The 576,716-nt window shown below is 41.0% G+C and overlaps 2 protein-coding genes across 2 annotated transcripts; one reads left to right on the top strand and one right to left on the bottom strand.

Moving 5' to 3' along the window:
• The first annotated feature begins 92,201 nt into the window (after nucleotides 1–92,201).
• PIEZO2 (piezo type mechanosensitive ion channel component 2) lies at nucleotides 92,202–403,974 on the top strand. Its single transcript, XM_049830271.1, has 55 exons — nucleotides 92,202–92,443; nucleotides 148,344–148,439; nucleotides 205,415–205,540; nucleotides 242,505–242,547; nucleotides 264,845–265,007; nucleotides 279,414–279,624; nucleotides 282,371–282,584; nucleotides 299,322–299,484; nucleotides 305,426–305,554; nucleotides 306,544–306,582; nucleotides 308,389–308,527; nucleotides 308,931–309,067; nucleotides 311,172–311,408; nucleotides 316,301–316,424; nucleotides 318,037–318,287; nucleotides 318,973–319,121; nucleotides 319,867–320,040; nucleotides 323,393–323,434; nucleotides 328,619–328,851; nucleotides 331,635–331,795; nucleotides 332,741–332,917; nucleotides 333,096–333,221; nucleotides 335,210–335,410; nucleotides 337,210–337,414; nucleotides 337,558–337,659; nucleotides 338,119–338,284; nucleotides 345,617–345,860; nucleotides 347,083–347,179; nucleotides 349,005–349,164; nucleotides 351,601–351,690; nucleotides 354,283–354,404; nucleotides 355,209–355,280; nucleotides 359,142–359,245; nucleotides 361,304–361,402; nucleotides 363,851–363,962; nucleotides 365,665–365,730; nucleotides 368,990–369,156; nucleotides 373,972–374,147; nucleotides 380,216–380,383; nucleotides 382,494–382,886; nucleotides 384,212–384,470; nucleotides 384,966–385,148; nucleotides 385,579–385,831; nucleotides 386,572–386,704; nucleotides 387,153–387,300; nucleotides 387,412–387,626; nucleotides 389,716–389,874; nucleotides 391,246–391,393; nucleotides 393,887–394,075; nucleotides 394,525–394,617; nucleotides 395,733–395,905; nucleotides 397,799–397,915; nucleotides 399,940–400,019; nucleotides 401,362–401,542; nucleotides 402,437–403,974. The coding sequence occupies exons 1-55, from the start codon at nucleotides 92,380–92,382 to the stop codon at nucleotides 402,687–402,689; spliced, it is 8,526 nt and encodes a 2,841-aa protein (XP_049686228.1). The 5' UTR covers nucleotides 92,202–92,379; the 3' UTR covers nucleotides 402,690–403,974.
• A 31,822-nt stretch (nucleotides 403,975–435,796) lies between these two features.
• On the bottom strand, nucleotides 435,797–450,270 carry NAPG (NSF attachment protein gamma). The gene is made up of 12 exons (XM_049830258.1): nucleotides 450,109–450,270; nucleotides 447,970–448,037; nucleotides 446,726–446,810; nucleotides 446,105–446,122; nucleotides 445,499–445,529; nucleotides 444,919–445,028; nucleotides 444,721–444,787; nucleotides 443,924–443,994; nucleotides 442,711–442,789; nucleotides 442,121–442,200; nucleotides 440,493–440,622; nucleotides 435,797–439,207 (listed from the first exon to the last, which is right to left on the bottom strand). The coding sequence occupies exons 1-12, from the start codon at nucleotides 450,162–450,164 to the stop codon at nucleotides 439,058–439,060; spliced, it is 945 nt and encodes a 314-aa protein (XP_049686215.1). The 5' UTR covers nucleotides 450,165–450,270; the 3' UTR covers nucleotides 435,797–439,057.
• Between the last annotated feature and the right edge of the window lie 126,446 nt (nucleotides 450,271–576,716).

The raw sequence follows: 576,716 nt of genomic DNA, 5'->3' as shown, positions 1-576,716 counted from the left end.
AAAAGAAAGAATACATGAAAATGAGACTGAGGGCATCAGTTGGAGATTTACATCTGAGAATTTCCTTTCTTCCCCGTCTTCTCCAAAATGTAAGAAAAGAAACATCTACATCCAGTTTTAATCTAAATACTGTATTGTTAGAGAGTGGTCTACAATCTAGATGGCAAAAGGTGGCACTGAATAGAAGTCAGAAGTTCTTTGGTGTCCTTGCTGCTGCATGTGAATGTGCACACCAGGGGCTAGCCCCAGCTCTGCCGAGGGAATAAGAACCTGGCACAGTGGAAAACAGATCCCTAGTGTCTAATGTTATCTCAACCCTTATAATGTGAATGTGAAACTAATGTGCTTATTATTGCCAATGGGGTGCCTTTTACATCAGAGGGTAGTTTCTTTCCTTTCTTAAGGCAAGTATTTTCTGGATCCTTTGACTTCAGTGAAATATGAATCTGCAGTCTGCCATCTTCTGTCACCAGTACCCCAAAATTCCTTGCTTCATTTCATTTAGTCCACAAATCTTTCTTTTCATGTCATTTTCACTATAAGTCAGAGACTAACCCATTCCACAGCACAGTCTGAAGAATTTCTATAAAAGCTGGTAGAAAGAATACCTTACAGCATCTGTGGTCACATCTAACTAGCATGAACAGTCACAGGGGGGTGCCTCAGGGAGTGATGCAAAAAGAGGGCTGCATAGTGCTCCACTTGCAAGATTAAGAATGGAGCATTGTGCAGCCCTTCAGAGCTTGCAGCCAAATACGACCAGCAGTTATGTGGATCTGGCTGTGTCCCCAAACCAGTTGGCTACATTTCTCCAAGGGCAAGGTATGCTGCTGGGCCTCTTAACCAGTCCCTGTGCAGGAGAGCTCCAGTCACTGAGTGGGGCAGGATGCAGTTGTTTGTTTCCAGTTGCTCTTGGTACAGCATTTGCTCACTCCTGCAGCCTGAATGTCTTTTTGAATTTTGGCACTGATGAATGTGAAATAGGTTTTTTATTGTTGCAGAAACAAGATTTGTTTTGTTGTGACCAGTAAAGGACAAAAACCTTTTTTTTTCCTTTTTTTTTCATTTCAGAACATTCCTTAAAGCTCCTCTTATTCCCTACTGTGAGTTACTTATCTGATGTTGCTTGGTGAATGCTGGTCCCCCAGTCAATAAATGTGGTTTTGGAGGCATTTCCTCTCTCAAATGAGTATATGCCTGTCTTGAAAAGAATGAATTAATCACACCACGAAGTAAGCAACAGTAAATCTTCATCTGAACACCTTCAAAAATGGATATGTTTAAACAAACTGCCCTTATAAATAACCTTTTACCCAAAGGTGGAATTGTGTTACATCTTAACTGGGGTAGAAACCTAAATGTCATAAATAATATGGATAATCTTTCCTCTTTGGTGCTCCTGGAAACCTCTTCTCTTCCTCCAAATAATAGGTTTATAAAATACTGATAGCAATAGACTAATTAAGGTAGGATCTGGCTGTGTTATCTAATCTACTTTTTGTGTCATATCTGGGCCAAACCCGCTCTGACAGCTTTTGTGTAGCAGCACACAATGGTCCAGCATTTACTCCTTTTGGAAGAAATTTTGCATTATATCTAGGTCTGAGTTTGTTGAATATGCTATCATATAATACTTGGTTATTCAGGGAAGTACATTTTCCCACAGTACTCTCAACCATACATATTGTGGAGACATGAAGGAGAGTATACATATTTTTAACACAAGTTTATAAATCTAATTCACACGTTTCTGGAGACAGAGCATACCTGGGAAGCATAATTACAGGGTTCGGTCAAAGCCATGCTCTTCTGACAAAAGGAGGAAGTAAAACTAATGTGAAACACATCCCATGAATTTAAGGCTACCACGTGTCAGAATATCTGTATTTTGTCCTCTTTTTTAACCTCTCAGAAATTTTGTCTGAGTGAAGAAAGAGAACTTTGGGCACCTACTTAGGAGTAGTGGATGTCTTGCAGCTATTTGCAGAAGCAGTAGCAATATCTGTGAAATGACTGGAAGTCTGCCACATGCACTGTGCCCAAGCTAGTAAATATTACAAGCATTTTTGTCACAAGCATGATGTGGTCAGACCGTATGCTCACTGGTTTGCAGGTCACTTGTGCAGTGCTAATATTTCTGTCTGGGAAGTCCTCTGGAGACATTGGGGAACCCTCCCAGGCAGACCAAAGGCTGAATAATCAAAGCACTACACTGTCACTCAGGAGATCCAGTTGGCCTTGGTGCCAGTTCTGGGATGCTGGAAAAGTCACTTTACTACCAGATGTATTAGCTTCCCTGCTTCGATAATAGAGATAATGATAGTGACTTTTTTTCCCAACTGTTTCTGATCCATGGATAAAGCAACTGTTATAGCTAAATATGTCTGCTGCATTTAACATACTTTTCATTCCAAAATAACTAATACTCCTATTAGAACCAGAAAGCAGTGCTGACTGAGCTACAGTTGTGACATAAAGGAGGAAATAATAGCCAGGATGGTGAACACAATTAAAAGAGTTGATTGATGCATATCGCAAAACTGGAGTAAATCTGCTGATATCTATAGAGTTAGTCAAGGCTAAGGCATGCGCTGCTGCAAACATTACCTAGCATGGAAGTTCTATTTTAATTGCAGAAAATGAATGAAGAACCGGTCCATTTCAAGAAAAAGGAATCAGATTGGCATTTAATTGATAGTTGAAGAAACTTTCAGCCAGAGGCACAAGACAAGAGATTGGTGTTTTTCATTAGTCCCTAATGCTGTCAGTTGCTCTGGGATATTAAGAAAGCAAAGTTACAGCAGAAATAAACACATTGTTACCATATTTCTGTGAGTGCTTGTGCTCAGTGTGTGCAAACATACTTCTTGCCAGGCTGAAATATCAGGACATTGGAGAGAGATGTATCTGAGGCATGGTCAATGGCTCAATGTCTGGACAGAGAACAGTGATGAGTGGTGTCCCTCAGGGGTCTGTATGGGGCCAGTACTGTTTAATATCTTCATCAATGACATAGTGGGATTGAGTGTATCCTCAACAAGTTTGCAGACACCAAGCTGAGTGGTGCAGTTGATTCACTTGAAGCACAGGATGCCATCTAGAGGGACCTTGACAGGCTTGAGGAATGGGCCTATGTGAACCTCATGAAGTTGAACAAAGCCAAGTGCAAGGTCCTGCACAGGGGTCAGGGCAATCCCAAGCACAAATACAGGCTGGGCGATAAGTGGATTGAGAGCAGACCTGCAGAGAAGGACTTGGGGGTACTGGTGGATGGAGAGCTGGACATGACCCCGCAATGTGTGCTTGCAGCCCAGAAAGCCAACCGTATCCTGGGCTGCATCAAAAGAAGTGTGACCAGCAGGTCGAGGGAGGTGATTCTGCCCCTCTGCTCCGCTCTGGTGAGACCCCACCTGTAGTACTGCATCCAGCTCTGGAGTCCTCGGTATAAGAAGGACATGGGCCGGCTCAAGGGAGTCCAGAGGAGGGCCACAAAGATGATCAGAGGGCTGGAACACCTCTCCTATGAGGAAAGGCTGAGAGAGTTGGCGTTGTTCAGCCTGGAGAAGAGAAGGCTCTGGGGAGACCTTGCTGCAGCCTTTCAATATACAAAGGAGTCTTATAGGAAAGATGGGGACAGGCTTTTTAGTAGGGCCTGTAGTGATAGGGGTAATGGTTTAAACCAAAAGAGGGTAGATTTAGATTAGATAGAAGGAAGAAATTTTTTATGATGAGGGTGGTGAAACCCCTGAACAGGTTGCCCAGAGAGGTGGTTGATGCCCCATCCCTGCAAACAATTCCAGGTCAGGTTGGACGGGGCTCTGAGCAACCTGATTTAGTTCAAGATGTCCCTGCTCATTGCAGGTGGATTGGACTAGATGACCTTTAAAGGTCCCTTCCAACCCAAACCATTCTACAATTCTATGATTCTATGACAAGGAAGTTTGTGACTGACTGACTTTCCCATGTCTCCTGCTTCAACAATCCCAGGATCAGCTTTAGCTGGCCGCTAGAATCCACTCTGCATGGTATGGGTCAAAAGTATGATGACATGTAACAGGTCATGTAAGGGGAAAGTTTGATTGCTGTCTGTGATACAAGGTGAACCAGGAGACTTTGGCAGAGACAAAGGATTGTTCAGGTACCAGCATCTGGGTTTTTGAGAACTGAGGTGATATACTTCCAAGCATGACTCCATTCTGCTGCTTCTCCCCTTCCCCCTGACAGTAGATGCAGTGAGGTGAGATGATAATATACTTTTATGGAAACTGACTTGTCTATGGCTCATCTGGTTATTAAAATAAAATAAAATAAACCAAACCAAACCAAAATCATGGCAAACCTGCCCTCGCACATTAATCAAGTCATTGTTTCTACTTACCATGCAGACATTTGCATTCAGAGGCTTAGATGTTGTGTACTGAGGGATAATTTCTTTTTTAATGGTTTCACGGAATAGTATAAGGCAATATGTAATAAAAGAAGGCACACAAGGGAAACAGTGAGAGTGTAAATGGTACCAAAAAACCAGTACTGTTCTTGGGCTCCAACACTGTGCTTCATCCCCCCGTAAGAAAAGATCTGCAGCCAAAGAGGACAAAGAACTTGGCTTTTTGGGTATGAAACTACAGCAATATCTCTTCATTACCGAGAAAATCACTCTTCACTAGAAAGCAAAGCACAATTTATGTTACGGCAATAAAAGTAGGAAATGAAAACAGACATGCAATATGTGGGAAGGAATAGGCAACTCTTTAGGTTTCAATGGTAAAAGTCTTCCAGCCTCCCAGGTGTGGCATTTTTATGTTTATAGTATGTGTTTCCCAAGCATGCCATTCATTCTGATTGGCTGCATTGGTTCAGAGGAGTAGGTTGCAGTATGCCTGGACCTGTTGCCATACAAAAGGTGTGATTTATAACATGTCATGGCCACAGTGTGAATGCCCCACACTGGGGCAAGTTGGCACTGGTATCACAGTATTTAATTCTGCATCTCAACGAAGGAATTACACTGCTCTTTTTTAAGCGCATCATTTTTTTGTATCTTGCTGTAACAAGGATTTCTGCTCTAGGCACCTGCTTGCATATAATTTTTGGGTAGGTGAGGTAATACTTAGCACAGGTTATCAGACAAGGGAGAGGTGTCAAGATACAGAAGGACGTCTGTGTGCTAATACACTGAGATGATAGTTTCTTACAGTTCCGCTGTCGGTCAGTATTACCAGTATAAAACCACTTTCAGTATATCGTAATGTCAGAGAAAATGGGACGCTGTAACACTCAAAGTGCAATTCTTCTGTTGCTGCAAAAAGTTCTCACACTAAGACCAGTGGCTGTACACTGCACACGTACATATTTTACTTGCTCTTAATTGTTTAACTTAAAATCTCATAGACAAAATATAACATAAAGCAAAAATTAAAGCTGATAAAAAGTGAATATTTACATGTATTTTTGCCAAAGGAAGAGAGTGTCCAGGCATGACATTGGCTAGGACCTCCCTGGGGGCTGGGAGCTACGGGGGCTTCCCTGGGGTAGCAGGGCAGGGCCTGGCGGCCAGGGCCCATCCCACCGCCCCAGCCAGGAGAAGGGCGGCCGGGGGCACCGGAGCAGCCCCAGCCCCGGGCAGCGGGCACCTCCCTGGGGACAGGGACGGGCCAAGGCCTGGCTGGGATGTGGGCCCACCGGTGTACCCGGCTCAGCGGAGCCCATGGCCAGGCAGGGCAGGGCTGTGGGGAGCTGGAGACCGGCCCTGCTGCGGCATTGCTGGGGCAGGGACTGACGGTCCTGGGTGGGTGGGGGGAGCCCCGGGCTTTGGGCAGAGGCAGGCAGGGCTGGCAGTGCCTCGGGGATGTGGCAGAGAGAATACGAATTCTTCTATGTTCTTTTTATTTTTTGAAAATATTGCAAGCAGGAGCCAAAGAAATAGTTCTGTATGTATTTACCAAGGGTCTTCTTTGTAGTGAAGCTTTTCAGAAATCTTACAAGGGTACTTGTTTTGAATGTTAAATTGTTTAATTATTAATTGTTAGTCTTGAACTTTTTTGCAAAGCCCATGTTTGGTTTTTAATGTGACTAAAGCCAGTTAAAAATCACATCGTTTCTTTAGCAAAATTTGAATTGAGACTGCAAATTATTTTTATTTGCAGTGACTTCACAGCTGTCTTTCTTGCTTTTTATTATTTGCAAATGTTTTTGTAGTTATTATACTGTAGTTGTATATTGTATAAGATACTATGTGTAATACAGGCAGATTAATTGTATGGCTTACAACCAGGCTGTCTTGCATCATCAGACTTTAGAAGCTTGAGATTATTAAGTACTACCAGAATTTTAAGTTACAGCATCTCCAAGAACTTTCTGCTGTGGAGATGATTTAGAAAGTGTCATCTTTCCCTCAGTACATGCACTCAGCTAATACATGATTCAGAAGAGCATCACATAGCTAAACGGTTAGACTGAAGCATAGAAGGAAAAACAAGCAGTAGCTATAGCAATGTTACACTTCTGTTACAAATGCTGTTTAGTCAAGTTCTGACACAGATGACTATATTTTATTTAAAGCTTGTTTCACAGGTTCAGTTAGTTATAATGCATTTTTCTTAGCAGAATTGGAAAGAATGCACATAGACACTGTATTCCTACCTCAGTACTCTTGTGCAATATTTCACTTACCAGCTTCTCCCCTTCCACAGCAAGCCAGTTTATTTTGCTGAATCAGACAGAATAAGGGGTTTGTAGAAGTCTGTCATAAACAGCGTGCCAATACTTGGAAAAGTGCAGTGTTATAAGTCTAGTATCTGGAGAGCTCCTTCTTTTGCACAGCACGCTTCTAGACCTTTAAAAAGCTTTGGTAGGTATATCAAATCATATTGGAGATGTAAAGAAGCCTTTGCAGACAGACAGTAACTCCATAAGCTTGGAGTTTCATCAGCGTTTAAAGAGTCATCTTTCAAAACATAAGAAGAGGAATTGACCTCTGGAGTTTGCATGATTCAATACTGCTAACATTTCAACTTTCTTCTGCTGTAGCTAGGGCTCCCCTGGTTTTAAGTCTGTTCAGGCTAAAGGTTTCTAGATTTGACATTGCCTGGTTTTGGTAGTATCTGAGAACCCTTACGCACATATTGTCAAATAGGAAATAATAGGAAATAGTTTGAATGAACTGCTGTTTGAATGTACTTCTCGGCTAGCATGTGACTCTTGAATACATTTAGTATTCAGATTCTGGTCTGTTTTGTTGGTCCCGTCACAGTGTTTGAATCAAATGCAAAGGTCAGTAAAAAGAAAGTCAGATAACAATGAGCTTTCCATTGTTCAATAGTGCTGAACTTGAATATTAAGTTATTTTCATACAGACTTTCAAAACATCTTAAAAACTGAAGAACTGAAGAAGAGAAAGTATTAGCTACATTGGTTTTGTCTGCTCAAAAAGGATGTGAACATACGATACAGCCCTAAGCCTTTTTCGCCATTTAATTGAACAGAAAAGAATAAAAAGAACTAACAAAGCTCAGCAAAATCTGCAGTCATGTCTCAGGGGATGCACTCTCTAATTGCTCTGGAACGTCTCCAGGTCCAAGGAATTCAGACAGCAGCTCCTCAGAGATGGGCCATAAAGAAAAATCAGAGAGGATGCTTGGATTAGCTTCTTCCCCTCCCACTCTGTTTCCACAGCACAATGGTGGGTCAATCCTCTCAACACACCCAAGAGTGGTGCAACCTCCAGTGCACTAAGTGGAGTCAAGGTCGAGAATAATGTGTCATCCATGTAAAATGAGAGGCACACAGGTAATACAGTATTCATGCCTGCACATGGCAGCTGGGTTTTTTTGTAAGATTTGTTCTTTGTTATTGGCTTCCTCTACCTTCTGAAAACAATGGCACTTAGGCTTGTCAGATGTCCACAAGGATCTTCAAGACTCAAGTAGAATTCATTTTCCTAGTGACTGGCTTCTCTCTGACACTAGAGAAGTGGCTCTAGGAGACCTAAAGCTTAAGTCCATGTCTTAGTTCAAATAAGGAATGGAGAGACAGAGAGTCATTGAAAGAAAATGTATGCAATGTCATAAAGAAAATAGGCATTAAAAACAGTTTTAAGAGAGCAGAAATCAATTGTACAGATTTTAGAGATAACTTCAGTGGCCAGTTAAAATATATTTGAATCAGTTTATTTGTGCTACAAAGTAGCTCTTTCTTAAAATTGGAAGGGATTACTTTCATCCAGTACTGAATATTTATCACTCCCATTTTCTGCCTGCCTCTGTTCTTATACTGAACTAGTTAGTGTACAACATAGCCCAGTTTCACTCCTGCGTCTCAGCTTGTAGTTCAGTGTTTGCAGATTTTTTTCTGCTTGATCTGCTCTGACTGTATGCAAGCTTTTGACTTGGTCTTTATCTTTTCTTCTTTAAAATATCTGTAAGCAAAAAATCAATGTGGTGCATTTCAAGGTCATTTAGTTGAATCCTACAGAATTAATGTGGATTTTTATCAAAGATTAGATATTTTTGAGGGAATGGCAAAAGTGATAGAAGAGCTCAGTCTCTCTGCCTACTGAAGTTCTGATCTGAAGTCCAGAAAAATCAGTAGAAATACTCCACTTGACTTTTTTGAAGTTTTCATCAGACATTTGAGCCAGTCACCCATTAATAGATAGCAACAGAAAGGAAAGGAATGAACAGATTTTCCTGTCTGCTGCACATAGGTTGAGAAAAACTCATCTTGAATTTTTATTCAAGGACATTTAGGCTAGACATATGTCAGTCATTACAGCCTAACTGATTAATTTAACACTGATTGCTTACAATCTATTTTTCTCCTTCCATTTTTGAGAGATCTGATCTTCTATTGACTGGCTTTTAGTAACCGCTATAGCCAATTAATCCCTTTATCTCCAATACTGTGAATTGGTCTTTTCTAGCAGGCAAGTTTTTCTATCACATTAATATGTTCTCATATTCTTTTAAAAGATACTCCTAAATGGTCAATTCTTAAACAGCTTAGATACAGTGGATTTTTGTAACTCATAAGTTTGCGACTTCTCTGAGCAATCCATAACATACAGAAATTGTGTTTGTTTAATAATGCAGCTCTGCATGAATTACTACTGTCCATTGTTTTACAGTGTAATGTAATATTTATGCTGCAACAATGATGAGGACTCACAGAAAGCAAGCCATAGAAAAATGAGGACTAAAATGCTGACTTGTGTTTCAGAAAGAAGAATCAGAAAAACCTTTCATGTCTAAAGGCTTGAAAAGAACACTGAATTTGGGAATGTGCTATAACTGAATCCTGGATTAAAAGAGAAAGCAAACCCCTTATGAATTTCTGTATGAGATAATGATATTCACAGTGCTCCTCACTACATGTATACTTTGTTCATGTTACTTTCTTTTATCTTTTGCAAGCAGGGAATGTCATCTCCATGGATGACATGGATAAAAGGCTTAACATCTCCAGACTTTTTCGGATTGAAGAACAAAGGGTTACATAAACTAAAATTGGTTTCGGTTTTGATTGTCAGCATATTGTTTTTATGAAACATTATATTGTCGTAGTGTATCAGACCAGTGGTATCTCTAGTCCACTGTCTTTTGTTTACACTGTTTCTATGCTCTTTTTCCTGACTACATCCAGGAAATCTTTCTTCTTTATTTTTTAATCTTTGTTTTCTTTCTTTCTTTCTTTCTTTTTTTTTTTTTTTTTTTAACTCTACATATTTTTAAAGGATTCTGTTACTTTCATCAAGCTGACTGCTTGGTTTGGTTGTACAGGAGTATTTCAGGATGATTAGTCTCTGATACAACAGAAAAGTGTGGAAAAGCAGAGAAGACTTTGAATTGTGTTTGGTCCCTGTCTTGGAACCCTGAAAGGGAATTAGTATATCTAGAATATCTTTTCTGCTTTAGCATAGTTGTTCTTCTGAATAAGGAAAGCTGAAATTGTTAGGGGGAGTCCTGACAAATAAAAGACATAGGAAAGGTAGGTGATAGAGGAACTAGTTTTCCATGTATCAATAAATCACAGAATCATAGAATCTTTTAGATTGGAAAAGACCTTTAAGATCATTGAGTCCAAGCATAAACCTAACACTGCCAAGTCCACCACTAAACCATGTCCCTAAGCACCACATCTATAAGTCTTTTAAATACCTCCAGGGATGGTGACTCAACCCCTTCCCTGGGCAGCCCATTCCAATGCTTGATAACCCTTTCAGTGAAGAAATATTTCCTAATATCCAATCTAAACCTCCCTTACCACAACTTGAGGCCATTTCCTCTTGTCCTATCACTTGTTACTCGGGAGAAGAGACCAACTCCCACCTCCCTACAACCTCCAGGCTAAACAACCCCAGTTCCCTCAGCTGCTCCTCATAAGGCTTGTTCTCTAGACCCTTCACCAGCTTCGTTGCCCTTCTCTGGATGTGGTCCAGCACCTCAATGTCTTTCTTGTAGTGAGGGGCCCAAAACTCAGTACAGCCTGAACTGAACACAGTAGTCAAGGTACAGCCTCACCAGTGCCGAGTATAGGTGGATGATCACTGCTCTAGTCCTCTAGAACCAGTCAATAGAACTGTTCTGACTTGACTGAACACTGAAAAAATATCCCCAGATTGTACATATTTAGTGATTATTTCTAATGTACTTTGACTTTGCTGGCTTTCCTTTTTTTTTTTTTTTAAATGAGTAGTCTAATGGGTTACAGTGAATTTCATGCACACATCTAAGCAAGGTTTAAGATATTTATATTATTATGTACATGGACATAATTTCCAGAAACTTCAGTCAAAACCTGTTATCCTAGTGCCTATCATTATGAGGTTTCAATATTTGCATAGGAAATTTGTTTTTTTGTCACTCATACTTCAGAAAGGGTTCTGGATGCACAATTCATAATATAAACCATTAGGCTTGATAATATTTTGCTGCTGAGAATGTGCAATGCAAACTGCTGTTAGAAAGGATTTTGTTTTCTGGAGATCTAGCTTTGATGTGAATGGGAAGTTAACAATGTCCAGAAAACACTTGGTTAGCTTTCCTTAAATAAAGTTGTGGAAAGGCAATTTTAGCCAGCTGTGTTAAATGTATGGATTGGTAAATAAACGTTAATATGTGTGTTAAAAAAGAATGAGCCCAAGATGCAAAGTTCTCCTCTGAAATGACACTGCATTTAGCAGAGATTTAGACCCCGTTGTCTCTTTCAAGTACATCTCCACTTTGAAATGGCATATGCTCTGCTTGCATTCAGGACACACACCCAAAGCAAAGCCACTGTTTTATCTATAGGCTGTGTAGGTTGAGAAAGTTCCTTAAAAATTGTGCTGGCTGGCATTCAAAACATACATGCATGTTTCTTAGCTGGCTTCACCTCAACAATCTTTAGTTGCTGTAGTGATTACTCAACTGCTTTTCTCTATTAAAAAAAAGGTTGGAAATGTAGTTCTCATCCCATTCATGTTGTCGTGGTTTCAGCCCGGCCGGTAACAAAGGACCACGCAGCCGCTCGCTCACTCCTCCGCCCCCCTCCGGTGGGATGGGGAGGAGACGGAGGAGAGAAAAGGAAAAGAAACTGGAACCTCGAGGGTTGAGATAAAGGCAGTTTACTGGGACAAACACAAAAGAGATTACAACAACAACAACGGCACTAATGAAAAAAAGGTATACAAAAAGAGTGATGCACAGTGCAACTGCTCACCACCCGGGACCCGACGCTCCGCCACTTCCCCCACCGAAAAAACAGAGACCACCCCCTGGCCCGCTCCCCATTTATATACTGGGCAGGATGTCACATGGTATGGAATAGCTCCTTGGCTAGTTCAGGTCAGCTGCCCCGGCTATGCCCCCACCTCCCAGGTTCCTGTAAAAATTAACTCTATCCCAGCTGAACCCAGGACATTATCCACCCCTTATTCTATACCATCTACATCATGCCCAGATCTTACTTTTTTTTATTTTTTTCCAATCAACCACTACAACTTTCCTTGTCTTATATATAAGTATATGGACTCCACCCCCTGACCTCGCACACACACACATGGTGTTCCTTTAGCCTATGGGCTATCCCTCTAATGTGTCCATCAATTTTGGGGCTCTATCTGTTGTAACAGTTCTTCAGGATAAGAGAGAGATGGTGTGAGATGTTGGGTTGTTGTACGCTGCCTCTGGAACTTGTGGCTAGTACATTTGGTGCAACTCATGCCCCTGGTCTGCAGGTCGAAGATGTTGATCTTGAGGAAATTGGTGGGTGCCAGTTCAAGTTCTATCGCTGTTGTACTTGGCTCAGTTTCAAAAGTCCATCCTGTAGTCATTTGGATAATTCTCACAATAATACCCTTGATATGGCATATAGACACTATAGATACAATGACATGCATTGGCAGGTTATTTAGCAGTTAAATATCATACAGCCCAATTCACTGGCTATTCTCTCCCAAAATCAAATCTCCCTGAGGTACACATCGAACCTCCCCATCCTTCTGCATCACCCACCAGGTGTACCCAGGTCCTTGAGCAAAAACAACCCCTTGAATGGGTTTGCTTCTGCTTGAGGGAGGACTAACCCAGACTGTCTTTCCTAACATACTCCTCATGCGCACTACAGGGACTTTATCCCCTTCTACAGTATGTGGATCTCTTGGTTGGGCGGGGCCAGCCCGATTGGCGGATCCTCTAGTATTAACTAACCAGGTGGCTTTTGTTAAATGTGTATCCCAATGCTTGAAAGTTCCACCCCCCATCGCTCTCAATGTAGTTTTCAGCAGTCCATTGTACCGTTCAATTTTTCCGGAGGCTGGTGCGTGATAAGGGATGTGATACACCCACTCAATGCCATGTTCTTTGGCCCAGGTGTCTACGAGGTTGTTTCGGAAGTGAGTCCCGTTGTCCGACTCGATTCTTTCTGGGGTGCCGTGTTGCCATAAAATTTTCTCTTCAAGGCCCAGGATAGTGTTCTGGGCAGTGGCATGGGACACAGGGTATGTTTCCAGCCACCCAGTGGTTGCTTCCACCATTGTAAGCACATGGCACTTGCCTTGGCGTGTTCGTGGGAGTGTGATATAGTCAATCTGCCAGGCCTCCCACTGTTTATATTTCAGCCATCGTCCTCCATGCGACAGGGGTTTTTGCCGCTTGGCTTGCTTAATTGCAGCACATGTTTCACATTCATGGATGACCTGTGAGATAGTGTCCATGGTCAAGTCCACCCCTCGATCTCGAGCCCATCTATATGTTGCATCTCTTCCCTGATGGCCTGAGGTATCGTGGGCCCACTGAGCCATAAATAGCTCACCTCTACGTTGCCAGTCCAGGTCCACCTGAGACACTTCAATCTTGGCGGCCTGATCTGCCTGGTGGTTGTTTTGATGTTCTTCAGTGGCTCGACTCTTGGGTACATGAGCATCTACGTGACGTACTTTTACCACTAGCTTCTCTATCCGAACAGCGATATCTTGCCACAGTGCGGCAGCCCAGATGGGTTTACCTCTGCGCTGCCAGTTGCCCTTCTTCCATTGCTGTAGCCACCCCCATAGGGCATTTGCCACCATCCACGAGTCAGTATAGAGATAGAGCACTGGCCACTTTTCTCTTTCAGCAATGTCTAACGCTAGCTGGATGGCTTTCACCTCTGCAAACTGACTCGATTCACCTTCTCCTTCAGCAGTTTCTGCGACTAGTCGTGTAGGACTCCATACAGCAGCCTTCCACCTTCGATGTTTTCCCACAATGCGACAGGACCCATCAGTGAACAGGGCATATTGCCTCTCATTTTCTGGCAGTTTATTATACAGCGGGGCTTCTTCGGCCCGTGTCACCTCTTTCTCTGGCGACATTCCAAAATCTTTGCCTTCTGGCCAGTCCGTAATCACTTCTAACATTCCTGGGCGACCGGGGTTTCCTATGCGAGCTCGCTGTGTGATCAGTGCGATCCACTTACTCCACGTGGCGTCAGTCGCGTGATGCGTAGAGGAAACTTTCCCTTTGAACATCCAGCCCAGCACTGGCAGTCGAGGTGCTAAGAAGAGCTGTGTTTCAGTACCAACCACTTCTGAGGCGGCTCGAACTCCTTCATATGCTGCCAAGATCTCTTTTTCAGTTGGAGTATAGCGAGCCTCGGATCCTCGATATCCCCGACTCCAAAACCCCAGAGGTCGGCCACGGGTCTCCCCAGGTGCTTTCTGCCAAAGGCTCCAGGTAGGGCCATTCTCCCCAGCTGCAGTGTAGAGCATATTTTTAATATCTTGTCCTGTCCGGACTGGCCCAAGAGCTACTGCGTGAACAATCTCCTGCTTAATCTGTTCAAAGGCTTGTCGTTGCTCAGGCCCCCATTTAAAATCGTTCTTCTTCCGAGTAACTTGGTAGAGAGGGCTTACAATTTGACTGTAATTTGGAATATGCATTCTCCAAAAACCCACAACACCTAAGAAAGCCTGTGTTTCCTTTTTATTAGTCAGTGAGGACATAGCTGCTATTTTGTTGATGACGTCCACAGGGATCTGACGACGCCCATCTTGCCATTTTACTCCTAAGAACTGGATCTCCTGCGCAGGTCCCTTGACCTTACTTTCTTTTATGGCAAAACCAGCCTTCAAAAGGATTTGGATTATTTTCTTCCCTTTCTCAAAAACTTCTTCTGCCGTGTTGCCCCATACGATGATGTCATCAATATATTGCAGGTGCTCTGGAGCTTCACCTTTTTCTAGTGCAGCCTGGATCAGTCCATGACAAATGGTGGGGCTGTGTTTCCACCCCTGGGGCAGTCGATTCCAGGTGTACTGGACGCCCCTCCAAGTGAAAGCAAACTGAGGCCTGCACTCCGCTGCCAAGGGAATGGAGAAAAATGCATTAGCAATGTCAATTGTGGCATACCACTTAGCTGCCTTTGATTCCAGTTCATATTGAAGCTCTAACATATCTGGCACAGCAGCGCTTAGCGGTGGCGTGACTTCATTCAGCCCACGATAATCTACTGTTAGTCGCCATTCCCCATTGGATTTCTGCACGGGCCATATGGGACTATTAAAGGGTGAGTGAGTCTTGCTGATCACTCCTTGGCTCTCCAGTTGGCAAATCAGCTTATGGATTGGGATCAGGGAGTCTCGGTTGGTGCGATATTGTCGCCGGTGCACCGTCGTGGTAGCAATTGGCACCTGTTGTTCTTCAACCTTCAGCAACCCCACAACCGAAGGGTCTTGGGAGAGACCCGGCAGGGTAGACAGCTGTTCAATCTCCTCCGTCTCCAATGCAGCTATACCAAAGGCCCAACGGTACCCTTTTGGGTCCTTGAAATACCCCCTCCTGAGATAATCTATACCAAGGATGCACGGGGCCTCTGGGCCAGTCGCAATGGGGTGTTTATGCCACTCATTCCCGGTTAGACTCATTTCAGCTTCCAATACGGTTAGCTCTTGGGATCCCCCTGTCACACCAGAGATACAGATGGGTTCTGCCCCTTTATAACTAGATGGCATTAGGGTACATTGTGCACCAGTGTCCACTAGAGCCTTATATTCCTGTGGGTCTGATGTGCCAGGCCATCGAATCCACACTGTCCAGTAGACTCGGTTGTCCCTCTCCTCCACCTGGCTGGAGGCAGGGCCCCTCTAATCCTGGTTAGAACATCCGTTACTCACTTTCTGCACACGTAAATCGGAAGTCCCTTCAAGGGGATCAGAAATGAGATCAGCCCATCTACTGCGTCTGGGGGACTGCTCACGGGAAACTGGAGCAGCAGTTTTCCAAGAATTCTCTTTTCTGGTTGCTTTTTCTCGCAACTCCTGTACCCGTGCATCCAAGACTGAAGTGGGTTTTCCATCCCACTTCCTCATGTCCTCTCCATGGTCACGCAGGTAAAACCACAGGTTAGCCCGTCGAGTGTACTTTCTCTCTCCTCTCTCTTGGGCAGAGGAACGCTTACTCCCAATAACTGCGATGCGGGCCTGTACAGGTGAGGAGGAGGACAGATCCACTTTGAATTGCTGGAACTCTCGGGACAACTCCTCCACAGCTGAGACACAGGCCCGTAGGGAGGAAGAGAGACTCCCTTCGTATTGCCGGAGTTGGACAGCCAATTCATCCACCGTTTGTCCATAGCCTTCTCTCCAGGACATTACTGCCAATGAGTTGGCATAGGTTGGTGGTGCACTTCGTAGAAACTTCCGCCACATGGGTTGTGTGCATTGGACTTCATCTGGATCTGTGGGTGACTGCGCATTTTCTGGATCATTGTAAATCACCTCCAGCACGGCTAATTCTCTCAGGTACTGAATACCTCTCTCCATGGTGGTCCACTTGCCTTGGTGACATGTAACTTCATCCCTGAAGGGGTATCTTTCCTTTACACCTAACAAAAGTCGCCTCCAGAGGCTGAGGACTTGTGTTTTTCTCCCAATCGCCTTGTCGATGCCCCCTTCCCTAGACAGAGATCCCAGCTGCTTGGCTTCCTTACCCTCTAATTCCACACTACTAGCCCCGCTATCCCAGCATCGGAGCAGCCAGGTAACAATGTGCTCACCTGGGTGGCGGCTAAAATCTTTTCGCATGTCACGCAACTCACTCATGGATAGAGATCGGGTAATTATTTCAGGTTCTGCCTCTACCTCCTGTTCTCGCGATGACCCTGGTTCATCTTCATCTCTCGCTAAGCGAACTGATTTCTTTGTGTGTTTCTTTTTCTGTACAGGGGCGACTGATACTGGCACAGGCTGGTTCTCTGGTTCAGCTGCAGTGTCTGTCACCGGGGTAGGGGTAGTCATGGTACCTGTTGTCGTGGTAGGGGCAGCCACGGTGCTTGTTGTTGGGGTAGGGGCAGCCACGGTGTCTGTTGTCAGGGTTTGGGTAGCCACGGTACATGTTGTCCTGTTTTCCATCTTTTCCCCCTTTTCCCCCCGAGGGTGCTGCATAATATCAAGCAGTGTTTGGTAGATATTGGCCAGAGCCCAGCACAGTGCAGCGAGTTGTATGTCTTTGGAATAGCCACAGCATTTTTCTTTCAAATATTCTGTCACTTCATAAGGGTTCTGTAGTTGTTCGGGAGTGAACTTCCAAGTCACTGGCGGTGAGAAGTTCTCTAGATACTTGCCCATATGCTCCCACATGCCGTGCCACCCATGAGTATCCAGCTTTGGGGGAGATCTCTGAGTGGTACTCTTAAAGAGCGTTTTTGTAGCCCTAAACAAGACCTGAAACATATTCAGGAGGCATAGCACTAACAGCACACTGGCTTGCGCATCCCAAGGATATTCAAAATTCTCAAAAGCTGTTGTAATTAGTCGGAAGGAGAAGAGGGAGGTGAACGGACGGGGGGAGGTATCCCCCCCTAATTTCCCCATGGATTGGGTGTAATTACCAATAAAATCCGACAGAAGGCGCCCAAAGTATGGAAATGATATCACTGCCTCATACAGATACCAGCTTAACCTCATGACCAGTGATGTAATCATTTCATAAGTCGACATTGCCCAGTACAGCAAAATGATAATCCCAATCACTCTCCCAGAGATGAGATACGCAACTACAGGCAATACATAGAGCATATAAGAGCTTACAAAACGCCACCATGTAAACAAATGAAACAACATTGTGACTAACATCTATATATCTAAGAAATGCGTTTGGCAAATTTGTTTCAACACGCTCTGGCCAGATCTGTCGTTATCTCAACCCTTCTGCCCCACGTTGGGCGCCAAAAAGGACTGTCGTGGTTTCAGCCCGGCCGGTAACAAAGGACCACGCAGCCGCTCGCTCACTCCTCCGCCCCCCTCCGGTGGGATGGGGAGGAGACGGAGGAGAGAAAAGGAAAAGAAACTGGAACCTCGAGGGTTGAGATAAAGGCAGTTTACTGGGACAAACACAAAAGAGATTACAACAACAACAACGGCACTAATGAAAAAAAGTATACAAAAAGAGTGATGCACAGTGCAACTGCTCACCACCCGGGACCCGACGCTCCGCCACTTCCCCCACCGAAAAACAGAGACCACCCCCCGGCCCGCTCCCCATTTATATACTGGGCAGGATGTCACATGGTATGGAATAGCTCCTTGGCTAGTTCAGGTCAGCTGCCCCGGCTATGCCCCCACCTCCCAGGTTCCTGTAAAAATTAACTCTATCCCAGCTGAACCCAGGACACATGTCAATGGCAAAATTCTGCACATATAATTGTTTCTACTAAGAGAGAAAACAGCGTAAGCTCAGCAGTATTTGTGGTTTATTTCCAGCTCCTACAGCAAAGATAGGCTGGAGCCACAGGCCCCATTCCTTGCCTCAAAGCAAACTCTCCTCTGTTGAGTTACTCAGCTGGTAGCTCTGGCAGTTTCCCAACCAGGTTGAATTCACACACTGGAGAAAGAAATTGTGTGAACGGGGAATTTACACACAGAGACTTTTGTTTTGCACAGCAAGCTGTCTCAGGCACAGAGGCTGGATCTAGGTGTAGTCTGTGTTACTGACCAAAGGAAATCCTTCCTCTGCCAGTTCCACTTAGTAATGGCTTCCTCGCTGCATCTTTCAGAAAACAAGCAATGCAAAAAAGGAGCAAATCCCAGTGCTTCTGCTGCCCTGCTGTTAGGGCAGAAAGGGAAAAAAAAGTCTACTCTGATTTCTGTGTTCAGGCCTCTTGATGGATACAGGTTTTCAAGGCTGCAGAAATGCCCACTAATAACAAAGAATAGCCTATGGCTATTTGACTGGGAACTACTGTAGAAATCTGGGCATAGAAAGTCATTGAATGAGGAATTTTAAAGTAGTTCATTTGAAGAATGGCTATGTTTCAGAAAGCAGGTTTCACATCTCCATCACGTGACATTCACAGTAGAAAATACTTTCCTCTTTCCATATGTTTTCTGTAAAAATCTGTACTGCTGTACAGATATATAGGACAGATATATTAAAAGAGTCCCACATATAAGAAATACATGAATTCTCATATGAACTTTTTTCTCTGGTACAATACTGCATTTCCAGAAGTGGTCAATTTGTATGCTTTAATGGAATATGTAGAGATAATGTAAATATAGTTTTGCATTCAGCGTGCCCATGAATTGTTTGTTAACTGGAAATAAGCTCTTTTCTTATTCAATTTAACCATTGCTGAATATGGACTTGAGCCCAAAGAAGTCAACAGAAGTCTTTCCATGGACTAAAATAGGCTTTGAATCAGGCCTTGTGTTTTTATAATTAGATTTCTTCATAGAAGGCTCTTTAATTGGTACAGTATGTTCCTTTCATACAACAGGGAGAAGTGAAATTTCTTTTAGTAGCAGATATTCATAGATTAGAAGGATGGAACATTTTCCGTATTTAAATATCACAAGAGATTAGAACTGTGTAATTGGAAAAGGAAGTGGCTAATATGGTATGACAGAGAAGACAAATATAAAAAATGATGAATGATAAAGTAAATAGATAACTTACTTTCTTTAAGGTGTAAAGAGTAAGAAGTGTCCTGTAGTCAGGGATGAGAATTGGTGTAACTATCTTGGTGTTTATATATTTCTAGGAGCTAAAGGATAAGACATATGTTTTTGTATTTTTATACGCTTAGGCAGGCCAAGGAGGTAAATGATGCAATGAAAGTAATTCTTCCCAGGGTGAAAAAAATTATCATCCACCAAGTAGTACCAATCCAAACATTTAGAAACTGCAGCTGTAGTTAAAAAAACATGCCAGAAAAACACAATTTTACCCTTACCTCATCTAATACATGAAACCATGTTGAAGGCTGTGTAAATTAATGAGATTTTAAGAAATAATTCACTTCATTTCTTTAAAAAATCTTCTTATGGTACACACTTATAAGCCTTTTTCTGTAGACCTGCATGCTAGAGTCTTTTTAAGAAAATAAATAGATCAAGATTGATATGCCCACATAACTATTACTGTAGGAGCTGGGATTAAAAAAAAGAAGACTATTGTGTGACTTGCAAGAAAGTCACATACATGAAAAGAAAATTTTCCAATGTTCCCTAAAGATAGCCAAAATCTGGAGTTGTCCTATATTCTCTGAAAGTTTGTTATATAGCTGGGAATAAGTCATTTCAGTTCAGAGGCTTCAAATCTCATTTGCTTTGTTTGGATTTTATGATGTTACAAGGCCATGGTTAAGTAGAGCTGGTTTGTAGCGGAGATGTGCAAGCTATATTCTAGAAAATGATCTGTGAAATACTTTGGAGAGCAAAGCCTAGAACTTAGGGTGGATTTCGGCAGTGTGTCTGCAGCATCTAAAACTTTCTTGCCCAAGCTGGGAGCTTAGAACAAATATTCCTACTTATCAGTGATGACCACTGTTTCTTTTAAACACATGGGAAACAGATACCAGCTCTTGTATAACATAAATCAGCTGCTAGTGTTGTTGCTGGGTGGGAGAAACCTGCCTGATGGCATGTTATTCCACACTACTATTGCACTGTTCTCTGAAATTTCTAACACAGAAACACATCCTACTAAAGGAGATGCGGCACTCATGGACCATTAGACTAATTCAGCATGGCAGTTCCTATGTCTCTCAGAGAAAAGCATGATGTGAGCTGAGAAAACCTGAAAATATCCATATGCTTCTGATGGGAGCAGCTCCTTTTGGTTAACTACATGCCCAAGAAATTTCATAAGATTGTGCTACTTATTTATGAATCTAAATGCCATATAAGAGGTAGTAAGAGTGTGTAAAAAGTAAATTAATCTGAATTTGATGGCACATGGAGATAGGCTCACCTTTGGTTGCTACAGTTAGGCAACTACCCATCTGTTCACTGATTGAAAGAGGACTGAGGATTTGTTATTGCTTCCTGTAGGAAAGAGAGAACCCCAAATCTGGGACTGCCTAGGGCTGCGTGATGAATTGCTAAAATTTGTCCTGTGACTAACTGCTAGAGTCTGATCATCCTGCACTAGATTCTAGTCCTAGACTGCTCTGCTGGGACTTCTGGTGTAAAAATGCAGCAAGTTCATACAATACGGCTCCTCTTAAAAGATAGTTCAGAGAACACTATGTGAAAGGTGCTAAGTAAGAGCAGCACATGCTGAGTTTCTTTATAAAAGAATCTCGCTGGAAAATAGTTTTCTGTGAATCTTCTTCCCATGAGCTCTAATTGCTGTATGAAAGCCCTCTGAACAGGAACATGCAGACCATTTTCTGGACAAAGAGGAGGGGGCAGCAAAGGTGGAGGAGAAAACCTGGTATTTATGGATAAGAGAGAACATGTCTGGAGAAGTAATGGAGAGAAAAGTTGGCAGCAATGTTGTGATGGGTTGACCCTGGCTGAATGCCAGGTGCCCACCAAAGCTATTCTATCACTCCCCCATCCTCAGCTGGACAGGGGAGAGAAAAATATAACAAGAAGCTTGAGGGTCGAGATAAAGACAGGAGAGATCATTCACTAATTACCGTCACGGGCAAAACAGACTCAATTTGGGAAAATTAACTCAATTTATTACAAATCAACCAGAGCAAGGTAATGAGAAACAAAACGAAATCTCAGAACACCTTCCCACCACCCCTCCCTTCTTCCTGGGCACAACTTCACTCCCGGATTTCTCCACCAAGCCCCCCCAGCGGCACAGGGGGACAGGGATGGGGTTTACAGTCATCACACGTTATTTTCTGCCGCTTCACCTCCTCAGGGCAAAGGCTCATCACACTCTTCCCCTGCTCCAGCGTGGGGTCCCACGCACGGGAGACAGTCCTCCATGAACTCCTCCAACGTGGGCCATTCCCACGGGCTGCAGTTCTTCACGAACTGCTCCAGAGTGGGTCCTTTCCACAGTGTGCAGTCCTTCAGGAGCACACTGCTCCAGCGTGAGTCCCCCATGGGGTCACAAGTCCTGCCAGAAAACCTGCTCTGTGGGCTCCTCTCTCCACAGATCTGCAGGTCCTGCCAGGAACCTGCTCCAGCGCAGGGTTCCCACGGGGTCACAGACTCCTTCGGGAACCCACCTGCTCTGGCGTGGGGTCCTCCACGGGCTGCAGGTGGAGATCTGCTCCACCGTGGACCTCCCTGGGCTGCAGGGGGACAGCCTGCCTCACCAGGGTCTTCCCCACGGGCTGCAGGGGAATCTTCGCTCCGGCGCCTGGAGCATCTCCTCCCCCTCCTTCTTCACTGACCTTGGTGTCCGCAGGCTCGTTTCTCTTACATGTTCTCACTCCTCTCTCCAGCGGCTGTTTCTCCCTGTCCCAACTTTTTTTTCCTTCTTAAAAATGTTATCACAGAGGCGTTACCACTATCACTGGCTCGGCCTTGGCCGGCGGCGGGTCCGTCTTAGAGCTGGCTGGTATGGGCTCGCTCTCTCTCGAACACAGGGGAAGCTTCCAGCAGCTTCTTACAGAAGCCACCCCTGTAGCCCCCTCCCCCCCGCTACCAAAACCTTGCCACACAAAACCAATACAAATGTAAAGCCATTTTTTGTTAGATAACAGTGAAGCTACCAGCACAAATCGTTTCTCCTAAGTAAACACTGCAAAGTGATAGGTTTAAAAGGATAATAATAAATGGTCAGGAATTACATGACACTTCGAAGAGTTTCTTAGTTTACCCACTCCTTGCTGTGCTGTAAATTCATGGATAATCCTAATACTTTTCATTTAGTTTAAAATGTAGAACAAATGTGCAATGTTAACCTCCCACCCCATCTGTCTTAAGTAGAGCCAATGGCAGTCACAGTGGCATAACAACAAGGCCTGGCAAAAGGCCTGGTATTGCTCAGACATTGCTTAGTAGGTGGACTGGCTGGCATCTCTAAACATCTGTAGCCTGTCCGAAGTTGTCTGATGTCAACTCAGGCATGGGCAACACTTTAAAATGAAAAGCAAAAAATTGTCTTTGAAACCCATAAACTAAAAGAAAAAGAAATTACCAGCCAAACTGGCAAAAGAAAAAATAACATGCACCATATACTCTTGACATTACAAAATAAATTAGAAAGTACGTTATAGTTATTGGCACAGACATTGAGCTCTTCCATCCGCAGTGTGGGAAAAGCTACTTTAATTCATACAGCTTGAACACTGGTCTCCCACATCCCAATTGAGTCCTCTGACTGTGGGCCATAAAATTCAGTTCTCTTGCTGCCTCTACCCGCTCCAAATTAATACCTAAATATACATAAAAACTGGAAAAAGGTCCAAAGGGGACCTAAAGGGGAAGGTGCTGAATTCTGGCTGCTAGATTTGTCAGGGAGGTGGGAGACCACTGATGATATCCCCACTCAAACTGAGGCAGAGTAGGCTTGCATGTCAGTGATCAGCTTTTGAGTTATGTGCGTTGCCAGCTGCTCTGCTGTGGGGCTGGGACTGCCGCTGAGGAAAGAGTTCCTGCGCCTGTGAAACCATTTCAACAGAAGTGTAACTGGAATGGAGCCAACTCTGCAAAACATCTCATTTTATAAAAAGCAAAATAAAAAGAGTCTCAGGCAACCCTTGTTGTACAGTACCTAAAAACTAGCTGGAAGGTGCTTGGAAAGTCGAAACTGAAATGCTTACATTGGAGAAACTCAGGAACCAACCATTGACAATGAATCCAGGGAGGAGGATGGGACATCTGTAACATGAACAGATACAAATTGCTAACATTTCAGTCCACTCAGCAGAGTCCAATGAGATAAGACTCTTATTAAGCAGAGAAAGCAAACTGTGGGAGTATTGGATGTGAGAACTGGCATTAGAAATCAGCAGCGGCTCGACTGGCGGCTTTCCAACATTTCCCCACACCCTAGGCAAAGCCTCACAAGCAGTGGAACATCTGAGACTAAAATTTAACTGAAATTAAAAGATGAGTTGCTTGAACTAACTCTGGTCTTGGCACATAATTCCGTTTCTGCAGGTCTAGGAAGATGGGATTTAGATGTACAAACAACCTGAAAAAAAACCCTGATGCTTTCTAGGCAAGAAAATCTGTGCAAAGAACATGGAAATGCAAAGCACATTAAATTTTTTATTGTATCTTTTTGCTCTGTGGTTTCTTGCACATTTGTAGTTCAAATTGAAGGAAAGTCTGTAAGGTTCTTGCTTCTTGGACCTGGTACACACAAAGAGATATTCTCATGTAATCAGCTTAGAAATTTTAATGATACTAGAACTGAACTGGAAACCTAATTTGATTTGACATCCAAACCCATTTACAGTCACTATTTTTAAAAACAGTCCTTTACATTAAGTTACAACAGGGGGCAGTGAATGGGGGAAACAAACATTTTTTGGACTTTATAGGGAGCAATATGTGCTCCCATATTAATTCACAGTATAATTATTCTTGTCTGTTAAGTGTACAGCTTTTTCACCACTACGATCATCGTGAATGCACACATAATTAACCTTGCCAACTTGGATATAAGACTTTTTTATTAAATACAAATCACTCTGCTGCTATAGCTGATATAGGTGTTGAAATTGGTGGTTATAGGCAGTTAAGTTTTCATTAAATCATTCTTAGCTGCAGTCTCCAATACAAAGGAGTTGTAAACCAATAATTTGATTCTTTGTAAATTTACAAAATCTCACTTTATTTTGCCTTTGTGTGCCTAGAAAAGGCAGAATATCTCTGACTTGCTCCCCACTCTAGTTTCAGAGTAGAACTGTCCTTACAAAGGTAGGTCTTTTAGAGGATGGATGCAAAAAAGAATTTGTGATGACGCGGAAATAAATAGAAAGTGTGTGCTGGTGTTACAAGAGGATGGTGAAAACCACTTGAGAATGAGTGGAGGAGCAAAAGACAGCATAGGAGGCATAAAAATTGGAAAGCAATCTAAGAAATATGAGAGGCAAAGATAGAAGAGGCACAAGAAGAACAATTGTGAGAAAACCAGATTAGAATGAAAATTAATTAAGTTTTTGTGAGACCATTCTTTTTGAATATTGCTGTTTCTAGCACAGATCTAGCCCTTTGGCTGTGGTTTGCATTTTGTCTAGAGACTAGGATTGGTATTTTGCTCTGACATTTATTTGAGCTATCGCCAGTGAAGTCTGAGACTGAGTTATATAAGTGTTTGGGGTGAAATTAATTGTTTCTAGCATAGTTTTGCAACTCCATACTTCCCAGATATTTGGAGCATAAGCAGTAAGCTTCCTTGGAAACCATGAACTATTTGTGTCAGAAGTCCCTGTTCTGAAACTGGAATGGCAGTCAGCATGTCTGCTGAAGGACTGGACTTGCACTTACTTGGAAACATAGCCCGTCAGTACAATCAAAAATATAAAATACAAAAGAACTATGTCTACCCGGTGCAGAGACACTGAACTACTTGCTAGACACTAATGTTAGCTTGTCTGCTGAAGTCCTGGCTTGTGAAACAGTTTGGGATAGAGTCCTGAAAGTTATTGAAAGCGTTGCATGTTTCCAAATCATCTAAAAGACTTCTTCCTATCAAACAAACCTTCTTTTGGAAAAGTCTCAAGAGAACTCTTATAACAAAGTTCTACATTCACTTTTAAAGTGAATTTAGTGTTACACTTTCATTTTTCCACTCTGAGCAATGCTGCTCCAGTATAACTGCACTACAGGCCTCACCAATCCCATGAGTGAGAGGTTTCTGTAAGCTAGAAACCTGCAAATTTTGAAAATGCTGAGTTGAAATCTCAGCTTTCAAAAAGGACAAATACATTTCTTTTCATTCCCTTCCTGAAAATACAGCACATTTGGTGGATATGAAAGTTAATTACTGTTTTTGTAGATATTAATCTTTCATCCCATAACCTGTACAATTGTAAATAGTCTTGTGGCTCTTGGCTCGTAGTTCTTACAAACTAAGCCAGTTCCTACAAAGTAAGCCAGTGTCATCTCTGCCTCTTATTCATATCCAAGTGCCTGACTGTAGCCAGAACTACAAAAAAAAAAAAAAAAGAGAGATACCATCTGCCCCGGGTAGGTGGAAGGTTTTTGAGTATTTGTAGTGCTACATTGCGGTTCTGCATCTAAAATGGATTCCCTGCCTGGGTACAGACACTTAATCTTCCTGTTATCATTTATCTATTAATAAATTTGCCAGTGACGCTTCAGGTGATATTCCTACACTGCAATAATTTCATTTGTAAGACCATCCTCCAAAACACCTCAAAGGCAGGATTTTACTGTCAGACAGCTCCTCTAATGGAGGCAATTGTCCCATACAAAACTTATTTACGTGTAGTCAGTTAGGAATTGAGGTCTCCCCAGGAAACAGCCTCTATTGGTGGCAGAAAGATAGTGGTCACCTAGAAGTTCACTTCCTCTTATTCTACATGTACACAAATTATAACTTTTCTCTATTTAGACCTATTTCCTTTTTAACATATTAAAACAGATGATGCTTGAGGGGGCTTCCACAAAGGACTCTTACTCAGCCTCCATAAAATGCTTGAGCTGCCCATGATTTGGGCATGAAAAGGTGAACAGCTCCAGTTCAACTGTATGGCCTTTTCCATGCAACTCAAGCACAGGCTCACTAGTGTGACCATTCATTATGCAAATATGACTGTCCACACCCTAATAAGTGGGTTGAGTTGTGAGAAAGCACGTGGGCTTTAATGGCTTTTAAATTAGTGTAGAAACCATTAGGCATAATTTACATAGGGGGAATGCCAAATAGTTCACAAGTGAGAGCCTTATGCACCAATTTCATCCAGGAAAAGGGTTTCTGATATATCACAGAGAAGTTAAGTTCTATCTTTATTATTAACCTATTACCTTGGGACATTCCTGACATAACAGAAACTGTAATTACTGAGCCTGAATGAAAAATTTGTGGTTGTTTGAAAAATCTATAATGTAACCTGTAACCTGCAATATAAGCTTAGAAACTACCTCTGCGCTGCATTTTCATGTCTTGTTTTCCAAATAAGCATTTCTTACTTCACTGACCAGATGGTTTATATTGTAGACTAATGCCCATACTTGTCTACCTTAACGTCATGTGCCAGCTAGAATACAGGTTGCTGTTGTCACCACATATGATATTAGATACAGGATTCATTTATTCACAGTGTTGTTGATGTTAGCTTAGTTGTAAATGAGCATTATTAACACATTAAAGGTGATGTATTATATCACATGAAGACGTACCTGTGTAGAGTGCTGCACTACTATACAGAAAACATGGTGATGAGTGGTGCTAGACATTGGATATACTTGAAGGAATATCTCTTGAATGTGTGAATTTTGATCAGTACAAAATTCAAAATTCTTTCATGATGTAATTAAGAACATTTAAGGGCTATGTACTGACTTGACCTAATGTTTTTCTGTGGTATATGCTTATGATAAAAACATTAATCAATCTTATCTCCTGATCTCAATCAAGAAACTGTGTAGGCATCCAATATATCATTTGATATCCTGCTTCCCCCAAACGCTTCCACCTTTCACTTGGGTTGATTTTAACTGGGTGCTTCCGTAGGACTTCCATCAGCAGCTTATTCCATTAACTTAAATGGGTTTCTCTGAGCTACTGATACGATGGTCTCCTCCTTCAGTCTAACCTGCCGTGACTTTGAATGACTGAGTAGCCTGTGTATATACTTGCATTTACAGTTCTGTCCTTACATGCTTTTCTTTTTCTAAATGATGCATTCCAGGCCACACTGAGCCAAGCTCCTTACTATTTACTTTTTCGTTGACCTGAGGTTAGCCAGGCTGCCTTCTGATACATGTGTCTGTATCAAGAGAACGTAAGGCCTGCCATACGTAAGCAGACCTACAGCTCTTCTAGCCCAGTGTTCTGCCTCTGACAAGGGCCACTGGATGAAAGTTTAAAGCACAATAAGAATAAAATGACCCTTCCCCTGGTATACCCTCCCAGCTTCTGGCCATCAGAAGTTTAGGGACTTCCTGAACTGGAGGTTGCATCTAGTGTGTTAATAGCCCCTGATGGACCTATCTGCCATGTATTTATAGTTTTGGCGTTTACAGCGTCCTGTGGCAATGAATTCCACAGCTTAATTATACATTATATTGAGAAGTACTTCCTTCCGTTTGTTTAAAATCTGGCACCCAGCGGTTTGACTGAATGTTCCTTAGTTCTTGTCTTAGGCAAAATAATCACTCTCCTCATGTTGTTTATGCTGTTCTTGCCATTCTTTTTGTTTCAATTACATTGTAAGAACTCTGTGTTTTAAATGTTTTCTCACTATGACTGGGCTTGGTGTCAGAGTTAAGAATATACTTTCTCAGCACAATAGGATCCCAACAACTAATTGTTCTAAAATATTTATATTATAATATAAAAAGCCCTGTGTTTAATGGGCTGAAACTTTACAGAGCTTATTGGTGTTTTGTTCTCCACAAATGACGTGGATCTCCCTATTTAATTTATAACTTAGTATGTTTATATATTCTTCGAAAGAGGTCAGTTTTGAACCAAAAAATGTTTTTATTATCCATGCTTTTCATGGTACATTTCCCTTGTTCATTCTCTCAGGACAGAAGCTATAATACTCCAGCTTCCCTTATGTTCCTATGGATTCACTGGCCATTACGAAAGAGCATGTAAGACACACATTTCTTGGTAGGTCAAAGCCTTTTAGACACTACTTTAATGTAGCTAGCACAAAGGTGCTTTACATCAGTTTGGACAAACCTCCAATTTTGGCATATAAATAATTTTATGTTACTTATAAAATTGATGCAGAAATAGTCTGGGCTAGTAGTCTCCCCTCCAACTTGTTCTTCGAGGAGGACACTTGTTCTGGCCACAGAAACTGAGAAAAAAGGAGGGAGAATATTTTCTAAAATTTGGATTCTGCTGCTCACTAGGTTTGATGGTGTGTGGCTGGCTCACCTAGAATTGACTGGGAATCAAGTCATGTGTGGGGATGGATTTTATGCAGAATTCCCTTGATTATGGCCAGAACAGAAGTAGGCCAGAGCTGAGTTCAGGTTTCTGGTTTCCATGTCTTCTAAGGAGGCTATCAGGACTTAGCGAAGTGCTGCTCAGAGAATTAGAGCAGCAGAGTTCAGGACTTTTCACAGTTGCTTCAAATCTTCCTTCCGTCCATCTGTGCTTTGCTCTTTCCCTTTTTCCTCTGGTTGTCCACCTCCTCTCTATGCTCTAAGCTCAGCAGTCTAGCAGTGGAACTGGAAATAATTATCCTGTGTTAGTGACAAAGTAGGTATCTGATATTCACACAACTTGCCCAGCTTCTTTTGATTAAGGTGGGAAGAGTGTTCAGATCTTCTGATTCCTAATCCATTGATTAACAAACTAGTTTCTGTTCCATGAAGACGCCACGACCATCATTTCATGCACTGAAATTCACAGCTGCTCTACCCAAATCCTTGTCTTTTCAGAGCTCAATAGCTGTCCCTTTTTCCAACAACCTTTACTTTACCATGATCTGATAAGCTACCTTAGACTGATGTTATTGCTTTCTACATTATTTCTTTAGTTATAACTTCCATACCTTTTACTAAGACTGGCATGCTGTTGTTCCTCTTTGGTGGTTGCACATATTGAATTATAAAGCTATCACTACCAGATACAAATGCAAACCATCAGCTTTATTTCCTGTGTCTACTACAATATACTCTATGTACAGCTAAGTGAAGCTTCCATTTACCACCACTTTGGCCTCTGCACAATTTTCTCATTTTAACCATGCTGTTATTCATTCTGATCGGCTGGCCAAAGACTCACTTTATCAATTTTATCTCTGAAGAAGCTTTAGCAATAATCTAGTGAGTTCACACAGGTACTGTTTTTCTCATATAATTCTCATAGCCTTAGTAAAGGGAAACACAATTGGAATGTTTGTTTTTATTTTTTTTCTAGAAAATCAACATTTATTGTTGTTGTTAGAAGATTTGTCTCCTTGCTTAAATCAAAAACTTTCAAAAATAAAATAATATTAAAGGGCCAGATGTCATTTGGTGATTACCTTTTTTTAACAATTTGGTAAATAAGAAATTTTAGCAGTTGCATACTACACTGAATTTCTGTCACCTGAAATTTTTACTGTCAAAAGTACAGAGGGCAGTGGTTTTGGTAGCACTGGTTCACCTTAGTTGATAATGCAGTTCTTGATGACTTTGAGACAGAAGTTTCAAAATTAAATAATATTTGAGAAAGTCATGATCTATAGGGAAGAAACAGCAGGAATAATACTAAACCCAGCATCACCACATGAATTTAAACTTCCTAAAACCCCCTGAGGATTTTATTTCCAAGTTTATTTGCTTTTTCATTCCCTGATATTGCTCTGGCACTCTAAAACTCTAAAAAATTATGACAATGCTATTGTAGACAACAAATCAAAAATGCTTTTTTTTATTATTAAAGTTACATATCTAGAGATTCAGAACATAGATACTCCTTTATAAGGAATTTTAATATTTTTGTCAACTTGGTCTTTGAATAGTGTTAGAAAATTTTTAGAATTATGGACTATAGCATCTACTAAGACTAATACCTTCCTAAAAACTTCTTGAATTTGAGAGCAGTAATGGTTGGATTCATACATGGTGTCTGGAATACTTTGGATTTTTTCTGTAAAACTGCATACTTCTTACATTCAGGAACTGTGGGAGGACAGCATTATTAATATTCCTATTTCCATATTTATTCTTTCTTTTTAACTGACTGTAATGACTTGCTAATATTTCTTGCAAAAGAAATAATTTACACATATTTTAATGCTGAAAATTGCCAACCGTGCGAAAGATGAGAAGCTGACACAAGGCATAGAAAAAATGTGGACAGAATTCCAGGTTTCATACTGTGGGATTGTGGAATGCCTATTTCTTGATCAAGCAAAAGGTTTTAAAAATATATATGGGGAGTAGCTTTAAATTCTGTAGATAAGCACAAATGCAAAAGATTTGATCAACACATGATTTTAAAAAATATGCAAAAGAGAATATGGCTCATGAAATTGATTTTTCTTCCTTTTTCTGTCATGTATGGGTTTAAGATGTTGTTAAGGTCTGTTTGGCAAATCTTTAATCAGAATCACATACACAGTTTGTTTTACTCCTTTCTCCACTGCTTTTCTTTTCTTTTGTTATCTGATTTATTTAAATGATACCTGACAGCCAACAGAACCTCATTTTGGCCAAAGTATTGGGGTTTGGTTTTGTTTATCAGGTGCTTTGCTCATGCTCTGCATGTAGATGCTATGGTACTAGAGGAAATCTCCTGTATACATACCTGTTTACTTGGCAGAAAAAATAAATAGAAAAACCCCACCACTGTTGATGATGGCAGCTTTGAACTTTCCTTTCAGGAATTCAAACAACAGCTAATTGCTTGATCACCTGAAATAAACTCATGCGTACCCATGTCCTGTATATCACTTATTCACTGTGGAAATATTTTCTCTGCTGTCTAGCCATGCACTGGCTGTGCAGCACAATCATTTTCCTGTTATGGCAATTAATATTAAAGACAAATATAAAGAATTCATAGATCACATGGTATTAAATCTTTACTGTTACAGTGAGCGAAGACATGAAAAAATCATTGCCCTTCAGTAGGTGAATTGGTGGTTTCAGGCCAGCTGGAGATGCCAGCAGCTCTAAAGCACTAATTGATGCTTTCTGGTAGTTTTAGCAGAAAGGTAAAAAATTCTGTGTGAAGAGAGCTTAAACTAACTTCCAAGCTTTATAGATGGTCCCTTCATAGCTGTTCTGAGGCACGTTGGCAAGGTGGCTTCAGAAAGCTTTTGCTCCCTTTCTCACTCAATAGCTACTTCATCCTGTGGCACAAGCCCAGATTCTGAAGTGCTAGAAGCTAGTCAAGGAGTAGATTTTGTGCTTACAGGAACAATTTCCAGAGAAACCTGAATAAAAATACTCTGCCGCTGAGCAACTCTGAACTCAAGGAGTGTTCTGGTCCAAATCCACACTTTCTGGTTTTGCTTAGAGCTTGCCAAAGGTATTACCTTAACTATGTCCCTTATCCCAACAATATGTTCCAAAATATTACTTTTGTTTGTAAAAAAAGTAATTTCTTTTTACTAACTGAATTTAAATCATGGCAATATACATGTGAGTTAGACTGCTACAATGGGAAGATACTCTGCTGATGAAAATATCAAAATACTCATACATTAAATTCCTAACTTTCAAAACCCAGTGTTCCTTGATACTTGAATATGTATTTGGTTTTATAACATTGTTTCAGTCTACTGGCTTGTTTTGCTGACATAATTCGGTACAGGTAGTTATCAGATGGAGTTGTATTTACTGAATCCAATCAAAAAAGAGAGAATCTCATAGAACAAGAGTTAAACCTTTCAGCATACAGTTCCTGCTCAGTTCCAAGCTGAAAAAGATAAGCTCCTGAAATGCCTATAAATCCAGGACTGTGCATATGCCAGATGTGATTCATCTTTTATTTCAAAATTCTAAGGTCTGTACCTGAGAAAAAAGTTTATAACTGAAAGTCCAGAGAGTAAAAGACAAAAACTCTGGAGCAAAAGTTGTTACTTTATGTTGATACATAAAGGAGGTTGGAAAAAAAAAATTACCTTTATCAAGATGTGTACACTCCACTTACTGGAGCTTTAGGGGAGGTGAAGCACCGTCTGGCTAAGCCCAGTACCATGTCAGCCCCACTCCACAGCAAAATAATGCTCTCAACTGTACCCTCTCCCTCCAGTGTCTTAACTTTTGTGGGACAAAAGACCCATGGAAGCTTCCTGTCAAATCCATGATTTGGATGCCTGTGGACGGTGTGACGTGCTGTGGGGACGTTTCTGCCTGCTGCATGTGCATGGTCTGTGTCACCTGCCGAGGAAGGGGTATAAATGGGAACCAGTAAAACCAAGAACTCATCATGTGCTGTCATGCTCGAGATTTGACACAGAAAATCGTAATTCCTGATGCATACTATGCACAGGGCCTATAGGTGGCTCTGCAAAAGTTAATCTCCATTGCTGAGGCCCCACAACAGGAGAATTTTTTTTGTCATGGCTGGATATTAAAATCACTTCGTGAGGGTTTTTTTTTTTTAGCTTTGCAGAGATAACCAGGAATCATCCTGGTTGGAATCTCTTCACTATATAACATGGGTATGAACATATTTTCTTTTATGAACAAATGGAAGAAGATTTTGTTTGTTTTGGAACCTGAACAGACAAAGAAGGGTGATGAGTAAGGCATATGTAGATGTAATGTGAGATGTCTGGGGCATGACTTTGCACTGCTTCATGTACTAAAAACAACCTAGAAACTGGGTGGAAAAAAAAACCAAAACAAACAAAAAACTATTGCTGATTGATTTTTCTCACTATTTTCATGATGCTAGTGTGTGGGATATAAATACTCCTGCAAAGGATCTCCTTTGCTTCTGCTTTCAGTGAGCCTTAGTCAATAAGCCAAAGAGCTGCCTATACAAGAGGTGGGTGCACCCATGCCCTCTGCTCTTGGGTGTCTTCTCTTGCTAATTGTACACTGTGATTTTCTTTCTGCCTTTGAGTGGCAGGCTAATGAAGTTCTTTCACAGCAGAACCACCACAAAGGCATGAGGCAGGAATTAAAAGCTAGTGAGCTAGAAATGTCAGCTCTCGGTGCAGAGCACCACTACTAACCGTTGCAATGACCAACAGTGCTAAGGTGCCAAACGCTTGCCATCACACATGAGGAATTCACTGAATTTGGCACACAGTTCAATGAGCCACCTATACCTTTGTGCAATGCAGAAATCATATGTTATTTCCAATGTAATTTTGCCGGCATTAGACACACACACACACACACACGTAAGTTAGTGCTGTTTAGAAATTAGACGGGTAGGCTTTGAACTGTTGGGGTGGGGGTATTTCAACCATTTTCTGGGTTTGTTTCTTCGGGATATGAGCCCTGTTAGTGGCTTTGCTTTCTGCCTTCTTCCCCTTTTCAAGGTCACAGCTTTAAAGGGACACAATGGATACTTAAAACCAGAGGGGCAGAAGCAGGACAGTTTTATTAATATTCTAAAAATACAGGGTTTTATTTATGAAGTGTGCGAAGTATTTTAAAAGACAGTCTCAACACTTTAATTTTTATTGCCACTTGTCTCCAGTCTCTGCAAAAAAAATTTGACACTATACAAAGCTGCCTTTGTGGCCTAATGCTATCCATACCTAAACTTCAGATTCTAGCCATTAAATCCAGTTACACAAGACCTGTGTAAATTTGCATTATATCCATTATAACTGATTTCACACAAATGAACACATTCTCCATCTTTCAGATGAAATAAAAAAAGGAAGGTCCAGAGCAAGTCTAACTATTAAAAGAAAATCCTAGGGCACATTTCACAAGAGTAAGCATGTTACTTGGCATCACTGGCTGTATTCCATCTCGTGTAATTAGATTTTTTGTCTACCTGAAATTCCCCCTGTAGTTCTAACAGGATATGTTTATTTTTTACTTCCTGCATGAAAGCATGCACTGATTTAGACTAGCTGAGTTCTACTCTAGAAGTGGCAAAATTTCACATTAGATGACACTGTTCTATTCATAAAAACCATTTGAGCATGTCAAATGTTTCTCACAGGCTTTGGAGTTCCCTAAATGAAGGAAATTCCATCTCTCCTACTTTAAATTCCTAGCCATCACACTACCGCCATCAGCACTGAGATATGGACTCCACCTGATTGCTGTGTGAAATGTCAAAAATTCAAAATCTATCTCACCCTAACTAATTCCTTTGAGTTCAATGTAATGGTGTAATAGGGGCATTGCCTTCTTGGATCAGAATAGCAGCCCATTTCATCTGGTGTGCTATTGCTGCCAGTAGCTTGACTGCTGCATATATCTGCAGTACTTGCTTATAGGGAAAGTTTTTTCCTAAGCTCATCAGCTAAGAGTTGATGATGCCTTGAAGCCTGGAGGGTTTGTATCACTAATTGATTTTTCTTTTTCTTCTGGCTATGGTGGTTTTGTGGCAGTTTTAAGTATGTATCAGCTTGGTGATGATCATCTCTAATTAATTTTGAATTAATTGAGGTCAACATTAAATGCTTCTGTTAGACAAAAAAGATTTTGCATCATGTTTGACACTGCCACACTGGTAAAATCTTTAGATGCACAGGCAAAGGCAGTACTTTGGGCTTTTCAAATTAATTTTAAGTAGTAAAGAATTTGGGATTTTGTCTGTCTTTCACGGCTCAGTCACTTGTAATTGCATACCTGCCTCATGGCAGGCTCTGTTCTAATCTTCTGGTCTCATATAGGGGCAGTGGCCCAGTAGCTTTTAGTTTTGGCTTTGCTTATTTTTAAAATATATTATGGACATATATCCCCCTTTTTTCTTCTGGAGCCAGTTATATTCTTTAGGATTATGTGAAGTACAGTGCACAGAAGCATGTCTTGCCACAGCAGCTGGAGACATTTTGTTCCCTGCTGCTGTCTTTCAATGTGGTTTCCTTATCAGTCCAAACTAAGGGCATGTGGCACTGTGCTGAGCAAATCCATGAAGAAATTTCACCCAATACCTATTGCAACTCTCCCCCCCCCCCCCCCCCCCCGATAAACCCCAACATCCACCCCTACCTGCCCCATTGTGTAAAGTAAACCTTTCCACAGAATGATTATACTGCCCTCAGCATCTTGCATTTTGTCCTAATAAACTTATTTCTTTATTTTAAAAGTGTCTGTTTTGGAGTTAGAGCTCTCTCAGCAGAGGTCTACTGTACTTTTATCCTGTGCTTTGCACTGTGCTCAGGGCACCCCGAGCACTTTCTCTGGATAGTGTTCTGCCTCACAGCTGGCTGAAATCAGAGGGAGTGCTAGCTTTGGTAATGAATAAGTGGGAATTTATTCAGAGCTGAACATGAATAAAGGATGCATCCATATCTCTAACAAATAAAGGGTATATTTATTCAAAAGAGGAGCTGTGTCTAAGGAATATGTATATTCCATATTTTTAGAAAAAATATCGATGAGGGCTATGCATCATCACTTCCATTGTGATAAATAGTGGTGAGAGAAAGATAAGATACAGTCTTGGAACTTGGGAGAACCAATTATTTCTTTAGGTATTTTCAAATGCATTAACAAAGTATATGAATTTCCACATAGATACTAACAAAACTTATTCGTAACTGTTCTCTTTCATCCACCTGGTTTTGGTCAGCTACCTGTTACATATGCACTACCTTTATCCATGCTCAAATAATAGTAATCCTACATTTTAAAATCCTCTTGAGCCCAACATAAGGCTGTTCATTTTCTTCCACTTACGGTTCTCCTAGATATCTTTTTTTCTTCCAGGATGCTAATAATGAGGAATTCTGTCTTTTACTGAGGATTTGATATCAGGATCCTTGTACTATTAGAAATGCTGTCAGTGGGATCTTTTATTCAGTGGCATCCCCCATGATTTAGCTTAATAGAACCACCATAGCCTCAGCAGGAATGTGATTTATTTTGACTATTTTCCAGAACACAGTTATTTTTCTATGGTTCCCCCTACTCACATAGGAAAAGTTCCTGCTTTTAAAAGGGGCAAAAGCTAAATGGCAACTCGGACCACTACAATTTATATTATTAATGAGCACAGCATAATTCACCCCTGAAAATGAAATTCTGCCACAGATTTCCATGGGACCCCGAACAATTTATTTAACTTTTATTTGCCTCAGTTTCTAAATTTCAAAGGTAGACATCTACAAACAATGTATTACTTATTTAAAACATGTTTTAAAAAATGGACTGGGGAAAATTTCAGGAAGCAAAATTATTGCAATGTCTCTCCAAGCAGTCATTACTTGTACGAAGCAAGCACTGTAATACTAGACATTTCATGCCTGAATTCTAAAGAGACTTAACCAGTCCCAGGTTTTAGCTTTCAGTACGACTTGCATAGAGACTAGCTTTTAAAGTCCCTTGGTTTCAGTACCTTTCAAGAATTTCCTACAAGTAGCTCTTTCCATATTTTTGTGCAGAGTTTTTTTATTTCTGTTTTGTATGTAGGGATGGGGGAAACATGTTCATTTTTAAAAATCCTAAATCACAACCTGACACCTCTGCTGGCAACGGGAAGGTCTGAGGTTGTTCATTTTGCATGTTGTGCACAAAGATTAGAAATAATCAAAACAAAATTGATAAGGAGGGCAGAGAGTACTGGGCGCATCTGTGTTTGTATTTGAATCTGCATCAGGGCTATGCTTCTGAAGCAAAATTTCCTGGTTTTTCCTGCTTTGGTTGCAAAACAGGCCCGGATTGCTTGGACCAGACTCTGTTTAGATGAAAGCAAATCAGCAAATGTACTCTGGGAGCACAAATTGCTTGCTCCACCTGCTCACAGGGGCTCAGTCCACAGGACTGGAGTCGACCCAGCCTGCAATAAAACTCCCGAAGTGAGCGGAGGATCAAAATCATGTCTTCAGCACCAGCTGTTTGACTCCACTGACCTGTTGCCATTGGGCCTCACTGGTTGTCCCCCAGGGCTCGCCCACCCTGCCTGCAGCCCAGGACCCCATGTCAGCTCCCCAGGGCCGCCAGCCCCCTGCCCCAGCAACACCACAGGAGGGCTGCTCTCCAGCTCCCCACGGCCCTGCTCTGCCTGGCCACAGGCCCCAGGGAGCGGACCTACCCTCAGGCCCACAGCCCAGCCAGGCCTTGGCCCATGCCTGTCCCCAGGAAGGTGCCCGTTGCCTGGGACTGGGGCTGCCTCGGTGCCCCAGGCTGCCCTGCTCCTGGCTGGGGCGGTGGGATGGGCCCTGACTGCCAGGCCCTGCCCTGATGCCCCTTGGGGTCCCATGGGGTGCCTTTAGGTCCCTAGGATGAGTGCCTGGTGTGCAATTCTGCCAGCTAGAACTACAGCTTTGTTCTGGGGATTTCTTTTGTTTGTCTATGGCCACAGTTTAAAGCTCCCACATGGAGCCTGTGTCATGAGCCCACACTTTGTTAGATAAGTAATACAGATGCTGCAGAAGCTTGCACACAGATGCTGCAGAAGCTTGCACACAGATGTAGCCATCTCCAAGCTGTGTTCAAAATATTCAGTGTATCCTTGTCACGATTGCTGTTTGCTGTTTATTTAGAGTCTAAGATGGAGGCACGCAGATCAAAATCAAGAACATCATCTATAAGCATTTCCAAAGAAAAGAGATGTACCATAGATGTAATTGGATATATACTCATGTAGACATGCATGGCAGGATAATACAAGATTGCACTAATATCATGTTTTAAATTCATTAAGGACACCTTCCTCCAGTTCAACTGTACCTCAGCTGTCACCGCTATGCTCTTTTAACTCAGTTTCACAAGCTAAAGTACAGTGAGGCTGTGCCAAAAGTAGGCCAGATTAATCTATTCCCTAAAATCTGCTGCCTGTGTTGTACAGGTGGAAGTCACGATGACCATTATCAAGCACGTGAGGTCTGCAGCCGAAGGTCAGGATGGGGCTAATGGCCTAGTCCTGCCTGACAAGTTGGCAGAGGAAAAGTTTTACTGTACAGATATAGTGCATTGATTTATAGAGTGAAAGCAAAACAGAGTCACGTAGGAACTAAGCACATGTACATGTGGCCACATTCATTTTGTCATGTAGTTGTTTTTGTAAGAGGTCTGCACTGACCTTAATGACCCCTGCTTGTGTAGTGCTGGTTATGTATACTACTAGGTACCCGTTAAAAATCATTAGCTGATTATTATTAAATACAGGAGCTGCTGCAACACAGCTGGGCAGCCTGCCCTGCTGGCACAGGCATGTCATTACATGGAGAGGGCAAGAAATGTGTGTAGGAGAAACATACTTGGGAATAAGCACCTGAAATGTCTGTCCTTTGGGTCTTTCCTTGCAGTTTTGCTTTCCATATATAGAAAATAAAAGAGCTGAGAAGCTGTCAGGGCAAGATATTCTGTTCTGCATTCCTCTGAAGAGGAAAGCATGAACTCACCAGAGCTCAGCACTGGCAGTGGCTTCTGGATCTGTTACTGCCCCAGGTTTTGGGGTAGGCAGGATGGAGGGAAATGGGAGTAGTGAGACAGGGTGAGGGCAGTGCAGTGCTCCTGTAGCTGTGGTGCCTTTCCCCATGTTTTATGTGCTTGCCTCAGAGCAGCACAAACCCTTCTTTGTTTCCAGATGAGCTCAGACTGCTCCTAATGCCTACTAAAATAAAATTAATTAAAATTACTAATTGTAGAGATGTATTTGGACACTGGCATCTGATGACATATTCCTCTCCATATATGAGTGCTGCTTTTTAACTGGCTTCCTCCCCAGTTCTCTGTTTGTGTGTTGTCACAGCAAAGTGTGAATGTTTTGGAGCAGTGACATGGATTGCTTTCTATACATTATGAATTATTGTTTATATATAAAATAATATGGTATTGAAGACATGAGGCATAGGAAATGGATTGTAAGAGGTGGATTAGAACAGACAAGGTGCTGTAGGGTGCTTGCACACACTGTGGTGTCCTTGAAGCTGCCTCATGATACAAGACGGCTCAGTGTGTGACTGCCTGACTGAATGAAAGAGAGAAGGGAAAACCTACATGTTTAACCTCTGTGTTCAGAGGCATGTTCTTCGTCTTGAAATGTTGAATGCTTTTTCCCTTTGTTGTTTCCCTAAAATAATATTCTTAACCTTTCTGAATTATGACTACTTTTCATAGGCCTCTAAATTCAAAACTAAAATAGCATTTGTTCTAAAATCTTAGACTGTAAACACCTGCAGAGTATTTATTTACTCATTTTGTTTTAAGTTGATTATTTTAATATAATACCTTGCCCACTCTAATGCTCTGTCACAATCATCCTGAGGCTTGCTGTTAGGAGCAGGCAGAACATTTCTTAAGGATTGTGACCACATTAAGAGAAAAGCAAACTTCGATGCCTCAGGGGTTTGCCTGGTGTTGAGCATGTATGAAATAGAATAAAGAAAGACCCTTCTTTAAAGTTTGTTTTCTTTTCCAGAGAAGACTTGAATTGTGAGCCTTGTAACTACAACCACTGCTTGATTCCTTCTTAAGAGTCTAGGTGTGCTTGGGTTTTTATTTCACCTTTTAATCTGAATTTCTGACAAGAGCTGGAGCACCCTGAAATAGAGACTTACATTATGATGATTCACCTTAACAAGGAAAATGGATCTCCTGATTATTGTTCTAGTTGACAATGCCTTTTCTAGCAATTTGTTCCTTAATCCTTCATAAAGTTGTTTCAGCTGATGTATTTATAGTTTATTTGAAATAATTGTCATATTTTTTCAGTATACAATTTATGCTCGTTTCCAAGATATTTCAGGAAAAAAGAGGTGATACAGACAGCGCATGAGTTTGAACTGTCAGGTTTAGATGTGAAATTTCACAAAACTGAGAATTGTCAAGTACAACATCATCTCCTGCCTCCCTAGGCAAGATTCAGCCACGATGTGCATCCTTCCACAGCTGACATAACTCAAATCAGGATTGCCCCAATGCCCTGCACAGCAAGGAGGGAGACCACCTGAAAGGCTGCCTTTTTTCACCTCATGGGTAGACAGCTATCTCTACTGTGTCCAACTTTAAAAAACCCTACTCTGTTAAAAAAAAATAAAATTCAGTGAAATATTTATGAGCAAAAGGATAAAAGGGGACAATCATGGAGCACCAGGTATATACAGACATGTGAAAAAGAAAGAAGCAGTACTTAGTGCTAAGCTTGCTTACTATTGTGTGTCTGGTTTGCTGCACCAATTCAACCTTTCCATTCTAGCATTTCAGCTGGAAGCCTGCTCTGAGAAAAACCTTGTAATAAAGCCAACATTAAGAGTGTAGTGCTGTACTACACCTATCCAGCAAAACATGTGTCAGTGTCTCTTCAAAGTTATGACTTGGGAACTGTGCAGAGCACTTCCATGGGCAGCAATGGATGAAGCAATGCAAAGATTTTAGCTCCTTGCCCTCAGCTCCTATTTGTTGTATTTGAATTCCTGTGGATTAACTCCTTTAGAGCAGCTTTGACTAATAAGCTTTGGCAGTAATATAAAAAGTCTGGTGCACATCTGGCTATCTTTCACGTTGCTTTTACTGTACACTCTGAAAGTCGGAACCTACGTATACAGGGACAAATATTTATTTTTGTCCAAGAGAAGTACTTCTTTCTTTTGGTCTATTACATAAGGACATATTCTGCTTATTTCTAAATTATCTTCAGAAATAATATTTAATCTTTGAGTCACAGCAAGACAATGTCAGACATCAGGCATGACATCAGAGCTCTTGTGCCTGATAGTGCCTTCAATGCAAAATTACTTTTTCCTACCTAGTGACCTGAAAGGTAACAGGACAGTGGTGCTGCGGGAATCCTTTAAAGTCCAGAATAAATACAATTCCTGACAGTGAGCACCAGTACTCTTCGCTGGATAAAACTTGGCTGGATGACTGAGCCCAAAGAGTTGTGGTGAATGGAGTTAAAACCAGTGGGTGGCCTGTCACAAGTGGTGTTCCCCAGGGCTCAGCATTGGGGCCCCATTCTGTTTAATATTTTTATCAATGATCTGGACTTGGGGGTCAAGCACACCTTCAGTAAGTTTGCAGACAACACCAAGTTGGGCAGGAGGGTCAATCTGCTTGAGGGTAGGAAGGCTTTACAGAGGGCTCTGGATAGGCTGGCTAGATGGGCCGAGGCCAACTGTATGAGGTTCAACAAGGCCAAGTGCTGGGTCCTGCACTTCGGTCACAGCAACCCCATGCAGCGCTACAGGCTTGGGGAAGAGTGGCTGGAAAGTTGCCTGGCAGAGAAAAAGACCTGGGGGTGCTGGTTGACAGCCGGCTGAATGTGAGCCAGCTGTGTGCCCAGGTGGCCGAGAAGGCCAACGGCATCCTGGCCTGTATCAGAAATCGTGTGGCCGGCAGGACCCGGGCAGCGATTGTCCCCCTGTACTCAGCACTGGTGAGGCTACACCTTGAGTACTGTGTTCAGTTTTGGGCCCCTCACTACAGGAAAGACATTGAGGTGCTGGAGCACGTCCAGAGAAGGGCAACGAAGCTGGTGAAGGGTCTAGAGAACAAGTCTTATGAGGAGCAGCTGAGGGAACTGGAGAAAAACTGGGGAAAAAAAACCCCAAACCTGAAAAAACTGAAAAAACAAACAAACAAACAAAAACAAAACAAAAAACCCTGAACTGTTTAGCCTGGAGAAAAGGAGGCTGAGGGGAGACCTTATCGCTCTCTACAGCTACCTGAAAGGAGGTTGTGGCGAGGTGGGAGTTGGTCTCTTCTCCCGAGTAACAAGTGATAGGATGAGAGGAAATGGCCTCAATTTGTGGCAGGGGAGGTTTAGATTGGATATGAGGAAAAATTTCTTCACCGAAGGGTTATCCAGCATTAGAACAGGCTGCCCAGGGAAGTGGTTGCATCACTATCCCTGGAGGTATTTAAAAGACTTGTAGATGTGGTGCTTGGGGACATGGTTTAGTGGTGGACTTGGCAGTTAGGTTAACGGTTGGACTCAATCTTAAAGATCTTTTCCAACCTAAATGATTCTATGAATGGATGAATTTTGATGAATACATAAAAATGCATTCCAGAGACACCTTTTCAGTATAACCTTGAGAAAATCATGAAAAGAACATGATAAAAAAAAAAAATTAAGTAGAAGGAAGACTGCAAATTATGCTGGAGAATACAAGATTATAGAAAATCAGAAGGTTCAGTTATAGGTGAGATACACAGCTTCTGTTTAAAAAAGCTATATAGTAGCACAAGACTGTCCCTTTCCATTTTACCAGGAGCAGGTAGGCCTAGTAAAGAAAAGGATAACTGCGGTTAAGAGGCCTGCGTAACATGCCCTCCCTAGCTTGTGCTAACAGCACAAACACACTTTAAGTAAGATAGATGTATGGAAGTTTATACTGTAGTCATCTTGCTTTGCACTTTTAGAATATATCTAGGCTTTATAATGATTAATGACACAAGCTTCAGAACATGCTTAAGAAGGAAATTAGGTGTTTATCTATGCACCTGACTGGAATATTTGTAGCATATTGTTTTGACGAGTGAGCATTTTTCTACAGAAATGCATCCCTTTTGAAAAGTTCACCAGGTAGGATTAGCATGGGGCATTTCAGGGATAGAGATGCCTTGCTCCAATAAGATTCTCTCCTTGGATTTAACAGCCACATTTTGGTCTAGGCACTGCCCTGCTTTCCTGATCTGAACCAGATGCTTTGGACTCTCATACCACAGGACAGTATGCTCACCACAAGGCTTGTAGGAGGCAGATGTCTCTCAGACTTTTTTTTTTTTTTTTTTTGAGTTATTCCTATTCTTTGGAGCAAAGACTTGACAGAATCACAGAATGGCTGAGGTTGAGAGATGCCTCTGGAGATCATCCATACAAATCCCCTGGTTCAAAGTAGGGACAGCTAGGGCAGGTTGTAGGAGAGGCTGTGAGGCTTGTCCTGGTGTGGGTAAGGTTCTAAGAAGGCCTGCAGTGCCTGCAAAGAAGTGCTTGAGTACTAAGAAGGATTCCATTGCTTTTTTTATTGAAATAACATTTTTTTGTGACTGAAGGTGCAAGGAAATAAAGTTCATTTTCATTTTAAAGAATGGCAACAGGGAAAAAATTAAAGAAAAGTATTGAAGGCTTTTTAAACTGGACTATTTTCAAATAGACCAGAATTCTTTTTTTATTATTCAAGAAATGCTTTCTATTGTATTTGATTTGCTAGAATTATTGCTATTTCCAGCACAAGGAGTATCTCAATTAACCCAAACATGAAAAGCCCTAAATAGGTAGAAAACTTTTACTAGCTGGAGAGGTAAATCATAGAATCATAGAATCATTTAGGTTGGAAAAGATCTTCAAGATCATCGAGTCCAACCATCATCCATGCCCACTAAACCATGTTATGGAGTACCCCATCTATGCGCTTTTTGAATACCTCCAGGGACAGTGACTCAACCACTTCCCCTGCAGCCTATTCTAATGCTGGATAACCCTTTCGGTGGGTTATCCAGTGAAAGAGTTATCCAGCGGCTGTAGCACTGCATGGGGTTGCTGTGACTGAAGTGCAGGACCCAGCACTTGGCCTTGTTGAACTTCATACGATTGGCCTCGGCCCATAGATCCAGCCTGTCCAGATCTCTCTGTAGAGCCTTCCTACTCTCAAGCAGATTGACCCTGCCTCCCAACTTGGTGTCATTTGCAAACTTACTGAGGGTGCACTCAATCCCCTCATCCAAATAATTGATAAAAATATTAAATAGAACGGGGCCCAACACTGAGCCCTGGGGAACACCACCTGCCACCAACTGGATTTCACCCCATTCACCACAACCCTCTGGGCTTGTCCAGCCAGCCAGTTTTTTCACCCAGCGAAGAGTACACTTGTCTAAGCCATGAGACACCAGCTTTTCAAGGAGCATGCCATGAGAGACAGTGTCAAAGGCCTTGCTGAAGTCAAGGTAGACAACATCCCCAGCCTTTCCCTCATCCACTAGGCGGGTCACCTGGTCATAGAAGGAGATCAGACTGGTCAAGCAGGACCCGCCTTTCGTAAACCCATGCTGACTGGGCCTGATCCCCTGCTTGTCCTGGACTTGCCGTGTGAGTGCTCTCAAGACAAACCGTTCCATAATCTTCCCCCATACCGAGGTCAGCCTGACAGGCCTGTAGTTCCCCAGATCCTCCCTCTGACCCTTCTTGTAAATGGGAGTGTTGTGGTTTAACCCCAGCCAGCAACCAAGCACCATGCAGCCACTCACTCACTCCCCCCGCATCCAGTGGGATAGGGTAGAAAATCGGGAAAAAGAAGTAAACTCCTGAGTTGAGATAAGAACGGTTTAATAGAACAGAAAAGAAGAAACTAATAATGATAATGATAACACTAATAAAATGACAACAGTAGTAATAAAAGGATTGGAATGTACAAATGATGCGCAGGGCAATCGCTCACCACCCGCTGACCGACACCCAGCCAGTCCCCGAGTGGCGATTCCCCACCCCCATTTCCCAGTTCCTATACTAGATGTGACATCCCATGGTATGGAATACCCCTTTGGCCAGTTTGGGTCAGGTGCCCTGGCTGTGTCCTGTGCCAACTTCTTGTGCCCCTCCAGCTTTCTCGCTGGCTGGGCATGAGAAGCTGAAAAATCCTTGACTGTTGTCTAAACACTACTGAGCAACAACGGAAAACATCAGTGTGTTATCAGCGTTCTTCTCATACTGAACTCAAAACATAGCACTGTACCAGCTACTAGGAAGACAGTTAAGTCTATCCCAGCTGAAACCAGGACAGGGAGTCACACTGGCAAGCCTCCAGTCCTCTGGGACATGCCCCATTGACCAAGACTGCTGATAAATGATGGACAGTGATTGGCAAGGACCTCCGCCAGTTCCCAAATGAGGAAGCAGAGGAGTCATCATGATAAAAGTCATCAAGCAGAATGATAATTTTGACAGCAGCACTTTGAATGGATTTGGGGAAGCCAGCTTAATACTGGGAAACAAGGCTAACACCTGGAAAACAGAACAGTTGGGACATGAGATGAGTAGTGACTGGGTAAATCTCAACAGGGAGAACAGACTGTATTTGGAGATATTTCAAAGGGAAATTAGCAAGACTTGAAAACAGCCCAGATGTGAGAGACTTTGGAGAAACTGAAGTTCAAAAATCCTCTACGAGAAAAACCAGGTGTTTTCTGGTTTTGCTGCCTGCACTCTAACAGCAAAAGGTTTGCATTAATATTGTGAAAAAAAGTGGTTTTAAGATTTTGCTTGGAAATGGCCTTATAACCTCAACATCAATAGTTAAGGGATGGTTCTTAACAGTGGGTTTTGTTGGGTTTTTTTACTTTCAAGCTCTTAGGGTAATATTTTACACTGAAGTTTTTGCAGTCAATTATATTGGGTCATAACTTACACGAAATGACATGGCTGCGGTTGCTACTTCCAAAGAATGACTAAGTCATAACATAGTTCAACCAGAGGTGCACAAGTGAAATGGATTTTGAAATCAAAATACACTGTGAAATGAATAGCTAAGATCTTAACTACTCTAAATCATTGCTTTTCCATGGCAGTCAGTGTATTTACATAGATTTATTCTTGTAGAGGATTTATCCTGTGTTTGAGTTGCTAAAATTTAATGTAGGGCCAAAATCTTCTTCTAGGCTCAATGGGGCTTACAGACATCCATCCTCCTGTGTTGGTAGCTGTCTAGCTATGCCAAGTTATGCCAGAGTCCTCAGAGAATGCTTCCTGGGAGCTAGCTGTTGTACAAAGACACAGCTGTGGTTGATGCCCTTTCACAGGTTGTAATTTATTAATTGGATGGCTGCTGTTTAAGAACACTTGGACAGGTTTCCTTCTTTCTCCTCCCCTTCCCCCTCACACCATCTCTTGGGTGTACATCCCCATAAGACCACAGTTAATGAATGTTAGAAGAATGCTGTATAACAAAGACATGCACCTACCTCTGAACATAGTTAACAAGTAATGTTCTGATAATTAACACACTAGGAAACTTATCGCCATTCCTAAGTTTTGTAAAACAAATGATGCTGTGTGAAAAATAATCTTTCATGGATTATTGTTCATAGCTTGCTCTGTCATCAGCTTTGCAAAAAGGAGTCATGAAGAAGGAGGGAAGAGAAATTCTTATTCTTTCCTCTGTGTGATGACAAGAAAAATTTCATATATAAGTTTCACAAAGTCCTCATTCATGTAGAATTTCTGTTGGAGTTGATCTGCTGTTGCTATTGACTTTTATGAGACATTCTCCATGAGCCAAGAACTTCTAGGTTTAGACACTAGAAAGATTTGGTTTTGGTTTTGAAGACAAAAGGGAATTTCTCAGGGTGTGACTGACTATCTAGATTTATGTTACTAACAGATAATTTAGTTTATAAAATAAGTTTATAGAGGAACATCATTACTGGTGCAATCCATTGTGAATTAGACTTTTCCAAATTACTGAGTAAGCGGACAAACACAGTGTAAGTGCAGAAATCAGCTAATATATTTTGTGCATTGATTTTGACAATTACAGACCTGTTTTAATTATTTATGATCCTTCATATATTAATAAATGATCTGTGGTGTATTTTATAAATAAAATGAAATCTCAGTATTATGTCAGCTCACCACAGACTCCTGTATTAAATCTTTGCTGAAAGGTAGAGAAAGACATTCAATGTTTATACAGATTATACAATATAGCCACTGTATTCCATGGTATTAATTTGCCCACTTTCAGTCTGAATTGATTTTTTACACAGTCTGGAGTATCTGGAGGTGCCACAGCAGTTCACTTGCCTGCATATTAAGCATGCAATTTAATTTCCTCTTGAACTGGCAACACAAGAATTGTTTTTTCTCTAGGGTTTGACCCTTCATAGAGATATTTCATTTAAGAGTGCTTTTGGCATAATTATAATTGCCAGGGAGCGGTAAGGGCAGGCTGTTCCATGACGGAGGATGAGCTGGGAGCAAGGGGCAACCCAGATGCAGGGGATCTCACCGACAAGGCACAATCCCACAGCATTGGAGCCAGGCCATGTTGGTGACAGTGACGGGTCCTGTGGACAGTTAGCATCATCAGACAAGATGACGTGATGAACCTGGGATGGGGTTCATTGAGGGAGTGCAGTAAATAACAGCAGGAGACAGAGCTAGAGACATGGCTTGGGACTGGCACTCCTGTGGTGTAGCTCAGACAGGGACCAGCTGCCCAGAGCTGAGCTGAAATTAGGCTCCTGGACCAAGAGGTAGCAGGTATGTGGGTAGGGGTCCCAGGTTAGGCTGGTCTGGGCCATTAAGGCCCATTGGTGCATGCAAGGCCCTGACACGAATATTGGGACCGAGCTGTTTTAGAGAAAAAGTGAGGTCCAAGGAAAATTTGAACTGGGGGGAGGGGTGTTCAGCCTATTGTAAATAGTCGTATGGATGCTCACAATGAGTATGACATCATCAGTCCATACGTATGTACACCCATATGATAAACTGTGCTTGCTGGGCCTGATCCAAGACCCATGGAGAGGCAACAGAGAGCCCTGTATTTGTTTCTATGATCTTTTGATAAGACCTCCGTTGACCATACCAGTTATTTCAGGATTAAGGGACTGATGCCACATGATGTCAGTTGGATGGCTGTCTTTCTGCAGATTCAGGAAGGAGTTTGGTAGTGCTGTGCTGTGTGTCTAGTTTTTATACATGCTGGTAAAAAAGGCCTTTCCCTGTATCAGGCTGTGCCTCCATCACTTTGTCTGAAGATCACAGGATCCCACTTTGCTCTTTCCTTCTGGCACTGCCTTACGCACTGGTGTGCAGCATCTTCATCCTCCTCCTGTGCCATTCTGTTGTGCTGTCCAGCCTCCTCCTTCATAGTTTTCCCTCTAGCCTGCTGTCAGGCTGCTGCCAGGCTTCTGGATGAAGCTTCATGCAGGAGAAATGTAAAAATTGTGCTTCCTCCTCTTGGCTGTGTCGACAACTTCTTTTTGTACCAGTAATTTTTTTCAGTTCTTTCTGAGCACAGGCAGCTCTTCGTAATGTCTCCCTATGCAGGTCTTCACATTTCAGCCTTTTCCAGGTTTGTGTCATCACCGTTTAAAAGCAGGACTGTCAGTATACACCTTTTGAGCAGGACTTCTGTGTCCAGAGCACAAAGATTAAGTTGTTGATGGATGCCTCTTCATCTTGAAAATTTTGGCACTCAGATAATAATCTGCTTATTCTGCTCCATTAAAACAGAAAAATGCTGGGAGGTAGATGATTGCCAGTTGTGCTACTGAAACTGGGTAGCACAGGTCACCTATGACCAGTGCTGAAGATTTTACCTCTTCATCAGTATTTTTTTTAGCAGTGCTGGCAACCGGGTTAATCTTTCCCATAACAGTCCACAGCCATGTACACCAAGTGCTTTTCGGTAGTCAGTGCAACACGTACATTTGTCCTGCTATATTTGTGGGCACGCAGTGCCAGGCCCAAGTTTTGTTGCTGTGCTCCCCAGGTATCTGCTGTTTGAATGCTGCAGTTGACACTGTTGCATCCCTTGAGCATTATCCCCAGCCTTGGGGATAGGCATCCCAGTTGCCTATCCCCAACTCTGAGAAGGCAAATGTCCAATTAGTCTAACAGCCACTGGTAGAATTTTATTTTTTTTATTAGCTTCCCTACCTGTGATGAATATAAGTCCAACTTCTCCTGTCTTTCGATAGAATCCTTTCTTCCCTTTTCCTCCTTCAGTACATTTTCTTCAGTTTTGGGCCAACATTGTCTCTGTTATTATAAAATGATGATTCTTAGAAATATATTTCACACTCTTCATTGATTACTGAGTAGCACGTGTTATTTTTAGAAACATAATGTACCCTCAAAGTTAATGGAGCATCAAAATATTGTACACTTAGTGCTGGATTTACCCTTCAGATGAGCAACTTTGATATCTTAATAGTGCACAAGATTGATTTCTCAGGTTGCATATGTAAGCTAGTCTAGGTATGCAGTATCCATTGATGGCTAATTTAAGAAATCAATCTTATATGGCACCACTTGCCCAGCAATTCTGATATAAATGAATGGCTAGGGGATATCGGGCAGCTCCGTACATTTTGTGTTCTTATTTATCAGGGCAATTTTTTTTCTCACCTTTAGTTATTATGATCCATTTCTCCAGCCCTCTATAAATTCTCAGTGCTTCTCTGTTTTGAAATCTTTTGTTTATAAACAATTTTTTCAAAGGTTTAGATTACTCCTGTTTTCCCAACACGGTGTGGATTTTTAGCCTCCATTATGGTCAAAGTCTAAAAGCACTCAGTTAGCTAGCTCACTTATTCAGAAGTGGTTTAAGTTACAAGATATTATCTTGTCTCTTTTATATCACAAGGGACAGAGAACGCTTGTCCTCTGGTCACTGGAACCTGGCGTACACTGAACATAGTGCCAAGTTCTCAAGGTCTTGAATCAGGATGCAAGCACAGGGATCTTTTCTTTGCATGTTATCTCATGTGCTAACAAATGTTTAAAAGCTGAACTCAGTAAGCTTTCCTTAATTAAAATGGATTTAGGAGCTTATTAAACTACCTGACTTTGTCACTATGTTTCCATTCTTATTGTCATTGGGATGCCACAGAGGAAAACCTATGCTTTCCAGATGGATAAAATTAACAATGCTGCAATAAGAACACGTTTTCTTTTCTTTTCCTGTATTACAGAAAACTAATGAGAATTAAAAATGAAGTCAGTCTGTAAAGACAAAAATTCACATGTCTCCAAGGAAGACTGTATGAAAGTAGCATATGGAGAAAAAGAGCTTTAAGATGTATGAAGTTCTCCTTCCTATTTGTGACAGTATACTGCCTTTTGTGTGTGTGTGTGTGTGTGTCCAGAGATACAGTAGGGGAGGCAGTTTGTTATACCTTTTGGGACAGTATCTTCAGTACAGTGTAAAGGAGGATGAAGATACTTGCACTTACTTATCTATTTTTGAGATCTAATTAATCTGAATGTCTGTAAGAACGTTGCCTTAAATCTTTCTAAACAGGGAGCACTTGAACTCATTCCTCTCCCCTCCTTCTTTCCTCCTGATTGCGTTTCCCACCCCTGAAAAACAGAAAGCAAGTTTGTAGGGATCCGAGGCATAGCAGGTCAGTATTGTGCAAGACACTTTCCATAAGCTGTGACCTGTCTCAGTGGTAGATGACACAAAAAATGATGAGAACAAGTTGATGGAAAGACTATTTCATTATGGCTGCATAGAATTTTTATTCTGATCATATCTATACTTGATCCTTTCCTAGTACATTTGAAGTAGACAAGATGATTTATTGAGGGTTTTTTTCTAGACCTACTTTCCTAAGATCCTATACATGTGCAATAGTGCTTGCTGGAAATGTTCAGATGAAAAACACGGCCACCAAAATTTTCACTGAAAAATGCAGTTTTCACAAGATAAAAATGTTTTGTATGATATTTTGGATATTTCCTCTCTTCAGTGTCATTTCAAATGGAATTGGCCTAAGCCGAAACATTTTAGTTCCTTGATATGACTTAAATTTTTTTCTTTTGCATTATTTCAACAGCATCTATCCAGAGACAAAACAAAATAAGAGTCTCTTTGCTGGAAAAACTGCCTGTAATCTTTGTACTGACGCAGAGGGGATTTTCCCTTTCTTTCATCATCTTCCAAACTGAATTCCAGGCAAGCTTCTGCAGTCTCATTTTCTCTGTCACAAACATAGAAATCCATGTGTAACACACACTAAGAAAATGCCACGTACATAGACAGTTTCTTTGAGGGGAGAGATAAGCAACATGAAGCAAATGTGACCCTTGCTCAGTAGGATTCAGACTAGCTATGGGCGAGTAAGTCAAGGTAACTCAGGCTGCCCAAGGTAGGCAGGGAATCATAGAATGATTTGGGTTGGAAGGGACCTTTAAAGGTCATCTAGTCCAATCCACCTGCAATGAGCAGGGACATCTTGAACTAAATCAGGTTGCTCAGAGCCCCGTCCAACCTGACCTGGAATGTTTGCAGGGATGGGGCATCAACCACCTCTCTGGGCAACCTGTTCAGGGGTTTCACCACCCTCATCATAAAAAATTTCTTCCTTCTATCTAATCTAAATCTACCCTCTTTTGGTTTAAACCATTACCTCTTGTCCTATCACTACAGGCCCTACTAAAAAGCCTGTCCCCATCTTTCTTATAAGCCTCCTTTGCATATTGAAAGGCTGCAACAAGGTCTCACTTCTCTTCTCCAGGCTGAACAACCCCAACTCTCTCAGCCTTTCCTCATAGGAGAGGTGCTCCAGCCCTCTGATCATCTTTGTGGCCCTCCTCTGGACTCCCTTGAGCCGGCCCATGTCCTTCTTATACTGAGGACTCCAGAGCTGGACGCAGTACTACAGGTGGGGTCTCACCAGAGCGGAGCAGAGGGGTGGCATTACTTCCCTTGACCTTCTGGTGTAAGAAGTAAAGAGAGTTTTATGTGCCTCTTAAAGATGATAAAGAGCAGCCTTGTGCTGAGCAGAAGGGTTGCTAGTCACTTAAGTGTGTCTCTGGAGGTCAGACAACAGACTCAGGGCTGCTCATTAGCTACTGCCACTTCCTTGGGATGCCAAACCCTGAAGAGCTGTGTCAACTCCTTGCAAAGAGGCCTCTTGACTGAGGAATTCAGCTACTCTCTTCAGATAGACGGCATTCAAAGCCACAGCTAAAAATTGCCTTCCTGAGGTCTGATTAAAATCCTGAGATAAATCTGTCACCACTGTTATGAAGTCAACAGTGGTTATTTATTTATTTATTTATTTATTGACTTACTAGTCTAGTTGGTGTCCGCAATTGCCTCTTTACAAAATCGGAGGCCACAATAAACTATGCTGGGTAGGATTCAGTTTGGGATTAAGGCCTTCATATTTAAATGCCTGCCTGGACATATCCATGTGTTCACCGTGGTGTCCAGGCTGCCCTAACTAAAGGAAGGGCTAGTCATACACTGGGGAAACGTGGAAGAATATTTTGCATGTCCTACACCTGTGGCTAGTCAGGTCAGTCACCCTTGGGCTCAGGGAAATTTAAATTTCAACCTTACTTCTGAGGCTTACAGTTTCTACCTTAGAAAAAATAGAAAAAAATCACTATAGCCTTATGCTGTTAAACTCCGCAGATATTAACAGCATCTGTAACCGCTGCCTATGTGAAAGATAGGTATAACATGCAATTAACAATACTGTTAATGAGTGTTTGAATTTAACATGATTGTTCTGAACGTGAAAGAGCACCAGATGTGTGATCGCTCCACTACAAGAGATTTTTATGTTAAATTAGGAATTATTGTACAGTTTGATGCAGAAAATGCCACTCCCTACAAATGATACTGTACTGACAGAAAGTGGCATGAAATCATCACCTTTCTCTTAGAGAATAGGTCCTTTGGGTCTACTAGACAATACCCTTGAACTAAATATTCTGGATTTTAATCCATGTATGTGAAATTGCTTAAAAATTTAAATAAATAAACGACACTATTTGAAAATCAAATAATGCTACTACAAATCTGCCCATTTTGGAGTGCTGGCCAACTTTTTTGGTCACTGTTTTAGGCAAAAAGCTTAAATATCTTCAGGATAGCATAATCAATATTATAAAATTATGAATAATGTGTTCATAATTTCTTTCAATCAGCCATTGATACATCTTGTTACTAAGATGGGTTGATATTAACAAGAATACAGGACTTACAGATGAGGTACATAAAGTTCTGTGCATCTGTGCTAATATAGTTTAAGTAATAAAAAAATCTCACTTTCATTGGATCATCTAAATGTAATTGTGTGAGATGATGAGACATGACATTATCAACTGCAACGAAGATGCAAATGTTTTCTGCAAAAACCTCCATCTGGTTAAAATAGATTTGCATACTTTTAAAATCAGCAGTTGTTGTGGCACATTAGTTGTCTGTCACAACATGAGCTTTATTTCCTAGCTGTTAGGGAGAACCAACACCTCTTACAAGATTTAAATTAGTTACTCAGAGAGAGAATGACTTACTTTTCCCTTCCATTCATTTTCACTCTAGGCTGTTCATTTACATTGACATGGCCTTTGGGATGGTAAAATGAAATAGAGAATAGTTTTTCCTTAATGGAAAAAAACCTGGAAAAATGTTTTTGTTGTTTCTGCTAAAATTGCTCCAAGGTAAATAATGCTAGGTTTTGATCATTGTAAATAAAGGCATATTTTTCTCATTGATACTTGGAAGGATTCCTGATGAAGAATAGTTTTTGAAGAAAGAATAAACTTTCTGGAAAAAATGATTTTTAAATTAGTGTTAGCCTAGGGAAAAGTTTAAAGAGATTAGCAGGACTCCTAAAACTCCATCACTCGCCTTGAAACAAATTAGACATATTTTTTGTTTATTCTCAGCTAGTGATGGCCATGCAGAAAATGGTGAAGTAAAACAGAAATTGCTTTCCACATGAATTCTGCAGTGGTATTTTCATCTGCAAAACATTCTAAGCTTTTGCAGTACAATTCAAGGAACATTCTGGGATGATTTGAGAAAGTCAGAAAACATCACAATGGCATCACTCAACATAGGAAATTTTGTTATGAGTTTAGAATAAAACTTCAGAAGAAGTCTTAGTAATAAAAATATGTCTGGGGTTCCTTTTAGTTTCTTCTTATTCCTGTAGAGACAAATAGATATGGATGAGAGACTTGTCATGTAAAAGTTTTCTGTTGTCAGCATAGTTGTTTAACATACTCTGTAATTGCTGAGATGATACACTTGCATGCACCCATTGGAATGGATCTTTATTTCTCATAAAAAAAACACATGCATACCTGTGGGATGCACTCAAGAACTCTCAGAGGTTTTGTTTCCTTTGACTGGTCTGGAATCTATGACTTAGCTATAATATGGTGCATTTGCTAGCAGTCACTGAGGTACTGTAATTCAATTTCATTTTTAGTCACTTTTTGGAGCTGACCTGTACTTTTCAGTTAAGGGCTAATTTTAATCAAATTCACTTTTCACTTTGCAGAAAAATGTCCAATATTACCTAGCTTGACTGCACTTTAATTCCATTATGTCACATTTCCAATTTTTATATAAGCTCCTCTGTACGGATGTAGACAATAAAGTACCAAAAGAACTATACTCCAGAGTGCATTTTCATTTAATATCTTTTTATTTGCAGTAAAATATGCAATATTTAGGAAATTCAAATAATTGGTTAAACTGTACTGCTTTTTCACTATTTCAAAGACCCGCTGGGAGATGACTGTCTATTCTTCTTGGATTGAAATGCTGAGCAAGAAGATTTCATATTTTTGTATGGGTGCACAAAAGCACGAGGAGATTATTTTGAAAAGAATCAGGAAGTAGGTAACATGTTCTTCTGAAAAGCCTGCGCACATACTTCGGAAGTTGGAAAATACTAGAATATTCATGAAAGAATGTTCATCATCTAGTGTATATCACAAGATATTAGATCTGAGGAGGTGCCATGCAGATAGTTAAATGCAATGGCATTTCAGTTCTAGAAGCCAGGATTACAACTTTGCTTAAGCCCAAGGGAAACTTCAATATGCCTTTGATCACAGCTTTACAGTCGTATTGGCAGACCCTTTACATGTGAAGGTGAGAAATAGAAGATTTGGCCTGCGGAATGTCAGTAGCTAAGTGAAGCACCATGTGTAAATCAAACACTAACGATAACTTCTTAATATTAATTGACTTTTAAAACACTGACTGACCTGGATTGTCTCTGGGGTTTTTTTAATGTCATAATAAAGGTCTTCGTAGACTTTCACTGGAGCTGCTCTGCCACCATCATACAGGCTGGGCTCGGGCTGAGTCACAGTGCTACAGTCATATCATATTGCAATGGTATATTCTCATGTTCACTTTAGTTTAGCACGAGATCATTCCTCTAGCATAAAAATCAGTTTAAACTAAATAAAATATCTTGTTAGTATATACCAGTAGGGAAGTTGTGTGTTATAAAACATAAGCAAATACATTTTAAACACTTTATCAACTTGTCTATTTTAAAAGTTAGTCTTTAAGCACTTACTGAAATATGATCCGTTAGCAGAAACACTGTAATTTAAAAAACAATATGCCTTCTTGAGAATTTTGCCAAAACATTATTTTTTTTGCTAGGTGAGATATTAGAAACAAGATATAAATAAAGCATTTGCTCAGCATTACTGCCACAGAGAACAGAATCACCAAAATGCCCACAGATAATTCAGTAGTCCAGTCCCTTTTTAAAATGTTTTGATCAGGAAGTGGGTCATGCCTGGGGCACATACTGAAATAATGTGTATAATGCAGAGGGGATAATTCATAGTATTTCCAATTATGTCTTAAAATGCTTTTTTTTGGACTCCCCGGATCCCCCTTTACTCAATATCTCATGGCTTTGCTCTGACATGTTGCAAAAGTGGGCCAGGACCCAAATGTTGGATCCAAACATGTGGAAATCTTGGATCCAGAACTACTGCATAGTTAGAAATAGGCCCTTCTCTCCCTCATGCACTGAAATGAAGCAGCTGTGAAGAAACCCTGAGCTTTGATGGAGAAGATAGAGATGACGGTGATTTAATTGAATTGGAATCTGTATCTAGTCTGTATTTAAATTCTAACAGTGCTCTAATGTCAATACACATCCACATATAACCATTTTTTGTTTAAACTCTTACTTTGAGTTAATACCACTGTAAAATGTATGGTACATTTTCAATTTTCTGTTTGAAACTTATTATCTTAGCATGCAATGGTACTTAGCAGTATCATAAAGTACTTGATAGTGATGTCTAGTTAAGGCTGGAAAACAAAAGTAGCACTGAATTTTCATTTTGGAAATTGAGGTCTTCTGAGTCCTTTCCATGTTGATGTTATTTTGACATTACTGTAAGAATTTATGATTGTTACCCTATAGAAGCAGTTAGTCAAACTCCGTACTTCACATGGTTTCATGAATATTTGCTTGGCATAGGCCTAACTGCTAAGTGTATATATTTTCATCTTATATGGAGGATTTGTGATGTGATTGCAAACAATTCTGCTAGTTTTAGTAAGAACTTTATGCACTCTATACATAGCATAAAGCTCTCTTACCCTAGTAATTAAAGCTTATTTAGCTCTCAAATTTTATTATTTGAAGTTTTGGCATTCTGGACATTTACCACAATACTTCAGGTTTTGTAATTTTCCTTTTTTTTTAAGGTTTTAGATTGGCAGATAATATCATATTTCCAAAATAATTTTCAGTGTGATATTGAGCAAATAGACTGTAAGCAATGTATTGGTGCTAGACCAGAGATCAGCTAAGGAAGCTGTAGTCTGAGCTAGAGATCAAGGATAGATACAGATTGTCATGAAATGTGACAAACATATAACTGTTTATGAGCACAGCATTTGTTTGTTTTGCTTCTTAGATTATAATAGCAAAAAGAAAATTATCTTTTTCTGTAATGTGAAGAGTTCCCTCTCAGAAGTCTAGAGGTGTAAATATTTGTTCTTTTGGGGGGAAATGGAAAAAAATAATTTTGTAAAAGAATCTGAAAAAAGTAAGAAAGTTGTCTCTGTAATTTGTCTTTTGGCTTTTTACATATTTTTTTCTGATACGAATGGCAGTTTCAAATGAGTAAAGCTTATCTTTCTGCCTTGCTGTTCTCTTTCAGATGACGACATGCAACCAAGCCATGAAATTTATTTTCTTTCCAAGTCGGAGACCTGTGAAACCTGAATCAAATTCTTCACAAATGTCATCCTGAGTAAGTATTCACAAAATAGTCTTGAGGAAAGTATAGTGCCTCCTTCAGGAGTTTCACCACTAAGAGAAGGTAGATATTTGAAAAGTATGCTCATGGCCATAACATCTCTTCATATTCCTTGGAATTAAATTCTACTCTTCTTAAATTTTAATATATTGATTCTTTTTCAGAATAATGCAAATCAATAAGAAAGGGGGTTCTTTTTTTGCAGAAGATGATAATTCTTTTTGTCAGAGTATACATCAACCAGCGAAAAGAAAGAAAAATGCCAGATAATTATTTTTTATGAAGGAACATATCCATCAGGTCTAGCTATTTCTTAATGAATACTGGTGAAAATGTAATGTAAATGGTACTTTAATTTTTGCTCTCCTAAGCAATTTATAATGAAATAGATTTACAATTTATGAAGTAAATACAGCATTCTCTAAAAGTGATTTCCAGTCTGATGTTGATAAAAAGCTTGAAGGAGTTGGGCTGGGGTTTATTTTTCCCTTTTACTTGATTGAATTGTAAAAGTAATGGAGTGATGTCAGGTCACAGATGTAAGCAAAGATCTGTGTTTGTTGCATCCATTAAAATAATAAGTGCATAGAAATGGTGGCTGACATTCTAATCACAAGCCCACAGCTTATACAGAAGCAGTAGTAAAGAGACTAAGGCTATGTAGTCTGTACCAGGTAACAACATGTCTGAAAAGATTTTGAAACATGAACTTAACCATCAGCAGTAATTTAGTGCATGAATTTAAGAAAAAATTGTTTGCAAAAGAGAGAAGAAAACAGATTTTCAGCATTTTCTTGCACTTTGATGAAAACACAGCTTTTTTTAGGAGTCTGGGATTTCTAATGCAGACAACATGTGTTTCCTAGCTGGATAGAAATGAACCCAGCATAGATGGCTTCAGTCTTTCACTAATGTAAAATATTACTAAACACACCCAAAAAGCAAATAAACAAAATTTAGTGTAGTCCTCAGGGCAAAATTTGATTCATAGCGATGAGATTATGAAAAATGCCTTTGTTTTTGCATGCTATCCCTTGGTTAACTGCACCGTTTGGCTCCAATAGCTGGTCTCAGAGTACCTAACATACAGGAATTGCTTTCTGTTTAGTCACTGCTATACCATAGCTGGCAAAATAGAACTGAACTGCAATAGAGAGTTGCAGTTGCCTTAACACTGATCCATTGTTAAAACCATAATGCTTTATTATTGCCAGACCATGGGAGAAAATTATGTCTATATTTTATTAACACAATTGCATATGTTGCATTATCTGTGGAAACATGAATCATAGGATTTAGATGAGGTGTAGTAATAGGCCATTCCACAACCAGTGAAGAACTGTTTCATGCACAATTTTAAATGAGTCTTTAATTTGTTGACAAATGTTACAGAATAGTCATACCTGGAAAGAGCTGGTAGGCATTTGCAGGATCAAAATGCACCTATGTTCCTCTCTGCAACACCAGCTCTAGCTTCTTACTTGCTGTTTCTGAGAGGTCTGAGTTCTGGTTTTGCTGTATTTCTCATTGGGATATCGCATTTTTTGCGATATGTGTTGTAATGAGGGCCAGCTGCTTGTTGAAATCCGTCTTTTAATAATAAGATGATAATTTTGCCTAGCCTTTAACCTACAGAGTTGGCTTCTCGTACACTGGCTCACTTTACATAACTAATTGCCAAAGAACTTGATGTGTATCTCGTCTTCTCAAGACACATCCTGGGCTGGCTGTGCTGTGGTGTACTGGCATATATAGGAAAGAAGTGAACTAAGATTCTGCTTGCAAAATACCTGGCTGCTACCAGTGATCTTTCATGTGTTATTAGTACCAGACTCACCCACAGATTTAAACATAAAACCATTTTCATGACATTAGATTACAGTAAGTATTTATGAAAAGTACCAAGGTGCAGTAGGCATAGATGGCAGCAAACAGCCATTAACTCACTGGAGTGAGTTCAGCACAGAGCCACCAGGGTGGCTGGGGCCAGAGCACTTGATGTTAGGAAATGCTGCCAAGAGACCTGTTTTTTCAGTCTCAGGAAGGGAAGGCCAAGGGGAGATCTTGTGCTGCCTTCAGTTACCTAATGTCTGGTTAGAAGGAAAATGAAGCCATACTCTTTTCGGAGGTGCACAGTGGAAGGACAAGAGGCAATGGACAAAAGCTGCAACAACAGACATTCCAATTAGATATTAGGATTTTTATTTATTTATTTTTATTTTTTTATAATGAGAGTCATGAAACACTGGAGCAGGCTGCACAGAGACTGTGCAATTTCCATCCTTGGAGACAGTAAAAACTTGACCAGAGACAGCTCTGGGAAACCTGGTCTAACTTTGAGGCTGGCCTTGCTTTGGGCTGGGAGTTGGACCTGAGGTCCCTCCCCACTTAAATAATTCTGTGATTCTATGAAAATCAATGTATGGATTGGAAGCAAGGTGGAAAGCCGATTTTGAGCAAAATTATTTTGTTGTTTTCACTGTTGTGCTTACAATAGAATAGATAAAGTGGAGGTAATTGTTTATGTTTGCCATGTAAATTTTCAGGACTGTGGGCTGGTACCCAAACTGAAAGGAAAAAATTATTCAGCAACAAGTCTGAACCTTTGGCAACTGCTCTATAATCCATTTGTTGGCTGTTTGTTTTTCTATAGATGTAGATTAGTTTGCCTTAGCCAAAGATCTTAGACATTAATGTGTAAATATGTGTTTTAACCTGGTTGCCAGTAAAAGAAACAAAGTAAAATGAAATCAATGCATCAGGGAGAAATTCATTGATGTGAGTGGCCTCATCTTCCAAAGAGCCAGGAAAGAGCAGAAATAGCCCTAATGTGTTTTAATAGAGCAAAAGAGGTATAAATTGTGGTCCATTTCTCTCTCTTAGATCTGATTTTTCTGTGACATTTTTTCACAGTCTTACTCCAGAAGGTTGCTTGTGGACATACAATATAGCAGATAATCCTGAAATTAGTTCCACAGTGCAGCACAAACAGTTTACCTTCCTGTATGCTTTTACTAGTTTTCACCTATTTCCCTTTTCTGCTTCTGTGCATAGAATCTAACAGCAGGAAAGTGTTGTTTTCTCAGGAAAATACTTGATGTTGATCAAGAAAGAAAACATCAGCCTCACCAGCTGAACACTTCTTAATGGTATCTCTGCATCTTTTATGTTTTTTTCAAGTACTCAGGAGAATTAAGCCTGTCAGACACAGATGTGCATGGAAGCAGCTTGGCGAGATGAGTGGGGGAGATACTGACAGCTGCAGAGTTCAGAAGTGCAAACAGCTTTGGAAGGGTGTAGTAAACACCTGGCTCTGTCTGAAGTCAATGGGTCAAGGTCTCTCCTCTTTTACAGTGATATCTGTTGTCCAAGTTCTTGGAATGGAGGTGATGTATATGCATTAATCCTTCCTCCATTTTTTAAAGAACAACAGAGCATCACCTCCCTGTGCATGCAATTACTGAATACCACACATTAAGAAACTGGGCAATTGGTCAGCATGGGACTTGTTTTTCTTTGTGTAAAAGATGCTGGAACTTATAATATATTTATCTTCATGGATATATGAGGATTCACAAATTAAAGGAAGACAGAAGAGGAAATTCACAAGTCTCTATTCAGACACATATGAAGGTCAACACTGCACCAGAGAGGGAGGGAATTTGGGGCTGAAGCGCAGGCACAGCAGTGGAAATGCAATCCTGAGAACATGGCTGTAGATGCTCTGTGCTCATGGATTGGCTGGAGAGGTGACAGGAGCATCCTAGAGGGATCTGGGGCTTCTGCGGTGGAAACACTGGGAGAAACTAGCCCTGCCTGCCACTTCCACATGCATTTCAGTAGGATGGGAGATCCATCTCCTTTTCCTTTGACTCTTGGTGACTCACATAACAATAACAAAGGCTCCTGAGGTCCCTGTGGCATTCTCTTCCTCTCACGCTGGGGGGCTGATCAGTGCAGAGACATGAACACTGATAGTCTTCCTTCAGCTTCTGTATGGCAGAATAATACCTCAAGTGATTTGGAGAAAGGTTATGTCAAAGGTGCTCAGGAAAGAATGGCTTTTGCTTGGACACTGTCAAAACGCAGACCTTTGGTGACCTCGATCATTTTTTTCAGCAGTATAAACTGAGTCTATAGCGCTCAAAAACGTCCCTGGAAATAACTTCCAGCACTGGGTGGAAAAGCTCCAGATTAAAGAACCTTTCACATCTGTTCCCTCTCACCAGCTTAAATTTAACCTATGACAGTAATGAGTGAAAGCCCACGTGCTGTTTGGCCTGTGTAAGGACTTTGTAGTCATTTGTGTACATCACAAATGGCGTTAATTGGCAGCTGTGTCAACAGCCTCTTTGAAGGAATTGGGAGTTTATTAGCCACACGGACAGAGCTGGTCTTTCCCTGGTGAAAAAACCACCCCTTTCATATGAGGCATTTAAGATGGAGTAGCATGGGGAAACTTGCCAAGGCAGTGCCTGGTTTCTAGCCATGACAGTAGTCACATTGCTAAGGATTGCTCTCGTTTGGCGGCAGTCCCACGGTTCCCCTGCCTCCGATGCACAAAGGAATGACAAGAAGTTGGGGCTGTGTTCCCTCACCTGGGGCAGGCACTTGGAGAACCTCGGTCTGCTTTCACCTATCCCTGGGCAAAAGCAGAACTGCCTGCCTGAAACCAAGAGAGAAAATCTTTAAGTCCTTTAAAGATGTTACTGTAAGGCATTTTCTCTTCCTCTGTCCTTGTTTCTGCCACCTTTTTATTGTTGCAAACTTACTGTGTGAAAACAGACTGAAGTCCCCGAAAAAACTCTCATGTAGTATACATGTAATACACACAATATTCAGTGAACAGTTCTGTACTCAATGTTTCTTTCTGTCTCCTTTTTTATATTAGAGGCACTTGCTCATGGGCTCTTGATCAAATGTTTGCCTATAGAAATGCCCTGGTGAGAGGCATCTCTTTATCTCTTTGTTTCCCCCTCCTAGATCCTTTACTTCACAAATGCATTTTTTTCAGTCATTCAGTGTAAAAGTACCTACCCTCTTTCTGTGCTACACAGAGGTTCCTTTCCAGAACAGGAGCTTACTGAAAAGTGTGTTTACTGAAAGTTTTGGCATACTGAAGCTGAGTGTGTCAGCCCTGTTTCCCATCCCCCTCACTGATGACTATATAGAGTTATTATAGGAAATCACTCAGTACCCCTGTGAAAGATTTAAGTCTTACGTGGATTTTTTAAAAAAAGATTGGTGATTCCACCTGTATTCATGAATCACCACATTCCTAAGTTGTTTGTGGAATACCACAGTCAAAGTTTTTGCTAAGGGAAAAGAAAGACAATAGCTGTACTGAAAGACACAATGGACAACTGTTAGTATAACAGCAGGAGGGTTCCCCATAAATTGAGGAATTTTTCTATCTCATTCTGTTGCATTTCTATGGGTTCTCAAGAAAATTGCTTTCATTTCTATGCCTACATCCTGACCCACATATCTCCTTGCTGCACCCTCTCTGCCACTCCAGCAAGTGGAAATGGGCTACTGTGAGCCATATGAGGTAAATGGGATTGCTGCATGAGGGAGAGCTGGCGTACCGAAGAGCCAGGTGGCAGACACCAGAAGCATGCTTAAAATCAGCACAGTTACCTGCAGATACAAGGAAGGTGATAAAGGTCAAAGAGAAAGGACTTCGTTTTTTATTTAACATGGATATATTATATGGCATAATAGTGAAATCTCTTTTGGTTTATGCTTTGTATCTCCAAATGAATAATACCTATTACTGTGTTAGCATTGTATATCAGATTCAGTCTGAAAACATAACACCGTTGCCTTATATTTTTGAAAAAACTCCTGCCTTCCTCTCTAATGCAGTGGATGGCAGTTTTAGTATTAATGTCTGACCTGATAATCTATATCAGATTTGGTCCTGGTCCTGGGCGTTGGACTAGATGATCTCAACAAGTTCCTTCCAACCTGAATGATTCTGTGATCTATGGACAGTAAGAGATTTGCCACTGTGAGAAAGAAAGATCCATAAATTATTTGTCCCAGCTACAAAGTATCTTGTGGATTAGTGATAGTGTGGCTCAGTTGCCTCATAAAAAATTACTTTATTGCAGAGACATAAAAGCAGGACAGAAAGCTATCAAACCACTGTCTTAGTATGGGATCACTTTAGCAGTCTGATTTTCCGTACACTATACCTACAATTATATTTCAATAAAAGGATAGTTTGATTCATTTGCTTAAACTGTAAGAATAATTCTTTTAACCTTCTCCATTAACCACAAATGAAAAAAACCCAAAGCTGTGACACTGTATAGTTCCCTGTCTGCTGGCATTTTCTTTGGTAAGTGGAAAAATCCACTGTAAAAATCAGACAAATTTAGTATTAACATTTTCTTTAAGCTTGTGTGTTATTTTGATTTGTATTTCCACTAAGCAAACACTATTCTTGACACTAACAGTCCTAAGAGCACAAATTGGACAGGATAGCACTGGCCACTGTACCTCAGCAACTGATCCAAATTTTGAGTTCTTAGAGGAAAACAAGTAACTTTTTAATAAGAATTCACTGTAATCTGCTAAGAACAAAATATCTTGCTTTCCTGGGAGCTTTTACATGGGAACAAGCTAGGTCTAAGGAAGTCCAAAGGTTACACAGTGGCCACTGGAATTAGTTTATGATTTTTTCTTTCTTTTCCCAACTCAAACTAAAATTTCAGCCAAGAACTTTAGAAGTAATGCATGTGTTGTAATTTCCCAACGTCTGGCTTCTTCTATCTTGAAGAATCTTGGGTTTAGAAAATGAATAGCACATTTTCTAACAATGAAAACCCTTCTGCCTAAATAGTGATAAATGACCCAAATTAGGGCATTCAGAGTCACTAGTCATTTCAGAAAATCCTGAGAATAAAGTATTGTTTTCTAATAACATTTTTCCCATGACCTATTAAAGCGGTTGTGCAGTTACTACCTCCTTATCTATATTATTTTTAGTAAAGTCAATGCCCAGAGGAGGTAATGTATTGGATTAATTAGATGTGAAATATATATATTGGGATTTTATTATTTTCTTTCATACTGGAACTATAATGCCTTTCTATGATTATTAATGCATAAATGCTCTAAAAAAAGTCCCCAAAATGAAAAATAGGGCTTAAAATTTCTTTCATGTCTCATGCCAAAGCCTGTAGAATCAGAAAAAATGGGGATACCACTTTTTTGACTGCTTTAGAGACTTAGTAGCCTGCATTTCTTTAATTTTCAGCAGAACTTAAACTTCTAAATTATGTGATGGTTGTGGACTTTTACATTGTGTTATTAAGTCAGGATCTATGAACACTTGTAGTTAGTTTCATGAAGTTCGTTTGTTAGCCAGTATGAAGTGCAGTACAATTAAGTTGTGTTAGCTAAATAAAAAAGGTAAAAATTAATTCAAGTATTTTTTAATAAAAAGCCTGTCAGACTACTCCTTCTCCAGAGTTCATTCATGCAAAGAAAACAGCTAATATTTTAGACCCATACTTAATAGGGAAAAAATAAAAGTTTCTAAATCTGGAATAAGACAAACGCGAATACAATCCTTTGGGGCTTTGTTCTTGTTTCCTGTATAGAAGCTGTAATTTCTGTAGTATCCTCCCACTTCTTATTGCTTGTGTCTAGACATAAATTGACCATAAAACAATATTAATATTGTATATTGCCCTGGTTAAGCATTTTTGTTTGGCATCAGGGAAGAACTTTGAACATTTTAATGGTACTTTCTGTAGCACAGTAGTCGTGAATGAGTTTATTTTAATGTAGGAATAAATTGGTTACTGAAGGTATTTTTATTATGCATCTCCTTGTAATTTCTGCCAAATAAACAAAATATTCCTTAGATAATTGGCCTATTAGCCTGTCACTTTCTAATTATATTTTCTATGCTGAATTAAAGGGCCCATAAATCCTAAATTCTTTATTAGCTTGCTGACTTTGCAGAGTTTGATGGTAAATAAACTGGCACAGCATTAAAAGCTCCTTATTGAAGGAAGACAATATGTCTTTTTGTATTGACTTCTGCATGATTCAATTTTCACTAAGTATCACCATGACCTTTATAACAGCACCATGAACTTTAAAAGCCCGTTTGCATGTGGTGGTTAACTTTCCCTTGTATAATGTGGTTTTAAAAATGGTGACCTAGCCTTTCCAGACTTGATAAATGTGCAGCTGATAGTCCAATAATGAAAATAAAAGGTATTCAAGAATGCTGAGAGCAATAATTAAACATTTTAAGAAGTGGTATATTTATGGGATTCATTACATGTAAATGATTTCCCAGTTTACTCTGCAAATTATTTCAGGTTTTTTAACTGAATTATGTTTCTCTCTTTACATAAAAAAAGGCTTTGAGCCTTTATGTATAACTTTGAATTTGTAAAGTCTGATAACTAAATCAAACATATCTATTTCTATCACCCTAAATGTTGCTTTTGACTCTTACACTGAACTCATTTCTGTGGTATCTGAGTGCTCATCTACTGCTTCTTCCTCATGCAAGTGGTAATGATACATCAGAATGCTGCAATGCTGAGGGGACTTAGTTTCCTCCTGCAGACGTTAAGTGTCAGGACTGATATTTGTACAAAAAGGCAAATCAATATTGAGTGGACCTGAATTTGGGATCTAGGTGTTCTAAGACACAAGGTGCAAATCTTTTTCCTGTAATCTTCACATTCCCCTAGGAACTGTTGTGTGGTATAGACAAAAAATGGTATCACTATCGATGTACTAACTGGATGGTGGCTCACAATCATGTGCAGACCATTTCCACTTCAATTTTACTCTTTGAAATGCTGGATATTTTTCCAGAGGTCAAAATTTGATAAAGAAAGCTTAATAATTAGGGCAACAACGCCAAATAGATTTTCAACTTTGCATGAGGGGTTTTTATGGTTTTTTTAAGCACAGGGTATTTTGGTTTGATTTTAGGTTTAGTTTTCCTTTTATTTAAGTTACTACTAAGACAAATGACTAAACTGCATTGCCACAGAAGAGCTACAAATGGGAGCCAAACTTCATGAGAGAATGCTTCCCTCTTGCATGCTTTGTAAATCCAAACATACGTTCAAAATGCATGGAGATATTATTGCTGGCTGTGATAGGCAGAGTGCAGGGCAGATGTGTAAGCAGAAGAAATTTCTATCTGTGCTGCAAATTCTCTTTGCTGTAAGACTCACATAGTTTGTCAAGGTTTACTTCTTTAAACGGTTGCAGTGCCAGAGGTTTAGTGGTGATGCACAAAGTTTTCTTTACTACTGTACTTATGACAATTATACTGACTAATGTGCACAGCATTTGTTAAATTTTCTCTCTTCCTCAGAAGTAAATTTTCAGAAGGTGATTTTCTTTTCATTCTGCTTCCCTTTTATTCCCCATGAACATATAGGATTATAACCAGCCCTGTCTGTGAAATAATAAGGGTCTCTACAGTAGGACTGTGTGATTTACGCCAGGCAATTAAAATCAATTCCTAACCTACATGAGGCACTAAAAACCGAATTGCTCAACACACTAGGCTGTTGAGCACTGTGTGGTAGATTTTATTATACCATAAGTGCTTTACTATACTGTAAAAAGGAGAACATAATTGCTATACACAACTAATATATTCAATTAGGTAAGGATAATGTTTAACAGAGCTTTTTGTTGGTTTCAGTTACAACTTGTGAGTTCAAAAGAGAAGCTGAAGTTGGGGAATTTCAGGATGCAGAGTGCTCTAAGTATGACATACGCTTCAACAACATAGCACCAAAGCTATCCTGCAAGGACGTGGTTAGGGTGTGCTTCTGCACTGACTGAAGTGTGGTGGCAGTCCTTAATTCATATTGATTCAGTCTGGTAACTGGGATAGCTGGACGCTGTTACAACTTGTTGAAAGAATGCTTATTTTTCCCAGCATGCGGCTCCTTAGACACAATCACGTCAGACTGTCTGTGTCCTAAGAGCAGATATAGGAAGGCTTCTAATTTTTAAAATAAGATTTGAGAACAGCCAAATATGATCACAAATTGTTACAGTGACTGCATCGTGCAGGCCTTAAGTATTTTTTTGTTATACCCTTGTGCAGATTAGTGAAGACAGATTTCCCTACTTAGCTATTCTGTGCACAGAATCATGTAGTGCTATAGCAATAGGACTGTGATACATTCCCCGGATGTACCCTGGGTGTCTCCACACACATTTAGATGACAGATTCCCCAAGGTAAGCGTCTGCCAAATCTTTGCCTAGAGGGACCGCTGAGAATTGGGCACTGGAGTGCCCAGAAGACGTCTTTTTGAGAATTACTTATTCAGTGCTGGCTAAAAACTGCGCAGAAGAGCCCTGAGGAGAGATTAATATCCTTTTCTTACCTCTCTCTATTTCTGTTTTATCTCCTTTCTAGCCACCAGTCTTGACAGGCCAGTCAGACTCCCCAGCTTCTTCCTTAATCCAGCACCTCTATGATGTGAGAACATCTTTCATGCTAAAATTTCACTGCTGCAAAGAGCTAGGGTTTTTTTTAGGAGCCAGCAGGCAGGGGTATTGCCCAGCTAACACCCACTCAGTTTGGTCCTTTAGGATTTCTTCCTCCTTTTGCCTTTCTCATTTCTGGCTTTCACCTTACTGCCTAAGGATTTAACCATAGTAGATTTGATAATAATGGGAAGGAAAAAAAAAAAAAAAAAAAAGACGACCATATTATACATTCACAGCAAAGTACTGCATGAAATAAACCCATTCTTCTCTTTAGGACTCAGTTTTCAGTTTTCAATGGGCACTGATACCATGCTTACATAGTCACATGTGCAATTTATAGCATTTCCTCTGAAAAGATCCAGATACAATAGCCAGCTTCCTTTTTTTTTTTTTTGTTCTTAAAATTTACCTGTTATTTGGGTTTTATTGTTCACTTGAGGATATAAAAAATGTAAAAAGGAGAGTAACAGTCTCAAAGTTGTTTCTGTGTGCATATGTTTTTTACATAATAGCAAATTATGACAGCTGAGTCCCCAGTGTGGCTGATCTATTTTTAACATCTGTTTTCAGATGAGGATTTAGCACAAAGGAATTGATATATTCATTTTCAATATTCCTCAAATTAAGAACTTTTGCACACCATGGAAATTCATGTGTGTCACAGCAGCAAGGTGTTAGTCTGTTTTATCTCCTTGCCTATTGACAATCCAAAGGCATCCCAGTGACGCTGATGAGGAGCAGTGCCTCTGTTCTAAAAATGGACCCGAGTAGCAGAAGGTCTCTTGCAGCCTTCTTAAACTGGGAATGCCAGACTACGAGCTGGATGGCCCTCAGGCTGCCTGGCAGCACAGGATTTTCATTCCTGACCATGCAGTGAGGACTGTGCAGTCAAAGTATTCCACAGAGGGGGAGAATCAAGCACTGAGCGTGAGCTACACTCTGCCTCCTGCAAGGCTCTTCTTATCGAGCCAGTTGGTTTCCAAGATATTTTTATTCACCGCCATTCTTCTCCTCCACCAAAAGACTGGGGCTAAAGCCAAAAATTCAGTGAATTCTCTGTGCTCTGCTCCAGTGGACACAGCAATAACCTAATTAATAATGTGCTCAATGGCAGCACTGCTGCCTGCCTGTGATGTTTATGGCAGATACCTGGGCCCTTGGAGAAGACGGGGAGATTTAAAGAAGGGTGAGTTTTTCATCTTGAAGAGATTTCTTCTGTGCCAGTCTCTTAGTGATTTCAGGCTTGTCCCTGAACTAGGATCACTGGTGTCGCCCATGTGACATTTGAGGCAATACCAGGGGATTTGTCTTGTTTTATTGATAGCTATGGCCCTGCTCCTTGCTATCATGGCTACATTGGTTTCTGCTCTCCCGCTATTGTCAATGCCAGAAAGCCCCCATGCAGGTGAGTCCATAGCTGCTGTATCACAGCTTCTGGGAAAGGATGCGGTGAGTGCTCAGGCTGCCCACCACTTCTGCCTGGTCTCCTCTGGCCACTCCACCGACCCTCATTTTCCACAGGAGCTGTGGGTAGGAAACTGCCTTGTGGGAGCACAGACGTCCTGGCTAGGGCTGGTAATGCAGCAGTAGCGCAATGAAGGCCTCTACAGTGGGTCAGGGGAGCCAAGTGCACATCTTCTGCGTACGTTTTGTTAAATTTGGCAATATGTGAACTGTATCTAATGGGTTCATTTTAACTTGAGCAAAGTGTCCCCGATCTCACCAATCCTTTTCCTTACCCAGGTGCAGGCTTTTGAAAACCAGAGCAAGCAGTCTATGGTCATCTGTCTCTTAGCTCCTTTCTGCAACGGCTTTGAAAGGTGCAGCAGGGCTGAGGCTGAGGTTGGAGCTCCACACGTCCACTACAGAGGGATTGCCTGCTCCTGTCTGTAGCAGGACAGGGAGAGAGTCGCATAGGGACCACTTGCTCATAACAACAGGCTGAAATGGGGTTCAGAATCATAGTGAGGGAACTCCTCCAGGCAGCTCTGGGCCGGGAGACCAAAGCAGACTCATAAGTCATTACAAAAAAAGTAATTGCAGTCCCTGTACCTGATTCTGCCCTGCCTCTCTGCAGTTTTGAGGAGTGGTGCACAGGGACAGGGCAAGTGGGGAGAGGGCAGGCTCGTACTTTCAGCCTCCATTGCCTCCTGCTTTTAGTCTAAAGCAGTATTTTGCTGGGTACAGGCACAAGTGCTGGCAGGAAGGTAGGATGAGGATCTGGTCTGAGTTGGACTTTGAAAGTGAGCTCCTGGAGCGGGGAAGTGTCCTTGGCTCTGTAGTTGTACTACCCCTCCTGGAGAATCGAGGGAGGAAGGGAAGGAGAGAGAGAGGGGGAAGCACCATGAAATAGTCTGAATCTGAATTCAGTTGTAATTCAGTGGGTTGGCCTACCCACTGCTGGCAGCAGTAAGCTCTCATTTCATTAGGTGAACTGAAAAATCTGTGGAGAGTTCATCACTTTCTCGGACTGTTACTATGTACATATATATATACAGGAGAAATATATATTTCAATAGAATACATATATTCTCAGGGTTTTACAAGAAAGTTACATATTCTTCTTGAAAGGAGAAAAGCTGTTCTTTCACACTGCTGGAAAATATGTTATATTTCTCATTCTCCAACACTTTGCTAGCACACAAAACACTATTCTTCTCTCAGTGGCCAGGTTGTCTGTTGTGAGTTGATGACAGTAAACCTCTGGCTATCTCCATTTGGTAATTACTTCTCTCCACTATTTGCTTTGTTTGCTTGGGGAAGGGGTCAGGAAAGTGAATTTACAAGTGTAGTAGCTCAGGGTTTTCTGTATGTATGCCTGAAGAGGGAAGCCAGGAACCCAGGTCTCCATTGGTAAGGGTGGAACAGCCAGGGATGAGTCTCCAGCAGAAAATGGTGAGCACAGAGAGAGTAATTAAAAACTGGATGGTACAAATGAAAATATGCATGCACATACATCTAGAAAAGAGCTACTATTTGATCTTCCCTGTATCAGAGCCATTACGCTTACAAATAAGGAATTCATTTCTTACTTAGCACAGAAACTGTCTTTGTACTCATTTATGTTAGTTGACTCCACGCCCTGTGTTTAAAATGCCCCAAGGCTAGAATAGCTGTTTTCCTAGAGTCATGTAGCAATACACATTTCAGCACCAATTCAACTTAGCTTGAAAAGCTAAAGTAATGCTAGTCTGGAAGCTAATATACCAAATTGTATTTTCCCTCTATAGTCAGAGTTTGGTCTGTGGAGTATCAACTGTTTAAACTTAGTGACATTTTAAGTCTGCTTGGAAAGTAAGAGATGTATTTTCTACTTCTGTGAAAGTCATCTGACAAGGAACCCAAGCATTTGGTTCTCTAATGTGAAAACTACAATATTTTGCACAGCTGGAAGTTAATGCTAAATATCTTCCTCTTCTGGACCACTTCACAGGTCTATAGAAATACCAGTTCTTCTACACAAAGGGAAAAAATTGACTTTCTTGTAAAATGTGTCTTGCAAGAATTGCTTCTGGGTTTCTGCAGGGAAAGGGTCATGCTCTTTTCTATTGGTACATTCAGATACAAACTGAGAAATGCTAAGTGTAAGGCAAGGGGGTTAAAAATAAATTTGAAGTAAAAAAAGAAGTTTAATAAATTGGGTGAATATGGAAAAATTCTGACAGACTATATAATTAAAAAGGTTTATTTACCTTCTTCTCTGTGACTAGAAGTATAGAAAGCCCAAAGGGAAGAGAAGTGGAATGAAAAACAATATTCTGTTAATAACCCAGCTGGTACAGACAAAGGAAGTGTCTGTGAGAGAGAGCAGAGGGGATGTGGGAGAACACTGCCTGCTGTCTCCACTTTTCCTAGTAAAAACTTAGCAGAATATAATGCCTGTATTCCCCCTAACCCCACATTCTAGGGAGATGCTGTTAGCACCTCTCATGACCCAATGCACTTGGTATCTCAGTCCCAGTAGGTTGCTGGTTACAATACACTTTTGGTGAATGTTTTATCTCCTGGGGCCAGCACAGAACCTGAGTCTTTCATTCCTTTCTTTCATTCCTCTGAGCCATAACCTGTTCCCTGAAGTCATTGTTGTCATGGGATTTGCTTTTGATGACCACAAACTGCATTACCAAATTGCACATGTTTTGCCACCATAAGCAATGCTTACAGTTTTCCACAGCCATTGGAAAGTGCATGACTAACGAGGAGCGTGAATGGGTCAAATAATTTCCTCTTGCTGCTTTTGCAGCCTAGAAGGTTTGAAAATGCCGAGGCAGCTCCTTATTTGCGGAAGCTTGTTCGTGTAGTCTGTTGGTTTCTGGTCAGAATTAACCTGGCATGCTGATACAAGTTCCTTCAAGGAAATTGAGATCTAGATCTACATTCTGAAATTGTGTGATTACCTTACATTTACAACTGGGCAGCGGCTTCATCCAGAAGACATGAGGTAGAGGTGGGACTAAGCCACCTGGTAACAGGAATCTATTATGTCATGCCAATGTCCTCAGCATCTTCTTTTTTTTTTTTTTTTTTTTTTTTTTCATTGTGAATTTGTGTGGCTTGAACACTACCCATCTGTATGGACCTAATGGTGATCAGCATATGGGGTGGCTATGGAAGATCTAAGGTAAAGCAGCAAACTGAAAGGCAGCTAGCATGGTTTTACAGGCTGTGTTGATTTAAACAAACATGTCCATGGCATGAAGCTGCTTTAATATTCAATGCTTTTGGAGGGGAAGATGAGGGCATGGAAAAGGGGCATAATATGAACATCCCCTTCCTTTGATGTTCATCTTACAATCTCTTTAAAATGGACACCAAGGTTTGATGGCATTTTGAGCATTCACTTTAATAGATTGAAATGACTCTAAGCCACTCTACTGTAAAATCTCTGCAGTTTTGAAAGGCATGGGGCAGCCCTGCTGAAAGTCAGAAAAAAATAGAGAACAAAGAACAGCTACAATAAATAATAACCCTGTGAAAAAAAAACACCAGAAAGACTGAGAGCCTGCCACCGTAAACATTATTTTACAGGAAATGACAGTTCCTTGAAAATATTGGGAATAATTCTCTAAGGGAGGGAGAAAAACAACAAACCCTTTTCAATTTTAGAATTGCCAGTGATGTCAAGGCTAAACCATTCCTGTCTTGTGATCTTGACTAGATGGTCTGTGAGTACAAGTGCTGCAAGAATATAAATGTAACTCTTCCTGTAACACTGGATCCAGCAGCCCCGGTCCGAGCATGGCCTGTACAGTGTGACTGGTGATCACGTTACCAGCTTTTGTGCCTTATTACAGCAGCTCATTGCGGAGAGGCACAGCTGCACCGAGCTGTTTGCTTGGGGTTTGAACTCTGTTTTAAAGACACTGCTCCTTCAAGCGTGCCTTAATGTTTGGCACCTGCATTTTGGGTGGGTGTTAGCTGCAGATCTGTGACTGGGTGCATGAAGCGAGTAGGAAGGGGAGGAGACACTCAGAGACATTTGCCTGATATAAACCCTGTCCTCTCCGTACAAACAAGCCACATTACTGCAGAGGTGATGGATGGTCTGTACCCCTCTGTCGTGGTTTCAGCCCGGCCGGTAACAAAGGACCACGCAGCCGCTCGCTCACTCCTCCGCCCCCCTCCGGTGGGATGGGGAGGAGACGGAGGAGAGAAAAGGAAAAGAAACTGGAACCTCGAGGGTTGAGATAAAGGCAGTTTACTGGGACAAACACAAAAGAGATTACAACAACAACAACGGCACTAATGAAAAAAAGTATACAAAAAGAGTGATGCACAGTGCAACTGCTCACCACCCGGGACCCGACGCTCCGCCACTTCCCCCACCGAAAAACAGAGACCACCCCCCGGCCCGCTCTCCATTTATATACTGGGCAGGATGTCACATGGTATGGAATAGCTCCTTGGCTAGTTCAGGTCAGCTGCCCCGGCTATGCCCCCACCTCCCAGGTTCCTGTAAAAAATTAACTCTATCCCAGCTGAACCCAGGACATTATCCACCCCTTATTCTATACCATCTACATCATGCCCAGATCTTACTTTTTTTTATTTTTTTTCCAATCAACCACTACAACTTTCCTTGTCTTATATATAAGTATATGGACTTCACCCCCTGACCTCGCACACACACACACGGTGTTTCTTTAGCCTATGGGCTATCCCTCTAATGTGTCCATCAATTTTGGGGCTCTATCTGTTGTAACAGTTCTTCAGGATAAGAGAGAGATGGTGTGAGATGTTGGGTTGTTGTACGCTGCCTCTGGAACTTGTGGCTAGTACATTTGGTGCAACTCATGCCCCTGGTCTGCAGGTCGAAGATGTTGATCTTGAGGAAATTGGTGGGTGTCAGTTCAAGTTCTATCGCTGTTGTACTTGGCTCAGTTTCAAAAGTCCATCCTGTAGTCATTTGGATAATTCTCACAATAATACCTTTGATATGGCATATAGACACTATAGATCTAATGACATGCATTGGCAGGTTATTTAGCAGTTAAATATCATACAGCCCAATTCACTGGCTATTCTCTCCCAAAATCAAATCTCCCTGAGGTATACATCGAACCTCCCCATCCTTCTGCATCACCCACCAGGTGTACTCAGGTTCTTGAGCAAAAACAACTCCTTGAATGGGTTTGTTTCTGCTTGAGGGAGGACTAACCCAGACTGTCTTTCTTAACATACTCCTCATGCGCACTACAGGGACTTTATCCCCTTCTACAGTATGTGGATCTCTTGGTTGGGCGGGGCCAGCCCGATTGGCGGATCCTCTAGTATTAACTAACCAGGTGGCTTTTGTTAAATGTGTATCCCAATGCTTGAAAGTTCCACCCCCCATCGCTCTTAATGTAGTTTTCAGCAGTCCATTGTACCGTTCAATTTTTCCGGAGGCTGGTGCGTGATAAGGGATGTGATACACCCACTCAATGCCATGTTCTTTGGCCCAGGTGTCTATGAGGTTGTTTCGGAAGTGAGTCCCGTTGTCCGACTCGATTCTTTCTGGGGTGCCGTGTTGCCATAAAATTTTCTCTTCAAGGCCCAGGATAGTGTTCTGGGCAGTGGCATGGGACACAGGGTATGTTTCCAGCCACCCAGTGGTTGCTTCCACCATTGTAAGCACATGGCACTTGCCTTGGCGTGTTCGTGGGAGTGTGATATAGTCAATCTGCCAGGCCTCCCACTGTTTATATTTCAGCCATCGTCCTCCATGCGACAGGGGTTTTTGCCGCTTGGCTTGCTTAATTGCAGCACATGTTTCACATTCATGGATGACCTGTGAGATAGTGTCCATGGTCAAGTCCACCCCTCGATCTCGAGCCCATCTATATGTTGCATCTCTTCCCTGATGGCCTGAGGTATCGTGGGCCCACTGAGCCATAAATAGCTCACCTCTACGTTGCCAGTCCAGGTCCACCTGAGACACTTCAATCTTGGCGGCCTGATCTGCCTGGTGGTTGTTTTGATGTTCTTCAGTGGCTCGACTCTTGGGTACATGAGCATCTACGTGACGTACTTTTACCACTAGCTTCTCTATCCGAACAGCGATATCTTGCCACAGTGCGGCAGCCCAGATGGGTTTACCTCTGCGCTGCCAGTTGCCCTTCTTCCATTGCTGTAGCCACCTCCATAGGGCATTTGCCACCATCCACGAGTCAGTATAGAGATAGAGCACTGGCCACTTTTCTCTTTCAGCAATGTCTAACGCTAGCTGGATGGCTTTCACCTCTGCAAACTGACTCGATTCACCTTCTCCTTCAGCAGTTTCTGCGACTAGTCGTGTAGGACTCCATACAGCAGCCTTCCACCTTCGATGTTTTCCCACAATGCGACAGGACCCATCAGTGAACAGGGCATATTGCCTCTCATTTTCTGGCAGTTTATTATACAGCGGGGCTTCTTCGGCCCGTGTCACCTCTTTCTCTGGCGACATTCCAAAATCTTTGCCTTCTGGCCAGTCCGTGATCACTTCTAACATTCCTGGGCGACCGGGGTTTCCTATGCGAGCTCGCTGTGTGATCAGTGCGATCCACTTACTCCACGTGGCGTCAGTCGCGTGATGCGTAGAGGAAACTTTCCTTTTGAATATCCAGCCCAGCACTGGCAGTCGAGGTGTTAAGAAGAGCTGTGTTTCAGTACCAACCACTTCTGAGGCGGCTCGAACTCCTTCATATGCTGTCAAGATCTCTTTTTCAGTTGGAGTATAGCGAGCCTCGGATCTTCGATATCCCCGACTCCAAAACCCCAGAGGTCGGCCACGGGTCTCCCCAGGTGCTTTCTGCCAAAGGCTCCAGGTAGGGCCATTCTCCCCAGCTGCAGTGTAGAGCATATTTTTAATATCTTGTCCTGTCCGGACTGGCCCAAGAGCTACTGCGTGAACAATCTCCTGCTTAATCTGTTCAAAGGCTTGTCGTTGCTCAGGCCCCCATTTAAAATCGTTCTTCTTCCGAGTAACTTGGTAGAGAGGGCTTACAATTTGACTGTAATTTGGAATATGCATTCTCCAAAAACCCACAACACCTAAGAAAGCCTGTGTTTCCTTTTTATTAGTCGGTGAGGACATAGCTGCTATTTTGTTGATGACGTCCACAGGGATCTGACGACGCCCATCTTGCCATTTTACTCCTAAGAACTGGATCTCCTGCGCAGGTCCCTTGACCTTACTTTCTTTTATGGCAAAACCAGCCTTCAAAAGGATTTGGATTATTTTCTTCCCTTTCTCAAAAACTTCTTCTGCCGTGTTGCCCCATACGATGATGTCATCAATATATTGCAGGTGCTCTGGAGCTTCACCTTTTTCTAGTGCAGCCTGGATCAGTCCATGACAAATGGTGGGGCTGTGTTTTCACCCCTGGGGTAGTCGATTTTAGGTGTACTGGACGCCCCTCCAAGTGAAAGCAAACTGAGGCCTGCACTCCGCTGCCAAGGGAATGGAGAAAAATGCATTAGCAATGTCAATTGTGGCATACCACTTAGCTGCCTTTGATTCCAGTTCATATTGAAGCTCTAACATATCTGGCACAGCAGCGCTTAGCGGTGGCGTGACTTCATTCAGCCCACGATAATCTACTGTTAGTCGCCATTCCCCATTGGATTTCTGCACGGGCCATATGGGACTATTAAAGGGTGAGTGAGTCTTGCTGATCACTCCTTGGCTCTCCAGTTGGCAAATCAGCTTATGGATTGGGATCAGGGAGTCTCGGTTGGTGCGATATTGTCGCCGGTGCACCGTCGTGGTAGCAATTGGCACCTGTTGTTCTTCAACCTTCAGCAACCCCACAACCGAAGGGTCTTGGGAGAGACCCGGCAGGGTAGACAGCTGTTCAATCTCCTCCGTTTCCAATGCAGCTATACCAAAGGCCCAACGGTACCCTTTTGGGTCCTTGAAATACCCCCTCCTGAGATAATCTATACCAAGGATGCACGGGGCCTCTGGGCCAGTCGCAATGGGGTGTTTATGCCACTCATTCCCGGTTAGACTCATTTCAGCTTCCAATACGGTTAGCTCTTGGGATCCCCCTGTCACACCAGAGATACAGATGGGTTCTGCCCCTTTATAACTAGATGGCATTAGGGTACATTGTGCACCAGTGTCCACTAGAGCCTTATATTCCTGTGGGTCTGATGTGCCAGGCCATCGAATCCACACTGTCCAGTAGACTCGGTTGTCCCTCTCCTCCACCTGGCTGGAGGCAGGGCCCCTCTAATCCTGGTTAGAACATCCGTTACTCACTTTCTGCACACGTAAATCGGAAGTCCCTTCAAGGGGATCGGAAATGAGATCAGCCCATCTACTGCGTCTGGGGGACTGCTCACGGGAAACTGGAGCAGCAGTTTTCCAAGAATTCTCTTTTCTGGTTGCTTTTTCTCGCAACTCCTGTACCCGTGCATCCAAGACTGAAGTGGGTTTTCCATCCCACTTCCTCATGTCCTCTCCATGGTCACGCAGGTAAAACCACAGGTTAGCCCGTCGAGTGTACTTTCTCTCTCCTCTCTCTTGGGCAGAGGAACGCTTACTCCCAATAACTGCGATGCGGGCCTGTACAGGTGAGGAGGAGGACAGATCCACTTTGAATTGCTGGAACTCTCGGGACAACTCCTCCACAGCTGAGACACAGGCCCGTAGGGAGGAAGAGAGACTCCCTTCGTATTGCCGGAGTTGGACAGCCAATTCATCCACCGTTTGTCCATAGCCTTCTCTCCAGGACATTACTGCCAATGAGTTGGCATAGGTTGGTGGTGCACTTCGTAGAAACTTCCGCCACATGGGTTGTGTGCATTGGACTTCATCTGGATCTGTGGGTGACTGCGCATTTTCTGGATCATTGTAAATCACCTCCAGCACGGCTAATTCTCTCAGGTATTGAATACCTCTCTCCATGGTGGTCCACTTGCCTTGGTGACATGTAACTTCATCCCTGAAGGGGTATCTTTCCTTTACACCTAACAAAAGTCGCCTCCAGAGGTTGAGGACTTGTGTTTTTCTCCCAATCGCCTTGTCGATGCCCCCTTCCCTAGACAGAGATCCCAGCTGCTTGGCTTCCTTACCCTCTAATTCCACACTACTAGCCCCGCTATCCCAGCATCGGAGCAGCCAGGTAACAATGTGCTCACCTGGGTGGCGGCTAAAATCTTTTCGCATGTCACGCAACTCACTCATGGATAGAGATCGGGTAATTATTTCAGGTTCTGTCTCTACCTCCTGTTCTCGCGATGACCCTGGTTCATCTTCATCTCTCGCTAAGCGAACTGATTTCTTTGTGTGTTTCTTTTTCTGTACAGGGGCGACTGATACTGGCACAGGCTGGTTCTCTGGTTCAGCTGCAGTGTCTGTCACCGGGGTAGGGGTAGTCATGGTACCTGTTGTCGTGGTAGGGGCAGCCACGGTGCTTGTTGTCGGGGTAGGGGCAGCCACGGTGTCTGTTGTCAGGGTTTGGGTAGTCACGGTACATGTTGTCCTGTTTTCCATCTTTTCCCCCTTTTCCCCCGAGGGTGCTGTATAATATCAAGCAGTGTTTGGTAGATATTGGCCAGAGCCCAGCACAGTGCAGCGAGTTGTATGTCTTTGGAATAGCCACAGCATTTTTCTTTCAAATATTCTGTCACTTCATAAGGGTTCTGTAGTTGTTCGGGAGTGAACTTCCAAGTCACTGGCGGTGAGAAGTTCTCTAGATACTTGCCCATATGCTCCCACATGCCGTGCCACCCATGAGTCTCCAGCTTTGGGGGAGATCTCTGAGTGGTACTCTTAAAGAGCGTTTTTGTAGCCCTAAACAAGACCTGAAACATATTCAGGAGGCATAGCACTAACAGCACATTGGCTTGCGCATCCCAAGGATATTCAAAATTCTCAAAAGCTGTTGTAATTAGTCGGAAGGAGAAGAGGGAGGTGAACGGACGGGGGGAGGTATCCCCCCCTAATTTCCCCATGGATTGGGTGTAATTACCAATAAAATCCGACAGAAGGCGCCCAAAGTATGGAAATGATATCACTGCCTCATACAGATACCAGCTTAACCTCATGACCAGTGATGTAATCATTTCATAAGTCGACATTGCCCAGTACAGCAAAATGATAATCCCAATCACTCTCCCAGAGATGAGATACGCAACTACAGGCAATACATAGAGCATATAAGAGCTTACAAAACGCCACCATGTAAACAAATGAAACAACATTGTGACTAACATCTATATATCTAAGAAATGCGTTTGGCAAATTTGTTTCAACACGCTCTGGCCAGATCTGTCGTTATCTCAACCCTTCTGCCCCACGTTGGGCGCCAAAAAGGACTGTCGTGGTTTCAGCCCGGCCGGTAACAAAGGACCACGCAGCCGCTCGCTCACTCCTCCGCCCCCCTCCGGTGGGATGGGGAGGAGACGGAGGAGAGAAAAGGAAAAGAAACTGGAACCTCGAGGGTTGAGATAAAGGCAGTTTACTGGGACAAACACAAAAGAGATTACAACAACAACAACGGCACTAATGAAAAAAAGTATACAAAAAGAGTGATGCACAGTGCAACTGCTCACCACCCGGGACCCGACGCTCCGCCACTTCCCCCACCGAAAAACAGAGACCACCCCCCGGCCCGCTCCCCATTTATATACTGGGCAGGATGTCACATGGTATGGAATAGCTCCTTGGCTAGTTCAGGTCAGCTGCCCCGGCTATGCCCCCACCTCCCAGGTTCCTGTAAAAAATTAACTCTATCCCAGCTGAACCCAGGACACCCTCCTAGATATGCAATGCCTCCGAGTTTATACATATTTCGCAGAGACACACAAAAGCATTGCAACTATTTCTGCACCTGCATCTTGAGCAGTTTGCTCGTTAGACAGCAATTCGCTTCTAAAAATTGGGCCTAAGCCTTGAGTATGCTCCTCATTACTTTCTTATACACAGGTAACAGTCAACACTGGCACCTAGAAGCTCTGCACTAATATAGAAGCATGTGTGTCACTAAATACTCCAGCCTTTATGCACGGAAAGTACAAACCAAACATGGTTCATATGGAATTCACTTCCTATTTTTAGACTGCTTTACAAGTACGTTTTTAAGAGAACTCATGTTTTCCCCACAATAGTGTTTAATAACTACACCAGACATAAGTTTTATATTGATAATAGCTGTTTTATTATTAAAAAGATGATTTTGAGTCATTTCACAGCTTTTTCTGCCATTAAAAGTTTTGCAATGAGCCATTTGATTACTTTCTTTGTGAAAGCTTTTCTTGCAAGGAGGAAGCTTCAAAACAAAGCAAAGACAAGAGAGAATAAGGGAAAACATTTCTCTAAATAGAAACTGAAGTTCATTCCTCTTACCTGTTTTCATCTGCAAAGAGACAAACACCATATGTTTAATAAAAAATTTGATCCCAACCAAAGAGTTCCCACCCTCCTCCATGGATTTTAGTTCTGTGCTCTGTTTGCAAATAAACAGAAGCCACTTTGATATGGGTATGGAAAATAGTGAGAGGAGAACAGCCTGGAACATAACCACTGCAAAGCTATTTGTGGGTAATTTGCAAATACATAGAAGAGATTGGAAGAAAGGAAAAGACTTTTCCCTTCCTGTGTATACTCGCAAACACAAGGGACGGGAGGAGTTAAGGGAAGAGCAAGGAGCAGATCTTCCTGCCTTGTTGCTAGAACAATAAAGCTCAGCTCTGCCTCCAATTTGCGTGATACTTGAAGCAACTCATTCTCACTCTGTGCTCAGAGTGGTTGAACCAGATATCTCACTGTAGTTCTGGAGGCACCAGTCCCACATCTAGGCCAAATCCTACATCCAGCCTATTTCTCTTGGTTACCATACTTGGTTACTTGTGCTTTGGTGTCCACGGGGGCTAGTGATAGTGTTTAGACGCAGTTACTCTTTTGTGTCTCTTATCTACAAAAGCCAGCATGCTTTTATCACTTTGTATAAGGTGATCAAGCACAAGGTTTAGCCTTATGCTTGACTATGTCCCTCCTTATGGAAATGAAAATATACCATATGATGACAGTAGCAAAATTTTATTTTTTATGAGCATTCCTCCCTCTATCTTTTCTGTTTTGTCTTTCTAGTCCCTGAATTACAGCAAGAACTTTTTTTTTTAGTTGCTTTTGCCTCTCTTCTGACAGAAACTTGTAGGAAAAAGACAGACTATTACAACTGATCTTTAGTTGTCAGTGTGCTCTTCATAATCGTTCAGGATTTTTCTGAACATGCTGAAGAAGTGAATGCAAATTATGTGATGAGATTCATTAATGCGATGTTGACCATTTGCAATTTGCAGAAAGCCCATGCAGAGTTTTGCAAAAAAATACAGTCATCAGCTTGGCTGCCCAGCTGAAATACACACTTGGATAATGCTATTCCATTGAGCTCCATTTTCCCTTGTAAGACTGCCTGCTGTCTTTGTAAGCTCTAAATTCAGGAATTCCCATAATGTCCAAACTAAACTGTGTACGTAGCTTTGGGCTGATCAAAACCTGTTGCCTTCCACTGTTGCATTTTTGATGGCAGATATGCTGATTTCTCTTTCCAGCTAAGCTGAGTTGACCAAGGAGAGGCAAGGATGCAAAAGGCATGTTTGCACAGCCTAATGTCAGGTATCTAGGGCTCTAGGCTAATGATGGAAAACCTTATGGCACAGGATGCTACTGTGCACGGGTGCCGGGGAGTCCTGGCAGCCTGCTGCCATACGGCCCCTATGGGCTTGTAATGGGCATGTAACCCAGGAAGGACACTCACTGTCACCCCTCTAGTCTTGCTAAGGAGTTAGTAGAGGGAGAGAGGAGCATCTTCAGAGAAAAATCCAGCACTCCCAAAACAGGAGCTCAGCTGCTATCTAATTATATGCTTTGGATTGCCCCCTGGAGGTGCCTGCAGCTCTCTGTTAACTTTATTGGAAGATTGGGCTCCCAAGTTGAGTGGTAAAAGTATCCATAGGGCATTTGTATGTAAAATTTATCACAGATCTAATCTTTACATGTGCCCAATTCAATAATCAAACAAGTTACCATGTGAGCAGAGGTTTGTGCAGCAGCACTAGCACCTGGGAAGCTGTTGTGGTGTAGATCCTTTGGCCTTGCTGCTGATGCTACGTGCGTGTTTTGGGGCTGGGAACCACCTATGCAAGCCCTGTAAGAGTAGGACAGATGCAATGACTTGTGCCTGCACTGTTGCTGTTCGTGCCACTTGCAGGCAGGTGCCTCACGGATCTGTCACACATGTGTTGCCTGGATCCCAGTGCAGCTCTCTGCAGAAGAGAGAAAAAAACCCCCAAACCCAGAACAATTGGTTTATAAATCCCACAGTATCAGACAGCAGCACAACAACATTTGAATCTGATGCTGTGGAGCTCCTTGTGGAGCATCCTCCTCTGAAGACGGATTTCACCCTGCTGTGAATTATAATGAACGATACTCACAAATTGCATCCACTTGCCATATTAGAACATGCATTTCCACTTCTGCTGGGCAGATCCAACAGTGTGTTCAGTTACTATTGTCTTCTTTTCAGACAGATTTTAGTAATTTTGAATGCAGAAATATAATTGGAAAATAAAAAACAGAGTCAATGAGATAACATAATAAGAACTGCCAGGGTAGGTACAAGTCCTCAGTACTTACTTTAAAGAATCTGTTCCCAGAATGGATTCCAAAATATTTGTTTATGCTCTCTCTATAATGCAAATAGAAAATTTTACATCTCTGGATAATGATCTAAAAGACTCAGAAGCAGTGAAAAGAACCTCTGCTAGCTACCATTGCAAAACACTAAAAATAGGGCTGCATCTAAATTTGTTGGGTTGGGGGGTCTTTTTCAGTTAATGAAACCAGTTTGGGGATGCCTATGCGGGATCCAAAATATTTTCCCTTGTCACATGCATGCATCGATTGCACATCTAAATCTCGGTTTGTACCCCAGACCATAGGAACATATAGAATCATAGGATCATTTAGGTTGGAAAAGACCTTTAAGATCATCAAGTCCAACCGTTAACCTAGCACTGCCAAGTCCACCACTAAACTATGGCCTTAAGTGCCACATCCACGCGTCTTTTACATACCTCCAGGGATGGTGACTGAAGCCCTTCCCTGGGCAGCCTGTTCCAATGCTAGCAATATTTCCTAATATCCAATCTAAACCTCCCCTTGCGCAACTTGAAGCCGTTTCCTCTCATCCTAGAGAGAGGACGATAATTTAGATTCTATGCATTCTTATTTTTTATTCTATAATGCAATGCTGAATCAAACTGGTGTCTGAATGAAGAGTTAGAATTGAGCTTTTTTAAAAGAAAAATATTAATTAGGATTCCATCCTGTGCACTCCAGTCATGTGCTGCAGAACTTTTATACTCTTTTTCCAGTGGCTTTCTTCCTCTTACGAATGAACAGTGTTTTTCTACAACAAACTTAACCTTTTGTGCCACGAAACAGATATGTTACAAGCAGTGGCATTACAGGTTTTCTCATGCTGGCCCATGTGCTTGCCCTTTGACTCCTTGGCTTGGAGCAGAGTTTGCAGTCCATGCCCATTGTCCAGGTTATCAAGGATGTGCGTGGGGGCTAGCTGTCTGGCCCTTGGTGTAACAGGATTTCTGAGAGCTCGGCTTGAAGCTCCCTCCTTAGTTCACTGATAATTCTTTGGAGTTGCTGGATTTTCACTACTAAAAAATGTCTGTCTGACCAGAGCAATAGTCCCTGTAAATGAATTAAGAGTGATTTTTTTTTTTTTTTGTTAGCTGTCAGGCAGCATGCATGACTTTCCTGTTTCACCTCAAAGTGGACTAAATTTCTAAGTTTATTATGTAATTATGGCACTGGTCATTGGAATGGAAAATTATTGCTACCTGATTTTCCACTGTTGGTTGCTCTAGGGACAAAAACAACTATCCAAATGTGTTAGTTTTAAAAATTATTTTTAAATGTACGCTGCTGTACAGAGCAACTCTGCCAGGTATTCTCTCTTTTGCCTGGAGCTATTCATCAGCTGACTTACTCTCCTACTTCTTCTTGACTCCCTCTTTCCTACCCAAGGCAGGGATGAAACACACACGTATGTGCACACACATACCCATTTCCTTCTCTTCTCTTCCTCATTTTGCCTGTCTCCTCCCGGCCCAGTTTCTCCTTTAGTTGCTAAGGGCTTCTCTCAAGGAGCTTTATCCTGCAGGGACAGAAAAATAAGGAAGGGGGAGAGGGGAAGGGCTGTGCATCTGGTCACCCATTAAATGGCGACGGGGAGGAGGCATGCCAGAGCCCTAAGGAGCACTATCAGCAGCTTTCCTAGCAGAGTCCTGCTGGAGCCACTTCCCTTTCCAACCCGAAACGCCCATCTGCTTCCTTACATTGCAGAGCCGCTTGAGGCTGCCTAAGGTATGGTAACAACACAGATGGGGTTTGTAAGGACTTTTTTGGTGTCTGTTTAAAGGGAAGAAGAGGGAGAGGATGTGCTTCTCCAGTCCTTTCGGAGATGGTGGTGCAATAGTAGGCTCTGCAGAAAGGCGAGGAGGGATGAGGTGGAAGAGATGTGGGGAAACTGAAAACAGACTGTCAGGCTGGAGGCATTTCATTGTCTCACTCGAAGGGAGGGCTCCCTGCCTGTGAGTTCCGAGTGATTGAGGAATAGTGTTTTTGGGACGTGCCTGCCCACTGTCCAGCTGTCAGGGATGATGCATTTCAGTCACAGTCTGCTTAAACTGGATCTGAACTAAGGACCTGGAGGAGTTAGTGGTTTCCTTGGTTGCGTAGGCTCAGCTGGAGGAAAGAGTTCTGGCTGAAACACAGGTGTGTGCAGCGATGTCTGCTCTTTCACTTGGGTAATAAATCTATTATTTTACTGTTGTACTGTTCCACAGAGGATTCTGGTTTTGGTCCAGTGTGCTTTGGGATCTGCTCAGCCTCACTTCTCATTGCTCTGAGCTGATGCCACCAGCAGAAGTGTAAATTGCAATGGTGCTTCTGTGATGCAAAGGCCTGGCTCTCCACTGGCTACTAAACCGAATGTAACTCATATCGCCACTGCAGCAGACCAAAGTTGACAGCCATTACCAAAGGAGTCCAGAGCAAAGTTTTATGTTTTTATTCCAGCTAGCTCAGATCTGTTGCATAGCTGTGTGTTTACAATGATCTGTGTAGGACTGTCTTGGAACCACTTTGCTTCATTGTGCGCTTTACGATCATTTTATAATTAGCCAGAGTCAAGCCAATAATCTCACTTACAGAGCATAACCAAGAACAATTGTATTTTATGTCATTGTTCCAGACTCGTTTTAAAATTTTCTTAAAACTACACTTGAAATGTAAATATATTTAACAAATACCCTAAATGGTTAATTTTTATTCAGTGATTAGTAGGAAGTTTATTATTTGTATTTTTTCAGATTGAAAAATTAATCTTGACGAGCTATGCACTTATACTGCACAGTTTTAATTATGTGACATGCCCGTTTGTTTGTTATTTTAGAGTCTGCTCATGTTTGGACTCCTAACACACAGGGGAAAATTCATAGTTCGTTGTTTACTGAAGAATCCTTTCAGGTTTTGGACAATCTTGTTCAAAGTAAGTTATTTCAGTGTAAAATGTGACTACATGCAGGCAGGTAACTATGCACATTGAATTGGAATTATTATTCCTACTTTTTTTTTTTCCACTACTGAGGAGTGGTGCTTAAAATTCCCTGGCATAATTTGCCCCAGACATCTTAAAATACTAATATCTAATTAGAAATTATTAATAGTACTAATAATCCTTCACTGTGGAAGCTATCCTCTATTTCTTATTTCACCAAAAGAAGAAACTTGCAAGCAAACAAAACACTGGCTCATCTGCTGAAACTTATTTGATTTGAAAGGAGCAAACATAGTTCACGTATAATTGCTAAAATTTGCTCCGTTATGAGTAAATGCACAGCTATGTAATGTCACAGCTCCGTGAGAAGGTCCCACTTTCCTTTCACCTTGTCTAGCCTCCGATGTTAATGGATCTCTAAGATCTTTCCTGTATTATTGATTCAGCCACATGATGCATGTGGGAGGAGCTTGGGGATGCGTTTTCATCAGTTCAGTCAGCAGCTCTGTTTCGTTAGTCATCTGCACTGACCATGAGACAATTCCATTTTTCTAAACACTCATTACGAATGCTGCACCTAACGATTCATTTCTGATATATGTGGAAGTGTTCAGTAGTCAAGAACAGATTTCCTTTCTAATTACAGCTAAAGTTAATGATGCCTTGAGATACCATTTGGATTCTGCCAGGTTCGATGTCCTAGAAAATGTGACTAGACTAGAACTGCTTAAATATGCATCAGATCTCTCCTATTGTGTTTTACATTATTCTCAGGTAAAGATAATAATGTTTTGATGCTTCCTAATTGATCAGATTGTAAAACACAGCAGAACAAGACCAGCAATCAACAAGGGTTTCTCTAAATAGATATTTACTGTGCAAGACAAAAATTCTAGACAGACCCTGTAACATGACTGGTGAAGATTAACAAAGGCTAGGAGGGGAAAAAAATCAGACCCTTAGTAATGCATCTGATTTTAGAAAGTTTTCTGCAAACTCTTTGCCCATTTCTAACTCAGCTGAAAAGAGTGGTGACATTATGGATTAATGAATGGAAGATAAATCAAGTATGGGGGAAATGTGGAAGCTCCTAGGAAACTTTCCTGCTTTGCTGGGGCAGCCGAACATTTCTAAGGATGCCTACTCAGCATACATTCAAGTGGAATGAATTTCCTTATTGCAATGCAAGACAAGCTCATCATTTAAGACTATAAAATAGTTACTGACTACTGCTGGTACTGGTGAGTTAAACAGATTCTGAACCAAACATCAGTTTGAACTGTTTTTTTTAACTTTTCTTGAACCAGAACTGAATTTGAATGTTGTTTTCAGGCATAGCTGACTTCATGCTGGAAGTGAACAATAACAGCTTCAGTCAGAGCTGAATGTGAACTAAGCTGAAAAACTGAATTGCTTGACTCCTGGTGGACCACTGCAGGCTGTTCCCCTAGCTGCTGACAGGGCTAAGCAGGAGGAGGACTTCCAGAATAGGTAAGAGGAGCAGGATGTTTTCATGTCATCTTAGGGAGCATGGATCAAGAGACATAACACACTAGTTAATCATCACTGTAAATGTTAAAGCCATTTCCTTCCTCACAGGTCCCCAAAGCAGGACTCTCATGCTGTAAGAATAACAAATATAAACGAGCTTTGTACAGCAGTGATTGCCCTGAAAAGGCTTCAGTAACTTCTCCTGCCTCTCAGTGGGACTTAATGCCTTGCCACTTCTTTGTATAGCGGAATTTTATTTCTTCAGCTAGTTTAGCGCTCATTTATGGAGCTCACCAACTGTATGGGTTGTGTGAGCATGCATATATACGCATATACAGATATGTGTGTGTGTATATATATTTATCCATACACAAGCCCTTGTTTGTTATCCCAAGTCTGTGGATGTTAGAACAATGCCATGAGTTCATGATTCAAACAGCCAAACAAATAAGATAGCTGAGGCAATTAGAAGATGTTTCTGAACAGTGCTATTTTGGACAGTCCGTCAGCTCAACACAGTTAATTTCAACTAGCAATTCTAATTGATTATATTCTACCCAATAGAATTAGCGACACAGTATACTCTGGACTCCCCCACCCCCCACCCCCCCCGTAACTCTCTTGGCTTCTGAACTCTATTAACTGCAACTGATTTTGCATATTGGATGAAGCAGGGACAATGTTTTTCTGAAATTCCCCCAAGTTATTCCTACAGGGAAGGTGACAAGGAAAGGTGGAGCAAAATCTCTTCATTGCCGAAGTTTGTTCTTTTATAAACATTAAGTTCTTCTTCCCTCTCTTCATTAAGGCCTCCTCAACCTCCCCACTGCTAAAATGTTTTCACCTAAGGTGGATGTTACACACCTGGTAGTGGGGGTCTGAGATCCTGGCAGCTGAAAAGGAAGGGAAACAAATGCTGGTAGGTGGTGAGATTGCTGCGTCCACTGCTAGCACATTTACTGTATGCTGTGGGACTCGCACAGCCAGGCAACTTCCTCTGGTTTGCAGAGGGAAAGAGAAAAACTGCGTGGCTCACAGTGTGATTTCACCAAGTTGTATGTATGTCCTTAGGGAAGAAGCAGCCCTCCTGCTTTATATTCAAATTGCTTTTTACATCACTTGCAAAACTGGTATCAGCTAAACAAACTCCTGGCAATCCTCTAGACGTTGTTCTCTGTTAAGCATGCTTAATTCAACATACACTTTCTCCATTAGTTCAGGTTCTCTTTCCGTATTACCTATTATAGTTTGTCCTATGCTTTATCGTTTCCATGCCGGCCAACAGCGCTCCTCCAGTTTTCAGGTTAGTGCATTTACTGTTCCTGTCAATAGCCGACTACAGAAGGTGTACAAGACTCTTGGTAAGGCTACACATTTTTTTTTTTTTACACGTCTTACCACTACAGAGGTATGGTTGGACGATGGATGTCTCGTTCTCTCAAAATTCTGCGTATGCGAACGGTTAACTCCCAGCAGCTGTGGGGAAGAGATGTTGTCGTTTACACAAAAGACATTTCAGCCAAGAGGTGGCACTGCGGCTGCATAGATTTTGCAGTAGATGCGCAGTCTGGCAGACGGTAAGGAGCCACTCAATGCGTGGTTTTTAACTCCGCTTTCCATACCTTGTGAACGATAGGTATTGAAAACTGGCTAATTATTTCCCAAACATCAGCATAAAATCAGTGCTTAAGGAAGCATACAATTTGGTAACTGTACTATAAAAGTAATAAATACTTTATCCTCGCTTTAGGGAATCAGAACGGCTGAACAAAAAAACACAATCAATATCTGAAAATGTGCTGCCAGAGCACACAGAGTATTTCAGCTGTGCAGGTATCCTACACAGACTACTCCTATTAACTGCTTGCTTTGTAGCCCCTAAGGCAAGGAGAGCTTCCTTTGTGACTTAGAGTTTTGTGACAGATCCTGTGGTCTTAAAACAGTGCTGGGGTTGACTGGCTGATCAGAGAGATACTTCATTAGCAGCTTAAGTACTACTCGACCCTAGTGTTTTACCATCTACAGACATGATCACTAGTCATATTCACAAAGCTTGATGTGTACAGAAACCTACGCCAGAAGACTGAGAATCTAATGCCCAGGCTTGGTTCGCTGTCGCGATGCCCAGGTGAGCCACGCTGGGCCTGAAAGCGGGAAGGGAGGGAGCGATCTCCCTGGGCTGTGCCCTGCCGCCGGGTTAAGGTGCTGCACTCATCCTGCTGGGACGGGGCTTCACTACAACCTCTGCTAATGCAGACAGGCATTACATTTAACCTCCATGAGCACACTCATGTCTGAGTGTGAAAGGACTGTACCTCTTCAGATGAGGCTTAGGCTCTTCATGGTGTGGGTCCTCCGTGACATGGGAATGGACCCCTTAGGCACATTGAATCAGCATCTGTTGTGGATTTTTCTCAGATTTCCTGAGCATTTTCACATATGTAAGTCTGGAGTTCTTTACTTTCCAAAGATACTAGTATCAGAGTCACTTAGCCTGTTATATAATATTTGAGTATCTGAGTAATTGCTATTATTCATAAAACAAAAATCGGATGTTCACATGGCTGAATGCATATCACTTGAACCTCCCAAACACAAAGTTTTTCTTTTTTCTTTAAAAGACCCTTTGTATTTTCCTGTGAGTCACACTAATGTTTGCAAACATTTTTCTCTGCAACAAGCAGAATTTTTTTTTAAAAAAGCATGGGAAAGCAAAGGATGCTTAAGTAATTGTAAGAGTCAAAAATCCAGGACTTCAAAAGCAAATCTAAGGCTTCTTAGATTTGAAGTGAGACCAGGTGAGGTCCTTTACCAGGAAGAATCACTGAGAATTTATGTTAAGGACCACAGGGGCACCGCTCCTGCTTTCTCCAACTGCAGATCTTGCACACGAGTGAAAAGTTACCATCTTCAGCACTGCCCCCCCAAAGGGGATGTTTTGTCTAAACTTGCCCCATTTAAGTGGGAGGGATTGCAATATATTGCTGAAGATTAAATGGATTTTTACTTGTATGAATACCAACGTTAATAACTTTCTATTTTATGGCATCACCATTTCAACCCCAACGATTAGGTTTATTCAGCACACACACAGGGATGCACCAGCTGAGCCTTGAAACTGCCCCTTTAAACCCACAGCACTTTCTAACCAGCACCATGTGTTAAAGGGTAAAAAGCTTTCCAGAAAAGTGGAATACATTCCAGTGACCGCAGATCTGTTATTTTTCCAGGCGACAATTTTCTTGTGGACCTAAATGTGCTGCTGAAACCTGGGGTGGGAAATCAACAAATTAGAGAAAAACTGCTCCCCCCCTCCAGAAAAAAAAAACCCAACCCCAAACCAAAACAAACCCAACAGCCAACAAAACAACAAAAATGTGAGCAAAAAAAATTAAAAAATCAGGTAAAAAAAAAAATCCAGTAATAAAGCGCCCCCCCCCCCCCCCCCCCCCCCCCCCCCCCCCCCGCCAACCCAGCACAAAGAGAAGGGTTAGGGAAAACCGGTAAAGTTTCAAGTGCAGAACAGGAGCCAGCTGGGGGGGGGACGGGGACACAGGACGGTCCCCGCGGCGCGGAGGGGGCGCGCAGGCAGCGGCCGCTGCCGGCCGGCGGGGCAGGGGCAGGAATAGGGACAGGGGCAGGGATAGGGACAGGGGCAGGGATAGGGACAGGGGCAGGAGTAGGGGCAGGGGCAGGGACGGGGCCAGGAATAGGGACGGGGGCAGGGACAGGGGCAGGGGCAGGGACAGGGGCAGGAGCAGGGGCAGGGGCAGGAATAGGGACAGGGGCAGGGACAGGGGCAGGAGCAGGAATAGGGACAGGGGCAGGAGCAGGGGCAGGGGCAGGGGCAGGAATAGGGACAGGGGCAGGGGCAGGGGCAGGAGCAGGGGCAGGGGCAGGAGCAGGGGCAGGGGCAGGAATAGGGACAGGGGCAGGAGTAGGGGCAGGGGCAGGGACAGGGGCAGGAATAGGGACAGGGGCAGGAGTAGGGGCAGGGGCAGGGACAGGGGCAGGAATAGGGACAGGGGCAGGAGTAGGGGCAGGGGCAGGGACGGGGGCAGGAATAGGGACAGGGGCAGGGGCAGGAATAGGGACAGGGGCAGGAGCAGGGGCAGGGGCAAGAATAGGGACAGGGGCAGGGGCAGGGGCAGGAGCAGGAATAGGGACAGGGGCAGGAATAGGGACAGCGGCAGGGACAGGGGCAGGAGCAGGGGCAGGGGCAGGAATAGGGACAGGGGCAGGGGCAGGAGCAGGAATAGGGACAGGGGCAGGAGCAGGGGCAGGGGCAGGAATAGGGACAGGGGCAGGAGTAGGGGCAGGGGCAGGGGCAGAGGCAGGAATAGGGACAGGGGCAGGGACAGGGGCAGGAGCAGGGGCAGGGGCAGGGGCAGGGGCAGGAATAGGGACAGGGGCAGGGACAGGGGCAGGAGCAGGGGCAGGGGCAGGAGTAGGGGCAGGGGCCAGGGGCAGGAATAGGGACAGGGGCAGGGACAGGGGCAGGAGCAGGGGCAGGAATAGGGACAGGGGCAGGAGCAGGGGCAGGGGCAGGAATAGGGACAGGGGCAGGGACAGGGGCAGGAGTAGGGGCAGGAGCAGGGGCAGGGGCAGGAATAGGGACAGGGGCAGGAGTAGGGGCAGGGGCAGGGGCAGGAATAGGGACAGGGGCAGGGGCAGGGGCAGGAGTAGGGGCAGGAGCAGGAGTAGGGGCAGGGGCAGGGGCACGACCCGGGGCAGGAGTAGGGGCCGGGGCCGGCAGCGCCCGCCCGCCCGCCCCCCTCGGGGGACGGCCCGGCCCCGGCGGGGCGGGGCGGGGCGCGGGGCGGTTGGCTTCATCGCGGGGCGCGCCGTGGGGTGCCGCCGGCTGGGCCCGCGCCGTCGGGACGGCGGGGGCGGGGGGGGCCCGCTCCGCGCTGCCGCGCTGCCGCGCTGCCGGCGGAGGGAAGGAGGGCGGGAGGGCGGTGGGGGGAGCCCCGAGGGGGCGGGCGTGTGCGTGCCCCGGGCCGGGGGTGCGGCGCGGCTGCTGGTTGCGTGGGCTGCCGCCGGGATGCGGCGGGCGGCGTGAGGCGGCGCGGCTGAGGCGCGGCGAGACGAGGCGAAGAGGGGACGGGCGATGCTCCGCCGCCGCGGCGGCTCCGCGCACGGGCGGACCTAGGAGCGGCGGCGGCGCGCAGAGAGGGACGGCTCTCCGCCGGCCGGCCGCGACCCCCGCCCCGCCGCGATGGCCACCGAGGTGGTGTGCGGGCTCACCTTCCGGCTGCTCCTGCCCGTGTGCCTGACTGCCGGTACGTCCCTCCCTCCCTCCCTCCCTCCGTCCGTCCGTCCGTCCGTCCGTCGGCGGGTCGCCGGGCGGGTGCGCGTCCCGGGGCCGCGGGCCGTCCTCGCTGCCCGCCGGGCCGGCGGGCTCGGGCGATGCGCCCGCTCCCCTTCCTCGCGGCTGCTCTCCCGTTCCGCGGTTTCCCAAAGAAACTTCGTAGCTCACCCCTCATTTCTCACGTATCTGTTGCTGTCGTTACTGGGGGGGGGGTGGTTGTCGCTGTCCGCCCGGGGGTGCGGGGCTCGCACGTGTGGCGGGCTCTGCTCGCTGCCGCAGCACCGGCTCGGCGGGGCTCGGCGGGGCTCGGCGGCTCTTCGCTGCCGCTGGCTACTGTGGCCCGCGCTGCCCCGCATCCTCGGGGAAAGGCGTGGGAGAGGGGAGGTTCGGTGCTCGCCCTCCCGGCATTCTGGTTCCTCTGCCTCGTGAGGGGCTTGGGGGCGCTTTGTAAAAGCGGGGAGCGAGCCTCTCCCGGGAGGAGCGGCTCTCCAATTTACGGAGGTTTGCCGGAGGGAGATTTTTCTTCTTTTGCGAGCGCGAAATTTCAGTTTATTACATAGCGTTACTTAGCAGGCGGCCGTCCAAGGACCGAATTGTTTTTGGATGGAGAACTGCGGTGTCCAGCCATGGGTGAATATGTTACTATTAATCCATGCCCTCCGCACGATTTGAAAATAAGACTCTGAATAAGCAACGATTACCCGTTCGATCGGTCGGACGACGGGCTCGCCCGGGAAGCTGCGGCTGCGGAGGGCGGCTCGGCCCGCGGCTGGGGCTGGTGCCCGCCGGGGCGGTGGGGGGCTGCGGGGCCGGGGGAGGGAAAGCGGGGGCGCCCGGCGCGGAGAGAAGCCCCTCGGCGGTCAGTCCCGCGCCGCGCATCCTCCGCGGGCGGCGGAGCCGGTGCCGGCCCTACCTTGCTCGGCGGCCGCCGCCGCCGCGGAGCCCCCGGGCCGGTCCCGGCCTCCGCCAGCCCCTCCCCGGCCGCGGGAGCGGGCGCGGGGACTGCGGGGGCCGCCTCCCGCCCCTCGCCCCCGCGGGTGCCGATCTCAGTGGGGCCCGGCCGACCCCCCCCCCCACACCCCCCCCACCCTCCGCCCGCCCCGAAGGGCTTTGCCCTCGGCGAGCCTCGCGGCGGCGGCGGCGCCGCCAGAGCCCCTCGGTTTCAGCATCTCCCCTCCGCCCTGCCCGGGAGGTGCCCCACGCTCTGGCTCCGGGTCCCCTCGTGAAAACGTACTTTTTCCCCCAGCGCTTTGCTTGAGGCGGTGCGGTGGGTGCTGTTAGCGGGGCTGTCCGAAGGGTGAGACGGAGGCGGCTCGCCAGCACCCGCTTTCCGCCCTTTCCAAAGCCTGTGCCCCCCCCTGCGGGTGCCCAGCCCCGCGCTTGGTGGCCCCCACTGGGGCTGGGGGGGGGGGGGGGGCGCAGTTCCCCGGGCCCACGGCAGCAAGTGAGGGGCCGCCGCCTGCTTTGAGGCCGTCCCTGAGCGGCCGGGCGTCGGCGCCGTGGTGGCCGGTGTGCGGCGATGCTGCGTGCGCAGGAGCTGGGGGTCGGCTGCCCTCGAGGCCAAGGGGGGTGGTGGTACCCGGCGGGTCCTTCAGTGCCAGGGTTGGGCATAGGGCACCCCCGTTTGAAACCGGTTGGGCCCCGTCCGTAGTTTCTTCAGATTTAGGAAAGACTTAGATTAAGGATGAGGATGAATTTGCTGGAAAGACACGAGGGGAGAAGGAAAGGTTCTAGAAGATAAATTGTGTTCAGGTGGAATTTTTTTATGTGACTCTAATCTAGCTGTGGTACTTCAAGAGTGGAGGTATTGTTCTGTCAGCCGCTCAGTCTGGTTCTCGCCAAACTCTTTCTTTATCAGAGCAAGTTCAGATAAAACTGTTTTGCGGTCCTGATTCCCGATATTTAGTAATGCAGAGGTACTTTCGCGTTACAGTAGTACCCCCCCAGATGAGAACTGATGTTGTCATGAATTGCTTGTGGTCGTAAATCTTACTCATCTCAAGATTAATCAAAATATAAAACCTGAAGGAGGGACTTCCCATCTTGAGTACTAAAAAGGAATCTCACTGCGGAGCTTTTGGTTTTGGACCCGGTGATCTTGTTCAGTTGGATGTGAGAGAGGAACCAGTAAAGGGACAAAGCGCTTTTCCCTTCATTTACTGTCTCTGTTGGTGTCACTTTTTTCTCCTTTACAAGCTGTTAGCAGAGTCCTTGCTAGGGTGAAACCTAGTTCAGCCTGCTTCACTTCTCCACTTTTGTTGTGCCTGCACCTGAGTTACCTCTGAGCCAATGCTCTCCTCCTTTCCAAAGCATCAGGGAAGTGTTCTGTGGGCTTCTGGAAAAAGGCTTTTTAGAGTTCATATACCAGAGTGATGATTTTTTGTATGACTTACGGTGAGGTTCCATCCACACCTGAAAAGCTGCCACGAGGTGAGGACTCCACTGCGCAGAGCGGTGCCTTGCATCTCCTACCCCTGTGTGGGCAGTAAATGTGTCTGGCAGTGCCAAAAGGCTGGAAATACCGAGTTGTTCTTTTGGTTCAGAATCTGTGCGTGTGGGATTTTAAAATGCTAGATTACTGTAGTTTCTTATCGTGGTATAATTTACTTTTCTGTTTCTGAGAGTAGAAAATAACAAGGTTGGAGAGCCCTGATGAGGTGTGTGGAGGGCAATGGCAGCTGTGGCAAACTTGTTAAAAATAACACATCTGCTAAGCTGAGAGATGATTCCTTAAATACTTCAAAAATGGTTAATGCTTTAAATCCTTAATACTTTAAAACCTTTACTTTAAAAGTAAGTAAAATTAAATACTAATGCTGGTTACCTTTGCTGGTATGAAATACTTCCCAAGCATTGATTAGTACCACATAACTGGGAAAACACAATTCCTCACAAGAATTTTGTAGGATCAGATCTGTAGCACTGACGAGTGTACTTTTGTGCAGGTGAGTCCAGACGTATCCATCTAAAGCTCATGAATGATGTGTCTCTAGTGTCTGCTGAAGGCAGGAAATTTAACATGTACAAAATGAAAGACTTTGGAGATTGAAAAGCTGATTGTAGGCTTATGACTTCATAGTTCATCCACTGTCATGTTATTTTCATGATAAAATCTTATGTTCAGTCTGATGCGAAACTAGAGGTTAAATGATAACTCCCAGTAACGTGAAACTTAGTTGCAAATGAAGTAGTGTTCTGTAATAAGACACGGAGAGTTGGATCTGTTGGTTGTGTTGGTTTTTTTCAGTGAGATTACTGCAATGTGATGTTTTCCTGTATCATAGTAGTACAACGCAGAAAAAACAAATAATAAAATGGAGGAGAGGGAGCTTTTGGCAGTGGTGATGGGAAGTGGGCTTTTTTTGTGTTTTGTTTTTTAAAGCTTGAGCCTTGGCGTGAAGCTGTCTTTTTTTTTTTTGTTTGTTACTCCTATGAACTTGAAACATGCAAAATGTGATTTCTCTCTCTGAAGTAAGGCATCAGAACAATCTTTTGCTAATGGCTTTCTTTGGTTTATAAAGACTTGAACCACAAAGTTGCGGTTTACATCACTTGATAACAGTTTTTAATTATTCTGCTTCCAATTGTTTTACTTCGCACACAATTCATTAGTTTTCTTTTTAGAAAAGTATTATTATTTTCAAATGGGGTGCTGGGAAGAAAAATGCTTAGTGAGAACAGCTTTCTCTGGTTTTTGACCGATGCTGCTGGATTGCGTGTTATCGGCAAATCGACTTCGGTGAGCTAGCTGCCTGGCCCAAGCGCTTCCGAGAAGTTACACTTGCTTTCTGAACTCTGGGATTTTGACCCAGATGAAGTCAGAATTGTAGGAGCTTCTAGAAAGTTGGGTTTTTTTGAGGGAGTGAGCACAGGTATCAGTGTTTGGTAAGTGATGGCAGGTAAAAAGAAAATACTTCGGAGTTTTTGTAGGCGACAGAGTTCAGATATTAGTTGGAAGTTTTCACTTGTTTCTTCAAGCCAAATCTTTGAACTCCTGGTAAATAGCAGGAAATGCTTTTATTTCTCCTTTCAGTGACCGTGATTCATCAGAATGATATTGAATGAATCAGAATGATCATCTCTTCAGGATATAAACAATGTATTATAGAGAATATTTTTGAAAGCATACACAGTATTTTCAAACCCACATATATTCAGTTGTTGGAAGCACCTCAGTGGGACTGAGGTCCTTGTTCTTCCTTGAAAGGAAAAGGTAGATTCAGCATGCTTGGGTGCTCTTTGACTTTTATCCCCAAATTAACAAGTATTGATGAAAACTTTGAAGGGGAAATACCTGCATTGCTACATTAACAGGTACTAAAATGCTGTTAAAATTATGTGTTTTAAAGAGTATTTCAGAATCCAGTACCTCCCTATATGTTTTGATGCTTTGAATTATTACTATTCACATTTTCTATAGATAGAATAAGATGGACAGCTCTGTAATATTAAGGCAAGTCTGTGGAGGCAGTGAACCGTGCCATGCTTGGATTATTATTGTTTGGGTGTCTGTCGTTGATTTCACTGGACGTGGCTGTTTAAAAATGATGGTACGATATGACATTGTGTTGCAGTTTTCAGGTGACTGAATTATTTTCATGTGCCAGTCCGTACAAGTGATGTTAAGGTGATGAGACAAAGCAAGCTGTGGTGCACGACCGTTCAGACTAGAGGGTAATTTGCATAATGACATTGCATGTGACAGTATGTACGTGTGGATATGGGTGTATACATACGTATTAAAAAACTCTGACATATTTTTGAAGTAGAAATAAACTTCACATAGTCAGCAAGAGCACAAAAGCACTGCTTGTTATGCTCCACAATTAATTGACCAGTTACTGAAAACAAGGCAAAGAAAGATCAAACTAATATTTTTTTTCTTTTTTGTTTGTTTTGTTTTATTTGTTTGTTTTGTTATTATGGTGGCATTGGGGAATATTCATTGTGATGTACTGAGAAGAATCACAAGGAACAGCATGAGAGAGATTCACATAGACTTCCTGTTACATTTTAAAACCGTTGTTGTCCCAGAACACTCATAAAAATGTTAGTCACAGCAACAAAAAGTCTAGGAACCCCTTAATGGGTAGCATGCTGAAAAAAAAATAAATTAACTCGAATGCCAGTTTGCACAAGAGATCCTAAAATGGCTGTTAAGCTTCCTTCCCCTCTTGAAAAGTTTTAGAAATTTATCTGGCTTCATTTATTAAAGGAAGTTTTGCCTAGTTTGGTGGGAGCAGATGAAGGGTGTCGAGGGGGAGAAATATATACAGCCTTGCAGGAGCAACATTTTCCAGGCTTGTAGGCACAGGGTTAGGTTTTCTTGTGCACAAAAAGCAAATGTAATTTCAGTCTCTGTGGCTTACATCTTAGTTCAATTAAGATCCAGAGAAAAGTGTTTTGGGGGGAGCGTGGATGCAGCAGTCACCCGCCAGCACAGTGCTCTCTCTCTTCTGTAATAACCATCCCAGGCTGTCTGTCTCTGCTTCCCCCTAGCATGCAGGCTGGGAAACTCTATTTAAAGATGCATCCCACAAAAAATGGGAATAAACCAACTCTCCTTAAGTTCTTACCACCTCTACTTGTTTATCCTAACCGTTCTGTTGAGTAGTTTGCATGCACTTAATGGTTAAGATGAGATAAAACCAGAACCTATAAATTTGCAAGGTGTAGGGCTTGCTTGGTAGGTAACTTGTTCCACAGACAGTGTTGAACTTTGCATTTTGGGAACAGATAACTCACTTTTTCTGAGGATGTTTCTGAGGGAGGTCAAGGAAGAGAATGGTACTGTTATTGCACCTGTACATGTGTAGCCACACTGCTCTTTCATTTCGGGTAGTTTGCTAAAATTCCAAAGATGTGGGAAACAAAAATTGTTAGACAGCAGGCTGGGGGGACAGAGTGCAACGGCTTTAACCACTAAAGCGCTAGAATAATTTAGTGGTGCAGCTTTACCAGCATGTCTGTTGGAGTAGCAGAGTTGCAAATGCTGGCAAAAGCAGACCAACTTCAGAGTGGCTGGTGTTACTAAAAGGACTCTTGGAAGGGAATATCATTAAATGGATCATTATCTGAGAGGGACTTCAAATTATGCGCTCCTTCATAACAGTAAAATCTTTTTCACATGCATGTAAAGCTGCTGGATGTTTGCACTCCAGTTTTTCTTCTCTGCATTTCTTTTCGCATTGAAATGATAGCCCCTGTGAAGCTGAAGCACCCTCTTTCAAGGATAACGTTTCACTTGAAGAACATCAGTACCTACTTTACCCTGTTGGACTGCAGCACTCCAAGAAACAGGCTGTTTGCATTTTGTCATGAAGAACGATGTTAGCAAGTGCTAATTAGCAAAAAAATCTGTGTAGTCAAGTAGATTGTACAAGCCTTTCTGATATCTTTAGGCAGTTCTAAAGATACTGTACGTGTGACTTGCTAAGCTAATAAAAGGCTGTATAATGGTTTTTTGGGGGTTGGTTGGTTGGTTTGGTTTTTTCTGTGCTGAAGCAGATTGATCCGTATTTGTAACTAAATCAATCCAGGTTTGTTTTTCTAGGGTAGAAGTTTTCCGTAACATTACTTCTGTGGTGATCACAGGTCTTCATGCTGTCATCTTGACAGATCTCTGAAGCTAAGCAGGTCAGAAGCTGGCAGCATGCAGATAAGAAGTTTTCAGAAAAAGTGCAGGTGTTGCTGGCAGGAATATGAGTGACGGAGTCCTCCGGTTCTTGTACTGAGAGAAACTGGTGTAGTGGGAATTATTCTGTCAGATAAACCAGCTTAAGATTTTGAATATGAAAAAAAAAAGTCCACAAGTTCAATTATATAATATCTTTTATTTTGATGCATTTGTTGAAGTGTATCTTTTGATGCATTACGTTCAGGATGTGGTTGAATTAATGCACTTCTCCTCTTCTCCTGAGAGAGTCTTACCTGTCCATTTCCCATCTCGAGTAGGCAGTTGTAAAACCTGAATGTCACATTAAGGTTGCTATTCTGTATCCTAATTTCTTTCGTATTTTTAATCCCGAGCTGCAGTTTTAGCTTTGATAATATCCTGTAGCGATGAATTCCGTGGGTGAACTCCACCGTGAATAAAAAGGAGTACTCTTTAATTCATTTTCAGTTTGTTGCCTTAGTAAATAATCCTTTGGATAGGAAAAAGTATGTATAATCACTTAAATCAACAACAGTCTAGTGTTCTATTTACTCTAACACTTTAGAATAACATTTGCAAGGCATAAAATCAACCATTAAGATTAACTGTAGAAATTAACAGCTCTGAGTTTCCTATCAATTGTCCAGTTCTGAAGAGAAAGGGATGAGGATAATGTAAATCTGCCTTCCCCATAATTAAAGAGTTTTAGGAGACTATACTTTTACAATTTGAACCATTAGAGAGTGCAGCATAGCTCTTCTTCTCTGAGCTCATTCATGTAGTCTTCAGTTTGGAAGCTCTTTTGGAAATGAAGTAAAATTTAAAGAAGTGAGTCTATGTGTTTGTGAGTGGTACACTAATCACTCCCTTTTTGGCAAAATACTGTAAAGCATGGGATTGCAGACATTACATACTCTGTCTACTGTTTCCAAGCCACTAATTTGTTAATGTAGCTTGACAGAACCGTAACTTAAAACTGAAGTATTTAAGTGGTATTAGAGTGAGGGTCAATTCTGCCCCTTGTTCAGAACTGGCACGGGAGACTGAAAATTATTTTCTTAACAGATAAGGGGGTGTGTTCTGGATCCTCACTGGGCTGAAGGATATGCAAACCCTATGTGGGTAAACAGATGCTAAACAAGTGCTGTCTTTTCCCTTGTCACCAGTCAATAAAATGTATGCTGATGGTTTTTTTCGTAAAAGACACCTTGTTAGAGAGATTAGCTCCTGGGTAATTTGGGGAACATTGAACTGCTTTTGTTAGCAGTCAGGTATTCCAAGTTGCAAGTGTATGTTTAGCCTTTAACTTTATTTTAGCTTGTGTCAAATGCAGACTGAGGTTGCAAGGCCCTGAAAGGAATGATCAGTGAAACATACTGGATAGCCAGCATATCCCCCACCTTGCAATCTGGAAGTAAGCCTTTCTCCAAATTGATAAAGGTCCAACTGTAAAACATGATGCTGATTACAGCATTACGTGTCACTGATACTGTTGATTTGCTTGTCTAGGAAATCACCTGCTAACCTCTAGCAAGCGAGAACAGTGACATTTACTCTGAATTTCGTTTTAACACATGTTCATATGTTGGAAAAGGTCTGGAACATGCAAAATGTCTGCATGGTGGCTGCATGTGTTTGTGTTGTGTTTTTCTTCCCTTGTTACATTTGTGGCTTTTTACAACATCTTTCAGAATAGCAGTTTCCTGGTCACTGAGAATAGATTAATTCAGAAGCCAAAAGCAAGTGAGGGAAATTTGTCTCCACAAGTCCTGATTTATGTAGAAAACTTTTACTGCCATAAATAAATATTAGCTCGTGTTGTTATTTTGTTGGCCTTCTTCTATGAGAGTATTGTCAAACAGTATTCATAGCTGTAATGTGATCGCTAAAACGTGTTTCAATTCATTGGTCCTTTGCTCAGTGCTTAGAATTTTAAAGACCTGTCCCATTTCATTCCTTAATAACGCTGCATTTTTTGACACAGATACATACTTACATCCACTTCTACAAGACAACAACCAAAAAGAAACTACATGTTTTACCCTCTTGAAACTTTGTCAGAGACCAGACTTTCTGGGACACGTATATTGCAGCGCATCTTTTAGAAGGAGCACACTTTGTTGCAAGCATGGAACTATAATTACTTTATACATTTTTGCATGAGTCATTGATAACATCAACATTTTCTTTGATGGCAATAATTTTATGTTTCTGTGTAGAAAATGGTAGAGAAATATTTATACTTTTTCTAAATGCTAGACTATAAATTTTTTTTTTCTGCAGGTTGTAATACTGTCAGTCAAAGAAATTCTGTTGTGATACATGTGCCACCAGCCAGAAAAGCTGCATGATCTTTTTGATTCTTCCTCTTCCTTCTTTCTTCTCTAGACATTTAACAGGTTAAATTACTGTTTAGTTTAGAGAATAAAGATCTGTGAAATACAACCCATCTCTCTTATTTGCTAGCTAAATGCTAGGCATGTGTATTTGCAGTATAGTTCCATGTAAATAAGAAATACCACTTCCATAGCTTATTTGCTCTAAATTGAAAGTAAATCAATAACCAGCTTTTTTAAAAAAAAGTGCTTTGGATAAAATGCCATTGCTCTGTTCTTAAAAACAAAGCTCCTGGTAAAGATAATCAAGTTTAGCACTTTCTTCCTTCATTTCAGTGTATAATTGAGAAACACCCCCCCCGCCCCCCCCCCCCCGCAAAACAGTGTAGTACTGTGTCTGTTTGTCTCTGTGAAAATATGTTTCAACTGAAAAGATGTTAATCTCCATAGTTCATGCTTTTCACTATGTTTCTTCTTATAAACCTGTATATAGACTTTGATGACACATTTTCCCTGACCTTGTTGGTTGGTTTCTTCTGAAGTCTGATCAGGTCTCTTCTTCTAACAGAACAGAACAAAAGCCTCTCCTATGGTTTTAAAGATGTTTTGTTAACTATATTAATACATATGCTGATTAGGGGAACTCTTTGTGATTCACTTCTGTGGTAAATGAGCTTCTCCTTCTTGCTTAATGTGACACATCTTTCTTTTCCTAAGCTTTTGTGCTCTTCTGACCATACGGTACATTGGTCAGGACCTTTGATCGTTGTTGGGCAATAATGTACGTGTCCATATTACTATAAAAATGAATTTCCCTTCTTGCTCCTTGGGAGGGGCCTGTCATTTCCATGGGGTGTAGTTGTGTTCAAAAGTCCTCCTTATGTAAGCCTACTGCTGTGCTTGTTAGCATGGCAGTTTGTACAGCTCAGCTCAGAGCTTCACTGTTTCCTTACTCTCAGATGAAATGGCCTTCATGTTCCCTAAGATACAGCACAGAAAACACCATGGATGGGAGAGAGAAACCTTGTCAGCCACACAAGTCATATTTACTCTGTACCACACAAGCCTTAAGTGTAGTCCCACCTCCTTTCGAAATAAATCCAGTAATTGACTTCATCTCCTTGTTTAACAGCTGGTTGCTCTTAACGGTGGGCCCCGTAATGTTTAGAAGGATTAGCATTCAGTGACGTTTATTTTCCATCGCTCTTCTGCAAGTGATGGCTTTGTCATGAGAGAAGTCCCAAGTCTGAGAAAATCGACCCTATTTTATGCCTTCTCAACCCAATACAACTTTCCTCCCCAAGTTCTAATCTTTTGATTTGTTTGACCTTGAAACACAATGTGTATATGTTTACTCTGAGACAAAATACAATACAAGAAATAGTGCATATATATATACAATTTTATGACGCATTATATCTTAAAATATCCTTCTGTAGTGTTTAACCTGTCAGCCATTTGTTCTTATGGAACTGAGTCAACAAACTCAATCATCATGCCCATTAGTGTACATAAACATCAAAACCTGTTTCTCACAGCTTTTCATTGTCATTTGCAAATATAGCATCACAGTTATTTGAAGACCTCTACAAATATGTTTCTTGTTAATTTGCTGAAAGCAAAAGTAAGCATACTCTTTTTATGTGTGTTTAAAAAGATCCTTGCAGTTTATTGTACCGCTGCGATTTTAAGCAAAAATTGCTTTAAGATACAATAACCTTACATGAAACAAACCACTGTCAATTTTTGGCAGCCTCAATAAGCCATTCCTGACACCTACAATTTTATCATAGCATGCAGACATACTGGGGGCTGTAAGACAACCCCACTATGCCATTTTGAGGGTCTAGAAATGAGGGTTGGCCTAATCGTTTACACTGATCACTCCCTGTAGAGAAGTCCACATTAAAATGCAGAAAAGAAGCAATACAGAAATCTTGTTTCCTACAACTTGGCTATTTGGTGATGAGCTGTACTGGCAACAGTAAGGAAATGGCAGAAGGTCCCAAATGGTCGTTAGTGTGCCCCAGAGGATGAAGCAGTTGGAATTGCTAGAATTGCCGAAGAACGATATCAGGTTATTTCCTGCCTGTATTTACTGTTATTGTATTTGGGGGAATTCCGTTTGTTTCTTCCCCCTATGGAGGCAGTTGTTTTCCTGTTGCCCTTGAAATGGAAAAGTAGTACAATTGTTCCAACGCTACAAAATATTGCAAACTGGAAGGAACAAGAAAGTCTCATTACCAGAGTATCCTGCCTGCATAAGTAATGCATGTTAGTTGTTGAAATAACACTAAAATAAGAATGCAGCAGTTGTTTAAAAAAGCACACAAAGGATGAGACAGCTAAGTCACTGAAACCAGCATCTGTTTTGAGGAGAAAGTATAATGTTCTCCGGTGGGGCAAGTAACTCCATAGTTACTCAGTTTGGGCTTCTCATACATTCTTTTGAAGCAATTGAGGCTGGCCGCTCCCCTGCCAGGTCTCTAGGGTGATTACAGGATGGCCTTTGGTCTGTCTCTGTGTTTCCCTCTTCGTAGCATCCCAGGCTGGAAGACACCTCAGGAGGTGTCTTCTCCAATCTCCTGCTCAATGCAACACTGAATTTAAATGTGATTCTTCAGGGTTTTTTCCTGTTGGGTTTTGAAAATCTCTGAGAATGGAGGCCTACAAGCTCTTCCAGTGCTAGTTAGCCTCACAGTGATTGTTGGTTTTTTTTTTTCTTCCCCCCCTTACATCCTCCTGACTGCAGTTTGTGGCCATTGTCTCTCAGTACACACCGTTGTCGAGATCCTGGCTCTGTCTTTTCTGTAACCTCCCCTTAGGTGTTGGGGGGGGCTACTGTAAGGTGCCCTCCCCTGCGCTTGTTAAAGTTTATCAACATATTTCTTGTCCTGAGAGGGGCAAAAATTGCATGTGGTACTCCAGATGTAGTTTAATGAGGGCTGAGTAAAGGGGCATAATCACTTCCCTTGGCTGTGCTGCTGTCGGTACGGTCCAGTAGCTTACATTGAATGTCACAAGGGAGATCTGATCAAAAACTTTTTTCACCTTGGTTGAGTGTGAGAAACAGAAAGTAGACCTTGACCATTTTTATTGTTCCTTAAAAGAAAAGAAAAAACCCAACAACCCCCAAATTTCTAAACTGTGATCAAAGGTTCATAAGTAAGAATAAATTGATCTTGGATATTATATCTGAACAGTCAGCATTAGTACCCAGGCAGAACTTGTAGGAATTTTTCTGTCTCATTTTTGATTTAAGGACCAAAGTATTTAGCCTTTACAGTAAATCCTACTCTCTCTCCTCACACGAAAGTAGATGCCTATGTTCTTCAAGATGTCCTGGTTATGGCTTTTGGGTGTTGGTTCTAAACTGTATAGCAGTGGGTCTTGGAAATCCCGCTATGAGGAATTGTTTCTTCAGTCTTTCTCTGAACTCACTGGTACCTCAGATGTCAGAGAGTGCAATTTTCCATTCTTGGTTTTAAAAACAAATAAATTAACCGTAGCCAGTATCTGTAGGGCATGTTCCAATTTGCTGTATCTTGACACATACAATATGCATCCAAAGGCTCAAAAAGGTTCAACTTGCGTTTCTCCACTGGAAGTGCTGAATATTAATGAACGTTATTCTGTAACATTGGCACAGTCATCTGTCACTGACTTGCAATGAACAGAATGATGAATTAATACAAGACCTAGACCATTTCTTCTCAATTTTAAGAATTGTCCAATCCTGGCATTCTCTAAGGGGCTAACTAGCCAGTAAATCATTGGCATTATTTTCCCAGCAATCATGCTCACATACTTGAATATTTTTAATTAGTCAGTATTTCTTGTTATTCTGCAAATCACTGACAGCTAATTTGTTTTAAAATCACAGCAAAAAATCAGTTCTGCATGTTTCTGTATTGCATTCTTTTCTCCTAGGTGATCTCCATCTCGTGTAGTATTGACAAATTACTTTTAGCAGTAGTTATTTTACTGTTGGGTTGCAATTTCAAAACAAGTATTTGAAAAGCTGGCTTGCGTTTTGGATATATGAAACACTTGGTGCTAGTCATTCACAGAATCTGTTGTACTGGGTTTTATAGACCCAGCAGAATGAATTGTTTCCAAATTTTTGCCTGAAAGTTGCAAGATTTATGTGTTTCTTTGACTGTAGTGTTTAGTTAACTGTGCTGCTTTTAGAGGGTCAATCCACTGTATATTGGAAATTCTCTTCTCTAACCTTTTTCATTCTGCAAGAAGCACGGGAGAAGTTGCGATTTAACTGTATGAAAAGTTGAACTGTTCACTGCATGTAGTGTAGCTAGCCTTCGTTTGATAAAAGGAAGTTACTGATGCCAGAAGTTACATGCGACTAGTGTTTTTTCTCCTGTTCTATACATGTCTGCCCTTAGGTAATAGATGATTTCAACATGGAGAACAATAACTGGTGTAGTATACTTGTAGCTGCCCAGAGGACTTTTCTGAGGGTTATTTATGCTGTTAATTATTGTAATTGTGGGAAATGTCCTCACGGTTCCTGTAGTTCAGCATTTGCATTCTTCACTGTTCATCTGTTGCTCCTTCCCTCCTTTGAAAGATTACCCCCCCCATGCAACACTACGACTAAAATATGTACTATGTCATCTGAGCATATCACTGCAGAAGCATCATACTCAATTATTCTTTTTGTTTGGTTGCCTAATTGCGCAACCTATTTCACCCGTTGCTCAAACTGGTGTTTTATTATTGTGAGAGCACCTTCTTTTCTAAATATAAAACATTTTAAAAGTATATTTATATGTACAGGGAAATATCAAGATAGTGTGTGTTTTAAAAAGTGGCCTATAAATATTAGTAACTTTAGCTTTAGACTTTCATAAAGATTGTATAACCAAAGTGTTCAAATATTTCAGATATTCTAGCAAGTAGTGTGTGTATCTCTCCTAGCATGTGCAAGTAGAAAAAGAGCTAAAGAAGATGTGCCTGACTGTTAGAATTGCCAGAATCCATGTAATTTACTGAATCATGCTTGTCTGGGTTTACCCATCCTTTTTGCAAATCAGACCTGAGAAGTTTCCTGTTTGCATCCTACTTCTGTGCATAAAGAGTGAGTCAAATCTTGCATAGGTGGGGAGAAAGAGGATGCTGCAGAATAGCATTTTACAAACTTGGATTATTACTAAAGGTAGTAAGGTAAATCAAGGTAAACTTATGCTATTTGCAGATATAACACCTCTTTTTTTTTTTTTTTTTTTTTTTTTCTTTGAGGTGGTGCATATGAAATGTGCTCAGGTAATTCATTCTGTTAGTAACAGTTTTGTACTAGAATTGATACAGTTTTATTCATTGACATGTTGATGTCGGTAGCTAGGATTGGTGCACATTGGTTGCTTAACTGATTTTAAAATGTCACATTTCAGGTCAGCAGATTCTTAATGCATAATACAAATGGCTTTTTTTTAATTATTCTTTCTTTCTTTTTATTTATTTATTTTTTTTTAAAGTAATGATTCTCTTGGCAATTATCCAAGAACAAGTGCTGCCAGTGCCAGAAGGTTACTCAGAATGGCCAGTGTCTTCATTCCATGAATCAGATAACATGTAACATGCCATCTCATCTTAACAAAGTTGAGTAAATCAGAGGAAGATGTGAAACAAAATTAGAAAGAAACTGCTGCTGTTGCCGCGTTATGTAACTTGAGATAACTAATCATCAGCTTGTCAGTCCCTTTATTCCCGAGGTTTGTTTGTATCTAATTAGATTGTTCCTTGTACGTAAAATAAGAAATATCTGAGATTCAGCCTCAAAGTCAGCAGTAGCACTCTGTGGTTAGTGTAAGACCACAAATGATGTCAGTAAATTAGTGATGTCATGGGCATGCACAAACAGCAGAAAAAGAGACATTAAGAAGGCAGTCTTGGGCACAAGAGGAGGGTATGTTTCACGAACTGGTTAATCAAAACTACAGAAGATACCATCAGTGGTGTTCACAGAGCTCTTGTTAGCACATTAGAGTGAAGTTGCTTGTTTCATGTTGGTTTTTATCAAAACCGTGGTAGAAAACATTGCCCTTCAAGGATCACTGCCACAGGCTGAAACATCATCGTCTCTCCTCACGAACAAGGAAGAAAGATTCCTTTGGCTGACAGAGTAGCCTTTGCTTCTAGCCTTTTTACCTTCTTTTTAAATTTTTTTAGCTGTTCCTGTCTGGTTGTATCCAGAATAACAGATTTAGGGCCCCCAGGGATGTTGAGTGTTCTGAACAAAAACACAAGCAAATTGCCTCCATCATTTAATATCCTCCTTTGCACTTTCCTTTATGTGTTTTTGTTGGTAACTATGTGAAGAGTGCATCTTTCATTGCAGTTTGCCCCAGCTCCCTGTCTGTCAGTTTTGTATTATCGTATAATTAAGCTCATTATATATTTAGATCACTTCTAAAAGATCAATTACTAATAAGGTAGAGGTAATATAATAAAAGGTGTTGCAGAATAGAATAGAATTGTTTAGGTTGGAAAAGACCTTTAAGATCATTGAGTCCAAGCATAAACCTAACACTGCCAAGTCCACCACTAAACCACGTCCCTAAGCACCACATCTACAAGTCTTTTAAGTACCTCCAGGGATGGTGACTCAACCCCTTCCCTGGGCAGCCCATTCCAATGCTTGATAACCCTTTCAGTGAAGAAATATTTCCTAATATCCAATCTAAACCTCCCTTGCCACAGCTTGAGGCCATTTCCTCTTGTCCTATCTCCAGCCACCTGACAAGAGACCAGCACCCACCTCACTACAACCCCCTTTCAGGTAGTTGTAGAGAGCGATAAGGTCTCCCCTCAGCCTCCTTTTCTCCAGGCTAAACAACCTCAGTTCCCTCAGCTGCTCCTCATAAGACTTGATCTCTAGACCCTTCACCAGCTTGGTTGCCCTTCTCTGGACACGCTCCAGCACCTCAATGTCTTTCCTGTAGTGAAGGGCCCAAAACTGAACACAGTACTCGAGGTGTGGCCTCACCAGTGCTGCGTACAGGGGGACAATTGCTGTCCTGGTCCTGCTGGCCACACAATTTCTGATACAGATGGCTTTGACCTTGTAGTATTTGAATCTTTATATCTTGCATTGATTTCTTGTGAATTTTGAGTTGTCAGCATCCCGCAGTAACCATCTATCTTCTTTTTTTGGAAATAGCGTTAGTCAAATATAGAATGGGTAGTGCTACCTGAACTGCCTTATAATTTAAAAGTAATTATAGCAAAGATGCAGTAGGACTGGTCTCTGTGAGTCAGAATTACTGAAAGTGGTAATATCAAACAATTATATCCTAATAATTTAAATGGTGCTCCTGTAAGAGAAAGCAGAATCTTTTGCCATTATTTAACAGGCAGGGGAAAAAGTCAGACTTAGTCCCAAATGTGTTTCTTCGATATGTGATGGAGTTCTGGTAACTTGAAAATAGTTACTTTCAATGCACCCTGACAAATCTGAGATTGGGGTTACGACGAAAAGAAAAATTGTCTGAGAAAACTTAACTGTATGAATTAGGTGTGAATATGAAACATGATGTAACATTAACAATTTAATTAAGGTATGCTATTCATTAGATACCTGTAAGACACACAACACTGAGTACTATGATATGCATCACATTTTTTGATGGCTTCCTAGGAAGTAGAAATGGAAGGACTCGGCATCCAAAGGGTGTCTGTGCATGGATGTGTTAGCAAGTCCAAAGTCCCTGTGAAAGATCCAGCTGGCTACAATGAGATGAAACAGGCTAGTCAAAATTGTAAAGAGGATAAATATGTTCATAATGATGTGAGAGAGGTAAATTTGCCGTGGTTAAATCTGCAAAGGTGTGGAAGTAGTTTGCATGGTTCAGAACACGACTGCCACTGTTGAAAACATCTACTGGGTTGAGGGTCAAAGGCAGTGTAGTACATGCAGAAAATAAACATGTGCTTGGTCAGATGCCTACTTCATCTTTCACTGATGCTTAGTGTCAGCAGGTGTAGTGTCTGCCTGGTCTTCTAGTGTCTTGCTAAAAATGTCCATGAGAATTAATGTGGAAGGGAGAGTGTGTTTCCTTCCGAAGATCTCTCTCTTCGCAACTTGTGAATGATTTTGTCTGTCAAAAAAATTTCAGGAGCATTTTTGGTGGGTTTTTCGTGCAGTGCTTGTGGAAATATCACCAGATAAACTGCCTGGTTTATTGGCTGGGATGATGATTGCTCTGTTTCTCTTCTAAAGAACAAAACTTTGCAGAGGGAAGTCCAGTTACATCTTTAGTGCAGTAATAATGGATTATCTTGCAGATTATATTCATTAAAGTGTAGTGAAGTAAACCAGCTTTCAAAAATGTGAGAGCGTAGACGTACCTAGTTTTACTACATGAAGTTATCTTATTTCCTTTTGTGCTAAATGCTATAAATCTGTAGCAGAGGTATAAATAAATGTTTGCTACAGTACTAGAATTGGCAGGTGGAAGAGTTTTACCCTGCGTTATCCTCCCAGGTGGCATTGGAGAGAAAGGGTGTGGAAATCCTGTCTCTGAAACAAGAGTGGGAGAGCAGAATAGTAAAAATTCAGGTCTAGTGGTGGGAATGGATTTATTTTTTACATAACCAATGGGTATGTGAACACACACAGGAGGCATTTGAAAGTATATTTATAGTACCTGGTGGGTGAAATTAAACACTTTCAGCTAAACAGATTTCCTTAGTTCACAGTAAAATACTGGATTATTTTGTTTAGTTGCATGGAGATACAGATATTTTCTATCCTTTTAGTGTTATTGTCCACTGGCTGATCCTTTTGTTTATGTTACAAAATTTATTTCATCATTTTGGCAATAATGAGGAAACATAATTACTTGACTTTGCCTGAAGAGATTGACTGAGCAGGACAAGTGCCTGCTGCCACATAGCTAGTTTTCTGTGGTGGATCTTAGTGTACATGTTGATGAATAGTAGTGTCCAGTACTTATCTAAGTATTACACATGATTTCCTTGCTATTAATGTATACAGAAGTTAATCATATTTATGTATGTGTAACATTTTTTCTGTGTGAGGCTCTTGCGAAGAACCGGGATGGATCAAAGTACCAAGATGGATGACTGTTGTTTTGGACAGATTTCAGAAGAATAAATATTCGTCTGAAGCTGTAACTTTGTTGGTGTTTTGCCTTTCCCCTTTAGAAACCACATGCCCTCGTGTGGGAGCTGGTCTTCTTCAGAGCTTGCCATTTCTCTGAAAAAGCGAGCCATGCGTTATAGGGATTGTATTGGTGTGACTCCAGAGAAACAGTCATCTTCATTGGAAGCAAATTGAGTTACATTTGAAGAAATACAAATGAAGTGTAATTTATTGACCTGCTGAATGTCACAGGAGAGAATCAACAAGGGGAAGATAATTGTATCATGATGTGATTGTAATGAGATTGTGTGTTTCAGGGTATTTTAAGCCCATTTTATGAAGGATTTGAAGGCAGGCAGATAAAAGCAGTTAAGCGAAGAATAGGAAAGGCGGCAAATGGAGTATGAAAGGTGAGAGTACAGAGAATAAGGAAGATGTTAGTAGAGTGAGAAATGGGGTAGAAGGTGTTTATAGAAAAGAGTGAAGAAATCACTGGCTGTTTCTTTGAGAAATGAGAACATGAGTAGCTGGGTTCAGAGATGAATGATGTTTGGAAGGAGGCTGGGAAGATGAAGAAGACAGCCAGCTAGGCCAGCTGGGAGACCAATAAGAAAAATAGCAAATAACACTGTCAGTAGAAAGTATGTTAGTCATGGTGGCCAGCAAGAATGTGTGAATCCTAGAAATGACAGAGAAGGAAGTGACAGGACTTCCATAAACACTGAATGTAGCAGAAGGGATGCAGAAATAGAGAATAAAAGATCACATCCAAATTAATAGGCTGTGAAAACAGAAATGGAAATCCAGAAGAAAGGCAAAGGTCAGACTTGCTGTGTTTCAAAGAGCCTCAATTTGAGGAGATGACCAGGCACCCAAGAAGAGACATCGAAAATGATAAATGTGGGGTGGTGCTGAAAGGAGGGACTGAGGAAGTGTATGCATCTGGAAATTGTTGAGGATGGAAGTTGGTATTTTGGGCTTTTTTTTTTATTTTGGGGGAGTGAGGGGTGTTACTGTGGAGATAGTGATCTGGTTTTGTGACTTACATCAGCCACTAGTGTGGTTCAGAGTCATGTGCTTTTCCCAGAGATGACTGAAATTGTGGAAGGATCCATGGTAAATAATCTTACCTGTTGCAATTTGCCCAAGGTACAAACCCACCTACTTTGGGAATCAACTGATGCGGGCTTGCATTTAAAACCCCCCAAATGGAAAAAACCCGAAACAAACAAACAAAAAAGCTGTCTATCATGGTAGTATATTTTTTGTTTCGTCCTAAAAGCTATTCCTGAATGTTTTCCTTCCCTGTTTCTGCTCTTCTCTCTATTGTGTGTCCTTCTTTGGGCTCTGTGGTCCACGGAGGTCTCTGAGATGCTCAGGGGTCTGCATTCCTGCTGCTGTCCTTCCTCCTCATCCCACCTTGGTATGCGACGTCTCCGTGACGAATGGCAGAGAACGAAGTAATGGCTATGACAGTCTAGGACCGGCTTCTCAAAATTTGAACAAAGTAGCGGTGTGAGTTGCTATGGGAGGGGTGACTTTAAAAAGCGAAGCGGAGCAACTGCCTGACTCAGACCACCACCTTGTGCTTCCCATGTTGGGCTGGATGGGGTCCCTGAGATGTGGTCCCAGTGTTGCATGTGGTGGGGTGGCTGTGGGCTGGGAGGCCGTCACCAACAAGGATGGCGGTCCCTCAGCAGGCGCAGGGTCTTGGTGCCTGAGGCTGAGCACTTGTGGAGCTGATGTGTGTGGCCATCAGCTCAGCAGAGATGGGGGCTTGCCATCCTGGCACAGAGAGCCTCCCCCGGCTCTCCAGCCTGAGCCCGGGGCTCCTTGGGGCTGCTGGCGCACGGCTCGGGGACTGCCCTCCTGCCGATCCTGGGGCTGCGCTGGGTGTCACAGGCATGACAAACCCTGCCACATCCTCAGTGGAGAGAGATTCTGGCTCCTCTGTCATCACTCACGCATGGCGGCTGTTTGAGTTATTATAGTCTGCTGCTTAGGGCAGTGGTGATCTGTCCTGTTCTTACGTCTTAACTGTATTTCACAGTGAACCCGAGGTTGCTGGGTGCAGCGAGCTCTGCATTAGGCAGTCAGCCAGCGTCAAATACATTCTCATTTTATGAGTCAGCAGCTCTCTGGTTTGTTAAAATCATGGTCAGGCTCACCAGCCCCATTCAGCCAGTGATGGCGTTCGGTGGTTCACTTGCCCAGGGAAGAGTCTGCTCACTTTTGTCATACGTCTCTGAATTGTATACTAGTGTTTGCTTTAAGAGAAATATGCTATTTCTTATGCTTTGTAACAAATATAAAAAGAAAACAATGTCATGACCACATAGAGATACTTTTTATAAATGAACTACATTCTTGTGTTTTTCAGGAAATTTGATTTTTTCTTGGGAACATTATTTTAGTCATCTCATGTCTCACTGGCTTATGACCTTATTGTACTAGCGCAGCAATTAGGTCTTTAAGTTTCTTCTTCCAGGACATGTAAAAATAATTAAGTGGTGCTGTCATACACCAACTACAAAATTCATACAAGCGCATTTGTTTTGTGTTTCATATTATATCACTGGATCAATTTAAATTTAATTAAATGCTGTACATGCCTAAAACTTTGATTCTTACAGAATTTTTTAAAATTTGGAAATGAATTTATTGACATTTACTTTTTTTTGTTCAGACAGAGAAAAGTTGCTTGTTTCTCAGGTCTTCTGTTTCACTTACTGTCTGTATGTTTTATTATAAGAATTCTTTAATAATATTTCATAATAGTAAGTTAACTTTGCCTTCTCAATTCTAGCTCCTTAAAATATGAACATTTTAAGGCAAAACATGAAGGTGGATTTATTTCAGTGATCTCAGGGAGGGAGAAAACCTGCAGAATTTTTAAACACTTACTTGCTTTGCGAGTCTTGCATGTTACTGCTTTTGAAAAACAGAATGTGTTTATCTGGACAATTGTGAAGTACTGAAATGAGATAAACCAATGGCTGCAATGCTCTTGGGACTCCTTAGCCTTGTCTCTACTGGGAAGCTGAGTCTTTGCTAGAAATTGTTTGGGGTTTTTTTCCTTCTTTTTGTGTAGCTGTTCTCTTAAAAGAGCTTTGCATGATAGCATAGGCTGATTAGAACATTTTTCTGTAAACATGTTGCTTTGATTTGATATATGCAAAACCTCAAACTGAATTTACATTTAAGCCAAACACAGCTAAGCAGTGAAAAAGGAATCACCTGAATTTTTAGAAAGTACTAAATCATATATCTTACGCATCTTTTGATCAAGGGTATCTGACAGTAGATTTACTAGCTGTTATTCTATTTTTCTGGTGGAGAAAGCTGAAGCCTGTGAAAGGAATTATGAATTTTGCCCTTCTGTGATGACATGAGAAATATGTAGTTAGGGACGAGATGTATGTGGAGGAAAAGGTAAATTTATACTGAAGTTGAGAGGGAGAACATGAAAGTGAGCGCACGGGGGGATTCACTAAGTGGGGCAGAGGCCATTTATTGATTTGGCAGGAAGAAGGAACAAAGCTTTGAAAGGGAATGATTTATGTAAACAGAGTAGTGCATCTTTAGATTTGCTTGTTAATTAAGAGTACCTCATACTGAACTGTCTGTAGGGTCAGGGTGCCTCCTTCACTGCTGTATCAGTTTTTTTGATTCTTGCTTCTGAAAATACCAGGTTTTTATATGCAAAACAATAATTCTCAGGCCAGATACCAAATTATGCATGCGGATTGGCATTTGCTTGTGTATAATAACTAATTTGCTCATAGAAACATGGTGTTAACGTGTTTTAATGGATGTGCATAGAACTGCGTGTATGTTTGTGCGCACAAGTAAGTAAGGAAATCTGCTTTTAAAAACCCTTGTGGTTATCAGTAGCTCAGTGACTAGGCACTGAAAGTTGTATTTACATCTATTCTTTCAGGATGCTGTTAAGTTGTCAGGTTTCTTTCACCACAAATAAGTTGCAGTCCCGTAAGACTTTCAGAAGGTGCTCTTCTTGCTACTTGTTTTGTCATTAAAATAAAGTTGCAAAATGCTAGTAACAACTAAGTGCCCTTTTTGTTGGCACTCCAAGGAATACAGTATATATTAACAAGAAACAGCTATGAAAAATGCATGAAGTGCCAGGAACTACTGCAAACAAGGGTGCTATAAACAGAGCCATGATAACCTGGTACACTTAGAGAGACGCTTTCTGTGGTAAAACATCAGCCCATCTTACTGCCAAAAAAGGAAAAGAAAAAAATAAAGGAAACTCTTTCTCTCCTTCAGCTGTCTACATGCATTCCCTACAGTCTGTCATCTGTTGTTTTATGTTAGCTTGTGTATCAGCACTGCACTTAAAGTGTACTTTGTGATAGCCCGTCTTTGTGCATTCTTAGGTATGTTTGAACTAGACCAGGCATAAAGCTGGTATCTTTGGGGACCTTCTGTTTCATAAATGTGTTCTGCTAGCCCAGACTGAGGCAACATATGGTCTCCACACAAACATACCGGACTCCACTTTAAAATCTAGCTTTTGTTTGCCCTTCTCTCAAGTTCCTTGGGAATGCTTTTCCAGGCTTTCCATTGTTCTTGCAAGGGTAAAACCCTGTTAACTCCCAATGAAAATTTCTTCATAGCCTTTTTTACTGCGGTGCAAAAAAATACTTCTTTAGCATAAATAGCTTTTGTTCCCTGTTCACTCTTGGCTTTACTCTCCTGTCTGTTACATGTTTATGGACACCTGGTATTTTCTCTGTCTTTTGTTTGACTAAACAATTTGAACTCTTTTATTGTTCCCCAAGTCTTTTACTAATCCTCTGCCTTACTTTGGATTGAAGAAGGATAACCAAAACTTGTACACGCCTGTCTAGATGAGGTTTTAGCAGTGACTGGTATAATTGCCTACCTATTTCCTGTACCAGTGAAGTTGTCTTTTACTACACACTGTCTTCCAGTACAGCTATGTCATACTGGTTTTGTTTGATCTGCTAATAGAGCAAACACTGTTGTTTATGGCCACCCAGCCACATTTACACCAGCTTGTTTTTTTGGTATTAAGTATGTAGTCATTCTTTTTCGGTAACTAAATGTAATCCCATTCCTGTTCTTTCAGTCCTCAGGATCATGCAGTTCTTCTGGGACACTAGTTTTAGTTCGTATTAACTGTACCTCCCAGCTCTGTATTATTAGCAAACTTCATTATCACTCATATTTTAATTGCCAAGTCAACTAAAAAAATAGTAAGGCCCATGCCAAGATCTGTCCTTGAGGACTTGTGCTAATGACCTTTCTGAAGCTGGAAAGTACTTCCAGCATTACTCAGATCACTTCTTCTGTAGCCACTTCCATTTTGTACTTTTAAACCTTGTTTTAATTCATTTCCCATGTAATATATTATCAGCCACTTTAGTGAAGCTGAAATAGAAACAAAGACTGCAATTGTCTAGACTGGTTAAGAACCATAGTATGTGGGTCTGGTTTAGGTAAACCTGGGTTTTACACCTTTCTATGTCTGTTTTTCTTCCCTTTGGAGCTGTTTGTAAGATTTTGCATAGAATCCAAAAGAGGCTGACGATGTTCTCCTTTTTTTTTTTTTTCCTTTTCCTTAAATATTTGCTCTTCTCTTCTTATGCTACTTCTGCTGATTGATGAGCTGATTAGAAGCTTTTGAGCTCTATTCATTAATTCTTCCAGTATCAAGGATAGACATTACTTTATCTATTGGTTTAAACAGGTTAAATGTCTTCTTAAATTCCACCCCACCCCGTACCTGCTTTTTTTGATCTTTACTATTTTGTGGTCTTTTGTGCCCAATGAAGGTTTTCATTGGAGATCTCCACCCAGAGTTTTTTCCAGCTGGTGACAGTATTTTTTAAAATGTATGTAGTCAATGAGTTGAGCTAATTCAGGCCTGACTCCTCTTTCTGGCCTGAGAAGCTTTTTACCAGACTTAAATTATCATGCTGGCAATAAAAATCCCAGTAAAATAGATTGCTACAGAGTGGCTGAATAACAGCAAGGCATCACCAGTAGGGCTGTCAGACGTGTGGCTCTGACACTACGCAGGCTATTCGCTCGCTGCCATTGCTAACCTGCTGCATAGCGTGGCTGGCACCATCCCAGTTCCTCCGGGGGCAACCAGAACAAAGGCGGCAGCAGCAGCTGCACACCTAGGTGTGCTCACAGCTTGCCCTACCATTTAAAAGTGGCAGAAGGTGCTGACAGGTGGCATGAATGAATTACCTTAGAACCCCTCCCTGAAAAGAAAACCTTCCTAGCCACATAAACAATTAAAGAAATAGATGAGAAAACCCATCATCCGGACTAATTATTTCCCTTTTGTGTGGAGCAGGCAGGGTTTCCCTCCTGCAATGAAGGACTGAGGGGTCCTACATATGTCCATGAATTTCTCTGTGGAAATTGTCCAATTGCTTCAAAGTCAACCACGGGTTGCTAGAGAGAACAAGTTAAAATACTTGCTCTCTGCCTCATTTTGCTTGGGCAAGCATGGTGCCTTGTTACAGCATTTCCAGCCCTCGAGAGCCAGAGGTAATAGCTGACTGCCAACCTCCGATTCTGCTGGGCTCTGGCTTCAGTTTATTGATTATCATTCAGGAGCAGAAAACAGAACTTGACGTGGAAAGCTGAGTAGCTTCTGACTTCCCCTGTGTGCGTATAGGTAGTACAAAGCCAAGTCATTGGTGGTAGGAAGGCTCCATCCATTGTACTTCGGTGAGGAGTGTTAAAGTAGAGGAAATGCTAACGAATTATGTTAACTATTCAAAAGTATTTTTTCCTGAGAATTGCCAGTATGACGTTTTTCTCTAATTTTTTTTTTCTTTGGTGGAGAATGAATAAACGGAAAAGATTTTTGTTTCTTGTTTCGTATTTTCAGTGTTATTTCTGTCCAGTGTATTTATTTATCTGGGGTTGGGTACCTATGAAGGAAGTAAAACTTCATAACATTAATATAGTTTTTATACATTTCCTTCCCAGAAGAAGGAAAACAGAAGAAAGGAGATTGGAGATGCATTTGGAAGAAAATGTTATAAACCCAGATATTTTTTTTTTTTTTTTTTGTAGGACTAAGTTCTTAAACAAGAGCTGCTTTGTTCAATAGTATTTACAGACCAGAACTGTCATTAAATAGGCTTCCTAAATTCCTCTTTCTTTAATTGAAACCTGAATGCAGAGACTCCTAGCCAGTGCAGTGCTAAACAGGAATTTATGTTAGATTGGGCCCTGTCCTGCACCATGCCCATGAAGGCACATTATTACCAGCTCTCATAATTTTGTTTAGAAATGTAATAATGTTTGCTAGTATTTTTAAACTCCAAGAGATCAGTTTATCACAGTTGTTCAAATTTATGATGTACAATATATTTGATATATACTTTGAGAAAAGCATGCAGATTATTTTGTAAAATTTTGGGGCAGAGTTCTGACAAGCAGTTGACAATCCATGTTGTGGAGCTCTGCAGGTATTTGCATCGAGACTAATGATTTTTTTTTATTTTTTTTTTTTTAAATAACACCCCCAATTTTTCTATGTGTATTTTAAGACCATATAAACTTGATATTTGTGTGGAGCACTTAAACATGTTTTTGAGCCTTAGAGAAAATTTCCCATTATTTTCAGCTGTATGCTTGGAGACACAGAATGCACATACAATGAATACATTACCTGAATATTTGGGGGGTGGGGAGGAGGCTGCAGTGCAAAGCTGAATTGCCATCTGTTTTACCTGCACCTGCAAATTATGCACTTAAAATAATCTAGCGAATCTTCCAAACACGTTCTCACCTGTTTACACCGTTCTCTGTGGGCCTGTGGCTATAATCTTTATACTGCATGATGCAATGAAGGCAGTTTAAAAAGAAAGAGAAAAAAAAGAAAAGCAGAAAGAAAAGCAATGCAATTTTCACTTTTCTTTAAAGCATGAAAGTGGAGCGTGTCTTTCAAGGTAAAGCTCTTCCAAATTAATTTGACAATGCTGATTTTCAGCCTTCTTTCATTTGCAAAATACATTATTCATAGTTTCTGATGTTAATAATCTTATTAACAATTACAGTGGACTGTTAGTGTCCTATTTATTTCATTTTAGGAGTAGGGTGAGGGTATTGAGAATAATGTTCTGTGAGCTATGAGTTGGTTACTGTCCTAGCTTTTCAGAAGTCTTTTGCTTGTTTTACAAAATCTTTATTGATCCTGAGTTAGTACTTTGACTCTGTTCTTGTGGCGGCTCCCATTCTTTAACAGGATTTATGGATCACGGGCTGATTGCCTGAATTGTCTCTGTTGTGGTTGTCTTTTCTCATTTTACCTAGCTTCTAGCCATCCTACCAAAAAATCCAAAATAGAATTAAAGTTTAGCCCTTAAACATACCTACAAATGTCCCCTGGCAAACTTGTAGTAAAAGAAGATGTTAAGGAGACAGAAATCCTATTATCAGAAAGGAATATAAAATTTCTTCTAGAGGAGGCTTTTCTACTTTTTCATATTGCAGTTAGTTTTGAATGATTCATTATTCTATGTCTTTGGGCAGATTATTGCTTGGACTGAGGTAAGTAAGGCTACGAAACGTTGACTAAAAAATGCAATGATTTCATCTAACTGAATTAAATTCAGGGTTAAGCTATCCAAAAGAACATGAAAAATAGTTTCAAGTAAAACTTGACAATAACTCTAGGAAGTAGGTAGAATCTCACCTGTTTAACTTGGGAACAGTGGAACAAAGCAGTTACAATATTTAGCATGCAAATCATCTCTAATATTAAACTAGAAACATAGTACATGGTTTTGTGAGCAGGTGAAAGTAAGGTGCTTTCATCTGTAGTCCTGACTATCAAACAGAGTAGATCCTTATTAAAGTTTTCTTTGCAGTAAGGTATTTATAAAATTGAGGTACAGCTTCTCTGGCATTGTTGAACAGAAGTTGTCTATATCGTGTCTACAAAAGTATTCAAATCAGAAACAAGATTTATATGAATCAAAATTACATATTGATGACATTTATAGTTCATCATTGATGTTCTTTCCTTGGGTTACTTTTTATTTATTACATCGTCTACCAGTAAGTCTCCTGTGCTTTGTCAGTGTAGTATATCAGTACTTACTGATGTCATGATCGTCAAACTTCACTAAGCTTCTGTAGATGGTATACTTACTTAGAGCTTCTCTTAATTTAAGCCACGAATGTAATATTGTAGAGATTTCACAAACCCTTCCACTTCATGCAGATCTGTAAAATTAATCAGAACATATTCATACTCACAAGAGTCACCAGAAAGAAACCTTGTAATTGAAATAACACTCATTTTAAAAAACAGCTGTTCTGGAGGTGGCTGACGGTGAATATCTGTTACAGTATTTTATGTGAAAACTATCAAATACCTTTTTCAAAAAATCCACCAAAGCAAAACACCACAATGAATTTTGTTAATGGCTAATATTAAAAAGGTAGATTTTGGACAGAAAAGGACTTATATATTGCCATTGGCAAACCTTTTGAAGTGTCAGCATGGGAAATCATATGAGATTCGAACTGTAGTTCTGATTCTTTTAATATCCTTTTTAAAATCTGTTTTACATCATATTCATTTTTACATTTGGCTAAATGTGCAGCTAAAGATTTTAAGTCATAATGGTGAGCCTTTTATTTTTAACTCAAGTTACGGATTAAGAAAAATACGATTAATGCCTGTGTCTAGATTTTTGTCGTTCATCCATCGGACGTTACCCAGAGTATAATTTATTAGTAATAATGGTTTGTCTCCATTAAAGTTCTAGCTTTCGGTTACAATATGTTTTCAGATCTGTTTTCCCAGAGTTTATTTCAATATTCATTAAAAAATCCTAATGCAAAATAATATTTGAACTCTTTTAATGGTGAGCAACTAACTATGAGCATGGTATTTGAAATATGGGAAGCCACAAATGAACTGTGCAGATACTGAAGATGCAGGCTGTGTGCAGCATGTGCACCCACTCTAGGTATTGATACTGGTTGAGGAGCTTAGATTTCGGGGTCAGAGAGCTGTGGTAGTTTACCACAACCTGACCTAACTTAATGCCTCTCATATACCCTGTTGCGGGAATTCAGGTTTTTTCCTGTGTCTCAGTAGGGGCCAGATGGATATGTCCCTCTTCTTCTGCCTCACTGGGTAGAATTAGCAGTTTTTGTCGGCTGGTGCAAAAGAAGAGTAGCGAGAGCAGCACGAGTAGCAACGGCATCTGGGGAAGGCAGGGACAATGCTGGTGGGGGTGAGCAAGGGGCAACAAGAGGCAGGAGGAGGAGCTCAAGCTAGTCTGATTGCAATTTGGACTTTGCATCCTGTCTGTGAGCTGTAGGTCCCTGATACCTGAGAAAATATCTTTTTCCACATAAAAATACAAGCAAAACTCAATTTCAGGGAAGCTTGTAAGCCTCTTGTTCTATGCATGTAAAGGTAGCTTCTGTAGATGACTTTTTTTTGAGGGCATTTGCCATTGTCTTTCCTAGCTTTCTGAAATTTTAAAGCAGTCCTAGCTATGAATTTGTTTGGTCTTAGGCCATAGATGTCTGTTCTTCAAGTCCAAAGTACTGCAGAGAAAAAAAAAAAAAAGATCTTTTCTGTTGGAGACAATGTTCTTGATACTACTGCAGAGCAGGAAGAATGTAGGAAGGCCTTTTTACTGTTTATATTTCAAACTGCCCCTGTCCATGGGAAATTTATAATTTTCACAAGATTTGGGAATTCCCTGAGCTTCATAAAGGCTACAAACTCTTCTCCACTTCGTCTTAATTTTGGTTTAGGAGACTTGTGTTCAGAAGGGTTCATGCAAATAATACCATCTCGATGATCTTTTCTTAAAGGTGCTGTTCTTCCATTTATCATTTACTCTTCATTCACACCTGTGCCTACTTCCATACTGGGGAAATAAGGTGGAAAGGGCAGGGGTAGCAGTTGTAGCTCTTCCAATTGAGACATGAAGAGATGAATCAAGTGTAACTTCCCCAAAGGTAATGGCTTTAGTTTTTATCACAGTTACAGCCACCTGGCCCTCACATGGCCTCCCAGCTTCTGTTTCCTTTCCAGAGTGCCTGTGGGTGATGGATACTGGTGAAGCTGGAGTAGAAAAGGGTTGTATCTGGGGAGGGGGGAGCAGGCAGAAGGAGAGAGGGGAGCATTATCTGAAGAGGGGGATCGGTTTAGGTTTTACATTAAATGTGCCAAGTGAGAAGACAGTATTTGAAGTCTTGTATAGTTCAGAAATCTTTGTTCTTTGTAAAATACTGCAATAAGGTCACCCAGATTAACAGAGGTTATTCGTAACTCACATGATAACTATTTTATGTTTCAGGTTTTGAATAAAATGCATCCCAGTCCTAAACTTTTGGCTCATGTATTACTTGTTAGTGTTTCAGTCTGTTTTCAGAGCTCCTGTATGCAGGCACAAATGACATAAACTCAAAAAGTACAACATAAATATTTGCAGATGGATATAGCATAAGGACAAATGTTCCTGGTGGGCATCTTCCGAATCTAAGCTCAATTTACATTTGTTATAGAAGAACACAAAGATGCTTGTCTTTTCTATTTCTCATCTCACCCACGCACACTCTATCTGATAAAGATGTTACTTCTCTTCTGTTTCTTTTTCTGAGCTCTGGTTGAAGGTCAAGAAAATGTCTGTCTAGCACTTAACAATTCAGCAAGGTCCCACTGTTACTGGTGGGTCTGGTGAGAGCGTGATTTGATCGTTCATGATCCAGAAGTATGCAGGTACTTGTACCGTAGTGACACCAAAACCAGCTAGAGATTTTCTGGATGGCCTGTTCTTACTAGCAAGCAGAGACAATAAAGAGCTTTGACTTTTTTTAATAGTCTTTGTTTAAATGTTGGCTAGACCTTCTGTCACCTTCCAGTGGCTAAAAGCTTGGGACTGGGTATTTGCTGGGGAAATCAGTGAGGTCTGGAGTAGACAAATATGCTGGAAAGGGGAAGTAGTTGGCAAATATGAAGAACAACTTGGTTAGACTCATTTGGCCTGACAGGGAGGTCATGATGAGTAAGGGGACTAGAATTAAGGCCTAGTGATGGGAAAGAGGATAGCAAATTTTTTTGTTGGGCACCTTGGTATTAAGGAACAGTTATTTTTTTGTAGGGTGAAAACCTGAGACAGATAGCGAAGAAGAGGAGGTTGGGAGATGATGATGAGACCTGGGCAACTAGAGGGTGTTGGTAAAGAGTATGAAGGCGTACTGGTTGATGTGATAGTAGGGGGGCGGATAAGGAGCCAAGGATGGGAAAGCTTTGGTTTGGGAGGATCATGGCCTTAGCCAGCCTGCAGTAAGAGGAAGGCTCAGCTCATGCAAAAAAGGGGTCAGTAAGGGCTTAATTCTGGTGGCTTTGAGTTTCTGAGTACTTGACTTCACAGCCTTAATGTTCATCTACAGGCTAACTCAGAACACACAAAGTAGGTTTTTGTTGTTTTCCTGTCTTCTGAATTAATTAGTTGAATGGGAGTTGGAAAAGGTCTGAATTTGACAAATCAGTCATCAGAAATTGAAGCATCCACGTTCCCAGAAGTCACTAGTCATGGAGATTAGGCCATAGAGATGCACTAGATCCCACCCTAGCTCACTGACTATCAGAAATGTCTCCTACTAACTTGTGCTGTGTAGCTTGGTAGGACAGTATCTTACTGGAACCATTAGGGCTACTATGAGTAGCGTCTTTTGGGGAGTGTTGATGGCATCAGGGAATCTTGTTTTGCTGTAAACAGCCAGCTTTTAAAGAGTTGAACTAATGCTTTATGGGGATCATGGTTTTCCCTATGAGGTGAGAATACTTGCAAAAAAGTTTCTTCAGGACATGTTTTATTTTGATCAATGTTCTACCAATTTTCTGTTTGTCTTAGCAAAATTAACATGATGGATTGAGATCATGTTAAGCATGAATTTTCTGTGGTATTTTTAGCATTTGCTGTCACTAATTTTCAGAACACCGATCTTGTCTTTGGCAATATGAAGAATTAGATTTGTCAGATTAGATTGTAGTAAGTATCTTCCAATTACCTAGCTTACATTTTTGCAAGCTGTAATAGAAACAATTGTCTATTTCACTGCAACTCTCACTCAAGAATAGTCCTTAATGCTTTGTCTCAGCTGTACAACTTCTCTCATAGGCATCTTCTCAGCTTCCCTTTTCATTCACCAGTTTCACAGCATCCTCTGCTATCCCTGCTCATAGTTCTTTCTCTACATCGGTGTAAATCAAAATCACATTGTGTGAAATAAATTACCTTGCATACATGCCTATTTCAGAGACAAAGCCAAGTAAATTATAGTCAGTGTTAAGATTCTCTTAACTTCTCCCCTTCAAAATACATTTTATTCTCATAATGTCATATTACCTGCGTGATAACGTTTTCTTTGAGACAGGATAGTCCTGGAAAGTCTTCCTGTCAAGACAGCTGTGATATGGAAAGAGACCTGGAGATCTTTATATTCTTTCTCAGGATCTTATCTTACCTCTCATTTCCAAATATAGCTAAATCTTCATGCTACAGGATTCAATTGAATTAATTTGTGCTGTTTTCTGTGTTCTTGCAAATTCTGTTTCACATTAGCTTGCTTGTGGATGATGGTTGACATTCTTGGTATTTCCTGTCTTGCTTATGATCAGCCTCCTAAGCTGTTTGTGAAGCAAATTAGAAATCTCATAAATAGGTACATAATAGGTAGTATTTCATTTTTGTAATATCCTAATCACACATTTTTTTCCTACCTAATATTCCTCAATACTGTTGTGGAATAAAATTTGTAGTGAGTCTGTTCAAGTCTTTCTTTTAGCCATGTTGAACTCTGAGCAAACAGATGAAAAAGATTACTTTTTTTTTTTCATTCCTAAAGAAAAATCTGCATTTCAGAACACCTTAAAAGTAAATTAAGGAAGAAACAAGATATCTATGAAGCTGGTAAGAATGAACCTTGACTTTTTTTTAACCAAGTGTGTGAAGACAGTGGATGATTTAATGATTTCACTGTAAATAAGTATACAGTCTAGCATGAAGTTTGGGTTGGATAAAATTGATTGTAATTTATATAAATAAAGGGAAATGTGTGATAATTTATTGATATTTTGTATATATTTGTATATTGAGTATTTGAATGATAGAGAACTGGTGTATTTTATTTGAGGGGTTAAGTTAAATTGTTGTCAACTTCCAAAGACATGAACAAAACTCCCTTGTGTTCTTCTGTTAAAAATACCTTTTAAAAATTCTTGCTTTTGTGTGGAGTGTGATTAAATCTGTGTTCTCAGATTTTAAAAATGGCATTTTTAAAATTTAGAATTTAAAAAATGTACAAGATTTTAAAATTTTTTCTCGCTCATTGTTAGCCAGCTGACATGTGGCTTGTTAACCAGAATTTTCATTTAGCTGAAAGCCAATGAAGCCCATTTCTTGAGCAGTTAATGGGAAAGGGCCAGGCAGGACTAGTGTGCTCCGGGAAGGTGCCAGTGGCTTCCCAGTGACAAAGAAGCAACCAGAGTGGCACCGTGCCTGGGTGCCAAGGTTGCCGAGCTTGTGCAGGTTCGTTATTTCTTCCCATCAGTTCTGTTGTGTAGCTCCAGCCACAGAGCTGCCCTTGAGTTACTCGGGAGACATGTAAGATACTGAAGCCACAGGTTGGCTATTTCTAACCTTTTGTGTGGAAAATGGGTAGGGAATGCGGTTACAAGCAAAAGCTGAGAATGTTTGTGGTTCATGAGGTAGCTTTTTTCTGAAATCTCAGCCAAAATTTGAATTCACTAATCATGTCTTCTCTGGGATTTTGATTTACAGTGGTGTAGAGAAAGGACTAAGAGCTGGGATGGCAGAGGATGCTGTGAAACTGATGAACGAAAAGGGAAAGCTGAAAAGGTGCCTATAAGAGCAGTTGTCAAATTCATAAATGGGGCACTTCGATTAGATTTTGCAGGTGAAACTGGCTGATGACGTGCCACTCAGTGGTTTAAAAAGCAGTAATGAAGGAAAACCTTATAGAGATGTGAGGAAGTAGAAAATGCAGGAAATACAGTAAAAGAATAATAATAATAAAGGAGACTAATATTAAAGGCATGCATCTGACAGTGTACTTAGAACATGTATTTTCATTTAAAAAAGCCATGAAGCTGTACTAATCAATAGGTTTTAATGCTGCTCCTGCCAAAGACAGAATGTGATACTAAATTCTAATAAGCAGCTACAGATTCTTGTTTATTTTCATGTCGAGAGATGGATCCAGGTATTGATCTAAAGACAAACTCATTATTAGTATTTCTCTCTGAGCAGCATATTTCTATTCAGTAAAACAAATCCCAGATGAGTATTGATGCATATATTCATTGCACTAATCATACAAATTAGACATGAGCCCAAACAGTAACTGTATCTGAGAAATGTGTCTGCACAATGGCATTTGGGGACTGGAACTTGTGATTTGCTGTATCTGTCTAATGGCTTAAACTGAAATCGAGGATTTCAGGGAGTTCAATGTCCTTATGCTCACTTTGAAGGGTTAGCTCTAATTCTAACCTAGAATTCTAATGAAATAAGTACATTTCTTTTTTTTGAAAATATGTATTCTCAAGGTGAGTTGAAATTTGCAGCCTGTCAGGAAGGAGGATTGTTGTTTGCATGCAAGGTGGAGTGAGGAGGTGATGTTTTCCTTTAGGAGAGCATCACTACAGAGTTCATGCAGATTTTGAGGCAATAGTGGCCTTTTTTTTTTTTTTCTAAAATAATTTAAAATATTTTACCTTGAGTTGGAAATTTTTGTGTGCCTTTTGCCTTGCTTTCTTTCTTGCTTTATTTTATTTTGAGACCAAACTAGAAGAAATAGGAGATGATTGCATAATATGTATGACTTCATGCTATTTGGTATTTTGCCATTGAGATTTCACTCCCTGCAGCTATTAACCTATCTGTCGTTACGTGATGTCTTACGTTCCTCACTATGAATTAGTGTAACTTGCTATGTCTTTGCTTTTTTAGTTTATCTCTGACTTCGGATTCTGTGATTGAGAAGCCCTGTTGGATCACCCTAGCAAACATAAAGTTTGCTCCTCAGCTGAGCTAGTTGGGAGATTTTCTAAAACACATTTCTTCTTCGTTGGGAGTTGCTAATTAGTTAAAACAGATACTACTTCCACCGAGTGACATTCATTTGTGTGGGCTTCTAATGAAGTTAGGGGACCTGAACAAACCTGAAAGCAAACCTGTTTTTCAGTTAGCTTACTAGTCTGCTGCTAACGTGTTAGTTGAGCAATTGGGTTTTGCAGCTTACTCTGAGTAAAGAACCTTTGGGTTCTTTACTCAGCTTTAGTTTCTCATTCCTCATTAGTGTGGACATTGATTTGGGTGCTGTGGCTAAACCCGATGCCCAAGTTGCGCTCCCAAGCTTGATTTAGTTTTGAGGCTTTCTATAGCTATTGATTTTGTTTAAGAGTAGACCTTATTTTCCCCACTCCTGTAGGATTTTATACAGAATGGGAAGTCATACATTGCCACAGAATTTCTACTAATCTGCTCAAATGTAATTTCTAGATTCCAGAACAGTGGTAAGTCCATCAGTAATGCATCTTGTATTGGTTTTGGAGGTGGGGTTACTGATGAAGAGAAAAAAAATAAATTACTATTTCTTCATTTCAGATAAGGTCATTTCACATAGTAATCCGGTGTGTAATGCACTCCCCTCTTCCTCCTTGGTGTGCTCTGCCCTTCAGATATCTTTTTACAGAATCTTCCTCTTGGCCTTAGTCAAACAATTAATCTCTCTTAATCTTGACAGAGATAGTTAACTTCACTTCCCAGTAATAACATACTCTGTGAACTACCTCCAGTATTTTGTTAGTATTTTAGCAGTCCAAAACGAAAAGGTTATATCCAGACTCAATGGCACAAGAGATATATACACAGGACTATTGGAGTCTTTTTAACTGAATGCCAACTTACATAAAGCATCATTTAAATGTAAATAATATGATGGAAAAAGATTACACAGACCATGTCACAAGTTTGCATTGTGTAGTACTGATGAATAAACGGTATAAATAGCTCAAAAGAATTCTTGTGTTTTTTTTTTTTTTTTGGGGGGGGGGGGGAGTCAGGTTTTTGGAATTCTTATAAAAGTTTATGTTCTCGCACTGTGAGATCACGACACTTGCTTGGTATTTTTGTGAAGACAAAACCAGTGGTTTGAGGTCACTTTTTCTGGAGAACAAACTGACAGGAACAGTAACTGTGAGTGCCTTGAAACTACAGTAGTTTGTGTAAGAGTAAGGTACAACAAGATGATTAGCAATGCAGATAACTTGTTTGCTGCCCAAAATATGCAGTGTTAATGTGTAATTGTGTTACAGTGATTAGAAATTTTGCAAGGTGGGGGGACTAAACCAACCTGCTTATCATCACAAGAAAGCTGGCCATCACTCTTAACGTGCTAAGTGACAACTTTTGATCTCCAGATATTGTGATAAGCACCGCTTACCATAGGGATAAGATATGCTTGCAATATTGTACAATTCCGGCTACTCTTAATTATTGATTCAGCCTGATTGCTATTTACATGAGACATCCAGGCATATTGTCAGACTATTTAAAATATATTGATGCAAGGGTATGGCTGGTTTATTCTGGGGTGTGTGCAAGCACATGTACATGTATCGGCATACTATTTTTATCTTTTATTAGAGGGGTATTCTTTGAGTTTTGTTTCTTTGGTGGTGTGGCTGGTTGTGTTTCAAGAACAAATAGGAAAAAAAGGGTTCCAGGAATAGCTTAAGTGCAGCATGCAGAATTGATTTCTACTTATTATAACCTTGATGCTCTGCATCTGAACATCACTCTCCCCCCTCCAAAAAAACACCCTAAATTTTTGTTTTGGTTTCTTCACAAAGTAGTCATATGCTTCTCCAAAGTCCCCTGAGATATGTCATATTTATACCTAGCTGAATTTGCATGATGGTGTTTATGGTGAGGTGTTTGGTGCCCCCATGCTTGAGGGCAGAGTCAGCCTTGGGGTGTGGAGGAGAGAAGTGTGTGCTTCTCATCTGTGTCCAAATGGGTAAAAATAGAACCAGAGAAGTTGTTGCTTTCTGGTAACCAGGATCTTAACATGGGTGACTTTGAGTGTTTATAGAGAAGTGGATTGAATGAAAACATGTCAAGAATAGTACTTAAAGCATCTTTTTAAATATCTCGTCTCTGTTAGTATTCCAAAGAATAATCTTTGTCCTTTTGTTGTTGTTACTAAGTGGATTAATAATAGGGAAAACCAGGCTGGTTCAATAACACCAAAATTATGGCAGGGTGGTTGTGCTAATTGAATGCCTTGTTTTTCTTGTTTGGTGCTATACTCTTAGCAGACCTGGTGCTTCATATTGAAATAATCCTGGGCTAGAATTTTACTCTTTGCACCAGCAGATGGTCTTAACTTTCAGATGGACAGATCTGAATTCAAGAAATGTGGTTGAATCTGTTTGAATCTGTTTAAATCTGTATAAACCTAAAAAAAGAGAAGAATTTGACTTTTTGTTGTACTTTGGTGAATGGAAGTTTGCCCAGGTTAAGGGCTTTAGGGTTTGGCTCAATCTTTATTTTTAATCCTCATTTCCCAGACATAAACTGCTCTAATAGAAGCATCCAGATATTTGAGAATATGCTGCAATTGTATTTTTGCGTGCTCCGGATGTGCTTTGACTAAAAAGAAATAGCAGATGTTTGAACCACGAAGTGTACTTTTTGAGGCAAACCTTTCCTGTGTCGCAGTAGCATGGTATGCCTACCTGGTAAACAGGTTTTTTATTGTTTTGAGGGGGATTTTTGTCTTCCCCTCCCACCTCATCCAAGTCTGAGTACAGTGATAAAACATTAGAGTTACAAGCTGTGTCTTTTTGCCCTATTCTGAAGCTAAATTTGGTAATCAAATAAAAAATGTAGGATTGGAAGGGGTCAAGAATAACTCCTTATACTAAACTAAGGGAAAACTGACTAAAAACTACAGATATATTTTCATTATTGTGTCTGAGATGATCTGCCATTTTTAGTACCATATGTAGCTTCTACAGTCTTGGTTGTGGGGTTTTTTTCAGTGAAATAAGAAGTGCAGGTGGCTGAGGTGGAATGTTTGGGTACCATTAGCGCCCAAGTTTTACCAAGATTAAGGATTTCTTTGAGTCCAGAAGTTTTGAACTTGAAAGAAGCATTGATTTAGAGCTCAACTGTTAATTCTTGGCCTATAATTTTTTTAAACAAGCATAAAAATGCAAAAAACCTTTTAGATGTTGAATTTGGAGGGAAGTGGTGTTTCCTCACTCACAGCATCTGAAGCTAATTTGAAATCTACTGATTCTGCTGCCTGCAAATAAACTGAAAGTCTGATTCAACATCTGGGCAGGGTATTATTTTTGGAAATCCTGTGGACCACTGAAAAAAAAATGGAGTGTAGGACCCACTTTTCTTTACTCCTCTGCACAGGGTTATTGAAGGAGAATGGAAGCTTTCTTCTGAAATGTCAGATTTATTATGCAGAGATTGCACAAAAAAGGGTGGGGGTCAGATTCAGATTGCCAACTTTTCCTAACCACAAAACAGGATGTGCTCCCCTCTCCCCGCTTGAGGACTCCATGTAATAATCAAACCATTCATACTTGTTTCAATCAGCATTTTAATACTTGCCTTTTTTTTAAGCTCTTCAAATATTTCTTAGCCAAAAGCTGATAAATGGCTTTTGGCTTACTGGGTTGACATTCATCTTCAGGAAAATGATTGCATCTTTGGCAGGAGAGACGAGCTAAATTAACAAAAATGTATAAATTGAATTATGAGTCTGTCTCACACATAATCACAAATACGTTGTGTACTTTTCTGAATCTGGAGTTAAAACTGTAACTTTGTATGGGCAAGCACATCAGCCACTTCGCTACCCGTGTTCTGTATCAACATCAACAAAGGCAACCTTGTTAGGCTGTACAACGCAGGATGCAGTTCACACAGCACTTCAGAGGCTAGAAATATTCTTATCAAGCTCAATTCAAATTGTCTTCCAGACACAAAAATAACATTTCTTCTTTGGGATATGTTGGGCTACAGTTCCCTATTTTGGATGAAACCATTCAGTATTTGGCTCCTTCTAGAATCGCTTTTTTACTGCATGCACTTTTGGCTAAAAGAAACAAATTTAAGTTGATTGTCTGCTGACTGAGATTGTGAGAGCGTGGCATGCATGCTGTTGTCTTCCCATGCCAATAAATGGAGCTGAACTGAAAACCTGTTTGCTCTATAGAAATTACACCCACAAACAAAACAGTATTCCCAGACATTTTGAGGTGGTCATATGTTAGATCTAATATCGTTGGTTCAGGTTAGATTTAATATTGTTGGGTTTTGCAGAGTGCAAAAATATTTCTGAAGGACAGGTTTCTAGTTGGTTGTTCCTGTTTTCAGAAATAGTTTGGTGTGAAGGTTTTTGAGTCACCGTGGTTGATCAGGTTACAGTGTTTTGTGAACGAGCAATGTATTTTGTCTAATACACAAGCAAGTTTAGCTACTAGATTGTGGATACTGTTAAAGTTTATGAATTCATCTGCCCTTACTGGAACAGTCCTGGGAAAGAGGACAGAAATGCTTCAGTAAGGAGTGCAGGATCAGGGTATTACTGTGCTCATTTGGATGAGATCCTTGGGGTTCCTGTTGTTTCCTTGTAGTTCAGGTAAGCCAAGCATCAGATTTTGCATGATTAACCAGTGAAGGCAATGATTAGCTTGTTTCAGATCATTGCATGATGTTTGTTGGAATTTTATCCTTTAAATTTGAACTGTGATTTTTCTGGGATTGCTGTGAATTTGAGGGAAGACACTAAGACAAAGTGAAGGGAACGAGAGACCTCAATGACTCTGCTAATGTAGAGGAAGAAGGAAAGCACCTAGTGGTTTGCAATAAAGTATGAATTTGCCTCTGCTGTCTCTGTAAAACCTAATTTTCCCTTAAAGGTTGATATATTAGTTTAGTGATACCAACACTTTAAATTTAAACCAACCTGTTGGCTTAGAATGCAAGACCACCAGAAAAGCAAATGCACGATTTTCTCAAATGGGTATCCTCTTGCAGGTTTTTTTTTGAGTGCCAAAAATTGGTGAGTTTAATCATAAGTACATAGGTTTTAGACAAGATATGGTTGACAATTCTGAGACATTAATATTAGCTTTATGGTTTTATGTAATACAGTCTACTATTAACAAACATGTTCTCACAAATATTTCTCTATTTGAATAAAAGTGTCTGTGGCTACAGGACCATCCCCTCTTAAGATCCTGTGTAAGGCTGCTAATGAATGTATTTGGAGGCAGGTGAGGAGCGTTAAGTCTGTCATCTTGGGGGGTGGAAATACCATTGTCTTGCACTAGAGCCTCATCCCCGGACTGCTGCTTGTCCCTTTACCACCTCCATTATCTCAAAAGGCATGGCTGTATTTGGCACGTGTGCATCTTTTCCTGAAAGGTGGTCAGATGCTGCATGGGTCGGCACAGTATAAGAACACAAACGTAGTTAGAACTAGTGACTCGCTCCATGATGTTTTCAAGGAGAAAATGACACAAATAGTAAGGGGAAAACAACTGGAAAAATAGTGCAAATGTGACTAGGAGAGTAATTTTGCAACTTAAGGATTCCCTGTTGATTTGTGTGATTAAGAAATTATTGATTTCAGAGTAAACTCTTGCTTGTATGTACATCTGCCACCAGTTTGGAAGAAAGGCAAGAATATCTTTTTGTAGAGAGGTTGTGCCCTTGGAACTGCAGGTTTAGATTTGGGAACTTGGAGTCACTTTGCTATGGGGCTGTCACATAAACATGGTAAACTCAAGTAATTTTCTGTGGTTTGGCTTCTTATTTGTGTAAGCCAGGTAAGGATATTTCCCTTTTTCCCACTCTAAATAGTTTTGTCTACTGAAGTTGTCTGCTCTTTAATGTGCTTGGGTAGACCCTACCACAACGAGGTACTAATCTTGGTTGGATTTTTTTTTTACTGGAAAGATTTCCATGTACTTTTTCTGTTCCATGGGATTTTAGAAAGGTAACTCTGCATGTATCTGGTTGATAATTACAATAAAATCCTTTTCTCTAGAATACTTTGAAGTGTTTGGATTTTCCACATCTTATCCTCTCCCTTTTCATCTTCCTCCTTTTGAGAAATCTGTCTGAAGGTGGGGAGGAAGCAACAACTAAAGATATGAAACTAATTGTAAAATACATTTTTGATTTTACTATGTGTAGAGTTGACATTGGTGTTTGTCCTGAAAACCTAAAAAATTGTAATAAATGCCCAATGAATTCACAACTTGAGTGCCACTGAAAGTTTCTCTCCTCTCCACCTTCTTAGTAATGATACGCCATGATGTGCTTATGATAGTGACGAGACAAAGTGCCTTTGAAGAGCTACAGATGGCTTATTTCTACATTTTGGCACATAGTTGCACTGTTTTCTCCAGTAGTGAGTTTCTCAAGTTCCTGGTCACCCCTTCTCTCCCCTTTTCACAGGGTGCTCCCTGCTTGCTTGTGCCAGTGCTGAGCGCCACAGGCAGCTGTGCTGGCATGCCATTGTGCTGGCAATGGCTTGGGAGTCACAAGGGACACCTGGCAGAAGGATTCCTTTAGCTTTGCTGCCAAAGAAAATGCACGTCCCTAAATATGAAGGCATAGGCTAACATGCTCCATTGCTTTGTTTACACATCAAGTATTTTGCCTTCAGAAAACAGTGCCACTGTTTCTGTGCCAGCAGAACCACCTGAGCTATTAAATAATCTTGTGGCAGCTGCTGAGGGGGAGAAATGTTGATGCCAGGAGCCCCATGTACTGCACTACTTGGGATTTGCTCAGTGTGGAGGCAGCGGGGTCTGGGACGTGATGCCTTGGCAGATGGCTCTTGGCTGGGGCACAACAAAGGGCTGTTTTAAAGGCTGATAAAGTTCAGCAGACCCCAAGGTGAGGCAATGGCTCCGCAACTGTCAAGTGCAAATGGGGTACAAATTTGTCTTGTGCTGTTGACGGCAAAGCATGCCTGCAGAGCTGGAGGCTGGGTATTCATCCTTTACCCTTTGATCGTACGACATGAAGGTGGTGGCTGTCAGTCACAGCTGTTCTGCTTCTCCTCTTTGATTCAAGTTGGAGACTAGATGGAAGTTTAAGCATTTTCTAGTGGACTGTGGCTAGGCACTGTACCTGTCCTAACAAACCCTCAGTCACTGATAAACAGGATTGTAACAGGAAGAAATCTTTGAGACTGAATGCCAAACTTTGCATCGCACTGTCCTATCAGTCTCTCCCTTGTGTTATCTTGAATGGTTCCTCTACATGTGTTACCTCTGAAATTCACTTTCAGAGTGTTCATCGTTGGTATCTAGTAGTTTGGGTTTTTCAGACATTGGGAAGATGCCTTTCCTCAGGTATGTAAGATAGTAATTTCATTTCAGCTTAACTGTTGACGTGAAAATATCCTCACACCTCCTTTTCTTATAGCCCAAAACAAGACCTTTTTCCAGGTATGGTAGATAACATATAGACAGTGTGGACACTGATGCATATGCATCCAAACATACGACAGAATATTTTCCCTTTTTTTTTACAGGTACAAAAATACAAGCTGAAAACGGGTGAGCAGGATTTCTGCTTGGGTTTTAGCAGTCATCTTAAAATCCTTACCTTGGAGCATTTATTGGGGAACAAAGTCAGGCAGGATTTTCCTAGAATTGTTCCAAAATTGGAATTCTGAGCATTTTTGGAATTGGTAGAACTTGGGACAGCAATGGCATACTCTATTATTTATTGAAGAGCGATATTTTTACGAGTAGACCATGATGCCCTAAACAAAAGATAAATGCTTGTAGTCATGCTGACAATCTCTTCCTGGTTATGAAATCACATGAACTCAAGCTTGCTTTAATGTATGTTTGTCACAGGGTCTTAACTTATTTATGCTAGCAATTGATATGATGGTAAGTAATGTGAATTTTGCTGCTGGTATGTGTTTATTCTGATCAAAGAGCTGAGAAGGCAATTTTCGGTGGTTTTTTGTTTGTTTGTTTTTAAAGGGTGTATTTTCTTGTAGTTATCATGACATAACTTGAATGTTTTAGATTAAAAAAAAATTAGTTGTCCAAATTGTTCAGTGACAAAAACCAAGAAAATTATGTGGGAACATTGACTATTCAAAATGAACTATAATGCCCCTTTGAAGTGCTTTATAAATGGATAGCTAATTGCGGGGGGCAGAGGGAATCTCCTATGAATGAGAAAGCAGGAGAAAGTTCTTGTTTCAGGCATTATATTCCCCCTTTCAAACTGAAAAAAAGTTTTAATTTTTCTTGGTTTAAAAAACCCCACAACTAATTTATTTCTGTCAATCCTTTTTATAAAATTACTATTATTACTACTACTGCTTTTAGGAAGAACTTTCTCTTGCCTCTGTGGTAAATATAAATAAACTTTCCTCTTTCGACCTGATAACACATTAGCAGAACAACGTTACTGAGTTAGGTATCTCTTTCTGCAGCTTCATCTTCCCACTTCCATCACTTAACACCATGTGTTAAAGCATGAAGTTAGTTATTTTTCTAGCATGATAAACAAGAATACTCCTGACAAACTGACTGGCTGTTGCACATTGATCTAGATGTTAATGAAGAGAATCCGCTGTGTTTGAACAAATCCCAAGATTTTACTTAATTCTGGCACATTTCTGTAGCTACAAACTTCATCCAAGACTAATTTTGGTCAATTTACTCATAAAGACCACTTTGAAATCCATGGTTTGTGTTCTCAACTGGTATAAATTTTTGTCAGTTTACTGACAAAAATACTTTCTTGACCAGATAAAAATTTATGCTAATGGGAGTGCTCATAAAGAAAGTTACAAGGATTATGTAAGTCTCTATTGCTGTCATCTTTGCTGTATATAGAACCCTTGTCAGTAAGGGATCATTGGCTTCCCTGCAGAGATTGCAAAGAAAAACACATCTTTTTTTTACTTGAAAGACAGCTTGGTGTTTGTATCTTTCTTAAATTTTCAGGATATGTTTAAATCAAATTTAATGTGCCCTTCACTTAGTTTTAATCCTCCAGGATGTATACTTTGGCTCTTTCTCAAGAAACGGATCTTCTGAGATTCTCAGTGGACTCATTTCTCCAACTTTGAGATCTTGCCCAATTAAAGAGATGCTGGTTTTTTTGGTTTGTTTGTTGGTTGTTTTTTTATTATTATTATTTTGTAAGTGAGAAAAGTACACTATTACTTTTTGAGAATGAAGATTTGTGTTGCGACCCTTAACTTTACCTGTACCCATCTTCATGTTTTCAAAACATGCCTAATGATGACAAGTTTTTATTATCTCTGTCTTTCCCTGCAACAAACAATTCTTTACTTTGTGACTGGCTGCATTGAGAGCTCTAGAAGGTAAGTAGTGGTGAACCCAGACCCTAATTTCCTTGGTGAGATGTGGCTTCTTTACTTTTTATGCTGATGGGGTACTGCGTAATATCATTGGGTATCTTCAGGACAGTGGCTTGACTCCAAAGAAATACGTAGCCAGACTTTATATTGAGCCTAGATATAAACAGATTAGAATTACTAACTCCGTGGGAAGTTTTCTTCAAGTTAAACTTCTTCTTAACTTCCCACATTCAAATATTCTTGGACAAGGACACAATGGTTTGTTATATAAACATGAAAGAGGTATTAAATCATTTTGAATTTCCAGTCTTGCTCTTAAAATTTGGCTGGGAGCTTATCAAAGGTCTGGGGGAGTTTCTGCAATTCATATTCCAGGGGAAGAAAACATTGCTACAGATGCCGTATAATAGAAAATCGATATGTGGAAGAAGGCCTCCCACAAGTACCAGAGATTGCAACACTTTGGGGGCAGAGAAAGCATCTTGAATGATGTGCATAGAAACAGATGCAGTGTGAACATATGTGCCTTGTGCTTTCTGGGAAATGTTTCTACTCAAAATAAATGCACTCCATCTTTCTGTTTGAAAACTGGCCGAGGCCATGGTCCTGTTCGAATGGTGGGGCTTCTGACATGTTTTTCACTCAATGCGATGTAAGCCTTTCATTTGAAACCAGTAGTAAAATGCATCTGTCCCAGGACTCTGTCTTGCAGAGATTATGCTCATGTGCGTATAAAATTTCATTGGGAGTCAGATGGGTTTAAGCACTACTTCTCCAGAATAAGCAATCTTTGTGATCAAACCAGATCTGCAGTTATAAAGTCTCCCAACATGTCCCTGGGTTCTGTGATTCTCTGGGTTCTCTAGGATCCTTTCCTGGTTCCTAGTTATGAGAAATAGTTTGCAAGGCAATTCATGGCATTCCTAAGTAGATTCCTGTAGTAGATCGAAACTTCTTCTCAATAAGAGAAAATTACTTAGCATATTTTAAGGAGAGAAAGAAATGCACAATTCTTCTTCAAACAAAAAGTTGACTTCTTATTTTCTACACGAAATGTCAGTTTGGAATAGTGACATTACAAGAATGAGGAGCTTGCATCTGCTTTACGCAATTGACAGATATCCTGGAGATAACTATTTTTAAAATTCAGTTTCCTTTGGTAAACACTGCGGCTTTGTAGCACTGTCTGAAGTCCTCCTTCATCACCCAGATTTATAGCTTGCAGTTGCAACCCTCTGAGCCTTTATTTCAGTGATGGACCAGGAAAGGAAGTTTATCTATCCTTTCCTCTCCTGGAATAAATAATGGCAGGGTTTTAAACACTGCATTCATATTTGTAACTTCACTAGTGATGCTCATATTTCTTAGTATTAACACCTCTCTGATGCTTATATTCCTCAGAGGCATTTGTCTGGGTTAGTTTTTTTGTCCCGTCCTTCATCTGACTGGGTTTTTTACAGGACTGGTGTCAGTGTAAGAAACAGCTGGCAAAAAAAATTTACTTGGTTCTTTCTGCATCTTATGTCAATTGATTTATGGTGATTTATGTGTTTTAGAAGATGATGAGTGTGGATGGCTGTGGGGGATTGGTAACATGTGCCAAAATTTTCACTTCTAGTTGCTGGAAGCATTTGACTGAGTAGCTGTTCCTGGTGTCTGAGAGCTTCTTAGCAGCTGTAAATGAAGGTCTTGGTCCCTTTCTGCTCATGGAGATCTCTGTCACACAACTGTCTCCACATTTGTCCCTGGTCGATGTTGTGTTTAGCAGTAGCACTGTGTGACGTTTGGTCGTCATCTGTGTTCTGCATTTATTTTTAGTTCAAGTCTTGCCAGGGTTATGCAACTGTAACAGCACAATCGGACTGCTGTCTCCAGATGTCCGGGGGGGCAAGGAACACGCTTTTCTCATCCCATGAAAATGAATGAGGAGCAGAGTGATTTCTTTAGCTCCCAGTTACCTTCCTAGAGAGAGAAGCCTGGAGACAGAAGAGCTATTGCTGGAGCAGGGATGAGAATGCAGGCATTGTCCCTTCCACAGGCAGGCAGCCGCCTTGGTGGAGGAATATGATGTCTTCTTCCTTTTCCCAGACCAATGAACGAATATGTGTGTACACGTCATGCAAAATCTTGTGACTTCAGTGAAATGAGCTCATGAAGTTGAGTGCTCACTGTTTTGGTGGCTGGCATGCTGTCCTAATCATAAAGCCCGAGGACAACATAGATCCCAGATTTGCCACCTATTTTTGTTATGTAAAAAATGGGAAACTCTTTGCCAACTGCATTTTTTTGGCAGAGGTTAGGACCACTGTTTTTTGAGTGGAACTTACTTTGGCATGTGTTAATTGTATGAGGTGGGTGAGGGGAGGGGAAAGATTGTGCCTGCAATGAGCTTTAATCACTGTGAGAGAAGAGACTGGGACTAAAAAGGTATATATGTAAAGAAGTGTCAAAAATCATAAATAAGCTACTCAACAAAAAAACCCCCAACCTTGTCTCCAATTGATTGGTTGAATAAGAGATTACCAACACAATGTAGAAATGTCAAAACCCTCAGGCAATCTAAGAGATAGTAGAAAGTCTTAATTTAGTTCTAATCTGCCACTGAGCTTGAAATGAGGTATAATGTTAAGTAGATCTTTCTGATTACTGATGATGGTGTCCATCATGTTTTTTATGTTGGAAATACTTGTGTACTTAGTCATGTCAATAAAGCATAATGACATTAGCTTTGCTTGTGAGAGTAGATACTCCTTTAAAAGACATTGAGTAAGGTGATGGTTGTGGTATGCTCACACCTGAGGTCTTTTGTTCATTTTCCTCATGTCAAAGACAGTGAGGGAGCATAGCTCCTGTCCCCAAGAGCTGAAAGAAAATGACAGACAAGGTGTTTTGTCTTCTCTCTCTGCACTCAATTCCCAGGCAGTATTTTCCACAAGTTAAGATCGGTTCCAGGTGGTTTCTGATGGAGAGAAAGCTTACAGAAACAGCTGCTCTGAGAAAGAAAGGAAAGGGGGGGAAAAAGTCAAAGCAAAAAGAAAACCCCAAACCCTTTGAAAAGTGTTCACTGTCCAGCAGTCATGTCTCCTGATGAGCATTGACCAGTGAAAAAATGTGATTGTATAAGTGCTGACATGAACCAAATGCATAGTATTTATCTGTTTATCAAAGCATTCATGTTTTTTTCCCAAAAGAAACAAGTTTTCTGTCTGGGTGTAGCACACACTAGATACGTGATGCTGCACAAAGCACCACCATGTTGAAATTTTGGCTCAGGAGCGGGGTGGGGGGTGGTATACATAAGCACAGTGTTATCAGCAGAGCTGTTTAATGTGGAAAGAGTCACAAAGCGCCTGTATGTGTGTGTGTTGGATAAAGAATGCTGCGTGCACGAACTCTGGGGAGGAAAATTCTGTTTTCATTTCTTCTTACGTTTACTGGTTGATATTAAGAGAGACTATTACTAGAAATTAAAAAGCTTTAAACATGAAAGCTTTATGCAGACACAAATAGCAGTAAACCAGATTTTTCCCACCAGTCTTGACCTCTGCTCCCTATCACATTGTTAGAAATAATTGCTTGTCTAGCTAACAGGAGATGTGGGGTTTTTGTTTTGATTTGCTTTTAAACTCCTCCTTGAAAAACATTTATTCACAGTAGTTCTTATTCTGTAAATTTTAAATCACTTCTTTTAACATTTACATTTATTCCTTACTGAGCTCTTGTATAGTCCATATAGTCCACTTTACCGTGGTTTAAAATGTTCAAAACTTCTGAATTGTTATTGCTTTGTCAGCAAGGAAAGCTGTGTTTAATTGTATCTGTGAAGTGGTTTGCTGTGGCATATAAGAACATATATACATACAGAGAAACTGCAGTGGCTTATGTTTTTGCATCTCTTAAGCTGGTTGTACTGGACAATGAAAATAAAGGTCTTCTGGAGTTTTTGCACTGGAGTGCCACTACAAGTCAATATTTTTAAAGTTAGAGGTGAAGTGTGTATTTTTTGGGGGGGGATATTCCCTTTATTGCTGTGGGTGGGTTAGCTCCTGCTCTGTCACTGGTTCTGTAATGCCTTTGCCTGTGTAGGAGAGTAACTGTATTTAGTATTAATGCTTTTAGAAACACCATTGATAGTTTATCGTGTACTTTTGTTCTTATTGGCTGACTTTCTGGAGCAAATCTAATCTTCCGAAGGATGAGTCCATATGGCCTAATGCAGGACTTACTTGCCTTGGTTAGGCAGGTTTTGGTGTCCAGTAAGATTATTTGGGGTAACAAAAAAAGCCAAACCAAAACAAAAATGAATAATAATAATAAAAAAATCCCCTAATTTTGAATATTATAAAGAATGTGGGAACTGGCTGATAAATGTCTTGCCAGAGGGCAGCACAAGTGGAAAGGCCTAATAATCATGTCATTAGGACAGTGCCTTACTGATAAGAGGAATCTTAACTGTATGTCCTCCTGGAAGAGTTGACCATTCATGACACACATTCATGGATGGTCTTGCAGAGCACCTTGGTTTGGAGGAGGAGATGTATTTCCTTTGCAGTTGTTTTACTCTGACTTCTTCGACTGGGCTTTGGTACCAGAAGCTTTTCATCTTGGGTGTACACCAGTGTCTCATACATGTTTTACACCTAGTAGCAAAGGCTGTCTTGTGTAGCCTGTTTTAGTCTGAATTAGGTGTTAATTAGGTGTTTTCAGAATTCTGAGGATGTAACTGGTAGAAAGTTTGATATTAACCATGGGATAACCATGAAAAATTACAGCATTAGAGACAGGAACGTGGTGCTGCGTTCTCCTAGCTTTAAGAGCTGGACACTTGGCCTCCTGGACACCAAGTAGTTTCACAGATCAATCAGCTACCAATTCCCTTTCCCTTTTGTTTTTTGGTCCCTTGCTTTTAGAGATTTATTTCAGATCAGCTGGGTATGAGAATGTCTGAACAGCATCAGCTCTGTCTTTCAGCCAACAACCCTTGCCTGCTTGGGGTTAGACATTTTTTCAGCAACACTTTTTCCAATGATTATTTTCACTGAATGTATTTTTTTTTTGTCACTGGAAAAATAAGCATGAATATTAAACCAAATTTTAGTCTAAAGGGAGTGATCTTGAAGAATATCCTTTCATAGTTTTCTTAACAATCTTGTGGATCTAAAGTTGTTAAAAGAGGATGTAAACAATATGCAATATCCTGCTGAAGGTAGAGGAGGCATGACTTCATTGTAGTTGGCTGAATCTATTCCTTCTCATGCTAATGCACACATTAGCATGAACACATTAGTCCAGAGATGATAATGCTAAGAACCTACAGTAGAAATATGTGGAAAAAACTGTTTTTATGTAGTTCTTGAACAGAAAAGGGTATAGCAAGCAATACATTCTGTTAACATTAATGACAGTGCCTTTTTAGTAAAATAAGTAAATTAAGAAATAGCGAGTAGATGACTAATTCTGTCTTCACCTGTCCTTCATATTTTCTGTTGTTGTGACTTTTAACACAATTCTAGCTTAAAAATGAGAAGTCAGTAGCCATTTGGTACTATGCCTGCACTCTTAAAGGCTGGGTTTTTTTTGAACAGGTAGTTTCCACTTCTGAATTGAATACCTTTTAAATTTATTTTTTTTTTTTAAATAAAACTAAACATATCTTTCATGAGGCTATGTTTTTCCTCTGCTTTCCAAGACCAAGCTCAGTGCAAATTCCTCTATCACCACCCACTTTGCCCTCCAATATTTGTTATATAACAGGTAAAATACAAATTCTATACAAATTATTCTCTTTAAGTAGAAGGAAGGAAAGAACTGTTGGTATAAATATGAAATAGTAACATGTAGCAGCTGTTAGAATTTTGATGTTGGAAAAATCCAGTATCTACATGTAGAAACTTGGTGGTGAAGAAGCAGTAGTAGATTTCTTCAAGTTCAAAAGCATTCTTCTTTGGCTATCAGATAATAATGAAAAATATAATCTAGAAGGTGTCATGGTTCCAGCCCAGGCGGTAACAAAGGACCACGCAGCCGCTCGCTCACTCCTCCAGCCCCCCTCCGGTGGGATGGGGAGGAGACAGAGGAGAGAAAAGAAAAAAAAAAAAAATACCTGGAACCTCGAGGGTTGAGATAAAGGCAGTTTACTGGGACAAACACAAAGAAATTACAACAACAACAACGGCACTAATGGAAAAAAAGTATACAAAAAGAGTGATGCACAGTGCAACTGCTCACCACCCGGGACCCAACGCTCCGCCACTTCCCCCACCGAAAACAGAGACCACCCCCCGGCCCGCTCCCCATTTATATACTGAGCATGATGGCACATGGTATGGAATAGCTCCTTGGCTAGTCCAGGTCAGCTGCCCCGGCTGTGCCCCCACCTCCCAGGTTCCTGTAAAAATTGACTCTATCCCAGCTGAACCCAGGACAAAGGACAAGGTTATGTGATGTCATGTGACATGATTTTCTGGGTCTTTTAAGATTCCTTTTTAGTTATGTATGGTGCATACTGTACATATCTATCTTAAGAATGAGTTAAATTTCTCAACTTTATTGTAATAAAAACTTGAAAAAAAATTTTTTTCTAATTCTGCATTAGAGATACGGTTCAAACTTAAGTTGTGGACTGTCTGGGAGTCCTTTTTTTTTTTTTTTGAATGCATATGTACAGAGCATGTATATATCACAGTCTGGAGCATTTAAAAGTGTATTGTCTAAAGGAAAGAAAACATAATTTTGAAAGGTATCTCACTTAAGAGTATGTCCTTTTCACAGAATTTTAGACAATGACTTTGTGAAATTCAGTAGAATGCACATTTCAATTTTTTTAATTTAGAAAAAAGCAGCATACAATAATGAATGTCCTCTTTTAGTGCTGACATATTGACTGTTTTTATTGACTATGCCAAGAAATATACAAGCAGCCCTTAAAATATTAGCAATCTATAAGTTCCCAGTTGTAATGTCAATTCTTAATTTCAAGAAGAACTCAGTCCTTGTGTAAGGCTGTCTAAGGAGTTGTTCTTAAACCTAACATATACTGATGCTGTAATCTAATGGAAATTCTGGATCATTATGTTAATAACAGTGCTCAGCATTGGGGACTTTTTTTAAGGCTTTGTACATAACTCTTTGCTCTAGTGATTGTAGCAAAATAGGAAAGATTTTGTATTATGATATAATTAATCCTCTTACCTGAGTAGCTTTACCTGTATGAGGTAATCATTACACTCACCTCCTAATAAATCTTGTAAAAATATTGTGTTCTTCATTGCAAGATTTAAGTGTTCAGAGCTGATTTCTATTCTCTATTAGTCCCAGAATATGCAGAGGTGGCTTTAGAGGTTTTTTCTTTGTGCATATTTTTTTGTAAGATACATACTACATGTAGCAGGATTAGTGAATTGTGAATACATTTACAGGCAACGGTGAAAGAGAAGAACATCAGTTATCTGTGACTGTAGTTTTTCATTTGATTGAACAAATGATTGGATGCCAGAAAGATGAAATATTCTACAGCTATCATATTTTGCTACGAATAACTTGCATGTCAGTCTTTTGTGAAAATTTTATGCATCTGCATGTTACTTTTTTCATTGTAGGTTTTTTTGACTGCTATGGCATAGAGATGTACGAAATTATTTTAACTTTGTCTTAGATGACATTCTGATCCTGTCTTAAAAGGTAGCATTTTTTTAGCACGCTGTGCATTAAACCAGAAATATGTCAAGTAAGCACTTATGAATGGAGAAGTCAATCTTATATGTTATAAGGCACTCTTTTCTTGCACCCGAGGGAAGGTGCCCTAAAGTACTTCAGCTGATTATAAAAGAGCTAAGTTTGCTTCTAATATACGAATATAATGTATATCAATAGCTGTGGGGTTTTTATGTCTCTTCACAATTGTGTATTACTGCTGTCATTGGACTCTGAACAGTAGCAGAACTTCAGAGATGAAAATCACATTTCTGAAGTTTGATTACTAGAGGCTGTTAGAAACCATGGTGAGAAATATGGGTTAAAAAAAGACTGAAGAGAAAAAAGTGTATATGGACTTTGCATGTAAGGTATATTTACCTATTTGAGCTTTTTGTTTAGTGTTTGTTTTAGGCAGACCCATACTTCTGAAACAAAGAAACTGAAGGGTTTCTTGGATACTAATAAAACTAACACTTTCAGCTTAGGAAATATTTCTTTTTACCAAATGTCTTCAAGGTATTTTTATGTTTCTGCAGGACACTTTATATGAAAAAAATGTATAATGGAAGTTTTGTATGGAGAAGTAATCTCTGTTCATAGTCCAGTTTATGTAGTTGTGGAGAAAAAAAGCTTTTGAGATCACAGTCTCCTCAGGTCTAGAAATAGAAAGCAGTAAATTTTGAGGTAAATATAGTTCAAGAATAATTCCTCTGAAATTAATTTCGCTAATCGATTAGACAATTTTGAGAAGAGGTAACGAGCCTAAAATGCTAAAATTACATTAATTTTGACAGTGCAAAGTGACCAATGCAACACAACTATCCAGAAATTTCTGTACTACCTGGTTTGCCAAGAAATTGATTTGCATAGATGTGTTGTCCGTTGATGGAATTCTGTTGACCTCAAACGGGACCTTCCACTGTGGCGGACACCTGCGTACAGCTGCCTTTGCGGGAGGAGACCTTTGTGAATGCTGGCAGGCACGCAGGGGATGGGTTCATTTGCTTTTTTGGATCATCCTTTGTTGTTGTATCAGTGACAAACTGAAGCTGAGTTTATGCCCGGCAACTTGTCCTAGATCGTTTTCAGTATCAGAACTCGGGCAGTGTTTCAGGTTTGTGTGGCGGGCTTTGGGGGGCGGGGGCGGGGAGCAGGCTGCAGGGCCGGCTCCTGTGAGAAGCTGCTAGAAGCTTCCCTGGCTCCAAGTCGGACCTGACTCTGGCCCAGGCCGAGCCCCTCAGCAACAGTGGTAATGCCTCTGGGAGAACAGATTTACCTCACTTGCAGCAGTGAGGGGGAGTGGGGTGTGAAAGAAACACCTGTGGAGACGGCCAGGTCAGTGAAGAGGAGGGGGAGGAGGTGCACCAGGGGAGGTGAACGGACCCACACTGGAGCAGTTCGTGAAGAACTGCAGCCCGTGGGAAGGACCCACGCTGGGGATTGTCTCCCGTGGGAGGGATTCCACGCTGGAGCAGGGGAAGAGCGTGAGGAGGAAGGAGCAGCAGAGACAATGTGTGAGGAACTGATCCCAGCCCCCATTCCCCATCCCCCCGCGACGCTAGCGGGGAGGAGGGAGGGAGAACCAGAAGTAAAGTTAATCCCGGGAAGGAGGGGAAGGAAGGTGTTTGAAGATTTGGTTTTACTTCTCATTGTCTTGTTTTCATATGATTGGTAGTAAATGAAATTGATTTTGTTTCTTCCCCGAGTTGAGCCTGTCTTTTGCCCATGACCATCAGTGGTGAGTGACCCCTCCCTGTCCTTGTCTCAGCCCAGAAGCATTTCTTTATATTTTCTCTTCCCCATCCCATGTCCCAGCAGGGGAGGAATGAGCCAGCAGCAGCCTGGTCCTTTGTTGCCATCTGGGCTGAAACCATGGCAGGAATACATATGTTTGACAAATAAAGTTGCAGTGCAGTGTAAATATGTAAATAAAGTGCAGCTGCTGTTTTCTAATCTTGCGTCTTGCTAAAAGTATGTTCAATCATGGTGCTTTGCTCTGGCATGTGAGCTTGGTAAAGCACTAATCTCTTTAGCGAAATGTGCTAGACAAGTGGAGATAAAGATGATATGGAAATATTGACATAGTTGCGATAGAGAATAGTAAAAATGTTGCACCTAAGTTCTGGGGTTTTTAATTTATTAATTCTGAGAAATATATTGCTAGTGCTCTTGCAACTGCTTAAATAAGCGTTAAGTTTTCCAGGCAATGCATAGCCAAGTTTATTAGTTTGCTGGAGGATGCTTTGCTATAAATAGAGGTTCTAAATATTTGACGTGGACTTGTTAGTAAGGTACTGACATATGGCTAACAGAGGAGGGTATCTGAAGCACACAGTTGCTGTTTTCTATCTTTGTACTGAGAAAACTGAGCGCTAGGTGGTCTACAAGAAGTGTAGCAAGCTCAATTCTGAAGAAAGAAGAAAATGTGTATAATACTGCACTGAAATCAAGCAAGCTGTTTAACGTATTTAAAAGTTGATTGACACAATCCCTGTAATAAATGGATAATAGTATTATCTGCTAATACTATTATTCTGCTACCAGAAGGACTGAGAACATTGATCCTCCCCCTTGAAGTGGAAAAGCCTTCAGGCTTTAGATCAGCCTTGAACCACTGTTGTACCTTTTTCTATAAATGCGAAAGAACTTCTTTCCACCCCAAATTAAACTTGCAAAAAGGTTGATTTATGGATTTGTCCTGATCTCAGGAGCATCCTCTTTGCCATTCATTCCAAGAAGGCTGCTAATGGCCATCACCTGTTCTCTGCAGAGCACCCTGAGAGTAGGCACATAATAGTGGGATTGATGCCTTCTTCTCAAGTACATTCACTTTAAAGCTCTGATAATTCCTTACAGAATTCCCAGTGGGGTAGGTCCTATTTATCTGGCAGTTTTTCTTGGTTACAAGTGTAGGTGTAATTCTTGGGGTGGCGTTTAAAGGCAATGGCTATAAAGGGAGCTTAAGTAGTAAGTGACAGGAGCAGTACGAGTTTAAATTCTTACAGGCGAATGAGAAGCTGCTTTTAAGCATTCTGGATTTCACTCTGAAAAACCCTCTATCAAGCTTTGATGGTCTTTGTAGTCCTTGACAGATTTTTTTTTTTTTGAAGGCTGGTGGCAGAATCATATCGGTTTAGAAGTAGAGCATAGATGTTTCTTGTCCTTCCTTCTTGCCAGACTTACCCATAAAGTTAACATATTTCTTGGCTAAGGTGCAGACATGGAGTGTAAATCCAGAGTCTTTCTATCAGGGCTATTAAGGAAATCATGCTGGTTGTTCAAAACATTGGTAAACTTGGGAAGCAAAAATTATAGCTGTTGTGTGGATTTGTTTGTTATTAGAGAGACTTCTCAGTTTTGTATTTATAACTAAAATGGGCATATGCGATGAGGATGAGGACCAATTAATACTTAAGTTGTTAACTCATTTCCAGTATAGTCTCCATGAAATTTCATGAAGTAGTGACTGGAGAAACTTGTTTTCTTTTGGAATACACGTTTCTGGCAGGACTAAGACTAACAACTGCCTCCAAGTTTTGGATATAGCTGAGAAGACTTAATTGATAGTAGTTATGTTCCACGAATAAATAAATGTAGAGGTTAATTCATCTCCTGACTCCTCTGCAGTTGGCTTATCTCATGGGAATGTTTGAATGTGGTAGGTTTTGTGATCTTTCATCATCTGCTGCACAGTGGAATTACAGATTACTTTGTCATGTTTTGTTGTTTTTATCTTTTTTGTATGGAAGTCCATATATTCCTCTTTCAGCACAGAATACATGTGACATTCTTTGAAAAGATGTGCCTTTGCTGTAGCAATATTGTTGCTTGTTATAATGGCCTTCTGACCTGGATACTTTCAGGAAAATACACTAATTTTTTAAAATAGAAAAGGAAATATTAGACAAAGTTAGCAGAGTAGTTCCATTCTTTACAAAAACTTCTGTAACACCAGTTGCAAGTTGCTGTGAAGCCCTTTTTCATTTGTAGTTCACAATCTTTTCACTGGAAGAAGTTTGTATGAGCAAAAAAATGGGTGATAGTAAAATTTGAAGACGTCTGTAATGATTTAAAAACATTGCTATTTTAAGGGTAACCTGACTTTAACCGTGCTGTAATTTGGAATCTGAATATAATTTATAATTTTTCTTCATTATTTACTGATAATTCTTAGTTGTAATATAATGAACTTGTATGTAGCTTCTTAAAGAGAGCCCAAAAATGTTGATTTAGCCTTCCTTATATATTTTTGAGGGGAATGGTTTGATAAGTTTATGGATGAGGAGAGTAAAAAGTTCAGGTAACAAGTAACTTGTCCATCATTCTGGACAAAGTCTTTGTAGCTTGGATGCATCTTTTGCTGAACTTAAAATATATATTACTGTGAAAATACTTCAAAATTGTATTTAATTTTATTATTTATTTTAAGCATAAACTTGAATACTTGTGTAGAAATGGTTTAAGTGAGTGAAAAGTTGGTAAGGTAAACGGTAAACTCAAATGCGAAATGCGTTGTGCTATTGAATTTGATTATCCCAGGCTGATTAAGCAATACGTTCCTTTTTCTTTTCTCTCATTGCAGCCTGTGCTTTCCGTTACAATGGGCTCTCTTTTGTCTACCTCATCTACCTCCTGCTCATTCCTCTGTTTTCAGAACCCACAAAAACAACGATGCAAGGTAAGATGTTCATTGATTCATTCTTCAGAATATGTGGTGGACACAATACATACAGAAGCCTTTGTGTAGTAGAAGCTGAAGTCCTGAGCATTTTCTCCTCATTAAGTGAGCTAACTTGTAATACATACTGTAAATTCCCTGACACTGTAGGTTCACTACAGGCTGGCTTCATTGCTGAAGGACTTCCAACCATGATGCTATTCTTGCCCCAAGTTTGCAGCAGGGCTGACTGATAATGATACTGGGGGATCCTTTTTATGGCATTATTTCACCTAGAATACTGACATGGTCTGTGTGAAAAATGAGCTTTTAGAACATCTCCCCCCCAGGCCATTCTTTCACAGACTGTGCCCAAGGTTTGGGTTTGTAGTAACTTGAGAATTAAATTTGGTCTCGTTTTTTTCACCCGGTAAGCACCAGTATTTTAGGCACTTATTTAAACATCACTCTCATCCTGACTTTAAACAACTGCCTTAGTAAAAATAACTAAAAAGGCTAACTGGTAGAGATGACATAAATATCTACATCAGGCATTCAAGCATTTGTGTACCACATACCAATCAAACTTTTACAATTTAAAATATGAAAACAATTATGCAGACCTATGAAGACAGAATCCATTTCAGCAGTATTACATTCTTGCTGTATTTTGTCTGTGTAGAGGAACAGATTCTTGAAAGTCAACAGAAATGGCTGTATAACAATATCAAAACAAGGGTTTGTGATCTGTTGGTGGAATTTGCAGTGAGGATGCAATCACAGATCGTTATCTACTGGTGTGCTTTGTCACCTAGTAGCAAGTTGGATGAGATTGCCGATGACTGCATTTCAAAGCACTTGCTGCTTGAATCATTGTTGTTCCTGCTTACCTGATTCTTCTTCAGTATAAAAAATAATATCACACAGTGCTAAAGTCAAATGGACTCATCTCTCATCTTTTCTGCTGGAAATAATGTGAAGACTATTCTTTAGAAAGTAAGCTGGTTCCATGATGCCACTAACAAAAAGGAGGCCTTTAAAGAGGTCCTGAAGTAATACAGATTTATCTGATACTGACTTTGGCATAATTTTTCTACTCACAAATCCATTCTCGTGGCTGATGGAAATTCAGACTATTTTAATCAACATAGTTCCCTAAAGAAAAGAATTGGAAAATCTACTGAGTATAGTGACATCTGAGTTTACAGGGCCTCTATGATGTTCTTACCCAAAGATTTTGGCACTTTATGTGGCTTCCTGGGCAACCTTAATCTTGACTTTGTTCTGCCAGGTAGTTCCTTAGCGGTTTGGATTTACCCCTCACTTTTGCATATTTTTGTGATTCCTTAGAAGAGCTTGTAGATATTCCAGGTTCTTCTTCAATCCCATGTCTGTCTTCTAAACACTGTTCAACAGAAACTGATGTTCTTTCTTACCTAAAGAACTCGCTGTGATTTGGCTGAGCAACAGGTTGACACAAAACATGTAGTTTTCAGTGTGTTAGCTGAAGAATGACATATTTTCAAATGGTTTATAGACAGGTCTCCTTCTAAACATCTGTTTCTGTGTCCTGCCTATAGTTATGGCTATTGGTCTATTTCCCCTGAGAAAAGAAATGTAGAAAACTTTTCTTGAATTCTCTGAGAAGGGTTCTTGGAGAGTCTTAGGTTCTCAATTAGAGCGACCCCTCAAACTCATCCTTTCTTCTCTTTACGGAGAAGATGAAGAGAGGAAACAGGAGTTTCAGAATTGTCTGATGAACTATTTATTATTTCATGGCACATAGTGACAGTACCAATCAGTTTTTACAAGTGGAAGTACAGCTTCTGTTGTACCAGTTTTTACTAGTGTTTTCCGCTAAGAATTAGTTTGAGGGGGGCAGGAGACAAAACTAAAGAAAACTCTCTTTTTTCATCTGTTTGTGCATATGGTTTCTGTTGATGCAGATTTTTAGCCAGTCTGTGTATAGGGGAAGATGTATAAGGAAGAGAACTTCTTCCTCCAGGTTCTAGCAGGGAGAAGCAAGGCAGACTTTAACTTGTTTTGTGGAAAGTGTATCCTGACCTACCCTAATTACAATGGCTCCCTGTTTCACTTTTATTTTAGCTAGGGTAGATGCTGATCCTCTTTTAAAATCTTTGAAGGACTTAACCAAAATTATATCCTGCCACAGTGCATTTCACAGTCTAGGTTCATTTAAAAGATTTAAAAGATAATCTGCATTGAATTAATCCCTTTTGCATTCTTTTTTGGTTTTACTTTATAATTATTTTGTGTGATTATATTAGTATCAATTGACAGAGATACCCATGGTGCTACACAGTCTTGACACCTAAGCTAAAGGAAAAGAAGTGCCCTTGTGACTGACTACACAGTCACAAGGGTAGTATTATTGCTAAATGTTACTCATAAATGGGATATCAGTTATAAATAGATCAAAGTCATATTTCCAAAAATTGCTTAGAGTGGGATAGATTTGAATTTTACTAAATTTGGAGTCTTTGTGAATTGCAATTGAAGCACGTATCTTGACAGAGCTATGAAACAGGGCAAGGAATCAGGTGAGAATTGGGGTGCTTTTTGATTTGGTCTGTTAACTATAGAGTTCACTTGTGAACTTCAACTCTCTCACCCCTTGGTGAAGAAGCCATCTTCATGAAGTATTACAGTACAGAATTGGAAAAAGTCTGATTAGCATTGGTATTTCATGCCTTAATTCCTAGATTTATATCTTGTCTCTCCACACTCTTCTACTTCCCCACACCACTTTTCACCCAGTTTCTACCACTCGATCTAAGAACATGTTGTCTTTTGGCAGGGACCCATACCAATTGGGTGGGCTTAGTTTATGTTGACTTGTAAAAGTATCCAGTGGAGCCAGCAAAACCAGGGCTGAAAAATAAATAAAGTAAGCATAAAAGGTAGGAAATCCCACTCTAGGTAAGGCTGTCAGTCATTTTTACAGGGGAAAATTACCAGGACAGTGTGAGAATGGAACATCAGTAAATGCCCAGATGTAAGTTAAAGTTTCCCTTAAAAGTGCTGAAGGTGGCAGTTGTGAGGGAAGCACTCATTGGGGAATTTGGGTGCAACTTCCCAAATAATATGCAATTACTGTGTTGGTTTTGCGTGTTTTACTTTGCTGCCCCTTCTGTGCCAGGAGAAGTGATTGACAGAATAAACAGAGACATTTTCTAGATGCCAAGAGCGACAGTGGAGAGACATCCTAATTCTCTCCTTTTAGAGTCTAAAAAAGTCTATTTCATTAGAACTAATTCCTGTGTGATTTGATAGACACTAAATCATCTAGTTTGCATCACTGATGGCAGCAATCTTTCTTAGAGGAAAATGCTTTCTTAGGACTTTGGATAGTTTCCCCATATTGTGTGTTGTACTATGTTATACTTCTGAATTTCATGTTAGGGTTTGTTAATGAGAATTAATTTCTTACATAAATTCAGTATTTCTGAGTGTAACCATTTTGGCCCTCTATCCCTGTCACGTTTTTAAATTGTGTACCTGTGTGTGTAGGTGTATCTTTCCTAAGCATTGAGGAATTTTTTTTCATGTCCAGAAGATAGAAAAGAAAGGAGAAATCTCTAACTATTTTAGCTAAAACCAGCCAAACCACCAGTAAATCAAAGAGTGAAAGTTAAATAAAACAATATTAAAAAAAAACCAACAACAACCAGCAAAACCTATTACATGGCTATATATTTTACTTTTCTTTTTTCCTTTAATTTCTGTCACTTAATATTTTTGTATCTTCTCTTTGTTTTGTTCAAATAGTTTTTTCCTGAAGCCTTTGCTTCTGTTGATTAAGTCTTTTTACTCTTTTGAGCTTTCTGGTGTCCTTCCACTAAGCTTTTCCTTCCTCATCTCCTTCTGGCTTACTCAGCTCCCCAGTCACAATCTCTGACCAACATTCCTATGTCTTGTACTTCCACCTATTTTCCCAGTTTATCGCCTTGCAGTTTTTGAACTGCAAAGTTCAAATCGCCTTTCCAGTTATTGAACTTATGCAACTTCACTCCACCAAGTTTAGGGTTTTTCCAGGCTATAGAATTAGAAATTAGTCTGGAATGGATGATGTCAGTCTAGATTAACTTTAATTTTGACAGAAACATAAAGGGTTAGAAACACTGGGGAAAAAAATAATATGCACTGAAATATGGTGTTCAGATGGTGTTTAAAGCTTAATGAGTAAAGTTCCCCCCCACTTAAATATTTAATCTTCATTAAAAATGTAATTACTAAGATAAAGTAATATTAATCCTTAATCATGGATATAAGGCACAGTCTCCTGTCTCCACATATGTTCAGTATATTCATTTTAAGATAATACCTGCCAGGTGAAAATACCAACCTCTTCCAAGTTACAGGAGACATCTCCTTCAGTTACAGCTGAAATATTATTTAAGATTTAGCTGAATGTATTGTTTGCAGACATACTGATTAAATGTCCATTAAGCTGGCTGAATAAGGGAAAATATATTCATGAGCATTTATGTGCAGCTGAAAATGTATTTGGTTAACGCTCTGTTCAGCTCTGTTATTTATAATCCTTGAAATCAGTGATTACATAGCTGATTAAACAGCAAAATGTGCTACTCTGCATGAGACAACTATGAAAAAGAGTTTCATTGTAAATAACATTTCTTGTCTACAGGAGTAATTGAAAACTTGGCCAATTTTTCAAGAGTTGCTGATGGGAACTGCTTTTGTGGCAGATACCTCTTTGCACATGTTGTAAAGCCATGTGATTTCAGCAGTGATTTTCTATATGAATTATCTGTAAGATCAGCAACTGACTAGTTACCTAGTTCTCTGGAAGATGACAAATAGGGAATAAACTGTGCAATAGCCTAGTTTCTAACCTCTTTGATTATGAGATAATTATATTAGTGATCTTTTTTCTTTTGCCTGAAGTCTACTGAATGATGTCCTTGTCCTTAACAAAGGCTTGTACATGCTGTTGCGTCAGAAATAACAAAGCGTGACTATATGCATTCACCCTGCCTCGGGTCAGTAGCTCATTTTGCACTACTAAATAACTGGTTTATGTGGCTTTTTCTTCTGTAACAGAGGTGAGTTTGCATTTAGGTAGTTAACTTTATTTCATCTCATAATTTCTGATTAATAAGACACTGTAGCCTGTCACCATATAAATAAAAAAAAAAGGGGGGGGGGGGATAATTTAATTCCACAGATGGACTGCATTTTCCTGACTACTTATATTAATTGCAAAAAGAATGGGGTTGTTTCTGAATTAAGATACTGCTCACCATGACAAAACTTCTCTCTCTTCTGTATTGGAAAAACTTAGTTTAGCATAGCAGTCAGATCAGTAAAAACGATGTGTTAAAAATATGTAGGTTGATAAATTGATGAACAATACCCAAATCATTATAATTGTTAATTGAACATTATTCTGAGTATTTCTGAAACCATGGTAAAGAAATGAAATAGTGGAGTTTGTTTTGCAGGTATGAAAGAGCTTGTGATTTGGAATAATCTGCACAGAATTGCAAGATGCAGAAGGATTGCAGTGCTAAGTTTGGATGACCAAATATAGCTGAAGAGGTTTTGGGGAGTATTGATCCAAATGAATGAATATGGCAAAAAAATTTATACAAACAGTATTTTGATTTCCCTATGTGAAAAATGCCCCTATGGGTATGCATCAGTTCTGTAATGCATCTGTATTATTAGTAGTGTTTTTATGCTCAGCTGCACTAGTTTTTTGGAGTTTCACACTGTCTAACTTTAGACATCTGACTTCAGACATCTAACTTAAATGTTCAAGTTACGATTTGGGTCATGTATTTGGTGAATAGGAACAGGCTCCTCATGATGGCACTGAGTTGGCCATTTCAGCCTCCAGGGAATCCAAAAATCTTAAATTAGATGCTTAATTTTATACCTGATCTACATTGCATGGTATTAAGTCTTAGGAAAAAAATAAGGAGCTTAAGTGAATATTGTCAAGTGATACTAATGAAAGAGAAAACAGATTGTTAACCTCTTAATTGTAAATTCTTGCACTGAAATCTTCATGGTTGAGTGGTTTGTAGTTAAAAAAAATTACTTTGTATATTAGTGGATGTTCTACTCCGAAACAGCTTCAGATTTTAGCTTTTCAAGATTTTCTGAACACTGCTTGCAAATGAGCTGCTGCCCAAAGTATATATGCAGTGATCACTTGAAAACTTTAAAAAACCCCAAACAAAACCAAACCACTGATTTTGAACTGTATGTTTAAAAAAAAAAGGTTTAACAAAATTCCTCTCCCTCATTAGTCCTGTTAAAACCATGTCCTACGGATGGCAAGTGTCATACTTAAAACCATAGTACAGGACCACAAAGAATGAAACCTTTAAAGAATGTAACTTAATGTATTCACTAATAGATACATGGGAGTAGTCTTTAATGTCTGCTACTATGGAATGGTGATCTTTGCAACCTTACATGGCTTCCTCTGCATCAAAAATTTGACAAAGTTCCTTAAACTTTTTGGTCTTTTCCTTTTAAGCTAGTTCTAATAATTTTCACTGCAGCATTATTAATAGGATTTCATGGAAAAGACAAATATTGTAGCTAATTTGGGTGCTTTCAAGTATTCTGGTTTTCTTAAATTATATGCATTAAAAAATGAGTTTGTAGGTTGGAAATACAGACTGATTTTGAAAAGACTTGCTTGTATGGTTTGTTGTCTGCTTTGAGCAGAAATTCAATCAAATGTGTGTCTTAAGGCTTACAAGTCTGTTACTGCTTCAGTGTAAGGAGACATTTTTAGTTCAAGCAGTTGGAGTTCATGACTGTTTTTAGTTCAGTCTCATAACAATTATATCATCTACTATTAGGATATTGTTTTGGTGGCATTGTAGTTGGACTGCTCCAGATAGGGGATAACAGCCCACCTAGTTTCACCATTTGAAAGTGCAGCCAAAATAGAGGTACCCATTTTGTGCATCTGAGGTGTATGGTTGAAAACCCATTCATGCTGCGCGGGGTAAAATCTATACCTGTTTACTGGGTTTTTCACTAGTATTTGACAAGTTGTGCGCTGCTCTTTGTTCTTCAGAACAGTTTTCTGTGGTGTCTGCCAGAATGCACATTTACAGGCCGTAGACCCAGTCATGTTCTAATCTGGTTATGAATTAAAGTGTATTAATTGGCTACACTGGAAGGGATATGTTTTAAAACATGTTTAAAAAATAAACTGTATTTCAGTGAAAAATCTTGATGGTTTTGGTTGGTACAACTTGAGTTTTGACCTTTTTCTCTTTAGATTTACTGTATGTTTATATGCTTTTGAGAAGGGTTTCATCCACATTTTGCAAGTGTAACCACAAAGATGATTTGTTCCATTTTTTGAAAATGATTTATTACCTGTTATCCTAAGTGCTCAATAGAAAGTACTCTGGGCAATAATAGAGATGCTGATTAAAGGAGGTGTGAGAACTCTTTTAAGATGTCTTTGGAACTACTGAGTTTCTTTGTACAAGCCCAAAGCATTAGTATGAAGATTTATTTATAACTCACAAAATGCTTTTCAGCAATTAAAAATGAGATTTTGACTGGATTGGGCATGTGTTTTCCTGTGGAGGCATGCCAGGCTGCTACATAAACACCCTTTGGCTCAAAATACTGCATCTCAGCTAGTTTTCTTCACTTGCAACATTGTAAGTATTCTCTTGGGAGTGAAGAATGGAGCGTGTTACATATAATCAGTGGTCCAAATCCTGAAGTACTCATTCATGGAAGTTTTAGCAATGGATGAGTGAAAAGGAAGCGATACCTTTACATTAACCAACCTCAGAAGTCCTCTTGCATCTTACGAGCCAGAAAAAAATTCTGTTAATGATACTGTGTGCTTTCTCACTATTTATTATCAAAACGTTTTCTTAAGAAATGAATTAAAAATCTCTTCAACTAAGTGAACATGTACTCACAAGAAGCATTGCACTGACATCTTTGGGTACAGAAATCTTGTATCTGTCTTAGGTTGTTGCATATGATAAATAGTACCTGTGCCTTTCTCACTGCCTTGTAATGCTGTTCCCAAATGGCATATTCCACTCTGAGAGGGTAGACTCCAGTTCCTGGGCTGTTTTATTTTTTGGCTTCCACGGAAGAAATTGTAAGCAGGGACTCCCATTAAGTGGTTGATTAGATGATGTGTCACCCATTTTCATTATCCTTTATTATATGAGTGCTGGCAATGTTTTTGGACCCGGGTATGGCAGAAACTCAGCAGCATGTTGATTGAAGCCTTGCAAAGAAAGCAAAGCCAGCAGAGTTGGGGCAATGAATGTAGAAGCCAGGAGGGGAAGATAAATAGAAATTTATTTTAACTTGCAATTAAATAATTGATATGGGCTTGTTTATCGGGTTATCAGTGACTGTGGGTCTTTGAAAAGATTCAAATTAAAAGAGGGATACTGTTCTCGGGGCAAGAATTCTTCACAGGGCTTAGAAATAAGGTGCTTGCAATTAGACTGGTGTGATTTGGGGGGGTGGAGGGGGGTGGTGGATGGTGATGGAAATTCTAAATTAAATGGAAAAAAAGCCATATTAAAGGGGGGTTGACATCACAAGTTTAAATTCAGCAAACTTTTTTCATTGTAAAACTGAGCACACTTATAGCTGCATTAGTTTTTGTATTATTTATTTTAAAGCAATATTTCTCCTTAGATATTGAATACCTTTTGTTTTAGGGGAAGAAAAAATCAGTTTAGGTTGGAAGTGATTTCTTTATTTATTTTAGTGTTTGAAGTTGATCCCAAGCTTAACCCCTGTCCTGGGAATAGTCAGCTTCAGACTGAATATGTGATTGTTTAATTAATATTGTTTAATTTAACTCTAACAGTGAATAAAGACCTAGAGCCAAAACAAAGATGCCTTTTCAGCCCAAGGTATAGGTAAATGCAAATTTATTTCATGGAGAAGTAATTCAGAGACACAGATAACACCTTTCAAAAATTTTTGTTCTTGGCAGTAACTTGGAAAACATTCTTTTTTCTTTTTTTCTAATGCATTAAGCTACATGCAATGCCTAAATAATACCAATTTTACTTTCTACAGCTTGTGAAGGTTACTTTTCTAGCCTGTCTTTTGTGTTCTTCTATGTTAAAATAATTGAAAATTAGTCAATTTTCTTCCCTTCCAGGAAGTATGTGCAAAATAAAACTTGTTCTATTTGGAAGCTGAAAGTGCAGAAATGGGAATCTAATCTAGAAACAACATGGTAGATTATGAGAGTTTGCTATAAGCTAGCAGTCCTCCCAGCTAACACCACTAAAGCGTAAGGAGAAATTTCTGCCATGAGTTAGAGCGAGACAAGGGCAGAAAGTGTGCTTTAGACCCAGCTGTGGAGTTGAACACTGACAAGAGTGCTGTCCTGAGCATGCACACTTTCTCAAATTCGGGATCTGATCTAGGCTTACTGTGGTTGCAAAACTCGGAATGACCTTGTGGCATGTTTTTTTAATTGAATTAAATAATGAAATTATGAAAATGAATTTTACAAAATCATATAAAAATAGCAGCATCTTAGGCTGTAGAATATGATTGAGTATGTGTCATGTAGTCATGCAATCCTAATAGTGATCAATCAGCCTACACATTTTGATGGAAAGAGGATGCTGCTGAGTATGCCAGGAAAAGGCAAACTTTAAGAATTTGTTCTCTCCTCTTTGTCCTGTAGCATGAATTTCTCTGAGTTAAATTGCTCTTTTTTTTTTTTTTTTTTTTTTTTTTGCGTGTTGCATATGTAAATGATTGAAAAGTCTCACAGTTATTTCTGTTGGTTTTACGGAGCAGGGTTGTATATGGGTTTTTTTGTTCATTGGCGTAATTTTGTGTGCATTATTTGTGTACATCTCAGCTAGGATCCACGTATTTGAAATACAGATCTGAATGCTGAGGAATCTTGGTGGCAAAAGCTTGTAATGGAAGTTGATTGTTGCTTGTAAACGTTACAGCTTATTTTGGGGGGGCGATATATTGCAAGCAGGCTCGCCTTTTAGATGTGGACAAAGGAGGCAGTTTCCTTGAGCACCCTTCTACTGTCTGCTGTAGCTGTGATGGTGGCGTGGGAGGGCCAGGCTGGCTGCTAGGAGCATGGTGGTGTGAGATGCAACGCTTACGTCCCTTCTGCTGCTCAGTCTGCGCAGCACAGCAGCAAGCACGAGCTTTCATCCAGGCCATCCCCCTTCTCCCACCCTGTCCTTCCCTGTAGCAGGAATGGACTAGCCCTTGAGGTAGCAAAGTTTCATTGTGCTGATTCTGCTGACATGTCTTGATGGAGCTCTGTCAAAAGCTCTATGTCTGTGATAGAGACATAAAAGGGAATTGAAGATGGTTATAGTGGTATAGTTTCTTAGCTCTGTTAATCAGTAAATAGTCTGTAGAGAAATAGGGGGGCTATTATTGAATCTACATCTACAGTGGAATCATTTAGAAGTCAAAATTACATTGCAGGAAGAAGGTAAGAGGTTGATAAGATCTGACTGCATTCAGATAATACTAGAGGAGAAAATCAACATGGAATTGTTATGGTATACTATAAATTAGAGGATGAATGATCCTAATAACCATACAGTCAGATCTTTCTCTAATGCAAACAACTTCTCAAAGAAATATTGACTTGTGAAGAACCAGTGTTATTTTGAAATTGGGTTTGGAGGGACGTCAGAGAGAGTTGGTCATCGCTATTCTTAAAATTCAAAGTTAACAATAATTAGTCTTTAAGGTTTTCTTAACCTGAAGTACAAAACAAGTTTAGGGAAACTAGATAGTGACTGAAGAGCTCAGGCATTTGAATGTGGTGACATTTTGTAGTTAAAAATGCACCAGCCTTTCTAGAACTCCCATCTTAAGCACTGGTGGCTTTTAGGGGTGAACTGCAGACCTGACTTGCTGACCAACCACTCCCACAAACAACATTAAGAATAAACAGAGAGTTTGCAAGGAATGAGTAAAAGGGAAATAATTTATATAGAAATCATCTTAGAAGTCAAGAAGTGTTCAGATGAAATAGAATTTGCCAGAAGTCAAGCTGAGTTAAACTCTGCAAAGGAAACTGAAACAAGGAATAAAAATGCATTTATCCGCATGAATATGAAATAATAAAAAGCGTGGCTGGTAATAGGGATGAGGTAGGAATGAAATATTGTCTGGGTATGCCCAAAACTTTAAACAGGACTGTGCTTCAGTTTTGAATAAGGACAGTACTGTTAAACACAGAGACAAAGGCAAAAGTGCCTGCTGGGAAGGAGGTTGGAAAAAGAAAAACTGTGTATGAGCTAGAAGTAAAACCCAAGGAGTGTAAATGCTTAAGTTTTAAAGGCTGAATAATCTCACTCCTAAAAGCAAGTATGATACCCTAGATTGAAGAATGAAAATATTAGCTCAAAAGCTGAAAAAAAAAAAAAGGGGAAATGATCTTGCATATGAACTTTTATGAACTCATTTTTCAAATTTTGTGATGCATTTGGGAAAGAAGAATAAATAAGTATCTTGAGGCAACTGGAAAAAAAGAGATGACATGAAAATAGCTTTTCTAAAACTGGGTTGTGCCAAACAACCTAGATAATGTTTTGATAAGGTGAATTGGGATTAAGTCCCAAGAAGGACTGTGTGGTGACTCAAGCAAAGAAGAGTGAGAAGGAAACAGTACATCTCATATATCTTAAAATAACTTTTTTACAACGTCGGAAGACTTTGGAGCATTACTGTGGTCATCAGTACTGTTTTCAAGAGTTAGATAAGTTCATTTATGCTGGAGGAGAGGTTGTTTTAGAGAATTAGGTTTGGGAAATAAAAGAGTAGGAAGACTATAAAACACATTTTGGGCCTCCCTATTCTTATTTCTAATACCACTATGTTAAACAACCATGTTTTATTATGCTGTCATAAAAGAAGAGGAGAAAAAGCCAGTAAGCTATTAGGTAGGCATTTTTATTGTTATGAGTGACCTGTAGGTGAGAGGAATTCCAATAAAAGCACTGTGCAATTTTTTAAAGGCAGTGCAGCTGTTGCCATTTACTCCACAAAAGTTGCTGTTGCCTTGTTTGAAGGCAGTCGCACTACAGTAAGGCATGTCCTGAATCCACCACAGTAGATGATGTCTGAAGAAGCATTAAGTAGTAAGCCATGGACTGTTTTACCCAGCAAGGGAGGTGATGGCATTAGCATCACTTCTCATTGCAGTGCCTTGGTTATGAGTTATTCTCTGGTAATACCAGAAGTTTATCCACAGAGGTAAAAACTGTTTCTTCAAAATTTATACATAATTTATTTTTCTTCTATGTTTTCCTTTCCCATCCTACTTTGTTTTGTATAAAATAGGTTCTGGTCAGCAAGAGAGGGACTTGCTGCTTTCCTCAAATTGAGTGCTGAGCATAGATTTTATTTTTTTTCATTCTGAATTTCTTCCTCGCACATGGAAGAGTGTGTACATCTTTTGACAGGAGAGTATTATGACAGAAAATAATGCTGGCTCTAGAGCACAGTAGTTGATAGATGTCAGACCTCTTTTATCAGATTTCATAGCTAAGCCTGACTTCCTGTGGATGATACTGTGTCTATAATGTATTTGAATCCAGAGATTGAATCCCCAGGAATTTGGAAAGCCTCAGGTAGAAATCTAGATTGGTGTTACTTCTTTGTAGATCAGTACTATACTTTCATGTCATAGTGATCCTCAAAGACAATCTCCGCTATGAGAGTACTGTGGCCTTGTGTTTTTATTTTCTTCTCTTGAAGTGGTATACCTTCCTTTCTCCTTGTTAGCTGTGTGATTTAACATGTTTGTTTCTTGATCACCTAGTGCAGCGATTTGTGCTCCCGCTGCTTTCTTCCTTTCGTGAGCACAGAACTACCCTTGAATTACCCCTTGGTGCTAAAAGAATGAACAAGAAGCCAGGAGGGCATGGCACGTAGATACTATGTATGAACTGCTTTTGACAGAGAAAGGAGAATGAGGTAGCAAAGTCTTGACTGTTCACGGGTTGTACTTCTGATTGTTCTGAGAAATCATTTAGTGCTGCAGTGACAACAGGCCCTGGTGTCTTCAACTGTATCTAGGCAAATATCTATGTAAGTTGTATAGATCTGGTAGCCCAACTCGGCCTGTGGACCTGTCAGGCCCTTATGGGCAAAGAGCGAGTGCTGGATTTGGACCCCATGCCTGAAAACAGGAATACAGAGCTGGTCTTACAGAATCATGGAGTCTTTTAGGTTGGAAAAGACCTTGAAGATCATTGAGTCCAACTGTAAGAACTGTCTTGGTTCTTCATGTTGTCATGGGTTAACCCTGGCAGGACACCAGGTGCCCACCAAAGCCGTTCTGTCAGTCCCCCATCCTCAGCTGGACAGGGGAGAGAAAAAATATAACAAAAAGCTTGCGGGTCGAGATGAGGACAGGAGAGATCATTCACTAATTACCGTCACAGGCAAAACAGACTCAGCTTGGGGAAAATTAACTCGATTTATTACAAATCAACCAGTGTAAGGTAATGAGAAAGAGAACCAAATCTCAGAACATCTTCCCTCCACCCCTCCCTTCCTCCCGGGCACAACTTCACTCCTGGATTTCTCCACCAAGCCCCACAGCGGCACAGGGGGATGGGGATGGGGTTTACGGTCATCACACGTTATTTTCTGCTGCTTCAATCCTCTTCAGGGGGAGGGCTCTTCCCATGGGCTGCAGTTCTTCACGAACTGCTCCAGCATGGGTCCATTCCACGGTGTGCAGTCCTTCAGGAGCACACTGCTCCAGCGTGGGTCCCCCACGGGGTCACAAGTCCTGCCAGAAAACCTGCTCCAGCGTGGGCTCCTCTCTCCACAGATCCACAGGTCCTGCCAGGAACCTGCTCCAGCACAGGCTTCCCACGGGGTCACAGCCTCCTTCGGGAACCCTCCTGCCTCCCAGGCTGCAGGTGGAGATCTGCTCCACCATGGAGCTCCCTGGGCTGCAGGGGGACAGCCTGCCTCACCAGGGTCTTCCCCAGGGGCTGCAGGGGAATCTCTGCTCCGGCGCCTGGAGCACCTCCTCCCCCTCCTTCTGCACTGACCTGGGGGTCCGCAGGGTTGTTTCTCTTACATGTTCTCACTCCTTGCTCCGGCAGCTGTTTCTGCCTGTTTCTCCCTGTCTCAACTTTTTCCTTCTTAAAAATGTTATCACAGAGGCGTTACCACTATCGCTGATGGGCTCGGCCTTGGCCGGCGGCGGGTCCATCTTAGAGCCAGCTGGTATGGGCTCTCTCGAACACAGGGGAAGCTTCCCGCAGCTTCTTACAGAAGCCAGCCCTGCAAACCACCCCCCTGCCCCCCACCTCCCGCTACCAAAACCTTGCCACACAAAACCAATACACGTCTTGCTCCTCTAGGGCACCTCACCATCTATCCAGCTTCTGACCTGAAGGTGCTTCTCTTAATTTCCTTGGTTTCTGCAGTACTAACTGCAGATTGCTATCAGAGGTGCAGATGACAAGGAAGGTTTTCAAATCACTGGGAACATGTAGGTGGAAGAGGAATGTCCTCCTGTGATTGCCATTGTCTGAAAGGTAGGCAAGCTGCCTGGAGTTGCAATCACAGGGGCTGAGTTTACAGCAAGAAAACTGCTCATTTGCAAGCACTCACAAAACTTGGATTAAATTATTAATGATAATGCTTTTTGTCACTACTGTTTATATTCTAGTGACAGTTAATGTGAGTTGGACTTGTTAGTAAAATAAATAGCATTCAGCAGTCTGCTCAGGGCTGGGGGGGTGTGAGCATGTATGTGTGGAAGGGGAGACAGTAACAAGGTGCTGATTCATTTGTCTTTACGTGCCAAAAGCACCACCTGATTCTGTCATTAAGCAAGAGGTTGTCCATCAAATATTTATCATGTGGGCATTCCAAAAGGTTTTTAAGGAGGGCAGAAGTTTTTGGAGTGTTTTCTTTTTTCTTTCCAGTGATGTGTGTGTGAGGGCCTATGCTGCTATTTCAGTTGTAGCTCATTGACATTATGTTGAGAGTGAGACACCGAATGTGCTTTAAATTGAGTGGGCTTTTTTGTCATCACAGAATAATGAATTGTGCCCTCATAGAAAACACCCCCTTTTCAGTGCAAGGATGTTTAGCTGGTAAGATTTTGCTCGCTGCTTTGGTTTCTGCTACTTCCGTGGACCTGGTTTACTGCATCTGTCTTTAACAACTAAAGAAATGTTTTCTGGGAAATAAATAGTTCCATGACAAAGATGTATTGTAACAAGCAGCTGTTTCACTGTAATGGGAGCTTTAATTAAACAGATTATTGCAGCAAAATGTTTCCTAGTTGTTTGTGTTGGATGATGTGGCTGAGAAGGATACAATATAATAACAAATTTTAAACACAAATGATATCTGTTTTGCTTTCTGCTAGATCTTCAGGGTAGCTAAGCCTGAAGATCAGTTCACTCCCTCGGGACCAAATCTGCTGACCTTACTCAGGGAAAAGTCCCACTAGCAGTGGGAAATTTGCTTCTGTAAGCAGCGCAGGAAGTGCCCTGTAATATATTAAGAAACCAAGTAAGCCCATAAGAAACCAAACAAAAGGCATTTAAAAGCATTCCCATTACTTAGAGAAGGAAGCAGAAAGTTAATATGCACATGCTCCATAATTAACATCTAAACTCTGGTCTTAAATGTGATTTAGGGGGAGCTGTGAACTCTTGAAAATGAAGCTGTTGGTACAGATGCAGAGCTAGGTGTGCAGTTTTTCATTACTCAGATATTTCTGTTCTGCCTCTGGATGAAGTGGGGAACTTTAAAACACATTCCCCCCTCCCGGCCCCAGCACATTTGTTAACATCCTGTTCTAATTCAGACCAGAATTCTGAATCTGGTTCTTCTGTACCCCAAGTGTGGTTGGCTAACTGGACCTTTTTGCTAATCCCTCCTCTTCTCCGTATCCCTGTCCTTAAATATTTGATTATTCTTCCAAAATGGAGGTGCTGCAGTACCCGATGCCCTCCTAGCATCCGAGTAGTCACTGCACGTCTGAGGAAGTATGGGAATTTCAAGATGCTGAAGGCTTTCTCTTGTTGAGTTATGTGACAGTGTCATGTAATGGGCTTGTGAATCACGTAAAATAGTAGCAGCAGCTAGACAGATAGTAGTCTTTTCCCAATCCACTCTCCCATACCCTAGCTTTCCATCTTTCCTCATGAAGTGTTCACCATCATCATAAAAGTCAGTATGAAGACAGTAAGTCTGAAAACATGCCTATTCAATAGATAAATTTTGGTTTGAAGAAATTTAAGAAACATTTTCATTTAGGTGCAAAAGACCAACTTGAATGTTCCTGTGCTTTCTTAGAGAGTATGTGTGTCCACAAAGCTCCTCCTTTATTCTTTTTTTTCCTCCGTTGTTTTAACATGTAACATGCATGACTCGGTCTGGTGCTGATTGTTATTGTAAGGAAAACGAAAGTGATACAGTTAGTGCTTTTCATATTTAAATCATATTTGAGATAATCATAGCAGGGATTAGTAGATCTCCAAAAATTCTCACTTATTCAGACCATTTCAATATAATCTTGTTTCACTTAACTTGGGCAGGAAAATAAGTTAAGTCTCCTTTTCTGAGAGCTCTCTGAAGAACAGCGTTTTGCAAAACAAAAACCAGAAAGGCAGGGAGTGAGGTTTGATCACCGTTGCGCAGTACTTGTCTGGATTATATTCTATATATCTGCGCAGAACAACAACATTAATGAGTAAAACTGGTCAGATTAGGCAAGTTTGAGTAAAACATTTTCAGAACTAAGAAAAAAGTTTTCAACATTTTATTGTGATTTTCATTCAGTTTTTGAAAAAAATCTATGGTGAAAAGCAGGAAGGGAGATAGCACTTCCAGGTTTCATTGTGTTAAGTTGGGAGGAGGAAGCTTGAAAATGAATGGACAAGGGAAATTATAGTATTTTATGGCCAAAATAGCATTTTTATCTTTCTTTGTATTAAAAACTGTTAGAATCATTTTAATAATGATGATTTTTGGGGAGTGGGAGGAGGCATTCTGTACTGTTCATTGTGATAATGTGATGTGATGCTTGTACAAGAATCCAAAGGAGTTTATTCCTACTCTGATCCCCCCCCCCCCCACTTTTTATTGAGAGAGATATAAAAGAAGACACAGCCAAAAATAATGGAGCAATTCAAGTTACACACATAATGGTCATGTGTAAATGAAGTTGTAAAATAAACAGTAGCTACCACACACAATCCTTCAATTTTTGCTTCATTTAAAAAAATCACTCCTTTGGAAAAACAATGAACAGGTCTGCAAGGAAGCACAAGATTAGTTTAACTTACCTTTTAAATCCTTTCTTTGTTCATTCATAAAATTCTGTGGCAAAGTTGCTGAGGTCATTGCCTTCCCCTGTCTCACACAGGGCTCTAACAAATTCTGAGCCTGTTATTTAATTGATCTTTCTGGGTGCCGTGTGATTAAATTCTGGGAAATTACTAAACTATGAGTCACGTCATAAAAACCAATTAGTGGTTGGTTGACAGTTTGTCTCCCAGCTGAAGCCTCCAAGTTTCTGTTAATACCACATCAATATATAGGTTATTGCTGGCAAATGGCTCGAGTTTATTTTGTAGAAGAATGTTGTGCAAAGTCACAAAGTTTATGTTGGATACTGCTAATGTGAAAACAGTTTTGTTTGAATGGGGCATACTGTCCCTTTTGGCTTCATTTGACTAGTCCTAATGCATACTGAAGTGTTGGGATGAGTGGAGAAAATCAGCTTTTGAGAAAAAAACTTAAAAAAAAAAGAAGTCATATCCTATTGAGTTGGGTTGGGGTGTTTTTTTGTGGGGTTTTTTGATTTTTTTTTATTTTTTTTATTTTTGATACATCTTTTTCCTTCAGCAGTAGCTTTTTGAGACGATCAGAAGCTTCACGCGTAAGTTCTTCCTGCAAGGTGGCACTGTTGTGTCTTTTCCTCCGTAGCTGCTGTTGGAAGCTGTGTGGAGTTGCAGGGTTTGGGGCGGTCCCTTCTCCATCCTCCTCTCCATGAGGACAAAGGACAGGAAATAAACTGCAGTGCTCCTTTGGGATCTCTGCGTTCTGGCGCACAGCGAGGGGAACTCCAAGCTGGGGAAAGCAGACTGTTACCCGGACAGACCTGTGCGCTACTTTGACTTTTAGGATAATGACACTGTGATCCAACAGATTTAAGTATAGCCTGGCTCTGATACTGCATATGGTATACAAGTGTTAGTTCTCTAGTGGGGTGACCTTGCTGAGTTAAGTGTGTATCTTTCAACAGAGAAATTGAGTTGAAGATGTTGTGGTATGAAACACCTTTAAAAGTGAAGAAATAGCGAAGAAAAACGATAATGAACATTTTTGGGGTGGTATTGAAGGTTTCTCTGTGCCCTCCCTGCCCCCCCCCCCCCCCCCCCCCCCCCCGAAAGCTGCTGCTGAACTTACACTTAAATAATTATCAGCAGCATATTCTTGAGCAGAGTACCTTTCCTTACAATATTCAAAGCATAAATTAGGCTAGCAGAATATTTTAAGAAATTCCTTCAGAAAAAAATTAAAAATGCAAAAAAAAATTTGGATCTGAGGATGTAAAATTAAATGTAGTAGACTTATAACTAACAATATATGTAAAGATAATTTACACATAAATTAATAATGTATAGATTAATTTTTTTACGATGAAATTGGAGAATCTTCAGTTTATAGGCAGCGTTATAAAACGCAGCATGTTTTGGCTGAGTTGGCCCGTTACTGTTACTAGAGCAGGTCCAGCTCACAAACACAAGGGGCTGTGATGACAAAGAGTTATGTAAATATACAGCTGATCATGCACCACTTAACACCTCCCATTATGTAAATTTATAACACAGAACATGATCTTCTTTAAAAGTGCTTTGGTTTGGAATGGATGTGCTAAATGTTATTTTTCACATTAGCCATGACAATGCTACGTGACTGTCTTTGCTTTTAGTTTAGACTTTTTGCTTTCTGTTTACAGCTAGCAGTCTGCTTCAGTATAATCAGAGAAAGTGATAAACAGAAGCCTTCAGTAAGAAGTTTAGTCCACAATGGAAGCATTTGCTTTTAAGTGGAAAATGGAATTTATTAACTTTTTTTCTTTTTTTCAGATGCAGATACTGGCATCTGAAAAAAATTTTGGTTGCATGCAGATTACTGGCAAGCAGAAAATGCATCCCTCATTCAGTTTTCTCAGATCTTGGCTATAGTCTTTTATAATTTCAAGTCTTGCAGGCTGTATTATTACGCTATCAGAGCATTGAATTAGTACAGAGTGAGCTGCACTGAGGTGTAAAGGTATGTTAAGCACTTAAATGGTTAGCTTGGTTCCTGAGGCCAGTCTGGCTCTAGGCAAAATGCACTGTGGGTCACTGCTACACTGCTGCTGCAACTTCTACTGCTCCTCTCTGAAATTTAGCTTAACTGTCCTTACGATATGCTGGCATCTGCAGTACAGATGCTCTCCAAGGCAGAGGGAGGTTGCCATTCACCACACATTGCATGGGAGGCAAGGGAAAAAACACGCACTGCGAAGCTGGGAGAGCAGAGGATCTCTCAATCTGTTGTTTTAGCTGTGAATCCCCTGGGTACTCACTACACTCAATTACTTGTACTTGTAGAAATGTTCTCATTATGATATGATCTCGAGCTCCTCATCTTAAGCAGGTCTTAATAGTGTTTTGTTTTGCTGTGGCTGTTTCACATGCTCTTATTCAGAAGATGTATATATTAGACCATTCTAGAGAGTGTAGTGCACCCATCACCACCACCATGACAATTATACTTAGCCCTTACGTTTTTGTTTGGGTTTGTCATATATAATTTTAGATTGGAAAAAACTCTAAGCTATTATAGTTTATTGTTATTTATAATAGAGTTATTACAAAAATGTGTAAGGTGCTGTGTGGTCTCATAGGCCAGTATACTTTCTGCTACAGACAGTTTACTAACTAGAAATTGGTAGAGATGGTAAAATTTGTCACTTAGGAGGGATGCTTTTTGTTGCTTAGATGATTCCAACTGGATTTTTGTAGAAGATGTGTGTTTAGGCTTTGAGATTGTTTGCATCAAGAGCCCCTGTAAGAAAGGCACAAGGCATCTTTATTGGCACACCTGCATCATTGCAGTACATTAGCCATGCCTTAATATATGCAGAAGTGGTCTTCAAATAGGTACATACATAGACATGTTCCTGTAACTTCAGTTTCCATATCCCTTGTATAAATATAGACAACAATAGGCATATTATTATATATGATACCTGTGTAAGTAAATTTTAAAGAAACTAGTTGTTCTGTTACTTTAGGAAAGCATGAACAGCTCCCCTACAAAAAACATCACTGTGAGGAAGAACTTTGCTGCGTGCTTGGAGAATGCTGCTTGCACTGTGACAAAGATTGTCCTTGTCCTGACTGTGCAGCAGAACTGCAGGTGAGCTATTTTAGCATGAATTTTAGCAAGGAATCAAGGAGTCTGATTTTGGATAGTCCTCCTGAAGTGAAGCCACTAAGACAGTGTTTAATTTTGTGCAGGTGCTTTGCTGAACAAACTGTCAGCCTTTGTCTAAAAGGAAGATTGCATAGGTCTGAGGTTCTCCTATGGGGAGAACTTCACTTACCGTGTGTTTGTGTGGGTTTTTTTCCTAATAAACTAATTCCTAAGAATAATCCAAATTCTTTTTCTTAACAAATTCTTCAAGATACATGGATTTTCACTAAAGTCTTCCCACTCTGAAAAGCTCTTCCTCTTAAAATCACAAATGTGCAGTCACATGTAAGAGAAGAGGATACAGAAAGTGCATTGAATTTCTCTTGCAGGGGCTGTTTTTGTTGCTTGGGTTGTGTGGCTTTGCATTTTTTACAGTGGATCTTCAAATTGGGAGGTTTCTGTTGGTCAGTTTTAGTTTCTTATTCTAGGTAAAAAATATAATAGAATCAAGCTGGAGTCCTGTGCAAATACTTTGAGACCAGTAGCAAAAGTTATGGTTGCTTGCAGTCCACTGATATTTAGAATATGTGTTTTTGCTGGTCATGAACCAAGCCTCACATGTTTGTCTTGGTTCACAAGATGCTCCTCTTTAAAAAAAAAAAAAAAAAAAAAAAAAGAAAATAAAAACTGGTCTCAGTAGGAGATTCAGATTTGTTTTTAATATTAACAGCTCCTCTGCTTAGAAAAAAGAAACAATTTGCCTCTGTTTGCAAGGTAAACTTAAAGGAAGTGCTGAATAAAACAACAAATTCCCTCAGAGGCTCATTCACAGCAACATTCGTTACAAAAGTACTTCTTGTGACGTGGGCTGGGCAATTACCTTCGAGCAGAATGCTTTGGGTTACGAAGCCTGGGTATTTTTTTTGAAGCACTGCTGTCCAGAAAAAGAGCAGTACTTCTCAGTAGGAGAGAACAGGTCACATCTGTTGCTTTGTGGTCCACTGTCCATGCAGTACGTGATCTGAGAAGGTGTCTGTGCTGCAGCCTGGGGAGGGAGAGAGCCTGTAGGGCTGCGATGGGAGAGGGTAGCAAGGTGGTAGGAAAATGGTGTTAGGATATCTCATACTCCCCTGTTGCTCTGTGCCAGAAACCACTTACCTTTAGGTGGGCATAGCTTCTGCAATTTTGCCTTGGACTTTGATGCCTCTGGTGGTGCAGTAATTATTGCTGCAGCAATAATTGCAGAATCATTTAATGGTAATTCATCTCACCCAGCTCCATGGCCTCTTGTGTGCCATGGGGCAGATCATCAGGTTACAGAAACCTTCCACAGACACGTGGCGGTCTGTGGCAAAAGACAGTGGGGCCACAGAGCTTTCTTTCTTTTCTGGTTTGCTAATTATCACAAGTAAATTACCTGGTTTGAAGAGATTTTTATGTGAACACCTTATTTTTCTTTTTTGTTTTGTTTTGTTTGTTTTTGATTGTAAAAATTCCCTCAGGCTATAAAAGCACCATGAAAAGTACTTCATTATGGGTATTTGGTGTCTGTGTTTTCTGTGGTGTATAATTTGGTACTGAGTCTGGTTTCAGTAAATTACACTTATTTTGACCTTTGGGTTGATACAAATAAAGTAATGTAAACACCCAAGTTAGCCTCTATGAGTCAGATATTTGTTGTGGAGGGCTCCTAACAAGCAAGGGCAGCCGTGTTGTCAAAAACTGTAGTGTAGTAACAATTTGTCTGGCAGATAAACATAGCGATATATACCTGCCAACATTCACTAACATAAACATGACCCTGGGAGTGTACCCAAACACTCTTGTATTTATAGGTAATTGGTCAGGAAACACAGGAAATTTTCTCATTTATATGCATTCTTTACTATATCCCTGCTAGTGGGGAGTCAATAGTCTCCTGCATCATATATTTCACAATTATCTGTAGATTCATGTGCTCTTTCGTGATGATAAGTTGTAACGTGATGGGGATGAAGGTTAGCTTATTGGTATTGCCTTGAATTTAATCACTCTCATAGCCCTGAAGTGTGAAAGTAGGGAAGACTGACTGCTTTAGAGAACTCATGAGTTGGTTTCCATAGAAGAAATAGTCCTGACATTTTACAGCTCTCTTCTGGAACTTCAGGGATTTCAATTTATTTATTTATTTATTTTAAATCTATAAATCTGCTTTAATAGCTGTGTTTCCAAACTTCAAAGAACAATCCGAAAAAAGTTGAAAAGATTCCTAAGAAGTGTTCAGAGGCCCGATACGTTTTTTCAAGTTCAGTGAAAGCATTGCCATAGCCTTCAGTTAGTACAGAATCAGGCACATGATAAATATAAAGTTGAAATAGAAACGCCTGAAAAAAATGCACTTTATGATAACAAAACGGGGGAATTTTTGGTAAGGCATCATGGTCCAAACAGTTTTGTTGATTTATACTTGTAGAGGCTCTGACCCTGTATCACACAGTACCATCTCCTAGGTTCTTCACTTTGTCTGTGGAGAGGTTCAATGCTGGTGATATTTCTTTGTCATTTCATTTCTTAAGAAATTCTGTGTACTCTGGCTTGGGTCTAGGTCAGGAAAACACAGAGGCTACTATAATTTCTCTCCAGACTCATAGAAAGGGACAGAAACTTGCAGTTCCTGGGGAAACGAGTAGGCTTAACCAGTCTGCTGCTAACATTAATGCCACATTTGTTTTGTCCGTGAGTCAGTAGCAGGCAGTGTGGTAAAGCCTTTCTAAAATCAGAAGCAAGGACCTCAAAATTGTGCTTACTCCTCAATAAAGTCACTGTTATGTGTATCTTCTTTAATGACATAGCCCCCAGTTCAGTGAAGCAGGTGATTTTTAAAAAGGCATCTAAGGCTTGGAAACCATGGGATTTGGGTGCCAAGTCATGACTTTATGTATTTCTTTAATACCCCAGAACTGGATTTTGTGATTAGAGCTTTCACGTGCACGCATTCATGTAGAGCTGTAGGCAGGGGTTTTCGTGCTTGGGGCAATTCCCTCCTCTGTTTTCTCCCTTACTCTCCATACTCCCCTTATTTTGGTACAGTGTCAGGTAATGCAAAGATAAGGGTAGGCCATTATCTCTGTTGATACATCAGAAATTCACCTTTCCTTGTGCATTATAGGGGCTCCTAACAACAGTGCAAAAGGGAATGTTGTTGTCTTACCACGGAAGGAACTTTGAGAGATTCCTTAATACAATGTCCAGGGTCTATCTCTGCTTCTGTCTTCATCGTTTCTGTTGTTTGGAGCACTGTGGTTTTCAGTCAGGATGTTAAAAACTGGTTTGCCAGATAACTTTTGCTCAGTGGTGTGTTTGCATCCTCATTCAGTTTCCTGACTTGAATATTCTGGGCCCTCGTTACCAGCATCTCGTAAATAAAACCCTTAGGGGTAGTGTAGGTACATCATTAGAAATTTAATAACCTTCAAACTGAGTAGATTTCTATACCAAAACCCCCCCCAAAATGGTATTAACCTTAGCTATTAAATTACTCCTTGAAGACAGGAAGGTTGCTACACAACTTTATGGCAGACCACTGAAGCCATTCCATCTTCCTGAGTAATTGTGTTTTTGAGCATTTTTTTGAATTCCACCACTAATTATCTTATTTTACTATCCACTTGTTTTGTATATTGATTGACAGTGACTCTCTTTTGTCTGTTACATTGAGGTAACTTATTTTTCAAGCGAGTTCTTACCTCACTGCTGACCTAGGTAGTTTTCTGTTTTGTTTTTTTTGTTTGTTCGTTTGGTGGTTTTTTTCTGAAATCACTTCAGTGGTGAATTTATTTATAGTGAAATCAAATAAAAATATTTAAGTGGAAGTTAGCAATTTTTAGTGAAATTCATAGTACATATTTTACAGCTGTTTGGTACTTGCTTGACCATTTGACAAAAGTCAAATTTATCCTCGTTAACCAAGATGTATTCTGCTACCCTAAATAACCTGGAACCACGATCATTTTGTTCCTGGTGTGTTGATGGTGAGTAAGGAATGAATTTTGGGTACAGTGGAAGTTTCCCTTCGTCTTGGCCTATACTGCGCACAAAGGAAAGGCACTTGTGCTGTGTGTCCAGCTTCCTCACCTGTGAGCTTGTAATTCTTATCTACTTGATAAATGGTATTGGGAAACTTAATTTCTTACAGCAAAGTTCAGACCGGCTAATTCAGGTGACTAAGTTTGTTTAGAGACTGGTCTCACACCACTAACCACTGTCTGTGTTTCATCTGTGTGTGAATGTGGTGCTGGTGTTAGGGAGCCAAAGCAGGATCAGAGCAGGTGTGTGTCAATTCAACTGCGTATAAACAGGCAGTCTCTCTAAAATTATTTGGTTACTTACTCTGGTTCTCCTCATAAAAAATAACACACAATGGGGAAAAAAAAAAATCAGTTCACTGGAGAGCTTGCAGACTCTGGCACTATGGGAGACTGATTTCCCCTTCCCCTTCCCCTATCCCTTCCCCTCTAAGCCACAAGAAAAAACAATTGCCATTTTGCAAATCTGCACCTGAAAAATTATGTTCTTTGTCAAGGGCTCTTAATTAACATGGATCCTTCTTATACAGGTCTAGATTGTTTTTAGATACTGTCTCTGTGGAAAAATCTGTCTGTTGAATGGGGCAGTTTGATGTTCCAGTGTTTTATTCCACGATACACATTTTTTCTCAGACAATATGCCAGGTGTTGCAGCTCAGGAAAGTGCTTTGGGATTAGGGACCATGTAGTAAAAATGAGGGCCTGGTGCACAAGCACTACCCTTTGCTATACAGCAGTGGATTATCCTTGGTAAAACAAGTGAAGTGGAGCATCTAGATGATTCTCTAGTCACTTAGTTAAAAATTTGTTAGGCCTGATGTCCATCGAATGTTTCCATATCTGTTGAACATGGCATATGAAGTACTGCTCTCAGGAGACCATTTACAGGGCACAACAGATTTCACTGAACTGACAAAACTGGTGAACAAATCTATTGTTTGCCTCAACATCTGCTAAATAATTATTTATGTGCATGCAAACATCTCTTTTATGGAGTGTTCCTAATATTACCCTGATCAGAATGGTCTTTGTAGAAAACCTGTCATTTTGTGATAAAAAGTAATATATAGAAAACTTGTCAGGTTTCTATTACCAAAATTTTTAGTAAGGCTTTAACATTTTTGGCCAAAAAATGAGGATTTGACATTCAGGGTGAAAACAGTGGAATTTTGGCTTTCATTGAAAAATGTCCTGAAGAAAGCAGACACTTTCCATGAAAAGTTTTCATCTCTGTATGAAAGATTTATTAGAGAACAGGCACAGGCAGAAATATTTTAGGCAGCACTACTACTCTAGCAGATATCTGCCTAGAATGGATCAGTGTTGGCCTTATATTATGTGTAGACTGTGGTGTACATTTCTTCTATATATTTTCAGTTCCTGTCCATGTGCTTGGTGGAAGAAAGCTTACTTTGTGTCTCACAGGTGAAATGAAAGTTGATGTAATTTATGAGAAAAGCAGTGTAAGCATGTGTGCTTGCTGAGGATCAGTATCTAAAAGAGCTGAAGCCTGTCCTACATCAAGCTGGCCACCGGTTTTGTCCACACTGTGGGAAAATGGGTTTCATGATGTATCCCTCCAGCCTCACCCCCAGTCATTCAGCCTGGGGAATCTATTAGAGCCCATCACAGCTCCTTCCTCCTCTCCCATCCTTACATGCTGTGGGGTTTTTTCCAAAGGAAATCCATGGAGACTGACAAGGACAGGACCTGCTTTGCACTGTAGACACAGCTACTGGAGTCTGAGAGAGTGAAGGGCTGTTAGGAGGCTTAATCTGTCTTTACAGAACAGTTTACTGTGGGCAGAATTATGTAAATGGAGAAATAATTGAAGGGAATCCACTCTGTCCTCCCCACAGGATCACAAAGGGATAGGGGATGAAGTGTCTAATGTGGGAATGGAGTTGAAAATGTGACTCTTCTGTAGACATTTGTACCTAGTCTCCTGGACCTTGAGTATGGCTCCTCTGGGCCAGCTGGTGAGTGGTAGGGTGAGGGTAGCCAGTGTGTACAGCATAAACATACCTCCAGGGTACACTCAGTCTGGAGAGTGAAATGACTGTAATCCAATAATTCAGGTTAATTTACCTTCCATTGCTAAGCCTGTGTGTGTTAGCACTGGAAAGTGCTATTTATAAACCTTAAATTGAGTTGTCTTTATTATTCTTCTGTGTAATTAATCCTGTGAGTCTTGTTTGAAGAAAAGAGATGATACTTAAAATGATTACTGAGACTATGGTGTCCGGTGCTCTTGGTGGACGCTCTCCACCCTGGTATTTGGACAATGTCTAAATCTACTTGGTGGTCATTGGTGAGTTGGGGGTGATCCTGATCCCTTTTTTTAAAACTCTTCCCAATGTTATAATCTTTTTTCATAGTATTTATCTGTTCCTTTTTTCACCATGATACACTGGGCTGAGGAACTTTCAGAAATACGCAAAAGGATCTCTTTAGTCTCACCCTTCTTTTTTGAGAATTTGAATATTGGCAGAGGTGCTGTAACGGAAGGTGTCCCTGCCCATGGCAGGGGGGTTGGAACTAGATGATCTTTAAGGGTCCCTTCCAACCCAAACCGTTCTATGTTTCTAGATAGAAGATACAATTAACCTCACTGTTGTTTCCCTTAATCAGGTGTTTTAATAGACTGAATTGCTTGTGTCCATCTGCATTTATCACTTGTGAACATTGGCATGGAGAGAGATCCTAATGAATCAGTAAATTTTCTTTTATTTTTTTAAATTTTTTTAGTGATACCCTAGCTCTTTAGCAACAGGGTTACTAAGGCCGTGATTCCTTTCTATTTCTCTGTGACAGCCAATTTGAAAATTCTGAGGTACATAGTGATGAATCTAGCTTGAAAAGCAGACTGATGAAATGTGTCTGATTTAACTGCGTGTGGGGACTGGTAAGAATGAGCACTTATTTACATACACACAAACAGGCATCAGACTCAATTGCAGTTGTGGGAATGCTCAGTGCACCCTAATGTTGCTAGGTTAGAAACGGATACAGTAACCACAACAGAAACGAGTCGTTTTCTGGCTTAATTTTGGGGAGCTTACTCCAAGTCTTGACCTGGTGATTTGAACATATGCATTTTGTAAAGTCAAGCTGTGTGCAGTACATATTGCTGGCACCTTCAGTCATTTCATATGCATGTGGTGCAGTGTTACAGGTCCTGGCCTATTTTTCAGAGCCAAATTCTATATACTTAGCTGGCAATGAACAAAAAAATGTGCTTTGGCCGAATGGATTTTGGCATAGGCATTCTGGAGCCACAGAATATCAACTCTGGAGTTGTAACAAAAAATGTTTAATTAATCTGGCAGTTTAGACCAATAAATGTTTAAATTAATTTTAAAAGGAAAACTTAATTGCCATGTAGAAGAGATACAGATCTTACGAGTCTGTTCATTACTGAAGGAGTGCAGTACCCCCCTTGTTTTCACAGGGGTCTTTGCTTGGAAGCAGTGGTCTGGATCTGGAGATCAAAGGGGCAGAAAAGCTGAGTGGTGGATAGGCCAGAGGTACTACGCTTCAGCTACTGTACATCTTACAATGTTATCTCAGCATCGTTTTGAAATACAAGGGTTTTTTGTGTGTGGGCTGGAAATGGAAGAGTGGAGAGAAAGTTAGAGGCGAGTTAGTTTTAAAGGCAAAATTTGGGTCTATCAGCTGTCTTCACGGTATTCAAATAGTACCTTAGTAAGGAGGCAAATTTAGAATAAAAAAGTTACACCAGGTTCCTGAACATTATTAAAAATCTGTGCTCAATTCTCTCGTAAGTATGGCCATTGGCCCTTTTTTCCCTAATTAAATTTGTTGGCCTGATTTCAAGTTGAATAATTACAACTAAGATCTTGTGAAGAACTACAAAGAGGAAACTATGAGGTCTCGAGCAAGAGGTCTGAGCAATCTGTTGATACATAGTATTTGTTTTTGTATGTTACCTACTGGCAATTTATCAATTAATGGAATGTTTACATGTTCTTAAATTATCATTCGTAGAGCACTCTAGATATGTTTATATTTGCTTTATTGGCTGTAGAGTTTCCTCAGTGATGTTCGGTTGATCTGGCAATCTCTGACATAAACTGCTGTGTAGCATTGCTTTGATTTGCAAGATAACTGTTGTATTCCAGCCTGGAGGCAACTGCATTTCAGAAGGGGAAACTTAGCTTGGCATCCTGAGGCTTTGTAAGATTTTCATAAAAGTTTGAGGTACTGAGCAAGCTAGAATGCACAGCACTGGGATTTGTATTAATATGATAGTTTCGCTTACGTTAAGACCTTTATCCCGATTGCCTTTAATAATACATTAGTTTAGTTTATGGTATTTAGTTTTACAAAAAACTCACCAGACATGAGTCCAACCCCTTAGACTCTCAACTATGAAGTCACTGACTTGAATCTGTACTTCAACCCCCAAACTATAGTTCAGCTCCAAAGCAACTTCAAAACAAAGATCTTGTTTTGTGATTTAAATCTGTGAATCCCCGTATGAACACTCTGATTTTATATCCGAGAGGTTTATTTTGGATTGCTCTGAACGGTTTGGGAACTGTTTTCTGCTAAGCTGCAACAAGACATTTTCAAATCAGTTAACTGTGCCCATCCAGAAGTTTTAGGTGCTACAACTCTTTTGATTTTAGTTCGCTTGCCACACCCACCCCCCCAGCTTTTCTGGGTAGATAGAGTTCTGATGAGTATTTGCTCATCATTGAGGAAGCCAGTGAATGCTTTGTAGAACAAATAAAATATTCAGAGTGACAGAATATTCACTTGCTATTCAAATGGACAGACACTGAAAAGGTACCCAGGAATCTGTTAAGAGGTCTGAAGAGACTGGTTAAAATGTAAAAATGTGTAATTTTTATGCATTGTCTTTATTCTAACCTATGTTTAAAGGTAGGTAAAGCAGTGAAAGCTTGTAGTTTTAACCGTTTCAAGAGTTTTCTTAAAAATTGTTGGCCAACATGGACAACTTTATGTTCCTTTGTGCTATCCCCTGGCCACCCCCTGCCTCCACCTCTGCAGTGGGAAGAATATACTCTACCGAAACCAGGATTTCAGTTCATCTGATTTGTCTGTAAAATGTGCAAATCAGCTGCTAATTTTGAGCATTAGATTGACTTGATGATAAGAAGTAATTATGCTAAAGGGCTAGATCAGGGTAAGCCAAATAGAAATGTTATTACTGGAAGTAGTTTTGTGAAGACTGTTGCATCAGCAAAGGAACTGTAACCTGATAATGGCAGTCTGTGTTATAAACTATTAACTGTAAAACAGTTACAAGGTCCAGGCAAAGTACTGAAATCCACATTTAAAATGTATCTAATATCATGAAAAACTGATTGGGATATAGGACAAGCCAAAGACTGACTGATTTATTACTGTCTTTGGCTTTTGTGTTTTTTTTCACTTGCCAGATCCTGACATTAATGCAATAATAATCTTCTGAAAACAAGTAATTCCTGGTGGAGACCTCACATTAATAAAATGAGCGAGACAGTAAATAGCTGAAAGCATCAGCGAGATTTTTAAATTCTGTTTTATCATTCCTAAAACTGTATCCCTTTTCCTTTTTCTTTTCTTTCTGTTTTTTTTCTGAGGGTGAAGGGGTAGTGTTTAGTTTTGCTTGACTGCTGAAATAAAGTTTAATTAGATGGATAGGAAATGCAGAATCACTGATACCAAACAGTGGACTGGTAATTCTCATTCCTATGTGGCAGTGGTGTAAGCCATAGTCACTTGCAACTATCTAAACTAGGTTTTTTTCAGAAATATCTTGCTACTATTAATGTCTTGGTGAATGTTTTCATCAACTTCTTCACTGCTGTGTTTCCTAAACATCTCTGCAGTTATATGACATCTGACCTGGGCAGCAGTTAAGGAGTTTGGGCAGTTCATGGATAGAAGGTTGATTATAATCTCTGCTAATACATTTGCATAAAAGCTAGGGGTCAAGTTGTTCCATTTCCTTTTATTGAGAGCATTAGAAGGTCTTACTCAATAAGATCTTTTATTGTACTGCCTGGAAAATCCTTGGCTTGACTGTTCATAAGCAAGCTATCTCTGCATTCAGATAAATAACCAAGAGAATTTAGAATGATATATTCCTAAAAGCAAAATCTCCGTTTTGCAAGGATGGGATTGGTTTTGGCTAGACGTTTTCTTGTAGTAGGTCAGCCAAGCTGTAATTGGCCTCCACTGATACTCAGAAACAGCAACACTCTCAACATGAAACCAAGTGGTGTGCAACACAATTTGAAATTATTTGCTTTCTCTGGGAACTTTGAAAACAGTCATTGACACTACCAAATGTGCAACCTGTTCCTTACAACTAAATGCCACTAATGATGAGCCTAAACCTTGAGCCAAATACATCAGCATCAGTGGGCACCAGGGAAGCCACTTCTTACTATGTGCAGCCATATGCTTGACTATTGCAGGAAAATAATGATTGGAAAGAACAGTCTCTAAAATGGATTCCATTTTTTCACTACTACTACTGGTGCTCATCAGCACCCTAAGCACTTTGCAAGCCATATGGGGTAATTTATGGTACTGTGCGCTTAAATCAACAAGACATATATGGAGGTTCATTACGCACAAAAACTAGTTTGAGGTTTTGCTGCTTTCTTTGCTTCTCCTAAAGGACTAAGAGTTTATGTACAGGAGAAATACTATGTAGGCAGTACAAATATGCTTTATCCGATATTAAGATGATCTATTGTGTCCTAGACTTGAAGATATCTTCTGTGAGCCTTTAGTTTCATTTCAGCACAAAAATATGACTGTTTAGAGAAATCCACTTTTAACCTCAGCTTCTTTATTTGGTGGTTTAACCTTTTCCAAATCTGCAAAACAGAAATGACCGATGTATGGTTGGAGACAATGTCCTGATTATGAAAGAAGAACTTGGGTGAGGTTTGGCAGTCATTTCCAGGATGTGTACTCTTTAGTGACCTTTGGGGAATTTTTTTCTTGGGCATGTGGGAAGGAGTCAGGTATTGGAATGTGACTTAAAATCAAAAAGGCATTTTAATACAATATTGAAAAACTCTTTATATATGGTAGTTTAAATACTTGCCTTAATATTACTGTAATGAAAATACTCAGATGGCTAGATGAGTACTTGCTCATGCTGTTGTATATCTAGACAAAGATATTAATAACAGAAATAAATAGGATAATTCTGGAAACTAGATACCATTATGATAGATGCAGGGAAATCCAGACATAAGCCAGGTTCAGGATTTACTACGGGAAAACACTAATTTGTGATTCAATACCCATAATTCACATTTACACTAAAACCCTCCTGTGCCTGTCAGACTGCTTGAAAAGTTCTTCAGTGATTATTTGTATAGCTAAACATTAGACCACTTTACATTAAAAAAATGATCTAGACGTCTCTCACAGCCTTACAAAGCAATAAAGTTTAAAATTTTACTGACTTCCTCCTCTATTCAGCAAAACACATTGTTTTTCATTAAAACATACCTTAAAAGAAGGGTATTAGATTGGGAAACCTCAAAATGGATTTAGGCTCTGCCTCTGTCTAGTTGCTTCCAGGTACTTACTTCTCACTTAAATGATATAACTAGATGTGTGAGGGATAATGATAATTGAGATTCAGCAATAAAACTCATTGTGGTGCGAGATGAAGTCTTTTGTGGATGCTCTGATGAAAGTAATATACTGTGTAAGGATGAGGAAAATGTATGGGTATTTTTCCCCCATTTTATCTGTTTATTTAGGATGTATGTATGCATATAGCTTTTTCATTCTGAAACATGGCATTATTAAAATTCTAGTAACTTTTATGATGATTTGGAATGCTCACTGCCACTTTTTGCTTTCTGAAATGGATGGTAGTTTTTGAAAAGCATTTTTCCACATGCGCACACATGCTATCCATTAAGTGTTGTGAGCAGATACTTTATTTGTCCTAAAGATCAATAAGAGCCTGCTCAAAGAAACCGAATTGGATATTAACAGCAATGTGACTTTTGAAAAATGCAGATAACAGTGTACACATTTGGCACGTGCTCAGAGAACACTTTCTTCCTAAGTTATATTATGACCATTGTGGGTATTCACTGACTGTATACATTGCATGTGAAGATGCATCTGTCACTTAGCATGTGGCAGAAGGGGATGCAGTCACTTGTTTCTGATGATGAAAATCTTTCCTGAAGATTCCCTCTGCTGTTGTGGGAGGTGTCTGCTGCCAGTGCCCCTGCAGCAGCATGTCTAGGCCTTCCAAACTTGTGGTAAAGTGATGTTTGCGAAGCCGTAGCCTGCGAGACTGATACTCATGAGGTTCACCAATTTTTGCAATAGATGTGAGTTGGTGCCCAAGGCATATTTTGAGGTTCTTTCTCATATGCTCCTTTTCTGAATGCTTCACCTCTCTTCCATCAACCACTCTGGCTTAGCCTCATCCTGAGTCCTTTGTACTTGTGAAGGAGACAGATTTCATGTTTTCCCCCCATATTTAAAGAGGAGAAATCTGTGTAGCCTCAATTTCTCTTGTTCTTCCAATTCTGCTGGAATTACTTTGTACCATCTCTTCTATGCAGCTCCTCTTGCTCATCAGATACCAGCATTGTAAATGAACTTAGTTTGGATGGACTGTTTCAAGATAAATACTAGAGCTTCTGCAGAATGCAGTGGGTCACATTATTCCATCTCTGACAGAGATACCTTTAGGTCTGCTGTGTATTAATACCTTTCTTTTGGCATGTCCCCTTACTTCACTCCATTCTTTTGAACTTTCACATGGAGTGAGGAGACCAGAAGATGGGAAGCTCATGGAAAAAATTTTCAGCCCCTCTAAGTACTGGTAAAATGGCAGATCTGTCCAAGGAGAAAATTAAGAATCTGGTCCCTAGTGAACTCAGATAATATTTACAGTTAGAACTTGTCAAATATGAAAAACAAAGTGGTAAAACTTAATCTGAGTACAGATGCATGAAGTACTTTATTGTAGGCTTGTATTCTACTTTAAGCTGCAAAATCTGAAACGGAATATAAAAAAAAAAAAAAAAAAAAAGAAAGCTCTTGAGAAAATCTGAAATAATACCAGCACAATAACTTGCTTTATCAGTCACACTCTCTTTTTAAGTTCTTTTTCTGCAAGCACAATAAAATTGTTTGTGTGCACACATACCACACATACCATTAGCATACATGTACAAAAAAAGCGATTTCTAGGGAAGATTTTAGATGCAGTGTCATTTATAAACAAGCATTGTCATTTAAAAACAAGCATGAATTTTCTGTATAGTGCTGTGCAATAAAATTACATTTTATGTGATACTTCAGTAACAGTTGATTTTTTTAGAATATCTCAGTCTTACCTTAAAATACAGATTGGTTCCTTAAAATGTTAAGTTCATTTTAGAACATCAACCTGTTTCAAGGATGGTGATTTTTCAGATGATGCACTTTTAAAACAGTCTTACTTATACATGGGAGATAGTCTCTCTTTAGTTAAAGTGTTGCCAGGATTCATTATAAAGTCCACTTTAAGCCAAATATAATTGAGTCAAAAAATTGGTCTGGCCTGAAAATTGCCGTGTTTGCTCAATTTTACAGGAAGTGTGTGAACCAGGAATGTTTTTGGGATGCTACCTATCTTCTCCAAGTTTTAATACACTTTAAAAACCCAAACAAATAAAAAAAACCCAACCACAACCTGTCCCCCAAAATAAGTATTTAAATAACCCTAATATTCTTCCTGTAAAACTTTAACTTAAAGATAATACTGTCTGTTGTTTCATGTTGGAGAATATACAGATAGACTCAGTAATTCTAATTATGTTCCTGATGTTGTGTAAGTTCAAGCTATGCAATATTTGAAATCAGTTATGTACTGTCTGTAGCAGAACTGTGCCGATACATTTCTCGAATGGCACTCAGCATTATGAATGCCAGACTGCTGGGAGAACTGCAGTTCGTGTGCTCCTTGTCAGGTTCTGGAGAACACAGCCAAGCAGTACAAAGGTGTATTAAACCAGATCTAATTCTTTCCCTACTCCTAGAGAAATTATTTTGTGATGACAGATAATTTTAGCTTCGTAAGTCATCTCCCCTTTCACTTCCCGTAAAACTGCAGCAAGTGAATTTCTTTTTATCGTGATCACCTAGTGCTGCGTGTAGATCAAGAAGGACCAAAACAAATGTGATGGTAATATGGGGAATTCTTTTTTTGTTTTGTTTTGGGTTTTTTGTTTGTTTTGTTTTTAATGGAGGGGAAACTCCAGCAAGAGCACATGTGTGCAGATGAGGATGAATTCATCATTCCTGTAACAAAGGCTTTAATAGTTTATAACCATGTTGCCAGCAACCTTTTTGTGTCTCTCTTCCTTTGTCCCTCCCTTGCCTGTTAAGGTTAAAAATTCTTTTAGGCCAGGCCTGTCTTGATGTGAGCAGGGACTTTGCTACTGAGGTCTGTATCTTTCCTTACAATCTATAGACTTTACCCAAGATACTACTACCAATAAAAAAAAATAAACTTATTAAACAAGGCAGTGAGAAACATGGTCACAAGGCAATAATTCTTTTTCAGACATGGAGAGAGAATGAGGCTACTTAACTCTATGGAGAGAATCTGGCTCTCAGGGTATGAGTCACACTTCTAGCACATTATAGCCAACTCAAACAAATGATGTCCAACAGATGACAAAAATCAAAATGAGTCTCTCATCCAGAGACCAAACCCATGATTATTATTTATAAATTAACCATGCCTGACCAATTAATCTACTTGTGTGTTTCAGTAGTACAGGAAATAACAGTAGTGTCTGAAAAAGTATTTCATGGATTTTAAGCAGAGAAAGATCCTCACAGTAAACCCTGTGAGGAAGTTGGTGCTTTAAGAGAGATATAAAAGTGGTTATGGAGGGTAGACACAGTCTGAACCTGACAGATGGTACAGCATCCTATAACCTGGACAGTTAACTTCAGCCCTTTTGCAAACAATACCTCAGCTAATTCCATGACAGTTTTCTTGAAAACTTTGCAGAGGTTTAGGCTCATCAGCTCCCATCTCACCCACTCAACACCCCTCCAACCCCCAGCTTTTTTTCCCCTCTAGGGAAAAGTAGAGAAAACTAAACCAGCAGTGCAAGTGTTTAGGATGACTGCCTTTTCTGAAGACAATTCATTGCCGTGTTTCTGTATTCATTGTGGGACCGATAACTCCTAGGTTTGAATGCTGACTGTGCAGCTACTCCCATTGTAGGATAGAAACTTAAAACCAAAGCCCACTTTGATTTCACAGTGTTGTATTTTGCCACAGGGTTTGTTTGGGGTTTATATTTTTGTCTGAGGATAAAATCCCTCCTAATGGTAGACCAGCACAGAGCATTTTCAACTGTACGGTTATTCACAGTATAGTGCCTTGAAACCTCAGCTGAAACAGATGCTGCTTCCTGAGGCAGGGAGCCTACACACACAAAGGCGTATTGAAAGCCCCAACCTGCATCCTTTCAAATAGGAGGGATGGAGAGTGGGATAGGAAGCAGGAGGATAAATATTGTCAGAAGTCAGTGACCTGCTCAGATGTGTGTGCCGTACCTAGGTGACTCTCAGCAATACTAAGTCTAAGTTTGTCCCAGTTAGGGAAATGGTTAAAACTGTTTTGGCTCACAAGGGAGGTGATGAATAAGAAAAAACCTGGTAGTTATTTTCCTGTGATGAACATTACAGGAAATGTGAAAGGGAAGCTTGTAAACATGCAGGCAGCTGAGGATAAAGGCACATCTAATGAAAAAGGAAGAAGGTTGCTAACCACCTGGGAACAATACTACTGTAAAAATGTATACACACTTTGGTTTTGTCCTCGCATTAAGCTAGTTGCAAAGGGCAGATTTTCAGAGACGCCATGCCTAAGCTCTTGGAAAGAAGGGGTTAACTGAGAGCAACTGTCAGCTCTCACCAGCAGCACACACTTGAGTTATCCTTTCTCCACTCCTGCTGCCCTGTTGAGGGACTGGCTTGTTGCAGGGTGCTCTCCTATCTGCCGTGGTCATGATGTGGATCAGAGATTGAGAGTCCAGCTTCCTGCACTGCTCTCCTGCTGCTTGCGTTTGCAGGACATTGTACCTTTTGTTTAATGGTCTAAGTAGTTATTGCACAACAGTAAAATAAGATGATTATAGACTTTATATTTTTAAATTAGTAGATTTGCTGTAGAAGCTAGATCGTTTGTACTCCTGGACATGTTGGTTATTTTGCCAAGACTGGACCTGTGCAATTCAAAACCTGATCCTCAGGTGATGTTTTGGTGACAGATAATGGAGACCATTCCTGGTTCCCAAGCTGTTTATGGTGGGAGCAGGTGCTTTGCTATTCTTCTAACCAGTGGGAATATGAACTTCCTCTAGGGCTCAGTGCAAGGCTGTTAGGACTCTGAAAGGAAGGAGGTTGTTGAAGTTACAAATCTGGTATTTGCTTTTAAAACTATTTTCCTAGTTAGTTTCTTACTTATCTGAATGCCCTGGAGTTTAAAGACAGGCAGACTGAAACACGTCTCTGCAAATAAAACCAAACTAACTCTTAAAAATAGGGTTTTTTTGTGAAGGTTTTCCCCTTGTTTTTGTAATCCAATTGAATTCTGAGCAAAGGAGCATACAGAGTGGCAATGAGACAGACAAGAAATAGGGCATTCCATCTCCATTACAGAATTCATCCGTCTTTCCTGAGTCCATCTGGTAGCTAAAGATAAATCAGTTTTGTCAGTAGAAAAGCAACAATATTTTTAAGCCCACGTTGGATGTTTGCAGAAGGCTTACTTCTGCCAAATGTTGCCTTCATGTTACCAACAGAAAGTTGTACAGAGCCATTTTATTTATACTCTCGAACCGGAGGTGGGAAATGCAATCTGACTGGCATGTAAAATTTCAGCAGAAAATTGGGAATGTTTGCCTAATACTTGTTTATGTTAAACAGAGCATTGATCCTCTGCCTTTTTGAACAATGTGGTTCAGCTGACTTCAGTGGAGCAGTGTTGATTCACACCAGCTAAAGCATTCACCCTTCACATTTAGCTTGCAATTCTTTTTTGGAAAAGCCGTGTCCATTAAATCTCAAATTAATAGATTCAGGTGCTTCACTGTAGATTGGCTGGCTGGTTTCCTAACCCAGTGCCTTATGTTTCATTTACAGTTTGGATTTTACAGAGTGTGGAAGTTTTATCTTTCAGAAAATCATAAATTTCAGTAACAGAACAAGCTTTCGAGTTGTAGAAAATAAGGTAGTGTTATGTCTCAGTCTTTTTGTATGGTTAAGCAAGCAACGCTGGATGATGACTCAGAGTTTCCCTTAATTGTCTGTCATCTCTTCGAAGTAATTTTGGATGGCAGACAACACCTGTTCTGGTTGTCAGGCCTTTTACGCATTTTTGAAATTCCAGAATGTTTGCTTCTGCATTCAGTAGCCTGTAATTTCCAGGTATAAAAAGCGGCCTTTTAATTTACCATGCTATGTCTTCTGCATGGCACAGATATGTTTTTACTTAATTTACCTTTTTTTTTTAAATACTGTGCTTTTATTCAGAACTTTTTCTAGTACTTAATTCACCCATCGTAAAATGACTTGGAGTCCTTACCTGCTGTTTGGTTATTCTACTTTAATTCTGCTGGAATTTGAGGGTGGAGGAAGTAAGCACATATACATGTGCATGGCAGTTTTTCGTCCTTGTCTCTGCAATCCTTGAATCTGAAATACACTTCTGCAGTAAATTGCTGCATTTCTTGAATCTTTTCACAACCTGCTTCTATACTGAGTCTCTTTAAACTGTTAACACTAGTAACTTTTAACAGCACCATGTCAGGTTACTTCATATACCCTCTTGCATGTCTGGTAGTACATTTGTACCAGCCAGAGTCTGCTAAGTTTCTTCTGTGCTTCCATAGGCTGTCAGGCCTGGGATCCCTTCTGAATGCAGTTAAGTCCTACAGTTATTGTAAGTTACTATACTGATTGTGATACTACAGTAAGAATGTTCATGGTATCTACAAAAATCCATTCAAGGGGTACAGAGGTTACTGAAGGCAGAATAATGTTTTTCAAACTTTCAGTAATGCAGAATCTAAATGCTTCAGAGAGTAATCATCTGGGACCTTTCCTGATTACTGGATTCTTCTGTGTATTTATTCTAGATGCTTGTGAGGACCTAGACATGTCTTTTCCTAAACGTGTTTTTGTTCGGAAGAGGAGTAGTGATCACATCAGTAAATGTCCCTGAAAGCAGCTCATCATTTTCAGAATTCAGAATTTGGCTTTGTGGCTTGTCACTCATTGAGTGCTCATCATTGAGTCTCCTTTGAATGATTATGCTAACCATGTGGAGCTGCCTCTGTTCCCTGACTGCTCTTAGTAAGTCTTTAGGAAATATTTAGGGGACTGGGAGTGATTGAGAGACAGGTGGTAGATAAAGATTACTGCATTTTTTTTACAGTATGGAATAACTTCCATCTTGCTCTCCTTCCTGTTGTCCAGATATCAGTTCTAGAAATTTCTAAGCTACCACAGGACTCATTGTTTCACAGAAGAGTTTGTGCATTAGAGCTATACCCGTAGATGAGTGTAGCTGCGAAAGGAGCTCTGTGAAAGATCACTCTTGGGTCAAGGCATTTCTGAAGGAGATCAGGGCAAGAAGGTAGAACTGCAGGAGCAATTACGTGCTTAATGCTGCCTAAGCTCCACTTCAGATGTCCAAATACAAACACTGGCTCCTCAAAATCTCTGACAAGCTGCCAGCTAATCTCGAGTATCTCAAGTTCATAGTATGTGAGCTATCTCCAGCAACATTCTGCAATTTGTCTTGGCAAGGCTGACTTGTGTGGCATCAGTGTCATAGCCATTGAAAGACATAGATTCTTGTCCTTTACCCTGTGCTCCCCAAGGACAAAAGCTGGTAGGCTCAAAGACAATGACAGGATGCGATCGTTGAGTTAGCAATTATGGCATGGGAAAGTAAGGAGAGCTGTGATCACAGACTGTGCAGTTCATCTGACCGTTGGAGCTGCGCAGACCCCGAGGTCTGGGCAGGTTCAGCCAGCAGCCTCTCCGATGGTGGTGCACTGGGCAATGGGATGTGAGTCCCCTTAAACAAGGGAGGAAGGTGAGCTGAGTTGCCGTTCAGCACGAACACATTGCCACCAGAGAGATGGATGCTCTGGTGTCCTAGAGGAGATGCCTGAGCACTGACAGTGGCTGGGATACCTTGCCCAGCAGCCCTGCCAAGGGTTAGGCATCCTCTTGTTGGGCACCCTGTGAGCCGGTTTGTCCCCAAAGTGATGTGCTCCCTTTTTGCATGTGATTTGACACCAGTGTCTTACTATCAGCAGCAGTGGAAGAAAGCTTAAAATTGTTTGACACCATCCTGGCAAGTAAATGTGATCACTGAAACACTCAGAATAAAAAATATTCTGGAGAAGTGAAGTGACTGCATAAGACTGGTATTGTCAGTGCAATTCTCCCAGGGTTTTTTTTCTTCAGTCTCCACCTATGCTTTCTTAAAGGCCCCAGAGAGCTTGCAGTGCTTTGTAGAGGATTGCTGGTCGAGGTGCATTGCTGCTATAACATCTTGCAACACATCTAAAATTCTTGTCAGTATTCTCTGGAAAAGTCTCTGTAGAGATCTTTGTGTGTCTAAAAATGTCATCTTCAGAATACTGCAAATGTGAACTTTTTGCCATGTTCCTTAATCTGTTATCCTCCACGTGTCAGTAATTAGGTATTGTCTTGGTCTAAAAAACAAACGTTGGTCAAAGTGATTTCTGTATTGTTCTAGGTTTCTTTTTATTTTACCTAAACAAGAGATAATGGCAGTGCGAAAGTTTAGCCAGAGTTGTAATAATTATGTAAACCTCAAAACCATGAGTTTAATGTTGAAATTTAAAGGAGGCTCCTTTAGCTTCAAGACAGAGAAATGTTAGGCCAAATGTTAATCATACCTAATGGAGATTGACTCAACTGTAATTAAAATAACTAATGTACTTTGATCCATGCCAAAGTTTGCCGTAATGACTTAAATATGTGGGATCATGTCTTGCTGATATGTTCACAATAATTTCTTTACAAGATGGCTAGGATATGCTACCATGAGGTGGCTACATAGAAATATGTTCACATCTGAGCAGACAAGGCTGTAAATAAAAATGTTAATTCCTTCTGGGAGTTTCTTTAAAATGCTTAAAAAAAAAAAAAAATTTACTCCTTTTCTGAAGATTCATTACACTTGTCTGGAAAGAGTACAGTTCTCTGTAACTAAGGAACAGTTGACATACACAAGGAAACGTGGTATAATAATAAAGGAGAATACTGCTTCTTCCTGCATCTGAGGAGAGCAGAAACCCAGAGAGCTGTTCAACTACTGTCATGGCAGGCTGTCACGCTCCCAATATTTGTGTTGGGCGTCAGCAGAGGGTCAGGGAGTGAAATATCTGTATTTTGCAGTGCTGGAAACTCAGCTTGTGTCGACAGCGGAGCAGAGCCCATCTTTCAAGGGAGGGCGTGTGTGCCCCTTGGGGGATACTAAAGCAGACCAGGCTGGTCTGGTGCATCTCCTCCAGAGCTGGGCGATGCAGGCAGGGGTTGCGTGTCTCCCTGCTGGAGTGCCCGGTGCAGTGTTTTTGCAATAGGGTCAAGCTGGAGTTTTATTTAGTTTTTAATGCCCCACCTTTTAGGTGTAGGACAGCATGAACTTAAGGTGATGCTAATGTCACTGTGCACTCACGAGTGTGCTCAGACACACATTACAGAGAGCGCTATCTATTATAGAGAGAGATCAAATGTTGCCGTGGTGGTGTATAAACACAAACATGGTTATATTAGCATGGGTTTGCAAGGCTGCATCACTTATATATGGCAAAAAGCCCTGAACAGGCTCCAGAGGTTATCCCCAGCAAATGGCCCTGAAACCTTTGTAGGAGCCCTTGCTGTCATCCATTACACAAACCCCACGCTTGTATGAAAACAGCCAATTGGTACTGCTTTAAAGTGTCACTAACACTAAGTAGGGTGCATGGTAATGCTGTGTGTTGTTGCTGTTCTTTCTCCAATGTCCGTTCTCTTTCTGTGATTTCATAACTTTCTATGAAAAATTCCTAGTGAACTGTTTGTTATTAATTGGGATGTACTTTTAAAGGAGGAATATATGCTGCAACAAAACCAGGCTTTGTTTGTGAGGAAATGTTGATATTTGCTGAAGTGGAAATTCTTCACTTTGCTATGTTGAAAAAAATACAAAGAAAATACCTAAGCTTTAGTAAGTGCAAACCAAATAATTGTATTTTTGATTTCTTGAGCTGAACAGTGGCATTTCATCCCTCTTGCCAAGTGTTGTAAAAGTTCCTTTAGCAACTTGAATTTCAGCCTGGATTATTAAATGTTGGCAATCAAAAATAGCATCAGACTTCCACTTTTGTGAGCTTTGTGAACATCGCTTCATATTAAATATTTTTAGTATGTTGTAGACTAAGAAAAGGTCTGAACTTGTCTTACTGGAAAATAGCTTAGGCTACTGACTCTGTACTGAATACAGATGTGTTTAATACCATGAGTATATATTTGTAAGACATACAGCTATTTTTTGTTTTAACACTGGACTCCAGTGTTTTAGTTGGGATGCTGGAGTATAACATCAAATACACATTTTTCCTTTCATTATTGCACTTCATTGTTACAACTGAAATATTTAACTATCTCACAAAATTCACAGAAGTATGATTTTTTTTGACACTTCAATCTAGTATACACTCAGCAACACACCATGTTGGAATCTGAGTTGCTTCTTTGTAAATTACACACTTCTACTTCAATCTTACAGACAAGTAGCAAAGTATTATGTATGAGAAAATGGAAAACAGCAAATTATTTTCAAATAAGACTAACTTTTAAAGTGGTTTTGTGTTACGTATATTAACATGAAACATATCCAGGTGGCATTTACATTTGGTTCTGGTTTTGGTATAGAGATAATGCTGTACAAATTAAAATCTTTCCTTTCCCAGTGTCTGGCACGTGCCATGCTGGAACTGTTGAAGCACAAGTGTTTTCTTATAAGGCTGAATCTAGACAACAAAATAAATTTTGCATACTGTTGTCTTAGTGTACAAGAGAGGCTATTAACTGTGCTGTGAGCTGAGAAACAATTGTCTACTTAGCATATATGTATGTGGCCAGTATGTGTTGTGTACACCCGCATGTACGCAACACTTGCATATATACTGAAGTTTGTCCATTCTTGTCTCCATAATAATGTCAAAAGCAAACTTTCTTATTTTATAGCAATATTTTTGAGGTTATCCAAAAGTAAAGACCAATCTATATGCAAGTGAACTTGTTGTATGTTTCAATTTCTTTCATACTAGAAATGTACTAAGAGAACTCATTGTTCTCTTCTAATCATAAAAAAACTTGTATTTTCCAGAATAGTCATAACAATAGTCATGATAATGAGATTATGCCAACTGCAGATTAGACATTATGCTACTTCAATGATGTCAGCACCTTAGAGGACATTCAGAGGTCAAATAACCAAACAAGAGCTTTCTTCTTGTCTTCCACACTTGAATCTCCAGGTTTGACAGTCAAAGATTATTTCTTCTTTGATCACTTGTCTTCTCAGAATTGCAGAGATAGGAGAGATACATATTCTGTGCACCCAAGCTCAGGCTCTCAGGAACTTTTGAAGACTGTGCCTGAAACCTCCAGTGCCCTTCAACATTCAACAAAAGGCAAAAAGTACAGTATCACAGGACTCTTTTGGCCACTTTTGCAGCTTTGAACTGGTATTTTACAGTGTCAAAGTCTCTTTGACTGTGTTATAACCTTCTGGGTGATTAAAAACACCTAAGTAGTCTTTAGAGGTATACTTTGCTCCTTTTCCTGCATAGTCTCTGAGAATGGTAGAGATCAAGTTTCTGGTCCTTTCTCCAGATAGAGGCTTGTAGCTCACAGTCCATGGTAGGGAACTGAGACACTACTTTTATTAGTTGTGAAGAGCACAGGAATGTCTTCATCCTTCATATATTCCATAATCTCCACACTTCATGCCTCTCAACATTCCCTTTGTGTTTTTTGTTTGGTGGTGGGGGTTTTTTGTTGTTTTTTTGTTTTGTTTTGTTTTGCTTTTGTCTGCAAAGGCAACTTCAGTAGTCATTTAAAAATCCAGGCCAGGAAAACAGCAAGCAATTCTGTTGCACTTCCTTGCTTTGCAGAATGCTAAAACCATACCCTGTGAAATACGGTAGTACCTATATTCCAATCCATCATCTTACATACTATTTCCATATTGTTACTCTCTGTATATATGGGCTTTCTTGTTCCATACCTAGATCTCCTACCACAGGGAGAAGTATTTAAAAGTGCTCAAGCTGCAACCCTTTCTAACAAATATCCACAAGAAGAGGTGTAAATAGTGCAGCCCTCTATTCCAGTCCTTAGTGCCTCTTGTGAGAGTAGTCTGAGGTTGTTGTCCCACCGGTCCTGCTGTTGTCCAGGGGATGATTCCAAATCCTACCAGAAAGACAGATGTGTGAGAAGTCCCAGCTGAATCACAGTGATGTCTCGTATACTACTCCAGAGGCCTCTTGGATCCTGAAACGCTGCTTGGACAACAATTGGACTACATGTGCGCAGAACATAGGTGCCAAATTCAGCTTCAGTGTTGAAGCAGTTTTACTACATTTGGCAGCACGATCCCCATAATTTTTGCTGTACGTGAAAGAATGAAACTACTGATCCTTTTATGTCTACCCCAGAGGACAAAATGCCAGATATATGAGATCTAGTTGGACACGAGCATTACTCAGCCAGTGTCTTGCAGTGAATGCTTGGTAACTGGTTATTCTTAATGGAGAAATATAACTATTTTGAAAAACCTTGATAAAATCCCACAGGGCTACAGAGAAGAACTCAAGTATTTATCTCTGAAGACTGCATGTACTTTTCTTTAGGTAGTTTTGATGTGTGGATGAAATAAGTTGCTCTGTGGCAAACTTGACTCAGTGTTAGGCAGTCTTCCTCAGTATAGGTTCCAGGCACTAGAATAGATAAATTGTGTTTTGGGAGAACTTATTTATTCAGAAGCAAGCAGATAAAACTTACAGTCTTTGAAAGTGTCTGATGTGACAAGAGAATTTTGTAGGGTGTTTCCCACAGTGGAAATTGGTGGAATTTCCAAATAACTATCACATGATTAAAAGGGCATGCATCTGGTAACCTTTATACATTCAGCTGCATCTCTGCGGAAAAAAAGGTGATCCCTTCAGTCAGTGAATGCACTGGTTTCCTTTTACCCCACTTGTCTTCTTGTGGGACAAGTGTATATGAAGGTAAAGTTTAAAAAAAAAGAAATAATCACAAATAATATCACAGTGGTCACTGAGCTGACATTGTCCCTTAGGAATGCAATCCAGGTCTTGTCATACATATGTTCATGGAAACATTAGTTCAGAGCCTCAGCAGACGTTGAAAAAAAGAAATGTGAACATAAAGGAATAAAACAGAGAACAAAATGAAACAACATTGTAGTGCCTGATAGAGCCATGATATGCCTGTATTTTGTAGTAGTAGTGGTGTCTTACCCTAACCGGAATGTAGTAGAACCGGAAAAGAGTTCAGAGATGGTTGATGGGGATAACTGCAGTGTGTGCAGCGGTGTCTGAGGAACAGAGAAGTATGCTAGGGCTTTAGCTGGGAAAAGATGGAAGTGGAAGACTGTCTGAGAGGTACAAAATCATGAGTGATGGGGAAAGGATGGATAGTGACCAATTGTTCACTTTGTCTCATAAGGTGAGAACTGGGAACAAGCGAAAGGATATTGTTCATACAGTGAACAGTTGATCTTTGACAATTCCTACTGCAGGATACTGTGTATGCTGAAAATTCACATGGCTGAGAGTAACACTGGGAGAGTTCATGGAGGGGAAATTTACCAAACAGATCTGGTTCAAGCAATCTGAAAAAGGTTGGAGGCTTGGAGGGAGTATTAATCTTCTTGTATACTTCCCTAGACATCTGCTTATGGCTGCTACTGGTTACTGGTGAGAATGGACTTCTGGTTTGTACCAATGTACATACAGATGTTCTTAGCTTCTTTCATGTTCACAATTTCTAATATTTTAATAGTGGACTGTAGGATGATGGAGATTCCAGATTACTAGTCAGTTCCACTCTTGGATTTTTTTTTATTTTCCCCTTGACATCTCACTCTTTTTAGTTTCCTTTTCACAAGTTTTTGTTTCATCAGAAATTGAACTCCTTCCCACTGCCTAAAAATAATTCTGAAAATTCAGAGGGATATTTTCACCCTTCTAGTCTCGAACTTGTTAAATCTGGATCTCTGTTCATAGCCTTTACATAAAAAGGGTAATTAAAAAACAGTAGACTTCTTCCTTCCAGATTTGTGTAGTAATATGTAATTCTTGACCTTTCCTTACCTGTGGTTATAGTATTAAGTATTCATTTTGTTCACAGAAGTAATTTAAGATTTCAGAGTGTCAATATCTGGTATGGATTCTATCTTTTAGTCTGTATTTGGACTGCTGCCACCAAATGCCTGGCCCATGGTAGCAACCATCCTAGGAAGGAAAGGCATCACTGTTCATTCATTACTCAACTATATGCTTATCTAAAAGATACCTTACTAGCAAGGACTCGACTTACTATAATGTTGGCCACCTTTTTCCACTATGGAAAACAAAGGATTTGTACAATAGGGTGAAAAATAACTAGTTGCTTCTCTCTGCAGTTATTGTCCAAAAAATACAACAGGTATCTTCATATGGAAATGTGATAGCTCATTTATGGACTTGACCTGTAGGCTTATCAACGAAACTTCATAGTAAACATTTTGGAGTTGAAAGTAATGGATTATTTGTGCAAAATTCCTTTGTCTGATCTACCTAGAACATGATAGACAATATGACAGCTGTGTTTTTACATACAGAGAAATTAAGAGGGGAGAACTTTTGTGTAGGCACACATGGAATTGATATAGTAGTGATAATACAGATCTAGTTGTTCTCTGCTTTGGTTTGCAGGATATTCCAACAAATGGCTTTTGCATACCATTTGCAGGAAAACACAAGCGGTGTCACTAGTATCTCAGCATTTCACTGAGCTCCACACTTTCTTAGTGTAAGCCTTTTCTGGAATATTGAGAAATGTTGTGATTTCTTCTCCTGAAGACATCAAGTGTTTCTTCAAGCATAGATGGGTTCCTTGATGTCCAGATTTTATGTATATTTATAGTCTACTGTCATGGTTTAACCCCAGTAGGCAGCTAAGCACCACACAGTTGCTCACTCACTTCCCTGGTGGGATGAAGGAGAGAATCAGAAGGGTAAAAGTGAGAAAACTTGTGGGTTGAGATAAAGACAGTTTAATAGGTAAATCAAAAGCTGCGTGTGCAAGCAAAACAAAGCAAGGAATCCATTCCCCACTTCCCATCTGCAGGCAGGTGTTCAGCCATCTCCAGGAAAGCAGGGCTCCATCACGCCTAGTGGTGACTTGGGAAGACAAACACCATCATTCCCAATGTCCACCCCCACCCCCCCCCCCCCGCCTCCTCCTTCTTCCCCCAGCTTTATATGCTGAGCATGACATCGTATGGTCTGGAATATCCCTTTGATCAGTTGGGGTCAGCTGTCCTGGCTGTGTCCCCTCCCAGCTTCTTGTGCCCTCCCAGCCTTCTCCCTGGTGGGGTGGGGTGAGAAGCAGAAAAGGCCTTGGCTCTGTGCAAGCACTGCTCAGCAGTGACAAAAACATCCCTGTGTTACCAACACTGTTTCCAGCACAAATCCAAAACATAGCCCCAGACAAGCTACTGTGAAGAAAATCAGCTCTATCCCAGCCAAAAGCAGTACATCTAACTCCATTTAATTCCACACATGACTACTAGGCAGAATGTAGCAAATAAGATGAATTCTGTTGTTATATATGGAAAAAAACTATTTTTGTTCTGAACCTGTTGCAACTGGACTGGCAGATAAATCAAAAGTTACCATCAACCAGAGCTGATATGTCCCAAGATGACGTTTCCTCCGTTCCCATGACAGATCATTTCCTGTAAGAGCCTTTGACACAAGTTTGTTCTTCTGAAACAGTCACCAGAAGTTTATTGAAAACTAAGTTTGCTATGGTGTCATCTAAAATATCCTTATACACATATTCTGTGGTTTCCATGAAGATTTCTGAGGTCTGCTAGGCATGACCATCTTTGACAGTAACTACCTGGATGACTCCTCAGTGTATGTTCCTTACCTAACTGTCTAATTCTCAGCTGTGTTATAGTTTTCACAAATTTGCCAAGAATGCAAGTCAGATTTATTGGTCTGTGGTTCTCTGACTCCTGTAATCTATTTCTCTACAGAATTTTACAGAAGATACAACACAGTCTCTTGGGAAGTTTGTATTTTAATTTCTTTAGAAAACAACCTGATTTTGGTGAAAGGATAATACTAATGTTTATAGGAAGCTATCTGGTCCTCTTCCATTTGCTCATCGGAGTAGGTTTTTTGAAAGTAATAATATTTTTTTCAGAAAGAAGAAGGTTTTATGTCTGTGTGGCATACTAGCATCATAGTATGTTCTTCAAACTCCAGAAAACTTTTGGAACCATATTTCTTCCATAAATAATTTGCTTTTCCATCTTGTTTGTCTTCTTCCCTAAGCGCCCCTGATAAAGAGGGAACAAAACTATGCCCTTGCATAGGTTACTTCAGCTCTTACATAGACAGTGGGGCTTAGCAGTTCAGATTGTTTGTGCTTTTGAAATGCAAATTTGAAGTTGAAATGCTAGTGCATTTCAGGGGGCAGAGCAGGGGCTCTTCAGCTGGGTCATGAGCTGCATTATGTTGTGCTAGATATACTAATGCAAACTCTTTGGAAAGAAGTTAAACTCTGCAAGACACCTGCCTGAGCTGAGGCAGCCTCTAGAGCTTCTTGGGAAAGTTTTGCCAACGGTAGAAATTCATAGCCCAGCTTCCACTGCGAGTTCAATACGCAGACTTTTGCATGATTACTCCTGTGTGAAAACATCATGGTGTAGGGTTTGGTTTGCCATGGCTGTGTTAGTCTTATTTACATAGCCTTCTAGCCTTCCCATCTCACTCTGCCTTGCATCACGTTTGTTTGCTGCTTACGGACATATGTGGGTAGGTATTTAAAGGAGAAAGTTTCTTACTTCCTAGTAAGTACACATTTTTAAAAAAAATGTGTTTCAGCTCTGTAGCACATGACCTGCTGTCACCTCCCATCACTTGGGAGTTGCTTGGACTCTCTGTTGTTGAAGGAGCTTAGTACTGGATAGAGTTACCTGCTCTTTATGACTGTGACAGAGGAGTGAGGAAAGTAAGTTGCAAGCACTGTTTCTAACAGATAATAATGGCTGAATGAATTTGAATTCAAAATAACTATTATCTCTTAATAGCAAACATGGAGAGTCTGGTTCCTTGAGGGAAGTAACTGGAATTCTGTATTAAAAGTGTCAATTCCTCTTGTGAAAGAACAGCTCTGGCTTAAAATTGCTCAGTGTTCGTATGCACTAATATCTGAGATGATATTTATTTCCTGTGTTTAGCTTGGTACAGTCACCTGTCAAATAAAGAAGCAGACATCAAGTAGCTGTTGTTTGCTGTGGAAGCTTATGAGTGTCATCTGGAAAAAAAAAATAATGAATGGTTAAGTTCTGAGTCTTGTCTGACAAAATATTTTGTTAAGAAAATGGGTAAATTGCCTGTGTAAACCTGCAATTCAGAGATTATGACTAGCTTGAACGATGGTGTTGTCTATTGATGCAGAGTATACAGCTCAGTTCTAGTAGTATTCTGGGCATGAAAACTTCTAGGAAAAACAGGAAATCCTGCTAGAAGCTAGAGTAAGTAGGCGTTTATTATCCCATGCAGCACTTTTTATGTCTTTTTATGTTTTCATTTCTAAATCTTTTTTTTTTTTTTTTTTTAATTACACATAACATTTTTGACTGTGTTTACCCAAGTCTGGTTGGCATTCCTGCAATGTGTCTATCTCTAAATTGACTTTTTTCTCTTCTTAGAGCTCTGTAGTATTTTAAAAAGAAAGAGAAACAGAAAAAAGAAATGTAATTAAATACATTATGTGGAAGAATATAAAGGAGCCTGCATTTTACATGCAGACACACAGCCTGGAACAATGTGTCTTATTTTGCTTTAAAAAGTAATGTAAAATTTTTAGGTAATTATGTATTTTGTGATAAACTGTTACAAATTCTTGTGTTCTTATGATCTAAGAAATAATATAATTTGAAATGCAAAGGAATACATTGTAGTACAAAAAGTTGCCTGAAATTAAGGAATCATGTCTTTTTTGTAAATTTATTAGAACATTTTTCTATTGGGCACAGTTGTAGATTGTGACATTTGGCTACATATGGGAGTAATCAGCATGTTCCAGAAAGCATGGACAAAACATTGGGAAAATTTGCTGAAAATTCTGAATCTGAAATCTTGTACTTCTCTGCTCTGGATTTCACTGTGGCTGCATGAAATCTTGAGCTGTTGTCTGGGGATATGCATTTTAAGGCTTGGGCCTGGGCAGGTACAGAATAGACCATGGCATTAGTTAATTGTTCTCTATTTTTGTCTTGCCACTGGGTGGGTTTGTACTTTTGCAGTGGTGATGCCTGCACACTGTTTAAGGCTCTAGTAAGCTCAAATCCTCTGTGTAGAAGATGATGTTGAAATGTAAGATACGCTTTGGGAGAAAAAAAAAAAATTAACGCATTTTCTGTTAAGCTAAATATGGATGTACTGATAACTGTGCTTATTGTGCAGTGGAAGGATGGCAGCACTTTCAGGAAAGGAGGAAGTAAGTTTTGTTTTTATTTTGGGTAGAAAATAATAGCACTTTTTTAAACATTAAAATAATTCCTGGCAGCTTCAGGATGATTTGAGCATTATCTTTTTTGAGTCTACTTAAGAAGTTACATGGAAGACTTGGTGAATAGGAACCGATATGCAATTACTTGGCGGATCAATGGCTTGCCATTGCACAATATACAGTGTGCAAGGCACGAATTTTATTCTTAGTATAGTCCTTCTAAATGATTGCCTTCCTCTATCCTTTGTTCATAGCTTTGTCCCATTGCGTTTCAGCAATCAAGAGGCCAAACCTCTAAGCATAGCTGTACTCTGTGTGTAGAAATACTGTGGATATTTTACATCTGGGAGAGACTGTTTAATAATAGATGTAACTGGCACTAGCAAAAATGTAGCATCATTCTTACAGAACCTGAAACTGGAAGGTACTGTCTCTCTGCACCTCCAAAAGTGCACAAGGAAGAGTTGAAAACGCTGAGGTTATGTCTACCCTGCACACTTGGACATAAGTACACATTGTAACTGTAAGGAGAAATAGAGAAAATAAGCCTTTGCAGAGCACCCATTTGAACAGTGGGTAGTGGAGAGGTATCTAAAAGGGTTTGACTTCCACTGACTTGCAAGCTGTGTGCTTTATGGCTGGGTCATGTCAAGTATCAATAACCTAGCAGTGAAACAGTCAGTCTTATGAACCTTCTATGCAACATTGAGAGCCCTTCAGTCCCTGTTCATGTGCTCAAAGATATGCATGTGCTTAAGTGCTTTCTTGGACAGGGCTAAATTGCTCTTTGCCTTGCAAGTTTAATCCTGTAGTCACCACTGAAAATCTCAGCTGAGTTTAGAACTCATATTTGAACCCTTTCTTCATCTTCCATGATCATCAGGAGGTGTCCTGCTGTGTTAAGCATCAATTAGTGTACAGTAGTACTGATGAGTTTAGGAAAAGGGACTGGCCCGTATTCTTCACTATTACTAATTGGCCATACTGAAATACCAGGTTTTCCTGTCAAATGGAAGATGGATATATCAGCACTTCATGCTTATAAACTTTCATCTATATATGCATTTCAATATGTGAACCTACGTTTGACACTTGTGGCCAAAGTGGCAGATGTTTGTGCTGGTCTCAGTGATGACATTATTCTGACGGTTAGCTGGAACCACCTCTTATTTTTTATCACATCTGAAACTTTGACAGAAGCCAACTTCAAATCAGAACTCTTTTCTTGCATTTATCTCAGTAAGTTAGTTGTGGTATCTTGAGGCACTTAAAGCAGAGCTGACCAAAGATGGGATTTCTTTTATTTGGGAAATTTTGATGTTTTGATACTTTTTTTCCTTGCAGATCATACGACCCCCAAACTTCCACATTTTTCCAAAGGACAGATGTTTTGAATTAAATGTTTAGTTAACCTCCTGCCCCCAGCTGCCCCGATCTACAGTATAGATGATGTTGACAGACTCCTATTTGGAACTGCAGAGCAGGAGATGAAAGTCTTGGGACCCTGGTTCCAGCTAGGCTCTGAGGTGATGCTGGGTTTCCTCATTGAAAATCAAGAAGTTAAGATTTTAAGATTTCTAGCTGAAACAAATTCTGTGGGACTGACCCTGTCTGTGCTGCAGAAGTTTACTGCAACCAAGCCTCATCCCCAGAGCTCTTTAGTTCTATGTTTGTCACTTACTGATGAAAAGGGTTATTAAAAAATAAATCCTGAATGGCTGATATAGAGTATGTTTATTAACTGAAGTGTCACTAGTTCAGGAGATAAATGCACATTAATGTTTATCACATTAATGTTTATCACTCACTGTATGCTATCAAAGATTATGTGAAAAATGAAATGTGCTTTAGTATTTCATCTGCTGTGATCTGAATAAAAGGTGTGGTGTAAAAAAAATTCCCAAGCAAAACTGTTGAAGTAGAATTTAAAGTGTTGCAGCAGTTTTGGGTACAATGTATGGCTAAAGAGGTGTTAGAATTATCCAAAACCCAACTGACTTCAGAAAATGCAACAATAAGGTAACATTTAACAAAAAGTCCCACTGCAGAGTAGTAAAAGCTTCAAATAAGGCACCCAAACACTCTTAAAGCTAATTTTTAGGTGAAACCATGCAGCATACATATGATTATGATGAAAGGATTACACTGTTTGAATAGTAAATTGTCTTTAATTTTTAGAATCCATTATTTTCACCCTCTGTTTTCCCTTTCCTGATACCATTATGGCATGCAGAATGGATACTGACCCTTTGAACTTATCACCTTCTTCATATAGATGCTTAGTACTTATTAAAAAAATCAGGATAAATTGTTAGCAGTAGTATTAACTTTGGCAGAGACTCAACTAATTTTTTGTTGTGCCCCATGCAATAGATCAGAAAGAGAAAAAAAATACCGTGGAATGAAAATGCACCTTGCAAGGAACTGGAAATACAGTGTGATATGATACCATATGATATGTTGAGACTCTTTGCAGTAGCCTAAGTCTTGTGGTCAGATTATATTTTAAAAGCTAATATATGTGATTTTAAAGCAGGTCTCCTTGACAATTGGCCATTCAGTTATCCGATGTCCTGTTAGCACATAGGACTTTTGGAAGAAGCTCTTAGGAAGTTCCAGGCATACAAAAAATTTGAATTCTGTCACGCTCTGCTGTTTGGAGGGAAAAGGGTAGCAGAAAAGATCACAAGACTGCCTTTCTAAACACAAATGTACTGTTTTTCTGTGTTGGAAATGAAGTGGGGAGCAGGCTCCACCTTTGCGTACAATCCTGATGCAGGCAGTCAGGAGGTGCATGTGTTTGTTGAAAGCAGCAGTCCTAGTCAGACACGTTCAAATAGTTGCGCTGAGGTTACATGCCTGTGGCCGGGAGGACATGCCATCACTAATCCGGCTCTTGGCTGGATTACCTTTGAAAAATAAGAAATGGATTTCTCTGCCATGTGTGAAAAGCTTTTGGCCCGTCCAGTTGAACGTTGCAGCTGGTCTGGAGAGAAAGAGGGTAATGAAGCCTTTGCATCCTGACCAGCTTCCTGTAGGCTTGATCGGAGGGGAGAAAGCCCTTTCCCAGGAGCCGTCTGGAGGGACAAGGAGTCTGGAGCAGCCTCCCTGTGTGTTTCTGGGACACACCAGGGTACGTTTCTAAAGCCATATGCCAGGTTTTGGTCCCACTGGGTGCCATTAGGAATGACACACTGCACCTGAAAGCAAACCCACTATTCTTAGTCTTTCAGGCCAGTTCTGAGGCAAATCTGCTCTCTCCTTTCCACCCCCCACAGTTTGCTGAAGCTGGTGGCACCATGCTGGTGTGAGTGAAATCAGAACCCAGCATACAAGCTACAAACCCAGGTCTTTTGCCAGAAGACTTTTCTTAGTTTAGCCTTAATGGACATACAGACGTCTATACATCTAAGACAGAATTAAGGAATCGGTGTTGTGATTTTCAGTGTGCGCTGGGGCAATGTCTTCTTGTGTGTCTGTTCTGTTGACACAGGTTGTAACTGTGAGTGAATTAGAATAAATGAAAATTAAAGAAGTATGACAAAAATCTTTCTTCGTCATCGTAAGAAGCTCTATTTTATTTCAGGAGTTTAATTTCAGCTGTTTCTATTCTCACCATCTCAGTTCTGTACACATACAGTTAATTTTTTCTTTGTATAATTTAGAACTGTCTCCAGAAGAAAGAAAAAAAAGTGAGTAAAAATACAGTCAAATGGATTTATCCAAACCCCACTATAAATTGAAACTCATCACTTATCCAAATCTGTCACTTCTTTCTTGGCATGAATTATGTATCCAGTAATTCACTGATTTTTAGTACTCCCATTTCTCCCAAGTTGTTGATGTCTCTCCAAAACTTTTGAAATCAGGGGCATAGCATTTCTTACTTTTCTCCAAATACTTCTTGTGTCTAGTTTCTGCTGGCACAGCTGAATGTGGTGCAGGCAAAGGGCTCCTCAGTAGCATTGATGGTGGTCCTGTCCCACTGATGGCCATGAAGGAAACAGCCCTTCAGGAATGCAGTAACCTGCAGTGCCCATGTCTAGCTGCCTTCCAGCTGTGTGTTTCCCCTGCCGTATTTACCAGTACACTGAGAGACTATTTATTATCTTGGGTGTTAATAGTCCTTTAAAATTTTCCCTAGCTTTGTGCAGGAGGAGATCTTTTTTCAACATTTCAGCATTTTGAGAAATATATTTTAAACATTTTCTACAGTTCCTAAAAGGAAGACAATTGGAAAAGTTAAGGCTTTGTTAAAGAAATGCTTTGTTCTATCTACAATTCAAATATGTATGTTTTCAAGATTTAAAAAATGAAGTCTAAAATGTAGATAAATTTTGGAGAGACATGGCCATTGAAATAGTGAAAGATGGACCCAAGATTTTTAATAGTTTTATTTCTTTATGAGGAAACAGTTTGGGAAATGAATGTGTGCTAATTGTATTGGTTTGGTTTTTTTTTCCTTTGGAGGCTGGCTGAAATAATTCTATCAAAAAACTTCCAAATCCACTTCTATATGAAAAATTCAGTGATTGATATCTATTGAATTGTTAACTCTTGAGCATTGAGGAGAGTTTGTGACTCAGAACTTCAGAAATTACCAGGCTGTCTTTAAAATCTGTACATTTTAACACAGCTGTTATGTCCATGGAGTTTGCGTTGTCAAACTGTTTGCCTCCAGCTTTGAGATACATAATTTTTTAGTATATTCTGAACATGCAGCTCACATAATACCATGAGCATGGGATCTGGTAATGCAGAAGCAAACCACCAAATACTGAAACTTGCCAAAAAATTGTAAAAGCTAGCAGTCCTTGGATTGCATTTCATATGACATCACATTTAACAAATGATTTAATAACATGCAGCTTGTGATATATTCATTCTTTTAATGATTTTGAAAATATATGAGGGGTTTTGTTACTTATGCTTTTATAGTGCTTAGAGGTGGTTGTCCTAAGCCAGGACACCAGGCCAGACTCTGTAGAAGAGGAATGAAAAATGACCTCTGATCCAAAGAATTTAAAATCTATTCTTTGGTTGTTTTTTTTAATGCTCTGGAGCCCAGGTTGTCTGCTTTCTGTGTAGGCTCTGGTGTCTTACCAGTAAAGACTAGTGAATAGGTCATACAAAGCACATACCTAGTGGATGTATCTTTTCAGATCACAGAAATTCTTACATAGGCTCATTCTTGTCATTTTCTATTTTGTTTGAATTGTCTAATCTCTTATTTAAAAAAAAGGGGGGGGAGGAAGTTCATTATAGGCATTTGGTATTCAAAATTTGCAGTCAAGATAGTGATCATATAACAAAAGTTTTGAGTCTAATAGAGTGAGATAGTCTATAACTTTTTCTAAAATTGTTGAACCGTGTTTATCTGATTCTTTGCTTTATAAACTACCATTCGGGTCATGGGTCACAAGCTTGAACTATATACAAATATAAAGCAAAAAGCTGATTTACTGGCTAGATACAGAATATGAACCATCATCTTCTTTTTAGTAGTTGCTCATAACAGACACATGCAGAATGAAGTAAGAATGAAACAGGCTGCATGTAGAGTGAACATTTCCCAGGTATACTCTGCTAGTTCGGCTCTCCATAGCCTTGGCTTTATTTGTAATCTTGGGTAAGAATTCCAGCAGTGCTGTTTTTTTTTAATTTGTAAATACAAAAATTACTCTCAAATGCATGAAGCAGGTCATGTAAAATCTAGGTATAAAATACTTTGGAAATAGAACTTTTACTGCAGATAGGTAAGGTAAGGTGACATTTAATGTTGTCTTTTTTCAGCAATACAACTTACTCTTGAAGATGCATATTTTCTGGAATACTAATGGTTTACTTTATTTATTCATACCTTGCAAGTTTGGCTGCCTGTGATTAAGCTGAGTGTTTCCTAGAGGATTTATAAGGCATTTTCTAAGTCTTCGTCAAACATTTTCTATTGGCTTTTGGCTATAGATATCCAATAAATCATAGAGGAACTATGAGAAAGTATATCTGGCACAGGATTCTTCAGTGTGTACTGAAAATTATTTTCAAAAACTTATAAAGGAGGAGAAAGAGGGCAGTCTGCACAAAGCAAAGCATTCATTTGAAAGTATATATACACTCCAAGCCAAACTGAGGCTTTTGTGGCATTATCTCCCCTTCCCATGTAATTTGTTTTGGAAAGAGTAATTAGATTAACAAGTTTTTATTTTCTCCAGATTGGAAGTAGCATCCATCTTTTGTCTTTGTACCAGGTAATGTGGTGATAAGCATTGTGATGTTATTATTGATGTAAAATTGCCATTTGGAGACTTGAGAAACTTTTATTTTTTTAAATCCAAAAAGTAAAAGGAAATATTGGTAATGACAGTCATTGGGATTTGTGATTAAAGAGTACTCAAAGACACAACCAACTTAAATATGTTTTTTGCTATGATTTTGACCCTTAAGGGACAATCATGAGTAATCTGGAACTGACTTGTAGAAATGTCCTTGGTCAGGATATTTTTACTGGTTTTATACTGAAAACTTTTAAGCAGTGTTCAGAAATTCACCAACTATATGTATGTATATTTTGTCTTTTAGGGCATACAGGACGATTATTAAAATCTCTGTGTTTCACCAGTCTATCATTTCTGCTGCTGCACATCATCTTTCAGATTACCATAAACAGTCTTGAAGCTGGAAAAACTATTGAACCTGGTTTTAACTGTGAGTAAAATCTTTAAGTTTTTATTAGCATTTTAAGTGTCCAAATGCTTCAGTGGCTTGAAAGGTAAAGCATTGATGAGAAGGCACTTAGCACTGTGCTCCTGTGACAGCTTGCTTCTGTTTCCCAGCTTGTTGCTTTAAGAATTACTGTTAGTTGGGCAAGACAACTAGATGGATTTAAGAAATGAAAAGTCTATTACCTATTTTGTTCCTATTGTTTAGCAATGACTATTGTATGTCTTTATCTTTTAGGCTTCCTCAAAATTCCCTCAGAACCTGAGGTGGCTACATGTTTGTGTTATTAGATCATAATTCAATGTATTAAGAATAAAATGAGATGTAGTAATGAAAACCTCTCTACCCATGTGTTATGCCTCTGTCTGATGGAACTCTCTTAATTTGTTTGCTTAACTTTAAATCCTGACCCCAAGATTTACATTTCTAAAGAGTACTTGTCTCTTTCTTGCCTGTGTTGTATGGGAAGAAGGATTTTCGATTTTTATTTTTATGTAAACACTACTTAAAAATATATTGCATGACATTTTGTATCTTCCTCTCTCAGGAAATGTTCTTCAACAATTCAGAAGCAAATGTTTTTTTATTGTGCAGAAGTTAATTAAAATATCTATCCAGTGATTTGGATATGTAACCATCAGGTACACACTATTTGTACTTGTCTTGCAATGCTTACGTTTAACATTTAAACCTGTCAACTTACCTTTGATAAATGTCCATTTAATTTATCACAGAGTATGCTGCTGTCACTTGAGTAAACAGTTGTAGTACAATTCAACACAAGAAATCTTATGTGAATTAAAGCATTTGACGGAAAGTAACAAAATCCTAAGGAAACATGGAGTGAGCATTACCATTTTACCTTTAACTCAAACCATTTCTTAAAGTAAAAGGCATAATTTTGTTAATGAAATATCAGTTTTAACTGGAATGTCGTGGGCTTTGTTGGTTCAGATCAGACCTTCAGAGTCTAAATTTTCTTTTTGTCAAAGGTGTATATTATTGATTGAGTGAGCTAGATTAGTTGCTTTCCTGTATCTGTTTAACATTCTTGTGGCTAAAAATACAAGATTTTTACTTAGATTAGAGTAATTGTATCAGCTAGACACTGTTTGTGTGAGTAGACAGTTCCTAACTGTCCAAGACAGATGCAACCACTGGCTTTTTCTTTCTCCTTTGGTGGGAACCGGGGTCTACAGTGGGAACTGATTAACAGAATTACTGCATCCTGAAGAGTCCCTGTCGCATCCCAAAGTTGGAGCAACCCAGGTTCGTGGATTTCCTTTGTCAGAATTAAGGTGAAAAGACACCAGGGGAGTTCAAACAACAATCAACATTTATTCAGCCTAGCTAACCTTGCCCAAGTACACGTGAACTTGTCAATATGAACCTTGAAACATGTCATTAAGCCACTGTTTGAGAAGAGAGGGGAGGTGTAGAAAAAGAAATGGAAGAAGAAACATGAAACGTATCAAGAAGGAGAGCCCTCCAGTTGAGTCCCGAGGTTCAGAGCAGACCCCCTTGCTTTCTGGGCTCCTCCTCAAAGAGGAGCCCAGGGGTGGCTAGATCTACTCCTAGTCTCAGACTTGGTCAATGTTTAAAAGGATGAGGTGTAGGGACTGTGGAAGAAAGAGAGAGAGAGAAGAAAAGGGTTTCACCAATCCTGGGTCCAGCGTTGGTCCAGCCAGCATAGAGATCCAGTTCTGGAGGGCACGTGCTGAGGACTCGTTCTCCCTTCTTTTATAGTGTATTAGTCGATGGTCTCGACATGCGCAGTCCCATTCCCGGGGTTCTCTGGAATCGGTTGGGGAGCTTTGGGGGTGGGGGTGTTCATTACAGAGTTGCCTTTCTTTTTCTGCTGGCATGACCGCTTAAGATAGAAGCACAGTCCCAACTTCCGTGGGGCCTCCAGGCGCATATGCTGTGCTCCTTCTCCTGGTCACTTAAGATAAGGAATTGCAGCTTTGGAGAAGCGCGGTCCCACCCTCCGGGGGGCCCTCTCCTTTGGCCACATTGTCCTGTTCACAAAACTCCAGCGTTTTCACAGAGGCCGTTTTCTTCACCAAAGTTCTTCAACGAATGTTTGAGACATTGACTATAATTTGTCAGACTGTCACAGTCCCCTTCTGAAGAAACTGAGAGAACATACCATTTCTGTCTGTTTATTAACAGTTGCTGAGTGCAACAGCTTGTATTCTAGCTGCCGTTAATAATGGTTTCCTTACTTGGGGCCTCACAGGACAATGGGTATGGCTGTAGTAGTACATTAAACGTGCCTCAGCTTGCTCTCTGACACCAACGCCAGTTGACAGGAGATGACCCACATCCTCACCATTAAGCTGTCTTTGCCTTCTGGGTGCAGAGGGTGGGTTGAAGTTTCCTGTTGGAAATGGTATTTGTCCCACAGAAACTCCCAAACTGTGCCCGTGTGGTTTGGCAGAGAGGAAGTTGGCCAACCAAAGTTCCCCCAAGATTGTTTTAACTGTTTGGCAATATGAAGAATTCAGCTGTTGAATTTCAGTGCCTGAATATGTTTGCAGGGTAAACTGGCACCATTTAGTTTTCTGGTATAGCTATAGTTCATGAGCTTCAGGTGAAGCTAATGAAGAGGGGAATGTGATACTGGCATAATGGATGCTGGACCCCCAGGGTGCTGAAGGAGAAGTAAAAGAAGGTATAAAGACCGTTGTGAATGAAGGGGACAGAAAAGGCCAAGGCCTTTGCTAGATCAGGCAGTAAGATCAATTATTGTCATTAAATGACACCAGAGCATACACAGAACATACACCTGTGTAGGTGAGGAGGAGACAGAATTCTTGCTCCAGAAAGTACGTTGGTAGTACTTCTGCTCGTAATTATATGGTGACACACCCCCACTGTATTTCCTGTTCCCCAGCTATATGAATAATGCTTTGCAAAACTGACTACAGCGGTATGCTAAGCCATAGCTAGAGAAATGACAGCACTGTGCCCATAGCATCTGCACAGTGTCATGATCTCTGCATTTTAGAGTTAGGTGTTAATGTTTATTCAACTCTTTTCACTCAATAAGAAGTACAGAAGTGTAGACTGGAAGACTGGAGTTTTCTGTTTCCCTATCCAGACCTGGATCAACTATTAATAAAGCATTTTCTTACAACTGTTTGTCTTACTCTTAAGCCCTATGTGCCCCACTGGAAATATTCTACAGTCTTTTCTGATGCTTATCATTAGGAAGTTTTTCTCAAAAACTTTTCTCAAAATAGCCTGTGTTCCTCCTTCAGCCTTATCCAGAAATGGAGAAAAACTTTCCATTAATCTTTATGGTTACCTATTATGTGTTTGAAAGTCGCAGCCATGTCTGTCATATGTACTCTTTTCTCTCTTTCTCTCCTCTTTAACTTCAGTCCCTCCATACTTTCTTCATGCATCATGTTTTCCAGAAAGGAGATTATTGTTACCGTTGTTGGTCTGTTTCTGTTTTCTCCAAGTGCTCCAGATATTTCTTGAAGTTCAGTCCCCAAAGCTAGGCAGTATTTCAGCTGAGAATTTACTAGCACATACTGAAGTATAACCATTACCCAAGTGTCTGCAAGTGGCACTCCCTGTTCCTGTATTACTATATGGTACTCTTTGCAACAGTAGCATTGTCTCACACTTTATTTGTGATTCACTGTAACCCACAAATCCTTTTCTGCAGAATAGACCACTTTTTTAATCCCATATTTATGGAGGTGAGTATTCTTACAGTATATTGGAAATTTGTTTGCCCTTTTTCTTCCAAAATGGTTTTATTTATCAAGACTGTTCTGAATTCTGCTTCCCAATTTGCTGTGGCCCCTCTTACAGGGCCATCTGCAAATAGGGCCTTTAAGGGGTTTTGGATACACTAAAATGTTTGATTTTCCCTTTAAATATAAACTTTGTTTTGATTTTGCTGGAATTGTAATATGTCCCTGAGTTTAAATAAATTCAACCATAGAGTTCTGAAGGAGCTAGCGGATGTTATGGCAGGACCCCTCTTTATCATCTAGCAGAGGTCTTGGGAGTCTGGGGAGGTCCCTGCTGACTGGAAGCTGGCCAGTGTTATTCCAATTTACAAGAAGGGTGTGAGGGAAGCCCCAGGGAACTACAGACCTGTTAGTCTAACCTCAGTTCCTGTAAAAAACTGTGGAGAAGATTGTACCAGGTACTGTTGAAAGGCATTTATAGAATAATGTAATCATCAGGCACAGTCAACATGCGTTCACAAAGGGAAAGCCCTGTTTAACTAATTTGATACCCTTCTATGATAAGGTCGCCTGCCTAGCGGATGAAAGGGAGGAGGTGGATGTAGTTTTTCTGGATGTTAGTAAAGCTTTTGATAACTGTCCGTCACAGCATCCTTCTGGACAAGTTGTCCAACTGTGGGATGAGTGGGTTTACGGTGCGCTGGGTGAAGAGCTGGCTGAAGGGCAGAGCTCAAAGGGTTGTTTGTAGTGAATGGGGCTGCATCTGGCTGGTGACTGTCACCAGCAGCGCGCCTCAGGGCTCAATTCTAGGGCCAGTCTTGTTCAGGATATTTATCAATGATCTGGATGCAGGAGTTGAGCGGACCATTAGCAAGTTTGCTGGTGATACCAAACTGGGAGGTGCTGTTGACTCTCTTGAGGGACAAGATGCCTTGCAGAGGGATCTAGATAGATTGGAGCATTGGGCAGTGATTAATGGGATGAAATTTAACGAGGAAGTGCTGGATTCTGCAACTAGGATGGATTAATGCCAGGTGCAAGTATAAACTGAGAGAGCAGTGGCTGCAGAACAGCCCTGCAGAAAGGGATCTGGGGGTGCTGGTTGGGAGCAGTGAGCCCTGACAGCCAAGAGGGCAAACCGCACCCTGGGGTGCATCAAACACAGCATGACCAGCCGGTCAAAAGAGGGGATCATCCTGCTGTATTCAGCATTGGTGCGGCCTCATCTTGAGCACTGTGTGCAGTGCTGGGCCCCACCATTTAAGAAGGATGTGAAGGTCCTTGAGCACGTCCAGAGGAGGACAACCAAGCCGGTGAGCGGGCTGGAAGGCATGTCCTCCGAGGAGCAGCTGAGGACTTTGGGTTCGTCTCATCTGGAGAGAAGGAGGCTGAGGGGAGACCTCATTGCTCTCTGCAGCTTCCTGAGGAGGGGACGTGGGGAGGGAGGTGCTGAGCTCTTGTCCCTGGGATCCAGGGACAGGATGCGTGGGAATGGTTCAGTGCTGCACCAGGAGAGGTTGAGATTGGATGTCTGGAAGCATTTCTTTACCGAGAGGGTGGTCAAACCCTGGAACGGGCTTCCTAGAGAGGTGGTTGATGCCCCAAGCCTGTCAGTGTTTAAGAGGCATTTGGACAATGCCCTTAGCAACATGCTTTAACTTTTGGTCAGCCCTGAAGTGGTCAGGCCCTTGGACTAGATGATCATTGTAGGTCCCTTCCAACTGAAATGGTCTGGTCTGGTCTATTCTATTCTATATATTGCTCTCATGTATATGAGGTGAGAGTAAGTACTGTAAATGTGCACTTTTGATGCACTACTTTCTAGGCTGAGTAAAAACACAATATGAGGAGGAAAGGAAAAAAGTGTAATAGCAGAAAGGAGAAAAAACCTTGCAATTATTTTGGTTTATGTTCAATTGCTTATTTTTGCTATGATAAAGCATGTGAAGTTTTTGTGCGTTCCTACAGTTATTGTTCCCTCTTTTGCTTTCATCCTGCAGAGAAATTAAAGCTGATTCTACAACTCCATAATTTTCACCTCAGGAATGAATGAATAAATGTTTCAACTTAATTATGTATTTTTTTTTAATTTCTTGCCTTTGTGTAGTTAGTAATCCAACTCCTCACAGTTTCAGAAGTGGGTGAGAAGGGGATGTACCTTTGTCTTCAAATTCTGTAGGTTAGTTTGTCTCAGTATGTTCAAATGCCAACTTTTGAATCAAAAGATCATTTTCTGGTTTTAGTTTTTCTTTTCACACTGCTGTATTAAAGCTTCTGAAAATATTTTCATTTTGGTAATAGAAACACTTGAAAAATGTTTGAATTAGAGGTGTGATACAGACTATCACCTCTTAAACCCTATACAGTTATAGTTTCATTTTGGAAATGAAGAACAACCATCCCTTTATCTTTTACATCTAGAAGCAGTTTCATTTGGGCCATCTGCAAGAGCAAAGCAGACATGTAGAATTTCAGGCTCATTTTAAAATATTCTGCTCTGATCCTGAACTTATGTTATTCAAAATCAGCTGGTAGATAGTGTTTAGGATAAGTAAGTCCTGGAATGTTTAACTTCTTCAGTTATTTTTTTCATCCCCTTCCTCTTTTAGAGCAGGATGGCTACAAAATGCTACAGCATTCTTGAAGTTATATAGGAGATGTATGTTCGTGGGTTGATAGAGGTGTTTAAAAATGTTTAGCCAACAGAGGGTTCTTGTTTCTTCAGACCCTTATGAGTATTGCCTAGCACTAATAAAACTTTGTTGTTAGAACTCCTTATTTAGCTTAATGAAAGCTTTTCTGGTTAGCCACAGCTGCATTGTATAGAACTAACATTGAACACCTCCCAGATTGTTTCTTTTTTTAAATCAGAGTTCATATAGGAGAGGAAAAGAATAAATACAGAAAGGGTGAGCTGGGCTAATCTTCTTTAGCCAAGAGCTAGGCAATCAGTCTTGTTTCACTGATGGTATCTCCATATAACACAGAATCTGATGTTGAGATGTAGTAGTATTCATGCAGTAATACAATTCCATTATTAAATTTGTACTTCTGATGGAATAAAATTCTGATATCGGATTAGGTAACATCTTTTGAGTATAGAATCTCTGAGACAGGCAATTGAAAATTAGATCACAAGGTAATATAGAGTCTCATTCTTCAGTATGCACACTATAGTTCTTTCCTAGGACTAATTGTAAACATGTTAAAAATGGCATTTCCCCCAGTAGGAATGTTTTCCACGATGTTAATTTTAAACTTTACTTCTGATAAATTAATGCAATTATTCCTCATCATGCTACTCCTCTGTAAGTGTATCCTCTTCTTCGTTTTAGTCAGTCTGTAAAAATGTCTTTTTCTCTTAGTTGTAGTGGTGTATATCCATTTTTTATTTTGTGCTGACTCTACCATCTCTTGGTCTTGAATTCTGCAAATGGATCTGCTGAAATGCTTATTCTTTCAGAACAGTATTTTAGTCCATGAGAAATGCAACTAAGAATAGTTCAACTATTTGCTAACTGAGTTTGTATTCAATGTTTGTTAGAATACCGAAAGAGGCATTTAAGGTATTTCTGGATATTTTTTCTTATACATCAGATAATAGAACTGATGGAGCTGAAATAGATACCTTGAAATCCTTCTAAAGACTGTCTATGAATCTCTGCATTTGTCTACTGTGTATAGTTTGGGTGCTTTATTTACAAAATGGTTACGTGAAGAAAAAGGCAGAATAGGCTTAAAGCACCAAGTTGCCTAGATAGCTTCTCTGTTAGATCATGGGAACTAAATTCAGATACTTCTCTGTCCCCAGTATGCCATGGTGAATGTCAAACAAATGCATGCCACCATTGTGGAATCATAATAACTTTCTGCTTTAGATAAATCTTGAAATTATTTCTTGGCTAAAAGATCATCCTGTGTTTGCATTACTACCAGTGTGTCCCTGAGGTTTTGGGTTATATTAGGAAGCAGCAATACCCAGTACAAATAGATTAGATTTCACCATTTATTGAAAGCTCAGACTCAGGACTGCAGCTGATCTTTCATAGGAATTAATAATTACTTTTTCCGATATACCTGGTGAATTTTCATGTCTTTTATACCCTCCTGAGTATGCTTTTAAGGTGCTGGTTTTGAAAAGTACTGCATCTGTAAAGGCTACTGTATTTCTAGTTACATTTATTAACCCATCGGAAATAAAGATGCTGGTTTTACTTACAGAGGGGCAAAAGATTAAAGAGATTTCATACAGAGTTTCATATTTCTGTTTCAAAGGTGGGTGGCAGATGCATGCAGGTCTTTCAAATACCATGACTTACTGGCCCAACTCCTGCCTGGAGTCTGAGCGTGTCTTATAGGCTCGTCAGCTCTTTGGACACAACATTTCACAGGAGGCTGCCATGAAAACAAATATTTTCAAAATATCGAAAATTTGAAATACTATTTCATGAAACAAATATTTTGATAATTTCCTGACCATGAATTGTCTTGATAATTTTGACAATTTTAATTTCAAGAATGTTACTTCATATGAAATGAAATTAACCCAAATGGCACTAAGAAAACTAATAAGTTTATATAAGAAGATTCTGTTTCTGAGCAGAAGTCATAGCAAAGTAAACAATTCATTTTAATACTGAAAAAGTCACTGTATCCTCTGGAGTGGTTTTACTTACCATAATCGAAGGTAACAGTTACCCACATTAAACAGTACTCAAGCACTTGCATCCCAAACCAGCTCATTCTTCCCTAACAAACATCCATTTCTCACTGACCAGGCAGATGCTCAAGGTGCCTTCCAAACAACTGGTTTAGTGGCAAAGTTGTGAGATCTTCAGTCACCTCCATCATATGTGTAACATATTCTTCCTTTTTTGTTGAATGAGGTCTTTGTTTCAACTCTCAGGGGTCTGCCTCAAACCTGAGCCCTTCTTTTGACCTCATTTTCTCACATTTCTTTATTCTGTGTAAAGACTGAATTGTTTCATCTCCTTAGCAATTGCCTTGGGCTGTTGTAGTTGAAACTAAAATGGATGTCATCTGTAAGCTTATCTCAGTTTGAAAATGTGTGTTTAAAAGAAAACCTTTATTCCATTAAGAGTAGACATTATCTTGCAGAACATCTGCATTTTCATCATATTTTTGTATGTCATCTCAAAGATTATAATCTTGGCCTAAGTCTGAGTGAAAAAAAATGCCTTTAAATGTTTCAGAAACAGTTCATTCTATTATGCTTGTGTGGTGTCTGTAGGAGCGGCAAGAGGACAAGGTTTGGAAATTAATGCATGTTTCAAGAACAATGGTGGAATACCCAGTTTAGTAAAGTTTTTGTAGGATGAAACAACCAGCTGTAGTACTGCAGAAGAGTCAGAATAACCTTTTGTTGAGGGGATATGTGTGTTGAACTCGACATTGTCTAAGCCTGTGATGTCTACTTGTCCTGGTTTCAGCTGGGATAGAGTTAATTGATTACCTAGTAGCTGGTATGGTACGGTGCTATGTTTTGAGTTCACTATGAGAAGAATGTTGATAACACTGATGTTTTCAGTTGTTGCTCAGTAGTGTTTAGTCTAAAGTCAAGGATTTTTTCAGCTTCTCATCCCCAGCCAGTGAGAAAGCTGGAGGGGCACCAGAAGTTGGCACAGGACACAGCCAGGGCAGCTGACCCAAACTGGCCAACGGTGTATTCCATACCATGGGACATCCCATCTAGTATAGGAACTGGGAGGAGTGGGGGCAGGTGGATCATTGCTCGGGGACTAACTGAGTGTCGATCGGCGGGTGGTGAGTAAGTACCCTGCGCATCATTTGTACATTCCAATTCTTTTATTACTACTGTTGTCATTCTATTAGTGTTATCATTATCATTATTAGTTTCTTCTTTCCTGTTCTATTAAACCGTTCTTATCTCAACCCACGAATTTTACTTCTTTTCCTGATTTTCTCCCCCATCCCACTGGGTGGGGGGTTGGTGAGAGAGCAGCTGCGTGGTGCTTAGTTGCTGGCTGGGGTTAAACCACAACACTACTACAGCAAATACAGTAGAAATTTACAGTGTTAGATGTTTAACTAGACCAGTTCCAAAGTAGTGAGTGGTGGTTCAGTGGGGAAAAAAATTATACGACAATATTTTAATAGAAGAGATTGTACAGATTCTGCGAGCTCTCTGGCAGCCATGCAAGACTGACAATGATAAATCCCGTAATATAAAAATATAGTTTTAATGGAATTCAGATACCTACATATTTTTGAAGTTCTGAGCTACAGTCTTTATTGATTATTAAATCATTACAGACAGCTAGCTACCTGGAAAGACTTTTTGTTTATTTTTTTTATGAGAGATCAGTTATTTCATGTGTTTTGGCTTTGTGGTATGTCCTCACCAAGCTATCTGAAGCTTTGTTGCTTGTATTATTAGCCAGATACTAAAGGCTGAGCGTAAGAGAAGCTGAAAATGTTTCCAGAATACAGGTTAATATAACTTTGTAAAAATGAAAGGGAAATGTGAAAACTACTGTTCTTTATTCAAAATCAAAATATGAATTTTGTCCTTCTCTACCCCACGCAGCAAGTCTTTTCGTGGTACTTCCATGTCCCCAGTGCCATGTGGACTGAAAAAAACCCTGCCTTGACTTCGCTTGTAAACTCCTCTGAGAAGGGGCTTTTCCTGTTCTGTGGTCTGCATGTACTCCGTGGCCTGCAGCAGGAGTTGACTGTATGGCTTCAGGCTTACAGAGATACCACAGCTTAATAATGAGAACAGGATTTCTTCAGAGTTTCCCTCTTACCAGCGACTATCCTTGCAGAATAATGAGCTTAAAAGCAATGAATAACCATGTATCCAAATCTCCAATGAGGGAGAATAGTCTGCAGAGATAAGAACAAGTAGTGCACACATGGATTGCAGTAGAGCATTCATAGCTGAAACTCCTGTTGTACTGCTTCACGTGGCAAGTACCTCTGAAAAACCTAACAAATGATGGAAAGGCATGAGACATGACTTTAAGAAAAAAAAGTTAATGTAGTTCCTATCATTCTCTGTTTTCATGGTGTGCTGTTTCTTGCATAGGTGATAGGCAGTGTCTGAGTCATGAAATATGTAAAAAGGAATTTCTTTATGGAGTTCAAGGAGAACTTGGGACTGAAAAGAATGTTTAGCCATAAAAGCTGCTGTGACATCAGGTTGTGGTGGCACAAATATGGTCATAACACAAGGTCCTAGGAAGGCATGTGGTTGTACGTGACCATTTCTGACTGTCACTCCAAGAGTAAAGAATGTATAGCATGTGGAACACATGCTGTGATAAACTTTTAATCAGTCAAAGGTGTTAGCATGCTTTTTTTTGCCTCACCAGAAACTTGCAACAATAGGTTTTTTTGCACTTGAAAGTTAATTTTCCTTTAATTCAGTACACATTGAATGTCAACATTTCTTCAACACTTTTAGTGCAACTTTATGCAGCCAGGAAATTTATGACTGGGGAAATAGAAGCTTCTGGAATTGCTTCTTAGGCACGTATGATAAGTCCTGCTTAATTTCCTGCTGGGTATTACTGCCTAGCAGTTCAGAAGGTTGGTGTTTGTTGTACTTAGAGTCTTTATTTCTGGACTCACATGCTGCCATGTGAAAATTGAGCAATATTCTAAATATTCATTTTCAGCCCTGATATATAACACCTTCTGTATAATATGTATAATTACACTGTGATGATGTTAGCATACCGACTTGTGTTCCACCATTTCAGAGAACCTGACATAGGAGATGATCCTTCTCACTGCCACTCACAGTTTGTGGTTTTGACAGTCAGATTTGCATTGGAGAGAAGAGCTGGGAAAACGCTGGGTGGCCCGTGGGATGTACAGCTTCCTTCTGAAGCTGATGGACTTTGGAAGGTATTCTCAGATTGCACCCAAGGAAGCACCCAGTGTGCCTGCTGACGCTGTGATGCAGACTTGGGCAGTTTTCTATTTTGTGTCCCAGTTGTAGCTAGGATGAGTATACCTGACTGTGGGGTAGTAGAAAAAAAATGTGACCATCACTGTCACCTTGTTTTAGGGCTGTTGGTAGGAGAGAGAGAGTAGACATTGTCTGTCTCCCACTGCTCTCTTAAAGGAAAGAACAGACGTAGCCAATGTGAGGAAGAAACCGAGGCCAGCTGTGAAGGAGAAGGCCCTTGATAAAACTTGAATAGCAGAGAGGAGGGCAGAATGTGTGTGTGAAAGAAATGAAAGAAGAAAGTAACTGTTTTATTGATTTATACTCTTAGTAAATTAAGATGCAAACATACAAAGAGTAGCCTTCTGTATTTTGGAAGTAGCCACTCCTTGGCTTGTCCCCTAGTTAATATGCTTAACCTTCCTATGAAAAGCTTATCAGACAGTATGCATTGCCAGCTGCTTTCAAGACCCAAGTTACTAGAAAGCCTGTTTTCCATATTGTGAAAAGTTTTTGAAGACCAGCAAAGTCAGAAACAGGCTGCTCAGTTACAGTGAGAAAACTTGTCTACAGGGTTAGACCTTCACACCAACACCAGCCTTGCTGTTACAGTGGTTATCTTGCCTCATTGGCAGTGTTTTGCTGTAGCGGTATGGGGTATGTAAGGACCAACACCATGGTGCTTTAGCAGCCAGCATCTCTGGGCTGGTGTAGAGCACCATGTTGAAATGTTCCCTTGTTGATCATTCAAATCACTGTAACATAAATATTTTACTGGGGAGTCTTACTGTAGAATTACTGTTCAGGAATAGGAAACTATGTATTTGTGTGTTGGACACTGTTTAGACAAATGCTTTCCACTGAGAATAAATATTTCACTTTTAATTCTGAGAATTTGTTGTTTCTGTTTGGCTGCTTACATCTTTCTGTATTGCTTTTCATTACATAATCATTTTGAGTATTTCTAGAAAACCTGATTCGTTAGTGTGATACTGTGAGCCTTTGCATGGGCCTGTGCCCACATTGTAAGTTTGAGGGGGTTTTGGTCCCTGAGTCTGAGCCCTTGGGCTTGAGCCTTCTGCACCTCTTCATGCTTTAAATCAGCAGCGCGACCTGGGTCTCAGCTGGGAAGCAAACAGCAAATTTGAGTTGAGATGATGACAGCTGCTTACCACAGCCACGCTACCACGGCTGGACCGCTAGCTGGGCATCTCGGCTGCCAGCACAGGTGAGGTGTCGTGCCTGGGGGTGGCAGCTGTGGGGGGCCATCCCTGGCAGTGGAGCACCACGAGCGGGTGGGCTTCCCTTCCAGTGTGGGCTGGAGGTTGCTCAGGACAAAAACTAGCTCTTGACTTGAGGTTAACCTTGAGTTGAAAGGACTGGGTTTACCGAGCTGTACGTGGAATCTGTGATGTGAAACAATCAACCCATGAAACAAAGCAAAAGGCATTGCTCACATAAGTATGGCTTAGAGCCATCTGGAAAGAAATGTTTTCTTCACCAACTTGGACTTAAAAATGCCTTGGTGGGCTCTGCTGCGTCAGTGTGTTAGAACATAGTCCTAAACCTGGGTCAAATAGAATGTGAGCTTGCACGCTTCAGGTTTACTTCCAAATGGAAAATCTGTCTTAAAATTCCCTTCAGTTTCTGCCAGATATACAAATCTGAATCAGTAACCCCACACGATGCAAGAAGGCGCTGTACCTTACACCTTTTGCGTAAACAATGTGCAGCACATCTGCCATGCTTGTGTTTAACACAGAGCAAAATAAATAAGAAAAATTCCTTAACATTTGCAAAAGAAGAAAAAATACCCTTCACATCTTCGGAAAGGAAGAGAACTCATTAGATGAGTTTAGAAGGGTAGACTTGATTTCCAAAATCTTAAACATCCCTCTTTTGTTTCATTACAACTCTAGCATTTTCCCGATACCTAGATCTGGAGCATTGCACCATTTCCATTCATATACACTGTGTTTACTGCCAAATTTTATCATACTGCATTCCTTTAGGGATTTGTTTAAAGCAATCAATAAACTGATTTTCAGAGATCTTATAGTCATCCTCTAGACTAACACCAGAAAGATTTCCAACAGCATCAGTGAAAATTGTAGTAAATGAAAACTATTTCATGACAAAACTCTAATGCTATTTTTATGTGTCTAGAAATAAGGAGAGTAGAACACACTATCTTTCAAAGTCCAGTGACTAGAGAATGAACTTGATTTCCAGATATCATCAGTGATACCAAATGCCTATTTTACAACTGAAAACAATTTTAACACTGTTTTTACACTGAAGTAGCATGAAACACTGAACAGCATTTGTGATGCACTTCAGCCAGTGGCTGATAAGAATTTTCTCAAACTTCTTGAGGTGTAGAAGAGTATATAGAGATAGTTCCAAAAGAGAATCAGGAGTAATGTAATTCAGAGTACATTAATTAATAAAAGCTCCTACTAGTATATTTATGTAATGCATATAGTCCTACATTTCAAAAGAAGACAGCCAGCCCCCATTACAAAGGACACAGTGATAAGAACTGATAACATTTTATGCATTTTTGTTCATGCATCACCTTACCTACAAAGTCAAGAAATGTCATGTAGAAAATTCTTTTTCAGGGTCTTTTTGGCACACAAGATTAGAATGTTGAAATGCAAAAGGATGATTTGTAACTCATCCTTTACAGCCAGCAGAGTTTGACCTGGTCTAGAATTGTGTCCCTGCGGTTTGTTGGTGACGCCACAGATGGCTACATAGCAGGTTCCAGGAAATTCCTGCTTTTTCTAGACCCCACAGGTTTGTCTGTGAATAATGTAATGTTTCATGAGAGAACCCATGTTCTTACCTCCACTATGGAAATATCAAAGGACTCAAATTACACCCAGAACAGGTTCCATTGTAGAGTCTAGCAACTTACCATCATAGAAACACAGTTCTTAGTTTAGGTGCTGAGGTGGTTTTTAATGGTCCTAAAAATCTTACATCCACCTGGAGGGTGTGGTGGTCTAGTGCTAATGAAACACAGCTGCAGTATAAAACTTGTAGAATGACAAAGATACTGGTGAAAGTCTTATTTATAAGTATGGACTTTTTTGTTGTTGTTGTTGGGTTTTTTTGTATGTTTGTTTTAATAGAAAGGAGATAAAAAAAATTTTTTGTGGCTAACTTTTTCCTGTATACATGCAGATGTGAGGTAGGGACTCTCCCAAACTGCAACTGATACCCCAGACAAACATCGCAAGAGTGAAAAATAATAGGAGCTGATGCTGTTGTGCTGGCAACAGTTCTAACTTTGTAACACTTCTTGATCTCCCTGTTCTCATTATTTCGTAGTTATCCTTTACCTTATTCTTGGCTAACTGTATTTTTACGTTTGCTTAAGAATAAAGTACAAGACTGGCAGAAACACTGACAATCAATACTGTGTGAAGGGGCCAAGGGATGCCTTTTAAACTGCTATCAGATCGTGTGCAATTTCTTTCTGTTTATGTAAACATGCACACACATTTTCATCTTCAGGGGCCTCATTCATTACAGCAGGAGCTTTCTGTGATTATTAAATTTTAGTACTGCACAGCAACCTGTGCAATTTCAGGAATCAGGCTGATTGAATTTCCCCATTAGGCAACCTTGCTAAACGGGGGGAGGACATTGCAGCACTGTTTCTGCAATAATAAAATTCCATGAAATTGTCCAAAGTTTAAAAAATTGGAAGTACCAGTAAGGAAGAAAGGTACTCTGTCGTGGACAATGGCATAGTAGCTCAACTTTTTTTTACTCTAAGTATGGGTGCTTCCAAAAATGTGCAGAGAGGTATAAAACAAGCAAGATTACAGGGGGTGCAATACTTTGAGATCTAACAGAAAAAAGAAGTCAGTGTTTTTATTATCAAGATGGAAATAATTTTAGTATTGTTAACCGCAGTGCATATATTTGTCACACAGTAAATCACTGTTTCCTGCAGAACGGAGATACTGAGCAGCAGCGACTTCTTGAACTTGTACTTCTCCTTGGTCGGATGCTCAGTAGCCACGAAATGTGGAGGAGGAGAGGATGTATGAAAGCAGGGGGGAGGTCAGCAGATATACATGCATATTGTCCACCAGTCTCTGGTTAAGCAGCTCAGAGTCCATGGTGGACTTGCTTTTCTGCAGTCCTTGAGGCTACTACTCACGTAGCTGTTACCTCAACAAGATTTGGGGGGAGGGAAATGACATATAGGAATAATTTTTTGGTTACAACGCTGATTCAAATAAACCCTTCACTTTCCAGTCCTACCTCTAAGTGTCATTAAGAATTTTAGGCAGTTTGTAAATGAAAACTTTTGGGATTGGCTGAGATCAGATTTGTCTTGTTGGCATATAGGTGTGAGCCATGGTTCTGCCCAGTGTAGCAGTTCTACAGCCGCGCAGCACTGGCCCTGTCTTCTGCTATTGTACTCTCATCATATCATATTTTTATGAGGACTTTTAACCAAAATTAATTTCAGCTCATGAAACTGCATTTCCTTGAGAGTGAAAATAGCACCTTTTCATTACCATCCTGTTCTCTCAATAGCCCTTCCACAAATTAGATTACACAACACCTATGATACATGAATTTTTAAATTATTTTTATGCCTTTTCATGTCCCCACTGAAACATTGTCAAAATTCTCTCATCTATGATAAAAAAGAAAATCCTGAGCAAGGAAGTTCACAGAACATACATCCACCTAAAACAAAGCTGGAATGCTGATACAGCTCCATGGACATCTGGAAAAAGTCAAAGATGGTTTTCCACATCTATCCTGTGTCATTCTGGATAACAATAAGAAAATGATACTGCATTTCCTCTTCAGAGCTCACAGTTTTTCCTGTCACTTTGTTTTTTTAGCTATAGCAAAGAGTGAAAGGTTCTACAACAGCAGCTGTGGTAATTGACAAGAAATATTGCATTGAATTGGTGGGTCATGTATTTAGTCAAAAGGTAAAAATTAACATTTGTGTTTTGCTATGTAATTTTCTTGGAGAAGAGCAAAAAATTTTACTCTTTAGGTAGTGGCAGCTCTTGATTTCAAAGACTTTTCAAAAGTATGTTGAAGTATCAGTTTTGTTACTTTGGAAATATTGAACGTCAACAACATCATGAAATTCAGTTATTCCTTTTTACAAGAGTTTCTTTTTTTTTTTTACAATGATACAGTTATTGTAAACACTCTGAAGTGTTTACACTTTATTAGGATATTAATTTATGTAAAAGATATTTAATTTTAAATAGATTGTGATTGACGCGGCCTGAAAGTCATAAAAGCTCTCCTGCATATATCATTGCTGGTGCTACAGCTAAGCCATTGCATACACTGTGGTGATGTACCCACTGGTACTGGTTTAGTGAGAGAGAACTGCCTACAGCTGGTAGCTCACTGTTTCCTAAATGCAGTAGATTTTTTTTGCTCTTTAAAGCTTTGATGCATATAACAGCAGTTCTCTTTTACATGAGCAGGTAGAAGGTGCGTTGTTAGGCTGTTTCATGGAGGTAGAATACAAGGTTTAGCTGGGTATCTGCCCATATTGTGCAAGGAGTATTTAGCAAAAGCAGTCACAGAACCTTGCTTTCTGTTCTCAATTCAAAAAGATACGATATGTAGCTCTGAGAATGAGTAAAGATTAAATATCAGACTTACATGACATTATGCTAGTTCTCCTAAGATTTGCTAATAGGGTCTTGATATTTTAGATATGAGAAGAACCCACCAGGTTATGGAAAATGAGAAAAATATTTCTCACTTGCTCTGCTTCCCTTCCCTTGCTGCCTTCTACATGTCACACAGTGACTGCATTCATCTCTGAAACCTTCACTGTCATGTTCTCTTCTCTGAGTTAGGACCACTGCCAAAGTGATCCCGTGTTTATAGAGGGTTTTTTTTGTTTATGTTATTGTTTGTGGTACAAATAGCTACTTTCACCTTGGATTTGTACCTTTTTTTGGTTGTGTTTAATTCTGAGGTAGTATCCTCTATATTTGGGTGAGTGCTCACAAATTTTGGCCTCTATAATTTTCTAATACTATTAATAAAACGGGTCTCCCTAGCATATGGAATGCAGAAGACACTGCAAAGCAAGCTGTTATAAATCACCAAAAGGTTTATGACCTGAAAAAATTTGAGTTTGGAGAGGGGAATAGAGACTTTTGCAATTTCCAAATGCTGATGCTAAATCCCTTCAGATGTAAATCAAACCCTTCAGGAGTACTCTGCTCTTTAGATACTTTACCCTAACATGGTTTTGTTCATTATTCCTTCCACAGTTGGAGGTTGTATATGAAAGCTGTTAAAATTAAATAAATAATGTATTCCTGTGAAGATGATTAGTATATTTTGGAACTCAGAAATGGTAGAAAAGTTGGGTGATATTTCAGCATAAATAACAATGTGAGTGGCTTTTTTTTGTTTTGAAATTCTTAGTCCAGGATGTGGATAGTTAGGTCATAACCTCTCTGGATATTTCCCAGTGTTTGGCTAGGCTTTGAATGATGATCTCTGTTACTGGAAATCTTGTGCTTCTTTATGTAGAGTCAAGTCAAATAATAGGGGCTTTGAAATGAACAGTGTTCACATATGTTTTCATACATTCACATACGTTTTCACACGTTCAGATCCATTTCACCAAGACATTTGTTTTAATTGGTGTGACAATATCTCACTTGATGCTTCTGTTTTAAACTTCATTAAATCTGTTGCACACTAAAAGTACCTTATGTTAGAAGCATTTGTGTGGCTCCATCTGTACCCTGTGCTATTTTGGGAGACCTCTGTGACTGGACTGTCTCTGCTGTTGCTCTGTCTTGGGAATTAGATGTTGCTTTCCTGTTTAAACATTGGCATTCAGTCAAGATATACCCGTTTGTAGTTCTTGTTCTTGGAGTTTGCGACAATTCAATTTCCTTGCTATTAAGCCTTTACTGATATCTGCAGAAATTGTATGGAAGTCTTAAATCCTCTGTGGAAAGGCAAAGATGAGGATGAAATATCTCATCAAATTAATTTTTTAAGCCATTATTAGAAGGTTTCTTTTAACAGAGGGACAGTTAATTAAGATTGTGTTCAACATATATCAAAAGCAAAGGTCTGAGATCCTCTTATACAAAGGGCATAAACAAGGACCAGGATGAGGTGTGGTCCTTGGTCTTACGTCATTACCCCAACTCATAATAAGTTAGGCTGGATTTTGTCAGCAAATACCATCGCGGCTGTGCAGATACCTCCAGCTGACGGAAGAACACATTTAATTCAGGATTGGTGTGCTTTGACAATGGAGAGTTAATACTCCTTGGTGCATGAAAGATTGACCTGTTGCTGAGAGACAAAGAAGATTTTCAAGTTTCCCTGCATAGATAGCTTTTTCATATTGTGGTCCACCAACCACCTAGCCTTGAGCATACCTTGCCTGCCAGCCCCTGGGAGGAAACTTTTCTGCATGTGAGTATTTATTTCTTACTATAACAACATTAGTGAGCCAATGTTCTACTTTCTAACCTGTTTGTTTACCCTGATGCTTCTATTGGTACCTGCAGGAGCAGATTTCATGGAGCTATCTCAGGGGTATTCCTGCAGACCTCCCCTTCAATTTATTATGTTCTGGTTCTCTCTGTTGCTCAGGGTTTTTTTCCTAGTAGGAAGTATGCTATGTCATCAGTGCAAAAAACTAATAGGATTTTTCCCTCCAAAAGACTTACTGTGATAGATAAAAAAATCAAGCAGTAAGGTACCAATAATGTAAACATTTAATGTGCTGAATAATCATTAGAGAATTTCATCTGAAATGTGTATCTATCTGCAGAGGTGCTCAGCTATGGATCTAATGCTGCTGACAGAGATGCTGATTGTTCTTAAACAGGAGCTTCATCTTTCTACTTGCGCAGGGCATCCAGTGAGATCCTCATGTTGAAGAGCATCAGTGGGGAGCTCCCACTGGCTTTCTTTTCTGTCTCCTTTCTTCAGGGTTCACCTGCTGATGGCTGCCAGTATGCCAGGAACCACAGTTTTTCCCATGAGATGCAGTTCCCTGTGCATCAGACACAGTAAACGTTTTTCCAGGGTCAGTTTCCAGTCCCTCGGTCAGGCAGCTAATTGCCTTTCTCAGTTTATTTGGCTTTTTTCGGGTATAAACCCTGATACAGGATTCTTTTCTGCATTCACGTTCATTCACTGTAGGGCAGTGTCATGACAAACGTAACAGGATGTACAGCGTACAGCAGGGTCCCAATTGCCCTGCAGCCTGAATCCACAGAAACCAGGCTATGGTTTCCTTTTGTATCTAAAATCAGTTCCTTTTGTGTAACACTGTACCATTATTACTTCTTGTCTTCTAATGTAATTTTCTTAATTGGCTAATTGCTTTTCCATATGCCAAACATAAGTCAGCCTCCATGGAAATGTCATTCATTAGCTGCATCTATGTTCCCTTAGTCCAACATACCTTTACATGCTATATTTGGATTTCTTCTGCAGTGCATTTCCTCTTGCAGTACCACGTATATCTGGTGTAGACCCTCCCTAGTCCTTTGGCTGCAGACATCTGGCTTGTTACAATGATTGGACACCTTCTTTTTCAGTCGTTCTGAACATTTTTGCTTACATTTCTAAGTATGCTTCCTGGTTCCTGCTTCCTGAGATCAGCAAGAGGTGTCTCAACATTAACACTTCTTGCAGAAGTGCAAATGCCATTGCTAACCGGTTTGTCATGTAAGCATTTGACCTGAGTATTTTTGTGGCCCCTCTCTGTTGACACTGAAAGAATGTCTTGAAAATAAAATAAAAAGCTCATTTGGTAGTAATTTGGGTCTCACAATCCTGATACCACTGCTTGGAAAATCCACTTTTTCAGGCATGCATGCTAGCAGCTCACTCCAAAAGCTCTCAGGATATTTCCCACAGCCAGAACCTCTGGTATGTATTAGCCATGCACAGAGGTTCCACCTGTTAGGTTTGAGGCATTTGGAAACAGCGGCAAAACAACTTCTCTTCAGTGATTTCCAGCACCAATGGTGCAAATAGGTTGGAGAGAGGGAGAGATGTGATATACACTAAATCAAGAAGTCATTCTGTGTTAATTTTCTTACTTTATGTGGGATTTGTGTGCAAGCAGAGATCTTCCAGGACACAGCCATCATCCACAGACATTCTGTTAGGCCAATTTCAAAGCGGAAAGAACAAGGGAGAGTATTTGAGAAAGGTATGGATTTGTTGGGCCTGATACAACAGGAGATGGACGGTGTCTCTGTCACTTGTGAGCTACTTAAAGAGAAACTTCCAGCCGTCTGGGAAGAGATGAGAAGCTACAGAAGCAAGTAACTGAACATTGTGATTCAGTATTGCACCCCAGCTCAATACAGACTAGAGCCTCCTTTTCTCTCAGCCTTTCCTAATACACTGAATCTTAGTATTTCCCTCTGCTTTTGTGTCCTGTCTGGATTGTAGTTTTTTCAAGGCAAGCACTGTCTGTGCACTTCTGTGTTTTTACAGCCCCCAACCCAGCTGGATCGCACTGTTGCCTGGCCCTTAGACAGTGCTGATGCCAGCAAATCCACCAGAGAAGATACTTTTCTTGAATGTAGAAAGTGAGTTTAGAGAACGGAGTTCCTGGCACAGGAATGCAAAAATGCAAGATATCTTAAGACAAGTCATCTAGATCCCTGGTGAGCTTGTTCATAAATCAAAGTGCAGAATTTGTTTCTTGGTTTCCATTTAACGTGTTTTGGAAACACATTAAAATTACTCTTTATTATCCTTTTTATACTTTTAATTCTTCACTGTTTCCTGTGAAATTCAGTATTTGTGTCAGTTGTAATGCATACTTTTCAGCATGTGATGTAATAGAAAGTTACATTCACCTCTCAAAGCTAAGAGCTAATTCTGCCCCACAGCACCCACATCACTCCATGAAAACTGCTGAAGAACAGCTGCGCGAGAGAGAAATCCCTGAATTATTCAACAGGTTTTTTAAAAAAAATAATCTCTGGTGTCAGTCCTCCTTTGCACTGCCAACAGTGAGTTAGTAGGAGGTAGGGGTGTGTAGCATCTCGCAGGGTCCATAGTTCATGTATGAAAACCTGTCAACCAAAACCCCCTCATTGGTGCCTGTTCTTCTATCTCTTTTCAGGTAAGTTTGGAGTACTAGCTCTTATTTTTGACACAGTGTGCATATTTGCTCACTGCGGTGTAGAAAAGAAGCTATTAGTTATTTCTGTTAGAGGTTTGACCCCCTTGGCTGAATCGCTTGAGCTGGCTAGTTGCATTTGTTCTCGTTTTGCAGTTCACCCTCGCCCTTGAACTTCTCATGAACATGGGCCAGCTGTTGCACCTGTACAAATCCCACTGGGCACTCTGCTCTCAGGGTTGGTGCCATGACGCAGGGAAGCTGTATTCAGCAGGGTCACATTAGCATTAGGAGTTAAGATATGATTTGTCCCACCGGTTTTGGCATGACTCACGTTGAGTAGATAATTAGAACCTCATGTCAAACTTTCGCTATTCACGTTCTAAAATGGAGCAGTAATTTGTTTTATATGTATTAACTATAATTGCTTACTGGGGTTGACAAATGTTTTACTAATTCAACAATTACTTTGTTATGAGGCACTAATAGGAAAAAATCTACTCAAAGTCTAAAATCTCTCTCGTGAATTAATCCTTAATTCTGTACATAATTTTGACATGACCAATATTTACTTAAAGGTAGAAATTGCTTTAAAATCTCAAGTAACATGTGACTAATGCCATGTGAGAAAATAAGTCTGATTAATAATGAATAATGTGTAAGGTTGCTGCTTCTCCTTTATTTGTGCATAAGTAGTTTTGAAGCTCCCCTCCCCTCCCCTCCTCTCCTTTCCTTTCCCCTCTTCTCCCCTCTCCTTTCCTTTCCCCTCTTCTCCCCTCTCCTTTCCTTTCCCCTCTTGAGACAGAAACATAATTCTTGAGCAATTTGAATACAGCTTCTCTTCCAGAGCTGCAATGAATACTAGGTGGTGGGGCTAACTTATTGCAGGGAGTTTGACCTAGTCAGCATCTTTGTCCTTGGAAAGAGGTGGAGAACAGGGATGTAGAAAATTAACAATTAACACCTAGCCTTAATGGCGTGAGGGATTCCCTTTGGCATTTGTAGACTATTCTTGGGGTTCCTCCATGTTTTTCCTGTGAGAGGTTGGTCTTGCTTGCCTCCAGACATTTGGCTCTGGAGTTTTTGGCATGAAGAATGCTTCAAGCCAGGGTCATGAAGAGTCCAAGTTTTCCCTCCTACTATGGGTATGGAGTATTAGGGTAGACTGAGCAGCACTGGAGGAGGAGGAGGAGTAGAAGGAAGAGGAGGAGGAGTGCAGTTGACTCTTCTGTGGGTTTAAGAGGTGGCCACTAACATTTCATTATTTTTCTGTAAAGGGCAGGTCACAGCAGTAAGGACTTTCCTCTTTTATTAGCAATGTGATTCACTCACATTCTAGAAGATGTAAGGTGAATTTGACTAAATTTTTTAGAGTGACAGGTTTCCCCTTTTTAAAAAAGCCCAAATATTCAGATCATAAAATTGAGTCCCATTAAGTTGGACAGTGACATTTGCTGCTTTTCTGGGTGCCTTTCCTGATGTACACAGTTGATAGTAAAATGGACATTTAACAAAATGCACCAGCAGGTAGGGAGTGTTACACAGAAGCCTCCAAATATCTGTCAAGTAGTATTTGCTTTTGGTCACAACTTCTCTAGTCTGACCAGTAGCTTCCAAGCTTTGCTATATCGAATATATGTTAAGCCATCCACCAACCCCTTTATTGTATGTTGCTGTTTTGTTAGAGATGAGTGGTATTATTACAAAATTGACACTTAAAAAAAAAAAAAAAAAAGAAAATCTATGCAGATTTTGGAAGGTTGGTCCATGTGAGATTACAGATTTCTGAATCCACTGAAGGTCTCTCAGGTTCCAGATCTACTTTGGTCCATGTAGTTGCTGTGGTTTCAGTTTTCTAAGTGCTTGGCCTGGTGATACAATTTTCTGTTCTGTCAGTGAGGATCCTCAAGTTAACCATGTCTGTGGGAGTATTTTTATGTTTGATTTACACTGCAACAGAAGGCAATGCACAGACTGTTTATAAAAGCTGATGCTCAGATGTATCCCAGGCTGACTGTCACCAGCCAAGACCTCTGCTGAAGTACTGTAAATCTCATCAGTTTTCAACCGCATAGAAACAATGTTTTTTCAGATTAGCATATCTACAATAAACCTTTAAACAAGAGTCACGGAGATGTGCTATTAAATGTGCATGAACAAAATCAGGGAAACTGATGGATAGCTGTCATCAATTTTTATCTATGAGTTTTGGCATTTGGGACTAGGCTTATCTGACTTTTTTATTTTGCAATGGGCACAGGTACCTGCCAGGGAGAGCTTGCCCTCCCATCACAGCTGCCCAGTTTAGTTGATGGGCAGTGGCGAGCAGCCTCCATAAATGACTTCTCCTCCCGCCAGACCTCTGCATAGGGAGGAGTGGGAAGTGCTTGCAGTCTGAAGCTGCTCGTCAGCAAACCTCCGCTGACGTGCCAGTGGGTACATACCTGGCTACGGCTAGCTGTGGCTAACGCTACAGCTTGGCTTTCTCTGAGATGGAGTGAGGGGTGAGATCCTGACTGTGATTCAGTATCATCTGCTTTGCAGCCTGACTTTGGAGACCAGATGTAGCACAGACATCTGCGAGCACAAACAATTGCAGCATCCTTTTGAAGTGAGTCCCTCTTCTTGCATCTCCATGTGCTTAGTTAAGAGTACATGGAGCCCTCTGCCCTTTTCTCTAGAGCCCTCTTCCCCCATAAGCAGAATCAATTAGGTGTCATTTTGTCGTTCTGTCCCATGCAGATACAGTGATGATGTCAAAGATGTAAAACCACCAGGAAATGAACCCTAGAAAATACAATTTTTAAAGCTGGGTGAAATATTACAGAGAGCCCTGGTTTTATATGCACTGACTTTAAAAAACAAAAATATACTGAAGTGTTGAAATGAAATACAAACAAGGATTAGTGAGATAAAGAATTTTTTTTATTATTATTTCCACCACTAAACCTCCTTTCCAGAATAGTACTTAGAAAGGGTGAAGTGCGGGTTTAAGACTGTGAGTTAATTTTTTTTTCTCATGCAAAGTGTCTTTAAAGAAGTCACTCTGGATAAAAGGTGATTAAGTTTAGATCTAAATTAAATTTAGATTTAGGGCAGAATTTGGCATTTACATCTTTCTCTGATATATGTATGACTTGTTCTTTGTTAGAAATTTGTGCCTTTTATACTTTTCAGCCCATTTTTCTATTGAACATATTTTTTCTCTCCTCCACTTCTTTGCTTCTCTTCCATCCTGTAGTGGGTACAGTGTCCCCCAGTGCTGTGAATAGCTCACATTTGCAACCACATAAAATATACTCAATACATTCCAGCTGGCAAAGACAAGAAATTTTGACAGGCTTTATGCCTTGCAGAAAATGTTGCCAAGGTGCCCTGATTTGTATACTCAGTATAAGTAGTTTTCTAAAACTGATGCAGAGAAAAGTTTGGGATGAGACAAATGGGTTTAGAAATTGGGCCAATATCCTTCTACAAGTCATCTTGAACTGTACCATTTTTCATGTGTCTTATTTTGAGCACAACAAGGATGTTTCCAATATGTTTTTTACTACACTCATGAAGATGCTTTATAAACTGCTTATTCTCTAAGGTCATTGATTGCACCTGTGCTCCATCACCTGATATACTGATCCTACTGTGGGACCTTCCAGTTCTTCAGATCTGCTTGGATTGGGAAAACTCGCCAACTGGCGCTAGCTTTGAAGTGTTGCTGTTGTTGGCCATGTATCTTTGAAAAGAAGCAAACAATACAGTGTGCTGTTTGTCCCTTTTCTGTTAGGCCTGATGTAATATCAGTTCTAAAGGCAATGAAGCAGCACATGAATAAATAAAATACCTGATTTTAAAATCCATTTGAGAATCACACATCTAGATTGCCCATGATTCCTGTAACATGAAAATCCCTGCTGAGTAGGAAATTATTACCGCTCATCATCCTCTTCAGTATTTACTCAAAAGGTATGACTCTCTTAATACCCTAATGAAGCACTTAAATAAAATGCATTCCAGTTAGGAAAATAACCACACTTTAAGTAAGTGTGAGAATACTCTTGTCATCTTAACAGCTTGTGAGAATGGCAAAAGTTTTAGTGCTTTTACTAATTTTTTGGCTTAGATGTAGCCAAACAAAGTGGGGAGAAATTACTCCTAATACTCCTAATTAAGCATGTAACTGTAGCAAGAGCAAACTATTTGTAAACTACTTCAAAAGTGTGAGATAAAAAGCACGGAGTGCTTTTAAAAATGGAAATGATTAGGCAACCCAGTGATTTCTTTAATTTGTTGATAGTACTCATGCTATTTGTGGCATCCTAATGAAAACTAATTAAGTGTTGGGAAATGATCTGCTAGTACACTGGATGCAATCCTACAGTCTATTATAGATGAAACTAAACACAATCACATAGCATTGGAGCCCTATGAAATCTGTCTGGGCACTTCTAGTGGCTTGAACATGGCCATTGCACAGATCATGAGCAGATCACCAATCAGTAACACTTACGTGTGACTCTTGTCCCCAGCTAGCGGCAGTGAAATCCAGCAGATGTTCCAGGTGTGCAGGGGAACAAGTTGCAGGAGGCAAAGTATGTGATGCTGGGCTCTCCTGGCTTTGCAGGGGATGCTGAAATTTGGGTGCTTGAGAGGTGCAGGTGGGTGGGGAGCCTCTCTGACACTGTGTCTCACTAGTTTTTGTTACTGGAACTCCTCCTCACCATCCCCTTGTCCATACAGGCTCCTCACCCAGGGAGTGGCAGCAGTGGTTTAGAAACCGCTGTGTCTAGAAGTGAAGAATTGGGCTGCGTCTGCAACTGGCAGCCCACTGCCTTCTGCTTTCCCCAGTTCTTTTACCTGTTCGTTTTCCCTGAGTGGATTAGTAGCTATGCAGTCGGCTGTCTCTTGATTGAGAGGAATGGGAGCTGGAAGGTGGGAGAGCTTTGCCCTTTGTGTTATCACAGATAGAGCTTTGGGAAAATTTGAGTGAAATCACAGAATTTTAAGCTCTGCAAAGACAAAGAAAATGAAAACAAAAGAAAGCCTTTGTTCAGTGCATATGTGTTTATACTTGTCAGCTGAACTAGGTAAGGCATCTTTGTATTTGCTAGGGAGGAAAAATAACATCTGTTGGAAGCATTTCCCTCTCCCCAGTTGTTTTAGCCTGCATGCACGCTTCACACTACTGCCAGAGGAGCACATCCTTCTGCATCCAGACTTCTCTCCTGAAGAGATCTCTGGGAGTGAGTCAGTTTTTATGGCCCAAATGTCTTGCTGCCTGGTGCAGTCACTGCTGCCTTCTCTTAATGGCATGCAAACAAGAGAGTTTGGAGGTGCTGTTTGCTGCTTCTGTGGAAGGTGGTGTGCTGAGGTTGTACACATCTCAAGCCAGTTTTCTGAAGTTTATTCTGGATATCATCCTTCATTTGTTACTTCAGGTCTTTGTATCTAGTGTCATTTTAGCTACTGAAACAATTTGGGTTTTTTTTTCTGAAAAGTTTGAATATGGGCAGGTCATCAGGCCTACCAACAATGATTTGCTGTCTTTCTCGTACTATGTGAATGTCTCCTTAATTTGTGAGGGAAATAATGTGAATAAAATGGTTCTTTATTATCTTTAGAAAAAGCTGGGGGGAAAAAAGGCAATTTCAGAGAAAAGGCATGCATTATAAAATGTTGGTGGAATCAAAGATACCACCACTGGAATGCTAGTTATCTGTCATCTTAATATTCCTCCTGTTTCTGTGCAAGATTTCCTAGTTTCCTATCCTTATTTCTCTCATCCATAGTTTCTTGCATATGGATTTGCTACTGAACACATACTTGTTATTTATGTCCCCCTTTCCATATGTCCATGCTGCAGCATTTGGCAAGAAATGCTTGCCCACCTCTCCTTCTGATGAGACAAAAAGAGAAAATGAGACAATGAAAAGCTAATTCCTTGCACTGGCACGCTGCACATGTTCATCATGGCAGGAAACTAGGTCGACATTATTATTAACAACAGTATATTATGTTACAATAAAACTGAGCAGAGGGTAGCTCTAGAAATTGGAAGGATGCCCGTCAATTACAATCTGAAGTGGAAACCTTGCCTGTAAGATACTATTTAGCAGACAGCAGTGTTGGTTGGGGTGGGAGAGGAGAGAATTTCTCTGCCAACAAAAATGGAGAAAATCTCATTTTCTTTAGGTTTATGAAAAATAAAACTTACTACAAGTTTTCTTTAAGTTCTTTTGCTTTTACTTTGAAAACCAAAGCAAAGCCAGTCTTCCATATTTGAAAAAGGGCCCATTTAGTTATTATTTGGCCTCCTTTCAAAAGGTCTGGAGCAGAGCTTTGATGCTCTTAAGCTCAGTGACTCTCTGACTTGAGGTTGACATCCCCCATGGCAATGGCAGGAAATGTCGCCTTCCTTTGAGGCTGGTCCTCAGAGCCTTGACACCCTTTTCTGCTGTAAAAAAAGAATAAGGGATCAGTTATATCTTTGGACTGTCTGATTCTTTCCCACTTTACTCCTGCAGTGTGATTCTGTGCTGGTGACCTACAAAGTTCTACTTTGCATAGTGTGCAAAGTCCTTTCCCTCATCCTTTTTTGCGGTGGTGTACTGTCATGGGGAAAGGGGAAGAGGTCTATTTTAAAAAGAAAAGACACCAGAATGAATTCAAATTTCCAGTATCCTTGGAAATGTGGGTTAAAAACCACCAACCAACCATTACAGCAAACAGATAAATAACAGATTAAACAACAACAAAAGCTTTCCATTAACTAGCTATCTCAGGTTTCATCTGAAACACATGCCCCAAAGATTTTCTAGTGCTGCGGGTTTGCAGTTTTGCTGTCTTGTTCAGGAAACAAATTTGAAATGAAATAAGGTTAAAATAAGAGTGCTTTTAAGCATGTGTGTGTCCTATAAGTGTTTTTGGTACATCTAGGCAGACAAAAGAAGACATTATTCTTATAAAAACTATGGAACCTCTCATCCTTGTGAAAAAGCTGACTAAAAAAAGGTGAACCAATTCAGCTGATTTAAGTTGGCTTTATTGCCCGTGTATCATTTTAAATAAATCTGGCATGGAAGAACAAACTTAGAAAGTACTTTCCCAAATTTTCTTTTTCCAAGTTACTATTTCTTCCTCACATCTCTTAACTTGCTGTTTGATTAGCAAGTCATCTTCACATAAAAAGATAGTGTGTGTGATCCTCATATGAAAATACATAAACTTCACATTGAAAACAAGCTGTGTCCCATTTAATGTTTTAAATTCTGAAACTTTTTCTTCCTCTGCTCCCATTCTTACCAGATAAATTATCCACAGAACACTGCACCTCAGCAGTTTATTACTGGGGTAGAAATAATAGCTGTTGTTTATATTACTGAAAAACAGATATTTTTTTTTACTATTCCTTATTGCTATTTGTTTCCATTTCAGACAAACTATCAAAGCCCATTAACTCAATGCAGATCTTTCCAGTTATTTCTGTAGGCTTTGGATCAGGCTCAGAGACACTGGTCTTACTTGCCATCACACAAAGTGAGCTGGGATCTTTCCCTGCCTCTGTTTGGCACGGTCTGAGCAGCATGCAGTGAAATGCTGGATCACTTAGGTCCCTGGTGCAGTAGAGGGTATTTCACATCGTGTTCTCTACCTGAAGTTAAATGACCAATTCTAAAAACAGGCCTCCCCCAGCCCCCCAATTCTGGTGCTAATCAAGATCAAAACAAAGAATATGGATTAAGCCCTATGGAACAGCTGCTTTCAGGGGCCTCACTTATCTGTGGGAGCTTTGCTGACCCTTCTGGGCTCCCAGGGAAGCCACAGACTGGAGGAGGTAACTGCCAGAGATGGCCATTAATTGCGTTACCATAGCCGTTGTCTTCTTAATGCTCATTTTAAAGCAAAATGCATCTCTGTGCACACATAAACAGTGTCAGTACTGTTGCACTTGTCTCTAAATTCCTAGTTTGCTCATTTTATTAGTAAAAGTTCCCACTCATCAAAATCTCCGTAGAACAGAAGTAGTGTTTTTGACGATGATTACTTTTCTGGTTAACATGGAATAAGTCAAGATTTCTTTCTTAATAGGAACGCAATTTTTGTATCTCACAATAATAATTTAATATTTTCCACACAGTAGAAAATACTCAATAAATCTTTTCCATTACATTATCATGTAGGGATGAAATTTGTACTCTTCATTCTGTCAAAAATCACTTGAAAGCTGGTATGAGTGGAAGGCAAGTAAAGACTTGCAGCATCTGGTCTTTGTTCTTGGTATGACCTCTTTCTTGGTACATATTCAGTGATCACTTTCTTCATTTAGCCAGAATCCTACACCACTGGCCCTCCACTTCTTTTTTACTGGTGGTTTTAGTCTCTTCAGTATGCACAGCACACCATAACAGCCCAGATTTTCCCTTATCCCTTCTCCTTGAGAAGTTGTTTTAAAAATGAAATAATAATGAAATAATGTTGTGCCTTACAGAACTGGCTCCCTGGGGTTTTGTGGGGAGTGTGGCTGTGCTGAGCAACCAGTCCAACCCTGCTCGTACATCTGGGCAGTAGAAAGGCTCCTGTTCACTGTAGTGGATGGGATACAGCCCAGAAAACAGTCCTAAGGGTGAGCACCCTGAGCTGCCCCTTCATCCCTCGAGGTGACTGTAACTGGAAAGCTTTTCTGGGGGCACTCCAGGACTGGGACGGGAGTGGTGGGGTGAGCTGCATCTGCCTTAGCAAGCAGCACAGCATGATAGGAGTGAAGCAGTCAGTGCAGAGTCCCTGGCTGCCACATGATACATGTTTTGAGTGGGGTTTGCTGTGGATTAGCTCTGGTCTGGTCATGTGGACCAAATGCCCGTTAGTGGTTGAAACACAGCAGTTGTGTCCTTGGGGTGCGGTTTAGTTTCATGTGAAAGGAATCCAGTTTGTGCACTCAGAGATCACTGTCATGCAAACCAAAGCATGGTTAGAGATTTGCTCAAGAAATACTCTCCTGATCTCAATTAAAACACCAGTACGGACACAGCAGAGTAGTAATATGCTATATTAAGAGATCTCATTTTAAAAGAAAGTCATGTCATTATCCCAGATGATATACTGTGGTAATCAAATTGCAGTGATGAGTGGGAGTTGCAGCCTAGGTAGTTTGAGTCAAAGGAGAGGGAGTGTAAGAGAGATTTATTTCTCAAAATGGACAAATAGATGCTAAATGTCAAGGTAGCATTATCTGATGCCACTTCACATGAGAGAAATGATTGGATAGCCAATGTACTGGTGAGTAAGTGCTAATAATATCTCTATGGTACTGTGGAGCAACTAAGAAAAAGTTCTTTCCTATGCCACATGCACTAGCCTGTTTCATAAAACCAGTGGTTCTATATAGATTAAAAATCAAAAAAGTAGAATTCCTGAGAAAACATTTTATTTTTGTTTATTTGCTTTGTTTGGGAGAAGATAGGAATTTGCTACTGGGAACAAGCAGCTGGAAAAACTGTTAATAATAGATGAAACTGCTGAAACCAACATGTTCTAAACATGGCAGTTTGTATCAACTGCAGCTGTGTACGTTTCAGCTAGTTAGTAGTACTGGTTAGTAACTGGTTAGTAAGTACTAAGGTGATGGAGAATATACAGTAGAGCAATGTTCCCCAATCCACTGAAAATAGACTGTGAAACCTCAAAATGTTTAGATGGTACCTGTGTCTACTGAAAGAGAAGCTCTAGAAGGACAAGCCTGTGTGTTCATCCAGTTTGTTGAGAGCTTTTAGGTGTGGATTCAGGTACTCAGGTCCCTGACACATCCACCTGGTCTAGGCTCTGTGAACTTCTGCCCTGTTCTCTTCTAAGTTTTTTGAGAAATAGAGTTGAGAAGTGGCACCTGCAACGGAAAGGTTTAGCAAAGTGTTTCTTTCCATTTCTGGAGTATTCTGTATCACTGTTTTGTATCTCTTGAATATCTAAAAGTTTCAGGGTAGATCGTTTGGGGTTTTTTTTCTCCTGGTTTGGAGAATACTAGTAAGTGTCATAGGCTTCAGATCAAAACTTTGAAATTGGTAGGAATATTCTGACCAGTACAAAATCAGCAGTTCCTCTGAAACTCTTTTGCTTCAGAATGTTAGAGAAAAGATTAATGCAGTTACTATTCCAAGAATATCTACCTGTTTCTAATGTATCATAACAGGGTTATGGAAGTCACACCTGCATGTAACTCTCATGAGCTAAATGTGACTGTACTATGTCTGGTACCTCACTGGTTCCTTCAGAGAGCCTGGGTGACTCTCTGTGATAACCCACTGACGGGCTCCCAAAATTTTTTGTACCTTTGAGGTGATGTAATTTTCAGATATTTTGTCCTATTCCCGTCATTGAAAATCTTCATACTATTCCCATTGTATACTTGAATTCTGATGGGCCTACTTAATCCTTACTGAAAAATGTCAAACAATGTCTTTTGGTTCAATTAAGTTGTATTTTTCCCTTTGGTCCTTATGTCAGATCACAGTGAGAAAAGAATACAAGAATTACTATTTTTACTGTTGGAAAGCCTCAAGAGCAGAGCCAGACACAGGCATGTAGTTCTTAAAGTAGCCGCTAACTCTGGAGAAGTGTGAAGGTAGCAGGGCTGTGGGTAATCACTACACACAGTCCTAGGGACCACAGGATCCATAGGGACCTTCATGCATACCTGCATGAGGATGGTATAGGAGGCACATGGTTTTGCTGTGCATTTACAGTGCCTGCCAGACTTCTCCCTGAAGAGCTACAGACCTGTGCTGTACTGGCAGATAGGGCATGATGTGGTTCAAAGTGAATAGTTGTGCAACCTCCATGAATGGCTGAAAATCACTTATCCAATATTTTTCCCCAGCATTGGACACTTTTAAGATTCAGCTGGACAGGGTGCTGGGCCATCTTGTAGAGACGGTGCTTTTGCCAAGAAAGGTTGCACCAGATGATCCTTGAGGTCCCTTCCAACCTGGTAGTCTATGATTTTATGAATATGTTATTCTGTGTTTTCCTAAGCCTACCATTGCACTTCAGCAGCTAGGCAACTTCATGGTTTGTAAAGGTGAGCAGCCTACCAGTGGGTTAGGAGTCCTCTCATTCATAGTAAGTTCACAGTAAGCAGAGAGTTGTAACCAAACCAAACCAAATACAGAAACTGCCATATAAATGAAAGCCTACCTGTCAAAGAAGACAACTTTTCATTTGAGAAAGATGTTTTTAATTTTATCTTATTAAATCTCATATTCTTACACTCTCATTCTTATGCTGGTATTTTATTGAGTGCATATGTGAGCATGATGTGCATTTTACGACTCTTCCTATTAAATGTGAGCAGTAATTCTGGAAGTACATTATGCTTCATCTTTTTGAAGAATTTTAAAGCTAGTGCTGTTAATATGAAACAGAATCTTTGGAACAGATGGGAATGGTCAGGCACTCCGGAGCAAATATTTGGAACAAAAGCTTAATTACATGAGTACCAGATTAAGGCATTCTTATAAACAGTTTCAGTATTTTTGGCATAGTGGTAAAAAACAGAAATCAAAGAGAAGCCAAATTAACTTAGCAACCGAAGTGTAGCAGTGGATTGATTCTGAAAGTTGACAGGTGAACGTTTTCCACAGTGACAGCAGAAAGAAAGACTCTGAATTGAATAGCCAAATTCCTATTGATTTCGTTGGGAGCAGGATCAAGTCTTTAATTTGTGAAAAACTCCTGTTTTGATTTTAATGAGAGTTACGTGACTTAAACTTTGTTCAATGTTTTGGAAGCACCAGGTAAGGTTTAAATCAAATAATAAGTTTTCTAGACTTTTAATAGCGTTATTCTTCTTAGTGCTGCTGTTACCTCAGGGTATTTACTTTTGGCTGTTAGTGCAGTGTAGAAGTTGATACTATTGAGAATGGAATTGGCAAATCTTAAAACAGAATGTTTAGATCATAAACATTTTAAAATAAGACTCCATAAAAAAGATGTATATTTTTTTAATATGAAATGTTAGTTGTGTTCTTGGCAGGCTTTGCTTCAGAGGAGTCACATGCATTTCAAAGAGTGTTCTGCTAGCCAGCTGCAGCCAAAAGATTATTTCAAACCAGTGGAGACCCAATTCCCTTTTCTCTTTTGCTTTTTTTCCTTTCTCTCGCGCTCTCTTCTGTAGGACTGTCTATATATCATACAACTGAAGTGTAGCCAGTCATGGGGTGAAAAATTCATACAACTAGTATACACAACAGTGGAAAGCATAGAAACACTGACTAAAGATGCCAGTACTAGTCTGTGCTTTAAGAAGTACTGTTGAGATTTCTTTTCTTCAGCACTCTTCAAATCTTCAAACTTCAAGAACTGTTGAATACTCTTTCAGAGCCAGCAGGATTGCATAAACTATATGGAGAATTGCTTGCGTCTGCCCTGCACTTACCTGTGGAGTGGCACAGTCATCTTTTTAACAATGACTTGATTCACCAGCGCTACAGGAAACCAGATACACTCCAGGGGCATGCAGAAGGTGGTGGGTTTGGGGCATAACGCATTATAGAAGATGTTAATGGAGTGGTTCTTTATTTAACTCAATGAAATGTTGACAGTTTATTGTGCTGCACTTGATCTTTGGGTTTTATGTTTATTTGAAATAAATGCGTGTGAGAATGTTTGTTGTCCTGCTTTAAAGATGTCTTTAGAGGACTTCTTTTTATAAAATATGAACTTAGTGTTAATGAAAGGTATTGTATGTAGGTTGTTGTGCAGGCAGAAGTCTTGCCTTACCTCAAGCAAATACAAGTACCACAGTAGAAGCTCCCTGTACTGATCAAACAACGTATATTTTGCAGTTATTCCAGAGCAGAACTTGACTCATTTTTTCCCCAAAATTGAAGGTAGAGCTTTCTCCACTTCAGGTTTGAAGCCTCTTATCGCTGTGTACTCTGCTGGATATGGGCCTGAAATCCCTGCCTGCTTTGGACTGAATGGGGACACAATTAAAAGTGTTTTTACATTGATCACCGGCTGTAGCTGTAACAATCCTGAACAGAAAAGTCTTGTGTCCATTGCCATAAAGTATCATTAGAAAAGGTTTTTAGAGCCTTTCACTGAAAAGATGTGTGTGACTGAAGTTTGAAGCGACTGGTGGTGAGAAGTTTAATGAAGAACAGGTGCCAGAAGAGTGTAATGTGCTATACTGACCATGTTTGGAACTGACCGTGAACCTACCCCTTAGTCAACCCAAATCCTTCCTGTATGGAGTGAAATGTCAGACTTTGGTTGATTTTAGGAGCATATACTTTAACGTAGTTTATTTTCCTCTTTCTGAAGAACAGAGATTTAATACAAGAAATGTATTTTTCATAGGCCCATGTGAACTTCATTCTTTGACTGTCCAGTTAGGAACTGTGAAGAAAGCCTTGCACGACATAGGCCTATAAGGAAATTAACTTTGGGGGTTTTATTAATTTCAGTTTTTATTTGCTCAGTCTGTGATTTGCAAACCAGACAGATACTAGATAATACTGTACAGAAAAATTGTATCATTACTTTAGAAATTTACCACATTCTCCTTGGGCTAAACTGGAAAGTTTACTCAATTGAGTAGAAGGAATTCTGTTGCTAGGTTTAAAAAAAAAACACACACCAAAAAAAACCCCAAAACCCTCAAACCCCAAACTTCTTAGAAAATGAGTTTTTAGATTCTTACCTAGATCAGCAGTAAGTGTCCTGAATTCAAAGATTAAAAGCATCTACTAGGTCTTATTCAAATATTTAGCTTATTGCAGATTAGAGATAAGTACCATACTACAAACACAGCAGGTCACTAGTTCCTGAGCTGATACCTTTAACAGAATGGGAAGGTAATGATGGTGAGAGATGTATCTGCAGAGGTTTTTCTGACTGATAATACTATGTTACCACTTTTCTCAGACTACCTTGGCAAGTAGGACTTGGATTGTCAGTGGAAAGAATCTAATCCATGATTTTGTTATAGTTGTTGTATGGGCACTCCCTGCACAATATGCATTTAATCTGAAATTGTCCAGATTGTAAATCAAAGTTGCTTTCCTTCATGTCTTTCTGCTCTTTGTCAGTACTTCTCAGCAACATTGCTGCTTGTGACCGTGTTTCTCTGGTGCTACTGAATGTCATTCACAGGGAATCTGTTTGTTCCTAATTTGTATTTCCCTTTAGGTGATGGGCTGTATCAGCAACAGGAGCTATTGTCACTTCTCTGATTTCAGTTTAAGTACAATGAAGCATTCAAAAGAAATGTAGTTGCTTACATTGCATGCAGTCCTGTTACATTTCCCACAGGCGTGTAAAAAGATGGAGAGCAAACTACGACCCAGTTTCATGTCCTCCCACATATTTGCCTTGCAGACCTGCATGACTTGAGATATTTGTGCTCTTAGTAGCCTGTATTTAAAATAACCACATAATGGTAGCAGGAGACTGGCAAAAAGCAAAAAACTACCAGGAACTGAAAATTGATCACGTAATGCTTGCCGGGGGATGTATGTGTATTTTTGAGAAAATCTAGGTAAATGTTGTATTAAGTGCATCAGAAATATTGAGGGCAATTCTTTGGATAAGTCTGCCCATTTGAGTAGTTTGTGGGGCTGAGGCCTTGGTCATTTTGAGAAAGAGTCCTTTGCAGCTGTTTGCGTGAGTATGAAGGGTTAAACAATAAAGCAGAAATACATCTTCATGCTTTTGCTTAAAAATAAAAGGGCTGGATTTCAGAAGGAGCTGTAAAGCTTTCAACAAGAATCAGGCGAACACTACAGTAAAATGAAAAGCTGAAATGTGAAGAGTGCATGATGTGAGATGCCAGCTCAGCACTTTCAAGAGTCATGTACGGATCACGTTGCTCTAGGAGAGGAGACCACCCTTGGAATTGCAGTGAACTGTAGCAGTGACCGGCTGTTCTGCAATGTAAAGGAGTTATATGGGCTGATACCCCTCCACACAGTTATGTCACCCGGTGGTAGCCTCTCTTACCAGTTTTTCACTCTGAGGAAAATATATGTTATTTACAAGTACTTCTGTAGGGGTGGAAAAATCATCTTACTATACAGATCCCAGCTGCACAAGGAAAGGAGGAGAGTAAGAGTGTTCATACAATAAAGTTTCTTTACTGAAGGTGGTGTTTTTTTTCTCCTCTTTGTATAGGTTCAACATGGGAGAAAACATTACGGCAGATTGGTTTTGAAAGGTAAGCCATAAATTTGTTTCCTTACCAGTGCAAAAAGAAAAGGAAGAAAAACTGCATGGGCAAGTTTGCAGAATTATTTATTTTAGCTCATTGAATGTATCTATGACTTCAACTTTAGAGAGGAAGTTATGCAGTGTCATGCACATATATGTTCAGCTCTTCTGTTTATGTACTCTTCTCTTTCACCAGTCGATCTGAAGCAACTTATTCACCATATGAACTTGGCTCCTATGTTTTTTGCTGGCGACTATATAGCATGCTAGTATTAGAAAAGATGACACATTATTTGGGCAGAAATCTTAGTTATGAATGAAAATACTGGTCTCGCTTATGTTATTTTTTCCATGAAACTTCTAACCTGTGACATATTAGTTGACAAAAGTAAATGAAGTTGAAAGAGGACCAAAGCTGGCAGAGAGCTATTTAGCATCAGAGGAAAATTCAGAATTCGGCATTCCTCAAGTGCAAGAACTCCTTGCTGCCAAACTTAACCACAGGGTCATCATACCAGAAACATATGTCTCTCTTGGAAATTAAACTGGGCCAAGCCCAGTGAAGAGTGATCTGATGTTGAGATTCAGATGCTCAATCTTAGGTTCATTCTTCTACAAATGATAAGCAGAAGAATCTGCTTTCCACTTGAATAAAGTTTTGCTGTTTTCCCTCAATAGAGTGGCTTGCAGTTGTACACCAATGTGCTTGGGTCGCTGTTGGCCGGGCAAGAAGGGATTTCTCTCCTTCAGTAAGCATCCCTTTATAGCCAGTGATAGAGAAGGATAGTGGACTACTTCTGTGTTAGGTCTGATCCCCTACAGCTGTTCTTCTATTATGTATATGAACACTAACAAAAGAAGCAGCAGCAGCATATGTTTTGCTACTTAAAAACATACTGTCCACAAGCTGTTGACTTAGGCACACCTGAGTCAGCTGTGAAATATCAATAGCATTTAAATGTGTTATTTGAGCAAGGACATTCTTATTCAGGAGGAAGCAAGATTTTTAGATACACAAAAGGAAAGACATTCAAAGTAATGTTCTGAAGAGGAATATGTCTTTGCTTAAAAACTGGAAAATTCATATAAAATGTTACTCTTAAAGGGCTAGTTTAGAGCAGATTGAGGAACAGGAAAGGCAGACACGGCAGACACTCAGTTTACATTGCAGAAAATTAAGCCCAGATAATATACAGGTTATGTCATCACTGCTTTGTGGTTACATGTTTATTCTGCAGTAGTAAAGTGTTTACACTGCTGTTGTCTTCATATCCTGAAAAACATAGAGGCACCAAGAGATCTGACTGCGAGGCTTTTATGTAAGCATTACTTGTGAGCTGAGGATGCTGCTTTTCAGTGTAAGAGAAATTAAAAATGCTGGAGCTTGAGTAAAGTAGCCTTATATCCAGGAAATTACTGGAGTTAAGAGCTTTTCAATTAAATGGAGTATATGTGGGTTTGGTAGATTTAAATGAAGGTCTTTATGTTATTGATTGTTTTTTAAGACATTACAAATGAGCTAATTCTAACGTACTATGGTAGTCATCACCTTCATTCAACATGATCTTGACTGCAGTCCCTGACTGCATTTTCTGAAGAACATTTTGGAGAAATTTGGAGAGTTATGAAAGATGATGGCTTGTATGATGCTGTCCTAAAAGAAACATGGTTTAAAATGCTAAGTATGTGTGATACCTGCATATCAAGCAAACTGTCACCTTGCATGGTTTCTTTAATAAGCCAAAGCAGGTAGATTTGTGGATAAGTAGGATGACTTTTTTTGACACTGTTAACCTGGGGATTATTGTTCATTATTGGTGCCTGTTTAGACAACACCCACATATTCATGAAAATGTCTGGAAAGCAGTCAGCTCTGTTCTACTTTGTCTACTTGACTAAAAATATTTTTCAGGAGGCATTGTTCATCTCACTGGTTTAAGATTTTTTCAGTCACACCCAGGACCCGGTGGAAATGGCTCCCTCAAACTCTTAAGTGATATAGTTATGAACAATTAACAGTGACTGTCCTTGTTTTGTGGCTACTCCCACAAGTAAAAAGAGAGCTTAATGCACAAAGCTGGTTAAAATTCAAAAGGGAAGAGGATCAGGTCAGTCATTGAGCTGGTCTTCTCCTGTAACGCAGTCTGTAGGGTCTCTCCAGCTCATGGCTGGGGTGAGGCTTGCATTGCAGAGCCTGGAAAGAGCCATGGCCAGCATTGGGGAAACTGCTACTTCCACACTACAGAAAATTAAAACCAAAAGAAAGACTTTTTAAAAAATGTAAATGTCTCTAGTTTGAGCTACCAGATGATGGAATTTATGTCCTTGTCTAGAAGATTCAATAGTGATTACAGAAATGTCTTCTGTTGTTATGTATCTGTTGACCTAGAAATGATCTAATCATCTTAAAACTTTAAATGAATGGTGTTGGACCTCTTAAAACTCATTGTCCTGCAGGGTCGCCAGACTTCCAGTCTTCCTCTTACTACTCTTCTCTGAGTTGTAATTTCTAATGTGACTAGTAACTACTCCGCTACTAACAACGCATCTATTCCCCTTTTTACATTTGTTCCCATGGTGTTTCTGTCATCTGCGTAATACTTTACGTTACGGTTCCCCAAAACAGGCTTAAGAATGATTTAATAACTGTTATTTTATGCTAAGTAAATACCAACTGTTTTAAAAAATATATATTTGAAGAATAACAGATGTGTGGTTATTACATTTTTGGCAACATTCAGTAAATATGTTTTTCATAATAAATAGCTGTTTCAGTGACACAGAGAAAGGAACTTTTGAACACCAATTTCTTAGTAAAATGTAATTATCAGTATAAAAAAATGAGTTTTCTGTATTGAAGATGCAACTTCTGTTTAGTTGATAGCTTCAAACTGATTATGAAATAATTGTTATTTTTGTGGTAAGCAAAAATTTGTTATTAATTTGAAGTTATGTGTTTATATATGCAAAAGTATGTGACTTCCACTCTACATAATGCTAATGTGACACATCTGCACTGTTTGTACAGCAGCAACATCTATGTAGAAAGTGCAACATGCAACATTCCGGATTCTGGCTAAAGTGTTGCTGAGGGAGATCGACAGTGAAAGTTGCTCCTGTTAGTCTAGTACTGTGTATTGACTTGCAGGCTTGTTATGCTCTTTCTCTTACTATTTCTGAAGAATGAAATGGTAGTTGGGGATTGGTAGCTCTCACAACTGAAGGAAAAGAAATGGAAAGGAGGTAGGAGCAGGGAAGGGAATGAGATTGTCAAGCAAAGAGGAAAAGACCAAAAGATTGCTATGTCAAGGCTAGACCCTGGATAAGAAGATTGGCTCCTGTTAAGATATATTCCGGATCTTCTGTGTATTTCAGTAACTCCTTCAACTGCTCTCCTAATCACAAGGTGGCAAGGAGCACAATCTGCATTGTTTTTGTCTGAAGCAAAATAAACACAACAGCCCCGCATGCCACAGGTAGGGAGACACAGCTTTCCCAGTAGACGCCAGGAGCAAGTTAGCTGTCATCGCCGAGAGATGCGTTTTTGTTCCTATGTTGGTCTCTGAAAGCAGACGAATGTCTGCTTTTGCAGCTGCTCCACACATGCCTCTGCTCAGTCTAGCCAAAAATACTGTGTATATCTTCCCTACCCCTTGCAGAGACTGAGAACTCAATTTCCGAAACCACTCGTGACGTGCAGTGAGCACTGGAATCCAGACGCATCAGAGGGACTTCCCAAGCGCCTCCTTCCAGGTCTAGGTTGCTAATTATGAGCCTACTGGTGATCTGTTTTCTCTCTTTCCCCCATCCTTAGATTGCTTGTAACTTGCTGGGATGTTTGATTGGTGCTTGGCCAGAGTTTCTCTGGGTGACATGTAAGAATAAACAGAAAGAAGAGAATACCACTAGATTCTATAAATATTTATTATGCACAATTCTGGCTTGGAAATCCCAAGTACCATATGGTTTTCTGTAGTGGCATGCCCCACTCCTCCCCACACTCTTCAGTGATTTAGTAAAAAGATTAAATATATGTTTGAAATACCAAGTCTTATCCTGATACCGTGTTCCGTAATTTCAAGCCCTTTCTTCAACTACAGCAGAATCCTGTAGCCCATCCTTGGGCAAGGCTCCCATTGACATCATTTTGGGAGCACTGCCTCAGCCAGGGGCTGCAAGAGGCTGCAGGGTCTGATCCTGGAGAGGTTATTTTAAAAGAAACAGTGCAGTCTGAATGTGTTTTGCAAATATTGAATAATTTGAGTCTGGGAAGACAAGGAAAAATGGGTGCAGTGATGCAATCAGAGGGACGTGGGGAAAGCCCTGCCAGGCACCTCTTTCACCATTTTGGAAAAAATAGCTGAAGTAGCCCATATGACTGTTTTGGTCTCTCTGTCCCACAAAGCACTTAAGTGCTTAAGTTTTCAGGGCCCAGGCATGCCCTCTTACTTTGACAGAGTTCTCTTCTACAGCGTACCATCCTTTCATTGCTGCATATCAGAGAAATTTGATTAACTGATGTTTTGTTTATAGTTTCTATTGCTATGCCCACTCAGGCCTCACATTTGACAAGGGTTAGTTCATAGCCTTCTTTGGTGTTCTTGGCACATCTTTGTCTTAATATATGACATCCATCGTACTTTTGTAGGAGTTAATGAATGTGAATTTATTCTGCAGTGATTACAATTATGTATGTTCTTTGAAAAATATGGCAGATAAATGTAATGTAGGGAGCTGAGGAGACGGAACCAATTTCCCACCTTCCGTTGGGAGGCTGTGAATAAAAAAGCAGTTTATTGCTTATAACAGAATTGTTGTCTTCTGGGTGATATCTGTTTAGTCATTTCTCTGGCTGGCTGTTACTGAATTGATAGGTAGAGATCTGGGGGCAGAGGACCACATCAGCAGGGCTTATCCATGTCCTTCCAGCTGCAACACTGCACTTCTTTTCTCAAGGGAGGATGGATGGTGAGTGAGGGGGCTTCCCGGCATGTGCACTTGTCTCCAGGTGAAGGGAAGCACAGGGTCTGGAGTCCTGGGAAGACAGGGGAGCTGGCGTTGCTTTAATTTCATGTTCAAAGCTTCCCCCATTTTGTTACTTCGTGGTGACCGGGACTGTGGAATTTTTGCATGTGTGTGCTGAAGTATTCATGTTGTTTATAGTGTGGGAAATAGGGAAGAAATGTGTTTTCAGTTTCATTTGATATATACTGCGTGCCTGAGGTTCTATCTTAAATTGAGTTTTCTTCACTGCTCTGTCAAAAAGTGAGACTTTGAAATGAAAGTCTGAGTTACAGAGAAAGCCAGAATAAGAATTGGATTATATTTGCAAAGAACAAAAACATTATTTAAAAAGATATGAAGAAAATGGAAGGGGTTTTTTTCCCCTAATACTGTGTCAGCTGAGATCTTCTAGTCAGTATTAAATACTGAAATATAAGCACATTAAATCTAGTTTTAAACCAGTTTAACTTTGTGGATTTTATTCCAATGTCCATTTTTATTCTAATGTTGCTGAAAGCAGTGTGTAGTCAGTCCCATGTGCTAAGGCACAAGTTATTGTGCGTAAAGCTTTTTCATGTTGCCTGTTAACAAACAATACCCTGTACTGGACATACTGTAGTAGCCTGTGAAGTAACCTAATCCTGTTGCTCCCACTGAGAAGGAAACAATTTCAGGATAGCCACCATCGCCCCTACAGTGAGCATCATCTGAAATGAGATCAGAACTAGTAAGTCCTGTTTTGGACGATTATCCCATTTACCACTTGTGTTTCATCATGCTCTAAGAGCTGTGGCCTATGAAGAATTTCTGCTTTTAACACCAGCCCAGGGCTGTATCCATAAAGCTGGGCAGCCGTTCCCATTTCAGGGCAGTTTGGTTGTTGGCATGGAATGATCTTCGGGGAGGCCCCATCTCTCCTGAAGTTGCTCTTTTTACTGTGTTTGTTTTATTTTTTCCCCAGCCATGTAGGGATGTTTGTACAGCACTTTTTGTGTCAGGTGAGCAAGTACCTTACCCTCTGGGGCAAAGACAGCATCTGTCACAGTTAACTGAATCTCCTGCTTAGAATTTCATTAATCTTCTGCTTATTCCAAGATACAGATTATATTCTGTTATTTGCCGTGCAGAGAGGGATCTGGGGGTGCTGGTTGGGAGCAGTGAGCCCTGACAGCCAAGAGGGCAAACCGCACCCTGGGGTGCATCAAACACAGCATGACCAGCCGGTCAAAAGAGGGGATCATCCTGCTGTATTCAGCATTGGTGCGGCCTCATCTTGAGCACTGTGTGCAGTGCTGGGCCCCACCATTTAAGAAGGATGTGAAGGTCCTTGAGCACGTCCAGAGGAGGACAACCAAGCGGGTGAGCGGGCTGGAAGGCATGTCCTCCGAGGAGCAGCTGAGGACTTTGGGTTCGTCTCATCTGGAGAGAAGGAGGCTGAGGGGAGACCTCATTGCTCTCTGCAGCTTCCTGAGGAGGGGACGTGGGGAGGGAGGTGCTGAGCTCTTGTCCCTGGGATCCAGGGACAGGATGCGTGGGAATGGTTCAGTGCTGCACCAGGAGAGGTTGAGATTGGATGTCTGGAAGCATTTCTTTACCGAGAGGATGGTCAAACCCTGGAACGGGCTTCCTAGAGAGGTGGTTGATGCCCCAAGCCTGTCAGTGTTTAAGAGGCATTTGGACAATGCCCTTAGCAACATGCTTTAACTTTTGGTCAGCCCTGAAGTGGTCAGGCCCTTGGACTAGATGATCGTTGTAGGTCCCTTCCAACTGAAATGGTCTGGTCTGGTCTGGTCTATTCTATTCTTTCATATTCTATTCTATTCTTTCCTCTCCTAATGGTCCTTTTAGCGTACTTTTTAAACTTACGCTAACTTTTAAACTTAAGCTAGTTATAAGAAAAGCTGACTTTTGACAGATGTCATTTGTGTAAATTTTGCAATATACTATCCTGCCTTTTGCAAAATAAACACATTTCTTAACAGTCATGTAATAGAATATTTTTTAATGTATTGCTAGTGATGGTTTTGTAGCCTATGTGCTGTACACCTGTGAGACAGTACAAAGACATTCACTGAGTGAGACTTTTTTGTAGAAGCTTTTCAGGAGATGACTACTATATGGCTAAAACCACTTAGACTAGTAATTGCTTCCTTACTTACCAGATTTTCTGAAAGCTGTCCTTATTTGAAAAAGTGATAAAAGTATCTATCATGAAATATGTAAACATTCACTAAAATAACTTCATTTGTTTTGAGCAGATTTAAGAGATTTTGTATGTTTTAGTCCCCTGTTTTTCTGTTTAAGCAATTATGTTAATGGTAACATAAACAATCTCTACCTAAAATAATTATAGTCATCATGGCTATTCTTTAGAGTACGTCACTGTAATATGCCAAGAAAGGTATTTCCTCTGGGTTGATTGCAGTCTCTTTGACACCTTCTTTTTAAACAACATTGAAAGCAGCAATGTGAATTTTCTAAATGTCTGAACACACAGTCCTTAGTTATATAAGCAACTCAGCAGACTTCAAGGGTATATCTCAGGAGAGTAAACATTACGGAAATAGAGTGAAAATTGATGGCTAGTGGCATAAATAAATAAACTAGATTTTAGAGAATATAGTTGATTCTCTAGAATTTAGAGAATTCTAAATTCTCTAACTTACAGAGAAATCAGATATTAAAAATCCAAGGTGGACATCATACGAGGTAGTCCAGAGGAATATCACATTCTTTGTTATACACGTAAAGTGCAGTTGTGCTGTCACTGTATTTTAATCCTCTGCATGGATAGGCTAAAGGTCAAGAAGCCACTTACTTGCGGGAAGCATGACGGTCCTGCTTTCTGTTCAGCTTCCTGTGCACCCACCGAAGGCTCTGGTATGCAAACATTCTGGGGGCAGAGCTCTTGCAGATAACGAATCTCTTAATCATGTGACATGCCTATGATAAATCTCAAGTTCAACTGTGTGTAGATGAGAAACACATTAGTGTTCTTAATTACAAGATGCTTTACGAATAGGCAGGTTCGGCTCTTTCTTTTCTTCCTTTTTTTTTTTTTTTAAGTTAGGGTTGTCAGGCCTGAGGGATCAAATTGGATTTATCTCCAGATCTAATAGAGGGCCAGCAGTGTCAGTATACATTTGCTAGTGGTCCTACTTCCTTGCTAGAGAGTCTGTCTTACAGAGACTTGCAGTGATACCAAGACTACTTGATCCTAGGTATATTCTGGCCAATTTGCTGGGTTTGGCAAAAGGGCTGTGAAGAGTCTCTTTTCTTTAAAAAAAGGGGACTCTTGGGTTCTGGGAACATTAAAAATCAAACAATTTAACATTCTGAACTGTTTAAAAGCATCAAAATAACATCTTTCAAGTGCCTGAGTCACTTCAGGAGTTGGGTTTGTAACTCAGGAATCCTTATGACTCTTGAACGTTTTATCTGTAACCTTTCTGTTGCAAGTGCTGGGAACTTAACTGAATCAACACTGTGCTTCTGATTTTCCAAATGAAAGCGCTGCCCAAATCTAGTTCTACTGCAGTATCTCAAAAGCCAAAAATCCTTTTCCTTGTTCTATTATTATTATTTTTTTTTTACAAAAAAGATTCACTTTTGCTGAAAATAGTCTTGCCTTACTCCTGTGCTTCCTAATATGCCTGATCCTAATGTAATAACAATTTTACTACATTAAGCATTCTTCCTTCATGCTTGCATAAAATTTTAAATAGAAAATGCTACTGGAGAGAAATCCATGTAAAACTTCTCTTAAGCTGTACTGTAGTTAAGCATTACAGAAACTTTAGTTGTTGCTTTTTCTTAAACCACACCCTGGGGAACTGACCTTTTACATGGCTTCACGTTGTAGCTTTCATACTTGTTTTATCTTTTGTTCTTTAAGAAAAGTCAACTTTGAAATATACCCCACTTGGAGAAGTCTTTCAAACAAACCTGGAACTTATTTATTTATCAGCATGGGTGAAGGTTGCTTACATGCATCATAGTGTTTCTCTAACAGTAGAGCAAAGGTGTGTTTAGAAGCCAAGCCAAATACTTGTATAAAGTTACTTTCCAATGCTTCCAACCCTGTGGATAGCTTTTGGGACATGAAATGTTTTGATAGCCCAGTACAAAATAGGAATTAATATGGGCTTGTCCCACACTTCCAGTCTTAAAAGTAAGTCTACTAGAGCAATTTGGATCAAAACGGAAAATCAGATTTTGCACTTAGGACTCTCTATCTCTAGTTATAGCGACTTTGTAATTCTGCATGTTAAATTAAGGACAGACCTCTCATACAGAAGTCAGTTTAGGGGTGGGAAGTGTTGGGTTTTTAGCATGGAAATATAAATCCATAATTTTGGGGCCAGTGAAAATTTTATTTCCAGACAGAATGTCAGTATCTATAATTTCTGAAAACTTGGCCACTTATTTGTGGCCTGTTTGAAAAATGTGAGTATTTTCCAATATGCCTTTATTTTTCCTGCCTGTAAGGAGGGGTCTAGTACTAAATACACTCACATGAAAATACCAAAGATATGTATATTTCAGTATGTAATATTGTTTAGCAAGAAACAAAAAATAATTTTCCTTTTCCTTGCTACATTGATTACTTCTTTTGCAGATATAAAGGTACAGTCCCTGAAGTATTTTCATGGCTTTTCTGCTGTTGTCAGACTTAAAGTAATAAATAAATAAAAATTGGATGCTAAAAATATTCATTAATAGCTTCAAAGTGGAATGACTTAAAATTAATGTTAGTTTTCTCCTGCTTTCTAACCTTTAAGAGTGAAGTTGTTTCACATTTCACAGCTTTTCTTCATTGCTGTGGGGGCTGAAAATGGATATGTGTATTTGTTGTAAGGACAAGTTGGTGACACTCACAGTCACATGGCTGCAGAAGGTGAAACTTTAGGAAAACATAGGATCCCCAGTAAAGCTTTGGCAAATATCAAGGTAATGTGTAAGCTGTGACAGATTCTTTTGCAACAGTAATTGTGTAACTACACCTCCGTCTTAAAAGGGGGGTGGTTTTAAGCTACCTTGTCTCCGGGATGCTAGCCTGATTTCTGCACTATGAGAATGAATTGAGTGGCTGTTAGATATCTGATTCTGTAAACTGCAGACAAACAAACTGCCAGGGTGGAAACAGTAGTACAGTTTTTCTGTTTGATCCATATTGCTGCAAACGGCAGCATATCTAGCTTATCTTGTGTCTGTCATCTCTTCTTCCCTACCCTCCCACTGTCACTGCAGTGTCATAAAATTTCTTTCTTCTGCTTCAGCATGTAAAAAACTACTTTGATTACTTTTTATTTATTTGCTGTCTCCCTGTAGCTCAAGTGTATGTGTGTGTGTGCCATCAGACTGCATCCCCCTGCTATGTGATGACATTGGCAAGTGATTGCACAACCGAAAGATTCATTGCTATAGCAGATGCAGTTGTGAATGAACAGTCAAATCAGCTGTAACTTTTAAATTAAAAACTTGTCAGTGAAGAAAGTAAAGCACATGAAAGCAAAAAACAAGGATAAGAAGTTGTACAGTGATATAAAAATAAAGCCTGATATAACTGAAAGGTGAAAGAATACATTTGTGGATTCTGTAATAGTATTCTTTCACATTCATTTAATAATTTTATTCCTGCTAATAAAGTTTTTTTACGTAAAATCCTGATTTTTTAAAGTAAAAAAACTGATTAGCTCTGTATCTAAAGCATGTTCATCATGATACACTAGTTGCAACAACCTCACTGTGCACAAGTCCTAAAATACATTTGAAGTGTGGTCAAATACTCCTCTTTTTGAGAGCTCTGGAAATGCTCAGAGTGACTAGAAAACTAACTAAGAGAAATAAAATCAGGTACATGGAGGCCTTTTCTATATGCAAAACAGAAAGTAGCTGAATGAACAGAAAATTTTAGTAGACTGTATTAAAAAGGAAGTTTATTATTAAATGCTCTGGGCAAATGGTGAGCTAATGTGAAAGAGTAATGTAAACTGGTGAATAATTAATCAGAAAAAAAATAGAAGAAATTAATGAGGTTTCTTTATTTCAGAAAATAACATTTGTGTTGAAAAATTAATCTAACCCTGGAAGAGAACTCCATAGTATAGGGTTTTTCCCATTTTTTTGACATGAGTAAATGTTCTGTACCGACTCTTCCAAGCAGCCAGTAAATATTCTTTTCCATATGCACATAATGAGAAAAATGGAGCAGAGGTTAACACCCTCGGTTCACTGGGGACTCATGTGGCCTCTGCACACTGTCAGAACGCAAAGGAATATATACTGTTATTGTGAAATCTGGATGAATTATGGGAATTTACTCAGATGCCAAGATTTCCCTTCATGGGCTACCATTCAGAGGAGAAAAAGACATGTGGGAGGAAAGAAGAGATGCAGGACTTGATGCTCACATCTGCTCCAGTTCAGTGCTGCTAGAAATCAGATCAGTCTGCCCCCATATTTCATTTCCTTCTGTAATCTTGACCAATAATTTATAATTGGTATCAGCTGATCATCTGGCGCTCTGTTTCCATGGCAAAATGAGTGAGCAAAGAACTTGATCCTCCTACCCTTTACAGTCCAAGAGACAATAAAACTTTGAAAGACAAAGATCTCTATTAATTTTTAATGAAGTCTCTGAAACATCCTCCTAGTCAATCTCTTTTCATTATTTCTGGTATGCCTTGTTTTTTTGGGAAACAGTGCTTTAGGAATCCATGTGAGCTGCGATGCAGCTTTGTTAATTGCAGGCAGCATCATTATGATTTTTATCTGGTATATCAGCTTTCTTCAAGTCTGTATTCTAGGTGAAGGTGCCTGGAGAGGACCTCTGGAGAGCAATTCCTGAGTCGGAAATAACACATATGCTGCCACATCCCTTTGCAAAATCATGCTCATAAACCAGTCCCTCAGCTCCAGCTGCTCCTTCAGTCCTGTCTCTGCTCTAGGAGCTATTCTGGCAATGCTAATGTTTTGCAGAAGTGACCGGTACAACTCCAACAGGAGTCAGGGAGGCTTTTAATGTCGTTCCTGCTCCTCTCTCATTAGGAACAGTACAGGCTCTAACTTAGCAGCTTTTTATGGCGCACGCTTCAATTTTGTGCATGTTTGCAAGACACTGATTGCCCATTCAGTTTAATGTGGAATATTAATAATATGACCGTGTGAGGACAGTTTTAATTAGTGAGCAGAAAGAGGGTGATTCCTCTTGGTAATATGTTCGGTGAGTAGTCTGAAAACCAACAGATCAAAACTGGATTATTTTTAAGGTAGGCAGCATTGTAGCCTGTGACAGGAAGATGACAATAATTGAAATTGGTGCTTTCAGAAAAAAGTAAAAGACCTAGTATTTCCCGCTGCATTCAGCATTGGTGCGGACTCGTCTTGAGCACTGTGTGCAGTGCTGGGCCCCACCATTTAAGAAGGATGTGAAGGTCCTTGAGCACGTCCAGAGGAGGACAACCAAGCCGGTGAGCGGGCTGGAAGGCATGTCCTCCGAGGAGCAGCTGAGGACTTTGGGTTCGTCTCATCTGGAGAGAAGGAGGCTGAGGGGAGACCTCATTGCTCTCTGCAGCTTCCTGAGGAGGGGACGTGGGGAGGGAGGTGCTGAGCTCTTGTCCCTGGGATCCAGGGACAGGATGCGTGGGAATGGTTCAGTGCTGCACCAGGAGAGGTTGAGATTGGATGTCTGGAAGCATTTCTTTACCGAGAGGGTGGTCAAACCCTGGAACGGGCTTCCTAGAGAGGTGGTTGATGCCCCAAGCCTGTCAGTGTTTAAGAGGCATTTGGACAATGCCCTTAGCAACATGCTTTAACTTTTGGTCAGCCCTGAAGTGGTCAGGCCCTTGGACTAGATGATCGTTGTAGGTCCCTTCCAACTGAAATGGTCTGGTCTCTTCTCCCTTCCCTTCCTGTCCCGTCCCATCCCATCCCATAGGAGACTTAGATTTTCAAGAGGGGGAGCTGTGGAAGGGGGTCATTCAATCTAGCAAATGTTAGCAGAGCACAGCAGGCCTGTTGTCATCCTGATACTTCTCTGCTGGCCCCCTCCACAGGAGTGTTATACTGGCTGTATATTTATGACAAGAGAATTCTCAGATCCTACGGTGGCAGCTTTTAGTCTTTTATGTGACACCAGTGGTTAAAAACCAAAAAAGGCTTAATAATTCTCACAGGTGGCCCTTTGATAAAACCAGGGAGACAAATAAGAGATCATGAGGCACAGGGATGTAAATCAAACAGGTAAATTTACTTTCTGCTAACAATTGCAGCACATGTGCAGTCAGCAACCTAATGAGATTAAAGGGGAATGAAGCTTAAAGTTGAACAGGGATATTTTTAATAACTTAAGAGAAAATAATCCATTTCTACCACAGTGAAACCAAAAGCTGAAAACTGGATGGTTTTTACTCTATGTCATTTCTAACAGCATGCTAGAGTATTCTAGGTACTTTGCAAAAACAAGAGCAACCGCATGGTCACTTAGGTACCTACAGACTAATAGATGCTATGACAAGTAAAGGACTATCATGAAATTGAAGGAAGTAATGGCAGAGCGATCTCTAACTGAGGCTTCATAGTTACTAAGTGTTAGATTTTATACCTCAGCTATGTTCTTCTTGCTAACTGCAAGTGAGGAGAAATTTCCTCTGCACTCAGACAATTGTATCATCTCCACGTAGGATTCTTGCGCCTCTGAAGTGTGTCATTGTGTCACGTTGACCTGATGGTCTGGGCTGCCCCAGCAATGGCATAAGGTCCTCTCAGAAGTCACCTCCATTCAGGAGGAATCTTACTTATCCAACTCTTTGTGTTAGGTTTTTAGGTTGCTCATTTCCTGCCACCCCTTGCACTTATTTTCTTTTCAGCTAAATTAATTTCGGCTAACTTTTCTCATGGCATTTAACCTAGGGATTCAAAGGAAACGAACATCTGATAGAAGGTATTTTATGGCCTGCGTTGTTTGAGCACTTGAGTTGTGAGACAGTTGTCAGTGTTTTTCTTGGCACAGCCCAGCCTCCTGCAGTACAGTGGTAGCTGAGAGCAATACAGTGGTAAACCCACCCGCAGCAGAATGTGAGCCAGTCTTTGTTTTAATCTGGAGAGCAATCAGCATTGCAATTAGTATCCAAAATCTCTCTAGGACACATGCTTAACGGTTTGGCTTTCTGTTTTATGTTGGTTTTGTTGGTTTTTGTTGATGAATAAATCATATGAGATCTCCAAATAGCAATTGGCACATGAAACAGAAGGAAGCCTGTGGCCGGTCGAGTACTAGCATACCACGTACAGGGTCTGACCAGCCTGCTGCAGTGTGCTGACAAAGGGCACCCAGCTGGGAGGTAAACATGGGAGCACTCCACTTCAGCTCCTTTTTGCACTGTTTTGATATGAGCAATACTGTCCTTTTCAATGCTCAGCCAAGGTAAGAGTCTCCCACACTGGCAAAACAGTACCACAGTTGCCTCCTGCACCTGAGAGAGGTCTTTGGTGGCCACACATCCCAGCCGTTGAGTAGATAGCCTCAAGTAGCACAGGGAACTAGTCCTCTCCCCTCCCACATGTACGTGGACTATTTGCCACCCAGGAATTGTATCATATGCTCCATTTATGGAAAAATTAGAAGCAACATCTCAGGGCATTGGGACATTTAGTTTGCCACTGATTTCTGCTGCTCTTCTTTTTCGACTTGGTGCTGTTAGAATTGAACAAAGTGCACCGAGGACAAATCAGGGTGTTTCTTTTGGCCAGTTTTAATGAAAATCAGCTGGGGGGTGAGGGAAGATGTTGCACACGTGCCCCTGATACCCAGAGCCTGCTTCCCGCAATGCCCATGTGTTCTTGCCTCTTAAGCACTGGGATTTTCAGGCAGGTGATGGTGGGGAAGGTTAGACATTGCGTTCTGTCCTGTCCTGCTTGACACTGCAAAGCGCAAGATGGGCATGTCCAGAGCAGGTAGGGTAGGCTGGGAGCTGTTTCATGTGGAAGAATTGAAGGTCTTGGTGAATGGTCCCATCCCTGCAAATGTGGCACTTGGATAGTTTTGAATTGGGAATGGGGCGGGGGCTGGGGGGTGGAGGGGGCCCCCATGCACTTGCTGAAGCGCGACGGACACTCCAGCTTGAAGCATGGCATTTCCTAGTGGCTGCATGCCTTTACTTTGCATCAAGGATCATCTGGCTTTGTAAAATGACAGTAATTTACCATGTCACTTGCTGTAACTGGGGGAAATATTATTCCCGCCTCATCCACAGCTGACTCGAAAATCTAGACATGTCTTTTACTTTCTGCGATTATGTTATATGCTGGCTATAGAATCAAATAAAAAGTAGTTTGAAGTGATGATCTGTTCATGCTCCAGCCAGCGAAAGCTGCAGAGGGAGGGAGCAAATATGTTTTGAAATAATCACTGAATGTCAGCCTGCCTCAGTCTTTTCAGCACCTTCTTTTGGTCAGGAATATTGTGGAACATATGGATATTTGTATGCCTTTATGTAAACACTTCGCTGTCAGTCACCAAGTATTTATGAGCATTATGGACACATGTAACTGTGAGTGTTTTACAGCAATCAATGAATAGTGAATTAGTGCTTTAGCCAAATCCCTATACAATGTGTGCGAAAGTGAGAAGCAAGTGAGAAGTGTATATACTCGCAATGGAAAGTCTCTTTGAAGATTTCAGACCAAAATGCACCTACAGCTGAGGTGTCCTCAGGTCTCTTCTGCTCGCTTTGGCTCTGCCTCCATCTGGCATCGCATTCCCAGACCACATTCCCATTTTGACCTGAAATAATTTGTGCTGCGGATGGGCTTGTCACTCCACAGCACAGTGGGGGCTGGCGTGTGCAGCACCGTGGGTGTGGAGGGGAATGTGCTCACTTCCCCTTGGCTGTGCAGCATCAGTCCTGCTCCACACTTGGAGCTGTGGGACACGGGCAAAGTGAGCTGGATGTTGTACTGTCATGAGTCTGGCAGTAGCACAGCTGAGCGCTTTGCGTGATAGCTGCTAAATTCCAGCTAAATGTTATGTCTTCTGCGTGCTGCCCTGGGCAAGCTGGAATTTGCCCTTTATTAGGACATCAATGAACAACAAGAAACAGCGGGGGCTTTAAAAAAGAAAAATTGGCATGAACCAACATTTTACATTTTGCACATATCCATAATTTCTTAATGTTGAATGTTTTATGCAAGCAATGAGGCACCAAAACTTGGCAATGTGCATTTAGTTTCAAATAGCTGCTCTCTTTGCATAGCAGGGTTTGGAAAGCAAATGTTTGGTTAATACGTGGTTAAGCACTGTTGCAATATGGAAAGTGTTTTTCATTGCAAGGTACCTTTCCTGAGAAAGAGCAGTGTACTTTCGGTTTTTGAATCTGTGCAGACATAGTTTATAAGCAGTGATTAAGATTTTACAAATACTTCAGAAGCCCTTTGAACTTCCATGTTGGGTAGGTCAGTGCGTGCTAAATATTTTTATAAGTATTTTCTATGCATTTTTGCTTCCCTCTTCCTCCCACTCTTTTACTTTGCATGAACAAAATTCTCCCAAAGTGCAATTTCAGGTATTTTGGGTAAAACACATGGCATGCTCTGCATGAACTGAGAGGACAGTCACGTTAAGGCAGTGCAGGATTGAGACTGATGATGCACAGCCCTGTGGATATTAATATTACTAAGTTCTTTGGGGTTTTTTTTGTAACATAATATATTGTAATTGTGGGTGAGCATGAGGTAAGGAAAGGACTAAAGGCACACCTACCAGTGCTCAGCAACTCGCATACTTTGCCCACAGCAGAGGTTTGCCCTGAGGGTCATAGCAAAGTTGCCATGTGGGCCAACATCATATCTAACTTCTCTTTTGAACCAGCCGGGACAAGCCATGCCAGCACGAATACAGAATGTGAGTGTCCCGTGTTCACTGAAGCGCTGGTTGTGACTCAGTCCCAGATAAGTTAAGTGGGAGTTTCCCAGCAGGGTGAGTAGAGAGGCATCCTTAGTTCAAACTGAGAGAGGACAAGGGGCCTCTTTAATTTGTTTCCAGCTGCAAACCATTCCCAAGGCCCACTTCCAACAGCAAGGATCAGCAAGCACATCTCCAAGGCAATCTGGTTTCTAGTCTTTGGTACCCTCAAAGTTTCCACTATTTTGGGATCACAGAGGGGGTGCTAGTGTTAAACAAATCATTCACAGTACTGCATAGCACTTATGGGGTACTGCTGGTCCACGTTTCCAGGGGACCATGCTCATGATTCTTAGGTCTGATTTGCCTCCAATCCAAGTGATTGCAGTGGCAGATGAAGCCCATGGGAATTGTGCTGTAAACATCCATGGTGATGCATAAATTACTCTCAAGTATTAGATCCACTTGGAAATATCAGATGTCTTACAAAGACCAAACAAGATGAATGGAAAGTATTAGCATCTGTGCATCTTTTCCGAAGTTTATCACCTGTAAAGTGTTAATAGTGTTACCTAATTGCAGTTTTATTAAATCAATTTGTTAGAAAGTAAACAGGTGCTATAGAAAACCCCTGAGGGGAGAAAAGAAAAGATAGTATAGTATGCAGTGAATAAGGCTTTTGAGAAATTTTTAAAACTATGATAAAAAATAAAGTTTAAAATACTTTGTTTATCCAGTATTCAATATGAAATCAAGCTTTTTACAGGGCTTTAATCTGGAGGCATTGTTTGATTTATTGTTTAACATAAGCTTAACATTGTAATATATTGCTGATGCTGAATTAATTTGGGTTCTGTTTAAAAAAGACTGGTTGTTCTTTTTTCCCCTGTTTTTTTTTTTTCCTCATTTGTTTGTTTGTAATAAAATACTAACTATTTCGAGTTTGAAGTTCATTGTTTTTCGTGCTATATGTGGAGTATTTTATATACTATTATGCATGTTGCTTTACACGTGGGTTACTATATCGTCTGCTTATTTTCTATTGAAGTCATTGCAATTTGAATTCTAACAACTCTGCTAGCTGTTTCTTTATTGTTTTATTCTGTAAACCTGAAATAAAAAGGAAGGTAATGTGTCTGCCATTCTAAGGAAATCAAATCAGACCAGGTAAGGCAGTATTAACAGTTCACTGTTCACCAAAGCTTTGTGCATTCAGCAGAAGATGAATAATTCTAATTTGTGAGAAATGGTTATTCTAGAAAGGACAAAAAATGAAAAATTTATTTTCAGAAACTCAAATGCTGATTTCTAGAGCACCAAGCAAGAATGTAGTGTTTAAATTATGCTGGCTTTACTTCTTCAAGGCATTTGGTTTTTATTTCACTGCTAGTGAGTATACATGAAGTAAGAGAGCAGTTTTAATGTATATGTCCACAGCTAACTCTATTCTCAATGCAGATAAACAGGGAGATCTTGCCTAGTAATTTCTTTAGCACCGATGAACTTTAGAAATGGGCCAGGGTCACACAGTCCCAGAAAAAATCTATGTAAACACAGAAAATTAAGATGATCTCTTTCTAAAGTAGTTTAAATTTAAAGTATACAGCCAAAAACAACAGGGGAACACAGACTGACTGGTGAGGAAACTGCTGTATTAGGGGTCAATTGATAGGATAAAACAGTTTCACATATTGATGCAAAAGTCATAAAATCCCTTTTGTCCCACAAAATTTATTTTTGTTACAGAAGACCTCTTGCAACCCTAACTGTAGTAGTCCCTTGCCTTAGAAGTTGCGTGCAATAGAATTTACTTGGTGAAGGGAAGGTAGAAAAACATTTCAAACCCATAACTTCTTTTTTTGGGGGGGGCTGGGGGTCCTGTTTTCTTCTGCATTCTGTAAGCAAGAACAAAAGGGGGAAAATCATTCTAAAGCTGCCACTTACTATAATTACATTCTAGAATGTTTCTGGCTGAGTTACAAGCTTCAGTCAGAGGCATCTATTACAATTAAAGTTGCCCTGTAGGTAAGTTAGTTTAGGTGAATAAATGATGCTGTACTAGTTGTAGAGCAAGGGCTGTGACCAATTCATTGCACGCTGTGATTCTTGCAGGGATTTCAAAAAGCTGTTCCTCTAGATCTCCTGAATAGGTTTCCTGTGCTTCTGTTTTAACTGTCATTAGAGAGCCTCTTTTGGAGCAAAGAGCACAATGCATAGACTGTTATCAAATGCAAAATATGACCATGTGTGAATGCGCAAATAAAGTGAGAAATGTTTGTGGAATGATTGCAGTATTTACCAGTCTTTTTTGTGCTGCCAGAGATAACAAGTGGGAATAACTGATTTTTGTTTCAGCTGTTGCTGTGAAAAACTGGGGAGCAAATTGCTTGGGGTCGAATGAAGCAGTTTATTATTCTGCTTTACAGAAGAATATACATTTCACTATTTTCAAGTGATCTTTTGTTTCCTTTTTAATTATCACACTGAGGTCAATTTGTTTTCCTTCTCATGGGGAGACAGGGACAGCATACATTTGTGACTGGTTTTGGTGAATAAACTATTCATGTGCAGAATTTTTCCCTGCTCTGTGGTTAAGTATCACTGTTCAGGCTTGCTATTGCTAGCCTGAACTGTACATTACATCTTTCACAACAACATGCTAAATGATTTATTTTGAAAGATCAGAAGCACTTGGTTTGGGTTAGTGGAAAGAAATGTGAGCCGTGACAGAGGCAGTGCTCCCACAGGGGTCTGCCCTTGTTCTGGGGAGTGGGATACGTGAAGGAAGACCCAGCGTGGCTCCACGGGAGTACAATGTGAGGAAGGAGAACCTGGTGTGACTAAGAAGTGCTGGCATTTGACAGCTACCACCTTTTAATTTGTTTGTGCGTGAGTGGTTGAATCTGATGGACTTGTGCTTTAAGTTCAGAAGTGATGCAAAATTAATTTTAGATGTGACTTCATATCTGTATACAGAAAAAGCTCACTTAGCTATTGCGTAGAAGTAATCTGATCCATTTTTCAATGTGAGACTAGCAAATTTATACTGTTCTTACACTAACTGATACTGGATTCAGGGTTTTTTTTCAACTATTTCCAAAAAAAGCCTGAGTGATGCTTTCAGAATCAAGAATTCAGATTTTGTTGCCACTTATTTAGTAAAACCATTTTAATAGGCATGTTTCCGCATCATGATCAGGATGAGTGAAACTAATTTATTATTGATTTTGTGAATCCTGTTATTGGGAATTAGGTTCATTAAACGTGTACTTTTTACTGCTTTCTGCCAAAGGAGAAAGTGCCAACTCAGTGCCTTGAACTAGCTAACCTTCATTGGCAGTAAGAGCTACGGTGCTGCAAAATGAACGGACACACGTCAAGCTTGTATTTTCTGTAATGTTAAACAGATCAGCTATGCTGCCATATGCCAGTTGACTCTACGGCATGCTTTACTTGAAGCAGCGCACAAAAAACACACAAGCAATCCAGCAAGGACATTGCCATCTAACTCTTTTACAAGCCTTTCAATAACTGAATTTTTTTCTGTGCTTCAGTACAACTCAAAGCCATTAGCAAAACATTTTCAAGCTACTTAGCTGCCATATAGTACATGACCATTCAGGGTTAATCTGTAACAGCAAAGAGCATCAGAGGAGGAAGTTTTCTGGCCGCATGATTGCAATTTCTTTCTTTTCCAAGAAGCCGCAATTTCAAATCTTACGTTGTTTTCCTTAGGCAGCACCTCGTCAGTTTATTCCATGTCTATGTCTGACCATGGGAAGAAGAACTAGAGCTTGAATCTTCCCTCTCCTGTTTTGAAACAATTCAGTAGTACTTCTGCATCCATTTCATAATTGTGCTACTGGACAGTTTCCCACAGACCTGCACATAGCTCACTGCTTCCCATGATACACACATTTGTACATGTTGAAACAAACATTAAAGCTAGCTTTGTGGTCACTTCCCTTATTCCCACTTTGGGCGTATGTTATTTTGCAAGATACATGGCAGTGGAAAAGCTGTGTCAGCAGCAGTGATGGAAATGTAGGATTTGATCTTGGACATATGAGCAGGCCAACAAGACTCCTGACAGTGGTTGTGTTGTAATCACATTAGAGACTTTCTAGATACTCCAGATCTGCAGTTAATGGCAGCAGTTGCAGGCAACTCCTTCAAAAATAGCTTTTTTTAGGCTTCAAAGCTGCTAGTGTTAGGATAAAGAAAGGCCAGAGGTGATCTCTTCTTTTGCATCTGTAACACAACCTGTCAAGGTTTTCTACCAGTTCAGGCTATGAAGAGCTAGTCCAGCGTGTTCACCTATGCCCAAGGAGCTATACAGATGCCTCACCTGTCCGCAGAACTGATTATGGACATAAAGCCCTATAAAAAACTAAATTAAAAATGGAGCTGCGTATTTAAGATGTGTTAAATTCAAGATTGGCAGGTACATGCTGTACACTTTCAAATAATTAAGATTATATCCTCTCATTAATAGTTAAAAGTTCAGTAAGTCCATGCAGCAGCTTAATAAACTGTTCATTGTGCCACTAAATCTGAATCCATTTTTTTCATTTTAACAGTGAACCAAATTCAGACACCACATCCAAACCCATAAAGTCATATTTCCCAGCCTAAACAATTAGATCTGCACAATGAAGCAGTGCAATTATTTTTCTACATGAAATTCATCCAGCCTTACAAATCTTTCAGAGGAGAAGAAAGGTTTTCTTGGCGGGGACCTAACACTTTAGTTATTATTTAAATATTTGTACTTAAATATTAGTACTTAAAAATACTCAGAAAGGTATTTAAGAGGTCTGGTTGAATAAAACGTATTAACAGTTAACATAATAAAAAAATATTAAAATATTACAGACCTTCTGGTTGTTTCTCTGTGTGCCAGGAATGATTAGGGCACACTTAGGGGTGACATGAATGCTGTCTTGTCTTTGCTTGACCTCCTTGGTAGAGCTGGATGCTGTTGTCTTTGCAAAGGATGCCAGTAAAGGGATTGTGATTTCTACCCGCGGATCTTCTAGGGACTCAGCTGAAATCTTTCTTGTTGAATTTGAAGGTTGTTCCTGTGTTGCTTTCTACAAAATGGATTCAGAATTGTGTTAATCAAAATACTGAGTATCACTAAAACATGAGTATGTGAGCTCTGAGTGAATAATGACTTATTCTGAATTTCTGGAGAGCAAAAATATCTGTCTGTCTAGATCTAGATCTGTTGTTGGTCATACTTCTTATATTGTGAAGCTTTCTTATTACTGGGGGTTTGGGTTTTTTTCTTTGCCTTGAGCTAACTTTCTGTTACAGTTGAAAATGTCATTAGAAGTAACAAATGTTTCTTTGTTTTTTTTTTGTTGTTTTTTTTTTTTTTTTTCATCCCATACAGTGTGAAAGGAGCAGATGCTGGCAACGTGATCAGACTATTTGTACCAGATATTGGGATGTTCATTGCTAGTCTGACAATATGGCTCATCTGCCGCAACATGTTTCAGAAGCCAGTAACCGAGGATGCAGCACAGTGCAACATGCAATTTGAAAATGAGGAAATGGTATCAAATACACATTTCTATCTGTATGGCTTTTAAATAATAGTGAGCTTTGACATTCCTGTCTGGATGTGCTCTGAAATGGTTTCATGAGGACTGGGTATGTTAAGAAGTGAACTTTCTTTCAGGAAACTAAACAAATGTTTTTAAAGAGGAAAAGCTACAGCTGTTACCATCTTGAGAAAACAAAGCAGAATATGAGAAGTGGTAGATATTCTACTGAATTTTTCAAATTGTTTTGAGTTAAGAAATGATTGTGACACTCGATCACAAATTGATTCTTCACCAGACCTGCTTGGTTAAGTCCGACAAGGTTGTTTTGCTACATACATTGCTCAGTTTCTTAGATAGCATCCATATTTCCAAACTTGTTATCCAAGAACAACAGCAGCATCTGAGTGATTATCAGAAATGACTCTTAGGAGAAGGGAAGAGAGACTGTGTATTACATCCATGGAAGGAATTATCCAAAACTGTGGTCATACTGAGTGAGCTTGAGGATAATTTTGGGGAATGGCTTAGCTGGAAGTGTTGATGTGTTTGCTGTGTATTTTCCCAGTGGGAAGAAGAATGGCAGAGATACCAAAGGCAGAAAAATCCACAGAAAAAGGGAAACAATTTTATAATATAAAAAGCCACAGTGAGAATTTAGCCCAGGGTGCAGAGAAATTCCTACTACTAATCATAACATGTTTTTTATCAGACTGTCTAGCATGCCTTGGGTCTCATTTTCTGTCTTCTTTTACGTATGGGTGGAATGTTTCTTTCTTTACTCTCAAAAATCTGGTTTTAGGGGAGACGGTTACAACGTGCACATTTCAAATAGAAATTGCACTTTGAAGTGGGTAAATTATTTAGGGGGATCAGCTGCCCATTATTGGTGCTGCTATAGAGAGGAAAAAAAGCCGCTCTGCATGTTGCCATGTTGTCTGGATTGTGGTATTGCCAGAGTTTCTAGCACATGAGAGATCAGTATCAGGACTGTGCTTTATACTCAGTTGCAGTTGTAAGATTGCAGCTTTTAACTACATGTTGGAGGATATGTAAGTCTGGGTCTGATGAGTGTATGCAAGGTTTTGCTGTGTCTCCTGGAAGCTGGTTTTGTCAGCTTTAAATCTGCTTTATCATTTGAGCTGTGCAGAATGGATTTAGCAGCAGGCTAGAATCTGGGGCTATACCCATAAGGGGAAATGTTTGAAGTATTAAGAAGTGTGGCTAATTAGAGTTGCATTTTACCAAAGTGGGCTCTAACAGACTTCTTTGAAGCCCTTGATCTCCTGGAAAGAAAGCATGCACATGCGTAAAACAGGAGTAATCTGATGGCAGAAGCTCAGGAGAAAAACATTGCGATTCCTCTGAATCTAAATGATGATGTTCAGATACTCACTTTTTGTTTGGTTCAGAGGTGAGCCTGAGCCTGGAGTCTGGGTCAAAGGGAGCTCGGTCTCCCAGAGAGGATGGGTGCTGGCTTCCAGACAGGGTTCAATAGTCATTTGCCTGGAATGCAAGGAAAAAAACTGAGCTAACAAACACTGATTACATAGCGCAGAGTGTAGCTTTAAATTGGGTTGGTCCTAGACTAGCTGCCTCAAGGCAATCCACCAATGCAACTAAATGGGCCAGAATATTCCACACAAAAAAAAAAAAAAGCTTGGGGGAGAAGGGGAAAACTTTGACTGCAAAGAAATATCGATAGTGGGCAAATAGAAATCTGCGTAAATGTGTTCTACTTCTTCACATCAGAGCTCAGCAAATATTATTTGTGTTCTGTAAACTGTATGTATTACAGAATATTTAGTGAACACAGCAGCTGTGTTTAGATTTAGTGACACCCAAAACTCTATCACAGGCATTTTTTTTAAAAAGGGATAATGGTTACTGTCATGTGAAGTGATTCCCCAATGCTTTAAGGAATTCTGATCTTCACAGCTGAAATGATGAATCTGCATCAGAATAACCTGCTTGTTTTTTAAAAATGGAGTGAAATGGAGAGTGGAAAATTAAATACCTATTAAGCACATTTTTCCAAACTTCAGCTTTCTCTTTCTAGGTGTCTGCACGTAACATCCTGGAATCATTTCTGCTAGTTAGGAGGAGGCTGCAGAAGCAGCTGAATCTGCTAGGAATATGTATTTGGCAGGACTGACTGTAAGGAACCTAATGCATATGCAGAGCATGCAGCTGAGTGTCTGAATTTGGGAGAATATTGGCATGATCTAAAATGAGTCCAAACTGTGTGGGTTTCACATGATAATTTTCAATTCTTCCTTGGTAGAATACACTGGAAAAGGGAAAACTAAGTAAGTGATCAGTTCTTTGAATTCTGCATTAGCTGACTGATGCCTGTGGCTGAGCGTCGGGGAGGCTTTCTACTGATGCTGTAACTCCAGTGAATTAGAAAATGTGAAATGAGTTGCAGCAATAACTGCCCTACAAACAAATGCTTCAGGAGAAGTGTTGAGCTTGGTACTGTGCCTCCAGAGGAAATAGTCCTGGGTTTGTTAGTCCAGCCACGTAGACAATTTCAGAGTGGAAGAGCTTTTGCTGTGAGTCCCTGCCACCAGTCATCAGAGGTTTGTGGTACAAGTTTTTGTTAAGAATGCATCAGCTGATTTGAACAGGCTCAATAGAGCCATAAGAGAGATGACTTTTCAGATTGCTAGATGCCTAGCCACAGATGGCTCTATAAATCAAGAAATCAGCAGTGTGACTTCCAGGCAAAAGCAGAGAGTTTGTCTTGCAGCTTTACCTTTTTGCATGAAATTATTTACATTGAGCGATTCTCAGACCTCTTTGCTTTTGGGGAGAGAGAAATACTGTGGAAATAGGCTTAATTAAAAAAGAAAGATTAATCTATCTATTCCTTCCAATATTTATGTATAAGAAAACCTGTTAAATAATTGTTTTAATACTTCTAAAAGTGACCTTTTCAAAGCTGTGTGAATCCATCACATTTCAGTTGTTGTATGGGCCTGCTGAAAAAAATGCCCGGAGTTGAGTAGTAGTTTGTGATATTCAGTTGTGTGCTGTACTTCGTCATGGCAGTAGCCTCCAGAAACCAGCTGTAGAGTACAATGGATCAGATTGCTCATGGCTTGAGATGCAATTCACAATAAGAAAAAGGATCAGAATCCAAATTAAGGACAAGAAGGATTCATAGAAAAATGGATGTCCTTCTTCATTACACTGCATCCAACTTTAAGGGAAACAGATCTTCATCAGAAAAGTGTATTCTACAGAACAGAACTGGGGGGGAGGAGGCTATAAGGCAGTGAGAGACTCTCAATTATTTGCAAGTAACGCTATCCCAGGAATAAGCAGAGTGTGGTTTTAATTAACAGTGAGTCATGAAGTAGGAAGGTCTGCCAGATACCAGGCTGCAGTCCAACTCATTACCACCCCTAAATGGTTGCACACTTGGAGCAAACGTGTCTGCAGGCCTTTTTTATTAGGGCTCACAAAATTTAAAGCAGGTGAATTCAGCTGGAGACAGGCCCGGATAGCAAATGCCGAAAAGCACAATGCCAGTCACAAGGTGTAAAAGGTGGAAGAAAATAAGAAAGAACAGTTAACTCCCAGCTGCAGCTGAAAGTATGACATTTTTGATTTGGTGCAGATGGCGGCTTATATGCCAAAATGCAGATACAGTATATACAGTCTGATAGGTTTTAGAAAGGAAGTAGCTTTTTCTTGAGACTGTGGCTGAATTGCCTAATATTGTAAGTGACAGTGGTGGGGAGGAAAATCCTTCTGAGATTGCACAACTTAAACTTTAGAAGAAGTGTTGGTCTTAATTGATATATACGGTTGTAGTCTTCAATGCAACTTCCTCCCATGGCACTTGCTGCCTTGCCCATTCAAGCTTGTTTCTCATCCACGCTCTTCTAGAAAGCAAATGTGACCACTGGGTCTGTACTTTGTCCCATAATCTGAGGCAAGGTTGATCCCAGAGCCTCCACCCCTCCTCTTTTCTGCGGAAGGCAGAGATTTGTTTGGGATCTCAAAAAGGCAAAACAAAAAGAGGAAATTGTTTTAAAATAAACTCAAGTTTGGGAAGACTGTGAGGAGAGCTTGGCTTGGAGTCAAGATACTGGACTGGAGTCAGGAGGACCAGCATGGTTCTCACTTCGGCCACAAACCTGGTTTGTGTTCTTGAGTCTATTACTTCATCTGTCTCTTGGCTTCTGTGTCCCTTGGCAAATAGGAGCAGCAAAAACGTTCAGTTTCCTAGCTTTGTCATTCTAAACAGTGACAGGGCTATTTGTCCTACGCCTACAATGGGCACATGGTACATCGAGAGCTCTCTTTTGGTCCAGGTCTCCAAGTGTAACTGCAATACATACAGGGCAGACTAGATAGGCTCTGAGAGCTACACATGTCCCATGCTTCATGCAAGGACTTCCTGGTCTAGAAATTGCCCATGTAGACCTGTATCCTCATCCTGAGAGTAGCTGGTACCTGCTGGATAAGGACAGTAAGCAAGGAAGGGAATACCCTTTCTCCCCATATCCAACATTACAATTTGTCCTGATCTCTCCTAGTGAGAGACTGGCTTTAATCCTAAAACATGTGGTTTCAAATCCCTTCCAAAAAATGTTGTTTATAATTATAGCTACTCTGGATAATCTTGTTAAACATATAATTATCCAGACCCTTTTAAAACCTCATTAATTTCTTGGCTTCAGTGGCGTCATGAAGCAAGGACTTCCACAATTTAATAAGTGCTCTCTGATTTTATGTCAAATTTAACACTCTTTAATTTTTATGGAAGGTCCCTTGTATTACATGTTATAAAACAGAGTGAGATGGTATAAGGGAAATCAAATGTATTTATTATCTTGCATATTTGTCCTTTTAAAGGTAAGCAATCCCTGTTCTTTTTTCAACTTCTTTTGTCATTTCCATTACATTTTTCTGAACTAGCTATAGTTCTGCAATATTCTCTTGAGCTACAGAGAATATCAATGCCTCAGCATTTCAGGCAAGGACTTACTGTTGATTTAAATGATGGTATTATGCCATTCATTATTAGATTCAGAGATTGTTGGGTTGGACAATTGTACTAGCGTATCACCTACCTGGATAATATGGATAATTAGTTCAGCTTAGAGCACAGCTCTGAGAAAGATCTGATGTCCCAGTCCTTGTAGCTGCTAGCACCTTGTCATTTTTCTTGGCTTCAGATGCAGAGATCTCCTTTGAGCTGTTTACAGTGGTGCCCACAACCCTGTCTAGATAATCATCCTATTTTTCTTAAAGCCTGTGATGGGTATATTTTCCAAAGATGATTTATTGTTTTGTGTTTCTGTTAATTTAATTTTATTTTACCAGTATCAAACATTCACCTGACTTGATTAGCTCTTACTGATGTAGCCCTGATTTCTCTAAACCTCTTCTTCCCATATGAACGTCTTCTCCTTCAATATTTGCATCTCTTCAGAGATAGCAAATGATGGCTATTGTGGAAAATATTGTGGAAAATAGTACAGGTGATAAAGAGGGAAAAAGAACATCTTGGAGACGGTTGGAACTTCTTGGCTTCTTTTAGCTTCCTGATGATGCCTCTTTTATTCCTCTTTTTTTCTTCTCATTGTCATCTCTATTTAGCATGGCATTGGCTTACCTTTTCTAATTGGTTATAAATATTTCTTTGGTTTTGACCTCTGCAGAAGTGGTCCAAACCCAGTTGGTCTTAGTGTGCTTTGGACATGGTGTAAGTAGAATTTAATACCTTATTTCTGTGGTTTAAAAACAGTAGGTGAGGCTCCCTCACCGCTTTGCTTGTGATATTTGTAGTGGTGAAGTTTGCCAGACCTTACCCAGCTGCCTCCCTCAGTACCAATTCTAATGCATCTCAGCTTAACAAGGGTCAAAAGTTTACGAGTTATATTAGCTTCTTGGTTTGATGCACATGTCTTCGGATAAGTCTTAACACAAATACATAATTATACTACAGCAGTGCCTCAGCTACATAATGTTACATAGTGCAATACATTATGTATTTCCAAATGCCGTTAGCCTCTTCAGCGTGAAACTTTAGTGTGCACCTGCCCTGTTTTGGTTAAAAACATGGCATGATGAAATTCTTCTTGTGGCAGCTCTTCACTGGGGTTACTGGTTTGCTCTTCTAACAGTCCTCAATTCCAAATGTTGAGATACAGAGGTGTTAACCAAGAGATGAAAATCCTGGAATACTGTTGCCTTTGGGGAGTCTAAGTGATGAGTAACACAGTACAAGACAGAATCTCTTGGGTCATGGAATTCAGTCTGCTGCTATTGCACGCCGCTGTATCACAGAATTCCCTCTGGAAGGTAGGAAGCACCTTCTTGAAAACAGGGCAATTTTTCTTCATTCCATTGCTCCTGACAGCACCCTGTTCTGTAATTTTGCTTTTCTGGTGATTAGAAAATGTCTAATTTAGATTATACATATATTCATAACTGCATTATAACCCTTTTAGATTTTCTTCTTTTTTTGCTTCAATATATTGTTTCCTTCCCTAGCATTTAATTCTCTGATATTTGGGGAGAAGAAAACATATTTCTTTAAAGATTGTTCTGCAAGACTAAAGAAGTCAAACAATTTTGGATCCTCTTGTAGATGAGATGTCCCATACTCCTGTTTATTCTACTAAACTGTGGCTTTTCAGGGTGGTACTGGAGAAGTACCCCAGCCACTTCTGTATAAGCTGAGGCAATACTGCAAACCACCACAGCACCATAGCTGGGCTATTTATTGTCCTAAGCAAGGTGGATAATGGGACAATGTGTATATTTCTTGGTCCAGGAATTACTCCATATGGGTGCTGTGCTGCTTCACATACCTGCACTATCTCATTTAGCATTTGTACCGAATTGTGCCTTGTAGTCAAAACCCATCTCTTCCTATTTCCTTTTCACTAAAAAAAGGGTGTTTAATCATCTCAGGCTAAACCACCAAACTCTGCCTGTGAGTTCCCCTCTTGTTGGCATTTGGCTTATATGCCTCGCAGCTTTTTGAAGTCAAGATGTGAAACTGTATTTGCATATTGGCCAAGTGAGTCTTGTGCTGAAATCACTTGGTGTTTGCTCACGTGCAATAGGTAAATTGGGAAGTGAAATAATCTTTGTCCCTTTCAGTACAATATCTATTGTATACAGGATTTAATGAACTGCCTTCCTGTTATCCTTCTTCAGAACTTTGCTTGTCTTTATTAATTTTTTATTTTTCATTTCCTCTGAATCGCTAAATGCTTCTTTCCCTGTGTGCTTCCAGTAAATAGCTGATCCATTTTTGTCATGAATGATTCTTTCCCACAGGAGGTTTTACTGTGGAAGTGTATGTCATTCATTACTATCAAACACTGCAAACACACTGAAAGTTATTTCTGTCGGTACCTCCCTGATGGATTTATCTAATACTGTGTAAGCCTTTAACCCAAGCTTTAGCACACCTGAGATCAATCAGTGATAGAATTTTTCATTCAGATCTATAGGACTTAAGGTTAATGCAGGATTTTTCTTTTCAGTTGAGTAATACAAACTTTAGATCACTGTTTAAATTCCAAAATGCCTCTATCTCATTGATGTCACACCTACCAAAATGTTCACTGCAATTGTCTCACACTTGATTAGTTCAGCTCATTTAGCAGGGTCTTCCCCTGAAGTTACCCAGTTTTCTTTTTCTATCCTGGCTTGCAGCCTGCAGCCCTCCCTCCAGGTGGCACCACACCCCACGCGTGTGCGAAGTGGTGGTCCCCTTTGGCTTTCTGTCGACCCACCTGACCTCCCTTTGAGCACCACATGTACCTCACACAAAGTGACCCTGAAGAAGATACTTTTGCTAAGCAGCCCCATTTCTGCAGAGCTCAAGTTGAATGACGTGTGGGAATTGTTTATGTGGAAATTTTTGTATCTGTTCTGTGGCGGATAAAGCAGTGAAGTCTGCTTCTCACATGCTGATGCTTTCAGAATAAATGGAGTTCTTCACTTGCAAAATTGGAAATTCAACAAATGATTAACTTAACGTGGTTTAGTATTGACTGCAGGTTAAAACTACAGTTATTTATATGCCATTAAGGGCTTGCAGTTCCTTTGATGTTAAAACAAGTAGCAGTTAAATTTCTTTTCCAGCTTTTGTACTCACAGCTTGGTCTGTCTGAAGACTATTGTGTTGATTATTTTTTCTATATGCATTTCTATATGTATGTGCTGCTCCTAAAGGCACGTAGGTAATGAATTCCTCCTACTGCTGTAACTATCTCGTTTCTAAAGATAAAGGTTAAAGACCTTTGTGGGGGCGGGGGGGGGGGGGGCGCCTTTTAGAGCAAGGTTAAAAATAGGAACTCAGTCATGTTACGGTATGTTCCGTCTAGATTGAATGCACCAGCTTAGGCACTATGGAGGCAATTGAGCTGGAACAACGTGATAGTAGAGAACGAATCTATTTCTATAGTTCTGCTGGTGCAGTTGAATCAAATAGCTTCACTCACATGATTCCTAAACCAAACTGTTCATTAAGTTGTATTTTTAATGAAAATGAAGTCCAGAAACTTGGGCATAGTAATGGCTTGAACAGACTTATAAAAGATGTCTAATAAATTGTATCTGTGCTATTCTGTCACAGGTATGGAATAAAAATATGATCTCTGATTAGAAGTAAAGAAATAGTTATAAGAAGTGGTATCTTAATTCTCCACCAGACAACATGGTTTTACAGGAACCGGGTCAGCAGGGGGCTGTAAGTGTGTGCCTCAGGGGGTGCAAACTGCAGGGCAGCATGAAGACAATCCAGCCCACTGTAAAGACACTGGTGTGGCTATCAGGAGCAGGGGTTAGAAGTCTGTGATGAGGTCTGGGATGCTACAACTTGGAGCAGTTCTTGACGAGATTGATTAAAATTGCCAGAAGGAGGTCAGACCATGCAGCCTGCTTCGTGGCTTCCTCGCTTTTGTCTCCTTGCAAAGTAGGTGCAGCTATCTCTTCTGCAAGCCAAACCGTGCACCTTCAGGCTAATCCAGATCATGAAAGTACTTCTCTGGTATCACCAGCAATAAATAACATGGTCCACCGCGATGTACGACACCTTGTACCTGTAGCTGTTTGGGTGAGGATGCTGCAGGGGGGGCCACGAAGGAGCAGGTTCTGGGAAGTGGCTGAGTGCTGGGGTGAGCCCTGCAGCCCCACTGGCAATTCAGAGGCAAGAAGAACGTGTTCAATCAGTGAACTCAGGCACTGCTCCTCAGGAGGTTGCTTCATGCTGTCCTTCACAGAGGTTACTTTGCGGAGCAGAGCCACACAACAAGCAGGTTGCCCTGGGAGCATGGCAGTGCTGCCATGCGATCTAACTGCAGGTTGCATTTCTGCCACCTGCAATGCAGACCCTTGGAAAATACAGTGTCATCTTGACATTAAATTTGATAATGAGGTTCTTCAGTGCATGTCTATAACTTTTTAAATGCCCATGTAATACATAGATAAATTGATAAATTGAGCTGACACAGCAGGATCCATTTAGCCATTGTTAAAAACTCTCGAAGCAACATGTTAAAAACAGTTGGTGAACTTCACAAAACCGTATGTTTTTCTAAGGCTTAGTTTTTATTTTCTCACTCCTCTGTTTGTTTCCTGATTCTGGCTGGGAGGAAATGTCAAAATACTGCAAAAGAGGCTATTTGTACAGCGTTTATGAGCCAACTGGAAGGAGGAAGCACGTGAACTCTCATGAGAACTTATTCTTGTGAGCTTAGCAGTGCATGCTTGAGAGGTCCCGATAATTAATGCAAAGCATTTGCAGGGATGGGAGTTGTGTCCATTCTTGAGACTTGTATATCCTTAGTCGTAACAGTTCTGGTTAGTTAAATTTTGTTGCTCTCATTATTTGAATTTTTGAAGAGTTTCATTTGTGTCCTCTCTAGAATCAAAAAGTCAATAAATGAGCAAATTTGTGTTTGTGGATACAATACCATTAAATGTAGGTACAAAGCAAGGAGTGTTCTAAAGCAAGAATGGGTTTTAGGTTGGGGTTAAGGTTTCCTGTTAGTAAATACATCTGTGAGACTAGAGGATATCTTTGTGCAGTAGTGTTTATACTGTACCAGATGAAACATTTAAAAGTTGGATGTTAATAAAGCAGCCCCCAAAGTAGCTAATGGACACTCTGGCCCTGGTCACAATAGTAGCTGCCATAGCTGCCACAGAGGCTATACTGTTTCCTTGCCTGTTCTCTATCTCAATTTGGCAGTTTAAAAAAGTGTTGTACAATAAATACTCTCGGGACTTCCACACGATTGCTGAAAAACCTAAACTGCATTTAGTTTGTTTATAAAAAGTCCTGGGGCCCTGCTCTGCAGAGCAAAGGTCATGGAAACACATGTTTATGGCTTCACAAATGCTCTATACTCCTTGAATGGAGAAGTTTATTTGATTTAATCAGCATCCACAGGGATCCCGTAATTGCATAAGTAATTTATTATGGAAGTAAAAGTATTTTTCTAACTGTAGCCTATGGAGCATGGGTTTGTAGCTTTAGACTAATCCACATAGTAAAAAGAGCTTTGCAAAACAGTCTGACTGGAGTACTGGTGTTCTGTGATGAGCGTGTACTTGCATGGCTACTTAATCACCAGAAAGTGGTAAAACAACAGGCACATTATCACCATGTTGGATGTAAAAAACTGTTCACTGTTTGCCTGCCTTCAGCAATTTGAAGTGCTCAATGTGAGAAACTGGAAAGCCATCCCAGATAATCCAGTTGGTGGGTGGTGAATATGAGAATGGGGGAATCCAAGGTTTGCCTTGTTGACATACACTGGAACATGGCCTTTCAGCTACTTCAGGAAAGAAACATGGCTTTTCAGCTACTTGACTTCACCTTGGATACTGAATTACAAACAGATATGTTTGTATACAAAAAATACCAAATCTATAGTTGTTTAGCCATCATAGTCTTTTCACTGGGTCATGAACGACACCACTGGGAGGTAGACAGAGGTATCATCTTTAAAAGTGCTTGCAGACAGGGAAGAGAGAGATGCAGAAGCTAACCCACCTCTTCCAGGAAGCATGCTGGTGCAAAATCCTGGTCTCTGAAACCAGGCAATCCTTGCACAGCCGTATTATGGATAATTCAGGCTGTGCTGAAAAATTGCAAAATGGTATGTATGCATCTGTTCTGGAAAAGCTTCTGGGACTGCAGGTTATGGTTGTCGTTGATGATCAGGTTTTCCCATTTGCTAGCTTGTCTTAAACTGAGGAGAGCATTTGAAGAACCCCAACTCCAAACAGACAGTTGTTGTTTTAGAAGAAAAACTTGGGAAATCAGTTTGGTATTTGCTGAGGTTCAGAATGCTGAAGTTTTCTTTCCCCTGCTGATGACCTCAGTAACACCAGAAGTAGGTTGTTCTGCATTTCCTGTGAGTTTTTGTGAGGTCCTAACTTCTTTGTAGAACTTGGAATTCATATTTTCATATCTAAACAGAAGTGGAAATACAAGGGAAGTTAACCCCTTTGGTAACTCATCAACTTGCAAGCTTTTAGCTATGCTTAAAGCGTGTAAGCCTCAGTCCATGGAAATTTTCGACCACCATCTCCTTCTCAGCTGTATCCTGCTCCAGTGAAATATCCTCTTTCCTAGTGCTTCTCCCTGGCCGTGCTGTGTCATATGTGTCAGTACTAGATTATTAATACTGAACTCTTAAGACAAAATGTAGCCTAAGGGTCCTTCAGATCAATGAAGCAAGAGTGATTAGCCTGGCCAAGTTAAAAAATTATGGTCCTAGTTATCATGATAGGAAAGTCCAAAGACCCATTTAGAGGAGATCGAAATTGAGCATTTGGCACCTGAGGTGAGGGAGGCAGGTAGGGGAAGAGACAGAAAAGGGTGTCAAGTCTCACCTTTCATTGGGCTGTTTTTATATGTTTTTCTTACTTCCATGTCCTCTTTTTTATTTTGTTGTTTGAAGGTGTTGTGTATTTTCCTCCAAATTATACTTTAAAATATTTTCATTTTGTTCATTTTTCCCTCAAGAACATTTTCTGCTTCTGCATGGATAACATCTTATTATTTTCTTTTATGACTCTTCAGACTTTTATTTCCTGTTCCTGCATATGTATAATTAAGTGCTATCTCAGCAATTTTGCCAGAATTCCCATTCAGCTTAAGCTGTAATAAGTGTATGAATCCTGTCTTCATGTTCAACATAGATTTGTGGTAGTCACAGAGGTACGAATCCTGACAATCTCCCATGGAATAACTTACTTATTTTGAAATTATTCCTATACATTTTTTGTAAGTAATTCCACATTTTAATGCATACTGTCTTCAGCAAATTGAAAGCACTAGCTGAAGAAACAAGGGTCTCCTTCACACACACCCATGTATAGTAGGCGTGCCATTTCATAACCTTTAAATGTCCAGCAGTCTCACTCATTCTCTTTCATTTGGGATATGAACACTATTGAAGGTTTCACTGTTCACTGGTCATACTAAGCTCAAGGCATGGAGCACCAGGGCCAGTCCAGGAGGAGCAGGATTGGCCCCAAAAGGACAGACTAGGAGCAGGTTCATCTAGTAATGACAGCACAAGCAGAAATGATCATAACTTTTGCCCCTTGTATGGCTTTCTAACTGAAACAGCGGTGGCAGAAGTAAGAGCATAATGTATCGTTCAGCCTACTGTCAGCATTGTTTCTGAATATTTAAGTAGCTCCTGTTTAGACAGGAGCTCAGTTACGAGCAGCAGTGATGAACAGACAGAATGCCTCTTTGTGCTGCGTGGCTCGAAATGTGATGACTGCATGTTTGGGCTGCCGTCTCCTCTATTATTTTGCATAAGGATCTAATAATTCCTATGTTGAGAGCTGTATAAGTGAATGGTGATGATAACAAAGCAATTGAAATGCTAGTATACTCCATTTATAATGGGTATAGCTATTGAAATAGCTGGATATGTCCAAGAGAAATGTAGATTTCCCAGATCAGCCCTACTTTATTTAATATGTATTTCATTGTCTGTAAAATAGATACTCTTGAGAATATGCAGGCTTTTTCTGGGCATTCACAGCATTGTTAATGCTCCAAAGTAAGAGGAGAAAGTTGGCACCAAGCTTAGAGGTGAAATGAAGGAGTCCACAGGGAATTTTGTTCCTTTGGGGATCCACATAACAAAATGGTACTGAAGAATTTGGTTAAGTAGGCTGAGAGTTCAGTCATAAGACTGCAGTCTTATCTGTCGGTGTGGAATTTTTTGCTGCCAAAGGTCACCAATAAATATAAACCTGCTATTCTGATGAAAAATACCAATAGTCTCTCTTTCTTTCACACACAGAGATACTGCTTGGCCAGAACTGACATTAGCTAATGTAAGTTCAGCTCAGTGCCAAAGAAGCTATGCTTTATTACACCAAGGGAGAACCTGGCTCAAAACTATTACTTTTTTTTTAAAAAAATATGCCCCCACATGTCTGTGAATGACTAATTTTTCCATAAATTGTATCTTTGGGTGGGCCTCTTGCTAATCCTGCAGATTCTCACCGTGGGTTGATGATTTAGTCTGCATCACTCAATAGCTGTGTGTGTCTTCTGGTCTCCAAGATACGATGGAGACTCGATGGTGAAGGCCACTGCCAAATCCTAACAAACTGCTCAAGTATGAGGGGCCTTTACATGTTTCCTTCTTTCCCTTTTTCCATTGTGTAGTTCTAAGCCACTGGTCTCATTTCCCCTGCTAAATTGTTGCAGATCACTCAAGCTTTCACTACTTCTCTCTTGCTCGCTTTTTCTCCATTTCCTCCACCATCAGCCGATCTCACCATTTCTCATTCTCTCCTCAAGCCTCTGCTTAGTGTATTTTTTCTCTCCCAAACTGCCCTTCAGTCACCAATGAACTATGTGCATTTATTTCATCCGTTGTTGACCTGTCTCAGATCACTCCTACTCACCCCATTCTAGGTTTTGCATTTAAAGTCCGAGAAAGGGTTCATGGGGAAGGATTTGAAAAGTGAGATTTATTGAGGAACATCAACTAGGAAGGCACTTGTGCTTAGTGGCTGGAGCTTATACCTAAAGCCATGGAGCCAAAGAGGAGTTTAACAATAATAGCAAGATGGAAAGAATGCTGAGCAAACCAAACCAAATTTCATATAAAAATGAACAAGCAGCCTGTTGTGCATAGCTAGGAGGACTGCAGTCTTTCTCAGAGACAGCCCTTAACGTCTTTTTTCTTGAGACAGATCTGAAGTGGGAGCCATCAATGTACAACTCTAGCTTTAGTACGTCTTTCTTACTCTCGTTACTTGCACATAGTCAAAGATTATAAGACTTCATTGTTAAAGAACGTATGTGTGGTTTTTAATTTCAAATTCCTTTGCATCTCTGTCTCTCTCTTTTGCATTCTCTTTTTCTCCCCCCCCCCCCCCCCCCCCTTTCAGGCTGTAAGAGAAAAGTTAGAGCCAGATGATGCTTTGATGTATGAAGAAGATCTGGATGATGAAGACTGTGGTGAAGCAGAATTTGAGGAAACCATGAAATTAAAACTGCTGCGTAGAATCGCCTCCCTAGCATCCAAACTGAGGGAGTTTATTGGCAACATGATAATCACCACTGGAAAAGTTGTTGTTACAATTTTACTTGGTTCAGCAGGTTGGTGCATTTGAAAAATTTCCTCCAGAGCCCATTAGATTATGCATTTAACAAATGAGTTTTCAGCGCTTTGGCACCTGCGGGAATAACAATGGAAATTTTTAAGGGAAAAGAAATTGCTGCTGATTTTATTTAAATTAATTCTTGGCAGGAATTGGAGTATACTGAGTTGCTTAATTTTTTGTACTAATATTGTGTGGCCCTATCATTCCATATACAACTTTCACAGTTGCTGTTATAACCAAACGGTGAATGGTTGCACATTATACGTTACTATATATTACAAATATATATTATAATGTGAATTCATAGATTTGGTTCTGTTACTTCCAAGTGTAAAAAGGAACTGTATTCACATAGCCTTTAAAAAAAGAAAAGAAAAAACAGAAAACCTTAAGAGGTCGACCATGTAGTGTGTAAAGAGCGATGAACAGACTTCATGTTGGGTTTTGATGTGGTTGGTAAAAGTAGCTGTTTTGATATGATGTAGCCAACTTTTTTATAAGACATTTGATTTAGTACCACATAATCAGCCACAGCCAGAATGAAAGTCTACAAAATCACTGTAGTTTTTAATTAATGAATTCAAAATTGGATCATGCAATTGTAAATTAGCATTTATCTGCCCACTCACATATTTGAATGGAGTCCTTACATATAAAGTATAAGTGTATACTTAACATAAATGTACTAGTATATGAAGTATAAAATAATAGTACAGAAAATTGATATTGAATGACGAGGACTGGTCAGGTGTGGCCCTTTTAAGGCAGGCTTTTTCAGTAGGGTAAGATTATCTGACAGCCTTACACTTAGCCAAATGCAAAGTAATAAATCTAAAAAGGGAAAGAAATAGGTTATGTGGATCACCATGGGGCCTGACATCAGGGAAGAGAGATGCCATTAAAAAAACCCCAAACAACCAAACATGGCCAGACCTGTCATTCTGAAGTTGCACGGGTGAACTGCACCCAGGGAGGGTGAAGCAGAAGGACCACACAGCAGTGGCAGGGGACAGTTTCTTCTGAGCAGTGATGGGCAGCTTGTCTGCGGGACTCCAACGCATGCCGAGAGCTGGGAGGTGTTCAGAGGAGAGTTACAAAAAGGACTTGAGGTCTGGGAAGCCTGTATTCCAGAGAGAGACCTTGAGCTTAATTAGTTAAATACTTCCTTACTTACCGTGCCAAGAAAAAAAAAAAGATGAATGGAGATTTGTCTGCAGCCTTAAAGTACTGACAAAGGTACAAAGTACCTCCATTTTTTTAACAGTCATCTCATCTAGTAGAAGTTATAATACGAGCCAATAGTTAAGTGGTAAACCCAGGCAATTTCAGACCAGAAATAAATTCTGAATTTTTCACAGCCAGAGAAATTGGCCGTAATAAACAACTTATTTATGGATATAGTGGAATCTCCTTCTCCTAAAGTGTTTAAATAAAGACAAAGTAACTCTTTGAAAAAAAAATGAAATAGTTACAGGCTTGAGGCAGAAATTGCTGGGTGAAGTTTTACAGCCCCCATCATGAAGGCAGTCGGAATAGATGATCCCTGTGGTCCTGTCATGCTTGTAAACTGTGAGCCTATGGAGACGTCAGCAAGTTACACACCGGCGCAGAGACAGAGCACCCTGGTCTGAAGACTTGGTCTGATGTACGATGTGAGAGATGTGATGGTGAAACTCAGGCAAAATGATAGCGGATAAGAGTCCTTACAGTGCCCAGACAGGCCCAACAGGGACCAACCCCTGGAGTGCTGCCCCCAAAAATCACAGCAAGCCGGTGCCTGGCAAGGTGCAAGTCCTCCGGCTGGAGTGGTGGCCCAGCTGCAGGGCCAGCAGGCGCACTGGAGCTGGGGGCCACCAGGAGCCTACAGGTCGGTCCTGAGGAAGGTGGCTCCTAGACATGCACTAGTAAAAAACTTAAAAATAAATTGAGGCGGGCATCCCTGTTAGCTTCGGGACTGTTACTTAAGAGACTCCCCTGGACTGCTGTGCTGGATGTAAGCTCTCTTGTGTCATTTTCTCATGGTTGCCACATGTATGTCTTTCCTGCTTCCTCACTTGTTTTTGTAGGCTACCCGCAGAGCATCGGGTCTCCTTCACCACTTAGACATTTTCACAAGTGAAATACTCTGCTACATGTGCAACAGCAAAAGCAATATACATATGTAAGACAGCAGAGTCTGTCATACGTAAATTACGAGTTTCTAGGAGTTAAAAAAATCAAACATTTACTAAATATTCTCTAGATTTTATCTAGATCTCTTTTGTTGTCAGTGTATGCATCAAGGGTTTTTTTTGTTTTAGTAACTCAGGATATCCCAAGATTTATATGAGAAGGATTTTCACTCTTCATTGCTCATGCCATTTTAGCATCCTGTATTTAAAATGAATTCTGAGTCTAATACACCAGTGCTCTCAGGCACTGTTGGCTGGCCTTGCAGCCACGTTTCTGGTTTTGTCCATGCTTTGTGAGATGTCTTTGCAAAGAGAAGATTTCCTCTCAGAGCAAGGTCTGGAGAGTGGTTGTGTATTAAGTGCTAAGGTATGGCATAAGTGCATTGAACAGAAAAAAAGATCCTTTTCTTCTAGTCTCAAAGCTAACAGCAGTCTTAAGAGCTAATTGTAATAATTAGCATAAACACTAATTGGATTAAATTGTTTCATACACTTGTTGTCAGACTTCAGGTTTAACAAGTGCTAATATTTCCCACTCTTTTCCAACCCTCCATGCTTTTATTTTTACAGGTATGATGGTGCCATCGTTGACCTCAGCTGTGTATTTCTTTGTATTTTTGGGCCTGTGCACATGGTGGTCCTGTTGCCAAGCATTTGATCCGCTGATATTCAGCTGTCTGTGTGTATTAATGGCTATATTCAGTGCGGGGCACTTGATCGGACTCTATCTGTACCAGCTACAGTTCTTTCAGGAAGTTGTTCCACCAAAAGATTTCTATGCCAGGTGAGAGAAATTCCTTTTCTGTTCAGTTGTGGGCACACGATGCAATGCTCTGTTATCCCATGTTGATGCAAATGCTCTTCAACGCAATGCGTTGATGTATTTTATGCATGACTGCATGTTCAGTCTTGGAAGAGGTCAAAGCATTTCAGACTGAATGGTATTGAATGACAGAGTGCTGAAAGTCCTGTCTGGGCAATTGTATGCAGAGAGCTGGGGCAGGTTAGGAGGGGAAGGTGATTTTGGTTTTGGTCAGTGATCCGCAGATGTGAGTGCGAATGATTTGGCTAAGGCAGGAGACAAAGGAAATGGGTGGCGTCATTGATGCAAGGGCAGTGTACACATGCACATTTTTTGGTAGAGGAGAAGAAACATGTCATAGTGTCCTACCTGGGGCAAAATGCATGTGTGGTGCCATCCTTGTGTTGAGAGACTGAGGGCTGCTGTGGTACTTCACATGCTGTGCATGTTAATATAAAAATTCTCTCTTGTCATGCAGAACGTGCCAGTCTTACGTTCATATCAACAGCTACATCACTTAAGTAAAAAAGCAGCATTTCTAGTTACTGCTGCAGTAAATATTGATTGGATGTGATTTCAGTGACCCTTTGATTTTTTACATACTGTAATCTAAAATAAGATGAAGTAATGGATGTATTTTACTCATTACTACTTTTTTCTCCTGCTGGATTTTGATTGCAAATTACTTTGTATGGTATGTGTTTTTAGTGCTGTAGTAATCTTTACACTAAACTAAATGTAAACCTTAACTTTATTTCTAGTAAGCCTATTGTTCCTTTTAAGTATTATAAGTTGACGGTGAAAGGATATTGGATGTACTGTGGAGAATCAATTAATGATTTATATATCAGTGCACCATTAAAAACAGTAAAAAATGAGCTGCCTAGCTACAGTAGCTGTTACTTTACTACTTATTTTGACAAGTTTCTTTAGTACAGGTTAAAAGACATGTGTTTTGTGATGTTGGAATTGCCTGCTTGAGGAGGCTGATTGGGAGAGTATAACATTACCTGAAAAATCATAAAGATCCACTTAGTTTAGGTTCTTTTGTGCCACCTAGAGGTCACGGTAGGAGAATGGATGATTTCTAGTACCCAGTAACTAAACGGCTCACAACTTCCCTAAACTCATTATATTACTCTCTGAGAGAACGTGACTTCAAAGTTCTCAACTCTTTGGCGATGAGGTTATCATCTCACAATGTTTTACATCATTTGTAAAAGTCCCTTTTTTTCTTTTGAGTATTTTCTTATTAATTTTTAATTAATTTTTAATTAATTTAATCTCAAGCGTATTTTCTGCATTTAGTTATTTTTTTTTGTCAATACTGTAATTGATATTAATTTCATTCAGTACAAATATGCCTCTTTAACTTAGTCAATAATTTTTGAGATGAAAAAATTTGATTGTAGGTAAGTTGCCTCTGCCTCATTGTAGAAAGGAAAAGAACCTTCAGAAGTTGGATTAAAAAAAATCCCAGTGTTGGACTTTGGAGTGTGTACTGACCTTTTTGTAAGCAAAAAATTATCTTATCTTCTTGCAGACTTTCTCTTGAACTGGTAGTGTTGGGTACTCTACCTTTTACACATGATAGCATGCGAGGGACTGATGTTCTAAATTACATAGAAAATTATGTTTGAATATACAAAACACTGATGACAGCTCAACAGAAGGTGCAGTAAATACATCTTCCTTGTTTCTTTAATCGCAGTTCTTTCTGCTGTGGATATACTTTGATCTGCTTTCAGGGAGAGGTATTTGAAGAGCATCAAGACAGGTGTTATCAGTGCTTGGAAGTGCAAATCTGAGTGTGAGGAAAAGCCACTAATACGACTTTTAACGACTGGAGTCAGACTGGTATATAAGCAGTGGCTAGAGGAGGAAAATAAGAGACACATGTACTGGAATGGTGCAGAAAAAATATTTTAGCATTTTTCATCCTAGAAGAAATTTGATACCTTGCTATGTTATGTACCATCTTGGTCTGAAGCAGAGCTAAATATGCAGAGTTCCCATTAATTCTAGTGGGTGGCTTGCATGGGTAAATTATACGCTGAGGAAGGAATCTGATTCCCCAAATTCTTCTCTGCTATTCTCACCCAGAATATGCTGTTTAATGTCTTTTTGCAAGTGGAGAACAGTAGATTGTTCCCATACTTGTTCAGTTGTATGAACTCTCCTTGCTTAGTTGCAATAAACTCCCTGTATGACAAAAAATACAGCAGGTACATGTATTTGTGTGTGTTTTAGTGCTATTCCAAGCTGACCTTTATCCATATTTGAAGGAGGGGATGAAACATAGGAAGAAAGGCTTTTATTTCTCAGCAAAGTTTTGAGGGCTCAATTCCCAGGTTAAACTCTCCTCAGATGCAAGGGCAGATGTGAAAACTACTCCTGTTGGGCTGCTGGTGGATATTATTTCTCTCTGCAGAGCATAAGGCTGGTGTTTTAAAAAGCTGCGAACATTGGTATTTCTGGGTTTGAGTTCCTAAGTTGACAAGACATGTCCACGTTGTTTCCGATCAATAAAAAATGTGTTGTCTCTGAATAGTAATGCATTCAGCTTGCCACTGTATTGATTGTTTTCAGGCTAAATGAAGTTAAACTATACCCAAACAAGCTGGAAAGTTCTCAAGTTAACAGTATCTTTCAGCTCAGATTTGCATCATTCTTGTGCTGCTCCTTCCTTTTAAGAACCTTGAACTCAAAATTCAGCACCTGTGATTGTAAGAAGTGACTGAACAGGGTCACCAGAAGAGGGCAGTTTTCTTGGAAGGGATAGCCTGAAATCTGGTGAATTTACATGTTTTGCCCTGAAACGTTATGGGATTCTGCAAGCAAAGGACTTCCCCCCAAACCAGGATATCATGATAACATAGCCCTGTGTATTTGCCATAGTGCTATTAGCAAACACGAAGGCATCGATGTCCTACAAAGTCTCACATTTACTGTTGTGGCTTTCTGGTTCTGCGATGTGCAGGTGGAAGCGGCATAAACACAAACACACACTGAAATGCCGGTGCACACTGGGATCCGCAGGCTGAGAAATGTACAGGGTCCTCAGAAGTCTGACGTGTAGCCGATGTGTCAGGGGTAGGCACACTAGTGGCAGGGCTTGCAGGAAGCTGCCTCTGCCACCAACAGCTTTTCTTCCCTAGACCAGCCCTCAGCAGAGAAGGGAGCAGCGAGAAGGCAGCGCTCTAACTGTCATGGAAAGTGTGGTCCCACGTGGCGCAGGAGGACCAGCGTGAATAAGGCTGAATCCACCCTTCAGTTAGGAGTTACCTAGTTGCGTAAATTAACACTGGTTAATTACCAGCTGATCTCTGTCAAATAAAAAGTCCACTCTCGTTTATAACTTCATTTAAAATAGGTATCTTCTGTGGTGACTTGCTGCTATATTCGAAAATTGGTGGTTTACAAAGATGGGAAAACAATAGCAAGAAGTATCCATTTAAAGCAAAATTCAGAAAATATCATATTTCTGCCATAAAATTCTTTTCACTTGAGTTAACAAAAACAAGTCAATGAGCTCAAATGATTTTAGAAATTATGTACACAGTGCCACAGCCACAGTGCCTGAAAAAATACACAATAATATGTTTGCCATTTTTCAGATTGTTGCCTCCTTTCTTCCTGATGTTGTTTATTTTGGCAAAAGGATGTAATTGGGGCAATGATAAGGCCTTGCCAACATGAGGAAATAGGATCAGTGCAGCGGTATGAAGTTTATTCTGAGTCAGGAAAGTTATTCCTGTCCAAAAGTGTGCTTACAAGCGAATTCATTTAAAGATCCAGTAATCCGATGTAAATGAAAACCTATGTGCTCTCTTAGAGTTTTAGGTCTGCCTTGTTTTGCTTGTAGTTTTCAGGCAAGTAATGTTCAAAATAGTTTAAATGCAAATGGTTTCATCTGTGGGAAGGCATCACCCTTATAAAGTGAGGCAAACCTAGGAGTCCAGGGAGTGTCATCCACTTCACAGTGGTACATTAGTTCACATCTTCTTTTAAGTGAATGGGAATTTGGAATTACACAACTGATTGCTTTGTTGCAGTCTGAGTGGGGAAGTCTAATCTAAGGCTGTCTTTTCAACAGGAAGTTTTCATCTGAAGGATGCCTATAAATCTCTTTTAGCAGGACTTTTAAAATAGGTTTTACAGTGATTGGTAATAAGCTTGCTTAAGTGACTCTTTTATTTTTGGAGGGAGAGTTATATTGATATTTGCTACAGAAGGTAGATTCAGAATATCCAGTTTGTTTTCAGATCTGAGATGAGTCCAGTCCAAAATCCTCTATTTGAACTTCCCTGAAAGCTTTGATCTAGATTCAGAATTTGTAGCCCAAACGCTCTGTTTATACAGGGTAATAAATGAATAAATGCTTAAGCACAGTCTCAAAAATATTCCTGGACTTGTCACATCAAAGTGGAACATCCAGCTATAGGGGTTTTTTTCTAAATTAGAGGCTAAGTGTGCTAATAAAATCTCAGCAGGTGAGCAGATATTGCCAAAATAGCAAGATGTAGCTGATTGATTACCTTGTTGGCAGTGTCTTGCCTCTCTCCAGGGCAAGGCACTGATCTCCTGCTGCTTTTGTAGCTCCACTGGAGCCAAGAGCTGGGCAACATGTTTCACCTGAGATGCAGCCACTGTCCGTCCTTGCTGCAGACCACCTTTGGCACCTGTCTCAAAGGTGGCTCACCTGTGAGAGGCAGAATATTCTTACCCCCGTATGAATTTCTGAGGTTTTTGGAGTTGCCTTGTAACCTGGTCATAAGCCAGCGTTTGACAAGATGGAGTATTTGAAGTTCATTTATGTATCCTATATTGAGCTGCCCTTTGGCTGCAATAGTTTTCAAGCCTTCTGCCTGATTTTTTTAGCCACTTACCGCTGTGGTACTGCAGCACCTGCTGCCAGGGCAGAGACCCCTGGATACACGCCATGTAAAGACACTGCACTGCCCTTGTTCTGCTTCCATCATCCTCTGTCAGCAAAAGCACACTTTGTAGTCACAGAGCATGCTCCAAACCATGCTGGACTAGCCACCATGTTTGTCACGATAACCTGATTAGGTTTGAGTGCCAGGATTTCTGTCTTGCAGAGGAAGAGAAGTTAGCTAATTGACCTTATTCTTACAGGAGTTTTGCAGCTGAGTTTCATATTAGCTGTATAATGTACCACAGCTTAGGAGACTATTAAGTCTACCTAGAAGGCTTTAGTCCCTGTGCTTTCTTAGAATTTTATCTTCAGCTTCATTATCTTTTTTTAGATTATTTTGCAAAAGAAGTGGAAAGGCTGAACAAGATGATCTTTTCGGGACCTTTCCAACCTGGGCTGTTCTATGATTCTGTCATTGTAGGTACTTTTCTGAATTGTGTGATTCTGCAAAAGATGTTTTGTCCCAGGGTTTTGTGCATCATACAAAGTGAGTTTCTTAACATTATGCTAGGAAATGTTTCTGTACTACACAGTAAACAGTCCATTTGCTATCAGCTGAACCATCAAGAGACCGTGGGGTCTTTGTTTTTTATTAAGTACCTAATAAAGTGTATCTGGTGTCCAAAAAGATTCACACCTATGGCTGTTATTGGGAAGCAGACAGTTACCAGAATTCATGACAGCATGGCAGAAGAGTTGCAAATATAGGTGAGCCAATGAATAGTGGAAAATTCATAGTAAATCTAACTTTCTCCATTATGTTTGTTTCTCCTTCCTAAGAGGAAGGTCTACTGGTTCTTGACAAACCTTGCACAGTCTTTAGCTCCTTTTTAGTGTCTTACTTCACTGGAACAAGCTGGTGTGGTTTATATCAGAAACTGCTCAAGATGACTGACAAAGAGTGAGTCCTATTCAGTGAACCCCGCTCAGAATTTCATTACAAAATGAACTTTTTTACAAGACTGAAAAACATTAATAAAATTTTTGACTGTTTTGAGTTTTGCACTTTTAACCATTCTGATAGCACTGTCGGGAATATCCAAATGCGATAGGAGAACCAGTGGTGAAGTTCGCAGCCATCTGTAGCAAGAAAGCCTTGGAAACGTTGCAAAACCACTCACCGCTGTGAGATTTCCAGCTTAGTGTCTGCCACGTGGGCATTTTAAGATTCATCCAAAATGAAGTCACCTCTTTCAATGCTTATTCAGAGGTATTCCTTGGAGATTCACTCATCAGCGGGCATGTAATAAATGTCCGTGCTGCACTTACTTTATAGGAGAGTTGTACTCAACATTGATTTAAAATGGTTAGCTCAGGTTCTGGTGGAAGTCCAGTGGTGACAACAGGGCAGTCAGTGCAAACTTACCCAGCCTTACTAGGGAGAATTTGTAGCCCTTGCTGGTCTTTACGTGGTTATTAATACTCATCTCTTTTTGCTACATACTGCAGTTCTTTAAAATCAGCAAATTCTTGTTTGTGCCAGGATTTACGGCAAGTTGGAAACTTTTAGAAAAAAGCAACGGATGAACTAGTAAGTAAACTGCAGCAATTTCCCTGGTGGAGCAGCCTTTCCCAGCCTCCCTGGCAGTCTGCACGGTGATGTCTCTCCATCCCTGCAGCAGAGCCGTTGGCGTTCATCGTAACTGCTGCCTTGTGTGAAGTGCCAGATTTAGCTGTGGCAGAAGCAGGCACAACTTTTTTCATGTTACTGGTGTTGCACCACAGGTGATTTACAACCTTCTATCTTTCCCTGGACTTGAGAGGGATGTAAATTGAGAGACATGCTAAGACCTTTTAAAAACAAGGAGTTTCTGCAGGTGGGGAAGACCAGTTTCCAAGCCGTGCTTTGCTGCAGCAGTGAGCCTGCGACTGGTGAGCTCTTGGGCAGCCTGGCGGGGGCTGGCCCTGGCCACAGGCCCTTCTCATTAGTGGGAAGAGGCAAGCCTTGGCCCTCCCAACAGCGTGCATGCTGCAGCCGGAAACAGAGCATAAGCTCTGAACATAAAAATCAGTCACCACCACGTGACATAGTGTTGGCAAATTGCCACTTCTTGCAGTCTCCTGCCCCCACATAGCTGCGTGTTACCGTAAGAACAGCCAAAGGTGCCTCTTTCTTGGGATGCAATGAAATGTTGGGATGAGAGGGACAGAGAGAAATGGCAAAGATTTTACAAGTGCTGATGTAGCCTGATAAACTTCCTGCTGATTCTAGTTTGAAAGGGGTGTGCAATTGCTCTCGCAACAGAGCCTTCCCACTTTTGCGTCCACTAACCCATCTGACTGGTGTGGGACCAGCACACCTCTCGGCTAACAGAGGCTCTGCTCATGGTCAGGGAGAGCTGCATCACTCCACTCCCCCATACACACCGTGCATCTGCTTACGTGTGTCTGATTCCCACACCGATGCTTGAATACAGACTCTCTGCCCATCACAGGCTTTCCTGTCTTAACATGCAGAGGGTGACGGTGAAGAAGTGACCCTTTAATTTTTTTTTGTATTGTTTAAAGAACACAGATCTGCATGCTATGATCATTGAGCAAGTGCCGGAAAACAAGGACAGAAAAGGGACAGACAGACATCAACCCCTCTCCTCCTACCAGGTTCGGAACACTATTGCATTGTGGTATTAGGACACGTGGATTATAATTAGCAAACTTCTCTTGGCATTAGAAGCTTGTCTTTACTGTTTTCCTAAGGTCTGCTCAGTAGCATTTATTTTCATACTCTAGCATGCCCAGAAATTGTGATGATAAATATTTAGCACTCATGTAGCTCTTTGTGTTTTCAGTTCAATGTACCAACATTGACAAATGCATCGTCGCACATTCCTTGGCTGCAGTACTGACTAACCTCAGTCGAGTACACACCGGGGAGTTAGTCATTGTCTGTGCAAGAAGCGATCTACACCAGTTTCTCCAAACCCTCAGAGTGGATATGCTTAATCTCTTGTTTATGTTCATTTAGCTGAAGTTGGGAACTTACTGATAAAAACTAAGCTAATCAGGTACAGTTTATGACCAATTTAAAATGAGCTATGTTATACAGCTTTGGTTTTGAAATGAGGCATTTTGCTCACATTTCCCAAGCCTTACTGTTCATTATGCCCTTATCTTCTTTCCCATATCTTGCTATTTTGTTTTCTTTTTCTGTTTAAAAAGAAATGGGAATCATAGCTTGCATTTCTGCCTTAGTGCATTCTCTGCTAAAAAAGAATATCTTCTTTGCTCATATTTTATACTGCAAAATCTCTTAATTTAGGTATCAATAACTCTTGCCCTTTTTTCAGTCCATTTCACTGCCAGCTGAGTAAGTGGAAATTCTCTTTATGCTCTGCATGCATCACTGAACCTAGCAGACTGTCCCAATGTGGCTGAAAAGTATCATCGTTCCCTTTCAGAGGTGGAAAAATTCCCTAACAGAAAAATTAGATGAATTGCATAACCCCCCCCCCAGCTACCCAGAGCCTGGAATAAAACCCAAAGTTTTTGGCTGCAGCCTGTGTCCTTAGGTTCCTGGATCACAGATGAAGTTACCTCAAAGTTAAAATGAATATGAAGCTATACTTTAAAACAATTTATGTTCTTCTGCATACGTTATTCTAAGAGGTAACAGTAAATCTCTTAAGCTGGCAGGCAGTTGCGCGGCTGGCCATTGTACAGATCACTTGCATGTTCTGGTCATGTAGCACCACCCTGCTAAATGCTGATGCTCGCTGGAGTTATTTGAGCATGGTCTCCTTTCCCTAAACGATCTCCGTTGAAGCCTCACACTCAGTGGCCTAGCTCCATAAACCCATCTGTCCTTCTCCCAGCACCTGAGCTTAGGACAAGAAGGCCGTCCGTGGGCTGCACTACCTGTCTAAGCTTTGGGAGCAGGCTGTCCTCCCTTCACATCCCCTGCTCTGCCTGCTTGAGACTTTCTGAGGTGGGAGCACTGGCTCCTTTCCTTTCAGCAGCTCTGCCAACTCACTTTGAAAAACCCATAACCTCAGTTATTAATTGGCGCAGAAAGAGGTTGTTAAGCCATGCCTTCTGCTGTGTGCTGAGGTGTCCAAGCTCACCCTCTAGCAAGGGGAAGCCTCTGTGCACATGGAAGTTTCTGAACACGCCTTGGGTTTTCCCTCTCCCACTTTCCACATGGCTCCTTAGAAACCTGGACCTGTTTTCTCATTACTTTCATCTCTGAGTGGAGAATGCAACTAAACATTAAAGATTTTCAATTTTGTTGGCACGATTTGGGTGGCATCCTTGCCCAGGTGGTGCTGTTCAGTATGGGTTGCTTCTCATTCCCCCTTATGGTCACCGGGAGCATGCGTGTACATGAGGAAGGGGAGTGGGGGGAAACCCACTGTGCCTGGTGCCAACCAGTCTCCTCTGCTGGCGTGGCTTTTCTTTCTCCATCCTCTCATCCCAGCAGCGCTGCCTCAGCTCCTGCAGCCTCTGTGCTCGCTGAGTTGCCTCTGGTTTGTAGCTGAAACTGAAAAAAACCCCCAAACCTGCTGCATTTACAGTAGTTTTATTTTAGTGACAGAACAAACAACTCTCTACCTAACTCTCTACCTAATGCGTGAGCCAGGCTGCTCCTGTCAGAGCAGTGACAATGCTGGTCCTGGTGAGGAAGGATTGTGTTGAAGGTGACACTCTAGGTAGGGTATCAGGCAGGGGCCCTAAAGCAATTTCTTCTGCAGCTTTATCCCCATTTCACCTTCTTCTTGCCATCCTATCTGGCGGTCCTCCCTCTGCCAGATGTTCAGCTGTCTGATAGGGATGAAAAGGTACTGGAATCACTGCTTCAGCACATGTCTTCATGAGGTGATCACCTCTAGATCAGCAAAAGGTCCCAGCAAAGGTCCCCAAAAGCTGCAGCAACATTGCTGCTTTTCTAGCTCGCTGATGGGCTGAAAAGAGTAACATCAATATCAACACTTACCAGAAACTCAGAGCACAGTTCATCTGCGTCACGGGTAATGAAACAGTTTGGGGATCCAGAGAGGAAACCCACTGACAGGATAAATCTTCTTCATGTGAGGCTTTTGACGATGGGTTTTGTCTCAGTAAACAAGAGATTAATAGACCCACATCTACTATTAGTGATAACAGTGGGGAATTACTGCCTTTAAGGCAATGAAAGCATACTGGGAGCTTTTGGAATAGGTCAGTACAAAGCTCGATTATTGGATGAAATGTGGTGTATAGCTCACAAATCTTTATGTTCAGACTTAAATTCCCCTCAGGGCACCTGCTTTATTTCAGATATATGAAGTATTTGAATGTCTGAAATTTGGTGATTTTTAATGGATGTCCAGTCCTTCACAGCTTCTAGTCACATAGTCTCAGAGAAAATTCCATTATCTGGTAACTTTAAAAAAACAGGTTATAGAGCAGATGCTATTTAACACCCCATTTTCAAGTTGTTAATTTACTTGAGAGCAAAGTGATTTTATTGTGGCTGCTTCTATGGTCGTTTTGTTCTCCCTGAATTAAGATTTGTGTTGTGTTTACATTTTTTTGCAAGCTTTTATGTAATTCACAGCCCTTAAAGCTATCCTTTATCCTCTACAGCTTCCTGGATTAATGGCTCATAATTTCTCTCTGTCTTCATTATATGGATTATATTAGCACACAAGTTTTGAATTACTTATTTTTTCATGAGGTTTCTCATGCAGTAGATGTGCGTTTGAAATTAGTTTTCCTTTAAAAGAAAAGTCATTGATGTTCAGAAGAAGGTGGGAGATATACCAGGGCTGGTTTTGTCATTGCGAGAAAAGCTTTGATCCAATAGGAGCTATGGAAACCAAGACTTGGTAGAAAAAAAAGTATGTAGACATCTGCTAAAGAGCTATAGAAATATGATGACATTAAAACAAAAGTTAGAATGATCTACTTACCCACCAAGCCTATATTCACTCTGTGTATGCCTGTATTACAGCGTTGTGATAGCAACACACTGGAGGAAAACACTTCCAGTCTTGTCTACGTTTTCAGGTATTTCCAAAAAAGTTATTAACTGTTAAGCTGAAATTTATCATAATACTTCTCAACCCAAACAATCAAATTTTTGTGTTATTGTTAACATGGCATAGTTCCACTTAGCCAGTTCTGAATTATCCAAGTCTGAACCAAAGCAGGGTCTATGTCTTTTAGTGCTTTTAAGCACTAAAAATACTTGCAATGCTTTTTAAAGCTTGTATCACTCTGAAATGGATAAATTTAATAATTTTAGTCCAGCTGTGGACTGAGGTTTGTGTCTGCAGTATCTCCCTATACAGTTGTCCTGCTGAGCTGAGAAGAAGGCATGAAGGATCAGCTCCTTCTCTGTGGAATCTTATAAATAACGTGATTTGGAAAGACAAATGCCAATTTTCCCATTCATTCTTTTTTTCCCTTAAAAAGCCATGAGAAACCGAATGCCTCCTGCTCATCTTAACTGTAATTCTTTGGGACGCTTAATGCATTTCAGCCAACTTTCCCACCTCTTTCCTCCCTGTGTTCTGGTATTTCTATAAAAATGTTGTGTCCATTCAGCATACCCTGGAACATTAGCCCCAGTGTGGTCTGAATTCCCAGCCTATAGACTACAGAGTAACAACCTTCTGGAAGGCAAGGATGGGCCCGGAGGTACCACGGGACTGGCTGAGTCCTTTCCAATGGCATGTATTTCTTTGGGCATATAGCCAAATGATGTGCTGGGGGGAGTGGGGTGGCTCACAGGATTCACTTGGGAGAGACTTTATGGATATAATTTTATGGATCATAGCTTGTGTGTAGCTCTGCCATCCAAATACAGAAAACTCAACAGCATATCTTGTGTGATCAAGGGACTCCTGACTTTTAGGGGGGCTGTGTAGGAGTATTTTCTGTATGCTAATTTATTTTTTAATTCCTTCCACTCCTTCCCCCGTCTCCTCTCCAGGACATTTTCAAATCTGACAACAGTATGTGCCTCCTTTAAGTCAATGTTTGGAAAAAAGGTTCACACTTCAAGCAATGCTTAGAGTTTGGGACATAGCCCTTTCAGTATTTCAAGTACTCTTCCTCATGAATCTCAATCTTCAGGGCTTGGCCTGTGGAACATGACATTTTGCCTTTTCTCCCTGTATGTCAGCCCCCTTTCCCCCAGAAAAAGCAGGTTTCTGCCACAACCACCACTACTCGCCCTTCATCACCCTCCTCAAAAAAGGCTAAAATTTTTCTCCATTTCTGGCGATTTACTGTTGTTGAATTCCTCTCTGTTGTTTCCTTTTCTATTCTCTTCTTTCCCCGACTCTCCTCCTCTTCTCTTCTCCCCTTTTCTTCTCTTGTTTGGCCACTTCTAGCATCTGCATTTTAGGGCTCAGCTATTCAGTCAGTCAATCTTATACTCTGTTCTCCTACCCCAGACTTGCAGGCACCACTCCCCTCTCCTTCCCTGTGAGGAGAGTGAAATAAATATGCAAGAGAAGATATCCAGATGAAATAAAGATTCAGACAGTTAATAAAATCCAACACAAATGCAGAAGTTCTACAAAGATGGATTCCCCAAATCCATCCCAGTAGAGTGGAAGTCTCTGATGCCATTACTGTGAATGGCCATCCAATGTGTACTGGCCCCAGCAAAAAAATCTCTGTAATCATAAGTACTAAATCAGGAAATGCAGCTCCTGAAGTGGCTTGATGTGGACATTTTCTTCAAACTGTAATCAGGCTCAGAGAAGATAAAGGAAAATTAATCCTGCTCTATTGTGTAGTGAAAAGTAGTATGTCAAGTAGTGCACAGAGTTGTAGGAAGATGCAGCAACTGGAAATCTCATCTAGACAAAACTATTATAGAAACTAAATGTGGTAGAAAATAAGAAGGCAGTAGACGATTTGCTATCAATTGAAATCAAGATTGGATGCCTTTCTAAACTATAAACTGTAATTCAACCACAAGTTATTTGTTCAATACAAGAATTATTGCGTGTCCTACATTGTGCAGGAAGTCAGAATTATTACTTCCCTTCCTGGCCTTGGAAATTATGAGGCAAATCCTGGTCTGAAATCAACTCCTAAAACATCAGTACATGCAGGATCTGAACTGACAAATACATTTTTACAAAAAAAATGTTCCAGATCATTTTTACTGGAGGCAAAATTCACAGACGTAACAGATCTGCAATTACTGTGTTTGATAATTCTGTATATGAGACATATATTTAGGGGTTTTATATAACCATTTTTGTTCATATTTAATACCATGACTAATTACTAACACCAATTCTTATACTATATTAATGTAATAATTAAATAATGCATGCTGGAGAAGTTTTAGCAATGTACATAATGCAGTAATAAAACATGCGGTACTTCAGCAGCTCCTTAGATCAAATATCTGTGGGTGCAAAAGGAGTTTGTTTTGTGGTTTTCAATTAAAATTGAAATTGCTCTTCTGAATTTTAATGTTAGACTAATTTAAAAAGAGGAGGGGTTTTATGGTCACAGCTTATGGCTTTGTCAGAGAGTGACAAAAGATGAAAGTGCATCTGCCAGAAGAATGATTCACAGATTCAGTAGGAAGCTTTGCTAGGAAAACAAGCTTATAGAGAGGAACTGGACAAAAAGATACCACCTTTATTTTAAGAACTTTTTTTCACTGTGTTATTTCAGAGCATTCCTCAGTCTGATATTGAAGTTCCTCTTATCCCTTTATAGTTTCTAAAATTTTCTAAATTATTTCTGCTGTACTTTTTTTGTTTGTTAATGAAATGCATTTTTCAGAATACTGATGAGGACTTTGAGAAACACAATTTTTGCTTCTTTGCAAGAAAAGAAAGATTAATCTATTACGTCTTGCAAACATCCAGTTGGTTTTGACATTACGTGAAGTGTTTTGAAAAGCAAAGTATTTCCATTAGTAAATGGTCTCTCAGTATTTGTTTTATCTGTCTTCTGTATCCAGGCTTGCCTATACTTGTCTTGTTTGGCACCTGGTTTCCCCACTTAGGACTCATTCTGACTTTACTGATGGTGTACATGTGTGTTGGCTAAGACGAAGTCACACCAAGATTGGAGTTGGGCACAAATATAGCTGATCATGATCAATACTGAATGTAAAGACCTCTGTGGAATGAAACATGCAGAACTGAATAATGCCTTAATATATGTTGCTTACCATAAATGCTTACACGTTTTATGGCAGTCATTCCTGTGTATTTAAAGACTTTGAATAAGAGAAGATGACCCTATGCCTCTGAAAAATATTCCACACCAGCAGTTCTCATTGAAGATAATGATGAAGCATAAATATGGAATGAGTAGCGACTTGTAGCCTTATTGGAGGCCAGAACAGACAGAATGAGCATTCCCAAGACGTTAGTGTATTTTGAATTTGATAGGCGGGGAACGTTGTGTTGAGTACCTTTGTGACTAACAAGTCTCAAAAACCAAATAGCATTCAGAAATGAGGAGCAGTTCCTCTAGATTCATGATTTATGAGACAAAGTGAAATGGGTTAAATAAATACATTGCTGGTCAGGTAGCAACTAGGAGGGAAGAGGCGCATTGTAACTTATGTATATTTGGTGAATGCGGGACCAGAAGGGAGCTGAATTAAGTCCAGTAGTATAATGTATAATTTGAAGTAAGCAAATGAAACTAAGAGAATGAGAATTTAACTGAAACATAATAAAATTTCTTAACTGGTAGAATTATGTGGAATTTTTTTTTTCAGTGGAGATGAAAGTAAAACACAAGTTCTTGAGACTTTATAGTTATAGTATATTATAAAACATACTATAGGAATGGAATATGTGATATGAAGATCATGTCTGCTTGGCAGAAGGGTCCAAGAACTTTCAGGAACTTTCCCTCATTTCTGTAGGAAATACTCATCACTCACTGTCAATGGAAAGACTTCTTACTTCAGTAGGAACTGGATTTCACTCTGATTCTGATATGTTTATGAAACAGAAATAGGGTGATCTGTACTGTGCTTACATAGAAAAGCTTAAAATGAACCACAGATGAAGAAGTGTGTTGTGAAACAGAGGTAGAAGATGAAACTAATAGAAGCTCAACAACCCTGATCAATGATGGGTAAAAATTACAAGTCAGTTGGCAGAGAGGAAAGCAAACAAAACAAGATGTTCCACTATGCTGATAGAAATATGAACAGAATACAATCCAGCGTGAATTTCAGTCAGATGGAGCCAAACTGTAACACCAACCTTGAATGAGCTTGGATACTACAAAAGTTTGAATCTGGGTCAACTCCAAACACAGGTCTGTTGGCTCCTTTAAGTTACAACAATTTATTTTGTATGCAGGGTCTTTTTTTTTTTTTTTTCTTTTCCAACCTTGGATCCACCCAAAAGCTCTGAGAAGTCTTAAAGTTTATAGCCTTTGGCTCGTGTTGACAATCAGAATGAGAAGTGAGTGCTGATAAATTGTTTAATAAAATGCTATAGAGCTTTAGTTCTGGCAGTTAGTGGTATTATACCCATGCCACGAAGCCCCAGGGAACGAACAGATATAACCGCTCCTTTTTTATATTCTTTTCACTTTACAGCATCCAAAGGGCAGATTTCAGGCAGCACATCTCTGTTGAATATCATACTTACTCTTTGTATTCATTCACCCTTTCATGTTGGATCTTACTAGGTAGAGGAAGAAGTAATCTTTTAGACATTCACTATGATTAAATCCCCCAGCAGAAAAACTTTTTTTTTAATGTATTTGTTTTACTCTTTCAGGGTAACAATAGTTTGGGATTTTTTGTTCTATCAAGAACTAGCTCTCCTCAAACGTCTCTTAGAATCAAATCTATTGTAAAAATTGAAAACTCTCATACCCATTGTGGAAGGAAAAACTTTGTCAACAGAACAAAACTGTTTATACTGAATACTGACATATGCTACTGGTAACTCTATGCCCTAGCTTTGGAACTCTGCAAAATATTTCACAGTGAAAAAAACAGATTAAGTATGATTTCCTACTAGTTTTGTTTCAGCGTCTAACACATCTAGAAAGTATCTAACATCTTGTCTTAAATGTAAAATGTTAGGAATTTATTTTTTTTTTATTCTTAAGTGTTTTTTCCAACACAAGTTTCTTACTTGATAGAAATATTTTGAGATCCCATTTTTTCCAGAAATAGGCAAATATCTCATGTCATTGATATTAATACTGCAACTAAATTAATACTAATCATGGAATTATTTTTTCTTCTTTTTTTTCCTCAATTTATTGATCGTCCAGAAGAATTGCCTCTCTGAATGTTTTCCTTTTCTGTTCACAACAGCAATGAATTCAGCAGAGCTCTGTATATGTATTTGCATAATTAGATAGCAATTTATTAATAGTATTAGGGTTTTTTAAAAAACAACAGTAAGCTGTTCAATGTGCCAAGGAGATGTACTTCACAGCCCTGTCCTAGCAGAGTGAGTGGAACTGTGTTGTATGGCAGTTTACTAAATGACTCTGAAATGTCATGTTGCTGGGATTTGCCAAATGGCCTTGCAGCCAGATTTTCTCTCCCCTTTTTCTGTAGCTCTGCGCCTACCGGGTGCAGGTCATTTAAAGTTCTCATATTGGACGTGGTAGATATAATAATATTAGACTGCCATTTTTTATGTTTAAAACCAAGTGTAAAAGCCATTCCTTTTTACTAAACATGTGGAATGAAAATATTCACTGCATTTTAGATAAGATGGCAAATGTTCTTTTTGAACAGAGCAAAAATTACCGAAAAAAAATATTTTTAAACATTGTAAGATTTGGTGTTTGTTCTCTAACTTGACTGGTGGGTTTTTTTATATCCACAGGTTGTTCGGTGTCACTTCTCTTACTCAGACAAACTGCTCAAGTACTTGGATGATCATCAAAAATCAAGAGTTACATTGGTATCACCATGCTAATCCAATCTTACTACTGGTGATGTACTACACTCTCGCAACTCTTATTCGTCTCTGGCTACAAGAGCCCATTGTAAGGATAACTACCTTCTCTTTTTTTGCACTAATGACTGTGAGACTGGCCTATGCAGATACTTGCTAACAGAGGTGCAAACATTCAGGAAAGTTAAGGGAAAGAGACAGCAAGTGCAAGCTGGTACCTTGAATTTGGTGGGTTTGATACGTGCCTTCGAGAGTCTGATCTTGCAGGGGTTACATGGATATTCTTAAAATCAGCGGGACTATTTATGTAAGGAATGCAATGGCAGAGCATTAGTGCTTACTCTGATCTGGAAAGCCAGTATCAATATGAAGTAGTGCAGGTGCTATCAAATGGAAGGCAAACACACAGGGCTTGTCTAGCAGAACTGAAGTAGGATACTGGCTGGCACAGGATACTGTAAGACAAGACAGAGATTTGCAATTTTATCACAGAGAGAGAAAAAAATCTCTTAAAACCTTTCCTCCCAAATCTGTATGCCTGAGTGAAAAATCCCAGCTTTCACTTAAGACCAAGAGAAAAAGGAGACAAAAAGTAAATTTTTACTTCTTCTGGTTTCAGAAGAAAAAAGGGAATATAAGAACCCAAAGGTATCTTAAAAGTTTAGAAAGTGGAAGTATAAAAAGGATGATCCTAAACATTATTTATTTTAATATCCTGATCCTCTGAGGCTTGATGTGAGTTTTAGAGTTCACATTTAGCAGTGCTGTAAACCACAATGAAAATACTCATGACCGAGCTGTGAATTAGTGGAGTTTGTGGTTGCAAGTAAAAATGTTGAAGGTTTTCTCATTTTAAGGGTGTTTCTTTATATAATGGATAACGTAGCAATTTAACATTTAAAAAGGCAAACAAAACACATCACCTCTGAATTGAGATGTCTGGTATTTGGGGTTTATATATATTGGGCTTCATAATAAAAGGTGAATGATGCCAGAACTGTCAGCTTGAATTACTAAAAAATCATGTCTTAAGTTTCCAGAAATCTTAAGATTGGCTTTTCTAAAGTCACAAGATTGTGGTCCAGTGCCCTCTGGCACTGGGTTCTTTTAGGGGTTTTTTCCTATTATTTTTTTCTGCAGCTGCAGCAGCTGGAAACTTGCTTTTTTTCTTTCCTTAAGTGAAAACTGAGACTTCCAGATAATAATATGATTTTAGCATTGGGGCTGTAACTAAAACTTCACATCTCACAAACTGCGTAGTAAAATCACGAGAACTACTCACAGAGGAGTAACCACATGTGAAATGCAGTTAGTGGGAGCTGTGTGATCTCAACATCTCTGGGAATTCAATTCCAGTACCCGGGTTGTTTTCATCCAGCTTTCACCATCTTCAAGTTTGGTGCTTGGTCTAAGTAAGTTACTGTGCTTTTTCAGTGGAGAGAAGTGGGACTGTCTATATCTCAGGATAGAGTGAATCCTGCAAGTTCCTCCAGGGACTAGAGAGCAACTACAGTGGGCTTGCCTGCATGTCTTTCTTTCAGACTGCTTGTGTTGTCTGAGATGGATATTCCCATAAGACACTAAAATCGGTCTCTGAGAACTGGAAACAGGTCAAATTAGAGATGCTTTCTAAGCAATTGAGCCAAAGTGAGTAAGTATTAAAAGAGATTAATTTAAGAAAAGTTGATGTCTCTCAAACCCATAGCTACATGAGAGGCAATACAAAGTCCTGGCACTCCCATGGGAATTGCAGTTACCAGGGGAATGATGCTGCCCTCTAAAGATAAGAGGACACTTGAAAGAGAACATTGTAAAGAAAATGAGCCCCATGCATTAATGCTTATTTTTGATGCACAGGATGTGGTGATGCAAGTATTTGTCATCAGAAAGAGATGCTGAGATTTGCAAAATTTACTGTATTTAACACACTTACTCCTTATGGCTTTTTTTTTGTCTATATGCATTTTGTTTTTCCTTTAATGGTGCTATAGATCAGGAATTAATCTTTCTCTTACTAGCCTTCTCGTGGTAGACTCCATTCTAATTATTTAAATCTGGAAATAATTGTATTCTAGGTTTCACTGAAATGTTTTTTGACTTGTGAATTTGCGGTGCATTTGATTCATTATGGAACTAAGTATATAACCTGCTTTTGCAATCGCTAATGATTGCAAAGTTATACTGTATTTAGGATCTCACCGCTAACCTACCTACAGTTGGATGGATGGCAAAGACAATATGCTATGCGCTGTTTAGCATAAAGCAGTTGTTCTCTGCATTCTGCTGTCATGTACAGTAAAAAGTGGCTCATCTTAGAAATTTTATTTAAAAGAATCTCTTGAACAAAACTTGTTTTGAACAAAATGTGTGTGATAGATCATGCATAAGGAAATATTCAGTCTCAAAAGATGTACATAAAATAAATATAACACTGGCGTAGCAGATTCTAAAAAAAAGAGTAAGACATGTAGACCTGGTGCTTTTTCCTTCTTGTGTGAATTGCATCTTGGGGTCCTCCTGTGGGCAAAATTCCTGCTGGATTGCAGCAGGAGTTGTCTCTGAGACAGGCGCTTTTGAGACTCTCTCTGAATACTGCAGGTGATGAACACTTTTACAAGAACAATGCCCACTTCAAATCTTGAGTTTCAGGGTGAAGTTTTCTGAGTGTGCGCCACAGTCTGTCAAAGTACGGCACATATGAGATTTCAGTGTACCGTCTCTGTGTGGGATTCTGTATGGGTCTTACTCATGCAAAATGCCCTTGGCAGTCAGTGGAAGTTTTGCTTTTTTTATCCCCACTACTTTGGATCCTGCTTTGTTCTAACATTAAGTCTTGTGAAATTCTACCTCTGCAAATAAGAAGAGGCAATCTGCCTCTGGAGATTTCAGCTCATAGTTGTAACTGCTAGTACTGAATACATGAATAGGGCCCATTCATTCCATCCAGTGAGTGGTAAGGAATAGTACAGAAGTCAACAGAGTTACAGCAATTTAATGTAGAGTCCTCTTCAAGAATTTTTAGAATTGTTTGAGTTAAGATGCATTTGAGAGTTGCTCGGGTAGTGGAAGAACTGGAAGAATTAGACAACTTGAAGGACTCTCACAAGTTGTAACCATATGACTAGTACTTTGTTTTCTAACTTTTCTTCCTGTTCTGAGAAAGAGAAGACAAGATTTCCTACCCTTCCCTATAGTCTCTTAGGCTAAAAATATGTTGCTAAAATAATTATCTACATCTTAGGTCTTTGGGTATTGTTTTGGTCACCCTGGTGCCAAACTAAATGCTGTTGATAAACAGTTCTTTATGGTCCACGTTTATATTAACGTTTCACGTGGCAGTGACAAGTATTTTAAGCACAGGATCAGTTTATTTCATCTTGCAATTTGGCTAGGAATGCCGTTTTACAATCAAATATAAATACACAATCATATGTGAAATGTGCTACCATTGCCTCTGAGAAGTAAAACTAAATTAATAACCACTGTTTATCTAAGTCAAGATTTAAAAAATAGGGCCTTACTGTTAGGATTGGAATGGAGAGAGTTTCAAAACCAGCTAGGATGTTTGGATGTCCTGTTCCCATGCTTTGCAGACCTCTGCCCAGCATCCTGATTTATTCTTATTCTATTGCATCAGCTGATTTTGCATAAGCAATGAGATCACTTACCCCCAGCTAGTTCCCATTAAAAGCCCAGTTCAAGACCCTGCCTTTGAAACACCTCAAGGTTAGACAAAAACTAGCTTTTACACCATGAGGTATGTCTTTGTTTGCAGTAGATAGTTTAAGTAAACCAGCAAGTACAAGGGCAGATGGATATTTCTGTTGCAAACCGAAAGTCAGCTTAGTAAGACTTCATTTGAAGCAGAAATACAAGTATCTGTGAAGTAAGGAGGACAAAATAGGTAAGAGAAAAATTTCAAGTCCTTACAAACAGACCATTCAGGCTGAAATAAAATACGACAATTAGTTGACTTGACCAGTTGTTTTATAGTTAATAGCAGGGTAAGTTCAGAATAATGCTAGTAAAGCAGGTGTGTAATCTATATTTTGGCTGCAGCTCAGCAAAGTTCCTGAAACTCAACATAAGTCCTACTGAAGTCAGTAAGACCTTGCTCCAGGTTCCACAAGCACTTAGGTACTTTGCTGAATAGGGGTGGTTTTATGAAACAAGACCTTACAGCTGTACGAATGAGGATTTGGCTGCACACAGCTGATACCAGCTGAGATTGTGATGAGAGGAAGTAGTTTTGGTAATTCTTTGAATTTGGTACTTCAAAGTTTGTTGAGCTTTGGTAAGTTCAATGGCAATGTAGAACCTGACTCAAGCATTTTTCATTTCTTACTAGAATCACGTGTATGTATGTTTAGTACTACAGCACTTTTTCACATAGGAAAACAGTTTTTTTAAAGCAGTACTTTGAAGCAAAGGTAAGTCTACCTTTCAATCCTCACCATTCCTACTAGTTTTGAGATATATTTATTATTATTTTTTATCCAGAAGTCATTTCCCTGAAGCAAATTATGCTCTTAGCCTCTTGGCCTGTAACCATGCCTCCCTGTGAGAAGAGTAGCTCTGTCTTCTCTGAAACTACAATTTAGGTATTGGAAGGCTGAAAAAAACCCTAATTCCTGCATCCTTTGGCTTCTTCAACCCTCTAATCATCTTGGCAACTTTCTGCTGGGCCGTCTCCAGATTTTCTATGTCTCTCTTGAACTGGGGGCTGCCAGAACTGAATTACAGGTACAGCCTGACATTTGCCAGGTACAGCAGGATAATCACATCCCTTGATCTGCTGGCAGTACTCTTGCTGATGCAGTCCAGGACTTGTTTGCCTTCATTGCTGCTGGAGTTCACTGCTGGCTCATGTTAGCTTGCTGTGCACCAGGACACCCTGAGCCTATTCCACAGAGCTGCTTCCCACACAGTCTGTCCACAGCCTTTACTGTTATATGGGTTTATAGCAGATGCAGAACTTTATCTTTGTTAAACCTTGTGCATTTTTTGTTGGCCCATCTCTAGCCTATCTCTGTATGGTGGCTCTTCATTCTGGCCCATCTACCTCACCTCCCAGTTCAGTGTCACTCACAAACTTCGTGTGGGTGCAATACCATCCCGACAGTTTTGAAGATACTGAATAGTACAAGACGTAGTGCCAGTCCCTGAGGAACTCCACTCATGACTGGCTACCATTTTGCCTTTGAGCCATTACACTGCTTTGAGCAAGACAGTTTAGCTAGTTCTCCACTCATCTTGTGGTCCGTCTGCCAAGTCCGTATCTTACCAGCTTGTCAGCAAAGACGTGGGACAGTGGGTCAAAGATGCTAAAATCAAGGTAGCTGACATCCACAGCTCTCCCTTCATCCACTCAGCCAGTTGTTTCAGCATAAAAAGCAATCAGGTTACCCTTGGTAAATCCGTATTGGCTTTTTCCCATCATCTCGTCTGACATGTGAGCATGAGCACACACAGGTATTTTTATGGCTTGACTCAGAAGCAAAGCTAGATGAGCCTAGATGGATGGCCAGCACTGACTACTGTGTTACATATTGAGGCATGGATTGGTGAGGTAGGTTAGCCTTTAATGGTAGATATATATGCTCAAAAGGTTTTGATCTTTTCAGTTCTTCAGTTGTTCAGTGAAGCAGAATTGGCTTTTCACATATGTAGGCAGATGAGAAGAGTGAATTTTCTTTCAATACACCGCCTTGAAAATTAAACTGTATACTAGCTTATGGTATGACTACATAGTAAGGTAAGGCAGTATGTGGAGATCTGTGTAATTCTAGGATCTTGTAACTATCAGGGAACATCTTGGCATTGATAGACCAGCACTTATAGAAAAGCTCTGTCATCATTTCTGAAAATGTCATCTCAGTCATTTATCGTAGACCAAGTGCATTAGACACTAAAAGATTTTTCAAAGCCATGCTTTGGAGAGGAAGTGTCAATTAGGGGAAAATTTAAATTCCTCTGGTAAGATAGTTATTTAGAGAGCTATAACTAGTCTTGTCATTTGTATTGTTTAGCAGATGCCTGATGAAGAGAAATCTGTTAGCAGGGAAGATGACAAAGAAATAGCCTGCAGCCCAGTTCCCATGACAGCGGAGAGAAGACGCAGTCTGTGGTATGCAAGCCACTATACAACTGATGAGAGAAAAGTAAGGCTGGAGGGGGAAGGGTCTCTGCATTAACTGTATTTCAGTTGGTCAGTTAATTTTATCACAGTTACTTTGAAATTAAGGGAAGCAGCATTATATAGGTTGCAAGTAAGAAAATCTTCATGTGTGATTATACAAATCAGATCAAGACTGTGTGGAAGAGTAGGAATATATTTTGTAAAAATCAGTAAAACAAAACCAAGAGCCAGTGTAAGGAAATAAAGGAAGAGTGTGCTCTATGTTTTCAGCTTCTGCATTTAAGAAGTTTAGGGCCAGGCTTTTGGTATGAGGCCATTATCTTTGTGAAAAAGAGCTAGAAAGTCTGTCGGGGAGCTAAATCCTGATTTAGAGATCTGGTCTGCGTTGTAACTACTAAATAGCACTGTCACTGGTAAGGGGGCACTGCCATCTGTCCTCACCAGCCACAGTGCAAAATTTCATTTGACAACTTGCAGTCAGATTTGGGATATACAAACACTCTGTTGAGCCACACATACTCAAGCCCCAAGAATTCTGCCATAATAATAGCAATGGTAAATGAACTGGCAAATGAATGAAGTATCACATTTTATATTACTATAAACATTTCATTGGAGGTGTTTTTATAATTACAGTAATTCTAATGATCATTAAAAAACTTAGGGTTGAAGCATTGGATCATTAGAAAGACATTAGAAAGCAGTTAATCAGTATAATGTCATACTGATTAATTCTTTGACCTAGTATCTAAAATTTCAATGCAACATTCTCAGTTTTGGTTTAGAATTCACAGGAACATACAGTAAAGTTATGTCAATGCTATGGCACACTAAGTATCATTTTATGGAGCATAGTATACAATTCTGCTGGCTTTTTAAGAATTCTTTCTGAATTTCTTAGTGCAAATATGCAAAAGTCAGCAAATATGCATGCATGTATTCAAAAAGTTAGACGACTTAATGCTTGAGCCATGCTTCTTTAATAATTTGTCCTTGCATTGCTTTTTGCAGCTTCTGTCAATGACCCAAGATGAATACAAGCCATCGGATGTTAGTATACTACTAGTTTTTGTAATTTTGTAATTCTTCTTAATGTGTGTAAATATGGATTACAGTGACATACACAGATTAAACCTCAGATGACACTTTTAAAACTTGTTTTTGTTAGCCTGGCATTTACTCTTTAACCTTGACTATCGTAAATATAATTGTCTTTTGCTTCCTTAATAATTGCACTGAGAAACCACTGATTAGCCCTAAAATTGATCATTTGAAATGAAACTGCTTGTAGTAGTACCAACTGGCAAACGATCTTTGCTATTTCATTGGGTTTAAATAAGATATCAAAATATGCTTTCTAATGCAAGCCATCTTTAAACTTGATTTAGCTTCTTTGCTGTATTTTTTTCTTTCATTCATGTTGAAATGCTGACACCCTTAAAGCATGACTGACAACACGTATGAGTTCAATTTGCTGATTACAGAAAATCCAAGTCTTTGTTTGAACAGACAGAAATGATCCATTTATCTTGATTGCTATAGACTCTAGCAGACTCTGAAAGCAGAAAGAGTTCAGCATTCACAGAAGAATGGAGGTGCGGATGAACTTTGGGAGCAGCTATAACCAAATCTAAATGCGCTCCACAGCCTGTGCTTAGTATAGCTGCCGAATATAACTGAACATAACCCAGATACTATTCTGAAACCATCCACACATGCCTGTGCATAGCAACAGGCGAAATACACTCCTATCTCACAACCTAAGCAGAAGTCAGTCTTCAGCATGTACTAGCATCAGTAACCCATTGCATGTGAATTTCTGCCAATACCAGAGGTATTTATGATTGTGGTTGCTGGAGCCCTAATTCAAACAAGCACAAGGGCTGAAATATAAGTCACAAGAATAAAACAATGAAAAAGTGTTGTATTAGTACTACCAAGTGGCATAAATGTGGCATCAATAACAATAATTACCACAACTGGTTTTATTAGTGGCGGCAAATGTAGATCTCACCAGCAATAATTTAAATGGGAAAGTAATTTATAACCATTATTTTTGTAACTACTGGAAATAATTAGATGTGATCTGAAGTCTGAAAATTTTGACGTATTGGTTTGCCTAAGGAGGAGGATGAATTTTTGGTTATAGCTTTAAATTAAATGCAGGAGATACAATGTTACTCTCCTAGCTTGGCTGTAAAAAGCCAATTTAACCTGAGAATGGCAGGATGTCTGATGGTGGGCTCACTGAGTTACTGTGTGTGCACTGAGCCATGCCTTCAACCTTAGCCTTCCCCAGCTGTGGATGTGTTAACTTAGTCCACCTTTACACCGATTTTTCTTTACATTTAATTTCATAGGTAGGACAGGCCAAGAGCATGCAAATAGTCATTTACCATGGCTCAGCTGACTGCAGTAACTTAATTGCTTTTGCTTGTGTATCCACACTTCTATTCCTTTTCAGACTGCTTGTGTGTAAATTACAGCGTTACCTAATGCAATGTGGCATTCTGGGAATTTGAAAAAAAAAATCACGAAATCTTTTGAAGGAAATATTTACAGAAGTTCAAAGTTGCAGCAGGATTTTACTGTTTGCTGAAGAACTTCACTGAAACAAATTTGTAATTCTACTGATATTGCATAAAAAGCTAACAACAATTAATTTTGGAAGCTGTTATGCGCTACTTTTGCATGCCACATGACTATTACGTACCAATTTCTTTGGAAGGAAGTAACTGCAGTTACTTTTTAAGCTCCTTTAACACTGGCAATCCAACAGTAGCGAAGCACAGAAGTAGGAGTCACATTCTCCAAAGAGCCACCCTAAATGCAGTGCCTCTCTCCGGTCTCCTGCAGGTGCTGCTGGTCACAGTGAACGGGAACCCTGCTGACTATCACACCATCCACCCTGCGCTGCCATTAGAAAATGGTCCGGCCAAAGCAGACGTGTACTCAACACCACAGTACAAATGGGAGCCTTCGGATGACATGTCAGGTAGCGAATTGCGTGGGAATTGCACTTAGTTCCATTTTTTTTTCTTATTCTGTATCTCCAGTCACTGCCTCTAGCATGTATTTCATTTTGGTAAGCTCTTTGGCCTGCTGAAGATAAGTAATCGCTGTTGCCTTACAATGATGGCTGAAAATATGGCAGTTTTCTAAACTGGGCTCTAGGCATATACTATCCAAAATACTTTGCATACCAACACAATGATTGTGGGGTTTGCATTGCTTGTCTGTGCTCAGATGTAATTTTTCTTTGGCTCCCATCTTGAGCTTGCTGATTGCTGTTGAAGTAGCCATCAGAGTGACTGCAAGTGAAATCATTCCAGGAGAGAGTGCATATACTACTTTTAGACCAGCATGAATTGCAGATAAGAATTTCTTTTTCCACTTAGAAAAGGAAGAGGAGGAGGAAGAGGAGGAAGAGGAAGTTACTCAGGAAGAAAAAGAAAATGTTAAATTACATGCCCTGGTCTCTGTGTTCCAATTTATCATGAAACAAAGTTACATTTGTGCTCTGATAGCTATGATGGTAAGTACTGGCAACAAAACAAAACAAAAATGCTGTTAATTTTACAAATAAATGTGTCTTATCAATGTTTTCCTGAAAGTAATTTCATCGGTTGGTTTTCAGTGTTTGCATCAGGGTTAGAAAATATCAATATGGTGTCTGCATAATTTTGGGTCTATTTTACATTATTAATGCATAATTCTCAGGCCTGTTACAGACCTATAAATAGGGCAACACATGGGGTTCTGGGTAAAGCATCACATTTCCAGGACTGGGAACCCTGGGTTTTGTTGTCTGATGAATGTCAGTAAACCACTGGGGCTCAGTTTTCTATTGATTCCCAAGCTTCTGCATAAGCAGGCTTGTCATGCTTTTGCTCCACTCAGAAATTTGCCTAAAAAATTAAATCATTTCATAGTGCTGTAGTAAATTTTTAAAAAATATAGTTCCTATTTCAGGGTGAAGCACGCATCCAGTTACTCTCTGAGAAGAAAAGATCTGTAAAGCCTGATTTCCTATATTGACACAGAAATGTCTCAAGGAAAATACAGCTTTGTGCCAAGCAAGATTTGGCTATTGTTTTGTTTAGCACCCTTATTTCTCTTTCTCGTGTTGCTTGCTTTTAAGCCTACTTGATGCAAATACCTTGAGCTGCACTGTAGCAAGCTTTCAGCATAATGATTAGATCTCTCTATATATTCCCAATGCAAGCTTTGGTTTTACTGTTTTGGAAATGTTTCAACTGTGATGAAATTAACCATAAACCTTCTTGGCCCAATTTTGCATTAAAAATGGTAAAACAAATTAGCTTGGCTGCTTCTTGTTTGCATAAAGTTTCAAACTTTATTTGCTGTCCTTTAACAGGAAAAGTTTCTCAGCTAAATGAGGCAGACTCCTTGTGCAGAGTCTGGATCAGGCTTGATGAATTCTGAGACATTAGCAAGTAGTTATTTTCATATTGACAGAGTGCCTCTTTTTCCTATTTTTTAAACTCACATGCTTCTTATGATCTGCCCTGCCTTTTTAATTCATTTCTAGGGTCCTATCTCTCAATACGAATGGAGAAGAACTATATGAAGACCTTTCCTGTAGTTTAATAGCGAGACACTGCTAGCTTTTTTCTTAGTGATATATCCCTATTTTATATGACCCAAATTAGTTTATGAATTTATTATGGTGTGATCTGATGGAAGTTCCACTTATACCCTAGCCAAAGACAGCTCAGTGTAAGTTATTTTCTAATATGGGGACAGAGAAGTAGCATATTGGTGTTTTTCACATACCCTTAAAAGACATCATTTCCATGGGGGCTGAGCTAAACTGATTGAAATATTCTTAATGTTTCTTACTTTCCTATTTAAATCGAAAAGGAATCTAAAATGTTTTATTGACAGTTACTGCACAGTTATACCAGCATCTATATACCTGAATTTAGTCCTAAATCAATAACACGGTGTTAATAAAAAAAAACACTTAAAGCACCAACCCTTTTCCCTGAGTGTTTAATAGAGCAGGTTTCAGTAACTGATTTCTGGAAGCTATAGAAAACATTCTGTAGTTGTGAGTATTTCAGGTAATCTGTCATGGTTAGCGTAGACTAAATGTTCTTCAGGTTAGCTGTGTGCAGTGTGTGCATACCATAGCTTTCCATTTTAAATTGATTCCACAAAAGCTAGAACAGTATGGAGATAGCATAGTTTTGTAAGTCTGTCAGAGGCCTTGAAAGTAGTAGCTATTGAATATGTTTTGCTATTCCTACTCTAAATTCTTTGCTGCTAGTTTTGCAAGAAGATCTTGTGTGCCCAAAAGTTAGTCTGTATTTTCCATCTCATTTAGTTTGGTGTAAAGAGAAGCAATGAGTCTGCTTACAAACCTTACCAAGGTGCAGTTACTGCACAAAGCAGGGTTCACCCTCAGCTGTGGGCTTCTTAAGCATCCACTTTCTGTGTGTTCTTCAAGGGGTTTATTGTAGCTGGCCCAGTAGTTGATTAATATGGTTGAGAGTCTCATGACAATTAAAATGTGCGCTAAGTAGAGAAGCATAAGTTATGTGTAACTGGCAATATGCATCAATGTTGTTCCTGAATGTATCTGTGAACATTTTTTCCTTTCTTCCTTCCACAAGGCATGGAGTATCACGTATCACAGCTGGTTGACTTTTGTGTTACTGATCTGGTCTTGCACATTGTGGATGATTCGGGACCGAAGGAAATACGCCATGATCAGTTCACCATTCATGGTTTTCTATGGAAATTTACTGCTAACGTTGCAGTATATATGGAGTATTGAGCTCAAGAATGATGAGCTTCCTCAAGTATCTGGTTTTTTAGAAAGAAAGGAACCTGGGGAGTTGGCGTCAAAGGTAGGTGTTACAAACAGCTGAGATCTATTTATGAAACTGCAAAATACATTGTGATAAAAAACGTGGATCTCTTGGCATTTCTTTAAGAGTGAATCCTCAGTATTCAGTATAACCATGTTCAGTAGCAGTTCTACAGAGAATGGTAAGTCATTAAAAAATAGTGTTCAGAAAATTGCTTCTTGCTTGTTCAGCTAATACCAAAACAAATGTTTCAGACATCTTTGTAGGTTTTCATGATAATTCTGTAGAAAATTCTTAGTGGATGGAAATTGCTCACTTGTTTGGTTTTATAGACTGGATGCAAAACTAGATGTGATTTGATTTGTTAGATTAGTACCCATGGGATGTCAGGTCTGTCTCTGAATATGATGGCAATTAGAACCGTGGTGTCATTGCAATTACCAATACTACTCACTCCCTTATGATTTGGCACAAGCAGCAGTACATAGCTGTCGCCGAGCTTTAATTCTTTTTCCTTACACCTGAAGCAACATGAGTTGGAATCCATTTCAGGTCAGAAACAAGAAAGTTTGTTGACCTCAGTGCATCATAGATTTCTGTCTTTGATGTCTTGAAAGCACTACAAAATGCATTTTGTTTGGCAAGTTTGCTTCTGGGGGAGGGAGTGAGCATAAATAGGAAGTTGTTTCCTAGAGCACCCAAGAGGGGAGTCTCAGAGAGTGCATCTAGTTGGCACTGCTCCCCATGCACTAAGTGAATCACTTCCCTTGTGACTCCTAATTACCATTTAAGGTGATTCTGTAAGTGATTTTCTTTGTTGGCAGTGCCCTTTGGACAACCATTTCTGGGTCTTTAATGCGTTTGAAAATTAGTGAGTGCTGTATTATTTCTCTCATAAAGGTAGGGCTAGTTTAGTAAGAGAGCTAAAGCTCGAGGGGCTCTGCAAGATAAGTTCTACAGTTTCTCTCAATGACTTTGTAAATCTCTAAGGAATTTTAACTGTCTTAATATGTCAGCCCCTCTGACATTGTTTCTTACTAGCTATATCTGAAATATCTTATCTAAAACTGGCTGGTGTCAAGAAAGGAGACTGTTGTGTATATATGATGATTTGGCCACAAGCATAAAACTAATAGAAGATGTCTGGTGGGGTGGTTTAGGCTGAATATAATGCACTGTGTAAATTTCACAGAAATGCAGAATGGTTGAGGCTGAAAGAGACTTCCAGAGGTCATATGGTCCAACTCCCCTACTCAGGCAGGGCCATCTAGAGCTGATTGCACAGGGCCATGCCCAGATGGCTTTTGAATATCCTCAAGAATGGAGACTCCACAACCTCCCTGGGCAACGTGTGCCAGTGTTCGGTCACCCTCACAGGAAGAAAGTGTTTCCTGATACTCAGAGGGAACCTCCTGTGTTTCAGTGTGTGCCCATGGCCTCTTGTCCCATCACTGGGCACCACTGAAAAGAGTCTGGCCTCATCCTCTTTGCACTCTCCCTGCAGGTATTTATAGACACTGGATGAGATTCCCCCTGAGCTTTCTGTTCTCCAGGCTGAACAGTCCCAGCTCTCTCAGCCTTTCCTCATAGGATAGGTGCTCCAGTCCCTTCATCTTAGTGGCCATTCATCTGGACTCTCCACTGCATCCTTGTCTCTTTTGTACAGGGGCACAGCACCCAAATTGTGGCCTCACCAGTGCTGACTAGAGGGGAAGGATCACTTCCTTCAACCTGCTGGCAACACTCCCCCTGATGCAGCCTGGGATATTATAACCTTCTTTGCTGTAAGGGCACATTTGCTGGCTCATGTTCAACTTGGTATCCACCAGGACATGCAGGCCTTTTCTGCCAAACTACTGTCCAGCTGGTCGGCCCCCAACATGTAATGGTGCATCAACTGGTTGTTCCTCCCCAGGTGCAGGACTTTGCACTTCCCTTTGTTGAACTCCATGATGTTCCTGTCAGCCCATTTCTCCAGCCTGACGAGGTCCCTCTGGAGGGCAGCACAACCCTGCAGTGTATCAGCCACTCCTCCCAGTTTTGTGTCATCTGCAAACTTGGTAAGGGTACACTCTGCCCCATCATCCAGATCATAAATGACGATGTTGAACAGAGCTGGATCCAGTGTTGACCCCTGCAATACATTGGCAGTCACTGACCTCCAACTAGACTTTATGCCACTGATCACCACCCTCTGAGCTCAGCTATTCAGCCAGTTTTCACCTCACTGTCTGCTCGCTCATCCAGCCCATGCTTCATCAGCTTGTCTGTGAGGATCTTACAGGAGACAGTGTCAAGAGCCTTCCTGAAGTCTAGGTAGACAACATCCACTGCTCTCCTCTCATCTACCAAGTTAGTTATTTCATAGTAGAAGTTTATCAAGTTGGTCAACCATGACTTCCCCTTGGTGACTCCATGCTGACTATTCTTGATGATTTTCTTGTCCTTCATGTGCCTGGAAATATATCCAGGATTAGCTGCTCCATCACCTTAGAATCATAGAATGGTTTGGGTGAGAAAAGACCTTTAATGTTCATCTAGTCCAACCGCCCCTGCTGTAGACAGGGACATCTTTCACTAGATCAGGTTGCTCAAAGCCCTGTCCAGCCTGACACTGAACACTTCCAATGATGGGACATCCTCAACTTCTCTGGGCAACCTGTCCCAGTGTCCCACCACCCTCACCTTCCCAGGGAGCAAGGTGAGGTTGACCGGCCTGTATCCTCCATCTTGCCCTTCTTGAAGCCAGGAGTGACATTTGCTTTCCTCCAGTCTTCTGGCACTTCTCCCAGTCACCACAACCAAAGATTATTGAGACACCAGGGCCCTTGCCCCACTCAGCAGTGGGCCCACATTTTCCCTAGCTTTCCGTTTTCTGCTTATATACTTACAGAAGCTCTTGTTGCTCTTGACATGCCTCGCCAGACTCAACTTCAGGCCTTAGCTTTTCTAACCGTTTCTCTGCAGGCTCGGCCAGTGTCTCTGTGTTCCTCCCAGGTTACCTGGCTCATCATCCATCCCCAGGCAGAGCCCATGTGTTCCAGCTGTGCTATCATGCAAATTGCAATTCCACCTCCACATCTTCCTGGCCTGTGCTTCCTAAAGAGTCTGTATCTGTATTGCAGCTCTGCAAGCCATCACACCCTGTCTCTGTGATCCCAACAAGATTGTAGCCCTGCACAGAGGTCTCTAATTCCTCTTGTTGATTCCCCATGCTGCATGCATTAGTGTACAGGCACTTCAGAGCGGCACCTGGCATGCTGATTTCCCAGAAAGGATCTGAAGGGTTTCCCTGTAATGGTGCCTTGAAGGCATTTCCCTGCTTACATACAAATGCCTGAGGTCACCCTGCATAAGCCCTGTTTTGTTGATTACGCGTTTCCTTTTCGTTCACATCACTCCAGTTCACATCACTCCAGGCGCCCTTTGCTTGTCACCCCTGTCCATCACTCCCTCTTAAGGCTGCTAGTAACTCTGTCCCTCCCCTTTGTTCCTAGTTTAAAGTCCTTTGAACAACAGTTGAATTTAAATAAAGATTGGATACTGTATTCTTCAAAGAGAGGAAAATAGAAAGAAATGCACTGTAATTCTTTCCGCATAATTTTCTGCATGATATGTGTGTGTTTCCTGATCTGAAAAGGAAATAAAATGGATACTGTAAAAGGTGACTAAAAGCATTTCTTTGATCTGCAACCCTTCAAGACTTTTCTTAGAGCTAGCTCTGGCTCTGGAAATGCTAAAGAGAACAAGGAATAAATGTGGCGGGGAGACAGAGTAATCACTGCAGAACAAATCCGTGGTTTACAATACCAAAAGTTTGTGTTGCAAAAGCCAGAGCTCCAGGAGGTATCTGGTGAAGCTGTGACAATTCACACAGGCTGGCAATCTTCTGCTGCAGCTCAGCGTTAGCCGCAGTGTCAGTGGAAACAGCTGTCACTAGCCTGGGACCTCTCCTTTTCACCGTGACTTGCACATTAGATGAAAAACAGGAGAGTTCTATACATTGTATACTACTGGCCTTGTCATTCTGTTGTGTGCAAAATACTTGGCTCTTAGATGCTTCCTATTGGCGATGTTATTCTTCTAGCTATGTAGTGAAATAAGTCCTGTTCTGCACCACTGAAATCAGTGGAAACTTTGTAGAATGTAAACATAAAATCAAGTGTGTGATGAATAGGCATCATGCTGTTTTCTGAATTTTGGCCGTCTCTCAGTATTGCAAGCTTTTGAATTTAGCTTTTTGAAAGCACAGAAATACACTTTTCATTAAAGAGATTTATTTATTTCTAAGGTATCCTGCTGTTATTGAATTATCATCTCTTAAAGCTCTTCAAAGAATTAAAAGCCATCTTAAATCTTTTAACTACTCCAAATGCAAGGCATATTCAGTTGACTGGGTCTTCTGTAACTTGAAGACGTAAAGAGAAATTTTTGATTTTTAAATTAATTGCGTTTAAGCACCTGAAGTACCAAACCTCCTAAATCAAAAGATTTCGGATATGCCAAACCCTAATAATGACAATACGCTCACCTGCATGTGCTTCTTCCCTGAAAAGGGGGAAAAATGAACAAATGGGAATTATACCAATAAATACATAATGAGAAGATCTTTAAAGTTATAAGACTGTAGTTAAAAACTGAATAGAACGGAGTAGAATAGAACCATATAGGCATATACCTTTAAGAAAAGATGTAGAGTGGTAAGTTATTACTCAAAGAAAAGTGCAAATGAAATAAAGTTTCTTTTAATGCATGATGTTCCCTAAATGACTTAACTTCCACAAAGATGCACTTTGACACTGATGCCATCATTGCCATTTTCTGATGGACAGAGAAAACAAAGGCATGCAAAATTATGAAAACATGTTTGTATTAGTAGGATGTAGGATATACAATTAGTCTGTTGTTTTTGTTTTGATTTTTGTTTGCAGATTCTTTTCACAATTACTTTCTGGCTACTGCTTAGGCAACACCTCACTGAACAGAAAGCACTTCAGCTAAAAGAAGCTACTTTATCTGAAGTCAAAGTTGGAAGTGAAGAAAATGAAGAAAAAGGTAAAGCCAGATCCAGCTTAGTCATGATAGAAATTCCAGTTACTGCATCTCTGTGATGCTGAAAGCAATTAACAAGATACCTGTTATTAGCCAAGAAAGATATTACAATATCTATCTGTGCAACTATCTCTCAGAATATAAAAATAAAATGTCTTTGAACTTTAGAAATTCAAATAAAATGAGAATTCTCTTTACTGGAAGGTAATTAAAATGACTCATTTGAGAAATGTCAGGGAATGTTCAAATAATCAGTTTACTCCTGTGTCCCAAACTCAAACCAGCAGATTAATTACCCTAGGAGTTTAACCACAGAAGAAGAGTTTACATAAGAAAAGTCAGTCACTAAATTCCTTGGAAGTTGTGTTTGTACCTAAACACCTGTACAAAACCAGAAGTTAAACTCCTCATTTCAATGGGAAAATAAGCATGTGTACTTTCAGTGCAGGGGCTCATGCTCTCAGAAGCATACCTGAGAGCAAAGTTTACTGCTGCAGTTTCAGCTCATCGAACAGCTCAGTGACCTGTTCTCTCTTTTGCTACTGGGCATATGTTCCCCCAAACCTTCCTTGCCCTTTTCTGTCTCTCTGGATGCTGATCTGAACAAGTTCAACTCACTGAAATGGTAGAAAGCCAGCCCTGGAAGCAATGATGTAGTTTCCTGTTTGATTAATTACAATATTTGTCTCAGTAAAACATCTGATCAGTGTCAGAGCTGAGCACTGCAATGATTTGCAAGGCAAGAGCAAGGAAAGAGTCTGAGAAGAGGGATGGTGAGTGGGACAAAAGGAGTGGGTAAGCCTTTTGATGTTGAAGTCTCAATCTTGTTCTCAATGGGAAGAAAAGCATTACAGCTACGTGCTATGAGTTTGACAAGCCATGTTAACTAGATACTTGCTCAGGTACTTGCTATTGGACGGACACTTAGCCTGCCCTCCACAGGCCTTGCAAGTTTAATAACTGAGGAATCCTGACTTCTTCATAGGGCAAAAGCAGCTTGTCTTTTCTGCAATGGCTCAGGTACAGCAGAGGAAGCTGGATAAGTGGTAGTTTCTTTGAAAAACAGCAGCGTTAGTGCAACATTTGTATTTTGTAAGCTTGTTTGGTTTTATGTTAATGTTAATGTTTTCTCTTGCTTGTGGTTTTTAGAGGTACCCACAATATTCTCTAAAGGACAAAACTCAAGATGAGAGTTTAAACTTTAAACTCAAGATGAGAGGTTTCTGGTAGTGCTGGTGAATTCTTTGTTTTCCAGTTTAAAATGTTTCTTGCCTGGACGTATAGGGATTGCCATGGAAAGTCTTTGACTAATACCCATTACACAACCCTTAGGCTCTAATTTTCCACTACAGTTGCCTGCATTTCAGACAAAGTGAAGACGGGTGTCTAGTAAGATGTATAGCTATGCACTGTATAGCTCCAGGAGCAGGTTGAAGCTGATATGAAGTTAAAACTCCTTCTCCTGCTCTGGAGGCATGTATGATTCAGAAAGACAGTCTTTTGTGAATATTACAAGTTCCTGTGTTTTGTGCAGAGATTTTGCTTTCCACCCATTTCAATTCTTACTAAAAGTCCCTAGAACAGACAGAGGCCAAATGTGACTCTGTATTTGCAGAAGAGGAGTTGCAAGAGGGAGAAGTGGCAGAAGAACAGGAGGAAGAGAAGGAGGAGGAGGAGGAGGAAGAGGATGATGAGGATGAACAGGATATTATGAAAGTCCTGGGGAAGCTGGTGATGGCTATGTTCATCAAATACTGGATTTACGTCTGTGGGGGCATGTTCTTCTTTGTCAGCTTTGAGGGTAGAATTGTCATGTACAAAATCATCTATATGGTACTGTTCCTCTTCTGTGTGGCCCTCTATCAGGTAAGTGAGAACTGTAGTTAACTAAATTTTGTCCTTGAATGCAACAGTTCATACCTTTAACTTGGTAATAAAGTAGCTCCAAACTGAATTCATAAACAGTGAGTTTGTTCTTTAGTTAGATATGACATAATAAGATCATTTGAAGGGGTTAAGAGTAATTCTCCTTTGGCTTTTGATTATAGTGACAGGCAAAGTGCACATAAATTAGATGCATACAGTACACACCTCTGCTTTGGGACGCCACCCCACATCACCATGAACTTTGGAATCTGGGTGGGAGAATGCTGGGCTTGTGCATGTCCTACATAGCCACCAGTTTTTGTGACAGCTGGTCCACACGGTTTCCACACGCCAGTGAGCATGGAGTCCCGCTCCTCCTGGACTTTCATCACCTAATGGTGATGAAACTGAGTGATTGAAGCTGTCCCTTGGCCTTTACGTCTGTGTGTGGCCATGTCCCAACAGACATTTTTATACAAGAGCCTGTACTTGAGTGCATGTTCATCAGGAGTAAATACTGTATCTCAAAGAACTGTAGCTGCCCTTGGGTAAGCATTGCTTACTTCAGGCCAGCTGGGAAAAATGGTATCCTTCATCTTTATTTGCCAGTACAGTGTTGTCAGTATTTTTGTCAGTGTCTTTGCTTTCAGCTTGTTTCAGCATCTTTAGTGTGTGATTTTTTCAGGTGCACTATGAATGGTGGAGAAGGATTTTAAAGTACTTTTGGATGTCAGTGGTTGTTTACACAATGCTGGTACTTATCTTCATCTATACATACCAGTTTGAGTCATTCCCTGGGTTGTGGAAGAACATGACAGGCCTGGATGAAAACAAGTAAGTGTTTTTGTTTAATTTCATTTTTCTCCTTGGACTTTTGAGTTCAGTGCAGTGGAATGGTCTGAGAGTAGTCTTCCTTCTTACAAGGGAAAACCATCATGAGACCATCCCCAGGCACAGCTGACTTCAAGTGCTCAACTCTGAAGCCATAGGTTTATTGGTGTAACAATGGAGTTGAGCAAGGGCATGACAGGGGCTCAAAGAGTTGTATTTCCTTGCAAGGCCCTGGCATTACTCCTCTTCCCAGTACAGTGCCAATGCTTCTCTCTTCCTCTTTGACAATAGGAACAAGATATGGGGAGAGATAAAGGGTAGATTTGCAGGATGTCTGAAGCTGATGAAGGTGGACCTGCCCTCCTACTAATAAGGAGGGCTGAGTTTCTTCCTCCTCATGATGTGTTGGGCATTTCTCAACAGGAGCTTACATGAGAAATTATATGTAATATAAGTGGATCTCCAGTGCAGGACTTCCAGTCAGAGACAATTCATCTGGTTCAAGAGCTCTATGGCAGGGTTAGCTTATTTGTCTCTGTACATTTACAGTATCTCTCTACATTACTGAGTCCAAATGCAAGATACTTGCATAGTAAAATTTGCTGGTTTAGAAGAATTTTAAAAACCAAAACCACATAACAAGCACCAGCCCCTTATTCCCTATTGCAAATGATTTGTAATAATGTCTTGTGGCAAGAAAATGATTTTGGTGTGAAGAGGTGGCTTAGTGGCTTGCTTTTTTTTCCAGACTAGCAGACCTTGGCTTAAAACAGTTTTCTGTGGCTGAGCTATTCACACGCATCTTTATCCCTACATCCTTCCTACTGGCGTGTATCTTACACCTTCACTATTTCCATGACCGGTTTCTCCAGCTCACTGATTTAAAAGCTGTAACCAGCAAACAGGACAACACTATTTACAGGTAACAAAACAAAGTAAATGGTGCTATTGATTATGTTTATGAAAACGCTGCTTCTGACTGTCTTGTAATGCTCACTTTTCATCAGCTGTTATGTGCCTTTGCTATGACTACCTGGCTTAAAAAGAAGATGCTCAGTATCCAGCACCCCTCTAAACAAAGGACAACCAAAGTATCTGTCTTCCCCTACTTTCCCTTCACACTGAATTTTTTCATTGTGGGGTACATTTTCAAAGGTACTAAAAGTATTTATCTGATTGGCTTTGAGCTTTAATGGGAGTTAGATGCTTAACTGCTATGTGTGCCTTTTTGTAAGTCCTGTCAATAATAGGAAATACAGCTTTTAATTTTAGGTCACTTCTGGTTTTCAATGTCCATTTTGAGGGCCATATGAAGATTTGGAGATCTTTGCCAAATACTTCATTTGCACTGGACAATTAGGCCTTTTTGTAAAGTTGAGCTTCAGAAATGGAAAAATCCCAAACCAGCGGTTAGCCTTTAAAGTACTGACCCTTGGCTATGCTAGCTCTTTGAGACATTCAGCGATTTCATCCAGAAGTTCATTAGCATTTTTTCATGATTCTGGGACCTCACTTTTCCTGTGTTCAACTCTTCTGTATTCTCCTGAATAAAAACATATCTGGCCTAGGATCCTGCTCCAGGAGTGTAAGAGAGAGAAATGGTTTCAGAGTACACAGTGTCACATTATACAATGACATTTACTCTAATTCTTTGAAGAAGCCAATTCATTTAGACACTATTTTTAGAGTGTTTACCTGCCCAATGGTAAGCGTAACGCAGCTGCACTTCTATGAATGGGGACTAGCTGCATAACATCACGTACACCACAGTGTGTTGTGGAATAATGACAGTTTATCTTAACAGAGAATTCTGCTCTAGGACTTGCTAGATTTACAAAAGCTTTTCAGATATTTTTTATGCATTCAATTTAATATAAAGCTACTTTACAGCATACGGTACAAGTATGTTTGTGTTCCCTATCGTCAGTGCATGAGAATAAGCTGTACTTTTATAGAATGCTTCTGGTTTCTGTATTTAAATAATTGCTAAAACCAGAACAAATCAAACTTGACAAAATTTCCTAACAACGTTGTGGGGGTTTTTTGTCCTACCTCTTTAAATGGTTGTTTGCATAATACCCTTCCTTTTTGGTTTTCTTGAACTGCTAAATGTGATGGTAGATTCAAGGGCCCTTTGAAATGGCCTGTAAGCAAACTTTCTTTGGCCGTAGCAGACTTCTGGTGCAGCAGCAGGTGCACATTAACATCTCCAAACTGGACAGCCAAGCTCTGAAACCAGAGACCACGTAGGTGTCTGAGCCGAAATGGAGGTTGTTCTTGGGCTGAGCCATTTGGGGGAATGCATTACAGTCTGCAGTAACTGCCCAAGCTCCTTTGTAGCCCAGACACTTTGCACTTGTGCTGAGTAACATAGAAACAGCTTCCTCCTCTCTCCTAGTGCAATCCAAGAGGCACAAAATGGACACACACACACACACACACACCCCCGAGGCACTCCCAGGATTTAGGTGGGTTCATGGTACAGTACACTCTGCCTGTGAAACCACTACTTGCAAATCTTTCTATTATACATGAAAGATACCAAAATATTATACAGCTCTCCAAGTGTTGGCATGAAGAGAAACACTGTGACTAAAGTCACATCATTCCCAAAGGATGGAACGACTGATACTAAAGACAGAAAGTGTTTTCAGTGTCTTGTCAAGAGTAAAAATTTTTACCAGGAGCATGTAGCCTTGAGATAAAGCGCTGAAAGTAGACATTCATTGTTGCATCAGGCTTTTTACTAAAGTGGCAGGTGAACATGATTGTGTGAGATCATTAGCTTTTTTGTCTTGCTACTATAATGCTATTTTTTCAGTCTAAATGTGTACTAGATTGTATTGAGTTCTCAGATAGGTAGCAAGATATTTTTAAATGTTAAATGTGGCGTATGGGCTATATTTGCCATTTTTCAGTGTTTCAAAATTATAATTATCACAGATATAATTTGTTCCTCCGCAGAAACTTTCATGAGTCTGTTACCCAAATCAGAACACTTTTTCTGGTTTGTACTACCATTAACACTGCCTGATGTATTGAGATCCAGCTGTTTTCTTCCCTCGATGTGATAAATCAGTATAGAGCATCAGCCAACTTTATAGTTCAAAGCTTCAGGATGAGACCTCAGTTGACATTTGTATTGATGATGCATAAAGCTGGATAAGAACTAGCACAACAACCAGCTCCAGCTTAACAGTAATGCTAGCAGTAGAAATAAGTTGCAGGGACAATTAAAACACAGACTAAAGACTCACCTGTATATGTGCAATTTTCTTACAAAGCCACTAAAACTTAATTTTCCCTTTTGTTTTGAAAACACTAGCATTCACTCAACAGCTAGTTTACCTTTCAAAATGCTTTTTTGCTGCTTCTTTTGCAACAAGCAAAAAAGTTTTCAATAAATAAACTGAACCTTAATTTTGAGTAAGGAGACACAACTCAATCCTTTTAATAGCAAACTTGTTAAAACAACCACAGCAGGTGAGAGCTAGTCATGAAAGTAATAGGAAAAGCATCTCCAGTTCCTCCATCTGCCCCTCAGCTGCCATGTATGATTATGGTATTATGTTTGTGTCTAACTGGAGGCTCCTGTTAAAATTGCTGAGAGTGTTCATGTATTAAGATGCTGCTTCACATGAGCAATGTTTGCAGAGCGAGTTCAAGAGCAAGGCTCTGCCAGCTGCAAATAGAGGGGACAGAAAGTGGCATGCTGGAACTGGCAACGTGAGACACTTCTCACTATTTATAAAGGTGGCAGAACTGAGTGTCTCAATTTTACATCTGCAAGAGAAAGAAGAATCCTCTGATTAGGACTTTCCAAGCCCATTTCCTTGCTGTACCATGAATTATGGTATGGCAGAGATAAAGGCTGCGATACAGATAATTAATGCGGTATGATGCTCCATCATAATTACCTTTAAATAAAAAAAGAAGCAAAATAGCTATTTTTAAAAAAATGTGTATTCTAAGGCTTAGTTGAGATAAAGCAGTAGAGGCTGTTCTCACATTTTGGGGACTGTGAAAAGTATCTGTAGTTCTAACTGAAGTTGCATATGGTCTAAATGTCTACGTATTGCATTTATAAGCTTCCTAGACTTTTCACTGCATGGTGTGCGTTAAACTGTCAGATTGTGCTTTGTTATGACAATGTGTCTCTCTTGGTAGACAGGAAGGTGCATTCATTCCTGTTTAATGGTTTCCTTTTCTCTCTCTCTAATTCATTTCCCATTTTCATCTCATGCATTCTTGTGCTTTCATCTCCCACCTCATAGCCATGCCAAAGTCAATGGCCGTGTTTATCTAATAATTAATAGGTGGGTACTTAAATTCTTCCTTTCCTTTAAAACAGATAAACCTTAACTTTTTTGTTACTTCTTAACTGCCTTAAAAGAAAGAATGTTCTTGCTGCACAGTCCTGTGAGGTAAGCAGGGAGATGAAGTTGTTCAGGTATTGTAGTCTCCTAAAGCTGGTGAAGCAGTTAATACATCTCTCTCCTGCATATTTATACCTTGTGAGTTCATCTCCCAGCTGGGAATTCTCTTAAATTTTGCCCATGCCTCAATACAGGAATAATTGGTGCTATTTGTAATTGGCTGCAGACAATAGACTTGGTTGAGGAGGCTCGTTTATCTACCCTTTGTTTGTGCATGGAAAGATGCATGCCTGCATGCACACACGTACACACAGACACACAGATACACACAGAGACATGTCCCTGTCTTCCTCACAAGCACCCAAGAAAGGGAATTTGAGGACCAGGTTAATTAAATGTGCAGTATGTATTACGAGTTTGTACAGACTGAGATTTCCTGATTCAGAGACAGAAAAGGAACAGGTAGTACACTGAAACCACTGCATGCTAAGGCTGTTAATTCATGGGCTGAGCTGGGTGCTACAGGATCCAAATTACAAAAGCTCATATTGCCATCGTCATCATCCCTTTATAAATGGCATCTTGAAAACAGTTCAATAAGGTAGATTTCTTTCAAAATATTTGACTGGACTAAATGTGGGCTTTTGTTTAATCAGCTCCAAGCTTAGAAGGACTTCTGAGTTTGTTGTTGCTTCTGGCTGTAAACTTAAAAGCCAAGAAAATCCCTTGTTTAGATATTCGTGACTACCTGCTCGAACAAGAAGTTAATTTACGTGTCATGTTCACGCTCCTTCTTCAAATGTCATCACATAGTTTAGGCCAGGGTTCTTAGAAGTTCACCCCAGACGGAAACCTAGTCTGTTGGAAGCCTGCATGTCAGGGGGCGGCGAGGGCAGGCAAGCCAGGAGCTGAGGGGCACGGCCAGGAGGCAAGGCTGGGCTCTCACCCGCAGGGGGTCAGCAATGGAACCAGCAACTGAGGGTGCTCAGCTACAGCCTGGTGAGCTCCCAGCAAGTCCACAGAGATGAGCTGGATCGGCGGCGAAGGCAGGGAGTCAGTCTGTGTGTCAGGCTTAGGGTCGGAGGGGCACGGGACCAAGCACAGACAGAGCTGCGATGCAGCTGCAACGTCGGGGTGAGGGCCTCGGTGTGAAAGCAGCTCCCAAAGGAAGGAGAGGGACCCCTGTGCTGAGGCTTCCTGGCCTGTCCACGTACCCCAACACGTATCAGCCAGCTGGCCTTAGGTGCAGACAGCAAACCCCCCTGCAAGGGCAGGGAAAGCGCTCAGCGTCCTGCCAACAGAGGTATAGCACTGTGTGCCAAGTTTGAATCTTGCATACTGAATATTCAGGAGATGGGTCACTAATGTTCGACGGAGCAGAAAGCTTTCTGTTACTAAAGCTGTGCATGACAGATACTTGAGAAATTGTTTTGAGCCAGAAAGTTTCAAGCAATTCATTAACTGATTACAAAACATTATCAAAGGCAAAAGGTGCTTCATAATGTGTCCAGTAAGTTGTTATTATTTAGTCTTCTGCTCTAGCAAATTACAGATAGAATAAAGTACTAGGAGTCCAGCAAGTACCTGGGGCACGTGTGTATCTGCAATTGCTTTGGTGCCTAAAACTAGATCTACTAGTACACTCCTCATTATTGATACTCTATTTAATGAATTTGAGAGTAAGAAATGCTCTCAGTTAAAAGCATTAGTGGCTGTACCTTCAAGGTTTGTTGTCTGCACTATTATTTAGTTATTTCTCTTCCTAAGTATCAGACAGAATACCTGTGTGTTATTTTCAATAATTTCCCACCAGTATGTGGTTTCCAACCTGAAGTTACACCTGACTAGCTATGAAGCCTGTATGGCTAGCTTGTCTTAGGTATTCTAAACCAGTGCAGTTTTTGTATCCTAATATCTCAGTGTTGTCTGTTACATGATAGCATGTGATCTTGTAGTAGAAAAAAATAAATTTAAAAAAAAAAAGAGGAAAAACAACCCAGGCAATAAATGAGGCAGTTTGGGAAGAAAGCTTCCAAGTAGACTAACTTTCTGAATAGCGGGCACGGCTTTTTATCTAGCCTTGGATCTCCTGAGCACAGGGTCCCATGCTCAAGCCTACTGATGTCATTAGAACTAAGCACCAACATACTGAAAACTAAGCTCATACTGAGGCTTTATCAAGTATACATATATTGCATGTACCCATCTTTATAACCCCATCACCTTCTGGATCTCCTGGATATGAACGGGAGTTATATGAATAAGAGAAAGATGAATCCTCTCCTACAAAATCTGTAGGGTTACTGTGTTTCTGTCCAGTTTACACTGAGGTAAGTCATTAAGTCCTTGATTTGCACCAATGTGAATGTAGATTTTTCCATTATAAAAGTCAGGTGGGAAGATACCTCATTAAAATCAATGCAAGTACACATGTGCAAAGTCTGTCTGATTATGTGGATACTTTGATTTCATGGGGCATTGCCTTTTAAATGGCCTCTGATGATTTATAGTAACTGGGGATCTCCATAACATTTGAACTGAACTGAAAATTCATTCTCTCTTCTTTATACATGGCCATCCTGTTGGTATTAGAGTTTTAGGTAGATATGTGAAGTTAGATTATGTCATTTTAGGGGATATTCTTTAGCCATTTTACAGAGATTTGAATATCGTTTTAGTATATATGCTAGCTGAAATATGAAAATAAAGTATATTGAACAAAAAGCCCTATTTTCAGTAGCCAAAGCTACTGAATATATTGTTGTGTATAAGAGATTTTCAGATTATTGGACACAGAGGTTCACTGCCCAATCCATGATGAGGGGTTTGAGTTATCATAGTCAGGAATGTATTTATTCAGTGAGATTTTTTTGGTGCTTGACTGTTGTATTGGGTCTGGCTGAGATGGAGTTAGTTCTCCCCATAGCAGCTATCCTAGTGCTGTGCTCTGCATTGGTAGCTAGAAAGGTGTTGATAACCCACCAGTGTTTTGGCTACTGCTAGGCAGTGCAGGCACAGCATCAAGGCTGTCTCTCCATCATTTTTGCCCCCCTCAATGGCAGGCTGGGGATGGGCAAGATCTTGGGAGGGGACATAACCAGGACAGATGACCTAAACTAACCAAACAGATATTCCATACCATATGACGTCAGCTCAGATATAAAAGCTAAGTGAAGGGAGATGGAACGGGGGCATTTTCATCTTCTGGAGCAACAGCTACGTGTACTTCCCAGGAAGTGGCCAGACGTCACCGGCTGATGGGAAGTAGAGAATAACATCGTTTGTTTTTCTTTGCTTTTGCATGCAACCTTTGCTTTCACTTCATTAAACTGCCCTTATCTTGACCCACGAGCCTTTTGTTATATTTTCTCTCCCCCATCCAGCTGAGGAGGAGGAGTGATAGAGTGGCTTTGGTGGGCACCTGGCACCCAGCCAGGATAAACCTACCACAACTGTCTTGTTAAAATTCTACTTTTAAACCATCTTTCTGCTTTCTGGTAATCAGTATGGTATTTCTACTTACTGTGTAGTCAAATCTCTGTATTTTTTTCCCTCATTCAAACCACCGAAGTGTCCATCTTGAAGAAACTGCAACTACCAAATATTTGAAAAATAATTCTGCTTGTTTGACTTTCTCATTAACTGTTTGGCCTGTGCTCTTATTTTTTAATGGATCAGATGGCTAAATTTAGATTTTTAGTTTCTCAAACTGTAAAAATTCTAGTTAAAATTGGCAGAATTTCCTGTCTAAATGGTAATATGCCAGAATTTCACATCATGAAAAATAAATCCCTAAGGTGGTACTATAGCGTATTAAAGTTACTTGCGTTAGTCCAGAAACAGTCTAACAGGTGCTTGAAAGTATGCTGAGTGTAATAATTTCAATAGCATAACTAAACATTTAGTGACCTGATCATACAGATACACACTTGCCAAAGGGAGACCTTATTGCAAGAAGTCTTATTCAAAGGGGCTATTTATGGTAGTAAGCTCTGTGCTCAGCAAAAGACATAGGATCAGGGAATTAGGAAAAGTGGGCACAGCTGGGGGAGAAAAAAGAAAATACCTGAAGTCATAAGACAATGTCTCTTTTCTCAGTAGAGAAAAGATATATGCTGAATAAATCTCAGAAAAATTGGCACTGTGGTAATAGAGAAATACCATTTCCATGTTAAATTAGTTGTATCCTGGTTTCAGTAGTCTGAAAATTACAAATAGATTTAGTAAGAGGCAGTTAGAAATCTAAGAAAAATTCTCCGAGAGATGTAGAAAAGAGCGAGAGAATGAATGGCACTATCAAAGACAGACATGATAAAATATACTGAAACCACAGCCATGGAATTTTTGCTTTCATTTGTTCCCAAGCCTATAGCTGCAAGAAAATTGGGAAATTCCTTGGCTTCCCAGCTGCATCTTTCAATTGGAAGATGGTGGAAATGTATTTACAGTAATCAGTCAGATACTTGTCATGATTCAGCTGCATTACTGACAGCATGGTACAGCATTGACCATGTTTAGCACTGGCGTAAATAGGTTGCCCCCTTTCCATCTGTGCTGCAATTCCATGTTTCTTTATAGAAGTGCCCTGTGAATGTCATGATGGCATGCTCTTGGCATCAGAAGGCTTCTGCAGATGGAGCAGGGGAATGCTTTATGACTTGTGATGTAGCATGACATATTTATCAATGACCTCTTCTGTAACCCCTCTGTTCTCATCTCCCTTTTTCTTTCTGTTCCAATTACTTTGAGCAGCCTCAAGAAAAAAATACCAAACCACCAAAATGAGTAAGTCCCCTATGAAGTCATGAAATGTTTCCTATTAAACAACATCATTTCATGCTTCTACATCTTAAACTCTGACCATTTTCTCCAGTGGGGAAAATGTCAAGTTTAAGTGTCAATATCACTCATTACTAACTAACCATTAGTATCTGAGTGAGAAGTAGTTACTAATACATTCCAACTCAATTTGCAGTGTGTGTTTGGAGAAAGTACCAGAATCATTAACTTTTCCACTTCTAAGGCATTTTCCATGAATGGTTTATTTTTTCTAATTATACATCTTGAAAAAGACTACAATGTCTTTACTGCTGAGCTTGCTGACATGCTACTATTTACCAACAGACTGGTGCACCAAGATGGAAGCCTGCCTGACATAACTATGATGAATTTAACAGCCAGCAGAGAAAAGGAAGAGGATAAAATGCTGGAAGAGGCTGGTGAGAAAAGAATGGAAGAGCCAGAGGGGGAGGGAGGGAAAGGGAGGGTTGAAAAAGGAAAAGAAGAAGAAAAGGAAGATGAGGACAAGGAAGATGATGATGATGAAGACAGTGAATCAGAGGAAGAAGAAACTACAGGTAAGCTCTGAAGATTGCAGATTTTGCCTTTCTCAGCCTTAGTTAACAGTGGCAACAGACAGTTCATTCTTGGTCATCCCTGCTCACTTCAATCATCAGGTTTTCCTTCTAATTTTACATACAGTCCAAAAGAGCCTGAACTGAGCAGAGGCTACTTGTCAATTATTCAAGAGGCTATAGTCTCTTCTAGGGAAAAATCATACTGTATCTGTTGGATGCCAAGAGGATGAAAACAAAAGAAACCCCACCTCTTTCTCTTAGGTGGTCTGGGTTGGATTAATAGAAGGTTACCCCAAATCCTAACAGCTCCTTTGGAGTGAAATCTCTTTATAATAAAGAGAATACACATACATATTTAATCTCTGATACTGCATGCTTTCAAGGCACTCCACTCCAGAAGTCCCAATGGCTTTGCTTCATTATTCATGTGCACATTAGTGTCGTATTTTTCACTTCAGAATATGGAGTGTGTAATTGATGCCAGATGGACATAAAAATGCTTAAGGGCAGACGTGGGTAAGGCTGATGTTGTCATCCTTGATATTGCTAGGATGAACTCCTGACATGAATTATTTCCATAACTCAGTTTGGAATATGAGCCATGAGTGAAAACCAGGGAAGGGCATTTAACACCCAAGGAAGCTGTATTGTCTGGAAATGGCCTTACCACAGATTTAGTTGCTGATGCCAATATTCATAGGCCTGTGACTCATAAATAGCGACAGGGTCTTTGTCAAGGCAAAATGGCAGCACACCTGGCTTAGCTGCCCCAGGAGAGCTGAGCTGAAACTGTCTTTCCTGGCTGGAACGTCTTCCCTCATAGAGGTGTTCATGGGCCATGGAAACCTTTCTTGGCTAGCTCTCATGTGGTCTATGAGGAGTGATGAGTTTGATGCACTCTGGCCATCCTTACGTGCTGAAAAGGCCTGGGGACAGAGGCCAGCTCATGGAGGTTACCCTGTGCCACTACTGACACATGCAAGCAGGAAAGCGGGGACCTGCAACCCTCTCCCTGGGCCATCTTCTGCACCCCGGCGAGTGGGACTTGGCAATAGCACAAGATGCTCCTTGCCATGTTGTGATCCATCTTTAAGCTGTATGTGCATGTATTTCTACTGGAGAGTCATATCATTTTTATTTAGCTGTATGGCTGGAGTTTTAACATTATTTTAACATCTTCAGACTTTATTACACAGTGATGTTCAATTTTTCAATGGATGTGGCCAGGCTTATATTTTATCCCCTGTCCATGTAGTGCCTGGACATGCTAGACACAGCTTGCTACGTACCTTACCTGCCCTGTTCCACTTAACTGGCACTGGCTGGATATACCTTGCATGGTGGTAACACCGCAAATTAAAATAAATGCAATGAAAGTGAATGAGAACATCTAATTCTATAAAAAAAAAGACTTTCTGAAAATACACTAATGCTTATAAAAGCACACATGAAGGATAAGAGTTCTATAGCTTAATTAATTTTTCAAATTTAATTATTTAGTCATAGCATTTACATCACTCAGCATTTTTATTAGCATTTTCTAAGTTGTGGTTGGAGAAAAAGTGTAGAAGAAAAAAAATAATTGAAATTTGCTTGTCAGGTATTCCAAAAGTCAGCTTTTGCACACAAGTGTGCACGTGTTTCTTCACACAGATATGCACAGAATAACCATCTCAGCTTGCTTTATATATAAAATAACCAGATAAGCAAAAATAATTACATACAGAAGCTAGTAAAGCCTTTGCATTTTTACAGCTTAAACAGTGATGTGTTTTGATGTCATTTACAAATGTTTCCATCTCTGTTGTTAACTGTAAGAATGTTCTCACAGCATGCAAAATCCTCCCTAATCTCCAAAATGCTTCTGAAACCTCTAATACAGTGTGAAGACTTTATACTAATATATACCAGCCCGGTGAAACAGTTTTATGCCAGCCCACAAGCATTTAGAGAGCACTGTTCAGCATATGTATTGTCATATATATTCATAAGTAATAGATGTTGCCACATGCTTGCTCACTGGGCTATTATTTGGGAGGATGGCTTTTTTAGCAAAATACTGTCTGTGAAGGGATACGTTCACCCAGCTTCAGGATCTTAACTTGCTAAAGCTCAGAGTTTGCCTTGCCTGGTCTAGATGTCTGTTTTGGGAGGGAACAAGTCACACTCTAGGTGGGTGTGCTGTTTGCCAGGCAGTTTAGATAACTGTGACATATGAAGACATCTATAGTATGGCTGTCTAAACCCATGTGACAAGAATCCTACTCTTAGTGTGCATGGATCTCTTCCAGGTTGGCTGAAAAGCTTTCTGAATAGCAGTAGTCTGTGCTTTCAGAAAACAGCCTGGGTCCGTAGCTTCCAAACATCAAACAAAATCCCGTTCTTTCTGAGCCAGATAAGGGTCAGGGCTGGAGCATCTCAGATCTAGTCCCTGGATGGGATCCCTAAGCTTAGGTCCAAAGATACTGAAGGAAAATGGAGCCCAAGAAGGGTTCTGCTAGAGAGAAATAAAAACAGAACTAGCAAAGGAAGCCACCACCACCACTTTGAAGTGGGGAATCCTTCCGGTGAATGTGGATCAGAAGGGAGAGCACCACAGCAAAGTGGGCGTCAACCCCATTTTGTCTTCATTAACCACTAAGCCACAGCTGTAACTTCCTCCTTGTCTTACTCTAAGGCCTAGAAGAGAAGAATTAGAAAGCTCCTTGTTGTCTAGTGGAGCATTCATTTTTACACAGACCTGTTTTTCTCCTCCCAATGGTTCTGCTTGAACATCTCTGCAGACTTAAGGAACAAGTGGCATCTGGTGATCGACCGCCTTACAGTGCTGTTTTTGAAATTCCTGGAGTATTTTCATAAGATGCAAGTCTTTGTGTGGTGGCTGTTGGAGCTGCATATCATCAAAATTGTTTCCTCTTACATCATCTGGGTCACAGTGAAAGAGGCAAGTAAACACCTGCTGTCAAAATTGCTACCCATGGTAGAGGCTGGTCAGCATCTGCTGTGCAGTGGCACACCCAAGTGTAGGGAGATGCCTTCCTCATGTCAGACCTCACTGAAATTGTGGGATCCAGCTAGCCTTGTCAGCTGCTGTGGACCTGCCTTGACATCTTCTTCCACACTGATACTCTACCTGCCTAGATATTCTCAGCCCTCCCCTTTTCTCCAGATGTTAAGGTTGTATTAGTCTAATTCTTTGGACTCAAGAGATGTAAGCCCTCCCCGGTTCAAGCTGGCTGTGAGCATCATCCAGGAATGGAGGGTATAGAAAAGGGTTGGGAAGGAACATCTAGGAAAATTACTTTAACTGGGTCTGGTGCTGAAGAAACCGGCGTGTGGAACTACACCTAAAGAAAAAGGGAGCAATGCCTTTAGCCGTGCCTTTGGTGTGGGCAATGTGAGTTCTCTACCTGACATTGCCATTCCTTGAACAGGGTAGTAGGACAGGATTCACTAGAAAACAAAATAAAAAATACTTTTTCTCACATCTTTGGGAGGAAAATGGTCAAGAACATGAAGGTGGGTTCCACAGACATACAGATCTGTGTCATCTCCTTTGTTTCATGTGTACTAAAGCAACAGAACCAACATGTGGTCCTTTGTATTTCATGTCTGTTTATAGGGTGGGTATGCAGTTTTAGGGTCTAACTATTAATATTACATAGGAGATGACGTTCTTCCTAAACCGACTATTAAGTTTTTCCTTCTTCACCTACCACTTTGTGTCTGTTATTGTGAATATTGTTGTAAATTTTTTTCAGTATTTTTCTCACGGTTACTCTATGTCCCTTTCTTTTGAATGATTCTTTTTCAATTACTATGGAAAAGGTCATACTTTCTCAGTTCTGTTGTTACTCCATGTAATTCCATCCTGTTTTTATGTTTTCAGGTGTCTCTGTTTAACTTTGTGTTTTTAATTGCCTGGGCTCTTGCTTTGCCATATGCTCAGTTTCGCCCATTGGCATCAAGTATCTGCACTGTTTGGACATGTGTGATTATTGTCTGCAAAATGTTGTACCAGCTCACATCTATTGATCCCAGCACTTTTTCCAGTAACTGTACATTGGTGAGTACAAGTGCATATTAAAAAGGTTTGACTGCTGCCTTCTTCAGTGAAGAAGAGCAAAAGGAAGCATATCAAGTACTGAAAACTACAGTTCACCTGATGTATTATTGTTGATTATCATTCCCTCCCCAAGCAACCTTCAACTCATTTTTTATAAACCATTGCATTTTGTTTTTAGCCAGGAGAGAATGAAACTAAGGTCAATTTAGAAGAACTCAAGACCTCAGTCCTCTACAGCGGGCCGGTTGATCCTGCAGAGTGGGTTGGACTGAGGAAGTCTTATCCCCTGCTTGTGTACTTAAGGGTAACATCTTTAATTATCTGTATTGAGATATTTTCTTATTTGTGATGAAATTAGCAATGTCTTTGAAATACATCATCTGCCACACAAAAAAATTGTAATGCAAGCCATTGATAATAGGGAAATACAGAGGGGAAGAGACAGCAGAAAGCCATAGCTCTTATACAGGGCATTTCCAGAAGGGATTCAGTGTCAATTAAGATAATCTGCATGTAGAAGTGTGGCTTTCTGACTCTACCATCTGTTAAAAGCACTCTAAGAAATGTGATATTTAAGAACTCTGAGTAATTAAGAGGTACATAGCTTTCAGGTACCAAAGGACTGATAGGTCTAATTGGAGTAATTGCCTTGAATGACAGTATATGCTATAAGCAGTTAATTTTTTTAAGTGCTTATTCCTTAGCCACAGCTTAGAAAATGTAATAAGTTAAGGGAATAATTCCTTAAGACACTAGAAAATGGCTGTCTTTTGTTTTTCTTCTTGGTTTTGGTTGATGTCTGTGAGCAATATTTTATTATTCCTGTCTTGATTAAAAAACCCTACTTCCAATAAAAATGTGCCAACTAGCAGGGGTAACCTTGTACATCTCTTCTTAGTTTAAAGCATCTCTAAATTTCTGTATACACAGTTAAAGGTTGTCAGAAATTTGTTGACTGAACAACAGCAAATTTTGATCTAATTTGATTTATTCCTCATTTCTTCCCTGAGAGCTTAACTCTGTGTGTTTTGTTGTGTAGGGAAGACCTGCCGAGCTCTGACGGTCAATACATCAGGCCCTGGTAGTGCCTCTGCCTGTCACTCCCTTAGCCTCTCCCACAGTTAAGAACTTATGTGGGGAAGAGCAATTACTGACCCAAGAGTTCTGCATTGAGAGTGAAGCTGCCTAATGGTGTCTGGCTTGATGCTAGGAGCTTTACAGCTATAAATAGATAATACTTTGGGATTAGAAATTATTCCAGAAGGGTTTTCATTGAGTTAGCAAATAAAATGTCTCCTCTACATAGAAGAATTCAGTTCAGTGCTAGACCTGAAGGTCCCAAGCTTCAAGTCTCAGTGTGCTTCTGTTATGCCCCTTTAATAACAGACACTCAAAATGTCTGAAGTGTTGAAGTGAGGAGCCTATCTATGATGAATTGTGTAAAACTCTCCCCAACAAGAAGAAGAAACCCAGCAACAGCAAGCAAAAATAACTTCTTGTCAAAAAAAAAAACCCAAAACCCAAACAAAACAAAAAAAAAAAAACCAGTGGCACCTGTCTAAGGACATCTTGTCCAAATATTTCTCACTGAACAGAGTTCTAGAGATTGCCTCTTCAGCTTCAGTTATGGCTTCTTTGAGGCACTTTCTCTGAGCTGGTCTTTTTAACTGACTTTTGGAGTTGGTTAATACCTCTCTTCTATTGAGCATAGGGCAGATCTCCCTCCTGAGAGAAAAAACTTCACTTCAGAGCCACTCAGGACTGCATCCCAGTAAATCTGGCTTTGGGACAGTAGGAGCTGTGCCTGAGTGAAGACTGGCAGATAGACTGTTCATTTAAAAGAGTGTCCAGCATCTCTTTGCACTACCCAGCACCCTTGCAGTTTTAGGAAGTTAGTGCTTGCCAGCTGAACCCCTGCAGATGACTTGGTCTATGCTTGTATCCTCTATCTCCTGAAAAGCAAAGCATAATATCTTAAGAGAAGCTATGAAACATGAGAGGGCACACGGTTGGGTTAATGCATTTTTCCTCCCCTTCCTTTCCACAAGTAGTGTTCATTATAGTATTTTTTAATAAATGTCAGTATGTTTCATCAAAATCCAAGAAGTGGTGGGACCCTTACTTTTTTTCAGTGACAGTAGCCTGGAATAGGTGTCAGCACGTCCTGGAGTGCAGAAGTCCTCAGTGGTAACATCCATTTGAGTATTCATGGGTTTATGCTTATCTGAAAATTTTATAACTTCTTGTGGTTTTGATTTTTATTTAATATTATTCTGATTGTGTCTCCCTTAGAATAACTTACTGATGCTGGCTATTCTGGCTTTTGAAGTTACAATCTACCGTCATCAAGAGTACTACAGATGCCGAAATAACCTTACCACACCTGTGACGAAAACCATTTTCCATGATATTACAAGAGCACATCTGGATGATGGACTGGTAAACTGTGTCAAATATTTCATAAACTATTTCTTCTACAAATTTGGGTTGGAGGTAAATCACTATATATTAATTTTCTTTAGACTATCATTCCAAACCTTTTGATTGTGTTATTTTTGAATACTAGCTTGAACTACATTTTGGCAGCTGGATGCTTCTTAGTCATCATTCATGTTAGACCTTGTCACAGTTGCTCTCTATCTGCTAGTAGTGGTTTTCCTCTTGCTTTTCTTTGTATGTCTTATTTTTAACTCAAAAAGGGATAACAGCTGGGACAAGGGATAGAATTGAGGCATACCCTCTCATGCACACATGCACAGAGGGAACCAGGGACTGCAGGAGCAGCAGAAGAAAGCAGGGGCTAGCAGGCCATTGCCCTATTTAAACATTTCTAAGCTTCTTTTGCCTCTGGCTGCACAAATGCATCCTTTTTTTTTGTACATGTTACTATAGCTGTTAGCAATCTGCAGGAGCAAGAGCTCCAGCAAAGGTTATTGCTGCTTTGTGCCAGTATTGTAAGACAAAGTTCTTCCTCCAAAGAACTTTTCAGTAGGCAAAAAACACACAAAGAATTAGGAGAGGCAGGTACAAAGGAGAGAAGGGATTTTTCTAAAGACCCATGATGTATCCTAAATATCTGGTCAGTGTCTTGTTTATTAGAAGATCTGCTTGTCTGTTTGCCAGCAGCAGTGCCCCAGACTGCTGGGGTTTAGGCTCAGATAATGTATTCTTTCTCTCTGCTTCACCCACTCCAGCAGCAAAACATCAGAACTGAACCTGCCTTGAAGACAAGCTATTGCTGAAGAAGTACCAACATAAAAAAAAAAAAAAAAAAAAAGAAAGAAAGAAAGAAAAAGCTTCATCTCTGTTCCCTTACCTTGTCTGTTTGTTCATAGACACATGAAATGTACTTTCAAAAACATTTGTAGAAAGTGATTTTTTTCACAAATTTCTATGACTATCTGAAGAAGGCAAGTCCTAGGCTAATGCATCCCAAATCTAATAATAATGATGTTTTTGACCTGTCTATTAAATACTACCACCCATTGCTACTGATAAACAGGGTAAACTTCACAGCCAGTGTGATGATTAAGAATGACTGAAAATTAAAATTAATCAGCAAGCTGTTTCCTTCAGGAAATAAATTTAACCTCATCCTAATCTGAGGAGAGAGAAAATCAAAATAGTGAAGCGCACTGAATAAATGATTCACTATGAATTATTGAATAAGTTTGAAAACATGCTTCATGGCACTGACTGAAGGGACTACTTTAAGTGGAGCCAGAGAACAGAAATGCTCTGGGATGCAGAGCCTTTAGAGTAATAGAGAACTAAAGCTGCCTTACAGGAATTGACTGGATTTGTCTATAGCCAATAGAAGTTGTATGGTCCAAATCCCTTTTCTTTTTGTCTGGTTCCCACATGAGGATACACTTTAGTTGTTGCTATTCTTAATAGTTCCTCTTCTTTTTCACATTTGTAAGTGCTATCAAAATATATGGCTGTGTAGTATGTGCTTTGCTTGGCAACAATTAAACATTTCACATATAGGTTACTGTGACAATGCTCTTTCCATTCTGTATCTTTAGATATCACGTAATGGAAACCTGCTTTAGTGCTGTATTCATGTAGTTGACAGTCATAGAAGAGTATCAAAACTTTGGGGTGTTGGGGTGGGGGAGGTTGCTCTTGGAGAGATACAACCTGTTTTAGCGTGTTGGTTTGCACAGGGTTCCACAGTCAGCCCCAGCACATGTCCAAACATTCTGTCAGGATCCAGAATAGTTTATCATTGCTGCATTGCCTAGCCAGAGGTTGCAAATGTTGCTTATATTGCTTTACTTCTTTTCCAGACCTGTTTTCTTCTGTCAGTGAATGTAATTGGTCAACGAATGGATTTTTATGCCATGATTCATGCTTTCTGGCTGATTGCCGTATTGTATCGACGTAGAAGAAAAGCTATTGCAGAGATCTGGCCAAAATACTGCTGTTTTCTGGCATGCATCATTACATTCCAGTACTTCCTTTGCATTGGCATCCCACCTGCTCCTTGTAAAGGTAAGGACACTTACCCTTTATGGACAATTACTGCTGCTTGGTTTTACAGAAGAGTGCTGGAAAATTGATAAGTATTCAGAAGAAAAGGATGAAGTAATTGTTATAAAGTACTGATTGCATTTTTGCGTGCTTCTGTCATACAGACTATCCATGGAGAAGTGGTAATGCCAACTTCAACTCCAACATCATAAAGTGGTTATACTTTCCAGACTTCATTGTGAGACCAAACCCTGTCTTCCTTGTCTGTAAGCATTTTAGAACGTAGTTGTGAAGCGTTTACGTGTTCTTTGCTTAAAACATCTGTACAGCGTAACTTAAAGCCAGCCTTTTATTTACGCTTCAGTAGCAAGCTGACATATTCTGTAGGGAATTGAATACTAAGTGTGGCTTTGTATGTAGTAGAAAAAGTCAAAGAATTAGTAATTTCTGCATCTGTATTTCCATATCCCATTTTTAATGAAGCGGCATCAAAAAGTATGAATTATTTCCCCTTTTCTTCTCAGTAAAAATTGTAGAAGATGACAGGTAAAAAAGAAAAAAGTTAATAAATTTCAAATCTGTGTTAAATGCATTGAAAATATCACAGTCTTGGAGGTTCAAAGTGTGGGAAAACAGTCTGGTAACTACATCATAGCATATCACCACCACTCCCTACACGTAATTTTACTACTGAATTTTTCCTTGCAACCACTGCTTTCTGCTAGATGATTTCATGTTGCTGCTGTGTGCGTCCTTACAAAGGCAGACATTTGAGGATGAAAATAAAGCTGCAGTACGAATCATGGCTGGAGACAACGTGGAAATTTGCATGAACCTTGATGCAGCATCTTTTAGCCAGCATAATCCTGTTCCTGACTTCATTCACTGCCGGTAAGAACTGAATCTTAAACACATAGAAAATAACAGCACTTCCTTTTTGTAAAAGTTCTGTAGTGTGAAAGTAACTCTCACAGATTCCAGTTTTACTTGGAATTGATATTTATGTATGTTCCCATCTCATGACATACCTTTCACTTCTGTATGAGACAGCAGATAGTTAGCTTCTGAGGAATTAGCTTCTGGTTTAGAAGAGGGCAGATGAAAACAAGTCTTCCTAACACTGCTGATTGTTTTAAGTTCTCCCCAGAGCGATATTCAGTGATAAATTTGCCTGAAAGCATGTATTCCCTCCATTAATGCCCTGTGGGGCAGTGTTTATGGTGGACTTCAGCAGTCTGGTGGCTTCCCCCAAAACACAGGCATGTTAGCAAGAATCCATCATAGTCTGAACTTGCCCATGTACGTGTTTAATCCCACAAAGTCATCATTCATGTCCTGCTGAATGGTTATCTAAGTACAATCAAAATAATACTCTAATATAAAACACTGTCCCTCATGCTATTTCATCTAGGCATAAGAACCTTGAAAGTGTCTTGGAAAGACAACTGGCATGTCTTCCTGTTTCTCAACATTTCATGTAAGGTTGTTTAAGAAAGTAAATAATATAAAAAGGGGGCAGAGCCTGAGACAGTCTGTTCTGGATTGTCTTCAAACAATGGAGCCACCCCTATCTGATCATTTAAGCAAACACAGATAAGCTCACCTCTTCTGAGTTGTGCTGGGCGTACTCTTAATTGAAGTTGTCTCTGAAAATTTGATGCAGTATTACAAGAATATATGGGAAGAGTAAGATTTCTTAGCTGTTGTGTTTTGTCAAACTAGGTGTTTGTTTTGTGAATGCACGTTACCAACAGCTGTCTGAGTGTGAAAGGAATTTAAAAAAATGGAACTAATATCTAGCAAAATCTCCCTTTTGCTCAGAAGTTTTTCTTTTACCAGAGAAGTGCTGTCACCAGAAGCCCTTCTTGAAATCTTTAAGCTGATCCTGGTGTTTCTGTTAGAAATGGTGGCCAAATCTATCTTGAAATAGCTTTGAAGAGGAGACCATTGAAACACATTCAATTGACTCATTTGTCCAGAGATTTATAGTCACCCATGGGCAAAGGGTGAACAGTTCTCACCCTTGACTTTTTCCAGTTGACACAGTGGACCCAGTGCTCTAGGTCCAGTAACATAAGCAGAAAGAGAGAAGTCATAATCTCTCTTCAAAATGCTCCATTAAGTGGGGATGCTTTCCAAAAGACATCTGCCAAATAGGGTTTGGTTGAGAGGAACGTGTAGGGGGGATTGCCTGAGGGTTTTTTTCTTGCCACTGCAGTGGTGTCCATCTTAGCGAAAGCTAATACAGCAGTTGCATCAGGCACACTAATGTGATTGGTCACTGGCAAAGGCCATCACTGGTGACACCAGAAAGAAAAGATCAAATTTCCCCCCCTTAGTCCAGAAAAAAAAAAATCATTGTGAAAAAAACCGATTAATGAGAAGAATGTGTTTTAAGGCTATCTTCAGAACGGAGAAAGAGGCAAGAAAATCACTGCTTTTTAAACAGCCTCTTTTGGCATCTTTTCAAAGTTCTCCAGAATCTGACAGGTATTTCTGGTCATCTGTAGAAGATATTCCTAATGGCCAAGCATGAAAAGTTTGAAGCAAAGAGGATGTCCTTTGAAGATTTTGGATGGGAATCAGAGTCAGGTTTATAATGGAAAGCAAAGTCCAAGCTGAACTGGCCTGCTGCCTCTCCACAATCCTTTGGGTTAAGTTCTGTGTTTTGGTTCATATGCATGGTATGCATCAGCTTGAAGTCATTGGTGGCATCGCATCCATTCAAACACACTGCTTGGCATGTGCTGACAAAATAGACCTCTTTATAGATGATTAATGATATGCAACCATTTAATTGGGAGTTTGCAACTTGTATTGAGCAGTAAGTAATATTGCTGGAGGAGAGTACAAAAAACCAGCAGATCAAAGAATCCCATTAGTAGTGGTGAGCTGAACAAATAAACTATGATCACTTTATACTTGTTCCAGCTAAATACAGAAAGCTGTACCACTGTTTCATGTGATAGTTTTATATTGTGTGAATAAGAAGTAGAATGAAAAGAATGAGGCAGAGAATGAAACAGAACAGGGACGTTGTTTGAAAAATCCATCAAAGGAACAGAAAATCCATTAATTTCAGGAACAGAGGGAATTCCTGTTTATGATATCCTTTCCTGTAGATGCTCAGGCAGGTAAGCTGTAACTTCTCTTTTTTGTTTGTAGTGTTAACTTCCTGAATCTGTAATGGGACCATACTTGTAGAATGGTGTATATAGGTATAAACAGACCTTCTTTTAGAATGAACTGCATAATAGATCTTGTGTTCTTGATGTTCTTGTGTTCTTTCCTTTCTTTGAGCCTTTAAGTATCTCCTTCAATGCTTTCATGACAATGCAGATCTTTCCAGGCTTTAGATGATGTTACTTTTGAGAGGTTCCACTGCACATACGCAATCTTAAATGCCTAATTTGCTTCAAAGAAGCACCAGAGAATGGCTGACAGTCTCTTAAAGTGACTGAATCTTTTATTAGGGATTATAAATCTTTAAAAAGAAGGATTGTCAAGCTCTGGAGAATCCACTGAAGATATACCTCAGAAGAAAACGTATGGATCTGGCCTCCACCCAGAACAATTTGGAACTGAAAGGGCTTTGTCTAAAAACATTTTTTGCACTTTGCCATAGAAGTTTCAGAATGGTCTAAACATTTAGTAACATGGACAAGAACTTGATTCAAAGCTTATCCAAGCAAGTGAAACAAAAAATGACATTTCTCCAGAAGTCAGTCAGAAAAAGCCAAACAAATAAGTGAAGACAACCTGGTTATGAATAAATTACAAAGCACAAAACAAATGAGTGCTTAGTATTCATGTGTTTTCTGAGAAGCCCGATGTGTGTTTGCTGCCATGTAAAAGAAGTAGCAGTTGCAGACCGAAGCACCCATTCTGAAGTGCCTCTTCCCTTGAGAAGATGCTAGTTGGTCACTGTTCTAGTAGGCACGGATAAAAAGCTTTTAACTGCAATATAAACAGTGGCAGAAAAAGAACATATTTCCAAATGCTTGATTTTCTTCTCTCTGGAGAAATACTTGAGTTCAACAATGATAAATACGGTCTAAGGAAGAGATTTCCTGAAATTTTCTTGTCTTTCCACCCCCAGATTTCTCAGGGGATATGTGCTTGACCCCAAGGGAGAGCATAACCGAAGGGCTTTGAAACAGAAATAAAAATGAAGAATAAATGTAGGAGCTTTTAAAATGAAACAGGATTCAAAGCGACTTCACTGAGCATAATCCTTTCCCACAGTCTCTAATGCTGGAAAATTCTCATTTCAGTTCCCAAGCACTTTTCAGACGTTCTCCTAGACGTTGACAGGGAAAAAGTTGGGATCATAATATACTTTTTTTCTCTTAAGGGCAGAAAAAATATGAACAGCCAGTCATTGAACTTTACCCTTTAATACCTGCACCCTGGGAACCATCACCAAGTGAGTCAGGTGAAGTCTCTCAAAGGCTGCTGTAATGCCTTTCTTGGAACTACACTTCTTCTAAATTAGGTTAGTGAGAGAGGATCTGCAAATCATCATTACAGGCTTCCTGTCATATTTGTCGTACAAAGCAGGTAAACATTTCGTTACTAATAAAATGATCCTCAACAAATAACACAGCTTTGGATTTGGGAATTTTTAAAGCAGATGGAAGCATGAAGGAAGGACCTCACTAGTGAGAGTAAGAGAATATTAGTCCTTGGAGGGGGCTTGACCAACAGCAACAGTAGAGACTAAGACCTATACGATCCACAGCACTAAATTTGAAGAAGTCCATTGAAATAAGGGAGCTAATTTTCAGAAGCTTCGATGTTGCTATTGGCAAAGGCAAAATCAATGAAATGGCCTGAAGGCTGAAATGGAGCTACAGGGAAGGGCTTTGGGGATGGAGGCTTGGTGAGAAATCAGTGACGTTGGGATTAGAAGGGGAAATGTACTGTAACGCAGGATCACACAGGCTGCTAAGAATGTAAGGAATAGGAGAGAGGGAAGAGGGGGAAAGAAAGAAGAAATCTGGGGAGTAGGGGTAGCTTGCAGAATGCATATATCTAGGGATGACATGCCTGGAGGAGAGGGCTGTGGGAAGAGTCTTGGGGTTATATGGAGGTGGGGTAGCAAAGCAAAACAGGTGGTTGATAAGGGAAGGCAACAAAGCTGCATAACAGCAGCTCCTCCAGCATGAAGCAGCATTGAGCTATATCGGTCAGTGCAACAGCATGACAGGCTCTCACTGGTGTGTAAGCAGAAGTGTGTTCTTTCCCTAAACTTCAAAGTGCTGGCTGAGGACGAACAGCTTTCCTCAAAGGGGTTGTCAGCTGCAGCATCAGCACCTCTCAGTGCCTGCAGGCAGAGGTCCGGACACTGGACTGGCCACAGCTAAACACATTATTGGGCATACCGGGAAAACAACTACACCTAGAGCAATCTTTTTGTAACTGACTGGATTGCATTACAGTTAAAAATTAATTCCCGTGGAAATAAAATATTGAAGCAATCACGATAAGACTAATGAAGCTTTAGTGGAGAAAAGCAGATCTTCTGATATGGAGAGCCATCTGAGGTTACAATACCTTTGATGGATGGGTGGAATGAACTTCAGACTTTGTCTTCTTTGGTTTTGAGCAAAGTGATATGGTAAATTTTTCCAAAATGTTATCCAGAGTATCAGTGCGTTCTGCCAATAACACAGTTGGCAAATCACCATTTTTTATTTTTTGTTCATCTTTCAGGCTTCTTCCAGATAACTTCTCATTCAGAGCTTATCATGTTACCAAAACCCATAGTTTGATGCTCTTGGTACACTGGTGTAATGGCTAACCTTCCTCGGACTTGTGGCTGTATTCCTGGCCTCCAGCTACAGTCTCCCACCTTTGCAATCATCACACCAGCAGTGAGTTGGTTCATAGGCTGAATGGACAGAAAAGTATCTCTTCCTTCTGTCCTCCCCCAAAATAAATAGGCTTTTGCAAATTTGCTTCTTGAAACCAGTTCAAAGAGCCAAAGCCAAAGAAAGGGCTGGAATACAGAGCTGAGGGGATGGAGGGGAGTGGGATGGTCCCCTTGGGAGGCAGCTGCTCAGATTTTCTAGGTGTATTGTTAAATACCACATCCTGAGGGTGGCCTCTGCTTTCTGTGACTGGATGCAGATTTAAAGACCACTTAGAAGATGAGGTCTGGAAGGTTTACATGGCATTAAATTAATGATCTGTGTGGTCTGCTGTGAAAGCATAAAATATGGTATATGCTATCCAAGACTAAGCATTTAGTGCTGTCTATGAAGAAGTTTTCAAACAGAGGGTAAGCACCCTTACTGACCTGGGTTTGCGTAGGGTCTTTTTGGCTGTTGGAGTGGCTTTGTGCTTCAGTGTCCCACTGTTGCATTATAATCTCCAGAGCAAGGAACTGAAACTCCTCACTTCCTAACTTTCTAGGGTTTGAGACAGAATTTAAAGATTTGCATCTGAGAATGTGTCAAGTGATTTGAGAGGCAATATGTTGAAAACTCCCTCGCCAAGACACATCTTCATTCCTGCTCTTACAGCACTCAACCTACCTATATCATTATAACTGTTGACTGCGACTCAACCAAATGCCATGTGTATATGTTGGAAGGTTTGAATCCAGCCAGTTCCAGTTGTCTTTAAGAGTCAGAGTCCATTTTTATTGAAGAGTATTAGGATATTGCTGTTTGTTTGATCAATTCAGTTCCATTTGGGGCTTTTCTCAAAAGATGCTGATTCATTTTGTTGGTAGCAGAGGGCAATATTTTTGAAATATTGCAATTGTTAGAGCAGTGTCAGGAAGGTGATCTCTTCCTAGCCATCCCACGCATCAATAGTGATTATTAAAGGAACACCAAATATTATGGTCATTTGTTCTGGAGAAACAGTGAGAGCACCATTTCCAGTGCATATTAAGTTAGTGAAGACCTGTTCAACTGATGGCTTCCACTTCTTTATTTTCCCAGTGTGTATTGATCCTTCATTAATGTTTTATCACCCAAAACCCAGTAGCATCTCTAAAGTCATGACATTTCTAGACTTCACAGGCAGTAGTCCATAAATTTCTTAAATGTTTGTGGGAAGTAAACATAAAGGAGCTTTCTTGTTACCTTTCATTAAATGCCTTTTTGGTTGGCTTCGGCAAGTGAAATGTATAACCCAGGCCTATAAATGTAGGGCTATAAATACATACTCCTAGAAAGTTCTGAGCCTGAGAACGTCAAGCAGCAGGGGCCTTTTTATGTGGCTTCATACAGTGCGTTTAGTTCATTTACTCCTTACGTGGTTTGGCTTAGGTATCTGTGTACTCCTATAGTGCTGTCTCCCTGCCTGGTTTCCTGACAAATCTAGTTTCGCAGCCTGGGTGAACAGACCCTGAAAACACAGTTACATCTGGAATCAAAACACTAAATGGGGGGAAGCTAAGAATTAGTTGGTTTTGCAGTGTTTAGCTATATGCAGTATTTGGTATTGCTTTTGGCAGATATTCTTATTTGAAAGCTCACTGAGTCAATATTAAGTCAAGATTTTCAGGAATCTGAAAATACCAAATTGTTTCTCACTCTTTCCCACTGTGGGCCAGGCTGATTTCAGATAGCTCTGTCTCGTAGCTTTCTGGCAAATGTTTCAGTAAATTCTATCACATTTACATTCTGTAGAAACCTTTTACCCCTCAAAACTTTTACAGCTCATCTCCATTGGAGAAAGATATTTTTAGCAGCTGTCTTTTAAAACTAGGCTTTTAACCAGACTGAATTCCCTAGAAGTCATCAATAAATACAGAATTGTTTGCAGTGGAGTACTGTAGCTGGCTTTTTAAGATACATTTGCTATAATATTGCTCAGACTTCTTAAAAGATGATCTCAGATAGCTTTTAAATTGCATAGGTAGCATTGCCAGATAATATCACTCTACCGTGAAATTTGGTGAGAACGTGTTTTCCCCCCTTTCATGATACAAGGCTTGATCCTGTGTGATGCAAAGTGCCCTGACCAGATGTAGCAAGGTGCTTATGCACAGGAATGAGCTAGAATAGAGCATATGAGGCAGGCAGACCCATGAATGAGCTAAGACCCACTGACTTTGGTGTTAGTCTTGAGCAGGAGCACGAATGCTCAACTGGAGTGAGAACGCTCAGAAGACCTTAGACACGAGTGTCAGCTGGTAGTGCAGAAAGAGGAAAGGTAACATTGCCCTCAGAAAATGGTAACTTTTTCTCCTTCTTTTCCTTCCAGGTCCTACTTAGATATGTATAAAGTGGTAATATTTAGTTACCTTTTCTGGTTTGTGCTTACTATAATCTTCATAACGGGAACCACGAGGATCAGCATATTCTGTATGGGCTACTTGGTAGCCTGCTTTTATTTCCTTCTCTTTGGTGGAGATCTGTTGCTGAAGCCCATCAGGAGCATTCTGCGTTACTGGGACTGGCTGATTGCCTACAACGTCTTCGTGATCACAATGAAGAACATCCTCTCAGTAAGTAGCTGCTGTCTCTCCTCTGCCCTCAGCGCTTTGGTTTCATTGGAAGTGTGCACAGTGCATTGAGTGGTCATTAAAAATCCTTTTTCAGGACCACAGCCTTCTGCAAGCACAAAGCAGGCTCCATTTTAATTCAGAAACCGCAAGTGCATATCCAGGGAATGGTAACGCATATACATTATAGGAAAATGTGCACCCTTGTATTCAGTCGGGCTCTGTGAAAACTCACAAGCTCTTTTCAAAGGGCAAGGTTCTGGTTTCTTTCCCTAGTAAAGTCTTTCCTTAGAAGTCTTGTGAAAATCTCAGTGGAGTGAGAAATGAGTAAGAAGTGCAAGATTAGTCATACCGTCGATAAATAGTGCACATTTAATTAAACCTTTTCTTTAAAACCAGAATTTCCAAGCCTAGTACTAGATGCAGTTGTTGTGTGATGTAATGTAATTAGCAAAGTTGATTACAAAATTACAAACTGTAGTCCTGTTTTCTTCAGAACTAGTGTGAAATTCAGGTGACAACAGATATATTTGATAATTAAATGTCAAATTCTTCTGCAAAATATTAAAGATTTTCTTACATTGATTAACTCTTTAGAGTGGATTCTTGCAGTGGCACTGATAGGTGATTGAGACAAGCCAGTAATTTAAATCTTTCTGAAAGATAAATTTAGATTTATTCCTGGCAATTGCTTTTTAGCTTTGAACATTTTTAGTGCTGGACTGAAAAAAGCAGACATTTTTCTCTTTACATTTATATAAGTCACTGTACTGAAATAAAATTGATTTATGGGTGGTTTGAATTTGCAAATGTTCTAAATGCTTACATATGTGCTTCATTTTATGCTTGGGAATTTAGTGGAGCTACGCGTGTGTTAAGCTTGTCCATGTATGTTTGCAAGATTAAGTCAGTGATTTATAAAAGTTGCTTAGCTGTCACATTGCATCATGTGCCAGACATATCACTTTCTCTGCAAAAACACAAACAAAACCTGCATACCTCCTATCTCGCTGATAGTCAACAGAACAAATTTTTGCTATTTAAGTGATGCGTGTCACTGGTAAAGAGACCTCTTTCTTCTAATCTCTGTTTTACTAATGAGATATAATACAGCCAATGGCAGTCACAATATTCTCCTGTAATGTACAGAGGTGCACTTATGATATAATACTTATGTTTATTTCTGCTATGTTCTGTTATATGAAACTGTTCTTTTACTTTCCAGATAGGAGCATGTGGCTACATTGAATCATTAATTAAGAATAGTTGCTGGTTGATTCAGGCATTTAGCCTGGCTTGTACAGTTAAAGGCTACCGTATCCGTAAGTATAGCTCGGTGTTCTTCATAATTTTCTATAAATAAAGAATCACCTTCAAAATCTACTACATTTAAGTTGTGCCCCCTCCTGACATTCTACCTTGTGAAAATATACCTGCAAGTTCAGTTGATACAGCTCGGTCCTATATTGACTAGCAAGAAAGAATATTGAAAATATTTCATAAAACCAAAGGAGATACATATACTGAGAGAGCTATCAACCTCCCCCACACACACCCACAACCGGCATTTGCTGTAAATGGAGAATTTGGTGATACCAGTGATTAATCCAGTTTCCCTGTGGGTGCAGGTACAGTTTCACTGTAGAACTTGAGCTAAAATGTCACTCACCATCACTGCAAGGAGAGGGCACCTTCTCCCAGCTGCAGACTCCCACTCCTCCCTGTGTGCCGGGTCTTACGTTCAGTTCCTCAAAGGGTAAACCAGTTCAGCTCACTGAAACGGCAAGAGGCTAAGCCAGCATAAAAGTGGTAATTTTTTGCAGTCATAGTGAGTTTGGGCAATTATTCTTTTTACAGTTAGTCTCCTGTTTGTGGTGATAACAGGGAGGGAGTGGATAGTGTACGTGGATGGAAGTGAGAGAAGGCAGGAATGAATTACAGAGAGCAAGACACTTCACCTCTCAGTGAGCTATTAATTTGGCTCCACTTTGTCTTGACACCCTGGATTGATGGTTTGAAAACACCTGATTTTTTTCTGTGTCTTTTGCTGAATTTAAAGAACGATTTCATCCTAGTGAGTCACCAGCAAAGTTCTGAATTACCGTCTTCATGTCTGATCCTAATAGATAAGTGGGGAGTAGGGGAAAGGAAAGGAAATATGAAGAGGCAAATTCACAAGATAAATGCTTTCCAGTAGGTCTCGTATTATCCAAAACTTTTTGAGCAGCAACAGAAACTTAGACACAGGTTTCTGTCTCCCCACAGGATGGGCACAGCAGGCTTTGATTCTCTTGGAGCCTCACCTTCCAGACCTATTAGACTGGCTAGCTTGATTGTAAAGCCAGCTTTGAGCCAGAGTCTGTCCCTTGAGTCCTTCTACTCCATTCTGTAGGGCAGCATAGGCTACTTAGTTTATAGTCTAGCTCCACAAAACCCAGTTTTAATTTTTTAATATCCCCAAGAGAACTGTCTTTTAGAGAAGAAAGAAAGAAACAAAGAAAGAAAGAAAGAGAAAGAAAGAAATAGCCCAAGCCAAAATCTGGAGGTCAGAGGAATGGGATTTCCTCTCTGCCTGTCTTCTCCTACCCCAAAGGAAGCAGTTTTGTGGTTTCAAATATTTTTCCTCTTATGCAATGGAAAGAAACAGTCAACTGAGTTGTGGAGAGGAAAAATAAAAATATTAGATGGTGGCAATCAAAAAATTATTTTGGCAAAAATAAAACACTTCTTTCTCATGTTGATAGTGTTCTTAATAGAACAATGAGACAGAATGTCACTTTGAAGTGAAAAAAAATTGAAACATACCATTTTAGGAAATACTGAAATCAAATATTTCAGGCTAACAAAAAATACTTTTTTCCCAGTCTTTGTTTTCAAGTACTTGTTAGGATAGGGTGAATTCATTTGCAAATGGCTCACTTCTAGTGAATTCTCAGTTTTCATGGGATATCACGTTGTTGGAAGCTTTCCAGTTTGCTGTAAAAGGAAATACAGTGTACTTGAAATGGAAATGCATGTCAGGTTTCTTAAGAAAAATCTAATTAAATTACCTCAATTCAAATAATTTTAAAGTCTAAGATTATTTAATTGGTTAAACGTTATAAAAGAATACTTAACAGTCCTTATGCTGATGGTGTCTTTTTCCAGCAACCAACAATCTAGATTGTAAACTGCCCAGTGGAGAAGCAGGAATCATTTGGGACAGTATATGTTTTGCTTTCCTGCTGCTGCAAAGGAGAGTCTTCATGAGTTACTACTTCCTGCATGTGGTTGCAGATATAAAAGCTTCTCAGATCCTAGCATCAAGGTAACATAAAGTTTTAAAAAATTAAATGAAACAGCTCAAGTGTCTCATGGCTACAGTACTTACTTGTTTGCAATAGATAGTACCAAAATAGTCCTTTAACATTGGTTTAAACAATCCATGCTAAATTCATAACTGCAAACCCAACTCTGAGAAAGCACACATGAGAAAACAAATCAATTGAGAACCTGATAGAAATTAAATCATCTTTCCTACCAAACAGCATCTGCTGCTCTCACAGCCCTTATTAAAAGCTGTGAAAGTTGGTGTGTGTTGCAGCATTCTCTTCACATCAATATGTATGAGAGCAAATGACAGAGTTTCTAAGCCTTGGAAGGAAAACACTCTGCTATCAGACCCTGTTTGAGACAATGGGCCTTACAAATCACGACTCCAAAAGCGTTACGTGAGGAAAAATACAGGAAAGTTATGGCATCTGGCTTGGGAAGATCATCAGGAAGACGGTCGGCAAGTGTCACATCACTGCACACCGACTAGCTGTGGCAAGGAAGTATCACCCTCTTTGGGCATGATATTTACACTTTCCCACAAGCATCTGCTCAAAGCTGTCACTAGCACAACCATTCATGTGGTTTTTAATAAGAAGGCAGATCAGGAATGAAATTATGGTTTTCATTTCAGTAAGATTTCTAAGGAATTATTTTACTCAATACTGGATTAAAGGTATTGTGGCATTCTTCTTTTTTCCTGAAAAACATGAGGACATTGATTTCTGTGTTTGAGGGCAAAATTTGACTTGCATGTCCTGAAAGGAAGTATTTTTTATCTTCCTCTTCTCCCCCCTCCAGGGATTACTTTAAAAAGGGAACACGTTTATCTGCCCATACTGAACAAAATTCACCACTGTAAACAGGGCTGCCAAAAGATTTATACCTCCATCCCATATTGTCCTTCAGACTTTTGCTCTGGGGTGAATTTCACTGATGCCCAAGATTGCTGGATACCACCTTTTTGTAGGTTTTTTTGTACGCTGTGTTCACAGTGAAAATAGCACAAAGCAAAATCATGAGTATCCAAATGCCTCCTAAATTGGAAAGTTTGCATCCAGAAGGAGACAGCAGGCTCATGTAAAAGGTGCTGGCCTGGGCTGAAAGAAACAGGTTTGGTTCCTACTTCCAGCTTTGTGTCTGAACCTACCCACGCTTGAGTTCTCCAGCAGCAGAAGTGGACACATGCTGGCCTATGTCAGGAGCTTTGTAAAGATAAATGTATTAATGACCAGGAAGTGCCGAGATACTACAGGAAGGAGGGTAATATAAATATAGTGATATAATTAATTTTTTTAGTTAGCTGCTTGCCTTGCTAAAATCCAAGCTTTGACTTTACATGGACAATGGAGAAGGTCAGGTTTGGATTCAGACAGCATGGTCTGAGCCTGTCTTCTAGTTAAAGTTAATATTGTGAAGAACAAATGCCTCACCTAAATAAGATTAAATTGTGATTCAAACAATTGCAGTGAGGATCCAGTGACAGTTTTCAATAATCCCTAAGAATTCAGGTGTGATCAAGTTGCTAAGGTGAACGTGTGCTTCTTTGTTGTACTTTACTGTACTTGGGGACAAAAATGATGCCTAATCTTGATGTATTCCTTTGAAAAAATGTAGTTGTGGTTATCCTGCATCTTACATGGAAGAGTGAATAATCTCACAGAAAAATTAATTAGAAGTAGACTTCTGAAACTATAGCTGTTCTTACTGAATTCCTGACAAAAGAAAGGCTTTAAATCTATGCTACTTCTTTGAGAGAGACTTCGAGGCTCTTTGACAGTCTTCAAGAGCTGATGAGTGAATAATGAAGAATAGCCAAGATGTGTGATCTGGACATCCAAATCAATGAGTCGATTACATTTCTCATGAAATGGAGTTAGAAGCCGTATTCTTTTGGCACACCAGAAACTTGCTCAAGGATTTCTGTCATCAGATTGAAAGCACTGTAGTGTTCGGAGGGTAAAAGTGAAGCTGAAGCTATGCTCATCATGGCCCTGGATAAAGCTGGACTTTGCTCACAACTTCCAGGGGGCTGAGGCAGAGGGACAAGGTGATTGTAACGTTGACATGACTATAAAGACCAAATCCTGGAGGTGTGCAAGAAGTCCTAGCTCAGCCTTGAACCCACCCATGTTCTGTGTCCTTGAGGACTGGAAACTGAATTCCATGAACAGCTGCTAGAGGGACTTCCAGGCTGAATAGGGATCACAGCATTTGGCCCCAGATCTTGAAATGATTCACTGTAAACACATTAGTATTCTGGAGTAATTGATTATTTCTTTCAGGCCTTGGATTAATTTTGTTTTATGCAGATGAGGTCATGTCCATAGGGAACACAGAGTTCTCTGTGATTAGCTGGCATAAAGGAACTTAGAAACATTTAATGTTTCCTTTCCTTTTTTCCTTTCTTCTGCCCCCATTTCTGCTGTAGGGGTGCTGAGCTTTTCCAGGCTACAATTGTCAAGGCTGTAAAGGCAAGAATTGAAGAGGAAAAAAAATCAATGGATCAACTGAAAAGACAGTATGTATTTAATGTATTTTTATATATATACACACATATATGTGCATGTATGTCACTGATTGTTGGTATTTTTCTAGCACCTTCTTTTATAGAAATGCTGATCAGGTTTTGAAGTATGATTTTGCAATTACAAAAATTACTCTCTGGGCATTCAGAGATCTTAGGTATTCCAATATTATGTAGTTTTAGAGTAATCTTTTCCAAAAAGACAACATACAGCAGAATCTAAACTTTCATTTAAACATAGAATTACATTTCTAGGACCAAAGGTTGTGAGGTTATCATAAAGAATCAAAGTGGAATGGACTGACTTACCTGCTCCTCAGTGAGCCTGAAATTGTAATGGAAACAGATGTTTCCTATAAATCAAAAGAGAAGTTGTGAACCCTCCTGCTTATTCTGAAGGTTCTTCTAAACCTTTGAAATCCAATGATGACAGGTTAAGAAGATCAGCTTTTAACTTTTCCACGCCTGAGTACCTAGTAACATGACCATACAGTCTTCTCTTTAAGAGATGATCTGTATCTCCGCTATGTTTTTTCTTTGGTAGAGGTCCAGCTCAATTGTAGTTTTAGGTTATCCTGTTTTGTGTAGTATGAAAGCATGCAATGCAAGTGAAATGGGGGGGGATCTTTTTTCCTCTTCTTTCCCTCCACTAATTATCCTGCTGTTCTCTCAATTTGTCTCTCCCCATCTCTCAGAAGAGTAGAACAGTCAAATGCAAATCCCCAATGAAACTCATGAAAGGGTAGGCAGATTACTAATCAGAAGTGCCATATTAACCCTGTCTCACTTGAAAGAACAAGCCTAGAAGGTTAGAAAATAGGAGACTGAGACACAGGAACTGGATTTAAAAAAAAAATAAACAACCAGAAATTGGAACAGCAAAGGGCCTAGTTAGGGAAGCTGTAGTTAAGAGCCACCCAAATAGCCTGAAATCACTACAGGCTAAGGAAGCTGAGTAGCATCCTGGCCCTGCTGCAATGGATGACAATATTCTCATTGACTTTACCATTATTAGGATTTTGTTCTGTGTGTCTGTATTCCTGGTAAAATTTGCTGGATGCCTGTTGCTTCCGTTTTATTTGTGGTTCTTCCGCTAGCGCTTGAGTGCAAAATACGTATGTTTACCTTCACTGAAGATATTTGCATTCAGCTTAACTGGCCTGAAGATCCTTTCTCTTTATACAGCCAGTAAGCCACTCTGCTTTCTGTTGGGTGCAGCCAGCATGCTTCTTTACTAACTGCAAAAAACTTTCAAAGCTCCTCCACCACCATGCATGAAAAGCCGTAACTGCTTCCTAACCAGATGTCAAAGCCCACACCTGGCAGCTTCTTCCATGCCTGCATAATTGGAAGAAGCATCAGCAGGCTGCAGGGACAGGGCTCCCTACCCACGTGCCTGGGATTTTCCCCCAAAGCTGTATTGGGTTGTTGCTGTTGCTGCTCTGTGCTTGTGTCAGTCTTATCCCAACTGACAGGACGTGCCTGTCTTGGAAATCATTCATTTCTGTTAGTTCTGCCGAGTTTAAGATCAAGGAGATGATACTACTTGCAATAATGCCAAAGCTGATGGATGTTTCTCTAAAAATCGCTAGTTTGTATTTGGAGGATGTCTGGCTTCAACATTAAAGGGTGCTTGTTTTATGTCATTCAATAATGTGCATCAGTACTTCATACCGTTTAGGCTTGTTAGGATGAAGAGCATAGCCAGAAGTTTTGAACAACCAAGTTGTCCTGACTGATGTAGCATCGCTTCAGCAGCAGATAAATGATACAGGGAAAGAAATCTAATTTTCTATTGAATAATAGCAACTAGCTGATATGAAAGAGTTTTTTCCTCTCTAATGGGTGGTTCTTCCCTAACAAATGGACAGATTAATAAATGTATTGAAGTCCATTTTGATCACTGAAGTTAGTGAATCATTTGCTTCTAATCCAGTTGTATTGAAAGAACTTACTCCTGTTGACTTCAGGGTTTTTTTACTACCATTTTTCAAACTGTGAAAACACAGAAGTCTTAAAAGACCAGATTGTGCTAACTCTACAGGATTGCAAGAAGGAGAATTGAAGGCTTGCCTACATCTGGACAAAACTGAACCAGTTTAAGTCTTTTGCATTTCTAGATACGTGGGACAAAGGAGCTTCAGGGGTGAAGATGTAGCACAAATAGTGCAGGAACAGCCACATCCCTGGTTCAGAGTGGCATGTTTCAGGAAAACCACTGCATTAGGCAGAAGTCCATTTTTCTCAGAGCTTCATTTGCTGCGTTGTAGCTCCTGACAGCAGTTCTTTCCTTTTTAAATGATAAGAGATAGTTGAGGGGGAATAGGTAAAACACTCATGTGATAGCATGCACCCCAGCTCTCACTGACCAGTGGGCAAACATCTAGGCTTGACCCTTCCAGCCAGCCCCTTCAGAGCCATTTAACTCCTTATGTTTAAGGGCAGGGTTAATGACAGTGTGGAATGTATCTTTCCATTAGAAATGTTGGAGTGAGTGGGTGTGAATGGATGTGTTTAACACTTGTTTTTCAGGGTGGGTCAGAAAGGGTGGAGACATCAATCTAATAAGATTCTTCCTTTTGCTAGAATGGATCGCATCAAAGCCAGGCAGCAAAAATACAAAAAGGGTAAAGAGAGGATGCTAAGCATGACCCAGGAGTCCTCAGAGGGGCCAGAGGTTCGGAAGGTTTCTGAAGAAGATGATGAAGGTACCATTAGCTATTGTTGTACCGTAATTGGGGTTAAGTGCTAAGGATCTAATAGTTGGACAAATGACAAATTGTTCTTCAAAACTGTCATCATATAACAAGGTTGCTAGCTCGGTATCAGTTTGGAGTTTGATTTAGCCAAAAAAATGTGGGATTTTGTACTGCAAGAAGGTTTAGAGAAAATGGTTTTCTGTAAGTTATTTTTGGTTAATTTTCAGTTGTTGGCAAAAAGCTGAATAGCAGCAGAAGTTTGTTTTGAACACAGTCATCATATATAAACCACAGTGTTACAAATAGGTAGCAGTCACATTTTTCCGGCAACATTTTCTGGATGCTGTGAGGTTTTTTCAGTCACTGAAATGTTTGCATACTTTTAAATGTGGTTTAAAACATGGGAACAGATAAAATGATAACTATCCAGTGCCACAGTTCTAGCACTGACTTGGGATCAGCACTTACTAGATTTAAACTTTTTGGAGCCTGAAATATAAGGGGATTTGAGACGAGGGAAAAGATTTTCCTCCTGAAATTACACTCAACTGTGACTGTGTGTTTTAAAACACAAACCTGAACTTTTTAGCTGTTTTAGAGTAGAATGCTGTTTTAACTGCTGCATAAACCAGAGTATTTCTGCTTAGTGGTCATGCTTCTGAATGATTTTAATATTGAATGTGTTCAGTAGATCTAACATCTGATGTGCTCATGAAATTTTCACTCTTTTGAGAGAAATTAAAAATGACTAATCAGTGTAAGAAACATGTTTCTCATTTTGTAAAATTAATATTTGGACATATTTTATTTTAGGAGAAGCAGACAAAGAGAAAGCCAAGGGCAAAAAAAAGCTGTGGTGGCGGCCTTGGGTTGATCATGCTTCCAGTAGGTTTTCTCAATCATCTTACAAATATGTGGATTTAACCCTTATATCCTTGACCAGAATGAAGGCATTCCCATGACCTGTTTGTTTTATGCCTGATTTTATGATTGTGACTTGATAGAAGGCTTGTTTTTTTTCAAAACAAGATTTTCCAAATTTTCAAGGAGTGAGTTTAACCATGTTTTGAACTTCTGTGTGTTGGAAGCATAGCTAGCTCATGATACTTTGGGCATTCTTAGAAAAATATCAAATCAGATAAACATGTACCAAAAAGCACCTTACTTTGGCCTCAAAAGTCTTAACTCCCCCCTACTGCAAAGCACAGTATATTTAAAAATTTGAAGGTGAAGATTTGCCAATGCATTCTAAGATCAGTCATAATTTTTTTTTCATATACACACATCATACATCTTTTTTCATGGTTCATCAGTCATTCTACTGTCAGCTGTGGAAATCTGAGTACCACAGTAAGGCAGCAAGACTATTCCCAGGACTAGGCTCTGTAGAGCTCAGCTGAATATCTCTGATCACACTTTAATGTACTGTTGATGCTGGTTGTTTTGTTATTTCCATTTTTTTTGTGTTTAACTGACAGCAGAAATCTGTTCAGCCTTGTGCACAAGAAATTATTAGCCTGTATCGCTCATACCATTGTTGCATTATGATGTTAGTTTGTTTTTAGCCCACTCCAGACATACAATACAGTTCTTCCCTATGTTATGGATTGGGTAAAACAATAAAACTGAGTAGACTGCAATCTCTCTCTTCTATTGGATCTTTGTTGAAGGAACTCAGACATGAGGTATTTAATAACCTCTGAAGATTTAAAAAATATTCAAGTGTATAGCACTGACCAGAGTTAAATATGAATGTCTATATTGCGCCTGGTCATTTAGTTTAAAAGAGTTACTCCAAGTAACACTTTCACACATCCACATACTGCTTCATTTACCTGTGTGTATTTATTTATAACTCCAGCATATATATTTGCCAACAGCGTTAAACAGAATGTCGTATGCTTATTTCTATCAAGTCACAAGTAAACTGTGCCTCTCTTTATTTTTCTAAAGGGCACACTGCCACTTTAGAGAGACCTATCCCTTTTCAAAAGTCTTATGAAAATAAACTTCTTGCCCTTTAGTTTCATTAAGAACAACAATGACAAAACAGATCAAAACTAAAATTTGTGAGTTTTTACTGTAGAATTTCAAGCTACGGTGATTTTGAAGGAATGGGATATGGTCTTTTGTTTATTCACCACTGGTTTTGTAATAAGAAGAACTGCTCAAAGAGAGACATTGACTTTGGCTTCTACTTATTTCACCCTCATTATTTAATATTCTTAGGTGGCAACTTGCGTTTTGGTATTTAAACAGTGAGCGTTCTTGAAATTATTTACTGCAATAATGCAAAACCTTGTGGGAAACATCACAGACCCTGATCCTGCAAACATGGTTGCCTGCCATGATGCTTGCATCCACACTCACTGAAACATGGTCCTGACAGTCAGTCTTCACAGACATACAGACTAGAAATAGACTGATATTCCCCATCCATCCTTTTTGAAACACTGTGCTGTAACTGCAGCATTCTGCTACACATGGGTGTTCATCTCAGTAACTGAGTTTGTGGCTGTGCCTGTATATATGTATATATTGAAGTCGTTCAAGCTTGAAGTTTCATGCCAATTCTGATATTTAATTTAGATTTTTATTGTTATTTTTATACCACTTGTTATGATTTTACTATACAGAAAGATACCTCATTTTGTATATCATAGGAATTAAAACACAGTCATGAATTTGGGTCTGAGCAGAACAGATAGGAAACATCAGTGAGGCTTTCCTCACCGACACTCGCAGGGAGGTATGGTTCCTCCTGTGCTTGTGGATTACTTAGGGAGCCCCACAAAGATCAGCAGGAGTTAGGGCCACATGCTTCAAGGTCCTCAGCTTCTCCTGGGGCACAGAGTTGTGTCTGATGTACGTGCAGCTGCCCTGAGGAGCTCTTTTCTTCTGGGCGCAAGCAGATTGTGAGAGGATGCTGACGTCTCCTGCATGGCTCCCCTTCTGCCTCCTCCAGCTCATCCCACAAGGAAAGCCTGCAAGTCCCTTTTCTCAGTAGAAAGTCACACTTTGCAGTAGGAGAGGGGTCCCACAAGTCCAGTCTGGCCATGAATTGTCTTACTAGTAGAATTTGGTGTCTTTAGTAATCCCTGTAGGTGACTAACACACTTCTTATTCCATTTTGATGTGTGCAAGAATGCATTATTGCTATTCAATCATACCTCCCTCGTTAGTTGTAAAAGAGACGTACCACTACGTTACAGTGTCCCCTCAGATACACTTTAACCTAAAAGTTCTGGAGGGGGATCATTGTAGATTTGTTTTCTGCCAGCTCAGGTGTTCCAAGTTTGACCAGGTGCTACTCTGAGCCTTTAAGGAACTGTGCTGCAGTGGAGGTTTCCCTTAGATGTCAGACCTTATCCTGCTGATCTTCTGTGTGGACAATTTCTGTTGCTGACTACAAGATACGTTTTTGTGAAAGAGAACTGCAGACTACTGGCTCTTAAAATACGTTCATCTCTTTAATGCACTTTTAAATGGGCATTCTTAGAAGACCCGACACCAAATAATTAATTTGCTTGATCCAAGAAATTTCCAAACTTTCTTTTCACCTCGGTTCAGCAATTAGAGCTGCTGAAGTGGACTCTCTGTCCCTCTGCAGAGCATGCATTGATGTTAAAAGTCATAACCAGACACATGAGGCACAAAATTCCCTCTGTGAGGGAGTTTTAGGTGCTGAAGTTCGGATCCAATAGAATTCTGGCAAATTTCACAGTGTGCTTACCCTGAGGTTTCTATGATAGTTACGTGTGGTCATCTGTGCACAGAGGATCTGTGACAAATTCAAGGTATGATTGAATTAAAGCAATTGTTACTTTTCCAGAAACCTGTAATGAGGGTCAAATATAATTTTCAATATAAATATGTATTGCTCCATTTGTCCAGATTGTGTGACATTTCATCTAAGTAACTGTTACTTTAAATATCTCAACTTAAATGTGGAAATGATTTACCAGTTTTCACTGCTGAATGTAATGCTGTGATTTTGATTTTTCTCTTGCTCATTACCTTATTTTTCATTTCTTTTGTTTCCCTTGTTCATTCATGTAGGCCTGTTACCATCTGAGAAATAAAAACATTACTTCTGTTCAAGGATATAAGGCCTAGCTTATTCACTGTGCATCTTTACTGTATCAAGGTTTCAGAATCTTTCTGAATCCATGGGCAAAAAATTGAAACTCATTTGCGATCCCATTAATAGAATCCAAGTGATTTGCTTTAAACAAACCAAGGTTTTCCATTACCTCATCAAAGCTTAAATGTTTGAAGAAAGCATTGACTAATACCATCCCATTCTGTAGTTTAAAGGATGCCTCAGCATTTTAAAGAGAAGTTCTGTATTTTTTGTCCAGTGGTACTGTTCATGTAAATTCATTTACTTACCTGCTGGGCTTTTTTTACTCCCTCAAATGATCATCAGTTCCCAGTTAATTTAGACTTAACTGCCATTTTTTTCTAAAAAATGTAACCTAGTAACTTGATATACTTCAAGCTTTTTCTTTACATTTTCTTCTCATGGTGATGTTTTCCTTAGTTCTTGTATAGTTCCCATTCATGCCCAAAGTATCACAGACTAACATCAAATAAATTGCCTGAGACCTTTTCATCTCTTGCTTCTTCTCTGTTTTCACCTCTTCTGGTTATGAATTTTTAAATGACTGGCTGGCTGTTCATATGTCTTGGGGCAGTTGAGAATAGAATTTTCAGAAAAATAAGAAAATATTTTGTTTCACTTAGTGGTCAGAAGTGGAAATTATTATTTGTTTGAGACGGATAGTGAAGAGGAAGAGGAAGAGGAGAAAAAAGAAGAGGAAGAGCCTCGGAAAAAATCTGCTTTTCAGGTACTTTATGGTAATTTGCTTTCTAGTTGACATCTGGAAAAAAAATGTAGGCTTCTCATAACACAGGCACATATGTTAAAGCAGCCAGTACATCTAAAGTAGACCTGAAAAGTATTGGAAATTAAATTTCTTGCCAATTTAAAATGCAAATTTGCCTGTTTTAAGCATTGCCAAATTCCTACAGAAACTGTAGTGAAATCATATCTTCATTCACTTATGCCTGAAGAAAACAAAAATACAAAAACAAAGGTTAAGAATCTGAGCTTTATTTTTTCTGCACTGCAATAAAGACAAGTGAGGAAGCTGACTTGCCTCTGGCACTGCTGTACAATGCTTCAGTGGTTTTCTGGTTTTGAGTAGGTGTTATCATTCCATGAAGAAATGATCCCAAAAGTAAGCAATTTTTTCATAGAAAAGAATACCTCCTTAAAAAAAAAATTAAAAAAATATTATTATTCATCCTAGTGGACCAGAGAAATACATCCTTGGGTTATAAAGAGCTTAACATTTAAAATTGCAAAAGGAGACCACATCACTTTCTCTCTTTTCAGGATAATGTGAACTAATATGTTTGCATTTTAAGTGACAGACTGTGTCGAAGTAAGAGGATATTGTAATGTTAAAAAGATAGCTGAATTTTCCTAACTGGGTTCCTGCATATAGACTGGTTGATGTTAGACAGTACCAGGTATTGAATCCACTGGCTTAAATGAAGAACTTGGGTGAAGAAGTTAGTGCACTACTCATGCATGTAGGATTGCTTTAATCTTCATAAGAGTAAAGTTTTACTTGCTGAAAATTTTCAGAAATACCACAGAACTTTTTCAGGTCAGTAACTTTAAAGCTTAAGCAAAGGGGTAGCTTTTTGCAGATGAGTATTCCTATCGACATGCAAGCTCATGTCACTGCAGAACTGGTGCGTTACTGAAAGCCCAGCCCAAGCAAGAGCAAGAAACTGCCTCCACACTCTTCTGTTCCTTATGCCAACAGCTTTCAAACAAAGCTTCCCAGACAACATGAGTGAATTACAAGAAGAAATACTTTATTTAATTCATTGATACAGTGTGCGTTTAGTTTATATACTTATATTGCATTACCAACTGATTACATTTGTTAAACTGCCTATGTGTTAATGACACGGAAAGACTTTTTCCTGACCCTAAAAAAGGCAAAACAAATCTGGATGAAAATTAATGTGATAAGTTTTATTTTCTGCGATTTACACGAATTTTTTGTATATTTTGCATTTAACTCACCTTGGACCATAAAAATGGCTCATGAATTTCTAGGTCATTTTTCTTTCTGGTTTTCATGCAGATACAGAGGAAGGTTTGCATTCTTGTTTCTGCTGATTTTTTAAAAAACTGGTGACAACATTTTGTTCAGATGTGCTGGTGCCAAGCACTGAGATTTTAGAGAGTTCTAAACTCTCTAAACCTAATCAGGTTCTTTCATTTACTCTGGGTTTTGTGGATTTTGTTCTTTTGGTCTTACTTACTAAAGCTCCGTGCTGAAACTATTAATCTGAGGATGGAGGATCTGTTTATTTCAAAAATCTGGTCAGACATTCAGTATAGGTGGCCAGTTCTGCAATATGTGCAACATGAAGATGTTGGATCGCTTTATGTAGGAGGGGAGTTATATAGAACAGAAAATTGGTTTTGTTTATGAAAAGCTTGTTCATCATTTGGTCATCATACCTTATTTGCCCTCCATCACCATGCACATGGTCTTAATAAAAATACTAGCAAAGTGAACTTGTTTGTTGTAGAGTCTGCTAAAGCATTATTTTTAATTGTTGATTTTTCTTTTAGTGTAAATTGTGTGCAATAGTCACTTCAAGGGTTAACTTGGAGATTTTATTTGTTAGAGAACACAGGCACTTAAGTATCATGTTATTGAAATTTTATTTTGAACGTCACAAGTGCTCTTTTTTCATATTCAAGTCTATGAATGTAAATTTGTTCTTAATAATCTAGATACAATCATTCAGTAGATACTTTTTATTAATATTTTCTTGTTTTCTACTAATTGCTCTTGCTTTGTCCTTCTTTATAGAGAGCTATTGGGAAATTTGCTTCAGCCATTTTAGCCTTGCCAAAGTCTGTCATTAAACTGCCCAAAACTATTCTTCAGTATTTAATCAAAGCAGCAAAGGTACTTGACGTTTTGTGAGTGCTCAGTATGTGACCCATCCCATAGTTCCTGATGTAATGTATACCTCTCTCCTCGTCTGCATTTTTCCTCTTATATGAATGATTGAAGAAAATAATGACAGCCAAAGCTTCATTCCTAGTAAATGCAATACATATCATACTTTCAGAGTGGTCAAGCCACAAGAAATGTGGTCTATCTCTTTTTAAGTGCAACCCCGAGAGAAAATGCAGACCCAAATTCTCATTTTCTTCTGATACTGCTATACAAGATGGTCACATCAGGTTGCATGTATCTTATGGACACCGTGGTAATTGATCTCAGAAAGTTGGTAAAACCTTTGTAAAATGCACATTCTGCCCCTTTTAGGTCTACTTTTCTGGCCTTCATCATCATTAAAAAGATTTGTGCATCTTCTTTCTTGTCTTCCTTGAATACATTTAGCATTTCCTACCTTTGAGCACTGTGTATCATTTTACACTCCATATATGTGACATGATATTTGTAAGGAGTGAGTGTTACAGAAGGAGCGTAACCAGCCCCAAGGCCTAAAAGATACTGCATTTAAAGTTGGTCCAGTGGTAAAAATCTGAAGTAATAGATATGTGTGCACCCAGTCAGCTCTTAAAATATCCACTGCTTACCATAAGTAGTTACATTAAATTTGTTAATCAAATGCCCTTTCTTCTTTCTAATCTTCTACCCTCTTCCAAGTCTTCCTTTTACCTCCAGTTTCTTTATTCATACTATGACTGTGGCCAGCCTACAGTTTCTCAGCTAACTGTTCAGTAGCAGATTTTGACAGTTTCTGACTTTCAGTAAGTAACACAGTATTAGGTCGCTGAAGTATCACCATTCCCCCAGATCACCTTCAGTAGAAAACACATATTACAAAGCAAAGAGAGATCAGTGCCTCTGATCCCACGCATTTTCTTATGTGGTGCTTGTTTTGAGCAAGTCAGACATATAAAAATAAATGTACAGACCTTGAGAGATTTGGAAGAGAACTTTCTTATCAACAGTACCAAAGTAAGTCCCTCTCCATTGTTGTATATATTCACAAAACAGAACAAAGTATTTTTCCCTTTTAAATTCATTAAAAGTCAGTTTGACAGTTTTAAAAAATTGCTTCTAATGTTCCAAAGCAATTTGTGTATGCAAATTTTAAATACATAAATAAACCAAATAGAAATATTACCATTCTGCCCTATCAGGGGCAGTTCCAGCTTCACTGAGATACACGTGTGTTCTTGTCATTGTCTGCATGTTTGTCTTGTGAATTAATAGAGCTGTCTTGTTACTGTGCTTTTTTTTTTACCCTTGTGTCTGCATCTGTGTGCCTCCCTGCCCTGTCTCTGTTACTAGCCTGTGTTGCTTAGAAATAGAAGACAATGCAGTGCTAATTGAAGATGATTACTACTTTTCAATGAAAACCATAAATGGAACAAAAGAAGATCTTTTGTCCTAAGGAGTTGTGGAGAAGATACAGTTACTTTAGTTTCTGTTATTCACATTCTATGTCATACAGGGCAAAAAGATATGAGTGTTACTGCTTTTTTTCTGTAACCTTTCTTCACAGCCTGAGCAGAACTATTCAAAAAGTTACTCTGGGGTAACTTTTGTTTACTTTTTGCGTGTGTGTGTGCGCTCACTTTTATAGCATTTATAAATATTTTGGGCCAATTCCATGCTTCCTGTAATCATATAGGTCAACAGACTGTTGATCTGAGTGAGTGCTGTGAGCAGGAATTGGCCCCATAAAATCCCCTTGATACACAGGTAAGTATTACTGTCTTCATTCTACAACTGGAAAAATAGTAGCAGAAGGATTTATCAGTGACTTATCTGAAGGAACAAAGGGAGCCATTGTCAAAATCAGGATGAAATTTGAGGAATTCCTGACTGCCAGGTTTGGGACTGTGCACAGAGAGCAACTCTGTAAATGTTCCACTGGGATCTGCAGAGGTGAAAAAAAAATACCTGAAGTACGATGAATGTACAAGCACAAATACGTGTACTGAGATATCACTACGGCTTTTGATGCTTTAGTTAGTTGATTGCAGCACTTTCTTTTAAAGTTTCCATTACTCTGCATCTTGCCTGTAAAATGATAAAGTAGAAATACTGGACTAAATGGAGAGATTCAGGTGAAGTAACCCATATGCACAACAGGGCATTAATTCCCGAAGTTCAGAGCACGAATTTTTGTGGGTTCTAATGAAACTTGGTTCACCCACAAGTGTTTCACATTTGGTTTTATGCTTGCAAAAATAGCACATGAAAACTCAGCAGATCTGCAAGGGAGGTGTTTGATTTGGGATTCAAAATATTTCCTTACCCCTGCAGATCTGAATGCGTTTACTCAAACTATATAGACCTGCTTGTGGATTACTCTATGGCTTACTCTCAAAACTTGAAGAACCTTCAAATAAATGAGTTTGTTCCTTCCAGTTTGTTTATCAGGCCTGGATTACTGACCCTAAAACAGCACTACGACAGAGGCGCAAAGAGAAGAAAAGTTTCGGGAAAGAGGCGAAGCGAAGGCGAAAAGGATCTGGGGATGGTAGGTAGGCTTCTGTATTTTAAAAAAAGTAGCGTTAACTAGACTGCCTGTTGTTCCTGGTAGTGAAAGGCAGCTGAGTTTTAGAGGGCCAGTGCTCTCAGTTCTGGCTAGGAACTGGACAAATGAAGTAGCCTGTGCCTGGCTGCCTGTCACTGCCCCGGCCGAAGACAAGGCCGGCCGTAGCCACGTCCTTCCCTTGTACACAGTGTGCGTTGCGGGGTGTGAAGGAGAAGGGGAGATACGTGTGTTTTTCCAAGGAGTTGCAAGACACACACCCAGAACTTTTGCCAAGTAGGAAGACTCAACCCATTGCAGAAAACATCAACTATATGGAAACATTTGTGGAAGTAGAGTACTTGCAAGAGAAAGCCATAACCCTGTGAAGGCGTAACTTTATAAAGCCAATAACCTGGTAGTTAACAGCATTTCTGCAGAATGTGGGAGTGTCAATGCCAGGTGTTTGGCCAGAATCAGGCAGAGGAAGGACATCACCCTTTCAGTCCCTCACCTCATGGAAGGGTTTATCTTACTCTCCAGCTTTTTCTAGGGTTGCTCAAAGTCTCTCATTTCGATCATAAATTCATGTGTATTCCCAGGGAAAGTTTTGGATGTGACAGACTTAACGTTTTGTGTTAAAGAACTGTTTCATGAGGAAGTTCCCGAAGAGCTGTAGTTCAAGTGGAGCTGTAAGAAAAGTTCATTGAAATAGCCACATATTATTTCTTTTTGCCCCATTTCCTATATTGTTGCCTAAAGAAGCTTGAGTTGATACATGGGGAAGAACATCTAGAAATGTTTTTCACTTTCCATGCTGTACTCACTGAGGAACCCAAATATCTGTGAACCAGTGAATTCACCACAGTGAATTCAGCTGGCAGCAAAAGGAAAACATACAAATGTTAGTAGGGTTTTATGGGCATGTAAAATCATGCATGCCTCCAAAAAAAATCAGTTTATAAGTGGTTCATACCTCTTCATCTTTTGCTCCTTTTTTAAAGAAGAAAAGAAAATAGAAATTCAGAAACTTCTTGATGTGGAGGGGGGGCCATTCAGGCTGAATTAGCTGGACTTTTCCTCCATTTGGCATCTTCACCTGTCAAAAAGAGGGAGCTTTATGATTTGACTGCTGCCACTGAAGCTGTAGCTGCAGTTATGGGATATTAAATAGAAGGAGAGTCACTTGTCTGTCCTTTGGTTCTGCCTGCGACTCCACGTTGCTCTTCTGCTGCAGGCCTAAATGAAAGCATGCGGTAGTCTCAAACCAACTCTGCCGCTTCATTTCAACCTGAAGGTGCCACTCAGTTCATTTGGGTTTGCTGGGTCAGAGGCAGGAGGAGGTCAGAGCTCTGATCAGGTTGCCCTTTGCAGAAGCTGAAGAAATGAGCTGGAGTGTGAGACTGCTGAGGGTGGAAGCGGTCTGACTGGGAAATTGCCTGCGTTTACTCCGACAGATGATCTTGCTCAGCAGCATTCTTCAGTAAGAAAATGCCCCTGCGAATTGCAAGAGAGGGGTGGTCATCTGTGAACACCTTCACTGACAGGGTTGTCCCCTTGCTTGACTCCTTCAGGAACAGAAATGTGCTTTCTGTTATAGTGGCAGGGGAGCAACCACTCGCTACTGCTTAGTAACTGCAGCATTTTCTAGCTCGAATGGCATTTACATCCACGCTTCTGTAGGCGTAACGCTCACTGTTTTCACTAGGTGGTACTGATGCAGACTGTGAAGACAGCGAAGAGGAACCTGTCAAGAAGAAATCTGATGGACCAGGTATGAAGGCAGAAAGAGGGCTTCTCTGCTGTTACGCTGCAGTTGCGACCAGTGGCGTAAGCAGTGTATCACAGAGATAGCACTGTGGTGATCCCAGGCTTGCGTAAAAGCTACAAAATCCACTCTAACCTGTGCAGTGAGAACTTCCTAACTACTTCAGGTTTTCAATTGACAGATTTTCAAGTCCTGAGTATAGGAACTTCTACTCCTGGACTGTTAACTATTCATTCTCTACACAAGGCTCAAGCTTGATCACTTGCTGTATATTTTACTTAGAGAACAACTTACACCTAAGCATAGCTTCCAGTCCTGATTGCATACAGCCCTGTGTTAAAATATGCATTGATTTTGAATGTCTGATATGTTATTATTAGCAGAAAGACTTTGTATTTTTTCAGTGTGTTTTAGCAAGGTTAATATAATGCTTTTGCCTGATACTCACCCATTCAGCAAGGTGCAATAATTGCCTCTAAAAAAAACGGGATTTTCCCAACCTTACCCTTTTTCATTCATAACCAGGGTTAAGGATGCACAACAGAAGAAATGCCAGCAGTTTGCAAGATCTTGCCCATATTGAAAGTTTTCCTAGAAAGAAGTGTAATAGGTCATAAATCTAAGCTTGGCTCTTTGTTTCTAACTAGAGTAAAAGAAGAAAACATACTCTCCTCTTAAGTAAATCTTCATCATGGCCACCTTGAGTGAGACTTTGTCTTCAAAAGCTATTTTTCTTCTCTATTTAAAATTGGTTCCCACAGTTCCAGTTAGAATAGTATCCCTGAATGAGTAACAGATAGATGTTACATGTTAGGTAGAAGATCTTACAAGGATGTGGGAGATGTCATTTCTTTCTCACAAGAGCAGTGGTCTCAAATAAATGAGTTGCATTGCTCTAGGGGTTTTTTTGTGGGATTTGGGGAGATTTTTTTATTTGTTACTGGCAATACAGTTACCTGTGTTAAAACACTGAAGTGAATCACTTAAACGCATCTCTAGGGAAACGCCGTTGGTGCTACACAGGGGGTTAGGGAAAGAGAAGGAAGTTTATAACTAATTTATATTGGAAATGGTCAATTGAAGGTGCTTTATATTTTCATTGAAATACTTTGACCAGTCCTAGGTAAAATTTGTTAAAGAAGTTGGTTGGAAAAATTAGATGGTAATTGTTAATAAAGCATTAGTATCATTATTAACCTTAGATCAAATCCTGTCTCACACTCTCAGGCAGAGAGAAGCCTTCTCTGCATTTGACCTTTTGAGTTAGAATAACAGTTTCTTCAGAAAATAAATATTTGTTTCCCTTTCTGAAGATGTTTAGGTGCGATCGATCCCCAGAAGATTGTTTTTAAAAAGTTCTGGAGAACAGCAAATCTGCCAGAACAGCTACAGCATCATTAAAAATGTATACTAAATCACCTCCATTCCAGAGAGAAAAATGACCTTTCAGATTAGACTGGAAGTGCTTGGCAAAGCACTGTGGTGAGACTGTGGCATGCAGTGGTGGTCAATAATAAAGATAATTTTAACCTGAGAGCTGGAATTCTCCTGAAGTCAGTATATTAAAGAAGAAGAGTGTGGGTTAAAAAAGAACATTTCTATGTTGTATATTTTTGTGTATGAGTGCTGTATTTTCTTTTAACCTATTCATAATATTATCTGGAATTCAGAGGAAATTGATGCTTCTTGAAGTAGAAACAGCCTTACATTTAATTTCCAATGACACGATTTCCTTAGCTTCAAGACCTGCACATTGAAATATGAGTGAACAAAATTTAAGTAGATAAATCATAGAATATCTCCAATTCTAAATGACATAGAAAAGGCCTGGAAAAAGGGCAAAATATTATTGAAATAATTAAATGACCAAGTGAAGGGGGCTAAATGCTCTTGTGCTCAAAGATACCAGACCAGTTCCATGGCATTGCTCAGGTAACTAGCACATACTGCCATTTCAGCATCCACTTTGCAGGAAGGTACCACTAATGGATTTTTCCTTAGTTTCCCTCCACATGTATGTGCATACAGCCCTGCCTGCACACCCGGAGAAATGTGAACATTCTTCCATAGGAAATCTTTTGCTTTAGTACAACTTCACCTTTGCATTATTTGTAAGGAGCGAATGTGCACTCCACAAAGTTTTGCGTGCCATCTTGTGGTACAGCTAGGAAGTGAGGTTGTTGAAAGCATCATGCTTTAGCACATAGGTTGGCTCCTTAGCATCCATTTCAAATATTTTGTACCTGGATGGCAGATTATTGACAGTTTTCTATTATTTCTTAGGCTGGTTACTCTAAAGTTGATATTTATAGCTAGTGCTCTGGGATTTGCAACCTAGCAGGGACAACTAGCTCTCAAACTGGCTAGTTGGAAGGGATTTTTTTAGTATTTGTACAACACTGTATAAGAACTGTAACGTGGTGTGTATGTTTGTGAGTGGAAGAAAAATAACCTGGAAGTGCTTCTTTTTGGGTGAGAAATGCAGTTGCTAATGCTAAAGGAACTACTGAAACGAGAAATTAACTTGAGACAGCTGTGTTGAGGAAAATAAAGCTACTAAAGTGTACTGTTTTGGCAAAATGGTGCAAGAGTAATATTATATAAATTATTTATATGATTTGTCCTAGTTGGGCTAGTTGATCTGAGATCACTGATGACGTAGTGCAGCCTATTTAAAAAAAGAAAAAGGGGTTGGAAACAGTAAATACACAGAGGTGTGTTTAGGTGGTTGGAAAACAGGGAGAGATTCAAAGACTGTTTAGGCAGGTTAGAGTTTAAAACTCAGCTAAGCAAGGTTCAAGCACAAAAGGCAAACTTTGCAGAGAGAAATTCACACAAGTAAATAGACAGGTATGGGGTTCAGCTCAACACGCTGACTGAGCGGCTGCTGAGATCACAGGAGCTGGGGATGTTGACTACTAGCTCTCAGGAGATGCCCAAATCTTTGGGTTTCATTTTGCAGACCTGTACATACAGCATCTCTCTAAAATCGGGGACTGTTTATATGACTAGCGATTGCAGAACCAGGGAATTACGGGGTGGAAAAGGGATGATAAGTCTAGACATACAGGCAGGAAGATGCCCCAGACAGCAAAAAGGCCTCCAACTATCTTCGGAGATTCCTTACTATGACAGGGTCTTGCAGCCTGGATTATTATTATTATTATTATTAGACAACAAGGGAAAAATGAATCTAACTGCAAGCAGAAATACAACGAAAGATATTTGCATTCATTAACTCTCTGTTGCTTTTCTTCTCTTTTAGATAACATCATCAAGAGGATATTTAATATCTTGAAGTTCACTTGGGTCCTCTTCCTGGCAACACTAGACAGTTTTACAGCTTGGCTTAATTCCATCTCAAGAGAGCACATCGATATCTCCACTGTGCTAAGAATTGAGCGATGTATGCTGACCAGGGAGATTAAGAAGGTAAGGCCTTTGGTCTTTTTTGTCTGCTAATGTCATTTCCAGCTCAGTGAAAAATGAAAGGTTGTCTTTTCAGATCACTGTGTTAAGAAGTAAAATTTTAAAAATCTCACTTATACATGCATTTTAAAAATAGGTCTGGACTCTTTTACTGCTTGCTGTTCTATAAATACATAAATAATAAATTACTTGATTTATTATCTGGACACAAAACAAATTATTGGAAAAATAATTCTTTGAGAGGTTCCTATAAGGATTTGGCTGAAACGTTCCTGTGATAAAGTGTGCTTTTGAGGGGACAGGATAGATTCAAGTAGAGAGGAGAAGGCATGGCATTTTAAACAGCTCAAAAACTACCTCAGCCTGAATATTTCAGCCTTTTTTAGACCAGCTTGCCTTGGAAATGACTGACAATATAGGCATAATTTTCTTCACTCACAATGAAGCTATGTGATCCTCCACAAACTAGTTATGTATTGGTAAAACCCATTATTATCAAAGATTAATGTTGATAGTGTAACTAAAAATGTATTTAAATCTTCAAAATGCAAGTAGGTGATACCTTGAAGTTGGATAAAGCTCTCGTTTTAAGCACAGGTTATTTTTACATATGTCACTAGCTACCCAACTATTTCTGGAAACATGGCATAGAAGCCTCATTTTTAGTTCTTTCCAGTTTTTGTTAAAAGCTGCAGACTGTCTCAGAGATGAATAGGTCAAAAAGGTCAACAACACATTAGTACTCTTGACCTTAATAAAGCCCCATATCGCCCAGCCACTGTCGACATCTGCTGGCAAGATAAGCAGGCTGCCTCCCACCCCAGGAGGTTCGAGAAGCTGGCTTTCCTGGTCTGAGGGAATCTGTACTCAGTCTGGCCAGGAGGCACTGAGCATGAAGAGAGGAGTGCTTCAGTGTTAGTGTTTGGTTACTGTTATTTTCCCCCAAGGTGTCCAGTAGTAAGTGGTTAATAATAATAATAATAGCAAAGAAATAAATAAATAAAGCAGAGCAAAAGAAATGTGGCATATTCAAAATAAATCCTTCTTTGGAATATGCCCCAGCTTGTGGCAATGGATGGTTTAGGGCGCCCTAAACCAGAAATTGCATCTGGGTCATTATGTTTAATAGTACCAAGGAATCTATGTTCTTGGAGTTTGGCTAGTCCCTCTTTAATGTATTTTTAATGTTGGCTTCCAGAAGATCCTACAATATGGAGTTCTGTAGTGTCATTTCATATGGTGTGTTTAAGATTACTTACTCTTGTTCATTTTAAACCCACTTGTGATCACTTTGGGGTCTCATGTGGATCAGCTATGTATTCCATTTTCTCTAGTATTCCTGATTGTATAAATCTGCATGGAGTCTTCACCTCAGTCATTCTCTTCCAAGTTAAAAAGTCCCTTTCTTTTTAGCCTCTATTCACATGGAATCCATCCAGTGCCTCTGATCATCTTTATTGTCCTTCCTCACATGATTTCCGGTTTTAATGTAGCCTTATTAAGACTGGATGACCAGAACTACACACTGTTTTCAAGGTGTGGGTGAATCACAGATTTATACAGGAGTATGATGTGTTTTCCTTTGCTTTCCTAGTGAGATCTAACAGTCAAGTGCCTTTGATTTTTCGTGAATGCTGCCTATTTTGAGCAACTATAAACTCTGAGCCCAAGACCTTTAAGGCTAACAAAAGCTGACGTAAAGCCTGTCATTATGTATATACAGTTTAGGTTACTTTTCCCATTGCATTTCTTACCATTTTTTACCAAGTCACTCAGTTTTATCAAGTTCTTCAGTAGTATTTCAGTCAGCTTTACACTTGAATATCCCAGATAATTTTTTTCATCTGCAAACTTTATCACATAGCTATTTTCCTCCTTAGACAGGTAATTTCTGAATATGCTGGACAGTAAAACTCCTTGGGAGGAACCACTCAATGACCTTCTTCCTTTGTAAAGAAAAAACATTGGTTTGTGCCCTTTGTCTCTGGTCTTTTAATGGAGGATAAGTACAAGGGGTAGACGTAGTCTGCTGTCAGTTTATTTCATGACCACTCAATTTCTTACAAGGGTCACTCAGGATCACTTCCGAAGTCCTGTTTAAGGATTGGTGTTACCTTCTCTTCCCCTGGCACTGTTTCACCCACTGGTTCCTGCAGAGCTCTTGGGTGAGGACCTTCCAGTCAGTGCTCAGTTTATTGGTTTGTTCTCAGACTTGTCTTTTATAAAATAATTAGTCCAGTCATTCCATGGGATTCAAGTTAGTCCAGGAATGTCGTTGACTTTTTCTGCAGCAAAAAGCGATGGAAAAAATTCAGTCTTTTCTTGTCCTGTTGCCGTAACTCCCTTACACCTCTTTATGTCTTGATGACCTGTTGATACCCTGGCTTTCTGGAAGCTGATTCTTATGATATTCTTGAAAATGTTTTTATTATCAGATTTCTTTTTATTTTAGCAAGTTACTCCTCAGCATCACTTTTGGTCTAATTTGCTGAAGTTTTACATTTAACTCTAGAAAGTTCATTCTTTGGTTTTCCTCATAACTTTCACTTCTTGAAGGATGTCTTCTTGGTTCTTCCTCCTGGTCTTTTCCATTCTGGTGACTTGTGTGTGTGTGCGTGCAGGCTCTTTCATGATGTTTACTTATTCTGCATAAGTACATTTGAAGATTAACTTGAATTATTGTACATTATTATTCTGATGGCACCTTCTGTAATCTTCCTTAATATTTAACAGGCACTAGTGCACTCATGGTTTGATGGTCAAAAATCAAGCCTTCATACTATAGTTTCTGAATATTAATTGGTTCAAGTCCACCCACAGAAGCTCTGTGATAATCCTGGCACAGTGAATTTACTTAATTTGTTAGACTTTATGCTTTTTGACCCATACCAACTCTTTCTCAAGCTATCTTCCATTCCATCCTTGCTATAAAATTCATACTGTGATAGTACAGTGTTGTAGCAGTAGTCCTTTTTTGCCCCAGGTCTCAGAAGTCCCTGCTATTTCAGCATCCTCACTGAAAAATCACATGATTCTTTCTCACCGCCCCTGAGTTTTTAGAGTTTTAACATTTATGCAGAAGGCAGGCTAACTGCCTTTTTATGGCCATTACTTTTGGGGGACCTTATTTTGATCATTCTTTGCTACTTCTTACCTCAACTTAATATATTTTTTCCTACCTTTTGTTCCCAATAGATTTATTTATTTTGATTTCATGTTGCCAGCAGCCTGATGCTATTTTGATTACAGTAGAGCTCATATGTCCTTGTGTAGGCTGGTATATTCTGCTTCAATCCTAAATCTTCCAGTACTAGGGGTCCTTCAGATCATATCCCCCTAGTCAATAGCTTTAAACTTCAGGGTTTTTTCTAGGATCTTTCTGTCCTCTTCTGTGAAATACTGGTACCCATGAACATCAGAATCATCAAACCCTCCATAGCATCCCCAAGTCTCTGTAGCAGTCCCATGCCTGTCACTGCTGCCCAAGAAACCTGCTGCAGCCATCATGGTGATGTGTTTCTTTCTCTGACATGGAGTCGGGGACAGTTAACCTGATGTATGAAGTTCCTTTGGTCTCTCTTCCAGCTACAGAAGAACCTGAAATTGAGTCCTCCATTAGTTGTGGGGCACTTTTGCTGTTACAGCTCTTGTCCTGTATCCCACACCTGCAGTTGAGCTAGAATGTGGCGTGTGCCATAATTTCAGAGGCAAGCTGTCATAATGGCACGTTTATTACTGCAGAAGCAACACAGCTTGTATACAAAAAAAACTTAATTAAAAACTTGAGTTTCAGGTTTTGTTCTTAAGATTTTTTTTTTTTTTTGACAAAACTTCAGATATTGAAAATTTTACATTTGGGACAGTGTAGAGGACCAGAGTTGAAATACTAGTAACTAATAATACTAATAAATGGACTATGGGCAGTATGTTAGAGTACTTTGATTACTTTAGCTGGAAAAAGTCCTTGCATAAGGCTTCATTCTAAGTCCTAAAAATGACTGTTCAAGAATAGCAATCTTCTCTCTCAGTGTATCTTCTGAAGTCAATGCAACTGCTAGTGGAATGAGTTGGATGTGTTTCTGCCTAAGAACAGGCTATAAAATTCTCAGTTTTATTCTTATGACATGCCTTTAGAATTCTTGATTGCAGTATCATAGCCAGAAAGACTTGATTCTGTGCCCAGATCTGGGCTGACAGTTAATAAAACCATCCTTTCATGAACTTGCTTGATCTTGAAGTCACAGAGAAAGAGTGAAGGTCTTCAGTGTATTTGTCATGGTTTTCCAACTGTATCCATACTTCATGAATAAATTCTTATTTTGGGACACTAATAAAAATCTAGATCAGTTTGTACATGACCTGGTTTCCCTTTTTTTTTTTTTTTTTTTTTTTCTGTTTGAAAAACTGCTACTGACCAGTAATAAGATGTATGATTGTTCTTAGAGTCAGTGCAGCTGTCTAAAAGAGATATCTCAAAAGTTGCTGGAGTATAGGTTGAGCCATGGTCCCAGCCCACACCTCATTTTCATGCTGAATGATCTGCAGTCCACCCAGCAGAGTTTTGCTGGCTATATATAGCCTGAAACTGCTTGCATTGCTCCAGTTCTGCTTGAAAACCCAACACTTTGTGCAGTGGTAATTTAAGTCAGAATCTGACTTGTACTCTGAAAAAGAAACTACTGGTGGGAGGTTATTATTTACTAGGAAGCTGTTTGCACAGTCCTTAGTCTGTTCCATGCCAAATGACTGAAGAAACCAGTCCCTTGAAGAATACATCTCCCCCCTGCCATGTACCTCTACCTCCACTCTCTTCCACAGGGAAACGTTCCAACGCGGGAGAGCATCCATATGTACTACCAGAACCATATGATGAAACTTTCTAAGGAGTCAGGACTGGACTCAATTGATAAAAATCCCGGTCAAGCTTCTGGTTTGCAAGCATCTGAAAGAATGGATAGTTTAGATTCAGCAGCTTCTCGTGACAGTATCTCCAGGTATTGATTTAATTTTATTTTGTGAAAGGTAGAGGGATCATGCAGTAGTCATAATTTTAGATAATGTCTAAGTACTGATGAACTTTCTAATCTATGTTGAATCCTCTTTTTGATTTGTCCATGCCATTTTAATAGCGAAAACTCTGCTATATGTTACTATTCCTTTATAGTGGTGACCTCAGTTGTTGGCTTAACTCCTTTTCCACTGCATGACTACCTCACTGCTTTCTGTTTCCCCTAGAATTAGGAGTCATTGACAGGGGTTCTGATCTTGTAAATAGGAATGGAAAATAAGAGCCTGCTGAGGATGCTTATGGGGTACTGTTGTAGGAATTCCAGCATGGAGTTTGGGGAATGATCATTCATTGTGAATATTTTCTCTTCATAAAATAAATTGTTGTCTGTTGCCCACAAAATAAAAAAAAAGGATTTGTACTGAGAGAGATTTTGGATCTGAGAGAACAAAATGCCCCTCTCATACACATGGGGCAAAGATCATCCAAAGAGCCTGATTTCCTCACTGCTATGATTACAGTCCAGCAGAGCTGCACAGTTTGTGGATCAAATACCCATACTAGTGCAGGAAAACCACCTTCCCCATTCTTTTCTGAAGATGGATGCTCTCAAGTCCCTTGCCAAAATTACTGCGTGCTCCTGCTGCTCCCTGCACAGAGAGGCACACATATTCACTTCCTTCTCTTACAGAGGCAGCCTGTTCCCACCGTGTCCTTGGTGTTCTGGACTTTTAAGAGACTGAAGAAATTGTCCAACCTGAGGGGGAGAAGGGAGGGCTTTGGAAATCCAGCTGTTTCATAATCCTTTACATTCTGTTGTCTCCTGTTCTGCTCTGAAGTGTGGCAGGATCATGTTGTGTTTGATACTCCCAGAAAACTCGGTAGCTTCTGTGTACAGTAAATTATGCTTAGCTTTTACTAACGACATATGGGTAGATGCTAGCAGACTGAAAATAACCAGGGCTTGTCTTCCTTTCTGATGTTATTGAAAAGCAAGTGTAAGACAGTGCTTGTGAGTACTATGCTTCAACAAAATATTCACAAATTGCTCCCCAGGCTGAGCACAAGCCTTGGAGAGGTTCACTCCAGTAAAAACACCGAATCTGAGTGAATCTTTCTCTGTGGCTAGGTACCCAACTAAGCAACACCTTTGTGTTTTGTCTCAAAGTTTTACAGGAGTCAGATGATGTGAGAAAAATGTAAAGCCGAATCCTATTACCAGCTCACTTGGAGCCACTTGGATATCTGCAGGGCAGAATTTAACTCCACAAAGTTCAGTTTCACCTAAAGGAAGAACAGTAATACCAGTCCTGCTTTCATTAAATTGGTTTTGGTCACACTGTTTACTATAGAAACAAAAGAAGTTATCATTATTATACAACCATGTAAGCAAGAATGTTAACTATAAGCAAAAGGAAGCCAATTCCAAAATTAATTATTAAAAAAGACAAATCATGTAGTTACCATGTGTAAATTCTGCCTCTTCGATGAGACAGTATCCAGTGTTGAGCTCCACTTATGTCTTTCTTTCAGAATAACCACCCATTTGTCACCCTGCTTTGAGCATACTTACACATCCAACATCTCTTTTCAAACTCAGAGAATTCAGTGATTCTGTGGAGCTGCTTTGCAACAGAAAAAGTTAAATTTTTCACATGTGTTACTGTCATCTCCGTTTCCTCAGAAGATGTCACAGGACCTATCAACAGAGGAATAGCAAAGGCAGTATTACAACTGATTTCTCTAATCTCAAATTCTCTTTCTGGTAATGAACAATTAAATATTCCTGCACTGAGAGTATTTCCAAATTGTGGACATCTGCTATAATAATAATGACCTGTAATAAGAGGAAGGAAAAATTATTCTGTTGATTGAATGATAATGCCATCTGTTTATTGGGGCACCCTTGCATGTCTCTTCCTGGGATTACAAAAGTGCTTATGAGTTTTTTTAGAAATGTGAAATGTTTTAAACTTCATGTGAGTTTATTGAGTGATTTTTTTCAATTGCCCAAACAAGAGAAGGGGGCATTTTACATTTCAAAGCAATGATTTCCAGTAAATGTAAAAGCAACTAATTAAATCTAAAGCATGCCTGTGATCATGGATCTAGGACTGCAGTGGAAAACTTCTGGGAAGGAGCAGAGGGTTTCTAACCAGCATTCTGGTTATCCTTCTTTGGTTGCCCAAAATGTAAATTCTGTGGTGGACATGAGGTCCATGAGTAAGATGGGCATGACTGGAGGTACACAGGGCTGCAGAAGCACAGAAGCTATTCCATTGTAATAATGGAATATTCCTCAGTACTCAGGACAGGAATTACTGTAGGTATCAGCACAGTGCTCTAAACCCTGGATTTCCAGAGAGAACAGCCCTTCTGATCAGATGCAGGAACTATAAATTTCTTGAGAAGTTCAGGGCTGACCCTTATAAGTCTTAGCCAGGGTTGTTGTTCTTACCCTAGATAAAGCTCTAAAAGGAGTTTTGCAGAGTATCCTTTGTGGGATTTTCTCTTTCAGTAGGGCTGTCATTTATTCTCAGTCATTTTTCTATACAGCAGCTAGAGGTATAATGAGGTATTCGTAATGTAATTGTTTGGTTTCTCTTTATGTATAAATACTGTCACGTATCCTAAAGGCAAAGTGCAAAGTTCAGCAGGAGAAGAGACTGATGTTGATCCTTAACAAGCTCTTCGAAGAGCACCACCAGAAGGGATCAGGAGCTAGCATGGTAGAGCATTTGCTGCCATTTGTTTCCATTTGACTGATGAATTGCTTAGTAAGTTAAACAGCTTGTGAAGGTCAGTAACATGGTTGGGAACTTACTAAAACCAGTTGGCTGCCTTTATGGGACTTAGCCTACAATTATGAAATAGCAGCTAGACGCAGGTCCTAAGCCATATTTCAGAATATCCAAGGTTTTGTATCCAGCTCAGTTTGTGTAATTTCTGTCCATCACAAATAAAGTATTCAGCTCCCAACTCGACCTGTGTGTAGGCTTTTATAGGGGCTGCAGGTGGGAGCCCCTGACCCTCCTGTAAGAGTGGACATACAAATGCAGTCAGGGTGTTAACAGACACCACTTTTCAGCTGTTCTTCCCTCACCAGGTGGGAGAATAGGGCTTGAGGCAGGGAGTACTGGAGAAGTAATGTTTGCCTTGGGAGGCAGGAGAAAAGAGGAAAGGAGAGTCCCAGTTTGGGGCTGGATCTGGGTCTGATTTAGGAGCGTGAATGATAGGAAATGTTTGGGATCTTTGCTTGCAGGTGTGGGGAGTGTAATAGTTCATAAAGGTAACGCCAGTCAGTAACTAGCCCGTGGACAGAAAAAAACCCAAAATTTGTAAGTCACCCCTTAAACTAATAAACTCTCTGGGAAGGGTAAATTTGTTTAGCAAAAAGGAAGTCAATAAAGTAAGAAATTTATCGCTCACCAAGGATAAAAACATCTCTGCTATATATATCCCCATTTGAAATGGATACCCGATCAACTTCATATAAAATGCTTGAACTCGGGGCTTTTAATGAACATTCAATTTAAAATACCTAGTCCTTGAATGATTTCAAGAAGCTAATGCTTTTCAAGGTCTCCAAGGACACAAATCTGAAAAGTCACTCAGGAAGATATGCTTGGATTAAATTTATGTGATAGTCAATGGCTGAGTCAACATCAGCTTTGCCAAGTGTAAATCTCTCCACTTTATTGACGTTCTCATTTCCTCCATGTTCGGAAGCATGTTCCTAAAGTACATAAGGAGTATACAGACTGTGCTACAGGTGTCATCTCATACACATCTAACATTCAAGGATACAGAGCGGCTACTCAGTCAATAATTCTTCTGATGATTCATCCTTCATTAAAAACAGCTTTAAACCAAATTATTGCAGGCACTCCATCTGGGCAAATGTTTTTATCTATTGGGATTAATAGATGTTTTTCCTTTGAGTTTTCTGGGACCCAGGTCAGAACTTAGGTGTTTTAGAGGGCAGCTGGCATATGTTTCTTCCATTGAAAATATATGAACAGGCATTTGCTACTTTGATTTCAACAGCTGCTCTGCTTAAGGCCCTTGGAAGGTTCCCTTTGAACTATGTCTGCATATAAAATACTTCAACACCTTAGTAAGAGGTGTTGCTCTTGAAAAGAATAAACTCAGCCCTTGAGATGTAAAATAACATGGGGATAACATAGCACACAGACAGAAAGGTAACCTGCAATAACAGATCGTCCACTTGCTGCCATTTCCCTATATTTTAGCACGAAAACCTCACCGACAGTACAACTGCCTGGCTGTTCTCCATGGGTGTATGTGCAAAAGGAAACCTCCTCCCTCATGACCCCCTGTCATGTCAGTAACACGGAGCTCCGACTGATTCCCATGCTGCTGAATCAGGCCTCGAGGGTAGATCTCCGGCGCCTGCAGGAAGCGGCATTTGGTTCTTCACCAAACCCTTGCACCACGCAGAGGGCCCTCCAGGTTTTGCTGGAGGGTGCTTGTGTGCCTTTACGCACATGCAGAAGTAATGAAGTGGCTTGTAAAGGGTCTTGGCCAAATGAACTGGCAGGACAGAGGTGCCCCTGCCATTAATACTGTTTCTAGGGAAAGTATTTCACAATACCTTTGGTATGTTGGTGATACTTTTCTTCTACTCAAAGACCAAAGTATGCTTGTAGCCTCAGCCCGTTCTGTCAAAAAAGACCATTAGTGAGCGTAGGCCTAAGAATAACTGCTTCTTCGCTCCACGTATTTTGCTGTTTTCCTCCCCATTTTCCTTAGGGCAATAATTGCAAACTGTCACTTCATGCCAGCAGATCTTTTTCCTCACTTCAAGCTAGCAAGACCAAAGTAACGCAGCAAATGCCATTGCACTTCCCTTCTGACCTCTTTTCCAATTCTCTGTGCCCTTGGACAAACATAATGCTTGCCAAGGAAGCAAATCCCCTGCTGCTCCTGCTCAGGTGTAACATAGATGGACTCAAAAGAAGAAAAGTAGAGCGTAAATCCTGGGGTTTGGGACCCTTTCTTCTCTCATTCTGTGTGAGAGACTCAGGCAAATCACTGCATGTGTTAAAACACCAGGTCCCTCAACTTATTTCATAGGCATTTGTGTTTTTCAAAGATTTTTACAAGAAAAATAATTCTTTTGCCTACCATATGTCATTAATGTATTTACTTCTTTCCTGTTGCTATGTTATATGCTTGTATTTAATAATGTACTTTCTTTCTCGTAACTCATCCAGTTCTTCTTTTCTCCAGTAACACATAAATGCTCAATGTATGGTGTATGTCTCTGGTGTCCTGTTGTATTTGATAAGTGAAAGGAGATAAGGGTTTATTATATTGTTCTTTCTTTCAAGACGTGCATGTTACCTATTTTGAAATAGTTTTTAAGCTGTGATTGTAATAATGATATCTTCTGGAAAGAATCATCAGGGCTTACGACTAAATATCAAAATAAAAGCCATCCCATGCAGAGCAGGTTATATTTGGCATGCATCTACTGGCTAAGAAACATATCCGATTTGGCTCTTTGGTTTGGAAAGAGGATTAGCCAATGTCTGACAGCTATTTTTCTATTTGTGGAATATGAACTTATTCAGTTTTAAGGGCTTTTTTTAGGAAATTGGCTTGTACCTGTGTAAAAAGGTTCAGCACAGTATATCATAAATAAAATAGAATTTGTGCAGAGAAGGTCACTTCCCAAAACATTTTTGTGGAATTTGGAAATTTCAGGAGGAAACAAAGAAAATAAAACCTCACATATGTAAGTTGGTGCCCCTGGAAAGCAAGTAGAGCATTGTGTTTGTTTCGTATCTCTTTGAATAGTGAATAGATGGTTGTTAGCCTTCTATAGCCCCTATATCAATATGACCACGAGCAATCTGTGCCTAGAAATGTGTTTACATGGTGACTCTAAACAAATCCTTATCTTCTCTCTGAACCTTTTTTCTCTGTGTCAGTGTTTTGCTGCATGGCAAGCATATTTGTTTACTGAACCATGTGTATAGTAGTATCATTTGTATTTAACACTATCTTTATAACTGTTTGCGCTGCTAGCTGCTACACTGAAGCAACCATGCTGTTCTCAAGGCAGTCAACCCTTGATGATTTAGATGGACCAGACACTGTTCCTAAAACAAGTGAGCGCGCTCGACCTAGGCTTCGTAAAATGCAGAGCATGGATATGTCCTCCTCATCAGCTGACAGTGGCAGTATAGTGTCAAGGTGCTTAACTCATGCATGCTTTGTTCACTCATTTACCCATACCGTTATACTTACTGCAGGGTACAGAAATTTGCATTTGCAGATATGTGGTGTACAGAGTGGTTGCATGGTTAATGGAAGCTTTACTCCCCTCTGTGTTGTGGCACAATTCTGAGGTTCAAAGTCAGGGTTATAATCTAGGACTCATTTGCTGCTTCACTTTTTATTCTGTTTTTTGTTTTGTTTTTGTTTTTCATCCTTAATTCATGTGGTTTTAAAAGTTGTTCCATTACATTACACTGGCTGTCTAAAACCAGGCTGAAGTCTGTATTTATTCATCTAAAAAAGAATCTGATTTTCAGACTTAGCAAGCTGCTAGTTGTTCTTATTAAGACTGGAAGCTGGAAGTGAAGTTTCTCAGCTAATCAGTTATTCTAAATATGGACTTAGATGTCTAATTTTAGAAACTAAGATAGGCAAACATTGGCCCGGCTCTTTCAATTTTTAGTTTTCCCCATATAGGAAAGATTGCTAAATATGTTTTGATTACTTTACCATTGATTTACAGTCTATGAGGTGTTGGAATTAAGAACGGGAAAAGAGCTATGAAAAGATAGTGAATAATATTAATATCCAGTGCAAGAGCGAACTGTTGAGAGCCATTCACTCACTATTTAGCAGGTAAAACCCAGGGTTTATATGACATTGGGAAACAGTGTTTCAACTAGTATTATAAATATTATAAATATGAAACTGTATGGTATATTAGATCATTCTTTTTCAGCATTTAGTGTCTTAACAAATTTATGGTGTTGATCAGTTTTGAAATGATGGGATTATATGGTTTTGTGCATTTCAGCCAGGATGAGTGCTACTGTGAATCATCAAAAGACATCCTCATAATAGTGTTACAAGTTCTAGTTAAAAGTCTGCTAGAAATAAAGTGATCTAATGTAGCTACAGTAAGTTTGAAAGCAGTGTGAAAGAAAAAGAGGTGGGACTTAATTTTTAATTTTGGCAGGAGATGGTAGTACCAGCTGGCTTTGCCAGTGCCAGTTTTCTTTAAAAGGTTATACTTTAGGTGAAAACATGGCCCCGTTCATTTCATAGGAGATATGTAAAATCTCATTTCGTCTCTGTTGAGATACAAGAACACGTGGCCAACAAAAGACACTAAGTTGATACCTATTGTCTAACCTATGGAGAAGGACTGGAATGGAGACTAAAAAGAGAGTGATGTTCGAGGGGAGAGGTGAAAAAATACTTGTAAGTGATGAAAAGGGTAAAAGCAAAGCCAAGAAAATATTTTTAAAATTATGGTGTCCAGATTCCCATCTGGAGTCATCAAGCTGCATGAATTTACATCAGCTGAGACTGTTGCAGAGCACAGAGCATTAAAAGAGAAAGTGATTATGGACATGCAAAGCTGAGAGTAAGCAAGCTGAACAAGCAGAGAACTGAACACAGTGAATAAGAACAGTTGAAAAAGAAAATAGGTACACACAGAAGAAAAGCAGGCAGGTAAGGTAAAAAGGAAGACTGTATTGAAGAACATAGGGCAATCTAAAGGTAAGAAAGATACCTGTTACTGGAACAGTTTTGTAATCTGGATTATATTTCTCCATGTTAGCAATTTACTTGTTCTTTTGTTTGGAATCAGAGTTGATGGGTGTGTTCAGCTCATGTTCCAGTTGTATACAGCACCCATACGGTGGTTTTTAAAAGCACCGTGTTTAGAAGGAACTCCATGGCTGCCTATCATTCACCATGGAGCATGCTTTAAACAGATGTAAGAGCAAGTCCTGATTCTGGTCAGAAACTGCTTGAACTACATGCAGAAAGTTAGTGTAGTTTCTCTTGATGCTTATATTAATTTGCCCTTTGCTGGTGTGAAAAGAGTGAATCACTGTGAGTTCAGTGGGATGTCGTTCAGGGGGTGGATGGACCCAGATGGTCCATCTGTGTAAGTGGAGATCATGATGATGTATTTCCTACCAGATTATATGAACTTTGAAGGCCTGGGAATGCAGTGGGGTTCCTCAGCTGTCTACATAATGGTACAATTAGCAAATTTGCTTGGTGGTGACCCTTGTAAGCCTCAACTCTCTCTCTCTTCATCCGTCCCCAACAGTGAACCTACACAGGTCACCATGCTCTATTCTCGTCAGGGGACAACAGAAACCATTGAGGAGGTAGAAGGGGAGCATGAAGAGGAAGGAGCTCCCTCTGCATCAAGGCCGGAGGAAGAGGAGGTGGAAGATTATAGCCTGGGTTCAGAAGGAGCTGCATATACTCCCGACACCGATGTGCCATTGTACTCCACTGTGGATAGCAATGCAGAAGCTCCACCTTCCTATAGCAAAGCTGTCAGCTTTGAACACCTACCCTTTGGCTCCCCAGATGACTCAGCTGGTAAGAGCCTCATGATGGTGAGCCCAGACGACAGTCGGACGGACAAACTTAATGATACGATTCTCCCTCCATTGACGCACGAGCTAACAGCTAGTGAGCTGCTTCTGAACAAGTAAGGACCTTCGACAAGGAAAGATTGTTGGTCCCAGTCTGTGAAGTTTTGTCATTACTTTGGGGGTTTTTTGTCTCAGAACCAGCCTACAGTTTCCGATACAGACCTAGTACTAAGTTTGATTTAAGGGAAGAAGCTCATTTCCTGTGTAGTTGTTCTAATTACAGATTTCTAAACTGATTCAAATTCCTGTTGGAAGGAATCTCCGCTTTCTCCCCAGATACCATACCTAACTGTTCCAATTAGCATCAGATTTCTGTGCTGCAATTGTCATGGGGTCAAGGGATTTTTCTAAATATTCCTGGTGGAGAGGGCTTCTCTTCTCCAGGCAACTGTGATTTCAGATACATTTCCTCCAGGACTATCTGGGAAAATGTTTCTCTTTTAATTATTTTGGATTACTATAAGGGAACCTCTGACCTTTGGCAGAGTTTTTTGTTTAAGCCAGTAGGAGCTGACCACCTTGCTAAGTACTTTCATAAGGGATAGGATGCTCCCCTCTTTGCCCCTCAGCAGCACAACCAGCGTTGAGGTGGGGATGGTGCTGCTGCTCTTCTTCCTCTGCTTTCCAGCCTGGCTGAGCTAGCGGAGAGCTTCCCAGAATGCAAGGACAAAATCTTAAACCACAGAAATGCCTTTCAGCCTGACTGCATCTGGAGAGAGAGAGGCTGTGCAGGTCTGACTTTGTAGATGCAGTGTCTTTTCTTCTGGTTTTCCATAGTAATTTCTGCTTTTCAGTGAGGTCTCTTCTCAGGCCACGGCATCTTTATGGAAAGCAAAGAGAATTGTGAATGTATGTGAAAGTCACATAATGATTTCTTGCAGCCTTTTATATTTATTTGAGTTAGGTAAAGGGGGGAAGGGCATTTATTAGGTTCTAATCTTATGTCACAGGACTATTCATAACATACGTCTCCTGGCGGACCTCTGGAGTTTCTCCAAATTCCCACCCGTGTTGATAAATCAGATATGAATCCAGACAGGGCCCCACCAGCGTGGTGTGATTTACATAAGATACATTGGTAGGGCAACTGTAGGAAAGTGATGCTTATAGAAGTTCTTGGGCCAGGCTGATTCTGTGGGTAAATTAAAAAACAGCAGAACAGTGCTTCTAGTTATTTTGCCTGAAATTCTTGTTTTCTGAGCTTTGATTCAGGCTATTTAATACCATATAATACCAAAAATACCAAATCCTTTTTTTTTTTTTTTCATTGAACTCAGCAGCAGAATTGTACACTTTTTCAAAAGGAAAAATAGTAGTAATTTAAAAAGCAGGTCTTGTGAAATTAATTTTCATTTCATTTATGGTACTGTGCTCCTCACAGGATGTTTCATGATGATGAGCTGGAGGAGTCAGAGAAGTTCTATGTTGGTCAGCCTCGAGTCTTGCTTCTTATTTATGCCCTGTACAATACGCTGGTGGCCCGCTCAGAAATGGTGTGCTATTTTGTGATCATCCTTAACCACATGATCTCTGCCTCCATGATAACCCTGGTGCTTCCCATCCTTATATTCCTTTGGGCCATGCTGTCTGTTCCTCGGCCAAGCAAACGTTTCTGGATGACAGCCATTGTCTACACTGAGGTATGCTGCTGTTTTTACAACCCCATTTCTAACCCAGAAAAGTCAAGTTGTAACCTTTGCATGGTCTCTTTTTTGGTTTTGATCTCTGGGACCAGGGGCCTTTGGCCCTTCATATTAATATAAATATTTGCTGAAGTCCTCAGCAATTTCTGTGGTATGAAAAGGTCTTGTTTGTGTTTTTCTTCATTGCAATGAGCAATATCCTTCCTGACATGTAAAGCAGTTATCACAAGAACAGACAGTTTGCAAACAGCTACTATATAATTGGTAATTAAGAGACAGTATACACTGCTTGTGGTATCTCGGGTACCACTGAGCATCATCTGTTGGTAAATGTTGACTGACCTTATTACTGAGGCAATATGAACTGTTGTTCCTCTGTAGCAATTAATATGTTTGTTTATCTTCTCATAAAACTGTCAAAGTAGTCATATTTCTGCCCTCTTAATGTCACATGCTTATAAAACACCCCAAGTGTGTTGTGTTTCTGAACAGGTGGCCATTGTCATCAAGTACTTCTTCCAGTTTGGCTTCTTTCCTTGGAATAAATATGTGGATTACACAAAAGATAAACCTTACCATCCACCCAATATTATTGGCATTGAGAAGAAAGAGGGTTATGTGCACTATGATCTTGTTCAACTCCTTGCTTTATTCTTCCACAGATCCATTTTAAAGGTAATCTGAGTACATGTAGTTTCTTACTTCATATTTAATTTTTAGTTTTAATTTTTTTAGTCACTCACGTGATACAGGAAAGTCATTCATTTGGATATTAAGAAAAATTTCTTCACTGAAAGGGTTATCAAGCATTGGAACAGGCTGCCCAGGGAAGTGGTTGAGTCACCATCCCTGGAGGTATTTAAAAGATGTGTAGATGTGGTACTTAGGGACATGGTTTAGTGGTGGACTTGGCAGTGTTAGGTTTACAGTTGGACTCAGTGATCTTAAAGGTTCTTTCCAACCTAAACGATTCTGTGATTCTATGATATCCTAACACAATGAATTTGTCTTCCCCCTTGTGAACACATGACTGAGCTTAGCAATGCCTGTGATAAATACTGTGACAGAAATACAAGGTTGAAATGCTCTCTTCTTTTTCTACTAGTGCCATGGATTATGGGATGAAGACGAGAAAGGGGACAGCTCCAGTAATAAAGAGGATACTGATGATGAGCTGTCTCTGACAGGCGGCAGGAGAGACTCTTCTGCCTCTTTGAAATCTGTCAATCTTGCAGCATCAGTGGAGTCTATCCATGTCCACTTCCCCGAGCAGCAGACCGCCATCAGGAGGAAGAGCTCTAGCAGCGTATCACAGCTTTCACACAGGTCCAGCCTCTCCTCACACAGATCTAAGAGAGGTAAATGTCATGGCATTTCTGGGATTTGAAGAGCAATCATCCATTTCCCATAGGATCATCCCGCTGAAACCTTGTGCCAGTTGCTGTGGAGATCCCAGAGGCTACTGAATGCTGCTGCTCCTCAGTGAGGAAATAGGATATGAACCAAAGTATCTTCACGTTTGAACACACTCCAAGCCTTCTTAAAGTTCAAATGGAGAGCCATAATTTGTGATTCACTATGTTTTTAAAATGATGTTATCCAAAAGTTCTGAAAGGAATGCTTAGTGTGGCCCAGATCCAGAATTTCTGGTTCAGCATAATCTCCAGCTAGAGGGAATGCAAAGCATGTGTATTTTTCATAACTACATTTGATGATACTTGAAATGAGAAAAAGGATTGATTAGGTATATTGAAACAGATTACTTACCCCATCTTGTAAAAAGGACAGGCTTACTCTAGCCTGAATGTATATATTACCAATTGAGATGACTGAGTCAGATCAATCAAATACTTGCCTTTATCGCTAGTCTTCTCTTTTTATAGTTATTAATCAAATTTTGATATGCCAGTGATTAAACCTTTAGTGGATGCTCTCAAGATTTTATCATATTGGAAAAGAGCATAAGAATTCATTTCAAAGCTTCTATCAAATGTGGAACTTATATACGGGATGGAAGTCTCAAGGGTTATTACTTTCTAGTTTGTGTATTTAAACTTTGATTTTTAATTAGCTTCTCTTTCCCTCCCTTTTTTTTCAGGAAGTACCAGTACACGAAACAGCAGTCAGAAAGGAAGCAGTGTGTTAAGCATCAAGCAAAAATCTAGAAAAGAGCTTCTTATGGAAAAGTTTCGAGAACAAATGATCAAAGCCAAGGCCTTTACAATTAAAAAGTGAGCAACGTGAGGAGTCACGTGGGTTTGGGGGGAGGTTCCAAACAGTAAAGCAATAAAACAGCATTTTAAAGAGAGCAGGTTACTCCTGTTTATTCAAGGGGATGAATGGGTACGTGTACAGTTCATTGTATGCAGATGCTTTCACTCTAAGTCCCACCAGCTGAAATTCAGACAATCAGCAGTTGTTCAAATGGCATCTTCCTGATAAAAAAGCTAAATATCCTGTGTGATCTTTGTTGGCTATGCATATTTCTACTGTACAAATTCTATTACAGTGGTTTAGAAGCAATCAGAACAAGGGACTGGTATCTGTGAAGGCGTGTGAAGGGTGTCAGAGTAGATCTTAGATATCTTTAGAAACATTGATCATACCACGCCCAGCCATTCTTTTCTTCAGTGCAAGTGACAGTGTTGTTAAATCACATTGCGGTCTATGTTTTTTTAGGACTCTTCAGGTGTACGTGCCCATCAGACAGTTTTTCTACAATCTTATTCATCCAGACTACAGTGCAGTGACTGATGTGTATGTGCTGATGTTCCTCGCAGATACAGTGGACTTCATCATCATTGTGTTTGGATTTTGGGCTTTTGGGGTATGTCACAGAGGCATCTATCTGTAAATCCTCAGTAGGACTTACATGCTGTAGATGCTAAGTATCATGTGTCTTCCTTCCTCAACCACTCTGTTGTATTTTCCTTTTCAGAAACACTCTGCAGCAGCAGATATCACCTCTTCATTATCAGAGGACCAGGTGCCGGAGGCATTTTTGGTGATGGTCCTCATTCAGTTTGGTACCATGGTGGTAGATCGAGCACTGTACCTCAAAAAGACTGTCATGGGAAAGGTCATCTTCCAGGTCATCCTTGTTTTTGGAATACATTTCTGGATGTTCTTTATCTTGCCTGGAGTGACAGAAAGGTATAACCCTTATAATCAGACAGTATGGGTGGAATATGGATGCTCTATCAAGTTGTTTGTATTTAAATTTGAGATGGTTATAACTCAGCTTTGGAATCATGAACAGGTTTCTTCTTGGTCTCATTTCTAAGCAGAATGTTGGAGTGCCTTTCCACAGCAATAACTGTGGCCAACATAAGTTTGAGGAAGAATTAATTATGTAAGTATGTACAGAAATATTCCCAACTTAGGCTAAAATGCAAGCAGGGGAAAGAGAACTTGCCTGTAATTGAATTATTAGAGCCCTCAGCTGAGACAATGTTGGCCTCTGATTTGGTTCCCTACTCCTAAGACTGCTGCACACTGGCTTAGAAGAGTGAGTAGAAAATGTCTCTCTCAGAGTAACTTACAATTTAGCACTTTCCTGGAATGTGTGAACTGTGGATTTAAATCTCCTTAGACTGAGGAATGTCTAAAACCCATGTCTCTTCTGAAAAGCAACAGTTCTCCTCCCCTGCTCCTGCCACATGGGTCTGGAGGCGATGTGGAGGTGGTCACCTGCTGCGTGAAATCTGGTATCACATCCCTGGTCAGGCTCACTCCCAAATCTAACATTTCTCCTTACATGGCTCAAGGCAGTTACCACCTCAGTCTGCACTGCAGAGGTGGTAAGGTTCTCTCTCTAGTGCTTGGCTAACTCCATTCTTAGGACTTAAAGTATTTACCTCACTCCATTGACTATACAGGGAAATTGAGTGTGTCACCTGGGCACATCACACTTTATTAACAGTCAAGTTCTTTTACTGGGAAAAAACAAAATACATGCAGAGTGTAAAGAAAGACTGAAAGGTCTCATTTCCTCTCAAAACCAATTGTTTTATTTTTCCTCAGTGCAGTAGTAATTGTGCCTCAACTTGGAAAAGAAGAGCATTTTTCAAGTGGATGTCCTATCTACTGCACATTGAGAATTGATGCAAAACTTCTGGCTTTATTTGGTCACTTGAAAGGCAGTAAAATCATTTTGACTTCTTCTGTGCTTTTATGAAATTTATATCAAGTTGTTAATCTCAAATCTGCATCAGAAACCTCCTGTGTTCCTTCTAAGTCAGGCTGATTCTTAGAAGCCCCTGCAAACTTCTTAATGAAAATAGGTTTGCGGGATGTAATTGAATATTGGATCATGTCTGGCTCACAAATTCCACCCATCATGAGGCATCTCCTGCAGTTCCACCATGCTGCTGAACTGCAGTTGGACATGGCACTTGTTCACCAAGGTGGTCAGGGGGATGGAGCACCTGACGTGTGAGGGGAAGTTGAGGGAACAGGGTTAGCTCAGTCTGGAGAAGAGAAAGGGAAGAGCTGTCTTCAGCTACCTATCAAGAGGGCATTGAGAAGCTAAGCTCTTTTCAGATAGGCCACAAGTTAGAAAAAAAGGAAATTCCAGTTAGGCATGAAAAATCTTTTCACCATGATGGTAGTCAAACACTGGAGCAGGTTGCCCAGGCAGGTTGTGGGATCTCCCTCTTCAGAGATATTCAAAACTCAACTGGACAGGTGCCTGAGCAATTTGATGTAATTAGACCTGATTCAAGCAGGGGAGGGTGAAAAAGATGATCTTCGCAGATCGCTCCAACTCCAATTCCTGTATGAGTTCATGGCCGTGGAGGTGCCCCCATGAACACAAATAGCCATTAAAGCTGCCGAGATTCAGTCCGGGTGCCAGCCCTCTCAAAAGCCAGGCAAAGCACTGTCTACCCAGGGCTCACAGAGGTATGTGCCATCGTAGGGGCTGAGGGCAGACTGTGTTGGGCAGCAGGACACTTCCAGCCTCCAGAGGGAGAGGGCACTGCCCAGAGCCTCCACTCTTCAGGAAGCCTATTTCCAGTCTCTGCCCTGTGACCCTGAGGTGACAACAGATGCTGTTTATAGACTTTCTCATCCAGCATCTTTCAAATACTGTTTTAACACTGCAGTGGGGTAAGAAACTAAGGGCTTTTTCACAGGATCTCAGGAGAGGGAAACTGCCAGGAGCACAAAACATTTCAAGCTAATTTGGTCATACACAGATACAAAGCTCATCATTTTCCTTTATCTGTCTTTTCCATTACAGGAAATTTAGCCAGAACACAGTTGCTCAGCTCTGGTATTTTGTGAAATGTGTTTATTTCGGCTTATCAGCATATCAGATACGCTGCGGATATCCAACTCGTGTTCTTGGCAACTTCCTCACAAAAAGTTATAACTATGTCAACCTGTTCTTATTTCAAGGGTAAGTCTAGACCTACTGCCCTCCTCCTTTCTTTCGTGAAATAAGGATCTGTTATCATGAGATGTTGGGGTTATTCATGTCTTCTTTTCACAGCCTGCTGGAAATGAGACAGTAGATTTTGTACAGCACACTCTGTATATGCCGTATGTCCCCTGTAGTCCACAAAAAAGTCAATTTCAGGAATGCAAATTTCAGAAAAATCAGTCCCCCACTCTGAATCCAGAAGCCTGACATACCAGTCAGCCATTAAGGTCCCTATGGAAGAGGCATTTTTAATACTTCTAAGAAATCACTTCTGTGAACAGATAGGGGCTACACATTGTGCTAGAAAACAGGTAATGTTATTTGCACCGCAGTCCTAAAAAGTAGTAAAAGGCATCAAATCACAAAGAGATCTTTGGAGCAGGTCTACAGGCTGTACTCAGCAGGTGAGAAGAATAAAGTGAAAGACAATACACGTGGGAAACAAGAGCTATGCATCAAAGAATGTTTCCTCTGTGTATCTTTTGAGAAGTGCTGCACATTTGAAACCTTTCAGGAGTTAGGAGTGTTAGTGCAAGTAACAGGCACAGCGTCACCTCGGAGTGAAAGGTGGTGTTAAGGAGGCATACCCCACCCTCCACTTACGCTGTTACCATGATATTGTGATTAAGCCAGTTCAGAGTGTAGACGTATTTCACAGAAAAGCTGAAATAATTTCAGCCTTTTCCCAATATTTTCAGTATGGGCTTATTGCATTCCAGTAGGAAAAGTTACAGAAAAAAGCTTTCTTCACATGAAATCACCTTTGTGACCTGGCCAAGCAGAAAAATTTGGGACTAGTAAAGGGAGTGATGCACTTTGAACAGCTGCTATATGCATGTTGGTTTCCTGTTAGCCCACTTTCTGCTGCTGCTTAATCCTGAGTCATAAAACCCAATTCCATATGCAGCCGAGGACTGCCCACCTACTGCAAAGAAGCCATGCACCACTTGTTGTAAGGAGGTATAAAACAAATTCCTAACATCCTGTGGAAAAGATGTTCCTCTACTCAGCTCCCAGGTCAGAGGAATGTGGGGATACAAGGAAGTGTCTCTTGTACCATTTCATCAGTGGCTCAATCACAGTTATTGGGCATAATGTTGTAAAAGCATGTTTATGGCCTGACAAGGAGGTCTAGAGGAACATGAACTATGGCAAAAGACACCACCCTCAGACCATCAGTACTAGCTGTGCAATCTTGGGATATGATTGTATTTATTTTTGCAAAATCTCCCACTAAACTGTCTTTTAACATTGGCTTAGTTCTCTTTCTTGTCATATATGCACTTACTGTGGTCATCTAATGTGATCCCCATTTCTGATGAGCTACCTGCTGTGGTCTCCCTTCAGGTTCCGCCTAGTTCCGTTTTTGACCGAGCTGAGAGCAGTAATGGACTGGGTTTGGACTGATACCACTCTCAGTCTTTCCAGCTGGATCTGTGTTGAAGATATCTATGCTCATATATTCATCCTGAAGTGTTGGCGAGAGTCAGAAAAAGTAAGGAAGCCCCATATGAGTGATCCGGGCCTCCTCTCCCCCATGCAGAACTGAAGAGAAATAATCATGAGTCCCTAAACAATTGGGAAATCCACCATAAAGACAGTTTGTTAGAAGATACACCTGGTGTTTATGTTCAGAAATATTCAGACTATTGGGTACTTTTATGTTAGTTGGCAGTCGCCGCCAGTGAAATTTCAGATGGCTTCTCTTTTGTGCCTAGCTGATTTTTCCACCATTAACGTGAGCTCTACAAGCATGTGCCTGCTAGCTTAATTGCATGCCTGAATTTCAAGGCTGGGGTTGAAAGTCCTGGTATTCATACAGGCTCACTTTGTCCATAACAACTAAATGAGTAACTCACAGTAGCAGGGAAGCTGTGGCTGAAGAGAAAGGTCAGGAGAAGGAAGAGCTTGTGCCTCTACAGTGTAGGTCCCAGGGACACCTGGTTCCTGTAACTGCAGAGGGAACTCAGCCGGCTCCTTTATCTTGGGAGAGCCCCTGCACATCCTGAACTGAACTGCAAGCCAGATAAACCCACCATTTGTCTGACTGAATTTCAGTCTCTTTAAGTCATTTAAGCTTCAGTTCAAATTAAACTTGCAAATTCTGGAGTCTTTATAACCGCTATAAAGATTGCAACCATATGCTGGCTTATTTTGCCAATTTGAAAAAGAAATTAAGCATTCTTCTAAGAGTGACCCAACCAGTCAGAAATTGTACATCTGCAATGAAACAGCTGTATTTTTAAGTGTTACTGACGTATTTCTACTTTTATTATAATCCTGTCTCTTAATGGCAATTACTTTCCAAGTGTGTCACTTAGATTAACTCAGAGCTGAAGTGCACACAAATCTTGTATATAGGCTTTTTCTGTATGACTTCCATTTCAGCCTTGAATGGAGTGTCATCAGAGGCTTCAGGAGCCAGTGAAATAATAATCCAGTTCCACTTTGACTGTCCGTCTCACTGCATTTTTTTATGCTACAACAGGATCACTCTGCATCATGTGTAGCATCGATCTGACATGGGAAGATTTCCACATCTAAGCTAGCATGTGTGTGCTAATGCCATGTAGCAAAATAACCCATGACTTTATGAGTGTTGTTCCAGGTACTTTCATTGTCTCCATCCCTCTCTCACACTGAGTGGTATGCCTAAGTACTTTGACTGCTACAGGCTCTCTGAGCTGTTCTGTAACATCATTAAAGGTGCCTGAACTAATCTCATACAGACAACTAATCTACCCCTGGTGATCTTGATATGATATTTTAATGAAAACAGTATTCTGTAGTGCAAGACAAATGACTTGATACCCTGCTTTTGAAAAGTAACTAATTTGTTTTAAATATAGCATTGTATTACAAATTTAATATTCTCCTAGGGCTTTATGGATTCGTGTTGTAAAGCAAGAACAATTTCCTGAAAGCCAGATTCCTGGCGTGTGTTTGAGGTGCAGTGCAATACAATACATCTTTATTTTGCACATGCAGTATGCAGTGCATGAAAGACAGGATCCTAAAACACTGTGCAGAGTTAAATCCTGTAAGAGAATACACCAAAACAAATTAGAGTGCTGGTAAGGCATTTTACAGGAGGGTGAAGCTATTGAAGCATTCAATCATGAGGCCAATAATGGAGGGCGGGAGTTATGGACAAGGCAGAAGAGACGTACCGTGTGATATGCTTTGAAAAGAGAAGGATAAAAGCAAAGTCACTTGTGGTCTCAGAAACTAAGAAAGGGAAGGATGTTACATCAGCAGTGTCAAGACTTTAGGAACAGCAACAAAACTTTAAACATTATTTAAATACAGTTGGAGTGGGATTCACAAGAAACAGATTAGATCAAGCCATGAACAACTCTTAGAAATACTGTCTGTGAGGTGTGAAATGAATGTGGAGGTAGTGCAATATCAGACAATCCTACTAATTGTGCATGTCAGTTGCTAGCAAACAATTTTTTATTTTTTTTTTTCCCCTGAAATACAGTTTCCAGTGTTTCAAGCAATATGAGAGAAATTCTGCCTTAAGGAGCTTTGAGATAAAACTTTTTGGAAGGACAAATACAAGAAAGTGGGTCACTCCCAATATAATTTTTTTGAACAAGTTGTTGTATTACTGTTGCTGCTATTATTTTACGTTAGGGTCCTGTGAGTTCATGCTTGCACTCATTCAGGCAAAAAATTCAACTTACCCTACCCAATTTTTCCCTTCTTTACGGTTGTGAAGAATCAAAACCACAGAGGTTTACAATATTTTTCACACCAGACACACTCTGAACATGGGTTCCTTTGGCACTTTTCTCTGTTGTCATCAAAAATTCAGTGTCTGTGCAGGTTTGGCTAAAAGTCTCAAAATAACTGGCCTGACAGTGGGTAGCAAATTACCACAGAAGACAGGAAGCCTTAAGACTGTTATATATTCACCCATCAAATCATACCAAGTGTACCTCTGATAGAAGAGATATTACCATGTTGCTGTTTGCTTTTGCAGAGATATCCCCAGCCAAGAGGCCAGAAGAAAAAGAAAGTTGTGAAGTATGGAATGGGTGGCATGATTATCGTCTTGCTGATTTGTATTGTCTGGTTCCCACTGCTCTTCATGTCTTTAATCAAATCTGTTGCAGGCATCACCAACAAGCCTCTAGATGTATCAATCACAATAACTCTAGGAGGTTATCAGGTAAAAAAGAAAAAAGACTAAAAGCAAACTCTGTTTTTCCACTGTATTTCCTTGTGCTATTTCTTATTCCCTTCATTGAATTGAACTCTCCTGCCTTACACAAGAGATCAGGCAAGCACCCACAAATGATCCCTTTTGGGTTTAAAAACACATTAGTTTATCACTGATGTAAAATACTATCTTCATTTGCAAGTTAAAACCAGAACCTATGAGCAGTGGGATGTGAATAAATTATCCTACATCAGGTGCACTCAGGTAACTGCCTACAGGTCCACATGCTAAATATAAGATAATTGGAGGTAGCTTGCTTGTCGTTGGAATAAGATCATAACCTTCTGTTGAATTGAGTGCCATAATTGTCTTGGACTGTGATGCACAGGATGCTGTACTGTGTACGTAGCAGCTGATGTGAAGTAAGTGTGACAAGTGTGTGTTCTTTTGTTTCCCAGCCTATTTTTACAATGAGTGCTCAACAGAGTCAGCTCAAGGATTTGAATCAGACCGGTTTCGATGCGTTTCTGGGAAGCTATAGGGGTAACACTGTAAGTGAAATGTAGAATACCTTATTACGTAAAAATGCGTGCATGATCCCATGGAGGCCTTTTGTGAGTGTTGTTTGTGTAGTTGCAAGTGGTCATCAGCACAGCCCTCATTTGGAAGATGTTTCCATGAAGAAGGTTTGCATGAGTTAAGGGTTCGGACAGATTATTTGTCAGAACGGGGCTGGGTTATGGTGAGACAAGTTACCATTAATTGCGACATCTTTGCACAATATCATGGAAGACAGAAACCCTAGTTGTCCTGTTGCCTGAAAAAAAACCTCCCCTCTAAATGACATAGACCTTCAGGAGACATGATGCTGTTGGTGTACTGTGCTGTGGGGACACAACAGTCTTGGCACTTTTAAGCCCCATGTTCCTTCCTATAGCACACACAGCTTTCACCTCCCAGTGAGGAGATGCGGTGCTGTCAAAAGAAAGTGTGTATGGCCTAGAAAAGGTTTGACATTAAAATGTCAAAACATAAACATTTAAACATAGTCTCACTATTTCATGGTCCAACATGCACAGTTACCACAAGTTTCTACAGGAAAAAGACTAGTAATTAGTAGAAGCTGTTGCATTACTAAAGTAACTGGGGCTTGATCAGATCTAACTTTAAAAGAAGTGCTTGCTTCTAACCCATTCAAGAATTAACATTTTTTTATATTAGACCCTACCAAATAGCCCATGTATTATAGCAGTAATATTGTAATCTGGATCCACTTTGGAAGTTGCCAGTTTTAAGTTGCCTTATCCTTCGCAGACATCTTTCTATGCAGAAAGATGTTTAACAAAAGACGGAGTAAAATTTTAACTTAAGTTTAAATAGACTCTACAGAGTTTACCTGGTGAACTTTCAGACTCACTTTGGACTATGTGGCCATCATTCTTCAAACAGCAGGGCCATTCTTCTTTTGCCTTCTTAGCTCAGCTATGCTTTGTTTATTTTCCATCCCATCTAAAGTCCCAGTTAGTACCTAAGGAAAACAATCAGTGCAGACTGCTGCATTTACAATTAATCAAACATTTACAATTCTGCCTGACTGGGAAGTCTGGCTCTGTGTCTTGTGAATATCACCACACTGAATTTTTCTTTTCCTCTTCTGCATCTACAGGCTGCTTTGCAGTTTCTAGAGGGCTATGGAAAAGAAGATATAACTCTAGCAGATCTAGAGGGAAATTCAAACTCTTTATGGACCATCAGCCCTCCCAGTAGAGAGAAAATGATACAGGGACTGTTGGATTTTTCAGCTGAGTTCACTCTAGTTCTTTCATGGAGCATTCAAAGGTAACGAACATAGCTGTTACGAGGCTGGCGGATGACTTGCCAAGCGTTCGCTCAGCAGAACAGTTCCACGCTGCATTTTTGGTTTTTCAGCAAATTCTATTATACTGCAGAGCAAAAAAATGAGAAAGTGGAAGCAAGAGAGACAGAGAGAAGTGACCTTTGTTACCCAGGAAAACATTTGTTGCCTGCAGTTCTCAAAAAAATAAAAAAAGTAGAGCCACTTTTAAAAAGCAGGCTGGAGTTTTCAGTGGGACTTGAAGGAGAGAAAACTAAGAAAATTTTAGCCAGTTTTACATGGACATGTTCAAATAAACTGCCCCAAACAGCAACATTGTTAGCATTTATGGGAACTGAATACTTAGACCTAGTTAAGGCAGAAAAACTATGAGGAAATACAAACAGAAGTCCTTGGTCCTCTCATTAAGGGAGTCTGGCACTGACACAAACTATTTTTTAAATACACATATGCTCAGATACTTTTTTATTCAAATAGCATAACAATGGCACAGATCCATTTTGTAAAGACCTTTGCCTGTTTACTTGTGGTTCCTTTGGCCTCAGTGAACTATTACTTTACAACGAAGTTTTTGCAAGAGGCCGCCTAGAATATAAAGTAGTTGCATGCAGGCTAGAGCACACCCAGTCACTGAGGTGGTTTGTTGGCTACTCTCTGCCAGCTGGGATCCCTGTAGACTGCTGGATTAAATTGGAGCTGAGTCATCACTCCATGGAAATTAAGTTCCTTTGCAGCCCCAGTATCTACCTGTTTTGTTGGAAGCAGATGCTGGATTGTTACGGCAATCCTCAGCAAAAGACTGTGCACAAGAAGCAGGTCAGCTGAATCACTGTGAGAGCTCTGAACATGCTGGGTCAGTCCTTCCACAGTCAAAAATAGGCTTGTAATGAATCTGCACCCTTAATTCAACTTTATTTGACCCCCCTGGTTTTCCTGGAAGCATACGCTATTAGCTAGTGAATTACATCACTCCATCATTTCTGAGCCTTATATTAATTTTTAATACTGCTACTCAGTTTGCCCGTACGCTTGCATAACTACGAACATTCATACACTGGTTGAAAGAGACCTTTTTCACCCTCAAATTATATCCTGTGGACTACATTGAGACCGTGAATGACTGAAAGTGGTAAAGACTTACCACAGTGACCTCCCACTTTTTCTCTGTGAAGGGAAACTGCTGTCTTTCCTCTAGGCCAGGAGACCACAAGCAGCTGTAAGATGAGCCTTCTGTGTCCCTCAGGCAGCATAAGTGCTTTCTGCCTTTGCCCATCCTCTCCCAGGGATGTTTCTGTGCAGCCCCCAGCAGCCTGGGAGCCGCTCGCCCAGCCGCTGCATCCCGACCACGAGGCGCGGCACAAGGCGTCCTGCAAAAGCTGATCCTGCCCCAGCTGCCTTCTGGGGAGGAGGCAGGGGGGTCCTATCATCCTGTTAGCCACACATCTAACTGGCCCAGTCTGCTGGGCTGAGGTGAGGGTTTGGGAAGCTCTAGCCGGCCGCAGCATCCTTAGCTGCCCTGGCACAGCAAGTGTGGTAATGCAGACAGTCCTGTTGCCTGGAGGCATCCTCCCTTTCCCATTCTGTTTTGACTAACGCAATGAGCAAAGTTAACATTAATCTGTCACCATTGTCCTGTAATACATACAAAGGCATAGGCAGTTAGAAAAATACCTCTTTAAGGCTGCTACATAGCCTCTGTGAGAACGCACACCATCTCAGATGCAGATAGCATGATGCTTGCTTTAGCAAAGACTGGGCTAGCCAGGGTCAGTGCAGTTAGACTCGTTAGACAACTACCTCTAGTGTTCAGCAAACAAGTGTTTAAGTTATGCTCTCATTGTAGGTTGACAATATGTCTTCTCTTCTACTTACAACAGAAATCTCACCCTTGGTGCCAAAGCTGAAATAGCATCAGATAAACTTACCCTTCCCCTACCAGTGAACACCAGAAAAGATATTGCTTCAATGATGTCTGGACAGCAACTGGAAAAGGTGTAAGTTATTTTCTTTGCCTATTTATAGGCAAACCTTCCCTTTTTAAACCTAATTTCGTGAGGAGGTCGGGCTTGTGCAGACATACCATTTGTCTGCCTATCTGTTCCCCTCTAATAACTTTGGAGCCTTGTTCACAGAGGCCAACAGCATTGAAGTCACATAACAGTAACATTAAAGGTAAAAGCTTATTTCCTGTGATAAATGTAGGCTGAGAAGACCATGAACACTGGAACACCACCAACAAGCATGGTGAAGCTATCAGTTATTTTTTATTTGGTTTATTAGATAAGCACGAGTTCATTACAGTATACTCAAACTCTCCTTTGAGTTACTTCAGTTCAACTTGATCTGAGGATGTTGTATTGATGATTTTTTTGTTCTAAATAACCATCCAGACTATATTTCTCATTGTTATTCTTGAATAGTACTGGATTGGCAAGGAAGTGTTAAATCACTGCGGTCAGAGGGTAACATCTGCAGTTGTTTCTGACATCAGATCTTTTCCTGTAATGGAAATTCACAAGGCAGAAAGAGCACGCTCTTCATATGAATATCAAACATTAGTCTGTGGATATGGCCTTATAGCATTAACAGCAGTGGTGCCTCCTTTCAGATTTGAAAGGAGTCTGGCTCTTCCTCTTCCGCCTGCTCACTGGGGATTACTTTACAGTAGTAGTCTCTTAAATACTGCTAAGCCAATGTGTCATCCCTGAGGGGCACCCGGTCTGATTTGTGGCCGTAAGAGTTGAAAAGTTAAAGATGAGGCCAGCTGGGACAGTGAAAACTCTGAGAGGTTCAAATCTGTTAGTAGGTGGAAATAAGACTTGTCTTTTCTGTACAGAGCTATTTTTCTGCACCCACGCACACTTGTACATCCAAACAGACTGAGGTTGCACATCTGATCATTGCATTTAAAAAATATTATACGCCTCTTTTACTTTTCTGCTCTGTGAGGATAAGGGAATATTTCCTAAGGGGATGTACTGCCAAGGAGGGTAGATTTTGCTTTTTTGTGGGAAGAGGTAGTTCATTGATAATTCTCTCTTTGCAGGAAGCAAGCAGTAACATAGAAGATATACCTGCATTTGCCTGTGTGGCAATAATAGTGTTGATTTAAGCTTTTTTTGCTTTGTCACGAAGGAAAAATGGTTGTGGCGGCCCGTAGCCATTTGCCTACTTCAGCAAGGAACGTTCTGCCACCTCCTGTGCTGGGACAACTTAGCTGCTGAGCTCTTACCTATCTTTCAGGCCTGCTGGAGTGGTCAGGAAGGATTTTAAATTGGCCACCTCTGTTCTTCCTCAGCCTGGTGTATGCAATGTAGCAAAGTGTCACAGGACTTCCTGAGAGCTCCCCTTCCCTGGAATTTTTAGTCATTTGAGGACAAAGTTAGGACAGTATCTCTGCTTTTAATGAAGTGTCTCTCTCTCTGGATACTGGTAATTTATTCCCACTTAAGGTGATTTAATTTTGAGTCCAGTGGAAGAACTTTTGCACATATCTTTCTTTTTAAGTTTGAAATCCTCCTAAAGACTGTGCAAATATTTCCCAATGAAAGATTCTGGCAAAAATTCTCACTCTTTTCGGGTGTTATTATTGAAACATCTTGCAATTCTGAAGAAATAACTGTTCTCACCACATATTTTTCTAGCTACATATTTTTCTAGCTTGTTTACTACTGGTGATGTGTTACCTTTCTTTGTACTGCTTACATAGCTGACTATAAAAGCAGCTTTGTTAAAAAGGGGAACAAAATATAAAGTCTACATTCCTTGCAAACACACGTGCCCCAGGTGTGTAGGATTCATGGCGTGTGAATGGCGACATTATGGATGGAGCTCCCCGCTGAAGTACTGACAGAACATAGTTAATAAATCCAGCTAACTTTCAGATGTGACATCTGAACACTATAAAATCATAGCTTAAGCCAAGAATTACTGGGAAGTGTGTATAGCCCTGTTAGGTATTTCTGAATTATTTTAGAGGTATAAAAATATGAAATATTTGCTTTCTCATTTTTTCCAGAACATTAGAGACAGTGTACCCGTACTACATCAAGGCTCCTAGTGATTCTCTGGCAAAACCCATAAAGCAGCTATTGACAGGTATGTCCAGACCATGGAAAACAGAGTATGGTTGAAAGAAGTGCAACACAGCACTCACATTTGCATGTTCACTGAGCTGTTATGGGGGACCTCAGGCTGAAATGCACTTACAATGGTTTCTACCTGGTGCCTGCAAGCTTGGGGAGAGATGAGGGAATACAGTATAAGGCAGAAAACGCATCTGGATGTATTTTAGCTTTGTGTTTAACAGCAAGGACTCTAAGGATGAAGGCCAGCTCTTTTCCTTCAGGTCTGCCTTCAGGAACTGCTTTCCCTTGTTTTCTGAGGAAGTGATGACAAGTTTCACTTCTCGGCATCTCCCTGCTACCTGACAAACAGTCAGTAGTGCTGCATGTCTGCTAATGTAGCTCCTCAGCTTAAATAATGACACTGAATGATTTATTTCTTTAGCTATTCCTTCCTTATTGGCTACAAAGAATCCAGCTTAGATAAAACATTGAATTTCGGAGTGCTATTACCCAATCAGAATGCATACAGGTACTCATAGACATCCAGAATACATGCACGCACATGCGCGTACATGCAAATGAAAAACCTGTTGGGTTGGAAGAGTAGGAACAAGTCTTTATCTAAGAACAGAGGTTGCTCAACAGAGGTTAAATTTGACACTCTGTGTAGTAGTAGTACTATGTAATACCTTACTGTGTAGTAGCTTACTGTTCAAGGTTCAGTGAGCAGGACTAGATTAGTTGGGGAAAATACGAGTAGCAGTAAGTTACAAGAGCTTCACTGTCATTAGTCAGGTCCTGTCCTAAAGAACTCTTAATTTGAGATTCTTCAAAAGGTCTTTAATGTATACACTGCTAACGTACATTCCCCAGAAATCAGGAGGGCCAGCGTTCACCTCCTGTCTGTGTGATTAGTATGCGTAATAGGCTAGTACGCTTTTCCTGATAGAGGAGAATAACAGTCATTTACAGTGATAGTTTCACTCTGACATACAGAAGCTGACCACTATCCCTCCAGGTTAAATGTCTGTCTTTAGGCCTGAAATGCAGACATGCTGACTGTCATTAATACTTTGGCCTGAAAATATTGAAATAATTTGACAGTTGTACAGAAGAAAACATAGGTGATATGAAACATTTTCTTTATTTAATGCACATTCAGATGAGATTTGCAGAAGGAAAACCACAGAAGTCTAGATATTATACCTTTGTACAGAAATAATGTAAAATAGGTTTTAGGAGAATTATTACAAACCTTTACTCCTACATTGCTCGGTCACTTTATTATGCAGATATTTGAAGTATATGACTCAAAACAGTTAGACTTTTGCAATTCTTGGTATATATATATTAACATTTCTTTTTTTCAATAGACTGCAGATGGGAAAACATTACAGTTTCCCTGGTCAAAAATGTGTCTGATGAGGGAGTTCGTGAGTGGTGGGTTTTGAATCAGCTTGGAAAAAGATACAAAACATCTGAAGAGAGTCTTGAACTCTTCATATTTAGTGATAAAGTCAGTCCACCAAGCCTTGGATTCTTGGCTGGTTATGGGTAAGAAGGAATCTTTATGTAAAATTAAAATCATGTAGATAAGATAGAAGTAGAGGTGACTTTATTTGCTGGTTTGGGGGTTTTACTTCTTTTTATTGTTGTAGTGATTGAACATAACATTTTGAAAACGGGTTTTGTGAGATTTTCAAGTTCATGTCTATTAATGTTACCTATAGAAAGCTTCATATTTGTAAGGAATGGTATTACCCTTGACCTTGATACCTGCTCTCCAGTGGGAAAAAAAGCAGAAGCACCCTTCGCACCTATTTCCTATATTGCACTAAAACCATTCAAAAGATGTTAGTTTAGCTACAGGTCAAGTTCTGCCCAAACTCTGCCCAGTTTTGGTGACCTTCCCAGTCTTGTAGCCAGGACCCTGGGTGTGAAACAGTTATGAAATACGTCTCCACAGACAGGGGAAGGCAGGAGACTGTGCCTTCCCGGGGGGTATGCCCTTCTGGCATGATTTTGGAGAACTCCTTGTAGGAGGTTTATCAGGGGAGGACAGGTAAACTTCAGTCTGTCACCAGTTACATGTACTTTAATAAAAAATACTAGATATGAAACCTGACAGATCATTTGCCTTTAGCAGCCAACCATTGTCAGATTTCCCATTGTGACTTCCAAGCTGTAGCAGACGGGACATGAGACTGTCAGCGACTGGGTTAAACCATTTAAGTCAGCAGCCTCAGCTGTTTATGTTCCCAGATTTCTGTAGTGTTTGAAGAGACCTTATTTTCCTTCATCCCGCAGCACAGCAGAAATAAGATCCTAATTAGAAATTAATGTTCACTCAGCTGACAGACTACACTTAGCCATGTAGATGAGCTTGCTCACACTTGGCTGACCCTTTTTCAAGGCATGATTTGAACTCTTTCCTTTTTCTCTTTTCAGCATCATGGGACTATATGCCTCGGTTGTTCTGGTGATAGGGAAGTTTGTCCGTGAATTTTTCAGTGGGATCTCTCACTCCATCATGTTTGAGGAGCTACCCAACGTAGACCGAATCTTGAAGTTGTGTACTGACATTTTCTTAGTGCGAGAGACTGGAGAACTGGAATTAGAAGAAGACCTGTATGCCAAACTAATATTCCTGTATCGCTCGCCAGAGACTATGATCAAGTGGACTAGGGAAAAAACTAATTGATGTCTTTGGTGTCACACTGCAAATCGAGTTGATTTAATCTGAATTTTAAAGGGAAAAAAAAAAGCACAATATTCTCTTAAGAGCTAAGCCTTTTATAGTTAGGTAGCAATGATTTTTCACTGAAGGAGTCCTGGAAGCTACAGCCTTAGGAATCCATGCTGCCTTTCAAATTAAGGATCAACAGTGAAGAAGGTTGGATGATTTGTTGTTTTTAATGTGCCACTCCTCTATAATCCGGGCACTGCTTTGTAATTTAATCAACGAAAAGTTTGCATCTTTGTCTGGCTAATTTAATTTTCCAGACAATCAGTACAACTTAAAGAGAAAAGAAAGGAGCGAACCCACAGATGACTCCAGTGTACCTTCTTAACCCTTTCTGGAGCCATACAGATTGGATTGTGCAATATGCTGTTGTACATCACTGACTTTAAAGCTACAGTAATGGGACACTGACTAGCCTTCAGGACACCCAAGACCCAGAGCTGCAGTGGGAACTGAAGACTTTCTAGCCATACCCATTTGTAGAAAAGCAGAGGTTTTGATGTACAAAGGACACTGTGGACAAGCCTCTGTTAGCAAAAAGAAAACAAGTAACAATCTCTTTAAATGCCTTATTTTATTTGTACAGTCACAGAAGACATTTCCACCAAACATCAATGACTTTTCTCAGGAAAAAAAAAAAAAGCAACTGAAACTTGACACTTCGTCAAGGTTAACTAATGGCTAGAATAATGATGGTGAATTATTGGGGTGTTCTGCTGGACCATTCTCTTCAAAGTTACTGCTTTCCATTAGAGGAGAAAAGAAAGTGAACTCAGTGACCTAAGGAGCTACTTCATTTCTTATAACCCTTTAAAGATTGAATAGCGTGTGCTTCTCTCTGCTCCCCGTGACATGCTTTTTCCCATTTCGATGATTTAAGGCAACCATTGTTTTGCTGTTCGCTGATACTCTTCTTCCAGTGTTTCAGGTATACAAAAATGTTTACATATTCCAAGTCACATTTTTACATCTGAGATGGGTTTTTCTTTTTAAGTTCCCAAATATAGACATACATATGAGCTTGAAAATGGCCTTTTTTCTTAAATTACTATTATTAGTGACACAAATGGCTCATTAGAGAACATTGTAGCATGAAAATTTACAATTGCAGTGTAGATTTCATTCCATGTTAAAAAAATTATTGGGAAAAAAAAATAATTGAGTGGGTAGGGTATGTTAAAAGGGTATACTGTGTAGTTTTGATTCAGTAATGACTTAAAATAAAGCACATGTTGCAAAGTCATTTTAGAAGTATTTTTTCCTCTGCCTTTTTACATGAAATGGGAAAAGTTTGACATTCTTCTAACTCTGTGACAAATAAATCTCTTTCTTGTAGTTAGCTGCTATTTATTATACGAATGATTAGTTAATCACCAGAAAGAAACTAATACAACATGATTTGCTGGCACATTTTACTGCAGAACTTCATAAAACAGCACAACTAAATGAAGTTGCAACATACTCTGCTGAGTGCTTCCATGACAAATGCTGTCACAACCATTCTATACTGTGAAAACTAAAATTTTGAGCACCACAAAGTGCACAAAATAAAAATTGCTTCATCATATTGTAACAATAAAATTATTTGGTGACTGGAACTCACTGGAAGACAACCCGATTTCCTCCAAAGTGTAACAGAAAGGTGGCTGCTCCTCACGCAGCCAGGCAGCATTCCCCAGTGGAGAATTTTGCTCCATTTCTTCCATAGGACCTGTGAATGAAAATCAAAATATACAGGTCAGCCCTGACATAGGATCCAACAGGGATGCTAAAACATCTGTTGTGGTTAGATGGATCCTTACCTGGGTGTTCAGTGATTTTAAGGAGAGCAACACTGGAAGGAGAAGTGTGAAGGGTCTAATATGTTTCTACAGGTACCAGCCGGCAGAACCATGCTGGCCACAGTTGGTCCTGGCTCCCTTCCTGGTTCCTTCTGTTTAACAGGCACCTCCTTTCTGGTGAGAAAAGTCTATCTGCAGAATGAGCTGTACAGTTATTTGGGCTTTGCAGAAATGTGCTGCTCTTTCTTTCATGGATTGATCAAACTTTGAAAATAAAAGGATTCTTCTGTTGTTTTTTTATTTATCTTTTTAAAACAATCTATAGTCAAATTGGTGACATGGACTGGATAGCTAACTACAACAGGTGAAACGTGTACTGCGGATGACCATCCTTTGAGTGCAACTGTCCAGATAAAGTCAAACTGGCAGCCACTTCCTAGTGGCAGTCTTTAGGGAATCAATATTGGGGCCAGTACCATATAATGTCTTTAACAACAACCCGGAGGACTTGAGAGAGTGCACTTTCAGCTAGTTTGTGAAACACACCGAATCTGGGTCTGGGGAGGTTTGTGATAACCCAAGAGTGTCAGCTGCCAAGCCGGGGCATGGGGTGGGCAGTTGTTGCACAGAGGGCAGGACTGCCTTTCAGAAGGGACCTCAAGATTCTGGAGAAATGAGCTAGGGAACAGCTTTACTATAAAAGGAGCCGGGGACAGGGAACAGCTTTACCAGAAAAGGAGCCGGGGATGGGGAACAGCTTTACCATAAAAGGAACCGGGGACGGGGGTGGGAGTTGCACGCATATCAGCAGTGTGCCTTTGAGGCAAAGAAAACCACCAGTGTACCGGGCTGCTCTTACAAAAGCACATCTGAAAGTCAAGGAAATTTATTAGTCCCCTCTATTCAGCAGTTGTGAGACCACATCTGGAGAGCTGCATGCAGGTTTGGGGTCTCCAGTGCAAAGAAGACTCGTACTGAAGTGAGTCTGGCAGAGGGATGGAGGACGTGACGTGCGAGGAGGGGCTGAGGGAGCTGGGCTTGTTCAGCCTTAAAAAGGAGAAATCCAAGGGGAGAGCTTACTGGTGTCTGCAGCTACGTAATGATGAGGTGCAGAAAAGGTGGAGCCAAGCTCTGCAGAGCTGCACAACGATGGCTCAAGAGGCAACAGACACAAGTTGCGACAAGGGAGGAAAATTGTTTTCACCGTAAGAGTAGTCAAACACTGGAGCAAGTGCCCAGAGAAGCTGTGGGACCTTCAGCCTTGGAGTTTTTCAAAACTTGACTGGACAGGCCCTGAGCAAGCTGTTGTAACTGGCCATGCTTTGCCTGGGAGGTTTGACCTGAAGCTTCCTGAGGTTCCTTACGAAGTGAATTGTGCCATGCTTTTGGGATTCTGCCAGAGACACTGTAGCTTACCAAAAACAGTGTATTGGCTGCTGTAACAGCCACTGCCAAACTGTCAGAATAAAGTCATTGGGTCCAAAGCAACAGTATAGTTACACAGAAATACTTGTATGTACAGACACGTAAGTCTGTAGTAAGCCCCTGTGTCTAATTTTTCAGAGCTGAGCACTGCCAGGGAAAGGTTCTGTTTTCCCTCTTCCACCCTTGTAGTCAAGAAATCATGCCTCAGAAGATGATAACATAAGCCCTTATCTATGCAAATGGACTGAACTGGGTCGACAGGATTAAATGGCCTTTTAGAAGGTTACCAGGTCAGGCTTAAATGAAATGGATTCTTGTGGTTATTTTGCCACATTTTATGATTTCTTCCTGTTTTGTTCAATACAGGAGCAGCTCTTCAATGGAATAAGCCTAGGTAAGACAAGAAGAAACAGCCTTAAAATAGAACCAGTTTTGCTTTATAAGCATCAGTGGTTTTACTTTCCTTACAGGACTTGATATTGTAGTGTTTCCAAAGAAGCTGTAGGTTCAGAGCCGCACCCAGAGAGGTTCAGATTGGATGTCAGGAAGCATTTCTTTACCGAGAGGGTGGTCAAACCCTGGAACGGGCTTCCTGGAGAGGTGGTTGATGCCCCAATCCTGTCAGTGTTTAAGAGGCATTTGGACAATGCCCTTAGCAACATGCTTTAACTTTTGGTCAGCCCTGAAGTGGTCAGGCCCTTGGACTAGATGATCGTTGTAGGTCCCTTCCAACTGAAATAGTCTAGTTTAGTCTATTCCTCGGTGTCGGCAATAACAAATTTCATGTCTGTGGTATTGTCACAAAAGGCATTTTTCCAACCTAGCTCACAGCTTTTGAGAAAAGAAATTGCAAAATTGTCTCTTTATGAGGCTGAGCTATGCTGATGATAGTCCACAAACCCCACCCTTGCACCACAGAGAGTCGGAGTGCTGAACCTACGCTTTTCTAACCATTCGTACTGTTAGAGGAGGACAAGCTTCAACATGAGATCACTTTGCTCAGGGACTTGTCCAGCTGTGGTCTGGCAGTCTCCAAAGATGGCAACGTCACAACCCCTCCAGTCTGTCCCAGTGCTTAACCACCCTCGAGGTGAACAGAGGTTTTCCCCATACCTGTTTGGATTTTCTTCTCACAGCTTTGTAGCATGGCAACTTGTCCTTTCTGCTCAGGAAGCCGTTGTCTGTTAAAGTGTCCAGCAAGTAGGGCCTGCAGCCCCCCAGCTCTGCTGCCCTCGTCAGAGGAACGCTCTGGAAGGGGCTGCCCACCAGGCCCTTCTTTGGATGGCCCGCACCTCAGCCCAGCAAGCTAGCTAGCAGGTAACGGCTGTGAGGCCAAACTGAAGGAGATGTCTGCAAAACGCAGGTCACCTTAGGGTTACCACATACCAACAGCATGGTGATTAATGCAACCAGCCTGGAGAGTACAGTTCCTCTGTTTAGCTGGCAGGAAAGTTGCTTTCCAGGTGCTGGCAGAGGACGTGCTGATTCTGCCGTGCTTCAGGAAATGGTGACGTGGCCGGTTTCGAGGTCCAAGATGGAGAACCAGGCATGGAAGAAGGAGGCCACGTCTGATGAGATCTAATGCTGCCACCCTTACTTTGAGTTCTTCACAGATTTGGTGAATGCTCAGTCCAAGAAGAGTTTGGAGCATTTCCTGAGCACTTGGCCATCACCTTTATGCAGGAGCTTCACTTTACATGAGGGCCAGGAGACCATGAAGGGATTTTTCTCTGATTCCTGCGGTGCTCTCCCCAAAACGCATGAGCTCCCAGGGGAGCGGCTGCCTGGAAAGCACCCAGTGCCTTGGTTTGGTAAATGTCACTGGGGTGCTGCATCAGGACAACAGCAGCCACCTGACCCCACTGCTCCTGAGCCAATAAGCCTGCTCTCTTACATGAAATAAGGTGCCAAAAGGAGGGGGGGGGGGGGGGTGTCTGGGGTCTGCTCCCTGTGAGTGCTTGCAGCTTCCATGCACCATTGCCATACACCACACACTTGTGGCTGCTCTCTTTATACCCCATTTTTGATCCTTCTACACAGCAGCCAGTGTCAAAAGACAAAAAAGCTGTAAGTCTTTCTGAACTGTTACCACACCAAGGTGTCCCCATTTACCATTGTCTCGCGCAATTAAGTAAATCCTAACTACACTACCTGAAAATGGGCCGCTCAGCAGTTTCTGCCTTAGCTTCACTCCTGTGTAGGAAAAGGACACGCAACCAAGTGGCCAGGAGAGACCCAGAGCTGAATGCTGCTTTCTGTTTCCTCACCTCCCCACAAACTCACCTTTTAAACCGAAGCAGCTGCTCTTTTTTATTTTTATTTTTTTTTAAAAACCGATTTTCTGGTGATGTAAAAGGTGAGGTGATACTTTGCTTCTGTGATAGGCAGCACTCATTAGCCAGAGGGGTAAAAGGCCATCACAGTTGTCAGCAACATGTTCTCATACTGCCCCTCCCCTAGCAAACCCAGGTGGTTCCTGCAGCATCAAGCACTACATTGAAGATGACCCAGTTTTCTGTAGGCTCAGGTTTGGCAGCCCTGACTTGCTCACAGTGCTGAGTTTTCATTTTTCCACTACATTGTGGAAATTGTGTTTCTGCTACAACAGTTCTTACAGCGACCATGTGGTAGTGGTGAGCATCACTCTGCATTTGCCTCAGTGATCCCTGTTGCTGAACACAGGGTCCAGGCCATTTATTCCCGTTCAGCCGACCTGTGCAACGCTGCACTAATAGGCAAGGCAAAGCAGGAACACCTGTGTGAAGCCTGTGGGCATTTTAACACCCAGTTGTAAGGTGACAGGGAGCTGACTGCAAATTCAATAAAGATTTTCTGCTATTTCAAATAGACTTTTTTCAAAGAGAAAAACGGCATGCCAAGGAGGTGATGTCATATTTATTGAAGTTTCAGTCATATCTCATTTCCAGCATTTAGCTGGTAACATTGTTTAAAGAGACACCACTTAAAACCAAAGTGCTCACATTTGAGCAGGCTGTCAATGCTGAAGCTGCAGGACCGGCTTCCCAGGTCCCACAGCCAAGACCTGCACTGCCTGCAGCCACGACCCACTGCCTGCAGCCACAGCCACAAACCGACTCGGGCTTCAGCTCCAAGAGATGCCCCAATAGCAGCTTGTGCTCACAACAAAAACCAAGTTCACCAAAAAGTTAGTTAGTCTGAGGGGGCTGAGCCCTGGGAAAGAGCCACATCTCACTCGGGACTGACAGCCTGCCCCTGCCCTGGTGCCAGTGCTGGGGGGTGAGGCAGAGGCAAGGCTAGGGCAGGAGCAGCTCCCAGCCATGGCATTGCCTGCGTTCACATGCCTCTGCACCATAACATGTCAGCATTAGAGTCGTGCTGCCAGTGCCTTCAAAGAGAAACAGGAGTTCAATTAATTGGCTCGCTTTTCTCTGATTTCCATTGAAAAAAAAGAAGAAAAAATTCACTTACCAAAGGGTTTTTCTTAAGGAACTTGGAAAAAAAAATTCATGGTGGGAGCAATGGCTAGGCAGGCTTTGCCAGGCAAAAGCTAAGCCTGCACTCCGAAGACATGGTTTAAATTGACACGTACCTACAATGTAGCGTGTATATTGGCCACTCCTTTATCTTTACCCATTCCAAGAGGCAAAACAACCCCCCTCATCTCCTTACTTCTTTCCTTTACTACAAGATAGCAGAATCACCACCAGTGTTAGTTCCCTCAGACCATTGGGAACAAAGAAACTTGCTGGTTTTCTTTCCCAGCTTGTGAATGCATTTACTCCCTTGTTACACCTATTGATGGTCCTGACATAACTTCAGAAAACAGGAGGAGAAGCAGATTTCAGCTGCAGTATGTTTTCCTCAGCTCTGTTTAGAGACCTGTGTGTGCTTACACACACAGTGGTATTAGTTTGTAAGTCAGTGCCAGGATGGCTGCTCTGACAACACACCCAACGCAGTAACACCAGGCATCCCAGAAATCTCACTTGCCTGTGTGGCAAGGCAAATCATTCAGCTCCCAGTGTTTGTGTAATCGAAGCATTCGCAGTTTTCCCTGACTTGCTAATCCCTGGGTGATGCTGTGAGAGTAAAACTGCTGCTGCTCTGCACAGCATCGTGTGATATTTAAACAGTGTTTCTACCCTGAGTGCATATAGGCTATTTTAGATCATTTTTTGTTGATTCTTTCTTGAGAGGGAGGAAAACAGAGGAAATCTAATGCTTTCTTAAAAGCTTGGGGAAAGCAAGAGCAAAGCAACCTGTGAGCATGCAACAGGAAAGGCAGATTCTCTGTTTAGTGGCCAAGGGAGCAGAAGCTACAAGTGCAGTATGATCCTGCCCCACTGCGCTGAAGGACTTCTCCTACAGGTGTTTGTAGGGCACATCATTAAGAATTAAGGTATACACTTAGGACAGCAGAAAAAGAGCTGGAGGAGAAATAGTATTCAGAGTCATTCAGTGAGACTCCTATGATTGAAGAAACTCGGTCAATCCTATGTTTCAAGTTGATAAAGTTCATGGTATGAGAAATCGCTCACAACATAGCTTCAAGATTTGCCTGAGGGATGTGCTGCACAAGTAGAAAGCCACGCAGGTGGTCACCAAACACCTCTCCTTGCCTCTCCTGGCCTGACGGGCACCTCCCAAGGCCAGTTCCACTGACTGCTATTTAGAGCTGTTGCTAAAATAGAAATCTAATGAAAATCATTTTTTGCTATGGAGAAGACTAGTTGGACAATGACTGATGACCAGGGCACCTGCAGACTTTCCTCTCTCAAGAACAACTGGGGGATTATGCACATATGACAGAAACTGTCTTTCTCCCGCCTCAATACGCAGAAATGACCTATATGCTTGCAACCAGCAAAATGCATGAAATGAAAATCCCAGCCCTGTCCCTGTGAGGCTCCACACTCACCAGCTCACAAGCCCAAGCCAGAGTCAGTTATCTAAAGGGACACACGTCACACACGGAGCTCTGATGTATTATGACCATCTCTTCCTGCCTCCCCACACTGGTAACATCACATGCAGTCCTTTCACTTCCTTCTCCTGCTCCTTTCTCCTTGCTTTCGGCACCGCTAGGTACAAGGTACCACAACTGAATGCATGAGGATCTCCTGCTAGCACAAAGCTCTCAGTGCTGTGGTTCCAACCCAAACCTCCTGCAAAGGCTTTGATGAGACGGTATCATTTTTCAGAGGGAATCTGGTCTTACTGTGAGGAATTTGACACCTTCACAGGGCCTGAGGCAGCCCGGCTGCGCACGCTGCTGCATCTCTGGATGCCAGCCAATGCCTGCTACACGACTTCAGCATCTGGTCTTGTATGTTCAAGTAGCAGCGGTGTCTACATGAAACACACATAGACGTGGCCATTGCGCATCTGTGCATATGTGTGTGTGTGTGTGTGTGTCGTCTTTTTCAATTGCACAGGACTGCCGTATCAGCTCTCATTAATTTTTCAAGCTGCTGCCTCCTGCAGCCCGTGCCGGGGCGGAAGAGGGAGCTGCCAGCAGACACAGACAGCTCATGACAACGGGACCAATGAGACTCCTGTAACAAACATTCAGGGAAAGCACATTTTTAACGTTGTGGCAGCAAGAATGAGGTAATGCAGTAAAATATTAATGAACCCTTTCAGCTGACATCTCTAAATACATTCTACAGGCTAAACTTTGGAGGTCAAGACAGTGTATTAACTACATATTCATCCAGCTATAAAATGCTCCCTCTTGTTAACCAATGCTGGGAAGAGGTGGGAGGGAGAGAGAAGCGGGGATCAGAGAGAGAAAAGAGAAGGCCAGCTATAAAGCTCATTGCATTTCAAAAGGAAGCACATGGAAGGTTAGGGCAAAAATTGGATGGTACATTCCTCCTTTTCAGAGATGAAGGATTCCACCCTTCTAAAGACATCTTTTACTGGTTAAAAATACTCTCACTCAAAAAGCATCACAAAATACAATGAGCTCCCAATACTCTAAGCTTGATACGACACTATTACCTGGTCTGCAAAAAGGCAAATGAGCTATGCAAAAGTGCTTTCTTTTTTTTTTTTATTCTTAGTCCATAGCTCACCATCAGCTGAGCACAAACATGGTGCTCACTGCTGATGACTTTAGAGATGAGCAGAAATGCAGATGAAACTACTTTTGGCCTTATTATTCAAAGGGGAAGGAAAAAGCAGAAAACAGATTAAGGAACAAATAGTTAGATGAGAAAAAAAACCCCAAACCTCAAGGAATGCTTCTATCTACCAATCGTTTTGCTGGCCAAATAAACAAAGTCTCTTACTTCAGTCTGCTTCCAAGGGACACCTGGAGGACAAAAACTGGCACTTTTGTACGGCTTGACTGGTCGCTCTCTTTGCGCCTAATGAGAACAACGTGGCTTTTACTGCTGGGCTCCTTGGCCCTTGTCATCATCTCGCATGTGCCAGCTCTCAGATCTCCTTTGCTGCCCTTAAAAATTGGCAAGAGTTCCCAGGTGCCAGGGTCCTTCTGTGGAGCTCCCAGCACCAGTGAGCCCAGCTCCCTCCCCAGTGGTTCCAGCCCATCTCCAGCCCCAGAACCCTCTGTGCAGGCAGGCTCCCACTTGTGCGCTAGCACAAGGCACCGGGAGAGCCCAAGCAATGGTCCTCCTTTGAAATGGCACTGTTGTATTCAACCCTAGTAAAAGACACGGAAAAAACTGAGGAAATCTAACAGCACAAAACATACAGAGATGCAAAACAAAATGACTGGAGGTCGCCTGTGTAAGCAAGGATACAAAATGTATTTCAGATGGCTTTTTTGAATCATCCTTTTTGATGTTTATCTATCATCAGAGCCATTTCTTTTGCAGTACTCAGCCCATCTGGTAATTAGCTCATGATGTGTGGATTCAAAACACATCCTTAGTACTTTGTTGATGAAGTAATATTTCTCCTGCTTGTTTTGCCTAGACAGACTCCACAGCCATTCCTCCAGGGCCGTGGGATTTATGCAGCTACTTCAGCTACTTTCAGCATAAAAAAACCCAAAAGCTTTAAAAACCGTTGGTGGTCTTGGTCAGGGTCCAAATGACAGGAAGGACACTGGTCTCCACCAGGGTTTCTGACAGATGCCGAGTCTGCTGTGCTGCAGCAGAAGATGGATGCTCAGAACGCAACCCTTGCATTTCTTTTCTCCCCAGCTCCAGCCACCCCTTCCCTTCTCAGCTGACCAAGCATGGATTTGGATGGCCCCAGCTCTCTTCCCAAAAACATCCAGGGAGGTGCTCCCTATGCTGAGCACTTACTCAAGGCGTTCTGGGCAGAGGCTGGAGGCACCAAAGTGGCCAACCCCAAAGAAAGGGTGCCAACTTCTGCTAAGCTTTGTAGGAAACACCTCTGAACCTACTGTCCTGACTGCAGCCTGTGGAAGCGCATTTCAGTACCTGCAATCTAAGGTAGAGTCCTGGGGCCCGGCTTGCCCATGCACTGAGTTCAAGCTCCTTGACATGAAGTAAAGAGCAAACTACGCAGAGCAGTGAGGATGGCATCTTCCCAGCCAGCTTCCTCTGAGCAATACGTGGGAGCATTTCCTTGGAGCTTAGCACAGCACGCTGAGGTTTCCTTCAGTCCCAACTACAAGAGCATGAGCTATGGGGAAAAAATATGAAGAGATTTGGAGGAGCAGGCTGACAACATAACCAACCTGAAGTGGGGTAAACCTAGTCTAGGGCTGAGTGACTCAAGAGTGAGCTTTTCTGCCTTGCAGGTCAGGAGCTGAGTAAGTGCGTGCAATGAAACAGGCAGAGGAAGTAACTTCTCTAAAAGGGCTCTGTAGACGATGTACTCATTTTGAAGTTTGTCCTTCCTGGTCACACATTGGCTCCCATCAGAACTATTCAACACGTAAACAGTTGTAAGCCTTCATTTACTACAACACTTCAACTTTTAATATTAGTATAGGTCACATGCGCAAGAAAAGACAATTATTTTACTTGTGTTTAGGGCTGCAGTTCAACACAGTATCTGGAAGAAGAAACAAAAACCCCACTCTCTCTGCTGGTCAGTTGTTGAAGAGAAGCTTTTGTCATTTGGTGGCAGCAGCACAGATCGTAACTACACATAGCAACCAGTTGGGAAGTTCATCAGTGAGAGACCATGTCTCTGGCACAAGGGAACTAACTGCCCTGAGGACAACATGGAAGGGAGCCTTTTCGTCCCCTCTGCATGTTCCTAGAGGCCACAAGGAAAAATCTTCCTCCCTCAACCTGCATGCAGGCTGTGTGTTTGCTCTCAGGGAAAAGTATTTTAAGGCATATGGATCATCTCCAAGGCAGAATATGCACAAGAACAACAGTAAGATAAAGCATTCAGAAAAGAAAATGAAGTTAATAAATATTTCTCATAAGACCACACAAATTTTTTTTTTCCTTTAGCACAAAAAAGCTCTAGTAAGGTTATGAAAGCAAGGCAAAAAACAATATCACCACCCCAGACATCCCCCAAACCAAACAAAAAAAACCCCACTCAGATATATGCTGAGGAAAGAAGAACGGTAGTTTAACACTTATGTTCATGCTCCCTATATGGCTGAGGGCAAAGCAGGCTGCCAGCTCATGCATTCTCTGAATTGGGGCATCTCCCTCTACTGACCATGCAAGGAGCCATAGTGCTAAACAAGGGAGCTAAAGGATATACGTAAGGTTGTGTATGTGAATAACCTTACCCAAATACAGTTCTTAGTCCTGTGAATTTTAAACATCTGGTACAGCTTTCCATTATATTCTCATTGTCCAAGTTAAAGGTAAACACACAGCAAGAAGCGATTTCACTCATCTCAAATCATGTTGGCATCATTACTTGGATACTATGACAACAGGTAATACGGAAAAATGATGCAAGGGTGACCAGACATGAGGGATTGTTAAAGAAAAAGCATCAGTTTTAATTCTGAGAAAAAACCAAATGCAGCAACTGGTGTTTACAGAAATGTGTTTTCTGTTTCAGCTGGCAACACCTATTTCCAAAAACATTCTTCCTTTGCTATTACAAATTCATCTGGAAGGTCCACAAAGCAGAATGGTTAGCCAGCTCTCAGTACACTGCATCTTGCTGCTGACTATGAACTGAAGCTTTTCTTTTTCTTTTTTTTCCTCATCAGTTTTCCCAACCTGTGCTTATGAAACCTATTCAAGATGGATCAAAATAGATCAAGGACTGTTGTTCCTAATCAATAGCATGATTTGGCTGCATTTCACCAAGAGGCAGACACCACAAGTCAGCCTGAGCCAACACTCTAGTTTATGACTTTCAAAAACCTGTTTCCCATGGACTGTAGCTGAATTCAATCAACAGATGAAAACCAACATATTTTTTCCTGTATAACCCCTAACTCATATAAGTCCCACAAAAAAGAGGCAGCAGTAAAGAGGGAATTAGAGGGGCAAGACCATTAGAGAAGGTGAGATGGGGGCCGACTATTGGAGGTAACAAAGACAGCTACAGGTGCCCATAGCTGACAAGGACTCTGCACTGCACCCGTCCTTTCTTAACCCTACAGATGCTACAGATGAAAGCATGGTGTATATACTTGCTGTGGCAGCCAGCATCACCGTCACAAAGGCATGGAGACTGATGGCGAGCAGACCTCTGTCCCGATGCACTTGGCTTTCAGAGAGGCAGATGCTACCGGAGACAGGCTGCAGAACGGGGACACGGGTTCCCCTTCTCCTACCACCCCTGTCAGTATAGTTTAATGACATCACCTAAAGAAGGAAAAATAAACCTTGGCAATTCACTTCTTTTTTTCTTTTTTTTTTTTTTTTTTTTGTAATAAAAATGTGTGCTACATTTAAACAAGACTTGGCAAGAAGTTTTTCATTTGTATAGTTAGATTCCAAGACATTTGGTAGAAGATTTGGTCCTTCATGCCATTTAAAAAGCCATACATGCTTATGTTGTTGACATAACAATTAAGACATTTACTTGCAGGTGTTTATAGCCTCATTCAATTTATATGTTTAATGAAATAGTCAGATTGAGAAATTAAGACTCACAGAAGTCAGAAAGTCTGAGGTATAGATTCCCAAAGCAACTGTAACTTATATCCCACTTTCATATAAAACCAGAAGAGAAGTGGTTCAGATGTCAAGAGCAGTACAATTCAAGATTTATTCTTTTTTTAAGTAGACTCTTTCAGCCAGTGGAATAGGAACTGAACACTGAACCATGGTGCAAGCATCTGATTATTTCTGTTTCTGGAAAGTATCCCTAGACCTCCACCCTCTCTCGCAAACTGTTACCAACCAGCAAACAAGTGGCATTGAACTCCCAGGACCTGTTGCACAAGGCCATTCCTGCTCCATAGGACCACCTTCTGCAATGATCACAGCCGCAGAGAAACGGTTAAAAAGAGGATCGAAAGCCACATTGAGCCATTGTAGTCAGTCAGTAGGCTGTTTCTACTGGTACACTATTACACCTGGTCCTCCATCATGCACACTTTCTGAGAAACATCCACACCAGGGAAAAAACCCACCAACCTCTACAGAAAGGGTGCCTGTGAGACATGACTGTATTGCACCTATTAAGAATGTTACAAAGCATAAAAGCTGACCCCTTCCAGCAGCAATCACTAACAGAAGTTTCCAGACGGTCGCTATCAAGATTTAGTGCCATTCAATTCCAGGCCATAGGAAAGGTTTATGCTGATCAACCCAAAGGTCTAAAGCAGGAGACTCCCCCCTCTCCCCATGACACCCCTCCTCCCACACACGCTCCTTCCACTTCTGGCACTCCCCAGGCTGCTCACTGGGCTTCAGCTTGTGGGACAAACCTACATTTAATGCTGTTTCCTGACCCCAGACCTAGTCTCTGGAAGCAATATAAAACATTAAGCAGTGTTAGGAAACAAGGAAGAACAGGTAGAGAGACCTGGGATGGTTAAAGGGAGAGCCAGCTGCTGCCACCTACTACCGAGTAAGTGGCCGTAAAGTGGGTGGAGGCAGACTCTTCTCCAAGGTGCACTGTGACAGGACAAGAGGCAGCAGGCACAAGTTGCAACACAGGAGATTCCCATTAGATATGAGAATTTCTTTTTTTTCACCACGAGGGACGCGAAATACTTGTGGGATCTCTGTCCTTAGAGATGTTCAAGGCTCAGCCAGACACGCCTAAGCAAGCTGATGCAGCTATGAGCCTGGTCCTGCCTGGAGAGGGGCTGCTCTGGGACCTCCAGTGGTCCCTCCCAACCCAAACTGATCTTCTGATCTTTGCTGCTGGGTCCCACTTTGTGCTCTGATGGTTCTCTGTGTCCAGCATCTTGCTGTGAAACTATTCTACTTGATTTCTCTCTCCCTGACTGCATCGGAGACTGTTTCTAAAGACATCTGCAACACACTATCTTCTTGCTCCATCTCCTGGGGAAGTGTTATTTCTTCAAACTTTATTCCTGCAGAGAGTGCTGGTTGCATTTAGAATGTAGCTATTACTTCTTAAATTTGTCCAGGTGCTGATTACAGCCTATAAAATGGCCAAGAGTGATTTTCAACAGGAGTTGCAGTTCTGTCAAAAACAACGTTTGGGTGAAGCGTTATTACTGATGAAATTCTTCAGAACTCAGCAACCAAACCAGATGCTGCAGCCCACTCCCCCAAAGTTTTACAGCCACTGCTGTTTCTGACAGCCTTCACATGCCTCTCCCTTCCTTTCCATGCCCTGAGTGAATATTGGCTTGGAGGGTAGGAGGTGAAAAGAGGGAGGGGGAGAAAAGTTATTTTTGGCTTTCAACTTTTTATGGCATTCCTGTCCCATAAAACTCTTTAGAGCTGTGTGTCTCACCCTGGGTCAGAACAAAACCGGTTCTGAAATCGCAGAGAAATTTCTTCATGAGACAAAAGTTGTCCAGCTGCCAGACGGTAGCGATAACGTCCCAAAGCACAGACCCACTCGGGGTCCTGAGCCGGTAGAATGCAGGCATGGAGAGCCTAGGGATATAAACTGCTTATAAACCCACTGGATGCTTAAGCCCACATTCATCTCCGAGGCAAAATTCCCTCGACAGGAGCTTTCCTTGACTTGAAAGGGCTGAGCTCAGCGTCCTCACCCCGTGCGGGGCAGCAGTCTAGACATGACGGCGTGGGCGGGCGCGTGGGGAGGAGGCTGGCAGGATGGGACCAGCCTCACACTTTCTTCCAGGAGGCTCCTCCACCCTCCAGCCATCCCTCGGCACAGCCACGGCACTGCAACCCATCGGCCCTCCTGGGCCTGGGATGATCCTTGTCCAAACGCTCAGCCAACACACGAGACACGGCATTACTGCGAGGAACGTGTGAGCCTCCTTAGAATAGGGACTGAGTTTTATGGAGGTTGAATGAAGCATAATTTTCTAGCCGACATAATTGCATAGCTGATCAAGAATTGCTGTCTCTCTTCACATCTTCAGTACCAGTGGTGCCTGTCAAAAGCAAAATCAAGACTTAGAAAACTTTTTGGAGGCTTTTATGGCACTGATTCTCAACATATTGTTTAAAAGCTTGAAGTTTGCTTACTTAAAGTACCTAGCAGAGGTACAAGCCCCAGAACAGAAGTGGGTTTTAGGGAATGAGTCCATGACATAATTTCTCAGGGTTGGGTTTGTTTTGTGGGTTTTTTTTTTCATTTAGTTAGTTTTTTATCTTTTTTCAAACAGAGCCACTCAAGTTAACTGAATTATCACATATGCCTCTCCAGACACCATTCAGCACCTAATCAAGCGGTAGGATTATAAATACCACGTGTTGCAGCAGTGGCTGAGCCTCAGTCGTCAAAGGTTAAATTGTCTTACAGCTCTGCACCAGTGGGATAAAGAAATTGCACCAGGAAAGCAGTGATTTCATTGCATAAGGCAAACACCACACAGAAAATAATTAAAGTTTACAGAAAATGTGGGTTATGTGAGTCGTGCCAAATACATCCTTTTTTGCTCTGGTTCTTCAGGAACATAAGGCAGAAGTGACCTCTGAGCTGCTGAATTACAAGTAAAATGACAAGGTAAGCAGATCCCTGCTTAGGCGAAGCTGTCTGTCTCTCACTGGGAGATAGGCACAGGCTCTCCAAACTCCCAGAGATCAACCTTTGTAACTGAATAAGCAGGACAGCTTGTAGGAAAACAGGGAAAAGAGGGGATATGGCATTTACTTGTGCTTGCTAACTCTTTTGAAATAACCTTGGTAGAAGAATGAAACGTAATTTAGAGAGGGAAATGTATTATTTATGGATGTATTGCAATAAGCAGGGAAAAAGTGGATACTTCTTCAGAATCCTGGAGATAGGCAACTCCCCAAAAGAGGCATGAGCTAGAAGCAGGGAAAGTAGACATTGCTGGATGACGTGTTTGTTTATTTTTAATTGGATCCCAAAGATCATAAAAAAATCATCCAGCTGAGCTGGAACCCACTCCCAGGATTTCTAGGAGCTTAACTAAAAGGCTGCAACTGAGAACAGAAGTCCAGTTCTCCTTTTTAGCCAAGCATTCTGCCAGGGTTAGTAGAGGGAGTTGCCCATTCTCCTGGTTTATTTAACTTTCAGGCTTACTTCCAGAGCCAACAAGTTTGTATGGCTGAGTCTCTCTGTGCTCACGACTAGCAAATACTTTGTTTATTCGCAGCTGCCATGCCTGGACTAAGATAAACCAGATCAGCAAGGCTTATGTGAATGTGAAATAGTAGAGCTAGTCTGAGCTAAAGCCAACAGAACAGGTCAGCCCAATATGAAGTGGCTGGCATCATCTTGTAATGAAAACAGAAGCAAAGCGATTCAAGCACCAGCCAGACCTTTCTCTGAAATACACAAATCAATGGGACCACTAGACAGACGCACACAGAGAAGGAAAGGCAAAGAAAGGACAGAGGCCTGGTATCAGCTAGGATCAAAAGGCAAAGGCACAAATGAGTACTTGAAAGGCAATAATTGCATGTAGATGTGACAAGGTTATAAGGAGACTTAGTTTTTGATGTCCTTATATACAAGCTTATCTGAAGAAGTTACCTTGAACAGTCCTGTAACTGATATCATTTCACTGAGTCTCAGCCCATTAACTTCTATTTCTTGGATCTCTGTCCTCAGTCATGTACAGCTTTGACCCCATATTTGCACATTCCAGCAGCTGTTGTATTTTCTTTAGCGTTCAGCCTTCTTTAGCTTTCATCAGGATGATCTCTAATCTGCTTCAGAGCTGATCTGGAAAAGAAATCCACTTTGAAAAACTGCGTGCAACAGCTCCCTAAAGTCTGCGGGTCTTAGGAGTTTGGAGGACTTCCAGCCCTCTCCCAGGGACTCCCCAGTTCACACTCAAAGAAGTTTCAGACAATTGGGCTGACACTAAATAAAATTTAACTCCCTAATTCCCCAGGGGCTGGAATAAAAAGGGAAAAATACACATAAATTTAGGTATATGAGTGATTATACAACGTGGAGAGAAGAGCTTTGGGTGGCTAGTGGAATTTGCTGCTGTCACAGCCGGATGGCCGATCCCAGCTCAGCTGTGGCCATAAGCAACTTGCTGGCCTCAAGGTCCTTACAGAAGAAACCCATGAAAGTTATTGTAGGAACTTTGTGCTCTCAGATAAGTTGTGACAGGGGGGCTGGCACTGCACCTTTAAGTCTCACTTTTGAGGGAATGTTAACAGCTGTCATAATTAAGAAGAAAGGCAACAATATGGTAGCCTTCAGCAGTGAAGTTCCCCTCCATATAGTCTCATTTCTAGCAAAGTCTGAACCTATGCAATCTCTCCCATTAGGTATTGCACATAGCCACCAGGCAAGAACAGAGATCCACAGCCATGTAGTACAGCTTAGGAAAACACACTTACAGCTTATTCATGTGCACGATGTGGCATCCTGCAGCATGTTTGAGTGACGATGCATTAAACGATTGCTGTATCTGCTAATGCAATGCATATATTTGTACATATTACATATGTTCATATGTATTGTATACACATAGTGTACTGATTCATTACATTGGTAGGTTTATGGTATGATTTTTTTTTTTTCAGCAAAAGCAGTACTGTAAGTCATTAGTGATTAAAAAAAAAAAATAAATTTCTGATGTTCCCTCAAGGGAGATTGCTTAGGGAATGTTTAAGAATATAGTGGATGGGCTGAGTTTACGTCTCCTCTTCTATGAGGAGAATCCCGAACATGAGCATTTTAGAGCAGTCCCCACAATGCAGTAACTCTTTCCAGCAGTGCAAGGCAGTCAGCAAGCAGTTGGTTCTACCCAGACCAGCAAAGCAATATCCAGGTAACATGCTGAAAGACTGCAAGCTGACAAAGTCCTACATTTGCCACCTTTTCCAAAAGCAGTAGGTATCACAGAGACGCACACATTGCTCATTCTTCACATGAAAGATTCAGTCTCCAGTGTCAACTCCACAAGCCTGCTCTTGTGGTTTAACCCCAGCCAGCAACTAAGCACCACGCAGCTGCTCATTCATTTCCCCCCCACCCAGTGGGATGGGGGAGAGAATTGGGGAAAAAAAAGTAAAACTCGTGGATTGAGAAAAGAACAGTTTAATAGAACACAAAGGAAAAAACTAATAATGATAATAACAACAATAATAAAATGACAATAATAATAATAATAATAAAAAATAATTGGAATATACAAAACAAGTGATGGACAATGCAATTGCTCACCACTCACTGACCGATGCCTAGTTAGTTCTCGAGCAGCGAACCCCTCCCCCCAGGCCAACTCCCCCCAGTTTATATACTGGGCATGATGTCACATGGTATGGAATACCCCTTTGGCCAGTTTGGGTCAGCTGCCCTGGCTGTGTCCTGTGCCAACTTCTCGTGCCCCTCCAGCTTTCTCGCTGGCTGGGCATGAGAAGCTGAAAAATCCTTGACTTTAGACTAAACACTACTGAGCAACAACTGAAAACATCAGTGTGTTATCAACATTCTTCTCATACTGAACCCAAAACACAGCACTGTACCAGCTACTAGAAAGAAAATTCACTCTGTCCCAGCCGAAACCAGGATACCTGCGAATAGTCATCTCTGCCTTGAGTCCCCAGCCCCACGGCTGCTGGTGGCCACAAAGCAGTAAGGACTTTGCACAAAGGCAAGGCTCAAAATTCTCCCATCACACCAGAGACAGACTTGTTCCCCTTCTTCCCTGCCAGCTAGTGCACATAAACAGCTACAGAGCTGTGTCATGCAAGGCAACGTGCCCTCTCCCCAGGGTGGGTCAGCCCCGCTACGGTCCAGCTGGAGAGAGCCATGATACCTTCACACCCCGACAGAGGCAAGCTCAGTGCAGTCTTGGACCAAGCAAGCACAACAACCAACTTCCAGTTGGCCTCAGGTTTAAGAGGAGGCACTGCAGGTGCAAGAAGGAGATTGCTTGCTGAATAAAAGAATATGCTGCTTAGAATAAAAAAAGTCAGTTGCAGCAGGACAACGAAGCCAGCCTGTGCACCAGTGAAAGGCTGGGGAACGGCTCAGACCAGCCGGTGGCTACGTACAATACAGGATAAAAGATCATTTGGTTGCAAACATCACTGGAAATGGGAACTTCACTAGAGAGCGCTGCTGTGTTCTTGCCTCTCACTTCATAACATAGCTGTTAACACTTCTTCCCTCAGAGGAAAACAAAAAAAAATTCCTAGTGTTACTACTTTAAATTAATGCAGAACTACAAACCACATCCAGAGAGTAGCAACACACAAATCAAAATGATACTGAAGTGCAGGAATTTGTCATCCAACATCAGTTCATGCAGGAACCTTAGCTTTTAATTTTTACAATAGTAGGTATTACAGACTAACATCTTCAGGTTTAAAAGCCTAAAACAAGTGATAAAAACCACTGTCTCAAATAATATAAGCCTGTTACTCTGGAGAATAAAGCTTTAGCTTCAATTTAGCTTCCTACATAAAATTAATATCTACATGCACTGTAGCCCTCTAATAGAAATGACTGCATAGTCTGAAGATGTTCCTACAACGACTGGAAAGGGCTTCTTCCATTACAAGATACATTAATGATAGTAGCATATACACTGCTATTATTCAGTGGCTGGTGCAGGGATGTCATGTTAAAAAATTAACATAAAATATTTCAGTAGGTGAAAACTTAATTTCCACCTTCACCATATACTTGACTGCTCCAAAGTCTCATTTAACTTTGGTAAGGACTCCATCAGCTTGGAAATGAGAGCTCTAGCCTTTAAATATAATAATAAAAAAGCCATAGCTACACACACAAAAGCCACCGGACATCCTGGACAAGAAAGAAGGCAATGAAAGAGTGTAAGCCTGCTGACAGCAGTCTGCACAAAGGCAGCTTCACATGCCTTATGTAATCAGTAAGATTTAAAGATGAGTAATGTAACTAAGATTTAAGATCATCTGTGAACATCCAAAACAATGCTTAACTGCACACCGTACCACTAGTCACGTGAGTAAACTCTTTCATGCACCTAAACCAAAGTGCTTTACATTATTCCCTCCCACCTCAAAGCAATTCTTTAGATATAAGGCTATGAAATACTTTCAGAACAAAATCTTGTTGAGTGTTGCTAAGTGTGAAGACATCACAGGGCTCTCTTGGGACTCCTCTTTGCAGTAAAACTTAAATGTCTATTTTTCCTGTTACTGGTGCGTCCACAGCATTAGCACTGTAGTTTGGATCTGAAGTACAGGACTGAGGGCAGCTTCCCAAGCATCTCCCTCTTACCAAACTCTAATTTGCATTAAGGGATGGTTTTGTAGCACATGAACTGAATCCCTTTGGTATGAAGCTAATGCAGAGGGTGCACTGCAGGTGCACATTTAATGTGGTATAACCACATACAGGCAATTAAGTCCATGGGACCAGGTTCCTTTTGCCTTCAGCCCTTTTCCTTCTGGGGAAGAGGTGTGACAGTGTTGGGCATGGAGAAGTACAGACGATCCACAGGACCAGGCTAGAGCTAGGTCACTGTAAAACACTCAAACCACACACGACATCAGCGCTAGAACCCTGGTACTAACTGTTTCATCCCACTGAGGCATCCTTGCTGCCCTGTCCCGTTCACAGGTGCAGACAGGAGGCAATCAGAGTCCTCGGAGGTTATTGAAGAACACTGTCCCCTCAAGGCAAAAGGTTGAAATGATGCTCCAGCTCCAGCTTTTGGCCTCTGCATGTTTTCAGTTCTCCGGTTCTCACTCCCTTCATCCTCACTGCCTCTTATTTTCTCTCCCAGACTCCAGCAAGAGATGTTACAGATCACCAAGGCTCTGCTGGGACAGCGTGACCACAGATGGGGAGGTCTGCTTTATCTAGCATCTGATAGTAATTGATTAGTAAATTAAATTTTAACAACCTAGAGGTTTGTTTTGAAACCTCCTTTCCTTGAGGAGGAGTCCCACGGTGCCCCTTCCTCGGGCTGTAACACACCTGAGGGAAGGCACTCCCCAGCTTCCCCCCGAAGTCAGGGCCTGCTTTATTTTGGTGTAAGCAAGTTCAAGCTCAGGACCTAAATTTTTCAAACTGTCCTATTAAGCCCCAGAGAGTAGCAGTATATGGGCATTAAAACACGTGCCTTCATCAGGGACATAAAGAGAGCTCTGCTACATGCTCTGCTAAACCCTCAGCCTACAAAGCTGTTGGCCTCTGGACTGAATCCATTTGCTCTCCCAACAACCAGCAACACTACTTTCTAGGTCGGAATACATCAATAAATCACATTCAGAGGTCTTAGACCAAGTCAGAGTCCCTAAGAAACATGACTTCTAGAAAGGAAGAAAGCTCTCTTCAAGCTCTCATGGCTGGAATACTTCATGGCAACGTTATAGCTACAGCAAATTCCTCTCTAGGAGGAAAGGCTTCAGGCAAAAATTACAGAGAGGATTTGATTTATAATGGAAAATAAAACTAATGGGCCAAGTTTTGCTTACACTGAATAATACTTAGCAGCACCTACATAGGAAAATTTCCACTGACTGCAGTCAGAGCAGGTCTGAGCCTTTAAACGTGCAGTCTCCACTTCAGCTCCAGAATAGCAGTGCTAAAAATTAGGTGTCAGACTGGGACATGCCCTTCCGATGAGAAAGGGGGAAGAAATGGTACGCAAGGAGCCCCAGCTTCCTCCGGTGGGGGGACGTGGGTGGGGATGGATAACAGCCCACAGGCTTCAGCCCTTAAGGGGAAAACTGACTTTGCAGGTTCATTAAACACCTCTGGGAAAAGGGTCAGCAGCATTGGCAGTGCCCAAGTCAGTGCTGGAGCCTGTAGCTACAGGGAACGAGCCTGGGGAAAGCCATCAGGGACCAGCTGAGCCAGAGTGCTCCAAGGCTGTTGGGTTTAAGCCAGACCAGCTAGGAAAACGGGCAAAACCTGCACTTCGCTGCATGCAGAGGTGGCAGGTGACTGACTGCTGTCTGCTGTCAGCCACACTACGGGGGCAGCTCGTGTCCTCCCCCCTCCCTGATCGGAGGTCACAGTCCTGCCCTAGGTGAACAAGGCCTAAAGGGAGCAAAGCTGTTTGAACAGGATCCAGCCCAGCTTTATTGCCTGTTGCCGTATCTGTTCTCCAGTTCGCGAAGCAACGTCAACGTAACGTGTGCTCTGAGAGCAAAGCTGCCATTTAGGGCCTCAGCGGCCAAGAGAGCAGACAAACCTGAGCATCTGCATTTGCAATCTCCACTGTTCCATAAAAGACAAGGTCAGACAGAAAACATGTGTTTCATATTTGCAAATCTGAATGATTTATATTAGGGGAGCAGGGCTGGACTGCATGCAGCCTCTAGGTTGTTAAAATTTAATTTACTAATCAATTACTATCAGATGCTAGACGTCTTCAGCTGCCCCATACGACGAGCATAGTTTCTCACAATACCCTGTCTTGATTTCAGTGCTGTATCTCCTTCTAGGAGCTGAAGAGAGGCAAGATGAAGCAGGTGTGCAGAAGAAAAGGACCACTCGGTCCCATGAGGTCATATTTTAAACTAAGAGAAGCCACCAGAGCATTATCTCCCCATTTCTGTCAGTCATTTGGAAGATGACATCCTTTTGCCATTATTTGCACAAGGCAGCTCTACCTGACAAAGCAGATGCATTAAAGTGAATGGTTCGTCTCTCACCTGAAGGGAGCAAGTCCGGAGGAGACTCAGTGTCCCTAGCTGCACTGTCCTCATTTTGGCTAGACTGCTTCTCAACCATCACTCCTAGATTAAAACATTTAAAACATTATAAATGCATGTGTCTCAGCAGCCAAAACTAAATGTACTAAGACAAAAATTAAAGACAGAAGCAAGATTATTGCTGATAAGCATCCTTCCTATTATGTGGGTTATGAGGTATAGATTGGTCTCCTGTGCTGTACAGCTTTGGGCTGCAGGTTCACAGATAATTCTGACTTTGAGGCAATGTTGTGTATTTTTCTAACTCTTCCTACCAGTAAAATGGACGTACAGAAAACACACAATTCAGATGGCTTACGTGAGCCAGAGACTCTCAAACACAAACTCAAAGCAGCTGCACAAACATCACAAGTTTCATAGCTTACGCTTTCATGGGGTGGGTGCTGGTCTCTTCTGTCAGGTGGCTGGAGGTAGGACAAGAGGAAATGGCCTCAAGTTGCAGGAGGGGAGGTTTAGGTTGGATATTAGAAAAAGGGTTGTCAGGTATTGGAACAGGCTGCTCAGGGAAGTGGTTGAGTCACCATCCCTGGAGGTATTCAAAAAGCGTGTAGGCAAGGCACTTCAGAACATGGTTTAGTGGGCATGGTTGATGGTTGGACTCAATGACCTTGAAGGTCTTTTCCAACCTAAATGATTCTACAATTCCATACACATGGCAACTTTCACACACTCCTAAGAATTTGAGGGTCTTTTCAAACCTCAGGAACACAGGACACCATCCCTATCCTTTAAGTTGGGTTAAAGAAACTCTGAGGGTCTGCAAACTTGTTGTGGACACAAGCAGATGACAGCTGAACAGCTCCTGTCTTCACCATCTCAAGGATGGTGGCGTCAGGACCACTACAATACAGTGGCGATCTCCTGGCTTAATATTAGGAGTGCAGGGCTGACGTTACGCTGCCTTCCCCCATCCCCAAGCAACCTGCCCCTCTCAAAGGCACAAGACAGCACTGACCGTTCTCAGCGAGACTTTGCCTACCCAGCTTGGTACTGATGATGTGAGGCCTATATGAATATCAAAACTCATCACAAAGGACAGAAAATACCTCAAAACTTGTTTGCAGAGCATGTTCTCCTTTTGAGAAATAGAGGAACAAGACAGTTTTCAGAGTCCCAACTCCAGTTCACTGAACAACTCCAGTTATATCCAGTTCAGGATACAAACATCAACACTAGCGTTGGTCTAACAATTTTTTTAATGTCCTCTGTTAAAATTAGCTCCGTTCTTGGTTAGTAAGTCATGCATGAAATGACCCTGGCTTCCCTTTAATGTGGTAATTGGAGACCAATAACATTTTGAAATTATGGGTGAATTGCCAGCTCCTCTCTCCAACTCTTTGCTATCTGCATTTTTGGTGACAGGTTCCCTAAGAATAGGTTAATGTTACTACTTTTGGAATGGAAGAGGGAAATATCTTAAACTGGGGAATAATCAATCCAGTCCAAACCTTCAGATGGAGAATCATTCACATTAAGATTCATGAAACTCTTCGAATTCTTTCTTTTTTTTTTTTCCAGCAAATACCCAGCAGGTCACAGGCAGTTGGACAACTAACTCCACTGTGGTAATTTATGAGACTGTCTCATAAATTAGAGAACCACAGCTTTTTTCTTTTTCTTTTTTTTTTTTGAGGGGGGGGTGGGGGCAGCAAGGGGCAGGGGAAGGAGGCGAGCAGAGGAGGAAGCAAAAAAAGTCAAACTCCAGGTCTTAGGAGTATTTTAATGCCATCAATTACCTAAGGACTGACTATAATAGACAGCATATCAGATTGTGCTAATGCTTCCAATGCATAATGTTCAGAGGGGTTTTTTTCGTATTTCTGAATGCCAATACTTCAAATATATTTATACCTTTCCAGGACATTTCATTCAGCCCCAGTTTCACTAAATGCGAAGACAAGTGCTGTTGAATGTTACCCACTCACTATAACTGGAGAACTACAGCAACGTTACTGTCTGGCAGATTTATTCCTACCTGGCACTACTGCTTAGAAACTGCCTAATTAAGTCTGTCAAACCCACAGAGTGAAACACGACAATTTCTGTTTAACAAACACAAGGACAGTAAGCTAGTGTAAGATCACTGGGTGTAACGTAGGGTCATGACCATAATACGTGACTATAAATGCTCATGATGGAAGCGAATAGCTGACAAACTTTTGAACCAAGGCAATGAGCAGAACCAGAAGCGATGATGGCAAGCTAATCAGCCCAGCAATTAGCCCAAATAGCATCAAATTCCTATTTTAAATCCATCCTGTAGTATTATTTGGAGAGCACAATTTTTCATGTTATTGCACTGTGGGGCTTCTGCATACTATTATGTTGTTGATGCCTTCAGCTCTGGGAACAGCTGCATTTCAGTAATAACTCAAAGAGCCCCAAGTATAGTTTAAGAAGCTCAAAAGACAATTTGCCTGGAATTAAATGGCCTTGACAAACGGTAGATGTTGTTTCAGGCCCCAACTCATCCTTGGCCACATAACCTCCCTGTCCACTTGCCTCTTTTCCACTCAGTGTCTCGGCAAGCACACTCCAGTACTTAGATCCTTCGATGGGAGAAGAAAGCGGCTATCTTTCCCCCAAGAGAGGGAGTCTGTGACTGGTAAACACATACAGGAGTCGGAGTCAAGCCTTGCCTGCCATGGAGGCCTGTCTGGGAGAAAGCAGTGAAAGCCAGAAGTTTGCAATCCTTCGCTGCAGGAATTTTGGCCTGTGGGTACAGTTGGCTGCCTCAAGGCAGCGCACCTTGCACACAGCTGAGGATCTGCTACATTAAGTCTGTAGGCAAGTACATCAAGGGGAGAGAGAGAGTGAGTTTACTGCTTCAGCTTGATGTGCACTTGGAGAACACTGGATTCCAACTTATGTCCCACACTGAACTCCAGGGACGTTCAATTGCTGACCCAGAACTGGAAACAGACTTCAGGATTTGCTCCTAGCTCTGTGATCACATTGATTTGGCTACAAACACACCCATAATTATAAAATAAAATTTTTTTAAAAAGCATCACTGAAGAAATTAAAAAAAATGCTGTTTCCTTATTTTAGTTATTTCTTGTCCTTTCCTGAAAATTATTTTTTTTTTTAGTATGCGCACTCAGGTGTGGACAGATCTATGCACAGACTACCCCAGTGTTTCATCCTCTCCTGCTAGTTACAGAAGTTTCACCCTTTGCTTCTTTTAACTTCAATGCAGCTGGGATGTGCAGCTCCCACACTCTTCATGCAGCCTCTCCTTCCTACCATTGAGATCTTTGTATTAAAGAGCTCAACCAGCAGAAACAAGATTATAATCAAGAATTGTCCTAGACTTCTGCTCCAAACAACTTGATCACAGCCTGGCTATAAGAGGTTGCCAAAGGCCCACAGGCTGCCAGTCATTCATCCAAAAAAACCTGGAACACTTTGAGGGCCATGAAGCATCACAGTCTGGCTCACACAGTTGGTATGTAATGTGGCATCCTTTAAACAAAATGAGCCATAGGGGCAAACATAATACAGAGATTGACGGGGTGAACAAAAATATACCACAGCTGTCTAGGAGTAACTTAAATCTTCGTGTGAAAAGAAAATCACTGCCAAAGATTTTCAACCATTCATCTAGACATCAGGAATATCAACATCTTCAAACACTACTTAGAGATGATGTTTAGGAAAATTGGGAAGAGAGCCAAAGACATAAATAACTACACTGAAACAGCTTAAAAGACTGACAAGAAACATAGCTTTCATATTTCAAGGAAATAACTCACGTTTAACCCAATTGTCTCAAAACGCTATACTTCTATATCATGTGGCATGTGCTGTATTAGTGAGCCACACCACAGTTAACTCAAAGGAGTGTGAATTCCTCACTCAAAGAAAAAGAGTTTGCTGATGGATGACAGCCCTTAAGAGTCTGCTTTCAGAGTGGAAAGTTACTGCAGAATAGTTTGTATAAATCCAAGCCTTCATTTAATCTATCACAACTCCCAATACGGACATGGCCTAAATCTAATGACTGTGTGTCACATTCACCCATTATTTGTATTTGGTCAAAGGTAAAAACCCAAGTGAGAAAATGCCAGCCTTTCTGCCACCAGCACACAACACACCCTGGACCGCTCACAGAGACCAGGAGCTTTCCGTCAGCTCCAGCTCCATCATAGCACATTAATTTTATTACTTGTTTCTCTCCAATGAGCACAAACCAAGCTCAGAACCCTGTCAATTAAAAAGCAATGATTTTAATAAGATGCTGAGGATCAAGCAAAAAATGGTCAAAAGGGTGAGGACTTACTGGAATATCCCACCAGAGCAAAGGTTTGGGTTCCCTTCAGGGTAAACTGAAAAAAAATAATGGAAACTGTTATACAGCAAAGCCTTCAAGGAATACTCCTGCTGCTGCAGCAAAGGCAAAATACCCCTAAAGAAAAGCGAAAGGAAACAATGCAGCAGACAACAAACGGGATCCCCTTTATTACACTCTATTCATTTGCTGTACATCTGGAAACTCCACTGAAGAAATGCATTAGATCAGAGCAACATAACTTTGACATTAACTGAAGAGACACCATAAAAAAGTGCTTTCCTCTTCTGCATTGCAGCAGAATTGTCAATGATGCTCAAAATACCTTTAAATCTCTTATGAAAATAGACACTTGTGTGATTTACACAAGCCATCAGATGAGTGATTCATTGTTATGGTTCTTTGTTATTTGTCAAACAAAACATCATGTCTCCAGTTGTTCCTTCACGCTTCTTCATGCCTATGGTCAGGAAATCATAAGAGGCCACAAGTAGTCTTAGCACCGGGCAGGAACCCTCCTTGGTTTCTGCTCTCTAAGTCCACTCCTTTCCACAACATACACTGCCTCCTTGTCTCTTTCTATACTTCAGTCGTATTGAATCTATTAATTAACATTTCCCATCTTCTGGTCCATAAAGATCAGAGTCCTAGTAGCTGCAATATCTATATTTAAAAGTGGCCAATATTTTTTGTTACAGCAATACAATACTACATAACCATAGTCAGCAGAATTATTCACAATGCAGTCTGTTATAAGGAAAACTCAACAGGCATAGGCTTTTCTTTAACTTTTTTTTTTTTTACTAGTCCTGAAATACCCTGAAAAAAAATACTCTGAATTTCTCCCCTACATTTTTAACAAAGTATTTCAAAGTCCAGTGGAGTGATCACAGATGTGGACTGCAAAAAACATAGCAAAATCATATATATGTAAAACCATTTGACAGCCTATCCTTCAAGAGATCAGAAGTAGTTCTGTGTTAACACATCCAAAGACAAAAAAGTGCCTAGCATGTGCAGGCACATGCATGCTTTCTTTCTCGATTTGCCTCCTGTCCCCATCTTAACCACAAGAAATTTTTTGCTCCCTAATGGCTACAGAATGACACATACAGAAAAACAGCTATCTGAATTTCAGATCACATACTAACATGCATGAACAACAAAGGAAAAAAACTCTAATCCTTACATTAGAGAATATTAAGATCTAAGGGGGAAAAAAATCCACATAAGCCTTCTACATACTTCTCCCTCTGTCTGAATCAACAGAAGACAAAGGTGCTTTCTTTTCCTTTCCAATGTTCCTCAGCAGCAGGGCTTGTCACCAGACTCATGTCTTCCATCAGGACTAGTCTGAAGTATTTCAAAGCATGGGAGAAATAACTCTCTGCTGGTGTTTCAAAGAAAATTAGTTCTCAGGAATTCCCACAAGATGCAGTATTCTGGTAAGTTTGGGAGGATAAACATTAAGACCACTGAAGCACCAGAATAGTATCTTACTTAAAGCAGAAGTTTTAAATATACCAGTGTTTCTGCATCTCTGTTATCAAAGCTTTAAAATATTTTCCTCCGTTGGAGTTGCTACACAGCTGCCTTACCCTCCAAGTCCACCCAGCTTTAACCGCTCACTCCTTACACTCCAGCCTGTGCTCCAGGCTCCGGTGCAGCCGAGAGGATCCTCATTCTCCCTCCAGCTATTCAGCTTGGAAAATCATGCATTAACACAAGACGGGAGCCAGAAAATTACTGGATGGTAGTCAGTTAAATAAAACACTTGGCACCAATAAGACACACGGGGTACCATAGGTCTTTACACTTCATGAATTCTCTGCTATATTATTACTAACACAATTACTCTGGGACAGTTGTTGAGCAGTGCAGCACAGAAAGCATTGGCTAAAAAGCTGTCAGCTGCACACACGCACAAAAGAAGTCCCTGTCTGCTGCTATAAGGTTTTTACCTTTAATTCCTGAATTGCAGTCAGCGACAGGCAAAGGACACAAATCCCAGAACGTGTTTGTGTTTACACTGCCTCACATCACACATGGCAGCAGAACCCCTCCCCGGCATGAACAGAGCAGTTGTGCCAGTCCTCATCCCTCCCTCCCTGCTTTTGCGGGTGAATCGGAAAGTGGCATTTTTTGGAAGCATAGTCCTTTTGGCAAATTCCAGCAGGAGCCCTCTCTTCCACCAGCCAACATACCATTGCATGATGACCCTTTTCCTCACTCCTTCCATGTTCAGCTAACTCACCCCCTCCGCCCCAGCTTGTTGATTTCTGTCCTTAACACGGCATTTTGTCCATGAGGCATTTCATAAAATTTTGTGGCTGCAAGGAGAGTTGCAACTGCAGCAGAATCAGCCAGACCTAGAGTTGAAAATCTCTATTAACAAGTTATACTGCACACTAGCTACTGTTTTACGTACTCTTCACTCACCCACCCTCTGTAACCTGGCTCTTAATCACCTAATTTCCCAGGCCCGTGTTCAGAGAAGGGGAGAGAGAAAGGCGAATCGGTCATATCCATCACAGCTGGGATTTGAACCTCTTGAATGGCCCATTTATCATGTGATTAATGGCACACTCTGGCAAAAATAAAATGCATTTGTCTAAGTTGGGGGGGGGTGTGGGGGGGAAGGTGAGAAGGAGGTGGGTATCAGGACAAGGGGGAGGGAGGACTGGACCTGTACGTATTCCCAGGCATCCTGAAAAACCCAGCATGCGTCAAGCCTTCCTCCTTAAAACCAGAACCGCGCTTTTGCAGAGGGGTCCCCTTGCCTCCCGCCCACGGGGCAAGAGACTGCCCGAGGGTCCGGCGGTGGGCAGCCGAGTCAGCCCCTCGCCACCAACCCTCCAACAAGGCGAGGAGCGGGAGCGTTCGCCGGCAGCCAGCTCTGCCAGGCCACTGGGGAAGCTCTCCAGCCAGCCCTCGCAATTCACGGCTGGGAAGCGTGTCAGCTCGGACTCAGCACGACGGTGAGGCCAACTGTAAGAGCGGGTGACGGTGGAGCAAGGCTGTGCGCAGCACTGAGCCCGCCTGCCCCCCCGCAGGGCAGCCGTACTGTACTGTCCATGGCGGGGGGCTTGGATGGCAGCCAGCGTGCAGTGCCAGCCAGCCCTGGAGAGGAGGTGACGGCTTGGCCCCCCAGCACTGCTCCCTCCGCTGACTGCAAGCTGGTGTCTCAGGCCGTGAGGAGCAGCAGCAAGAGCAGGTCCCCGTCCAGATGTTTCTAACCAAAGCAATACTCAGGCTGAGCGTATCGAAACGTAAAAGCTGCCCTAGGCAGGGAGCAAAGGCTTCCCACCAGCACAGGCAAGCCCTGCGGTCGTTCTGCGGCACCATCTAGTGCTAACAAACTAACAACACTCTGGGGAAAACAAACCCATCCTGGGTTACACCCAGCTTAGCAACGACGCAAAATAAAGGCACAGAAACACATATCCAAAACAAGCAAGGCAACTAATGATAACCCATTTTCACTTTACGCATGATAGGGCCTACTTCTGCCACTCCAGTATCAAAACGTTTCTGTCGAGTAATCCAAACTGGTTGCACACCTGTTAATGTCCCGGCGGCGCGCACCTTGGAGCCCGGCCACGCTCATTACCACCGTTCCCATCAGACTCGGCAGATGAGCCAGTAACAGCCATATGGTTTTTAAACGTACATGCAGCCTTGCAGCTGCCTCCTGTTCCAGGCTGGAGGCCACACTGCTGCACCGCGGACACACTGGAAACCCTGGCTGAAGGGCAACGACAGCAGCTCCCAAACGACCCATCCGCCTTTTGGAAGGTGGTCAGATACAGCACTGACGCACATCATCTCCAACGGGTACTACAGTACGAGAAGACGTGAGCCCAGCTCCTGGGGACGCTGGCCTCTACAGACCATTAGCTTAGAGATTAACATCCCTGCTCAGACTCAACCAACCACAGATCCCAAGTGGTTCCCTCCTGTTCTGGGAAGTTACACATACTTGCTCCAATGTAATTACCACACTAGTTGCCGGGGTGGCTTCTTTTTTTCTATTTCCTACATCCAAAAAAGTTCACTACTTATTATAAACCTAGATGATAAAAAAAGGTTTTATTTTTTCCAAGAGCAGCTTAGTGCTTATAGTTTTTACAGCTGCTTATTCGCAGCATCCAAGGAATGATTCCTGCAACACTGAAGAACTTCAGTGCCAGATTCTTCAGCCTTCAAGTATTCAAGCAAGTTTGCCTTTAAAACAGAAAAGGTGATTTTTCTGCAACGACAAAATCTCCAAGGAGTTACAGAGTCCACATCCTTAAATTGTGTAAAGATACATGGCTTCTGAAATGCTGAAATCTAGTTGTTTTTTAAACTCCCTGTTGGATCCAACTGAATAATGAGAAGCTTGCATTCCCATGGACAAAAACTGCTTTGAAAATCTGATCCAAGTGATAAATATGATTAACTCTAATGAACAGAACAAAGCAAATACTTCAAATGCCCCCACCCTCTTCACTATTTCTGTATTAAATCAGCACAAACAGAAACCTACTTATTTCGTGTACTTCTAACAGAATCAGTTTTCATTCAAATACAAACAACACCCCAGGTTTAAAAGAAAATCCCCTCCCCCCAATCTGTAACAGAATTACAAATTAAGCTTTGGGAGAAAAAACTGTATCAATCTATAGAGCTGCTTAAACATACATCAGTGACACTTTAGCATGTAAGTAAAATTACACAGGTAAAGCATGAATCATTCCAAAACCAAACTAACCTTCCTCTTTACCCCACTCCCAAGCCTTGGTTTTAAGTCAGCAAAAACCCATGGCCTAAAGAGCAATTAAGTCACTTAGACATGTTCTTGCTTGTCAGAAAACACCATTTCTAAAATTATCCTTGCTAGAAATGAATGCTGGAGTTCTAATAGCTAGGGTATCCTCCACATTCAACTGACCCTCATTCGTTTTGGTCTGGACACCTCTTTTAGCCTCCAGCAGAGCCCAGAGGCACACATGATGCATCTGTCAGTCAGTATCAATACGCAAAGTGCAGTTTGGTGCAAGAACCTTTCTCACATCTCTGTGGCTCCCATTAACATTCTCAGTCCTTTCTGGATTTCAGCATATTCAGGTAAATCTTGGAGTGTATTTGTGTATTCTTCCAGAAGACTGCTAGAGTTTGCTACACATTTAACTAGCCTAACTGTGGAAACAAGTGCTTTATCTCTATGGCAGATGTAAGAATCTGTATGTCCTCCCTCATTATTAGAAAGTCTTTTTTTAAACCATAACTATGCCTTGCATAATTAGCCAAGATAAGGAAGACCAAGGACTAGAGAATCAATTATTTCTATTTCTTGTTGTTAAAGTTGACAAATTCAGGTCTGACAATCACCCAATATACCAATTCTGTTTTCTGAATACAAGCCTTTGGGAAGTGAAGTTTTAACAGTGAACCATCGAGATGTTACAATCAGCAGAGAGGCAAAACACATACATGCCTTTTATTCTGAGTGGATAGAATTGCCTAAGATGTGTCACCATCTCAAATAATGAAAGCCAGCAAAGGTACCAAAAGGTCAGTTAGAAAAACAAAAACCACAGGATAAATGAAATGCAATGTCTCGTGAATAAACCACAAAGATTGGACACCACTGACTTTCAACACTTAAACCTGAGCCAGTAGGTTCCCAGGACTTAGCCTTTGATCACACAATATACCTGCAACACTTGGTGACAAGATTTGCAGTCACATACAAAATCTGCTTGAGATTAAACACAATATTCATTTTCAGATGGTGGTGCTCAGCAGAACCTATCAACAGGGAATGCTAGCAAAAATGCATTAGTTTCATGTTTTATTTTTCATGTTGGTGAAACACACAGCCTCTTTTCAAGAAGCAGCATCTGTAGAGCTGTTACAAACACATTTTGTACTCTAATACACCACAGATTTGGAAAAAAGAACAAATAAAGCATAGGTTTCACACTGCACTTGGGCATACTGGATCTTAAGTTACAGAGGATTTAGAAATCTCTGAGTTTACATATACATTGCATTGGCCATCACTCAGCCTTCATGCACAACTTATTTTTCTTACAGTCAACATTGGTTTTGGAAACTTTCTTGCTGTAAATGGTGTCTTGCTCTTTAAATCACTGAAATATTTACATAATAAGTGTGCAAATTGCTTTGAAAGATAGACACAAACACTAACACATAATATACAGACAGCTTCTTCTATAGTTAAACGTTTACTAAAAGGCAGTTAACATTCCTATCACAATTTCATTGCCTAAAATAGGAGAATAAGTTATATAAAATAGACCATCTTATTTTCAGACACTTCAATTTCTGCAGATTTGGTCTTTGCAGCAACATTGCAATCAAAGATTAAAATTCTACTCCTAAGATTCAGAGAAGCCCCTTTCAATTTAATGGCAGCTTAACATGTGTAGGTAAAAGTTACTTTTGTCCCAGATTTTCCACGCTTGGCACAAGGACAAAAGCAAAAAGCTGGGGGAGTGGGAAGACAGTCTTGCACATCTTTTTTTTTTTTTGGCAATATGAAAAATATGCTTTAAAGAATCCAATGCATAAATTTCAGTTTTTCTTTTAAGGGCCTGTTAGCATTACAAGCACAGTTTAAATAAAGTCCGCAAGTTCTTTCACAGAAGCACACAAAGCTCCCGATTTTTATTCTTATGCATGCCATCTTCTCAGATATATACAATTGTTCACACACACAGTAGTAGACTCCTTGGGACCATTCAACAAAACTTATTTCAGAATCGGATGCAGCAGGAAATGCTTGAAGAAAATTACTTAGTGTTCCCAGTGCTCCTACATGTGCGGGTTTTTTCTACTTGTGATAAAGACTCTCCATAAAAAGTGCATGGTCACCTTCATGAACAAATCCAGAAGGCAGAAGTTAAGTAAACTGGAGTGAGTTGCTCCAATGGTGAAAACGGATGAGTTACAGGAAAGTCTTCAAAACTATCTTTTGTGTACACCTGTAATCATTCTCAGAGAAAAGCAACTCGCTTCCTAAAATGTTGTTTAGACTATTTTATAGAAAACTTCTATATACATCATTATTAACAAAGGGAAATTAATCTGTCAGATAGTAAAAAACTACAGGTGTAGTCTCAAATAGCTTCAAAATGCAAGGTTATTACTACATAATACAAAGAGACAAAACTGTTTTTTGAACACCCATGAAATCAAATAGCATGACTTTTACAGCAGCCCTACCTGCAAATTATGCTGTAGTTCATGCAGCCATCACAATGCTATTGAATGCTATCCACCCCGAGGAAAGTGAGTATTAGCACTCTAAAAGCTTACCTTCATCACAATTATGTCTGACACACTGATGTCAGACATCACATATGTCAGACATATGGCTTGATATTTTTTAAGACATCCAATTCCTTAATATGGCAGAAACTGTACCAACTCTGTGCTTTTGGTCTATTATTTATTGAACTTTGGGCACTACATATCACACACAAATCCCTGCCGGATTCCAAATGATCTCACCCTAGTGCAGATTTTTATTAGATTCTTCTGAAGAAAGAGACCACAGGTATTAACTTCTAGTGTTGTCAACATTTAAGCATAAAATGGTCAAACACATTTAAGACACTACAGAAGCTTGCAAAACTAATGATGACTCAAAACCAAATAAAAATAGACAAGATGCAATAAAATTTGGTTACTTTGGATCCCAAGCTAGTTTGAAAAACGCTGTTTGTAAGAGAGCGCTGTTCTATGCTTTGAAAATATGAAAGAATAAAATATCTTTGTAGAGTAGTGTATTGATTAGTAAATAAACACCTAGAACACTCATTAACTCAAACATATTATTGAAATATTCCACCTAAGTTTTTGTTAAACACTGGCTTCAGAGCTTTACATTCAATGCACATTATCTGCTACTTTCCGTTTCTTTTTTGGTTGTGGCACGCTTCAGACATCGCTAAGAAAGGTTGTCCACTCCTTCCATTCCCAAGGTGTACATTACAAACACTATACACACATTTATTTCCAAAGACTTCAGGTCAATAAAGTTCTTGAGATGAAGATGTGTGTATACTTTTAAGCTTGCAAGATAGCTTCAAACTAGTTGACTTAGTATTTTCCACACCCACATGGATACTGCTTACAAAGAATAAGGTATTAAAATAATATTCTGCAGTGGAGTAAAAACAAGTTGAAAATAAACTGAATGCTCCCCCTAGTGCTTGTACTAGTGAAAAATCCTCCCTGGCACAGTCTGCCTTAAACGGTGTTAAACAGAAGATAAATAGCCAGATGCATGATGGTATATTTAACTCAGAAAACAAATCACAAACATATTCCTTGAACCAAAAAGTGTCAACTGCTGAAATCCAGCATTTAAAATTTTGTACCACTTCCCCTGCTCCAGTGCTTCTGGGGTTTTGGTTCCTTTTAAACTGTGCTTTTAGTAAAAATTTCTCTCAAATTTTTCCTATCAACTGAAGGCAGGGCCCTGAGGAAGCTCCTACCAGGTCAGAAATGGAGTCCAAAGAAGTTTCAAGATGACAGGTACAATCATGCTTTTTCTCCTGTATTGTACCCAGAAGCTGCCAAATTCATATTAGCATTCCCATATCACAATTGCAATGAAGCTCTGGTAAATCTGGTACCTTTGGATACGCTCAACATCACAAATAAGTCAGATATTTAAGACTATGTCTGTAGCTAGCATAGTCCACCAGAATATTCATCCTCCTCCTCATCAGCATGAGAGCCCACTGCAGCTGGTCCTCTTGCTTTGTCTTGTGCAGCGTTGGGCGACTTCTTCTTGATTCCACCTCCTGGGACCACCAAGGTAAGACCAAGCTTGGCATACTGACAATAACAAGGCAAGTTTAATTTCTGTACTATCACAGAAGTAAAATCTTGTTGAATTACACTGCACAGAATTAACTGATGCTCACAATAAACAAGCAGGTAACATTCAGTCCAGAAAACACATTGACGCTGCTTTCAGAGTACATTTTTCCAGCTTAGAAAAAAATGAACCAATGTCAGGCTTCTTCCATCTCAAACACTCTGAGAATGGGATAATTTGGCCACATCCTACAGCTTCTGTGGTTCAAGCTTTACTTAAAAATAATTTTTCAGTATGCAGCTATGCATACGTTATCTAGTAATAGTTCATGTAAAACATCTTACAAGTGTTCTTCAGCAAGACTAACACCTTAATTTTTAGTATTCAACATAGTAACAAGGAAAAATTAGTCAATACTGTTACAAAGTTTGGCATGGATGCATGTCTCCTTTACTTCACACCTTTCCTATCCTTATACTTCCTACAATTTAAAAAAAATAAGAGACGGAGGGGGGGGGGAATGGACACGGAGGGGGGGAAAACCAGGCAAAGGAAAAAAAAGGGGCAAAGGAAAAAAAAGGGGCAAAGGAAAAAAAAGGGGCAAAGGAAAAAAAAGGGGCAAAGGAAAAAAAAGGGGCAAAGGAAAAAAAAGGGGCAAAGGAAAAAAAAGGGGCAAAGGAAAAAAAAGGGGCAAAGGAGAAAAAAGGGGCAAAGGAGAAAAAAGGGCAAAGAAAAAAGGGCAAAGAAAAAAGAGACAAAGAAAAAAGAGACAAAGAAAAAAGAGACAAAGAAAAAAAAGAAGGGGGGCAGACAACACACAACCACTTAAAATTAAAAAAAATAAAAAATCTTTCACTAAGTAGTACCCTGCTGAGGAAAAAGCGCTGAAAAAACGTTCAACAATGCCATCCCGTAGGCATCATCTTCTGTAATGTTTACACACCCATATCAACTATATGGTATTTCTGAAATAAAGCATAAGCAGCAAACTGTTCTGGCCCGTAAGGAACCAAGGAGAAGGCAACTGAATTTTGGTCAACTTGTCAAACTCAGCAAATCCATAACAAGTTCCTCTTTCACCTAAGCCTTCCCACCATCTGAAAGGAACAACAATGTGGGAATTTACATTGGCAGGCAGCAAAGTAAAAGAATACCTAATGTTCACAGGCACAGGGCAGGATGACAGAGCAAATCACAGTAAATACATGGACCCTGCCCTTCTTATTTTCCTCTACTAGAAAAAAAAACTCAACCTGAACAAGCAAGTATTATTAAAAAAATCCATAGGAACTGCCTACTTACATCATTGTCCATGTATTTGAAGAGTGGCAAATTACAGACTTCAGAAACTTGATCCTGATCCTGCTGGTCATACCCTTCTAAAAGTTGCTCTAGTGCTGCACAGTCTTCACTTCCATTAAATCCTGGTATACTGAAGGAAATAAAAGAGTTCATTTAGGACATTTCAGCAATCTACTTGACACTCAGCTATTCCATCTTTAAATACTGATGATCAATAGCAGAAAAGCAAGCAGCTTTTAAGAATCTGATGGACTGCTTATTCCACAAAACTGCCTATAACCATTTTGATTTCTCCAGGTACATGGATCATAACCATAAAATTAAACTTTCAGCAACATTAGTTTGCATGCTGAGAGTAAGACCACAATCATAGTCAAGACAAAAAGAGAGTATTAAATTTTTCAATTATTCCTGACCAGTCAATAAACTCTTCCTCTACTTTGCATACAGAAAAATTCTGTAATGAGTTTCTATATATAAAATACAAATTGAAGACTTGGAAAATATAAGCAAGATGTTTAAAGACTGATCTTGAAAAATTCTTCCTAGAAACAAAGTACAATTTAACTTACACATATGTTCAAGTCACTTCACTAAAAGCACAGTTTAAGGAAAAATATGTTGTTTCAGTATTTTGTTACTGAAGTCCTAACGAAAGCTGAAACAGAGTTGCTGGGAAAGCCTCTGGAACCAGGTTTAAATATTAATCCAGGTTTTGATACCAGAATTTTCTTCTGGATGTGTAAAGAATGCCTTCTTCATTTCGATGTATTCAACTAGACTACTTTCCACTTCCTGAATTATCTTCCAGTTCAAACAACTATCTAAAAACAAAAAACTCACAAAAAGTAGAAATCTCGCTTTTCTTCTTCTGATGTACGACAAGGGCAAGATCTCCTAGACCAACATAACCAGAAATGTAGTAATTCACATGCTGCAAACTTTTCTTTAACAAAAACATTTGGAGTAATCTTTCCTTCAATCTAATCACCATACTAGATAGTTTAATTGATTATGCTGGGATGCTGCTATTGTGCATTTTGAGACTGCATTCCATATTTCGATCCTCAAACTGTAATAAAATATGGTAATGGCAAGTTAGAATTCAACTTTTTAAGGGCCTCCACACATGACATTGCATAAAGATTCTGAAAAAAATAAAATTCAGGTAGTGACACCCAGAAATACCCACTTTTAATCTTGAACATTTGTTTACAATAGCTAATCCATCTCTGTTCCATTTGAAGAAAAGACACAACCCAAAGGATATCAGTAAGGCAAGAATCCCAGCCATAAAAATATTCTGCTCAGCTTTTAACAAGGGAAAAAAAATGGGAAGAATTTCTAATTTCCATCTCATTTCATCAGTCACACATAACTACTTCTTTATGACTAACTTTTAATTTTAGGTTCATTAAGAAGAATCACCATAGTAATTACAGCTAAACCTGTTAGAAGTGAAAAAAATTCCTGTTAGACATACACCAGGGAATGCTATTATTGTACTGTAAGTCAAGAGAAGTACAGGCTTAAAATTTCTTGACAGTGTTTCCATTACTCTTTCATAAGAATACATCTACATTAATGAAATATTCAGTTTAAAATTACAGGACATGAAGTAGACTTACCTATAGCTTTCCCTCACACATCTTTCTGCAGCAACATAATCATTTCTGTGAAGATGAACTAAGACTTGAGCAATAGTTTTCTAAACAAAAACAAAAAAAATCCAACCCGATGATTCTTTAAAAATTAACAGTAAAATATAAGAAAAATACTGGACTGCTAATATTTAGTGTAAAAAAGGTCACTATGATCCACGATAATTCTAAGATACTGACACAAAAGAGTCAGAACAATACAGTGAGAAAGTAGTAAGCCACACCCTCAGCTAGTATGAAATAAATTATCTCCTGTAATATTGTAATGAACTGTTGCACCAGGTAACAGTTTTGTGGTTTGTTATTTTTGATAACACATCTTTATGTGTTTGTTGTTTTTGACAGCTCCTGTAGATAACAGTGTCTTATCTTCAACATTATAGTAGTGAAAAAAGCAGTTAGAGGTTGGGGAAACATGCACTACCACTAATTCTCATTATTTGGCAAGAAACTTATCCCCATATCAAGAGGTACATATTGTCGGTCAGATGTCAGCTGTCAGTAGTTACCCAGAAAAAATCAAAATGCACTGTCAGAAATTGTGTCTTAGAATTTACCTTATAGCATGTTGGGTAATTTTCAATTTCCTTATAAATACTTTTTTCCTTTTGAAGAGACAATGCAGCCTCATCTAATCTAAAAAACCAAAAAAAGTTAGCAGTATCAGTGCCAGGAACACAGCATAATGAACATGAGGCTAATTACAAAGTGTTTAACTCATACACTGCCAAGTCTACTGGAATAATAAGCAACACAACTAAAAATCAGCAGTACATCTTACTAACAGACTAGATGAAGAAATATATAGTCAGCAGTTCCTTTTGTATATGTGCAGGCTAAGAACATCTCTTGTATTCATTCAGAGAAACCTCGTTTTCCTAACATTGTACAAGATGAATGCCTTGTTACGTACCCTAACAGATTTCTGTATGTCATGAGGTTACAATAAGCTATCACTAAGTCAGATATCCATGAACTTTCAATATTAAGTCACAGTAACTGCTTTTGAGTTTGAATACAATTTAATCATCATATTAAACTTCTAGAAATTAGCAATAGCACGAGCTACAAAGTAGCAGAGCAACCAAGTCCTTCAGATGTCCTGAAGCTATGTTGACTTGTTTTGACAGAAAGACTTTCAAGTTACTTTGTAAATTTCCTTTTCTGACTACAACTTGGCAGTGATAAAGTCTCTTAAAGGTAGAGTTAGAAACTCTAGGTAGAGTTAGAAATTTCTTAAAGGAACTACATGTTTCAGTGAAGCAAGTCTATGCTGAACTGCAGGTCAAGTTTGGTGCTAGCAATTAACAATTCCAAAATACACTCTTCTTTAAGAAGTCCAGAATCAGACTGCTGCAAATAGATTTCTCTCCTCAGGTTAGCCATCTAATTCCCCTGTTTTATATTCCACAGCTATAAAAGACTTTCAAGTACTTTCTACATATTAGCACTGGAAGAAAAAGAAAAATAATAATTCCTGTAGTTTAAGAATTAATGAAAACTGGTGTATGTGCTTTCTAGCTGTTCAACACACACAAAGGAAACAAAGACTTACAGCCCACATTCTCCCATCGCAGAACACAAAACAGGTGGTTCCTGGATGAACATGGCAATCCCACAGAAACCGGAATTTAGTTTGAAGTGTGTCTCAAAGTAAAATTAAGTAACAGTATATAAACCCAACAACAGCAAGAAAAAAAACCCACCAGTGAAAAATCACTATTAAAGATTCAATTACATTTAAAAAAACAAGAAGGCATAAAGCTATACCTGCGTCCTCTGACTAGAAGTCTTGATGCCTTCCCTAGCATTTCTAATGCTTGCCGTAAACGTTCTTCATTCTAGAGAAGAACAAAAAGAATTCATGCATTTGGATTTCATTTGAATAGAATTAAGACCACTAGACCTTAATCTAAGTATGTCATCTGTAACTTAGAACAACTTAATTATTGTATCAGCAGTTCACACACTCAAGGGAAACATGAGGAGTAATGGCACACCCAAGTCCCACAGCCAACTCCTGTACGCATCTACAGAGCAAAGAAACATCAATGCAAACTTGCTCATCTGGAAGCACGTGGCAAGTGACGCTAGAAAAGCACGCCAAAGGCAGTAGCAAAAAGGCAAATCACCTGCTCATGGGACGGGTAGACGATTAAGCAAACTCTTCTCTTCTGTGCCTTGAAGGATTTCAAACTATTTTAGGCTCCAGGACTCAACAGCAGCCATGTTGCCTACCCTCTGGACTGCCCAACAAGAGGCAGAAAATTTGACAACATACAAAATTCTGATTCAGTCAAGTCCCAAACTTAGAAAAAGGCAAAGCAAACTGACTCCTAACTTTTGTAATCTCCCCCTCTGCAGCATAAGAAGCCCTCAGCCTCCTTACTCAGCCACTGATGTGAAAGGAAGGAAAACCAATTTGGAACGTAATCTTAGGCTTTTTCTTAACTTTATAGCTGACCCTAAACACCAATTCATTCATCTTTGTATACTTTCTGGGACTGGAAAGTTCTTTGCTGGTGGGAAAAAAAAGAAAAACAACAACCTAAAAACCCCCCACTTACTTCAAACACTGATGCTGCTTGCTGATAGAGCTGCACAGCCTTCTCTGGGCTCACATTTTCTATTAACCTGTAATAAACATAAATCATTTCTCTTCAGATGAAATATTTTTTACCTAAAAGCATCAAAAAGACAAGAAAGAAAACCAAAGATATACCCATGCCCTGCATGCATCCTAGCCACCAATACCACAGACTTACTTTCCAGCCCGTTCCAGCGCAATAGCTGCTGTGTCTGGTGTCCCGTTCTCCAGGTACATCATACTGGCCTTCTCAATCAGCTGAACTGCTTCAGGGAGTCTCTGCATCTCCTGCAAAGCAACAGTCAGAGGGATGTGGCTGTCAGGAGTTGTGCTTATGTACAATGAAACAAATCAAAGCAAACTGTAATATCCTATTTTTTAAGATTCTGACTTTTATTTACAAACTTGTAGAACCAGTGAAAGTTGACCACCAACTCCATCAAATTCACTTGTAAGTATCAAGCTTTCATGCAAGGCCTGAAGTTGTGGTAGTTTAGAGAAGAAGCAGCACCACTCTTCTGTTACCCCCTAACACGAGGTACTCACCTTTTCTTCCACAAAAAGAAAACCTCTTTTTTTTTTTTCCCCAAGTGTCACTTCCCTAATCTACCAACGGTGTTGGTGAGGACTACGAGTCAACAGAAAAATATCACTTCAATATGCTATGCACGTAAACATATATTTGTAAAATGGTCCATTGCACAATATTCTTCATTATAAAACAGAACTTTTTATTAAAAACTGATAAATGAAAATACCTTTAACATCATGCCAGCTTGTTCATAAGCTCTGCAGAGAAAAAAAAATTAAAATTTAGTTAGATATGGTGTATTTCGGCAAGCTGTAGTTACACAGCAAAGTTAAGACTCATCAGCGATCACTTCACTGTTAATATTAAATGCTTTGAAGATACTTCAAGTGTTTTGTTTAATGAGACAGTGTATATGTAACATTATCTTCCACAAATTAAATACTTCAACCACGCTCCCCACTAAAAATCTATTCTCATGATCTGACCCACAGGCACTATCTGGATTATTTGTCATTAACTGCTTGCTTTGAAGTACTCTTTAATTAAAAATTTCTTTATAAGCTCAACAGTGTAGAATTTCAAAATTGCAAAAAGTTAATCTAGGAAAAAACATTTGATATCAAAAGATGCTGAAGAATGTCAAAATCATAATTTCTTCAGATGGCCATTGCAGGTTTTCAGACTTCCTAGCCTGCGCTTCCATTAAACTCATTTTGAAACAGCAAAATCACTTGAACCATACCATTTACTACAGCGAGATCAAAACGATAGTTCATGCTTGTACCATATGTTAGAGAATTTGTTTCAGATTACTCAGTGCTTCTATACTTACTTGGCAGCATGGAAGAGACTGGAAGTAATATTGTCAAAGTCAAGGACAAAAGCCACAAAAATATAATGCAGAAAAATTGTTAGTGTACAAAATCTTACAGAAGTACTAGTTTCAGAGCAAGGAATCCCATAAAGGCAAATCGAACCTACTATGTTTGTAGACAAGGCATCAAAAATAAATGCTTCTAAGGACAGAATAAACGCAACATACCAAAGTATAACTGCATGTAAAGTTGTAAAAAGCACATTTATTTAAAATATGTTCCTGGTTACTAAATACTACTACAAGTACTGTAATAATGTCAGAGTTGCATTTAGTTTATACTATCCATTTGTAGGTATTTAAAAAAAAATAAATTAATTTCTGAAGCAGTACCTAGACATCTCAGGCACTGGTCAGCATCTTAACACTCCAGATTCTAATGGAAACAACGGATTTTCTAACCAAAAGAGTTCTCCCACTCAGAGCACACAGGAACAGTCTTCTAATAGACAACTTTGTTACATTGGCAAAATGTGCAAATATATTAAATACATCTTCTACCAACCCCCATTAACCCATTCTAAGTGTCAACTAGTAAGCTTCTTGGAAAAAAAAGAATATCAGTCAATGAAAAGATACGCTTTATTGTTTTCATGTGCCTCAGCTTCCCGTAAACAGGCTTCCCTTGCCTGGTCAAACTGCTTGGCATTCTTAAAAGCAACAGCTGCAAGAAATCAAATAAAGTTCTTATTTACAGCTTGCCATTTTCATTTTTTCACCACTTCTACTCAAGAATTTAGCCACCAAAAGATGCAAACAGATTCTTTAAATGAATAGTTACAACTGACCAAGCTCTTCCAAAAAATCCCATCACAGTCTTCCTTGCTTCATTAATTAGTCACTTAGTTACCATTAAAAACATTTACTGTCAACAACATATCCATGCCATCACTGTACCACATTGTCCATAATGTGTTTAGCTGGATTTTGGAACTCGCTCATTCTGTATTTTAATTACAGAACTGCAGGAATGCATAAGTTTATAGTTTTAATCATTAGAGGTTATATAAAATCAGTATGGCAGGAGTAGAAGTATACCATCAACAAAGCATACCTATAACAACTTCCTCAACATAACCACTTCAGGGCACAAATATGTATTTCTATCTCCATTAGACTGATAGAATATTAAAGTGGGATTTAAAATAAATTTCAATTTATAAATGCTCTAGTTGCTCTTCCAAGTTTGTATTTTTTTATTCAGGCTTAAATGAATGAATAGGCATGTCTAGAGTAAGAAGCCAAAAAAATCACAATAAATTACTATTATCAAAACCAAGAAAATTGTTTAAGAGCAAAAAGGAATCAACTAGTAAGAATTTTATATTGAGTGTGACACTCACTGTGGAAGAAAAGGAGGAAAGAGATCTTACTATGCCTAAAAAAAACCACCTGGCAGCATATCTCTATCATACTGAGACAGTCTTTGTCAGGACATACTTCAGAAGATGATGAAAAAGCAACGTTTTAAAACCAGCTCAAATATTTGTTGTTTTGTAGGTAAAGTCATGGGATTTGGGGGTGGACAAGTGAAAGAAGGAAAGCATTTTTATTACATGTAGTAATATATACAAAGTAGAAGCTGTAAGCTTAGAAAAAAAAATTTATTTTGACAACAGTTCTAGATGTCCAAGTACAATCTGAAATTTACTTTACAGTGCTACTAAGAGTATTTTGTTCTTGTTGTTTCATCTTCTTTTGTCTTCACAACAGTTTTACTTACACAGCAATGTACTGAAAATACATAAAATGTTATCAGGGATTAAGCTTAAAGAATACTTTGAAACCATAAAGTATATGGCCATATTTACAGCCATACATACCCGCCTTCCCATATTCAGTAGCTGCACTGTCATAATCTGGTTTCCACTTTAAGAATCCAGTTTTCAGACTAAAATGCAAGAAGAAAGGCCTATTAACAACTAGTAAAGATTTTATGTTTTATCTTCAAAGCACTTTAGATATATTTAAAACTTTAGTTTACCTCCAAAAAGGAGCAATTACCCATTTGCCAATGCTATGGTGGCATCACTACTATAAAAATAAATGCCGGCATTGTTAGGAATTGCATCAAACACTGCAATGATCTCCCATAGTTACACGCATCGCCTCTAACATGCTTCTGCTGTCCCCAGACGGTCTACACAAGCCCAGCTCCTCAACAGTAAGAAGTCAACAGAACAAAAATACTTCCACCTACACCAACATGGTATCTCAAGATTTCTAATACCACAACACCTGGCAATATTTTTGGTTACACATCACGAAGTTTCCAGTGTTCCTCTATGGTAATTTTTTGCTGCTAAGAATTATCAAAGACTCTCCATTGCATACACAAATTAAAGAATTTAGTTACCAACACAAAGACAAAGCCTCATGTGTCATTTGTATGTCTACAATAGATCATGACACTAAATGGTGCCATGCACACACACGCAGATACAGATATAGGGAAAAATATACATTGCAAAACGAGGCGAGTCATCAAGCAACGCTGATTTCAATATCATGACTTCCTCACCTCTAAAACAAATATAAAAATTCCCATAACTTTAGAGTCCACTTCTATATTTGTTGCAGGAAGACACTTCAGATGCAATATACACTTAGTTTGGAAAAACAGTTGTATATAGACTATGTTGGCTTTGTTGTCCTACTTGGATGAAAACCACAGTATGTAACTCTAAAGGAAGCCTTTATATTGTGTTATTTTTATCACAGGCAAAGTCTCAAATGCATCGAGCTGAAATACACAATGCTTTATTACACACACAACTTAAGATGTAGGTGCCTTTTACTTCAAATGCTTTCCAGGATAAGCTTAAAATGAATTCCACTGAAAGGCACTTTTGGTCAAGTAATTTGACTAAGATACTCTGGTACAGACATTTTATTCTGAGGAGGTCTCTCTATCGCAGTTCATACTTTTGATCCATGATTTCCAGATGGCCCGTCGCTACTCTTACTAAAATTATAGCATCTCTGGATTAGTCAGCTGTATTACATCTATACTGTAGTCTGTGAAATTGAGACTTACAAGCAGAATGGCTTGTTCAAATCCACATTAAAAGACTATCATATGTAGATGTTAAAGCCTCTAAGCTAAATGTCAGCACAGGTCTTTGAGGCCATCTAAAAAGAAACAATCGCACATTTCTCATAGGCGGGAAGCAAACAAATACACACACACACCCCCCACCTCAGCAAGGCGAAGCTCTTTATTCACCACAATCCCCCTAACTCTTTCCTCCCGCTTGCCTTTCTCCCACTAACTTGAGCAGAAGTGTCTCCCCTCCCCTTCCCCTTCGGGCCAGGGCAATAAAGGCTGCCTGGCCCTTGAGGAAACTGCCCAGGCCTCCAAGCCCTACAGCCTCGCCGACACGACTTCTCCGGTTTAGGGCCGCTTTATTCTCCCAGTTCGGGGACGAAGGGTGCCCTTTAGCAGCCACCCCCCCTAGGGAGGGACCCCCGAGGCAGAAGAGGGGCCAAGCGGCCACGTCCTCCGACTCCCCCCGCACCTCCCTCCCCTTCCCCCGCGGTCACCTCGCCCGGCACCTGCCATATCCCTCAGCCCCTCGCTTCGGCCACCCCCCACCCCGCCCCACCACTCCGCGCAGGGCATCATGGGAGCTGTAGTTCGCCCGAGGCCTCCGCTCCCCGCACGGGCGCCGGCGAGAACTACAACTCCCAAGAAGGCGCCGCCCCCGCCGCAGCCGCGGGGCGAGGAGGGGGTGCCGAGCCGCCGGGTGAAGCCTGCGGACGGCAGCCCCACGGTTCAGAGGCCGCGAGAGGGCGGCCGCGGCGGCAAGCAGCGCGCTCCGCGGAGCCCCGCTCGAGCAGGAGGCGACACGACGCCCGCAAGGGGCGGGAGAGCCGGGCGGGCCTGAAGGCCCGGGCGCTGAGCCGGCAGCCGTCGCACCCGCTCGCCAGCTTCCCCCCCGCCACCCTCCCCTCACGCTCACTATTTCTCCGCCTTAGCGATGTGCTCGAGCGCCTCGTTAATCTTCTGCGCCGCCATCTCGCCAGCGCGGAGGGGCCTACCCCTGCGCTCCCGTTACGGAACACTGCGGGGCTCGCGGGGCCTCGAGGAGAAGAGCTCGGCCCTCCGCCGCCTCACCGCGCCTGCGCGGCGGCGGCGGCGAGGCGGGGCGCGGCGGCGGCGGGGGCGGGGCGCCGCCGCTGTCAGGGCGGGCGCGGCGGCTGAGAGGGTGGCAGCCGCGGGTTGTGAGGCGGCGTTGGGGGGGGGGGGTTGGTTGTCCCGCTCCTTCGCCGGCAGCCCTCTGCGCGGTGTCCCTCTACGCGCCCGGCAGGGGTTGTGCAGGTGAATGGCTGCCCACGGCGCTGGGCTGTGGCCTCGCTCCGGGGAGCCGGACGGCGCCTCCCTGGCGGGAGCCCCCAGTCCCCCCCACCCCGGTCCAAGGCCAGGAGAAGCTTTTCAGAACTCGGGAATGAGCGCAGGCCTGCGCGTCCCAGGGTTTTCAAAGGGAGGCCGGTGTTTCGTGGAAATGCGCAACTCGTGGGCCGAAGGCTGAAAAGCGCTGCTTGCCTGGCTCCGAAAGAAGCCTCCAGAGGCCTTTTTGCTGAGGCACGCTGCTCTGCCTCGTTTGGTATTTGCAGAAAGAAGAGGCTGTCTCCAGTCAGGCTGGCACAGAAATCCAAAGCGGAAGGTGTGCGTGGTGGTTGAGAACACCAGAGTTGCTAACACGGGCTACGCCATCGTATGAGATGCCGAGTGTGTAATTGGGTAACTGAATTGAAAATGCTAAAGTTGCTCCCCATGCGTCCAGTTCCCTTGACTCCTTATTTTTGTTAATCATCTCAAACATTCTTAAGTAACAGGAGATCAGTGATTGAGCCCAAGAAGGTGTTCATTCTCCAAACTTGGACATCATTACTGCTTTCCAGTAATGTGAATAAGAGAAGTATTTATCAACACAGGAGGGGAGAAGCAAAGTGAGAAGCTGGTTAAACTTGCAAAATTCTCATCAGAGCATAGAAGTCATTGAAAGTCCATACTGTTTACAGGAATCAGAGCTTTGCGATTGTTCCTACCTTAAATGTTGAAAAGAAGCAATATTTACGGATTTGTTTTGCTCTAGGTAGGCATCAAACTCACAGGTCTGAATTACTCTCCCTTCCATTTCCTACATTCCCTCGATGACATGGAAACAATTTTCTAACTTTGGTTCTTGCACTGCACTTGAGAGGCTATCATCTATTGCAGCTGGTGGAAAATCACCACTAAATCTTGCATACGATTAGTCTATGTCCTAGAACAAAGTAGGAAAAAAAGGTTGTGGAGAGGTTTTCTATCTTGCATAATACATATGCAAAAAGGATTCTGGCAAGTGCTCACTGGTCGCAGGTAAAAAGTAGAGGAAGCTATGATCGGAGAGATTCCTGTGTCATCATGTCTGTCTCTTCTTTCCCTTGCTATGGCCAGGATCGATCTGGCCATATAACTATGAGCTTGCTGCATTACCTTTCAAGTAAACTTGTGTTAGCTGGGAAAATGAAATCATAGAACTGTGGCATTAAAGGACAGAATAATCTTAGAGTGTTCTTCTGAAGCACGCTGTTAATGACATACTGTTTGTGTGTTTGTTTGTGCTAGTGCTCCTGGGTGCTGTGTTCCCTGGGCTATAAATAGCTGTTCACTTTCTAGTGAAACTACACAAGCGTGCTGTCTGGTTACACTTTGTACTGTAATGACCAGATGAAAGATTTCCAAGACTAGTATTAAATGAAGTAGGATATTCCTGGGTAGCTTTTATTATGTAGACATGGAACCTCCAGAGACTTTACATCTGGGAAGGATCATATCACAGCATCTGGTGCTTGGCTGTGAATTAGAGTATGGTGTTGAGAAATGAACAGGTACAATGTGAAAAAATTTTACAGTGATAGCAGTTGGAGTGACAAAGTTTTTAAAGTATAATCTTACACGTTTTGTTTACTAGACGGATATGAACGCTGCAGATAGCTGTACCAGTAGAAGCCATTGATCACTAGCCAGTCCTCAGCTGCCCATCACTACACGTTGTGGAGGGTTTCTGTCTCTTATCTAAGCGTTTCTTCATGTACACCATTGCAACCAAAGGCATCAGGTTATAAAAAACGAACTGCATAACTTAGTTTTGTCTGAAATGGGTTAAAAAGCATTTGTGTGAGACTTCATGGGACTAACCTCTGGCAAGAGGCTAGAGGCAGGCAGCTGGGGACAGCGCCTTCCACCATTATGGCTGGGTCCACCCACAGCACTGCAATAAGGACAGCCTGGGCTTCCTTCAGAGAGCTGTTGTTTGTTGTAAGAGACTATTGCTACGACCATAGCTAAATTTGTTTCCCAATGAACTCTGACTTTGCTGTGAATATGTCATGTTCTTGTTCAGAAAGTCAGGACTGACTGCAGTGAGTTGTATTTTAAGTCACCTGCTGAATCCTATCTCCTACTCTGCTGGATCTGGAAGGTGAACTAAGTTTTCCTAGATCTGGATTTCCCAGCTCTTCTGATACCCTTTTTTGGCAGCAGGACATGGAAAGTTCTACCTTGTAATTTATTAGTGTCTGAGTTGGAGTCGTAGCTACACTAACACTACAATAACAACAGCGACACTGCCACACTGAGGAAATTACCTGTGAGAAAGGTAGAGGGACCTGCATATTCCTCCTCCCAGGCAGACTGCTGCTAATTGGTCTAATGAACAATTGGTTCAGATACATTCTGGGCCTGTTATACACACATAAAAATGTGTTCTGTGAGCACTCCATCCCAGTGCCAGCATCTCAGTGCTCCAGTACATTTCCTTTTCCTGTCTTCAGCATTAAATCCATATAATTCATTTGGGTGTGAGACGTTACTAGTTCCTGTCTGAATGGATATGGCAGAAAGCAAACAAGTAACTCTGAGGGCAGCAAAATTAATGAACACTGGTTTTCTGCAGATCTGTGTCTCCCTGCTGATTGTCTTTAATTAAATAGCAGAAGACTACAGTGTGAGCATGCCTTTTATTAGATGTCAGAGAATAAAGAGCCATTATAAATATCCCAACTGGGGGAAGGAGGTAATGTCTAATTGGCTTTCCAGATTCATTGGACATGAGAGAGGAGGAGGGTATTCTGGTGTCTAGTAAGGTGTTCCAATGTGAAACTTTCGTAATGCCTTCCCCGCTATTTACTGAACACATAATTTACATGTTCCTTTTCCAGGTTAAGTAAGGTAGCCTGTCCACCTAGGTAGGGCCAGTTGATTTTGTTGGTGGGTAAGATGATGTGTCATGATTACCAAGTCACTTTTAGTCCCTACCTACTATCCCTCCTGCCTCCCTTACTTCCAACAAGAATCCATTTCCCTAGATCATGACAATCCGCAAATGTAATTTGTGTACAATCAAATTAATTTTATGCAATAGCTCATGCATGACTCACAAAGATATGTACAATATCTACAGATGTGAATAAAGCCCTTCTGGAGAAGAGATGAGCCACCTTTTTCTGTTGGGTTTTCAAGGGCCCAAGGTCAGATAAAAGCCTGAAATTACCACCATACCACTTCCCACCTGCTCCAGTGGGGAATCTGACAAACTATATTGTTGGCATTTGTCACTGTTATGGATGCACGACTAACTGAATCCAACAGTGTTAAAACTCAGATTTATTCTTCAGCAAAAGTTAGTTAGAAGTCCGGTAACATTTTATAAAACCACAGGCTCAATGATGTAAAAGACAATTAATACTACACAGCCAACTTAAGAATCCCTGTCCTGGGTTCAGCTGGGATAGAGTTAATTTTTACAGGAACCTGGGAGGTGGGGGCACAGCCAGGGCAGCTGACCTGAACGAGCCAAGGAGCTATTCCATACCATGTGCCATCATGCTCAGTATAGAAATGGGGAGCGGGCCGGGGGGTGGTCTCTGTTTTTCGGTGGGGGAAGTGGCGGAGCGTCGGGTCCCGGGTGGTGAGCAGTTGCACTGTGCATCACTCTTTTTGTATACTTTTTTTCATTACTGCTGTTGTTGTTGTTGTAATTTCTTTGTGTTTGTCCCAGTAAACTGCCTTTATATCAACCCTCAAGGTTCCAGGTGGTTTTCTTTTCTCTCCTCCGTCTCCTCCCCATCCCACCGGAGTGGGGCGGAGGAGTGAGCGAGCGGCTGCCTGGTCCTTTGTTACCGGCCGGGCTGGAACCACGACAATCCCCAAGATTTAAAGTGATGGCTCAAAACGCGCGTCTCGCTCCCCTAAAAGCTGCGGGCTCTCTCCCTCGAGGAGTCACCTCGGCCGGTGCCCCGACCCGAGGGGGAGTCCCCAGCTGCAGACCCGCTGCTCCGCGGAGGACTGATTCCCACACATCCTCCGGCGGGACCCCGTTTGTACCCCTGTCGAATCTGGCCTGTGGTCATTTAATCCTACTGGCCAGGAGGGTCACCTCGGTGTACCTGGCACGTCTCGACTGGCCAGTTCAAATTTCAACCTGCGGCCTCCAGGGTTTCCTTCCCCTTCTCCCTTCCTGGAGAAGTTGTGTTTCCTGCGGGCAGGATGGGAGGAGGGGAATGTACTGCCACAGTCACCTTCTGGACTTTGCTCTCTAAGGTGTTGATACTTCCTCACCTTCTCAGCCGCTGCATCAGCAAGTGATGATAATTTGCTTTTGTATCTGATGGTTATATCCACTACCAGTGCCTCACCACCCTTAACAAATATTAGGCCAGGCTTGTAGAGCTCGTTTTGGTGGTCTTGTGGAAGTGGCTTGTGAAACACTAGCCAATCCTTTTAAGCTTCCTCAGCCAGTCGGTCACACAGTTGGTTATGTCTTTTGATCCTAGCTTTCCGAACTGCTGGGCAATACCCGTTAGTATGTGTGTTTTCCGACAGGAGGCTAAGATCTGTTCCACATTCTTAGCCATTGGGTGAGCCAGGCGATTACGTTGAGTCAGGCTGATTTTAGTTTCAAACACACGACTGCATTCTCCACAGCTCCTGCCCTCCATCAGGGCAGATTCCACAGCCCCCTTGCACTTTGTGAAGTGGCAGGTGGTACTATTATGTTTCACATTTGTTTGCTGAAACAGGATCTTTTTGCTTCCATGAGGTCTCTTTAGATTATCGATTAGTTCTAACATTGTTTCTATCTGGTTCCCGCAACAGGGACATGCTGGACTTTTATCTGGGACCTTCACAACCGGAGTGCTATTGGTTGGACTATCTGCTCTGGTAGCCAGGATAGGCATTGATGGCATTGGTGGAAGTTGGGCCACAGTCATGGAGGGTAGAGATTCCTCATCCTCCTCACGTTCCACATCAGTTGTGCATGGGCTGATGTTAGCACCCCAAAGAATCAGAGAGGTGGTCACCTTATACACCTCTGGTAACCTGGCCAGATAGTCACTCATCTCATACACCTCTGCTAACCTGGCAAGATAGTCACTCCTGGTGGAAGGATGACACTGTTCCAAGGCACAAAATTCCAAGTTCGTAAACTCCAGCCCCAAAAGATCCATTTCCTCTTCCACCAGCCTTTTGTGGTCCCTGATGTTCCTAAAGAGCATGTCATTCCATGAGTCCAATAGACTTGTTTGTGTGGCCACCAAGCAACCCGTATCAGCCAGACCATAACACCATATACAAAGCGAGGGCAAACACAAGGCCCACTCTCAAACAGCTACACCCACGGGCACAGGCTCTGGACAATGATCTGTAGGATCTATTGCCAAAATTTGGTTTCACCTAAAGAAAAACTATAGAGTGGACAGTGAAGCCAGCCGATAGGGAGGAAGCAGCTGTAACTCCAAACACGCCAGGGCAGAGGCTCTCTTGGTTACCCTGAAGGGCATCCAGCAGGACCATGAGGAAATGTAGCCTCTACAGCAGAGCCTAGCCAGTAACTATGGTCCCGTCTTAAGAGAGTCATAGTTACTCCTACAACAAGTGTAGAGATTACTCTACAGTCTTCCCTCAGTGGTACTGTGAATGAATTGTCTCCTCTGTATTTATCTTTGTATTTCACAAACGCTGCATAAAGTTTCCATTTTTTTAGACACACTTATTTCTAATGCTGTCAAATTCTGTTGCACTTGACTAACAGCTTCAAAAGTTGAAGTGTGATATTAACCAATACATGGAGTACAATTGTATGCATTTGTTTTCTTGGGAAACAGGGGTTTTGTTTCCACATACACTAATGCAAATATATGGAAAACATATTCCTGAGTGCATCTGATATGCTCCACCACTGTTGTTCCCACCTGTGGTTCCCAGGATGGAATCACTGGTGATATATTGCTTTTCCTTTTTATTTCCTGCTGCCTTTTCCTATGTGCTGATAGTTACATGCGTAATCATGTTGTGACCTGAATTGGAGAAAACGGATCTCGCTTTAGGAAAAAAAAGAAGGAGATTAAGAGCCCTGCTGGAGAATAATATGTTCTTACTGAAGGCTTTGTCCCATAAAGCCAGTTTGGTCAATATCTTTAAGGACTATGGAGTTCTTCTTACCTGCTTTTCTGAGATAGTTTGGAGTATATTTCTTCTGGTGTCAGTACCAGCTTCATTATCTCCCAGTCCTCATTATGCAAGAGTGTTCACACTCACCACTGCGACCCTGCATTGTTCCAGCATAAATGTTTGTGTGGTCTCTCAGTGAACAAATTCTTACTTTTGGGGCTAGGCTCTTCTTAGCTAGCTCTACTACCACATGCAATTACAAAGCAGTCACACCTGCACAAAGAGGGTGTCAGGAATACATGCTGGGGGCAGGAATTGGTTAAGCCAACCGAAGTACCACATGCTAAACGTGTAATTTAGCTTCTTGTGTAAATGTGTTACGTTAGCTTCTTTTTCTGTTGATGAGTAAATTCTTCAGGATAGAGCACCTACATCAGTTAAATATATGACACCTTTTCTGCCTTAGCTTTCTGAATCCAGAACCTCTGGAAATCTCTCCTCTTTCTTTCTTCTGTCTGTCTTTTCTGAATTGTTTTCCAGAGAAGGCTCTCACATCAGACTGTCCTGGTAGAAAGCCAGTTATTCCTCTCACTGGATCCATCTAGTGTTAATGGCTCTTGATGGCTCTTTTATTGCAGTATTGGTTTTGTTTGGCAAGGTTTTGGTAGCGGGGGGGGGGGGTTACAGGGGTGGCTTCTGTAAGAAACTGCTGGAAGCTTCCCCTGTGTTCGAGAGAGAGCGAGCCCATACCAGCCGGCTCTAAGACGGACCCGCCGCTGGCCAAGGCCGAGCCCATCAGTGATAGTGGTAACGCCTCTGTGATAACATACTCAAGAAGGAAAAAAAAGTTGGGACGGGGGAGAAACAGCCGCCAGAGTGAGGAGTGAGAACATGTAAGAGAAACAAGCCTGCAGACACCAAGGTCAGTGAAGAAGGAGGGGGAGGAGATGCTCCAGGTGCCGGAGCGAAGATTCCCCTGCAGCCCGTGGTGAAGACCCTGGTGAGGCAGGCTGTCCCCCTGCAGCCCAGGGAGGTCCACGGTGGAGCAGATCTCCACCTGTAGCCCGTGGAGGACCCCACGCCGGAGCAGGTGGGTTCCCGAAGGAGGCTGTGACCCCGCGGGAACCCCGCGCTGGAGCAGGTTCCTGGCAGGACCTGCGGATCTGTGGAGAGAGGAGCCCACGGAGCAGGCTTTCTGGCAGGACTTGTGACCCCGTGGGGGACCCGCGCTGGAGCAGTGTGCTCCTGAAGGACTGCACACCGTGGAATGGACCCATGCTGGAGCAGTTCGTGAAGAACTACAGCCCGTGGGAATGGCCCACGTTGGAGGAGTTCGTGGAGGACTGTCTCCCGTGGGTGGGACCCCACGCTGGAGCAGGGGAAGAGTGTGATCAGCCCTCGTCCTGAGGAGGTGAAGCGGCAGAAAATAACGTGTGATGACCATAAACCCCATCCCTGTCCCCCTGTGCCGCTGGGGGGGCTTGGTGGTGAAATCCGGGAGGGTAGTTGTGCCCGGGAAGAACGGAGGGGTGGTGGGAAGGTGTTCTGAGATTTCATTTTACTTCTCATTACCATGCTCTGGTTGATTTGTAATAAATTGAGTATGTTTTGCAAATTGAGTCTGTTTTGCCCGTGACGGTAATAGTGAATGATCTCTCCTGTCCTTATCTCAACCCGCGAGCCTTTTGTTATATTTTCTCTCCCCTATCCAGCTGAGGATGGGGGAGTGATAGAACGGCTTTGGTGGGCACCTGGTGTTCAGCCAGGGTTAACCCATCACAATTGCTTTGGAGCAATCTCCATGAGATGCTCAGTGCCTCACTGAACGTAACATGGAAAATGAAGTTTTAAATGTAGCGCTGTTCCCCAAATCAAGAGGCATTCAAAACCTGACATGAGCTTGTATCCTTCAATCTGTCACTGAAATGATGTTTGACATAGATCCGAGAACAGAGGCAGGAAAACATAACAGTTTTCATCAGTTTTTAAAGCATAATTAGATTTTTCCACTTTTCTACAGGGTTGCCAAACTGCATAATGAATGGTACTTCCAGATGCCAAGCTTCTACTTTACATCCGTGAACAGGGAAGTGAGGAAACAAAGATCAGGGGGTTCCTCTCCAATGGCCTGATCACTAATATTCAATAAAATCAACAAGGCTGTCCAAGCTTTTGGTCACTTCTTTTGACTGCATAGTTTTGCACTCCTGAAGAACGTTTGCAGAAGCAGATTCCTTGGTTTTGTTTTAACCTTTGTCAATGTTGCTTTCCCTAGTCTGCTTCAGAAAAGCATGTGTAGCTCTTCTGGCATCCTAGCTGATTGCCTTTGAACTAGGAATGCAATCTTGGACAGAAGCTGCCATGTGATGTTCTCCACTTTGAACTGTGAATGACACACATTAGTGTTTTAATGCTGGTAGGAGCACAGCTAGTGATCTCATTAGTTAAGTTCATTTTCATAGCATGCACACTTGCTAGGTTTTGTTCCACATGGTAGCATGGAGTAATTATAACGTCTGCTGCGTTCCTCCAACATACAACGTTTTATTCCACAGCTTAAAATGCTTTCTGAGATTAATTGCTTTGGTCATGTATCTGAACACCCTACCTCATAACACTGATCATTCATAATATCAGAGCCTATTTCTCTTTAGAGAGGAGTCAGTTCTTCTGCTCTGAATTGTTATTTACATGTGCTGTTATCATGCTGCTGCAGTATGTGTCAGCAACAGCCTAAAATATGCACCTTTACAGAAGTCTTTTTTAATGAGCCGGTTATCAAAAATTATGTGGCAGCCTTGTGGTTGTGCTGCTGAAGGCCTCCCAGGGTACTGAAGTCAGTTCTGTGGGCAGCCCAGCTGACTCAGAAGGGAAGCTCTATTGTTCTCAGTGTAAACATCAGAAGTAAAGATAATAAAGCTTTCAGTTCGTTTAGCACTATTAAAGCTGATGATTCTGATTCTCAAATACCACATTGAGCTAGTTTTAAAAATATTAAAGGAGAATTTGGTAACAGGATTCCACTTGCTTGAGTGGCCTAAAGACTCTTTAATCCCCTACAAAAACCACATCTGTAGATTAGGCATTAGTCCCTAGATAAAGGTAGTAAAAATCTCCTTTAGAGTTCTGTTTGTGGTCTGGAGAAAGTCTCCTTCAAGTCACTAACAGGACTGAAATTTCCATCCACTATAAAAATTCAACCCCCCTTAGCCCCTCTCTGTGAATGAATACTGTTAAAAGCTATAAGAAGAATTCTTATAGCTTCATCTCAATGTACTCTCTGATGTGCAGTTTGGGTTCACTGGTCATTTATGATCCTTTGAAAAAATTGTTTAGAAGGGTTGGACAAGATGTTCGTAATGTGCATTCCCACTAGCCCCAACTCTAGCCTGTGGTCTGCATTTAAAGCTTTTTATTAATTTCCTTCCAGGGGAAAAAAAAAAAAGAACAAGCTTTGAAATTCTAGGCAGACATTAGGCATTTCATGTCATTTTCCCACCAGACCTTTTATTTCTTTTCCAGTAGACCTACTAGTTACAAACTACCACTGTATTGTAAGCAACTCGTGTGAGTTGATGACAAACATTTAGAGGAGACTAAGTGACTTGGGTCATTCAGAATAGTTAGCTGTGGCCTAACCATAAATTTCCCTTGAAACACAGATAAAACTTTAGAAAAGACATGATTTCCTTTGTGATAGTACTTTCTAAGTCACATTCATTTTTTCCCATTAGTTTAACCAAAGCTTTGTATTTCACCGGAGTCCTGTAAAACAGAACAGTTACAATTAATTCAGTGCAAGTAATCCTCCTTTTCTTTCTGTGTGACTTATTTTGATAAAATCACTGACTTTGTTTTCTGCTCCTCAATTTGATACATAGAACATACGGTTTATTACTGTGGTGCATGTGGGAGAGAACCCAGAGGTGGTTTACTCAGGAAAATAAAATGTTTAATATTATGTTAAAGTAATCTAAAAGATCAGGTTAGCTTATCTTTGGGCTATCCACAGATATGTAATTAAACTGTTTCTCATATGTAAAATCCAAATGAGAGTGAGTATAGTGACATCTCTTAAATGCAATTGCCTTTAATGTCATATTCTCTGAAAGCACTAGTGGGAAAACTTGAAGCTGGAGGAATGAAAGCTGCCTTGTAAAAATTATATTATTTATGTTTACCCAATGTGGAAAAGGAATTTATGGAAGTGGGAGTAGGTCTCCATTTTTATTTTGAAGAATTTTGGAAGTGAATCAACTATCAATTCTTTTAAGCTGCAAACAGTATTTTCTTGTCTCTAGACCTGCTCAACAAAGAACAATCACTGCACTTACAGATCTGCTTCCCCTGCATACATACATTATTAATGAAGACTACAGGTGCACCTACAGAGACGAAAAGGTAACTGAAGGTAGTGTTCCCTACAGTTCTGTGTGCCAGCTCTTCCCTGGGATGGATGTGCTTCTTCCATACCTGTCTGTCTCACAGTATTGCAGAGCGCTGTGTCATGCCCCATTTCTGTGCATTTGCTTTCTACCTCCTACCTTTTTTACACTGTTCTCCTCTCTTTATTTTCCCCGTTGTTTCATCTTGCTTCTGGTTTTGATTTTTCTCTTTTGCCTGGCGGCGGCTTTATTCTCTTTCCTTTTTTGTTCTAAGTGCTGCTTATAGAAAAAGTGTCCTGTGATAGTACCACTAGACTAAAATACATGTATTCTTCCAAATGGTTTAAAGTCTGCAGAAGAGAAACAGAAGTGCAGATGGGTGCAAGGACCATGTAATCGTTTCCACATAGTTGGCTAAGACTCTACAGCAAAAGCAGGAGGAAAAAACCTTTTAACTGCAGCTCCTCACTTCACCCGTGGCTTCTGGAGTAAGACAACAAGAGGGATACCACATATTCCCATGTTATGTGGAAAATTGCCAGTATGATTCAAAATCATATGTGAAAGGTACTATAGAATTATACAGTCACAAAACCATTGAGGTTGAAGCCATCTCTGGAGATGGTCTAGTCTACCTCCCCTGCTCAAAGCACCTTTAAATCAAAACCAAATCTCTCATAAAAGGTAGGCTTTTGGAGCTTGACACAGTATTTGCCAAGCGGAATTCAACAGTCCATGTTGTGTGAAGGCCAGAGGAGAGGAGCTTGGCTGTCCCTTCTGGAGATCGGTCTTGTGAATGTAGGTCAGTAAATGAACTCTCAGATGTAATGGCCATTGTAATGAAAGCTAGCGAACACAGGAGGGCTCTATTTGAACATGTATTAAGAAACATTTAGGGTGGTGTGTTCTGGTGTTACATAACCTTAAGTTAAATTTCAGTGCAGTGTAGAGAAGCAGAAGATTCTTAACTGTTTGCTGTGAAATTACCATCTTGTTTTGGGTATGTATGGGTTTATATCTAAACATTGTCTCTGTGCCAGAGCATAGAAATATTAAAATAAATCACATGACCCCCAGCTGAAGTGGCCCATTATAAAATACAATTCCTGATTTTGTCATTTATACTAAATGTACCCATTCTTTATGAAACAGGTTTAGGTTTAGCTGTCACAGCTATATCACAGTACATCACAAGCTGGCTTCTGACAGGAAAAATGGTCTCTTCCCTTGATTTTACATTACAAATCCTAATTTTTCCATATTGCTACCACGGAGTAAAGGCAGCAGGGAATGAAAACCCACTATTGCATAATGGGGTTTGGTCATTCCTCCACAGAGACAAACAGGCTTTCACAACTGGGCTCTGCTGCAGCACTGCAGTATCACTCCAAGTCCCTCGAGGCAGGGACGGTGCTTGCCTGGGCCAGCATGCAGCTCGTGGCACGCTGCTTGCGGAGAGGCCTCCATCCCGATTTGCAGCGATGGGGCTGTGCAGCTGTTCAGCGTCAGCTGTGTCACACACAGCCAAAGCCAATGTGTCTCACATCAGGCGGTGCTACGAGAGAGGCCGGGTATCTTCCCTTGGCTGGCTTCCCTTGCCTGCCACCCCAGTCGCAGGGCAATTCTGTGAAAACAAGTAGAGGGTAAATGAAATCTTTCTGCGACCGTAATGTAGCAGCCCCTGCAAGAAAAAGGATTTCTCCAGAGCTGGTGAGAACGGTGCGGGTAATGATTAGCAGTGACAGTAATAACAAGGAAAGGGAAGCCACAGATTCCTTGTCTGCCTGAGGATGCCCACCTGTGAAGGAGTGCTGCTTTGCTGGGGCCAGGGCGCTGCTCTGGAGCTCAACTGCCCTTACAGGTGCATCGTCCTGTTTACTGTTCAACAGGGAGCCTCTAGAGAATAAAGTAGATGTTAAAAATCAGATGACGGAAATCCAAGATCTTGGGAATAACGAAGGTGGCCTATTGACAGAAACCTCAAGATCAAACTACTTTGGAAGAATCCACAAAAAGGAAATGTTCATTACCAAACCAGAAATCAAAGGTAAAGTTACTCCAGTAGGATGAAGAATTGGGCAAGACTCTTGGATTAATCCTTTAGGACTCAATTATCTCAGTTCAGCTGTACACAAAGATTGCACATGAGTGCCTCCAGTAGGCAATACTGGTTGTCAGCCCCATCACATTTCCATTATAATGTTAGTTGACTTTAATGTTTAAATCTGTCATGTTAAGACCACCTCCAGCAAGCTGGTGGTTAAAGTTAGATTTTATTATAATTGGGGGTTTTGTGATTTTTTTCCCTGGGACTTTTCTTTTGCCAAGAAGTATGAACCTACACTGACATAGCAAATGATGTATTCCTTTACAAACCCTTTGGGAAAGAAAGCACATAACAAAGGATTGCTGGGATGCAGTTTTTAGCCCAGATAATTACTTCATAATCTATTTTTTCCTTCTGAAAAAAATATTTTGATGGTAGACATTGTTATTTGCTACTAGTAATCTTAAGTATTTTCTTTTTCTTATCCCTTCAAAACTTAATGACAAAAGAGTACCGAATATATTACTAAAGGGACATGTAGCAGTTCTTCTTTGGATGACTGCTACAAAGTGCAGCTAATCAGCATGAAAAGATTAATTTCTTATGTTACAGACATACTGTTCTTGACAAGTGGGTTATCATTCTTTACAGCAAGCAGTGTTATAAAAATAATTCAAGCCACATTTACACATGCACAAACAGAATAGCCAGGGAATGATGGACCTGCAATCAGTGGCTGAGACTGACCCAAGCTTTGAAATTGGAATTTCTGAAAAGGTTGTTGCTCGTCAAATGTGTGGATTTGGCTCATTACAGAAACAGGTCACAATCTGCAAACTTCTGACTTAAATCTGAATGAAAATATACTCCTACTTCAGCAAAGTTTGGACCAAGGGTCCGGCTTAAATCTTAATTCAGATCATCATCTGGTTTTTCATTAGGATTACCAGGAGAAATGTTGGCTTGAGACCAAGTTTTCCCTCTCAGATGTTTATTGTAAATTTTGTTGAAGTAGTCCAGATTGATTGTTGTACATACATACTGGAAGAGACCCTATATTTTCTTCATGTGACCGTCTAGAAAGACAGAAAGAAAATGAGTACGTTACTGCAGTACAGCTGTGGGTTTGCTAAGCAAGTCTGGCCGGCAGACACATTTATATAGCAAATCTCCCAATCACTGCTTCCATTTTGATGAACCACAAATATCTTGGCATTCTAATCTCTCCACAGCATATTAATCTCAGCTTGTAAAAAAAAGAGACAAACAGTGAAACCACTGTAGTAAGGATTGCCTTCTTCCATTGGATCATTTGATGCTTGCTGCTTTCCTCCAGAGAGGAAGGCAAAGGGAAGTAACACATTTGTGATGTAACACAGACAGGAAATCTCTTTAACTCCTGGTTTAGTAGGAATTTTTAAAGTATATTCACCCTGCATCATGAATTTTCTGTCATTGCTGGATTCTGCTCTCTTCAGCTATCCTGTGGGCATGGGAATCAGAGAAGAATCTTTTCTCAGCCAGTTGGAGAAGTAAAGCAGGTTTATCAGGGGAAAGTCTGGGCAAGCAGCAGAAGCCGTTATAGATGCCAGTACTATTCTTGAGAAGGAACATTCTTAAGGAGAAATATAGAAGAAAGACTATTCTAGTGGAAGTTTGATCAGATGATATACAGGGCTACTAGGTACTGTCCAAGGAATATTAAAGACTTTTCTGCCTCTAGCAGATCAAACAGCCACATTTATGCTGGTTCTGCAGCCTTCTGTTAGGTCACTGTGCTCCTCTACCTTCCCAGAGAGCTTGGAAATCACATATCCATCTGCAAGTTTTTCATCTGTCATTGTTACAGATGCCTATTTCTTACATGTAACAGCAGCAAAACAGTTATTCTCTTATTTTCCCATGTGTTCAGTTGGAACCATTGCCACTGCAGTTTGTTAAATCAGTTGTGTTTTAGAGGCAACCAGTGAGCCTTTTTTATTTTTAGCTGAAAAAAAATCCCCTTTATAGCCGTATAATAAAGCAAGCAAGAAAAAAAGTCTCACAGCTTTTGCATTATAATTTCTCTTTGAGGTCTTTACCTTTTTCAATGACTCATTAATGTTACATTGTGACTTAAATACTTATTAGGCTTTTTTACATTACAAAATAAAAGATTGCTTGCTTTGAAGACAGTCATGCTTGACAAATCTGAGGCTGAGGAGGATTATCAGAAGCAAAGAAAGGTCACATCTTGTTAGACAATATAACCATCTCTTCCAGTCTTCTGCTCTTCAACAGTACCCAAATACCTAGAAAATTCTCTAGTAAGGCAATCATATATGATACTTCCCCTTGAACTCTCCTGGCTTCCAAACATTTTTGGTTTGGAGACTTCCTAAGCAGGATTTAGTTTTTGTATATTTCATAAGCCTTGGTGGGTTTCTCTTCCATGAGCTTGTCCAGTCTTCCCTTCCACACATTTAAGGTTTCAGCCTCTACAATATCTTCTGAAGAGGTGTTTCACAGCTCATCTACCTGGTGTAGTAAGAATTACCTTCTCTGGTTTATTTCAAACCTGGATTTTAGTAGCTTTATTTGATCCCCCTGGTGCTTTTCCTGGAAGAGACATTGAACAGCATCTCCCTTTCTCCTCTGTCTGTGACAGTTGGGATTTTATGGACTTACTGGTTTCCTTTACAAAGTCCTGAGAGAGGAATAGGCGTGACATGCTTATACTTGGCAATGCTTGAACGCATTGTCGCGAATTAGTACCTGGTGGAATCGGCATACATGCTCAAAGCCAAATTCTAGCCAAAATACCCAATAGAGTCGTTTCTCAGGAAAGACACTGATAGAGAGATGCTTAGCACAGATACCGAAAAGGGTTCACTCTTAGCAGCCTTTCAATCTTCAAAGGCAGCCTTCATATACAGTTTATTCGTTGTAGCTGTGAACAGATTGAATCAAAGAAGGGCTGTACCTATTCTGGTCTCTCCAGATGTGAAATGGCTTTTATGCCAAAATGGGGTTTACATACTCTTTAAATCTTCTTATACAAGGCTTCAGGACACAGTTTAAGTGATGTGCTCACATTTTGCTTGCCTATTGCGCAACTTTGAAATTCAACCACTCTAAGTAGAATTAAGTTGTATTAAGGTTTCATATTGGGACTGCAGCTTAATCAGATTTCTTACACAAATAACTCTCCTATCCATGTTAGAAGCAGACAGCATGCTCTTGTGCCCCTTGGATGTGCCTAGCTGTAGGCACTGTATGTATGTGTGCAGCTGTTGTGCCCTTTTGTGAGGAACTAGAGCCAAGTGCATACATTGCACACTGGACTATTTTCCTTACAGCATGTGCCCAGTGCTAATCTGTTAAAGATCAGAGACTTTGGGGAGGTATAGGTATTTGGCTTTAAGTTTTTGAGGACATTAACAGCTTTACCATCTTTCAGAAGAACAATAAAATAAGATAATAAAAATAAAAATGAAAAGGAAACAGTCTTTTAGACCTATCTTCTATATGAGGAATAGCACTTAAGGGCAAGCATGCTTTTCTCCTGCCTCACAATAGTTCTCTCTTGGCCCTTGTCGCTTCTTGTCTATCAACACAGAAAGCTCAAGTCTCTGCCTGGGTGCTGGTGCTCTGTCCTGTACTGCTGCAGCTTTCCCAGACTTCAGTCAGCACTACTTTTAATGCCAGCTGACTGCCCTTATAATGCTGTATTTGACAGGCAAATGCTGATTAGTGAAGGATAAAATGCAAGCAACAAGAAAGACACTTGTCACAGAGTTATACCACCAAGATCTTAAATTCTTGCAGAGGCCACAGGAAAAGAAAATTGCTTTCTATCTATTAAAAATTGCTTTCAGCAGCCTTCTTTGATAAGGAAGTCTGCCTGGTAAGTGTAAAAGGAAATGAGACATAGGATCAGAGTATGACAGTCCGCCATATATATTCTTCCCTGGCCTATAACATGCATCTGGAAAGATAAGGTCAGAATTATTTGTTGTAAATAACAACTTGGAAATCAGTTGATGGAAATGAGATCAGCCTTCTTGTTTTTATCTAAGTAACCTTGATAGGAAGTTAAATTTGAATGTAAAAAAGATAAATCTTGAAGGCTTTTAAAGATGATTAAAAAGCACCACAACAGAGTGCTGCTATCATTATGCTAGAAAAACCCCATTCCCCTTGATTTACCTGGGTCTGTTCTTTGGGGCTTATGTGAACAAATAGAACAGAGTTCTCGCCCTCTCGTTTGTCTTTCTCATATATCTTGTAGTTTCAGTATACAGATTGTACTTCTGTGCCTAGCCAAATAAAACTATTTAGCTATAGCCCCAGCCCAGTTCATGCATCTGGCCATATTTAGAGGGCAGGTTTCTAATGTCTTATTTCTGTGTAGATACTGGGTCATCCCTCCAAGGTCTTCGTTGGAACATCTCTCTGTCTTTCATTCATGTCAGAGTCTGCTCACAAACTTATCTCAGATAAATAAGGCTGATAAAACACTTCTACGAAGGCAACAGTCCCTAGGTGGCTTTAGACCAAAGTGGTAAAAATCAAGCTGTTTCAGCTTGCAGAATTATTTGTGACCTGTGTGAATTTAATAGCTTGTCTCAAGGTTATCCATCCTAAGGAACATCTTCCATTCAAAAAAGGACATGACCTCCCTGGACACTCCTGCTAAACAGGGGCCAAGAATTGAATGGGCCTGGGGACAAATTATCCTCTCATTTCTGAATGTTTTCTCCTGGTCCATGCTAACAAGGTACATTGGTGGGACAGTATGAAGGACACTCTCTGTTCTTACAGTCTACTCACTTTTTTCCAGCCTCTAGATTTTTAGCTCTCTGTGGATTTATGTGGTCTCAATCCCATGCTACCTAGGAACAGTTATTCATTGATTTATTCTCACAATAGGCTTCTCACTTTCTAAATTTTACTGAGAGTGAATGGAGATGTTCACAAGGCTGGCCACATTTCTCCTGGGAAGTCCACAGTAGCCAAAGAACTAAGCTCTGGTGTCTTAACCGAACAAAGTTTCTTCCTCAAAACTCCTTTCAAGCACTTTTTTTCAGTTATTAAAACTCGGTGTGTGGGAGGGTGTGTGTGTTATAAAAAATGTGTACGACAAGTTCCTAGCTTGAAAAACTTGAAAAACTTGAAAATGAAATGCCTTCCTGAAGATGCAGGTTCTCAACTCTGCTGAGCTTCTGCTGATAATACCACAGAGAAAAGCAGCACATTCTGTGCTGCTGATAAACTGGAATGGTGGGTCCTAATTAGGTTGCAAATCACCAGAACAGTATCATATGAACTGGGCCAGGATGGCTGCCCAGCATACTCAAGATACAGGAGGTTAAAAATGGGGAATGTGGAGCTGACTGTAGAGGGGAATCTTCTGACGTCTTTTTAGGGGACAACTGCGTGGTAATGCTGTTGAAAACATGCAGGTATAGACCCAAGATGCAGAATTGCAAGGTACAGGCAAAAGAGAAGAAAAAAATGATGTTAAAATGTCATGTACTGAGCTGTAGATAATAAATACAAGGTGCATTGCAGTTCTGCCTAGAATTGGAAATGACAGTCATAAAGGCTGCAAAAGGGAAAGAACTGAATAAAAACTGCATTTGTTGCAGAGTAAGATCATGAATACAGGATGACCCTTGTTTATTTTAGGATTTTGAAAAAGTTTGACCTTGAATGTAGGATGACTCTTATCCTGCACCTTTGTTCTCTAACTGTATTCTGGCACATGCACCCCCTCCAAAAACACACACACACACATTCTCAAAGCAGGACTGTGCAGAGCCTTTCTGCACAGGCTCGTTACTCCAAGCCTCTGCTTCCTGCAGCTTAAGTCAACAGTGTCCTGTTCTCAGCTGTACATACTTAGAGGTGGGACCAGAGGCCCTGATGATGGCTGAATTTCTGCCAGCACAACAGAATAGGTGCAGGATGGGAAACATTGTGCAGGTATGGCACGAGCTACTGCAAATCCACTGGTTTTGTGTAACTGCTCTCGTGTAGATTCTTCCCCCATGGCTCCTGTAGGATTCTGCAGAGAGGGGATTCTTATGGATAAACTGCCCCATGGCTTCTTGACTCTGTGCAGAACAGGGATCCTTATCTTGCACTCTGGTTTTTTTCTGTCCATATTGCTGTTGAGATGAAGTTCCAGGCAAAAGTGCTAATTTTTGTCCTCCAAACTCTCAGTGTAAATACATAACAAGGTATTAATTCATAAAATGAACTGTATTTTTAGTACAGTTTGGGGACAGAAGTATTTTCTTGTATATTCAAATGCATAATCTGCTGAGTTGACAGCAGTCAAGTATGTGCAATAGATCATTCTGAGCTTTAGTTCCTACAGCATAAAGTGCATGTAAATCCTAGTATCCTGTTCAAATGCAGAACATACACAGGATATCACCAGCATATCAGAGAGCCTATCAGTTTTGGAGCCATGAGCTCAACAGGAACCTGTCTGACAAAACGACTGCATGTAGCACTGCAGTGTGAACATAACCTTTATGTTCATTCCTGTTTTACTCAGGCTGATCTCAGCTGGATTTATGTAATCAGATGTCTGTGCTAAAGATTTCTTATTGCATACAAGAAGCATCCTCATGTTTACAAAATGTACCTTATGAGTGTCCAATAATCAGTTGGGCTTGTTCCCATGCCCTAGGCTGCTGTGTTCCACAGACAGCTAGACTTTGCATTTCCATGGCTGCAAGTCTGTTTTCCTTCTTTCAGCATATTGACTCTCACAGTTACAGTTTGATGAAACGACATGAAAATAGCAAGAGTATCCATACCTTCATGGCTGATCCTCTTTGGTGGATGGTGCTCATATACAGACTGCTCAAAGACAGTGACTTTTGTCCATTCTCTGTCACTTCCCAGGAAAAAAGTTGATGTACTGAGCTTGGAGTAAAGAATTTAAGTGAGTTTCCTTCTCCTTCCCCTCCTCTGTGCTGTCTGCATTTGGTACTAGCAGCTGTGCGGAATGTACTATGGTCACAAGACAGCCCACCCCTCTCTTTACCTGGAGAACGTATCTTCCCTTGATAAAAAAACAGAACTCCTCTTTTCTAGAGCTTTTGTCCAGCAGGTAAGCTTTGACAGCCTTCCTGTGTTTTATTAACACTGTAGGTAGTATTTGTTGAACAGGATATGTACTTGCTGAAATATCTGTCTTCTGAAAGGGTTATTGTTCTCTGATATTTTCTTTCTGTTGGGTCACCAGAAGTTTATTCCCATATAATCTTTCATTAGTGTATTAGGTTTTTTAATATTTTTTTTAGTTTTTTTAAGGTTGAGGATTTTTTTTTTTTTAAAAAGTCTCATGGTTTAATTGCAAGCTGTCAGGGCAACACCATAGTTCTTGGAAATTGAAGGATAATCCTTGGAAATGCAAAAGGTGACCAGAATAAACAAAGAGAGAAATTAAGTTACTGAATTGACTATCAGTGTCAGCATCTCAAATGACTGGAGAATGACACTCTCAGAGAAATACATTAAGACAGGGTTTTCCCAGGGAGCTATCATCTTTTCCACTCCAGATCTTAGCCATTATCTTATATTAGTTGTGCATGGTTTTTTTCAGCTCACAGAAGATATGTTGTCACTTCCACTGCATTCCCATGTGAAAATGTCAGTAATTTAAAGTGTCATCCTATCATGCAATGATGTGATTCAAAAGAATTTTAAGAAGTTTGATCCCTTGGATGTTCTGTTTTGGGTTTTTTTCCAATGTGCTCAATAGCTTGGACTCCATATGTGGTAAGGTCTGAACATATCACTGCAAGGTGTAGCACTGAATGCAAAACTTGGACCTATGATCTGTGGATTGCAGTGTTCAAACAGTTGTTTTTCCCATGCAGTGGACAGTAGGTGAAAAAGAACATCAATTGGAAACCCACAATCGAGTCATACAGACATCCTGGTCAAACAGAAGTTCCCCATTTGACTGATAGGAAAACCAAAGCACAGGAAGCTCGTATCACCAGGCTGCAGGTGTTTCCAGGGCAAAGACTATAGTTTTACGAGTCTGCTGTATAAATGCCTGCTACAGTGGGGCTGCAATTTCTAGGTGTTACCGTAACACAGATAATAACACTTAACACCAACAGTAAAGGCAGAGGCAGGAGCTGGACTTGAATCACCTGATTTGCAGTCCCAGAAATACCTTGCTAGTTTATTATGCCATATCTCTTCAGACCAACTGAAAGTGCTGGTATTTTTCTTGGAGGATAGAGATTGACAAGCATGAGCTAAGGAGGAAAGCCAGGAGGTAACGTTCTGATATCTTATTTGTTGGCCATACTCCCTTTAGAGTGGTTCATTTTATTAATGCTCTTTCTTCCTATTATTGTCTCTTTCAGTAGAGCATTATAAATTCTGACCATTTTCCTTTGAACTGATTCCTAATCTATGTTTCTTGTTTAGGAAAATCAAGTGTATTTGAAGGTAAAGTTAGCGTTTTCCTAATATTTCCGTTGCTTTGTTTTTGTTACTGCTCTGATGTGGGAAGACCTATTGGCCACAGACATAACTCCCTCTTTACACACAGCTGGCAAATGAAAACAATATCAGAACATCTCCATGACACACTAGGCTTTTATACAGTGATGTTTCAGACTTTACTGCAGTTTCCTTTGGAAATGCTTAAAACAACTACATCTGTTTCCTTTCATTTGGATTTTGTGTTCTTTAAGCCAAAAGGAGGGGATAAAACTCATTAATTCTGAACAATAATTGCAATGTCCTATATAAATATTTTTTAGACTGCAGGGGTTTTTTTCTTTCCACTAAAAATATAAAATAGCTTGTCTGTTCAATGTAATGAGAGTTCCTGGATACTTCTATATTGCTCTGTTATGCACAAATACTTGAACTAGATTTAAACAATCTGGCTCAGATGTTGGTATCAAGCTAGCAGTGACTACACAGAAAGCAATACAGAGCCAGACACCTAACGGCAGGAGAGAACACAACATGGGTTTAATTTACCATGTTTCTCAAGTGCATTTTGCATCCTACAGTGACTGTCAGCCTGTCATAGCTAGATTGCTACCAGCCTGAGTACATCCTTCCTGAAAATGCAGTAGAGACCCACCTCTTATGGCAGACGCAGTAGCTATGTCTCAGCCTAGGGCCAGAGAGCGCCTGGCAGCCTTCTGTGGCACTGGAATAAAAGGTAGTGAATGCAGTCATAAGCTAAGTACAGCTTTTTGAAGGCAACCTACATTTTGCTGATATTACAGAGGAGTAAAATTGAGTTGTGCAAGCTGCAACATCTAATCCAAAACCAGACCACTGCTTTCCTAACAGATAGGTACAGCTGTGGTCTGGTGGTCCCTGCTTAAGTAATTATTTGTTACTCATCTCTCTTGAAATCACTCTTAATCCAGGCCAAGATAAAGTGCAAATCAAAGTACTTAAAACATTTAGAGTAGATGATGCATTTTAAAAATGTTTATAAATAAAAGTGTAAAAGAAAAAAACCACAACCATGTAGATGAGGCAGCCTCTTGGAGATCAAGTGTACTCACCAAGAGCTTGCCCCTAGTTCCAGGAACGCAACTTTTCTGGTCTGTGACATTTCTGCTGGGCTGGGTTGCTCTCTGTTATCCTCTGTTACTGGCAATACTGCAAATACATTTAGTTAACTTTTCCTTGGGTCCACACTTCAGAAGTCCTATTCCTTCTCTGAGTTACCTGAAAAATTCCCATAAGAAAGTGAGATCCTGTAACTTCACATGTCCCCTCTGCAGCTCTCTACAAAACCTGTTCTCTACGATACATCCATTGGGATGCCTCAGATTAGACATGCTCTAGCATGTTCTGGAGAGTGTGGCAACAAAAGGCTCATGTTCATGATCACAAGAGGAGTCCAGCAGTGTCCCTAGGACTTCAGCTGTCTCAGAATTTCCCTACCTTAATTCGTGTTAGAGCTTAAGACAGCAGGGAAGTCTTTGCTTCCACAGGATACACCTCTGAGTACATACACAAGAGGAAATGGAACAGTATGGGGCAAAGTATTGCAGCTTTGTACTTATATCTCAACAGTCACGATACCTCAAGATGTAGCTCCTGTTCAGACTAACAATCTCTAATCATCCACTGTGTTATGTGCTAGCTGTTTCCTCCAAGCTCAGGGGAACTGGCCTCTTGACAAAGGCGCAAGGAAAAAGTGTTTGCACTCAAGTTCTGCAACTTGGTCACAGAATACCTCGAGTCACTTGGAGCCAATGACTTCAACCCAAGCTAACACAGCTACTGAAGGCTACAGAATTCAGTGCCTTTATGTCCTCTTTAACTTATCACTCAGCTTTACCCACAGCAATAAGAGCTGTTGATTGAAAAATACTATTTTAAACCACACATTTGTTTTTGGAGTGTCGTTTGTGAGACTTCCAACACGGACATGAAAGACAATGCACAGGGTGATTGAAACACAGGCAAGGAGTGGACTTTCTTCACAGGATCAAATAAGTGCCTTTTTCTGAGAGATCAGGCTTGGGAATAGCGCAGTACTATCATATGTGAAGAGGAAGTCCATCTGTCCTTGAAATACTGATGCAGATAACAGAGAAGACATGACATTTTTAAAGAGATTTCCCAAAACAATGAGACCCAGGGTGAGCCTCAGAGTAATTCCAATCTGGGATGTTAGGCCTGGGACTAAGTTAATTTACTGGATATGAACATAAGGGGGAAAAAAATCCATTTATTGGTTAACTAGTCTGTTGTTTTCATCTTAGCATCCTCATCCTTTATCATTTTCTGTCACTCCCTCTTCCACAGTTTAGCAGTGTGCACACCCCCTTTATCATTCCAGAGTCTGTGTTGATACATCCCAGGGACCATATAAAATAACCACAGAGAACTGGGATGTACAGTCATTGTTGTGTACCTGAAATGAAAACTGAACTTATGGGGAATGAATGGCATCAACGGAAATAGGCCATTTTGGCATTTACTTCCTTCTGGCATTAAACAATATTAAAAAGTAAAGACCTAGCTATGGCTTACTATATATGCAGAGAGGGGAGTGGGGAGAGTATAACATTACAGCTGATACCAGATGGTAAAAATAATTCCTTAAAATGGTACATTTGCTTTCCATTTAACAGTTAATAAAATATTTTTGTTTGATGTTCCCCATTAAGATCTATAGTAGTTTAGATCCACATATGTAAGGAATCTTCCTTTCTATTACCTTTCAGAAATAGTGTCCTTAAATATTTTTCTCCCCACTTTCCTAAGCTTGTATTTTTTCGTATTTTAAATTTACTCCCTTCATCTCTAACTATGTGTCCTGGGTTCAGCTGGGATAGAGTTAATTTTTACAGGAACCTGGGAGGTGGGGGCACAGCCGGGGCAGCTGACCTGAACGAGCCAAGGAGCTATTCCATACCATGTGCCATCATGCTCAGTATATAAATGGGGAGCGGGCCGGGGGGGTGGTCTCTGTTTTCGGTGGGGGAAGTGGCGGAGCGTCGGGTCCCGGATGGTGAGCAGTTGCACTGTGCATCACTCTTTTTGTATACTTTTTTTCCATTAGTGCCGTTTTTGTTGTTGTAATTTCTTTGTGTTTGTCCCAGTAAACTGCCTTTATCTCAACCCTCGAGGTTCCAGTTTCTTTTTCTTTTCTCTCCTCCATCTCCTCCCCATCCCACCGGAGTGGGGTGGAGGAGTGAGCGAGCGGCTGCGTGGTCCTTTGTTACCGGCCGGGCTGAAACCACGACAGTCCTTTTGTGGCGCCCAACATGGGGCAAGAAGGGTTGAGATAACGACAGATCTGGCCAGAGCGTGTTGAAACAAATTTGTCAAACGCATTTCTTAGATAAATAGATGTTAGTCACAATGTTGTTTCATTTGTTTACATGGTGGCGTTTTGTAAGCTCTTATATGCTCTATGTATTGCCTGTAGTTGCGTATCTCATCTCTGGGAGAGTGATTGGGATTATCATTTTGCTGTACTGGGCAATGTCGACTTGTGAAATGATTACATCACTGGTCATGAGGTTAAGCGGGTATCTGTACGAGGCAGTGATATCATTTCCATACTTTGGGCACCTTCTGTCGGATTTTATTGGTAATTACACCCCATCCGTAGGGAAGTTAGGGGGGGATACTTCCCCCCGTCCGTTCACCTCCCTTTTCTCCTTCCAACTAATTACAACAGCTTTCGAGAATTTTGAATATCCTTGGGATGCGCGAGCCAGTGTGCTGTTAGTGCTATGCCTCCTGAATATGTTTCAGGTCTTGTTTAGGGCTACAAAAAGGCTCTTAAAGAGAGTACCACCCAGCGATCTGCCCCAAAGCTGGATATGCATGGGTGGCACAGCATGTGGGAGGATGTGGGCAGGTATCTAGAGAACTTCTCATCTCCAGTGACTTGGAAGTTCATTCCCAAACAACTACAGAACCCTCATGAAGTGATAGAATATTTGAAAGAAAAATGCTGTGGCTATTCCAGAGACGCACAACTCACTACACTGTGCTGGTCCCTGGCCAGTATCTACCGAACACTGCTTGATATTATGCAGCACCCTCAGGGGGAAAAGGGGGAAAAAGATGGAAAACATGACAACAGGCACCGTGGCTGCCCCTACCACAACAACAGGCACCGTGGCTGCCCCTACCCCCGTGACAGATACTGCAGCTAAACCAGAGAACCAACCTGTGCCAGTATCAGTCGCCCCTGTACACAAAAAGAAACACACAAGAAATCAGTTCACTTAGTGAGAGATGAAGATGAACCAGGGTCATCGCGAGAACAGGAGGAAGAGGCAGAACCTGAAATAATTACCCGATCCCTATCCCTGTGTGAGTTGCATGACATGCGAAAAGATTTTAGCTGCCACCCAGGTGAGCACATTGTTACCTGGCTGCTCCAATGCTGGGATAGTGGGGCTAGTAGTGTGGAATTAGAGGGTAAGGAAGCCAAGCAGTTGGGATCTCTGTCTAGGGAAGGGGGCATCGACAAGGCGAGTGGGAGAAAAACACAAGTCCTTAGCCTCTGGAGGCGACTTCTGTTAGGTGTAAAGGAAAGATACCCCTTCAGGGATGAAGTTACATGTCACCAAGGCAAGTGGACCACCATGGAGAGAGGTATCCAGTACCTGAGGGAATTAGCCATGCTGGAGGTGATTTATAATGATCCAGAAAATGCGCAGTCACCCACAGATCCAGATGAAGTCCAATGCACACAACCCATGTGGTGGAGGTTTCTACGAAGTGCACCACCAACCTATGCCAACTCATGGGCAGTAATGTCCTGGAAAGAAGACTATGGACAAATGGTGGATGAATTGGCTGTCCAACTCCAGCAATACGAAGGAAGTCTCTCTTCCTCCCTACGGGCCTGTGTCTCAGCTGTAGAGGAATTGTCCCAAGAGTTCCAGTAATTCAAAGTGGATATGTCCTCCTCCTCACCTGTACAGGCCCGCATCGCAGTTATTGGGAGTAAGCGTTCCTCTGCCCAAGAGAGAGGAGAGAGAAAGTACACACGACGAGCTAACCTGTGGTTTTACCTGCGTGACCATGGAGAGGACATGAGGAAGTGGGATGGAAAACCTACCTCAGTCTTGGATGCACGGGTACAGGAGTTGCGAGAAAAAGCAACCAGAAAAGAGGATTCTTCTTGGAAAACTGCTGCTCCAGTTTCCCGTGAGCAGTCCCCCAGACGCAGTAGATGGGCTGATCTCATTTCTGATCCCCTTGAAGGGACTTCTGATTCACATGTGCAGAAAGTGAGTAACGGATATTCTAACCAGGATTAGAGGGGCCCTGCCTCCAGCCAGGTGTCTACTGGACAGTGTGGATTCGATGGCCTGGCACATCAGACCCACAGGAATATAAGGCTCTAGTGGACACTGGTGCACAATGTACCCTAATGCCATCAAGTTATAAAGGGGCAGAACCCATCTGTATCTCTGGTGTGACAGGGGGATCCCAAGAGCTAACCATATTGGAAGCTGAAATGAGTCTAACCGGGAATGAGTGGCATAAACACCCCATTGCGACTGGCCCAGACGCCCCTTGCGTCCTTGGTATAGATTATCTCAGGAGGGGGTATTTCAAGGACCCAAAAGGGTACCGTTGGGCCTTTGGCATAGCTGCATTGGAGATGGAGGAGATTGAACAGCTGTGTACCCTATCGCGTCTCTCCCAAGACCCTTCGGTTGTGGGGTTGCTGAAGGTTGAAGAACAACAGGTGCCAATTGCTACCACGACGGTGCACCGGCGACAATATCGCACCAACTGAGACTCCCTGATCCCCATCCATAAGCTGATTTGCCAATTGGAGAGCCAAGGAGTGATCAGCAAGCTATCAGGAGTAAAATTGTATTCTTCAAAACTGGGGGTTATATTTAAGAGGAAAATGGAAGAAAGCATAAACATTGGCAAGATAAACATAAAGCCATAATAAGGAAGGCCAACATGAAACATGCAGTTTACCAAAGGTATTAAAACTAATAATAGAAACTTATTCAAACATCAAAAGCAGGAAACACACCAGAGAATTGGTGAGCCTGAAAAATGATCTATGTGTAAAAGGCATACTCAAGGAAGATCAGAATAGAGCAGAAAACCTGAAGTTGATGCCAAGGCTTCACTGCTCACTGCAGAGAAGTTTATGGAGTTTCTCATCCCAGGACCATTCTTTACAGAGAAAGAGTCTGAAGATTTATCTCAGACTGAAGTGTTGATACAAGGACTTTTGTGCCTAGAAGAAAATGTAAACCACACAATAACTGTTAATCAGGACCATGTGGTATTTACCTAAGTGCTCCAGAGGAACTCCCTGTGAAGGCTATGAACGAACTGTGGTGCATGATATATTACTTAAATCAGCCTGAAAATGAGAGAAATATAAGGTGATAAAGACAGTGGAAAATTTAAAAGGAACAAAGTTAGTGCATATATGGATAAATGTGGTGTACCTAGGAAAGGCTTGAAGAGGAGAACAAAGCCTTTGAGAGGAAAAGTATTACCTTATTAATCTAGTACAGTTCTTTGATCCAATCACTGAACTTGCAAGTAACATCGATTCAATCGATAAGAGTGATTTTATCAGCAAGCATTTGACATCTCTCAACAGAGATGCTTAAAGGAACTAAGCTGTCATAGGAGTGGTCACATAGATTATTGCTTTTTTAGAAAATAAAGGATAGTAGTAAATGGTTGGCTTTTGCAATTGGAAGAGGTTAGCAGTAAGGCCCAGGGGAGCTATACTGACTCATGCAGTTCATTAAATGAATTGGGAAGGGACTGAAGAGTGAGGTGATGAAGTCAGTAAATGACACAGAATTATTCAGGCTAGACAAAACTAAAGCAGACAGCAAAGAGTTGTAGAAGGATCTCATGATTCTAAGTGACTGGGTTCAGGGAAAGTAAATAGGGAACAATTAAGTATAAGAATATATTGGCAACTAATGAAATTATGAAGCAAGTGGTTTAAAGCAAACAAAAGGAAATACTTTTTCTGCAAATAATTAAAATGTGGAACTTACTGCCACAGGATGCTCTGGAGCCCAAAATTACTTTTAGAAAGTAATTAAGACAAATTCATGAAAAAACAGCTCATACAGCATGGTTACACACAACAATGTGGATATAACATCTGGCTTAAGGAGCCACTAAACAAGTTACTACTGGAAGGTGGGAGGTAAAGCAGTGGAAAGGTCATTCTAGAATTGCACTGTTCTTACATTCTTCCCCTAAGCATCTGCTATCAGCTGAATTATGGCCAAATTAATCAAGAGTTTTCAGCACTGACTCCTAAGAATTGGGAATATCCTATTCAATTTGTTTCTTTTTTTTTGGTCTTACCTGTCTGTATTTGTCTCATCTTGTAGGTTTGCGACAACGACATTTATTGTATTGTAAATTAGGACCATCTGAAGTGGAGACCAATGCCTGAAAGTCTTTATCCTTTAAGCTTGTTTTTCCCTGAAGTCAAAATACTGAACAAATTTTGGTATAAACAATTATACAATCCATGATGGAGCTGGGCTGTACATAATCTGGGTGCCCATCCATAGTGGCTAGAAAAGTCCTATGGGACGTGGTCAGCTTCATTTGACACACTGACAGTCTCCATTTGCATCCTATTCAGCTGTAAGGTGCAGAACACGGTGTTGGGAAAGTTGGTATGTTTTTTGCATTCCTGTTGGGAAGCATCGTCTCATCATTGACAAACACCAGAGAAGGTACCGAGGACCATGAGCAATCTTTTCCCAGCCTCGGCATCAATCAGCCAACTAAAGTAAGCTTTCAGCCAGGAGAGGAAAGAAGTATTTCTTTCTCCAGTTCCTTTCTTCTACAATCCCTGCATTTAAGCAAGAGCTAACTGCTGATCAGATCTTTCTGTTTCCATCCTTTGCAAAGCTCTGAAAAATTGTCTGGTCTCTTCATGAAACAACCAATGGAACAAATTGTTTAGCAGACAGAAGAAAGGCCACATCTTATTCAGGAGAGTTTCCCATGCCCAATCACCCAGCTTTGCATGGTGGAGTAGATTTGTAGGGTGAAATAGTTACTCTGCACCCCGCAATGCTGGATCAGCCCAGAACACCATGTGCAGACATAAACCAAGCATAGGTATGCCCAATAGAGTCTGTGACAGTGAGTGCTCCTTTTTCAGACTTTCAAAGTCTGTATTCGGTTTTCTATTACTGATTGTCTGATTATTTGTCCTAAAACATTTGTTTACATTTAGCTGCTAAAATAGGTGGCTCACCTGGAGAAAAAAGTGTCTCCATTAAGTGTTTTTTCTCACTTTTTAATAATAAAAATCTGTATACTGTTTTCTTATAGCTGTATTGTGACTTCTGGGGATACAATAGAGTAGAAAGCTGAACAGCAGTTTGCTTTCTAATGATAACATGGAATTATTTACTTTTACCTGACAGACCTCTGATTACTAGAAAATATACCAGTGTACAAGCTAATATCCTGCCACAGGATATTATGGAAGCAAGTGGTTTTGTATGACTGAAAGGAGGGTTAAATGCTTATGAGAAGAAAAATAGCATCTGCAGTTATGCCAATGAGGATAGAGAGGATGAGGCTCACCAGTTGTGCTTCTGGGCATAAGCTGTTCACCTGTTGAGGTCAGAAAGACTTGCCTTTTTGCAACATTTGCAACGTTTGCCACATTTAAATGTTGGCCTGTACTGTGAATTTGAGTTTGTGAATTTAAAGCATCTGATATAGGCTGATTCCAGTCTTCATATGAGGTGACACAATGAAAGCTAACAGTAAGTTGCACCTTCAGGGTAAAATTGCTTTTCTTTGTGGTCACGCTTCATGCTGCTTTTAGATACCTCTAATGTCACCTGCTGAAAGATAGTCAACCTCTCTATTCATGTGAGCCATGAACTGACAGGAAAGGGGAGTTTTGCACAATTGCCTGTCCCTTACTACATGTATAGGTCTGATGCTGACCTGTAAAAGCATAAATGAGCTGAGGTTTCCTGCTTGTTCCTTAGTAGCCCATCAGCAAATCCTCGGGCGGCTTAGAAAAGCAGACAAGCACTTTTTTGCTGCCCTAACAACTGATTTTTGGCTCTCAGACCATGAGGAGCAGGCTCCAGGCAGGCAAGGCCAGATGACTTGGTTCAGGGACCATCACCTGCTTCCAGGCTCCATACATCCCTGGGTCCCTCTCACATAAATAGCTATATCTTTATCACATAGAAACATAGGGCAGATGGGTGGGATAGATGAACGGACAAGTGGCTCCCTCTGAGTGAACGTACAATCCTGTCAAGTGCTGAGCTCTCACAGCTCCTGTTAACTCCCACTATCCCAAACCAGTGAAATACCAGGTACCTCTTTGGATCTGGATCAATGTTTGCTTCATCATTGTAGTCTATCCTGCTTAAGGACAGACATCTTGCTGTCCTTACTTAAAACCTTAGAAAGGAAATATAAAGTGAAGACAAATTCCTGCAACACCCACAGGCTTTCTGAGTTACAGGTTGCTCAGGCTCGATTCTCAGTCAAAAATATATCTCAGTTACTCACTGAAATGAACAGAAGTTAGATAGCACCACCCTATTCCATAAGCACCCTGTGAGAATGAAACATTACTTGTCACAGCAGTGAGAAACTAGGAGAGAGATACACATAACTGAAACAGGTTTTGCCTCAAGGAATTTTCTCTCTTATCCTTCAAGAAATGTCTGGGACCCAAGTATACTTGTGCTGTCACTGTAGCAATCTCTATAGAGTGACCAAAACTACCTATAAGGATCAAGTTCCCTTAACTCTGAATAGGAGTTAGGTGCTTACATATCTTACATGCTTAATAAATGGGGTGGAGAGCTAGAGGTGTCTTCACTGAACCTCGAGAGGACACAGTATTATAGAAGTCCCAAGGAAATCCCCAAATATAACAATTACATCACCCCCCCCCCCCCCTTTGTTCAGATGTGCACACTCTCTCAAACACAAAAATTTTAGCAGCTCCATGTATGATTCCCAAGTAGTGTCTTCAGGTAGTACATCCTGGCATGTATACATCCCTGTACCAGGGGGATCAAAATGTGTCCTGGAGTTATATATCCAATGATTGCTTTGAAAATAAAGTCAAGATATTACTTTTTAAACACATGACTAGTGATCTTAGCGAAGCATGACCTTGTAAAGGTCGTAAAATGTGTGCGAGTTTGCAGAATAACCACAGATATCTACAAATCACAAGAAGCTTACGCAAAGCTGTTGTCTTGATATTTCTTTGTGCCATTCCTCATTATTTTTAGAAATGTCTGCCTTAGCTAACACAGAGATTATTCTGCATTTTAATTTGCAATTGTTTTTACATGTACTCTAATTAATACAAGGTCAAAAGGAAGGCTTTTGAAAGGAGATATGATGTCTTTGTTGTCACCAGATGACAGTATGTTGAAAAGTTACCAAAATGCCATGGCAGAATAAAAGCGGGATTTTTGCTTTTTGTTTTGCTCCTTAACGTGAATTGCTGAGCATTCAGGACTTCTTCGGATCAGGGCTCAGTCATCACTTTCAGAGTGAAGAAATGACTCCTTGACAGGAAAGGGCAAACTAGATTCTTGCTTTCCTTCAATTGTACCAACATTTACAGTGGTCTGAACTATCCCCATTGTAGTTTAAACCCACAGGAAGGGGCTCCGGAGAAGGAAACCTTTGTGAGAAAATACCCTCACATAGCTTCTTCGGTGTTTTTGTGCATTGTTGGGGGTTTTTTTTCCACCGAGGGACAGGCTTTCTCTCCAGGGGCTATGCCACAGGGCTTGTCTCCAAATCCTAAACTGGGAAGAAGTCCTTTAAGCTGTCTGTCAGCTTTCCATCCAACATGGTTGCAGTATAATTCCCCTGAAGACTAGCTACGGGAGATTGGGATGCCTCCTTACCCTTGCAGGTCTGAAGGGAACACAGGGGAGGGTCAAAGGGAGAAAGCAGGTTGATGGGGTTAACCCAAAGCCCTTCACTCCCATGTGGGATCACAAAAAAGCAGGGAACAGAGATCCTGCAAATCAGTGGGAGAGAACATGAGGCAATGTGACCAGCAACTACTCGGTGTTTGGTTCCACTTAGGAGCCATTTGTGTACTTATTTAGGAAATTTCAGATGAATCTTTGCAGGCCTAACTTAAAGAAGCCTCTCATGAGTTTCACTGTGTTTGCCTGAGTAAGGATTCCAGTATTTGGCAAGAGATGATACTAAAGTGAAAAGTTTTTCAATGTTTTCTGTATTCCAGTGTTTTTTGTATTTTGTAATACATCAGGACAAGACAGTTTGTGATGAAGGGAGGAATACCTTTTTTCTTCTGATTTTTGGTCATGCATCATGTTGGAGCAATGAAATATCTTGCTCTTATTTAAAATAATGGCACTGGCACCAGTTTTGAATTATTGAGGACCAGTTATGTCCTGAACGACTTCCTCGCTTCTTATTTGGACAAAGCTCCTCCTTGAACTAACGCACTCACTAAAAACACAGAAAAAACGTTCAAGACTTGGTATTAAAAGATTAAAAACCAGATTTTCATCAGAAGATAACAGAGGTTGATATGGGACCCCAAGATTCCTGGATGAAGTTCAACAAGTGTCAGTAAAGACATCACTGTTTCCTGCAAGCTGAATTTGGTGATCGCCATCTGATTACCTGTATCTTCCCACTGCCCGCATCTCAAATAAAACTGATATTGTTGTTAAGCTACTGCATGCTGAAGTGAAGGGATAATGGCAACTAAGCCTGACTTGTACCTCATGGGAGCCAATAGGAAATACATCATGCAGCTCAAAAGTGACCCTGTCACAAGGCTCAAGTAATTAGGTGCTGGGCTCCTCCAATGGTAGGTAGATCAGAGCCACTCAAGCTACCTTTCATTGTGGTGGTAAACAAAATGAGCCATCTCTGCTCCAGGACCGTCTTTGCCCTGAGGCCAACTGGCACAGCACAACTACAGGGTAAGATAAATTGCCTTACCCTCCAGTGTGCTTGCACCCAAAATGCCTTTTGGGAGTGTCCTTGTCCTGTGCTAATTCCCAGCTGTAGCGGGGCATTGTCTGAAAGCCTTTGGCAGGGTCTTTCTGAGTTCAGGCCAAAATGCTGCCAGACCTGTGCAGAGACAGCTGGAGAATTACAGCCTTGCTCCCAGCTCTGCCTGTGCTCCTGTTTCTGGAGCAAACTCCCCTCTTTAGCTCTACTAACCTGCGTGCGGGACGACATAACCGACGTTCTGACTCCTCCCTGCACTCTTCCAACTCACATATGCAAGGTGAAGCATCAGATGCCCAGAAAGAACAGCACTCACCCTCTTACCCAGTATGCATAACGCATGTTGGAAATCAGGGGTGAGTATTTCAGCAGTGCACAGTTTTCTCTGTCGGCTCTACTGTGCCATCTCCACTGCAGCAGTGACATTGCAGACTGGCTTCTCATGCTTTGCTCCCAGGAAGCTTCAAGACGTGTTAGTGGGACACCGTGGAGAAGGCTGTATGTTGGCAGCCCAGTCTGTGCATCGTGGCTGAAGGTGATTTCAGGCCCTCCTGCCCGTAAGCACTAAAGCCAGCAAGAGACTTAAGGGAATAAAACCCAGGGGGTTTTTTACAGCACAAATAACTGTAGCAAAATTTGGGTCCAACTTCTCAAGAGCACATATACCTTTGCTGGCAGCCCCATGCATATCTACTGGGGCAAGAGTAGCTTTGTAGTGTCTGCTACTTAAAAGAACAGCAGTTACAAAGAGAACTAGCCACTAACATCAGCGTCTTTGCTTTTATCTTCAAACAACAGATGGTGTTAATCTGGAGCTTTGCATTCCTAGAAGTGCTGGAATCATGAAGCAACTTGCCTCCAACAGGTCCCTGAAACACAATGTAATGCTAGGGAAAACAGTCAAAATGAGTGATCAGAGCAAAATATGCCGGCCGTCAAACAGACTTCAAGTGAAATTCTTATCTTTTTGCAAGACAGGATGTCACCCAGCTGACAACTGTGGGTCTCATTCTGCTTTCAGTCACACTGCCTAAATCGGGAGTAGCTCATGTGAGTCCCCGAAATCTGAAGTAGCTTCAGTGACTGATATGTGTTATGACAGAATAAGACTAATAAGATCACAATTGTGTTCATATGCCAATTTTACACTGGAATAAGTACGGAGCGCTCTGCAAGTAGGTCACATTTCAGCAGAGTTAATTCAGATTTACTTCACTGTTACCAAGATCAGAATTGGTGACTGCCTGGGATGAAAAGTTAAGGTGACACTGAGGCAATTTCTTTTGTATTTCATGTGGGGAAAGCTAAAATAAATAGCATGAAGGGCCCCCACGTTATTAGCTAGTGTGTTTGAAAGAATCCTGCCGTTGTGTTTTATCTTTTCTTAACTGCAAGCCAGAACAGATTTAATTATTTAGAGAAAGGGGGAGGGGAAGTGTGCCTTTTGAAGAAAGTCCCACAAGTTTCCAAACACTTCAACATTTCATCATGGCAATCAGCCAGATGCCAAACAAAATGCTGCTTTCCACCAGGGATCTGACAGGTGGCCTTTCCAAAGTTTACACACTGAAGTGAGAGCTGATGTTCTGCTGCTTATTTTTCTGCCTTTTAAGTTATTCCTTTATTAAAGCCAGACTGCAGACATCTTTCCACGTAACAAAAGATAAAATCTTTCCCCGAATATTTGGGGATTTTAGTATGCTTTTATTTTATCCGTATCTACTCAGAGGGTTATTATTCACACATTCAGATGAAGAAATGTTGGGCTGGCAAGAGAGAGAAACACATAGGTATGCAGGCAAAAGATAAGCAATTTCAAGCTTCACTGATAACACAGACCCAGATACTACCAAGGTACAACCCAGGGAAAAATCCCACCTTTCCCTCGAGGTGCTTCCCCTGTTTCTGGCCCCAGAGAAGGCTGGCACTCCAGCCCCACTCATCGTCCCCTGGGGCTGCCCCAGCCACGCCGGCTGCCTGGGGCTCTCCTCCTGCCACCCACCTGCGCACCCAAAGAGGCACCTTCAGGGAGAAGCAAATGCAGTCTGTGGTTGTGTTCCACTTTCCTTTATCTCTTCTTTCTCTCTGTTGTCCTAGGGCTATCAAATATCTCTTCAGGATTTTCTGGGCGCTTCTGGAAACCCTCTAAACTGAGAAAATATGAGAAGAGGCAAAGTGCAGGGGAAAAATGGAAGTACAATAGCTCTAGGTTGTGCATCTCGCCTTCCTTGCTCCATCATGTAGACTGTCCCTACAAATACACAGCAAGGTCCAGGTGAAGAGACGAGAGAAACTACAAATTCTTCTGTAGCAACAAATTTATTGAAGAAACAAGAACCACAACTCATTCAATGGAATTGCTCACAACTGATAGCCAGGTTAATGAGGCTCCCGTTTGACTCAGTTTAACTCACTTCTGGGACCAGATTCTCACAGTCCACAAGAGAAGACTCAGGGCCTGCCCTTACCCTCATTTATATCACGTTTGGCCATCATGAAGCCAAAGGAAAGGTGGGATGTATTAGATAATGCAGTATGTAGCCAAAAATTATCAGCGTTTAAGAGGGAGATTTTGGCAAAGAAAGGCCTACGTCCTGACTGAAAGTTTCACCTAGTGCTGGCAAGCAGCAACAGAGGATCTTTCCTCCTGTTGTGTTCATGTTCCTATACTGCACTCTTCACCATAGCATCTGAGCAGTTCCTGAGAGCTTCCCACGCGACTAACATCTGGCCCATACCATCCGCTTGCTCACCATTCCCCAGGGAAGGGAGACATGAGCAGTGAAGTGTCTTTTTTTTTTTTGGAAGGGATTATTTTAAATTGTTGTTATGTATGTTGATATGTATTTATACAACAGAAGACAAGGTCAAACAAGTAGCTTTGCACTTGAAGCAGGCAGGCAGACAGTGCTATGTCTGTGCAGGACCTCAGTTCCCGGGGAAGTTCATTCCACTGGCTAAGAACAGCACACGTGAACCTCATTTTTATGAAGCAGAGTCCTCTTCTGCCAAATAGGCAAGGTTGTAGCCCATAACATTTCTCTTATATACAAGTATGTGTGTGTATAAATACGATAGAAGTCTAGACATCAATCAGGAGTCCTTGAAAATGATGTCTGTGTTGGAGTTGTTTTACTGTGCCAGAATGCTATAAAGGGACCTTTCCAATTAGAAAATTAAAAACCAAAATATATGACTAAGCATGCCAGTGGACATATTTACTACATGCTATGAGTATTTTGTGCAGAGCCAGGTCACAGAACAAAATCCTCTGTGCTTTGAACATTCAAATTAAGGCAAAGGGAGGTGAAAATATGGCACCATCATGCTGAATTGTCCATCCGTGGTCATAATCCTCATGTTTTAACCAGTCCTTTCCATTCAACCCTTTGTTTTCCAAAAATCAGAGGAAGGTACCAATGAATTTGTCTGCAGGACTGAGAAATGCCTGCATGTGACTGGAGGGGAAGTACACTTCAGCATCACATTTTTGCTTAAGGTCTCAGTTTCCATCCATTATGACAATAGCAAAACAACCACCAATTTCAGTCATGCAGCTCAAGCACATTGCAAAATAAGCATAAAATTATTTACAATTGTTAGCAACATTCCACAATACTTAGAGCAGGCAGAGAAATGCTTGAACTCCTCTGTGAGTAGTAAATAAGCCAACATGCTCTTGCCATCTCTCCTCCCACCCCACACCCTTAAGAACACTAAAAAAAAAAAAGAGAGAAGAAATATAATAAAAGCAACTCAACAAAGCAGGCAATTCCTTAGGAATTTTCTTGTATTCAAAATCTCTTTGAAATTATCCAGCAACTAAACCACAGGCCCCCTCATCCTTTTGGTCTTACAAAACAACAACATAGAGTCTTCTGTGCTCAGATACGGTAATTACAGGCAACATGCACAAAGAAAAGCAAATAAAACAATTTCAGTTGCCAGTGCCAAACACACAATTGTGTATCTATAAAGGTAATTACAAACCAAGAGATCAGTCATGGTTCTTGTTTCTTCAAATTAGCATTTTGCCCTGAAGAAAAACAATTATCACGTAAGTAATCCTAATAATTTTAACATTTGTTTTGCATATCAGCATCAAATCTGAATGCCCTTCTTTTTTGAGGCATCTGAAGTGTGTATTCTGAGCCAAACATTATACCTCTGACTAATTTCTAGTACAGGAAAGCCTTGGTCCAAAACCCACCGGTGGCTATGGAAAGAACCCATAGAGCTTTCTACTTCTGATTCGGGGGGCGGGGTTTGACTCTTCTCATCTGTTTTTATGTCACTAGCCTCTCTTGCGAATAGGCATTGTAAGCATAAGGAGCAGGAAGCTGAGGGACTCCAGAGACAAGCAAATATCAAAAGTTGACGTATTTTACTGTTGCTTTTCAGCTTTACTGTTGATATATATGAAATTTCTTTACTTCTTGGTATTCACAGTAAAGCCTTTGGTCAATAGTTTTGTCTATAGTAATAAAATACCCTGGGTACCCCCTCAGTCCTTGACTCAAACCCTTGGAGAATGGCATCTAGTTATTTCCTTTCAGTGCAGGTTGAGAACTTTCCCTGTTTGGAGGGAAACACAAACACGTGCCCCAGTGCATACATACTTGAACAAAATACGTTCTAGAAAACTAATCTAGTGCCATCTACAGATCTTGGTGAAGAATCTCATTAAAGAAATTAAAAACACTAATAAAATGCTTTTGCCTAAACATGACATTTGGAGTACATTCAGCCTTTGGAAACATTCACCATACATTCAACACTTCTCAAAACCTATGACATTTTGTGCAAGGGAGAAAGAACTACAAATGAAAAAGCCAGATCTGGCCGCTTTCAGTAGCTCCAGCTCTGAGGAATCAGATCACAGCTGAAAAATCAGAAACAGAAATTACCGTTATAAGATCAGTGGATGTGATCCTGGTGAAAACTTGAAAGGTGGCCTCATTTCAGGGGCAATGAAGGGAGATCAGATCAGACTTTTCAGCTTTTTTCCCTATGGACAAGCAAATCTCCGTAACAGAAACAGCTCACACAGCCTCTCAAGGATGAGCTGTTGAGCCGATGAAGGAGCAGGCCAGACTCACGCTTGATGCCTAGTTTGGGCTCAGCTCAGCATCCGCACGTAAATCTAAGCCAAGGGAAGTCAAGCCAGCAAGGATATTTTGGCACCGTTTCCTGGCTGCCACAGTGACCTCACATATCTATTATGTATTTTCTTTTTCATACTCTATGTATTTAGTCAGCTTTGTTGGCTGATGTCCGATTTTTTGGCTTGTTTCACTACGGCTTGGCTGTACCTCAGATCGCTTGGCTTGCCCAAGTCTAGTATCACTTGATTAGTAAAGCTGCTGCAGTTTCTTAATTGGACAGTTATAGACTAGAATCCATTTATGGAAGTTTGCTTTCAGCATTTCATGCTGCATATGAACTATTTGTTCATTCACTTATTCAGCTTGCTGAATACAGAACAGGAGCATATACAGGAATGTGGGAAGAGGGCTGAGGGGGAAGACTATGATCAGTAAAGTCACGAAACCCTCCTCAAAGTACCAGTGCCATTAGTAGCTCAGCACAGGAGCAATGGCACAGGTCTTGTAAGGTATTCTGTGGCAGGCATTATCTCATTTTATGATGTGTATTTTCCTTTCTTATATAATTTTCAAGCTGTCGCTCCACAGAACCCACTTATGGTGTCTTTCCATACCTTAGGTGTAGGCAACAGCTTTTACCTAAGAGAAAGCTCTCAACAGATCAAGCAATGCAAAGGAATATGCATAACATCTGCATATCACCCTTCCCCTAGCAAAGAGGAGCTACCAGCTACCGCTGCACCCCCAGCCTCAGCCCCCTGGTTCCCACCACCTTGTTCAGAAGTCTACACAACACAGCCAGACTCAGAGTACCTGGGCAGGACCGCATATGGTCACAGAGACAGGTAAAGTGCCCTGCCTGGGGAACCTGCAGACGAGGAAGGATCATTTCTTATTTCGACCTCCTCCCTTTTTCCTTTCCCAAAGCCCTTCCCTTTGCCCCTCATATTTCTGCCTCCATATTCCCCCTTCCCAGGCCAGGCTTCCACCTCTGCCTCCTTCAGCTGCGCTTCCTCCCACCTCCTCAGTGGCTTCCACTTCCCTGCCCACCTGCCTCCAGTCCCCTTGGGCAGGTGGAGGAGTGATGGGGAGGAGGGTGAAGGCACCTGTGGAGATTTTCAAGCCGCAACCCAGGGATGCTTGACAGCTCACAAGAGCAGCACCTTCTGCTCATCAGCAAAGTCATGTGAAATGCAACAGGACGCAACAGGTCAAGTAAGGAGAAGAGTCCTCTTCTGCCTAAGAATCACATAAACGTGTTGTAAAAATGCTTGGAAGAACCAGTGCTTTCTCCTGCTCCGTTGCATGCACTGTGGCGAAATCTTTCTCGGCTGAAAAAGTGCAGGACCAGCAGAAGTATGAATGCCTCCTCCCTCGCTGCCCCCAAAGCGTGTGTTTCAAAGCCTTGTCGGGGCTGCTGCCCTGCTAGCAAATGCAAGCACACAACACGGGCGCACACCACGGGCCAAGCTGCCTCTCACAATTTCCTCCATGTGGATGTGGTGACTGAGCAGGGCCTACTTTACCTTGACATTGTTGTTTCAGCCCCAAACAAGCAGCTGATTCTTGAAGCAGCTGCAGGCAATAGTTAGCATGCAAGCGGTCACCGGCAAAACTTTGGCACGACTGCTGCTAAGTCACTAAGGCAGGGAGGGCTTTCTGCAGCAGCTAGCAGGCAGTGCAGGGGGCCTTGCAGGAGCAGGCTCTGTCCCTGAGGGAGGACTGCATGGCTTTGGTTTCACATGACAAGTGAGATGTGGTCACAGGCAGAATAAAACACCAAGAGAAAAAACTTGGCAAATAGCCTGGCCGCTCGTGGGAGACCCTCTGGCTTGGCAGATTACACAGAAGCTGCTCTTCTTCCTCGTGCAGTTGGGCAAGACCTACTATAAGAGCAGCTACGCTGCCTTTCTTCCGCTGGGGCTGGGGCTTGATCCTGCCTGCCCTGGAGAAACAGCAGGCAACTTGTAGCAGAAACTCCTTGGCTCTGCTCCCAGAGCAGTACGGCTTTGCTCTATCCTCAATTCAAGACCTAGCAGGAAAAGCCAGTCTGTAGCTCACGGTGGGCAAATGTTTTCATTAGTGGGGCCAGATGCTGGTTTAGGATATAGGCAGAATTGCATGAGCACATCCCTTTCTTCTCCAAGAGCTTGATAGTGGCTTAACACACACGGGCACGCCAGGAGATGTTTAGGATGTGCAGGGTTTACAGGGAGCTAGTTGTTCCTCCTTCTCTTCCATTCCCTGCTTGAGGCCATGGTATAGAAAAATATGGGCCACAGACCACACTGATCCAGATCTTCCTTTTCTTATAGGCACTTCCCATGTTCAGCGTATGATTGCAGAGGGGCTTTCCCCTCCAATCTTACACAACTCCCCTTGAAGTGGATTCCAGTGGATCAGTGGCAAAATCAGAAGAGGGAGCTTAAGGGCACATTAATATTTGTGCCGCAGCGGTGGTCAGCAGCCTAGCCAAGGAACGAGCCCTGTTCTGATAGGCAAGCACACGGTAGGAGGCAGTGTGCCTTTTATTTTTTCCACTCTGCATCTCAGTAGGGATTTGGAGGTGGAAGTAGGACTGCAAGGTGCAAGACGATTTACAAATGGAATGTGATTTTGTTCCTGGTTCCTGTGTTAATATGTAACGTTATTTCTTCAAGACGTGGGGCCATAACTGGGAGTTATGGAGGGGAGCTTAGGGCTTAGAAGATTAAATTTGGGTTTGCAGCTTTTTATTTTAGGAACATTTTTTTAAAACTGGCTCTTCCATACTGCCAGCAGCCTTTTTGCCTACTGCGCGGATCAAAGCTCTCAGCTGTGCCATAATCAGAATGACAATAGCAGATCTGTTTGAAACCATCCAAGTGTCATCTCGTGCCAGACAGCAGTGCTGAAAGATGATTGCATAAGGATGAAATAGCTGACTAAGAATGGTTACATTACTCTTTGACCACAGGTTGCATTTGTTGCTTTGCGTGCAAAAATTCTGCCCAGAAAGAGTTATTGGGCCAACTGTGTCTGTCTCCAGTCAAAAGCTGTCAACTGGTAAAACATATCAGAAAGACCACCAGCATTTCTCGGATGGTTGCTGAGCTCAGATGAGCAGTGTAATGGAAGGAGAAGGACTATCCAGATCAGTTCTGATTTTCAATAAATTATATAAAGCTTTCGTGTATCTCTCTCTAGTAATATAAGCACAGGGAAAATGGCCTCAGAAAAACCATGGGTTTTGGTATAGAACCTTTAAACCACCTGCTGAAGTATATTTGGAGAAATAAATCCTATAAAAGAAGCTGGCAGAGTTCTGCAGGGGGGCTTGGCATGAAAAAGAGAGCAGCACTGTAACTGAAATTTATTATGATGGATTATTACTGTCATATGAACAAATCCAGGAAAACTTCTGGCTTCAGGAGGGAATAAAGGGGAGGAAACTGCCTACCTTATTTTAAGGTCACAAAAGCTATTCAGTGTAAGTAGCACATGTATCCTTACCCAGTTGTGAACTTGGCACATGAAGGCACAGTGCATGGATGTTCTCTGAGGCTGAACTTGGTCCCAGCACTTCTTATAACAACTCAAGATACTAAAAAATAAACCTATTTACTGTCCCTTCTGGAGTATAAAAGAATTGAGCATTGTTTAATAATACTGAGCAGACCAACAACAGAATTCCACAGCACAGAGAACCGACACCATCAGGATAAAATACTGTGACTTCTTTAAACATCAACATTACATTCCCATGAACTCTGCAAGACACTTTCCAGGGTGCTGGTCACTGGCAGAGCTATAATGAAAAAAGAAGAATACAGCCTACAGTTTGGACATCCTTTGAACTCAAGAATTATATGAGATGGAGAAGAAAAAAACTGACATGGAGCTTCCACAAAACATTAGTTCATTCTAAGGGAGATCATACCCTGCCTGAATGTCCTCTGTAATTGCTCACAGCTATCCAGCCCATTGGCAAAATGTGTGGTGTTGGCAGCGGTGGTTAATCAGCTGATTTATAGACACTCAAGTGGTCAAAAATGGGCCTAACTCAGCCAACTAGCTCAACTCGATGGTAGAAATTGCATCAGTGGAAAAATCTATATACTGCCTACAAGGTGAATTATGAAAAAGTGGAAGCATTTTGACCGTATCAGTCTATGGAGGTAGATACAGCAGGATATTAGAAATGCTGCTTTACTAACAGCCTTTATTTAGGTATGGTCTGCATAGCATTCGTGTAGTTACCACGTAGCCTGCTCACAGCAGGCTAACATATATACCATATGTTATAACATATATACATAACAATTATACCTGGGGGATGTGGTCAAAGACCCATGGGTTCCAGTGGTTCTGAGATCAGGAACTGAGCGTTCAGATTGAAGGAAACGCAAAATGAAACAGTTTCAGAAAAAAAATCCCCCTAAAGCACAGGATTCCATCAAAATGGTACGAATGTCACTGAAATGGAAATGCTGGTGTGTTACTGAGTTCCACTCCTATAAAACTACTAGTCTTGAAGCCAGAACCCTCCTCTGAAAAGTCTTCATTTTCAAAACAGGCTTAATGCCGCAGATTATGCAAGATCAGAGGATGTAGCTACTCAGAGGTGCACAGCTTGCCTACTGGAAAAATTCTTCATTTTCTGTCAAATGACAAGAGCAAATGCATATGTTGTTATCAATGTTGCTGCAAATATAGTCTTTTCATTATAGCTCTGCCATTGCCAGTGTAAGAGCTATATATATTAACAGCTTAGTTCACAGCTAGTCTAAAAAAACCCAAAGCAAGGTAAGTTGCTGTCCTGGTTTCAGCTGGGATAGAGTTAACTGTCTTCCTAGTAGCTGGTACAGTGCTAAGTTTTGAGTTCAGTATGCGAAGAATGTTGATAACACTGACGTTTTCAGTTGTTGCTCAGTAGTGTTTAGACTATAGTCAAGGATTTTTCAGCTTCTCATGCCCAGCCAGGGCACAAGAAGTTGGCACAGGACACAGCCAGGGCACCTGACCCAAACTGGCCAACGGTGTATTCCATACCATGGGACATCCCATCTAGTGTAGGAACTGGGAGTGGGGGCGGGGAATCACCGCTCAGGGACTGGCGGGGTGTTGGTCGGCGGGTGGTGAGCAATTGCCCTGCGCATCATTTGTACATTCCAATCCTTTCATTATTGCTGTTGTCATTTTATTAGTGTTATCATTATTATTATTAGTTTCTTCTTTTCTGTTCTATTAAACCAGTCTTATCTCAACCCAGGAGTTTTACTTTTTTTTCCCCGATTTTCTCCCCCATCCAGTGGGATGGGGGGGAGTGAGTGAGCGGCTGCGTGGTGCTTAGTTGCTGGCTGGGGTTAAACCACGACAGTTGCTAAAGCATTTTAAAAATTTGTATATTTTTAAAAGATTTTTTTAAAATTAAATATTCAGGGTTTATGCACACGTGAGGGCAGAATTGGAAGAAGCTGGATCAGACAACATCTAGGTATCATTTGTAACATGCAACATTAAAGTGAGGTAAAGTTACTTGCCTTTGCTTGGAACAAGGAAAATTTGAACTGTAAGAACATCCTACAACAAAGACCAACTGTCCTAGTGGGAAATGAGATTGTTGGAAAAACACATCAGCCAGCTTATAACCAGCATTTGATATTCAGTTCAGAACTTTGTGGATTTGCCATCAGAGGCCTGCCCTGGTTTCAGCATGAGACTGGGCTATCTGCTAGCTCTTTCCATGGCTCCCTCCAAGTCACGACTGAGGAACAGAGGTTCATTTAGTCTGGTTAGCTCCGGCCCTGCCATTATGTCAATTCCTCCTGTTTTCTGGATCAGTGGCAGCCTCCAGTTATTACCCAGTGGCGTCGGTCCAAGGCTGGACTTTCCAGAGGCTGAAGCATAAAAGAACCAAAGTCTGATGCTGGTGATGAGCCAGGACACTTGGTTTCCAAATCAAGATAAAACTGCAATCGTACTTATTTTTTTTCCTGTGGGAAGGATCCTGGTTTTTTGATCTGCCCGGTGTAGATCTCATCAGTATGGGCTTTTACACACATGCTTGTATACACTGCTGCCATTGTCCTTTGTTCCAGGGATAAGTGTTGGCAGAATAAGCGCAGTCATCATAAAACATATTAATATGTACAGACATACTATTGAGTAAAATCGGTCTCTGTCAGAACTGAACTGTCTGAACACATCTCGCTGCTCTTTCATTCTGGGAGTAATTAAGACTGAGGCAAACACTGCCGAATCCTCTTCTGGAAGACCAAATCCAAGGACTTTATGAAGGCGCACCATGAACATTTGCTCCTACATGTTATTTCTGTGTTTCCTAGCAGAAGCTCTTTAGCAAATCCAGTTGTGAAGGGATTAGTCATTAGCTGGTAGCAATGTGGAGCTGAAAACCAAGCAAGAGTGCCAAAGGAGGGTTTTGTTTACATTTTGCACTCCAAATAAAGGACAAAGCTTGTAAGTAGCAAAGGTTTGAATGTCTTGAGCTAAGTGTTGATCTTTCAGTCAAAATAATTTTTGTGAAAAACCTCAAAAAAATATTTGGTGTCAGCTCTTACAGAGAAGGAGCATCTGAGGTTTGCATACAGCAAGGGCAGGTCCACAAGTAAGCAGCAGAAAGACTTCCCCAGGCTTGGCACCGCAGCAAGAACACATACAGATCAGATAAACCTACTGCCCAAAGTCCTTTGTGTGCGCTCCACTGCAATAATTATATGAGATATTGCATGTGCATTTCCATCTTTATTAAAAAAAACCCAACAAACAAACTGATGGCAGTTGCACACAAAGGATCCATCGGTAGTGGAGAAGTTCATGTTCATTCTGTTTTCAGACACTCTGTTAAAATGACACTTTTCTAAGTGTTTAGTCAGTGTCCTGATACAATTTATTTGTAAAATGTTATAAAAACTCACATGGCCATATTTCACTGAAAATAAGTTAGGTACTCTTCACTTGACTTTTTGGTATTCAGCTCAAAAAGAGTACCTGACCTACTTAAATAGCCATAAATCTATCTAGCTGCTTATATGACCCATTTTTGTCAACTTAAAGCCCCTTAGCCAAAATGTTGTCACAGACAAAAATTGAAAATTGTGTGAGCACATCTACACATACCATTTTTTTCATTATCAGTGCACACAGTATCTTAAAATCACCTAGTGTAGATTTGTGCATCTTTTAAAGAACAACTTCTACAAATGCAATGATCTCTCTGAGATCTTGAAATGGGCAAAAGATGAAGGAATGCTGATCCACCTAACTCCAGCTAAGTAGTTTCCTTCAACCTTCTGGGTTTGCTTACTTGTGTCATCTTGGAAGTCCAAGCATACAGTAAGAGTCGGGGGGCGGAGGAAGCCCTGCTGAGAAGCACAAGGTGAGGAGATTAGGATTCAATTCCCATCTCAAGAAGAAACTCTCTCCTTTTGTGTAATCTTAATTGGCACAAAACTGTAGGAGACCTCTTGAGCCATTGACTCTAGACTGCAGAATCTACAGTATGAAGAATGATATATATCGTGCATGCCCAGTATGATTGCTGTTGTACAGCAAAGCTCATATGATAGAACACTTGATTCACTGCCTCAGAGGACCACATGTACAATCATCCTGGCTTCAGGAGATGAGTTTCAGCAATGGTGCCAATTGTCACTGCTTTATGCAATTAAGCTGAGCCACAACTCTCTCTGCAGCCCTGAATTGGATTAATTTCCTCAGCTGATGAGTAGGGAAACCTTACAGAAAGAAACCCTGAGCAATAGTTTAATTTAAGACAGGAATTACTTCCCCCCCCCCCCCCCCCCCCCCCCGCCCTTTTTTTTTTTAACCTCTGAGTTCCACCTGCCCTCAATGTCATTTCAAGGATTTCTGGGTTAAAAGCTCAAGCAACGATGATTGTTCGGTAGACAAGGCTCCCCTCATCATCAAAAGCGGAATACCCAAGAGCTCTTTCTTCAGCAGAGCTTCTGTCCTTCAATGTGAACAGGCAGATGTTGACCGATGTTTGCCCCAGCAGCTGGTAGGTGGAGCAGACTCCTCCTAGAGGCAGGAGTATGTGGGGGTACCCAGCCCTACAGCTGCACCGTTGGGCTAAGGTTTGCAGTCGCTGGGCACAGACTTTGAGAAAACACAGTGAAACTTCCTTGGTACAATATAGTGAAAAGATCATAGGTAAACCTGTCTTGCTGCAAGGTATAGCAGTCTGCAGTCCTTTTAATCTAGATGAGAGTGCTGCCCTAGCATGACCTACAAGCTGAAGAATTAGTTAATTTTCCCCTCTGATTAATAGCTCATGTAAAATTAGTAGGAAGCAAAAAAGATGTGCTAGTTAACCACCACATCTTTCTTGGAGGGAGGATGTAAAAGTTGAAGGCAGAGATAATATTACCTCCCTTGGGCATTAGATGCTTGGTGGTTTGGAGCACATGCCTTTGATAATCAACATCAGTATCTCTTTCATGTCACTGAACAGAAAATAGGGCCTCTTCAAAGAGACTAACTCAGAAAAGAAATTGTTAAACAGGCCTGACTGGGTTGAGCAATGCTGGAAATTAAGTACCCTGGAGGGGCAGGATTAGAAGTGAGGTCAGCACTCTCAGACAGGGCAAGGGAGTGCATTAATAGCCCTCTGTACTACCTCTGAAGTTCGGATGGTTGTCACTGAATATCCATGCGTCCCTCTCGTGCTCCCCCTCCAGATGCTGCCCTGATGATTAGCATTCTGCCTTCTTGTCATAAAATACATGAATTAGCTGGTGGCCAGGAGCTTACTGGCCTAAGCTTTTGAACTGCTATGGAGCTTCAATTACACAGCCTCACTGAGAATTTTTTTTTTTAATCCTGACTTTTTCATAATGTTAATCCGCTAGTACATACTTACGCTTTATCCAAGACACCAAGGCGTTCGGCAAATGCATGTGAAAGAATGAGGCTTTGTTCCTTTGCCATCCGGACTCCTGTTTCATGTGTGCTTTAAATAAGGGAATTACTTTCTAATGACTCACAGTTTTCTTTGCCTTAACCCTTCTAAGAGACAAATGACTTGCTGTACACTGATGACATCATTTCTCTCCTGCACGGTAACTAATACAAAATTAGCCTTTCAGCAGAAGCACCTTTAGAAAAGCACATCTGGTTTTAGCCTGGGAATTCCAAATGTTCTTAATAAAACTGGGCTCTCGGTAGCTATGTGCTTTTGTTATCGAAGGTGCCTTGCAATGTCCTACCCTTCCAGACTGGCAAAGCAGCTTAAGAAGTGCTGCAGAGTGAGAGTAGGGAGTTGGGGCTGTGCTTACATCTCCACAGCACAACTGAGCGCCACAGCCAGGCCCTCAAGTGAGGTTTGCCTGTCCCTCCATCACCGGGCCATGCGGAGGCACAAAGCCCTTGTAGCCTCATGCAGGGGACAGTGCACCCCAACAGCCCACCCTGCATCAGGGCAGCACGGTTGGCTCAGGCAGGGAGCGATGCTGAAACGTTTGTGCTGCTTACGGATCCAGAGCTCCAAGTCATGGGCAGCAGGGGATCTCTGCAGCATACTCCTTTGCAAAAATTCAAATATACCTCCTAACGAAAGCAAAAGGAAACAAGATGTTTTGTGTGACGTAAGGTACAGTCTTTCCAGCCTGTATTCTTGGAGTCCAGACTCTGCCAAAACCATTTTTGTGTATGGTTCTTACTAACAGGGGGTTAGTTTCTGTCCAGCATAAACATGTATAAACCAATTAATTACTGTCTATACTGGCCAGGAAACTTTGTCAGGCGCTTTGCTAGCAAGCACAGTATTTAAGCACAGGCGCAAGTGGTAGAGTTTGAATTCTGGTGTTGGTAAGATCTGAGAGTTTGTCACTGCCTGCGGAGGTCTGGGTGTATAATTCCTGAACCAAATGCCAGCAATTCGCTCACTTCTCAAGCTGATAGAGAAAAATGGAAACACTTGAGAGCAAATCTTCCACCATCCACTGATCACTGTTGCTCTGGCTTAAACTGCTTTGCACATTCTGTCCCCAGTCTACTCAAATATACCATTTCTTTCCATTTCCACTTATTTCCAGGAGCAGCTGCTTACATTTTACCTCTTAGATTGCTTTGCAAAGACTTCAACAGCCAACCATCAAAGCTTTGCTATGAAGAAGACCTTAAGACCAGAAGCAGACATTTTTCCAAATAACAGCAAGTTAAGCTTCCAAGAGGCTCACAAATTCAGTGCTGTTTCTGGTGAACTGGAGAGCAGAGGCTGGTAAGCAGGGTCCTCCCAAGGCTGCACAGAAAATGCCACGTGCATAAATGACTCGAACACGTTCCCCGTGCGCCCAGCCAGCCGGAGTGCCAAGGAAAACAGGAGAGCTTAAAACTTTATCTCCGACAGCAGACTGCAGGACTGCCTTCCCATAGCTTCTGCTGCAGCTCTGGGAATTAAGTCACGTTGGGGAGGGATCTGGCTGGTGAGCCAGCATACCCCAAGCACATCCAGGCCTGTCCCTCAATCAGCTCCACCCGGACTGGGCAGGGAGCCCTAGTGACAGCCTGGCACTGCAGCCATCGCTGCAGAAGATCCAGCGAGCCAAGGAACAAGAGACAACATTTGTGGCAGGACTCCTCTCTCCCAGGTCAAAACTCACTGCATGGCAATGTTCATCATTTAAACCCATACTTGCTTCCTTGCACAGACACATATCTCTGAAGAGATCTCTCCAAAAGCTTTCCAAGAGTTTTACACGCAATTAAATTTCACAGTATCTTTTTGCAGAAGGGACTGTTGAGCATGGGGTTTTTTTAAAGTAGAAGAAACTGAGGCACAATGAAATTAAGTATCTGTCTCAGAAAGCCAGAGTGGAATCAGAAGCAGACTGATCCTGAATTTCCAGTGTGTGCCATCACACACTCATTTCTCTATGACGCAACTCAGGAGATCTGATACCCAAACCTTGAGTGCTATTTTAAATTGCCTAATGTGGATTAAGTTTTTTTACCCATATTAAGCATCTAGTCCTATTTCAGGTTCACTAAGCTCTCAGTCTCAATCAAATAGTATCCATTTCACCAGTATCCATATAGGTCCATGGGCTCAGCAGAACTCTACAGCTGTAGAATGTTTTTATTTTTTAAAAAGAGCAAAAAGATGTGTGATAAATTCATTCAAAGATCTGCAAAACTCCTTGGATATTTCTCTCCTACTTCTATAGAGTGGATACAGTGCATCCCAATTCAGCACTGACACAAGATTTAGTGCTTTGTTTATGCCGTGTTTAAGTATTTGTATGGATTTTGTCTAAATGGCTGCAAAACAGTGAATTTTGTTCAAAATGAACTCTCACTATTGTTTGCTTAGCTGAGAGACATTTTGCTGAAAAGCCAGGATACTAAGGGTGACAGTCTGCTCAAGAAACAATCTTTCCTTTTGTTCTACAGACAGAAAACATTTGGACACCACTGTTGGTTTCTTTTTTTGATCCTGCTTCAGTCAGTGGTATCAAAGGATACAGCTTCAAGGTGACAAACTCGATTCATACACTTGGGACAGTAACATGGGTTCAACAGTACCAATGAGAAGAATGCAATTAAGAGGGAGCTTGATTTATGAAAAATAGACTTATTAAACCCAAAATATGCAGACATATAAGCAGGTGTTTACATACCACCCGTATTCCTTGTAAAGATGGGCTAAGGACTTTTTTTTTTTTTAAATTTGTTTTAAAGAGGCAATTTCATAGAATTCAAAGCTACATTCCCCTTCATGGTGCACTTGTTACTACAAACAATACCTGTCTTGTAAAGGGGTCTCTCTTGACAGTGACAGGCCTGAATAAACAGTCCATTGGCACATAGGTTTCCATTAGCTTAAGTTTACATGCCTTGTCATGCTTCTCCAGCTGTCGCTTGTCACCATGCTTTGCACAAGATCAGCAAACACTATGACCCCACAAACTTTCTCCCTGTTTCTTTCTTAGGAGGAAAAGAAAAAAAAACCCAAAAAACAACAGGTGGGTGGGTGAGGACAGCATAATCCCTTCTTCTGCAGGGCACCCAAGCTTTGTATGGAAGAGCAGCTTAAAGTCTCCCATCCTCAGACCAAGAGCAGAGCCCTGCTCTCACGGTGGAAGGCTGTGCTTAGAGACAGCACGATGAGCCAGGCTGGGGGGGGGTTCAGTAGCACTTGACTGGCCACCGAGCCTTGGGTGCTACTGACAGGTCTGCAAGCCAAGTAAGTGGTTGTCAGAAATTATCTGTTTCCAGCTTTGACTGACCTGAATGATATATAGAAATTTCTTCGCTCGTGATGGGCTACTGGGTGCTTGTGCGTATTTCTCACAGGGACAGGGTAATTCAAAGGCTGGGCACATTGGGCAACTTCAGGTATACACAAATGGCATGTACATACAAACACAAAAAACCCCAATTATTTAAAGACTTTGGCATAAACCCCATGTCTAAAGAAAAGACAGTCTACTCAGCAGCACGTTCATAAAAGTGCTCCAGAGACTGACCCTCACACAAAGCAAATCTTGAGCTCAGGCTGAGGGCTCACAATCAACGTCTGATGAGGAGTCATAGGACACTTTGTCACAGCTCCCCCCAGCACAAATGCTGCCCTCGGCTCAGTCTGGTTCCAGTTTAGAAGCAGCGACATTTGGCAAGTCAAAGCGACCTCAGCTTCATTGAAATGTCCCGCTTGCTATTAAACAGCCAGCAGGGATTTATGGGAATAGCAGGAACCAGATGGGAAAGCACCAGGACTGGGGACAGTGGAGCTACAGATCCAAAGGTCATTACTGCTCTGTAGGGAACGCCTGAGCCACATCTGTGCTAGTCCAGCCCCCGGGCTAAATAGTGGCTGCAGAGCTCGGCAGCCTGGGGAGAAAGCCCCCTTTCCTCCACAGCCCGCAGACAGCCCCAGCCCTCCCCAGGCAGTGTCTGCTGCCATGGGCATTTAACCAGCAAAAGCACCTGGAAGTCAGGCTGCGCGTGTTTGTTTTTATGAGGAGGGGCAAGGGGTTAAGCAGCAAAGCAGAGATGGAAAAGCGGATGACGAGCCAGGTTCGTGGCCCCGTTCTGCTCTGCCAGTGCCTCTCCAGCAGCACAAGAGCTGCCACCTCTCCACCAAGCCCGGGCGGCTGCTTACCCCCAGGTCCCAGCCCCACCGAGCTGCCCACAAGGCATACGTCAGGGCCAGAGAAAGGGCAGAGCAGCTGCAGTCCATCCAGCAGTATGGTTTTTTAGGTCTGCCAGGCAGACGCCGCAGGGATGGGTTTTACAGCCTGCTGCCCCAAGGGCTGGGGGAGTGCACTGCTGCGACTGCAAGCCCAGTGCCTCCCACTGCTCACCATCACCCGGCCACCCCGTGCCACTGCCGGCTCCCAGTGCCATGCCAGCATGGGGGGACCCGTGCATGGATTTGTCCATACAAACAGGTTATGCCTTTTCCCCACGATGTCACCCAACTACAACAGTGGTTGCTAAAACAGTGCTGAAACCCCCGTTTCCATACTTTTGGGGCAGGCACTTTCCTGTTGCCTGTCCTCCTCTACCACTAATTATCCTCTCTGCCAAAGCATACATCCAAGTGTGTGCAAATGATGAAACAACTGGAGCCCTGCAAGGAGCTAGAGCCATGCAGCCTAGCCCTCAAGGGCAAACTGACCCTGACAAGGAATGCTAGAAAATCCCAAGATAAATCTGTGAAAGTAGCCTTCAAGCAGGATTTGGTGCCACGGCCTCTGTTCATCCTTAGATGTTATTGCCCCTTTGAGCAGGATGAGTATCAACACAGGGGGTGGCAGACCTTTGTCATGCAGCAGGAATGTTAACATCCTCCAGATTTAAACGGCGCCATCTGAAGAGCAGTTCATGTTCTGAAATTAATTTTTCATGTGTACATCATGAGGTCCTAATAAAAATGTTAAAAAACTGTCTTTGTTGTCCTCTGATCCCAACAGGACTCCCTTCTCCCTTGGCATTTCTCATCATTGTTGTTGTCTGTAGACAAGAAGGTTGTTAAGGTTATGGTACCCGCTTCACGAAATGAAAAGGATTTTTTAAAAAAGAGAAAAAACAAAAAGACAAAACCAAACCAAACCAGAAAGAAGATTGGGGGGGGGGGGGGGGGGCGGGGGCGAGGGGGCAGGGAAGAAACAGAAATGTGCCAGGAAACAATATAAAAAGAAGCAAGGACTTTTGATGTTTTCTTTTCCCTCCTCCTTCATTCTTGGCTGAATTATAGGGCGTAGCACAGTATTTTCAAAGCATCTTTTAAAAACTTTATTTAGTTCAGTGATTCACATTTCCTGAGCAAGGTTAACCAAAGGGAGGGATGTTTCTCCCCTTGCCCCCAGCTGTTCCCCAACTTTCAGCTAAATTGTATCACATTGTTAAAAATAATCGTCAGAAAGGAACCTTTCCTGATCTCCTCCAACAGTATTGTTTTCCCCAACAATGTGCAGGACGGTTCATTACTTATTCATTTTAGAGAGTGATTTTAAAGTACTTTGCACAATCTGAAGCCTCAAACTTGGATAAGACAGATGCACATGGTTAAGACTGAGAACTTCATGGTCATTGCCCACCAGAACTTGTCGTCTTCTTCCAAACACACACCCCCAGTCTGAAAGTGCAAAAAGTTACATATACAAGTCAGCCGACTTTCGCTCCTAGACCAAGCTGAGCACTCCCTGGGAAAAGCCAGAGCTGAGATCAGATGCGCAAGAGAAGACACCAGAGCTTGTCTTGGACTTCTAGGCCTATATGGACACCACCGGAATCTCCATGCTCCAGCAACCCACCTGATCAGCATCACCGTGACCGCCAGGACCATAAATGTGCCTAGGCATTGCACCCTCGTCAGCAACGCCCTACTCTGCTCTCGATCTCCAGTACTCGTGGCTGGACTCCCAGTTCACGACCCCTCCAGCTGGGAGAATATCCCCCCAAATTCACACAAGGGCTGTATGAGGGGCTTGCAGTCGCTTACTTCATCAGTTCAGCGCAACCTCTGCACAACTTCTCATCCCATCTGGCTACGCATTAGAGGGAACAGCAGCAGCCGTGTCAGGGCTCCAGGAGAGTGAACATATGTGCGGGGCTTGGCAGGGGGAAGCCAGATACTCAGTTAAAGCAACGAAAAGTTGAATGTATGACAGGCAAAGCAGCCCAGTCAATGAGAGAAAAGGTCTGAAAAATCCAGTGTCCTTTAAAGAATATCTGAATAATTAAAAAAAAAAAAAAAAAAAAGATCAGCATAGGAAAATTTTACCCTTTCCTGCTTCCTTTTCACTGACTCAAAGAGAAGCTTCTGCTGTCTCCACGAGAAACAACTGCAAGGTCAGATTTGTTTCAAGGGAATGGAGAGGAGAGCCTCTGGTTTCTTTCCAAAAAGCAGTTTATTTTAGATTCACAAAAGGTCAGGAAGAATAAATTGCAATGGATACTCTTCCTGTGTAGCCAAACATATTTTGAAGCAGAAACATGATGTTATAAAGAAACAAACAAGTAAATATAAGGAGGCTGAAGAAAACCCCAATCCTCAAACATTTCTGACTGCAGAATGGTATCACTCTCACATATGCTCAAGAAGTAAAATTACTTTTAAAGCTGGGGGAGCGGGGGGGAGCAGAGCAGGGAGAAATCATAGCTGTGACTTAGATAAGCATAAAGGCTCACTTCTGGGAGATAGTTACACATCAGAAGAAACATCCCAGCACTGAATGAAACTCTGCCACCACAGCTTAGTCTTGATCATCTATTGCAATCACTTATATGACAAAGGAAATTGTCTATCAGCCAGAAAACCCGTAACTCTGTTGGGAAATGCTGAATGCACACAGTAATATATGCAGTCTGTTGTATAGAGTAAATGAGGTTTATTTAGGTTCTTCACCCCCAATCTGCATGCTCTAACAGCAGCATGTTTAGATATTTGGATGCTTTTATTCCCACATGGTTTCCTTCAGGTAGGTACATGTGGCCCCATTTCACCAAGTGATGGAGAAAAAACCCAAAGGATTACCTGGGGGACACTGCTTAGATTATAAACCAAGAGGATCATACTTATTTATGTGGGCTTTATCCACTACTAGGTATTCAGAATATTCTGCAGCCAACAAAAATTAATGAGATGCAGACCCTACAAAGAGGAAAAACTACTGGATAGATTTATATTACTGCCTACTGATACCCCGAGTACTAAGGAAGCCTACCAGCACCTGGAAATAGCACAGCTGTGTCTCCAGACGACACAGGAGCCCTGCCTGGACATTTCTGGAGGATGTCTACTGGCTGTCTGAAAATAGTATGTGGCCAAGGAGGCCAGAGCCCCTCTGCTCCAAGTGCTGGGGGATGGAAACAGGCTTTCTGCTTGGTGCTAACACAGCACGCAGCACTGGGCGTCATGGTTCCAGAGCCATCATTTCTCCATCCTACTGCCATACCAAAGCAGTAACAACTGTCTTACTGAGTTTCCAGGTAATAAAGTCGCACTTTTCCCTAATTGCCATGATTGCTGACAGTTTATGTTAATCAAGTGACACCAACATAAAGTGATGTCCTGCCAGAGGACTGGAAAGCATTTTACCCTCAGCTGTTTCTGACATGTTTGTGTGCACAGTTCAGTTTACCACTAAAAAGGGCAAATAATGACCCATCTCCAATTTAAGGCTGGGTCCCTTAAGTAATAAATTGAAAGCCAATGTTTAAACAAAGAGACAAATTCAGCTTGACACTCTCCAGGAAAAGGCTCATTAGGCAGCAGAAGCCAGACAATCTTCACCTGCCCCCTCAGAGGTTTCTGCTGCACTTTAATGACCACTGAAGATATCATTCGTCTTTACTCACCCCACTTCCTAACAATACAAGGGTCTGAAGAAGTCAGGCTAATTACTGGATGTAGGTACATGATGGCTCTACACGTGCCTTTTTCCCCTTGCAAACCACCATGCAGAGGTGCAGCCTGGGGCACAGCCCACCGAGCAACCTGCCATGCATCAAAGGATGCATTTTGCATAGCAGGTCCCAGAGTAGGGAAAGGGCTATGGCACTGCACCACAGCTGGGGAGACAGGAGGGGATCTGAAGCACACCAGTGGAGCCCCTGCAGTGCTGATTCACAGGAATCAGCATGATCCATGGGCCATGGCATCCCAGATCACCACCGGCTCCTCCGCCATCGTTTGGGAATGATGGATGTGAAGTACCACTGAAGGATTTTGTAAAATGATCTCCCTGTCTCTCTTCTCCATAATCCTGGGGCATAATCTTAAAGAATGGAAGACGATTTCAGCAGGTAGTATAATATTGCCATGTGGTTTTTCGTATTGATTTGAAGATAAACTATTAGTACCTAAACTGCTAGATGCTTGGATGCATATATAATCCTTCACTTTAGAAGACTACTTACTATTTTCTCCACCTCCTGGAGCTTTTCGGTCAACACTAATAGCTCCCATCTAGGATAGAAAAGCATTAAAAGTGTTTCTACTTAATGGAAATCAAATTATTTTTTAAGAACTTGTAAAGCTCAAACAACTCTTCTTCCATTACGCTTTCCCAGAAAAAGCCAGTAGTGTTTCCAGATAGACAAGAACGAACAGTTATACCCTATGGAAAAAGGCATCTGAAAGATAGACTTACTTCCCCTGAAGAGAATTCAAAAGCAGACAGTGGCTGCATAAAGAAAACAGGGAAACAACACTTAAATTAATAATATATATTCTCCTAGAGTTGTGGATCTGCTGCAAAAATGCAGAAGGGGATGGGAATTCACTAAGTGGGAAGTTAATGGAGTCACAATGATGGAATAAGTGCTTGGTAGATAACCGAAGGTCTTATTTTAGGATATATCCAGAAGCTTCTTGCTGTCCTGACATGTAGTTCTTAGAGCTTTCCTGTCTCTCCTCCATACTTTAAACTAGGAACCTACAGAGTCAGCTGCCTGAGCATGTGGAAAATACTTCTTCATTCCAGAGCACACAGCTGTATGCAAATATTTCTGTTAAAATCCCACTCACAAATTTAACCTCTCAGTCCTGCAGGGTGATACATTGAGACCATTCTATACTGTAAAATCTAATGAAAAAATGCTCCCACAAGCTGAAGTAGAAGAGCTCGGTTAACTGCGTGAACCTTTAATTTGTAAATGCAGAATCCTTCCTTCCAGATGCCATTGCTTCTGACAAAGCTGATCCTCAAACAGCGGCAAGCGTGTGCAGTCCCAATGGGTGTGTGCTGCAGGGGCAAGGGGCCAGGTTGGTATTTTACTTTTTTTTTTTTTTAATATCTTTAGGCACTTTCAGAGCAATAGATGTGCAGGTTGAGTAATTCCTATTAGGACAATTGCACCTACAACTGTTTGGTTCTTTGTCAGCCTGCCTCACTGCAATACAACTATGAAGTTCATGCACAGGAACAGGTCAGCAAGGGACAAACTTTGTCACTTGATGCCCTGATTCAGTGAGGAATTGAAGCACATATTTAATTGTCAGTTTGTTTTGACTACTGAGGTGCAGAAAAAAGGCACAAGCTGAAGTGCCTTGCATAGCTCAATCACAGAGCAGTGTAACAAGCATTATGGCAGCTCAAACACAAGAGTCAAAATTAAGGTTTTGATTTTAAAAGTCTAACCAGGGATGAGTTCAATGAGAAAATGAGGGCTGCCATGCCTAAATGAGCACATCTGGTCAGCTTTATTTTTAACAGGACAAAGACCCTTTCTCCGAGGCCAAGATACTAGGTCTTTAATCTTTTTCCATATTTCTCATGCTTATCGCATAAGGGTGTATCATAAAGATGTCTTTATCACTTCTTCCTTTTGATTAAAGGCTCTGAGTAATGCTAGCCAATATCAATAATGATGCCCCAAAAATAACATTATCATCACACCAGAATCTTGCAGGGAACACAAAGTTAGTCTCCCAAGTCCCTCTCGTACGGATCATCCAGCATGCATAGGAAAAAAAACAAAACAAAACATGAAGAGCAAGGCTCTTCAACTACATTGTGTTTGGAGTATCATTCATCTTACAGAGAGTGAAAGCCTGGTTAATCTTTATTTTACATTAATCACACAGTTAAATTGCTCAGATATTAGGCAGGCAGGTTGGGGGATGAGGGAGGGGGAAGAGACAAAAAAATAAGTTGGCTCAGAACTTCATCCCAAACAGAAACCAAATGTTAGCCACTTTCGAAGTACCATAAACTTTCAAAATATTCAAAGGAAACAGTGAAAGTAATTAGTCTTGCCACACATTCAATGATCATCAAAATAAAAATTAGCCCAACAGGTATGCATATATATGTATAAACAGAAATACACATTGGTCAAAAATATGGTTGAGACATATCATCCATGTGAAAGGTGAGACTACAGCTAAACAAAAAAAAATTCCTATAAAAGGCATTGATTGCCAACCAGCCAAGTTATTACGGACAACTGGTATGTATATGGGACACAATGATAATAAGGACATTTCATCGTCCTAAAGGAAATAACAATTGTGGGAAATCATTTTAATAGTGCTCAGAAGGATTACAAAATCCCAGTTTCATGTCATTCTACAACAGACTAATGTTTTCCCATAAATTATAGCACATTTCAAGGGAAAACAATTAATGGTAACAGAATCAAAGACATGTGAAAGCTTTCCAATTTAAAGTGACATTGCTCATTTTAAAATAGCTGGTTTTAATTAGCTGCTTCTTAAGACCATTAAAGGTACCTATTGAAGGTGCATTTCCACACACACTGGAGAGAGATTCTGCACTCAAGAAGCTTGTAGAATTGTGATCAACAGCAGCAAAATTATTTGCAAATCGACTGAATGCTCATTAAAAGAATGTAACTTAGTAAATAGTCCAAAGATGAGATTTCTGTCCTTCACTGTCACGATCAACTGTTGAAGAAAAAACAAACTACAATGATAGTCTAAACGTGAACCATCAGACCAAAAACCTGTGTCTCAGTTACTGGAAGGTGAGCCTCTGCATTATTCATTTTGTACGAGGCTTTTCCTTTTACTAACTTAACATCTCAGTTTCATACCTTATTAATGCTCTTCAAACAGGTAAGAGCCAATAAAAGGACTTTTTTCAATATGTTGGTTTGTCAGTATTTTATGCACATCTTGAAGTAACTAGCAATTAATTTGTTCATGTACACGTCTAGACAGGTGACTAAATAAAATGTCCTTGAATTCATAAAATGTCACAGATTTTTATGTTTCTCTACAGAGACTTAAGAAACCAAGACAAAAAGCATTAATAAAGTTGACCAAATGCTAAGAATTATTCTAATTTTGAACATGTTTGAGCAAGACAGAATGAGGCATCTGACCTGCTTTTGATCCCTCACTTTCACAAAGTATTTCAACCAGGCATCTGAGATGCACACGCTGTTGATTTTTTTTTTGAGCAGTTACGAATCAAAGCATGTGTGGAGCTGAACTGCAATCAGTTATGTGGAGGTTAATAAAATGTCCTGGACTGGAATCCCTTCAACAGATCTGGTTTTAAGACTTATGTACATATGTTTGCTTTGGGTGTGTTTGAAGTTGGAGTTCATTAATGAACAAAATTGCCAGTAGATCTGCTTGGCCCCTGCTATTTTCAGTTTTACACAATCCATTAATGACATCAGGATCTGCACATCTAGTCATGTTAATAGAACAGAATCACTGGCAAAATAAAGATAATAGTAAAAAAAAAAAAAGGGGGGGGGGGGGGCAAAAAAAAAAGCCCGGAGTGTGCCTGAGTACAAGCTATGCAGATACATGATTGCCTTTTCTTTGATGGAGTAGTGGCATTTCAGAGTTTTGAATTAGCAGCGTGGTACATTCCAGCTAAAGAAAAGTTATTTTCTGGTTTGAGACCCCTTATAACTGGGGTGTGGGATCTAAAATTAATAATCTTTTTGTGTGACTGACAATGAGCTACAATGCAGAGTTCTTTTTTTTTTTTCCACCCCTTGATTTGTTCCTTTAAACACTTTCTGCCCAATACAGAAAGCTGAACAAGTAGAGTTCATAATCATCTTGCAAGTGTCCATAGGACTACACTTTGGCACCTGCCTAAAGGTTTGTTATAAAATTCTAGGTTTAGATTTCCCAGTTAGAGTTTTCACAGTTAGATTTCAGATGGGCAGCAGAAATGAGCAACCAGAAGATCTCTCTCTCTAGAGCACGCAATTTTTACTCTGCTTCAGACCCAGCCAGGCCGTTCAGAGACCTGGGGCTAGCGCAAGGAGTATCCTTGTGCTTTTACAACCTCTCTGCCTTGAAAGATGGGGAATTCCTCCTTTAATGAGGATGAGTTGTTTGATTTATAGCCTCTGAAAATATCTTCTTGTTAAAGAAGATGTATTTGCAGCTCCAGATGGAAATGAGCTGTTTGGAGCAAGGGATCAGCTTGTTTCAAGAATGAGACATGAAGATTTCACAGATCAGAGCTACTCCCTGTATCTTGAAGGCATCCGTCTCTTGAGTAGCTGACAGACCGTCTAGGTTTTTGGGTGCTCCTAAACACAGATGTAGTAAAGTGGTGTCATATTCAACTGGCCAGGAGATTTCATCCTTTGTGCTCAGCTACGGACTTTGCATCATGAGGTGGACCTTCACCACTTCTAACTGAAGGATTGTTCTGCTCCAGGTACCTTGGGATGCTTATTAGGAACAAGAAGATGCTTCATGGCTGCAGCATCTCTGCCTCCCCAGTAAACGTGGCTCTCTGGGAGTCTGTCACTTGGATGCTCTATGTCCCAGCTGGGCTTCTCACTCAGGATGGGCAGTGCCTGCTGTAGAGCCCAGTTTTCTGGCATGAGGAAGAGAGCAGCTTGAGCATCTGAAGGGGACTTACTGAGTGATCCTTTGGGGTGAATGAAATTAAGAGGGAGGCAAGCAGCTACCAACGCCTGGAGGCAGAGCCTTAGGACGTGGATACTTGGCACTGATGGGGGAAAGGCTTTTGGCAGTGAGAAACTCACTACCATCAGGAATCAGAAAGTAACCCAAAGCCATCATGAGTAGGGCAATGCAACACCCACCTCTGTGCACATGAATCTTGGCTAACCTCCCCATGATCTGCTGCAGTGGCCCTGCACAAGTTGTTTACTCTCTCAGTGCTCCACTTCACCCTTCTGCTAAACCAGGATAAAATTACTTGCTTACCAATTGCCACAGGAAAGCAGTATCCTAGAAAAATACCAAGATAGACTTAACTAGGCTTATAAATTATTTTGATATTCCCAGATGAAAGTTCTCTGCAAGTATAATGTTTTATTATTATTTCAGCTGCTCCCTTCCATAGCATAATTGCCAAAAAAGTCTTTAGAAAAGCCTCAGATTAACCATAATACTTTTCTTGTTAATGACTAGCAAAACTTCTCACATATGGGATATAAGCTTTTGATTTCAGTTTAGTGCACCAGCATTTAAGAACTAAAGCAAGTATCACTCCATGACTTGCTCGAACCTGATGTAACTTTCTCGCTTGGAAAATATGTTTGGAGGACAGTCTGGCTGTGCTTGTTCACAACTTACACGATTTCAAATATAATTTATAGAGAGACTAACCTGAGGTCAGTTATTATTACCATCTTGAAGAAGTGATTGTAAACTGGGAATAGCTCCTGCTTAATCATTTCATTTGCTCTACAAAGCAAAATAGAAATAGTTTGTAGTGAAAAATGTCTCTTCCAGTGTAAGCATCCAACGTCAAAAAAGTTTGTAAGATTAAAAATGATAGCTTTCATCTGTTGCTCAGTAAGTAGTCAATGTTTCTTCTCTTCTGGAAAGCTGATACTCCCTCTTCGGGGGAATTTAAATGGACAAAATCAGAATGGGAGAGTACAAGAGACTTAAGACTGCAGCTGGTCCTGTGATTCTCTCTGTAGGAGATGTTAAACATCTTGTTTGCTACCCACAGCTGCCACATGTGGGTTGTGCCTGCAGTGGCCATTGTTAATCTATGGTGGAACATGCCATGGGGAAGTTTGGTGAAAGGACTTGATTATATGTATAGAGAACAGATTTGTCCCAACACCATAGCTCGAATGCAAGGTAAACGAAGAAGGATCAACCAATCTTTAATAGAAAGCAGGAGGAGGAAGTTCAGAACAACTTTTGCCGTTCTGCCTGGAGAATATCCATGAGCTGTGGTTAGAAACAAAAGATTTCTGCAAGGACTTACTAGTATTTTTCAAAACCACATCAGATGGAAAATCCAGAACCATAGAAACACAGGGGTCAGTTCTGAACTTCAATATGCCCACAACTGCATGGATTAGTGAAAATAAGTCTATAGATAATGTAGCAAAATTTCCTACATCTATTCATAACACATAATGTGTAAGCACCTGAAAAGAACCAAAAAAAGGGGAGGTTGCCATGCCATTTTCTATTTTGGCCAGGAGAATGGGATTTCCAACACAAAGGCCTTCCTCTGCTTTGAAATGGAGGAGGTGTTCAGTGTGATGACCTTACAGTACTTTCTCCGCTTGGCTGGCTGGCAACAATATCACTGTCTCACACTTTAATAAAGCCATTTAAGGGCCAAATCCTAATCCCATTTACACTCAGTCCTGTGCTTTTCCCTCCCCCAGCCAATGGGGCTGGAAAGGAGATAAGTGATGAACCCAGCTGAGGACAGCTCAGCATTGGATACCAGCCCCCACACAGGGGTTAGTCAGAATCTGGACTTAACACAGAAAACCACACAACATCTTTCCACCCCCTGCCACTGCCACCAGAGCTCAGGTCACAACGTCTCTCTCTATGTACAGATCATTTGAAAGCCTTGCTTCATGGAGTTGCTCTGGTTACACAGCTCTTTTTGTAATGCATTAACTCATCAGCAAGCAGTCTGCTCAAAAATACCACGCATGTGTATTAGGTGCTAAAAGCATCCGCTGTCTGAAGCTTCTAAATGGATTGAAGACTTGGAAAATTACTGCTGAAAACCAGCCATCTTCTAAGCAGGAAGCTTCTCTGCTTTAACTGCAGGGTTTGTTGGTTGGCTTTTTAAAAATGCTCTGACCTGCTCTTCACCCTCCTAGTGGTGGACTGTGGTGCTGGGAAAGAGAATTGCCACAGCCCAGCTGAGCTGCAGGGGCTGTGGGAAGGGACAAGGCTCTCCTCACTCGGCTGCTCCAGGGGGTGAGGGCAAGGGGTGGGCAGACTTCCCTGCTCCTGACACCTGCAATCCCCCCAACGCTCTACGAGGGAGCGTTACTGCCCTGTGCTTCTGTTGTGAATGGTCTTAGACACACAGGCAGTATGCTTTAACATATGAAAACATCATAGAATTAGTCAACTGTAGCATTCAATGTGGCACTTCTGTGAGGGGGTTTTCATTGCTGCTCTATGGAAAGATCATGATGATTCTGGAGGTTCAGTCGCCCAGGTCCCACCACATGGTGTGTCCCTAGAGCACTGCTGGGCACGTCAGAGGTGCGCTGCCCTTGGCTTGAAATGGTCGGTCTGGCCTGCTGACAGTTCCTCTGTGCCTAAAAACCAGTGCTATCAAAGCAAGAACTCCCCAAGCCAACTAAAAGTCAGAAGGAGGAGTGATGCAAAGACAGGCAGTTCATGGCTGATGTCCTCATCTCAGTTCTGTTGGTCCCTAAGTGTCTTTCACTGAAACCGTCTGGATCACCTCACATATCCACCAACACAAACAAAATTAGATTCTGCCCCAGGATATCCTTCCACTTGAGTTTGGTTCTTCTGTCACATTGATACATACTATATGGCCTTAATCAGTGGACCAAGGAACAGCCTCCTTCAGAAAGCCGTGCAGGTGTGCACTCTTCTCACCTTTGGTTCTCAGTCTCCGTACACAAATTTGAGAATATGCTTACTCTTTTTAGAGTAAGATCTACGGACCTCTAGAGGGAAACTAAACACCAGCTGCTTGACCTAATATTGTATTTATCTAGAAAGACAAAAAAAATTGTTGTAACTAAATTATTTAATTATCTCCAGGAATCTGTTTAGGCTCAAGCACCTGCAGCCCAGCTGACTAATGCCATGCCATTCCCCCAGAAACTCATGATGGGATGGCACTGCCCACAGCGAGCTCTGCAGCTTTAACCTCAGCCCCTGCACCAGCGGCTGTCACACCCACACTTTGTCCTCTGCTGCCAAGGAACACAAATGCTGCCTGAAACAAGCCCCTTCGCATACATAAAATTAATAGTGCATCTCTTCAAACGCATCCGCTGCCTTTTCCATTTTGTATGCAGTATGGAGAAAGATTTTCCTGATGCCAGAGTCTGCCACCCTCACTTAAACTGAGCAATAAAATGACTCGTGAGTAATCTACAGATGGCAGTAGGGTTATCTGAAGAATAAGGAACAGATTTTAGGGGGAATTTCACTGGGAGAGAGGTCTTTTAGTGACTTCGGAAGCACAAGCCTAGGGTAGTACACAATGTGCATGACGGTATCACAGTTTGGCTGCAATGGCTGAATAAAAATAAAATTGAACATTTTACACCAGACAAAAGTCTCTGCTATTAGCAAACAAGCAGTTTGAGCTGGTGGGACACAACAGCAGATGCACTCCCAGATCTCCAGTCTGTAGGTTTGCCTGCTAGGGCTGTCTTCCAAAACACACAATGTAGTTGCCCAAACCCTCGCATTACATCTCTTAACTACAACTAAATACAGCATGTATGGTTCTCACAGTGGTAACAGTAAAAACCCTGCTTTTTTTTTTTTTTGGACACTCTGAATCAACCCAAAGGCAGTACCTGAGCTCCGTTTTTGAGTGACATTACTGAGGGCACTAAGCAAGTTAATAATTTTACAGTCAAGAAGTTAAGATGAGTCTCATTAATATCCCAGTTTGTACATAAATCTCACTGTACTGAGCGTCCAGAAAAAAAACCAAACCACCACCCCAAAACCCCAACTCAAAACCAGGACTCAGACCCTGCTGTTTCAGAGAGCTTCAAACTAACTACAAACACAGCAGGCTGCAGACTTCTTTGGGAAAGGTCAGGGAGTATGTTATTTTTATAAAAGGCAGCACTGAAGGGAGGAACAGCAGCAGGATGAGAGAAATGGATGGTATCCTGTTGCTAATGGCTGAGAAAAGGGGATAGACATGCTGGCATGCTGAAGAGATCTGATGCATACAGCGTGCCTGCCTACCAGAGGCCCCAAAATGTAGGGAGTGGACATTTGAAAAGAAGTGGAGAAAGAGGTGGGATTCAAAGTAAAGGAGTGAGAAGATGATTTTGACTGTGCTCCAAGCACTAATTGGATGTCCCACTAATCTTAGTCATGCATTATATCCAGAAGAGAAATTAAGACCTACTTACTCAAGGATAAATAGGGAGTAGTAGTCATCCAGGACTGTGATCCTATCACCTGAAGGCAGGGGCTCAGTGCTCGTTTGGTGTATATCTGCAGTCAGTAAGTTTAATTGCTTCAGTGAGTTTCACCACAGTAATACAGGGTATGGCTGCACAACTCTATGGATAGTGACTGGCGATAATTGACTCTTCCTGTGCCTTTCCCAGTAAGAGGCAGAACCAGTCTGCTGCTTTTCTTCACAAGTAGCATGAACCCTACGGCTGCCTGAAAGACAAAACTGAAAAGCACAGAAATTGGTGCTTGCTCCATCATCAGACATCAGCTCCTCCAGCAGCTTCCGAACCCCAAACTTGCCCTTTGTCCCTATTCCAAGTGCTGACATTTTCCAGCATTGTCTCTGCACTCAGCTGTCATCTGCTGAGCACCTAAATTGCTGAGGCCAGGCACTTGACCAAACTACAGGAAATATGAACATCAACTGGGCTGATCGAGAGGTGGGTGGCTTTTATGGCAGTTACAGATAGTTTTGCTTTGGCTGCCTCGGTGTCTAGCACATAGGTGTAACTCTTGAAAAGCGAAGTCAATGAGTACTTGTGGTCCTCAGTTTATTAGCAGTCTTCTGGGAGAATATTAATAAGAAAGTCCAAGGATAAGGTTTTCAAGGACCTGAATTATTTTACAACTATCCTTTCTTAAAGTTTAAGTCTTCAATTACATATGATTTTTGTGCATTACTTTGGAACAGACAATTTTTTGGTTTTGTTTCAATGGGATCCAATGAGGAACATTGCAGGAATGTCAGAATCAGTTCAACAAATTAGACTTTGTTCCAGAAAAATTATCTGCTTACCCAAGAAAAACAGCAAAGAGGAAACAGAAGCAGTATAGGATTGGTCAACCTAATATGAGTGTTAAAATCTTCATTTCTGCAGATGGTGTTTTGGACTGGACTGGCTCTTGCAGTTTTCTGGAATCGTATCCTTAGAGACAAACTGATCTGTTTACACTCATGTGACCCAGCTGGAAGCAGATAAGAAAACTCAGCCTAAACTAAAACCAGAAAGGTATAAAATATTCAAACTGTGCTAAGCATGGCTGTAGCAAATAAGCACCTTGATCCATTCAGTAAGGGTAATTACATCCTAGGATCCATTAACATGTCCTCGTGCTGGACACATGGGTTTGGAAATCCCTCACTTAGGTGACGCCACAGCCAGGTACTTTACCATCATCAGCAGCCATTCCCAGCTTCCCATGCAGCATCCAGCCACCTCCCAGACCCTTACCTCCATCGTGCCACAGAGCTGGCCCTAACCACCTGCTCCTGGGCCAGGACCCCCTGTTCAGCTCTATTTCAGCATCGCAAGCCAAAGTGGCATTGGAGCGCAACGGTTGCTCATCTGCATGCAGGTCAGGGGCAGCTTTTGCGCAGAGTGAGGCACCCACGCATCCACCACGATTCTCACCCTGGGGCAGGGAAGGTGCTGGGGTCTGCCACACAGGATGGAGCTCCCCACACACTGATGTGTGTGCACGTAGACCTCAGCATGAAGTCAATATAGACTTCTTAAAATAAAACCTAAACTTGATTGAAAAAAATGAAGTTCTGGCATGTAATTCTTAAAAACTTTGTAGTGAACCCAGTAAAAAGCCAAATCTTCCATCATTTAAATTCCAAGTACAGGAAGTACTATACTATTGATAGTTAGCATTAAGTTACAGTACATTTAAAAGGCTCAGAGGCACGATATAGGCATACATTACAATAGAGTTTATCTAGCAAGTTCCAGCCTTGATAAGCTAATAATATGCTGAAAAAGCTAGCCATGTCCTGCCAACAGTATACTTTTAAGGCACTTCTCTAAAACACAGAGCCACAATAGAAAAATACTTTAAAAGGAAACAAACTATTCCTACCATATGAAAATGTGCCATCCCAAAAGAGAACTTCATTCGTGTGAGCCTTTTTAAAAGGGTATATGAAGAAGGATAGCACACACAAACTGCATCTCTCTCCTAGAGTTTACACCCATAAATCCACAGATGAAATAGTGGGAAAAGGAAATGATCTAGAGCTCACTATTTAAACTCATGATTAGGAGTTTAAATGGTCGAGTTATATGCCTATTTTTTATAGATATCCTATCTTTATGTGTATGAACTGTTCTTTCTTCAGCTAAACTTTCCCACATGTGAAGTCTTTTGGATCAACAGCTATTTCAATAACTATGTTTTCTTTGAAATACCCTGAGCAAATTTCATGTTGGGGCTTCTCTGCAGACACTGTATTTTTAATGATATCAAGTTTTTGTAGATATCCCATTGTAAAAAAATTGTGACATCCACTCAAAATGCAAATTATCAACAAAAATTTGAAATTTAAGCCAACTGACACCCAGGTAGCTGAACTGTTGATGAAAACACCAAAAACATTACAATGAATGTATATTTTACACAGAAGAAACCTAAGGGGTGGGATCACCACCTGCTGCTGTGATTCTCTTTATTTTCATGGGCTACTCATAACCCCCAGTGATAGGCCTGGCTTACATGGATATCCATCCACAAGGCTGCCAATCCCAGGATTATGTATGTATTTATAGGGTCAGGTATAGGTAATCTATCCTCATATGTCCCTACTACTTACCTAAGTTTTAAGGACATGATGCTCTACAAAGTCATCCTGTCAGGAGAACCCTTAAGCACATGAAGACAGGATAATTCAGAGTGTCTTTAATAAAGAGGGGCCAGATCTTACAGAGCCAGTCGGGATTCCCATAGTCAAAGACACGGCCAGCACATGGGATAAACCAGGCTCATCTACACCCATACCTGGGTCCCCAAGCTAGATCCAGGCTGGGGAGGTGGGTGTGAGCTCCACACAGAGACTTTGGACTGGAAGAAGTAGTACCTTGCTGACATAGGTAGGGCCCATTAAGTAGCTCAGGCACAGGGCTGGTTTATGGTTTTTTGGTAGGGATTTTTAAAGGCCTGCTAAACAGCTGTGCATCCCAGCCAAGGCAGGGTGGGGTGGTGTGGTGGTGGTGTCAGCGCTGAGTAAGGCTCCGTGGATGGGAAGAGAGCAGGAAATTCTTAAGATGGTATTTTCACCAAAAGGTAGACATACATGGAGACATTCCCCAGTGCGGGTTTCACACAACCTGGAGCAAGACCCCACCTCCTCTGCTATTGAGAATTTATTCCTATCCCTCCTATGTACTGTTATTCCCACCTTTACAGCACAGACTGTATTGCTACAAGTATCTTGGTTTAGAGGGTGGCCCCACAATGCAATCCAGATTTTTAAGGAAAGTTCCCCTACTGAGCAAGGGGCTGGCAAACCTCAGAATGGGTTGGAAACTCTTTTTTGTCCTCTCACCCTCAAAGCAATAGTTCTCACCCCATTCTTAATCTGATGTTCCTGCTTCTAATTTTCAGCTGAAGATGATCTTGGATGACCCCAAAAGCTTGTCTATTTTATTAGCTTCTCCCCTTCCAGTTCTCTCCATTGTTCTAATGGAGAAGAAAAAAAAAAAAAAAAGCCTCCCTCCAAACTGCAGCTCGCTTAAAGGTCTTTGAAGGGATTTAAGGTGGTGTTGTGCACCACTAACCAGTAGACACTGGTAGTGAAAATTATCAGTAGTGACCCTTTACTGAATGATAGAGGAGACTGCCTGGAAAGTTTGCTGTTGTAAGTTCTCAGTCCCACTTCCCCCTCACCCCTACCAATGGTGCTTGCTAGGCACAGATATTCAGACGTATTTTGTAATTTACATTAATGGAATACTAACCGCTTACAATGTTTATCCAGGCCGATAATTTGGAATACAGCTGCCTGCAGCACTAGAGTAACTTTGGACATAAAATACCAGTGTCACCACATATTCACAGTGTGAATGTTGCCAAAATTTTGTAGTGATAGATCTTCAAACCCACTTGCTTGCGAGTAAGCATTGCTTCCTCCAGTGAGCTGTTGATGCACAGATTTTAACAGAGTATCTGCTGTCAAGTAGCAATGCTTCAATAACGACATGAATAGTTTTCTATGTCTTACACCATTTTGTGATAGTCCATTGCAGATAGTACAGACTCCTCCCTAGGCTACACTCATTGCAGTGAGGAACCTCTGCAGAAAGAGGTAGCTGGTTACCTGCTCCCAGCCTTGTATTGTAAACAAAATGCAGAAGTCTATATTAATCTCCTACTGCAGAACAAACAGTGAAAGCCCCAACACATCTGCTGTAGTTTCTGGTAGGCTTATTCTGTGCACAGCATCCTTGCAGATTGGCTGCCTGGCCTTAACATACTTTATGTGTTTGCTCTTCTGTTGCCTGGAGCACATACTTAACTCTTATCTCCCTTGGATGCTCTAGGGACAAGGCCTGGAACAGCTCCTAAAGTTGGTGCGTCATCACTAATATCATGTATTTTCTTTTCATAGGTGTGGAGACAGCCACAGGGGATCCATAAGTCTGTGTCTGACTCTAGTATTGTCTCTTTTGCCTTTGTAACTTCTGTTGCCAAAAACAATGGCAAGAGACCAATCTCACTCCAATACCAGCCAACACACAGATAGTTTCACACTGACTGCCAGCCCTGACTGACCAGAAGTATTTTCAAGTCCTCCTAGCTCTGTCAGAAATGGTTTTAAACATGAGGAAAAGCCTCAGTGACTGCATGGGAAAACTGCTACTTCAAGTTGAAGTAATTAGATTGACTCATTTGTACCTACTTCATTTTAGGAAAGTCCAGCTCATTAAAAGTGTTTCTCACAGGGGCCAGTTTTCAAGAACTAAGTTTTGACAGGCATTAAAGGTGAGCTCTGGCTAACCAAGGGCTGAGGGGTAGCTTCTACCAACCACACACATATTGGAAAGCATTTACTGTCTTGAGAACTCCTAAACTAAAAAATACTACCAGAAACCACAACATTTATCTACAGGGATTTCACTAAAATTCAAAGGTAGCAACCACATGTGACACCTTGATCTTGGGCAGGAAAGCAAGATCTCTCTCAGCGAGCCCTGCAGTCTGACTAAAGTTAATAGCTTCTTCAACACAAAGAAGAGCCTTACTTAGGTGCAAGGTGCACTGCCATACAACTGCATGGCCTTACATTTCAAACTGCATCTCAAGCCACACTGAGAGCCAGCATTAACCAAAGAATACCCACTACTTGCTTTCCCAAGAAAGGGACCTTCCCCCTCCCCCCCGTAGCAAACACCATTGCTATTCATTTTAAGATTATAACAGTGCAGCCTTAGAGGAATACACACAAGCTCAGCAATCTACATATATGCTCTTAAGCAGCAAAGTTCACGTATATAAGGAGCTAAAGAAGGAAAACTTCCAGCCATAGGGGGAGTGCCTAGCCCCCCCTTCCAAAAAGCAGCATTAACTACATGCAACATCTATCTATACAGCTGGATTAAGACTTACTCTTTTTAATCACATTCCACAGGGGCTCTCATCAGCTTGCACTAACAGCACTTTCCTCCCCAAGCCCATCTCCTCCACCGTCCTTTCTTCCCTACTTTACTTACAAGCCTTTTAACTAATGAGCTGGTTATCTATCAATTTATCACCTGCTAGCAATCTCTCACCTGGCACCACCCTCAGCTCATCAGCATATACATAATGAAGCCCAAAAGGCGGTGGGCAGGGCAAGGTAGGGTGACAATGTGGGGCTGTGAATCTCTTTGAAGGGGCAGTCCTCTGGATGAGAGGCTTCCTGAAACAAATAGCTTTTTGAAGGGACAGCTGGAGTCTGTTGAATGAAAAACAATTTTCAACTCGCAGCACTTTGGAAAAATCACAATCCCAGGAAGTGTTTTATTCATGCACAGTATTATCTTCCAAAATCAACAGATATTTGTGATGACATCTCTTTAGAATTTGCAGTCCAGAAGTATCAGCCCTGTTTGCTACCTGTCTTTGTACATAACCCTTGTGGCACCTTTGCCTCTGCTAAGAGAATAAATCTGTAGCTGTATCCAGTATGGAAAATACACTGGGACTACAGCTGAAAGAGGTTTGCAAGAGATCTTTTACCTGTCTGGAAAAAAGAAAATTCATCAAGCCTAAAAAAAGTCAGTGCTGATTCATAGGCCATACACAGTGTGTATGAGCCTGGGTGCATGTCACTGCTGCAAAAGGCTCATGACAAACCCTCAGAAAGTTTGTAAAGTGAGATTGCAGTTTCTGTGCAGCCTTAAGAGGGACACAGCCCTCGCAGCGGGCATGCCGCTTGCTCCCGCGCTGCCCAGCTCCTGGCTTTGTGGGCCAGCCTTTACCTGCTCCACGTGCCTTCTCCTGCCTCTCCACCCGCAGCGTGGCCCTTGGACGGTGGCTGCGTGAGGGCTGCGGGACAGCCTGCCCCTCGTGCAAACTTCCAGCATGTTGTCCAAAACAGCTACTGAGCATGAGAAGTAGCTTCCTCATCCTTCCTTTGCATATTTTATGGCCCTCTAGCTAAATTGCCCAGCCCCACAGATTATTCCAGCTAAAACTCGTGTTCCACCTTCTCCCCTGCCAGCTTCTCTCCCTTCCTTTAGGCTTGAAAATTAAGTATAACCATACCAGACCTGTAGCCTAGCTTCTTGATTATAACGGTGATGAAACCAGCTAATTATTAGCAGCTCTCCTTTGCTGAAAGGAGGTAATCGAGATGCAATGCCAGGCTAAGAAATGGTTGCCCAAGGAAGATTTCTGTGTCTATCTTGGCACCCGCATTGCCCTGCTTGGGTCCAAGTTAAGGACTTGTAAAAAGTCTTTGAAGTAGACTCAGCATGTCATCTGCATATGTTTGCAGCTGGTTTACTGTTAGCATGGCCAGAGCAGATAAATGATTATGTGTATCTGACCTATATTTGTTGATATTAGTCTTCCTTCTTGGAAGCTCTCTTTGTACACTGTCCAACCCTTGTCTGGCTGCTCATACCATCACTTCTTGCATATTCCTAAAAAGTGCCACGCCACAAATTTGCAGAGGACTTCCAAAAGTACTTCTAAGAAAACACTTTCTTCAGAGAGCTGATGGGACAGCTAGCACAAATTATCTGGTCAGCTGTAATTCCCAGCCATCCTAGAAAGTCAGCATCAATTTCAGGTGAGCATGGGCTCCTGCACGGGGAGGAGGACGGCCCTCATGCAGGCAGAGACAATTCCTTCGGTATGTCCGCCTTCAGCATAGCCACAAAACGCCCGCTGCAGCCACTCAGCCGTCACACTGTTCCTGCAGGTCACTTTGATTCCCTGCCATATCTCACTGCTCACCAGGCCCAAATCCACAAAGGCATTTCTGTGCCTAATTTTAACTGCAGTGAAGGGGAGGTAGATGTCTAAATACTGCTAGCTCTTAGTCACTTGACAAACCTTACCTCCCCCAGGGAAGCCTTGTTCAAGGACAGCACGAAATAGCATTCAGGGTAGTAGGTAAGGTAAGACACTGTCAGCTCATCTTTTTTAAAAGCTCCTTAAAAATATTCAGAGTATCCAGCCACCCACGCTGGCTCAAACTTTGAGTTTCTCCCACGCTGTGTAGCCTTCAAATGTGTTTAAATAGAGCTCCTTTTACCTGAGGATACTGTTGCTTCTCATTCTCTAGATAAAAAGCACTGATGTCTGAGCTTTGCAAGCACAGCAAAGACCGTGGCAGGTAAAGGTCTGGCCAGGTTAAAGAGAGAAAGTAAAAAAGGTCTTAGATCTGACTCTAGCCTTCCACCAACTCTTTATCAATGGCATTTAGACAGGTTCACTGGCATTACTCCAGGTTTATGACACTCTAAGACCCAGAAGCATTAGTATCTAGAGATTTTTTTATTATTTTCCATATCTAATTATCAAATAGCATCTGACATTTCTAAAATTCAAAGGTAATTAAAGTACAATTTTAAGATTTGTCCCTGTTTCTCAGGGAAGCTGGTGAAAGCAGATTTCTCACTTCTGCATTTTACAGTAACCCATTTCCTACCAGTTTCATATCTGGGATCAAATACAGTAGCCTTTGTGTTATTAAGATACTGGTTATTCATTTAAACAGTTACACCCAGTCAAATTTAGAAAAGGAAAGTAGACTGGGACTATTTCTGCTAAACTTGGCTTTTACTAAGTCTGTCCCTATGAAATTTAAATTCTGGATCAAATTTGACTTTATGTCTTGAATGCCACAACCTCTTGTAAAAGGCAGAACCAAAACACAGACTTATAATAAAAAAAATACAAGTATTTCACTTTAATTAATATGTATATAACATTCAGCAATATCTGTTTGTTTTGGAAAGCTGTGCTGTAATGATTAACACATCCACAGAAGCACCCACAGAATGCAGGCAGGGTACACTGCTCCACCAGTGCCAAGGTCTGTCACACTGCATATTAGAAGTCTGGATGAGAAAGAATGTTCTGAGTAATTCAAGTGTTGTGTAAATGAAGTTAGCAGTTTAGATACATTTACAAAAACAAAGGCTGGTAATTACAAAGCTAGAATGAACTTGGACTGTGCTTACATCTGCTTCCTGGAAGGTAAAATGTAATCAGAGGAAGCAAAAATTAGCTTTCAAGATTTTCTTTTTTGTTGTTGGGGCCTCGTCAGTGGTCATTGTTTTCTTGTGGCAGGACAATATGGAAGATTTCTGCGCTCTTATTCTGTGGTGTGATTTGATGAGACAGCTGGTGGTACCCCATGCTGGAACAACAGCTGGGAATGGTCATGTAATGTTTCTGGAGAGTACGACACAAGCCAGGAATCTGTGTCTATCAGCTATCAGCCACCTTCCTTTCAATTAGTTTCAAATGCAGCGTCTAAATACGTAGTGAAATGTCAGCAGTCCCACACTCTGAAATAAGGCTTCCTCAGACCCCAGGTAGAGCTTGATTGGTTTTGCTGCTACAGTCTACTGACCTTTGACGAGAGAAATTCCCAGTCATGCTCAAGGAGCTTTTTTCAGAGCACACATCTAACAAATGTTAGCCTTAACATAGTGTGTGTTTAAAACCTTCCAGTAAAAGGACTTGAACCTACTGCTAAAACCTGCTTTAATCAGGATCAGTCTCACTGAAGTAAGATTAACTAAAGTTATAAAGTAATCACCTAACCCTAGGCAGCTGTCCAGACCCTGTGGGAAATCAGAAATAGAAGGTGGTTGGACATGGTATTCACCCATCCTCTTGGATACCTATCTTGGGGTGGGCAATGTGCCCTCTGTGCCACTGATTACTGGGGGAGCTAAGTGACTAGAGCCTTTGGTTTCTGATGGTTAAAGTCAAGTGAGGCAAACCCTACCCTCAGTTTCTACAGCTTTACAGACTTTTCACTGCAGTGAAGGTCAGAAGAAAATCTGTAAAATGTCAGATTGAAGGTCCTTCTAGCCCATACCCTGCTTCCCACCATGGCTGAGAGCGGATGCCTAGTTAACAGGCATATATGAAAACTCCCTGTAACTAATTCTCCCAGTTTCCAGCCATTTTCAGGACAGGAACTTCCTGATGAGGCTGTGTTTTTTATATATTTAGTACTCTCAGGGGATTACTCTTCCATTAAATTCTCCAGTCTGTCCATGAACCCATATAAAACTTTAGCACCCACACCATCCTTTGGCAAGGAGATCCACAGGTCAGCTGCCTGAGAAGACGTTCGGTTTGCAGCCTTACTGTTTTATTAGCTTCATCTGATGCCTCCCACCTCTTGTACTGGAAAAGAGTAAAAAATCAGTCTACTCATTCTCTCCATGCCACTCAAGATTTTTTGTAAATCCATCACCTCCTCCTCCATTATGTCCTTTCCAAACGAAAAAATCCTAGCTTAGTCATCCTTCATACAGAGCCTTTCTGTACCTTTGATCATCATTGTTGCCCATCGCTGAACTTTTTCCAGTTGCGCTGTAAATTTCTTGTGATGAAGGGATCAGGACCTTCTAAGCTCACTGGAACAGGCAAGCTCACATCCCGAATTTGTTGCAGTTCCACTTAGGATCAAAATGCCTGTCAGCGCAGTGATAAGCAGGCTGCAGGCAGCAGTGGAAAAGCCTGAGCAATGTTACAGAGTCTGCATCCTCTGAAATAACTGGAGCAGACTCGGTCAGGTCTTCCCATCTCATCCTCTTCCACTGCACACACGAGAGGTGGCAAGTCCCACCTCACCATGGCAGAGTCGTCACAGGTCGAGGAACTGCCTTGCAGGCACTGCCAGGGAGACAGCCTGAGCGTGGACCTTCCCGAGACAGAGCAGGCATGGCTCTTGTTGCCTTCCTTGCCTCTCTCCTGGATCCTTTCGGTGCCTTAACCCCAGCATTAGGAGACTGCAGAAGGGGCCAAGTTTCCCAGTTCTGTCAAAAGGCAACCCTCAATTGCCAAGCAGCAGAAATGAAAACACAAAGAACATTTTCCCTAGGATCCATGCCTATACACTTTCATGCAGAGAGGGCAATTGTACCCAAAAAGTTTCTTTCACCACCTAACACTGGAAGCAAGCATGTCTTGTAAACAGTTAACATGCAGAGCTTGTGGGGAGGCCATTCAGGCAGTATTTGCCTTTGATTTAATGGCAGACATGAATATGAGGGGTCTGGAGGACCTGTGCAAGTCGGGAGCTCTCTCAGTATGCTGGAGTCCCTGCACGTGTGATATGAGGTTGGTCTGTATGTTCCTGCCTGCAGACCAGGAGCTGAAGAAGTGGGAAAATAGGCTGTCACTCAAGTAAAACAGTGGGCAGCTTTAATGCAGACATCCTCAGCAGCTCTGTTCAAAGTCATGGGGGTTGAAGCAACCCAAAAAGCTTTAAATAATAGCCTTGAGAGAAGCGGTCTGGAGGCTTTGCTTTGTCCTTTTCTGCGCACTTCACTGATATGCTTACTTTGTGACTATTTTTTTCAGCAGTGAACAGATGGTCCCTTGCTGCTCACCACAAATGTATTATTATTACCTCAACCAAAACCTCCTTTGAAAGAAAGCAAGTCAGTGTTTGTTTTGCTTCCAGACAGATAACCTTGAAAAACAAAAACCCACAGTAATACAGGGGGAAAGGAAGACACACAAAAGAAAAAAAGAAGGAAAAAAGCAGAAAGAATAAATAAGAAAAAATAAAAGAAAGAGAAAAAAGCTTGAAAAGATAAAACAGAACAGAGAAAAGAAAAAAAAGAAAAGACCAAAAAGACAGTGACCCAACACATTCAAAGCCACTGAATACACACCTTCAGGTATCTGCTTGAAAAACATGCCAGAGTTATAAAGCTATGGTACCTTCACTGCATTGCAAAGTAAAACAGCTCATCTTGAATCATTTGCATTCTTGATAGCCAGGTGATTATCTGTTAAAAGGTGCTAACACCCTATCTGCCCATTGTGTAATGGTCAAATAGGTGGGCTGAAGAAAACAAGACTAGTCATCTACCAATAAAGCCAAAGAATTCTGGATTGCATTGGCTGAGAATTCATTTTCCTTTGGATTATAGCTTTTCCTCAGTTTTAAGGGTAAAACAAACCTTTTCAAACAATAGCAGACTCAATTAAAAGTATGTGATATACAGTGTTCAGACTCCAAGGTTAGAAAAACACATTTTAAAAGCACAGCATTATTATTTACTATTATAGAGTATCAGCCAAGGAAAATATTTTTGTCTTCAGAAAAATCTGGAATTCCCAGTAGGTTGGGATGCAGCTGACATTCCTAGTGGTTTGCTGTCTTGTTTGAAGCACCATGTGGTTCAGAGCTAAAGGGCAGAGATGCTTGCTACTGAAGAATTGCAGTCACCTCAGAGAAATGCATGGCCTAGAGCATTTCATAGTTTACCTGGAACAGAAATGCAAAGGCAAACAAAGGAAGAGAGAAGAGGTAATTTACTTTGGATTATTGCTATTTTTGTGATGCCATTATTATTTGTTAAGCTCACTTTGTACTGAAGCCTTCGCACAACATTGGTAACAATGCAGTATTAAATATGGCAAGGCAGCTGTGCCGTTCTTTTATGTCAAAGAACCAAAATAATGGGACTTGCATTAACACCTATGGTGTCACATTTCTGCAATAAAAACTACTTTTTACTGCTCCAAAGCCAGGAAGACTTTATTTTTGATCTTTCAGGAAAACTACAGTGATAAGCAAGTGCCTGTACGAGGAAGGGAAAATAGAGCTGATTGCATAAAGCTTTCACCCTTTTCGTCATACGCATGTGGTCCTTCTTTCCTTGGAGCCTGGTGGGCTGTCAGGAACCATGAAATCTCTGAGCCTGGATGCAGGAGAATCAATGAATCATGAGGAAACAACTCAGAAAGGAAGCTACAGTGATTATTGTGGAAGTTAAGAAAGATACAAACATGGACTTTCCAACAGGTCCCTTTCCTCCTGCATTGCTAGCCATGCACTCCATCACGCAGAGGCCTGACCTTTTGAAATTTGGTCCCTCATAGCTCTTGAATCTGTTGCCACTTTCACATCTTGGAGGCAATCATGAAGCAAACACAAGGCCAGAGATTCATCAAGTGCATGAAGTCCAGTAATGTGATCCTCTTCAGTAATGTGATTTGGCTCTTTTATAATGAGCAGATTTTGTACCTTCACCCCACCCTGCAAAAGGTATGAATGACAGCCTGTTGTCAAGGTCTTGGTTTCTAGGAACCTGTTATCAAATGTAATGCAGCTGTAGACTTGATTTCAAGGCCACACAGTAGGCTGTGCAAAAAATAGCTGTCTGACATCTCTAAAATGCTAAACAAAGAAACACCATCCAATGCTGCAGGGTTTTTTTGGCTACGATTATACTGGTGGAACTAGGATGTTAATAATCAACTGTCAAAATTACCCCATATGCTTTCCCTCTGTTGAGAAAAATATATAGTAATCCATAAGACCATTGTTTAATCAGTAAAAATCACAAACAAATGAGGCGCTTTTTGCTGTTCAAGTAACATGAAAGAAAGAGTCAAGGGTTTTCTCCCTTTTCTCATGTGCATGAAGTGAGTATTCAGTGAATCAACTCATAGTCTGAAGAGTCCAAAGCACCTTCTCTAAGGAACTCAGAATCTTCATCTTTAAAAGTCTTTGGTGAGGCATTGAGGTATCCTCTGTTTCTGTTGAAGTCTATGGGAAATTTGCAATTGACTTCAAACTGAAGCAGAAGTTGATCCTCAGTATATAATTCACAGAAATTTGGAGAAGACTAAGAAGTAATGGGTTAAGAGTGTGAGCATTAAGAAAACAAACTAAGAGAATTAGTAGTTTATTTTTAGCTCTTTTTTTATTACGAGTCCATTAAGCAAGCAAAGTAAAATGTTGGATACGGGAGCCAGAGCAAAGACAACCAATAAAAGCACATGACATTTTAAACTTTTGATAGGTCAGATGATAAATATTGAAAATCACCCTATTTCCAGGTTGATTCTGTATCTGAACACAGAAAGGCAAAGTGCACAACTGATTGTCACTTGTCCCCTGCAAGGCTAGCCGTTCAAGGTGGATGGAGAAACATAATATTCTCAGTGCCACAATGACAAAACAACCTTTTCCTTTCTCAGATTAGGCCCATACAACACAGCTAATTGATGTTATGTGCTGCCTCATAGAGAGCTTGGCAATGGCTCAGCTTCATGCAGTTTGTGAAGTAAGCAGCACCATCAACATTTCACAGAAAGGGAAATGGAGGCAAAGACAGCAAGTGCCTGGTCCTACATCACTCAGCGTGTCAGTGTCAAGTGCATGATCAGGGACATGGTAACGACCCCCCAAGGCCTGAGCCGGCCTCACGCTGCTCTCCCAGGAATCCCCTTTCCACACAAGCCAGCTGGCTGAGAGACCGAGCAGCAGAGCTGCAAATAATAAACAAACCAGGAGGGATGGGACTAAGCTCCCAATGGCAAATACCTCAAAGATTTCAGCTCCTGTCAGCAAAGCGTATATCCCAACACAGGCATTACTGTCACCAATAATATAATAGTACTGTCTCTGTCTCCCACTGGAAAGAAGAGCATATAGGAGAAATCAGTTAATGGATGGTGATGGTTAACTTTTTCATGCCTGATTCCCCTCCTCTGCATGGGCCCGTGCTACCTTCTCCCGTTGCTCCCTGGATAATATTCATAGTTCATGTGGCAGCAACAGTGGGGGAGAGAGGAAGAGCTCAGGCCCTGACATGTTGTTACCCAGCACCTGTGAGCCAGAGGGTTGCAATCACTGTTACTGTCTCTGTGCTAACAAGATGTAATTTAATAGATCATAGCTGGGAGAGCTGAAAATAAAAATAGAGGAAGTTACTTAACTTTAACCTCTCTAACTTACCATTGCATTTTTTTATGTCCTGAAAATGTACAATACAAAGTTTTAACCCTGAGCTGAAAAGTAATGGCTTGGCCCTGGGGTCATTAAGGTAGTTCCTTGGTTTGCATGGGATACTTTTACTTACAGAGCTTTTTTGGTTGGTTGGTTGGTTGGTTTTTGTGTTGGTTTTTGGTTTTTTTTTTTTACAATAATGGTCAAGGTGCCTGAGCCCTGCTAGAACACTTACTCTGACTTCTTACCAGCCAGTGATGCTGTCAGGCTGTACCATCCTTATACAAAGTACACAAATGATGAGTCAAACAGCTGAATTTAAATCCATTATCATTAAAATCTGGGGTTCAGAGAAGCAGGAATCAGACCTTCTATTTATTTTTTTTTACTTCATTTGATGCACAAGAACCCATACACAGGGCTTGCATAGATATGAAGTAGTTAAGAACAATAATTCAATTCTACCTCCTTCCAAAAAGTGACCTAATTTACCTCTCTTTCCTCCTTTAATAGGAAAACAATCAATCCAACCTGGAAAAGCAGTTCAACAAATACTGACTCCACATGGAAAGACTAACCTGCATTCTCCTACCCAAGGGCCAGGGAAAGCTTCACATCCTGGAGGCTGAGAAACTTCAGACAAAGGGAAAAAGCCACAGGTTTGGCTCCATTCCCAGCCAAACAGTGCCACCTCTCCAGAGCCAGGACATTTCTGGTTTGAGATCATTCCTGGCCACACTGGATAAAAGAGAGAGGTCAGGCTCTCAGAAATGTTTCCTAAGCCATGTTCACCTTGGGGGAAAAATCAGTGCCTAACATTGTCTTGGGTGGCTTGAGGCAAAGCTTTTTGAAGTCAGTGGAAAGATTCCTGCTGACCTTAATGCTCTTTGGGCTGCTACTCCATGTAAAACATGGAGCACTTTGGCTATGGTTGTTGCTTGGGAAGTGGGATGCGGTATTTTGCATCAACTTCTGGTTTAGGCTACACCCCACACAGAACATATTGCAATAGTTAGCTAATATTTACTGGGGGTGGATCACAGCAGTTAGTGTTGCATTGGAAAGAACATGCAAAGATGTAAACCAGTTCTTCTATTACACAAGTGTCCCATAGCAATGAGGAGTCCAGTAAGACACGAAAAAAAGACACTGGCAATCATAAAGGCCAGGTATAACTTTGCATCAGTCATCTGCACCTCTTTCTCCTCCTTGCTAGCTGATGGAGTAGGCCTGGTCACCAGAAGTCTGGACTTCCAGCATCCACCTATACATCATTATACCCCAACCGCACTCAAACCCATAGTATCCTCCATAAAAAAAGATACATGATCAGCCACCCAAATAGCTGAATAATCTTGCCCCTCCAAATATCAGACAAACCTGATAGTGCCATTTCCAAGTGTACCTCATATGGGTGGCACCTTTCTCTTTATGTGCATTGTATTGTCCTTACCATTCATGATCCAGTGGTATTAGGTCTCTTAAAAGCCCATTTCTACCTCCATCACTACAGACCAATAACTTCCTCAGGCAAACAGTTCTGTGGCAGCAATAGACTCTGCAGGTCTGCACAGCTGCATAAATATTTGGATGTTCAAACCCTTCTGCTGTAAATCGCTTGGGGTTGATATGTTAAGATTTATTCCAACCCCACCAATGTGTTCAGAAATTATGCCATCTGAATTAATGCCTTCACATTAAAGCAGTGGTGACATGACAGCAAATTCAGGTCTCTGACTCTTTCAAAGTATCTATGATACTTTATGTCCATGTGCAATGTAACTAAAATGAAGAGATAAAATCCATAGGAGCAATGAAGTAAGTTTCATAGAACTATTTCCTCCTTTACATCCTTGAAAATCATTGTGTGTCATTACTGGAGTTGTTCAACTAAGGCTCGCGCAAATGTTGGTGGAAAGTGTATTAAGAAACAGAAGTCATAGATTTCAACTAGCTGTCTCCTGAAGGAACAAAAAACCCCTAAGTTGCAACATAAGCAAAAATGGGGAATAGGCCTGAGGTTTTGCAGGAAGAAAAGCAGTCTGGAAGAGAAGGAGGGAGAACAAGTCTTGCCTGCTAGCGATAACAGTTTTAAAAGAGGTGCAGTGCTAGATCTTCTGGGGAACCTCTTGGCCGCCTTATTTTATTACTAATTGTGTTTTGAAACAGCCATTTATAGAAGAGATCCACATTGCGCATTGTCAATTACTAACATATGTCCCACACTTGGCAAACAAGAAAACTTGGGAATGACATTTTGTGAATAATCAACACCACCACCAAAAAGCGCCTGCATCTTTGCTTTGGGCTTAATAATACATTTTTCCCCAAACAAGAAAGCTTTCTCATGATGGTGCCAAATGGAACATATTAAGCTTTAACGATGGCTGAGAACATCATGCGCCAGAGAGGCAGGGAAGGGGCTGTGGGATCATGTCTTGGACCTTAGGACAAACAGCTGCATGTGTACCAGCCACAGACACTGCTCTGCACAAAGGGGCCTCCGGGCACTGCTACAGTACAAATAATGCACTAAACGGGCAAGCTTTGGCAAACTGAGTCTGAGATTTTGCAGAGATCTGGGAATCACAAAACACTCAGCAAGACACAATCCTCAGAGCAAGCAGCAAAAACTGCAGACAACAAGAGTAAGATAGGATGTGGAAATGGCCAGCTTATTGCAGTAATATGTATGGTCCATTGAAGAACCCCAAACAGACAGTCAGTTGTTGCAGACATGCATTGTATGTGTCTGAGGCAGGAAAGAAGCGAGGAAACACATTCGAAATATCTGCCTAGCTTTTCCTTCAACATATACCTGCTAATGGGGACCACACTGACAGAGGCAGGACATGGGCTGTGCAGCCCAGAAGGGCACAGCAGTGCGGCAGGCAGTGCCAATGCAGGATACACTCTGGCCGCTAGCTTCTGCCCACCTATTCCCAGCAAAGCCACCCTCAAGCCCTTGGTACTTGGATGGGACAATTCCAATAGCCAAGGGGTGCAGACAGACCTCTCATCTATATAACTCTCGTTGGTGCAAAGAAGAACGCAAGTGTGAAAAATGTGGCCCAGCCATAATCGAACCATGGATTTTGGGGTGAGCTGGTGAAGAGTCTGGGACAACTGCTCTGGAGCAGGAACCACTGCGCTGACTTTAAGTGATTCCCTTTGGCCTTATCAGGCATTTCACTGATATTTCATTCATCAAAGCCCAACAGGACAGCCGAGTATCTGCCATACCGTGAAGCCTCACTGTGAGAAAGCACGTAGCTTGGAGGTGGGGTTAGGACCGTGGGAGCAGCATGCAGGCGAGTTGAGTACTGTCACTCATGGCGAGGGGAAGCACAGATTTCAAGTGTTTGGGCAACAGTGAATACAGGGATAATAGTGAACATTTACCTGAAGTGCTAAGGATTATGGTTGAGCTTTGCCTCATTTAACTTTAAGCTTCCAAAAGTTTGTATTTTAGTCCACATTAATTGTTCAGGCTCTCTCTGTAGAAACTCCTAAAGAGCAGTTCAGCTTCGACAAGCTAAGACTGCCCAGCTCTCTCCAGGGATTCTAAGGAAACTCAGACAGACGCATTTGGGTGCTGTTTCACAGCTCATGCCTGTGGAAAAAGGCAGGTCTCATCAGTCTTTCCCTTCTCTTATATTCTTCCATCCTTTCAGGGAACCTCCTGGTACTGCCCAGACCACCCTTGGGGCACCTCCATGCTTGTCAGAAACATCCCTGAACCAGTTTTAGTCTTTTGATGGGTTAGTCACCTGCTGAATTTTTGAATTAAATTGCCTGAAGTAGGATTCCTTCCATGAGTTTGCGCAAGGTAAGCAGCAGGAGCTGACGGCTAGGAGACAGCAAGGAAGTGGGAGATAATAAGGTGGGGTGGGGGGAAGGGAAAGACCCATATTCAAAATTAAGTCAGGACACTTTTGTCCTCTCTTTACTCCTATAATTATCATACAGTGCACACTTGCCATGAGGATATAAGCAGGTGATTGTACTGATAAAATACAAGGGCGCCCGGTCCCTCAGCAGTCACTGCCATGGAGAGGAGCAGACACTCAGAAGCAACCCTACATGTCAGAAGGGAAGCCTCGCCCCCAGCCATCACACGTACCACCGCCCTTTTCAGCCTTTTAACAAGTTGACTCATTCTCTCTCTCACACCCTTCTTGCTGCTTCAGGGACACCTCTTTTAGGCTGAGTTTTTTTTTTAGATGTATATTAGCAATCCTTTCGCTGAGATGAGAGCTGACTGATAAGTCCTCACTCAGTGAGAGTGATGTCATGAAGAATGGCTGAGCAGGTCCTAGTGCTGAACCAGTGGCTTACTCTGGTTGAAAAGAAACAGTCTTGGCTCTTAAAAAGTAACTGATTCCTGCCAGACTGCATCCTGTGATTAATGGTGAGCTCCAGGCATACACACTCCCTCCTGCTGGGGATGGGGATCCTGGGGTGACTTTCCCACACAGCCCTTGAGCCCATGGGCTTCGCTTCTGTAGAGCAAGGTGAACGGCACATGTTTTTGTCAATGCAGGTGCTCTTCCTTGAAATCCACTGAGTACAAATTTCTGCTGTCCTTAACTTAAGTCTCATGATTCAGACATGCTGCAGACTGGATGTGGTGGCTGCTGCACAGCCGGGCTGGTTTTACAACTTATGTCAGGAAGGTGCCCTGTTACCCCAATCCACCACAAAGTGCAGAAAGACAGGGATTATCTGTAGGTCACTCCTAGGGTATTATTAGCTTTGTCTGGTAGTGGTTTGTTGGGTTTTGGTTTGTTTTCTTTAAATGTATTGATTCTTAAGCCTTAAAATTAATCACTCTCACTGAAAATATCTACTAGCTCTTCAGTGCATGTGTATCATCCACATTTCGCTTTCCCTTATTTTCAGTCAATTCCTAAACCCTGTGTGAGAACCCTTAGCAGCCTTAAAAGCTTGGGTCTGACAAGAGGTGAAAAGCAATTTAAAACTGTGCCTTACATATCAGCCTAATGGACTGCAAGCTCACAATTTTTCACTGTGTTTTATTTCTCCCAAAATAATTTTCAAAGAGAAAAAGTATATTCCCCTGAAACGTTCAGGATTTGCAAATTGCCTCAATTCCCACACATTTAAATAAAAACAACACTCCCTCTTTTAAAGCTTCTCAGATTAGGGCTCCATTTTGTATGAAATGAGGGCCCTCTGCCCTTGCTCATGTGAGGACTGCCAGTAGCTTAAAAGGTGTTGCTCTGGTGGGAAGAAGATGGGGCCACGATCAAAGGACCACAGATTGAAGCACTGCTGTCATCTACTTAGCTAAAATACGTTGAGATTGTTTCCCCCAACCACCCCTTCAAATCACTTGCTTTCCTATTCTATCAAGATTCTCAGTAGTTCAAAACCAGAAAGATCCCTGTAGACATTCAACTTATTCTGCACTGTTTTCAGCTCTTTTCTCTCCATTTTCTGCTCTGTGCCTCCTCCTTTGAGGTTTTATTTCTCCTCTCTGGAAGCACACTGTTTCCACCACTGGTGTAGGCATAGCTCTTCATTTTCAAATCTATTCTCTTCATTATACCACATAAAAATTGCAGATGAACTGCAGAAAAAACAGAGGGGTGGAAAACCTGGTACCGTGCATGGCCTCAAAGTGCCAGGCTGCAGCGAAGAACAAAGCTCAAAGCATAATCACTAATAATTCACCTGTGACCATTTTCTAAATTCTTATACACTCTAGTGTGAAATGACTGTATTTTATTGTTACACTTAACAGTTCAACTGTGGCCTTTGGTATTAATGGGAATGTCCTTCAACTATAGCTGCTTTTTGCTGCTTGTCTTTGATTCATTAGTCGTTTACTGCAGGCTATTAACAACCCTAGAACAAGCTTTAATCCACAGCCAGAGTCTTTAAATATAATACATCATCAACAGGTAATTATTCACTTTGAAGTCTTTCCTCCTTTTTTCTTAGCCGAGTGAGGTGATATCTGGGTCTTTAAAGTATGGTAACAGAGTATTTCCATCAAAGCACCAAAATTAGTAATGCAAATGTCAAGAAGTTCATTCGGTACTTTAAACACAAGGATGGCCAATCTTCCTTTTCTTTCTCTCTTCTTTTCTTTTTCTTCCTTCCTTTCCTTCCTTCATTCCTTCCTTTCTTTCTCTTTCACTTTTGTCTCCTGCTACAGCTTTGGAAAGCTTTTGATACTTTTGCAGCAGTGGTAATTTGTCAGTTTATACTTCAGAATTGGGTAACTGTACTATAAATGCCCAGTACTACAAATTCAGTAGGAGCCTTGCCCTTTTTATTGAGCTCAGTAGGATTTTATTTCAGTAGTCCAACTAGAAGTCAGCTCAGAAATCCAAAGCTGTACATTGGAATTCTAGGCTAGCACCTCTAACCCTACATTTGCATAAGCATGAGTTTGTGATGTTGCATTGATTCCAGAGGTCTTTGACTCAGGTTCTTTGGCTTCATTTCAGGAAGATCCTTAAGACCATGATGAAGTGCTTCTGTACTTAAGGTTTTCCTGAGTGCTATCTGATACTGGTATATGTTTCCACACTTGCAGAAATGCCTGGGCCAATCCCAGATGCACTGAGAAAGACATGAGAGTAGTGCATATATGACAACTCGCCTCCACAGACTCACAGAAGATCATTCTGTGGTCACTGCAGTATAGTGTGCCTTCGTCTGAAGCACTTTTCAGTGTTGCAAAGTCAAATACATAGTATCATGGTGAACACCGGAGATGAGATAATTTTTCTTTTGGTCACCATCTTCCTTTTTAACCTTTTCTGCAGCACCTTTTATAACTAAAGTATAAAATAACTTTAGTCTGTAAACATCCTTGGAAATAATTTCTGAGGAACAGCTGACCCATAAATGCAAGACAGTTCCATCTATTGAGATAGAGTGTGCAACCTCCTTTGGTTATCCACATGTCTTGCATTATGTGCTTTTGGGGTGCTCTGACACACGGCTTCTAGCGAAGGTGGCACTGGGCGTGTGGCTTTTTTATTATTATTATTTCTTTGCACATTTGCATTTCTTTCAGGTCTTACACAGGCAGCAGTAATCACACATGCAACACGTAACAGGCAGACTGCTGGTCTCCCAGCTCCCAGTTACCAGTAGAATGAGTGGTGTGACTGAGGCAGTCAGCGTGTGGACCTAGATGCTTTGATCATGATAGCATCCCTAGAAAGCACTGAAAGCAAAGACTGTCTTTTCCACTTACAGATGAAGAAGCTAAGAGCCAAGTTTCAGCCTCATTTCAATGAGGCTTCCATTGTTAAGGCAATAAGAAATTCATGGAAGAAATGTTACGCCCCACAGGTCGGGCCACTGATACCACCGCTGGCTGGCTTACCACAAGAGGAATAAGCTAGCACATGAATTTGGAGCGCTGGGGCACTCTGCGCAGCCAAAACTGCAGGAAGGCAAGTGCGAGCATGCTCCATCTTCTCCTGCTAATTAATCCACAGCATGACAAGAGAAAATGCATGCACACTGAGGAGTTAAAATGGTGAAAATTAAGCATACAATGAACAACATCCTTGCTTTTGGGGAAGATCTAAAAGCTTCTCCAAAGGGAAAAGTAACAGCTAAAAAAGCTTTATCTTTGCAAGCATCATAAAAAAGGTCGTAAGCTGTATACACTACAAAGGCACTGCCTTCGATCTCTGTGATTTCTTTAGATTGAAGAAACCTGTTGGCTTGAGTTCTAAAACCCCAGTTAAAAGCTTTGATTTGTTAATTAAATTTTTACTGCTATCTGCATTTGATATCTCAGTCAAATTGTATCCGCTTGCAACAACTGAAAAAGTCACTTCAAAGGAGAGCTCCACCTCCATGACCTGTAATTACTGCATTTACTGCTGGGTGACACTGGCTGGAAGATGCACCTGCCAGGCAGACCCAGCGTACTATCTATACCTAAGACAAAGCTGTTTCATTTAACTGAGGGGAGCCAGCACATGCCAAACAAAAGGGCTATGTTTTGTCAGGAGCCAGCCTAGCGTATTTCTTGTCCTGAGACAGACAGGAGCTTCTGAAAACAAGGGATTTATTTCTGTGTTACCACACTAAATTGGGGATAAGGGTGAACTCTCACAAAGGCAGGAAGAACTAGGAGAAAAAGGAAGAGAAATGGGGATGGGAAGGTAAAGGTAATTAAAAAGAAAAGGAAGAAAAAGGAAAGAAAATTAAAATCCATCCTAGTGGAAAAAAAAAAGAAAAAAGATACTCATAAACAAAACACTGACAAAATATTAGGAAACATAGGGAAGGAGAACGATAGAGTAGCAGAGAAAAAATAGAGAGGAAAACAAACTAGAAATCATGCATATATACTAGTATCTCTACTGGAATCAAACTTCAGCATGCAGAGTATTCACCCCTTTAAACACCCACGCAGGTAATGCAGAAATCCCCAATTTGTATCAATGCATTCTTTGGCCCTCAGTTGTTTTCCACTGTATTTTGAAACAAGCAGAAATGTATCATGACAGAGACTCACAACATAGTCTTTATTAAATTTGGGAGCCTCCCTGGGAGACCCAAAAGTTGTTATTAGTGTTTATGTTTGGGAAACAAAACACAAAGAAGGAAAATAACGTAGTGCACTGAATAGGCTTGCTGGATAGGAATTTTTCCTGGAGTGATTAATGTACACAAAATATCCATATTACAGAACAGGCATTTTCAACCAGAGAATAATAATTTTGTTGAAAAAATCAAATTTTCTGATGGGAAAGCCCATATGGCAAATCCCTGCCTATCTACCCAGAAGGCTTTTGTTAATACTGCTTTGGTGACACAGGGGCTTCCAGGCTGGCAGTCAAAAAAAATATTATTTGGTTCTCACATGGATTACTGCCCAAGACAACCTTTCCTGCAAAAATAAATGACTAATAAAAAAATTTATTTCCATGCACATATTGCTTATTTCATCCTGATTATTGATTTAAATTTTTTCCAAACTTTTGGGTTTTTTTAAAACAAAAGAGGCTCTGATTTTCTGACCAGAGTTCTTTTTTGTTTTAATGAGAGTGAAAGAAACAGAGAAACTGAAATCACTTTCTTTCACTTACTTCAGTGTGTGCCTGGCCTCACTGTAACCAGGGAAAAGTTTGCTGTTGACTTCAGTGGGACCAAGATTTTACACCTTGTGTCCCTTTGGCCTCCGTGAATACTGACTAAACAACATTGCTGAGACGTATGGGGTGAGGTGTACGGTGGGCTAAAGGATCTGTAGACATCAAAGGCTTTCTCTGTTTTCATTGGAACTTCAAAACACTGCTGAAATATTTACTAAACCCAACTGATGTGATGTCTCGGAAAGCTCGGAGGAAAAGCACCCGCTACAGCAACCTGAGCTTTCAAACCTGGAGTACTCCCAGGGCACCCCTTACAACAGCTGTGCCCCAAAATTGGGTATCACCCTTTTCCCCCCTAGTCTGTCCCTATGTTGTGCTATTGGAGCCATCTTCGGCAGTGCTTGCACGGACGCGGTGTGCCTTTCCTCGGTTGGCGATAGCAGGAGCGCGCTCCCAGCTGAGGACAGGTCTTGCTCAGATTCCACCATCAGCCTCGGTCTTTTTAATGCTGCCTCGGTAATGACAGCCCCCGCCAGCCCAGGCTGTAGCCTCTCTGGTTTCATCCACTACCTAGTGAAACAAGGAGTAACTTCGGAAAACCGTCTGGAATAAGAGGGGAAACGGGCACATGCCGGGGTTTTGGTCTCCCAGCATCACAGAACAGGTTGGGGCTAAGCTGGGGCTAGAAACTAGCCCTGACTCCTGGTCCCAGTTCACCAGCCAGCGTTATTTCAGGTGTTGCTCAATACCGTGATTTAACCCTGGGAGGACGGGGAGGCCGGTTACAGGCAGAGGTCCAGTCTCACCAGCCCTGGCCTGACTGCATTAAAGTCCTTCCTGGCTACATGGCCTCCAGCTTCCTCCAGCCCAGAGGAAAGCTGCCCCCAGAGCTATTTCCCCCTCCTGCAAGCAGAGAGGGTTTCTGGAAGAATAGGGGGGTGGGGGGGGGGTGTGTGCAGCCAGCAGCTTTCAGAAGCAACCAGGCTGGCTTTGCTCCTGCCAGTCCCTTCCCATGGAAAAGGAGGTCCGCCTGGTCCCCGTTTCCTCCCCCCCTGCCCCTTGCCCTCCCTCCAGCGCAGTCCTTCGGGCCTAAGGTTTGGGCTTTGGCTGGATGACGGTCAAAACTTACTGGTTTGGGAGGAAGGTGAGTACAAAACTCAGAACAAACCCCAGAGAGTGCAAGAGCAATGTTAAAGTGAGACCAAAAGCAGAGGATGACCTCAGCTCTCAGCATACAGCTCTTGTGTCCCAAATTGCTCGGTGACACCAAATACACGGGCAGTAAGCAGCACAATACCCCGCTGCCGTGGATTCCTGCTGCTGGCAGCCTTCACACCCTGAGTGAGGGAGCCTTGAAGCCAGGAGGATTGACGCTGCCTGGGTCCTGCGAATTTCCCCAAAGCAGAAGGATTTGCACATGGGTGAGAACTGACCTGGTATTCAAGCTGCCCATTTACCATGACAATGAAGGCTCTGGGGCTGGACAGAGGGGCTGCTGCCCCGACACAGCAGAGAGCCCAGGTGGGTTTGGGGGACAAAAGCAGGTGAGATGCCCCCGGGGGAGGAAGGGGATCGAGCCACACGGGAGGACAGTGGTGCTCTTCTGGTAGGAATGGGCAGGTGTGAGATTAGGGATGTGGTGAAACTGTCAAGGTAGTTTGTTTTCAGGTGAAGCTGGAAGCACTCATGACGCCTTTTGTAGAAATAAGTATGCATTTGCCTTAGCTGGATTCAGCCTGAGGTCTTGAAGTGGGAGCAAAATTATCTTGATCGGTAAGATTAAGGGCCCTGGAAATAGGCAAGTGGGCTCACAAAACTCCCACAGAATATTACCAAAGTGCATCTGAAGTGTGTCATTTTGCAAGAGCAGTAAAACATTTTTCATTTCCCCAAAGGAGCAGAAACACAAACATTGACTTTCCAAATATCGCGAGTAACATCAAAGGGCAGTCAATAACAGAGAGCATTAAAAGGCACTTTACCCAAAGTGTGCATAGGGTTCTAGATCACACTGAAATGGACAGGTAAGAGCTGGTCTTTCATTTCTAGAAGAGGTCACTGCGTGGCAACCCCCACTGGTGTCTTGGGCTCTTGTGTGGAGGTGAAACAACAGAGACCATGTCTCTGCTCTCTTCATAAACCGTGCTCAAGTACAGATTTACTTTTGCTCGATGTGTGGGTCAAGCTGGTTACAACCAAGTTGTCCATAAGGGGCAGAGCCTGAGTCCGTACTGGACTCCTGCTATCCGTCTGGGTTTCCATGCCAGGCAAGCCAATCTCCTTGCATCTGGAGCAAGCCAACACGTGGGCAGCATTGATGGCTGAGCACTTCAGAGTGATGCTGAGATCATAGCTAACAGAGCAGAGCCAGGCAGCAACACCAGAAACTGGAGTAAAATACATTCACAGAGAGAGAGAAACTCCACAGCTGCTACCTTGACAAGGAAAAGAGCTGTATCTCTTCTGATTGCCTGAATCAAAGCGAGGGAAAAGTGACCTGAGACTACTTCCCAGAGCTGTCAATAGCCACACAACATTTTAAAAGCCTTGTCTAAAAGAAATGAAAAGCAGTGAGAGCAATTACACACTTTTAAATTCATGTATCCACAGTCTATTTGCCTAAAACCGGAGTGCTGTGATCCTTGTTTACCAAGTAAAACAAACACCCCGTACACAGGGGGAAATGACCCAAGGATGCAAGTCTTTACAAGCCTCCTCAATGCATTGAGATCAGAATGTGCCATGTGTGCCTATCATTTTCTCAGGGCTTTTTCTTCTCCTCTTCCTGCTTTCTGTCAATGCTCCTGACTTCCCGTCTGCTTTCTATTCACAGCTGTTAAAGGGAGGGACAAAACCACACACCATTAGTTTGGAGAGGGACAGAAACAGGGATTAAAGTGCAAATAAAAATTAACCCGATGAATGATTCTTTCCAATGCATAAGTTTGCATGAAAAGAGGGAAAAGCATGTACAGTTACATAGGTACATCAGTTGCATAGAGTTTTGAAGTAAAAAACTACCATAGACCATAAGTCCAGCATATGGGCACTATACTCCCTTGGTTCTCTGTGCAAAGAAGCTAAAAAAGTTGATACAGGGCACAGTTTTGGAATATTTTCCTCTCATCACAGAAAACATGCTTTTTTTCAGTTGTGCCAACTCTGTGCCTTCACATTCAGGACACTTGTGCCAGTCCAAGTGAGGTTCTTGGTTTGTAACTTTCCTCTCTCAGAAGTCTTCATCAACAATGCTGCTCAAAACCTCCCAGCAACTTCTCCTTTGCATCAATGGTCTCCTCCTTCCCACTAGTACATCAGTCACCATGTGGGTACCTCTCAGGTGTTGAACTATGCCACCGGTGAGAGCCCAGACCATTTACTCCTCTCTACCAGAGGTCTGTGCACTGTTTGAGCTTCCCTGATGTGCTCTTCCCTCAGCTGAGATGCTCCTTGTCATTGATTTCTGACACTTATTAACCCTTCCTGAACCTGTAGGATATTGCCAGCTCCCTTGACTGCACAGACACTCACTGAGCACCACAATATGTGCCCCTGCAAAGAGGCAGCACCCTCAGGTTTTTTCCATGGTAGAGCCTTAGCCTCATTTCCAACCTGTCTGCTAAAATTTAGTGCCCCATCCGGCATCATCACACACCCAGTCCCTGTCTCCGCTGATGCAGCTGCTGTTTTCCACTGGCTGCATCCTCCCCAGGCTCAGGGCAGGTTCATTCCCCCAACCCCTGCATCGACAGCGCTATTCCTCCCTCGAAACCCTCTTGCCCCAAGACCTCGAATGCTGGCTTGGCATCTGCGTGCACCTTCACCGTGGCAGCCATCAGGCACTGCAGCTCTCCCCACTGTGCATCCTCTCCCTCCCTGAATGCTCACTAGCCTTCAGCCTCACACCACCCCCCCAAGTGCTCCCTCTTACCCACTTCAAATCTCCCCTGGTCACAACAGTAGGCTCCTCATTTCACCTACTCTGTGGCACACTGTGATGAATAAAGCTCCGCTCGGGGATTTGAGAAAATAGATGTGAATAAACAGCTGAGATTTTCTGTCCAGCCCCCGTTCTACTATTTTAGCTTTAGGAAAAAAGCAACAGTTGGTACTAAAATAGTAATTTGGCATATGTGCTTCACTGCTTATCAGCTCATTCACTCAACAACAAAGACAGGAAAATGCTGCAGGGGTCATTTTACCAGGAGAAGGCTCAGAAAACCTGGAAGTCTGTGATGAAAATAATTTAAATGGCATAGTCAATGGTTAGAATGAGTGTCTGTGGCGGTAAATGGGAACATATTAAAATGTCATGGGAAGTTTAATCTGTGACTGATCTCCCAACAATTACCCTGCTTTCTAAATCTCTCCATATCATTTAATGAGGTGATTTCAATGTTCTAATAAAATGTGGCAGGGAAATGTTTCCAGATGTCCAGTGTGTAGGGAAGTAAATGCTTCTCTGAAACCATAATCTGTGTATTAAACCAACCGACATCATCTTCTGATTGAATTACTCTGCTGTCCCAACTACAGAAAAAGGAGTCACTGAAAAGTCATGAGGTTTTAAAAAAAACTTTCAAATCATGTCAGTTTTATACAAAACAGAAATCCTCCCTCTCTATTGATTTCTTGGTATAAAACACCACCATTTCACAAGTGCTGAAATACCTGGTTTTACAACATTTCTCTAAAATTGGTTGCTTATTCCTCCATCAGAAATGGAAAACATTGCTACTTGTGCCCCATGATTGAGTTCTTTATCTCTGATCACTGCAAAAATGAGACCCCCAGGTATAAGCCCCGCTCTCAAACTACACTTTGAAAAGGAAAAAGTTGTGATGAAAAGTTCAGGACATCGAGTATCGCACTGGATCAGTCCGCTTGTCAAACACGCCTTGCAGCTGACACTGGGAGGTCACCAGGGTTCCCAGCCCGCTGTGCAGCACTGCTTCAGCATGAAGATTGATTTATTTTTTTTTTTTAATTATTTTTCCCATTTACAAGGGTGCCTACTGCAACTGCTGGTCTGGTTTCCGTACTTCAAAGAGCTCATACTGAATTGTTCACATGACACATCACCAGACCCCTGCCCGCCGTTGCTCATGTGTAATACATACAGCAACCATTGCACCACACCAGAGGATGACTGTGAGCAGCCCTGGCCTCTCCCAGACTCCCTGGGTAACCATGTGGGGTGACCCACGGCTGCAGCATTTGCCCCAGGTTTGCCAGACCTGCCCCCCACAAACCCATTCTTCAGCTGAACACTTAGGGTCAACTTCACGTTCTTTAAAGTGTTTTGATGCCAAATATCTCAGAGGAGTTTTGGTGTGTGAACCTATCTGTCTTGTACAAAGCAACTCAATGCCTTAAAAGTCGAGGGCAAAACTACACACACACACACACACACCCCCCCCATTGCCTCTCTCCTCACCACCTGCGATTTTGGGCAGTGACATATAACTACTACAGTGCGCTGGACCCCTGTCTGTATTTTCCATCCACTTGAGACTAGATGGTTTATCTTTGTCTGTATTCACCCATCAAAACCAAATAAAAACTCAACTAATCCCTGACAGCTGAGGTCACACCATGTGATTTCAGTGAGTGCAAACACAGCCCTCTTAGCACAAAGAAAAGGGTAAAAGAGTGGCACACTTAACCCCCTCTGCTCTGTAAATAGTCTTGTTAGCTCTCAGCTATCACAAAAGCATATCCCACATTGCATATGGCAAATATTAACCAGATATTGACTGCAGCTCTATTCACATGACAGTAACGCCTTTGGTCATCCAGGTTAGCTGTGTTTGGATGTGAAGGTCTATAATGACCTTTGAAACATTACGGGGGAGGAAGGGAATACTTTCAATGGTCTATATTTTACAATGTGCAGTTAGGTGAGTGCTTAGTGCCACAGCTAAGAGCAGCAGCCCAAGGCAGGTATTTTGTCCCATGCCTTTGAACATTTTATCAGTTCAACAAGCTGAAATATGCAATTGAGTTTATTTTAGAAATGGTAAAAAAGGATGCTGAAAGCAAACCTTGTGCATGAAGCGTCTGTCATATCCAGGGAGCTTGAAACTATGGAAGATACTTATACAGATTGTTCACTTTAATATGTTGCCAAGGGTGTGAAGGCCAAGTTGTAGATTAAATTTCCCTTTCCCCTCTCTGCATATGATATAGTGATATGACCCTTCTTCACAAAGAAAAATGGGCTGGGTTTGCCTACCCTCAGGGTTCATTTGGTTAACTTTCTGATTATTAATTCCAGTAATTAGTGAGTGCTCAATAAATAGGGATGTTGTGAAATCTGATCTTCTGAAACTGAGGTCCCAGTGTTCTCTTTCAATGTGCAATAGGACTGCAGTCCTGTCTGGCCTTCACAATTAGCAGCCACTTATACTGCGGTCTTTGCATTTTGTTGCCAGAAAGCACAGAACTGGATATTCCTGGTCATTGCACATGCTTGTTGGGATTTATGTATTCCCTAAAAAAAAACCCCAGAGATATGTCATTTCTTCATAGACCTTTTCTGGTATACAGCAGTCCTGTATAGCTATTGCTCCTGGGCAATATGAGAGCTGTACCCATTTTCTGTTAATTAACGTGGGCTAAGTAATTCATAATGAGTATTTGTCTCTAGCCAGGAGGGAGGGGGAAGAATGATTAAGGGCTAAGAAAGGTTATATCAATACATTTTGTTTCTCACCCAAGAAAAGGTGGAGTGTGACACTCTTCCTTGCAACACTACCTTCATTTCTAGAGCCAGCCTTGGTGACCCTGGATATTTCTACTTGGACATCCACACTGGCATCCATACCTAAGGATGGGGACACAACCTTATTCCTGTGAGCAGCTAAACTTCTCACTGAGCTTCCTCAATAACATTTAGCAGAAGAAACTCCATAAGCACCATATTTTCATGGGCATAACCCCAGGTTGTGTGCAACTCTCACTCCCACAAGTGTACCATATGCCTTCCAGTAGTCCTAATTCTTACCATCCCTTTTAAATCTGTGAGGGCTCTCTGAAGATGTACACCATTTACAGTTTTATTCAAAAAAAAAAAAAAAAAAGAAGACTTTTAAAAAGGCTGAAGTTATTTCAGACCAGGCCATAAGTTTGGAAAAATGGCAGTCCTGTTTGCTGAAGCACGCTCTTCTTCCACTTGCTATGCAAAGACCTCAAACCTACCTCTTCATCTGATCTGGTGGGTAGCACAGCAGGCCCCATTTCTCCAGTCCTAGATACAATATCTATTCATGAGCTTGCCTAGGCACCAGCTTATTCCATTACTGCTATAGCTGCCTGCTGTAACAACAGGCAGGCAGATATGTAAGGACAGCAATGTATCTTAGGAAGCAAGAGGAAATGAAGAGACAAGAGGACAAAAATATATTAATTAAAGCAGGAATTCAAAACAGCTTTGAAAAAACAAATGGTAAAGATGGCTCGGCTTAAAGAAACTGTTTATCTTAATTTGTAGATAATTCAAAGTGACAATACAAAATCAGATAACTGTAAAGTACATGTGGAAGACATTTAATGTTCAGGGCACAAAACAAGAAATGCTGCTGTCAGAAATAAGGCAAAACAAGAGACTGGAATCAATCAATCTGAAATTATTCATAAGTTTACAGAGCAGTGTATAGCTGATACGTTGGACAGTTTTCTCAACATTTCAGTCACAAGGGAGTACACATTTCAAGCTTGCCACTTCAGAAGGAGACAATGACTACATGGAATAGCCTAGCAGAAACCTTGATGTAAGAGGAAAAGTTTTATTAACATGAAACTGTCCAGAGTCCTCTCCTTATCATAACAAGTACAATTAAAGGTTCTTCCACTAATGAATAAAATACTTCTTTCATTTACAAAACAACCTACCATAAGGGAAACTGTGCACTGAGTATACGTTCATCCTCAAGGATTTGCTTTATTAAAAGCTCAACATGAAAAGCTCTAAAGAATTTCAACAAAACAGTTTGGAAATCTTCAGGGATATCTTATGCCATGCCTCAAACAAGACCCCAGGGCAAAAAAAATCAGAAAACATTAAGACTGATGAGATAAGACTGATCCTGCAATTACACAACACCTCAGGAGCGGTGCACCTTTCACAGAGCACAGTTGCAAGATCTATCATTGGCATCAAAGAGAACTACATATAATAGCAAGTGCAGAGAACTCCAAACAAAGCTGAGAGCCATACAGGAAAAGTGGTAGTGTGATAAAGCAGAGGAAATCCAGCTGTATGCTGATAAGCATGAAAGGGGATTGTGAGTCAACATGAAGAGGCCCCAGTCTGGTGACTCCAGTCTAATAATGAGCAAATTGCTTGCAACCTTCAGTCCTACGTAGGACACCTTGAAGAAAAGACTGGAAGACTCTTGTTTGCCACAGCCTGTGTTTGCACTGCCCACACACAGCCAAGTTGCTAAATATTCACCTCACAGTCTCTAACCTATTGCAGAGGGTTGTAAGAATTTTGATATTACTATTTGTTTCAACAAGATGAAAGTCATGTCCTGGGCTGCCCCTGCTAAACTGCAAGAGCCTCTGGCATTACTGTTGATGGATAATCATAATGTGCAATACAGAAAGCCAAACAAACACAATGTTTCAGGGAGCCACCATCTTCAGAGAAATGGCATTTCTCCCTTCAGCTCAAACATTCGCTGCGGGTACAAGGTGTGGAGATTTGACAACCAGTTTTCCTAGTATTAAGAGAGATACATCGATTATTCACTCTTTGTCTTTTGAGCTATTTTATCTCTGTCACGTATGCAAATTGTGATGAGTCTTAGGACTTCAAGCTAGCAGCAAAGTGCATTAACATTCAATGGCTAGAACATAAATCTAAAATTCAAAGTGGAAATAAATGGAGTCAATTATGTCTTGGAATAAGACATTAAGGGAAGTGGTAAATTTGTCATACCTTTAAGTCTTTAAATCATTATTTAATGTCTTCCTAAGAGAGGTGGTATAATTTAACAAAAATTTGTTGGATTCAGTAATGGAATTATGTGACAGTGTTCCTTGGTCTGTAAAAGCTTAAAAGAAAATAATTCATTGGTTAGTAAAATTGTTTCCAAACTGAAATTTAAATGTTTCCAGTGAGTGAAACTTGCTGCCCACCCACATCCCATGGAGGTACTCAAAACCGCTTCGAAGTGAAGCTTAAATTGTGCATAGGCCTTCTGCTGGCCCTCTGTGGTAGGGAGAAATGTATCCTAGTCAATCAGAGAACTTAGAGGTCAGGACTTCCAGCTACTAATCACAAGCATACATGTATCTAGCATCTCTTTAATGTGTGCACATGGAAGTCTGCTTTATTCTGTCACTCACTGGAAGCCCAAAAGGGATATTCCTTTGACTCTGAGTCACCAGAGCAAGCAAAATCTCAACTTTATAAAACAATGACTTTTCAGTACAAGGGAATACTTTCCATATGCTGTAGGATTAAAAATACAGCATCATATAACAGAGAGTCATTTGGATAGATACATTCTGAGGAAAGCCTTTCTATTAAGAGCTGTATAAGAAAAGGAAATGAGAGAGAGAGAGAGTTTTGCATATAGAGTTAACCATTAATACCCTGAAATAAAAGCTCAACTTCTTTTGGCAACTTCAGATTGTTCTGATCAGTGATGGGGAAAAGTGCTGACTTCTTAAGGAATACTCATACTTTTACAACTGACACCAGAAAGAATCATTATGATCATTTCATTTAAGCATCTACTGACCAACAAAAGCCCCCCACATAATATCATGGAGTAATGCCTTTACAGGGGCTAAAAAATTTTGGTTGAATGACAATCCATGTCTTAAGATGATATTTTTTCTTTGTTTAGAAATGTAAAGCTGGTAAAACTGCTACCTACTGTTAACACTTTGGATTCCTCTGCATCATCCTTTGGCTCCTGAATGCTGTGCCATTGTCACTTAAGTTAAAAAGCCCATGGTTATTGAATGCATACTCCATATGCAAATACTTACAGACTGTAACCACAGTATTTCTTAAATTCTCAACTTCTTCTCATAAATAAACTATAAAATCTGGATTCCTTAAATCTTTCATTTTAGAACTTAAATTGAAGACTCAAAAAAAAAATCTTTTTTAAAAATTTGCCAATATGCTTTTGAAAAAAGAAAGATGAAGGTGGAACATGCTAGTTTGGTGGAGCTATTGTGAATACTTGTAACATCCCACCCCGATGGATACCTCAGGATCATAACAGTTCCTTTTAGCCACTACATCATACCCAGAACTTTTTTCAGTATCACTGTTCTCTAGTTTGTATCTCACATCATACAAAAATGACCTAATTTCTCTCCTGCTAGACATAAAACTTTTAACTTAATCACATAAAAGCACTTGCAAAGCATCAGACTCTGATATTCCAGATCTGCAGTAGGAATATTAAGTAGTATTCATCAAAGAGCAGATTCCTGCAAGACCTTCTTGCTCATTGAAACCTCCTTGGTCATTAAGAATTCTTTGTTTTCCATTTGGTTATGTATTTACTGATTCAAATTCAGTGTTTGTCCCATGTCCTGCTTGCCTTACTGCTTCATTAGCTTTGCTTTGGAAGAGTTCTGCCTTTCCAAAATCTCAGGACACCAGGAACAGGCAAATATCATCAAACACGTTTTACAGCTCAATAAACTAAAACTCAGCTGCTTGCTAGAAGTGTTACACATAAGAAGATGAAAATGAGAGTTAAGGCAGAAAGAGATCCCAGTCATAAAAATGCAAACACAATGCAGAGGAACCAACTCCTGTTTCTAGATTCCTGTCCTCCAGGCCAGTGCAAAATATCCTGGATACAACAGCTGAGGCTAAACTGAACTCAGTTTGCATTCAGATTCAAATGTCACTCAAAAACCAGAGTATTTCAGACTTACATCACAGAAGTGTTAGACTGACATAATTTCTCTACGTGGACTAAAATGACCCTGTCTTCAAGGAGGGAAGGGCTTCTCTGGTCCTGTCTGTTGTTCAATAAGATGCCATGTTTTGAAAAATTATTCTCCTTCAAGTTTTTCTTAAATAAAGAAAAAAAATTTAAAACAAGTATATTTAAAGTAAAAAACTGACAAAAACTGAGGAGGGAGTACATGTTTGTGCAGAAAGAAGCTCATCCTTCTCAACTGATTTTTGTTAATATTGGTCATGGTGCTTACAAATTTGCTTACAGCTTGAAAATAAAATGATAAAATATTCTACATCTCCTAAAACTCTTCAAAAGCATTATAAGACATGAGGAAGCAGGAGGTTAAGAAGACTTTAGTAAGAAGGTGGGAAGAAGAACTAGAGGCAGCATCAGTAAGACAATATTTATTGCTTTCTCAGTCTCCTCTCCCTCATGGCTGGCGCATGGTGGAGGCTTTGGTTATAGAGTGTATGAAGTAAATATCTTATTTGATTCACCTCCTATAGGCTTCACAGAAACAGTGGGAAAGGAAACTTGAACAAGCAGAGCTCCAAGTGAAGCGGGAAACATTATAGGCAGCCCTGAGGTGGCTGCAGTACTCCAAGTGGCCCATGACATGCATGATTAATTTAAGTGGAGAAATGAAAAGCTAAAGCTGTTTATTCAAAAGGACAATAAATTAGAGACTTCCTGACTTCTGAAGGGCCCTAATCCACTCCTGTACTGTACCTTCAGGACCAGTCATTAGGCAGCCCTGGAAGAATGTGTCCCGTCATTCCCACTAGTGTACAGCACATGGAGGGTCCGTATCTCCCCTGCAAGAGAGGGCATGTGCAGCATGCTGAGGAAATCAAAGCGATAGGAGGTAGAAGTGAAAAGAGGAGATGGCATGTGAACTTTTGAGGACAGTTGTTTGCACGCTTTACACATTCTGAGAATACATTTCGTAACTTAAAAGCAGTTTGTGCACAAGTTTTCCTCATCAGCATACCCCATGAGCATGCCAGTGCATCCAGAAATGTCACCCCCATGTCAGTGTTTTTATTAGAAGCATGTGTTCACTAGCGCAGACCTGCTTGTATGCTTATAAACCTCATGCAACTCCAAGACTGGTTTTAGACTGAAGATAATGCCCAACTAATGCACCGGCGCCAAACAGCCTTGAACTTTGGCTAAGTTTCAGTTCAGCTCTGAACACTAGTTTTATGACTGGAACCTTTTCTACCTCAGTTGCTAAATCCATATTCTCATTGGAAACTCTCAGAACTTTCACAGTTGTTTGGTGGCCCTATAGTTGGCATAATTTCAGTGGCTACTGAAAATACAATGAAGGTAGTAAGAAACGCTACTGCCTAAAGACCACACAGCTAATACCAACCCATACATGCAGGTGGACTGTGCAACACAACAGCATCATCTCAGAGCAGAGAACAGAAACTTATAGAATCATAGAACAGTTTGGGTTGGAAGGGACCTTAAATATCATCTAGTTCCAACCCCCCTGCCATAGGCAGGGATGCCTTCCACTAGACCAGGTTGTTCAAAGCCCCATCCAAACCAATCCTTCCAGGGAGGAGGCATTTCAGCCTTTAGGCCTGTGAATTGAGAGGAACTGTGATAGGTATATATACACCAGCCTCTGGGCTTTCAGTGCAAAGCCCACAGACAGGCAAAGTATCAGCCAGCAGCACTGAGCACTTCTGTCTGCAGGTCTCTGAGCTTCCTACTTTGAGTGCTTCATCCTGCCCCAGCTTGCCAATCCCCACAGTTCAGCCCAAAAAGCAGATGCTGGAGTCCCACTGGAAAACCAGGGTTATGAAATAGTTCTGATTAAAAATAACTCTCTCTCTCAAAACAAACAAACAAAAAAAGAAAGAAGAAGAGCAGGTGAATACTTCTAATACAAATCCTGCAAGCAATCAGGTTGACTGGGCAGCATCTTACAGATTTGTAACAGTACAACCAAAGGGGCAGCAAACTGTGGTGGAGATGGGAACAAGTTGTTAAAACTTCCTCTACCAGCTCTGTCAGCAAAGCCAACACAGTCCTAAATTCAAACCTTGTCTTCTAGGGCATGATCTGACTGACACATAGGAAAGCTGGTTAATGCTTAAGTGCCTGAATGAAAGTGACCTTAATCTCTCTCTCTCTTTTAGTCCTGACTTGGAGTAATGAAAACATTTTAGACAGAAGCATGATTGTTATGTTGATGATGTCCCTTCAACTATTTACAGAAGTAGTGCCAAGATACCACAAGAAAGGCTGAGCATAAAGTATTTCCAGCACATCAAAAAGCAGGAAGTATGGGAAATCTTCCCACTAGAAAAGCCTGATCTCATGAGATTTACAGCTCAGTTGCTTAACTCTTGCTGTCCCAGCAGCTCGGAGAGTGAACTACATCAATTTACCTCAATTCCATAATCTCAGTGATCCATAGCAAGCTAACAGAGAAGCAGTGGAAATCACAGCCATGTCATCGAGTGAAAGTTTAAGTGAGGCTCTTCAACTGGTTGAGCCTGAGGAAAGCTGAAGGTACAGCTGTTTAATTCAACTGCCAATTTGGCCCGCTCTCCCCCAGACTAGGGCTTGTGGCAACGAAGTCTTCAGAGCCCAGCAAGAGCTTGCATTTTGCTGTGCTCTGCTGGACTGTGTGCCAGGGGAAGGGGGCAGTGCAGGCCTGGATGACAAGCAAAGGAATCTACATATAACGCATCTGTGTTTTGTCCAGCAAGCAGCAGCATCTAAGAACCCCTTTCATATCTGCTCCTGGAGCTTCTAGGAAGACTGTCAGTGCTGTAGTGCCATCCGCACAGGGCACAGCAGCCCACAGAGCTGCCCACAATGAGCCCTGCAGTAAGGTGCAAGGAAAGGGATGGAGGGCAGCGATTTCCCCTTTACAGGATTTGCATCAAGGAGCCTTGAATCTTCCTTTTAAACGGGATTTAATAATCTATAGTTTGTCTATGGAAACAGTAAGTGGACTGCTGTGAGGAATGACACCTCTTAGCAGCTTAGCTGACAGGCTGGTATGTCAGCTACAAGCTCCTGACAGCTCTGGAGCATCCAGGTCCCCATGGGATCTTGTCTCCCCTGACCTCCACCTACCTTGTACCCAATGGGGGAAGCCTGCAGCACCCCCCTGCTCGCCCATGTGCCTTGCAGTAAACAGAGACTGCTTCAACCAGTCCAAGAAGTCTCCAAACCCAGCAAATTCCCTCCAGAATCTGGAGCGGCAATGCAAAGGATAACAGCCTTTCTCCTGCAAAACACTGTGTATCAAAACAAAGGCATTTCAGAGAAAATGAAGCAACGAAACAACTTTTCTAGTTCAACAGCTGAGTGCTTGTCTTCTACAGAGGCTTCCTAAAGGCTCTTCCACACTCTAATCTTCAATTACAAAGTGACCAAACCCCACATGTCATTTATCTCCTTGCTTCAGGAGGAGCTTCCTTTGAAAGCTGCCTGTAATTTCTGATCTCTAAGTTCTCAGCATGGTAAAATGAAGACGGGTATTTGCACTGTGTGACATAGGTAAATAAGTAATTTGTCTTGGGAAATGAGGCTCCTACACAGCAGGTCTTTAAGTTCAGCTGGTCTCTTTAGGGCTGGCTTAAAGGAAGAGTCACTTCCACTACTGTCATGTCCCTCTTCTTCACCTCTTCCTCACTGCAGTGGGCTAAGCAACAGCGTGGGGAGCAGAAAGAGGGGCACAGCAGCTAGAGCTATTGAGCATCTCAAATATAGGTATCTCCATCAGCAAAGAAATTAACGAAATCTTGGACCACGAATATGTGGGCACAGTTTACAAAAGTGTTCCTAGCATAAGGTACCAAGAGGTGATAAACGTATGATCGGAACAAGTTAAGATTTTCTTTTCTGAGTGACCTGGGCTAACGTGCACAGAGAAAGTAAAACTTACGCTTGCGTATACCTCCCCCATTTCTGAACTGCCTGTAAGGGGGATGGATGCCCCTTATCCCCATGACAAAGGTACCTGTCTGTTTTCGTTTCTCTAACTTGTTCCTACTCTCTTTGCTTTGTAGTGCAGTTGAACTGTCCTTGGTATGGTGACCAATCTGAAGCACTCAGATATATAGTCAGGCTTGTATTGTTTTCCTCAGCGCTTGTTACCCATAAATCTGCTCACCAGTCCTCAGGCATCTCATGAAGCCTTAGGTTTTTATAAGCCCTTAGCTCACATCAGCTTCTTGCCTTTGACAAAAACTAAATGTAATAGGTGGACTTGCATCAGCACGGAAAGGAAAAAATATTGTATCAATGAAGAAAAAAATGCATAAACAGAGGTTTCAGCTGGCATTTCAGTCTATTCTGGTTATTGCTTCAGCTGTCAAAATAATCCCTGGATAAGCAAAGTCCTGACACCAAGATATTAGTTGCTTAGACATGGTAAGAAAGTAACCTTACTACCTGGGCTTGACACCTTAATAAAGCTGCATCTATTGGAATTAAGGTCTGAGCTAGATAATCCATCAATGTCTGCATGAAACAGCGTCTAAGAGGTTTACAGCAAGGAGTTAGTACAAGTTACAGGCTCCAGCTGCTGATCATCTGAGGTGGAGGGCGAAGCCATCTCCAGATCACATCATTTTACAGAACCCATTTCAGAGCAACAAGAGAACCAGTTACACAGGCTGCAAGGTGAGGGGATGGACAGCAATGGAGATGGCTACAGGAACACAGGGAACAGTTCTCTCTTAACCTGGACCACAGCAAAGGCATATTGCTCTGCCTTTAGACGCACAGTCTTCTTACCGCTCTCTTTCCCTTCAAGAGGCAGGCTGGTGTAACTATCAAAACGCATTTGCGTACTGCAGAGCAAAGGCAGGCCTGATCCTCTTCCAGCTTGACTCAGCCTCCCTGCAGACTCAGCCACTGAAAGACAGCTTATTGAACGGCTGTGATGTGACTGAGTATCTCAGCCCCGAGGCTGAAGGGGTTTAAAATAAACTGAAGCAAGCTGCTCCTAAATTGAACTAAGTGTCCCTGCCACATTAAAATTTCTTTGAAGTGTGTCAGAAAAGACCCATGTTTTCAGCAAATGAAGAAGCCTATAAAAATACTGTAGATTTTTGTCATGCTTTGAGTAGTATGTTACTCAAGACTTGGGGCTTATTGTGCTAATGCTGATATGCATGTACAAAGGCTTGGTACTAACGTTTTTATGTATTTGATAGTTGTCTTAATTTTTGCCTTGCTGAGGATTATTTTAATTAATATGGAGACTGACTTTCAGCGGAATTTTTCAAGCCATTTAAGAAAAGGTTTTGCTGAGAAACTGAGAGCACAACACGAACCATTATTAGGTCTTGTTGAATACTAATGCACTTTTCCAAGAATAAGAAGTGACCAAAAAGTCTGGCGACAAAGTATTGGTGGTGACAACATACAGCACAAAAATGCCTTTGAAGTGAGGGACAGAAGGTTAAATCTGTCTCAGAGCAGTTAGAGAAGGAATAACAGGTAACAAACAGATGTGGGGAAAGTAGAAATCTTAAGAAATCAACAAACCACAAGAGTGGGAATTCTTATTTGATTCTTTCAAGAAGCATCAGGATCTTTTTGGGCTTCTGAAGCAGCATAAAGGAAAAGGAAGATCAGAAAGCTTGCTGATGTCTGCAATTAAATGAGGACTATATCATACTCAGAAACAAAAGCATTTTTCATCCTTTTAAAGGTGAGCTGAACACCAGCTGAACAGCAACAGAGCCATCTGGTTAACGACAAAATCCTGTGATAAAAAATCCCTTGATACTTTATATATATAAAATAGACCCTGTACGTGTGTGCATGCATGCATACATGTGTCTGTGTGTGCATGTGTGCGTGTTATGGAGACGAGGAGGTTTACCGGGGTTTTCCAGGCATATACAGCAAAAGAAAGGAAATGGTGAAACTGTCTCCTGGGAAGGAAACAGCTACGTTCAGTGCAGACAGTAAGGGTTACCAAGAGATTTCATTACTCATGCTCATCCATACCAGAAGATTATTTTAAGTATATGGACAATATCTAAAGACAATTTGAGTCTGAAGAGTCTTTCTTGTTGTTTCGGTTCTACACAGTGCTCCTTTGTAATAAAATAATGGTGGATAAATGTGTAAATATAAGCAACAGGTTTTCCATTCCTATCTTTATGATCACCTATTTATTCTAATGAAAATATTCCTATCCTATTGTAGCTCTTTCCTGTTTGAGCAGCAGTTCTTGTTATTTGACATTAACAGGACAGAACCTTCTGACTCTCAATTAAGCTGTCAGAATAGTTAAGCTATGAATTTTCTACATCTAGCAATACTATGCAATCCACAGAAGTGTTCCCCCCAGCAAAAGATAAGGGGGGAAAAGTGCTTCAAATATATGGCTGGCATGTCAGCAGCTTTTATGAAGGCATCAGAGAGCGCAAAGATGCAATTTGCTCTGCCAATATGCTATTTCACAGCCAGAGAAATGCAGGAGTTGATTTAGAGCACACAAAGAGGTTCGAGAGAAGTTCTTGAAAGGAATCAGACCTCTGGATGTCAGGTTCACAGGCCAGAAAATGGGGCCGGCTTCTTGTTTACAGAGGGCACACAGCTGCAGAGGAGGGAGCAAAGCAGTTGTCTGTGCTTTTTAGACAGGCCAGGGCTACTCAGACTTGGACAGCATGTCAGATTCAACGGCTCTTTCCCTTGAGCTCAGAAATAATAATGGTCTGTTTTCCCTTTTTTTATGTCCTTTCAACCATACTGCTATTTTTACGCTTCAGTTGCTGGCACATGGATCAATCACTGTAGGACCTGATTTACAACCTGTATTCCAGACATTGCTTCTAGCAAGGCGAGGAATAGGGACAAGTGTGTTTAAACACCCGTTGTGCAGTGTCTCGATTTGGCTCCAAGTGATATTTGGAAATATGAGGCCAAGGAAAGAGGCTGGTTCCTCTATCATTTATACCAATTAACTTCTGAGCAGAGAATCAGTCTGACTGTTTCCATAGAGTGAACCCAAGACTTTCAGCGCTTGTCGGTGAGTCCCTCTTTAAAGGGCCATTTTGTTTTCCCAAGACATATAGCACAATCCTGCAACTCATTATGGATGGCTTTTCTAGATTAAAAGGAAAAAGGATTGTTTCCAAACAATCTAACAAATCTGACATCCCACACCATGTATTGACCCCATCTGAGAAGCAGGTTTGCTGGCAGGACTTGTGACCCCATGGGGGGACCGATGCTGGAGCAGTCTATGCCTGAAGGACTGCACCCCATAGAAGGGACTCACACTAGAGCAGTTAATGAAGAACTGCAGCCCGTGGAAAGGACTCACGTTGGAGAGGTTCATGAAGGACTGTCGCCTGCGGGAGGGACCCCCCGGTGGAGCAGGGACCGAGTGCGGAGTCCTCCTCCCCCCGAGGAGGAAGGAGCGGCAGAGACCAGGTGTGGGGAGCTGACCCCAACCCCCATCCCCTGAGCTGACCCCAACCCCCATCCCCTGTTCCCCTGCGCCGCCGGGGGGAGGAGGTGGAGAGAACCGGGAGTGGGGTTGAGGGCTGGGGGGAAGGTGTTCTAAGGTTTGGTTTTACTTCTTATTACCCTACTCTGATTTGACTGGTAATAAATTAATTTTCCCGAAGTGAAGTCTGTTTTGCCTATGACAGTAATTGCGGAGTGACCTCCCCCTGTCTTTATCTCAACCCATGAACCTTTGTCGTGGTTTAACCCCAGCCAGCAACTAAGCACCACGCAGCCGCTCACTCACTCCCCCCCCATCCAGTGGGATGGGGGAGAAAATTGGGAAATTAAGTAAAACTCGTGGGTTGAGATAAGAACAGTTTAATAGAACAGAAAAGAAGGAACTAATAATGATAACACTAATACAATGACAACAGTAGTAATAAAAGGATTGGAATGTACAAATGATGCGCAGGGCAATCGCTCACCACCCGCCGACCGACACCCAGTTAGTCCCCGAGCGGCGATTCCCCGCCCCCACTCCCAGTTCCTATATCTAGTCCCATGGTATGGAATACCCCTTTGGCCAGTTTGGGTCAGCTGCCCTGGCTGTGTCCTGTGCCAACTTCTCGTGCCCCTCCAGCTTTCTTGCTGGCTGGGCATGAGAAGCTGAAAAATCCTTGACTTTAGACTAAACATTACTTAGCAACAACTGAAAACATCAGTGTGTTATCAACATTCTTCTCATTCTGAACCCAAAACATAGCACTGTACCAGCTACTAGGAAGACAGTTAACCCTATCCGAGCAGAAACCAGGACAACCTTTCATTATATTTTCTCTCCCCTGTCCAGCTGAGGAGGGGAGTCATAGAGCAGCTTTGGTGGGCACCTGGCCTCCAGCCAGGGTCAACCCACCACACTAACCTAAAGCTCATTTACATACATGGGAGTTTTTAGGTTCTCTTCAGCCCATTTTGGCCTGGATTAATAAAACAGTGATGGACAATGCAACCAACTGACTGCACACAGCTGATGTAATGTACACCATCCTTCTAGTCTCCAGAAATCAGGAGAACTATCAGCCATTACACAGATACACCAATCCCAGCACATATATACATAGAAGGCACTATACTTTCCAGTAGAGTTAACAATAACCTTGTTATTGTCAGGACTTTTATCTACAGAAACGGAGATAGAGACTGTAATCCTAAACAATCTTAAGCAATTCAAATTAAACCATACTAACCCTTTTTTAAGGGTTATTTCTGGTTCATCAGGTTTTGCAGTAACATTCAAAGTTAAACACAAGTTGACAACCATTGCTTTGCACCTTATTCCATAGGACCTTGAGCTTTTTTTGCCACTGAATCATGGCAGTAAAGGCCAGATCTGCAAGGGGCCTTCAGACACCTGGTTCCTACTCAGCGGGAGTTTAGCAGGGCTTTTGTGGATGTGATAATCACCATGTTAGTGTTAGGAAAACACCTTTTTACACATTAGCCAAATGGGCATTTGACTGGGCAAATTCTAAACCTGGATTTATAAGCTCCTGCTAGAAAGTCGCCTCAAGCTAAAACAGCAAGAGCTAGCTTCAGTGAGATTTAGTTTGGGTCTAGTCCTTGCTGGAACAGAGAAAGTAAGCAAAGGATCTCCTCTCTGAGAGAAACACAAATCAGATGCCTTCCTATTGGGGAAACAGGTACTCCAGAGGAGGCATAGGAGTGATGGAGCTGCATTGCCACTTCACCCCATACCCACACAAAAGTTGGTTAGATGAAGCAACACCTCCCTGAACACTGAGCTATGTTATAGACATGTGAGAGACTTTTGGGGTACTGGAAGCAGGATGACTACAAAGCAGAGTGACTTGACCATTTTTACTGCTGTGATTAGACGAATTCCAGTAACAAATCTGCCCTCACACACTGCTACATTGTGCTACTGTGGTCTGTACATATCCTTGCCAAAATGCTGAGGCTACTGCTGGGCACTCTAAGAGGAATTTTGCTTCTTATGTTCTTGTCTTGATGAGCTCCTTGGAAAATAACATGGTTGCAAGCTGTTTTCAGTACTGACCTGTATCTAGCAAGTGGTCTTCAGCCCTGAGCATTTGCAACTCCTAAAAAGAGGTTTAGAAAAAAGTCTTGGCCGATGCCAACATTTCTGGAACAGAAAAGTAGCATTAGACATACTGGCAAAAGATTGAGATGTTCTCCTGAGACACAGGTTTCATCCAATGAGGTCAGATCTGGAGATGGATTGTTTCAGATTTGAGGGTGAAGTCAGTTTTTAATCTGGAAAGCAAAGGAGGAAGCAAGGAAACTGGAAGAGCAAAATCTGGGAAAAAGGAAAGGTATCAGTTGCTCCCAAATTTCTGTGAATTCATGTTTCTAGATCTCCGATAAAAATCAGGAGGAAAAACTTTATATTTCTGGAAACAGAAACTGGGTTTGTACCCATACAGTTCTCTCCGTAGTCCTTCCCATTCGGCGTTCCTTCTGCAGCACCACCAGTCCACAGAGCCACAGGAGTCCAAGCAGGGGACCCAGCCACCACGGCCACCAGCCTGCCTCTGCCCCACCTACCCACACCAATCGCTGCCCAAAGTGGAGCTGAGCTTAGAGCAAGAGAGAAATTTGGCTCTCAGAGGGGAGAATCCATCCAGGAGCAGCCCCAGCAAGGGCCCAGGCACTCTGCTGCCTAGGGAGAGAAGTCCTCTCCCCACCACAGAGACTGTGGGTCCACTGTCAGACCACAGAAAGTCTCTGGCGGCACATTCAGAAGGGGGAACATTTTCACTGAAGTACGATTCTGGCCACAATTATTTCACTCTTGAGTGAGGCTGTTGTTATTTTTTATTATTGTTTTAGGAGGCTCCATTTCATTAGGAGTGGGAAGTCTCTGTGTATACCAACACTCAGATAGTAGAAAAATCAATAAACAGCCTTCTCTATTATAACAATAAAAACAATGAAAAAAGACTATTGAAATCTTGGGCTGTAAGAACAAGAATAAATAGTGCTCTAGTGAGCGAGTTCCTGTTTCCAATTAGACCTGGACAATGTCCCTCATTGGGCAATGGGGCCATTGTCTTCTCAGAGGTAGGAACGCCATGTTTCTCAGGCGGTTGTAAGCTAATGCAGCAGCGATAAGGTTGAAATGGAGGGGGGTGTGTACCCAGCATTGCTGCCTGAAGGCAGGAACTTTCTTCATAACACACTTGCCCAGAAATGGCCTTGCAAATTTCACAGCTATTGAGTACAAAATGAAATATGCTTTTTTTGTTTGTTTTTTTTTTCTGCTCAAGCTCTTTGGTGGTTGCCAGGAAGTTATGGGACTCTGGTCAATAAAGATTCCGGTCATCAAAGTGGCAATTAGAGCTGGTCTTGAGATTTCTGATGACATGTCATTTCACTGGAAAACACCGATTCGTCAGAGCCAGAAAGGTTCATATTAAAACATATCTGTTTCAATGAACCAACATCAAACCACAGGTAGTTTTCCACTGGAAAGCTGCTTGGCTTCCTACCAGCTACCCTGGTGGGCTGCTTGGGACACAGGGATCGCAGGCACACTGCCATCAAACTGGGAGCCTGGTAATGCTGGGAGACCTGGCTGAAGTCGGCAGTCCCAAAGTGTAAGCTCCCAGCCTTGGCTTGACGTGCTGCTCCGTAAGAGGCAGCAGCGAGGCTGGAAAGAAGCACGTCCTGGGAAGCATATTTTATTTTGGAAATACCATGCGTCATTGTTTCCTATTCCTATTTTTTCCTTATAAACTTCTCTTTTGTGGGTAATTTCAAAATAACTGGTTTCATTCCAAATCAGAGCAAAACCAAATGTCAGAATTTCCCACGAACCAGGAATTTGATAATTTGGCCAGTCTTTCTGGTAATACTCCAGCAAATTTTCAATTAAATTAGATGTGCTGCTTGATGGCAATGAGCGGTTTGATTTTCTACACAACTTTGAGTGCTTACTTTCCAAATAGAAGTAAACTGTCATTTTGCTTCCAGCTGCCAGTAGGTGAAGGCATAAGCAGTACCTGGACCAGAACTCTTCTCCCAGGGGAGTGTCCCCACTACTTAGTGAGGCTACCACAGCATGACCTGGTGAGTCCTTAGAGAAAGGGGACTGCCCTGCTCTCAAAACACAACAAGGGAGTGGGGGAGATGACACGTGCCAGACTCCCAGTCTGTATCGTATTAAGCAATATTATAAAATAACAAGCTCTCAGAATAAGATGGGCCAGTGCACAGCACAGATTCACCTGATGAGAAATATTGCAATTTGCATGAAGTATCTTCCACTTACCTCTTTATTACTCATCTTATGAAGTGACGGAGAGTTGGCTTGGGAGGGAGAATACAAATCACCATCAGTTTAACCCACAACCGCTGAGAAACCAGGATGGCAGTGTCTCCTTCCCTATTGACATTTATATCAACAAAGCACATTTCAAAACCCATCCTGAGTAGGCCTAATATCTCCAATGCTTTTTACATCCACACAGCACAGGGCAAGGTGCTATGATGGGGATCTGAGCATGGCCCAAAGCTCCCAGACCAGAGGAAGGGCCAGACTCCAGGTCTGGAATCAGTCCTTCAGAGAGCTTGTGATTTCCTAAGCCACCACCACCACCAAGGGCTCTATCCTGCCCTGCCCAGCCTGGCCAAGATCCAGATGACAGCAGTAGGGATGCTACACTGACAACATGCATGCACATACTCTCAAAGCTGCTAATGGAGATTTCTCTGCAAAAGAGAGAGGCTCAGTCCTGGCTGAACTTGATGATTCCCAAAGAGCTCCACCATGGCCTACACAGGGGAGGTCAGTAGCTGAAGTGAAACAGCTTCATGTTGATGCCTGAAACTGAGATCCCTGGACTCTTTTAGGTGCCAAACAACCTAATCTAGATTATTTTTTGGATGCAAGAATTTTGTGGTCATTATTTACTCACACGTGTTTAGGTTGGAGTATTCCAGTATTTCAGCACTTGCCAGCACTAGCAACCTAGAAATGATACCAATTTAAGAGGTGAGAGAAAAAGAACAAGAGACAAGTACCAGGAGAGAGCATCCATCAATATCTTTCCAACAAGGTAACATGTCTTTAAATGAATGTAGGCCTCAGTTAAAGGAAAAATAGATTCAAAAAATTTTATCCAGATTTTGCTTACAACCACTTTACTCCAGCAACCAGTGAGGGCTACACAGAATTTCTGCTTCAGAGGCAACTGAATCTAGCTGAGTTGATATTTAAACTTGCTTTTGTAGACAGCCTGCAAGTACGAGCAATTATTGGTATGTATCCAAAACTCACTGCCATCAAACTTGAAGCATGGAGAAAGCATTAAAACCTCCGTGTGACTATGCTGTAGCAATCACTAAGGCCTTCTGTATGTTTGCTTCAAAATAGTTTGGGGCTTACCATGGATACTCCAACAGAAGCTCACCTGCAACACCGCTTTATTTCATTCCCAGAGAAGCTGCTGTGAAGTAGCACGACCATCCCACAGAGCACTGTGCTCCTGGGGTTGGACTCCAAGATTCGCTCTCTAGAGCAAGGATGGCAGGGCAGAAAGTTCCTAAAGTCCTGTTTTTTCAGAGGCAGGAGGTCGGAGAGGAGACCTGCCGTTTCCTCTCTGCCCTTGGGAGACAGGGAGATGCATGGGTCTAAGCTCCTTATCACATGCTCCCTGGGAATCAGAAAGGAAAGCAAACTCTGCTTCACAGCTCTACCTTTCCTGAGATCCAAATAAAAGAAAGGTGCTCTGTTTCTGAGAAAAACCTCTGAAAAGTTACCCTCCCATGATCTGGAAGGCAAAAGTGGACCCAGTCATCCTTCCTAGCCTATTAACCTCTAAACTCTGGTTTGAATCCCAGCTCATGGCTGGGATCCTGTAAGTCACAGGCAGGCAGCATGAAGAGAGGTCAGTGTTTGTGTGTCTCTGCCTTCTCTGTCTCTCTCTTGTCTCAGCACATTCTGAGCGTTGTTTGAGTTTGGGGAGTTTATAACACGTTCATTGCTACTTCTCAAACAGTGAGCAAGATTTTCTGCCAGCTGGTAAATGCACTGGCAAAAAAGAAATCAGAAGAAAGGCAGCTACCAGATAAATTACACATATCATAGAGTCATAGAATGGTTTGGGTTGGAAGGGACCTTAAAGATCATTTAGTTACAACCCCCCTGCCAGGGGCAGGGACACCTTCCACTAGACCAGGTTGCTCAAAGCCCCATCCAACCTGGCCTTGAACACTGACAGGGATGGGGCATCCACAGCCTCTCTGGGCAACCTGTGCCAGCGCCTCACCACCCTCACTGTGAAGAGCTTCTTCCTTACATCTAATCTAAATCTACCTTCTTTCAGGTTAAAGCCATTACCCCTTGTCCTATCACTATATGCCCTTGTAAAAATTCCCTCCTCATGCTTCCTGTAGGCCCCCTTTAGGTACTGGAAGGCTGCTATAAGGTGTCCCTGGATCCTTCTCTTCTCCAGGCTCAACAACCCCAAGCTCTCTGAACCTGTCCTCATAAGGGAGGTGCTCCAACCCTCTGATCATCTTTGTGGGTCTCCTCTGGACTCACTCCAACAGGTCCATGTCCTTCTTATGTTGGAGGCCCCAGATACAGGAAAACATTAGCTACCAATTTCCAGTTTTAAACCTGGAAATCAAAAAGGTATCTTCTGATCACTGCCAGAAAGTCCCAGGCATGCAGTGCAAGAGCAAATGGCTGTGAGGTACGTACTTGGTAACAGCCTGGCAGTAAATTTGCCTGAGTGTAGCCATCTGCATTGGTGGTGTACACAAGGCTTGTTTTCCACTCTCTTCTGTTAATCAGTAGAACCATGTGCTGTGCTTATGTGTGACACACTGGGCACATTTAATGCACTGCAGAATCCAACAGCCCATGCTTTAGAAGAGTTTAGAAGAACAAAAGATGTTCACAAAGGTAACTTTCCTGAGGCAAACAAAAAATAAGCTAAGGCCAGCAAATCAACTGAAGTTCCTCCATTTTTCTGCTCATGTCCTCAAGCTGGACATGAACCTTGGACTACAAGATATCAAACATTCACCTTTATCATTGATGTAGCTGATTGGTGTCAGATGATGGCATTGGTTTCATCGAAGAAACAACCATGGAGCCTGTAACACGTTACTGCTAATTGGAAAGGCTGCAAAGAGGAGAGATCAAAAAGACAATGGAAAAACACAGAGAAAGAAAAAAGGATAAAAGAGCATCAAAAATTTCAGCTCTCCTCTCAAGGGAACTCCTCGCATAGTTCTGACACAATGAACAAACAAGAAAGAGGTACAATACAGTTTAGTAAGTAAACAGCCTCCACAATTCAGCCTTGCTATTTGTATAAACCTTTCATTCACATCTTGAGCTTCTGATAGAAAAAAGGGCATAAATGAGTCCTCAATATACATCAGAATCTACCAAGCCACAATTTGAACTGTAATTTGGTCGTCTCCACAGACTAAGTTGGACTAGAGTTTCTATGCAGAGTTTCTTCCAGCAAGAGAGTTTCTATATTGTGCATATGACTTTCTGTTGCTGTGCCAGAGTAATCTCTGAAGCAGATCATCTGTAATTTCAGATACATTCCCAGAAATCTATATTCCTTATTTTCAATAGTTGCTGCTGTTGATGGCAGTGATCTTTTGTTCCTCCAAAATGTGTGTCACGCTCTTTCATGATGCACAAGCTCATCTTTTCAAAGGCTTGATGATTTCACATTAAAAAGATTTCATCAGATCAATGTGAGTGCCAGCAGCGGTACGTAATTTTTCTTACAACCACAGCTGTGGATGGTTATTTCACAGGTCATTTGGCAAAAGCGAAGCAATTTTATGGGTTTTCAAAAACATTTTCAAGGGAAAGAAAAAGCGGAGACCTTTTCTGGAGGTGTCTTTCCAATAATCTTTGACCTCCCAGTTTCTACCTCTGAGCTGCCACAGACATAATGACTCTTCATGGGTGAAGTTATTACGTCTAAAAGGGTACAGCATTCCAGTGCTACCATGTGCAACAAGTTGATTACAACCTATGGGATCCATAAATCAAAATGCCAAGGGTTGGTGTTTGATGACTGGTTGCCCTAATGTCAATTCCAATCTCTTGAAAGAGAAAAGCAAGAAAGTAATTCCTTATTAATGAATTGTATGATTTTATATGATGTACCCAAACAGAGAAATACATTAGACAAACCTCCAAGAGAAGGAAGCAAGGAGTGAAGAAACAACGTTGGAATCAGAAAATGTAACATTGACTACTAAGACCTAAGTAACTTTGAATCAACTTGCTGTGAGAAGGGAGGAATCCATGCTACTTGTCAGATAATTGAATTGACTAGTACTTCTTATTTTAAGGTATTAAGGTTTAAACAAATTTAGAAATAGGATTTTGCAGAATCAAGGCATGGGAGATACAACACTAACTGCAAACATTTTGTAAATATACAGCTAGCAGAGTTTCCCATTATCTTTTTAATTCACTACTTTCATGGAAAATAGTAAAAGCAAGCAGCTGAACTTAAATTATTCCCTTCAACTCCTTCAGTACAGCCCATCCAATTGCACAAATTACGATACTTTAGAGATACGATTCTTTACTTTTTCATTCTTTTTCTTTTTTACAGACAGAACTTCCATTGTTGAGATCTCTGCCCAAAACAGTAGCCATAACCTACATCAAGAAGCTTCCTGTAGTTCACAGAGCTTGTGATATTTTTTCTTGTTGAAAAGGGTAGTTTTTCATTTCTAACATCAAAACATATTATGCCATTTATGTGAGCGTCTATCCTGAAATGGTTATGGAGGGCTGATATTTTGAGATTCTTTGGGAGGGGACTTCACAGTCTCAACAATGCTGAGTCCAGAGTGGTTCTCAGTTCAGGGAAGTCACATTAGAGGGAAAGGAGTTTCTGGGTCATTTACTCTAAGTTTTGGCTTAAGCAGTCTGAGAAGTATCAGAACTGAAGCCTGTGCCCACGGGTAAGCACTAGACTAATCTACAAGGGAAACCTCCACTTTATAAAGAGCCTTGGCTTTATTGTCTTCCCAAAAGCAACACCATCAGGTGAAACATTAGACCACGACAAGCAGCGGAAAGCAACTATTGTAAATCTTGTCTGAAAACACCCATTCAAACACGGTGTGTTTCTTTTATGTTTCTGGACATATATTACTAAACTTCTGGGAAATATTCCAGTGGACAAGTTTGCAGTCAGCAATAATTTTTTGAAGAAGGGTATTTTAAGGAGTCACCTCAGTTACTGATGTGAGCATTCCCACTTACAAACTCATCTGTGGGAGTTACACCCCTCCTATCAAGAAATACTAGGCAATCTGTAAGTTTAAGAAAATCTGCCCAGCATAGTTTGAAAATCAAACAACAAATGAGGAGATGCTTATGAATAAAACTGCTTGGAGGAATATTATTTCCTGAATCTTTTAACAAAAAACCCCAACAAGCCAACCCCCCCAAAAAAATCCAAATGTATTTGAGCATATGGATGGATCACATAAAGGCAGCTGAGGCTTTTCTTATTAGACCCTCATCAGTTCTATCCTTTTATTCCCAGCCTGCAAATTTTACCCTCAGACTTTGCAGTGCTTTAAGTTCAACCTGTTGTTTTATTGCTTCTGCATTCAGGTGTGAGCAGGGAGGGAATGGCCCAGCTACTAAAATGTCCTGAATATCAATGACAAAAAAGATAATTCAATTAATGAAAGTTATGCCCCTCTTGCCACAATAATGATTCAGGCTCACAGCCCTGATCCTTTCATGCTGTCAAAAGCATGCAGTACCAATATCAGCAAGACCTTGGCAACACAAGTTTCTTCTGATTGTTGTAGCAACAAGTTAGACCTCAATTAAATAACAGCTATATCATTTTGGACATGCGGTTTCCCTGGTCTTTCAAAACAAACTTCTCTAAATCTGAAAATGATTAATTCAGTCAGATACATCAAATCCACTATAATGTTCTCATAAAAACTGTAGAATAAAAATTCTAGCCTTAAAACTACATGGGTTTAGGCTTAATTTGCATGAATTGAGGAAAAAATCAGTAAGGGGAGTTCACAAGCCAGAGCTAGTCCCAAAGTGATGGATTCAACCTTCCCAAAGGCTTTCTTCATAAAGAATAAAACAAAGACACTTTGTCTTCCATCCCTGGAGGATTCACTCGGAAGAGCCCAGAGTTATGTTGACTCAGACATGGGTCTCCAAGGCAGATTTTCTAGCGCTGTTCTGGTCTGATACCCTGTTGAAAATTATGCCAATGCCCCATAACCATTAATAGGTGTTAACGCTAAAGACATACTCAGAGGGCTAAAGAGGAGATGCAAGGCATTTATAGTCTAGGGGAAATGGCCAAGAGGCATATTTTCCCCCTTGGATATGGTGTCTCACTTAATCACGATAGGGGGGATATTTGAATCTTTTTATGCTGAGTTCACTTTGGCTCCTTGCAATGCAAGTTCACAGGAGGTGCTAAGAAGCAAAGGTTTCTTCAGGAAGTTCAGGGTAGGCAGAATTGTTTTTCTTCTGCATCTGAATGAAAATCTGCCAGAAATGTGCAAGCACTGGAATATTCTCTTTATTTTCATAGCACAGTCATTATTTTCCTTACAACATGGTTCCAAAAGCCTTTAGGGTCTTTTAGCCCCTCCAGTCATCAGCTAATGGCTACCAAGGTTTAGACTGATATTTGCTTATTCTCCATGCTGTCTCTCAAAAAACTTCCCATCAGAGGAGGCTGTTGCTATGACCTCACCTTGACCATCCTCAGCTGCAGTTAAAAAAATGACTGCAAAGGAACAGCAGAAGTCTGATGTACTACCTCCCACTAGTCCCTATTACTAAAACAGTGAGTCCCCCTGCAGGGATGAACAGAGTTGGAAGCACCTCGGAGGGGTTAGCTGTGGGGCACGGCCGCTCTGGGGAGCTTGAGAAGTGGGAAGGGCTTGTCTTCTGTAGCTGTGGCCTCTCAGCCACTTCCCATGGGAGACAGAAGTACATGGCCTGCACTTAGAGGTCAGCAGCAATATCCCGTGTTAAAAAGTGTAAGTTTTGCTCTCCCTGGGGCCTGGATGGCTGTCTACACACTGTAATTTCAGTGACTTTTGCAAGGAGAAAGTGTCATGCAAAGCAGCCTCGGCTGGGTGCAGCACTCCCAAATCACTGGATGGCACCACTGATCAACCAAGAGGTTCAGAGGGACAGGGTGAGGAAAAAAGATACTAGCTATACAAAGACACAGTAGGGTCAGTGCCTTATATTAACCATGGTCACAGTCCTTTCCAATGGTTACTCAGAGGTAGCTCTATAAAAAACTGGACTGAGACATGCCTGCTTTAATAAGCTCATGACAAATGAAGGTGTGCTTATAGGTGTCCCTAAAAGAAAAATATGAATATGTAAATGGATGTTGCAGTTCAGGCACCATTGGCAAGTCCAGTTCCCCTGCTTGGGGGTCTGTGCTGAGAGGGGAATAAAAAAAAAAAAAAAAAAAAAAAAAAGACAGAAAGAACTGGAGAACTTAACTGCAAAGAAAAGCAGGTCCCAGCTGGAGATACGGCCCTTAATGTTTTGGGGTGTCAGTTCTGACGAGAAATTCTTATGTCAAAAGGATTTCTAGTCTGTTAAAAATCAATTATTATATTCCCTTACAAGCACAACCACTTCCAGCAAAAATCGTATGCATACTTGGGTAATTCATTTAATACATGGAAATGCAGCTCTCCTTTTATTTGTGTATGTTGACACCTTAGAGGACTGTGGTCATGGTGGGAAAGAACCATCAGCATCCCTGCTCTGACCAGGGCTCCCACATGTTGGCTGAAGGGTAACTGCTCCTCTGTGCATCCCATCCTCCCAGGGTTTCTTTATTCCTAAATAACCCAACAGGCTGAGCAACACAGTGATGAGCAATATCACAAATTCCAGAACAAAAAAGCTGGGTTTCCCTCTGGTTTGGAATCTCCAAGTGACTCTTCTGACATTTAAAAAGGTGCAAGTGAAGGTCAAGTTTTTCCCTTCAACTGAGCTGTTCTTTCAGTCTCTCTCTGGAGGAGATATTCCCCCGAACTGATATAACCTGAAAGGGGGAGTAAGGTTGTGCTGATGCCTCTTTCCTCAGTGATGATCTCCTTAGCCAGACACCCACACGTACGGAATTGAAAGTCAATCGCTTTGATCTGGTTCATAACTGTTTTGAAATTGGCCAGTGGATCCAAAATTTGCAGGGAGGAATAGAGAGGAGTGCCTTACACACAGATACACACTCCAAGTATACAAGGGTAAAGTTTTATCTGTTATTATGTATAAAGCCTAATGGTCAATTTTTAAACTCTAGCCTTTTCTCTTGTACAAATTTTTCTCTCTGTGTAGATAGCTAGAACTAACAATTGCGCACACAAGTGACTGAATTTCCATAAACAAAAAAACATTTGTTTGAATGACATTTTTGTCTGTGAAAAGTTTAGCCCCTACAGGCAGATGCAATAGGACTATTGTCTACAGAAATAGCACTGGAACTGGGCCTGTCTCACCAGGAGAAGGCATGCAGTAGTTAGTAAACATATTCAGTCCCAGCTGGAAAATCACATTTTCTTTCATCAAGAAAAATCTTGCCCTCTTACAAATAACATCTAGATTTAAACCTGGTGCTTGAAAAACAGCAGAAGTCCTATGCAACTTTTGGGTCATTTGTCTAAGCCATGCCTGCAAGTTTCTAAATCCTGCCCATAATAACACAACTTCATTATTCATGCCCAATCCATTGATAATGCTATTTAAATAAAATCATCTACTAATGAAAATACCAGTATAAAAAAATTCAAGAGGGTAACCATCAGTTTATCACTAACCAGTGGGTTATCTTACTGATTTTATCTGGGTATATTGAGCGGCTGTTATTGAAGTTTATACCATATACACATATTGTATCATTTGCCAATGAGCATCTTACAGTTGTGTCAAGTAATTCAGATTCATATCTTGCATAGTTTCTAGAAAATATGTTGGTCTGAAAACTGCTTCTAAGAAACTATCTGAAAGAGAGAAATAAAAAAATGTTTGTATGTTTGTTGGTTCACTCACACTAAAGAGCTTCTGAAAAACATTACATGGGCGTGAACAGAACAATACAGCTTTTAAGGCGGCAGATTTCTAGAAATCTGCCAATGAACCTACCTCTAGAAATGATAAATGAGTGCAGGAAGAATAAAATAGTGAGAGAATTTGGTTTTATTGAGGTTTTTTCTCCACTATTTCTTTACTTCACAAAGACTTTTGACTCAGCCTTCTGGAGAACAAATACTACATTGCGTGATACAAAATTCTTACATAGAAGATGAAACAAAAATATTCACTCAGATAACTGACAGGAGAATACTAGCTGCATGCAAAGACCAAGCAAAAATGTAGGTTTCGGTTCATATCCAGGTAAGTTTGGGCTTATGTGTGGACCACACAATGAGCGTGTTTGTTCTATGCAGAGAGAAACTGGACCACTGGGGAATTTTAATCATTCACAAAATGTGGAAATATACTATGTGTAGAAGTACTTTGCAACTGAGTTCACTGAGAAGTACATTGCTTTAGCCACAGAAATAGAACTATTCTTTGTGACTTTGTCTCATTTGCAAGCCTGGCTTTTGGACCATGTTTCCACTAAGCAACCAGTCATCCATCCATACATCATTTATAAGAACAGTGTTATTAACTTGTAAATAACAAACACAGCACTTCTAATGCCCACTCACAAATCCCATCATTTGCACCTCATGATGTTTTAGCCCAGACTCTTGTACCAACTGCTGAAGATATAAGCAAGGCTGTGGGCACAAGAAGAGAAGGTCTTTCTACGTCAAAGCACATTTTTCACACTTGGCAAGAGAGCACACTCCATTCCAAGTGAAAGACTGACTGGTAGCTCCAAAGGCTGAGAAACCAGAGGACTAATTCCCTTCATACCCTAGAAAACCCAAGTGCAACACAGTCCTTCAGTTGCCTTCCCCCCCTTGTGACCCTTCTCTGCAGTAGCAGATGGGAAATGCCTGTTATTCAAGCCAAAAAATGTGTGATAAAGTGAGGATTTAATTATTATTTCCCCACTGTTGACTTATGCTTTAGATATTCCAATGAAAGCAGGTCAAACTGATCGGGGGGGGTGGGGGTGGGGGGATGGGGGGGTGATTTCAACAAACAAAATGTAATTTCTTAGGTTTTCAAACTGGATTAACTTGAGGAGCAGTGCTAGGGAAAAAAAGAGAAAATTGTGAAAAGTTGCCTTGTATAGAGAAATCTTAATTATAAGAAATGCCTTCTGCTGTCAAGACACCCTACAATTCTGAAAGCTTTTGCTTTTATCTAGGATTTGAAGTCTAAGTAAGAAATAGTTATGGCTCAAGAAATCTTTTTTCTCCCAAAGAACACAGCATTTATACCAATTTCAGTTTTCCTGGAATTAGTAAAAATCTAAGGGATTATAATTGAATCTGACTGCCTTTCCGATAGAACAAAAATCCATGGGGAAGGTGTCAGTTTTCCAATATGCTTTTTTAAAGCCTATGGTTGTTTAGACTGTTAAATATGCTTTGATATAGCTGTGATAAGTTTAGGAAAGCATTCTGCAATGATACTGGCTGATTCTCCTCAGCCATTGCATGCATAACATACATTTGCCCTTGCTTACACAGTGTAAACATGTTTCAGTGAAAAAATATAAGTAAAAGGTGGAAGAACAGATTTTAAGAAGAAACTCTAGATCTAGGACCTCTGTCATCAGTTCTATCCACGCATCTGTATCAATGGGAGGTTTTAGTTGTTTAACCACACTTTGCCATCTATAGTTCAAGGTGCCACTAATCTATTAGAAATAATAGCAGAATAAGCTTTTAACCTGTTAATTTTATTACACCAAAGATCAAATTTACTTTCAGCCCCCTGTGCCAGAAGATCTTGGCTGTTTATTCTGGTTGGAGAATACAACAGTCAGTGCTATTTAAAAGGGATCATTTTTTTCTCCAGCCAAAAGATAAATGTTTTAAAACATTTAAGCACTCTAATTTTTCTACTTTAGAACACATGGCTCTATGCTGGCACTGCTGGGAGTTATTATTGTATTTAATGGCATACTATTATCCAGCCTCCAGCTGTCTGGGAACACAAGTGAGGAAAGCACAGCTAGATATTTTTACCATGCATGATGCATAGTCTACAACCTATAAGGTTGATCGGAGGACTGTGGATGGCATCCAGCAAAAATTGGGTTGTGGGGTTGCTCTTGTTTTGTTTATAAATGGCTATTTCAAAACTTTGGCTGCCAGGTCCTTGCACTGTTTTTCTCTTTATCACGCAAAACCAGCATGTTCTATATTATTCTTCAGATTGTAGTAAGGAAATAAAATGTAAGTGAAGAATCCTTCTCAGTTTTGCTGCTTGCAGTGGCTTGGCTTTATCTGCCCACACTAAACATACACTGGGAAAAAAAGCTGCTAGTGTTTTAGCAACTTGGACGTTAGCAAATCATAGGAGCTTCTACTTCAGTGCTGGTGCAGTAGGATGAATGAGAAGGTGCTGGTTTCAAAGAGAATGGATCCCTGAACACAAGCAAACGTCTCCCAGACATAGCTACAAGAGAAACACCTCCAGACCTCGTGGTTTGACCTGAATCCAAGAGCTTAACAGCCCCAGCTGAGTTTCCTAGAGTATTTTTACACTTCTGCATCCTAAATATAGTTAACTTTCTTGCAATAAATTAAAAAAACACCTCTTGTTCTCTAACTTCAGTTTTCCTGCACCCATCTCGGAGATGAGAAACTCAGTAATCTACTTGTTCAGCTGTTGCCTTCTGTTAGTTTTCTCCATGCCAACCTAGCCAAAAACATCTCCATCTGATGCTACCTTCTTAATAAGAGTTTTCACTAGCAAGAGGAAGCCTGTTGCTGCAGCTCCACTGACACTGGCAAAATTACACTTGGATACAATTAGTGTGAAATTAGAATGGTTTCTAAATGTTGTCTCCTTCAAAGACCATTGTGAGATCAACATACCACATTCCCCCCCACTGGTCACTTACACCAAGCAGAACTGCTCACATAAGTAAGTTGTAGCAATTCAATTCAGAGTTCACAAGATGCAAAAAAGAAGGGGCCAGGGGCGGGGGCGGGGAGTGTGTGTGTGTGGAACAAACCAACCAACCCAAAAACAAGGGGAAAGGAAATCTTCCCTGAAGCTATGCCTAGACTGTGGGATCCAAGAGTACTTCCGACTCTCAGATCCTAGTGTGCACCCTTGCTGAGTCCCGACTCCTTGTCTGGATGAGGTCTGGGCATGCCATCCCAGAAAGTCATAGGAGACTGAAAGTCTCCTGGGAAGGTGAAGAAAAGATCAAACTGAAATTATTGGTCTTGATGCAAGCTTTTACTTACTGCTTCTCTTAGAGAGAATGCCTTGCTACATGATTAAGAAAGTTCCTCCAGCCCTTAAATTTGAGAACTTTCTTTGCATCATTTTGGTCACATTTCACCAGCAGCCTCTGTGATAAAATAATTTGCTCCTCAGCAGCAGGCAATGCTAGCTGTTCAGTGCAATCCCTCTTTAGAAGCCAAATCCGACTGAGAGAAAGAGAGAACAAATTACTAGTCTGGGTGTTACTCAAAGAGCCTGGAGTTGAGAATTTTTTGTTCACCTCTTCAGTCTCAGCTTCAGTCAGTTTGCTAAATCAATTACCAACACCAGAGCCTGGTTCTGGTAGTGAAGACAGTAATCCAGGGGTTGTCTATATATCTGCCTCAAGTCAGTCTCCTCTTAAATGTTGAACAAGGATAGCATCTCTCACATACACAATTCAGACAAAATTTACAGCTTAGTTTGAAAACAAAAGGAACGAACCACTGTATCATTACTTTTAATGAGGAAAATAGTCCAATATTATCCAAAGAAACTGAATATATTCCTTCTGCAGTTATCAGATTCAGGGTTACACCATCTGGACCTGCATGATTCTTCATTACTTTGGGACCCCCCCCCCACAGGCACCGATAGCTTCTGCTTACATATTTATGCTTTCCCCAGGGAGAGACAAATCCCTTCAGGAGGCCTGATTATGGCGGACTGTGAATGGGGCAAACAGCCCTGCCAGCCTGCCCCAGAGCTGCACTGAAGCAGATCAGCTCTGAACACCATCAGCAGGCTAGGACATACTTTGGTGGTCAGGGTTGCTCAGCCTCAGGCAATTTTTCCTTCTGCTCACATTAAACTGTCTTCACCAACTGATATGTTTTCTGTCTATTCTGCCTATTTTCTGGATGGTCTGGAAGTCCCTGAGGTATCAGGGTATGGAAGAGTGGGAGGGACATGCAACAGCAAGTGGCTGGAGAACAAACCAAGAGGATGCACCATCCCTGACTTCTCTCTGCAAGAAGCTCTGCAAGGGAGAGCTTGCATGTTGCTAAGAGGGAGGCAGCACACAACTTCTATCTGGGTCTTTGGAATATGTGTTGGAGTCAGCGGTGGAAAGGGTGGGATTCGTCAGCCCCTGTGTAGGCAGTTGCCTTATGAGTCATCTCACCCTAAGAGGGACATCTAAAAAAAAACCAACAATGTGGGCTGTGCTCTAGAAAGTGCCTATTTCTAGAAGTGATGCTAAAGGAGCAGGGATGACTAGTTTCTGCTGTAGATTTCCAAAAGGTAAATGCTTGCTTTTAGGCAGACCAATCCCACTCCAATTTCTCATTTGTAATCTCTGAAGCTGTGATACATCTTTATACCCTGCACCAAGATCCCTATAATTTCTTCCAAGATTCACAGGAGATCTGTCTATTTTAGGAGAAAACTCTACTTGTAAAAAGACTTTGCCATCTCCAAAGAGAGTTGAAAAAGATAAGGCATGGGAGCTTCACTACTACTAAGGTTCATCATTGCTCATTTTACCTGTCAGCTGAGGGGCTTTTCCTCCTTTGTTAACCTACAAATAGTAAAGATAGTTATCTATGCAGAGTGCTCTGAGAGCGCCTGTGCTATCCAATGATCCAGCACCCAGCCACACAGTTTCCCAATGTGGAAGGAATTGGCCCAGCCATGCCCAGTGTAATTATATGCTTTGCTTTCAGATCCATTGCATTATTTGTGTGTCACACAGGCAGTTTGCTACTCAGAGGCACCAAAGAAAAAATCCCACTTCTTTCTTGTAAAAAGATGCTGTCGACAGAGCTTGCAATGCTTTTGCCCTGTATCATAGGGACCAACATACACCAAAAATAGCTCACAGTAACATCATTCACATCTTCTGGTCTCATCTTCAGGAATCAGAAACACTCTAAGTAGATTTTAGGGTGCGAAAGCTGGTTAAGCCTTTCTCTTCAACAAATTCTGAGATTTCTTTTTTTCAGCTCTGTTGTGGTTTGGGAAGAGTTCGAGCAAGTATTTGGAGTGGGATGTTGAAAAATCACTAGCATGTGCCTTACTCATGAGAGATTCACCTTTGGCTCCAGCAGCAGGAAAGTGCTGATCATTTCAGAAAACTCCAAACCTAAAGGCTTTCTCAGAAATGCTGTTTAAAATGATCCTTTAAACAGGGGCTTATGTTTCAGTGTATTGTTTAATGATAAAGTAAGCTCAAGCAATTTTTCTGTATGATGACATTTTGTATTTCTAAAGATCCTTTCATCAAATAATCCCAACAGTATTAGCATAATCTTACAAATACACTAGAAATTGCTAATCATTATTATGGCCATGTTATGACTGGGCATGCAGTAAAACTAAAGGATCTGCTCCAGTGAAATGGGTTCTCAACAAGAAAACCCAGAGCTATTTGTTACCTTCCCTCCTCCTTCGATCTGCTACTCTATACTTCTGGAAAGCAATATCATGAACTATTAAACTTGAAAGTGGATGAAAAAAAGAAGATATTATTAAAATAAGGGCTGGTTTTTCTGCACAGTTTCTCCATCAGATAATAACCTATGCCCATCATTTATGAGAGAACATTGCATATATGTCCTCCTGTAGCAACACATGGACTGAATTGTAGTATCACAGGCTAGAAATGACATGTTTAAAGCTCAAACCCAGATAGTCCCCAGCCCATCCTAAGTGGTACTGTGTCCCTCTCCCCAATTACATATCCACACAAGGATTTACCAGCATGGCTGAGATCCTGCCATGAGCACCAGCTGGTGGGAAATGCACACTCCAGATAATGCCAGGGAGGTGCAAGTGCCTCCATGTGCATGTGGGCACACGCACACCCGCACACAAACGGTACACCCAGCTAGATTTGGGGAACAGAGAGAAAGCCCAGAGGAAAAAAAAAGACTGGCAGACTTCGTTCTGCTGTTTTTACGTTTTCAGTGCCACAGCCAAACAAGTGCCTGCTGCAACATGTCTCTACTTCTCTGTCGAAAACAACAAAGTTTATGGAAATAAAAAAAAAAAAAAAAACAAAAAATGTTTCATTCAATAGCTCTTCAGCAGCAGAGAGCAGTTGGTCAATAAGGCTGTGTGTGCCTCTTATTTCTAAGCGGTATCTATCCCAGAAAACAAGCTCTTGCCAACTGCATTCACCCAAATGTTTTCAAAATGTTCGCTTTGAAGTGAGGCATTTTGAAAACTGCATTGATTCCAGTGAGAACACTTTTAAAAGAGAAACATTATGACTTTATTTCAGAAAATTCTCTGATTTTAAGGGAATTTTGTTTTGGGAGGGCTTTTTATATTATTCATACACTATGTCATGACACCTCAAACAAATCTTCTTTTTATAATGGAAAAAATAGCAAAAGAAACTCTCAAAACGGTCTATGTTTAATCTGTTTTGAAATGCCTGTGTTTCAAAACAAATGATTGCTTATTTATATATAACTTTCTGAAGCAATTTGTTTTGCATGAAATCTTAAAACAATGTGTTTTCATTTTAAGTCAAACCAAAATGGATTTCCAAATATTAATGTATCTAAGAAGATAAAAATGCCTAATTTCAACCAGATCTTGTTACCAGCTAGCTCCTCCAGGAAGCATAAA

This window comes from Accipiter gentilis, chromosome 27 (genome assembly GCF_929443795.1).
Source record: "Accipiter gentilis chromosome 27, bAccGen1.1, whole genome shotgun sequence".
Taxonomy (NCBI): domain Eukaryota; kingdom Metazoa; phylum Chordata; class Aves; order Accipitriformes; family Accipitridae; genus Astur; species Astur gentilis.
This window is presented reverse-complemented; position numbering and strand designations above follow the sequence as displayed.

Excerpts from the sequence above, each read along its gene's own strand:
- PIEZO2 (XM_049830271.1), top strand. The coding sequence starts at position 92,380 with ATGGCCACCGAGGTGGTGTGCGGGCTCACCTTCCGGCTGCTCCTGCCC. Across the intron at positions 316,425-318,036 it reads TGAAGAAAATGAAGAAAAAG|AAGAGGAGTTGCAAGAGGGA; the intron begins GTAAAGCCAGAT and ends CTGTATTTGCAG. Across the intron at positions 328,852-331,634 it reads AGAGGAAGAAGAAACTACAG|ACTTAAGGAACAAGTGGCAT; the intron begins GTAAGCTCTGAA and ends ACATCTCTGCAG.
- NAPG (XM_049830258.1), bottom strand. The coding sequence starts at position 450,164 with ATGGCGGCGCAGAAGATTAACGAGGCGCTCGAGCACATCGCTAAGGCG. Across the intron at positions 442,790-443,923 it reads CTTCTAGTCAGAGGACGCAG|ATTAGATGAGGCTGCATTGT; the intron begins GTATAGCTTTAT and ends TTGGTTTTTTAG. Across the intron at positions 440,623-442,120 it reads TGTGTGAGGGAAAGCTATAG|TATACCAGGATTTAATGGAA; the intron begins GTAAGTCTACTT and ends TATTTCCTTCAG.